The sequence below is a fragment of the Megascapheus bottae genome, chromosome 6 (assembly GCF_031878675.1).
Source record: "Megascapheus bottae isolate mThoBot1 chromosome 6, mThoBot2.hap1, whole genome shotgun sequence".
NCBI lineage: Eukaryota > Metazoa > Chordata > Mammalia > Rodentia > Geomyidae > Megascapheus > Megascapheus bottae.
In genome coordinates, this window is record NC_143514.1 from 33,917,869 (window position 1) to 34,494,584 (window position 576,716).

At 35.5% G+C, this 576,716-nt stretch overlaps 4 protein-coding genes and 2 pseudogenes across 4 annotated transcripts; 3 read left to right on the forward strand and 3 right to left on the reverse strand.

The window, feature by feature from the left end:
• Positions 1–15,390: 15,390 nt before the first annotated feature.
• Erich3 (glutamate rich 3) lies at positions 15,391–91,399 on the forward strand. The gene is made up of 11 exons (XM_090333971.1): positions 15,391–15,493; positions 20,668–20,826; positions 24,314–24,532; positions 34,002–34,182; positions 40,970–41,156; positions 46,498–46,781; positions 50,570–50,803; positions 61,108–61,569; positions 78,474–78,599; positions 83,087–85,345; positions 91,290–91,399. The coding sequence occupies exons 1-11, from the start codon at positions 15,398–15,400 to the stop codon at positions 91,397–91,399; spliced, it is 4,317 nt and encodes a 1,438-aa protein (XP_090190097.1). The 5' UTR covers positions 15,391–15,397.
• Positions 67,902–68,758, reverse strand: LOC150061640 (receptor-binding cancer antigen expressed on SiSo cells pseudogene; annotated as a pseudogene).
• A 65,475-nt stretch (positions 91,400–156,874) lies between the features above and the next one.
• Positions 156,875–419,608, reverse strand: Tnni3k (TNNI3 interacting kinase). The gene is given in 30 exon segments (XM_090333972.1): positions 156,875–156,941; positions 158,618–158,784; positions 163,477–163,508; positions 163,511–163,535; positions 188,986–189,095; positions 199,783–199,888; positions 199,890–199,907; positions 203,781–203,833; positions 204,149–204,201; positions 284,825–284,929; positions 293,044–293,254; positions 293,382–293,422; positions 293,487–293,598; positions 294,784–294,840; positions 295,412–295,498; positions 310,534–310,578; positions 310,581–310,685; positions 311,258–311,352; positions 315,103–315,131; positions 315,133–315,211; positions 315,295–315,439; positions 322,507–322,645; positions 329,821–329,884; positions 344,138–344,172; positions 372,418–372,528; positions 391,604–391,688; positions 394,010–394,118; positions 416,661–416,753; positions 417,797–417,964; positions 419,415–419,608. Coding segments are annotated over 30 exon segments (2,628 nt in total). The 5' UTR covers positions 419,497–419,608.
• Positions 167,658–180,211, forward strand: Lrrc53 (leucine rich repeat containing 53). The gene is given in 5 exon segments (XM_090333640.1): positions 167,658–167,736; positions 170,299–171,117; positions 174,635–175,130; positions 177,894–178,185; positions 178,187–180,211. Coding segments are annotated over 5 exon segments (3,711 nt in total).
• A 204-nt stretch (positions 419,609–419,812) lies between the features above and the next one.
• Lrriq3 (leucine rich repeats and IQ motif containing 3) lies at positions 419,813–484,565 on the forward strand. Its single transcript, XM_090334606.1, has 8 exons — positions 419,813–419,889; positions 426,020–426,268; positions 426,881–427,204; positions 431,371–431,504; positions 444,874–445,030; positions 467,819–467,948; positions 481,205–481,928; positions 484,296–484,565. Exons 1-8 carry the CDS (start codon positions 419,869–419,871, stop codon positions 484,444–484,446), a joined length of 1,890 nt encoding a protein of 629 aa, XP_090190732.1. The 5' UTR covers positions 419,813–419,868; the 3' UTR covers positions 484,447–484,565.
• Positions 452,967–453,474, reverse strand: LOC150061644 (cytochrome c pseudogene; annotated as a pseudogene).
• Positions 484,566–576,716: the final 92,151 nt, after the last annotated feature.

Genomic DNA, 576,716 nt, shown 5'->3' on the forward strand with positions numbered 1-576,716 from the left:
CCTATTAGATAGGGAGAAATATAGGTTTCTTTGGTTTAAAACAACAGAAAATTTATTTATTGTATCCTTTTAGATTTAAGATGCCTGTTTTATATTTCCTAAATTTTCTAACTTTAAAATAATTGACATGAACCTGGTGCTGGTAGCTTATGCTTGTAATCCTCAGGGGGCTGAGTGTTCAAGTCCAGCCCACTCAAAAAAAGAGTCTGTGAGACTCTTATCTCCAATTAGCCATAAAAAAGCCAGAAAGTGGAAGCTGTGGTTCAAATAGTAGAGCTCTAGCCTTGAACAAAAATACTCAGGGCCAGCATTCAGCATCAGGGTTCAAGCACCCAGATCATCACCCAAAAAGAAAAACTCAATGAAATAAAATAATAGGCATGAAATTTTTTTTACCAACAGAAAGCTAGATTTTCTAGCTTAGAACTTCAGTTTGGGGGTTTGTGTTTGTATTGTTCTGGTTATTGATAACATTTTCTAATATTTTGTTTAGAGTAGTTTACTTCAGTGTAGAATTTATTACCTTCTTTACTGTGAATTTTGTTAAGATCTCAAGCCCTCATTAGTTTGGGCTTGATGAGTTTGTTCATTGAACTGGAAGTCAATGTGTTCTTACACGCTGTTTTTTTTGGTTGACAATGAGAGTTTTGGTTCAGGTGTTAAAATTCTACTACTTGTGAATTGTTAACCAACCTATAGACAATGAAGCCACAAGATTCTAGACTTTGTTTAACTTGACTTCTCATTACACACATTGAATTGTGACATGCACAAACATTTTAGCTGGCTTTCACTGGAAATCTGCTTTGGCTGTAGAGATTTCATGCAAACTTTCCTTGAACACCATCAAACTCTACAAATTGCAGATTTGGTAGCCTCTCAGATGCAAAGAACTTCTGGATTATGTTGTTCATCTTTAATAATAAAACTGTGCACATTCACATAAATCTCAATTGATTATGTTGAGCATAGAATGGTATAATTAATTTTTCTAATTTAGTAGGGAAGTTGAACCTTTCCATTTATGGCAACGTACAGCAATAACTCACATAAAACTTCTTGACTGAAATGCAGCTGAAAAAAATTCCTTGGTATTGGGTAAAATTCTTAATTCCCTTTTTTGTATGAAGGATATGAAATAGTTAAACATGTCTATAAACTTTTTAATCAGATATTGCACATGAAAGACAAACTTTCAGGCTAAAAGTATGTAAGGCATCTTCAGTGTATTGGTACATGTAATGAATCATATTATTTATCCCCTGTGATACATATTGCAACCTACTTTTTAAATGTAATCGTTGGCATGCTGGTAAACTGGCTTTTCAGGAAAGAAAAAGAGCCCTGGTTTATAAAGTTTGCCAATTTCTCTAGTATAAGTATTCCCCCGATGGCTAATTTCATGCTACCAATATCTTTCAAAATACCTGAAAATTTGAAATATTCTCCTGAGAGCCAATATAATTCAACTCTAACACACCACCAATAGTGCTTTTTAAACATACTTTTGCCCCTTTTGTAATTGTTTCATACATGCAATTTCTCTCAAACCTTATTTTAAGGTTCTTAATGAGAGAAACATTCCCATATTTTGACAAATACCTCATTTTTCTTCTTTCTAGTGATATGTACAGTTGTAGCATGCATAGTCAAACTTCATACCAATACTAAGATGATTAGGTTGATCATTTTTAGGCTCATTGATCAACTTGGCATCAATGGCATGTTACAATATAACAGTTGAGGCAGGCAAAAGTTTAATCACTTGCTTCTAGCAGTGGGGCTATCAATGGTGAATAACTGGCATCTGGTGCATGGAGAGATGTTGAGTTAATCAGGATTTACTAGGGCTGACTCAGTGAGCAATTAATAGTAGTATTTATGTAGATCAGTCAGAGTATGTTTTGGAGAGCTACTCATTCAAGGCAGTCACCTTCCAAAGACTTTATCTCCACCCACCACCTAGGAAGCTAGAAGAGATGTAATAGACATATGGATAAAATGAGAGTAGTACATGTTCCTACATTTGTAATCTGTAGGTTGAGATTCGTGTATTTCTAGCTTCAGTTTAGGGCACTAGGAGTAGAGTATTTGATCTGGAGACACTCAACAACTCTTTGTCAATGAATTAAGCTACAATATGGTGTGTGTGTGTGTGTGTGTGTGTGTGTGTGTGTGTGTGTATGCACATGTTTTCTGAATTCAGTGTCTGTGCTGTCTCTACATTCTTGTGACTTACAGAATGACCTAAAAATATCTGCTCAAGAAATGCTTGTCATTAATAACAATTACCTCTCCTTTTGAAGTTTTATAGGGTAGACTCTCCATTTGGGGCCAGATGGAGGAAATGATACAAACTACTGACTTTTATTTCTGTACAGCCCTTGTTTATACATTCTGCCTGGCATGAGGTGAGGGTTTGGGGACAGATAGCTGAAAAGCTGCAGCTGGGAAGGTAGCGGTCTTTCTGGTCTTTCTGATGTAATTCAGTGTCAGGCCCTGAAGGAATGTGGGGTGCATATGGAAGAAGACAGGAACCAACAAGGAGACAGGGTTGCATTGTTTCCTTGGGGACTGTATTCTCAAGTGCACAGAACCAAATAGCAGCAACGCAGATGTGGATACATAGTCTTGTCCATCACGTACAAGAAGCAAAGACCTTAGACTGGTTCAGCTAATGAGTTTTGTGGTTTGTGTGAATAACATGGCCAGTGAGTAATGTGATCACAGTGACCAGAGGTCAGTGACTTGCGAGGAGAAATGGAGCAGAGGAGATCACAGGATTGAGGCGGTATGAGCAGAAAGACCAATTTTAACAACAGATTCAGAGACGAGCAAGGAATGCTTAAGTTACACACAAATCACCAAACCAGGGCCTCATAAGTTTATCTGACCTAGGGTCATACCAAATATAATAGATGTAAGTAGAAAAAGGTTGACAATGAAGGTTGATAACAAATAGAACCCTAGAAAGGCTGTGGCATGTAACCCAAGCATTGTCCACAGAGCCTGTGGAATCAAATAAGTGCAAAAGGAGGCCTGGGTTCCATGCCATGCACACAGGAAAAAACAGAAGGAATCACACAATCTGGCAGCAGTTACAAGCCATTCCTTAACCATCTTTCTGGTGAAAAAGGCTTGATGGTAGAACCAGTCTGATGCCTATGGGCATATACACAGTGAAAATATTTATATTAACCACTTCACCAAATCTATACTTAATTCATTTGAGTGCAACTTCTTGTTATCAGACAATTTATTAAAGTTTCAGTTAGAAACATTTTAGGCATTGTCAGAAACAGAAGTAACAGCTTGGGTGGCTTCAGTATGATTTTTTTTATTTTTTATTGTAATTAATAGAAGAGTTACATTATATTCGCCAGATAAAAGGTGCATTACTTCACAAACATTGATACCCTTTCTCATGTCTCATGTCTTATTTCTTTTTTTTTTGATGGTTGTTTTGCAGCTGTCTCTCCAAGGTATCATGGTGGTCTTGGAAGGAATTGTCTTATAAATGGATCCCAGCCAGGGATCTAAACAGGAAGGATTGAGAGAACTGATGTACCAAAGCCCAGCTGGACCTTTTGTGCCTTTCTATGAGATTAGAAGGGATTTATACATACCTTTTCATTTAGTAACATGCTGAATATGTAGTAATTAAAATTCAATAGTGCCAAAGTAGCTAAGCACTATTATTAGAACCTAAGTATTTAGAAAGTTATAAAGCCTGGATTTTCTAAGAGGATATTTTATCAGTCCTGGGAAGTTTACAGAGTTGTCTCAACAGTTTGACTTCACCTCATTTAATCACACTCCTAGATATTCCAAAACTACTGATTTAAGAGAAGGAAAAGCAAAATCCTTGGGCCTAAAAAACAGACAAAGGACTATCTATGATACCACTCTAATGATTTATCTTAAGGATCTGTGAACTGTGGAATCATGATTGTTAGGACTGAGAGACACCTGCTCACCTTTCTGAAATGAGGAGCTGAAAAGATATTCTGAGATTCAGAAAGGGTAAGGGATACAATGTTGACCTTTCAGAGACAGGAAACCTTTGATGAACTATAGGACACCAAGACAGTTCATTTAAAAGATAGTTTCAAAGCATTATCTGAGGCTAGTTTTGTATGTGTCTCAGTGAAGCTCATGGGTTGTCTTTTTACATAAACCTAGGAAAATAATGGTTTTCACAGTTGTTCATCTGTCTGTAACCCTCATGTGGCATCTTGGCTTCCGGCTTTGTAACTGCTTTTCTGTCTCTTTTGTGGACAAAATTAAACTTTCCTTACCATTTGACAGCATGGAACTTTCCCGAAATGGGCTGCTAAGGAGAGGAGACAGGAAAAGGTCAGCAATATCATTTTTACATAATTAAAGCAGTACCAACAGCCCCATAAACTTGTGGCTAATGGCATTTACTGAATTCTGTGAGTCTCTGCTCCAGTCTTAGAATAAGTGAAGGATCTGCTGCTCATAAAATGTACAGATGGTAAATCTTTGATGCAGTTAATATTGTATTGTTTAAGGACAGGTTTACTTACTTCAGGGCTGTGTTGAGGCTTGCTATTCCCCTTTCCCTGCTCCTCTGTTATTCTTGTGTCTTTTCTTTATCTCTGTGTATATATGTATACCAATATATACATTAATGAATGTGCAGACATAAATATATATAGATATAGATAGATATCTGCCTGAGCACATATATTTGTAAGTGTATGTTTTTTTTGAGATTTTTTTTATTATAATGTATAGAGGGGTTACAGTTACATTCACCAGACAGAGGGTGCATCACTTCTCACACATTGACACCCCCTTTCATGTTTTTGTCCCCATTTTCTTCCCCTCACCCCTCCCAATCATCTTGTTTCCCCCATCCCTTTCCTGTTTCAAATAAATAAATAAACATCGATACAATATACCAGGTAACAAAGCTAGATACTATAACAATGACTTTAAGACACAGAACTAAGAATGACTAACTTAAAACAGAACAAAATAGCTTCATGTCTGCTTTATAGACTATGATTGAACATCTTGATCTAAGGTATAACATATAATCAAAGAGCCAAGTTGTCTTATGTTTTTCTCTTTTCCTCTGTCTTGCTGGTACTGGAGCTTGAACTCAGGGACGGGGTACTACCTCTTAATTTTTATTTATTTATTTATTTATTTTTGCTGGAGGCTGGTGTTCTACCAATTGAACCACAGTCCAGGTAATCTATACAAAAATTTTTGTTGTAACTAGATAGAAAAATACTGAAATTATCTAGATGTATATGAGGAAGTTAATAAAATAGAAGTACTGGGCATAGACTTAGTTATAAACAAACGCTAAGAAACATAATGCAAAGCAAAACTATCTTTACTGGGCACTTCAATATTTTAGAACACTATTCATAACATCACTAGGGAGAACAAGAATCATGTTTCTGTGACTGGACTTCTTTTCACAGCTTTTTAAAATGGTTTATTATTGATTTCCACACTTGCCTGCAAGATAACCCAAGTCATGGTGGTCTCCCAGCTCCTATCAGAAAAACCTAGAAAATAATAGCTCCTCTGTACATGTTTACTAAATGAATGCAGAAATGATTAGAGTGCCTGATTAGGAACAATAAATATAGCAAGGACAACATGCTAACAATTGCCTAGGTTATCAAGCAACACTTCATAAAATCCTAATGGCTTCATTTTTCTGTTTCAGGTTACTTGCAACATACAATAGCCTTACCGATAAACACCTGGTTGGATATTTTAATAATACAAGGGTACGGCGGCATCTCTTAAGATCAGGACTGGTAAGATTTGTTTTACTTTCTATCCAATTTATTTCCTTAAATCAAATAATTCCCAACCTTTCTCAGATTTGTACTGTGAGCTAGTCAGTGACATCATCTCCCTATTTATTTTGATAAGAATTACTTCCTTTCCAAAGTCTGACTTTTATTTGAGGCTATTTTTAAAGATGAGAAAAGAGTTCACCATGACTACTCAGGAGACATAAATTACTGAGGAAAAGTCACCATGAATTTTCTAAAACATACTTCATTTGTTTATTCAAAAACCTGCTAAAGAACTAAGACGCTGAAGACTTTCTTGTCCTCAGGAAAATACTGTTTTTAATGATCAAAGAATGTGGTATAGAAAACATCAACAATTCAATATTTCCCCTTTTCATTTTTTTTTTTGTCAGTTGTGGGACTTGAACTCTGAGCCTAGGTACTGTCCCCAAGCTCTTTAGCTCAAGGCTATGGTCCTACTCCTGGAGCCATAATACCACTTCTGGTTTTCTAGTGGTTAATTGGAGATAAGAGTCTCACAATATTAGTGCCCAGGCTGGCTTTGAACCACAATCCTGAGATCTCAGCCTCCTAAGTAGCTAGGATTACAGGTGTGAATCACCATGTCTGGCTACCCTTGAATTTAAAAAAATGTTCATTTTCTATGATAGTTTATTGATATATCAATGTCTTTGAAAATGCACTAGCCACAAAATATCCATTCCTCTAAGTGTACGTAATATTCAAAATCTGCTAAAAATCTGCTTTTTCCTCTGAAAGAAAGGGTGTGGTTTAGGAAGTGTTAGTTATTTAAAGGAGAGTGGATTTCCTTAACAATTGTTGCCTTGGTGTTAAAAGAACACACATTGCCTTTCTAATTGTTGTTTATGTGCTTGGCACTGTAGGTTGAATAGATGTGAGTGAGCTTGCTTTATAGTCTCCTGGGCTTTGTTATTGGACCTGGCTGAATCCAGGCTCAGCCATTAAGAAAAGAAACATGAGTAAACCACTTAACTTGTACTGTCTCAAATGTCCTTAATTTCAAAATGAAGCTAATGGTACCCAGTCTTAAACATTGATATAAGACTAAGAAAGATGTAACAAATTATTGTAGTTCTTATCAGTTATTGCAGTTATCAATAATTTTGTCTCTTTGGATAAGAATCATGCATAAAAGGAAGGTCTTGATGTTTATCAACATCACTGAACAAATATTTCTTGAGCACAGGTTTTATCTTAACAATTGAAATAAGGAAAATACCCCTTTCTTTAGAGCAGTGGTTCAAACAAAAGCTGCTTAGTAGTGTTGGGGAGGGATCAGCATCACCTGGGAACTTGTTAGAAAATGCTAATACAGAGCACTACTCTGAAACTACCAGATAAGAAGCTCTGAACAGGGGCCCATCAATCTGTCAATTCTGGTACTGTCTCAAGTTTAAGAATTTATGCCCTATAGTAGATTCTATAGTCTAACTGAAGAGATCAGATATCATCCCAGAGAATACGTAAGTATCATACATGTTAACTGCCAAGGGAATGGCAATCAAGATGTTCAAATCTCTCCCCCAATTAAACATGTGTGCCATGAAATCTCATAGACAACACAACCCAATGGAAGCACATAGGTTTATCTGAAAGTTTGAGTGTAGTTTTTGTAATACACATCTTTCCATCATTGTATATGGAAAAAAACTACAGCTGTCAAAACTAGGAACAAAATTTAACCTTAAAAAGAAAAGAGTTTAAAGGAATGGAAAGTAAGGTGAATAATCTCAGAAGAATAATACATTTTTACTTACAGGACATAAAAAAGAAATCAGCTAGCAAAAAAGTTCCTTAGATTTAAAGAAAAAAAACAAATAAATAAAAGCAGCAATTTCCTCTCTTGAGACTAGCAATAATACCAATTGAGACCAATATTAAACTTCTTCTAATGTACTGTATAATCTGTAAAATTTGTGAATCCCAACAAATTCACTTACATTCTGAGCTCGAAATCAGAAGAAGAAAAGGCAGTGGGAAAAGACTGAAACCAATTATTTTTAAAACAAAAGGATGAGAGACTCTATTGCTTGCCTGTTTAGCCCTTCAAAATATTTCCTGTGGAATCATCAGTAAAACATCCATTGTGTGATCACTGCTCCTGTTCATTGTTTCAAGATGGTACCCACCCCCTCTTCCAAAAATGTGTTCAAATGGAAAAATAAAAAAGAACACCTGGGCTCTATCAAGGGAAAATTGCTACTCTAATGAATACCTTGTTTTAAGTGTCAAGTGTACCACCTGTGTGCATTTTCACACTGATGGGTATATGAGACTTCCTCTCTCCTTTTTGCCTTATGAAATATTCATTGGAAGTGAAAGTTTATTTATTAGCCCTAGTGGTGCCCTCTCTTTAAAGCTTTTAATGATGCTACTACCTCTCTTTTGTCTTTTTCTTCCCTTCTTACCTCTCCAACACTTTTTTTTCACTTTGTTTGTCTAGGTATATTTCATTTATTCATTCACTCAGATATTTGATTTATTCATGACAGATCACAAGAAGTGGAAGAATACTTTCTGAAAAAGAATATAAACTAAATATCATGAAGCGAGATCATCAAAAATATATTCGAGAGTGCTTAGCCCAAGCTATTTTCCATAAAGTCCTTGATATGGAGGTACAAATATTTATTATCTTCCTTATAACCGTTAGTGTGTAATGTGGTCACTATACTATTTTAGATCCAGAAACAAGTGAATTCTTCCTTTACTTCATGGAAAAGTAAATCAAACCAAGTGATTTGGGAAATGCTCTCTACCTCTGTAGGTAACAAGGAGCCAGGAGACGATAAACTTTTCTCTATTTTTGTTGGGGAAAATATGGGAAATAATTACATATTTTGTGATATTTAATTTTCTAAATGTATATTTTTAATTCACAATGGCTACTCCGAAACATACTAGCCCTCATCATCTATACGTTAATTTCCACTTACTAAAACAATGTGACATCTGTTTAAATATCAGTAATTCCACTGCCATATCTGTTATTCTTTTAAGGCTCAAAACTCAGCCATATGTTAAGCTTCAAGAAATAGGCACAGAAACATCTGCTGTCCCTCCTACCTCATGCCACATTGGTCACTGCAGATTTATAAGCCAACCATAATTTTAAAAAAATCAGACATAGCATTTTAGTGAAATATTTAGCTAACTTGATAAATTAGTTCAGCCTTGCTCCATGAAACTTGTAGTTTCATGTATCAACACCATCTTAATCTCTGTGAAAAACTATGTCACTTTTTGGCTTGACCATATAGTAGTAAATCAAAATTCCTGGCTTGTAAAACCATTGACCTGTGAGCACAGTAAACGTTTGTGTACAACTGTAGAACCATCAGTAAACCAATACCAAGTTCAGTTAAGTATTCATTATACTTCCATTATATTGATCAAGCATCCCTTTAAAAGGTGTGCATTTACACACACACACACACACACACACACACACATACACACAGTCTCTCACTCTGTCTTTGACTCTCTATTAGTTTGGGAAGTCATAGTCATTTTGTGATGTATATCATATGCAATAATTATACGGAATCATTATTTATGGACCTCCAAATTTGATTGCTTGCAAAGGTACTAGAATTTCATAGTTTGATTTAAAAATAATTAATACTGAAGAAAATTAATCTATACATGGTTTCAAACTTAGTCAATAAGCAAGCAATAAGTTCAATATTAGCCTTAGTCCTTAGACTTGTTTTCTTCTCTTTTCTTGTCTTTCTAAAAATTATGTGTGTGTGTGTGTGTGTGTGTGTGTGTGTGTGTGTGTGTGTGTGTGTGTAGGTCCTGAACTCAAGGCTTAGGTCTTATATCTTAGCTTTTAAATTCAGGAATAGTGCTCTATCACTTTAGCCAGGATTCCACTTCTGGCTTTTCTAGTGACTAATTAGAGATAAGAGTCTCACAGACTTTCCTGTCCAGGCTGTCTTTGGTCTTCATATCTCAGTCTTCTGTAGCTAGGATTATAGGTGTGATGCACTTGCTCACATTATTTAGAGGTCAGTGTCTGAACTCTCATATGTCTGTTTTATTATGATGCAACAGAATTAGATATACTGTAATTTAAGAGCCTCATACATTCTTTAAGTATGGAATACTTTGATAAATGGTGATCCATAATATCCAATATAGTAATAGAATAAATAATAATTATAATGTACAGCTGGGTATCCCTCATGATCACAAATCTGAAATGTTCCAAATTCATCATGTTGATGCTCAAAAGTTTTCTGATTTCAGATGTTCAGATTAGAGATATTTAATGGAGGAAAATCTGTGCAAATAATGCAAAATAAAATATGATGTACTTCTAGTCTCAATTATTTTTGATAAATGGAGTCTCCATCTCTGGAATACACTAACATACTAGAATTGTATTTCTCTAAAATTTTTATATATGTCTTTCATTTAGTTTATTACAATACAGATTACTGACATTGCCTTATTAGTATTCATGTATTTATTTACATACCTAATATTAACTGTGGGCAACTACCTTCCCAAAGTGTGAAAGCTCATTGGGTGTAAAGGAAAGCTCACTGTGGCCACCATAGGTGGGTTGGAAGGAGTGGATGGAAGTTGGGTCCCTAGTTTCTGGAGAACTTTCAATTCCCAGTTTGATTTGGAGAGAAGGTGATGAGGCGATGAAATGTTTTCAGCAGGGGAGTGAAATAAATGAGCAGAGCTGTTTGAGAAAGATGATGTTGCTAAAAATGTGGAAGATGGATTAATGAGCTGGAAAAGATTGGAGGTGGGAGGTCAATTAGAAAGCTGTTGCCAAAGGGTGTGGGCTAATAACAGTAGTGATGATGCAGTGGAGACACAGATGTCTACAAAGATATCGAGGATGGAGAAAGCGTTAAAGTGACTGACTGAAGGGATAAGGAGAGGAAGGGGCCAGAGCAGCATTGAGGCTTCCAGCCTCAATGTCTGTCTATGGAAACACAGGAGAAGGAACATAAAGGTAGAAAAGAACAAGTGGTGAAATGCTACCTGTACCATGCTGCCCTAAAAGCCAGGGTGTGACTGCAAGGATGGTTAAGTGAGATGAATACTGGGGGAAAGGGAAATTACATAGACCCTGTAGGTTGGTGGCTGTGGGCAAGTAGTTTCATCGGTGGTGAAAAGAAGAGGCTAACTTCAGAGAGTTGGGAATCAATGGAAGATGAAATGCAGTTGATAGTGAATGTAATAAAAGTTTGGTGATAAGTGGCTGAAAGATCTCTGAGATCTTTTCTCTAAAAGAGGAAGAGGAAAGGGCAGTGTCAAGAAGGAAATTAATGATATTCAGATGGGAAATGATTGAGTGTGCAGGGCCATGGGATCTAGAACACAGACTCTCCCCACAGTGCCAACAGTTAAAATATCTTCAAAGGCCTGTTAATGATATCAAATTGAGGTGTAAGTAGATCACCTTTGTGTGATTACAATATTAGTGTAATATACAAGTTGTGGAAAACAAAAAGATAGCACTTCAAATTTTAAAAAACATATAGGTCCTATTATGAAAGATAACTACTCTTAACATGTTTATTTATTCTTTCTTCTATTAGGTTTTCTGCATTAATAAAAGTATGACATGTGTGAGGCCCTGGGTTTCTTATGCACTTAACACATACCTTGGCACACACACACACACACACCAATGTGTTGTGTTCTTATAGGACCACGATTTAGTGTGAGAAACAAACACAAAACCCAGAGACTTAATGTTATTAGACTAAGGTTCAATTTAGAGTTCTATGCCTGATTAGATATATTACTGCCTTAATTTCTGCACTTGTAAAATGGATCTGCTGAGCAATGAAAGTTGTTCAATTAGTGATGTACAGAGAGCTAGGTACCTGATAGAACCATGATCAATGATGTTGTAAATCTATGCTGTTCTACATCTTGCTATTTCCTACATCACATACATCTACCCTACCAAAGAAAACAAATCTTTCTGAATTCTGTCCCATCACGTAGATGTGCTCCCCCCCCCGAAAAATAAACTAACCATTTTCTTCAATGTTTACATTGTGGCTGCCATTTTTTCTTTGATGAAGGAAGAAAAGGAAACTTTCAGATAGCATCTCCGTGTTCAAAACACCTTGAAACCATTGTTCAGTTTTCTCCTTACCTTTAGGTGTGTAATTTATTGGTTAAAAGCAATGGATAGTGAAGGTCTCCCATTCTGTAGGCTTCCTAATTAATTTACTAGCTATGTCCTTTGCCATACAGAAGCTCTGCAGTTTAATGCAGTCCCACTTATCCATCCTTTCTCTGATTTGTTGTGTTTCTTGGTCCTTATTGAGAAACTTTCGACCTGTGCCAAGGAGGCCTAATGTATTTCCTATTCCTTCTTGTAAAGTTTTCAGTGTGTCAGCTTTTTCCTTGAGGTCTTTGATCCATTTGGAGTTAATTCTAGTCCTCATATCTAAAATATATCAACAGCTCAAAAAATTGAATCACTCCCAAACTAATCTCCAAAGTAACAACCATCCCATCAAAAGATGGGCCAAAGACTTAAAGAGAGTCTTCTCTGAAGAAAAAATAAAAATGGCCTATAGCCACATGAAGAAAGGCTCAACATCTCTCTGGTCATAAAAGGAATGCAAATCAAAACAACTCTAAGTTTTCACCTCACTCCAGTTAGAATGGCCAGGATCAAGAAAACTAATAACAACAGATGCTGGAGGGGATGTAGCCAGGAGGGATCACTACTACACTGTTGGTGGGTATGCAAACTCGTTCAACCCCTATGGAAAGCAGTATGGCAGTTCCTCAAAAGACTAAACATAGCGCTCCCCTATGACCCAGCAAATCCACTACTTGGCATTTACCCAACCATCCAGAAACAAGGACATACTAATTCCACTAGCACAATGATGTTCATTGAAGCACTATTTACCATAGCAAAGACGTGGAACCACCCAGATGTCCCTCAATTGATGAGTGGATCAACAAGATGTGGTATTTATACACAATGGAGTTCTATGCTGCTGTCAGAAAGAAGGACATCGCCCCGTTTGTAAGGAAATGGAAAGACTTAGAAAAAAATCATATTAAGTGAAGTAAGCCAGACTCAAGGGAACATAGGCCCAATAGTCTCCCTCATTTGTCATAATCAGTAGAAACCTTGGGCTCTCCTAGCAGAAATTTATAATAGAACAAAATCTAGAGGCATAAGGCCAAATAATATGACACTAAATGTAAGGACCTCCAGGATAAGGAAATACAAGCCATATAATGAATTACTGTTGTCATTAATGTATCTCTCATCTCTTTTGCCATCCCTTGGTTATCTCATATTGTTACAATATTTCAACTTCTTATCTGATATATTTTATATATGCTTAATTGGTTATTTGAAATTGTATAGGGAAGGGGGAAATCAAGATGAATTGGGAGAGGGTGGGAGGGAAATGAGGACCATGTCATGAGAAAGGGTATCAATGTTTGTGAAGTTATGCACCTTCTAGCTGGTGAATATAATGTAACCCTTCTATTAATCACAATAAAAATATTTAATAAAAAAGCAATGGATACCTTTAACTGCTTAAGATGTGCTTATAATTGGCTTCCCAAAGTGTGGTACCAATTTTTATTCCCACCTGCACACTTATGCAGGTGATTCTTCTCCATCTCAGTGACAAAAAGGGTAATTGAGAAGACAGCTATTGGAATAATTTTCCTCTAAAAATTCTTTGCTATAGCTGACACAATTCTTCCATTTTTTCCTGTATACACAGCGTTACCATCAGCTTGAGATAAAAAGGAAACTAGAGACTTTAGCTAGAAAGGAGAAAATTAAACGATTTAAGGTAAGGTGGTACAAACTTTCTTTTACTTCATAAAGTTATTTCATGATTCCACAAGCCAGTAGTGTGACGATTGAAGTTCCTTGACTGATTTTGTTTTGGGTAGTACATAGCTCAGGTCAAATAACGGTTCAGTAGAAGAACCCCTATCCTTGTTGTTATCCTTACTGACAATCATGACAGAATAAGAACATTTCTGTGAAATAATTTTTAACAAGGCACAAGAATTTCAAAGACAAACTTGAAAATATCCTTTTCAAATGTGTAATTTTGCTTTTGTATTTTTTTGTGAGAGAGGCCAAAGAATTATCATCTGTCTTGAGAAAATAAAAATAGATTGTAATGTTCCAAGCAAGATGGAAAAAAATGGGCATCTTAAGAACTATACAAATGGAGTATTTTCCTGTGAATGTCACCCTTGGAAATGATGGTGGCAAAGATCTTCTCTAGCAAAAGAAAACAATAAGATTTAAGTCATTTTGGGCTAGGCAGTTTGAAATTCCTTGCTTATTCTCTTTGTCTTTGCGATCCCTTTTCAGCAGTGAACATATGAAATACATAAATTTGAATCTAGATGAGAGTTCAATTAGGTATGTCTGAAAGACTACTGTTAAGGTTGGCAGCTTTAGTGTGTTCCTAGAGCCATTCAAAAGCCCATGTTTGCCTTAATTTCCTGTTTACTTTTACAACTGTGTGGTCTAAAATATGTTTTAAAAACCTGATGTATGTTTGTAAAGCTTCTGAAAGGGTGACAGCATTTGTGGCTGTAATTTCTCTCTCTGGCTTGATAGACTCGGATCTATTTAATTATCATCAGTGTAGAATATTGTTACAAAAGTGTTGCTAAATGATGGCAGATAGGCCAGGTTTTCAGTATCAAAGGAGGAGAGCCTAGAGATTTGTGGTGAACTCAGTATTACTGATTCAATTGTCTCTCCTCATTGAGGCATAGGACAATAAGACTTGGTGAAATTCCCTAACTTATTTGCTAAAATGACCATGAAGGGAAATGGTTACTGGAAATAATGACCTTTCTGCCTGAAGCATTGTGGACTGTGTTATACTCACTCCTGCTCAGATTACCAGGCCGAGGGAGCTAAGTACACGAGCATCGGTAACACTGGGAGAGAGTCGCTGTAGACATCCCAGTTTTTCCCCATGTGGTTTTTCCTCATCACTAGCTCACTTCCCACTTGCAGTTGATAAAGACATGTTCAAGGTCCTCTTTATTTAGTGACCTATGAAAGAGATGGCACTGATTAAGGTGCATTGCATTCATAAAATGATGAGTTGAAACCTCCTCCCTTAAAAAAATGACTTAAAAGTAATTTAAAACACTATTATATGACCCGTTTTTGGTTAATGAAACTATTGAATTATTTTCCACGATAGAAAATTATTTTCTGGAAGTCTTTACTGAGCAGAGTAGTGAAAAGTATTGCACTATTTAAAGTAGCTCCATTAAAGCAGACCAGTAAAGAGTATCACAGCAACAATGGACAAACTGCTTTCATAGAGTTGAAGATGATTCTGCTTCTTGCCTTTCATCTCTGCACCCAACTCCAACTTAAGGTTGTGGCAACTTCTGCCTGCCCTGACAAATCTCAGAGGTAGCAGTTTTAGAAGGAAGGAAGAAAGGACTTTGATTTTACAATTAAACATGAGCTTATATCAAACACTAATTTAATTTATCAACTATGCATTTCTTTCTTATTCCAGGGAGAGAACACAAGAAAATTTATTGAAAACAACATGCCAATCCTGGCTCCCCATCCTCCAGATAGACCAAAGATGAGTCGTGGCCATAGTATTCTGATTGATGAAAGATATTCCAGTCTACAAACACCAGTGAGTTACACTGATCACTCTGTCCCATATACCTATTTTATGATATATTTCAGAAAGAATGCTCTATAGGATCATATCTTCATAACCCTCCAATTCCTACTAAGTGAAAACATTGTTTAAAAATAACATGCAAAAGTCATAGTTATATCTGCTCAAGCTCTGTCTTTTGAATGTTTCAACTCCAAACTCCTGCCAAATTCATTTTGCTTGTTAACACTAAACTTTCTTGAAATGTAGCTACTTAAATATTACTCACATGACCACATACCTTTCCTGGCTATCTACTAACTACAGAAAAGACCAAAATCTTTTTACTTGACATTAATGACCCTAGACTAAATGATTAGATGATCTTAAGTTTGTTTTCTTTTTATTTAGACCTTAGCACATTAAATATAGCAAAAGAGCACAAGGTTTGTATTTCCTGACATCTTGATTTTTGCTCTTAGTGTTCCATCTATGAACATCTTATCTGCATAAATATAATGGTACCATAATATATGTTTGATAGATTTTAACATTTGGACTTCTTTTATTAAAAAATGTAAACACATACTTTAACATAAAAATAAGTGTAAAATTCTATCCAGAGAAATTGCGCAATGTTATTTTATTCCAGTTTGATACATTTATAACTTGGACATTATGAATGAAGCCAGGTACCTTGCTTGAAGGAAAGTAACTTGAAATAATACAATTATGGGGAAAATTGTGAAATATTTGCTAGAAGCTGACAGTTTGTGTTATAACTGAATTGCTTGATTGCATTTTTATTCTTGCTGTGTGTAACCTAATATAGTTCCTTGTCAGTATGAGGAAACCACTTTTTGAGTTCACAGTGTTTCTAGAGAAATTACAATGGCTTCACAATTGTTGAATTAGGTTTATCTTATAGAATGTTAAGCTTTGGCATTTTTCAAAAAATAAATATGTAAGATTCTTGAGGAACAGCTCAAATGATGTGAGTGTAGACATTTTCCTTTGTCCTTATTTACCCTCTTCCCAGTTTTTATGTGAATGTATACGTATACAAAAATATTTCATTGGATGACAACTCACTAGACTCTCAAAAGCTTAACCACAGTGTAATAGAAGAAACAATCAAGTTCTTTCCCTGTCTTCCCACCTGCTTTAGAGAAGAAAACCCCTTCAAAAGCTTTCTTTGCAATTTTCCACCTGACTACCCTCAATACATAGCTTATGATACATCCAGGAAACCTTAATGTGTCAGGAGTGAGAAAGTAATTTAAAAATTACTGTAAACATCAACACCAATGCTTTAAATGTCTTTCCCTCTCATAAGTCAGGATTCTTATTTGATTATCTCCTGTTGGACTCTTGTACCTACGAGATACCTACAGTGGTCCAGAAATAAAAGTTATCTTCTCACTGGATATGACCATGGATATCTTTAAGATATTGCTTGAATCATTAAGGAAAGCATCCAGTGTAATGCTAGAGCATTTGGTTGCTAATTGTATCTGAACTTGAGGTGCAGCATTTGTACCATATCATTAAAACTGTGGAACACTGTTTCCCATTCTTGAGCAATTCACTCCCTGAGATAAAGAATTAGAAATGCTCAGTGAAGCTGAGTAGTCACTAGGCAGTCAATTTTTATTCATATTCTGGGCATAGTTTTGAGAATGCTAAACCACAGTGCCATATTTACTCCAAGAAAATATATTAGAATTTAAAATATAGCAACTTTAAGGTAGCTTCTGATGTAAACTACAACTGTTTGTGGCTCACAGCTGTTAGTTAATGGCACAGATTTGTTTTTAGAGATAAATGTAATCAGTTAAACATTTGACTGCCACATTCATCTAACTGAACCATATTTATATGCAAATGCATGGAAATAAAATTCAGAGCAAAACAGCCAATAGATCATGTTCTAGTTTGCCATAACCTGGTTTCTTGAATCTCTACATTAGATTTTTCATGTTTCGCTGTTCCATTGGAATGACAAGTTAGTCTTACAGCATGGATATGTTTGTTTTACAGAGTCCAAAACAAGTCTTTTGGGTGATCTGATTTCTTTAATTTTCTTTGTATGGATTTAAAGACCATTACCTTCTGGTCCATGTAGGCTTTTTACTTAGTTTTCTTTTTTTTTTTTCATTGTAGAGGTAATGTATAGAGAGGTTACAGTTATATTCACCAGGTAGTAGGTGCATTACTTATCACACATTAATACCCCCTCTCATGTTTTTGTCCCCATTTCCCTTCCCCACCCATCCCAAACATATTGTTTTCCCCCTTACCTTTCCTATTTCAAATAAACAAATAAACATATATACAATATACCAGGTAACAAAGTCAGATACAGTTAACTATGAGATTAACCAAAGGTCAACAAAAAGAAGAGAAATAACATAGTACATTAAGAACAACAAGCATGGGCTGGGAGTTTGGCCTAGTGGTTAAAGTGCTTGCCTAGCATGCATGAAGACCCGGGTTCGATTCCTCGGTACCACATACATAGAAAAAAGCCAGAAGTGGTGCTGAGGCTCAAGTGGTAGAGCTCTAGCCTTGAGAAAGTCCAAGGACAGTGCTCAGGCCCTGAGCTCAAGCCCAGGACTGGCAAAAACAAAAACAAAAACAAAAAGAAAAAAACAAAAAAAACACACCCAGAACTGTCCAAATAAAATATTTATGTTATTTCTAAAAATTATAAAAAAAAGAACAACAATCACACAAGATAAAGCTCTTGTTTCCATATCCTAGAGATCCTTTCATTTAATCTCATCCTACATGACCTATGTACCTAGGTTTTGAGCTATTTTAATCCTTAGTTAGGAGAGTCCAAGGTTTATACTAATTATTACCAATAAGGGAAACCATTGAGCCTATGTTCCTTTGGGTCTGGCTTCATTTAGTTCTTTGAGTCATATGCTGTTCCAATTAATCCTCTTGGGTTGGTATGATACAAGTGTGCTTGTAGAAACATTAAATACAAATGGTTTAAACATAAGGTGCCCCTCCCCATCCAACCCATGTACCTGAGTGTCAGCAGGTATGACATTTCCACTCTATGAAGTCATCAAAAGCCTAGGTTCCTCTTGTGTTACTCATCTACCATACTGAGTGTGTTGACTTAGACTGTGTATCACCATGTGGACACCGCTGCCTCAAGGAAGGAGTAACAGGGAAAGTAAGGACACACTTCTTTCCTCTAAGGCAATGATCTGGAAGATGTCACTTTGGATCACTTTATCAGACAGCCACAAGCATAAACCTACATAGAGTTGTAAGGGATTCTGGGAAGTGCAATCTTTAGTTCTGGCAGCCATGTGCCCAGACAAAAGTGTTTCCTTTCTAAGAAAGGAAAACAGGTATTGGGGAATATTGTGTTTGTTACTCTTCCAGTGGCTTGCTCACAACTCTTTTTTTTTTTTTAGATGTTTAAAATTTTCCATTTTTCTCTTCTTATTCATTTTCTTCTCTTGCTTCACTGATTATATAACATCTAACTGCTTCTCTGGAAATTTAATTCTTATTAGACTCTTTGGCTCAGTTTGAATATTCAAAGAACTTTGATTGAAAGGTTTCCTTTCAGGTATTTTGTTGTTATTCTATATCTGGCAATACTTTGTGGGGAAGGTCGCTGGACACTCACTATTTCATGTTATTAGATGTTAAAAACCAATCTTTTAATCTTGCTACTGAGCCTATGGTGTGAATCAATAAATGTTAACAAATGTAAGCAATGTTCAGCCTGCTTGTCAAGACAGTATTAAGACTAATATTGAGTGGTAGGAGCTGCCTTACTGGATTTAAAAAAAAATATTTATTATTCAGAGTCGACGCATGAAGTTGGATTAATGAATCATTTATGTACTATCCTTCTACTTTCTTACCAAATATACATGTTTTATTCTTGAGAGCATTTCTACTACTTATTGTGATAAGACAATGGGGTCAGAGGCTTAATTTTGTCTCTACTTTTGACACATTGCTAATCTGTGTACTAAATTTACAATATTCTGCTCTTGCCCCAAAAGGCACTTCTAATGCTCCATGCTGGCACTTTTGGTATTCACAGCAGTACATTCTTGATTGGAAAGTGTCTCAGTTGGGGGCTCAGCAGGAAACAGATGGCTCACACAAATAGAGTAATTAGGAAGTGTTTAATAAAGAAACTATTTACAAAGATATGCAGGCTTGGTGAAGGCAAACCAACTAGAGATGTTAAGCATGCTGGGGTCAGTACAAAGGAAAACCACAGTCTTAAATTTAGGGAGCAAAGACAGGGAGAGAGATTAGAACCAGTCAGTGGTTTGTACCTGCAGCTGGGAGGGCAAGAAGGGAATTGGGTTGAAAGTTACTTCTGTCCCACTACAAACCTACAGGGACAGTCTAGAGAAGTAAAGAGTCCAATGCCATGTCTCTCTTGTCCTGCCATCTCCTGCAAATGCCCTTCCTTGGAAGAATCTAAACAGAATTTTGAAGTTGGCTGCACAATTCTTAAAGGAAATTCGCCCAAGGGACCAGAGCAAGACAGAGAAGGTAGACAGGAGACCTAGCAGGCCAGATGGAAAATACATAGCCTGGAAAGCCCATCTGTTTTCTCATACAGTGTTTTTACAAAGTTACCAGTTGCAACCTTTCATTTTCATCTTCTTAATATCTCAAGGATGCAGTCAGAATGATGAAAGTATATTACAGTTGAACGTCTGAGTTTCCTATTGTCTGCTTTTGCTTCAACACTGACCTGAAGGCTTAAAAGATTCATAGTAAAATTTATATTGAAAACATTGAATCAGAAGTTAACTTATTCCAATAATATCCTTTAAGAGTTCTAAAATTAGGAGCATTATTCAGCCTAACATTTAATTGTGTAAAGCTATTCTATGCACAGCATAAATTAAGTATTGTCATTGAGTTTACAGTATGCATAAAAATGCAGGAATGTAACAGAGGACATCTCCTTTGTCTAGAATACTCTATAATTGTGGCATTTAGTTATGTAGAAGACTTCAACACCATATGTTTTAACAAATACTTTGGGTCATAAGGGTATGTATAATGGAAGGACATAATTAAAGTTTAATCTGTTCAGGAAAAAAGGCACCATTAATTACTCTAGGCAATTTGTTAGGTTATTAATTGGTTCTGGAAGCATGTCAAGATACTAATTTAAATGGAATTTTTTTTCTTTAATTGTCTAGACAGCCCCTCGACCATATACTGCCCCGGGAAATATGCAACCTCCAGTTAGATTGCAGCCTCTTCCCAGTAATCATGCTGTAAGAACTGTTTCAAAGAGAACGTTGAGGCCCAGATCCAAAACCTCTTTGCTGGAAAATGAAGTTCCATTTCCCATTGGGGTAAATGTTATTTTCTTCAAGGAATGTCTTTAATATTCTTGATCAAGATTATTGAGTTATCAGTTTAGTGAATCCATGTCATCTATATTGTGCATTTATTAAGTACTTACTATGTACTTCTGATTCATTCTCATTCTAATTAGCCTGCCTATCATTTCTATTGTTACAGAGCAAAATGTATAAGCAATCAGTGTATAATTATGTATCGTGTTTGTCATTAATTGACCAGGCTGGCTGAAAAACAAAGAGGAAAGACTTTTCATAGCCAGACATGATTTTTATCACAAATGACCCAATGTTGACTCCTTCCAGATTTTAAATGCATGAGACCTAGAAAATGGAACTTTCTAAGAATAGGTTTGCATTTGCATGCCAACTTACTTTCCCATCAGTGTATGAAATTGCTTCAAGTTTGACTCTTACAAGGTTGAATTATAGAAGGAAAAGAATGTCCATCTTTAAAAAATGCTGAGTTAATCACATCTAGGAGCTTCATTTTCAAGGTTATATCTCAGGTAGTTTTCACCCATTTAAATAGAGGAGTAGAAGGAAGTATAACTATGAAATGTGAATTACTTAAACTGGGAGGAATAATTAGAACATTCTTTGGCTAGGGAGGGTATTTTTTTGAACAGGAAACATTTGCCAGTTTAAGAAAGAAACTATGTCAGAACTATAATTGGCATTGGTTGGAATTGGATGAATGATATTCCTTTCCATGGTAGGAAACAGCCTGTTTGGAATTAAGATCTTTTACATACTTAACCTTGACACTAAGGCATTAACAGTGTATGTATAAATATATCTAAAAGTTATCTAACCTGCTTAATGCCTTTTTCTTTGCTTATGAGCAATTTTACAAACCTTATTTTAATTAATTTAACAGTAGCTTTTCCAAAACCAGGTAACATCAATCCAAAGTGGTGGCTCTTTGGAGAGACTGTGTAGAGCTACTCAGAAATGTACTGGGTCCTAAGTCAATTAGTTTGGCGCTTCCTAATACTTAGTCCAACTGAAGGCTCACAGGTCTCCCATTTTAATGACAGTCTAGGAATATTTGAGTCTAGGGAGATTATCTCAGGCTAACTAAAATGAAGTATAACAAAGATTGTTATCTTTTCAAACCAAACTGAGAACTTATGCTAATCAGGAAGCATTAATGCGCTAAGAAATATCAAACAGAGTTTATAGAGAAGCTGTGGATAAAACTACATGGGAAGCCTGGTGGGACATGTGACATAGAGTGCCAGGTCACAATGAGAAGGTTGCCTAGTTCACATGGAATCAGAATGGGGGTGGGATATACTACAATGGAAAGTCAGTGAGATCAGGCTAAGATGGCCCAGTGAACCAACTCATGTTAGGAATGGGCTTACCAACTGTACCAGAAAACTCAAAATTCTTTGGATAAAATCCTCTGTGTTCTCCAGGGATAACTTGCATTAGAACCAAGAGAATTCAAACTTCAATGGGGAAGATTTTCTGTCTCCTAGTTAGTACGCCAATGAGTACTTTCCATGTTTGCCGAGGTGATTATATTCATTTCTAGGTTCTATAACTGTGGAATGTATTTTATTTCCTTGTTAGATAGATAACTACTAACAAGTAATATTTAAATCCTTCTGACTGGGAGTGATTTTTCTTTTTCTTTTTAGTTGCTTTTCCAAATTTACTCTTGAGCTCCTGGAAAGAGTTACCAAGTAAAGCTACCATAGTTTTTAGAAGAGGGTTTAATGAGAGTAACTTCATGGTAGTTAACATGCTGACAGGATTGAAATCAATTTAGGGTTAATTTCAACTCACTAAATTTCATTTTTCATTTAGTATACGATTATTTACCGGGCACTTACAATGGGCTAGATACTGCTAGAAGATTGGTACTATATGAGTTTTGAAAGAAAACAAGTAATTTATTGAAATTTAAGTGCTTAAGTAAATTATACTGAATAAGATTATTTTCCTTTTGTTAGTACTGATGACAAAACTATTTTAAGATAAAATCTCATGGGGAAGAAAAATGGAAGGAGAGACTAATGTGAAGACACATTGTACTCATAAGCTGATACATCGAATTGAAGTCCCTTTTTACAACTACTTTAAAGCTAATTAAAATCTTAATTTAGCCCAGTGCCAGTGGCTCATGCCTGTAATCCTAGCATCTCAGAAGGCTGAGATCTGAGGATTGTGGTTCAAAGGCAGCCTGTGCAACAAAGTCTGTGAGACTTCTATCCAATTAACCACCAGAAAACCAAAAGGTGGTAGAATACTACGATCCTTGAGCTGAAGAGCTCAAGGACAGGGCCCAGGCCCAGAGTTCAAGCCTCACGACTGACACACCTACACACACAAATCAAATGAAAACAAAACAAAAAAATAACAACAAAAACCAAAAATCAAAACTTAATTTAAGAGGATACAAATTTATTAATTCATTGCTAATGACGAATTGTAAATTGAATGTATACATGTATATGTACTGCTCACCCAGCAAATTACTATTGTTTCTTAAAGAGTAAAGGATATACATGTGGTAAATATTTCAAAGTGGGTCAGTTACAATATGTTTAGCTGGTAGAGTAGCATGAATGGAGGTAGATTTGGCCAAAAAATAGACTCATTGAGATACAACTAAGTAAAAATAAGTACTTTGCTAAAAATCAAAGGGTAGGGGGTAGAAATTGGATTAAATATTTATAAAGTCAATATTGGAAATATTTCTTACCATTCTAAATAAATATACTCAAGCCTTTTAACAAGTAAGAGACAGAGGAATATATTCAAGAATATGTTGTACCATCATATTTGCAATAGTGTACAACTGAAAGAAACTTAGGTCTGAAAATGTTATTTTGGAATGTTATAATATATTAAAGTAGATTTTAAAAACACAGGATTCTGTTAACCTTTCACCCCCTTTATTCATCTTCCATTTCCTACTAGTATACATCCACCAATAGAATCTGTTTTACATTCCTTTTTGTTCACAAAAATATTGTTTTCAAACAAAATTTGGGCTACCTTTATTTTACTTATTTTTAAAAGTGTGTCTAGCAGTAAAACTATTTGGCGAATAACATCATTTGCTTAGAATAGCTTCCTTCACTATTAAATCTGTGGTTAGGAATATTTTTTATAATTTAAAAAAATAAATTCATTAATAATTTGTTACATAAATCTAGAAACAGATTGGTATAAAATGGATAAAACCCATGGATTAAAAACCCAATGTATAGTAAAAGACAAATAATTACTCTTGGACGTGATTAATTAAACAGCACGCTAAACATTAACACAGTAAGACTAAAGGAGGTTATTCTTAGGAGAGACTCACAAAGGGCTCAATAACGATCAGCATATGACTTTACAAAATGATGCTTATGGAAATGACCTCCAAGAAATAGTAACAAGAGGTTTTTTATTGTGCTGTCTGTTACTTTTTGTTGTTGCGTTGTTTCATTGGTTCTTACATTATGAAATGTGATGGCAGGGGAAGAAGTCAATGCTGAAGTTCAGGAACTCCATGAACGCTTCACAGAGAATTTACGCATTCCAGCTTCCATACATTGAAAATTACCTGAGATCGATTCCTCCTCCATCTCCTCCCCTAAGTAGCAAGATCACAAGGGAAAACAGATCTGAAACTTTCAGAAGGAGGAGATTTCGTCCAACTACTGCTCCAACTGGCTTAGAACCTCTCTTTACAAGGGTGAGCATGGCATCAATTTTTTCTATTACCCATTTGATAGATGATATCACATTACTAGAATTCTATATTCATACTAAAATTTTTAGGGATCACATGGAAAATGACTTGTATGAAGACACACAGCTTTTGATAGTGTAATTCAATCTGAAGTGAATCTGAAATGAAACATTTGAGCAGTTGGGTTGAATAAATTAATTTAACACACTTGATAATACATCGATTAAAAATTGTGGTCAAGGGCTGGGAGTTTGGCCTAGTGGTAGGCTGCTTGCCTAGCATGCACAAAGACCTGGGTTTGATTCCTCGATACCTTATACATAGAAAAAAGCCAGAAATGGTGCTATGGCTCAAGTAGTATAGCTCTAGTCTTGAAAAAGCACAAGGACTGTGCCGAGGCCCTGGGTTCAGGGCCCAGGCCTGGCAAAAAAAAATTGTGGTTAAATTCATTTCTAATTACTTGATTCCAAATTATTTCCTTTACTTAGCACATCTTAACACTTAAGTTGTGAAGATTAAAAACCTTAAGTCTACCTGGAAAATGTAATACATCTTGCCAATTTTTATTTTTGATGACTTAATCCAAATTAAGTTTATTAACTTGAAAAAAAATTCTTTCAGGGATTTTTTTCTAACATATTGTAGGCCCGGGTGCTCATTTCCTGCAAATACTAATAAAGAACATACACATAAGACTAGTTGAATTCTATTCAGATTTGGCCTAGTAAGAAGACAATATTGCTTCATTTTCATTATGAAACTATACAACCAGTATTAATTGTATGTGTGATACTTAGCAGATACTTATGTCTGTGTTTTCCTTATTGAGCTTCAAAAGATAACCAGCGCGCACACAAACCCTCATAGTGGAACTTTAACACCAGCCTTGCTATCTCAAGTGCTTCCTTCCCTCTATGTATTATCACCAGCTAACCTCTAACCTCCTCAGAAAGACGGGGTTCTATTCTGCTTCCAATTTTGTTCCTTAAGCAGGATTTTCACCAGTTAACTCCCTTTGTGGCTGTCTCTGTCAGAGCCTGAGAACATGTCTCATCCCTGAGAGTCAACTTTACATTGATCAGTGATTCTCCCATGTTATGTGGTATGCAGTGATCTGCCATTCCTTTTCTAATTAGGATTTTCAGCCTTCTTTTCATAGTCATTTTCAATATATGCAGGCCTTACCAGTAAACAAATCCTTTTACCATAGATTATAACTATATACATTAGCTTTTGCCTTTATTTTTTCTTACATTGAAAGGGTAACGTATAGAGGAGTTAGAGTTACATTCTCCTTTATTTTTTAAGTGGCAAAATTATTGAAGAATAACTTCTTGTACATTAGTGTAATGAAAATCCCTAGTCTACAACCACAAAGTTTAATCTCTTGCTACTATGATTTTTTTTGTTGTTGTTGATCAACTACAATTCCTGGCCTTGGACTGGAGACTGATGGATCTCTAGATTATGTTGACCTTGTGGACAACAGAAGCAGAATCAAATGCTTCCACGGTTCTGTTTTGGATTGGCATATGATACTCATACTTAAATGCCCACCTGATTGTCTGAGCTTGCTGTGTGGCTCTTAGATTTGTTCTTGGCCTGATGAGATCCATGAATTGATGATACTGGCCCACAAGAAAGAGCAAGTTTCTCTTATATTAGTACATAGTTTCTTGGAGAGATGACTCTTATACTTGAAATCTCTCTGTATAAGTAGGAGCACTTTTTGCTTCAGTTACTATAGGTAGAGGTTCACAAAGCATCCTTCTCATGGTCATAAGGGAAAGTGGGGTAAATTATAAGACCATTACATGAAGTATCTGTCCAGCAGGTTGTATCTGTGCTCTGTCATTTTTTTTTGCCATGGTCTTCCAGCATCTTTTATATAACTTGTGCAGAATCTGTGGTAGGAGAGTTAGATTTCACACCACTGATGCTTATTCTCCAGCTTTTGCTGTTTCATTCAGGATTGACAGAATCTGACTTTTCTGGTCACCACCTCTACACACGAATCATGTGGATATTCTCATAAATACTCTCAGAAATTGGGGCATCAGTACATCTGCTATCCCCCGCTTCTGCAGAAGTCAGAAGGATCACAATTGGAGGCTGGCCTAAGGAAAGAGCTAGTGAAACCCCTCCGCAGTAAACAACTGCAATGGTGGTGCATGCCTGTCACCCCAGTTCTATAGGAGGCCAAGTAGGAGGATCTTGGTCCAAGCCAGGCCCCAGCAAAATTTCAAGACTCTATCTGAAAAATAAAGCAAAAGTTATGCAGGCAGTGGTTCAAATGGCATTCTTATTTTTTTATTTCTTAAATGTCTGTGAAGAAGGAATATTAATCTGGAACTTTTCTCTATTCCATCAGAGTCTTTTGTCCACTTCCTATGCTCCAGTTGAGCCCTATTAAAATACAGATGCTGATTATGTTGTCCTTAATATACTATGTTATCTCTCATTTGTTTTGCTGTCATTTGGTTATCACATATTGTTACAGTATTTTACCTTGTTATCTTATATAGTGTATATATATATATACTTATTTGGTTATTTGAAATTGCTTAGGGAAGGGGGGAAAACAAGAAGGGGCAGGGGTGGGGGAGGGAAATAGGGACCAAGACATGAGAAAGAGTATCAATGTATGTGAAGTAATGCACCTTCTACTGGTGAATATAATGTAACCTTTCTATTAATTACAATAAAAATATATGAAAAAATACACATGCTGTTACTCAATTCTGGTGTACCTCAGCTTCAACATAGTTACCACTTAAGTGATTGTCTTTATTTAATTGTCTCCTTTCGCTTCAACATAATCTTTATCTAGTATTTTGGTTTCAAAATCTAGAATTTTTCTTCCTTCGGCATCAATCATAAAGTAACTTGTTCAAACTTCTAAATAGAAACTGTTCAAGAGAGAAATATAAGCCACATGTTTATCTTTAAATTTTGTAATCGGCATGAAGAGTTGGTGTCTCCTGCCTACGATCCTAACTTCTCAGTTAATTCACTTGTCATCATTAGTATACCATCCAGTATGTTTACTTATAGATTTATAGACACAGCATTTTATGAATACAATGCATCTTGATCAATGCCATTCCTTTCAACACTCTCGCCCATGCTTCCCTTATTTAGCTTAACTTTCGGTTACATATTTAATGATTTTTGCCTTTTAACAAAGCTGTTTATATATATATATATATATATAAAACACATCTTGGTCAATATCATCATTTTAATATCTTCATCCTATTCAACCACCCTTTCCCCAGTGTTTCTCATTCTATTGTATGTGCGATAAATTCTTAAAAAAAAAAAAACACAACAAATTCATGCCTACATTCTACCAGCTTCCCACCTCATTCTTGTCCCTTTCTCTCCTTGACTCCATGATACCTTCTTTCAAGAAACCAATTCTTGTCATTTATTTTGTTGGGCTTTCACTTCATCTTTTTGAAGAATTATACCATTTTGCACCCTCCATAGAGTTTATTACGCTTCAGTTAATTCATCATAACCACTTGCTTACCACACAGTGTGTTATAGGCACATTCTAACAACAACAAATGAGGGAAACCATGCAACCTGTGTTCTTCTGGGTCTTGCTTACACACACACACACACACACACACACACACACACACACACACACATTCCAAGTCTTTCCATTTCCTCATGAGTGGTACATTTTCATTTATGTTATCCGTTCATTGGGCTGATCCCATATGGTGAATAATATGTGAAATAACCTTACCAGCTTATTTTGCTTTAGTGTGTGTAAAATAAATATTATTTCAACAGGTAATTGATATGGAGTGACTATACATTGCTGTACCATGTCTTTGAGATTCTAGGAGTGTTTTATACTTATAGTACATTTCACTTTGATGAAACACTTTCAAATGCCTGGCAGCCAACTGGGGCAAATCAAATGCCTCTTCTACAACAGTTCATGTAGCTGATAAATGCTTTGTTACATATTAATAACATCTGTATACATGGGTACTGCTTCTATATCTACCAATTAGTAGCTCTTATTGGTTATAAAGAATGTTACTATGCTAGCATGAGGTATCATGATGAGTAAGGCTAAATCTTCCTTGTCAGAAAAGTTGCATTTTTAAGCCAAGAAGGGAGACATTAACTAGGATACATTGTGTTGAGTAGCTTTTCTTAAACTATAAATAAGGCACAATGGGGATACCAAAGAAGGAAATATGAACTCTGAGTATGACTAGAGAATGCTTCATAGAAAAGTCAGCGTTTAAAATGGACTTTGATCAGTGAGTATTTATATAGAATCAGGGAATAGAGAAGAGCACAGGGTAAAAGTCAGGGAGGAGAAAAGAGTAAGCAAATTCCATCTCAGTTTAGTAGAGTCTAGCTAATGTTGAGCTATTGTAGATGCATCTGTAGCTAGCCTTCTCTAAGGAAAGCAGGGGTATTCTACCTAATTCTTAAAAAAAGATTTAAAATCATACATGTGGTAAGACTTGTAGATCAGGATGATACTGTCATCAAGAACATGTTTGTTTAATTTTATTTATTATCTTTGAGTAGTTGTACATAGGGAGTCATCATTTATAATTCAATCATTCCTTTCATTATTCTTCCCTGTTGTTGCTGACCCAACCCCTCTAGAAAAGGTAAGTTTGGATTGTTATTTGCTAAGTTTTTTGTTTGTTTTGAGACAGTCTCACTATGTTGCTCAGGCTAGTCTCAAACTTGGGTGATTCTCCAGCCTAATCGTTCCGTAGTTGGGACTACAGGGTTACATTAATACATACTTTTGAAAGGACAGTTTGCCTCTCCGGTCACAAGAAGAGTAGACACCTCAGGTCCATTTGTCAGCATTTCATGCAGAAAATATTTTCATACAGAATATCTGATTACCTCTCTGGGAATTGTATGCCAGTTAAGTTGACAGATAAAGTGAACCACAAGGACACACAAGGAAGCACCAGGATGGGTGAGGAGGAAGAGAAGTTAGGAGAAAAAGGAGACATGAGTTTCCCTTGTACTTTCACTGAAAAATGAATTGGGGAGGCGGAGTGAATGGGTCTGAGATGGATGAACAACTTCGCTGGGCTCTGAGAATAAGGATTCTCCTGATTTGCTAGGCTTGGGATGGTTATAACAGGCATGTTGGCTTAGAGTTTGCTGCTTGATAAAAGAGCAAATACGGAATCTGGCTGGTTGGTTTCCAGATGAAAAGTATTCTCAGGCAAGTCCTTTTCTGTCTCTAGGAAGTGCTTGTGTTTTATTCTCCAAGGACTGTAAGGCCCCAGATGCCAAAATGTCAGAATGAAGAGTCATACCAAACATATGGCATTTAAGGCCTCTTAGTTTCTTGTCCCCTCCCACCTTCCTCTGCCACTTCTCTCCGATCCAAATCAATCTGAATTACTCATTTCAATGAGTTACTTCATCATTCCCTCACCGTAATTTTTTTTTATTTTTGACATTCCACTAGTAATTCACCAACTTTCAAGCTATGTGCTTTTTTCTTAACTGTTTTTGTTGTTTTAGTAAAATATAGACATTCATATTTTAAAACAATGAGATTGATGATAGCCTTTAGTATCAGATGACAATTAAGCTCAGTATTGAATATATATTTCATCAATACACGTAGTAAAACTCAGAAAAGGACATCGTGCTTTCTCCAAGTCAGTGATGAGGGAAGTGAAGGAAATCTGGTTCAAGTCATAGAGAAACAGAAATCTGCTCATAAAGGAATCATGTTCTTGAGTAAAAAATTAAATGCATTGTTTTACTTAAGGTAAATGTTAGGGAACTCACAGGTGCTTTTCAGATACAGATACCTTCTGGGGGTCATCAGACTGAAGTGGAGAGACTCTAAGTAGCTGCTCATAGAATAGTTTAGATTTCTGCCCCTTTTCTCTCCTCCAGAATAATAATTAGTAACTGTGTATCCCAGTTTAGATGATAAATTCTAAGAGTCAGAGTGGTGTTCCAAATTTATCAGGTTCTAGTTAAACAAAGAGGAGTTTCCACTCAGTATTACTGATAGAAACAGGATATTTTGATACTTAAGCAATCGCCTCACACAGGCCTGGACAGGAAATGAAAAAAAATGCCAGTGAAACTTAGTATCTGGTTCAAACGGTTAATATTACAAATATATCATGGCTGACTAGTGAACACACCATGGACTTACTGTGCATTTGTCTCCTGTATTTGCATGTGAAACTGACAAGAAGTAGAAAGGAAATCATGAGCAACTGGCAAAGGAAGTAAGAAAAGCCTTCCTTGTGTAGAGCCATGAGGTCTTGCTCCTGGTTTTGAACTGGACCAAAGTTTATATGGAAGGTTTCAATGCTTGCTTGAGAAAAGCAGAATTCCCCACACGCTGTTAATATCTCATCAACCTGGGCTTATCATCACCTGGGAAGGCAATTTGTTATGGAGGGAACTGTGTATTTCCTAGCATGTGTATTAATTCATGTGCTGTCACTTGGGCTTCCTGTTAGAACCTAGAAACATTTTCTATATGGCAACAATTGGACAATGTTTCTTAAAAAGAGAATAAGATGAAGTAAATGATATCCAAGAGAAAAAGAGAAGTCACAGTCATAAATATTCTTTAGCAGAAGACAAATTAATTTGAGGAAATAGAATGAGTGAAAGGTTGCTAATTATATTATTTTTGAAACGTTCTCTCCACCCCCCATTCTCATGTAATAAATAAAAAGCAAATCTGTTTTCAACTCTAATCCTACTGCTACTTGACATTTATATTTATAAGGTACTTCTGTCCTGAAGCTTTAGAGGGCTATCCATTTATCCATGTCACCTCAGAAATTGTTGCTTAGTAAAACAGGGTTACTTTCATTTAGTCAGTCACTTCATTTATGTTGTAGCAGGAGCTGGGAGTTGTGTTTGTAGGTAGTGATTTGGGGTATACAAAAGTGGGTGCAGCCCTCCAGCTGCCAGGCAAGAGGAGCCATAGGATTAGGATTCTGCAAAGAGGAGGCAGACCTGCCACTGTGGCTTTTCTTTCTACTGTTATTCAGAGAAATGTTTGTCATCTGCCTGGCACTACCCAGCTCATTTGCCTTCATGACTCTTGATATCCTGAAATATTTTCTGCTGATTCTCTCTGTCTGGGAGCTCTCTTTATCTATAGGCAAGACCATTTGCTTGAATAATTTTAAATCTTGGACTTGCCCTACCACTTACACTTTCTAGACTGTTGTTTGCAGAATTTCATTTCATCAGATTTATTTTCTCTGGGTTTTGCCTCAGAGAAATAGAATTGAATTTAAGAAAATCCTCTCAGGTGCAGGAAAGATAGGTTTAGGGATAGAAATATTTTAGTAGTTCCCTTAGAAAGTTTTTGTTGCCGTTTAGTTATTCTTAGAAAGAGATGCATCTGTAATTCAGTGAACTCAAATGTCTCAGGTTCACTGAAAGATTGCTTTTTACTTAAATATTAAAAAGACATTTTTAGAAAAGTAGATTAGAACCCTGGCGTTTGCACAATTCTAGATGCCTTCTCACTAGGGCCACTCAAAGTCTCTTAACCTTCTTATCTAGCCTTATTCTTCATTTCCCTTTTTCTGCCTCTCTTCTCCCTCCTTTTAGAGATTAGGGTGAACACTCTGCTCCTTCACTATGATGAACACACTTCAGAATATAAGAAGCAGAAGACATTTTCATCTCTTCCATATGTATCCACTGCTTCTTTGATGGTTACTTTTAACTTGAGCATTGCCACAGAGTATCACACAAGCATAGGAGATGGTTTTACAAAGTTATAGGGTACATTTGTTTTGATACTAAAAGCAATAATTAGTCATTTTAGTGACTCAGGAGGCAGAGATGAGAAGCACTGTGGTTAAGTCTACAAGGGGAAAAAAGTGCAAGAAAGATTCTGGGCATGATGACATGTAAGAAGCATCTCATCTTTGGTGAGATGCATTAATAGGAGAGTATTAGTATAGGCCAAATTGCAAAAAGAAGGACCCCATCTCAAAAGAATAAAGAATAAATGAGGCCTGAGGCATGACTAAGTGGTAGAGTGGCATTCTAACAAATATGGAGCTCTGAGTTCAAATCCAATAATAACAATATTGAACTCTACGGTTCTGATGAAACTGGATAATCTCAGGAAAGGACACCTGATCTAGAATCCTCAGATGATGCATGTTCTCTCAGCTAGGACAAATCTAGAGGAAGATGTGTTTTCTGTGTTCACTGGCAAAGATAAAGCAGTAACAAAAAGCTTGTAATAAATTGCCTCCAGTGTTGATTTGGATCAGAACAAAGTGGTAACATCTGTACATGTTTAATCTACTTGTTTGAATTTGTATTTGAGAACTAAAATCACTGATATTTTTTAAAAATTTATTATTATTATTATTTAAGTAGTTGCACAAAGGGGTTACAATTTCAGTAAGTCAGGTGGTTAAGTACAGTGTTCCTTGGTCAATGTCACCTCTTCCTTTGTTCTCCCACATTTTTTCCCTCTGCACTTTTTTAAAAATATTTTTTATTGTATTTAATAAAAGGGTTATATGATATTTGCCAGATAGAAGGTGCATTAATTCACATACATTGATACCCTTTCACATGTCTTGGTCCCCATTACCCTCCCCCCACCCCCTCTCTTGGTTTTCCCCCCTTCCCTGTCCAATTTCAAGTAACCAAATACAAATGTATCCAATATATCAGATAACAAAGTGAGATATTGTGACAATATGAGATAACAAAGGAACAGCAAAAGAGATGAGAGATAACATAGCACCTTAAGGACGGCAATCATTCATTATATGGCTTTTGTTTCAATATCCTAGAGTTCCATTCAATTAGCTTCATACTATATGGCCTTATGTATCAAGTTTTTGCTCTATATACACTTATGTACATATATATGTATATATGCATTTCAATGGAAAAATTAAAGAAAACTTTGTTCAAATCTTTATCATTTATGGTATATAAAGCCTATATATTTGTGTCTATATACAAATATATACACAAACTTGTATGTACAAACATATGCAAGGATATAAACACTTTAGTTGTTTATGAAGATGTATTTGTAATGGACTTTGACTTGCTTTATACTAGATTTTGACTTTTTTTTTTTTTGTGAGTCCTGGGGCTTGAACTCAGGCCTGAGCTCTGTCCTTAAGCTTTTTCCTCTAGGTTAGAGCTCTACCACTTGAGCCACAGCGCCACTTCTGGCTTTTCTATTTTTGTGGTTCCAACTAATTGAATCCAGGTCTTCGTGGATGCTAGGTAAGCACTCTGCCTCTTGGACAAACTCCCAGCATAGATTTTGACTTTCTGTGCACTTTGTTAATTGACACTTTACAAGGTTTTGTTACTAGATTCACAAAACTAACCTTTTCTGTTCTTCACATGGTAATATCCTGTAAGAGTAAGAACTTTGATTAGAAGATAATTAGTTAATAAACCTCTTTTTTGTTTCCTCTAGGATCCAGGAAGGATTAATAAACCATCACTTCATAGCAATGCACTTATTACAATGATCTATTTGGGGAAAAATGTGCACCTTTCTTACGGTGACACAGATTTCCAAGATGAAATAAAAATTTATCAACAGCACTGTGGCGGAGAAAACCTTTGTGTCTATACAGGCACAGTACTCGAAAGAGGTACACAGAAAACGTGAACTTTTAAAATAGCTTGGAATTGGTATTATGGATATGCTGTTGATGAAATATCAAAATGACTTCAATCACTCTATAAAATTATGCATATCCAGGGATGTATGAACCAGCTGCCTAAAAGTAAATCTAGATTTACTGCTCCATGATTGAAGCTGAAGCAGCAATTACTCTTGCAGATTGTAGAAGAAGGAATTTGAAGTGATTTAACTCACTAACAGATTAATTTTGGGATAGAGATATATGATCATTAAAATGTTGCACAAATAAACTGTCCCCCAAATTACAAGTTAAGTATTTGGCTTGCCATTATGAATTAGATCATACATTATTCTAAAGAGAAAAGTAACAGATTGGCAATTTGTTCTTTAGAGGTGTGTTGAGATAAAATCACAAACCTAATAAACTCCAGGGTGAATTACACCTAAATAACTTGATGGAAAATTTGTCTAAAAGGCTTTTTAGTACATCTTTGCTCCATTTTATCATAAATCCATGTTCATAAGCATAAGATAATTTTATGTCCAGTATCAGTTTTCACATACTGTACTGCAGTGTTTTCTATCAATATTTAGTTCAGCAGAGCAGCTCTGAAAAGGAAGTATGTTTACAGGATTATATTTGTCGCTTCTTTTAAGAAATTGTTTAGAAAGAAATTGTATTTTATTTACTCAAAGAAATATTTATATATGAGAGTGCTTTAATTTAGCAATTAAGGGCAGGGTTCTGGATAGGCAAGTAATTAATTTAGTTGTGACCTTTCTGAATTCATCATTACAAAACAGTGGCTATTAATGAAAAATTAGTCAAGAGCTTGAACTTTATAGGTCTTAAACTTTACACTTCTCAAGAGAAACAGAAAGTAAGCACAGCTAGTTTGAAGTTACATAAAATTGTATGATGCTCAGTTAATGTTAGAAACTGTTTTTCTACTCTAATGTATTTGATAGAATCACAGTTTACTCTATCACATTTTGCTGTAGCTTTTCAGTTTGTACTTCCATTCTGTAGTTAAGAAAAATGAAAGGCATTTGATTTGTAATGACTCCTTGAAGTTACCACCCAACTCTTGGCAAAGCTGAGTAGAGCTGCCCCATTGACTGGGTGTGAGCCCTAGTTGGCTATATCCAGTAGCAGAGGGTTCTACATTTTCATTATAGAGGGGCTATTAAAATTTTGAGGTGTTTGGCATAGACAGTGACATAGATATACTCTTGTATGTATCTGGATGAGAGTAGTATTCTTATGTCCACATTTTGAAAGTATAACTTTTACCTATTAATTTAGAGAATTTATTGAAATTAACTATAATCTAAAATTAGTATTACAATGAAAATTGTCCTGGGTCCTAGATCTCACTCAATTCAACAATTTGTGTACACGTATGTGTGTGTGTGTGTGTGTGTGTGTGTGTGTGTGTGTGTGTGTATGTGTGTGTGATATAATATACATAATATGTAGTATATATACATGCAATATTATATATTATATGTATGTATCTATTTTTGTACCAAATTGTCTACTTAGATTCACCTACAATATTTATTTGACTGGTTGAATACAATAGTAGTTACAAATTATAAGAACAAAGCTGGAAGTGGTTCTAGTAGAAGACAGGACACAAAGACTATATGCTAAGGTAGTAAAGCCAAAGCCAAGCAGAGGATGGCACTGCTCCTCAGAGTTACTTATATGCATATAGTTCTTGGGACTCTGGGCTATGGATTTGGACAGTGAAATAATAGGATGGGATAGGAACTTAAATAATTGAATCTTGTCCATGCATGTCCATGTTTTAGTTTGTCTTTGATTGTCAGGGAAGTAATTGTTCAAAATTGAATAGTTGGTTTTCTCAGAATTTGTCTTGAAATTCAACAATCAGAGAAAATTAACTTGATGGAAATGAATCTTCCCTTTTATATATATCAGAGCTATATATAATTCAGTGACACATGAATAGGTTTTTGATAGTAAAGTCATTAAAACATGTTCATTTCCTTGAATATTTAGTAAAAAATTATTGAAGATTGTGGTAAATGTACAATGTTTCCTTTTATTCTCAAAACAATTTATGATGTTTACATAGCTAGATTTAGACTGTAAGTCAAAAGTAGATTGTTTAGATACACCTATGAAGGCACTGAATACTTTTGTTTGTTAGTCCAGTTTCACCAGGAACCCAGGCCTGTAATCTAGCTACTCAGGAGGCTACAATCAGAGGATTGCAGCTCAAGCTAGCATAAGGCCATAAAAACTGTCTGTTATCGCTGTTTAACCACTGAAAAGTTCAAAATGGAGATATGGCTCAAATAATAGAGCACTAGCTTTGAGCAAAAATGCCCAGAGACATGCCCAGACCCTGAATTCAATTCCCAGGACCAGTGCTTGCATACACAGACACACACATGTACAGTTTCTTCCCAGTCTTTCATTTGCAATTTTTACTCTTCCAAACCAAAGAAATCTTGGCCTAACAGGTTCATGTATAAGCAAAGAATGAGTACTTTCTTCTAGTGTTCCGATGGTCTTCTCTTTCTGTACTCATTTGCTTGTATCTACATCACCTCATCCCTTAGTTGACTTCTACCCTGTTTGAACTCAGTGGCCTAGGGCTCTATCTGTCTTTAGTGTTATACCAGTACCCTGTCTTACATTAATAGCTTTTCTCTTGTCATATATTGGCCTTTTTTTTAGTTTTAGATGTAGCTTTATTGAGGTGTATTGAAATAATTCTTTAGGAATTTTAGAACCTATGTATAACATCAAGAAGTTTCCATGTGCTCACGGGTTATTTGTCCTTATTATCATGTTCAGGCCTAAATAACCACTACTCTGATGTTTTTTCCTACACATTCTCTTTTCTGGATATTTAACAGAAACACAATCATAAAGGGGTATTATTTTGTATCTTGCTTGTTTAGCTTGGTATAATATTTTTGAGTAATACATTTATAGTACAACATCCATGATAAAAATATACTTTCAGATTGTGCGTGCGTGTGTGTGTGTGTGTGTGTGTGTGTGTGTGTGTGTGTGTGTGTTGTAGTGTGACTAGAAGTTCAGGCCTGTGCACTCATTCTGCTTTCTTGCTCCAGGTTGATACTGTATCCCCTGAGCCATGTCTCCAGTCCAGATTTCCGCTAATTAATTGGAGACAGAGCCCCACAGCCTGTACAGATTTCAAACTAGGGTCTTCTGCATCTCAGCCTATAGCTAGGATTCCTAGCATGCTCAATGGGTGTCTGGCTTGGAGCTGCCTTTCTGATTTTAGAAGTTTTAGTGGAGGTGCTCAACAGTTTAAAGCCTATGTAAATGCATTCAGAAACCAAACACAAAGAACAATCAAAAACCTCTCAAACCTGAAATACTTCTTCAGTTTTGGTAGTTTTCAAGTCTGCACCAATTTCCCCCAGCCACTCTTGTGTGCCTCTATGTTTGAGTTCCCGTGGTTTGCAGTATAGGGGTAGGTGCGGCCAGTCTCGTGTATTGGACTTGCAGTTAGCTGAGGTTACATAGACAGCTTCCTGTCACCACCTACATCCTTCTGTGCAGTCTCTACTTACACCACTGGCCTGTTGCTTTTCCTAATTAGAACTAGAGTCTCAGTGACTTCTGAACTTATCTGTTAGCTTGCTTCCAGGATTGTTACATGCTACTGGTAATGCCAGAAGCCAAGAGTTTTTCCTCTTTTGCTCCAAATCAAGTCAGCCCCCACTGCAAAGGATGCTGCTGGTTAGTTAGGTCCTGCCTTGTCCAATTAAAACTCTAGTGTCAGGTGTGGGAATGAGAGTAGCCCAAGGCAGGAATGTTGCAGATTCTTACTGCTTTTACCTAAAGCTTAGTAATTTTTCATGAGATAGTGTTGTTCACTTTGTTTTAAGACTTTGATCTGTTAGGAGAGTATGTTTGTTTGCTTGTAGTATGGGGAATTGAACCCCATGCTAGGCAAGAGTGCTACTAATGAACTAGCATCCTAGCCCAGGAGAAAGTCTGACTTCATTTTGACTCTCCTGCTGAATTAAAGCATATTGAGAAAAGAGACCACATTCAAAAATTGAAAAAATTGCTTTCTTAGAATGCCTTAAACACTTCCAACACTACTGTAAATAATGAATAAGTATGTTTTTACAAATACTTTCAAATATTGCACCTTATATAGTCTTTGGGATGATCCTGTGAGCTGGATAGATGAGATATCCCCTACTCCAACCATCCCATTTGATAATTAAAATTCTCCAAGTACACCAGAGCAATTCAATGCACAATCAATAAGTGAATAACTGGAATGCGGGCCAAAGCTTTCTGCTTTCTGTTCCATGTCCTTTCTATTATTTGGTGAAGATGCTACCAGGTCAAGATCGAAAGATATCTTTGTATTTTAAAATATAAAATTGTAAAATAAAAGTGAGAGTCTAAAGACTAAGACTACTGATTCATATCCAATAAGTTTGAAAACAAATGGGTTTGCTCTAGAGCTACCTGGAAATCAAGTGGAGAGGTAGTCAAATATAAAAGTTGATTTCCTCTACGCATTCTCTCTATGCTTTTTTTCATTTTATTTTTTATTATGGAGGTAATATATAGAGGCGTTACATTTACATTAGCCAGATAGTAGGTGCATTACTTCTCATACATTGATATCTCTTCTCATGATTTTTCCCCCATTTCCCTCCCCCCACCCCTGCCAATCAACTTGTTTTCCTCCTTCCTTTTCCTATTTCAAATAAACAAATAACCATATATACAATATACCAGATAACAAAGTCAGATACAGTAACAATATGATATTAACCAAAGGGCAACAAAGGAGAAGAGAAATAACATAGTACATTAATAATAATAATCACTCAAGATAAAGCTCTGGTTTTCATATCCTAGAGATATGATTGTAATAGTGCAAAATCTCTCTATGTTTTTTATTGAACTTCCTTCCTGGGCTGGGACTTAGGGAGTTATGAGGTTCATGCTATAACAGAACAGATTATGTTACATAAATATGGGGTTCAGGGCTCTGTAATCAAAACAATTAAACCTTATTTCCAAAGCCAGGTAGATATATGATGGAGGCAGGAAGACTGTAAATTTCAGGCCAGCCAAGGCAAAATGCAAATGAAAAAGATGGGGTGAAGTTTAAGTGGTAGAGTGGTTGCCTAGCATGCAAAGTCCTGAGTTTAATCTCCAATACCTCCCCCAAACAAAGTTTATTCTAGTCTATTATCAAAACACTTAAACTTTATCTTATACATAACCACACACACACACACACACACACACACACACAAACACAAACACAAACACATACACACACATTTTAAACTAATTTCATTGAAAAGATGAAGATGACAGAATTACCTTTGCAAAAGGTCTAATTCTTTAAGAAGAAATTCACTTAAAGGCCCATTGTGGTATAGTCATTGTGTCTGCAGTTGACTGTGAAGAAAATAGGTTGAATTAGTAATTCACTAATAGTTTTGTTGTGAGAGTTGCTTTGCCATTATTTTGGACCTAGGAAAATATGCACAAGGATGGGAAGCTTCATCTCTTGTGGATTTTACCTCTACCAACACAGCAGCATCTAGATGTACCTTGTCAGAGTGGCATCTGTGGGACCTGCCACAGCCATGGCACCATTTCTGGATGCTTGTCATAATGTAACAATCTTAAAAGTGATTCTCAGCCCTAGACTTGCTTAAGCTCAGCAATCTGGCTTTTAATGAGCCTTCCCAATGATTCTTATGTGCATTAAAATTTTAAAACCTCTGATGAAACCATATTTTAATCGAGTGTAATAAGAGCAATTACAAGAAATATGTGTGCTGTGGAGAGGTGAGACTTGATAACTGTGTTATTAGTAGAAGCAGATTTGCCGCTACAAGCATCCATAAGAAGCAAAGTTCTGAGTCTTTCTGTAGAAGAATTCTTTTTTCCCCCAGACTTGTGACATGAACTCAGGGCCTGATCGCTGTCCTTGGGCTTTCTCAAGGCTAGAGTTCTACCACTTGAACCACAGTATCATTTTGGGCTTTTACATATAGATGCTATGGAAGATTCAAACCCTGGTCATTGCGCATGCCAGGCAAGCACTCTACCACTAGGCCAAACTACCGGCCCAATGTAGAGGATTTCTTGGATGAGACTTTGCTTGAGAAAATTTTACAGGCTTGGAATGATTGAAAACTATTTGTTGCAAAGATTGATTTTTATTTAAGGGTACCATGCTTTGTGTATGTGCTGGAAGAAGGGGGGTCTCCAATCAGAGCCAATATGACTTAGATGGAATTCCTCTGTCTCATTTATATACACATTAATATCATCTAGAAACTGGCAATAGAACTATTTCCAACTTACGTGATTATTTTGATAATTAGTACACTAAAGATAATCAGACATAGTACCTGGCCATAGTAACTGCTAGAGAAAGGTTAGATGTTCATGTTACAAATTAGAGTTTTCTACAGAATTTGAATATTTATTAATAGTAAAAGTAACAAATGCATTTTATGATTTTTTACAAAAGTCTGAGATATTCTATTTCCAAAACAAGCAGCAAAAAGCTGGGCTAGAAGCCTGGCTTAACTGTTAGAACACCCAGTCAAGCAAGGCAACCTTAGCAAGCATGAACCCCCCCCCCAAAAAAAAAGAAAGAACAGGAAATTGTTCTCAAATACAAAAGTAATCTAGAGAATAATACTGTATCGTGTAAAAGAAAATAAAGGTGATTTAGAAGATACTAGTTGAAAGTTCACTAATGTATTTCTCTTTTTAAAAATTTCAGAGACATTTCAATTTATTTCCAAACGCCATCAAGGCTTTCCCTTCAGCCTCACCTTTTTCCTGAATGGGATACAGGTGACTCGGTTAAGCTCCTGCTGTGAATATAAGCACCGAAAAGGTTCCAGGCTTGGAGGCAAAAGAGGCTATTTCGGGTTTGTGTGTGTGGAGAAAGCATCTCCTTGCTACAAGTATGAAAACAAATGTCCTTTGGTAGAGGACAGTTTTAACCACATTTTTCTTATATTTTGTTATTGCATATCCCTGTGCTATTATGGGAAACCTAAAATATCTAAGTTGAAGATAATTTGGTTTAACTGAGTGTTTGTATTTCAAATTATAAAATACATTATTGATTTCCAGATGCCTTCTCCCTCTCTTGGTCTGTAGCTCTGTTTTTCTCTTTCCTCAAACTGCCTTAAATTCCAGTTCCCAAGGAGTTTTGTTTTCTGGTTTTCTGTCATTGAACTGAGTAACTGGTTTGGGAGCTGAACCTTCAAACATTTGCTCTGTGTCCAACATCAGTCTCGTGATGGATACTACAGATTTATGTGCATTAGAAGAGACTCTAATAATGAGGTGGCCCACTTTTAATTTCTGCTCCCTTAATCTTCAGTCATGGGTATAATAAAATACATGTGAAGAGATCCATTTTGACTGCTGTTCATAGTCTTTTATGACTGACACTGAAATAAGTCTTCCCTTAGGGCTTTCTCCCTTTTTAAAATTGTTATTGTAAGCCGGGCGTGGTGGCGCACATCTACCCACGGGGCTGAGATCTGAGGATCGAGGTTCAAAGCCCAGGCACTGAAATCTGTGAGACTCTTATCTCCAGTTAACTACCAGAAAACGGGAAGTGGTGCTATGGCTTAAGGGGTAGGGCCATAGTCTTGAACTGAAGAGCTCCAGGGACATCACCTAGTCCCAGAGTTCAAGTCCCAAGACAAACAACAACAAAGTGTTATTGTAGAACTGATAGAGGAGGCTATAGTTACATGAATCAGGTAATGAGTAATATAATTCTTTTTGAATTATGGCTTCTCTTCCATTTATCTTTCCTGACTTTTCCTTCCCATTTCCATCCACAAGCTATCCAGTTCATTTTCCACAGAGTGTCTAGCGAGTACCACTGTTGTACTTGTTCCATCTTTTATGTTCCCTTCCTTACCCTTTCAAATACAAATGAATTAACAATACAAAATGAAAAGAAAACAAAATAGCAACAATGGCAACTAAAAATGTCTCTTGTTTCCTTTTCTTAGCATTCATTTCATGGAATATTATTATTATTATTATTACTATTACCATTATCATTATTTTTGTCAGTTCTGGAGCTTGACTCAGGAGGACCTGTGCACTATCATTGGACACATTTTGCTCAAGGCTAGTGTTCTGTCCTTTGAGCCACAGCACCATTTCAGCTTTTCCTGTATATGTGGTACTCAGGAATCAAGCCCAGGTCTTCATGCATGCTAGGCAAACATTCTACCACTAGGCTCTACTTATGCTTCGGGCCCCATGGAATATTATTTTATGTAATCCTCTGCACTTAGCTACTGAGCCTTTGTCAACTACTCTTATGCATATCCTATGTGAATGACTACAGTCTTATCAAATCCTAGGGTGAGCGTGCGCGCATGCGCACGCGCACACACACATATGTATATATATATATATATATATATACATATATTATTCAATGTGTTTACTTGTATATTTATAGGCACATACTAGTTACCACAAATGAGGGGAACCATGGAACTTATGTTTGGCTCTGGCTTACTTCACTTAATACACTTTTCCCCATCTTTCCATTTGCTTAAGAATGGTACAATATCATTCTTTCTGATGGATAAGTGGAATTACATTGTGTATACATATCATGTTTTCGTGATCCATTCATCCTCTAAAGGACATGTAGGTTGATTCCATATCTTGACTAGAGTAAACAATGCTATAATAAACATGTTTCTGTTGGTGGCTTTATTGTGGTATGGCTTGTGGTTCATTGGATAAATGCCCAGGAGTTGGATTGCTGGGTTTGTCTTTTACCTGTAATCCAAGTATTCCTAGAGAGTTGACTAGATGCCAGGCTAGAGGACAAACCACATGTCACTACAGAGTTTATTCTACTAGTGGAGGACAAATAAGATATCAACAAAATTATATAGGTCAGAAAGTGGCAAGCATGAAGAACACAAGACAAGGGAGTGATCTAGACTGGAGGTAAAATGTAAGAATTGTTTGAGTTCAGGTAGCATTTGAAGTCACTTGAAGTCACAGGAGAAGGAAATTACTTAGGAACTGAATACAAATAGATGAAATATCTAAGGCATAACCTCTGCAGTATTTAGTTTTAGAAGTGAGGAGAGCCAGTGCTTGAGAAAGAATGTAGGTGGATTAATATCTTGGAAATGAGTTAAATGTTTGAAGAATATGGGACCATTTAATGGAATCAATGTTTATATAGGCTCAGAAGAAGGAAAATGGGAGACTGAAGATTGCTTTGGTAATGTGTTGGGTGTTGTTGATCTTGATACTAGTGAAATGATAGGGGAGTAGCCTTGATTTGAATATGTTTATAGACTAATTGGAGAAGAACTAAGACTAGTGATTACAAATAAGCTTTAAAAAAGAACTGTGATTAAATGTGGCTATTGAGTGGTACCCAGAAGGGGAAACCTATAATATATTCAATATATTAAAATATTTAATGTATTATATATATTTACTATTAGATGGTATTGGTACTGGTACAATGGAGAAGAAAACATATGAAATTTAAGATCAAGGAGGAAATGGCTATATCCTAATGCTTTAAATAGACTGGAAAAGAAGGGATCCAGTGTTCAAGTGGAGGTTAAAGCCTTGAGAAGAAGGGAAGTAAGGGAAGGGAAGGAAAGATGTAGAGGGAGAGAAAAATAAGATGGCGCACAAATAAGACTACGTAGAAATTATCAGTTGATTGTTTCTATTATTTGGACATCAAAATAAGAAATATATTTATCTGATGAGGTTAAGGAAAAAAGGTTGGAAGATTGAGGACAGGAATGAAAAGTAACATAATGAATGGAAGAGTTAATGGTCTACGATAAACTGTAGGTGGCTGTACTTCAGGCACAACTGAATAGCCTTCATTTTCATTTCAGATAGGCTGTCTCTGTGGACAAGTCATTTAACATATGCCCTTTTCACTTCCTGGGAAACGAATGAGCTTATTTATGAACATCTACATGCAAATACAGTGTCTATAGATTGGGGAGTGTAGTTGTTATATACACTGAAGCTGTAAATTTTTAGCCCTGAGTGCTTTCAATGAAAGTTTAATAATCAGCAGCAAAATTTGATGATTTCACACCTGTTTAACACCTCCTAGCTTCTGTCCAATGATTTCAACACTTGGTTCCTTCTACATGTCTTTGTTGTTTTTTTTCTTCTTTTCTAATTGTCACTTAAAGAATATATGAATGATTGTGCCATTAAAGAATCAGGGTGAATTACCCTGAACTAGAAGGTGTAGTTCTTATAAGAGAATACTTCTTGAGATTTTTGCTGTTGTTTGCTTCAAAATTGTTTCTTCAAATGAAATTGTGAATTCTTGAAATACTTTTAGTTGATATCTCCCTGTTGCAAACCAGACAAATGTATCAGACTGGTTTCCATGGGCAAGGATGAGGTTCTAGTCTAGAGCACTTCAAACCTGGCTCCTGCCTCATCTGAAATGATTGTGATTATTCCAGAAATATTAAGCTTGCGGAACTGTAGCAAGAGTGGAGAATGACCCCGAAGGAGACTTGAATCTCTTATTATATAGTTTTTCTTTTGATTGGGGTCACTCTTATGATAATGTCTTTAGTTATTTTGAGAAGCAGATGTTAATTTCTCCAGATAATTCAAAATGAAATTAATTTTATTACAAAATATACCTATGGATGGAACTTTTACTATGAGACAAGGGAGATATAATAGAATAAAGCAATTTGAAGTTTTCTAAAAAGTGATTTAGAAGAGCAGGAAAAATGGAGCAAAAGTTCTTTCATAATGGGCAGATCCCACTTTGGGCTCACCCTTCTGTCATGGAACAGCTTGAAGAGGCAGAACAGTTATTGTCAACTGCTAGAGTAAAACATGGGAAGGATTGCCTAAGTTAGCATTAGCATGCGGACTTGAGCTTTAGTCATTAGAATCAACACCTCAAAGCATACTCAGAAGGCAAACAGGTAGTGAGTAGGGAAGGGAGCACAGATGTTACTGACTTTGTCCAATTCCCCCAGCATATGGGCAATAAAAGGTCTGTGTTGGCAGTAGGGAGGGATCAACATCAACATCAACAGTCAACAGTCACAACATAAACTAAACGCAATAGCCTATCACAGGCTCCAAATAGATGGATTTGGCATTGCCTTTGAGAATGGAAGAGCAGCTTGCACAGAAGGTGATGCTAGTAGTCCTATTCCATGAAGATCCATGACCACTTTATTCCTAGGAAAGCTACATACCATAACCATTTTCCTCAACACTCAGGAAACGTTTGTCATGCTTCATGTGGAGGAGGGAAATATGTTCTTATCATTTTGTGTTTCATTGCCTGAGTATATGGAGTACAAGTAAGCCCTGTTAGCTTTGCATGTGGGGTGATAATAAAATGAGAAATTATGGAACTCAGTTCTCATATTTGTGAGAATTTTCATTTCTTACTCTATAGTGAGTATGAAAGACAGAGTAACATCTTTCTTCTAATTACTTTTTAAAATCTCAGTTTCCCTATATTCCTACATCTGAATAGTCTTTCATGACAAAAGTCTCATTAAGAACCTCGGTGATTATTGGTCTATAATTATCTAATCTAAGTCTGTCTGTCTACATCTTCTAACTAAAACCTATTTCTATATCACCTATATTATCTATATATCATCTTTATTATCTAATTTTTCTTTTCTTTTTTTCAGTTGTGTGGCTTGAACTCAGGGCCTAGGTATTGTCCCCGAGCTCTTCAGCTCAAGGCTAGCACACTACCACTTGAGTCACAGTGGCACTTCTGGCTTTCTGGTGGGTAATTGGAGATGAGAGTCTCACTGACTTTTGTGCCTGGGCTGTCTTAGAATGGCGATCCTCAGATGTCAGCTTCCCAAGTAGCTAGAATTGGCTTGAGCCACCAGCTTCTGCTATTATCTAATTTTTCTGGCTACATATCTCTGTCTATTATTACATATCACATTCCATATATGCATTTTTTAGGACTGTGTTAGACTGACTAATATGTTTTAATGTAGAACTTTTAGTTGGATACTCCAATTCTTGGCTAATGAGTTCTTTTGTTTCTTTGTATGATTGTGAGTAAAATTATTAATGTTAAAATTATTAAAATGATTGTTATGTTTTATTCTAAAATTTTAGCATTAGCATAATGCACATTTATTTTCAAGTAATGTGCATAGTCATGACATTTTTAAATCATTTCTTGCTAATGTGACTTGATTACCCTTAGTTGTATATAAGGGTAAATATCTCGTGTTGTGATTTTTTCCATAGGTGCATTATTGCAATGGGTCTAGACAGAAAAATGCTTTCAACAAAACCTAGGAAAGAAAAGAACATTGAGAAAAGAGAAGGAAAACAGAGGCATGAGAAGGAGAACGTGATATCTGCAAGAGATGAGGAGGAGGGGATCCAAACTCGTGGCCCAGCCATTTATTCAGCTGAAGAAGTAACCATGGGCCTCCAGGAAGTAAGGAGTGCAATGGAAGAGATGGAGCAAAAATGTATTGCAGGACAAGATGTGTGGGAAGATGACCAGGAGAATGTTCTTAAATATGGTAATCAATCACAGTAGGGCTTTTTGATTTTATCCTGATGCTATTATCATTAAATGTTGTTTTGTCCTTTAGGCAACTTCACGTAAGGAACCTTTTCCTTGTTTTCTCTCTCTCTCTCTTTGTGTGTGTGTGTGTGTGTGTGTGTGTGTGTGTGTGTGTGTGTGTGTGTGTGATTTTTTTTACTGCAAACTCAAATCCTGGCACTTACTCTGCTTTATTTTGTATGTTTTATTTTATTTTCCCAACTAGGGGCTCACTTTTGCACCAGGTGATCTTGGATTCCAATATTCTTACTGACCCCAGTGTACCTGAGATTATAAGGGTGAACCCCTATCCCTGGCTTGTTCTTTGAATTATTAGTCTCTTCCCCCTTCCCTCCTTCTCCTACTCTCCCCTTCAGCCACACCCCCACCTCCACCCCACCCCTTCCACAGGGGCTGTCATGGCTATGATCTACTTCCCAAGTAGGTGGGATTACAAATGGGTGCTGGTGTGTGCCCAGCTCTTTAGTATGGAACACTGGGTCACTGTGGATGAGGACAGACCTAACCTCATGAAGGTGCTTTCCTTCATGGTAAGGTATCCGGAGGAAAAAGAAGTAAAATTTTACTCACATGCGTGAGAGGCCCTATTAACTTCAATCATAGTTTTTTCTGTTTTTTTTTTTAAGTTTTTGCATACTCTTTCTTTGGAGAAATTGATGCAATTCACCAATTTATGCAGGTACAATGTATATAATTCTATGATGGTTGGTAGGGTGCTATAATGGAATGATCCTGTGATAACAGTAGATATGGGTTAGTATAGAGCAAGTGAAGGGCAATCTTGATTTTTCTGTTTTAATTTCCTTTTTGATCTGCTACTGGGGCTTCAACTTAGAGGCCTGGGCTCTCACTTTGCCCTTTTTCTCTCTAGACTGGTGTTCTACCACTTGAGCCGTATCTCCACTTGTAATTTTGTATGTGTGTGAGAAACACAGATGGCTCCTACAAAGGAACATATGGGACTCTTCTTGCAGTTCAAGCTATGTTTCTCCAATTTTATGCTCTATTTTAATAAAACAACAGTAATTGTATCCTAATTGCCAACACCTGTGCTGCTCAGATTTTAGTCAGGTGCCTCCATCCAGGTGTACTGCTTTCAGAACTGAGCACATTGCATGCAATGGCCAGAAACCACATGTCTCACAATTGCTGCTGCTCCTGTGGCTCCCGATATTCTGTTAAAGACTATTACTTTTAATACTGCCACAGCTTTGGATTAAACATGTTATGGATGAGGACATTGATGCTTAAAGATGTGAAACAAATCGTCCAAGGCTACATAGTTAAGAAATGTCTGAACGGGGTACTAGAAACAGGACTCCCTGATTCCCCAAACCCTTCTATTTTAGTTCCAGTAATCCACTCATGTTCTATCGGACCCCTTAGTTTGGGATTGATAGCAAATATCTACAAAATGACTTAGGTAGTTGTATTCTGCAGTTACTTTCAACTCCTCTTATGAAATCTTCCACAACCCCAGAAAATGACTCTGTCCTCCTTTGTTTCCATTCTACTTAAAAAAGTTACTTTTATCTATAGAAACATATTCTAAAATGAAAACATTTCAAACTGTGAACTGAACTTTTTTTTTTCCTTTTCTGGGGCTTGAATTCAGGTCCTGGGTGTTGTAACTGGGACCTCTTTGTACTCAGGCTGGTGCTTTACTATTTTTGGCTTTTTCTGAGTAGATTTATTGGAGATAAGGCCCACATAGGCTTTTCTGCTATGACTGGCTTCAAGCCACAATCTTCATATCTCAGCCTCCTGAGGAGATAGGATTACAGGCCTGGGCCACCAGTGCCCATTTGAATTGAACCACTTCTACATTACCTTTCCTACACATACATGACATGATGTGGCATCCTATGACAGTTTAGTTTATAAATTAAATGCAATGAGTGAGCCAACAGTAACTGATAAAACAATAATTTTAAGAATGTGTTGTGTGACTGGGCAGGTAGCTCACTGGTTGAGTGCCTTCTAACATTCACAAGGCTAGGGTTCAATCCCTAGGAACACTAACACTAACACTAAAACTTTGAGTGTTTAATTTCTGGGACTTTCTATTTAAGATTTTGCTAATGCCATTGGCTGTGGGTGACTGAAGCCAGAAAAAGTGAACCACAGATGGGAAAAAACGACTGTATTTAACACCATTCCACCTAATTAATCATGAGTCTATACAAAAATTCATAGCATTCAACTTCCATAACGTCAAAACTAACATTACAGAGTGCCCTATGCAAACATTATTGCAAAATAAATATAATACAGATTGTGCACTTATATCTTATTTCCACAAAAACACTTGGAGATTCCTTGTTAGAAATACTTATTTTATTGTAACACCTTGCCTTGCAGTTTTATCCTCATTCTCATAGAGGATTTACAGTAGAGGCTTCTTCATCGATAGTGAACTGGGCCACATAAACTTACTGTCCTATAACTTGAACAGAAACCCTTGGAGAAAAATATTTGGTTTTATCACTCTTTCTTGTTTGTGTCTTGTTTTGTTTTTGATAGTGCCTCATTTCTTGTTTAAACATAACAAATCTCTTTTGTGAAAATGTTGTATAAATTCTGAGTGCTTTCTCCATTATAGTTTTGATTTTGCTTTTTCTCTTACACATTCCCCTTCATTCTCTGCATAATGATGCTTCTTTCCTACGCTCAGGGCATACGCTCCTACATTAAGTTTCTTTTATTACACTAAGGTGGGCAGCTGAAATAAATTACCCAAGAGGCTCCACCAATTAGCAGAAGAGCAAGAATATTTAATAACTAAAACACACAAATTGGGAAATCTTTATTTTCTCTGTAATTTTTAAAAGTATAATTATTTATTTGCTTAATTGGTTCTGCATGAGATCCTTTTGCTCTTTATCTTTGGCATGTTGTCACTTCGAGATGTTTTAGCTTTTTGGTGGAAAAAAAAGAGGAACAATTAAATATGAAAGGTGAAGAATTATAACCACAAGGGACAGCTTGAGTATATAGAATATGACAGCTTCCTTTTCCTGTTGCAGATTTGTTGAATCTCTTTAGGGAATGAAGTAAATTTGTGATGGTGACATAAATATTCTGCTTTTAAGGACTCAAATATACTTGTATTGTTATTTAATTTATTACAGGAATGAATAACATATGGTTTAAATTCTAGCCAAACTGTAGATGCCTTAATGCTTCATTCTTAGTGCCAATTTTGTTCTCAAAGAATGTCCTACTCTCAGAGTTACTTCTGAGGTCCTTTGGACTTAATTGAATTTTTCCACTTCACTATTCATTAACTTGATATCCAAATATTTTGAACATTCTTCATGAAATATGACCTCACTGGGTCTCCAAATTAGCTTTCATTCTTATAATTCTGTTCTATTCATTTTTAATTTACTTCTAATTTATTGTCTTTTATTTAGTTCCTAGCTTTCCATTTTGGTCATTGTGGAAGATGCTGTTCATTTGTAAATGAGCTTTTATTAGGTTTCAGCCTTGCGTTCAGAGCATCATTTCTTCTGTTCTCTTATATATATATATATATATATATATATATATGATTGCCATCTTTGATCATATACTGTTAATTTTCCATGTTCACTAATTGTACAAAAAAAGGGAAGAGAAGCAGCAGCAGAAGCAGCAAAGAGAACTGAAGAGAGCATAATGGAGTCAAAGTTCTTGTTAAAGTGAAATAGGTTGATCAGGGATTTTATTTGCATTCTTATAGTAGAGATTTTCTTTCTTCAGAATATGAAGAAGATTTTGAAGCAGATGAGGAGCAACAGGCTGAGAAAGCTAATAAAGAAGGACAGGCTGATGATCAAATGAATAGGATATCAAAGTCACCCTCAGATGATGAAAAAGATAATTTAGAGCCTGAAAAGGAGAGTGGAATATCAGAGAAGGCACCTGAGATTGAAGACAACGTGAAGGATGAGGTTGATGGATACTTGGAGAGTGAATGCGAAGAGGGTAAAAAAGGCAAGTAGAACAATATGCCAGTGACCTGGCTGCTTAGTGAGTTTTCTCTTTTTCTTCCTTTTATTCATCTTAATAAGATCTCATTTTAAAGGAAATTCAGAGCATGATAAGCTAAAGAGGGAATAAACCTTCCATACCCATATGTCTCCATCCTACTTCTAAGTAGTGGTGTGCTACTTGCTTTAGTTTCCTCAAAGACATTAAGTAAGGTATGCAACACAACTTTTGTTTAGTGTGAAAATTACTTTTCCTTCTAGAATAAGCACACACCCAACATACACATACACACACACACACACACACACACACACACACACACACATTTCCATGGTAACACCTTTGTACTGTATAAAAGTAAATGTAAGCTGGTGCCAGTGGATCATGCTTGTAATCCTAGCTACTCAGGAGGCTGAGATCTGAGGATCAGAGTTCAAAGCCAGCCAGGTACAAAAGTCCATGAGATTCTTATCTCCAGTTAACCCGCAAAAAACTGGAAATGGTGCTATGGCTCAAGTGATAAGTGATGATAACCTTGAACTGAATAGCTCAGGGACAGAGCTCAAGTCCCAGGACCGATCAAAAAAAAAGTAAAATTAAAGAAATAATGAAAAGTAATGCCTATGCATGCACTCAAATTAAAGTTAAAGTTCTATACTTGGCTCTTTTTATTTTTCCCCCTTATTAAACAATATTAAACACAGGATTCTGGCATATTAGCCTTATGTCTTCCTTATAATCATTTAGTCTAAAATGTTTCCTCCAAAAATTCACAGGGAAACATAGAACTTTTTCATTTTCTGAAACAAACTTTTAGAAGATCTCAGTTCATCTAAATTCTTTCCCATGAAAGAAGACACCCACTTTCTACTTTGCTTTGTTTTGATTTGGCCAAATTATGTGTATTTGTTAATTTAACCAATATCATCTCTCATTACCTCTTGAGCTTTCACTAGTAATAACAATAATTACTCTCATACTTAAGTTTGTGTATGTCTTTGCAATTTGCAACTGGGGAATGAAGTCACATTATTATGCTGTTTTGAGTGGTTGTCTCTATTTTCTCTATTCTTTTTACCTCTCAAAAATTTCCTGTCTATAAAATCTCACAATTTTGAATTCAGGAAGTAGAATAGTATAATATAGAAAGAAATTAATTTAATAATCATGAAAGTATATATTTGGTTTGTAGTACCATTTTCTTCAAGAAAGAATTCAAATAAACCTACTCTAAAAACCCATGTGTTGGTGGCTCAAATCAGGAAGTTATTCAGGAAGCTGAGCTGTGAAGAATGTGATTTGAAGCAGGTTTGGGCAGTGATTCAAAGCTAGCCTGATAAGGAAAGTTTGTGAGATGCTTATCTCTAATTAGCAAAAAGCTGGAAGTGAGCTGTGGCTCAAGTGGTAGAGAACTCATCTTGAGCAAAATAGGGTTCAATTCCCAGTATCAGCAGACAAACAAATTATGAATAATTTCTTGTATATATGTATATGAAACACTATGAAATAAAAACAGATTATTTAGAATAAAAGAGAAAACAATTTGGCTACAAACCCCATGTGCAATTATTACTACTTAATTAAAACTTAACCCTTGCTTCCTGATGGGTATGGTGAGTGAAGCACAATTTGAAAAAAAATAGATTGTCATTAAATTTAAAAAGATTTAAATTCATTTTCTTATAGTTGAATGAATACTTAACAGTTGATAGACATTTCAGTAATTTTTAACAACTTGAAACAAGTCTTTTCTAATTTCAGTTACTATTTACATTTTATATTTCTAACATTCAATATAACTATATGTAAATTCTTCTCAATTTGAGTGTGAATACAGAAATTCATATTCATATTTAATATACAGTTTAGAATTTAACAGAAAAAAGATATCATTTGAGTCAATAATTTTAAGGAAATCATCCAGGCAATTAGAGCTTGGAAAAGATGTATTTGTATTTTAATATAATTCCCTCAAAGCAAAAATTATTCTCAGTTTTTTATTTGTGCTGCCATGGTGGAAAATTATCAAATTACCAATTTCACTGATCCCATAAACACTGGATATCTAGTTGTCTGAGAATTTTTTTTTTATTTTTGGCCAGTTCTGGGGCTTGAACTCAGGGCCTGGGTACTGTCCTTGAGCTTTCTCAAGGCTAGCACCTTACCACTTGAGCCACAGCATGATTCCCAGCCTTTTCTGTGTATGTGGTACCAAGAAATCAAACCCAGGGCTTCATGCGTGCTACATAAGCACTCTACCACTAGGCCACACTCTCAGCCCATTGTGTGAGAATTTATGTTGTGTAAACACTGTGCTTTCTGGAGATCAAATGGCTTTTTCTAAGAATAATACTATTTATAAATACAAAGAAAGAATGATGTATATATTGCTTGGATCTTCCTTGGAGGGAAATAATTAATTATTTAGATTTTTATTTTGCTAGACTTGGACTTGAAACCTGAGCTCCTTTTGCTAAGGGTGACACTATGCCACTTGAGCCACAGTGTCACTTCTGTCTTTCTCTGTTTATGTGGTACTAAGGAATCTAATCCAGGGCTTCATGCATGCTAGGCAAGCACACTGCTTCTAAGCCACAAAATTGATCATTTAGATTCTTAATTCTTAAATATCTGACATCAGTAGATAGGCTTTTACACTGGATAGTGCTTCCATATAACTAGTTGGAAGCCTATATTTATAACTGACATTTTAAATAATGAACTATGTGCCCTGTGGTAAACATTTTTATGAACTATTTAAACAACTGTCAGAGTCAGCTATGTTTCCTTTTTATGTACATTTCACAAATAATTGTACACTTAAAAATAGTGAAGGTAAATGATTCCCAAATTTACAGAGTCAGACAATTGCAGGACCAAGGTGAAAATATTATTCAACTCTGGAGACGGCATTTTAGACTTTTCTCCTCTGTAGATGGATTTTCCTCTTTACTCTCAGGTCTTTTGGTAAGTTCTGGTCATCCTATCAGAAATGATCCCATTTCAGTAGCCCCAAGAAGTGCTTTGTTTAGTGAATCATTGTTGTTCACTCATTTCATGTGTGGTAAAATTTCTCCTCAAATTAATTACACTTGTTAATTATACTAAGCAAACAAAGATTGAGTTTTTTTGGGTTCTTCCTCACAGAGCTGATTTCCTAAAGATATTCTGCAATTAAAAACATCTCTTCATTGTTAAAATCAAGAACTCTAAAGTCCTTTGATTAATGTCATAGTGTACTTAGTTGCACTTAGTTTAAAAGATCATTATTGGAATTGGTTTTAAACAATTTTATAGTAAGTGATACAGATATCGAACATACAACATTTTAATTGTATATTAAGGGCTCTAGGAACACATCTACAAATCTTGGGAAATTTAAGAGCCAGAAATTGAATTGGCCAGCTAGTTTTTCACTTCAAAAAAGACATTATCAAGTTATTCTTTGTAAGGTGCCCTTTGCATCTTGTATTTTCACTGAAGAATTTCTCTTATTCTAAAACAGAAATCTTATTCATACTAGTATTGTCCCTTTCCTTCCCCTCATGCTTTCTTATTTTCAAGCCCTGTATTCTAATAATCTGCTCTCATGTAATTCAAAAATATGCCTTTTAGCATGTGAGGTATCAGAATTTTGAGAGTCCATCCAGCTAATAAGTGGCATGTATCGAGAATGATAATAACGTGACAGAATTCTTCAAGCCCTGTTGAAAAGTGGCGTTTCATCTTCAAAAGTGTAAAAGGCATATTGTGGCCACAGAATCCCAGACACCAGTACATCCTTTTTATTGACATGATTAAGAATCTTGCTGTTAGTATTCGGATGTGTTTCATTTGAACCTGCCTGCACCTGTTCCCAGAGGGCAAACAATTGCCCAGGCTGTCACTCTTGTGACAAGTCAGCCCCATTTAAACTGCCAGCTAACAATCCGGCTGGCCTGCTTTGATGAATGCACTGCATTGAGCTGCTGTGAGTGATAGAGTGCCAGGGACTGAAAGCTGACTCAGAGAGGACCCTAGTTTAGGAATGATGGGTAAGACTTCCTATCATTTAAAAAGAATGACAGCTTCCTTTCTCTGCATTTATGTTGCCAACCCCAGGCATTAATTTACCAGTTGAAAATGTATTGTCATTGATGAATGTTGTATGATTGGGGGTCTGGGGTGGGGGAAGTGAAGTATCATATCACTAGGAATATACTTTTATGGACAGTTTGGATAACAGGGCCTGTGAGTAAGGAGTAATGACTAAATAACTCCTAGGAGGGAGGCAGGAGAAGTCCGAGAGACCTGGTAAGAGATAGAGACAGAGACAAAGAATGCTTTCCCAGAATATGAACAAAGCAAGACTTGAAGCCATTTTTTCTGGTAAGAATGATTTTATGTGTGCTATTTTTTAGTCTGTTGAAGAAATAGACCTCATAGACTTAAAATACTAGAGTCAAACCTTCTACTCACTTTCTTCAGGAATTACACTGGCTTTGTTCATTTCGTTAAATCCTCGGAATGAGATACACAGTGATGTTCTCTCCTACATTGATATTACATGTGTTGTGAAACCATACTTTTTTTAAAAAATTTTTTATTGTAATTAGTAAAAGGGTTACATGATATTTGCCAGATAGAAGGTGCATTAATTCACATACATTGATACCCTTTCACATGTCTTGGTACCCATTTCCCTTCCCCCCACCCGTCTTGGTTTTCCCCCCTTCCCTATCAAATTTCAAATATCCAAATACAAATAAATTCAATATATCAGATAACAAAGTGAGATACTATACCAATATGAGATAACCAAGGGACAGCAAGGGAGATGAGAGACAACATAGTACATTAAGGACAACAATCATTCATTATATGGCTTTTGTTTCAATATCCTGGAGGTCCTTTCAATTAGCTTCACATTCATACTTTTTTTTTGCACACTAAACCTTAACTTTTCTCAATGATAAGAATTAGACCTAAACTCACCTCTGGATTGCTGAAGTCATAGCCCTACGGAGCTATTTAAATGTAGCATTATTTTACATGAAATATTTGCTATTTTTCCCTGTTTCGAATCTTTCTTCTACATAGTAATGGTACCATGGGGACACACAGTAAAATCTGTGAAGGAAGGGCGATTGACAAATGTAAAAGATTTATGCAGCAAAATAGGACACAAGATTTCACTCTAATCTCAGTATTTTATTATTCCCAGTAATGTTTAGAATGTGCAATTGAAGGCACATTTAAATTATATCTACAACTTTGTCTTCTTTATGATTTCTTTTCTTCCTGCTAAAGCTGTGTTTATTTGTAGATGTCTCCCTTATACATTTAGGTGTAGATTGGTCTCATTGATGAATTGAGCCATTTCAATTCGTAGCAACTCTGTTTTATGAGATGTGACCTCTCGGCTACGACCAACGGCTAGTTACTGTTCATACGTGGAATATCATTTTCATCAAGAATATATTCACTCTACAATAATTGTTGTGTCTAAATTACTGACTAATTAGGTATTATTGTAACTGAATAGATTGACTGAACTTTCATATCTGATATAAAATATAAACAGATTTAATGAACTCTTTTTTTATTTTTATTTTATTTTTTTATTGTAATTAATAGAAGGGTTACATGATATTTGCCAGATAGAAGGTGCATTAATTCACATACATTGATACCCGTCTTGGTACCCGTTTCCCTCCCTAATGAACTCTTGATTACAACCAAGATGGAAACTTTCATACCAGTAATGCTACAATATATAAACAAATGATGAGTTGAACAATATAAGAATATCATTTATACAGATTTTGAGGAACTCTTAAATTAAGGGATTTAAAAACTTTGGTATTAAAGTTTAGAATAGAAGAAATGGGGTCATACTGGGTTGGGATCCGTGATTGGAAGGGTCTAAAAACTTAACCTTTATTTCCTATTTGTTCTCCTTGGGTACTAACAATTAGATAGGAAGGACCAGGTGGGTTCATAAAGAGTCAGGGCTTCTTCTTCTTCTGTTTTTTTTTTTTTTTTTTTTTTTTAAGAGTCTGTGGCTCTTGCTTTTAGCAGATAAGTGTGTTTTGAGTTCATTATGCTTTGTCATTATAAAAAAGGTGTTTTACAAAACTTCCTGTTTCCGTGTCTGGTACCAGTCATTTACAATTGTAATCCTATTTACTCAGGAAACTGAGATCCAGAGGATTTCTGTTCAAAGCCAGCCAAGGCAGAAAAGTCAACTAGATTCCATTTCCAAAATAACACGTGAAAGCAGGAAGTGTGGACTGGAAGTATAGCTCAAATGGTAAAATGCCAGCCAAGCAAGCAAGTTGAGTGAACGTGGGGTTCAAACTCTAGTTAGTAACACACAAAAAAAACCCCAAATGAGAGCCTTGCTGGTTTATAGCTAGGTAACTATTAGGTTTTATTTAACTTTGTTGGAACTCTTTTTCTGGTCTTGCAAAAGAAGGTAACTATTTCATTGGAATAATGAGATCTTATAAAATAGTTGCCTCAGTATTTGGGATACAGTGGGTACATAATATAATCAAATTTTAAGAATTTTCCCTCTCAATAAATGTGACCGGGATAGTACTCGGTATTGTGTTGTAAGGAGCATCGCAAGAAATACTTCATTGGAATACACTACATTTATGATAGAAAAAGTCTACCAATTATATAGACAAGAATATTTAATTTGAATAGTTTATATTTTTCCCATATAATGCCATGTGGTGAACAAATGCAATTACTCCTATTTTATGGCTATGAAAACAGAGGATAGGAGAAGGTGAGGAGTATAATTAAATTTAAAGTTAATAAGTAGTCAAGTTATGATGAGGAAGCCTATTACAGAAAGACAAGGATTTTTCTCAATTTCTTTGGAATAATATTTTAGTGGTATAATGCAAAATGGGGAACAATTCCATGTGCAATGGTCAAACATGAAAAAAGAAAGTGCCTTGGGGTTGACTGAATGTGGAGAGGAAAAATGTTGGAGCTGTACTTAGGACAAGATCCAGGGCTGTAACCAAGGGTCAGTCACTCAGTGTAGAAATTTTCTTTGCTAGAAAGACCCAACTACAAGTCCTTTCCTGTTTGAGCACAAGAAGGGGAGACTCACAGATAAAGGGAACTGGGTAGTAGACAGAGTTTTTCTCCCCAATTCCTCTGATTTTTTTACTCCTAATGACAAAAATAATAAGTATATATGTGCCTTGACATTCCTTTATAAAAAATCTTTTTAGGGGCCTATAAAATTGGTTCAAACAGAATAAGCAAAATTCATTTAAAATAACAGTATTCATTGTGAAAATCCAACAGTATGGTCTTGAACCTTCTTGGGATTTATTGTAGACATAGTCTTAACCTGGTGTGTGCATGAAAATAAAACTATGAAATGATGGTGAGACTACACAATAGCTTGAGGTTAGGAAGAAATTTGAAAACTAAAATGAGTTTATATAGGAAGTCAGGTGCTTTGCCACTTTGAAAATGTTCATTCTCATGATCTTTCCTTGTTCAAATATTGACTGAGTCGAACCCAAATGCATATCAGCTTTTGGATATAAAAATCACACCATTAGTAGAAGTTACTAAGGTATATGTGTGTGGGGAAGGGGGCTTTTTATTGTGTGACTAACACAATGGACATGGACTCTATCATGCCACTATTCAGAAGTACTCTCAGAACAAACAAAACATTAATGAAAGCCATCATTAAACAACGAATAAACAAGTTATTTCTTTTTTTTTTGCCAGTCCTGGGCCTTGAACTCAGGGCCTGAGCATTGGGCTTTCTCAAGGCTAGAGCTCTACCACTTGAGCCACAGCAACATTTCTGGCTTTTTTTCCTATGTATGTGGTACCAAAGAATCAAACCAAGGTCTTCGTGCATGCTAGACAAGCACTCTACCACTAGGCTAAACTCCCAGCCCCAGTTATTTTTCTTTTTTTAAAAATGAGAAGTACTATCAGGGGAGAGGAGCATGGGCTCCTAAAGTTTCCGAACTCATGCAAGTAAGATAGAGAAAAATACCTCCATCTGCCATGCTCTGCACAGAAAAGCAGCATAGCTTATAAATATCTTATTATAAAATGAGGAATAAATATTGAGTAGCTAGATTTTGCCCTAGAGGCTCATGACTTCACTCCTAGCTACTCGGAAGACAAAGATCAGAGGGATCATGATTCAAAACAGTCCAGGATAAAAGTTCACAGGATTCTATTTCACCCAGTGGCTGGGTGCCTTAGTTTGTGTTGGCCATCTCAACTGTGGGAGAGTCTGAGATTTGGGAGGGCTGCTGTTTCAAACTAGCTTAGGATGGGGAAGAAACTTATATAATAATAATAATAATAATAATAATAATAATCAGAACAGCAAAGGATAGAAGAGAGACTCAGGGTAGAGTACTTTCTAAGAAAGTATGAAGCAAGAAGTTCAAACCCCAGAAGCAGAAAAAAATGGAATGTCTAAAGTGTGTGATTTCTCTGAAGAGCAAGTGATCATCTGGTGCTTTTGTCAAGATATTGGGAGATAAAAACAAACGGAATTATGCTTTAAGGGATTGTGTTCCTTAAAGGCTTTTTCTTTTAGCTTTTTTTCTTTTTCATGCTGTGAGGCATCTCTCAAATATTTGTGGAAGCTCTGTTAAGTCTCAGTATCTACACTTAAAATGCTAAGTCCTATCATAGAGATCTGAGGGGCAGAGGGAGGTGAATAAAGCTAAGACTGGCATTTCATTTCTTAAGCTGAGCATTAGTGGCTACAGCCACCTGTGTAGTTGTTATGAAATACAGGAAACAGTAAAGAAGGTAAGGAATACAGGAAAGAGAAAGCAGAAAGCAGGCAGCATTTAAGTGCTGTTGGTTTCAGAATCAATCTACAGAGTCCATTAAAAACCCAGATCCGCTGAAAGAGCAAGTTCTACATTTCTCTGCTCTGCAGCATGGCATTCAGTGACTTGTATTCTCTTAAGAGCTTCAGTAAAAATGGTGTATTACTGGAGGTTTGTTTGCTTTTTTTTTTTAAGCTTTTGGGGGGTGATATGCAAGTCACTTTCTACTACTGTTACGTGTCTACACTGTGCATCTGTGGCGTTTTCTAATATGTGACTTGAATCCCTTCTCTAGTTCCTCATTGTCTGTCCCTAGCTTCTGTCTGCTTAGTCTCCTTTAGAGAATTGCCCAAGGCTACAGGATCCACTTCACCTCAGGCTCAAACAGCAAAGGTGGTGCTGGAGAGTTTCTGTCCCCCTCCCCCAGCGGGGCCCAAAGCCTATACCTTACAGCTTCAAAACAGAAAAACATAGATTCATCTTAATTTAATTATAGCCTGCTAATTATAACTTAAACTTCAAGAGTTCCTGTGGGATCATGCTGAGCTTTGGTGGTTGATTGAAATAGCTCCTTGACTGTCTGCTTCCTCTCCTTACATGGCCGTCTCCACTCCCTTAAGAATTTCTCCTGGAAGACAGGTATGGTGGCTCACAGTCTGTAATCCAAGCTACTTAAGAGGCTGAGCTCTGAGGATCACAGTTCAAAGCCAGTCCAGGCACTAAAGACTGAGAGTCTCTTATCTCCAATTAGCCACTAGAAAATCGGAAGTGGAGTTGTGATTCAAGGGGTAGTATGGTAGCCTTGAGCTGAATTGCTCAGGAACAGTGACTGCCCAGGTCCCCCCCCCCCCACCAAAAAAAAAATTTCTCCTTGAGCATGTCCTTTAAACATCGCTCTTCACAAACAATGCTTCATCTTAGAACATTGCTGCTGGGGAGCTCAGAGGAAGATAATATGTAACACATGCACACAGATACACATACACAAACACATGCACACACACACACACACACACTATTTATGAAATGTCTAACCATATTCAGATATCAAGGTGCACTAGAATGCTAGATTTCATAGTAGAAAAAAAGTAAGAAAAAGCTAAACAAAAAATATGTGGCTATTTAAAAAGACAAAGTTAAGCTCCTTCTCTAAGGATAAAGGGTTTCTTCATTTGCTTTATGTTTTTAATGAAGGAAATAATTGTAAAGGCATTCTAAACAAATAGCTTTCAAAGAGAAAATCCAAAGAATAGAATTTCTCTTTGCTTACATGCAACCTCCTACCAAAACCTGTAGTCCATAGATTAGGTAGATATCTTTATCATGCTAATCAGGTTGAATATTTAGGAAAAGAGGGACTACAACTTAACGGATTAACGGATGTGTGTATTCTTATTACGATAATCTATTACAAAAATTGTTCTGTTTCCACAATTTATTCAATTGCTCTATGGAATAGTGATATCATTTTTATTTTTGCAGACATCAAAACTTCTTCATCAGCTTCATCTCCGAGTCACCCCCTTTCTAGTGAAAGTGAAGATGAATCCGCCGAGCATGAACAAGGAATCCACACTACCAATGAAAGAGGCTCCGAAAGTTCAGACGAAGCTGCAAGTTCCTCTACTCCAGAGCTGAGTGAAAATGACGAGCCAGGAAAATGCTACTTCCCAATGATGGAGAACTTTTTTGAAGATGAAGTCGAAGACCAAGAAATAATCAAAGCAAATGTGGAGAGCCAGGCTTTGTCAACAGAGGAAAGCTATGAAAATGTTACCGAAGAAGCAATGGAGAAAAGAGCCCAAGGGATTACAGAGAATTTACCTAAGAAGTCCAGGAAACAAGCTTCTGAAAAACCAAAGGAAAAGGTCATAAGTAAGGTTTGGGAAGAAACCACTGCTGAGGTGGACAGTAAGGCAGGTCTCGCAGAGGCGGAGCGAGGTGGTGAGTATAGCCACTGAGCTGACTTGCCTTTGTCCCTGCATGGAAGCTGGTTTGGGTTATCATGTACTGCCAAAGTTCAGAAAGTGCTTGTTATAATGCTCCAGAGTTTCCATGTTTTCCTTCTCTCTATCACATAATCATACATGTGTTTTCAGCTTGTTTTCCTTCTATTGCAGTTAAAAATCACTTGGTAATTATTACAGCCTGTTTCCTATTTTCTGTAAATTCCTTCTTACCATAATCCTATCTCATGTGTCAAATAAAACATGCTACATGTCTGAAGGCAAAATATATGTGTGGCTTTTTAGAGATTAATGTCATATGTTCTTAGTTATATATCCTTAATTCACATTGATGGGCGCTTGCTATTTTTTTTTCCATGCGTGGTTCTAAAAATCTATTAACTCATTGCATCTCACCAGGGCCTCATTTCCCCATGAATTAGTTCCTATCACCATCTCCTCTTTACCGTGAACTATCTGTGCCTTAGAGAGGTTAAGTAAGTGGCTCAAGATCATGCAACTATGGAGAGCTTTTCTCAAAATTTAAATCCAAGCAGAGTGCCTCCAGACTACCTAGAAATTTTCTACTGCATCCGTCTAGTTGGGCTTTAGATTTAGAGTTAAAAAGAGAGAAAGAAAAAGAAAATCACCAAAGAAATTTCATTCTTCACTTTTGTGAAACTGAGGTACCTGGGGTTCCTTGGTTTGCAGGAGTCCATTTAGCAGGAGAAAACTAAGGAGGATGTAAGTACCATGAGATCAAAAGGCCTTGGACATATTTAAGTCCTGCTGCTTCTCTTGTGAGGAGGACAGTGGAAGGATGGAGTTTTATTCTGTGCACCATTGGGTAGCTATTGCCAGATACCTGTGGCTCCCAGAACATTTGTGCCTTATTATCATGTATCTCATGGTGTACCCTACTTGCTCTCACCTCTCTTCTGCCAATGAAATGGCCATTCTTCTGGTGTATAAGGTAAAATTGACTTCATATTTTACTATGATGAAAACTTCATCAGAAAACAGTTTCAATACTTTAATATCTATATTTATTTTAGGCCTGCCCATAAGAAGAAAGTTTGGCACTCCAATAACTGAGACAAAGTTAGTAATTACATATAAAATTATAGAAGGCATGGAAAGAATGATTTCATTCTTTAAAAGAAGTCTAATTTTCCTAAGGTCATCTTGAATATCTTTCCTGAACAATATCTTTCAAAAAGATTTTAGAAGTTAGTTATAAACGGGCACTGATGGCTCATGCCTGTAATTCTAGCTACTCAGGAGGCTGAAATCTGAGAATCAAGTTTTGAAGCCAGCCCAGGCAGAAAGGACCATTAGACTCTTATCTCCTATAAACTGCCATGAAAAGACCAGAAGTGGTGCTGTGACTCAAGTGGTAGAACACTAGCTTTGAGCACAAATTGGCCTGCACAAAGAGGCTCAGGGACAGTGCCCAGGCCCTGAGTTCAAGCCCCAGGACCATAAAAATGTTAGTTAAATTTTGAAGACGAGATCTAAGACGATAAAAGTCAAAGTCAGAAAAAGCATTCCATATAGTGATATATAACAAGGAAATAAAGGATATAAACTTCAAATTATGTATGTGTGTTAAGGGGAATATTACTAGCCCTTGAACTCAGGGCGTAAGTGCTGTCCTTAACTTTATTGCTCAAGGTTGGTGTTTTAACACTTGAGTCACAGCGCCACCTTTGGCTTTCTTTTGGTGGTTATTTGGAGATGAGAGCCTTAGAGACTTTCTTCCCCAGACTGACTTTAGACTATAATCCTAGAATTCAGCTTCCTGAGAAGTTATGATTACATAGGCTTGGCAGTTTTTCTTTAAATTCTATATTATTATTAATTTGTGTGTGTGTGTGTGTGTGTGTGTGTGTGTGTGTGTGTGTGTGTGTGTGTGTTGCTTTGGGGCTTGAACTCAAGGCCTAGGCATTGACCCTGTGTCAGTTTGCTCAAGACTATAGCTCTATCACTTGAGTCATAGATCCAAATCTGCTTTTTGATGGTTAACAGGAGATAAAAATCTCATGGATTTTCTACTCAGGCTGGCTTTGAACCTCTATCCTTGGATTTCAGCCTCTGAGTAGGTAGAATTGCAGGTATGATCTACCAGCATGTGCGGTTTTTACATTTTTAAATGGCCTATAATAGTGTTTTAACTTAAACAATGTTTGTCAACAAATTTTAATTTAGAAAGTATCTATCTCTATCTAATTTGAGTTTCTGGTGTTTGAGCTTAAGGCATTATGTCAGCTTGGCAAGAACTCTATCACTTAACATACCTCTAGCCCTTTTTTAGATTTAGTTGCTTTTTTTGTTCACATTGTATCTTTTGCTTTTGTTTGGGCCAGCCTGAAATAATAGTCATTCTGCCTACATCTCCTATGTAACAAGAATTATCAGTATATGCCACAATGATCTGAACCTCCTGTCTCTACCTCCCACATAGCTCAGCTAATAGGTGTGAACCACACAGCCAGCTTTATTACACTAGAATTACAATAAAAATACTACCAACATTTCAAAACAATGTTGTGTATGTGGATAAGAATTATTGCTATATTTGAGGCTCCTTCATAAAGTAATTCAAATCTTTGACCTTGGATTTCATTTTTAAGTTCTAGAACATCAAGACCATTAATGGAGAAAATGTGCATAATTTAACAAGATAAGCATTTTTTTGTAAAGTGAGCTGAAATTATGATGCATTATAATTTATAACATAGGTTATAATTTAGCAATAGACAAATTAGCATGTGACCATGTCATATATAAAGACACTAAACGTATCTCCCTTTTCTCCCTTGGACTTGTGAAGTGATTAATTATATTGGTTTGTTATTTATCCCAAATGCATTAAAAAGCCTGTATTCTTGATTTGATAACATCTATAATTTTAAAACATTTTCTGATATTTTTATTAATATAGATTCAACACTAGATGGGAAGGTGTGACACTAATGACTTGTTAGGCTGTAATCTATGTGCAGTAATGTTTATTGTTCATTAACATTTAGTGTATATATATATGAAATGATATTTAAAATATAGAAGAAGGTAATTTGGAAGAATTACACCAAAGTTTTATCACACAGAAAAATAATTACTTGCGACATTTTCTCAGGCCTTTGTTTAAATATATATTTTATTGTTGGGGTAATGTTTAGAGGGATTACAGTTACAGGTAGTGGATACTTCTTGAACATTGATACCCTTTTTTCTCCCTCAACCCCCTCTCGATCATCTTGTTTTACTCCTTCCTTTCTCTATTTCAAATAAAAAAAATAAATGATTATGCAATATACCAGGTAACAAAGTCAGATACAGTAACCACATGAGATTAGCTAAAAGTGGAAAAAAGAGGAAATAAACAACTTTACATAGTACATTAAGAACAAAAATCATGAAGATAAACTTCTTGTTTATCTAGAGTTCATTTCGCTTAGTCTCACCATATATGGCCACATGTATATAGCTTTTGAGCTATTGTAATCTTATGCTAGGAGAATCCTAAATATGTACTAATTATTACAAATGAGACTTGGAAAAAGTCTTATTATGTGAAGTGAGCCTTTGTTCCTTTAGGTCTGGCTTACTTCACTTAGTATGATTTTTCCCAAATATTTCCAATTTCTTACAAATGGGGTGATGTCATTTTTCCTGATGGCAGTGCATTTTTAGAAATATATTTTACAAAATTACATTGTCATATTTTATGAATTTTATTATTTTATGTTTTAATGTTATACTATAACTGTTTTTCTAACTTAACTGTGGTAATGCTACATGTTTATGAACATGTTTAATGTTTGTATTATACCTTATATTTTTAACCTAATCCTTATTGTTGACTATTTACATTTTCTTCTTTTCACTTTAATAACAGTACTTTATTACTTGCCATTTAATGTCCATAATATTTTTCTTAAATGAGATTCTGTGAAGTACAAATTTTGTATCAAACATTGCTGATAGTTCATGTATCTTCATAACTTTTTTTCTCACAAATTGGTTCAGAAAGGATAAAAAGAAATTGAGGCCTGGGCAGGGAATGTGGCCTAGTGGCAAAATGCTAGGCTAGCATTTACAAAGTACATACTGTTGTGTATGTATATCTCCAGGTGCATTTTATTTTATGTATTTATTTTTGTTGGTCATAGAGCTTGAACTTAGGTACTAGGCTCTGTCCCTGAGCCTTTGTGCTCAAGGCTAGTTCTGTGCCACTTTAACCACAGCACCACTTCTGGTTTTTGAGTGGTTATTAGAGATAAGAGTCTCAGGGGAACTTTTCAGACAAGGCTGGCTTTGAACTGTGATCCTCTGATCTCAGCCTCTTATACTAACTAGGAGCTACAGACTGACACCCAGCTTCATTTTATATTTTTATATGTAAATCAAAAACAGCTATTATGGCTGACAAATAACTTAAAGCTAAATAATGCATAATTAAAGAACAATTTTATCATTATGTCTGTAAGGTAAAATGATCTTGATTATAGGGACAAGAAAATCTTATGACTTGAGGAATAAATATAATTTATCAGTGAATTATTTGGAGGTATGTAGCTTCTTTTTTTCCAATACATTTCTGCCAACAAGTATTTATTGGTCATCCACTTTGTGTCACACACTGTTCTCAATGTGAATATAATAGTTCCTATGTACATGAAGTTTATATTCTGAAAAATATGTCAAAACAGTGAAAGAGTACATGGAGGGTCTAGGACTTATGTTACTGGAAAAAGCAGGATGAGGAGATGGAGGGATGGGTGTGGGGAGAACAAGGGGAGGGGGAAGAGGAGCAGGAAGGATAAGGAAGGAGAGAGAGGAGAGAGAAGTGAGATAGAGGGGAGTGAAGGGGAGAGAGAAGAGGGAGGGAGAAAGGAGAGAAAGGGTTAGAAAAACAGTAAAGAGGAATATAGAGCTAGAGCAATAGCACAGTGAGCAAGAGAGTGAGAGCATGAGAAAAAGCAAGACAAAGATGGATAGAAGGAGGGAGCATGTGGGGAGGCAGAATAAGAGGGGAAAGACAAAAGATGGTGAGAGAAAAATGAGAACAGAAGATCAGAAGTGTTGGGCCATGGGGACAGATTTGTTCTGAGATGGGGAATCTTTTCACTGGAAAGTTTTGGGCAGACAAATGATAGGATTTGAAAATTGTGAAAAGATTACTTTGGCTACTGATGGAATTTGTCTTTGAACAGCTGAGGCCCTGAGATTATAATTAATCCTGGGGTTTTTGCTGGTCATGTTTCAATGTCAAAGATAATACAAGAGCATTTTATGTAGGTAGATGCTGTTGTGGATTTTGTTATGGCAGTTGTTGGTAAGATAGTAGATTGGCTAGTCAAAGAATAATTAAACACAGAAACTTTTCAAGGTGACTTTGGGGCTTTGAAGATTTTAACTCTTCATTTAAGGCTTGCTTGCTGTCTGTCTTTCTTTCTTTCTTTCTTTCTTTCTTTCTTTCTTTCTTTCTTTCTTTCTTTCTTTGTCTTTCTTTTGTTGGCTGTGGGGTTTGAACTCTGGGCCTGTGCTCTTCAGTGCAAGGTTAGTGCTCTACCACTTGAGTCACAGCACCACTTCTGATTTTCTGGTGGTTAATTGGAGTTGAATCTCATGGACTTCTGTGCCTGGGCTGGCTTTGATCTCAAATCTCAGATCTCAGATCTCAGCCTCCCATGAAGTTAGGATTACAGGTGTGAGCCACCAGCACCTGGCCCTAAGGCTTTCTTACACTTAAAATTCAGATAAAGAAATTCTTGATCATCAAATTTTTCTTTTAGTACTGAATTGGTCAAGATTCTTATCATATTTTAAGATATGACCAGTTCTGCTTTCTTTTTGATTTTCAATGTTTATACATGCAATGTAAACTACAAATATGTATAACATCACATCATTGAAAGGAAAATGATGTAAAAATATTTGATAAATAAAATTATTGCATTCAATGTCATCTTAAAAACCCAAATCATCAAATCCCTTATTGATATATAAAACAATACCTGTTTTCACTAGAGAAAATGTATGCCAACATCAGCTACTTATAATAAAAATAAGGAAGTGAAAGCCCTACTTATAGCCTGTCTAATTTAGGTCAGGTGATCATGGAAATAAAAAATATTAGAATTATTTATTTTATAATTATACACATTGAAGGAAAGCATAATAGATAGCAGAGTTCTTTTTCATCATAAAATTATTGACACCCATTTATTTAGCTAGAAACACTAGCTTGAGAGGTACTGGTATATTCTATTTGTAATAATTTTTCTACAGGAAACGATTGTCATATGTCTGGAAAACGTTGAAGAAAATAGTTGCATACATCTTTTCTGTCCTTTTGAGTCTCAATCACTAAGAGTTCCAAGTACTTTGGGAGAATCTCGGTCTCCTGAATGGCCTGATGAATGCATTAAAATCAAGCAGTATATTTGGATTCCATAAATACTCTTAAATCCATACAAATGTTGCATGGGTTGTGGAGCTCAGACTTCTCCTACTGGCACTATGACATCTAAAGAATATTTGTTATGAAAGTTTCACACCAATTTTGTTCTGTTCCTTCTTCATTAGCCTCTGTGCTTCCTTTTCCAGTTTCTTTCTTTCTTGTTCTGCTGCTCTCTTTTCTCTGTCTGCTATTTTCTGCTGCCTCAGAACTTCTGCTTGCCAGGCTGCATCTTCTTCCTCCTCCCAAGCATTAGTATTTTCTTGTCAAGGGTCAAAGTCACCTAATTCAGACGACTGATGAATGAAAGGCATATCCTGTGTAGCTGCTAGTCTACTGGAGAAAACTGTGCTGCCATCGGGGATGCCAAAATTTAACGGTTCTCTCTTTTTAATAACAATTTTCTGAGTTTTCCTTATAGTTGGTGTCATGTCCTTTAAATAGTCAGGTTCCAGTTGTTCCAAAGCATTTTGTTGTGATGCCACTTTGCCATTGCCTCCTTCAATCTTTACACTTGTGGGTGCATCTTCATCCCAGGAAGTCCACTCCTCCACATCTGTCTGCTTTGAAACTGAAGAATAATCAACTGTAGTTGGAAAAGTTATTTGGTCCCACTTAATTTTCTTCCTCTGCCAGACCTGCATATTAACCTCTTTAGGAATGAGAATACTGTTGCTAAGCAGGTACAAACTTTAAATAGCCGAAACTGAGTGATGGCCATGGTGGAAGCCAGAACCTGCTGTGAACAGAGCTAGGCCTGGAGCGGGTTGGCAGGCGGGACCTCCAAGTGTCAGGTTTCAGGGTTTCAGGGGTCTGGGCTCCCCAGCACGAGCACCGCATGGCATGGCAAGGGCCGCACTGCCCCCCCCGCCCCCCCCCCGCGCCACCCCAGGGTCGGGCCTCGCTGTCTGCTTTTATTTTTTAAAATTACTGGAGGAAGAAATGAATTGTCACTGAGAAAAGTTTAGGGAATTATAAAGAATGCAATGTATTCCTAATTAAGACATCTCATGTTTATATTTGGGACCCTGAGACAGAAAACTGATAGAGTTGTTTCTTCATGAATTAAATAGCATTCATTTATTTTCAATACTTGTAGACTCACATCTCAATAGTATTTTGACTGCCCAAACATTTCCACAGACACTTTAAGCTGGAAAAATATTTGGTTATTTAAAAAAAGAAAGCAAATATTATATAAAAATGAAACAATTTAAACTTTTGTAATAAACAATTGGATGAATTTTATGACTTAAAATTTTTGTGCGGGTACTAGGACTTACACTCAGGGACTTGAGCTCTCACTTGGTTTGTTTATGGCAGGTGCTCTGGCTGGTGCTCTATCACTTTCGCCATGCCTCCATTTCTGGCTATTTTCCCTGAATAATTGTAGCTAAGAGTCTTAGACTTTTCTGCCCCAGCTGTCTTTGAACTGTGATCTTTAGACCTCAGTCTTATAGGTATTTAGGATTATAGGTGTGATCCCAGCATTTTTCAGGAGTTTCTTTTTTATTCCTCCATATATTTTTCTTTTCATCTGAATGGATTATGACATCTGAAGCTATGTAGAGAAAAAGTAATGACAAGGTATTATAGGGGCTGTGACTGTGGCATAGTGGTAGAGTGCCTAGCACTCTTGGAGTCCTGGGTTTGCTTCCTTGCTACCATATACACAGAAGCCAGAATTAGTGTTGTAACTCAAGTGATAGAGTGAGAAAGCTCAAGAACAGTGACCTGAGTTCAAGCCCCATTTGCATTATAGAAAAATGTTCTATAGGGTGTACAAATTTTGTGTGGGTAATAAGCACAGGGAGAGGAAGAGGAGAAGGAGGAAGAGGAGAGGAGGAGGAGGAGGTACAAGAAGAGGAGAGGAGGAGGAGGAGGAACAAGAACAGGAGGAGGTGGAGGAGGAGGAAAGGAAGAGGAAGAAGGAGAAGAAGAAGAAGAAGGAGGAGGAGGAGGAGGAGAAGAAGAAGAAGAAGAGGAGGAGGAGGAAGAGGACGAGAGAGAGGAGTGAGAGAAAAGAAGGAAGGAAGGAAGGAAGGAAGGAAGGAAGGAAGGAAGGAAGGAAGAAAAGATATTACCATAAAACTGCGGAATATACAAAATTTTAACTTTTACAATCATCTTTTAAAATACTTTATTTTTTCTTAAAATCAAAAATCCCAGGACTAAATTTTCCAAATTATACATTTAAATCACATAAGTACCAGAGTTTCAAAAATGACCAGAAGTATTAAATTTGGTACATATTTATGATTAATCAATTTGCAGTTTGGTAGACATTAGTCAACTTTGATAGCCTAATAATGAATGTATGCATTTAAAATGAAGTGATTTGATTTGTTTCCACCAAAGTGTGGAAACAAATTATTAAATTATTCAAGTGCGTTGTTAAGGTTTTTTTTTATATTTGTTGTTAAGGTTTTGCAACAACATATTGGCAAGAAAACTTTTAAGGAGACTGTTAATCTGAGAATTCTGAAAAAATACTAGTGCAATTGGCAAGATGATCTTTAGTGCCTGATGTGTCCTGTTTTCTGCTTTAATTGGAATGAGAAAGGAATGTTTTAAAAAGTTGAAAACATGCTAATGAATCCAGAGCACATACCAAATGTCACAGATGGTAGGTGGCCACAAATGTCAAGAAACTATGTCAAGAGGGAACATTACAGAAAGATGTCAGATGCTGTCTTGAGTTTATTTCTCATGAGACAGAGAGTCTTTGTGGAAGTGGGAATGGAGCAAACACTAGACCTGAAGGGTTACAAAGTAAAGTTAGTGCTGTTGGGGAACCAGAGAAATTTCTTGTAAGTTTTCTATGTTACCAACCTTTAGAAAGCTCCTGACACAACCTCAAAAAGAAAGTAAGCTGCGCCAGGAAAGGTTTTGACCCCTAACTTGTAGAAACTTCTCCATTTCATGAATGTCATCACAGGACTGAAGATCTAGCAAGCTTCTGCAACCAGAGGACTGTTAACATATAGAATCACACTCTGCTAAGCGTGCTCAGAGCCCATCTTCCTCTTTTCCCTATAGGTCTTGGGACACAGCTTGAAAACTCCTTCAGCCAAATGCTGCTGTGAAAGGTGTATGTCCTCTTTAAAAAAAAAAAAAGAAAAAGAAACCAAACTGGTCTTTAAAAGAATAAAAACTCTCATTTTTATATAAAGAAAACCACCAGCCCTATTCAATAGATAACATTAAAATGCTTAATAAATTTTCAAAAGTTGATTTGTTTGGTGACCTATATTCCCTAGATGCTTGTTTCCCCAGAAATAAAGAGCAACAGGTTCTGGATCTACACTCTATGATAACACAATAAAGCTGGAGATATCATTAGCTCTCATAATTTATTGAAAATGTAAAAGTACTTTAATCCCTTAGCCAAAGGAAAAAATATTATTTATTACACAATTATTAGAATCACCACGTGGTTTTGTTAGTTAACCAATTTCAAACTATATCTTCAGAAAACACTTGGACTAAATAATAAAACATAGCTTTTTTTTGCTTTTTTTCATATATTTTTATTGTAATTAATAGAAGGGTTACATGATATTTGCCAGATAGATGGCGCATTAATTCCCATACATTGATACCCTTTCACATGTCTTGGTCCTCATTTCCCTCCCTCCCACCCCCACCCCTCATCTTGTTTTCCCCCATTCCCTATCCAATTTCAAATAACCAAATACAAATATATCCGATATATCAGGTAACAAAGTGAGATACTGTAACAATATGATATAACCAAGGGACAGCAAAAGAGATGAGAGATAACATAGTGCCTTAAGAACAACAATCATTCATTATATAGCTTATGTTTCTATATACTAGAGATCCTTTCATTTAGCATCCTACTGTATGGCCTTTTGATCAAGGTTTTGCTCTATTGCAAATCTCTGCTAGGAGAGCCCAAGGTTTCTACTGATTATGACAAATGAGGGAAACCATTGAGCCTAAGTTCCTTTGAGTCTGGCTTACTTCACTTAATATGATCTTTTCTAAGTCTTTCCATTTCCTAACAAATGGGGCAATGTCATTCTTTCTACCAGCAGCAAAGAATTCCATTGTGTACAAATACCACATCTTGTTGATCCAGGCATCAACTGAGGGACATCTAGGCTGGTTCCATATCTTTGCTATGGTAAATAGTGCTGCAATGAACATTGTTGTATGTCTTTGCTTCAGGATGATTGGGTAAATGCCAAGTAGTGGAATTGCTGGGTCATAGGGGAGCTCTATGTTTAGAGGTTTTGTATGGCAAAGCTTTTGTACTGCAGAGCTTTTGTATGGCAAAGGACATAGCTAGTAAACTAAGTAAGAAGCCTACAGAGTGGGAGAAGATCTTCACCAACCATACAACAGACAAAGGCCTCATATCTAAAATATATCAACAGTTCAAAAAATTGAATCAATCCAAAACTAATCTCCAAAGTAACAACCATCCCATTAAAAGATGGGCCAAAGACTTAGAGAGTTTACTCTGAAGAAGAAACAAAAATGGCCTATAGACACATGAAGAAATGCTCCACATCTCTGGTCATAAAAGAAATGCAAATCAAAACAACTCTAAGATTCCACCTCACTCCAGTTAGAATGGCCAGGATCAAGAAAACTAATAACAACAGATGCTGGAGGGGATATGGCCAGGAGGGATCACTACTACACTGTTGGTGGGAGTGCAAACTCGTTCAACCACTATGGAAAGCAGTATGGCAGTTCCTCAAAAGACTAAACAAAATATAGTTTTTAATACAGCAAATGAGCACAAATTGCAGCATAGTTCTAGATGTGAATGAGAATGCATGGGACAAATATGCACTGAAAAAGAAATGGTGAAGGCTAGGAGTGTAGCCTAGTGGTGGAGTGTTCGCCTAGCATACACAAAGCCCTGGGTTTGATTCCCCACTACCACCTATTCAGAAAAAGCCAGAAGTTGTGCTGTGGCTTAAGGGGTAGAGCAAGTGTTCAAGGACAGTGTCCAGGCCCTGAGTTCAAGCCCCAGGACTGGCAAAAAAAAAAAAAAAAGAAATGGTGATACTTAAGAAATCAAGCATTCGAATTGAAAATGAATAAGAACTGATGATTTTCATGGTTTATGTTTTATCTTTGTAAAATATGTCCAGATGTGTAAAGACAATGTTTTGGGATTTGAAAAAAAAGGAGATATAATAAGAACCAATATAAAATCTTTTACAATAGTAATAGCACCAGTAGCAACAAAACAACACTACAACAAAAAGGGAAATTTACTTTCTGGAGAGAAAACTTACATGAAAATTTTGAAATATTTATCCTCTACACCATTTTGTAAATAGTTATTAAAACTGGAAAGAATTGGTAGAAATTGTAATTCAGAGGAACAGGTCATCAACATTGATAAAATTGGTAATTGCAAGTTCCTTTTTAAAGGAGTACTTAGTATAAAAATCTTGTATGAAGTTGGTGGGTGTTTAAAAATATGCCAGTCCTCAGGCTTGAACTCAGTGGGCATTGTTCCTGAGCTGCTTTTGCTCAAGCGTAGCACTGACACCCCTTGAACCACAAGTCACTTCTAGTTTTCATTTTTGTTTTTCAGATTTTTTGTGGGGGAGTTATTAGAGATGAGTTTTACAGATTTTTCTGCTTGGGCTGGTTGCAATCTATGATCCTCTCAGCCTCCTGAGTAGCTAGGATTACAGGCATGAATTGAACTGCCAGCACCTGATGAAGTATGTTTTTTGACCCGGCAATTCCAATTCCAGAATTTATCTTAAAGGTTGTCAGAAATGTTTACAAAGTTAATTGAAAGTTGGATTTATTGTGGCTTTATAATTACATAAAAAAAGAAAAATCTCTCCCTAATATTAGGCAAGTAGTTAACTAAATTTTAATAGGACTTTTAAAGAACTTGCCATGTGTTTTTACCTAATGCTATGGGGAAATAAATTTACTACTAAATAAAGTGGGATGGAAGATGTAATCTATATTAAGATTAAAAAAGTAATTTCTTAGAAATTCATTAAAATATATATTAAGATTAAAATAATTTCTTGGAAATTCATTAAAATGTTAAATAATAGTTTTGAGGGTTTTTTTCTGAGTTGAAAAACTCTAGTTTTTTTTCTTTCTCTGTACATTTTTTTTTGCCAGGCCTGGGCTTGAGTTCAGGGCCTGAGCACTGTCCTTGGACTTTCTCAAGGCTAGAGCTCTACTACTTGAGCCTCAGTATGACTTCTTCCTTTTTTCTATCTATGTGGTACCTATGAATCGAACCCGGGTCTTCATTCATGCTAGGCAAATACTCTACCACTAGGCCAAACTCCTGGCCTCTCTGTACATTTTTTTATCCTCTTAAACAACAGGTAATGAATTTAGTGTCATCTATATAAAAATGTACTATTTAAAATATACCTATTTAAAATACATGTCAATATATATATATTTTAAAGAATTTATTAACGTTGATTTTTACATCATATTTTAAATGACAAGTTTAACAAACAAGTGTTCAAGGAGGGAATATCTATTTACAATCACTGGGACTTAGTATTTAGAACTTAATCACAATTAGGCTAAGGGTTTGTATGTTATAGAAACATTTATGAAATAAAACATTATGTCTATAGAGTCATAGGTTTTTATGTCTATATAGTTATGTTTGTATTTCCATTACCATGTTCATATAAAATATGTTTTTTAAAATATATTTGTTTTGTAATAGAAATCTAACATTACAATATAAACATTTGTATGTTGAGCAATATAGGAAAATGACCTATATTATTGAGTGGTACCAAGTGCTTCTCTGAGAAATTCTCTGAGTGAGACGATTCCATTTTTCTATTAATGCTGTGAGAACTGACAATTACCATTACCTTTAGTGGTCACCTTTATAGAGAGGTAAAGGACAGGCTTCTTAAGGGATGAAGAGCTAAATAGATAGAGAACAAAGTGACATGTCATGTAGCTGACACAGGAGTCTCGGCATGCACAGGCCTCTTGTACTGTGGGTAGAAAGGAGTTGAGGGTAGATACTGGCCAAGTTCTTGCTTTGAAGTTTCAGTTTCAGAAGAACATCTGAGTAAAAATGTCCGAGTGAGTTCTTTACTGGTCTCATACTCAGTGTGAGTCTTTAATCCTTAGGCCAGAGTCCCGTTTGTGTTAAACTGAAATAGGCAACACCTAACTACCCTGTCCTTCAAGTACACTTCCAAAGCACATCCAGGGGCAAGCCAGCTGATGTGGGCAAGTGATGATAACAGCCTTGACACAACACACCACAGGCTTCACTAGTGACTCTGAGTTGTGGTTTTGAGAGTTGTGCTATACCTTTACACTTCTCAGGACATATTTTGGTCCAGTAGCTGTTAATTATTATTGATGATGATGATTGTAAGCCACACTTCTTTATAAAATATGGATGATGATTGTAAACCACTCTTCTCTAGAAACTATATGGAACAAATTTAGATGTCTTCTTGGCACTGATGAGGATACAAAACTTTATGTAGTTGCTGAGTAGCATTCTCATTCCCTGCTCCTTCCAACATTATTTCCAGCAACCAAGATAGCTGAATAAATTTATATCTGGAAACCAAAGACACTTCTTATTTAAGCCTTTTAGCATATTGCAGTAGGTAAAAATGATAGGACCAGGCAAGTGGCTCACACTTGTAATCCTAGCTAATCAGGAGGCTGAGACTCTGATTATCAAGTGTCAAACCCACCACAGGCACAAAAGGACCTGAGACTCTTATATCCAATTACCCTCTAGAAAATGGGAAGTAGGGCTTGGCTCAAGGGTAGAGCAGTAGCCTTGAGCTGAAGAGCTCAGGGACAATGCCCAGGCTCAGGGGTAGGGTGGTAGCCTTAAGCTAAAGAGCTCTGGAACAGTACCCATGCACAGAGTTTAAGCCCCATGACTGAAAAAAAAAAGTGATAGCTAATCTATATTCCATGATTATAGACTTCAAAAAATACAAAAATAAAAGGTATCTAATAAATCCAACTATTATGTAATTGCCATCATTTTGTGTCTATAGTATTGTAAAAATACTATAGTTGAAATAGTGCTTTGTAAGGAAGAAAATATGATGTTCAGAAATTTTAAAGGAAGCATCTTAACTCTGAAAGGCTCTTCTTTTTCAATTTCTATGTTTATCAACTTAAATATAATTAACTCACAATTTTCCTGCCAAAGACCCACTTGGGGCAACTATATCAATATTTCTAAGAGTAGATAGAATCAGTACATAGCTATCCCTAAATGACATGTTTTAAACTAAGCAAGAGAAGATATTCCAAGTCTAAATTTTTCATTGAAGTCCTTGCATTAGGTGAATCAGAATATTAAGCAAGGACAAAGGAACAAGCCTAATTGAAAAAAGTTTGGCTAGAATCTTACCACATTGAGTGATACCTCATCATGCTTTTCTGCTCATCATGATTATTTACTGATTATTTACAAAGCACTTAAGCCCTTACTAACAGGTAGATGGACATATTCACACATTTCATTTAATCCTCCCCGAAACATCTTTGTAGAACTCTTTTAAAAAATTCTGCCAGTGCTGGGGCTTGAACTCTGGGTCTGGGCACTGTTCAAGGGCTCCTTTTGCTTAAGGCAATCTACCACTTGAGTCACAGTGCCACTTCTGGCTTTTTCTTTTTTTTTCATATACTTTTATTGTAATTAACAGAAGGATTACATTATATTCACCAGATAGAAGGTGAATTACTTCACATACATTGATACCCTTTCTCATGTCTTGGTCCACATTTCCTTCCCCCCTAACCCCCCCCTCATCTTGCTTTCCCCACTTCCCTATCCTATTTCAAATAACCAAATATGCATGTATCCAATATATCAGATAACAAAGTGAAATACTGTAACAATATGAGACAACCAAGGGAGAACAAAAGAGATGAGAGATAACATAGTACATTAAGGACAACAATCACTCATTATATGGTTTTTGTTTCCTTATCCTGGAGGTCCTTTTATTTAGCTTCATACTGTATGGCCTTATGTATCTAGGTTTTGCTCTATTGCAAATCTTTGCTAGGAGAGCCCAAAGTTTCTATTGATTATGACAAATGAGGGAAACCATTGAGCCTATGTTCCTTTGAGTCTGCCATACTTCACTTAATATGATTTTTTCTAAGTCTTTCCTTTTCCTGACAAATGGGGTGACGTCGTTCTTTCTGACAGCACCATAGAATTCCATTGTGTACAAATACCACATCTGGTTGATCCACTCATCAACTGAGGGGCAGCTGGGCTGGTTCATATCTTTGCTATGGTAAATAGTGCTGCAATGAACATCATTGTGCTAGTGGATTTAGTATGCGCTTGTTTCTGGACAGTTGGGTAAATGCCAAGTAGTGGAATTGCTGGGTCATAGGGAAGCTCTATGTTTAGTCTTTTGAGGAACTGCCATACTGCTTTCCATAGTGGTTGAACAAGTTTGCACTCCCACCAACAGTGTAGTAGTGATCCCTCCTGGCCACATCCCCTCCAGCATCTGTTGTTGTTAGTTTTCTTGATCCTGGCCATTCTAACTGGAGTGAGGTGGAATCTTAGAGTTGTTTTGATTTGCATTTCTTTTATGACCAGAGATGTGGAGCATTTCTTCATGTGTCTATAGGACTTCTGGCTTTTTCTAAGAGTCTCATGAACTTTCCTGCCCAGGCTGAATTCAAACCATGATCCTGAGACTACAGCCTCCTGAGTAGCTAGAATTACTGGCATGAGCCACCAGTGCCTAGGTTGTACATCTCTTTTTGACAGATAGGCAAAGGGAGGGTTAGACTTAGGCCAGTGAACTTGGCAAAGGAGATACATTTAGTATAGAATGTTGGACTTGAACTTAAGTCTCTGTGATCCAGAAATCCATGGAAGTAAGTCAGATCCATACAATAATATGTATAACATTTTCCTGTCAAATTTATAGGAACTGTGTAATAGACATTTTTTTGCTTCGGTCCGTATGGGGTGAATATTGGAGTCAAACCGCTAAAATAGAATGGATGAAATGTTTGTAGTGTCAATTTGTAGGCTTAGAAATTTACAAGGGCAGTGATAGTATAACTCTAATACATGTTTCTAGAAAGTAAAATGCAACGAAACTGCTTTTCTCAATCATCTCCTTGTATGTGCATTTGGCATACTGTCACTGCTTCTGGCTGTTGTCTTTCAAAAAACACAAGAAATTCTTTGCATGTCACTCTATTTCATAATTGTGTGAGAATTTTTTTCAGTCTGAAATCACAGCTGTTTCTGTCCTACAATTTTGAAATCATAACTGTTTAATCCATAGCTTTTAGAGACAGGTATTCTCATTTTAATGTGAATGTATTTCAATTGACCCCTCTCACTTAAATGATGTGAAATAATTCTCCCATGACCTCTTTTATACCTTTTGATATTTTATATTATCTCTAATCAGTTACACAGATAGTAAGCAAAGCCCCAACACCTGTTTGCCAATGCCACTCTGACACCAAGTCTGGTGTTAGTAACACGGACGAGGGGGAGAAGACCACAAGGAAGCTGGAATCTGACCCCACTGGAGGTAAGGGCAAATTATTACCTAAGAAAGACCTTCAGAAATCCTGTCTTTCATCTCCCTCTCCTCCTGTCTTCCTTCTGACACTGTTTTTGCTTCTCATCTAATGAATAAGATGGCAGGAAGAGGCAGAGAGGCCTAAAGAAGAGTTTTAAAAGTGGCATCCCTGGTGAATGTTATTCTCTTTTGAATACATTGCTACCAAAGATAAACTATAAAAGGGCTTTCAATTTGAATTCACTGGTAGAGAGCCTCAGATGAGCCCTGTCCCACAGCCTATCCTCTCATTTGGAGCAGGGAGAGGTGGATTTGCCTTTAATTGGCCCAGTTGGAATCATCAAGAGCCATGGCATATGACATTTCACAATGGGTCACAGAAACTTCTCATTTTTTTTTAATTAGGAAAGAAATATGAGCTGCTCGTTGGTGGAGAGTGTTGTACACTTATGAACACTGATTAAAGACTGATTCATTCCAAAGACCATGCCTCCTACATTTCTATGCAACTTACTATGCCCTTGAAATCAGGCTGTCTCACATAGGTAGTGAATGACTTTTGAAGATTATTCTCTTTTGAATATATGTATATTTATGTGTGGGAGTGTTCATTTTTACTCCTCACATGGTCACATTATTCCTACCTCTAATTTTTAATGATTATAAGTCATTTGGGATTTGATTTTAATCTCAAACAAATAACATAGCCAGCCCCCAGTTTCATGGATGGTGGTAGAATCATGAAATGCTTTCCATTTCTCCACAGGCAACATGAAGAGGGGCAGAATAAGCACTGGCTGATTTGAAGAGAAGGGCCTTGACTTTTGACTAGGCATTTCATTTGAGAAATTGTCACGTACTTTCCCCCAACTTTATTTTACAGCTCAGCCATAATAGCAGTTATTGGTGAAATCTGAATAAAACCAGAATATTTAGTTAATTTTATGCAGTGGGAGGAGAAGGTAGAAGGAAGGTTTATTATAGTGTACCGTGTCATACCTGGCACGGTACAAACCATTTAACATGAATGATTGTATTGGCTACTGCAAAAATTCAGAGTCAAATATCCTATGTAATGGATAAGAAAATGAAGGCCTAGAAGGGTGTATAAATACATCCATCCAGTGACAAACAACTTTTTTACCATGTCTATCTGACATTTAAATACTCATTCATTGCACTAAATCAAATTACCTATTTGTGACTATTGCTTGTTCTATTTTGTATATTTTTCAAAAGCTCAGAAGACTGCCATCAACACATATGTATTTTTTTTCCTAGTGATATTCTTTCAAAGGCTCCAGTTAGTATTTGTGCATCACTTTAAAAACATCATATCTCACTTCACTGTTTAGTGTGTGTATGTGTGTGGGGGGGGGAGTGCATGCACATGCACACACAATGATAGCTCACCTAGATGCCATTAATACTTTCTACTCTAGAATTTAGATGTGAGATATTATTACATGGCAACTAGACAATTTTATTCCCCTGTGTTCTTGAGAGAGCTTTAATTAGCCCATAAATTTAGAGGCCATGTTAGAAAAACAGAGGACTTTACTTATATATTTGTTGTAACTTGATTTTTAATAATACATTTCCATTGGAATTTAAATAGTAATAGATCTACTATTAAATAAGCTTGTCACACATTACTGTTTTTCATTGTTCTAATGTAATTGTTTTTTGAAGCCAGTCATAATCTACAGTGAAATAAAATGCACTATAATGTTGCAGGTGATTTGGCTACATGTCCTCTCAGTAAACAATTTGGTTTGACATTTCTCTTTAGGAGGTTTTAAGGACAATTTGAGAAATAATTGCTGTGATCTACAGAGGGCTATCTATAAACGTCAACCTCAGCCCCATGACTGGCTCAAAATTTCTAGATTTACCCCTTTTAAAGAGGACATCAAATGCTATTTTCCAATTATATATTTTAAGCAAAATGTCATATCAGTTATTATTGCTGTACATCAAAATAGTTGGCAAGAGGCTGAAGGAACACAACACAGCATGCTCATGTATTAGGAGATGTAATGCAAGGATAAAAGTCCTGTATGGTTGTGAGAACAGAGAAATAAGGCTAGATTTAGGTTTCTTTCATCCTTCCAGTAACAGAATTGTGGGTAATGTTGCTAGTCAAACTGGGCCTAATGGTTCATGCCAGTAATCCCTCACTTAGGAGGCAGAGATGGAAGGATCCTGACATAGAAGCCAGTCTGGGTTAGATTGCAGTACTAAATCTCAAAAAATATTTTAGAGGTTGCTATCCTAAGTGTAATTATTTTACAGTATCTAGCCCATCACATTTTATAAATAAAAAGATTGGATTAAAAGAAATGATTTCAAGGATACCTTGAAAATCCTAGGTCCTTAAGTACTCAGTTGGAATATTTTTAAGATTTGGTTATTTGGAATGATATGCCACTTTTTAAGTGAATTATGCAGTAGCTCAGGTATATAATCCTAGCTACGCAGGTGTCTAAATGTAAAAATATATTTGAGTGATCCTATTTTGAAAATAACCAGCATAAAACAGGTCTGGAGGTATGACTTAAGTGGGAGAGAACAAGCCCAGAAGTTCAAGGCCTTGAGTTCAAACCCTAGTAAAAGTAATAAGTTTAAAATTGAAAAGAGGAAAGAAAAAGAGATCTTATCTACTATATATCACTCAGGAAAAATACATAACTAGACTAAATAGCAAGAAATATAACCAAAGACTTTAAAAAGATATGTAGCGAACCTACATTTATTTAATATGACAGCTAGTGTCCTGAGGTTTACTAGAGAATCACAGATAAGAGCATATGAAATACTTCAGGAACATAGTGTATATAGAAAATTGTCCTAAATTACAAAATCCTGTCTTGCTCTGTGATCTTGTTTCGCCAAAGGCATATTAATTTTATGAATTGAGATGGGAGATATCTTGATCTGAAATATAAATTGGTGTCTTTAGTAAAATATCTTACCTTGAGCTATAAAGATTTTTAATGACTAAATGGATACAATGGCTTTAAAATAAAAGTAAAATAATATAATTACCACTTCTATTTTATGATTATGTTGCTAAATGCACAGGGTAACTAGAAGAAAAAGAAAACTGCCATGATGTTAGAGGAGTAAGGATGATTTAATATTTCATTTTTATTTTTATTTTATCGTTGAGGTGATTACAGAGGGGTTGCAGTTATATTCATCAGGCAGTGGGAACATTACTTCTTGAATATTAATACTCCTTCCCATGTTTTTCTCTCACTTTCTCTCTGCCCTACTCCTCCCATTCACCTTGTTTTTTCCCTTACCTTTCCATTTTTTTAAATACACAAATAAACGTGTATATAATTAGTTTTTCTTATTGGCTAAATTTTTGACAAGTCTAACATTTTACGATAAAGTATATGTGTACATGTGAGAGAAAGAGACATATAGTTGGGAAATTTTTTGATTCTATAGCATAGGGGCCTGAGAGTTATCTATTGTTGTTTGCTCGTTTTCCAGATCCCCAATGTTTAATCTTTCTTTAATGTGTCCATTATATTTAAAAGAATTTTTGTTTAGAAATGAGAGATATTATTACATTATGGTTCATGTTATAGTGAAAGGCATCATGGACCTAAGAAAATTGTGTGTGTGGTCAGAGAGGGAAGAGAGAGAGAGAGAGAGAGAGAGAGAGAGAGAGAGAGAGAGAGAGAGAGAGAGAGAGAGAGAGAGAGAGAGAGAGAGAGAGAGAGACAGAGAGAGACAGAGAGAGAGAGAGAGGAGAGAGAGACAGACAGAGAGAGAGGAGAGAGAGAGAGACAGAGAGAGAGAGACAGAGAAAGAGAGAGAGAGAGAGAGAGAGAGAGAGAGAGAGAGAGAGAGGAGGGAGGGAGGGAGGGAGACAAAGACAGAGACACACAGAGAGAGACAGAGAGAGACAAAGAGAGACAGAAAGAGAGCATGTGAGTGTGTTCAGGAGCTTGCTTGAACTCAGGACCTGGGCATTGTCCCTGAGGTTTTTGTTAATTTTCTTTTCAGCTCAAGGCTAGCACTCTACTGCTTGAGCTACAGCTCTACTTCTGGCATTTTGATGTTTAATTAGAGAAAAGAGTTTTGCCGACTTTCCTATCTAGACTGGCTTTGAATAATGATCCCCAGATCATACACTCCTAAGTAGGAAGTAGGAGAACCATGGGCACCTGACAGGAAATATCAAATGTCTATGTCCTCTTGAAAAAAACAGAAAGACTTTATCTTCTAGAGTGCTTTCTTAGCATACAGGATGACCCGAGTTTGATTCCTCGGTACCACATACATAGAACAAAACCGGAAGTGGTGCTGTGGCTCAAGTGGTAGAGTTCTAGCATGGAGAAAGCCCAAGGACAGTGCTCAGGCCCTGAGTTCAAGGCCCAGAATTGCCAAAAATTAAAAAAAAAAAGTCTCATGTAATAGTGTCTCTCTTTTATCCACTTGAATGAAAATAACCTTGCTTTCTAACCTTATTTTTGTAGCCCCAAAGAAGAATTTAGTGGTGGCTGAAAGGGAAGCAGTCAGCCCCAACAAGAAAGCTGAGCAAATCACACCAAATTATGCACGGAGAACGGAAGAAGCCATGGAGGAATGTGAAGCTTCCCAGCCCGGGGAGGCAGGCACGGGAGAGGGACGGGAGGATGCAGCAGGGTTGGAGAAAGCAGGGCTCACTGAGGATTCCTTAGAGGAGCAGAACCCAAGAGCATTAGCTGAACAGGTTACTCTGGGCCCAGCCAGTGAGGTGAAGGCAGAAGCAGAAGGAGATGAAAACCTGAGTTTAGAGGAGCTAAATTCCACAACAGTGGCTTCAGCAAGCACCTCTGAAAATCTGAGTGAAGATGAGTCGGATGAAGATCCGTTTTCAATGCAATTCTTTCTGGAGTCAGAGGAATCAGCTTCTGAAAGGGCACCGGGCTCAAAGAAGGCAGCCTGTACAACCACCCTGGCCCTGAGCTCTGTGCACCATCAGGAAGGCACCGCCCCGATGGAGATAGCAGAGGCTGGGAGGGGGGAGACTGTCAGTAGGGCAGGTTCTCAAATGCCAGGCATGGATGAAAGGGGCGAGGACGTCCCCACGCAGTCGGAGAACCCTGGGTCTGTGGTGGATGCGGAGAGAATGTCCGTAGAGGGCAGATTTGAGTATGCAAGGTTTGGTGGAGAAGAGCCAGCCAGAGCAAGAAAGGAAGAGCTGGAACCCGAAACGCCCCTGAGTACCTCCACGGGAGAGCTAAATACATGGCACCTGGACGTTTCAGAGAGCAGCGCTGCAGAAGAACTTAGTAGCGAAGACTCCGTGGGACAAGAGCTTCGAACGGAGGCAGAAGCAAGCAGGGAAGGTGATAGGCCAGGAATGTTCCCGGAGGAATTAGAGGGAGGTAGAGAGAGAAAAGCCAGGAGGACAAGCCCACCTCAGTGGGAAACTAGATCTGAGAGAGAAGAGGTGACACGAGCAAATGCACTGAAGGATGAAGACTCTTTAGAAGGTGAGCAGAAACTTAAAGAGGAAGACAGGGCAACAGACCAGGGAGTAAGATCTGAGGACGAGAAAAAGGCCTCTCACAATGAAATGGAATGTCACTCTGAGGAAGCAGGGTCTACAGAAGCCACAGAGTTGACCGAAGATGCAGGGCTTCGGGAAGACCCACCGAAAGACAGAACGGAAACCATATTCCAAGCAACTTGTGGGTTTGAAAAGTCCTGGGAACGGGTAATAGTTCTGAGCAAAGAAGGAGGCGAAAGACTGAACAGAGCCCAAGACCCAGAGATTAAAAACAAAACAGAGCTGTCAGGGCAGAATGTCATTCCATCAGAGCCGGGGAAGGAGGCTCACCGTGGGGAGAGAGCATTAGGAACTCCTGAAAGTGACTCCATAGGCAAGGGACAGGCACCTGAGGCCACCATAGCAGCCACAGGAGAGGCTAATGAATGGGCAGCTGTGCAAGGGAGTAAAGGACAGGACGTGAGAGTCATGAAAATGACCCAGAAGACTTTTCCTAAGGAAAGCCCCACAATGGCAGGAAAGTTCAGAGGAGAAGCCATGGATGAGGTGTGCAGGAATTCCAATTCTACATACTCTTCAGGGTCAGGAATGAGGCCAGACAGAGATGCAAAGAAAAGCAACACCCTGACAGAAGGAGCAATTGTGACAGAAGCAGATCTAGACCCAGGAGTGACAAAAACAGCCACAGAGAAGAGGGATGTGTTGGCAGATTCAAAGACAGCTGAGCAGGAAACAGTGGCAAATAAACCCTCCTCCTTTTCAGATGGTGCTGGAGAGGAACCGTGGGAAGCAGGGAAAGAGGCACTAGGAAAAACAGCAGCTGTGGAGAGGGTGGTGACAGAAGAAATAGCTCTGAGAAGTGAGGAGGTGCCAGTAGTGGAGGAGGTGACAGTGACACCAGCAGCAGACCCTGGCTTATCTCTGCCTCATTCAGAAGCTAATCCTCTGGATAGACAGACAGTTACTCAAGGGCAGGATCAAGAAGGAGGGGACACTCAGCATGCAGGGTTGATGGGAGATGAGGCAGAAATGGAAATCCCTGATGAGGGGCAGGAATCTGGATCAGCTGAAGAATCCAGGAAAGGGTCCTCATCAGAGAAAAAGTCAGAGCAGAGCAGAGTGAGGCTTGGGGCACTGTCAGCAGGTCCTATGAAGCCTGAAATTCAAGAGAAGCAAAGGGACACAGTACAAGAAGAAAGTGAGAGTGCCGATGAAGAACCTGGAGATTTAGTGGCAGATGGTGAGTTTAGGTCTAGTCTGCGCACAAGACTGGATAGAAACCTCTCTTTGGGGCTGGTGTCTTCTATGTGCACATATCAGCACAGCCTTCAATTCCGAGCTAGGCTAGCAGGAGATAGAGGAAGCACCAATTCACACATATAGGAGCCCTGGGTCAATTCCTTTCGTGACTCTTCATGTCTTTTCAAATATAGCTGCCTGTACTAGGGAGATCTTACTCTATCTGAGCCCTGAGGAAAAAATGCAGAAAAGAATGTGCTCAAAGTTCAAACCAGAGAAGTAAAAAAAAAAACAAACTTGGTTCTAAAATTCTTTCCTTTCAGATTTTTAAAATATAGAACAAAGGTTGTTGATAATTATTTGTTTTTCTTAGTGGACTTTATCCCTATGTCAAGAGTGTGATAAAGTTTTATATAAATATATATTCACAAACAAATATACATGTTTTGCACACATGTATATGTATATATACATCATATAATACGTACATACATAACACATACACAATATATATTTAGCATATTGTATTTTAGTACATAAGTTCTAAAGAGTGGAATTTAAGACCAAAATGTACATTTTTGACAGTCTGATATTTCCTTGATTCTCAGATATCCTTAGTGCATGTTTCTGTTTTTTGAGTGATTATATCCATGGTACTAGTGCCCTTTTCACTATTTTTCAGGGTCCAAGAAAGATGTCTTCTAGAAAACAAAGACTGGAGAAAGACTCACCAAGCCTATCACCATGATTCTATCTTATTTCCAATCTCTTGTCTGACTTGATTGCTAGTTCTCTCAGTGCTGGTCAGGGTCTGAGTAAACCACATGGGAATAGTTTAGGTAGGGCCCTTGGTAGAAGTTATGGTTTTCCATGGAGGACCATAGAGCTATTACATACTACAGTGTGAATGGATGTCTATTTAGATGAAACAATGATTTTTCAAAGGATTGATACAAAGATCACTGGGAAAAGGCCTAGTCCTGATGCCTGGGATTTGTTTAAATCCCTTTTTATTTTATTCTCAAATATTAGTCTTACTTTCATACTTGGAATTTGAATGGCTTGGACTTTGAAAATGAGTTCCAAAGATTCGTCCATGTATATTCAAGACAGAAGATTACCACAAGGCACTGAAGTCCTCCCAGAAAAAGACTCCATAGCATGGAAAATTGTCTACATTTGGAATTGTCATTTTCTCTATTTACTCAGAAGAAAACCTTAAAGGGCACGTTATTTCAAGATGCACTTTGTTTCTCTGTCTCTGTATGTGTGTGTGTTCATAGCCTTGCATCCTCAGGTAGACTAGCTTATTATATATTGGTGTGTATCATCTTGTGTCTTGGGCTGCTAGATTTAAAATTGAAATAGTAAATAATTAGAAAGGTTGAATAATTATAGCAGGTACACATAGCCCATCTCTACATCTACAGAAGTTTTAAACTCTTTAGCTGATGTCATTCAGTGGAAAAGAAACTTGGATTAAAGTAATGTGCTGATAAACTTCCCAAGTTCTAATGTTGCAGTCTATGACAAACAGTGCTTACAATTGCTCTTTATCACCCCATTATTACTTTCTAATTGAGTATCAACATGTTTCAAAGGTGTTTTGATCACCTTGAAGGCACTAACATTCCCATGCCTCCAAAGGGCACATGAGTGGCTGTATTCTCTCCATGTAAAGTCAGAAGGTCCTCGAATAGCCATTCTACAGTCAGAGCAGATGTGCCTGTCTTAGGGCACATTTTTTTTTTCTTTAAAAATTTTTTTATTATGATTAGTAGAAGGGTTACATTATATTCACCAGATAGAAGGTGCATAACTTCACAAACATTGATACCCTTTCTCATGACATGGTCCCCATTTCCCTCCCACCCTCCCCCCGCTCATCTTGATTTTCCCCTTCCCTATCCAATTTCAAATAACCAATTAAGCACATATGAAATATATCAGATAACAAGGTGAAATATTGTGATAATATGAGATAACCAAGGGGTGGCAAAAGAGATGAGAGATAACATAGTACATTAAGTACATCACTCATTATATGGCTTTTGTTTCCTTATCCTGGAGGTCCTTTCATTTAGTGTCATACTATATGGCCTAATGTCTAGATTTTGTTCTATTATAAATCTCTGCTAGGAGAGTCCAAGGTTTCTACTGATTATGACAAATGGGGGAGACTATTGGGCTTATGTTCCTTTGAGTCTTGCTTACTTCACTTAATGTGATGTTTTCTAAGTCTTTTCATTTCCTAACAAATGGGGCGATGTTGTTCTTTCTGACAGCAGCATAGAATTCCATTGTGAATAAATACCACATCTTTTGTTGATCCACTCATCAACTGAGGGATATCTGGGTTGGTTCCATATCTTTGCTATGGCAAATAGTGCTGCAATGAACATCATTGTGCTAGTGGGTTTAGTCTGTCCTTGTTTCTGGATGATTGGGTAAATGCCAAGTAGTGGAATTGCTGGGTCATAGGGGAGCACTATGTTTAGTCTTTTGAGGAACTGCCATACTGCTTTCCATAGTGGTTGAATGAGTTTGCACTCCCACCAACAGTGTAGTAGTGATCCCTCCTGGCCACATCCCCTCCAGCATCTGTTGTTTAGTTTTCTTGATCCTGGCCATTCTAACTGGAGTGAGGTGGAATCTTAGAGTTGTTTTGATTTGCATTTCTTTTATGACCAGCGATGTCGAGCATTTCTTCTTGTATCTATAGGCTATTTTTATTTCTTCTTCAGAGAAGACTCTCTTTAAGTCTTAGGCCCATCATTTAAAAGGATGGTTGTTACTTTGGAGATTAGTGATTCAATTATTTGAGCTGTTGATATGTTTTAGATATGAGGCCTTTGTCTGTTGTATGGTTAGTGAAGATCTTCTCCCATTCTGTAGGCTTCCTAATTAATTTACTAGCTATGTCCTTTGCCATACAGAAGCTCTGCAGTTTAATGCAGTCCCACTTATCCAGACTTTCTCTGATTTGTTGTGATTCTTGGTCGTTATTAAGAAAGTTTCGACCTGTGCTAAGGAGGCCTAGTATATCTCCTATTCCTTCTTGTAAAGTTTTCAGTGTGCTGGCTTTTACCTCCGGGTCTTTGATCCATTTGGAGTTAATTCTAGTGCAGTGTGACCAAGAAGAATCCAACTTTAGTTTTCTGCAGGTGCTTAACCAGTTCTGCCATCACCAATTGTTGAAGAAGCTGTCTTTCTTCCATTCTATTTATTTGACTCCCTTATCAAAGATTAGGTGGCCATAGGTCTGTGGTTTAATATCTGGGTCCTCAGTTCTATTCCATTGATCTTCAGGCCTGTTCTTGTGCCAGTACCAAGCTGTTTTGATTGTTATAACTCTGTAATAGAGTCTAAAGTTTGGTATTGAAATTCTTCCTGCCCTGTTCTTTCTGCTAAGAAGTGTTTTTGCTATATGGGGTCTTTTATTATTCTATATGAAATTTTGGATTGCCTCTTCTATTTCTTTAAAGAATGACATTGGGATATTGATGGTATTGCATTGAATTTGTAGATAGCTCTTGGCAAGATTGTCATTTTCACGATGTTGATTCTTCCAATCCAGGAGCATGGGAGGTTTTTCCATTTCCTCAGTTCTGCTTTAATTTCCTTTTTCAGGGTTTTAAAGTTTTCATCAAAAAGGTCCTTTACATTCTTACTTAACTTAATTCCTAGGTACTTTATTTTCTTTTGAGGATATTGCAAAAGGACCTGCTTTCCTGATAGTTGCCTTGTCCTGAACTTTCACTGTTGGCATAGAGGAAGGCAGTTGATTTTTGAGGGTTAATTTTATACCTTAGGGCACTTTTGTAAATGACTTGACACTTACCTTTAACCTGGAGCTCTGGATTTGGTTTTAGATGAATCAGCATTTCAAATCCGTTGAAGGTGGTGACAGTGTTGTTTAAACTCCACTCCAATTCTATTAAACAGTCAATGTTCAGAATTGCCATCCTAAACGACAATGGCAACCATGTCGACTGCTTTTCCTTTCCTCTCTGTCCCTAGGGATAAGACATCTTTTTGTTATAGGTGTGTTTTCATTTTAATGAATCATGGTGTCATTCAATAATAAAGTAATTCTACTGTGCCAAATTATATTGTGTAGACTAGATCATTGATTGTCTATTTGATCAAGAGACCCAATATCACACAGAATTCATTTCATTCTTGGCATACCTATTAATTAGATACTGTAAGTGTGATTGAGGTCTGGCAAGTCTTCTAGGTAATTCTGATGTATACCAGAGTCTGATAACTGTTTTCCTGGAGTAGTGGTTTTGTGTTGAGGCTTAATCTCAGATGGAAAATGAATTACAGGAGTATTGTTTTACATTATTTCTGTCTCTGTCTCTCTTTTTCTGTCACCCTTCCTGTTTTTCATTCCTTTTTCTTCCCATTACCCCTTTCTCTAAGAAATAGTTATCATTATGAAAATGATGAATTCAAGTTTATGCTTATGTTTTATGATTTTATTGAAGTGTATGTGAAGTATTGCTACCCTTTCCTTATGAAGAATGAGTATTATTCATTGTACAGAATGTATTTCTTCTGTTTGCTTAACATATTGTTAATATAAACTACACACAATTTCATTTATTACTGAATTATATTACTGTGGTGTGTTCTATACTACACACAGACACACACACACACACACACACACACACATTTAAATTTCAGCCTCAGCACTACAAAGCACTTTGAATGCCCATCTTATGGAAGAGATTGTAAACTTGTTAATCATATTGAAAAACAAGTTTTGTAAAATGTGCTAAATGGAAATTGCAAGGATTTATTTTTATATTTAACACATTTCATTAAAACATTCTGTAGCAAAATTCTGTAATCTGCATGTGGGTTTAACTGTGAAATTCAGTGTTGTGACATTTTGATTAAGTGAATTCTTTCTCTGCAAATAATACATTGATAAAATTATTATGTCCATGTAAATGGATTTTTCCTACTTTATTATTAAAAACATAAATAAACATTAACGGATATGATATGTTAATTGTTCTTTGTAAATAAGAGTAGACTTTTAAATCCTTTTGTGTTCTTTCCATTTCATGATGAATTATTACATCAAAGATAATTTTATTGGTCTGTACCTTTGAGTGTATGAGTTTATACTGTGTTCATATACATCTTTTACATACATGGCAGAGCAGAAAATTACTCCCACTAATTTAGAGATGTGTAAACAGAATACAATTCAATGCCTGCCTAAAATAATGACTACCTCTAGGTCATCTAAGCCCCAATTTTTGTTGTTGTTGTCATTTGATTTTAATCACATACACTTATTTTAGGAAGAAACACCTTAGATCCTAGGACACTAAACAAAAAATGTTCTTGTTTACCTACAGAAGGTCAAAAACTCTTTACTATATCTTGTGATAGTGAGAAGTTGATTTTTCTCTCATCAGTGTTAAATCAAAAAACAAAGATGAAACAATTGAAGAGAAAAGCCAAAGCAAATATAGGAAGAATGAGGCTTTATTCTTGAATTTCTTGAGTTAAGCCCTTACTGTGGCTTTATAAACTCCTGTGTTATAAATTTGAAGTACAGTTGAGTTCTTTAATCTTTCTAAATCAATAATTTTGCCACAATGATTGCCCTTGGAAAATGATTGTTTGAACGAAGAGGAGAAAATCTTAAAGGAGGTTCATCTAGTGAATGAAATATTCCAACAGGCACAAGGACAGCTCACAAGAGGCTACTTCTGACCTTGGGTAATATTTCTTCCTGGGTGTCTGTACCACTAGATGGTATCATTTAAGAAAACAAATATTCCCTGTTATCATGGGCTGCAGAAGAGGTACAGGAGAACAGGAATAAATATAGCTGGGAGCACTGAAAAGTAACTCTTGAATTTGTCCTTCTTTTTACTTGTTTTCTTTTTACTGTTCAGATTTTTTTTCCTCTTTAGAATCACATCCAGAAAAATTGCTCTTCGAAACAGCTGGAAATTCGTTCTATGAGGCGAAAAGCTGGAGTGTGAGGAAAGCAACTGCCTTCCAGAAGCACAAGACAGTATAGTCATCTGTGCAAAACTTAACAACCTTAACAACACTTCAGAATATTGCAATATCTCTATTTTTACTCGGGAAAACGAGGTATCCTCAGAAAATTGCAAAGACAAGTCAGATCCAAAGTTGATCTCCTTTGCAAATGATTTCTCATCATTATCATATACTCACTTGTAATTAAAACTACATTAATGCCTCATATATATGCTTATTTGTTTATTTGAAATAGGGAATGGAAAGGAGAAAATGATGATTGGGAGGTGAGGGGGGCAAAACTGGGAGAAAAACATGGGAAAGGATATCAATATTCACCAAGTAATGTACCCACTATTTGACAAATGTAACTAAAATCCCTCTTTACATCACCCCAACAATAAAATACAATTGAAAAAAATTCACTGCGCAATGGGGAGTGAGGAAGCAGAAATGGGCTGCAAGAAAACACATGCTGTGGTGTTGCTGCCAGAAAAGCTGCAAGTCGAGGGATGGGATGGAAACAGGGGAACAAGTACTTAGTCCTGATACAGGTAGTCATTAAAAGTGGCTGCCTCCTACGAGAGAGCACAGCCTTGAGCTACATGATCCCTTCATTGGGAAATGCAGCTCCTGTAGAGAAACTCTGAGCGTTCTACCTAGAAACACCCCAATCTGGAGAGCTGGGAATTAATATGTCCATTGTGAAAGAGGTACTAGGGTGGCAACCTAGCAGCACCCATTGTATAGATGAAGGTAATGTCGAATTGGTGTGACATTTTGAGTCCATGTGACACAGGTAGAAATGGCACAATAACCATTTTATCTTCAAATGTCCTATTTTATAACAGGCTAAAATTAGAAGTGTGACTACTATTTCAACTTCTGAACACTTTTGGATGTCAATGAAAAAAAATGTGTGAGGGAGTACTGGCAGGTTTTCATAGTCCTTTTGGAGATCAGTGAACAGAAATATGTGAAGAGTACTGATATAAAGGAAATCATACAGGCGTGTGTGATTAAGCTATTTGGTGGCATGGAAGTCATAAGTGAGTTGTGAACATTATGATTCATTTGTACAGTTTGTACAGGCTGAAAATAATAGTTGGTAAACCAATGGGTTAGTCATGGCAGTATCATAGAAGGAAAAGTCCTAATATTGTGATTGACTGGATTTGAGAAGGAGGTTTGGATCTCTGGCAAGTGCAAAGTGGAAGGATAGTTGTTAGGATAGTTGACATTTGTACGTACAGTAACCCTGTGCTAAAGAGCATCAGCAAAGGTATTCTGTAAGAAACCAGACTGTTCATCTTTTATTATTTGGGCTTATTATACTTGTGGAATACATCCAACACTGCTATTTTATGGTTAAAGCTGCTGTAGATAATTCTTAATCAATTAAGCTTCTGTTCGAACAGAACATTATTTCTTTTTTAAAGAATGAAGTTAAGCCAGGCACCAGTGGCTCACACTTGTATGCCACAGTATTATTTTGTATTAAATTTTTATCTGAAGATATATGGCATCCTAATTTCTAATTAAAACTACCCTCTTAAGACAATGTTCTTCAAAGAATAGCTATCTTAGCTTTTTACCCTGCAAACATTGCCTTTCAAAGACAATGTAAGGTAAGACTTTTTTAAAATCTGGATTGCAAAAGTCCATGAGGTTTGCAACTCTCTTTCCCAATTCCAACAGAGATGGCTGAGGGTTCATAGAGACAGCAGAAATGCTATATAATGTGTATATACATTCATATATAAACATATATAGAGTGTAGGAACGTGTGATATTGAGTAAAGAACAGTAAAATCTCCAAGAATGAATGGCAACTCTCCTTACTGAGGCAAATAGATCACAAGCCTATATAAGCATATGGATCTGATCCTGATTAACAAAGTTAATACAGATTACTGGACCTTATGTTTGGGTACACATTAGATTTCACCTGAGGCATTTAAAGTATGAGGAGGTAAGGAATGGACATCAGAACTTTAAAAACTATCCCTAAGTGGCTCTGTTTAGAGACAAAGCTTCATACTAGTGATTTCAAATCTAAATAGCGACTGAGATTAAAAGGTAAACTTGAAATGTGATATTATAAGCCAGTTTAAATAACTGTAGCACAATTTAATATGCTGTGTTTTTACTATTTTGTTCCTTTTATTCTTCCCTAGTTTTTACTTCTTTATTAACTTTCACAGTGTTATGAGCAAGGTACTGCTAGTCCATTGTATAAATGATATTAAACCACAAAAAGCTGAAATAACATATTCAAGACACAGAGTTACAAAGGGCCCCAGCCTGACATCAGCTATGAAAAATGGCTCCATTTGGAATGGAATTTGTGGAGGTTTAGCTTGCTGGAAATGCAAGGGCTAATCAAGATAGAATTTGGAGGGCTTATTCCTAGTATTTCTGATGCGTTAGGGTTACCAGACACAGCTGATCTGTGCATCCTGAGCAAGTTCATTGTGATGCTGATATTGCTGGAACATGGACCAGACTTAGAGAACCTAGAGTCCAAAGTCTGTCTTTCATTGCCCACAAGGTGATACTGATGCATAGCAAAGTTTAAGAGCCAGCACAGTCAGTGATTCTCAGTCTGCAGTGCACATTAGAGTCTCAGGGGAAGCTGCATACATTCCAGATCATTAGAATCTCTGGGGTAGGGGCAGACATCAGCAGTTTTTAAAGCATCCTGCAGCCATGATGGGGAATCACTGATTTTAAATTTCTCTGTTAGCCACAATTGTAACTGCCCTCCATGTTGTTGAGAGGAGGCTCCCAGGACGTAGCTCTTCTGCAATTACAAGAACAATGCTGAGATCATGGTTCTTGCACCCAGCAGATAGTGTTTCAATGGTACACTACTTGCTTGCAAGATGGAATTAAACAGCTTTCTCTTCACCACTGGGGCCTGTTTTGGAATGCAATGCTTCTCTCATAATAATTAGATTTTGTTGACTTGCGATTCTAATCACCATTTGCACACTGTGTGATTTGTGGAACAGAGTTTGGGCAGATTTTTGGTTGACTTTCTTCCTGAGTGCTGTTTCTCAGTAGGAGAGCTTGTGCTGATGAAAATCACTAGCATTAGTCTTCATGTTCCTAATAATGGCATAAAATGTTCAGGCATCCTGCTTCACTCAAGAAGCTTCCTCTCAATTCATCTCTTCTCAATGACCAATAGCTTCACACTTTTCAGTCTGAAAATCACTTTCCTCAACTGAATCAAAGGAATTTTGGAAGGATCAAATAACAATGATATATGTTCAATGGCCAGCAGAGGATGGCAGGGTCTAAAAACAAGGATAGTTTTGAAGAAATGAATGGATTAGATAAAAAGCTTTAGGCTGACGGGGTCAGGAGTGTGGTGTTGTGGTAGAATGCTTGCCTAGCATGCACAAAGCTCTGGATTCAATTCCTCAGTACCACATACACAGAAAAAGCCAGAAGTGGTGCTGTGGTTTAAGTGGTAGAGCTCTGACCTTGAGAAAGCCTAAGGATAGTACCTGGGTCCTGAGTTCAAGCCAGAAGACTGGCAAAAAAAATGCTTTAGGCAGAAAGGAAATGAATAGAATGGCTTAAAGATTAGGAAAGACAAAGATGGTCTCACAGATTTTACAATTTTTAAAATATATGTGTGTATGTATGTTTTATGCATAGATACAAAGATTTGTATAAGCATAATTTACAGGAGAAAATTACTTCTGTTTACACACATATACATATACTTGTGTGTGTACACATATAAAGGTACATACATAATTGCATATATGTATATATGTACATGTGTTTGTAAATAGTAGTAATTTTCTCCTGAAAGTTACACTTACACATATCTTGGAATATAATTCAGTTCTTCTTAGAATAGAATTCCCAAAAAATATTTCATATGCAAGGTCAAAATAATGTGGGACTTTTCTACCTGTACAACCCAGGATTCTTCAGTGATGTCTGACAATTCTTCCTTAACTATGACTTTATTTTTTTTGCCAGTCCTGGGCTTGAGCTCAGGGCCTGAGCACTGTCCTTGGGCTTTCTCAAGGGTATGCTCTACCACTTGAGCCTCAGCACCAGCTTTTTTTTCTATATATGTAGTACCCAGGAATCAAACCCAGGTCTTCATACATGCTAGGCAAGCACTCTACCATTAGGCCAAACTCCCAGCCTCCTTAACTGTGACTTTCATAAATCTTCTTTCAAGGAAAATAAAAAGGAGTCAGGAAAAAAATTTAGAATATCACATATAGGAATTATATTCCATTCCCAGAAACATAAGACTTCACGTGGTTTTAGCTCCAGTCATGTTTGCCATTTCCACCCTTTCACCTTTCTGCTCAGAAACATCTGTCCTCTGCTCTACACTAACTAAACCCTTACCTCATCCTGCACTTTATCATCTTCCAATGGATGGAGTTTTACATGGTATCTATTTTTAAAAAGCTTCCTGAGAAGCCTGCTATACTACTAGGACTAAGAGCCACAGATATCACCTGTGTGTTTATAATTGAGTATTCTCTTAGAATTGCTTCAAATTATATTTAGATGTTCTAGAAACTAAAGAAATCAGAATGTACACATTGATTTCTAAAGCAAAATAGTAAAACCCTCTGTGCCTAATTTTATGTTTTGTATATCTAGTAAGTACATAAATTCTTTGTGTTTTCAAGAATTATCTTTTGTTACATCTTAATGTTTTCTGCAGCCTTTGACTCAAATCTAACTGTTCATTCTTTCAGGATCATGTTTCATTTTTATTGTATTTTATTGTCGAGTGATGTATAGAGGGGGTTACAGTGGATTATAGTTACATTCTTCAGGTAGTGGGTACATTACTTCTTGAACACTGATACCCTTTCACCTGTTTTTCTCTGAAAGTGGTATCACATGTTTCTTTTCAAAATTTTCAAAATTTCTCTACTTTGTGCTATTTTATTTTAAAAAATATTAAAATATCACAGTCTTATAATTAATGTAGCTTTGCTATTATGAAAATAATTTCTTATGCTCTGTGAAATCATTGGTAATCTTTCTCTATTTTGTTATTTCTTCTGACTTTCATTCATAGTTTTATTTCATTTGGATGTGTATTGAGTTAATTTATAGATAATCCTTCTGGTCCATTTATGAATGTCAATTATTAGTAAACTTATCCCTCATTGTAGGCTAAAATTCAGTCGTCTTCAGAGCAATCTTGATGTTCCCTTATGTTTATCTATATCACTGGTGATTTTATCATCCTTTCTTCTCTCTTTAATTGCTGCAAGTCCAGCAATAAAAATTTTTGTATGTTAATGTAATGTTCTATCAAAGTATTGAGTCCATATGAACAGACTCAACATAATAACATTTTTAACTAAAATATTATTTGAAATATAAGTGTATATACATGTGTAAATGCACACATATACACACATACATAATACATTCTTTAAGTGTTTATTAAATTTCAGCTTTTCAGGAATAGGATTTACATAGAGTATAGAGATGCAAGCAGTTGAGGCTAATTTTTTCCCCATAACTGAAGCCTAAATGATGGTTTAACAAAATTGCCTTAAAATAGTTGTGAAGAGGTTTTTAAATTACAATGTTCTTGTTATTGGCATTTAACATTGTAATACACTTTTTAGTGGCATTTAAAATTGAAATGCTCTTGTTAGTGTATTTCTTCTTCTATTTTAATTCCAAGGAAAGGTTCATAGGTGGGTCAAAGAAATAACTGGGATGTATTAAACTTCACAAAACAAAAAGTTAAATATTCTATCCTCTGAGTATCCATTTTAGTTGTTCTCACCCTTCCCTTCCCTCCCTCCCTCCCTCCCTCTCTCTTGCTCTTCCTTCCTCTCTCTCTCCCCCTCCCTCCTCTTCTTTCCTTCTATTCCTCCTCTATCTCTTTTTTATTTTTATGATTTATTGTGATTGTCTACTGCATCTGTTAAAAAAGGTAAGTTTAGAGATTGTACAGTAATTAGTGGGGAGGAATGGGAGGAACAGCCTATTAAAAAAAGAGTAGCTGTCCTTTGTGCTCTTGTAAAAAAATATTTGAGATTTGCTAGTTTATAAACAAGAAGAAATTCATTTTTGCAGTGCTAGAGGCTGGAAAATGACCAAGGCTCCAGCACATTTGATATCTCACAGATGTCACAGTTCAGATTTCCTTACATGGTAGAAAGATAGAAGTTTGGGGAGTCACCTTTTTAATTTTTCTAAAAGATCATTTTATCAGTGAGGATGGGATTCTCACTAATAATTTTTCTCCAATTTTTTTTCCCAAAGAAACCTGCCTTTTAGCCATGGGGGTTAAGTTCTAATACGTGATTCTTAAAGAGTCATTCGTATTATATATATATATAATATATTATCATATATCATACAACAGGCTATCAACAGATTCTCAATTTGGATACATTATTACAGTTAAGCAAGATGTTTTGGGGGTTCTCTCTTAAGTGCTAGCATAATTTTTTGAGGCTGTAGGAATATTGGTTATGGGGCCTAGATAGGTGACTGGAGATGTGACTTTGAAGTATACCCTTGGTCCATGCTACCTTCCTCTCTCCCTGTTTTCTGCCCATCATGAGGAAATCAAGTAGCCTGGCTGTGTATTCTTAAGTCCATGATGTTCAGCCTAAGTCCATGGGACCAAGTATCTGTGCACTGTACCCTCTAAAATTTGTGAGCCAAAATAAGTCCTAATTCTTTTTTTTTTTTTTCTTGCCAGTCCTGGGCTTGAGCTCAGGGCCTGAGCACCGTCCTTGGGCTTTCTCAAGCTAGAGTTCTACCACTTGAGCCTCAACACCACTTCTGGCTTTTTGTGTGTGTGTGCGTATGTGGTAGTGAGGAACTGAACCCGGGTCTTCATGCATGCTAGGTAAGCGCTCCACCACTAGGCCAAACTCTCAGCCCCTTAAGTGGATTATTTTATTGATTATTTCATAGCCACCAAAGAGGAAATGACAAATTTAGTATCAAACAAGGGGATAATTACCATGACTACATTTTATCACAGGTTTTTAAGAGTCTTTGGAAAGAGTTTACAAGAGAAATTCAAAGCAATTTGGAGAAACAGCATAGTGAAATCATGAGATAATATCAGTTGAGCTTAATGGGGAAATCTCATGGGAGCTCAGAACATCAGAATGCTGACAGAAATGCTAACAGTAAAAGACTGGTCTCGGGCCGGGAGTTTGGCCTAGTGGTAGAGTGCTTGCCTAGCATGCACGAAGACCTGGGTTCGATTCGTTGGTACCACATACATTTAAAAAAAAAAAAGCCAGAAATGGTGCTGAGGCACAAGTGGTAGAGCTCTAATCTTGAGAAAAAGGCAAGGACAATGCTCCCGACCCGAGTCTAAGCCCAGGACTGGCAAAAAAAAAAAAAAAAAAGATGGGCTGGGAGTTTTGCCTAGTGGTTAAAACGCTTGCCTAGCATGCACTAAGACCCAGGTTCGATTCCTTGGTACCACATACATACAAAAAAGCCGGAAGTGGTGCTGAGGCTCAAGGGGTAAAGCTCTAGCCTTGAGAAAGTCCAAGGGCAGTGCTCAGGCCCTGAGCTCAAGCCCAGGAGTGGCAAGAAAAAAAAAAAAAAAAAAAGGCTGGTCTCAAGGAGTCTACTGAAAACTGGGTTAGAGACAATTCATGGTAAATTTAAATTCTGGCTAAAATTTGTTCACATGTCATGCATGTTTACGATTTTTAAGGAAAGCTGAGTTTCAAAATAATTGATTGATTAATCTGACAAAGAAAATTCAAAGGCCTTATAGCAATCAGCCGGTGGCATGGATATTGCTGAATATTTAGTTTAAAGTGAGAATTGTGAAAAAAATTCAGTCTATAGACTTAAAAAAAAGTGCATAGGTTTGTTACTAGAAAGTCTATACAAAAGAAGACATGGTTTCTGTAGGGACTAATGCTATTACAAAGAAGCTGGTCATGGTGGCATATTCCTGTAATCTCAGTACTCAAAATGCTGAGGCAGGAGGATGATTTCCAGGGTAGCTTGGACTACATAGTGAAACATTGTTTGAAAACAAAACAAAAACAAATCAACACAGGTGTGCAGTGTGTGGAACACACACTGCAAAAAAATAAACTAAACACTTTGCACAGGGTCCATTAGAAAGCTGGCTTCTCAAGGGCATTGCACATTTGAGCAGACTCTACCCATGATATCAATAGTATTAAAGGATATATATATATATATATACATATGTATGTATGTATGTATGTATATATATATATGTATATATTCATGTGAAAGATGGCTTTGCACAAGGCCACCTGGAAAGCTTTATTCCTGGATTCAGTTCATCCTGCTCAGCTACCAGGCAGTTAGAGTCATTGTAGTTATGATCTAAGGGTGTCTGGTTACTGTTTGACTATCCTATACATGATGCCTGGAATATAGGCATTCAGAATGCAAGAGTTGTAAGATCATGGAGGTTTCCACCCAGATTTCAAGTAAAAGCCTAGTAAGTCTAGATGTGTTTGCCAGGGTCAGTATCCATATTAGAATTTCTAGAAAGGGTGATCCATTAAGAAATGAGGGCAAAATTAAAGCTGAATTGGAGACCTAAGATGTCAGCATTGCCAGAAGCGTGGAATGGTCAAAATGGCTCCTGAAAAAAAGGCACATGTAATAAAGAAAATCACTGGGAAGAAAGGACACATAGGCTTTCTGAGCCTATTGGAGACAATATCAAAATATCATGTGTCCTTTTTGCTGGTCATGGAGCTAAAGGGCTTAATTTTTGCCCTTCTGGTTTTGGGACTTAGTTGGTCCTATCCTATTCTTTTTTTTTTTTTTCCTGTTGTTCTTTTTCCTGGTCCTAGGGCTTGAACGCAGGCTCTGAGTGCTGTCCATGAGCTTCTTTTGCTCAAGGTTGGGACGCTACCATTTGAGCCACAGAGCCACTTATTTTCGAATTGGTTTACTGGAAATGAGTTTTCTGGACATTCCTGTCCAGGCTGGCTTTCAACTGTGATTTTTGTTTTAGATTTTAGCCCCCTGACTAGTTCGGATTACAAGCATGAGCCACCACTCATTCCAGGCGGTCCTACTCATTTTATTGCCTTCTTTCTCTTCCTTGCAATGAAGATGTCCACTTTGTATCATTATGTCTTAGAATTACTAACTTTTTTTTCACAGGTGTTTTCCACTGCTGTACAATTTATCTTGAGTCTTAGTAGAGACTCTTGATTCTAGATTTTTGAACACTACTGTAGCTATTAAGATACCAGGGACTCTAAAAGATGGACCATTTAAATAGACACAGTGGCTCATGCCTGTAATCCTAGCCAATCAGGAGGCTGAGATCTGAGGATCAAGGTTCCAAGTCAGCCCCGCCACTAAATACCAAGAGACTCATTTCTAATTAATCACTAGAAAAGGGGAAGTGGGGCTGTGGCTCAAGGGTAAGGTGGTAGCCTAGACCTGAAGACCTCAGGGACAACATCCAGGTCCAGGGGTAGGGCAATGACCTTGAGTTGAAGAGCTCAGGGACAGCCCCCAAGCCCAGAGTTCAAGTCCTATGACCCACAAACAAACAAACAAAGGACTAATTAGATGTTATGACATGGCCATGAGTCACTCAGAGACACAGGGAGAAAAGTACTGTGTGAATAAGAAATTCTCCCTAGGCTCAGATGTTGAAGTCTTAATCCCCAGTTGGTGGGTGCTATTTTGAGATATGGTAGAAATATTACAAAATGGGGCTTGGCTGAAGGAAGTGACTGACTGGAGATATGACTTTGAAGGTTATATCTGGTTGCTGATCTCTTTGCCTCTTCCTGTTTCTTATCTGCCATGATCTGTTCAGCCTCTTCCCACACATACCTCCTACAATGATGTTCAAGCACCAAGGGCCAAATACCTAGGAACAGAATCCTCTGAAATTCTGTGAGGCAAATATCAAGTCTGTCTTTCTATATGTTGTTTATGTCAGAGAATTTTCTCATAGGAACAAAATAAATCTAAGTAATACAGTTCATTCAGGAAAACTGGATGACAAAAGCCAGGACTTCTCTGTGCACTCTTTTACAAATTCCTATGAATTGATCATTATTTAATGAATGGTGGAGACTCAGTTAAGACCTAAAGGAAGGAGATATGAAGGAAAATGTTGCACTGTTTTGAATAGATATTAAAAGAATAGGAAAAAGTGTAATATGGCACATGTGAGATTTTCTTGTACTTTCCCCAAGGTATTGCAGGCTAAAGCCCTAACTAGTGTTAGCAAACATTAATTTACCTGCTGTGTACTTTGGAATAAAATCCCTGAATAACCCAGGTGGGTGTCAGACGGCTGTAGGAATGTGAAGAAAACTCTTCATCTTCTCCTCAGAGACACAGCTAACAGCTACTTTTAAATATATAGCATTTTTCTGATAGTTATTAATGCCAGGCTTTACAAATAAACACCATAAACTAGCACCATGGGTAAAATGAATTCTGTGGAGCTTACAAAAATAAGAGGAGACATCATTTTGAAAGCAGATCACTAAAAATTACAAGGTTATAAAGAAATATCTCTTTGTTAATATGGTTCAGAACATTTGTAAATATTCCTGTTTGTTTTGCAGGTGGCTGTGATCAATTGCAATGTATGCTTATAGAATGATTAATCATTTTGAATATAGTGGTAATGGTTGACAGAAAATTGCAAATAAGGAGGTATCTCTGATTCTTGAGTATTGATATTTTAAATTAACTAAGAGCTTAATGGATAATGTGGAGAAATGTAATTAATTAGCTTCCAAACGCAACTTGAGAAGCTTCCACTGCCTACTATTTTACATTTTTGCAAAATTTCCATTTGTATTATTAACTTATTATGCATATTAAACATGCATTTTCCCTAAAGCTTAATGTTTCTTCAGTGGAGACCAATTAACTGGGACAGCCCCTTCGTAGCTGGCCAATTATTGTAATTACTAGAATTTAAAAAACATATTCTTGCTTTGCACAGATTTGACCAGATGAACTTGCCTAAAGAATGAATTGACTTTATATTGTAAGAGTTGGTAGTTTTTATTGAATATGTGGATACTAGCTTATCTTTCAGGCACTTTTTATTCTGCAGCTAGAACAGCAGTTCTATGTGACCATTTCTCATTCCAGTATTTGCCTTTAATTTGGTGTCTTACCAGTCCAGCAGTCCTTTCATCTTGTTTGTCTTGCTTTCTTCATTCAGATTCCTTGTTATCTGTGTGCAGAGCTATGGTTGGAAGGAAATACAATAGGTGGGGGCCTGACTAGAGCAAAACTGGAGTGTTTGCATTAGTTCTTCTGGGCTAGTGATAAAAATGAGTATTAAAAAGCAAAAATGCGTACTTAAAGCAAAATAATGAAAGAACACTTCATGCCTTAGCCCCTTAAGGGGAGAGGTAGGGTAAAAAATGCTTAAAATGCAGGAATAAGATTTACCCTAGAGACAGAGCTGGTTTGCTAGTTAGTACTCTCCTCCTCGGGCCCAGAAACCATTGTTTTCCATGCAAATAATCAAACTTCCTGAAAGGCAGGTTAAAAAGTCCTTTTGTTCTGCCCAACTCTCAGGGCGACCACCAAGAGACCACCTAGAGTCAGACATTCCGAAATGCAAAAGGAAGGCTTTATTCAGGCCAGCTAGCTCCTGGCCTCTGTCCTACACTCCCATACAGCTGAGCCTAGGAGGAAGCTCTGAACAGCTTTTCTACAGGGCTTTTAAAGGCAAAGACTACAGATTTACATTAACACAGCAATTAGCTATTGGATTGAGATAAGGTAGGGGTTAGGGACAGTTCAGGGCAGTTGGAGCTAAGGGGGATTCCTACACCAGTAGAGTCCTAACTAGCTGTCTAAGGGTAGTTTTATGGTTTTAGAAAACAAATGCCATCCCTTGAATTTACACCAGTTCTGGTTAATTTTAACACAGACAGGTCAGTTCCTGAGACTTAATGGTACCACCATTCTGTTTCTTTAATTTATGTGCACTTTTGGGTCACTCACAGTTTACATAAACAACAAGACTGTTGCTGCTTCAGAATGGGGGCACTTTTTTAGCTCTTCACTTTCATTTTTGCAGAGAGACATTGAACAAGCAAGTAGAAAGGGGGGAGAAAAAATACCAGTTATATTAGGGAAGTTATATTCTAATATTCTAATAAATTAAAATTGGTATTAGCCAATGAATTAAATAAGCATTATAACCAAAACAGAGAAAGAGAAAAACTCATTTTCTAGAAATGTGGAGCAAAGTCAGCACATCCCTAGAAACACACCCTAGTTTTTCTAATGCTAGTGAAACTTGAACACGGCATGATCAAGCATGGTGGTGCCGAGTACAGCATCTACTCTTAAAAGACTGAAGCAGAAAATAGGAGATTCACAAGAGGCTTAAAAATCTAAGCTAATCTCAGCTGGGCTGCCTTACTGAACCTGTTTATTCATTTGTAAATTCTTTCTTAGCCTCATTGGAACATTGATTTACTTATTCCTTCCTTCTACAAACTAACAAGAAATCAATGGTCAAAATCCAATCCATTTGCATACTGCTGCTCTAGGAAAGTTCTCACCATAGAAGTAGAGCCAGAGGCAAAAAGCTTAGACACTGCTGCTGGTTCTCTGAGGCTGCATTACTACAGAAGTATGCATGAGAACTTTCCAGGAGAAAAGACGCTTGAGAGAACAAGTCTTCATGTTTCCCTTGGTTGGATGCTGCCTGAGATTCAGGCAATTCATTGCCCATTTCATTCGATTGTTGGCTGTGAGAACATGCTTCAGGATGATGGGATGATTTGGGAAAAAAAATCTATATATCCCATACTTGTAAACTACCACCTTGAATCCAAAAGTCTAGAAGAGAGTGCTTCTGAAAACAACAGGCATACTCAGTGGTAAAGAGGTCACAACAGGAACCTGGTCTGCCCAAGGTGAGGTGTGAATAGGTTCTGGCCACATGAAGTTGGTGATGGGGATACCATGGTGCCGAAGACACATGTCAGTGTCAAGATGTGAGGTGGCACTGAAGACTACTGCAGATAATAGTAATAATTATTCAACTGTATCATGAAGCTAGTTGTTGTGGCACCCAAATAAAATTGTTCTTTAGTTTTTCTTCATGTTCTTTTTATTATGTAGGCATGATTGCATAACCCTGATTTCGGGTTTATGTTATAAGCACTTCATTGTATTGAAAGACAGCTCTACATTATTCTGTATCTTAGTTTCTTATCTCATATAAAGTACACATTCTCCTTTAAATTATGTTATGAGCACCTCAATCTGTCTTCGATACTGACATTTTTTTCCTTTGGATTGATTTGAGTTTCCAAAAGGGGAAAAATTACTCTAAAATGAAACCTAATAATACTCCATATCATGGACAAAATTTTGAGCAAGTAGATCATGGATTTTTATGAGCAATGAAATGGCAAGCCTGGCTCACATCTGTAATCCTACCTACTCTTTAGGCTGCAATCTGAGGATCAAGGTTCAAAGCCAGCCTGGGCACAAAAGTCTTCTGGGACTCCAATTAACCATCAGAAAGCCGGAAGTGGTGCAGTATGATAGCCTTGAGCTGAAGAGCTCAGGGACTGTGCCCAGACCCAGGCAGAGTTCAAGCCCCACAACCGACAAAAAAAAAAAAAAAAAAAAAAAAAAGAACGAAATAATAAAAAGTATTCAAATAGTTTGTGGTCCATCCTGATATCTCGATTGGTTGTTTCAATCTAATTCTTTCTTGTTTAATTTATATGAAAGAAGAAATAGAGACCAATGAAATGATGGAGCTTTAAAACCTTTAAAGATAGTGAAGATACCTTTCTTTTACTCATTAGTTCCCATTGCTTAAAAGATGGAACTGTAATAATGCATCTTTAATCCCACCAATTAAACATAAATCTAGGCTGAGAGTACTTTAGAGATAAGTGCTCATCAGCAGAGCCCAGCACCCATGGCAGTATTTTTAACTCAAAAAGTCTAATTTAATTAGCATCCTGCCACTGGGTCGGCTGTTATACTTCCTTAGATCTCTGGCCTGGGGAGAAATGTGCAACCCATGCTCTTTATATTTCTGGTTAGTCTAATAAAAAGGTAAAATGTCCAAGGAAGGAGAAGAACTTTGCTTCTCCATCATAATTTGTGTATAGTGCTAATTGAGCTGACAGTCTTGGTCCATGGTCTGTTATGGCTGAAACTGAGTCTTGAGCTGATAGCCAATGAATGAATTGCAAATGTCAAATGGCTCATTTTTTTATCCTTGAATTACAGAAAGGAATGGATCATGGGGAACTCTTCAAACTGCTTGCTTGGCTAACTGCAACAGTACATCTTGAAGAAGAAATAAGATATTCAAATCTTACTAGTTAAGGCTACAAACACACAATTTCTCTTCACTTCCCCTAACAGAGTGCTAATGAGGAAAATAAATAAATAAAACTCCTTGCCCTCCCTAATTACTGTGTTTTGCCCTTATAACTTTTGTTCCTGCTTTTGATGGGGTGAGTCCTATTTCCTGTCAATCAGTTCTGGTTCTTTCTGCCTAGAAAATACCAATGCATGTTCTTTTTTTGAGACTTGAGATCATTCCAGATCTTTCTTTTTCATAATTAGAGAAATGATTATTTGGAGGAAATTATTTTACAATAATGAGCCATATCAATCAGAAAAGATTTGTTTTAATAGTTCTTATGACAGTCCTTACATTTTCCTCAGGACTTCAGAACTGCAGATGTGTTTGATTTCACTACCATTTTAGACAGTGAGGATGTACTGTGCTTTACCGTCTCCTCCATCACAGCAGAGGCAGCATCATGTAATGACCAAATCATGACTTTTAGTGGAAGACAAAACCAACTTTTAAAACTGGCTCTTTTATGTATCTGTTACTTTGCCTCTCTCTGATTATTAATTTATAACTTGAAAAATAAATTTTGATGAAATAATCCTCTCTGGGGCTTTTTAGAAAATGAGGTCACATAATACATTGTAAATAATCTAATACTTCCTACCACATAGCAGGTGCTCAGTAAATGTATTCTCTCTTTTGCTTAGCATTTCTCTTAATTGGGGGATTCTTCCTGGCTCATGAATTTGGCTGATTTTATTTCATGTGTGAAATCAGACTATGCTTCTGAAGATATTCCCACAAGGAGAGGGGATCCTCAGGTTTTGAATGTCCTCTTTTCATAAGAGTATGCCTGGTGGTATAGCAGTTACAAACAATAGCATCTGTTCTTTTGTTATAGGAAGTAAATAGCACACTTTATGTCACTGAAAATCCTTGCAATTAACTCTACAAGGAAAATTTTATTATCATCTTACAGTTCATAAGCTGGAATTCATAGAGGTAAAATGACTTGCTCAAGGTCACACAACTCATATGGAAGGTTGAAATAACTCTCAAATCAATGTGTATTGTTTCAGGGAGAAGTGAAGAATGACAGGAAGGCAAGAAGTTGGGCAGGAAAACAGACCAAAGGAAGGCAGGAAGGAAGGAATGAAAGGCAAAATTAATGAAAAAATTAAGAATTAGGAAGGAAGAAAGGAAGGATAAACAAGAAAGTAAGGAATAAAGAAGACAAAAGGAAAAGAAGAAATAAAAGAAGGAAAGAAATATACTGACAGACTTCTTTCTGGATGAATTGTCTAGCATTAACCTTTTCTCCCACTACAAGCACCCACTTTCCCTCTTCTCTAGGAAAATGTCAGCTTTGGAAATAATTTAACCCAAATGATCATGCTGTTGGAATAACTCTCTCCTGGTGCTGCTGTAATTTGACTTACAATTATAATTAATTGAACATCTTCGAAGTGAACTCAGAGCTGCATACAGGTGGAAAAAAATTTAATGTGCTAAGCATGCAGAAACATGATCTTAGAAGTTCATTTTTGCCAGCAGAAAAGGGAAGTAATTAGTGAGACATTTTTCAGCAAGGAGAGGGAAAAAAAATGTCTTTAAAATCTCATGGTCCTGAGACAAGCTCTAAGATGATTCTTAGGCTCTATTAAGGATGCAGCAAGGAAAAGGGTTTGTGAGCCACAGGTTGGCATCTGTGAAAAGGTTCCTCTCGGGAATCAAGACACATTAATCTCATTATTTGCAGATACTTGACAAGACAAGAGCCAGAGGGAAGCAGCAACATAAGGAAAAGCATTGCAGAGAGGAGGAGGCTAATTAGAGGAAACAAAGAGAGAGGAGGGGGGGGCTTGATAAATCTGTTCTAGAAAACCTTCTAAAGGTAGAGCATTTCAGAACCACACAATCTTCCCTCTGGATATGATTTTTTCCAATGGGACCTTGGAAGGACTCTTAGTTGCCCTGATACTGTCCGTGGTCCTGATTTAATTGGCAATGTATATTCTGTGAGACTATCGTCATCATCATCATCATTTTCATCATCATCATCATCATCATCCAATGGCTATACAAAGAGGTTACAATTCCCTATATCAGGTTATGAGTACAGTTCATCTTTATCAATGCCATCCTTCCATCAGTCTCCTCCATTTTTCCCTGTTTTTCCTCACCTATTATATCCCTCTGTGACATTTTTAGTTCAAATCTCTTTTTCAAAGATACTCCTTTTAACTACACATATGAAAGAATTAATCTCTATACTAACTTACTGTGGTTACTGAATTATTTCCTAAAGTAGACAGAGCAAAAGAGGAAACATTTTTGCTGTTGTTTATTTTTTAAAATTTATTTAAAGTTATTCATTTTATTTATTTTTTCAGCTGTTCTGGGGTTTAAACTTAGGGCTTTATGCTTGCTTGGTTTGCTCAATCAGCTGGCACTTTAGTAGGCTTCAAGGCTTGCTTTTGGCTAGTTAATTAGAAATGGAGCCTCATGCACTTTTCTACTCAGACTGATTTTAAACACCAATCCTCTGGATCTCAGATTCCTGAGTAGCTAGCATTACAATGGTGAGCCACTAGTATCCAGCTATGACAGGTGTTTTTCACCAAGTTTCTCTTTTCTCCTTCTGTTCTTTGTCAGAAAGATTTATTCCTGAGCTGTCACCTCAGGTTTCTTGATTTCTACGTATTATAAGCCTTTTGGGAACTTGCTTGGTAAGGTAGAATATCTGTAACTGGAGTAATTGGGCACAGAAGTAAAAAAAAAATCCTGTGGGCTCAAAGGAGATATATCTAGTTAGAAGTAGCAGAAGTACCATGGTTTTACTTCCTGCACACTGGCCTATCCATGAATTCACTGGAGCATGTGAAGCCTGGCAACTTTGCAACCGCAGGTCATAAGGTGTTAGTGAGGTAAGATTGCTATTCTCCTGATGGAAATTGCCCTTTAAAAGCATAATTTCTAATTGGCAGTAGGATAGGGAAGCCTGCACAGATATCCCAGGAACAATCAGCACTTCTACTGTTCCACTTGTATGAATCCATATTACTCCAGAAGGAGAAGAAAGCAGATATACCTAATTGCAGCCAGTCCATAGCAGGCTCTATAGTCTCTAATTGCACTTTCTGGCTTTAGAGCTTTGATTCTCATTCAGGGTCACTTTTGTCATATTTGTTCCTTCTCATCTTCCATCATTTCCTCCCTACCCCCTTATTTACCTGACTCCTCTTCCTCCCTTCTATCCCCCTCCTCCCCCTCTCTCCCCTTACCTTCCTCCCTTCCTCTCTTGCTCCCTTTCTCTTCCTTTTCCTCTCCTCTCTCCCTTCCTCTTTTCCTCCTTTCCTTCCTTCTTTGCTTGCTTCCTTCTGATCTGACTTGGTCTTGCTATATAGTCAGTGCTGAAATTGCTGTGAATGTTGAGATTACAAGAAAGTGAGGCCATGTACATCTATGTATAGTTCAAAGACTTATTTTGATTTGTAGAGGGGATGTACTTCTAGAATATCCTGAGAAACATAGCCAATAGAAGTGAGATGATAGATAACATTAGATAGATTATATATGTTTCAAAGGGAGATAGAGCACTAGATCGAAAAAGACAGAAAGAGATACAACACAGAATCCACCAAGGATTGTATCTAGTACCCTTGAACATGTTATTCGATCAGCTGGATTTATAACTGATCTGATAACATTTATGACATTTCAGTAAGGACAGTAAAAGCTTGCCTAAATAGAGCTCAGAACACTTGGCATAACGCAGAAAAAAGACTAAATAATTGAATGTTTTGTTATTTTTTTGTAGCTTTATTGATGTGATGGTCATGACTTCTCTACCAATACATCCAAAAGAAGAAGGTATACACAGTGATAGTCTTGGAAAATAAAATACATTTTAAAATCATTTATCTGTGTCACTGAAGAATCTTTAATCACCCAGCTCAACCCCAGAAGTAACATAATGAGATAAGAAAATGATCAAGGTTCTAAAGAAATCAAACCAATGGCTCTCAAACACAAATCTCCATTACTCAGTCTAGGAAAACATAATTGTCATTAAGTACCCACTATACACTTAAGGCCCATCTCTAAATATTAAGATAAATTTGCTTTATTGTTAAATAACTTTGAAAACAATTATTCATGCATACTGTTGGCTCTTTTGCATCTCATTCTTTAGTCACAGACCCAGAGCTCAACTCACAGTAGGGAATTAAACAGGGAATATATACACAAGTCAATTTAAGGAGACCTTTGAGGGTAGAGTATATAATTGAAAGCAAATCTGCCATGGTTGAAACCACAGCTGTCAGTCTGGGGAAAAACTTTTCTTAGGTATATGCCGAGTGCTGTCAGTTGCTGTCCTCAAAGCTGCCTACTGTTCTGGCAAGAATAAAAATGCATGGGATTCATGGGATCAGACATGTAGCCTGCATCAGAAAAGAAGTTCAGTTGTTACTTCTTGGCCTTCCAGTACATCATCTCCCCATTTTTCTTAAGGAGACAGACCCCGTGCAATACAGAACTTCCTGCCCCTCCCCTACACATCATGAACAAAGTGTGAATAAAAATAGCTGGGGAGCAAGCTGGAAAGCAGTAACCAAATTCGAAGTGAAAGTCAACACCAGATGAACATAAATGAACACTTGCCCTGCTCTAGATTTGGGGCAAAGAAGGACACTATTCTGGAAGGTGGTACATCGTGATGGATGAGAGTGCAGGTTCTGTTACCAAGCAAATCTTTGTTCAAGTCAAGGCTAAACATTTGCCATCACTGTGGGGTTTTTTTTTGCCAACTTAATATTTATAAGACTGTGTATCTATATCTGTAAATTGGATAAATAATATTTCTTACCTAGAAGGTGGATATATATATATATATATATACTTAGCAGCATGACACCATTTGAATATTAAATGATGGTCCAAAAAGAAGGTGGAATACTAGTTAGAAAGAAAATTAAGAGCCTTTTTCTCTAGCAGCAGGGCTCTGGTTTTTGCCCTGTCTTAGGTAGCTCATTTGGTATACCTCAACACTTAGGTCTAACAACAGTGTCATTGGTGGCCTTTGAAGCACTGATGTGGGTGTGCGCAAACACATGTAGTAGCTCAGGACCATTCCACTGACCAGAATAAATTGGGCTGGTCCAAGGAAGCAGTTGCCTTTCAACTCTGAAGTGAAAATGCCATTCATTTCTTCAGTAAATATTTGTCAACAGCAGCCACTGCTTTTACACTGTTTTCCTAGCTGACTTTTCAGGATCAGCTCAGCCATCTACATTTTCATTAAGCCAGCCAGCAGTATGCAGTTGGACAGGTGTATTTATTTTCATAAAAAAAAGTCTCTGTCAAAATCTCTTAGGCAGCAAAGTAATAAAGTCTGCTGCAAGAAAATGCTGATCCTTCTATCAATAGGATTCTCTCACTCACATTTTCTGGGACTAGCCCTGTTCAGAGCTGAGGAAAATTGTGGTGAGCAGAGAATGAGATGAGGGACAGCCAATACTGCCGATGACACTTAACTCCAGAGGAACTAATGCAAAATCTACATCCTTCATCAAAAGTACTTGTATGTGTCGATCTTGACATGGAATTTCATCCCAGGCATATGTTTGTACTCCAAAAATCTGGGCAAAGGAACATAGGCTCAATGGCTTCCCTCATTTATAATAATTAGTACACATCTAGGACTCCCCTAGCAGAGGATCACAGTAGCTCAAAAGCTATGCACATAAGGTCATATGGGATGAAACTAAATGAAATGAATCCTAGGATGTGGAAAAAAGAGGTTTATCTTTGTGATTGTTTTTAATGTAGTATGTTATTTCTTTTCTCTTTTTTCCCCCTTATGATTTATCTCATGTGGCTACTGTAGCTGACTTTTATCTGGTGTATTGTATATATGTTTATTTCTTTATTTGAAATAGGGAAGGGAAGGGGGAAAACAAGATAATTGGAATAGGGTTAGGGGAGAGAAACAGGGGAAAACATGAGAAGGGGTTTCAATGCGCAAGAAGTAATGTACCCACTACCTGATGAATATGACTGTAACCCCTCTATACATTACCACAATAACAAAGTAAATTAAATAACTTTAAAAAAGAAAAAAGCTGGTAATCCCTTTATTACTATAATCACCTTCTATTATGTCACACAATTTTACTGGCCTCTGGCATTCCATTGTTTCCTACCCATATGACTTCATCGAAAATGTGATTGTGAATGTATGTCTCATCACCATTAGGTTCGGCTCTCAGTCAGGAAAGTAGGACAATATCAGCACAGAACTGAGGCTGACATTTAATAGTAATGGCTGGTGTCAGAGCAGATGTGTTGGGGCTGGGAGTTTAGCCTAGTGGTAGAGTACTTCCTTAGCATACAAGAAGACCTGGGTTCTATTCCTTGGTACCACATACATGAAAAAAAAAAAAGCCAGAAGTGGTGCTGAGGCTCAAGTGGTAGAGCTCCAACCTTGAGAAAGTCCAAGGACAGCACTCAAGCCCTGAGCTCAAGCTCAGGACTGGCAAAAAAAAATGAGATGTGTTGATTTTGAGTAGTTACTCATCTTAGGAGGGATTAAAATGAAATTGCAATGTAAGTGACAGGAAAAGATCAAACTCTCTGTCTTTTGTTTCTTTGGAATAGAAAGTTTCAAGTTGAGACTAAAGGACTATGTTTAATTTTATTTTCATTTTCTACCTTTGTTCTGAGGAGTGAAAATTAAAAACAATAGCAACAACAACAATAAACAACTCGTAGGTTTGGGTTATTCCACAACTGGCTTATGAAATGAAAAGGGAGATCAGCTAAAGGGTTCTTAGTTTTCTCTGATAAAATGTTCCTACTGGGAAGTAGTCACTACATCTGACTTACTGGTAGGAAGTCTCACTTCATGCAAATCTTTATTTCCTTTTTTTGATATTAGAGTTTGAACTCAGACACTTGCTGCTGAACCACACCTCCAGCTTAGATTTCTGCTTTTTATTTTTACATTAGAATCTCACTTCTGGCATACACATAATAGGATTTCTGGTAGCTAGTATAACAGATGCATATAATGGTATCTAGCTCTTCACTGAGAATGGATCTTAAGAAATTTTTCTGTCTGGATTGGACTTGAACCTTGATTACAAGAACCATAGCCTCTTATGTAGCTAAGATTATAGGCATGAACAACCAGTTCCCAATTCATTTTTTTTCTACTCTCAGTACAAAGGTACATAGGGAAAAATGTAACTTTTGTATATGAATTACTTTTGTTTTCCCCTTCTCCAGGGAACTCTCAGAGGTCTAATTCTTCAAGAAACAGATTTTAAATGAAAAAAAAGGATTATCTTGAAATTTTCTCACAAAAAGAAGGACTCTTGGGTAAAAGACACACCTCAAAGGGTATCCTGTAGTTTGAAGTTGTGGTCACAATATTGAGGAAAGAACTTCACACTTGAAGCATATTTTTCCCTTTATGTAGATTGTATAGCCAGTGTTATAAACACTCCACCTCGGGCTGGGAGTTTGGCCTAGTGGTAGAGTGCTTGCCTAGCATGCACGAAGACCCGGGTTTGATTCCTCAGTACCACATACATAGAAAAAGCCAGAAGTGGTGCTGTGGCTCAAGCGGTAGAGGCCCTAGCCTTGAGAAAATCCAGGGAGAGTGCTCAGGCCCTGAGCTCATGCCCAGGACTGGCAACAAACAAACAAACAAGCAAACAAAAAAACCACCCTACCACATCCTTACATGTATCCAGAGTGAAAAAGCATAAAGATGGTTTTGCTTTTTCTTTAAGCTATGTAACCAGTTTGCCTGGCTCTACCCAGATTATTTGCTTCCCCTTTTGTTTCTCCAAACTTTCCTATTGCCTTAGGTAAAGCCACTCTGCAGTCAAGGCATATTGGTGAGGATCCCAGAATCCCAGGGTCTATTGCTATCCACATCAGACACACATCATCCAATTTACTCTTTCCCAAATCCAGCTCTTATGATAAATATGATCTCCTTAGCTAACAGGTTTTTTTTTTTAAACCTCCATATGGTCAAAAGAAGTTGCCATGAATAAATGGGCCCATTGTACTAAAATTCTAATTAAATACCAAGCCTCTCAGGCTTAAAGGTTGGAAAAAGGGCATTCAGCCCTATTTCATTAATATGGTAGCTGATAATAAAGGCAACTGTCCATCCCACAGGCTTCCATAGGTCTGCACAGAACTTTGTTAATTATTTCAAAGTGCTTTGTTAATTTGTTGTGAAGAGTCCTGAGCAAAATGGATCACATTAGCGCTTGCTTTGCCTTGTCCCCAGCTGTTTGGAGGGATGGCTTTGGTTTAAATTTCATCCTTGTGTGTTTGGCTAATGGTAAAGAGCTCTCCTAGCAGGTAATATAATTGCAGAAAGTCACCCCTTTTTTGCCTTCTCCCTGTGCACCTGTGATGTGGAGCTTTGAGGCAATGGGCCCGATAAAATGACGGCAAAGTGTTTGGAATGTCATGAGAGGCCTTAGATTATTCCCAGAAGAAAATAATGGTTTCGTGGTTTTTAAAGAGTATATCACATACTCAGATGTGCATTCACACACCTATCCTCACACTGCTACAGATGCACACAGGTATTTTTAAACTTAAAGGCAATTATAGGGTTATAAAAGAAGCAAGTATCAGAATTTATCATATTTTTAAGCATCTGCTACTTCTGGATATTAGAAAATATTGTCTTACCTTGCTTATTAACAAATGATTAGACACCACTTTCCTAACAACCTAGTCAATCTATTTACTTACTGTATTTGTCAATGGGTGAGTGCTGAAGACTTTTCTTTATCTCCTCCAAAGACAGGCTCTGAGAGGGAGATGAACCAACACTGAAAAATCAATTAAACACAACTTTATACTTACATTGTGCTAGGTTTCTAGTAATTTATTTGTTTTTGTTTTATTTTTATTTTGGTGCTGGTAGTGGGAATTTAAATTCCAGGATTTATGTCTTCATTTGTCATTTTTACATAAGGCTGGAGCTATACTCCTTGACCTACACCACTACTTCCAGCATTTTACTAGTAAACTGGAGATAAAGACTATTATGGAATTTTCTACTCATACTGGCTTTGAACAGCAATCCTCAGATTTCAGCCTCCTGAGGATTACAGGTGTGAACCACTGGTGCTAAGATTACTAAATGTTTTTATTAAATGGAATTAAGACACTTGGCATAGTTCCTGGAAAAATGGTAAAGTGACACAAAGGTAGTTTTATCTCATAAATGTCTAGCTGGGAAGGAGCTCAGGATCATTTGGAATAAGCCAGATGTAGAGTGTTCTATTTCTTCCACAAGGGTTATATATCATGAGCAATAGCATCTCAGACTACTACCCCTGCAGAGTCCCCACTTATTTCTGCATATATAAAACAACATAAATAACTTCAATGATCATAAATAGCTTCAATTGTTCAATACATCTCAGAAGGAGTATTAAATGTAAATCTGAGTCCATATACAATCATTTCTTTTTTCTTTTGCCAGTCCTGGGGCTTGAACTTAGGGCCTGAGCACTGTCCTTGGGATTTCTCAAGGTTAGAGCTCTACCACTTGAATCACAGCACCATTTCCAGCTTTTACTAAGTATGTCAGACCCAGGAATAGAACCAGGGTTTTCGTGCATGCTAGGCAAGCACTCTACCACTAGGTCAAACTCCTGGCCCCTCCCAGTCTTTCCTTTAAAAATATTTTTATTACCTTTAGGTAGCTGTAAAAAGGAGTTTAAATTCAACATGGTAATTCATGTGTACAATGCATTTTGACCAATCTTTTCTTAGAAGGAGCTAAGAACAAGACCACTGTCATTTTTGTAATGGATAATATAAATGAAATGCATCCAATATTTTAATGCTTTTTGCTATTATAATGGCAATTCTGTGATATAATGATATTTACTTTTTAACTTCTAACTTTTCTTCTTACTTCTTCATGTGAGGCATTTTTGCATAAACATCTCATTGAAATCTTATCACTATCTTACTATTGAGATGTATTTTCTCTCATTTAATAGTTAAGCAAACAGAGTTTGAAACAATTAAGAAATTTGTTACACAGATTTGGTGCATGGTTCTTCTAGCATGCAAGCCAACACCTGATACCTCATTATATCTGTCAAGTTATATTTCTGTCATCTCTCATGTATCCATTCATCTTTTTCTATGTTCAAAGTAGCTACCTAACTTACTTTCACACAGGCCTTATTATGTGTGTAGTTGATTTTTTTTTTTTTGCCAGTCCTGGGCTTGAGCTCAGAGCCTGAGCACTGTCCTTGGATTTTCTCAAGGCTAGAGCTCCACCCCTTGAGCCTCAGCAACACTTCCAGCTGTTTTTTTTTTTCTATGCATGTGGTACCAAGGAATTGAACCCGGGTCTTTGTGCATGCTAGGCAAGCACTCTAACACTGGCCCAGTGTGTAGTAGAATTCTTAATACTGCCAGCCTGCTCTCTTTGTTTCATTCACCTTCCTATATAAATTAATTTTGGTCTCATCCTTGGTACTTTCTCTCATTATCACTTAGCTCTGCTTTTTAGCTCTGCCTCCAAAACAGAATCTTAATTCATCCATCTTATTGTTCCTCCTTCACAGTTAAGGCTACACAACATCTTTCATGTCTGGGTCTCTGTTTGTCTCCTAATTGGCCTTCCTGTTCATTCCTGTCTCCATTATAATCTGTTCTCTACCTGTTATCCAGATTGATATTTTCAAGATATAAAATAAGTTGTGTCACCAACTTGCTTAGGACCAATCAATAACTTCCTAGTTCACATAGAATAGAATGCAAACACTGTTTCCTCTTCACAGAATCTTACCCCTACCTACTTCTCCATTCACAACCATGAGTTGCCACTCTCTTCAGTTTTTGCTAATCATCCCATACTTCCTAGAATTATCTCGACCCTTGAGCCCTTCAAGTTCTCTTGCATGTCAAAATCTTTGTATTAGTTAATTTGTCTGGAATAGTCTTATACTGAATAAAAAGTTTTATTGCTTTTAGGAGGTACGGAGGTGTTATAGTTATTTAAATCAGATGAGGAATACATTTCTTTTCTGACACTGTCATCCCTTCCCTCAAACTCTGTAATATTCTTCATACCCAAATTCCAATTTTGCTGACCCCTTTACTGGCATATATCCAAGATGACTCTGGTGACATGCAGGCTTTGATTCAAATGTCCCCTGCTTAGAGTGACCTAGCCTAACAGGTATTGTGAAGTGGTAATTCCTTTGGCTCAGACTCACTCTGTGTCACAACACAACACATTTCCTGATGTCTTTCAGAATCATATATAAAATCACCTTCCTTAATTTAACTTTTTACTTATACATTATCTTTTGTTCTGCCCAATAAGGGTAGAGACTTTTCTCTTGTTCTCTGCTACAGCTTCCATAATCAAAACAAGGGTTTAATTCATAGAAGAAGCCCAACAAATCAATTTAAGCACTTAAATTAATAGACTTCTAAATGTTACTGTCCTTTCCTGTTACTCAATTTTCTCACTGCAAGGAATTGTAACAAATATTTCACTGCTTGCTTGGTGATTCTTCAGGTCACTGGTTCCAGTCCTCTACCATTCAATCTACACTGTGTTTTCTGTATCTTGTGTTCTATGATTCCACAGTACCTTGTTTCCCTACCCCAAATTCATCCACACTAATTGACTTTGGATTTTCCAAGTATTTATGATTTAATGATTTCCTCTTGCTCATGACTGTAGCTGAGCTGTTGCCACTACTTGAAAATACCTGATGATATCTCATTTATCACTGACAAGAAGTAGGGCAATGTGATTTTTTAAGAATGAGCAATCCAAATCCAGACTCCTAGAGTCTGAATCCTGAGTCCATTACTCACTATCCTGTGACCCTTGGTGAATTGTCTTGTATCTCCATTGTGCAGCTATTAATGGGAATTGTGGCAGGGAGGATGTCACATGCTTATGATTCCACCTATGTGACAGGTAAAATTAGGTGGAACATTGTCTGAAGTCAACCAGAGAAAAAATATGGCATTCTATCTAAAATAACCCAAACAAATGTTCTAAGTTCAAATCCCATGAAGGAAAAAAAATAAAGGAAGGAAAGCAGGAATGAAAGGATGAAAGCAATAAAACAATTTGAAAGGTTAATCATCAGAATGAAATGAGACAATCTGATTACAGCATTTTGACGCTATTAAACACTCAGTAAGTGCTACCTGCATTTGTTATCCTTCAAAGTCTGACTCCAAGCATCAGATTCAGATGCTTTGAAGCCCTCTTGAAAATCCTGTCACAATGAAGCTTGTTACCTTTCACACCACTCTCATTGTCCTCTGACTTCCTAACATAGTGTTAAGTGCTTGCTTTAGTGTTAAATGACTGTACTACGTGCTAGTGAACCCCATTACACAGAGAGCTTGTCAATACTGTCAAACATTTTTTGGATCACCATTGGGTTCAGTCAGTACCCTGTAAGTACTTAAAATAAAAGTTATTCCAAAGGGTCCATTTTGAGAAGTTAGATTTTTCTGAGTGCTAACACAAGTTCACACTGATTAATTCACATAGCTACTTTAAAAATAACTACATCTTTGGCTTAGTTTAGTGATAGGAAAAACAATGTGGAACCTTAGAAGAAAGCAATAATTAAAAAGAGAAATACATTGGCTGAATGTGGGACATGTGATCTCAACAAACACTAAAAGACAAACCACATTCAATTTTGGTCAATAAAAATTTCAAAACAAACTTTGGAAAACCTAACATATTTAGCACAATAGTTTGGGTCTTCTTTAATGTATGTATTATATGCAGTAGTTGTGGCAACAAGAAGATAATAGGTAATAAATATTTTATCACCAAAATGGCTATCTGGTTTCCTCTGCATAAAAGCCCATCTCCCATTCAGTTGCTGAAATGTAATTCATGCCAGGGGACATAACCTTTCTGCCTAAGAGATGCCAAAGAGGCTAGCACTGGACACTATTCTAGGATGACAGACAGATGGAAACTAAGCACTCCCAGGGCAAACACAAAAGAAGAAACCAGACCCCCGGTCAATGGCGCTGGTTGTTCTCTACCTACGTGAATCCAGCCTATAGCAAAGACTTCACAGAAGCTTGGAGTGCAAGAGGTATAGCCAGACTCTGCTGAAAGGCTTGTGAAAATGATTCCCAGAGATGCAGCAGCTTGATGAATTCAATGCAATGAAATGTGAACTCATGTAAGGTATGGGAGGCACTCAGTTTTGAAATAATTCAACATTTCTAATCAAATAGGTAATGGGCAGCATATGATAATGTAGGGATGATTTCATGTATATTTTTTGAGAATGTGGAACAAAATTTCTCTTATAAATGTAGAATGAGATAGCAGGTAGATTTTTTTTTACATATGAGTACATTATATATGTTTTATTTTAGCACTGAAAAGTTTTTTACTTTAGGCTTAAACAAGATTAACTGCATAATGTGTGTTTGAAGGTAAGTGTGTTCATATGAAGATACAACAAAAAATAACAATCCTAAATGAAAAGCAGATCTAACATTTAAGATACGTTTCTTTGTAATCCAGGCTCTATGGGTACTGGGTATAGCCTTCTTAGTAAATGATTTGCTAATTAGGCAAACTCACATCCAAATTCAAAAGATTTGTGTGAAACCAATTTGCATCCACATTATGGTTTGTGAGAACAACCGGCCTATTTGCACATGGCTTTATTCTGTCTGGGTGTCTTCATGCACACTGATAAAGAAAATAACCAAGAAATTAAAAACTCATGGGCATGAGTTGTTGGTGGAACACTTCTGACAAACACATTAAACAACAAAAACTATCAATTGAGAAATAAGTAAAAATGTAGATAAGACTACAAAAAAACTATAAATAGGAAGAAAATAAGATAAAGCATATGAAATACAACTTCAACTTTTCCATGTAAGGGTAAGACATAAATGAAACCCATGAGTTATTGTGCATTATAGACAAAGCTCCAGAAAAGAATGACTAACACAGGCTTATTACGTTTTTGTTTTGTTTTTTCCTTTTCGGTGTGCTAGTCTTGGGCTTGAGCGAAGTGCCTGGTCAATGTTCCTGACCTTATTTGGCTCAAGGCTAGCACTTTCCCACTTCAGGCGCAGATCTACTTTTGACTTTTTGCTAATTTCTTGTAGATAAGAGTCTCGTAGATTTTCCTTCCTTGCTGGCTTCTTAGTCTTCTAAGTAGCTAGGATTATCAGAGTGAGCCACCTGCACTTGGAGGTTATTACACTCTTAAAAAAATCTGATATTGATCATGATGTATTGAACACATAAATTGACATATTGAATTAAAACCCTTTTGTACAACTATTTAAAGAATCACATTCATTTTTCTACAGTTCTGATTACTAGAGTCTATTTTGGGTTCACTAAACAAAGACAATTGTATAAATGTGCTTTATTGATTGATTATGAGAGTGTAAATCTAGAGGCTAGAATTCACATCTGAAACCCAGTTGGATCTTGGACACAGTTCTTTCTGACTGTTTTATGAGTAAGATAGAGCCAGGCCTAAGACACATAGTTGGATTGATTATTAATGACTGAATAGTCATAATAATGACTTGAGATCTCAGTCGGCCTACGTCAGTGACCGTCATGGCATTAGGACGGGTCTTCTACATTGGGAATAATTTAAACTAAATGTCACTTTCCCTGAGGTTATTGCCTCAAAATTAATTAATTGTCTAAGTGTCTTTAGGTTGAGGGGAACATCTGTATATGGTAGAAGGATGTAAATACCCACATTGGAGTACATGATGTGCTGTCCCTGGACCTCCATTTCTGATACTCTGTGATTCCTCAGAAGGATTTAATGATTTACACAGACTTTGAGAACCTGGCTTGCTGGAAAGGCTTAGTGAGAATTCTATGCAGCACTTAGGAAGGAGATTTTATCTTCCTTATCGGAAGCAACTGACATTTGGCCAGGGCTGAATGCCGGATTCTCACATATCCATGGTATACCCAGCTACACATCACTGCTAGTACTGAGGCTGCTGTTTGTCTAGATACATTTCATTTGAAATAGGAACTGAACTGTGTGCTGTTTGCCTGGAGGAATCATCTCGTTGAGTGTTCCATTTCAGATAAAGTACCCGCACCGCTATCTAAGATGAAGCAGAGCCAAATGTGGAGAAAGCTCTTTCATATAAACCTAACATTAAGGATTTGAATGAGTCTGTTTGAAATCCAGAGCTTTTCACAAAGGTTTTTAAATAGGATAAATTTGTAGAATGTTCATGCTTGGGAAGTGAAAGATTCCCTAAAATCAATAGTGCAGTATCTCCTCATTCAGAAGGGCATATTGGTAAGAATGATACAGGAAGAAGGAACATTTTGTCTAAATAGACTGGGGAAACCTGGTGCCATCTCTCCAGAGCCATAGGGCTGGCCAGTGCTACACAATGAATCCAAATCGTCCTATTTAGAGTCTTGAGCACAGACAGTCCTGTGCTTTCCAAACTACAGTCTGCCAAATGCTTTTGGTATTGGAGCAATGAATCATGGTTTTGGCTATGGGATTTCAGGAATTCTCAAAATATTTGCTGGTGCCCTAATTGTTTCTGACTGTATTACATTCCTAAGAAGACTTTTGGTGGTTATACAGTATTTATCATATCTTCCCATGGCGTTTGTAGATTTAGAAACTTCCATTTGAGGAATTAGAACTGATATCTACTGTTCTACGTGGCTTTAAAGTAAGTCTCAAATTTAAAAAATATAATTAGAAAACAAAGAGTACCTAGAAGTTTGAAGTTCTGCCATAAAGGTGTAATCAATTTCTTTTGCTTGAAGAGAGCTTTATAGCACACATATTTCTACCATTTGCTTAGAGTATCTTTATCATATTGTGCAATGTCTCTGGGAAGATAATAGTTTTACTTCTATGGGGATGGAAAGTCAGATTCAAGAAATTCAACCAAGTCCCATAAACTCCCAGAGAGTGGCAGAACCAGAATTTGAATAAAAGTTGTTCTATTTCATTTTACGTATTTTCCACTTAAAGACTTCTTTTTTTCTAGCAGCACATATCAAAGTATTCTATGATTTTTTGAGGAACTCAATAAATCAGTCATACAAGTTACTGTTTGGGATCCTTAGAAAATTCCTCATAAAGAACTATCTCTCATCAATATAGTAAAACCAGAAGCACCATTCTTACCATGTCTCACTTTATTTTCTAATTTAGAAGTTTTACTTTCTTCCTAATGATTACTTGTTTGCCTCTTTACAATGATGCTGAAATATAGGGCATACACACACACACACACACACACACACACACATGAGATTCTAAGTCTAATTTCTTTCTTTTTTGGGGGCAGTCCTGGGCCTTGAACTCAGGGTCTGAGCACTGTCCTTGGGCTTTCTGAAGGCTAGAGCTCTTGAGCCACAGTACCACAGTACCACTTCCAGCTTTTTTCTATGTATGTGGTACCAAGGAATTGAACCTGGGTCTTTGTGCATGCTAGGCAAGCACTCTACCACTAGGCTAAACTTCCAGCCAAGATGCTCATTTCTAAATGAGATGTTTATGACTCCTCCCAACCCTCTTATCTGAAAGAAGGTTTTCTAAGCCGCATACATGGATCCATCTTCCTAGAAACAGGAGTAGCTATGTTAAGTAGAAAGCCATTAGGTTACCAGTGTGATTAAAGACTTCAGGCAAAATTTTCTTCCATTCAAATTAGTCCAATTAGTTTTTATGCAGCTAACAATGCCCCAGGCTACCTGCATAGTGGAAGATTTAGCCATTTGGACTTAGCATAAGGCAATAGCATCTAAGGCCTCACAGCTTTGCAAATATGCTTTGTGACTTATTAGATCTTTTTTGCCATCTGTTGAAATGATATTACCTATGTGAGAATATGAGCACAGGATCCATGCCATATGTACCCTGGCCATCTATTCAAGAAAAGAAAATATCCTTGTTAGAAGTAATTTTTTTCAGTAAATTGAAAACCTATATGAAAGACACCAAAATAGAATTTTTGTTTTTTGCCTCCAATATTTAGGAACATTAGAGAAGTAGACTGACTCTTGAAATCCAACTAAAGTGTTTACAGTTTGAAGATACTGCTTGGCCATAGAAAAGGCTACTGGAATGGTTTTGCTGATCCTTTTGTCACTTAGCTAAAATCAAATAGATCTATTTAAAACAAACCTGTCAGAAGGGATAAATGTCTTGCTATGCATTTCAGTGTCTCCCTTTGCAGTCTACCTTTCACCTGGCCTGAAGAGTAAGAATTCATTTCTCTCAGAAACAGGGACACCTTTGGCCTAACTTTGAAATAGTCCAACTATACCCATATAAATAAGCATTTGTTAATTATCCATTTAGTTCAATGTATTTATTTATTCATGACTTCATCCTGGCTATTTTCCACACATGTCATTTTGTTTTTGTCAGTATTCCTTACTTGACAATGTTCTAAATTAAAACAGAATTATTATTGCTCTCATCACACTAAACGGGCAATGGCCAAAGAATTTAATGGGGCCAGAGGTCAGTTGAAAAACACCTCTTTCAGGAAAATCAGACCCATAAGTTTCCTTTCAATAGCAAATGTCTCCAGAATATAAAAGGACAGAAAGACTTGGCAACCAGGTCATAGCTCTGTGTAAGCCATTAGGCAAATATCCAAGCTCTCAGCTCCCCCACATTTAAAGAAAAAAGCAATTAGGCAAAGAATTATGAATATGGAAAAATGCATAGAAGACTTAACGTGTGCTAATTCTTTGATGACTTATAAGTTATTAATGTGCTCACTTCTAACCTAACAACACTATTTCTCAATTTTCCCACTAATATATGCAGGTAAAAATGTGTCAGTAGTACAAACCAGTAGGTAGTAAACTTTGCATATCTTGACTGCTTAAACTGAGGGATATCTTTCAAATTACCAAAATATTTCATATTCTCCCTCATCAGTACTATTATAAAAAAAACCCAAAATAGATTTTAGAAATAAGAGACCTTGGTTACTCATCATTTAAAAGCCAACTCCACACTGTCTTTTGTGTACCTCCGTTTTTTGTTTTTATTAACCAATTTAAGGAAACTAAGGTCATGAGAAAAGGAATGATCTCTTCAGATTAATTTATTTTGAGTAATAGTGAAGTCAGGAATAGGACTTGTGATTCTAAATTCTTTTCTTCTTTGATGATTTTTTGTTTAATTTTATTTTTATTTTTTGTTTGGGGTGAAGTACAGAGGGGTTACAGTTACATTACTTCTTGAGCATTGTTACCCCTTTCCATGTTTTTCTTCCACTTTCCCTCTCCCCACTCCCTCCCACTCAGCTTCTTTTTCCCCTTACTTTCCCATTTTTAAACATACAAATAAGCATATGTACAATATACCAAGTACCAAAGTCAGATACAGTAATGACATGAGATAAACATTAAGGGGAAAAGAAGAAAAAGCTTGCTTCACATAGTACATTAGGAACAACAATCACAAAAACAAACCTCTTGTTTCCATATCCTGGAGTTCATTTTGCTACATGTATATATGTATATAAGTTTTGAGCTACTATGATCCTCTGTTCAGAGAATCCTAAATGTATACTAATTGTTACAAATGAGGGAAATCATGGGCCTAGGTTTCTTTAAGTCTGGCTTACGTCATTTAATGTCTTTCCATTTTTCTTTTACAACTGGGCCAATGTCATTCTTTCGGATGGCAGCATAGAGATCCATGCTATAAATATACCACACCTTCATAATCTATTCATCTTGGTTGGTTCCATATCTTATCTATGGTAAATAATGCTGGTAAGTTTAGTATGTCCTTGTTTCTGGATATTTAGGTAGATTCTCAGAAGTTGGATTGCTGGGTCATAGGGGAGTTCTATGCTTAGTCTTTTGAGGAACCTCCATACTGCTTTCCAGATTGGTTGAACAAGTTTACCCTCCCACGGACAGTGTAAGTAGTGATCCCTTCTGGCTATATCCCAGCCTGTATCTGTTGTTACTAAATTTCTTTTTTTTATAATAATTTTTTTATTGTAATTAGTAAAGGGGTTACATGATATTTGCCAGATAGAAGGTGCATTAATTCACATACATTGATACCCTTTCACATGTCTTGGTACCCATTTCCCTTCCCCCCCACCCCCACCCGTCTTGGTTTTCCCCCCTTCCCTAACAAATTTCAAATATCCAAATACAAATAAATTAAATATATCAGATAACAAACTGAGATACTATACCAATATGAGATAACCAAGGGACAGCAAAGGAGATGAGAGGCAACATAGTACATTAAGGACAACAATCATTCTTTATATGGCTTTTGTTTCAATATCCTGGAGGTCCTTTCAATTAGCTTCACATTATATGGCCTTATGTATCAAGATTTTGCTCTATTGCAAATCTCTGCTAGTAGAGCCCAAGGTTTCTACTGATTATGACGAATGAGGGAAACCAATGAGCCTAAGTTCCTTTGAGTCTGGCTTACTTCACTTAATATGATTTTTTCTAAGTCTTTCCATTTCCTAACAAATGGGGCAATGTCATTCTTTCTGACAGCAGCATAGAATTCCATTGTGTACAAATACCACAACTTGTTGATCCACTCATCAACTGAGGGACATCTAGGTTGGTTCCATATCTTTGCTATGGTGAATAGTGTTGCAATGAACATTGTTGTGCTAGTGGGTTTAGTATGTCCTTGTTTCTGGATGGTTGGGTAAATGCCAAGTAGTGGAATTGCTGGGTCATAGGGGAGTTCTATGTTTAGCCTTTTGAGGCACTGCCACACTGCTTTCCATAGTGGTTGAACGAGTTTGCACTCCCACCAACAGTGTAGTAGTAATCCCTCCTGGCCACATCCCCTCCAGCATCTGTTGTCATTCATTTTTCTGATCCTGGCCATTCTAACTGGAGTGAGGTGGAATCTTAGAGTTGTTTTGATTTACATTTCTTTTATGACCAGAGATGTTGAGCATTTCTTCATGTGTCTATAGGCCATTTTTGTTTCTTCCTCAGAGAAGACTCTCTTTAAGTCTTTGGCCCATTTTTTAATGGGATGGTTGTTACTTTGGAGATTAGTTTTGGAGTGATTCAATTTTTTGAGTTGTTGATATATTTTAGATATGAGGCTTTTGTCCGTTGTTTGGTTGGTGAAGATCTTCTCCCACTCTGTAGGCTTCCTGATTAGTTTACTAGCTATGTCCTTTGCCATACAAAAGCTCTGCCGTTTAATGCAGTCCCACTTATCCAGCCTTTCTCTGATTTGTTGTGATTCTTGGTCCTTATTAAGAAAGTTTTGACCTGTGCCAAGGAGGCCTAGTGTATCTCCTATTCCTTCCTGTAAAGTTTTCAGCGTGTCAGCTTTTACCTCCAGGTCTTTGATCCATTTGGAGTTAATTCTAGTGCAAGGTGACAAAGAAGGATCCAGCTTTAGTTTTCTGCAGGTGCTTAACCAGTTCTGCCAGCACAACTTGTTGAAGAGGCTGTCTTTCTTCCATTCTATTTTTTTGGCTCCCTTGTCAAAGATTAGGTGGCCATAGGTCTGTGGTTTAATATCTGGGTCCTCAGTTGTATTCCATTGGTCTTCAGGCCTGTTTCTGTGCCAGTACCAAGCTGTTTTGAGAATTATAGCTCTGTAATAGAGTCTAAAGTTTGGAATTGAAATTCCTCCAGCGCTGTTCTTTCTGCTAAGAAGTGTTTTTATTCCATATGAAATTTTATTATTCCATATGAAATTTTGGATTGCCTCTTCTATTTCTTTAAAGAATGACATTGGGATGTTGATGGGTATTGCATTGAATTTGTAGATAGCTCTTGGCAAGATTGTCATTTTCACAATGTTGATTCTTCCAATCCAGGAGCATGGGAGGTTTTTCCATTTCCTTAGTTCTGCTTTAATTTCCTTTTTTAGGGTTTTAAAGTTTTCATCAAAAAGGTCCTTTACATTCTTAGTTAAACTAATTCCTAGGTACTTTATTTTCTTTGAGGCTAAATTTCTTGATCATGGCCATTCTAACTGGAGTGAAGTCATATCTCAAAGTTGTTTTTAATTTGCATTTGTTTTATGGCCAGAGATGTTCAGCATTTCTTCATGTGCCTATTTTATTTCCTTTTCAGAGAAGTCTCTAAGTCTTTAGTCCACCTTTTAATGGGATAATTACTTCTTTGAGGATTTGTTTTTGGAGGATTTAATTTCTTGAGTACGTATATTTTAGATATAAGACTTTTGTCTGTTGTATGGTAAGTGAATGTCTTTGTCCACTCTGTGGGATTTCTATTTCTTTTTCTGGCTATATCATTTGCCATACTGAAGCTCTGCAATTGAATGCAATCCCATTTGTCCAAACTTTCTTTGATTTGTTGTGTTTCTGAGCCTTTATTAAGAAAGTTTTAACCAGTGCCAAGAAGCTCAAGTGTGTTTCCTATTTCTTCCTGCAAAATTTTCAGGGTATCTGTTTTTACCTCAAGGTCTTTGATCCATTTGCAGTTGACTTTTGGTGCAGGGAGACAGATAAGGATCCAACTTTAGTTTTCTAGATGTGTTTAGCCAGTTCTGCCAGCACCATTTGAAGAAGAGTCTGTCTTTATTCCAGTCAATATTCTTTGTTCCTTTATCAAAGATTAGGTGGCTATAGGTCTGTGGGTTGATTTCTGGGTCATCAGTTCTATTCCATTGGTCTTTAGGCCTGTTCTTGTGCCAGTACCAAGGTGTTTTTTATTACTATAGCTTTGTAGTAGAGTTTGAAGTTTGGTATAAATATTTCTCCAGACCGGTTTTTTCTGCTAAGGATTAAATTTTATTCAAGGAAGCCAAGAGACCCTGCTTGGTCCAAGATCACATGATTAGAATTCAAACCTTGGGCTAGGAGTTTGGCCTAGTGCTAGAGTGCTTGCTTAGAATTCAAACCTTGGACAGGTATTATTCAAATTTCCATTCCTACTTATTTGGCCCTATCAACAGTTCCGCAATGAATTCCTATAACCTTTCTCTCACTTCCCCAATGAGTACTATCAAGCTCTTTTTCAGATTAATATTGTATACTGGGAATATGATCGTAAGCATGGGGCAGATGGACCCTGCCATCTAGGGTAAATTAAATGCAGGCATGTGCAGATATACTTCAATACAGCAGAAGTATGGGCTCTGAATGGCAATCTTCTTTCAGAGCAACCAAAAGTCCACAAGCAGAATAGATACTGAAGAGGGCTTGGGGTCAGGCAGAAAGCCTGAGAATATTCCATGATTAGAGTGAGCATATAAACCTGTCAAGTCTCTTATTTTGAAACAATCTCACACATAAAGGAAAGTTGCAATAACCATACTTCCCTTTGAACTGAGAGAAAGTTGCCAATCCAGTGCTCATTGTCTTCCAAGTATTTCAGTGTACATTATTGCTTTAATAGAATTATTGACATAGCCACAACACATCTATTTTATCCATTGTATCGACCATCTAGTCTCAAACCACACTCAAATTCTGTCAATTATTAGTACTATTTCTTATAACAAAAGTATTCAATACAGAACCACATATTGCATTTAGTTATCATGTTTCTTTAATCTCATTCAGTTTGTAACAATTTCTCTGTCTCTCTTAAAATTCCATAAACTTGATATTTTTAAGATGAAAAACCAATGATTTTTCAGGATGCCCTTGAATTTGGTTGTATCTAAAGTTTCTTAATGATTAGCTTCAAATTATGCATCTTTGGCAGGAAACATTACTCAAGTGATGTTATGTTCTTTTCATTGTATCTCATCACATTTTGATTTGTACCATTATTGTGCTATTAATTTTGATTACTTGATGAAGGTAGTGTCTGACAGGCATCTCCACTTTGAAATTATTCCTTTTCTGTCTGTGTTTAATAAACTTTTTGTGAAGAGAGTCTTGAAGAACATATAAGTATTCCCAAACCTTAACAAAATTTTAGTGGTTTCATTTGTTTATATTTATCTAAGTTTGTACTACAGTTTTATCCATTGGATTATAATGACACTGTCACTGTTTTATTGATACTTGAATGAGCCAATTGGCCAGAAAACCTCCTTCAACCATATGTAACTGGCTTTCTTTGTGCCTGTCCTGCCTAGCACATGATATTTTGGTCTTATTTTCCATATATATATATATATATATATATATATATATTCTTTGTCCTAACCCTGAAATTTCCCCTTTCTTCAAGTGCCTTGCTCCCTTAATTTCTGGTGAGATCAATATCAAGATACTAAATATACTTCTCGCTTGTTGAAGCAGCACTGCATCCAGGCCTTCTCACTGAGTCGCAAAGCTAGAACCTCTAGGATTACACATTAGTGTGCAAGGGCATATGCACACCGCAGGAGTCACTCAGGATCCACATTTCTCCTTTTCCATATTGAGAAACAGCCTTCATTGACAGTTAGAACCCTGGCTGTCATTGTCACCCCTCTCCCCGTCCACACACATCATCCAGACATAGACATTCTCCTTTACTCGTGTGAGCTTCACAATCCCACATCTATATGGAAGCCTTACTCATCCCCTTTTTGTTATGCCATCCATTGTCCTTTCCCCATTTTGCCTGCCTGGAACAGATATCCTCCTCATTGGGATCATCATCCAATGCTGAACTATGCAATGTCCTCTTGACCTTGCTTAGGTTCTTCCACTTTGTACTGTGTTTTATCCCTATGAACAAAATATTGCCACCATTTTGTTCAAACTTCCCTACATTGGGCATCTTGCTTTGCAATCATTCTCACCACACATGGGCCCATATATACACCTGGTTCACCATCCTTGGACGCTAGTACACAAAAAGGACCATGACTTGCATCACCGCTCTCATGTATGCCTGCCTTCCCCTCTGACCTTGCATGCCATATTTTGTTCTCACACTGATACCTTATTCACTATGCCTGGGCTTTAGGACCTTGCCTGAGTACCAGCCTCATGTGGAAACCTTTTCTTCCTCCCATTCTGCTCAATAACTGTGCCAGGTGGTACCAGTCAGGATTCCTACGTTCTTGGAGAAGATTCTACATTCTCTACTTAGATTCTGTCATCTTTTTCCACACTGAAAGAGGGAGCCCATTATACCCAGCTCTGGCTTTTGGCCTGAACCATTTAGGAATGGAACCAGGGGAAAAAGAAAACAGAAAAATGATGCAAAGCGTAGAGAAGAGGAAATGAGAAGTAGAGAATAAGGGAAAGGGGAGACAGAAGGGGGGAGAGAAGATAAAGGAAAGGTGATAAGGATACATTTTTAAAAGGTTAATCAGATTATGTCTACCTTTCAGTGATTGCCAAACCCATGAGGAACAACAATCTAACTTCCTCTTCTGGCTGGCATTGCCCCAATGATCTTCCCGCTGTCCATCTCTAAATTGGAATATCGAATCCCTCCTCGCCTCCTAGTCTTCTATTTGTCTTTGCTCCTGTCCAGGAAACTCTGACATTATTTTTGCTCTGATGAATGTGATGCAAGCATCTTCCTCTGACTGGATTACTTTGTCATTTCTCATCTCATCTAAACTAGCCTTCCTTCTTATTCTCTTATCCACACCACCATTCTACTTTCCTATTCACTTTTGCCTAATTCTTTCATTTCATGCATTCGGTACTATGCTCATGTACCTTGGCCTACTTGGAAAGTTGCCTTCCAAAATGTCTATAGTCTCTTTCTCCCTCCCTCCCTCCCTCCCTCCCTCCCTCCCTCCCTCCCTCTCTCTCTCTCTCTCTCTCTCTCTCTCTCTCTCTCTCTCTCTCTCTCTCTCTCTCTCTCTCTCTCTCTCTCTCTCTCTCTCTCTCTCTCTGTGTTTCTATATCCATAGACAGGAAAGAAAGGATCTCATGCATTCTTACATGAACCTCAGTGGTCCTAAGTAAATCAGTAACAAGTAATGATGGGTAAATAATCTAATTTGTTTCCTGCCCTCTGGGAAATCCTCAGGTATGATTTTTACCCTTTGAGGCTAAAAATGGAGAGAAAGCTTCAATTGGCCACATCAGTAATTTGCTCCTCAATATATCTCATACTTCCTTCCTTCCTTCCTTCCTTTCTTTCCTTCCTTCCCTTCCTTTCCTTTCTTTCTTCCTTCCTCTTCAGTGTAGCTCCTAAGCGTTTTCTTAAAGGAGCCATTTACAGCCACACTCTTGATTCATGGCCTGCTTTTGAAAGAACCCAAACTAAGATGGCCTACCTCCTCCAACTAGAAGGTAAGTTGCATGAGGACAGAGATGTACTTACTTTTTTTGTTTACTGGTGTGTCACAATCCTATTTAAGTTCCTTAAAGCAATTTTAATGCCCCCCCCAAGAAGTATGGTTCAAATAGATGATCAAGGCATTATGACTGCTCCATTGTAATTTTATTAATATTTGTCCATATCTATTTATCTCTGATTTTTTCCTAATAAAATTGAAATTCATTGTGCTTTAGCCCCTGCTAAAGAGAAATATCATACTGCCTGCAACTGTTATGCATGAGAGTAATGATATCTGCAGAAAGTTTTCTTTTCTTTTTTTTTTACATTACCAAAAGTCTAATTTTCAGCCAAACATGTTGGTGCACGTCTACCATTCCAGGACCCCAGAAGCTGAAAGATTACAAGTTCCAGACCAGTTTGGAGGCATAGTGGTATTTGTGCAGAAGGTTTTCAACCACCTATCCTGTGCTTTATCCAGGCCAGATTTATTAGCCAGAGGAAGAGAGATACTTCTGCAACCTCATCCACCCAGTGGTTGCCTGTGTATTCTCACTGATGCACAGTGAAAGGGAGCACCATGTTGTTTCAATGTTACCTATTCTACAATGGAAGGCATATCTGTATGGAAGAAGTAAGAATATTGTGGCCCCAGTTCTGTTACAGCTACTTGCTGTCATCAATGGCACAAAATTCATTACAGGGCAGTGAGTCGTATCCATCTGTCTCTACGATTCCTAGGGAAGAGCTTTGCCTTAGGAGTGAGTCTTGATATGCCTGGTATGTTGCACAGTCCATGGCACTGACTAAAATAAATATTTGGAATTGGAGGCATTCTTCATATTTTATACTATGCTGGTATGAATTTTCTGATCTATAGTTTCTGGGAGATGTAATTTGGAGAAAAAGTGTTTTTTTTTTTTAATAGTAGAGCAGGAGTCAGCAAACTCTTCCTATGAAAGGGCAGACAGTAAATATTTTGGCTTTCTAACCATATGGTCTGTATAACAACTACTGCTGTTGTAGTGCAAAGTAGACGTAGAGCATATGTAAACAGAGAATGTGGCTATGTCCCTATAAGACTGTATAAAACAGAGAGATCAATTGGGCCTATCACAGATTGGACCCACTTACTACAGCTCACCCATCTCTCATTTACCACAGCAGATAAAGCCAAGTCTGTTTTGGGGGCAGGCTACCTTCTTATTTACAGAAGATTCTCCACACAAAAATGAATACACATGGGCTAAGAGCAAAGCAGAAAAAAATCCAGTTATGTTTTTAAAAAAATATTTTCTACATACTAAACATGTACCAATTCTATTCCCACTCAGATCATCCATCATGACCCTTTCAATATGTGACTTTTGATTTCCTGCAATATATGAAGAGCTTTGAGGCCCAAGTGCTCAGTTAACTTGTCTGAGGTGATACCCTACAAATGGCGGAACTTGAATTTGAACTCAAGTCCACATGAACCCAAGCTTTTCACCTCTTCTTTATACTAATGGCTATTGGGTGGTTATATAAATAAAAATCACAAAACCAATCTTATTGATGGAAGATAAAAGCAGCAACTAGATAGGAGTCTACAGAAGAATATATATTCTTTTCCTCTTTTGGATTGAAGAAAGTTCAAAGGCCATCTTTGTTGACAATAGATCTCTGGGCTCTTTTGTGTGAATTCAGATCCCTGCAAGAAATTCCATGTTCCTTTGTTCTTTATGACAGGCCAGTCCGAATGCAAAGGTTTAAAACTCCCTAAACTCTTTGAACGTGCAGAACATTGATCTTCACAAACCATTTGAAATACTCCATGGAGGTTACAAAATTACAGCCAATGTTATTTTTTTCTTGTTTTTGTTTTAAGTGGATGTATACCAAACCTTTGGGACCTTTTGCCTTATCACAGAACACCAAAGCATTTCTCTTTCCTCTGTGTATTCTTGGCTGTCAGATCATTGAATATCAAAATGACCATATGTTGCTAGGGTAGCTTGTTCTTGTGGAAAAGCTCTTCTGCCAATAATGGGGAGCTTTTACCCCACATCACTGTAGTGTGATATGCTATGATGATTCTCTGAATTCTGCCACAACCCAGGGCTTGACATTTCCTGCTGAGCCCACTGTAGCTCTTGACTTCTTTGTTGGCTGGATTGTGACTGAATTTGGTATGAAGTGCTCTGTGGTTGCTGCACAGCTGGAATTCTGTGGTGACTTCATACTGGTATTTATTCAGCCTTGACATGTACACCAGAAAAAAATTCTCCTCCTTCACAGAAGCCATCTATGCTATTTATTTCTATAGCTCTAAATTTGGGAGGCCTAGCACAGAACATTGCATATTTAAAAAACTGCCTTTGGTTGTGCTGAGATCCAAGTGGTTTCTCCAGTCTCCTCTTGGCCTCAATGCTTTCTTAGGTTGTCCAAGGGGCGAGGGACATTTGGGTTTGCTTACTGGGATATCTACAAAACCTACAAGTATAAATCCTGGTAACTATTTACTAAGTAAATTAATACATATATCCCCCACACATAAAAAAATGAAACTTTTTTGAGCTTAATTCCAGAAGAGTTTTATGTTGTATTTTGCTAATGGTGTTTTCATGTACCTTTCTTGAATGGAAGATTTTGTGTAAAGATCAACAATGAAAACCAGATTTCCCCAACCTAGCACAGTAATTGGAACAACAAAACATCCCTGGAGTCCAGAGTACCAGGGACAGAGGACCTTTAGCTTGTTAATAAAAGGGCCTGGGCCTATCTACTACTGACAGGTGCACAGAAGCTTTCTTTCTGCATGGTTTCAATAAACAGCAGAGTAGTTGCAGAGATGAGGCTGTTAAAATGTATAACAGCACCCTTACAATTACTACATGGTTGCTGTGTGCTTCAAAGACTTCTCACACAGGAGAATTCACTGGGGCTTTTGTGAACACTGCCACAGAAAGAACTTGACTATGGGTATGGTTGGTCACAAATAGGTTCTTACCTAATGCCAGTGCTTTGCAAAAAGTCCCCTCTGCTGAAAGGAAGAGTGACATGGTCACCCGTGACTTTGTAATGATTTGTGGCTTGTAAAATTTTCTTGCTCTCTTAGGCATATAAATTAGGAAATATATATATAAAACAGAATATTGCATACACAATTCAGTTATACATGCCTCTGCACATCCATGAGTTTCAAGAAAATATCAATTCAATTCAGAAAATATCTATCAAGGCATTATTTTGAAGTCTTTACATTTAATTCACATACAGTTCCCTATTTAATCTCCTCAGTAACTAAAGAGATTGGTAGTTTATATTTATAATATAAATATATAATAAAATTAATATTTATAATATCAAATTTGAAAAATTAGTAAAATTAAATCACAATACCATTATAAACATGGTATTATGTGTGTGTGTGTGTGTGTGTGTGTGTGTGTGTGTGTGTGTGTGTGTGTGTTTCCCACCATGAGGAAAGCAAAGTGAAGACAGATTTGACAACTTGCCTGAAGTGACTTGGCTGGTGAGAGGGAAGAGGAAGATCAGTTAGAACCCACAGAATGCCTCACTCTCTTTATGTACATTATGTTGCTCTACTACAGAAAACCTTGTCATCTGAGTTGGGCTATGTATTGGCCCTTCCCTCTCATTAGCAATTGGATTTTTGATGTTAGAAATCTAAACTTCTGCTTGTGAATGCATTAAATCTTTGAATCTTTTTATGCATTCACAATCATATCTTGAATTCTGTCCACAGGCAAAATTTCTCTTAAAGCCAGAGGCTAATGTAAAACAACTTTTGAATCTGACAAATGTAACAAGGGTTAGTCTACATTTGAGCCATACCATCAATATTCCATTCTGAATAGTGTTATCTGAGATTAATTCCTAGGGCATTACATGCAAACACATATATACACACATTCTTATTCCCACACATTTACTTTAAGATACTAGAAAAACAACCATTCACATGTTTTGGAATATGGGGAATAAAAGACAGATTCTTGTTTTTTTTTCTTTTAATGCTACCTTTTAAATGCTAATGCACTCAGGTCTCAGGCCTCTCTATGTGTTGAGGAAATTAGTCACACAACTCCTCATACAAATATCCCCAGAGCACCACTCTGGAAGTAAACCACTTGGTCTTTTAATGTGGGATGTGGAGCTGAAAAGAAATTGTGTCTGGGGAATGGGCAGTCTGAGCTGCTACAGGTTCCCATAGGAACATCAGGCACTGCTTCTTTTATTTATGCACATTTGCAGCATCTGTCTCCTTCGGATTCTTGCTCTTAGCAAGTGAAGCAACAGATCCAAGTGCAGAGCTGCCCTAACTGTCTCTCTTTGAAGCCCTTGAGTCCACAGCCTTCTATTTGTGTCTGGCCTGGATTCATCATGGGCCTGAATGCTTCACCTGCTATATTGAGTTTCCAATAGAGTCTGAAACAGATATTTTTTTTTCTTAAAAAGAAAGAAAGAAAGAAAGAAAAGGAACAATCCCTGGCCAGTGAATCTCAGCATGGGAATTTTAGAAAGTGAGAAAGGGTAGGAAATAAGGCAGATAGTAATTATTTCTTGCCATCGATCATTGGAGGGATATTTATATACATGTCTTCCTCTTTTGTATTTGTTTTGCTTTACCAAGGTCGCAGCTACCTACTGAGAAGATTGACAACAGCTGGATACAGACCCAGAATCTCTCTGAGCGTTCAAGAAGTTACAATTCATAGCAGATATGAGATTATAAACAGGCTAGCCCAGATTTAAAAACATTAGGATCAAAATATGGCACTTAACTAGAAAAAACTGAAAATAATTAGACACCTATATTTTCATCATATATTCGCTCACTAGAATCTACACTTCTCATCATAAAATTTATCAAGCTTTGCTGTAATGGTCTATTGTAATGTTCACTACTTTTGTGAGACCACAAAGGGATGTCTGTGGATAGAATCTATAGAACTTTCAGGCATAATTTTCTAGACAAAGGAATGAGCAGCAGAAATGAAAAAGGATTTATGGAAATAGCATTACATATATGTCCCATACATGTTATGCAAATATTTATATGATAATATGATACATGTATCCAAGATAAGCCAGTGATTTGCTGAACTGGAATATTAAGCAATAACCAGATGCCAAATATTTTTTTTTTTTTGCCAGTCCTGGGCTTGAGCTCAGGGCCTGAGCACTGTCCTTGGACTTTTCTCAAGGCTAGAACTCTACCACTTGAGCCTCAGCACCACTTCCAGCTTTTTTTTTCTATATGTGGTACCGAGGAATCGAACCCGGGTCTTCATGCATGCTAGGCAAGCACTTTAACCACTAGGCCAAACTCCCGGCGCCAAACATTTTTTTACATAAATGACATGGATTATTTCATTAATCCTCACAATAATCATGAAATAACTACAATTCCCCCTCATTTTAAAGATAATGAAGTAAATAGAAGAGTACATAGAAGTTGGGAATGAGTTTGGTCAAGTTCTCACTAAGGAACTGGCAGAGCCAGAAAGTGAACCAGCTTTAGTCCAAAATGGAAAGCAGACTCCTTGTCATCACTATATGTAACTTATGTATTGATCCTAATCTCCTCTTTGCAAATCTTTATGGTGATGGAGAGTGTTTGCTATACAGCCAGGTCCTGAAGTCCAGACTGAGCAATGACCTGCTGCCCCATAGACAGATTTCTATTAGAGCACTCTGATTTGTCAGGGCAGCCAAAACACAGAGAGGGTGGGTCTGTGCTCCTCCATAGGAATCCCTCACGAGTACCATCTGCACCCTGAAGATTATCCAGTCTAATCTTTACGCATGATCCCATGTCACCAGCTTTCATAGTGAACAAATTAAAACCCTAAGAAAATCATATCATGGTGGATCAGTTCTCTGTGTAAAATTCCCTATAGGTCTCATGTGTGTGTTTTCCCCCTTCGCCTTCCTGTTACAGCCACACGGACAGGTTATGTATCAGAGAAGACTGCTGGATTCCTGCTTGGTTGGAACTTAGGATGTGCTGTAAGATTCCTTCTTGTCTTCCTTCTCTTTGGATAACATGTCTTTAAAAAGTAAAATTTATGTTGAAAGAGAAATTTCTTTTTCATACTTTGAAGTGAGACCAAAAGTTTTGGTGTCAGAAAAAAAAGTAAGATTGTCAAAGGATACAAACAAGAACTTAAAAGAAGCAGAAGAGGTGATTGGTTGGAGCAAGTCTTCTCTTTTTTGGGAGAAAGGTGTGTGATGGTGTCTATATGTAAGCAAAAAGATGAGAATTCTTGAAGTTACAGAGAGATTAGGAGGACTGAGGGAGAAAGTTGGCAACAGTGAAAAGTGGCTTCAAACTTCTCATATAGTAGGAGGCAAGGACATTGCAATTCTTCAAATGTGTTAAAATGTTATGCATTTAAACATTCCCACTAAAGATCCTAGTCATTTTTGTGAAAAAGTGGTTATTTATAAAGTACTATAAATGACAAATATTTCATGATAGGATGGTAAGTATTCTAAATACTTATAAACAATGTTTGACTTGTTTTAGAAATGGCACTATGGCTCAGGTGGTTGACTGCTAGCCTTTAGCAAAAGAAGCTCAGGTATAGTGCCCAAGCCCTGAATTTGAGCTCCAGAAGTATTGTAAAAAAAATTTAAAAAGTAAAAAGGCTTTAACCCGGTTGGTGTTATATGTAATCCCAACATCTGGGAGGCTAGAGCAGGAGGATCTGTGAATTCAGGGTAGTCAGCTTGTCTCAAAGGAAGATGAACACTTTCTATGTGGAAAATAAGTTACACAAAGCAAAGAATAAGACCAGAATGGAAGCAATAATTTTAAACTTAACAACCACTTATTATTTTGAATCCCATTTATTATGGATTATGGAGACTGTGTGGCTGATAGTACAGTCCTGAGAAACACTTCAGATAAAATGCATTAACCATAAATGCATCCATATTTCACAACATGCACTGAGATCCTTTAGAATACATAGTGTGAGATGCTCATCCATGCTAGAGAGAAGGTATTCATGAAGTATTAGGAAACTCAGAGGCCTTGGAGATGAGAGCAGTATTTCAGAAGATAGTAAAATTTTCTAGTTGCCTGTTAGATACCCAGGTCCCTATAGGGAAAATGGAAGAAGAAAAAGACTGTGAAAAATGTCATAAATCAAAACTATAAATAAAGGGAACAAATGGTAGGAGTGTATTTGAACATAGGAGCTGAAAATACACATGATGGTTGAACCCCTCTCAATTTCTGTGGCTGACCACCCAGACCAAAATGCCATGTCTGAGATTTTATCACAATAGCTCAACAAAATCGCTTAATCTACTGAACTGGGCTAATAATATTTCCCAAGGTCTGTTATCACTTTTTTGGTTTTGTTTGCCTTAGCTGGGCATCTGGCAGTCTGTCAACAGCCTTTTAGTACTCTAAACACAGTTGCCAGATTCATCTCCTAAAAGTAGTACTAAGGACAAATCTGTACTTGCTCAGAAACTATGCTAATTTGTCAAGATTTTACATGAAATTATGTACTGAGCAATAGTTCTCCAAATGTAGTTTTAGAATATCAATCAGCTTCAGTAACCTAAGCTGGTTAGAAATGCAACATTTCTATCCTAAGTATCTAAGTCAGAAATTCAAGGTGTAGATCTAGTAATCTCTGCTTCAAGAGGTGATTTTCATGTCTTCTAAATTTTAAATACTATTAGCTTGGCAGTTAAGCACCAGTTTCAATCCTTTCTTGGCTTCTTGCCTACATTCTTTCTACATTTTGGTTTTCTCTATTTTTTTGTTTTTTTTTTTGCCAGTCCTGGGCTTGAGCTCAGGGCCTGAGCACTGGCCTTGGACTTTCTCAAGGCTAGAGCTCTATCACTTGAGCTTCAGCACCATTTCTGGCTTTTTTTCTTTCTATGTATGTGGTACAGAGGAATTGAACCCGGGTTTTCGTGCATGCTAGGCAAGCACTCTACCACTAGGCCAAACTCCCGGCCCAGGTTTTCTCATCTTTTAAATGGGACCTCAGAGAGGTTGCCACTCTTTGTTGTCATAGCAGTCTTTCATTATGCTCACCACAGAGACTGCACATCAAGTCCTCACCAAGTACTACTGCTGCTAACTGGTGGTGTTTAAAGGCTCTACTAGTATTAACCCTAAGTCATTTCCATGGGCTGGCTCAGCTGACATACTATCATTCTTTCTTTTAAGTTAATTTTACTGTCTAGGTAATGTACAAAGGCGTTACAGTTACATATGTAAGGTAATGAGGACATTTGTCGAACGTTGTTATACCTCCCTTGTTTTTCTCCCTCTTGCCTGCCACTCCAACCTCCCCACCAAGTTATAAAGATAATTTCCAACACATTATGAGCAGCACCATTACATTGGTTTGTCCTTTATCTCACCATTTTGTTGTTCCCCCTCCCCTCCCCTAAATCAGATAAACATATATATGAGACACAGGGTATTAAAATCAAAGTTAGTGACAACAAGGGATTTAAAAAAAGAGAGAGAAAAAATGCAGCAAAGAAAGAAGTAACTTCACACAGCACATCAGAAACAACAAAGAAAAGGCTCTTATTTTCATGTTTTCTTGTTTTCATTTTGCTTAGCCTCATTTTATATGGTCATATGTACATAGCTATTGAGCTCTTCTAATTCTCTTCTAGGACTACCCCTGACATATACTAATCATCTATTCTTTAATGAAGTGAAAGAAGCAATGCAAAAATTCATATAGAATAATAAAATACTCTGAATGGCAAAAACAATCCTTAGCAAAAAGAACAGTGCTGGAGGAATACCAATACCAAACTTCAACCTCTATTACAAAGCTGTAGTTAAAAAAAAAAAAAAGCAAGGTGGTACTGGCACAAAGCAGGCCTGAGGACCAATGGAATAGAACTGAAGACCTAAAAATGAACCCGCAGACTTACAGCCACCTAATCTCTGATAAGGATGCTAAAAAAAAAAAAATAGGATGGAAGGACAGTCTCTTCAACAAATGGTGCTGGCAGAATTGGTTAAACATTTGTAGAAAACTGAAGTTAGATCCTTATGAATCACCCTGCACCACAAACAAATCCAAATGGATCAGAGGCAGATAACCTGAAAGTGGATCAAACAGATACCTTGTAAATATTACAGGATGGAATAGGAGGGTCCTTGGCCCAGGTGGAACCTTTCTTAATAGAAGCCGAAACACAACAAATCAAAGGAAGGCTGGTTAAATGGGACTGCACTAGACTGTAGAAGTTCTACTTGGCAAAGCAAGATAAATAAAAGCCCATAGATCAGGGAAAGATCTTCACTAGCCATGCAACCCTTCTCATTCTTGTACAGGACTTATTCCACCAGCACAGCACTTTTGGCTCAACTGCTTGTTTTGGAATCAGTGAGAAGTGAAAGCCAGAAAAGTCTTGATAGTAATTGCCTTAGGGAAGGGAACTTAATTTGAATTTGGTTGCAATGAAAATTCTAATGAATGTTAATGAGGCATTGATTTACTATCTGACCAGAGAAAATGTGATAAGCCAGTAGTCTTTTATTCCCATCTGTAAAATGGGATTAATGCTATTAACCTCCTTTAAAAGAATTACCACTACAGATATATTACACATATAAAGCACCCACAGGTGTTGGCAAGGACTCCTGGAACACACGATAATGAGTAACATCTGCCAACACAGAGGGCAAACTATAAATAGTCCTCAGTGCTGAAGACAATGATGTCTTTGTTTTATTTTGAATTGTTATCAGTGTTTTCTTGTAATTTTGTACATGAAACACAAGCTGTAAATATTTTCTTTAGATGTTTGCCACATTTGGACAGGGGTTGCTAGAGAAAATACGATCAATTATGTGGTTTACAATGGCATTTTGGGAAAGTAGCATGAAGGATATTTTTCCTATTTAGAATATTCTAACACTGAAGAATTCTAGATTCAAGGTGGCTTAATGTGTCATAATAAAGATTGGCCATTAAAATTTTTTTTCTTCTACTGAAGAAAATTCAAATAAAATTTTGAATTTTGGATAAACCATATATAATGTCATCTTTGGAGATGAAGCAGATATCCTTTATAACACAGAATACTACGATTCATGGAGGGAATGGATGTGGTCAAAAAGTTAATGCGTATTCTGCAGAATGAAGAAAAGGGAAGAAGGGATGGGTTTGGAGGGATGAGTGAGAATGTTGAAGGGATGACATTGATCAAGATGTGTCCTGTTCACAATTACTTAGTTGAATGGCAACTTCTTTGTACAACTACTTTTACTTTAAAAAGTAAAATCTAAAGAGAGAGAGAAAAAGAGAAAGAGAGAGAGAGAGAGAGAGAGAGAGAGAGAGAGAGAGAGAGAGAGAGAGAGAGAGAGAGAGAGAGAGAGAGAGGGAGGGAGAGAGTGGGGGGGGGAGGAGAGAGAGAGAATCAGGCTAACTAGTCAGGCTCTTTACGCTCTCTAGGCCATGAAGGTCTTCTCCACCTTCATCACTGTTACTTCATGTGGCACATAGATAATCACCCCCATGGACTTCTTTATTTCCTGCACATACTAAGTAAACTCCATAGAACATGGACTGGCCTCTTTATTACAGCTCTTACCACACCATATTATGTGAATTGGACTTGAGAGTGTGAGTTTTCTTCTTTTTTTGATATTATTTATTGTAATTAATAAAAGGGTTACATGATATTTGCCAGATAGAAGGTGCATTAATTCACATACATTGATACCCTTTCACATGTCTTGGTCCCCATTACCCTCCCCCACCCCCATCTTGTTTTCCCCCCTTCCCTATCCAATTTCAAATAACCAAATACAAATATATCCAATATATCAGATAACAAAGTGAGATACTGTAACAATATGAGATAACCAAGGGACAGCAAAAGAGATGAGAGATAACATAGTACCTTAAGAACAACAATCATTCATTATATGGCTTTTGTTTCAATATCCTAGAGGTCCTTTCAATTAGCTTCATACTATATGGCCTTATGTATCAAGGGTTTGCTCTATTGCAAATCTCTGCTAGGAGAGCCCAAAGTTTCTACTGATTATGACAAATGAGGGAAACCATTGAGCCTAAGTTCCTCTGAGTCTGGCTTACCTCACTTAATATGATCTTTTCTAAGTCTTTCCATTTCCTAACAAATAGGGCAATGTCATTCTTTCTGACAGCAGCATAGAATTCCATTGTGTACAAATACCACATCTTGTTGATCCATTCATCAACTGAGGGACATCTAGGTTGGTTCCATATCTTTGCTATGGTGAATAGTGCTGCAGTGAACATCTTTGTGCTAGTCGATTTAGTATGTCCTTGTTTCTGGATGGTTGGGTAAATGCCAAGTAGTGGAATTGCTGGGTCATAGGGGAGCTCTATGTTTAGCCTTTTGAGGCACTGCCATACTGCTTTCCATAGTGGTTGAACGAGTTTGCACTCCCACCAACAGTGTAGTAGTGATCCCTCCTGGCCACATCCCCTCCAGCATCTGTTGTTATTAGTTTTCCTGATCCTGGCCATTCTAACTGGAGTGAGGTGGAATCTTAGAGTTGTTTTGATTTGCATTTCTTTTATGACCAGAGATGTTGAGCATTTCTTCATGTGTCTATAGTCCATTTTTGTTTCTTCTTCAGAGAAGACTCTCTTTAAGTCTTTGGCCTATTTTTTAATGGGATGGTTGTTACTTTGGAGATTAGTTTTGGTGTGTTTTCTTCTTTCGAGTATTATTTTAAGTCAGATATCAGGTCTCAATTTTTTTAACTTTCCTTTCAGTATTAGAAAAACATTTGCAAAGGAGAAAACCCCTCCCCAACTGAGCAAATGATGATTGAACCCAACAAGTGAACAAATGAATGCTTAACAACCTTTACTGAGTCATCATCCACTCTTGTCAATTTTTACAGGCTAAGGGAAATTACAGAACAAAATTGCATCAAGCCTTCTTCTTAGTCTCTATAAGGCTTGATCATCCCCTGCGGTAGTTATCTAGAGTGGCCAAAAACAAGGTTTCTGGAATCAAGCAGCCTTAAATGATAGAAATTTATTCTCTCACAGTTCTGAGGAATAAAAGTCCCAAATTAAGCCTTCGGCAGAGTTGGTTCCTTCTGAAAGCTCTTAGGGGCCATCTGTTCTACACCTGTCTCTTGACTCCTGGTGATAGCAACAACCCTTCACATTCCTGTGCTCTAAGACATATCCATGGATCCTGTCTCCATTCTCTTATCCCACATTTCTCTCTCTCATCCTTGCAAATTCTATTGAATTAGCCCCCACTCTCATAACTCAGAAATCCAAATAGCTATACCTCAACAGTTGTTTCCAAAGGTCAGATCCCGAGGTAATGCTATTCAGGACTTCAATGTATCTTTTGGAGGGATGGGGCACAACTCAATTTATAAAGTCCTTTCATATTCCCATCTTAACTTTGACCTTATCTTTATGGTGAGTTCTAGAACAAGTTCCTTCGTTAAGCTGCCTTGGAAAGAGCACATACGGGTTTGGAGCTTCAATAGACTAGAGACAACCCCTTGGCTTCCTGACTCTCTACCTCATGACATGTCAGCATACTGACCATTTTGACAAGTTTTCCTACCTTCAAAATGGAAGGAAGAAAGTTGGGAGCATTTAATTAGATAATGTATATACTAGTATGTAGTCAGTTCTCACTAAGGTCTATGAAGCATTTCCTTCTTTAATGAATGCTAGATAGCTGGGAGAAAAAAAAGCAGCATTTGCTAGTACAATGATTCCTGCATTCCTATTTAAAATCTTACTTTTAATGGGGAGAATTTCAGTGCACATTTATACTCAGCCACACCAATTGCTGAGAACATCATAAAGTCCTCTGCAGTTGTCAGCTAGTGAGCCTCTGACAAATACGTACAGTTGTGGGAAAATGCTTTAAACCCATTGCCCTTGGCACTGTGGTCAGAATGCATATAGTAGGCACTCTCTCATACTTGATTGTAAAAATAAACAAGGGTATAAATGATCTAGTCTTATATGCTCTATAAAATCTGCATTTCAATACTTTGTTCTATGATTCATTTAAAAAAAGCAGCTCCTATTTTGGTGTGACTGGATAAATCTGCCTATGTAAACTTTGAAAAGGCTTTGCATTGAGAGACATGGTTATCATTTATAGCTTGACAACCTTTTCAAGGCAGGCATTGCAGCAGCAAAGATTACTTTCCTTAATTAGTTATTGGAAGATGATTCACTCCTTTAGTAAAACAATGGACCGTCAGGACCAGATGCATCTGATTTTTGCAGATGCGGTTGTGGCTTCTGCAATCTTTAGAGAATCCTCTAAAATATGCTTTCAGGTCTTCTTTTGTTTGAAACTTTGACAGGATAATAGAATTAGATTTGCTGAATTTCACTAAACTGTAAAGTAATGTGTCATCAGCTTCACTTTCTTTTCAAAAAATATTTCTCTCTGGTAGTGCTCATCAATCTAGCTTTTCAACCCCTAAACACGAAATCTTGAAACAAAAAGGATGACTCTATCAGTTACACAAGTGACAAGATGTTAAACATTTGACTCTCCCACATGGAGCACCAGCTGCCTCTGGATAATGTAGCTTTGCTTAGTTTTGGCTTAGAGGCAGAAATGAGGGTGGTGGAGGAGGAGGAAGAAGGGACAAGGGGCTGTTCTTGCAGTAAGAATGCACAGGAGGAGAAGGGGAAGTTGCATCTACTGCACTAGTTCTTTCTCCAGAGGGAATGATGCACCAAAAATCTCTATCTAGCTCTCAGCTTCTGGCAGGGTCTCTGTCTCCACCTTTCCATAGACTTGCTCAGGTCTGAGCCCTCAGTGCCCTGGATCACAATGATTCATTTCTATAGAGAAGGAATGTGGATCCAGTAAATGCCCCGTACCCAGCAGAACTGCTCAATAAAGTTGGCTGAGTAAATGAACTGTAAAAGTATATCCTCACAGTCAATTCCTCATCTTTGGCACCTCTGCTGAGATCATAGCCAAGCAAGCGGTATGCACGGATGGCTCCAACAACAAAATCTTTTTTCTTTTTTTTTTTGCCAGTCCTTGGCTTGAGCTCAGGGTCTGAGCACTGTCCTTGGACTTTCTCAAGGCTAGAGCTCTAACACTTCCGGCTTTTTTTCTATGTATGTGGTACCGAGGAATTGAACCTGGGTCTTCATGTATGCTAGGCAAGCACTCTACCACTAGGCCAAACTCCCGGCCCCAACAAAATCTTTTGACAGAGATTTTGTAAAGAATCCAAAACTATCCTTAATTTTAAAGAGCCAAGAGTATTTTCTTCTTCAAGTGTCTTGTCATGAAAACTATGAGCAAGGCAGTTTTCTCTGGTGAGACATTTATCTGCACATCAAACAGACCAGGCCAGCTATGGGTATTCACAGGATTTGCTCCACCATTAGGCTTGATAACAGGAAAGTTTGCCATGTGGCATCAAACATGCCACAAGGAATGCCCAGTTTGAAGCTCTTGACTGAAGAGATCCCCATTGACATCAAGAGCAGAAGAGTATAAACAGTACCCACCATTGCTAGGTATTTTGGCTTTCATTCAGTGAATTTTTGTCACTTGAACTACTAAGTGACAACATATTATCAGGCTCTAACAAGAAGGAAGATGAGCTGATGTGGATAGAATTACTGATAAAGAATTACAGCCAGTGGACATAGCTCAGCTTGTAATCCTGGCTACTCAGGAGGCTGAGATCTTAGGATTATGGTTCAAAGCTAGCCCAGGAAGAAGAGTCTATGAGACTCTTCTCTCCAATTAACCAGCAAAATGCTGGAAGTAGTGGTATGACTCAAGTGCTAGAGTGCCAGCCGTAAGTGGAAAAACAAACAAGTTTAGTGAGTGAGAGTGTGAGAACCTGAGTTCAAACTGCAGGACTGGCAGAAGAAGGAAATGTGGAAGAGGAAGAGGAGGAAGGATGAGAGGAGGAGGGAAAGGAGAAGGATTAGACAAATGGCAGAGGAGCTAGCAATCGAATTCAGTAGATTTCAGAATCATTGTCCATTTTTAATGTAGAGACTAGTTAATTACGAGGTTGCTTACTACTTCATAAATTATTTGTGTCTTAAAATATCATAATGACTGAATCTTTTATTTCCCTTCCTTATCACAAAATGGACAAACTCACAAACAGGCGACTATATGCATAATATTTCTAGTATCAGCTGGGCTGAATACCAAGGACAGCCAATGTGGGTTGCTTGGTTTGTATACTTCAACAGCCCAACCTGGGATGGATGTGGAGATCTCTGTGTCTCAGTCACTCATATCTCATTTGCATGCCCCTTTCTCTCTACTTTCAAGTCCACCTGAGTCCTTCTGACAACTACTCTAAACCCAGCTGCGGTAATTACATTTATTCAGGGTCATGCAGAGATTTAGATCATACTCTGGTTCAAGTTGAAGAAAGACTATTGGTTGCCGTAACCAATCCCATGCTGTTCGCCATGATGAAGTGTGTGGTATTCATTACTGAGAGGGAAGTGGGAAGTGGCATAAAGGAATATTGTTTCTCTCTCTCTCTCTCTCTCTCTCTCTCTCTCTCTCTCTCTCTCTCTCTCTCTCACTCACGCACACACTCTCTCTTTACAATAGTTCTTCAACATTGAGCTCATCTATCTTAATATTCTTCGCTATTTCTAATCATGTTTGTTTTAAATCTCCATCCATAAGTTTTCTTCTAGCCACATTCACCTCTGCTGCTCCTCAGATCAGTCACCTGGATTCCTATCCACCTGTCTTTGACTTGCTTTAGTTCTTTCTTCCAGATTCAAGGCAAATCATGTTGGGTAGGTTCACACCGCATCCTACACCCAGCCCAGTGCTTCCCTTTATGATTCCTTTCACTAAAAGTTTCCTAGAGGTTGGGTATAAGAAAATGTCTCATCTACCTTTGCATTTCTAAGCTCTGCTGCAGGATATGGCATGTAGTAGAGAGGAAGTATGTATTAGGTGAATAAACACACATGCCAGCTGAGTAGCCTAAAGAGCAGTGTAATCAGATAAATGATGGGCTTAGAGTTAGGCAAGAATGACAAGGAAATTTTGTTTTTCTCCAATAAGTAGCATACTGTCATTCTTTAAGAAAATAAGGGCAATACAGAGTGGACAAGACATATGTATTTATGTGAGACTGGTATCAACATATTGGGGTTCTCTAATAAGGCTAGGCACCAACTACCAGAGAACTGCCCATTTGAGGTTCAATACTTCCTTGTATTAGTTGATCAATTCCAGAAAATTTCTCATTGTAGACATATTTAAACATGTACTATTGAAGTTCTTACATATCCCACACACACTTCCTTAAGATAAAGAGGCCTTTATTTAACAACATGTAACACTTAGGTCTATTGTTTTGAACAAATCATGGTAAAAGATGCTACCCTGATGTAATGGATAGTATACTGGAAATAAATTCAAGAAATTTCATAATCTGTCAATGATTTCCTTTTCCTCCCCCTAACTAGGTTTTTGTTTTTGTTTTTGCCAGTTGTGGGGCTCAAACTCAGGGCCTGAGCATTGTCTTTGGACTTTTCTCAAGGCTAGAGCTCTACCACTTAAGCCACAGCACCACTTGAAGCTTTTCTCTATGTATGTGGTACCGAGGAATCAAACCCAGGTCTTCATGCATGCTAGGCAAGCACTCCACCACTAGGCCAAACTCTCGGCCCCCTAACTAGGTTTTCAAAGAGAAAGGTGGAAATTGATTACTATTCCTTCTAAATATCTCAAGAAATAGGCCAGAGCCTGGTGGCTTATGCCTGAAACCCTAACTTTCAGGAAGCAGATATCTAGAGGATTGTGTATCCAGGCCAGCAGGGCTAGAAGTTCACTAGATTCTATTTCTGTAAAGACCAGCCCCAAATAGGGCTGTAGTTATGGTTTACATGGTAGAGTGCCAACCTATAACTTGCAAGGCCATCCTAAGTCAGCCCCAGAACAATAATCACTCATTAAACTCAGAATCACTCATACTTTACAAAAGGAAAATAGCCAAAGAATGAACAAAGAAATCTGAAGTGTAAAGCCAAGTGCTATCTAATTAACCACACACACACAAAGAAGCCAGAAGTGATGCAGTGGATCAAGTAGTAGAGCACTAGCCTTGAACAAAAGAAGTTCAGGGACAGTGCCCAGGCCCTGAGTTCAAGCCCTAGGATCAGCAAAATAGGAGAAAAACAAAGCATGCAATCACTACCAAAAAGTAGTTCATTGGAAACTTCCATAAATAAATAATTGTTCTTTCCCATATGTTGCAGTCAGTAATGAACATCTCATCTTGTCATTGATTTTTATTGATGATCTCAGAATTTACCTCCTTCTATGTTGTTCTGATAAAATGTTATATTGAGGAAAGGAGTGTAAGATTCCTGTTTTCCCCGAATAATAAAGGATAAGCTGAGTACAATGAAAGAATGTTCCTTGGGTGAAACGAGTATATTTAGATTTGTTATTCCTGAAGCATTTAAAACTTACTGCCATGTTTTACTGTGGTACTCTAGATTTTGGCAAGCATACCCACAATCAATTTCAGGTTATCTTTTCAGGGATGTTAGATACAAACTAAAATTCTCAAAGGTAATGTCCCTGATTTCTGTCATTTTGCACATATAGCAGCTGCACAGAAGCATCTAGAATCCTTTAGATTAAATAAAATAGTAACTTGACGGAAGAGTATTCATCCATGTGCAAGTCAATAACTAGGCGTAGTCATGAGGAGCCAGGAGAAATGTATGGCAGATAATATGTGGATCTTACTGTCACAACTCTGTATACTCAAACTTAAATTAGAGACTTGTGAGGAAGAATAGATTTTTCTCTTCGGGGAAGACAATCAAATCTTCCCATTGAGTACAAGGCTGGGATTGGAAGGGATTGCAGGGAATTGATGCAACCTTGGAAGTGACAGAATATAGAAAAAGATGATTAGTGGAGAGAGCTGTACTGAATATCTCAGAACTGGAAAGGTCCATAGAGATGGACAAGTCCTGTGTTTCTTAAATTCTAATGCTCATACACAAAGTTAACTGTCAAAATCTTGTCACAGTGTGGATTGTGATTCAGTCGGGCATGGAGAGGCAGGGAGGCTCTTCTAGCAAGCTGCTAGGCCATAATGAAGCTGGTGGTCAGAATCCCACACCTTTGAGAGTAAACATCCAATTCCTGAACCTTATTAAGGCTGAGAATCCTGAAGCCTACAATTGGAAGGAATTTTCTCACATCACATGGCTGATCCAGTAGGAGAGTGACTCTCCTCTAGCTTACTCAAACAGCCTTGCTAGCAGAGAGAAGATCATAGGCTTTGGAATCGGGCTGATCTATGCTCAACTTTTAGCCTTGTTGTTTCACTGCAGCAAAGCCTTGGGCAGGTCATTTATCCTTTCTGGGCTCCAGCTTTCTCATTTCTTGAATACCAATAAATAATCTTACCTTGTAGAGACTTGTGATCAGTCAATGTTATGACTCTGTACAAAAATTTCCCAGTTATGTCTAGAACTGAGTAAATGGCCAAATGATGCAATCTTTCTTCTCTTATGATTCTTAGACCAGGTTAATATTGCCATCAGTGAGTATAATGCTTTTGACATCATTTTCCTTTTTGGGCCTAGGCTGGACTAGCATCTAAGGACAGTGGCACAATTCACACTCACTGGTAAATAAGTGCTTAATTATAAGACAAAAAATGTTTTATTTCTTTCTTACTGTCTTTTTGAAAGAAGATATGTAAGCATACATCTACTAGCAATTTTTCCATACCTTTTGCCTATAAAATATTTGCTCATTAATAGAAAACTCTCAGCTAGTATGGATGGTAGATGATTTCAATTCCAATTTGGTGAGTCCAGAAAGGCTTTCTTCCTGGATTCATGATTTTTTTTCTGGCTTTCTTGGTATTACCTACATCCCAAGGAAATCTAAATCTTATATGTTCTACAGACATAAGAAGAAACAATGGCTTGCGAAATGCCTTTGTAAATAACAAATGTCCTGTTTCAAACACTACCAAGTGAAAGGAAGGGTGCTGTCACTTTTTTGCACATTTATGGGGAGGTTAGATTTAGTCCATATGGAAAGTGTTAAAGGTGAAAAGAAGAAATAGAATGTATGAAAAATTAAACCCATTAAACTGTGCAGTGCCATTGTGAGAGCTGCTTCAAAGATTTATTTAGAAATCATTGCTCTTGTATCTGAATCATTACCAAGACACCAGCATCACCCACCTCTTATTACGGCAAACATAGCAACAGTTGCCATGCTAGCAAGAGATTCTCAACACAAACAGTGGAGTCAGGAGGGAGTGGGGCGGGGCTGAGCTGGAGTCAGTGCTGTTGAACAGAGCACAGGGCCACCTGTATGGATTTAATTAGGCTGGTTGTTCTCTTTGGTCCCTGTGCTGTGTCCTGTCAGACATTTCAGTAGAACAGAAACGGCCTCAAAGGCGGCATTTTTTTTCCCAGACCAAATCTTACTTTCCATCCAGCACGAATAGAATCAAAGGCAGAATCTTGCTTTGATGTACTCAAGAGTGGAGCCTGGATCTTCCTTTTGTGTATGAGTGGAGAAATGGTCGAGGTTTCTCTTCCTTTCCAGGAATGAAAAACTCATGAAATTCTCATCATTAGAAAGTCAGGCCACTCAATGTGGCAATATGTCATTTCAACTAATTGAAAACTGTGAAATCTGTCACCATTTATTTAGCAGTTTGCCTCTGGCAAATCTTTGCAGGCTGTCTTCATGTGGCTGGGAATTAGTTAATTAGTATTACAAAATGCGTGAAGAAGGGGAAAAGAATGCAGTGTGGATGGCCCTTTGGGTTAAAAGGGAGCCCCTTTTAGGCTGCTAACAAGCACTGCTGAAGGCTAGGAAAGAACATGAAATCACAGCATCAGAATAGCCGCCTTGAGGGCTGCAGCTCATCTCTCTCCAGTGGATGTGCTCTAACCTAAATACGTCACCTGCTCACTCTTTTCATGGAAATCTTTTATGTGTGACAATAAATTCAGATCCATAAAGCTTAGATAATTTTTTAAAAGGTGCCAATTTTACACACATATATTTCTTCCCATACTTTCACTTTTATTAATTTCCCCATTTTTCATCACTTCCTCTTCTGAACAGAATATTTTGTTTGATGTTCTTTCTTTGACATTTTTCACAGAGAAAGGTTGTTCCAAATGAAGGGTGCTTTTAAAAGTCAAGGAAGGGATTGACATTTTTCCACATGCTCCTCAACTTTTGAGTCTGAACAGCCTTTGTTCCCAGGTGAAATCTCCTAGTTTCTACCCTTCATGCACCAGCAAAGGGCTGCTGGAGTTCCATTTAGGATAAGTGAATTGATTGCTAGGTGGTGCTAGAGAGCAAGTCAACTCAAAAAGAGCAGCTGGCATGGTTGCTGTTGGTCCACAGTGGCTTCAAAGAGAATCTTTCACATAAAAGTGATAGAGTCCTATCAAATTTTAGCACAGATGATGTCTAATTCTGACGATTTGTAAGATAGCAGAGCATGAAATGTAGAGAGCAGAAGCAATTATTTTGTAATCTTCCTTTCACTTTCTTGAGTGCATAGGAATTGTTTGCATATTTCGGTGTATAGTTTTCTGGGTAGAGCTGTGGTAGAGTTGTCATAGAAATATAAATGAGTAGGTGTACAGCATAGATGAATGTGCTTATATTTCAGACTTTTCTTGGAAATAACTTTAATTTCCTGCAAGATCTTTTCCTACTTTCTTTAATTTTCCCTCTATTAGATAACATTCAGGGACAATGATTTACACAGTCCTTGTGTAACTTTACATCAATACACATAGCCATTTATTTTTTCTTCTCAGTTCCATACTCCATGACATCAGGAGCTTCCATGCTTTTATTAATTAGAAAATATGTGGGCATTTCAAGATTTGAGCTTGAAAAGAAAGAGATAAAAGGCAGTTGATAGACATCAAGGCTTTTTCTTAAATTACAGCTTCTCTCTTTTGATTTTTGTGTTTTTGCAACTCAAACCTTTAATGAGCATGATGGCAGACCTCCAGCAAGGGGTGTCATAAAAATTATGTACCCAACCTATGATAAATACCCTGAAAGAAATGAGTTTTCCCTAGATTGAGGCAAGTGACATGTTGTTCTTATCATGTAAACAATGTGAACAAGAGCCACAGAATTGAGTCCTGTGATTAAATACTTTCAGTAAGCTCGGGAAGCATGTAGATAATGATGTGCACTCCAATAACTACTAAGCTTTGTGGAAAATGTTATGCGATACATTTTAAATCAACAATATTCAAGTAGATAAACATTTCATAAAGCACAAAATGAGGTATTCTTTATTATTTTTTTGGATATATATGTTTTAGAAAGAAGTAACCTGAAGTTTCTGAGTCCTGACTAAACTCATGAATAAGAAAGATCGGGTCTCTCTTTATTGAAAAACTTATAAAACTCATCACTGGTAATTCAGGCTATTGCTGGCCTAAAACATCAGCTAAAAAGATGCTCTAAAAATTAGAGAAGGCCATAGATTAACTACTGTAGTGGAGAACATGTCTAATGAATGGGAATAAAAAGTCTGGTTAGATTTGTCCTCAAAACTGTGTTGCTGGCAAATTTCTGGAAGTTCTTCCTGTTACATGTTCTGAGTCCAGGAGGCAGCAGCAGTTGCCTCTGAGTCTGCAGTTGATGGCAACCTGTCATGAAGAGGCATGAACTGAAACAAATGGCAAGTATCAGAGTTTTCAGAGAAGGGGATTTTTCCCTGCCATCAAAAGTTGTATAGTCTATAGATTGAGAGTGGATAAAGTGGTATTGAATCTGTCAATTTCTATGTAAGGTAGTTTAGGAGCACTAAACAACTCCCTTCTGAGCCCAAACCTGAAGTTCAGAACTTTCTAGTTCTTAAAGGTGATTCAAACATGGTGGCTAAGGTTAGTCTGCACAGATAGCAAGGTGCAATGGAAATACTACAGAGGGCTATATGCCTCTGTGAATTTGTTTTCTCATTCTATGATGGTTTCATGTGCATTATTTAATTTTGAATATCAGTTTATTTCACTGGGAAAAGTGGGAACCCTAAGGAGTATTTCAAGGTATTGCTACCAGAATTAGATGACATAAATTTGCAGAAAGCTATCTTTATCATTTACTTTTCTGCAAGCAGGTATTTAACACCCACCATGTGCTGCATGTTGTTTTGAGTACTGCACATACAATGGTGGAAAATATGAAGTTTATGCCACATGATGTATACCACCTAGTGTGGATGTCAATTAAAGAAATGATTCATTTTAGCAGGCACAAATATGGGGGAGGTCAAATAAGAAACATTTTAAAAAAAGCTAAAAGCCTCAATTAAAAGCAATATTAGGTGAGTCAGGAAAAAAGTAAAATTCCCTCCATCTAGTAAGATTCAGAGAATAGGTGACCTATTTCATACTTGGCTTCAGGTAACGTGAGAAAAATGAAATACAGCCTTCAGGCATGCTTAACATATAATTACTAGTATGTTTTTTAAATTAAAAACTCTAAATTGAAATATTATACTCATTTTGGAGACCCTAGATGATCAACAAAAGGCTGGTCAAATTATGATAGCCTACAGTAAACAGGAAAGAATGTATTTAGGGGGAGAGAAAAGGGGAAAGAAAAGGAGAGGGGGAGGGAAAGGGAAAGGGAGAGAATAAATTGTATAAAATCAGAAGAAAACCTATGGCAAAGGGAAGAGCATTTAAGATGGTTAAGAACTTAGTGCTGAAAATGCTGACAGGAAAGAGCTGACATAGGAAAGAAATTGATGGGAAGGAAGCATTTAGAAGACAAAGGAATCTGTGAGGATTCCCAGATCCTGTTTCCAAACAAAGAAGTATGTGAGAGACTGGGTGGATTCCAGAAAGGAGGACATGGCTGTGATTGGTGGAGACTCAGGCACGTCTAGTTAATAAACACCTTGATCATCACCAGAGAGACAAGGTTTCCTTTCATTCTCCTTTCTTCATTCCTTCTTATTACATCAGTGGAGCTATCATTTTACACAGTTGCTCTGTGTTCCAGAAAAGTATGTATGAATTCAATTTTATAAGTTGTATTCAATTTTTTATAAATTGAAATGCATTTTTAAGTGTACCAGGCAAGCCTTTTCTATTTAAAGAAACTCTTTGACGGACTCTTACAGTGTGAAAAATCATTTCCAAGTGTATCTGTTTTATAGTTCTAAGCTCTGGATCCTTGGTTTTCTTCTTCTGGACAGCTATCTGGGTCACAATGCTATTCTCAGATCCATATTCCATGTGAACACTAATTGGGTTTTTTTTTTGTATCTGAAAGGTTATGTATCACTTTGTCATTTCCAAATTTACACGATATAATCCATGTACAAGATGGGAACTCTACTACTCTGTGACAGGAGCAAGTGCCACATGCTTACTTTTCAAACTATATTTAGAAATCTGAAATATTTTAAATGAAGCAGTACTTCACAAGATCTCCCTCTCCAATCGCAGATCTTATCAACTTCTCATTTCAGTTGGAATTATAGAATTCCTACTGAATTTCCAAGGAGAAAATCTCTTTGAAACATTTATTTTATGAAAAGAAAGAATAATTACAAAAAAGTACACACCAATAGTCAAAATACCTATTAATTTAAGCATTACAAAAGTTCAACCTGAAACTATAAATTTCCTAATCAGAAATTAAGAAGTGAATGGCCTATTTTCTAAATATTGTTGAAGGGCTCTACATCATTAGAATAGACTAGATGTCAATCCTATATCCAGTTATCAAAAGCAAAATGGTGTACAAAGCATCACAGCTTAGTGTGTAGTTTAAATGTGTTAGGAAGCACAAAGGCAAGAAGGAATTGCAAAGTGACACAATGCAAAGACTCATGGGAGAGACCATGCAGTTAATCAGACTTCAAAATAATCCTCTTTGGTCACAGCTGCTATTTCACCTGTGCTCTCCTTTTTCTTTTCCATTTATCCCATCAGTTGCATCTCCTTCCCACAGAGTGACTGGCAGGTTAGCTTTGTACCATTTTCTTCCAGCATGCTTCTTATACTTGATTGTATGTTAGAATCACCTGGGAAACTTGGAAACATTCAGATGCCTAGGTGCCAATCCCATGGACTGTGATCTAATTGGTCCTAGGCATTGGCTACTTGTAAAACACTCCCCAAATGGCCCTACCATGCTGCCAACATTGAAAACCACTATCTCATAGACCTATCCAAACTTAAACTCTCAATTCTTGTGTCCTTGGGCTCTTAGACGTAAGATCCTATTGCTTACTCTTCTCAATTCCTCTTCTTTCAAGCTCACAAGCTGGAGAAGCAGGTTGATGAGGAATACCTGAATTCATTCCTTGATCAGCTTCCAGAACAAACTTGGATGAGGTCAGCCAATGCAAGTACTGGCGAGATAGACCAAGATTTTAGCATATACCACCTTCTGTGGCAGAGAATTCAGAAATCACAGAAGAGTCCTGGGTGTGACTTCCCTGTTTAGTTTTCATCAACCTGCTTACCCTTTCTGAGTCTCAGTTTCTTCGCCTATGAAAATTAGAAGATCATCCATTTAATTTTTAATTGTGTAACTATTCAATGCATTTAAAATAGTGCTCAATATGTAGCACATGTGCAATGGTGATAGCTACTTAAAGGGTAAAAAGAAATCTGTTCATTGATTATGCTCCAAATTAATAATAATTATCATGTATTGAACCAGTTTATCTAATCCTTTATTCTTTATCCACTACAGAAATATTGATTACTTACTGAAGTTATATCAATCACACTGTTAGAACTAGTAATGAATAAAAAAGAAACAATTTCTCTTTTGATGTTATAGCTCCGTTAAATAGTTTATCTATTCCTGCTGTTGATTTTAGACAGTCTGAAGACCAAGCTTGTAGGGAGCTGGTACTAGTAACAAATTGCCCTGCAGTAAATGCACAGTGATGTACTAGTGTTTGGATGTTTAGGCAAACTTGCATGTAGACAAACACCCGAGTTTCCTAATACTCATGAAGAAACAAGGGCCTATAAAAATGTATGAGCAGCTCCAACACTCTTGATGGGTTTGGATACTCAGTTTAGCACTTTTATTAGTAGTAGTATATCTTTCAGTGTTCTAAGAAGCTTATTCCTTTCATCATTAACTCACCCAACAGATAGTGCTACAGTGCCTCCCATAATACAAAGCTTTCCATGTCTGCCAAATTCTGTGACTTATCTACAATAACAGAACTGTATTCTTTGCTTAGGTCTGCTTGTATCTTTCAATCATTTATCGTCAGGACTGAAATAGTAGTATCTCTCTTTAATAACAATTCTACAAGCTGGCATTATTATCTATATTTTACATGAGACTTAAAGCGCTTAACCAAGGTCATTGAGCAGGAAAATGGCAAAGCAAAGACAGAACCACAGATCTATGCGTCCTACAAGTTTCTCCCCTGCACTGTGTTCCCAATGGACAAGGCCAAGGAGATTTTGATTTTGACACAAAGATGTGGCTGTTTAAAGAATTACTTATAAAAAAAAATGGAGAGTAAGAATAGATAACACTTGGGCCAGGAGCATGGTTTAGTGGTAGAATGCTTGCCTTGCATGCACGAAAACCCTGGGTTCTATTCTTTGGTACCACATGCACAGAAAAAGCTGGGAATGGTCCTGTGGCTCAAATGGTAGAGCACAAGCCTTGAGAAAGCCCAAGGACAGTCCCCAGGCACTGAGATCCCCAGGACTGGTAAAGAAACAAGCAAAGATAGCACTAGAAGATGATGTGACCAAACCTAATCTAACCTTGCCTACAGGCCCTTTATGAAATGATGTTGGAGAGTGCAATCCAGTGAAGAATTAGGTCTAGTTTGGCTGGTAATCAATCAAACTTGCTGGTACTTAATTTCATGACATCCCCTAAAATAAAGCCCTCATGATTCAAATTCCCATTTCTTCAAGGTTGCAGTTGTGACTCTCTGCCAGTTCAGGAATATAATCACAGTCACTAAAACAGTATCCATAGAAGAAATTTGTAGACTGTAAAAATCTTTGCTGATTCCTGATAGTCTTTTCCCACATTTATACAGTGAGAACCTCTCCACTGATTATTGGGATTTTTAGTCCTCGGTCCCTCCTAACCCGCAGGAGGGATAGAGAGAACATGCCCCAACCAGGACAAGTCGAAAAAGGAGAGGGCTGACTGACTGCCCGCACCCAGCCCTCCCTCGCTGGAGGACAATCAGATGTGTCATAGAGACCCGTCAAGGCAGGAACTCGTTTATTGAGGAACTACATTGAGCTAATATAGGGTGCAGGAGCCTATCAGAACAAAGGTGGGCAGGGTGGGGGAGGTCCACGTGTTTACTCTCACTATAGGTCTCAGCAGAGAGTGATGAAGCAATAGCACATTCGTACCCAATGGTAATCAAGTCTCAGCAGAAAGTGATTCACAATACCGACCATATAGCTCAAAATTAGGCATGGTGTTCGTACATGACAGCTCATTTCTTTGTGGAGCTATTATAAAAAATGTAGTTATACATCACTGATTTCTCTTTACTTGACAATTTACAATTAAGCTTACAAGAAGAAGAAAAAACAACCATCTGCTGGGAACTTGGAGAAGCAAATGGCAGAGTTCCCTAGAGTAGAATATTGACCTATATGTTACCTTTATCTGAGTTACCCCTCTGGTTTACCTTCATGAGATAAATTGCAAAATTCTCCATCTCAAAGAGAAACATGGACTGACATTTAGTACATGTATAATGTTTTACAACTATCATTTTATTGAAATCTAAACTAAATTTTCAGTATCCAAAATAATACCTAATAGTCACTAAGCAGTTGTGCCTAATTTCTCCCTCCCCTCGGCGCCTGGCAACATCAATTTGCTTTTTGGTTTTATAGATTTAAGGATAAACTGGATTGAGTCTCTACTCAAATGTATATATTTGAAACCCTAACCTCTCATGTCCCTGAATTGGACCTTTAATGAGACAATTAAGGTTAAATGAGATCATCAGGGTAGAGATTTGATTCAATGGAACTGTGCACTTAAAAGATGATGACACATTAGAGTCCCCTTGTTTTCCTGTGAGGATACAGAGAAAAAGACAAACTTCTGCTGCTGCCAGGTGGTAAAGAACCCAATACACTTGTTTCCCCCTCCCCTGCATTCTAGACTTCTTGTCTCCTGAACTGAGAGAAAACATTGATATTGCTGCAAATGTTCAAGTACAAGTGCTTGTTTGTATGTCTGTTTTCAAGTCCTTTGGGCACATTCATACAAGGGGAGTTATAATATTTCTTGCAACTCTGAACTTTTGGTACTAAGATTCCTGAGGCTGTTTCTTGGATCCACAAAAAATAAAAGAAAAGAAATAAAAGAAGAATCCTTTGTTGGATTCTGTATGATGATCCCAAACACATTAGACCAATTCCTTTGGTGTCTTATAATAGGCATCTCCTGTTATGCTAAAGGTAGTTGCTATTAACTTGCTAAGCTAACACATAACAAGATTTCTACATTTTGAATATGGTATTAAAAGGAAAAACATTCTCAAAACTTCTCTTTGATTGCTTTCTAGTGGAGTGATGCATTCTGTTGACAGTAATCATTTCATGCCTGTACCTTAACGAGACTTTTATAGTGAGACTGGTGATCAGATTACCACTTACCTTTGGGGCCAGCCAGCATAGGACCTTGCATTTAGAGCATATACCAACTTGAAATGACTCCTCAAAGCTGCGACATGGCTCCACCTAGGCCCTCCTCAGCCCACAAAGCAATCAGAAGAAGAAGGTTAGAGAGACCCACTGCTGTTACTAGATGCTGGAGACATCAGCTGAATGTAGGAGATTAATGAATTATTTAATGAACCCCACAGGCATAGAGGCATAGTATATTGAATTTACTTTACTTTCCTATTCCCAGTATGTCTCATATTTAATTTCTATTCATTCCAGCTTGTTCTGGCTTTTTCTTTTAGCTTCTGATGGAAATGGTTCAGCTCAAGTCCATTTTGTTAAAGTGCTTTTCTTCTACTTTTTTTCTCTTTTAGCTTTCATTGTGTGTGTGTGGGGGGGGAGGGGTTCATTGTTATATTTCTACAGGTTTATAATATTTTCCAATCAGTCTTATGTCTTCTTTCTTGTTCTTTACTCTTCCCCAAATTAATTTATGTTTGACCCAATTTACTTTATGGTTTACTTTTTTCTCATGTATTTTTATTGTAATTAATAGAAGGGCTACACAATATTCACTAGATAGAAGGTGCATTACTTCACATACCTTGATACCCTTTCTCATATCTTGGTCCCCATTTCCCTCCCCCCATCCCCGCCCCTCATCTTGTTTTCCCCCTTCTCTCTCTGATTTCAAATAACCAAATATGCATATGTACAATGTATCCGATATAAAGGTGAAATACTATAACAATATGAGATAACCAAGGGACAGCAAATTTTGTGAAAGCATGGCAATAAGATTAACAAGCCTTCCTTCATGGTTTAATTTTGACCACTCCATTTTGAGAGGGCTTGTAAATCTCATTGCCAGGCTTCCACAAATGTAGCAATCCCAAGCCAGATATATAAATCGGTATTTAAAAGGTTATTATTCAATGATTAAAAGGTTCTCAACAATACAGTATGACAATAAAATTTACAAGACTCCCTTTAGTTGTAGCTAAAATCATTCCTTTGATAGAATATGGACTTACACACTCTTCCAAGAATACCTACTTTTTTATGAAATAACACGTGCTTTAATGCTGTGAAAGGGTTTCCACAAAGAAAACCAAGGCAATGCCTTGGTTTTAATCTCTCCAGAGACTTAAAACCACCTGTTTGACAATTTACCTAATTATCCCTTCTGCATTGTAAGCCTCACTGAATCTGCCAATAGTTCTCATGTTATACAATTTTCAACTTATTCTCTATTCTAATCTCTTCTAAAATGTGTATCTCTGTTCATACTATTCATTAAAAAGGATATGAGAAGAAACAGTGCATCATTTTGTTTGGCCATCAGGGAATAGGAAATGATCAGATCTTTTGTTCTATAACACGATAACCATGTTCTATTCTACCTGCCAATAAGCTGATTCTTTTGACTGTCATGAAGTTTCTAAGCTGCATGCATCTCTGTCTCTACCATTTCATACTTGTATTAATGTTTCTTTAACACTGGGGTCACAACATCCTATTGTTCCTATTAAATTTATACCATCAGACATACATGTTACTTCATCCTCCAATATATTCTAGATTTTTGCTTTCAACTCTTCTCTGTCCCTCTCAATGTGAGGGAAAACTCCTTCTTGACCTTGTTCTAAGATATTTCTCTTTCCTTTAGGCTAACTGGTCATTCGTGCAAGTGAGTCCTGAAAACTCTCTTTGCTAGCCCCCCACTCCTTTTTTTTTTTGCTCTATGTCTGAGCATTCTATCCCTTGAGTCACAGCACCACTTCCAGTTTTCTGGCAGTTTATTGGAGAAAAGAATTTCACAGACTTTAGTGTCCGGGGTTGGCTTTGAACTGGGATCCTCAGATCTCAGTCTCTTGAGTAGTTAGGATTACAGATGTGAGTCACTGCACCTGGCTTTGCTAGCCCTTTTATAAACTCCTCTCTGACAAGCATATTCTAGGAGGCTTAATTTTTAGAATAAGAAAAGTTAGCCTAGCATTCTACCATTGTTACTGATCACTAACTTGCCCTTCTTATGGGATACATCTCATCTTCCACACAATTCAGAATAAGAGGATATATGGAATACAAATCCTGAAGCTATTTTTGCACAACCGAAGCTGCTTGCAAATGTTCTTATGACATGGGCTCTTGAAGTCTTACCAGAAAAACTAATATTCCCCCATTTGCTGTAAATTTTAATACCAAAGAGAAGGCAATTGAGGCTGGATGTCTAAAGACTGAATCTCCTTTCTACTTGAAAGGCTTCCTATTTAGAAGTTTTAGTAGGGTCAGGAGATAAACATACTGACTGCAAAAAAAAAAAATGCTGACTGCAGGCTAAACAGGAAGATTTGAAACCCTTTCCTGATTAAGTGAGTTCTGTTATCTTAGTTGAGAAGTGGATTAAGGAAGGAAAACTTTTCTTGGATGGATTCTCCTTGAAATCAGGTTGGTGCCCTTTCCCTCATTGGCCCAGGTAGCCTTGATCCAAACTGTAGGGTGACCTCTCCCTCCTTCTGTTCATTTTTAAATATATTATTTTTGAACTACTGCTCCTATTTTAGCTCTTTCACTAAAATACTATCTCCTGGCCAGGTATATAACAAATTAAAGCAATTACAGAGAAAATTAAAGCAAATAGCTCCTTGACATTAAGGAAGAACATTCCATTAGCCTAATTATCAACACATATCACTTTGTGTAACATATCTGTGGTTTGAAATCAGTGTCTTCCAACTAATTTATTTATTTATTTATTTATTTATTTTTTAATTTTTTTATTGTAATTAGTAAAAGGGTTACATGATATTTGCCAGATAGAAGGTGCATTAATTCACATACATTGATACCCTTTCACATGTCTTGGTACCCATTTCCCTCCCCCCCCACACCCCCCACCCGTGTTGGTTTTCCCCCTTTCCCTATCAAATTTCAAATATCCAAATACAAATAAATTCAATATATCAGATAACAAAGTAAGATACTATACCAATATGAGATAACCAAGGGACAGCAAAGGAGATGAGAGACAACATAGTATATTAAGGACAACAATCATTCATTATATGGATTTTGTTTCAATTATTTTAGGGATTTTTCCTTTTTTATTGAACATAAGTGAGCAATGGCTTAACATTTTGGTGCATATTTCATTACATCTAGGGAATTTTTTTAAAAAAATGTATTTAAATAACTACTTCCTAATGTATTTATTGTGACTAAATTTTTATGTATCTTTCTGTTTTGCTTTGTACAGGTTCTGGGGCTTGAACTCAAGGCCTGGTGCTGTCACTGAGTTTTTGTGCTCAAGAATTATGTTTTACCACTTGAGGAACAGCTCCACTGCTGGCCTTTTGGGTATGATTAATTAGAGATAAGAGTCTCTTGGGCTTTCCTTACAGGATTGTCTTTGAAACATGATTCTCAGATTCTAGATTCCTGAGTAGCTACAATTACTGGCATGTGCCAGTAATTTTTATTAAGTGAGCAAATTTGCAACCATTAGCGTACATGATTATTTGTAGAAGTTGTCCAAATTCACTCTGAATGTGCTTCTTTCCCTATAGAGACCCTCAAGTCAAGTTCAATCAACCATATGGTTTCAGGACTAGGATACAAATGAATGGGGTTATGAGTCTCTAAGAAATTACATCTCCAATATGAGATAACCAAGGGACAGCAAAAGAGATGAGAGATAACATAGTACCTTAGAAACAACAATCATTCATTATATGGCTTATGTTTCTATAACCTAGAGATCCTTTCATTTAGTGTCCTACTATATGGCCTTTTGTATCAAGGTTTTGCTCTATTGCAAATCTCTGCTAGGAGACCCCAAGGTTTCTACTGATTATGACAAATGAGGGAAACCATTGAGTCTAAGTTCCTTTGAGTCTGGCTTACTTCACTTAATATGATCTTTTCTAAGTCTTTCCATTTCCTAACAAATGGGGTAATGTCATTCTTTCTGACAGGAGCATAGAATTCCATTGTGTACAAATATCAGCAACATCTTGTTGATCCATTCATCAATTGAGGGACATCTAGGTTGGTTCCATATCTTTGCTATGGTAAATAGTGCTGCAATGAACATTGTTGTGCTGGTGGATTTAGTATGTCTTTGTTTCTGGATGATTGGGTAAATGCCAAGTAGTGGAATTGCTGGGTCATAGGGAAGCGCTATGTTTAGTCTTTTGAGGAACTGCCATACTGCTTTCCATAGTGGTTGAACCAATTTGCATTCCCACCAACAGTATAGTAGTGATCCCTCCTGGCCACATCCCCTCCAGCATCTGTTGTTATTAGTTTTCCTGATCCTGGCCATTCTAACTGGAGTGAGGTGGAATCTTAGAGTTGTTTTGATTTGCATTTCTTTTATGACCAGAGATGTTGAGCATTTCTTCATGTGTCTATAGGCCATTTTTGTTTCTTGTTCAGAGAAGACTCTCTTTAAGTCTTTGGCCCATCTTTTAATGGGATGGTTGTTACTTTGGAGATTAGTTTTGGATTGATTCAATTTTTTGAGCTGTTGACATATTGTTACAGTATCTCACTTTGTTACCTGATATATCGGATATATTTGTATTTGGTTATTTGAAATTGGATAGGGAACGGGGGAAAACAAGATGAGGGGTAGGGGTAGGGGGAAGGGAAATGGGGACCAAGACATGTGAAAGGGTATCAATGTATGGGAATTAATGCGCCATCTATCTGGCAAATATTATGTAACCCTTCTATTCATTACAATAAAAAATATATGAAAAAAAAAGGAAATTACATCTCCACACATCTTTAGCCATTCACGTCTTTGGCGTGAACATATTGCAGAAGGTAACATTCTCTCTCACCTTAATGTTGCAGAGACACTCCTCCAACTTTTAACAACTTCAGAAAACTCAGGTCTTCCCTGTAAATAAAGCAAAGACCTTTTTGTAAAAAAAAAAAAAACAAAAAAAACTTAAGAATAAAAGAGGAAACTCTTTGGATTTTAAAATTGAGTATTTGCATTTGTAAAGAATGAGATTAGTAATAAAGTATGTTTTTATTTAAAATACCCTTGTATTGAAGTGTTAATTGAATGTTCATTTGCTGTTGCTGGCAGGACACTTAAGGCTTCTTCTGATAAGAGTTTTAAGTCAGAATTTTCAACTACAGTCAGATAATGAAATAGGGAAAAGACTTTAATTAGCTTTGCATGTTTTTAAATGACAGGTTTTCCTCTTCAAAATGAAAGAATACAAGTGAATATTAACTATCTCAGGGCCTTATGCTGCACTTGTGTGTAAAAGAAAAGAACTGTTCTGTCTAATTTTGTAATTAGCTTCACCATGGAAAAGACATCGCATGTGTAAAACTAAGGTCAAGATGGAAACCTCAAATCTATATCTTAGTTTAGGACATAATGTTTTAGTTGCAAAAACTACAATGAAGGATATTGGTAGCTATGTACCTCAATGTTGTACAAACATTTATTATTCTGATTGTATTTCAAGCTTTGTTCCACATGCAAGAGGTGTAAAATTGCTATGAGTCTACAGAAAGAATATAGGGAATTTGTTAAAATATTGGTCCCTTTTAAAGAAATTAGATCATTCTTTTTTTCAGATCTTAAAAACTATACATCCTCTCATTTTCTCCTTTTATGAAATTTTCACTGCCAGGAGGTGGAGAAGCCAATTTAACATTCAGGTACAGCATTCACCTAATTTAGATTCTTAGTAGAACAATTTCTCCCTTAATATCCAGTCCTCCCCAAGGACACTGCTCATCTCCAGAGCCCTCTTACGTGGAAGCTGTTTTCTCCAGCACATACCTCATTCTCGACGTTGGTGCAATGGGAAACAGGCAAGTGAGGTTATGCCTTTCTAGCTATCATTGCCACAGTGAAACATTTTCTCCCCTCACTAAGTACCAGTTTGTTATCTATTTCAAAATCAATCTTCCACACTTTGAAAGTTTTAACAACTAGCTTACTGTCACACCCTTTAAGATGTTTCCTGTTAGTATCCATTATTTCATAATATTGTATGGCTCTCAAATAATGTCATAAATATTCAAATGACCCTTGGCAGAAAAAAATTTTTTTTCTTATAGTTCTTTGCCTCCTTTTCTCCAAGGGGGGAGGTCTATCCTTTTCTCTTCACATAGTGACTCGGTTCTGGGTTATATGCTAGTCCTTACCTACTTATGAACAACGCCAAAAGAGTTCTCTACCTGTTCAGTCTCAGTCAGACACTCTAGACATCTTCTCCTTGCTTGGCTACTCCCTTGACTACATAGTACTTATCTATGTAAAACATCTATCCACTAATCTATCTAACCAGCAATCCTTCTATTGCTTATCTTACCAAGTTTTTAACAGTCATCTCATTTTCTAACTTTTCCATTGCCTATCATATTTTATTAGCAATCACTTCCTATTATTGATTACTCCCTTCCACTCAGTGTGACGCTCTTGCGTTTTGTGTACTACGGAAAAAAAATCCAATATACATTAAATCCAAATTTCCTTATTTAAAAAAATACATTACCCTCTAACAATAAGTGGATTCTTGGTGCTTCCCAGAGAGTGTATTACCTGTTTGTAGCTCACTTACTCTTCTGTGCTTCAGATGGCTATTTTGTACCTTGGCATTCTTCCCTCAGAATCCTAGCTCCCACTATGACTTAAATCTTTCTACCTATGTCTAAAGTACACAATCTGCCTATACTTCTGTTTTTGCAAAATGATTTCTATAGGAGGACAACTCCTTCACTGTGGGCTCCAGCAATAATTCTCTCTTCTAGTGCATAATTACTGTTCTCACTTTTCTTGCCAACATAAAGAAAAACTAAATATTCTCTCATTTAAAAAATACAACTCTTGTGTGGATTCCTCCTCAAAATTCTACTCTTTTGTTCATGTTTACCAAAAAAGTGCTCTAATGAGTGTCTAAATTTGCTGTCTCTACTTATCCCCTCCTCAATCTCTCGATACAAATCATGCTTTCTTCTACAACATTCTGCTAAAATGTTCTTGTCAAGAGCATAAATATCTTCTCCTTACTAAATGTAAAGATAAATTTCAGCGTTCATCTCATTAAATAAATGATCATTTGTTATCGATTTTTTTCAGTTGTATTTGAGGTTATCATTTTCCTAATGTTTTTCTCGTCTCTTATTGGTTCATTTCATTTCTTCATTCCTTCTACCTTCAAGTGTTGAACTATTCCAGGGCTCAGAATTAGAGCCCCTTAATCCTCAATGTAGAGTCAAACTGTTGGAGAATAAATTCAGCTTCATGTCTTCATGAAACAAATATACAATTTTCCAGAATTATATCTCTAGATGACTATTCTCTCCTAAACTAGAATGTGCACATTGGTTGGATGTGTATTCAATCCTTCAGTAAAACGTATTTTGATTCTGCTTTGGAAATGACTTTAGAATTTGAATTGTCAAGTAGCTAGTCTAAACTCTGAAGGCCCTGGAGAGTAAATAAATTAAGGAGATCCTGGGTGGCAGTCAGGTAGTAGGAAGAAAGGACATAAGCGTTCCATCTCACTTTTTAGAAACAGTTCCTACATGCATATCAAGAAATAATTAAAATTTTGAGAAATCTGCTTTCTTGAAAATGACAGAAGCAAGAATTCAAAGCAGCTAAATCATAATGGCTAGTATTAAGTAACAATATATATCCAGATTTAGTTGCTTATAATGTCTGTTAAAAAAAACTGATAGTATTTATGGGTCAGGAAACCAGTACAAATTAGCTGGATCCTTTATTGTTGACATCTCCTCCTGGGATGTATATCCTTTCAGGTCAGGAGTGTGAAGGCCACTCCTCTATCTTCAATGCTATAAGCAGAGTCATTCCTACAGAAGCTACTCTGAATACCCTGGAGACAATGATAGAATGACTTTGTTTTTGTTATGTTTTATTTTGTTTATAGTCTATCATATTGTGTAGGGTGAGGACTTTACTATAAACTACTTTATGTATTTTGATTTAATTTTATTCTTTGGAAAAAGTATCAAGCCTAGCTAGTATGGGGTCAATGTGTAAAGTTCCAGCTACATCACAGAAGACATGAAGATATTGCTTTCAAAGCCTTCCTCAGACAAAAATACAGATCTGATCTGAAAAATAACTAATGTGGACATGGCTTCATTGTCAGAGTACTGGCCAAGTAAGCATGAGACCTCAAGTTCAAACTATAGCAATAAAAAAAATGCAACCAAAGAATCCATTGTAAATAAATGGTCTTTTTAAGCTAAGATTTAAATGATGTTTATAATTAAAGAAGATTTGGATACGTAGAAATAATGGCAAAACTTAACATTTATTGACTATTTAGAGCATCTCCTTTTACTCTCACAATATTTTGAATGGTAAGCATTTCACAAATATCGGAAAATAAAGCATTGAAATAATCTAGCAAAAATATTATCACCAGCAAATAACAGAGTTAAGTTCAAAACTAGGTAGAGCTTATAATCTTAATTTTCCTAGTCCTTTTTTTCCCTAAGTGTGGTATATAAATCTGTAAAGAATAAAATAATTCACTAGTAATTATGCAAGATTCCAAACTTAAGGTTAACTTCTGCTGAATACCGAACAAAGCTAACAGACTTGTTTCAATAATCACTAACAATGTGACTTTAAGTGGTTTATTATGCCAAACTTCTGTTTCTTTAGTCTCCAATTAGGTTGCAACAAAAGAGGATTAGATATAGCAATGCACAACAAACTGGAAACTTCATTTGCTTTCCAGCTTGTACTAATGGGTGGTGTCCTTTGTGTGGTTTCTCTCAATTTATGATCAAGTGTTTCTCCATTTCATTTTAAGTTCCCTGGCCATTACGTATTCTGGCCATTTCCTTTATGGGAATGCTCATGTGCTCATTAGAAAGCAGCCATCATAGGAAGGCCTCAGGATCTGTCTATCCTGAAATCATGAATAGTAAGCGACAGTCTCATGATATGCACTACTCGCCCTCTGCTTTCTTTCCAGGTGGATGGCTCATACTCTTGACCACATTTCTGCAGATGGTGACAGCTTGCCCTGCATCCTGTGTGATATGCTCCAGAGATGTAACTCTCTGTCACCAGCTAACCTATGTAGTAGGTAATACAACAACCCTATAAAGCAGTGGGCAGAATGCCCAGCCAACTCATTGCCATTGCCATTTATTGCATTGATTGCTGTCTATCTCCAGCATGAATGATGAAAACTTTCACAGGTTCTGCCTTTTACAGTAACCAAACAAACTACTAACAGTATTTTCTTTTCTTTTCTTTTCTTTTCTTTTTTTGCCAGTCCTGGGCTTGAGCTCATGGCCTGAGCACTGTCCTTGGACTTTCTCAAGGCTAGAGCTCTACCACTTGAGCCTCAGCACCACTTCCGGCTTTTTTCTATGGATGTGGTACCGAGGAATCAAAGCCGGGTCTTCGTGTATGCTAGGCAAGCACGCTACCACTAGGCCAAACTCCCAGCCCTAGTATTTTATTTTCTTCTTCCCTATTATCTCAGCTATTACTGTAGGAGGACTTTCAGAAGTAACAGGGATATTTACATTGCAAAACAATTGTGCCATTTAATATGGCACATCCTCAAAAAAACATACAAAAAATTAGATCATTTTAATTCTGTTTTTGCCCATACTTTGTTCACATTTGAACCCTTTCACCAACTGAAAAAAATTAAATGAATCGGAAACCTGAACTGCAATTGTTCAGCATTAGTAAGATTAAGTGATGTATCAGTGAAACAGATTATTATCACAGTACATCTCATTTTGAAAGTCTGGTCGTTTTTTATTGGTGGTAAATGAGCTGTACAAATGCTAACAAGATACACTGCCTGTATTCATTACATATTGCTTGCTTAAGTCAACAATTTAATAAGACACCTTATTAACAAATTTGAGGAGAATGTGATTTACATTCTGATATCCAAGAAGAGATAAACAAGTTATAAGTTCTTCCATTCTGCCAGTGGGAAATGTTTGGTCAGCCTGAGTTATGACAGAGTCAAAACAGATCATTTCTTTCATATCTAAAATCCAAAAATGCTCTGAGAATTAGGAAGTAAACATTATCATCATTGCTGACAAATGAGAAAAGGTTTCAAGGTTAGTTGGCATGAATATTGTTCCCAATCAGTGTTGAAAATACTTAAACATGTGCAATTTTCAACCCTCTAAAATTCCCTTTTATACAGATTTTTCTTCTTTTTCTCTTTGCTAGTATGTGGGTGATCTCGCATAGTTGATGTGTGTATGAAGTAAACATTTTTCATCTACATTGCTACTTTATATATTCCTCATTCACAGAATGTCACATGTAGTAGCTTCTGTCTAGTTCCAGACAAGAAGTAATTGACAGAAATAATAGCTTGCTCATTCAGAGTCTACAAATCCCCAAAAGACTGGAGGGCCCATAGAAACAAAACTCATGCATCTCATACAAAAAACAATGAGAAGTACCAAGTCACAAACTGGCTGGGATTAATAGAATTCAAATAATCAATAACAAATGCAAAACAACACAGCACAACAAAGCAAATATCTGGTTTAATCCTTCTTGCTACTGGGTGAAAAACAATTCTTCCAAAAGAAGGCATTCTGAGACTCCTTTGTATTTTACTTAAAAAAAAAATCTCTTTGTTTCAGCTCCACAGCCTGAATTTCATAAGGGAATTACAATTTGCTTCCACCATGGCTGACTGTTCTAATATCACCTGTAGACCACCCTGGGATAATGGACTCCTTCATTTTTATGACACTGTCATTTGCAGTCAAAACAATTTTAGCATGATAAAGATGTGCTACAATAACTCCTGATTATAATACGTCTTTATTGAGTTAAAACGCTTTGATTTCTAATGACAGAGCAGTGATCGCTCTGAGGTGATTATGGTGAAGGGATTTAACAGTTGGAAGTCCTGACTACCACCTGTCATCACATGACGGGCTTCATTGGAGGGAACAGATAGAAGACAGGAGGCCAAGGTGGCCTCGACTATAATGAGAACCCCACAGACAGATCTTCAGGTTGTCTGGAGAGAAAATAGATCCTTACCAAGTTGCCAACTTTCTTTAGCCTCGAGGTAAAATGCAGAAACCAACCGCTCTTTCTCATTACCCACACTGCCCCTTACCCACAACTTGTTTGAGAGATGATTGACTTCACAGCATAAATACACATTGTGTGTGTGTGTGTGTGTGTGTGTGTGTGTGTGTGTGTGTGTGTGTGTATGTGTGTTGCAGGGGGTTCTCTGAAGCTTAGGCTTAAGCTCAGTTCCTAGATGAGTCTGTACAGCAAAGACAGAACAGGAAGCAGTGAATATCCAGCTTCAAAGGGAGGATGCCTTAAAAAAAACCACCCTCCAAACAACATCAATGACAATAATCTCCAGCACTGAATTAATATTGACATCTACAGGGACAGATGGGTTTATGCTTCTCAAACAAATATGTCACAGTCACAGAGATTACAAAAATCCATCATTCTGACAAATTGCCAGCTTCCTTCTCAAATTTAGAAGTCAGAGAGTCGTTTTCATTTTGTGTATTGTTCCTATTCAGGGAATGCAATTGCTCAGAAGGTGTCCATGCCTTCCTTTGTTTTCATGGCCTCTCCCACTCGTGGGCATCCTGCCTCTAGTCTCTGCTTTTCTTCCCCACAGCAGCCCCTGCGACCACGAGAGTTCTCATCGTCACCGATGGCTACCTCTCCTCTGTAGAGAGCACAAACCTGTCTCTCTTGTTTAATCTTACCCTGCTCTCTCTGGGCAGGAATGGTATTGAGAGGATTCAGGAAGACGCTCTGTATGGTCTCACCAAGCTGCAGACGTTGTTACTGGAGCACAACCGCATTTCCAGCTCTGCTCTCCCGGATCACACCTTCAGCAAGCTGTCTGGTCTGAGGGTGTTGGTACTGAGCAACAATGCCCTGAGCACCTTGAGAGGGGCCTGGTTCCATGCCACCCAGGCCCTGACCCGGCTCCAGCTAGATGGCAATCAGATCACCAATCTCACAGACGTTTCTTTTGGGGGCACCAATCTGCACAGTCTCAGGCATCTGGATGTATCTAACAATTTAATTTCCTTCATTGAGAAAGATGCCTTCCGTCCCCTGCCTCAATTGCAGGAAGTGGATCTGTCCCGGAACAGGCTGACCCACATGCCTGACGTTTTCACTCCACTGAAGCATTTAAGCCTCCTCAGCTTAGACAGGAACCAGTGGAGCTGCTCTTGCGACCTCCACCCCCTGGCCCGCTTCCTGAGAAACTACACCACGTCTTCTGCTCACACACTCAAGAATGTCAAGGAATTGCACTGCCTGTCTGCTACTGCAGCTGGGGCCCTGGCAAGGAGTGTGCTGAGGCTGTCTGAGAGCAACTGCGAACCCAAGGCTCCCGACTCCACCACTCTGGTTGTGAAGGACAGACGTCCTCTTCTCCCAGGGCAGGATGTGGCCCTCATGGCTGTCCTGGGCTTTGCAGGTAGGCAGGTCACCCTATGCAAATACTTCCCCTTTTTCTTTTCTTCCTCTTCCCTCCTAGCCTGGCAGGAGGGTTAAATCCATGGTCTCAAGCTTGTGAGGCTAGGGTTCTGACTAGTCATAGCACATATCTAGCCCTGTTTCTGCTGGTTATGTTGGAGATGGAGTTTAGAGAAATCTTCCGCCCTCTGGCTCTCAGCCTCCTGAGTAGTTAGGATTACCTTTAGGAACCAACCACCAATGCCTGACTCCTGTCCGTATTTTTGAAATACACCAAATGATGTCTTTCTCAGAAAACTGGGTACTTTAAAAAAATTGGATTATTGTCTGGCTTCAGCAAACAGAATATTCTCTTCATGAGGTTTTCAAGACCTAATGCAACAACACAAGACCTAAACCATAGCAGTAGTAGATTTATGTGTGTTACATGTGCCTAAATAGTTGTACCACAGGAAAGGGAGGGAACCACTAGAAAACAGTACCTGTTGAAGGAAGTTGTGGCATTGGAGATATCTTTAAAGGGAAAAATGGAGGCCTAGGTCTCCATCTCTGACTCTTTGTCTCCTGGCTGAAGTAAATAGCTTTATTCCACCACAAGGTCCCTACAGTGATGATCTACCATATCACAGGCCCCCAAACACAGAAGCAACTGACTGTGGACTGAATGTATGAGCAAGCATAAACTTTTCCTCCTTGTAATTTCATTTTCCCGGGCACTTTATCACCATAACAGAGAGCAGATTATATAAGCAGTAATGTAAATAGTAATAAGTACTGTAAGCAGTAATCACAATCACTACAATGACAATTCACTGACTTTTCACTATATTATCTCACTTAGTCCTGGGTAGTATGAACTATATTCCTTTAATAAAAGAGGAAAAACTAAAGCAGACCTATTGAAGCACACCCAAGAAAATGTATTGGGATGGAATTCAAGTCCAAAGTTTATTGATTCCATTCAAGAAATGGACTGTTTCAATAATGTTATTCCCTCTCCAAAGTTGAACATATTATTATTTTCTCTCTTTCTCTGTCTCTCTGTCTCTGTCTCTCTGTCTCTGTCTCTCTCTGTCTCTGTCTCTCTCTCTGTCTCTCTCTGTCTCTGTCTCTCTCTGTCTCTGTCTCTCTCTCTGTCTCTCTCTGTCTCTCTCTCTCTCTCTCTGTCTCTCTCTCTCTTTCTCTCTCTCCCTCCCTCCCCCACCATATTTTAACATGTTAAAACCCCTGTTTTGGAATCAACTGTAGTCTGGATTCTGGCAACAAAATAGTTATAATCTAAGTTTAGATATACCTTAGTAGAAATTAGGTTTAAATCTGAGTAGAGATTAAGTTAATTTTATAGCACTGTCCAAGCATATGTTATGCAGTGAACTATAAGAGTATTGTAATGTAGATAGACATAGAGAGATAGACATAAACCTCATCCCTCCCTCGTCTTTCACTTACTTCCTCCCTCCTCTTTGCTTTCGAAAACAATTCAGCTGGTGTATTTTTCTATTTTCATACATTTTTCTGTTTTCATTCTTCCTCTCTACCCTCTCTCCTCCTGCTGATGCTCAATCCCCAGTGGAGTTTATTTTACCTTCCTGTTTTTCTTTTTTTTGTTGTATATTAATTGTAGAAATGTGTTTTTATCATGATTTTATTCAGGCATATCTTTTGTTTCATTTAATTTATATGTTTTTATTACTATTTCTTAATTGTAAAGGATTTCATTGTAACTTTTTCTTGGCCAATCCTGGTTGGAATTCAGGGTCTGAGCACTGTCTTTGGGCTTTCTCAAGGCTAAAACCCTACCACCTGAGCAACAGCACCACTTTCAGCTTTTTCTATGTATGTGGTATGGAGGAATCGAACCTGGGTCTTCCTGCATGATAGGCAAGCACTCTACCACTAGGCTAGACTCTGGGCCCTCATTGTAACATTTTTATAAACCCATTCATTATACAGCATCATTCTCACTCCTTCTCCAAAGTTTTCTTAACCTTCTTCCATCTTCTAATACAACTTCAACAACTTTTAACATTCTACTGTTACATATGCAAATAAACCACTTGAACCTTATTCCTTCACTTTCCCGTTTTCACTCCTCCCTCCCTTCCAGAGGAGGGAATAGGCTTGTCCCACTCCCAAAGTGAGTGTTTTCAGCCACAGACTGAAAATGTAGCCCTCCTTTACAGAATCTGTAAGGATACCAGTACAGAAGGGAATGGAATGTGGAGCGGGGTCTGCCTCCTCATTCTGCTTAGCTCCAACAGGGGAGGGCAGACAGTGAATAGGCTAAGTGAGTGATTGGACACAACTTTCTACTGTTACACGTGGTAAGAGACAAAGAAGATAACTGTGCAGCCTAAGTTGTGGGGACATGGCTCAGAGGCTCTTGCTGGAGGTTCTGGGTAGTTGAGAGCATCCGTTTGTCAAGATGGGAAAACATTGGGTGGAAAAGTGGAGTGCCACCAGCTTGATTTGAGAAACACTGTTCCTTGCAGCTGTGTCAGAAACCAAGCACTGCTTGTATAGCACAGAAAATGATAGTGCCAGGCTGTCTGCAGTTGAATGCCATTCATTTTGTCATGGCTGTTCATGAAAGAGAACGATCTTTGCAATATGGGGGGAAATGTTACCCAAATCAAAATATCAAAAACCAGAAGTAGCATCCAGAAAATTGTACTGATGTAGACTGTGATGAAAAAGATGCAGGAAGTAGCACTGTGGCTCAAGGAGCAGAGTGATAGCTTGAGCTAAAGAGCTCAGAGACAGTGCCCAGGCCCAGAGTTCAAGTCCCATGACAGACAAAAAAATAAATACAAATTAAATAAGCACAGATAGGAGAAAATGTTATAAGCTATCATTATAAGTTTATAGAAAGGCTAAGAGGTGTGTTTTAAGACAACTTAGAGTTTGAAGCAAATGTGGAGAATAATGGAAAAAATAAGGCTAGGAAAGAAAGGAATTGTAAGATTGTATGGAATGTTGAATACCAAGGATTCTGTTTTTTGTTTGTTTTTTGTTTTTTTTTTTTGCTAAAGGTAAGTCAATGGACTGGCAGTTGGTAAATCTTTAGGGATAAATAAAATATGACCATAATATATGGATTAATGTATCTTTTAGGGAATGGAGGTTAGCATATGTGAGACTTTCAATGTAGACTAATGATATTCTATTTTTATTTATTATGAGAAAGAGAAATAGGAACTAAGAATTTTTCTAGGTTGAAAAACAACTCTACCATGGAATTATTTTTTTTTGGATTAATGTTAGTCTGTGAAAGGCCCCTTTTATTTCCTACCGGAGACCCCAGATGGGTTGTTATAATTTTTAATATATATAAAAAGACTGCTCCAAACTGGAAAGCAGAATGTCAATTAAAATAGCCTCTGCTCGGCCTGATAGACTTCCCACCCATTCTGATGCCCTTCAAGCCATTAACCTTCATATTTGTGGATTTCACATTTAGTGATTTATATGTCCCTTCCTATAATGTTATCTTTTCATGGTCTCTCTATTTGTCACAGGAGCTGTTGGTCTCACTTGCCTAGGTTTAGTTGTATTTAACTGGAAACTCCAACAAGGCAAAGCAAATGAACGCACATCAGAAAACCTTTGTTGCAGAACCTTCGATGAATCCCTGTGTGTTCATGAAGCAAGAAATTACCACACTATGGGATACTGTAACTGCCACTTAACTCAAGAAAATGAGATAAAGGTCAGGTCCATTGTGGGGTGCCGAAAGGAAATGCCACTTTTACAGGAAAGCAGCCATCAAGTAACATTGGCCTCTGAGTCCACAGCCCTTGATGGATCATTTAGAAACCTGAAAGGGAAGGACCATGAGGCAGACAGCACTTTGCTTTGCCTGGATGGTAGACTGCTGGAGACAGGATGCTCAGAGCCTCCTGGGAAAAGGGCAGCTGTTAATGATACAGGCTTAGTTACAATACATGGTCCAGGGAGAGTTGAAAAGATAAGAAAGCTCAAGCCTGTGGACATTCAGTCTCAAGCCCTGCCACAGCAGGAATCAGGAAAAATAGGTGAGTTTATGTTGCTTTAGAAAATTCCAATATGATTTATCCTGAAAGGAGGGAAGCTCTTTTAATTTCCTCAGCATTGGATTGCTACAGAAATCACTAGGAATCACTGCAATGAGCGTGCTCTCTCTCTCTCTCTCTCTCTCTCTCTCTCTCTCTCTCTCTCTCTCTGTCTCTCTCTCTGTCTCTCTCTCTGTCTCTCTGTCTCTGTCTCTGTCTCTCTCTCTCTCTCTCTCTCTCTCTCTCTCTCTCTCTCTCTCTCTCTCTCTCTCTCTCTCTCTCTCTCTCTGTTTTTTTCCTCTCTCTAACTTCATGTAAGCTGGTGGGCATGGGGGGACCAAGTGTGGATGGGACATTTCTGCCCTCAGAAGCTTAGAATATATTTTCTGTTTACTTAGTTTTGAGACTCAAAAACGAACACTATTTTTTTTTCTTAAAGAATGAGAGCCCCTTTAAATAGCAATAGTGTAGTTAAGATTTATGAGAGGGTAGGTATCAGCTTTCATTCCAACATTCTTTGAGCTCTTATGCCAATTCTGCAGTAAGCAACCTCCTCGGAGCATGACATGTGAGAAGAATGGGCCTTCAAACACTAGTGATTCATTTCAGGAATGATGTCAAGAAACATACTTGGCTTGCTGAGCTGTCAAGGATGATAACTTCCTAGTTCAGGAAAGTCAGGGCTTAATTCATTGTCCCATGTTGAGAGCCAAGTGAATCTGGTCGTGACATCTACCTACTGCACACGGATGATGTCAATATTTAGGTGGAGGCAATGAATTAAATGTCTTTCTGACTATGGTACAGTGGTGATGTTTTCAGACTCAGCAGCAAAAACTTTAACAGTTGCTCTCTAGAGGTTCCTGTCACTTGTTGGAGCTGGCCTTACTGCAAGCCAAGTTTTCTCTCAAAATATGGATGACAGAAGTACTGTACCAACAAGTTTGTAGCTTGGGGGCTTGGTCCTAAGGGTGGAGTTGGGAACAATTGGAGAAGAAGGAAACTGTACTATTTTCTTATGTTACTTAAGGCAGAAAGGGAGATTTTTCCACTTACTTTCTCATGTTCCAGCTCTGGTCAAGTTTGGGGAAGTGATGATTTGACACAAGGGAATTAAGCCACAGAAAGCAACATCCCCTTAGAAACTAACGAACGCTGCTTTTGTTTTATTAAAACAATAAATAATATTTGAGAAATAAGCATTTAACTTTTCAAAGTCATTTCAGCTTTTTGCTTTATCTGAAGCCCTTACTTCTCTGTGGGAAACTTTCATATCATAGAGAAGATGGTTTCTTAACTATTTTCAAACCAGTCTCTCATTTTACATGGAGAACATATGTTTGACATGTCAATGCAGTTACTTTCTTTTTGGTCATTCATGGAATTTGAACTCAGAGCCAGGATGCTATCCCTAATCTTTTGCTTTCAAGGCCAGCACTTCACATCTTTGAGCCACAGCACCATTACTGGATTTCTGATAGTTAATTGGAGATGAGTCTCACAGAGTTTCCTGCCCAGGCTGGCTTTGATCTATGATCCTCAGATCTCAGTCCCCTGAGTAGTTAGGATTACAGGCCTGAGCCACCTATGCTTGACAATACAATTTCTTTGACCATACATCTGAAATTGTGTCACATGAGAAGCATTCACTAGAGCTGTAGAGGGCAAGTATTTAGGAGAAAACACCCAAGGCCACACTTGGTTTGGTGGGGATGTCAGCAAGGAGACAACATCTCTATATTTGTGCCTTGCAGCTTGGAAATACAGAATTACAGACTTTCAGGGAGCGAGAGGACTCTAAAGATGATCTAGCCATACAGTTCTATTTATCTTTGCATTTCATAACTCTCAGAATCTGATAAATTCTTTCCCCAGCATATTTTGAATATTCACATAAGGCTCTCATCTAGTCAAAATTTCTAATAACACATGGAGTAAGTAGTTTCTCCAAGGTTACCCACCAAGTTGATAACAGATCTTAGATTATAGTTAGATGGTAGTCTGGGGCTTAGTTCATGTCTTCCTCTTCCTTCTTAATATAAATGCTTCCTTTTCCTTTTGACTAAAACAGTTTCATGAAACAGGAAGAAGTACATTGTAACATATTTTATGCTGAGTATTCATTATGGTTAAGAGGATATAATTCAGTATCAGACAGATGAGTTCAGATCCTGGATACATCATTTAGCTGATATCTAAGTAAGAAAGAAACTAGGCTATCTTTCCATATACCTGTTTACTAAACAAATATTAATGAATGTTGTGTAAGTTAGAGGAAAAAATTCAAAAAGTATTCTTTGCACTTCAATGATACAAATAGTGTTTCTCTTACTATATTCAGTTGTGATGCGAATATTCTGAAATATTGTGGTCATTATTTTCTTAATATTCTATTTTCAATAGGAAATGAGTACAGAAAAAAATATTGTGCCATTTGTGAAGGATTTCTTTTATTATTCATCTTTAAAGCTAAAATAACAATACCTAACCTAAACATATTCAACTGTGAAAACATTCATATTTCTAATTCTACAACTTCTAAGTTAGCTTTAGAGCTAATTGAAATGTGGCTGTGGAGAGTGTCACTACAATCACAGTACAATGCCAAAGAGCCTTAGTGAGGTTGGTTAAAAATTAGGAAATATTCAAGAATTTTCATAATCAAGGGAGCCCATTTTTATACTTTTTGTAAGGTTCCTATGTCTTTTTTGTTTGAACTACTAAAGATCTGTCCAATGCTAAATTCCCACATTTATTGTTCAGCAGATATCAGCACTGACACATTTAGAAGAATATATGCAACATCTGTTTCAGCCTTGGCAAGAGAAAGTCTTAAAAGGCATTTAACCAATGGATTGTGGCAGTCTTCAATAGAAAAAGAAGACAATGGCTTACAACCTCATAGGAAGAGACATTTTACTACAAGCTCACCATCCAACCCTTGGGAGCCTAAGAAACTCCATGTACAAAGGTTCTTACACAAGCCTAGATCAAAATATGATGATTCCCGAAGACTGGTAAAATGCAGTAAGCCTAACATATTATCAGTCAAACAAGTCCCTTATCTGTAAATATGTGACCTGTGATCAATTTCAAGATTATATGAAGAAAAAGAAGCCAAAATATAGAGAACATTCCAAGTCTGAGAAAGAGCAGATCCAAATTAACAATGCAATAGAAAAGTTTCTTTTGAATGAGGATAATATAGGCTCCCCAAGGTTATCAACAGAACTCAAGAAAATGCATTGCACAAAGAGAGCCAGCTTTCATCAGCCTGACTTTGTAGCCCTCAAAAGCTTGCTATCACCTGAAACATCCACTCATCAGAAACTGCAGGAAAATCAAAGTAATCAAGTACCTATTTTGCATCTCACCAACGCTGGAGGGGAAAAAGAAGGGAGACCATGCTTGTCTGATTCACAGATTCTGAACAAGAGAACCAGGCCATTGATCAAAAGGGTTAAGTTAAATTTACATCCTTTTAAGAAAGTCAGAATCCATCCAGAAAGATCCTTGCCTGAGCTTCTCAAGAAGCATAAACAAGTATTGTTACCACCTAAGATGTTATCCAAACCTTTGTCGGAAAAGGTCAAAAGAAATCCTGAATCTTTGGGGAGTTTTTGTCAACAGCCAGAGAGTAATAACTCTGTTAAACCTTCTTCAAAAAGACAGTCTCTCAAACACTCAAAACAGGCCCCATGTTGCAAAAGAAATACTAAACCAGCCCCACCTGTTGGTGCTGTCACTGTGTCTGTAGACCACCAGAGCTCTGGAGAGAGCAAGTGTTACTCAGCTGGTCAGGTTCCTAATGGAAACACAACATTGCCTCAGTGTGCAACGAGGAATCATGAGCACCTACCCTCACACATTTCACCCTCAGCTGAGCAAGAGCAAAGTGCAGCCCAGCTCCAAGTGGAAACTTTGGGTTATTTACCCAGCACTTTGGAAAACAACACTTTACCATCTCCACATCCCAGGGGTGTGATTGACCAGGAAGCAAAAGAGTCCGGTAAGCACACAGACCAGTTCAAATCAAACACCAACCAATTAAATCAGTGTTCTTTGTCCTTGAAGAACCAAACATATCTTCAAGGTACACACCCACCTGACCCAAGTAACAAGAAATACACTTTAGGTCAGGATCAAGCTTTGTTACAAGAAGAGAAATCATCAAGTAACAAAAAACTTGGAAATAATGAAATACCAATAGCGAGAGTTAAAAAATCGCATCAAATTATGCAGCAGTGTTCTATGGATAAAGGAAGACGTCATGTAGGACAATCTCTTCCTAACACAGAATTGTATGATTCTTCACTCAATTCCTGGACACACTCCAAGAACAACTCACCAACAAATTCTATCACACGCCAAAATAGAACAGAGCTTCCCAAACACAGGAGTTCTTCTCCTGTTTGTAGGCAAGCTTCTTGGCTTCTTACCAATAGCAGTGAGAAGGAAATTGACAGCACAAATGCATTCCCCAGAGATGACAGCAATGAAGCCCTAGAGAGAAAGCTAGCAGAGAAAGACACATTTTATGAAAGCAGGATGAGTTCTAGTCCCATCATGTGGATCACACAAATGACCCCGAACGACACGACCAAAGAAAGGTCACAGACTGTGGAAAATGGAAAAGGTGAAACACATGTATTATACAATCTAGGTTTGATGGACACCATAACTGTGAATGACTTTGGTATCCTAACTTCTCATAAAGTGCAAAACACAATACTCCAGGATGAAATAGCTATTCAAAACAACAGTAATGTGCAGGATGGGAAAGAAATTCAAAGTGTTCCATCAGATGAAGACTATTGTGTACACAGAAAAGGGGCTGTGGAAATGGAGACACAAGATGTGCTTTGCCTATCATTAGAGTTAAAAGACAGTAGTTTTAAGGCAGAAAACGAGGTGTCTCTAGTTCCTGGCAATATAAATGAAGTTGAGAACACTGCTGCAAAGCTTGCCGTCCTCTCCCCATCTGCCGAGGATGCTACCAAATCACCTTTAGAAGCAGTGAAGAGTGAACACAACAACTCAAACAATCATAATTTTCTACATTAGCTCTCTTCAAAAGAACACACAGACTTCTTCCTAGCCTTCACATGCAGTTTACACTGCATTGTTTTAAAGAACAAATCCTCAGATATTCTTCATCAATAAATGAGAAATTCACTGTTGACTATAAGACATACACACGCACACACAAACAAAGGAGTCACAAAATATGTCTAATACAAGTAGGTGATCAGGCTTCTTCAAAAAATTAGAAAAAAAATTTTTTTTTCAAAACTGTGTCTAGGGCCAGGAGTGTAGCCTAGTGGTAAGAGTACTTGCACAGTATGCACAAACCTCTAGGTTTGATTCCTTGGTACCACATAAAGAGAAAAAAGCTGAAAGTGGTGCTATGGCTCAAGTGGTAGAGTGCTTTTCCTTGAGCATATCTAAGGACAGTGCTGAGTTCAAGCCCAAAAACAAAAACAAAAACTATGTGTCTATTGGAATGCTCCACATCTCTGGTCATAAAAGAAATGCAAATCAAATCAACTCTAAGATTCCACCTCACTCCAGTTAGAATGGCCAAGATCAAGAAAACTAGTAACAACAGATGCTGGAGGGGATGTGGCCAGGAGGGATCACTACTACACTGTTGGTGGAAGTGCAAACTCGTTCAACCACTCTGGAAAGCAGTATGGCAGTTTCTCAAAAGACTAAACATAGAACTCCCCTATGACCCAGCAATTCCACTACTTGGCATTTACCCAACCATCCAGAATCTAGGGCATACTAAATCCACTAGCACAACAATGTTCATTGCAGCACTATTTACCATAGCAAAGATATGGAACCAACCTAGATGTCCCTCAGTTGATGAATGGATCAACAAGATGTGGTATTTGTACACAATGGAATTCTATGCTGCTGTCAGAAAGAATGACATTACCCCATTTGTTAGGAAATGGAAAGACTTAAAAAGATCATATTAAGTGAAGTAAGCCAGACTCAAAGGAACTTAGGCTCAATGGTTTCCCTCATTTGTCATAATCAAGTAGAAACCTTGGGCTCTCCTAGCAGAGATTTGCAATACAGCAAAACCTTGATACATAAGGCCATATAGTATGATGCTAAATGAAAGGACCTCTAGGATATAGAAACAAAAGCCATATAATGAGTGATTGTTGTCCTTAATGTACTATATTATCTCTCATCTCTTTTGCTATCCCTTGATTATCTCATATTGTTACAGTATCTTACTTTGGATAGGGAAGGGGGGAAAACAAGATGAGGGGTGGGCGTGGGGGGAAGGGAAATGGGGACCAAGACATGAGAAAGGGTATCAATGTATGTGAATTAATGTACCTTCTATCTGGCAAATATAATGTAACCCTTCTACTAATTACAATAAAAATATATGAAAAAAAGTAAATTGATTGCATAAAAAAGTAACCATTATTTTTTAAAGCCTCAAACAAATGGAAGATCAAATATGAATAAAAATTTGTATTTGGCTCTCATTTTATGAAATCTTCTATACATGTTTCAATAAGTCGTATTAAAGTATTGCTTTCCACACAGGTGGTTATGAGTATATGAAATATACTTTGGATTTTTGTTCCTGACCTGTTTTTTTTTTTTTAATTATGACATGACAATAACAACTTTAGCTTTTAACTATAGTATAGCTGATATGCATTTTGGTATATTTCATTCATTTGCAACCGTTCTGTTGATAATTATGCTATGTTTTAAGTAGAAATTTTCAAAGCTTTTTTTTCTCTAAGAAAAAAATAAGGATTTCCAGGGTGTGCAGCACTTCATCACAAAGTCTGCAAAATCCTGTCTGTCCACAAGGTGGCGATCTCAGCCTCAATCATGCCAGAAAAATAAATGGCTTCAGATCAATGCAATGGAACAGGAACAAAAGGAATTATAATGAGAATTACTATTATTGTTATTAATACAGGATTTCAAAAACTAAGCCATTATCCTGAAGCTTTCAAGGTTTGGCATCTTGAGTTCACCACTCCTGTGCTGAAGAACTGAATGTGCTTATAAATATTAGATGTGAAAGAGACATAAACAGCAGAATAAACTCCTTTCATCCAAAGCCACGAGTATTTCAAAAATATAGATAGTACTCAAAAATTTTTTATTTATTGGCCTCCAGAGAAGTGTATACCTTCACAATATAGAATATTATGTTTCCCATTTCCTAGTGAGAAAAATCAAAGGTTAATCTTCCTCTTTCCTCATCTCCTTATCTGGGTAGGCCTTTGTATACTTACATCTGTATTTGGGGTAATAAAGCTTAAGAGTCACTAGAACAAAGTAAAATTCATTATAATGCCACACCTTTCCCTAGTCCTATTCCTAGGCAAGACTATCAGCCAAAGATAAGACTTTCTCCCTGTGCAAGACCTCAGCCTTCTTCTTCCTCACCAGCATTCAGAACTCTCTTGTCTTAAATTTCAATTCCTATCCACTCAGTTGTTATTCAGCTTCTCTGCCTGGATGGAACTTCTATGCCATCTGTCTGCTTTACCAGATCCCATTCTATTCTGTTCCATACCTTTAAGAAAAATGAATAAAACAAAACAAACACAAATATCCATGCCAATATCCTGCTTGGTAAATTTATTGTTTACTCTATGTGGCCTGATAGCTCCTCAGCTTTGTAGGCCAGGTCCCTCTCCCTCCCTCCCTCTCTCCCCCCTCCCTCCCTCCCTCCCCTCTCTCTCTCTCTCTCTCTCTCTCTCTCTCTCTTCTCTCTCTCTCTCTCTCTCTCTCTCTCTCTCTCTCTCTCTCTCTCTCACACACACACACACACACACACACACACAGTTATAGTTATCTGTCCCTTAACTTTTTTTTTTTTTTGGTAAAGCATTATCCCTTTACTGTAGAGTCTTCAGCTTTATTCTCTTTTCTCACTGACATACATATATCTGGATATGTAAAAGTCTAATGCTTACTCTTGGTCAGTTGCTGACTGTCAGAAGACAGCAATGACACTTTTTCTGTCTTCCATTTTTGAAATCCAGTCCGCTTCCTCTCTTGGCTTCCTTTGAATGAAGTGTGAGGCTTACTCTTGCCCCTTGATCCCCATGGCAACCATTGTCGGCTGTTTATAATCAAGTGGATTACCATGAAGGCAGCCTAGCACTGACAGGACTTCACTATCTTTTACTTTCATTGCAATCCTCTAATGCTCTACCTTCTTGGGGGCACATGTTTCTAGGGTGCTTGTTAGAATGGAGCTTCAGGCTGCATCCCAGAGATTTCTATTAGATTTAGCTTTAGGATCAGGCACCAGAATCTTTGTGTTAATAAACATTTTAGAGGATGTGGTTTGCAGCCCTCTGAATTATTCCCTCGATCACTATAATATCCTTCAGAGTTTTTTTAACCATTCTAGAAATACATATCAACTTAAAAAATGTTCAAAATTGCTTTTCTTATATATAATACTTTATACATATGTATATACATAATGCTTTAAAGACAAAAGTAAAACCACCTATAACTTCATGTCCAAATTCTCTATTCTAGTTTCTATGGGTCTGTCTCTTGTTGTTCTGATTCTGCCATATTCGCTTTCATAGTTTTCCAACAATGTTCTCTCTCCTCCATAGGCTAGAGATATACTCTGGTTCACTAATAAAATAATTATCTACTCTTCTTCATTAACAGCATACTTAAAGGAAAAAAATACTAAGCTTACATTCAAGGCAGAAAAACAGATTCATTTGTGAAGTTGGTAAAAGTAATGAGTAGGATAGTATGGCTTGAGGGTCTTAGACTTAAAAATCTTGTTGCAAATGATGACAGGCACAGAGATTTAACTCCTCCTTAGTTACAATGATTCAATGACTAGCAAGTCTTTCATCTTTTCTCTCAATAAATCTGTGCATGGTCTCTTCGTTTCAACTGTTTTACTCTCTCACTAACCATTCTTTTAGCAAGCACTTCTTGATGGCTTATGATCTCAGCTCAAGCATCACTTGTAGTAGGCAGACTTCCCTACCTACCTGATTTGTCTTTAAACTTATTACTATTACTTTAGTGTTCATTTTCACACACTCTTGTTTCCTCTCATCTTGGCTTGTAACTATAAATTCATTAATGCTTATTCACTTTATCTCTAGCCTGAAGATTCTTGAGAACATATTTCTCTTGAGTTACCAACCCTTATTTCTGGAAGTGCAGAGTAGGGGCTTAATAAATTAATCATTGAAGGAAAATGAAAATTAATCCACTCTTCTTTTTCTGTACAACTCTCCTGGCTGGGAGATTTAATGATAACAGCTCAATGCAGTTGAACTTCATGACCCAGGACTCAACTCACTAAGACACCTGGATATGTCCAGTAAGGTAAAGAGATTGTTTTTCATGAGATGCATTTTGCCTTCCATCCTTAAACCTCAGTAGAGCTCTGAGTCTGCTGATAAAGTTCACTACTGAGCAATAGGACTTTACTATTAAGTAAACAATCTTAGTCTTCTATATATATCCTTAGAATTAGGTATTTTTCCTTAATAGTATTCTCCCTGACCCTATCCCAGATTCTCTTTCATATTTTCCCATATTTTGCTAAAGTCATACATTATAACCCCAAATTATATTTTAGAACTTGCCAATGACTTAAATTTTTTACATATCTCTTATCTATAATCATGAGGAGTCAGTAAAGAAAAGCTAAAGTGATTGTTCTGATAATTCCTTAAGGCTAAACTTTGACATAGCTCTCTTCCCACAGAGAAAAATAAATTCTAGATTAGGTGCTAGCATATCTTCCCTCAGTAAACATGCCTGAGTTAATAAGAAAAAAATTTTTCATGTATTTTTATTGTAATTAATAGAAGGGTTACATTATATTCACCAGATAGAAGGTGCATTACTTCACAAACATTGATACCCTTTCTCATGTCTTGGTCCCCACTTTCCTCCCCCCTCCCCCACACCTCATCTTGTTTTCCCCCTTCCCTATCAGATTTCAAATAACCAAATAAACATATATACAATATATCAGATAACAAGGTAAAATAGTGTAACCATACGATATAACCAAGGGACAGCAAAAGAGATGAAAGATAACATAGTACATTAAGGAATACAATCACTTGTTATATGGCTTTTGTTTCTATATCCTAGAGGTCCTTTCATTTAGCATCATACTGTTTGGCATTATGTATCTAGGTTTTGCCCTATTGTAAATTTCTGCTAGGAGAGCCCAAGGTTTTTTACTGATTATGACAAATGAGGGAAACCATTGAGCCTATCTTCCTTTGAGTCTGGCTTACTTCACTTAATATGATTTTTTCTAAGTCTTTCCATTTCCTTACAAATGGGGCAATGTCATTCTTTCTGATGGAAGCATAGAATTCTATTGTGTATAAATACCACATCTTGTTGATCCACTCATCAACTGAGGGGCGTTGGGTTGGTTCCATATCTTTGCTATGGCAAATACTGCTGAGATGAACATCATTGTGCTAGTGGATTTAGTCTGTCCTGATTTCTGGACCATTGGGTAAATGCCAATGGGAATTGCTGGGTCATAGGGGAGCTCTATGTTTAGTCTTTTGAGGAACTGCCATACTGCTTTCCATAGTGGTTGAACGAATTTGCATTCCCACCAACAATGTAGTAGTGATCCCTCCTGGCCACATCCCTTCCAGCATCTGTTGTTGTTAGTTTTCTTGACCCTGGCCATTCTAACTGGAGTGAGGTACAATCTTAGAGTTGTTTTGATTTGCATTTCTTTTATGGCCAGAGATGTTGAGCATTTCTTCATATGTTCACAGGCCATTCTTATTTTTTCTTCAGAGAAGACTCTCTTAAAGTCTTTGGCCCCTCTTTTAATGGGATGGTTGTTTCTTTGGAGGTTAGTTCTGGCGTGATTCAATTTTTTGAGCTGTTGATATATTTTAGATATGAGGCCTTTGTCTATTGTATGCTTAGTGAAGATCTTCTCCCATTCTGTAGGCTTCCTAATTAATTTACTAGCTATGTCCTTTGCCATACAGAAGCTCCGCAGTTTCATGAAGTCCACTTATCCGGCCTTTCTCTGATTTGTTTTATTTATTTGTCCTTATTAAGAAAGTTTTGACCTGTGCCAAGGAGACCTAGTGTATCTCCTGTCCCTTGTAAAGTTTTCAGTGTGTCGGCTTTTACCTCGAGGTCTTTGATCCATTTGGAGTTAATGCTTGTGCAGGTTGAGAAAGAAGGATTCAACTTTAGTTTTCTGCAGGTGCTTAACCAGTTCTGCCAGTACCACTTGTTGAAGAGGCTGTCTTTCTTCCATTTTATTGTTTTGGCTCCCTTATTAAAGAGTAGTTGGCCATAGTCTGCGGGTTAATATCTGTATCCTCAGTTCTATTCCATTGGTCTTCAGGCCTGTTTTTGTGACAGTACCAAGCTGTTTTGCTTACTATAGCTCTGTAATAGAGTGTACAATTTGGTATTGAAATTCCTCCTGCACTGTCCTTTCTGCTGAGAATTATTTTAGCTATACGGGGTCTTTTATTATTCCATATGAAATTTTGGATTGCCTCTTCTATTTCTTTAAAGAGTGACATTGGGATATTGATGCGTATTGCGTTGAATTTGTAGATAGCCTTTGGCAAGATTGTCATTTTCACGATGTTAATTCTTCCAATCCAGGAGCCTGGGAGGTTTTTCTACTTCCTCAGTTCTGCTTTAATTTCCGTTTTCAGGAGTTTAAAGTTTTCATCATAAAGTTTCTTTACATTCTTAGTTAAGATAATTCCTAGGTTCTTTATTTTCTTTGAGGCTATTGCAATAGGAGTTCCTTTCCAGAGTATTGCCTCGTTCCTCTCACAGTTCTCATATAGGAAGGCAGTAGATTTTTGAGGGTTAATTTTTTTCCTCGTATATTTTTTATTGTAATTAATAGAAGAGTTACATTATGTTCACCAAATAGAAGGTGCATTACTTCACATACATTGATACCCTTTGTCATGTCTTGGTTTCCATTTCCCTCCCCCCCACCCTTGCCCCTCATCCTGGTTTCCTCCCTTCCCTATTCAACTTCAAATAACCAAATATGCATATATAGAATATATCAGATAACCAGTGAAATATTGTAACAATATGCGATAACCAAGGGACAGCAAAAGAGATGAGAGATAACATAGTACATTAAAAACAACAACCATTAAGGGTTAATTTTATGCCCTGTTACCTTGCCAATGTTTTGAATCAGCTCAAGCAACTTGGTAGTGGAGTCTATAGGGTTGTTTAAATACAGAATCATGTCATCTGCAAAGAGGAACGCTTCACTTCCTCTTTCCCTATTTGGATTCCCTTTATGCTTGCTTCTTGCCTTATTGCTCTGGCTAGGAATTCTAATACTATGTTAAAGAGGAGTGGAGAGAGTGGGCATCCTTGTCTCGTTCCTGATTTTAGAGGGAATAGTTTTAATTTTCACCATTAAGTATGATGCTAGCTGTGGGTTTGTCATACACAGAAATAGAAAATGTTTTATAAAACTATGAAGGCCATGTAATTTTCAATATTACATGTTTAATAGTAAAATTTTCTACACAGAAAATCAAGATGTATGATTCATTTCTTCAGCAATTACTTCTGCATATCTACTAGATATAGCTTTAAGTGCTGAGATTAGAAAAATGAACAAAAGAAAATAAAGAACTAACATTCTAGTAATGAGAAGGTCTTAAACAAATAATTACATAACAAGTCAGATAGAGTGGTCTGACAATTTATCTGCTCAAGCACTCAATTCACATTTAAGAACTTCTATTTTTCCTCAAAAGAGAGCCAGTGTACACAAATGGGATTGGGTAATGACTGGGTTTGGGTTTTGCCTTTTGACAAAGTATGGAAATTTTCTTTTTCCTTCCAGATGTCTGAAAAATGGCTTATTCTATTTCACCTGTGTTTAGATACTTCATGAAATAATTGCATCACTGCATCTGCTCTCCTGTTGAAGAGACAATGACCTGGAAGGATCAGAAACAGGGATGACTAAGAAAAGCAAAATAGGGATAGTTTGAACCAAGCAAATAAGGGCCATGAGGTACTTATGTATGAGTACTTTATGACTGAGAACAACACACATTGTGAATAACTAACACCCTCCATTTGATGGAGAACCGATGAGCTGGTGTCAAAACACAAGAATTTCAATCACCCATGTCCATTTCTCTAAGACTGGTGGCATGGGATTTCACCCTGGGATAATTAGGCAGTTACCACTCTGCTCTCTTAGTTATATGACTATACTTATAATGTTCTTCCACTGCTTATATATTCCACTTTACTTTGTTCTTATTCTTTCTGTAACAGTGATTCATCCACTTGAACTCTTAAATCTACTCTGCTAACCACATTCTCACATAGTCACTCAATGCTGGAAATCAATGAGGACCCACTTTTCTTACTCCAGCAGGAGCCAGAGACCCTGGGGTCTCTTCCTGAAAAGCTGCCTTATTTGAAAAGCTAACACAATTCTATCTGATGACCAAGTTCTTTCTTCAGACAATGACTAAGTATAGCTCAAGAGTAGTTAATAAAATTGCAGCTGCGATGAGAATCTGAGTCATCTGTCATAACCTGTTCCTTTCTTTTCCCACTAATCGGCTGTGAGAAACATTTCAAAATCAGAGAGTAGCAGCAAAGAAATATGAGCTATACAGATTTCTTGAGGCAATTAGATTAAAGAGCAGAAGGCAAATCATTCTTGCAGCCTTGACAGTCTTAAAATACACACTGAAAATACACTTTGGAGTTTCACTATTCGTGACAGATTTTGACCATCACACATTTTATAAGAGGAAGCAAAATGTACTCACTTCAGGACAGGCGTTTCACCCTTGCATTAGCAGAGAAGATATGGGCTTGGGAATGGAGTACCCAATGGGAAGCCTGATGTGGTGATAAGCCATGTCAGTTGCCGCAGCCACTGAAAACTAATGGTTTCAAACTCACATGGTATGTCAAGAAACAAGTGTAGATACAAAACAGAAGTCATAAAAATTTACTCCCATGCAACATCAGCAGGGATTCTTAGTGACCTCTAGGCTGTCTTTTTCTCCCTCTATACTTTTAAGCAAGGGTGTATTATTTCATACTCTGAAGTTGAACTTTAGCTGTGGATTCAATACAGAGAGCAGAAGACATTAATAATGGAGCAACAGAACACACGAGGAGCAAGTAAATTTCCAGAATCTGAAGAATAGTAGATGTACATCATGTTATGGGAAGGAAAGATTCAAAGGATTGGATAAGACTATGCAATGTCTTACATTCCAGACTAAAGAGCAAGTCTGTGTGCCCAGCCAGATATGAGATGCCACTGGACTTTGTAATTTTATCTATCAGGGAGAAACATTGTTAAAATATTTGAGATGTTCTTGTATATATTTTATTTTGTTGAATCTATATCAATGTACAATTGTATAATTGCTGCTCTCTAAATTAAAACATAGGCAATTAAGCATGCCTCAGATTATTTAATTCTATATTGACATGTTTTTAATTAATCTACATGTAATGATTTTTACCTAATCACTTCCCAGCTTAAGACTGTTCTAAAGACTTTAAAGAATCAGTCTTCTTTTCTGTGTCTATTTCTCCCACCTGCTATCATATATTGAGGGGGAAAATATTATGTCCGAGGGCATATCTACCTTAAAGGCTTTGGCACATATTCATGAACTACTGTCAATATCTGTTGCTACTGTGGAGCAACACGGGGGAAGGAGACCCAGGGCCAGCCTGAAGTCCCCCGGAGCCGAGCGAGATGGTTAAGTATGGATGACCCAGCCCTCCCCCAATTACCTGGGAAGAAATCACATGGAGCCAGGAGCTGTGTCAGCCATGAAAGCGCAGCAGATCTCTCTCGTTTATTGCATCAGGCAATTAGTTATATACTGTTGGGGAAAGAGAAGGTGGGAACTGGGAAGCTAGCCAATAGGAAGAGGGCCACCATGTTATCACTAAGGGTCTGGGGCAAACTTTTACTGGGCGGGACAAGTGCAGGAAAGCGCAGGAGACCTGTGCTGCGGGGAGGCTCAGTCGAATCACGTACACAGAGATGCCTTAAGAGAGGTATGCAAGGAACATGAGGAATGCCTGGCCAAACCATTCAATAGCCTCTAAGCCGGAATGATGATCAGGCCTCAGAGATGAAGGTCATGCCCAACAAATATCAAGTGTGAGGACGTTTTCAAGTTGTGCATCACAAGAAATATTTTATTAATTAGTGGCAAATAAATCCACTCGTTGTTTAGTTTGTGTTTCATTCTTGGCAAATGTGTTATTTGTATCTCCAAATGTTAGGCATATTAGATTCCCTTCATTGGTGACTCTCAACTACTTCCATTTCCTATCAGAATTAGGTAAATCAATAAGCAAATTAACAATTATTACCAATCTTATACCTTAATCTGCTGTATTTAACCTTATGATCATTTGGAGAATTTTACACTGGTGCTACAATTATACACAGATAAACCCATGCAGCAAAAGCACCTAAACTAATTATAGCTCTGCTAATGAAAGGAAAAGGAATATTTATAAAATGTGCTCATCAACAATGCAGATCCCAGAAATCTCCCTTTGAGGTGCTTCTTGATTCTAATGAGCAAATGTTGAGTAATTTATTTGCTTCTTGGAATTTTATCTGGAAAACTTGTTTGAGATGAATAATATTTAATTCTTCATTATTTAAAGCATATTCTACACCTATGGCATCTTCTTGTCCAAGTTGTTCTATGCACTTTTGGCAGAGAAACTACTCATTATCACCTCCATCAGAAAGTGGTCAACACAGCATGAGAGGTCATGGAATTGAGACTGGTTATGTTGAGATGATTTATTATGAGATGATTTATTATGTTGAGAGAATTTATTAAATATGCAACTACCTCCTGGAGAAGAATGGTGTTGAGAACATTCTGCCATGATGAAAATGTTCTGCCTTATCCAGTATGCCATCCCAAGGCTCTTGAACAGTGTGTCTGCAAAACGGACTCCTTATTATGCACATATATGTAATTTTTACATTTACTAGGAAATATACTCAACAACAAAGCATACTATGTATTTTATTATATATGATAATATATGTATACATCATAATATATAACACAATATATGATAACATATAAAACATAGTTATCACATATAATAAAGACATAAACAGTATATAAAATATATAATATGATAACCCATTATAATATATAATTTGTATTATGTATAACCTTTAGGTAGTTGTACAAAGGACATAGCACTCAATAAAACAATTTATGAATGCAATTCATCTTGCTCATTTCAATCTATCCCTCCCCTCAATTTACTCGATTTTTTAGGCTATAAGTTGATTTTTTTTTACTTCATTCCTCCCTCTTTTTCTCTTTTTTTTCTATTTCTTTTGCCTTCAATCTACTCTATCTAACGCCTATCCAGTACTCATTCCTTGATTTTGAACTGTAATTTAGTTTTTCTAAAGCATTACACTGCTTGATTTCTCTCTGAATCTACCATATTTTAGAAAAAGAAATTTTAGTTGGGTTAATTTCATTTAATATAAATTCAAATTTAAATAGGTGTGTGGTTATTGGGTTCCATAATTCTAGAAAGACAGTTTTCTCCTCCTATTATGGTAAGTAGTGGAACTTAATTAAACACCATTTTGAAGGCTGCTTCACGGATGCTTATAACCATGGCTCCCGTTAGTGGTTTCATGTTCTTCATTGTTTATCAGGAAAAGAAAGTCTGACTGGAGCCAGGCGTGGTGGCTCACGCCTGTAATTCTAGCTACTCAGGAGGCTGAGATATGAGAATCAAGGTTCAAAGCCAGCCCAGGCACAAGGGTAGGGCCATAGCCTTTAGCTGAAGAACTCAGAGACAGTGCCCAGGCTGAGTACAAGCCCCATGACTCACAAAAAAAAAAAAAAGGAATTTCTGAGTGGAGATTGTCAGTATTGTCTCTCAAGAGGGACAGACCAAGGAGCCCTAGTGCAGGAGCCCTAGTGCAGGCATACATTACAATATGTGACACCTGGCATCCATCTAAAGAAGTTCATAATAGACTACATTTAAAATACATTGATTTCTGAATTTTTGGGAAAATTATAAGTTAAAATTAGAATCAAATTTAGAATTAAATTATATTGAATTACAAACATATGAAAAACAAAAATAATCATTAAAATGTTAATATATATTTCAATAGAATTTGTTTAAGGGATCCATATTTAATAATGAATGACTGAATAGTTCAGTCCCTAGGAGGGTATATTCATAAATTCTGAAATATGATTTCTGTGCCTGGAATGCTCTTCCCTAGCTGAATTTCCTTCACAGCAGCCTCTGTCCTCTAGGTGTTAGATTAGACTGACTCTTTCTTGGTACTCTTCTGGTGCACTCCCACAGAACCCTACACTATACCACAATAACATTAAATGTGAGAGACTGAACTGCCTACTTATGTGCTTGCTTCTCCAGGTAGATCACAAGCCCCTGGAAGCTAGGACTATGATTTTTTTGTAGCTCTCACACCTATCAATTTCCAGATATACGTGATGAATAAATAAATAAGTATGGTAGTTCAAAATAGCACCTAAAAATTGATGCAGCTTCCACTGTGTTCAATGTAGTAAATATTCATTCAATAAATGGACGAATGACAATGTAGCAATGGATATTTTAATCATTTAATGCTTTCAGAACAGGGGACAATGCCTAGCCATCAAGAAACATTGTAGAATGAACATAATGTGTAGTTTAACATTAAATTACATGATAATAAGGAAGAATATTGAGACCTACTGGCAAATTTAGTCAATAATCTTATCTTTTGTTAAAAATATTTAGTAAGAGGCCTCAATAAAGTGAAGCAATATCATATATTAAGAAATACCCTTGGGTCAGGTGTTTGGCCTAGTGGTAGAGTGCTTACCTAGCATGCACGAAGACCTGGATTCAATTCCTCGGTACCACATATGTAGAAAAAAGATGGAAGTGCTGCTGTGGGACAACTGGTAGAGCGCTAGCCTTGAGAAAGCCCAAGGACAGTGCTCAGGCCCTGAGTTCAAGGCCCTACATCGGCAAAAAATTTAAAAAAAGAAAAGAAATACCTTTTACAGGAAATTTGGCGGGCTAATTTCCATTCTGGCTTTGCTCTAAACTCTCTGGGTGATCCTATTAATACAGTTTGCCTCTGTAAGTAATAATTTTCTACCTGTAACATGTAGCCGGGAAGATACCATGTAATGGTGATGACTAATGTCTTCTGAGAGAGAAATCGATCCAGTTAATCCTCGACTCCACCTTTTACTAGAGTGTGACTGAGCATGTGTTGAATCGTAACAGAACCCAAATCCCAGGGTGTTAGGAGTAATTTCATATGCATAGCTCCTGGCACATTGGTGATCCCCAGTAAGTGTTAGCTGTGCTGTTGTTCACATTTTCTACACATCTAAGATATGAACTGATACCATCTAGTCTGAACTGATAGAACTAGGAGTTAAAACAACACCTACGTCGTATGTTTTCTGTTTTATTTAGATGACCAGGATTTTTAGTGTTGTCTTAAGGTATGAAGATCAAGTAAAATTTCACACATGACTACAGATTTTAAGACTGATGCCGTGGGACCACTGCCAAGAAGATTACTATGCAGAGCTCAATGATCAGATCCGAGACTCTAAAATCCTAAAATATTCCCTTTTAGTCTACTATTTTGTAGAATGAAGTGCAGCCATTCCTATTATATTTTTAAAGAGCAACAAATTAAAATGTTTTGTTAGTGTTGAGTAAGATAAAGTTTTCCAAATTTTTTGTTCAATTTTGATTAGGTATATATGTTCTAAAAAGTACAATTGATTATACTCCATTGTTTTTAATGAGACAAGCTGTGGTGAGACAAAGTAAATGTGTTCTACAATCCCAGCAAGAGCTAAGACATACTCTTCGTTAAACTGACACTTTTCAGTGATGTATCACCAAAGTGTATAGCATATGAGAGAGAGGATGAGATTGCTATCTTGAGGTTGTAGTAAGAATGACTTAACTTTTTAAACCACATCCCACTCTCATTATATATTGTCAGAAGTACAGATTAATTGGAACCATTGTCTGCTCTCATTGAAATCGTTGTCAGCACAATGAAATATGAGAATGTTAATATCAGCTATATTCATAGAAATATCACTATCTGTTGGACCATTCTGATCTTTCCAGATCATTGCAAAATTTAGTACAACAAGCATGGGATTTATGACAGCAGAGGGCAGATAAACTCTTTAGATTATTACATGTAGGATTTTTAGGATGTAGGTCTTTTATGGCAAAGAATATAATCAATTATGATTTAAGAAGGGGTAGAAAACTGATAGGTATAAGCATGAACCAAGTGGAAAAGCCATGTCTATAAATATGCTGCAATTCATAACTTTACAAATCCCACGTGAGAGCTCAAAAGCCTCTGAAGCCAGGTTTGGTTCCAGGATTCCCACTTTGCAATTTAGGATTAAAGTTGCAATATCAATTGGCAGATGCTTTTAATTTACTGCCACATCACAGACTTAGAGTTTGGAAGTCAAGTATCCCAGGACACAAAGTTGAGTCTCCTAGTAAAGCAGCTGGAACCATATAGGAAGACTGGAAAGGACTCTCTTCTTTGGCCTGACACTATAATCTGAAAGAGATCTACAAAACTGGGTAACCTGATTATAGGGGCCTGGGATTGGAAAAAGTCCATATTGATGGATTAATTTATGACTTTCTTCTTTGGTTTATTTTGATATATCAAATGAGACAAGCCCAGGAGAGAAATAAAATCTGAGAAGCAGGTGTTGATTTCTTTCTTTGAAATGTGTCCAGAACAGCTATTTTATGCCACAATGTACCAAATACCATTTTCTCTCTCTGTTTGACCTTATTTTTGAATCATTTTCTTCCAAATCTCATTTCTGTCACAAATGGGCTCTTTTCCCTGCACCCACCATCATCCTAATGGCTAAAGTAGAACCAGCACATCACCATCAACTCTTCTACCTCCACTGCATTCTCACTTCCCAATGGAAATTCTACTCAGATATTTCCCAGTCAGATTTTCTTTTTTCTTGCAAATCCACTACAGGCAAAATCTTGGACATTTATTTTATTTTATTTATTTTTTTATATTTTTATTGTAATTAATAAAAGGGTTACATGATATTTGCCAGATAGAAGGTGCATTAATTCACATACATTGATACCCTTTCACATGTCTTGGTACCCATTACCCTCCCCCCACCCAACACCCACTCCCCGTATTGGTTTTCCCCCCTTCCCTATCAAGTTTCAGATAACCAAATACAAATAAATTCAATATATCAGATAACAAAGTGAGATACTGTAACAATATGAGATACCCAAGGGACAGCAAAGGAGATGAGAGATAGCATAGTACATTAAGGACAACAATCATTTGTTATATGGCTTTTGTTTCAATATCCTGGAGGTCCTTTCAATTAGCTTCATACTATATGGCCTTATGTATCTAGGTTTTGCTGTATTGCAAATCTCTGCTAGGAGAGCCCAAGGTTTCTACTGATTATGACAAATGAGGGAAACCATTGAGCCTAAGTTCCTTTGAGTCTGGCTTACATCACTTAATATGATTTTTTTCTAAGTCTTTCCAATTCCTAACAAATGGGGCAATGTCATTCTTTCTGACAGCAGCATAGAATTCCATTGTGTACAAATACCACATCTTGTTGATCCATTCATCAACTGAGGGACATCTAGTTTGGTTCCATATCTTTGCTATGGTGAATAATGCTGCAATGAACATTGTTGTGCTAGTGGATTTAGTATGCCCTAGATTCTGGATGGTTGGGTAAATGCCAAGTAGTGGAATTGCTGGGTCATAGGGGAGTTCTATGTTTAGCCTTTTGAGGCACTGCCACACTGCTTTCCATAGTGGTTGAACGAGTTTGCACTCCAACAAACAGTGTAGTAGTGATCCCTCCTGGCCACATCCCCTCCAGCATCTGTTATTACTCGTTTTCCTGATCCTGGCCATTCTAACTGGAGTGAGGTGGAATCTTAGAGTTGTTTTGATTTGCATTTCTTTTATGACCAGAGATGTTGAGCATTTCTTCATGTGTCTATAGCCCATTTTTGTTTCTTGTTCAGAGAAGACTCTCTTTAAGTCTTTGGCCCATTTTTTAATGGGATGGTTGTTACTTTGGAGATAAGTTTTGGAGTGATTCAATTTTTTGAGCAGTTGATATATTTTAGATATGAGGCCTTTGTCTGTTGTTTGGTTGGTAAAGGTCTTCTCCCACTCTGTAGGCTTCCTAATTAATTTACTAGCTATGTCCTTTGCCATACGAAAGCTCTGCAGTTTAATGCAGTCCCACTTGTCCAGCCTTTCTCTGATTTGTTGTGATTCTTGGTCCCTATTAAGGAAGTTTTGACCTGTGCCAAGGAGGCCTAGTGTATCTCCTATTCCTTCTTGTAAAGTTTTCAGTGTGCCAGCTTTTATCTCCAGGTCTTTGATCCATTTGGAGTTAATTCTAGTGCAAGGTGATAAAGAAGGATCCAACTTTAGTTTTCTGCAGGTGCTTAACCAGTTCTGCCAGCACCACTTGTTGAAGAGGCTGTCTTTCTTCCATTCTATTTTTTTGGCTCCCTTGTCAAAGATTAGGTGGCCATAGGTCTGTGGTTTAATATCTGGGTCCTCAGTTCTATTCCATTGGTCTTCAGGCCTGTTCTTGTGCCAGTACCAAGCTGTTTTGATAATTATAGCCCTGTAATAGAGTCTAAAGTTTGGAATTGAAATTCCTCCAGCGCTGTTCTTTCTGCTAAGAAGTGTTTTTGCTATACGGGGTCTTTTATTATTCCATATGAAATTTTGAATTGCCAGTTCTATTTCTTTAAAGAATGCCATTGGGATATTGATGGGTATTGCATTGAATTTGTAGATAGTCCTTGGCAAGATTGTCATTTTCACAATGTTGATTCTTCCAATCCAGGAACATGGGAGGTTTTTCCATTTCCTTAGTTCTGCTTTAATTTCCTTTTTTAGGATTTTAAATTTTTCATCAAAAAGGTCCTTTAAATTCTTAGTTAAGCTAATTCCTAAGTACTTTATTTTCTTTGAGACTATTGTGAAAGGAGTTTCTTTCCTGATTATTGCCTGGTTCCTCTCACTGTTGGCATAAAGGAAGGCAGTTGATTTTTGAGGGTTAATTTTATAGCCTGCTACTCTTCCAAAGTTTTGAATCAGCTCAAGGAGCTTGGGAGTAGAGTCTATAGGATTCTTTAAATACAGAATCATGTCATCTGCAAAGAGGGATAGTTTTACTTCCTCTTTCCCTATTTGGATCCCCTTTATGCTTGCTTCTTGCCTTATTGAACTGGCTAGGAATTCTAGTACTATGTTAAAGAGGAGTGAAGAGAGTGGGCATCCTTGTCTCGCTCCTGATTTTAGAGGGAATGGCTTTAGATTTTCACCATTAAGTGTAATACTAGCAGTGGGTTTCTCATACACAGCCTTTATTACATTGAGGAATGTTCCATGGATTCCTAGTTTCTCCAGAGCTTTTAACATAAAGTGGTGTTGGATCTTGTCAAGTGCCTTTTCCGCGTTGGACGTTTATTTTAAAAGAACTCATTTCCTTGCCTCTGGTTTGGAATGGCTTCATTCCAGCCTTTTATACATAAAGCCTTTTATATGCACTTTTATATGCAAAGTACATTCTAATGTAAGTAGAGAATCATATTACACACCTTCTTAAAACATTGCAGCAACTTCCATTCTTGACACACATACAAACTCTGTGATGGTCAATTTATGTCTAGACTTGACTGGCTTAGGGATCACCAGACAGCTGGTAAAACATTATTTCTGGGTGCCTGTTAGTTTAGATAAGAAGACAGAGTACAAGAAGTTCTACTTATATCATTTTGTACCAGCATCATTCAGTCCATTGAGGGTCACAGTAAAATGAAGAAATAGACAATAGGTCAACAAATTAGCTTTTTCTTCTAAAGCTGAAACATGAATCTGCCCCTGTACTTCAGAACACCTGTAATTTTAAGTCATAATAGCTGCAAATGAGTGCAACTTCAATGGTCATCAACTCATTTCTGCATCAAAAATGAGGCATATTTACCATGAGGTATTAGACAAAATGACAGTAGAAAAAAATGCTATTGGAAAAAGAATGAATCTCTGGTTGATAGAACCACATTGATGCAGGTATAGTGCATTTTCAAAATGGAAAATGTGGAAGAATCAGATCAGTGGTTGCCATAGCTAAGAGGTGGGAGGAGTGGAGTGACTGCAAATATGCGCAGGACACAGTTTCGAGGGATGGGAATGTTCTGTGTCTTGGTTGAAGCTATGATTATTCAACAGTACATATTTACTAAAACTCAAATTGCTAAAACAAAAAATCTTCGAATAAATTTGATTGCAAAATAAATTCAATTTTTCAAAAGCTCTACTGTGATAATCATAAATGGAAGACTGTAGCTTGAATTAGGAAAGTAGTGGATGATGAAAACAGTAATTAATTCCACGATATGTTAGCAGTTATTCAACAGGATCTCTCTGGGTGCTAGTGGCTCATACCTGTAATCCTAGCTATTTCGGAGGCTGATAGTTGAGGATTATGGTCTTCTTAAAGTCTGGGCAAAAATGTCCATAAGGCTTTTCTTTCCACTTAAGCATAAAATTAAAAAAAAAAGCTGGAAGTGGAGTTACAACTCAGGTGATAGAGCACCATCCTTAAGTAAAATTGCTTAGTGACAATGCCCAGGCCTTGAGTTCAAGCCCCAAGACCAGAAAAGAACAATCAATATGACCAGAAGAGTGGATTCACACAAGATATAAAAGGAAGGAAGACATTTCTCTTTTGGAAAACTGTAGTTGATTTGTATTATATCAACCATTTGTATCATGATGCAATCACCAACAGCAGGCAATTATTTGATGAAATAATAATATTGGTCCAGTTAAAAACAGAATCCTTACTCTCGAGCTGAAACCCGGGATAAAGCTCATCATTTTAAAAAAAAGGTATGAAAAGTGTCACAGAAAGATGAAGATAATTACACCATTAGTATGCTAAAAATAATGAATCACACACAGGGCATATTAATTGTGGAAAACACTTTACAAGATACTATGGAGAAAATATGTAGGAAAGAATTTGCAAAGTGTTGATACATATATATGTATGTATATATGTGTATACACACAAACACACGTATCAGTTAAAAGAATGTAGCCTTAATAGGTTATTTTTGGATTTCTGCTTCCACACTGCAATATATGTATCAGAAGCAGACTTCTAAAATGCATTCTCAAGTAGTAAATACACATTTGTCCACATATGATGTCAAATGCCATGTGGACATGGTTATCTGTTTATCACAAAAGATTCCTCCATTTCTCCGTGTCGGCATCTAAACGTACAGAGTAAATCCGTAACGTTTATTTTGGGGTAAGCATACAGCTCAAAACAGCGGACGATTGTTCACGTTTTTTCTTGCCGTCCCACTGACAAGAAGCATTATGGGGTAGGTAATTCAAGATGTGGAGCTACCCTGAGCTGAGCCCAGGGATGGGGCTTGTCGTGTCTCACCTGGCTTGAGATGAGCCAAGGGTATTAGTAGCTCCCACAAACACAGGGCGTAGCTGCAGACGTGTACCTTGATGGTGTACCTTGTGCAATGCGTGAACACTTCGGGGGGCCATCCAGCGGGGGTTCTGTGGGATGAGAGCATCCACGCCTTTCACCCAGGGCCCCCTCATCTAGTGACAGCCAGAGGCAGAGTTCTCCTCATACTCTTAAAAGATATGCAGGTAAAAGAGTGCTGATACCACCCTTGATGTGCAGTAGCAGTTGGCTCCGTTGGTGTGCATGGACCGTTATGTTTCAAGGAGAGTTTTTTTCCTCATATTTTTTATTGTAATTAATAGAAGGGTTATATTATATTCACCAGGTAGAAGGTGCATTACTTCACATACATTGATACCCTTTCTCATGTCTTGGTTCCCATTTCCCTCCCCGCACCCCATCCCCTGATCTTGTTTTCCTCCCTTCCCTATCCAACTTCAAACAACCAAATACGCATATATACAATATATCAGATAGCAAGGTGAAATATTGTAACAATATGGGATAACCAAGGGACAGCAAAAGAGATAAGAGATAACATAGTACATTAAGGACAACAATCACTCATGATATGGCTTTTGTTTCTAGATCCTGGAGGTCTTTTCATTTAGCGTCCTTTGCAGCACTATTGACCATAGCAAAGATATGGAATCAAGGACAGTTTTGACACCATTCCATCATACAAGTTGGAATCCTTCCCCTCCTCTCCCCACAACAAAAATATCATCAATATTCAAATCATGGAGGAAGGATTATCAGTACAGTAACATTTCTTCTTGTTTTTTGCTTTAAAATATTGTTATGATTGCTTTGTTATTGTTCTTGTGCATTTTTGTTTTTCTCACTTCTGTAACCATCTTTTCTTCGGATTGTCTTGCAAGCTTGAATGTAGTCAGTGGTAGAACCTTTTAGATGCTCAGGCGTGACTCACACGATGTCAGGAACCTCCCTTGTTTAGGTTTCTATGCTCCCATTTAGGAGAGAAATCACTAAGTTAGGCTCATGAATGGAGCTCTCATGGCTCAGGAGAGAAACAGGCCGATAGAAGTAGATTCCTTTGTTTGCCCAGATGTGCTAGTTCTGAAGCCTTTTTCTATAATATTTCAGAAACCCAGCACTCAGAAACATTACAAATGTGGCTCTGTACAAACTTCTAGCCTCATCTTTTTAGTGACATTGTTGACATTCTTTTTATGTGAAATTACATATTCTTCAGTTAAAATTGTTTCATTTGGGGATGCAATTGCATAAATTTGGTTTACTTACAATTGAGGGGACAGAACACTAGATTGTGAGTTAGTAGATGAAAATTCTGGCTCTGACTCTACAACTTACTGGGCAGCTCTGGGAAAGTTCCACATTTATCTTGGGCTTAGAATTCATGAACAAGACAGATGAGCCCAACACTTCCAGCTCCAAATTTTATTCTACAAGTCAACTTTTCTCAACAATTTTTTTTATTCCCACAAAAGGAAACTCATATTCTTTTATCGCTATTACCAACATCCTGGTGTAGTGCTGGCTTGCTGCTAATTCTTTTGAAATGTCTACCTTATTTTAAAATCCTGCATAATTACAGTTTTCTAAGAATATCTTTATTCTAATGTTTCTGCTCGCAGGCAAATCTCCTACATGATTTTTCACATTCTAAATAGCTTCCACTTGCAGAGTGGATTATGCATTGTGTCACAACATTACACGTGTGGGAGTAGGCCTCAAGAATTCCTGCTTTTGCACTTACCACCCCCCACCCCGCATGCTGAAAATCAGAGAGCTTAAATAACATCACCTAACTAGTAAAATAACAAAATAGCTCCCAAGTAAATCCACAGTATTGCTATACTTGAAGATTATGCTATTAGGGTTAAATAATTACTATTATCTACTCTTCGTGAAATTCAATTTCACGTGAGAAAATTTCAGTCAGTGAATCTGCACGGACTAAACTCAGTGGGATTTTTGAAATATAGGGGTATTCATGATGAACCCCAGATAAATTAAATCACAATTTCAAGTGTTTGGATTTAGGCCTTGCATTTTTGTAACTAAAGATTCCTAAACGGATTAAAATGCGCAGCCAGAGTTGAGGCTTGCTGATTTAGCTGCTTCTAGTACTCAGGTGCTAATGAGGTTTGTATATCCTGTCAAAAGAAGATGCACTTTTGGACTTGGAAAAATTTGTATTAAGTAAGCCAGAACCAAAGAAACATAGGCTCCATGGTTTCTCCTCATTTGTAATAATTAGTACACATCTCAGATTCTCTTAGAAAAGGACCACAATAGCTCAAAAACTGTTCATATGGCCATACAGAATGAGGCCAAGAGAAATGAACTCCAGGATATGGAAACAAGAGGTTTATCTTTGTGCTTGTTGCTCTTAGTGTACTATGTGAACTTATTTCATTCTCTCTTTTGTTCCCCTTATGGTTTATCTCATGTTGTTACTGTATCTGACTTTGGTACCAGGTATACTGTATATACGTTAATTTGTTTATCTGAAATATGGATGGGAAGGGGAAAATAAGATGATTGGGAAGGGTGAGGGAGGGGAAATTGGGAGAAAAATATGGGAAGGGGTATCAGTGTCCAAGAATGTAACTATAATCCCTTTATACATCACCCTGGCAATAAAATACAACAAAAATTTAAAAATAAAGATGAACTTCTTAGTTCTCTCTCCTCCTATCCTAGTATTTCTTGGTCACTCACTGTGGCTATTGTAGCTTGGACCATACCATTATTTCACATTTCACAACCTTACTCCCACTATTCTCCCAGCTCCTTGTTAGATTGTTAAATCTACAATAAAATGTTATAGATCACTTTCATCCCATCTAAATGTCATGTGCACCACTTCCATTGCTTTGCTTTTAGTGCTTATTTATAGCACTCATGATCACCCAATAGATGTTTTGTTCATTTGTCTAGTGTTTTTCACTTTCCAGTGGAGTATTACCTTCATAGAAACAATTTTATTTTGATCAATCCCATATCCCTAATTCTTAGCAGAATATGTGGCATCTAAAAGATGTTCTTTAACTATCTGTTTAATGAACAAGTGAAATCTAATTGGGTTCATTCTTTGGGTAGAGATTAAGTGCTTCTTCCATGGGCTCATCTTGGGAGCTTGCTGAAAGGAGTAGTATTTTAGTTCTCATGAGATGCCAATCAGTTTCCATGAGTGGGGCTGTACATGAAAGCAAGACTGACCCTTTCCGAACTTTTGCTTTCATCCACCATACTCTATGGGCTTTCCTTCACACACATGCTTCTACCATGATGCCACTATGGGGAATACAGCCTGAAGACACCTCACCAGAACCTGAACCAGGCTATTTGGGTTTATCAGCTTTCAGAAACAGTCAGCCAAATAAGCCTCTTTTTTGTGTGACAGAGTGCCTAAACTTACATATTTGGTTGTCACAAAATATACTAGTTTGGGGGGAGAGACTGGTGAAATGAAGGGGAGGGCAAGAAATGAATTTTAACTGAAGACATTTTAGTATGTCTTTTTCTTGCTTCAGAGGTTGTTATTTATATTTTACTTAAACAACAACATTTGACTCTACCACCTATTTCCTTATAATGATAAAGTGGAAAACAGGATGGTTAATGATGCTGGTGACCCACTTTAGAATCAGTTGTCTGTTAAAGGTTATCTCTAATACTTCATATGAAATCTAATTATCCACCCCTGTCATGTGCCTTTTTAGTGTATCTGAAACATATTCTGTGTTATTTTCTCTATAACGTTTTCCAAGTGCATATCTTATCTGTTTCCCTAGAAGAATCTTTAAATGTTATTTTGGGGTTTTCTCAAAATAAAACTATAAAAGCCCTATTCCTGCCACAGAGACAATGATATTCTTCCAACTAAAGCTGCTCTCATATTCTTTTCTCTCACGCTGAGTTTACACATTTTAATTGTTTTATAATTATAGGGAAGAAAAGAAGCAGCAAACCCCAGGTTGTTTTGTCATGTTGTCTTCATCCAGAGACTGTAGAAATCGTGATTCTGTAAGAAAGAGAAAACAAAGTCGTGTCCTGGAAAATATCGGAAAACCAAGGTCAAAGAGCAGAACTAAAGCTCTGAAACCTCAGGAAGTTTTTGTCTTATTCAAATTCTCACTTCTTTTCTGTTGGTTGGTTGGAGGTAGCAAAGAATAAAAAATTGAAAATAAATGATATATCTTCAGAATTTATGGCCAGTGAAATATGAAAGAGTAAAAAATAATATGTCTGTGTGAAATTTATTATATCATATCAGATACCAGATAGAAAGGAATATGGAAGCTAATGACATTTAAGATACTATTTCTAGAAAGCTCACCTCCAAAATCTGCCACCACAGTATGCCCATCCTCATAGAGCAGAATACTGTGACTAGGAAAAAAAAAAGCAGACTTTGAGTAAGCAAGCTTTGCTCTTTCTTCATCTAATCGATCCCTTAAGAGAATGTCAGTAGTGATCACTTGTTTACTGCACAGACTCAATATGCCCTGAAGGTTTACTCTGAATTTTCTTAGTTTCACCAATTCTAAAGATATTTACAAAATATGATTGCAGTTTAGAGAACATCAAAAGCATAAAACATTTGTATTTTTGATAAATCTTCTATAAATTTGTCCATTAGCTGAAGCTCATATTTTCAGGTTTTTGATCTTCATTTGCTACTACAAGAATGACTACAAAGTAGAAGGCCTTGTGAACAAGTTACAATTGGAGTAGGACATACAGCTGGCTGCAACCCTAGGGAAAAGCCTCATTCTAGGCAGAGCCTGCTATGCATTCTAAAAGCAGTCTTTATGGGCATAGTCTTAGACAAAACCTTCTAGGTACAATCTCAGGGCAAAAGAATGTTTCTAAGGAATTGATGCTAGCTAGTTCAATATGTTAAGCTTTTAAGGAAGAAAAGTAAAGGTCCTCAGTCTCCCTTTCAACCCATGCCTTGGTGAATTAAGTCCTGAAATATCTCATAGACATGCAAGAACATGGCTATACAGTAATGTCTCTGAATACTTCCTCTTGATTATCATTGTTGTCCATCTCACATTTGATTTATAAAAGGGTCAGCCCAGTCTTTGTACACAAGCACTGAATTTCTTCCAAGGTAGAGGCAATACTGCATTGTTTTGTATAAATTGCAACTATTTTCCTATCCCTAATTTGCTCCATGGTCAAAATATGAAAAATTTCAAGTCTAGGACTTATAGGGTTAGTGTTAGGCTTCTTTTTTTTATCAACAATGACATAAGTTTCATAGGAGAATTACTTTACCTGAACCATACCAGCTAAATATTCTACCTGAACCATGATCCTAGCCTGTTTGTTTGTTTGTTTTGAGATAGTATCTTACTGACTTCTCTAGGGATTGCCATTAAATTTAGGAAAGGTCTGTTTTTACCTCCCAAGTAACAGGAACTAGAGGCAAATTCCATCACACCTGGCCCAAGAAAGAAAATTTTGAGCCTCTCTTATCCTGCTAATGAATTTTATCTTTACAGTATAGACTGAATCTGCTTCTCAACTACTGGAAGTCACAACTATATTTATAGTCACTTTGCTTATAGTAGCACATGGCAAAAGTACTTTTGGAGCAGGAACTTCTAAGATGCTACCTTTAACCATAAATCACAAATTGATGAATGTGATGTGAATTAAACTGTCACAGACAAGAAATCTACAGCATCAAGATGTCTCTGGAAATCAAGTGCAGTAAGAAAAGTATATCTGAATGTCATGTCACTAGATTCTTTAAAGAATTGGAGAGCATTTCACAGTCCCTTTGCCTATGACAGGATAATAAATATTACATTTCACATATAATGTTAAAATATACCCTAGCATAGGTCTACCAATCAAATTAAAAGATATGCTTGCTAATTATTTGTTGTGAATTCCAATTAATTGTCTGGAACAGCAGTCATTAAAACTACTTTTTAGCAGCAAAACTTTTCTATAAACTTGTGCTTAATAACTCTATTTTCTAATATGGTAGCTTCTTCCAAAGTATAGTTTCAGATAATCTTTAAACAGGTTGTGCTTCCAGGTTATATTTTGTTATTTCACTCGTTGAATTTTGTTCCTATCAAAATAACGCATGTTACAAAAAGTGATTACTAGCTATCCAGAGATGTTTTTAAATATTTAGAAAAAATGCTCTTCCATGAAAGACACAAGAACAAATTTGGTTACTGGGTCAGGGAGTGCATAACTGAATGATGATGTGCAAAAGCAGGGTGTCTCCGAAAAGAGACTGTGTCTTGGGCATAGATATAGCTATACCATTTTTTATTAAACTACTTCTTATGCAGGAATACTCAATATCATTTGTTAAACAAGTAAATACATGAAAAGAAACATAAAGCAAACACTTCCACTTTAAACAATAACTACATTTTAGGAAGGTAAAGATCCTATCATAGAAGAACAATTTACTGAGTACCAATCCTAGATATATGATTAGTGGTATATGTTTGGTAGAACTATGATCTAAATAACAGAGATTGTTAAGTAAACATTGAAAATTCAGAGGACACAAAACTGGGCAAGGCACTTTGGCTAACCTAGTTTAGCCTTCTTGGTTCCTGGAAAGAGTCCAACACTCACAGGATTTGACTGTATCAACACAAGCAATTTACCTAGCGTCACTGAGGACCTAGTGTTTAGTTCATCCGGGTTATCATCTCAGGTTTTAAAACAGTTCCTGACAAATAGTGGACAATCAATGGATCTATATTATATGAATCATGCCTATGTACTCTTCCCCAAAGCATGATATTTACTTTCCTCATGTTATCTACCACTCTGGGAGATGCAAAGTAATACAAGTCATAGATTCCATCTTCAAGGAATTTATAATCTGCTAGTGAAAACAAAGATGAATGTTTTCAAAGAAAATAGCATAGGTTAAGAAAGGGATTATCTTTGACGTGAGCTTTGAAGGGCAGTCCGTTATTAAGTCTATAAATATGTGCTAAGACTTTACCATGTGCCAAAATATTTCCTATATGCTGGGATATGATGAGAAACCAGTCAGGCAAAAACAGGTCTTACACTGCAGAGAGGAGATGAGGCTAGAACAAAGAAAAACTTCAGTTTGGATTAGATGCTCTTGGCAAAAAGTTATTTGCATATGTAAGAGGAATGGTAAGAGTATATTCACTAAATTGGACAATATATATTGGAAAATAATGGAATATTAGAGTGGACATGGTATTTGGTTATAAAAGAATTTGTAAGCCAGAAAGAAATTCTGGACTCAATGAAGGAGCCATAAATGAGTGCATACTAGCTTATGCTAGGTTTTTATGCATTAAGATATAAATCTCTGAAGCACAGACTATACTTATGGAAAAATGACTGTGAAAAGGTGGAATAGAAAATATGAAGCACAATAAATACATCAAAACACTGAAAGTGCTTAGCTCTGGGAACAGTTTAAAAGCAAAAAAGAACAAACAAAAAGCCATGGGTCATCTTCAGACTTCTATTTTGAGCTTCATAATGGCAAACCAATAATATGTTCAGTCAGAAGGAGCTCTTTTACCTGAAAGTCTGGAAATTGTCCTGAAAAGAATATTAATTTTTGAGAAGTTTTGCATCAATATTCATCAAAGAAATGGGTCTATAATTCTCTTTCTTCGATGAATCTCTGTCTGGTTTTGGGATGAGGGTTATGGTGGCTTCATAGAATGAGTTTGGCAAAGAGCCTTTGCTTTCAATTTCGTTGAGGATTATTGGTGTGAGCTCTGCTTTGGAGATGTTACAGAGTTCAGCTGTGAATCCATCTGGCCCTGGGCTTTTCTCAGATGGAAGGCCTCTTATTGCCATTTCTATTTCAGTACTTTAAATAGGTCTGTTTAGTTGGATTAGGTCTTCTTGGTTCCGTGTGGGTATGTTAATATTGGCTAGAAATTCATCCATATCATCTAGATTCTCAAATTTGTTGGCGTAAAGGTTTGAAAAGTATTCCCTTATGATGCTCTGGATCTTGGTAATTTCTGTTGTGATATTACCATTCTCATCTGTGATTTTGTTTATTTGAGTGTGCTCCCTTCATTTTTCTTTTGGTAAGATTTGCTAAGGGTCTGTAAATTTTGTTAATTCTTTCAAAGCACCAACTCCTTGTTTTGTTGATTCTTTCTATAGTTTATTTGGACTCCAATTCATTTAATTCTGCTTTTTTTCTTTATTAATGTTGATTTTTACATCATATTTTAAATGACAGGTTAAACAAACGAGTGTTCAAGAAGGGAATCTCTGTTTACAATCACTGGGACTTAGTATTTAGAACTTAATCAAAATTCTGCTTTGATTTTAATAATTTGCTTCACTTTACTGGGATTGTGGTTGTTTTGTTGCTCTTTTTCCAAGAATTTAAGGTGCGCTATTAAATTGTTGGTTTGCGATTTTTTTTCCATTTGATAATGTAGGCACTCAGAGCTATAAATTTTCCTCTGAGAACTGCATTTGCTGTGCCCCAAAGGAGCTGGTATTTTGTGTGCTTCTTTTTGTTAATTTTTGTAAACTGTTGAATTTCTGTTCTGATCTCCTCGATGACCCATTGGTTATTCAACAATATGTTGTTCAAGCTTCATGAGTTACAGGGTTTTTGTTGATGGAGATTGGTGTTCAGTTCCAATTTGATTCCCTTGTGGTCTGAGAGAATGCAGGGAATAATTTCAGTGTTTCTGAATATGCACAGGTTTGTTTTATGCCCTAAAATGTGGTTTATTTTGGAGAATTTTCCATGTGCTGCTGAAAAAAAGTATATTCTGATATTGCTGGGTGAAATAATCTTCAGATGTCTGTTAGAAATTCATACTTCATCCCAGTAGTGCTATAAATAGTCCATTTCAATATATGATGGCAAGACAGACTGAAACCCATGAACTAAATGGAAATAAATTGAATAAACTTTTGTACCACCAAGACACAGCCAGCAGACAGAACTTTCTCCCTTCCAGAGCCTAGTTTACAAGTCATACCTTAGAAGAAAGATGCAGATTATGAGTCTTGGTCACTGCGGAAGAGGAATCTTATCAACTGACTTGGGAAGTAGGTCAGACACAAAGATTGTTAGTTTCTGGGAGACCAATCAGAGTTAGAAATAAGAGTAAAGGAGAGGGCCGGGACTTTAGCCTAGTGGTAGAGTGCTTGCCTAGCATGCATGAAGACCCAGTTCAATTCCTCGGTACCATATAAGTAGAAAAGATGGAAATGGTGCTGTGGCTCAAGTGGTAGAGCACTAAGGGCCCTATTTACTCTCTTGTGAAGGTGAAGGTCTCTGTTATAATCACAGTGTATGATTTTAGAGGGACTGAAATCCGATCAGAATAAAATATAAATGAAGAAAGATCATCATACATAATCTAGAATTGATAGCTGTTTTTACTTTGAGACACCAAGGAAAGAATTCAGGAAGTGAGAAATATGAAGAAGATCATAAAGCAGTTAAAGTTTTTTTCATTTATTTTATTGTAATTAATAGAATGGTTACATTATATTCGCCAGATAGAAGGTACATTACTTCACAAATATTGACAGCCTTTCTCATGTCATGGTCGCCATTTCCCTCCAACCCTCCCCCGCTCATCTTGATTTCCCCCTTTCCCTCTCCTATTTCAAATAACCAATTAAGCATATATAAAATATATCAGATAATAAGGTAAAATACTGTAACCATATGATATAACCAAGAGACAGCAAAAGAGATGAGAGATAACATAGTACATTAAGAACAACAATCACTCATTATATGGCTTTTGGTTCTATATACTGGAGGTCCTTTCATTTAGCATCATACAATATGGCCTTATGTATCTAGATTTTGTTCTATTGTGAATCTCTGCTAGGAGAGCCCAAGGTTTCTACTGATTATGACAAATGAGGGAAACCATTGAGCCTATGTTCCTTTGAGTCTGGCTTACTTCACTTAATATGATTTTTTTCTAAGTCTTACCATTTCCTTACAAATGGGGCAATATCGTTCTTTCTGACAGCAGCATAGAATTCCATTGTGTATAAATATCACATGTTGTTGATGGAGCCATCAACTGAGGGGCTGCTGGGTTGGTTCCATATCTTTGCTATGGTAAATAGTGCTGCAATGAGTATCATTGTGCTAATGGATTTAGTATGTCCTTGTTTCTGGACGATTGGGTAAATGCCAAATATTGGAATTGCTGGGTCATAAGGGATTTCTATATTTGGTCTTTTGAGGAACTGCCATACTGATTTCCATAGTGGTTGGACGAGTTTGCACTCCCACCAACAGTATAGTAGTGATCCCTCCTGTCCACATCCCCTCCAGCATCTGTTGTTATTAGATTTATTGATCCTGGCCATTCTTACTGGAGTGAGGTGGAATCTTTTTTTTAATAATTTTTTATTGTGATTAATAGAAGGGTTACATTATATTCACCAGATAGAAGGTGCATAACTTGACAAACATTGATACCCTTTCTCATTACATGGTCCCATTTCCCTCCACCCTCCCCAACCCTCACTTATCTTGATTTCCCCCTTCGCTATCCAATTTCAAATAACCAATTAAGCATATATACAATATATCAGATAACAAGGTGAAAAATTGTAACAATATGAGATAACCAAAGGATGGCAAAAGAGATGAGCGATAACATAGTACATTAAGGAAAACAGTCACTCATTATATGACCTTTGTTTCCTTATCCTGGAGGTCCTTACATTTAGTGTCGTACTATTTGGCCTAATGTTTCTAGATTTTGTTCTATTGTAAATCTCTGCTAGGAGAGCCCAAGGTTTCTACTGATTGTGACAAATGAGGGAGACTATTGGGCTTCTGTTCCTTTGAGTCTGGCTTACTTCACTTAATATGATTTTTTCTAAGTCTTTCTATTTCCTTACAAATGGAGCAATGTCATTCTTTCTGACAGCAGCATAGAATTCCATTTTGTATAACTACCATATCTTGTTGATCCACTCATCAACTGAGGGACATCTGAGTTGGTTCCATATCTTTGCTATGGTAAATAGTACTGCAATGAACATCATTGTGCTAGTGGATTTAGTTTGCCCTTGTTTCTGGATGGTTGGGTAAATGCCAAGTAGTGGAATTGCTGGGTCATAGGGGAGTTCTATGTTTAGTCTTTTGAGGAACTGCCATACTGCTTTCCAGAGTGGTTGAATGAGTTTGCACTTCCATCAACAGGGTAGTAGCAATCCCTCCTGGCCACATCCCTTTCAGCATCTGTTGTTATTAGATTTCTTGATCCTGGCCATTCCAACTGGAGTGAGGTGGAATCTTATTTGCATTTCTTTTATGACAAGAGATGTCGAGCATTTCTTCATGTGTCTATAGGCCATTTTTGTTTCTTCTTCAGGGAAGACTCTCTTTAAGTCTTTGGCCCATCTTTCAATGAGATGGTTGTTTCTTTGAAGATTAGTTTTGAATTGATTCAATTTTTTGAGCAGTTGATATATTTTAGATATGAGGCCTTTGTCTGTTGTATGGTTAGTGAAGATCTTCTCCCACTCTGTAGGCTTTCTAGTAAACTTGCTGGCTATGTCCATTGCCATACAGAACCTCTGCAGTTTAATGCAGTCCCACTTATCTAGCCTTCTTCTTTGTCCTTATTAAGAAAGTTTCAACCTGTGCCAAGGAGACCTAGTGTATCTCCTATTCCTTCTTGTAAAGTTTTCAGTGTATCAGCTTTTACTTCATGTCTTTGATCCATTTTGAGTTAATCCTACTGCAGGGTGACAAAGAAAGATCCAACTTTACTTTTCTGCATGTGCTTAACCAGTTCTGCCAGCACCACTTGTTGAAGAGGCTGTCTTTCTTCCATTCTACTTTTTTGGCTCCTTTGTCAAAGTTTAGGTGGCCATAGGTCTGTGGTTTAATATCTGGGTCTTCAGGCCTATTCTTGTGGCAGTACCAAGCTGCTTTGCCCAAAATTTCATATGGAATAATAAATGATCCTGTATAGTAAAAACACTTCTTAGCAGAAGGAACAGCACAGGAGAAATTTCAATACCAAACTTTAGCCTCTATTACAGAGCTATAGTGACTGAAGAAATGTTTTCAAGGAGAGGAAGAGGCAGGACTATATAGCATAGAAACCTAGAGTTGGAACTGAATGCTCACTAACTTGCCTTAACTGTTACTGATTTGGTGTTTTGGGACAAATTATAACCACTAACTTTCTGTGACTACTCTCATCTTCAAAAATTGTGAGAAACCTGAAAGAACAATTAAGAGATATTACTTGGAATTTCACAAATTCTTAACTCAATTTTGAAAAGAGTATATTATTGACTCATCATCAATACCGTTAGGTATATTATTAATAGACCTGAGATCTAGTTTACAGAGGAATTGTACAAGTTAAATAAAATGCACTTTGCAAATTAGAAGGCCATCTATACATTAGATATTAAATGATGAGTCTATGAAGTAAAATGACTTCCTGACTTAAAGTTGTAACAGAGAAATTTTATATTCGAATATTTCAACTCTCTATTACCCTTGGAGAGTCCCTTTTCCTTCCACTCCCATTGTCTCATTTTACAAAGCCATTTCTGCTTTGATTGAATGACTGCCTTTCACCTAAAGGAATGTTTGTTCCTCTGACTGCATTGTTACCACAGTATTTGAACTTGATGCTGCTAGCTTTGTCTTTTACCACGAAGCAAATGATTTGAGTCAATTGTTTATGTAACTGAAGTACTTATCACTTTGAAATGTCTGCTCTTCACAGATTCCTCTATAGTAAAGTTCTTTTAACCTTAGAATCACATGCATTTAGCCATATACAGATTATAACTAAGGGCAAGATTTATTCATCTAAGTAAGTCATGCGAGTAGATCCAGGCTCTGACCTTCACTTCCTTTTGAGAAACATAGTTCACTTTCAGAAAAGAATACGCTGTTTGCAATGTTATCTCCCCCCCGCACTGTGTGTGTGTGTGTGTGTATGTGTGTTGTGTGTGCAATCTTCTAAACATTTTATCCAGTTTTCTTTTAACCAAAAATGAATGCAAGTTAAATTCTGCTAGTTCCTTTCCATAAAAGAAAATTTTCTCCAACCTCAGAGCTGAATTAATTTAATGAAGTCATTATGTGAGGATCATGAGTCTTTTCATTTTAATTGCCTGCATTGAAAATTTACCTAAAGTGCTCAAATGATTCATAATCAGTTGGTTATGCACTGTAGTCCAATACTAATTGTCACTATTAATCAGACTGGCCTGATTATTAGACCATTTTCCAATTTTGATTTTCTTACAGAGATGGACTGAAGTTCATAGTGGCCTGAGAAGGACCAAAGTGACTTGATCATCTCCCTCCACTACCATTAGGAGTTCTTTTCCTAAAGTTATTAAAAATTCATAATATTAGTTTATGCTTTTATTCTGAATTACAGAGCCATGTAATTGTCTATGTCAGTTGTTACTAATAAACAGTAGTTTAAGGGCACTATAGCCAACCTGTTGGGGTCTTTATTTGAAGAAATAACAGCCTTAGAAATGTGAACCTGATAACACAATTGCAATGTTTCCCACACTTGCGATACACTACTGTTTTCTGATGACTCCCTGAAGGTGATTAACTCATATGATTAAAGACACATGGCTATCAACATGCCTGGAAGCATTCCAAGGGTTAAATCAGTGGAAGCAATTAGGCTTCATTTTCAATCTCATCACACTGTGAAAGTCATTAGTTTACAAACACATCTGCCTGACAAGCAATCATTCAGACCCGAAGCTGAGGAGTCCTGGATCTGTTGGCTGCCACATTTTGCCTGCAGAGCTAAGTGATAGCTCAGTACTCTCTTTACTACAGACCTCTCAATTGGGAGTAACACCTTGGTGACCTTCAGCTCAGGCATTTACCTGGTTCCCTCCTGAACCTTTGCTAGGGACAAATTCCATGGGCTCCCTCAAGGAACCTCCACACCCTATACTGCTTCCCATTGTTTTGCAAATGGATCACAGGGCATTAGCTAACTAAACACTTGAAATATGCTTATTTCACATGTACTTACATTAGGACTTTGTGTCCTTTCCTAAAAAACATTTTTTGGAGTTATCTGGGTAAGCTCTTGGTAATCACAAATATATTATCATGGTGGTTGTTCCTACTTTCTCTCTCCCTTTTTTCCTCTTCTTCCCTTTCTCTCTTTATTTTTTGTCTCTACCTATCTATATATCCATCTATTCATCTATCTATTAAATTGTAATTTATTTCTTTTCAAAATACTAGAAACCTGTGTTCTTCATATAGACTGGATAGGGATATATTTACTCTTTGATCTTTAGAAAAGGCTTCCTAGGTTTAAAACCATGTTGATAGAATGGTTGCCCCTAACACTTACTTAAGAAAGACAATAGATAAACTTGAACATAATCTATGGAAGGCAAAATTTACCAAAGACCCATATCATGAATTTTCAAACATTGAAAGGCTAATTTCAGTGAACTCCTGGAAACCATGGAAACAGAAAATTCCAATAAATGCAAAGGATGTCAAAGCCTTGACTTTTTCTAAGACAAACTTCAAATTTCCAGTAGAAGTATATTTGAAAGCTTTTCTCTAAAGCCACTGGATTTGTCTCATTTCCAGTGGGATTGAAGATACAGATTATAAGATTTGTATTGCGGTTAAACCCTCTTATTGAGGGTAATGCCGAAAAAAATCATACTTTTCACTTAATATTTGCTCAGCACATGAAATTCAAGTGGAAGAATAATAATGACTACATAAATCAAAACACAAACACATTTTGATTGTGAGGTTTCAATAAGCAAACACCATGGAATCAACAAGCAAGTATCATTTCTATTCCTATGTATGACTAGAATTATTTCTTATTCATCTTAATAGAATATAATCATACAAGGAATTTTAGGTGTGCAAACTACAAAATGGAATATTTTTTAAAGCTGAAGTGACAATCAAGATAACATGGAAGATGGCAGCTGTGAATTCATTAGATATGATTTGTTTGATCTTAATTTAAAATGGAAAAAGAGAACAGGGATATTATAAAACATCAGACTGACTTCATTTTCTTCCCAGGATCTAACATTATACTATTGCATCAAGTCATGGATCAGCAGAAGCTTCTGATCCATTTAGGATAGTTATTTGTAAAACCAAAATTTTGGGCTCACAGTAAATTAGTGTGGGATAAATATGCCCCCAAACTAACATAGTTAAAGCTTTTCAGAATGAGTAGAATGAAAAAATATGTAATATCTATGTATTAAAGTTAATAATTAGGCAGATTATGGTTATAATTTCCATATCAAAAGCAGCAAAGATTTTTTTCAAATTTTTAATGTTTCTTTATTGTCTAAATGGAGTTTTCTGGCTATTTGCTCAATTTTCAATTTGGGAATATTAATATCACATGCTCACTAATCCTACCTTGTAAGCCATGAAATACATTAGGACATTTACGTGTGAGAAGACAATGCAAATGTTCCTAAACAAAAGACAGGAGAGAAAATAATATGGAAGTCTATATAATTGTGATTTGGAAAACTTAGACAAAGAAGATACATACTGCATACATAATGCTTAGTAGCTGGAGGAATATTAGGAACTGTTAAACCATGTCTTAGCCAATAAATAAAACAATTTTGCAAAGTTATGTTTATGTCTAAGGCCCATCCAAGATATTTCTTGGGGGATAATTGCGTTATCCTGTTCAACCAGCCATTACTATTTATTTATTTATTTATTTATTTATTTATTTTTGCTGGAGCCTGTAGTTAAAATAAGTCTCTCTCCAGCCCAGGTTAAGTGCAGAAACATAGCTGCACAGGCATTAGCTACTGGGGACCTACATGTTACAAGATTCTTCTTGCATATTTGAAACCAATGCAAGACTTATACCTTGACAATTTGACAAGAACTTAACAGACATGCCCTTGACACAGGCAAAATCTTCTGACTGTATCCTGTACCCCTGTACATGAAAATTAAATTCCGGATATTAAATGAGTTAGGATGCTGAATGGTGAGTCTAGAGAAAGGAAAGAGTAATAAAAGAAAAATATAAAAGACAAATAAGAGGGGCCGGGAGTTTGGCCTAGTGGTAGAGTGCTTGCCTAGCATGCATGAAGGCCCAGGTTCGATTCCTCGGTACCACATACGTAGAAAAAGCTGGAAGTGGTGCTGAGGCTCAAGTGGTAGAGCTGTAGCCTTGAGAAAGTCCAAGGACAGTGGTCAGTCCAGGACTGGCAAAAAAAAAAAAAAGACAAATAAGAGAAGGGAAACTGTGGGGATTTGGCATCATAGACACTATTGTTATTTTATATACCACATTACTTATTAAAAGACAATCGAGTAGGTGTACTTGTGTTGAGTGGAAAAGAGCTAAGTTTAAAAAGATCAGTTGGGCCAGGTGCTGATGGCTCACACCTATAATCCTAGCTATTCAGGAGATCTGAGAGGATCATGGTTCAAAGCCAATCGAGGCAGGAAAGTCCACTAGACTCATCTCCAATAAACTACTCAGAAAGTACCAGAAGTGGTGCTGTGGCTCAAGTGCTAGGTATTAGCCTAGAGCACAGAGAGGCTCTGGGACAGAGCCCAGTCCCTGAGTTTACGCACCAGGACCAGCAAAAATAAATAAATAAATAAATAAAATAAATAAAGCAAACAGAGGAGAGAGCTGGATTTTATCAACAAATAAGGTTTTCTATACTAAGTAAAGCAGTCTTGGATGTGGGCAACTAGCTCAGAGTCAGCAGGTCAGGCGGCTCTATCTCTGACAAGCAGAAGCTTCACTCCTGTGGAGCTTGACCTCTAAGTGGTGCCTCCTTCCCACATCTCAGAATGATCCACAAATAAGTGTTTAAAAAACTATGGCCTCAGGGGAATTTGTATACAGCTCTTTGGGAAGCAGGGATTATCAGGTACTTCAGGAAAGAAAATCGCTTACCTACAGGACTAATCTGAACCTAAGGCTTTCACTATGGCCCCTCTATCCTCCTTGAGTGAGCACAGGGAGACTAAATACCCATGTCTGCAAAAGGGCAGGTTAAAAATGTACTTCATCCCACATGTTTTCCATCAAGGACACTTTGAAAATTCAAAAGAAATGAACAAATCTATTTTTTTTAAAACTTTCTGAACCATTCATTGTCATTTCAGTTGCAGAAGAGAAAAGCTGTTGATTTTTCCCCCTTCAGACACTAGATAGTGCCTTCCCACGGGTAGCAGTATTAGTCCCAGGAATGTAACTTATCAACTGTGACAGGTTAGGGCTATTTTTGCTCTAACTTCTTGTTAATGTTATATGACTCAGAATATCCCTCAGTAGCTCCTGACTTCTTCTCTGGTTTATGTCCTGAGTTGGAACTTTATTTTTTCCTACAATTAATCCCAGTTTTTCAAGATTACCCCACTCTCCTTAGGTGATTTATTGTATTCCTAATTTTTTTCACCTCATACAATAAGAATATAAGACCCTCACATGAGCAAGAACCATGAGCCGGGACAATTTTTGGTGACTTATATTCATTGAATTAAAATTTCTTCTTGTTGTTGAAAGAATGATGAGGGAAAATAAGTGGATTAGTTTCAGTAACAACTTTCTCTAACTGGTATAGAATTGAACTCTGTAGTTACTCAAAACACATTAATGTTTCATATTTTCAATAAATATCAAAATCATGATTTCAATTTCCTAGGAGTTAAAACACCTGATTTTTTTCCACTTTTCAATCTTATTCCAGGCAAATTTTTTTTTGCCAGTCCTGGGCTTGAGCTTAGGGCCTGAGCACTGTCCTTGGACTTTCTCAAGGCTAGAGCTCTACCACTTGAGCCTCAGCACCACTTCCGGCTTTTTTCTATATATGTGGTACCCGGGTCTTCATGCATGCTAGGCAAGCACTTTAACCACTAGGCCAAACTCCCGGCCCCCTCCAGGCAAATTCTTATATGAATGTTTACTAACTTTTGACAGCAAATACTTGAAGAAAATTCATTTTACGTCTACTATGTTGTTGGATACGATGCAAGACAGAGTTTTCCAGTAAATACATCTTTCCAGTAAAATAGGGAAATGAATAAGATGAACACTAGCCACTCTACCTTTCTAATCATCATCGGTCATAATAATAACACTTGCATAATAACCCTATATACTAGGTCTGGCCCAAAGCAATAAGTGATAACCAATTTAATTGTCACACCACCCAGTGTGGTGGGTATGATCACAACAGTTTAAGAATAAACAAACCAAGTAAAATAATGAGGTGATGTAACTTATACACAGTTAATATAGAAAGATACCTTGAATTCTACATCTCATTTAGACTCCATGTAATCTTATATAGTGGCTCATTACTGCTAATATTATACCCTAATGGTACTATTATATTTCATCTTGATAACTAAAGAATTGAGGCTGATAAGCTTGTAATGTTCTTTCACATTTACTTACAGTGTTGCAATTAGGATTGAGTCCACATTTAGTTGTACTCTAACTTCAATTTTTTCCCTTACATATTTTTTCACAGGGATACACAAATTGCATAAAATAAAATTGAAAAATAACATAATTTTCTAATATATTGTGTTAGTTTTGGAATACTTTCTTTGAAAGTGATTTATAATGAACTAAAGAGGATCTCAAAACAGTGCAGTTTAAGAGTCAAAGAAAGTATAATAAGGACATCGAAAAGGATGCCTAAAGAGAAAAGTATGGATTGTGGAGAGGGAAAAGGAAAAGAGCTCAATGAGGGAAGAGCATGAAGGCAAGCTTACACGTAGATCTTATGGAGGAGGCAATGTAGTTTAAAAACAAAGAGGGAGGATGGATTGCCATGATAGTGTTCACAAAATCAAATGAGAATGTATTAATATAATAGTTCAGCCATATGCTTCTTTCAGGGTGAATTTTTTCATTAACAGGTTGTTCATGAATCTAGCAGCTGAAACAAAGCCAAGACACCAAGTGATTCTGATTTTACTGAAAACTTAGGATTTGTATTCTAAGGAGGTCTGCAGGTTATTTAGCATGCTATGAATATTTTGTATTAAGCATTACTTAGCAGAACATTTCGTTCAAAAATAATTTGGTTTCTTGATTTTTTTCTACTGTCTGGGGTTTTTCTTTTTGCTTTTGTCTTTTTATTTTTTTCATTTATTTTTTATTATAATTAATAGAAGGGTTACATTATTTTCACCAGAGAGAAGGTGCATTACTTCACAAACATTGATACCCTTTCTCAAGTTTTGGTCTCCATTTCCCACTCCCCACCCCTACCCCTCATCTTGTTTCCCCCCTTCCCTATCCTATTTCAAATAACCAAATAAACATATAAACAATATATCAGAACAAGGTAAAATACTGTAACCATATGAGATAACCAAGGGACAGCAAAAGAGATGAGAGATAACATGGCACATTAAGGACAACAATCACTCTTTATATGGGTCTTGCTTCTATATCCTGGAGGTCCTTTCATTTAGCCTCATCTTATATGGCTTCATATATCTAGGTTTTGCCCTATTGTAAATCTCTGCTACGAGAGCCCAAGGTTTCTACTGATTATGACAAATGAGGGAAACTATTGAGCCTATGTTCCTTTGAATTTGGTTTAACTTCACTTGATATGATTTTTACTAAGTCTTTCCATTTCCTTTCTTTCTATTTATTTATTTATTGGTTAGTCTTGGGGCTTTAACTCTGGGCCTGCGCGTTGTCCCTGAGTTCTTCATCTCAAGGTTACCAACCTTCCCCTTGAGCCACAGCACCACTTCTGATTTTCTAGTGATTGATTGGAGATAAGAGTCTCATGGTCTTTATTGCCAGACTGACTTTTAACCACGATCCTCAGATCTCAGCCTTCTGAGTAGCTAGGATTATAAGCACAAGCCATCACACCCAGCTTGATGTCTGGGGTTTTTCATAGTTTGGTATATAGTGCTTCTCCTTAGGTCTAAGCTATTGAAATAGTAGTCTGTAAGGTAATCTACATTCTCAATGTTGTCGAGGAAAGGAATGAAGACATCACTTGGAAGGTCTACTTTCTAGGAGATGATGAGTTGCATTCACCCTAAGGCACCTGCAGTAGTTAGAGCACTTAAAGGATATAGAATGAGTACAGGGCAGAGCAGTAGAGCACATAAAATCAAATGTCAATTGATTTTGGCTGAATGCTTTGGGAAATGAATTAATTTGCTAATTTATATATTTTTTATGAATTTCATGGAGAATGTTTTTGGTAAAGATTAAGTGAAATAATAACCTTATTGCAAAATTCACCCATCATAGGTCTGCAATACTATTTTCTCAATAAAAAAACAAATAATGCAAATGAAACTAGTTAATTGGCTTATCGTAAGCCAAAAATGAAAAGACAAAGAAATGAGGCAGAATTAATAAAAGTAGACACACCATCTTAACTTTATTATATGGAAGGGAAAAATAGTGGATAAAAAAATAAAGCTGTTCATAGTGGCTCATGCTTGTAATCCTAGCTACTCAAGAGGCTGATATCTGAAGACAGAGGTTCAAAGCCAGCTTGGGCACTACAATCCATGAGACTCATCTCCAATTAATCACTAGAAAACAGGAAGTGGGGCTGTAGCCACAAGGGGTAGGGTGGTAGCCTTGAGCTGAAGAGCTCAGGAACAGTGCCCAGGCCCAGAGTTCAAGCCCCATGACCCACATAAACAAACAAACAAACAAACAAATACAAATCATCTTAAGGCATTAGATGTTCAAGAAGGCATGTTAACACTTCATGGTTCCAAAGTTTGCAAATGATTAGTTCAAAAAGCATTAATTTACCTCCATTTAAAAAACTTTTTTTAGGAAGAGAAGATTCTGCAAGAGAAGAGTTCATTGAGTAAATAAAAAAGCAAGTCAGGTAGAGATGGCTTATCCTGCAATTTTAGCTCCCCGGGATGATAAGATCTAAGATCTCCTGAGATGGGGATGTGAATTGAAGCCTGGTGGGGTAAGAAAGTCTATGAGAACCTTATTTCCAATTAAACACAAAGAAGCCCCAGTGATGGCAGAAAAAAAGTTGGCCATGACATGGTCTATGTCACTACTCCTGTCAGTAGTCTGCCAATGTCAGCCCTTTTGTCCAGAGCAGTGAGACCACATCACTTATTGTGAAGTCTACTAACATCCTCAAGTTGCAACTTTTCTTTCTTCTTCCTTATCATATTTTGATGTGATGATGGATTTAGAAGACCAAGGGCTTCAGTGCAGCCCTATCATTAAAGTCTTTTAAAAAGTATTTTATCTCACATTACTCATTTATCAATAAATTATCTCAGTTTCTCTTGTCCTGTAAGAGCCATCCATCAAGTTACTGCAAGGATTGAACAATAGAGATGTTGGGAATTTGCAAAACATTCCATAAATGTGTTTGTTTATCACTTATGTGAGCTTCTCCAAACTCAAAGCAATTATGATTTTAATCACTTTAATAGGATGAATCATCCTTTTATGTCTTTAAATATCCAGGGATTAAAAGTTGCTAATGCTTATGTTTTGGTTTGTTCACAATGTCATCTAGTAAATACTATCCATGCTGACAGGTTTAGGAGCTTGTCAACTATCAGAAAGAGCGTTTAAACTTGTCAAAACTAAAAAAAATCGAGTAAGTACTCTTGGTGCTTATAGAGAGATGGATAAGCTGGGCATGGTAGCTCATGCCTGTAATCCTAGCTACTCATGAGGTTGAGATCTGAGGAGCGAGGTTCAAAGCCATCCTGGGTAGTAAAGTCCATGAGACTCTTTTCTCCAATCAACTACTAGAAAACTGGAAGTGGTGCTGAGGCTCAAAGGGTAGGGTGTTATCCTTGAGCTGAATAGCTCAGGGACAGCGCCCAGGCCCAAGGTTCAAGACCCAGGACTGACCAAAAAAAAATAAGTTCAAGATATGAAGAAGAATAAAAACTAAAATTCTTGACAGAATAGGTTAAAAAAACAACAACCTGTCATTAATTTTCCTTTTAAGGTGACATACAAATTTAGAGTCAAACAATTATCAACTTGGAAGTGATAATGTTCAATCCAACACGTAGTACAGCTATTGCAAAAACTGCCATCTGTAGACCATGGCTTCTTAAGGCCTATGTTGTCTTGTTACAGCTTGACTGAAGGCACTACAGCCTGCCGACATCTGCTTTGTGACACGACAAAGAAATTGGAAGGTTGTGATGCTGTCTGCAGTGTCTTTTCCTGATAATCACGTTGGAACTGCATGTTGGTGTTTGATAATTATGAAAGCTTTGAGAAAAGCTTTTTGAACTATTTCAGAGCCTATCCTCAAAAGCAAAGGGAATATGAAAAAAGATTCTACGTGGAAGAAAAGAGCTCCAAACCCTCCCCCTAGCACTTTTTACACAATCTTCTGTGCTTACTTTGGTTTGAGAAATTAGATAATAGGATAAATTATATGAGGGCTAAAATTATCATTTTCAATTTTTGAATGATAAGTTTAAACAAGGCATATTATTTCTTTGCTGACACCTGTAATTTTAACATAATTCTGCATGTATAAATTTTGCCTACATTTTCATGCATACAAAATTATTTATTTATTCATCTCTTCTCTACATATGTCTTTTCTTTTCTATGATTTTTGACCATTTAATTTTATTCCCTTTCTATTTTATTTTCAGAAATAGCTAATTACTGGGTTATACTCTCCTAAGATACAAAATCTTTGAGAAAAATATGTGTCTTAATTATTTCTGTACTTACCATTGTGGTTGGCCCAGAGAAATCATTTCAGAAATGAGTGCTTAATGAGTACATAAAATAATATTTAGCCTTTTTACATTTTTATTTGTTTTAGTACTTAAGAATATCTTATGCAATTTGTCAATTTTTTTTCTGCCTGATTGGAGGAAACTAAGAGAAAGGTTCCACCCAACACACACACACACACACACACACACACACACACACACACACATTTCAAATATATGATAAATTGTTAGATTGTATGCATAGGGTGCTGGATTCCTCAGGATTCTTCTTGAATTATCCATGGTAAATATCACAAATCATGTACAAAGTCATCCCAAATGCATACATTCACAAGTCCATAATTGCTCTGTGAACTACACACAACATGTAGTAACACAAGTTGACATTTGGTTGATTTCTTAAAATGATTCCCTGATTAGAGTAAGAATAATATAGACATTGAATGTTGGAACAAATATAAGCCCATCTCCTAATCCCTAGACACTGTTAGATTATTTTGATAAAAAGATCTTTATCCCTGTGAAGGCCTGCTAGTTAAGCTTTGTTTATCTAAAAGTAATGGAGAGAAAAGGTCACATTCAATGGCCTGAGATGTATATACACAAATTTATATATCTATATCTGTATTTCTATATATATTAGAGAAATTTAAATAAAAATATATTTTAGAATGGATAACTAAAAAGTAAAAGAGATAGAGATGCAAAGTATAAAATATTTTCAGAGAACATTCCCATCAGCCAATATTTTTCTAAATGGTTATGGTAAATGTAAAACATCAAGCTTTAGGGTAAAAACGACTACTAAAAGAGAAGATATTTAATGGAAAACAAATATTATTTACATTTCATTTTTTTATTTCAGTCATATTAGAAAATATTAAGGAATGGAATGAGTGGAAGTAATTAAACATATTAAAGTCCTTGCTTTCTGTCAGGAAGCACAATCTTACAATACAGGTGAAAGATTTGAGTGCATAACCTGCTTTTGCATAGTTATATCTATGAATGAATCCTCTTTTTCTTTAAATAGTATACTTCAGTAATTTCTTTCTTTCTTCCCTTATTTCTTCCTTCCTTTCTTTCTTTCTTTCTTTTTTTCTTTCTTCCTTCCTTCCTTCCTTCCTTCCTTCTTTCCTTCCTTCCTTCCTTCCTTCCTTCCTTCCTTCCTTCCTTCTCTCTCTCTCTCTCTCTCTCTCTCTCTCTCTCTCTCTCTCTCTCTCTCTCTCTCTCTCTCTCTCTCTCTCTTTCTTTCTTTCTCTCTTTCTTTCTGTCTTTCTTTCTATTGCCAGTCATGATGCTTGAACTTGGGGCCTGGGCACTGTCCCTGAGCTCTTCAACTCAAGGTAAGCACTCTACAACTTGAGCCACACCGCCACTTCTGGTTTTCTGGTGGGTAATTGGAGATAAGAGTCTCATGGACTTTCAGGCCTGGGCTATCTTTGAACCTCAGTTCTCAGATCTTAGCCACTTAAGTAGCTAGGATTACAGGTGTGAACCACTGGTGCCCACTTTTGCTTTAGTAATTTCTAAGTACACAAAATTTTTGTCACCCATTTCCACAACTACATCTTTCAGGGACTCTAAAGTCGATCATGATTCTTGCTTCAGCTCTGCACCCAATTCTCCATCATTAGGGCAACTATCTGTGGAATCATATTAGAAACTACTTTGGCCATGTCAACCATGATATCTAATATTGTCACCACCAAAGCTGTTGATATTAATCAACTGAATATGTAATTAACAGTACTGTTATGCTTCATGTCAAAGTAGGAACAACTTAGTCTAGCAGTTATATCCCATATCCAGATAGTAGAGAATGCTAAATGTTGCTATCAAAATACTATGATTGCCACATGTAGTGACTCTCTCAAAAGACCTCAGAACTAAACTCAAGTATGACATAGGGAGGACAGGTCTGGTAGTTGCCATCTTGGCCCCATGGTTAAGGTAGAATCTGGCATCTTCTTATCATGGTGAAGAAGGTGACGGCCCCACCTACCAGGTGATGGGCTTGCTTGAACCACTGGAGTCAGGGGCAGGTTACAAAATCTGTCAGTCCAGTGCTTGGAATTCCTGTGACCCTGCCCCCCTGCCCTGAACCTTCCTGAGCATAGGCACCATTATGCCAAGCCACGTGTCACCTTGTTCCTGTTCTGTCTCCTATCTCCTGGCTGTTCTCTTGTCATGTTAGCAGCAGACTAGCTCTCCATTAGAGCTGAATTGGTTTGTTGGTATTATTTTTGTTCTTTCTTTCCTCCCTGGCCTGTTTCCTAACTCTGTTCAGTGTATTTTTCTTGCTCTGGTCTTTGAGACAGGATGCAGTCACCATCCTTTTAATGAAAACTCCAATATTTGACATCTCAAATGTGGCTTCTGTGTTTCCATACCTTACTGGAAACAGCAGGACCTAGGCCCAGTCTAAGACAGAGCCACCCCAGCATTTATTCTGTGTAAAAATTCATGTCTACCTTCAAATGCATATTCTTTCCTGCCAGGTAAATCAGGATGGCTGAATACTAGTGGTAGCCAAAACTATGCCAAAAGCTAGCACTCACATCGCTCTTATACCAAGAAGAAAGAATATGCTTAAAAATGATTTACAAAAATGTAATGATGTTCTAGGTAATGCTGGCTTAAACAGAACATCTGGCCAGCAAGTAGGATTAGAGTTCACACTTCAGTATCTATTGTTAAAAATGAAAAAAAAAGGAAAGTGGGAAGAAAAATGAAAGACAAACACAATCTAGATCAAGAATGGGATATGTGTCCTTCAAGTTATGAGACAAAGCAGGGCAAAGAAAATTTATATTCAAAAGACATGAAAAAAGAAATAGCAACTGTGAAAGAGGCCTGCATTGCATTTAAAGGAAAAGGACAGAGAGAGAAATGCCTATTCAAAGGGCAGGTGAGCCAACTGCATAAGAGGACTTGTGGAATGAGAAAGGGAGTCAAACCGTCAAGCCAGGGAGAGTGTGTGTGTGTGTGTGTGTGTGTGTGTGTGTGTGTGTGTGTGTGAGCCTGTGTGTGAAAGCTAAGTGTTAGAGCTCTTTCTACAGGTGAATTTTTTGAACCATAATCTAATAAAGAGACAATGAGTCTGTAGGGTCAACAAAAGAGACAAAAGTGGACTGACAGCCAGTCAGCAAAACCCACACCAACTTCATACAAGGCTGTCCCTAACTCTCCATACCAGTGTAGCAGACATAGCAGTATCAGCTGTTCTAGACTCCCCTTCCCAAGCTGTATTCTATGCCTCAGCTCCTCTACCAGCATCCTGATAAACCTTCCTTTCTCCTGTCTTGGTGAATTGTTTTACCAACTGTAGTTTCAAGAAGTAGATCAATAATGTAGAAGATGTATAAAACCAGAATTTAATAAATCTTGGTGAAATTTAAGAGTTAATGTGATTAAAGACTGAAAAGATATTTCACAATTTTTTAAACATAAGTAAAGATTTCCAGATAAACCAGTTGAAAGTATGATGCCAAGATACAGAGGCTCACACACTTGTAATCCTAGCTACCTATGAAACAGATTTTGTCGGGGGTGGGGGGGGTCAGAGGGGATTACAATTCAAGGCCAGCATAGGTAAAAATTTAACAAGACCCCCTATCCCAACAGAAAAAAAGCTTAGTCGCACACACCTGTCATCCCACTTGAAGCTGGAAGTTCAAATGGGAGAATCACAGTGTAGATTTTTTTAAAAACTCTGGGCAAAAGCCCCCCAAACAAAACAGATCTTCTCTAAAAATAATCAAAAGTAAAAGGACTGGGAACATGATTCAAGTAATAGAGCACTTGCCTAGTAAGTGCAAGAACCTCATTCAAATCCTAGTAACACAGACACACATTCACAAACATACAAAGACACACAACACACATAACAGGGATGATGAAAGTTAGAAAAATATAGAGTTCAAGCCATAACTTGATTAGCCAACAAAGCATCTTCTTCTACATATTCATAATGTTTATGTATAATAAAACAAAATAATCAATATTCAACAAATGAAATATATGTGAAAAAGTTGTAAGACATGTATAGAAACATAGAACAGTGTGTAAGTGAAACAGAAAAAGATGTAGGATTGTGGGGTTATTAAATGACCTGTAATTATGAGGCCATCACTAATATATTGACCTTTGAATATGGTAGGCATTGGAGAAGGTAGAAATAATAACACCCTCGAAAGCCTGAAGGTGGGCATTGCTGAGTACTCAGGAGCCCAGGGATGGAGACTGGGATAAAAAGAGCTTTAGGTTTAGCAGGTCCCAAATTGAAGCACAAAGGTGCTTTAATTTTTCCTGAGAGTAATTTAGGAAGCCTAATGGTGGTTTTTAAGCCTAGGAGGAATACAATCTTTTTTCCCCTACAGTTACTGCTTTGTTGAGATTAGAATGACAAGGTGGGGGCATCTAAAAAAGAAAGAAAAAATAAGTAAAGAAAAAGAAATGGGGAAACAACAGTAAAGAAACAATGAGATAGGTTTGGGATTTATTTGATAGACCAGGTAAAAGAATGGTTTCAGTAAATATATCATGAGAAATGGTCCTCTTTTATACATATAGTCAAGAGATTTATTTCTGGTCTTCTCATGCATTTTTCTTGTTATTATAAAGGTGATACATGGAAGGGTTATATAAGTCAGATAAAGAGAACATTTCTTATTGAACGAAGACTCCCTTACCCTCACTCTCTCCCTGTTTTTCCCCCCATACTTATCCACAAGTTATATATTTCATTTTCAACATAGTGTATCGTGAGTACCACTGCTGCATTTGTTCAATCCTTGTCCCACTATTTCTGTGCTCCTCCTAACCCTCCCCAAACAGATAAGGGAACAACCAAGACAAAAAGAAAACAAAGCAGCAACAAAGAAAAATAAAAACCTCTTTTTTCCATTTCTCAGAGTTCATTTTGATAAATATTATGTTATATGATCAGTTGAACATAGGTATTGCATGTATGTCTTCTTCTAAGAATATCTTCTGTTTTCACTGTACGTGAATGTCTAGAGACCTGTATGATTTATCATCTCCTTGTGTACTTTTTACTCATTTTTTGCCCTTCAATGTGTTTACTTGTAGATGGATAGGCACATTTATAGATTTTTGGTTTCTCTCATTTCTAATAACTAGAATTGAAAGATTTCTTAAAGGCCTTCTCTAACTATCGATTTGCCTGTTTTTCTTTGTTACAAGATTCTCAATTCCATGATGTCAAAACCAATGTATTATTTAGCTTAGATCCTTTGTATCTGCTAGTATTTGCTTTCTAGCAAACAATATTTTAAACTAAGTTTAGTTTTTAAGTCTAATCTACATTGTATGTAACTATGGGCAAAATAAAATAGTATCAGAAGGACAGTAAATAATGTAGTCAAAACTATTCAAAAATAATCAGTCCATTACTAGTATGAATTCATGAGTAGAAAAATAATTTTAAAATACTAGTGGGATAAAAGCTAAAATTAATGCATTAGATAAATAGTTACATGCTTCTCTTATTGTCATTTTTTCATAAAAGCACACGTATTTAATTTTCAAAATGAAATACTATTACATTCTTATATTACAATGTAAAACCATGAATTTTAGGGAAAATACATGATGTATTTCTCATTGGAAATCAAACTTGCTATAAAATTACCCAAATAGGATCAAATAATTGGAATAGGTCAAAATATTTCCAAGTACAAATTTCAAAGGACTTTAAATATGTGACTAATTTAGTTGCTACAAGTAGAACACTAATAACACAACATTTCAATTTAAACATCATTACTCTCTATGTGCTTGATGATCCATTAATTTTTCAGTGGATTTTGATGAGGCATAAATTTGTAGAATGCTTCCATTCTAGTAGCACACAACAAATAACCCCTGGACAGCATGTGCTCATTGTGATAAAATCCTAGGCATGTCATGTACCTCAAAGCATTCTAAGTACAATTAAATATGTGAACTTGAATCATTTGTGATCATACTGCTGAAAGAACAGATTATAAGCAACATAACAGATCTGGATCTATCTACATAGATATATCTCTATATTTCTATATAGATATCTATGTTTCTATACAGATATATCTTGTTTTAACTTTACAAACTCCTACATTCTCTTTGACATTCCCTTTGAGCAATTTTTTGAAAATAACACGAAAATTTTTTTTAAAATGCACACTAAAATAACAAGTGAAATATGGGAGCCTATTTTAAATATATTTCACGCTTGTTTGTACTCAAGTTTTGCAGAACTTTTTAAAGTTTTCATACAGCAGTTAGACTATAATTAGCTTCCTTGAAAGCTGGTTTTCTTTTTTTTTTTTTTTTTTTGCCAGTCCTGGGGCTAGAACTCAGGGCTTTCTCAAGGCCAGAGCTCTACCATTTGAGCCACAGCACCACCTCCAGCCTTTTTCTATGTGTATGACACTGAGAAATTGAACTCAGGTCTTTGTGCATACTAGGCAAGCACTCTATCACTAGTCCAAACTCCCGGCCAGAAAGTTAGTTTCCTTTAAAGCCAATTAGATGTATTATATATACTAAAGGTATTTTATCTTACATAACACAGAGTCTGATTTTATGATACTCTTGAGATTTAGGAAGAATATGTGACTTTTTGTAGCCACATATTTATTATCAATGTGTAAGAAGTAATGGCTTGAGATTTTTAGAAAAAGATACAAAATGTACATTATATAGTGATACAGACCAAGTGACTATATTGAGAAGTGGTTAGAGAAGTTAAATAAGTCATGTCTTTCAGTGTCATTTATACTAAAATCATGACTAACCCTATGTTTCAAGCAAGTATAATTGTTAACAATGTCCAGTCATAATGTCTATGCTTTTTAAAAGAGCCTGTCATAGTTTATATCATATTGGAACTGGAATATGTTAAGCACTTATTAATTTGAAAAAAGGTAGCACATTTGTTTTAAAAGACATTTTACTAACGTATTGATTCATTAAGATAACAATGTTAATTTACCATCTCCGTTTTAACATTTGTATTGTTTTTTTTCCATTCATTGTGACTACTTTTACATGAATTCCCTATATGTTCTTATCTGTCCTACTGAGTGCTTACATTATGATTTCAAGAAACAGCATATTAAGATAGAGTGTGAAGAAAGAATAGTAGGAAAATTGTGTGTGCTGCATGCTACTTTGCACTGGAGGCAAAGCAGAGAAGTGATTATTTGTGAAGTAGACAAAATATAGACAGAATGACCCAGACACTGTTGCAGCCATCAAGGAAGAACATTGAAGAGCTGGAGGGAAAATCTGGAAGCTCTGGGTGAGTCAAAATCAAAGCTCTTGGTAAGCTAGCTGTGGGAATAAGAGAGAGGGATTGTTATGCAGAATGACTCGTTTTGTTTTGATATGAGCACTGGAGAAGCTAGTGGCACTATTTCTGAAAAGACAGATACTGGAAGAGAACAGTGCTGATTATGGGTTTGATCCTAGGTATTTTGAATGGAAGATGGTCTTTACACATCTGAATAAATGGTTTGATATGTAAGTCTAGAGATAAGAGGATTGTGCCAAAGGCAAAAATTAGGCATAACCAAAGGCACGAGATCACCTTGTGAAAGTCATTGCACTTGAGCAGGATGCTGGTGACTCACACCTGTAATCCTAGCTACTCAAGTGTCTGAGATCTGAGGATTGCTGTTCAAAGCCAGTCTGGGCAGGAAAGTCCATGAGACTCTTAGCTCTAATTATCCAGCAGAAAATTTGAAGTGCTGCTGTGGCTCAAAGTGGTAGAGCACTAGCCTTGAGCAAAAAAAGCTCAAAGGCAGTCCAGGCCCTGAGTTCAAGTTCCAAGACCAACAAAAAAAAATAGAAAAATGTCATTGCACTGGATAAATCCATGAAAATTTCTGATTAGAACTTATGTAACATAGAGAATTGAGAAAATAGACCTAGAACAATATAATTGTTCATATTCTGAGAGAGATTTTGGGGGACATCTGAAGGAAGAGGAAAGGGGAATGAGTGTAGTTTAATCTCTAATGTTATTGTTTCTAGACAGGAGGTGGTCTAGACAGGTGACTGTTCTCAGTGGATACTTTATACTTCAATACTCTCTATTGAATCTACTCATTAAACCCCTTTTAGATACATTTGAACTGAAATATTTTCTAATTGAGGATTTTTTTTGAAGTGGATGTCTACAAGAGCCAAGGAGGTTTACCCACAGTTATTATCTTCCTTTTAGATAAGAAGGTTTCATTTCAGGGTCTCCACACTTGGATGCATCCCAAATAGTGGATAATGATGATAATTAGCATTTAAATAGAGCCTTCTCTGTTCAGGTGCCTTCAAGTGCTTTTTATCTAATGGAATGGTCATACTATTATCCTTTATTGAAAAAAATTCAAAGATAAAAACTTACCTTATATAGAGATCATAGAAGGCTAGAAGCTGATTGAGTTAGTGATGCTATGCATTCTGATAGCAACTTTATGGTGTACATTTAAAGCATGGAAGACCTTTGGTACTTTTCTAGACCTGAAACTTAGCATGCAATGTACAATTTAAGGTAAGGCTACAAAAAGACCAAAAAAAATTCATCTACAATAACCTACCATTTGTCAAGGAGAGAAACCTTTTCTTTTCTCCACTCTCTTAATCGCCACAGGACATGACTGAACAGTAAAAGAAATCAGTCTATTTGAAACTCTTGGCGAGATCATTCAAAGCCAGTCTCAGGCTGTGATCACTCCTAAGACACTACTGATTTTGAGAGCACCATAAGAGCATAGTTAGGCCTTCAAAGAATAAATCTCAATTCAAGATCCCCATCGCCTTCTGACAGTTATCTCATCATCTTGGCTATTATACTTTCTTACAAGGAAAGCCAGACCTTTTTTAGCTTTTATTCTCTTCTTAGCTGCCAAGTTTACTTCTGGTCTTTCATGGCTTAATCTTGCTGTTGGTGAGCCATTCGAAAAATATTAGACAAGGTCCAAAACTAGGTTGATTAAAAAAAAAAATTTAAGTGTGATTTGAGGCAAACAGTCAAATGCAGAATAAACACTAGATTTTTAAATTTTTACTAAGATTTAAATGTACTTTTGTGTTTTGTAAATGTTCCATTTATTTTTCATCAACTTTTGAGCAGTAGTACAAAGGTAACTGGGGTAATATATCAGACACAGCCAAAAGAATTCTCATCTTAGTTAACCGTTATCTAGCAGTGTGATTTGGAAAAAAATTAAAAATATAGCTACATATTTGGAAATAAAGGTACATTTTTGTAAAAAATCTCAAAAATCCATAGTTTTAAAATAAGAAATTAAAAGTTAACACCAATCTTAACATTATATATATACATATATATTATTTTTGTCAGTTATGGGGCTTGAATTCTGGGCCTTGGCATTGTCCCTGAGCTCTTTAGCTCAAGGCTACAACCTTACCCCTTGAACCACAGTGCCTCTTCCAGTTTTCCAGGGGTTAATTGGAGATAAGTCTTTTGTGCCCAGGCTGGCTTTGAACTGTGATCCTCAGATCTCAGGCTCCTGAGTAGCTAGGATTACAGGCATTAGCCACCATACTCGGCTTTAACTTTATGTTTTGAATTAAGATTCTTTGAATGAAAGTAGAACATTTAGTAGCCACTGCCTTTATTTAAGTGATTACATATGATATTACAAATTTTGTGGGAGTTAATTCATCATGTTAAATCACATCACTGTAATGCTAAATTGAAAATTATTTTGAAACAAAATTGTTGTCGCAGCTATGCTTTCAGTTATTCCCCTCTGGCTATCCATTTGCCTTAACTTATTGAGAAGAGATCAGTGTTCAAATATTTCCTTAGTCCCTGTTCCTTAGAATTCATTGCAGTATAGTAATCACTAAATCCATATAACTTATGTCATTGGCTTTCACAGAGAAGTCACTGAACTACTCAATACAAAGTAATAAACCAAAAATTTGTAAAATCTCCAATTCCTTGTTCTCAAATTTGAGATGTATACAAATATAATCAGAAAAAATATAAGGCAAAAACAATTCACATATTCCAGAGTGCATAGTCCTGAATCTTATGTCTGAAATCTCAAGCAAAACTAAAGCAATAATAAGCTTTTCTTCAAGTTTAGAGATAATAAAACTAGAATAGCAATATGCATTAGAGCAAAAAATTGCACAATGTGTAAGACATAGGTGATCCCCTGCCATCGCTGTGAGGGACATTGACTGTAGAGTATCACCTGAGCTTAACTACTGCTTTATAACACAGCAGCAATTTGACCTTGAGTAATCGACCTAAGTTCTGCTAGCCTCAACTTCCCAGGACATAACTCAGTACCAAATGTGTCTTTTGTATTCTATAGGTCTATTGAGAAGATCAAATGAGTAATGGATAGACAAGCATTTTTATATTGCAAATTGCTATGTCAAAAATATTAGATTGTGGAATAACTAGCTCAGATACTAAGAATATCTTGTATTTTTCTGGCTTTATAAAGTCATTAGATGAATGCTATCTTTCTTTTTAAGACCTACAGAGAGATATGTGTGATGAGTTTAGCTTTTCTACAAAAAGCACAATACCACAACATGTACTTTATGGACCTAGGTTATCAAACCATTAAGTTTAGCATTTAATGTTAAACTATAATTTTAGTCGGAAGGACCTCAAAACTACAGCATGATGCATATGGATCTAAAGCAGGGACTGATTTTTTTAAAGGTCCTTAATGAAGGATTTCACTTGGTAGGTCTATGACTTGTGACTAACTCCACAAGTTATAACTTGTGATAACTTGTGCCTTCCAATAAGAAACTGAGAACTAAGGTATCTGTTTTTGGAGACTTGATTTGTGGGCAGGTAAGGTGTGTCGCAAGGACTTAGATTGCCTAGAAAGAATGAATGCAAACAAGGTAAAAATCAGAAGAGAGAGAATTGTGGGAAGAAAATCAACATTTGTTATATATCTGTTGCTAGTATAGCAGTATGAATGTAATTAGAAGCATGCCCTCATTTTTATTCCTCATATGATTTTGGTGAATATTTTTATTGAAGAAAAATAAAATAAAATAAAATAGAATGATCTGATCCAGTCCATGAGCTCATGATTGGCAGAGGTAAGTGAATTTAAATGGTCCCTACATTTTCTTCTAAAGCTAATGCTTCGGGGCCGGGAGTTTGGCCTAGTGGTTAAAGTGCTTGCCTAGCATGCATGAAGACCCGGGTTTGATTCCTCGGTACCACATATAGAAAAAAGCCGGAAGTGGTGCTGAGGCTCAAGTGGTAGAGCTCTAGCCTTGAGAAAATCCAAGGACAGTGCTCAGGCCCTGAGCTCAAGCCCAGGACTGGCAAAAAAAAAAAAAAAAAAAAAAAAAACCTAAAGCTAATGCTTCACAAGGAAGGCTATCCTACATAAAAATAATTATCATCTGGGGACTCAAGGTACTATGACCAATCTGAATAGCTTTGTGGTAGGAAGTAAGACAACCAATTTTTATGATGTACAAGAATCTTGTAGTTGGTGTATATGTGTTGCTGTTTAAAGAAAAATACCTTCTTTTTCAAGTGACTGAGGGGGAGTCTAAAATTTTCTTTGTTCTTACCCTATCCTGTTTTCTTTTTCTTTACTTCCTTTCTTTTTTGTAATTGTATCTTATTGTGGGGATAATGTCTAGAGGAGTTAGAGTTACATTTGTCAGGTAATGGGTATATTGCTTCTCAAACCTTCTCATGATTTTTTTCCCATTTCCTTCTCCCCACCCTGTACTTTTGATGTTCCCCTTCCATTCACTATTTCAAATAAACAAATAAACATATATACAATACACCAGGTAACAAAGTCAGACACAGTAACCACATAAGATTGACCATAAATGGAATAAAAGGAGAAAAGAAATAACTTCACATTGTGCATGAAGAACAATCATCACAAAGATAAACCTCTAGTTTCCATAAGCTAGAATTCATTTCATTTAGCCTTATCCTGTATGACCACATGTATATAGATTTTGAGATATTGTGATCCTCTGCTAAGAGAATCCTAGATTTGTACTAACTATTACAAATGAGGGAAGCTATGGAGCCTATGTACCTTTGGGTCTGACTTATTTCACTTAATATTTTTTTCAAGTATTCCCATTTCCTTATGAATGGGGGCAATGCCATTCTTTCTGACAGAAGCATAGAATTCCATTGTGTATAAGTACAACATCTTCTTGATCCAATCATCTACTGAGGGGAATCTAGGTTCGTACCATATCTTAGCTATGGTAAATAATGCTTCGATGAACATCGTTGTGCAAGTAGCTTTAGTATGTCCTTGTTTCTGGATGAGTGGGTAAATGCCCAGTAGTGAATTTGCTGGGTCATAGGGGAGCTCTATGTTAGTCTTTTGAGGAACTGCCATACTGCTTTCCATAGTGGTTGAACCAGTTTACATTCCCACCAACAAACAGTGTAGTAGTAATCCTTCCTGGTCACATCCCCCCAGCATCTCTTGTTATTAGATTTCTTGATCATGGCCATTCTAACTGAAGTGAGGTGGAATCTCAAAGTTTTTTTGTTTTTTTAACTTTCAATTTTTTTTGTTTGTTTGTTTTGGTGGGTCATGGGGCTTGAACTTGGCCTGGGCACTGTCCCCAAGCTCTTCAGCTCAAGACTACCACTCTACCCTTGAGACAAATCCCACTTCCTGTTTTTTAGAGGTTAATTGGAGGTAAGAGTCTAAGGTTCCTTTGTTCTTCAAAACTTTGTTTTGTTTCCTTTTGTTGCCAGTCATGGAGATTGAACTCTGGGCCTGGGCACTTTTTGCTCAATGTTGGCTCTCTAACACTTGAGCCACAACACCACTCCCAGCTACTTCTATATATGTGGTACCGAAGAATTGAACCCAGGCTTTGTGCATGTGAAGTGAGCACTCTGCCTCTATCCTACACTCCCAACCCTCTAAGTTGTATTGATTTGCATTTCTTGTATGGCCAGAGATGTGGATATTTCTTCATAAGTCTATAAACCATTTTTATTTCCTCTTCAGAGAAGTTTCCCTTTAAGTCTTTAGCCCACCTTTTAGTGGGATGGTTGTTTCTTTGAGGATTTGTTTTTGGGACAATCAATTGTTTGAGCTGTAGATATATTTTAAGTCTGAGGCCCCTATCTTTTGTATGGCTTCTTAAGATCTTCTTCCACTCTGTGGGCTTTCTATTTAACTTGCTGTCTATGTCCTTTGCCATACAGAAGCTCTAAAGTTTAATGCAGTCCCATTTGCCCAAACTTTCTTTAATTTGTTGTATTTCTGGACCTTTATTAAGTTTTTACCTGTGCCAATGAGTCCCAGTGTATCTCCTATTTCTTCTTGTAAAGTTTTGAGGGTATCTGCTTTTACCTCGATGTTTTTGATCCATTTGGAATTTGTTCTCATACGGAGTAACACAAAGCTGGATAGCTTTAGCTGATAGCTATGATACATATTCACAATGCCTGAGGAACTGGTTACTGTCATATGCTGAAGTTTTCTCTCTGCTCTTGTTTAGGTGTCATAAACAATGTTTTTTAGATTATCTAGATCAGCCCTGAGCCAGATTATGTTCTTTGACCGGGACCAAGAAGAGGTTCTACATTGTACCACATTACACAATTGAAAATATGGAGGAAGAACACAAGTTATAGACCAGACAAAGCTTCCCCTCTTGAAGCCTGGATATCAGATGGTATCTTGTATAATGAAGTTTTCATACTGAGAGCACAACAAGGATTTGTCTGGGTATGCTTCTTTCATCTTAAATATTTCTCTCAGTCTCTGCTGCCACAGGGCTTAGGTTTCCAGGGAGAATTTCTTCCTCTTTCGCAGAAACTTAAAGAAAAATATATGAAGAAAAATCAACAAATACAAAAGGAAGTTTTGTCTTGGTAAATTGTTCTAAATTATCACAAATTAAGGCTTAGGTTTGCATTTGTTCTTCCACACAAAGAAGAAATAACCCATGATATTCTACGTGCTTGTAAGTTTAGAGAAAGACACAAGACTGAATTCCAGCCAATCATGCATGCTCAGGTAAACATAATATAAAACCTGGGAGTGTACATCAAGCAAAAATGAAAATCTGTAACTGCAAACCCTAAAACCTAGTTTTATGAACAAAATATTTGAAAAATCAAGTTCTACTTTAACTTTCTGATATAATATTTTCCTCACACATTCTGTATGGGAATCACAGTTCTGTGTATCTGACATGACAAAAGGATCTGTAGAAATCTGAGTTGCACAATAGCTGTAATAAAGAATTTACACATTTGCTTCTTCTAGGGAGTTCACAGTTAATAGCATACTTGTCTGTCTTAGAGGCTACTGGTAGACTTTTAGTACCTATTAATCTACCGTAGTTAGTTGAATTATTTTTCATGTGATATTGAGTTTCATTGAGGAGGGGGTAGCAATAATGAGAGCAGAACAATCTTACTGATTCTCACATTAACATTGGCTCTCATTGAACAGCATGCCTGCAAATGTAAGTGCTAATCTTGTGTGTTCATTAGCTCAAAATGAGCTCAAATTGACAACTGATTTATTATTGGAAGGATTTGACAGAAATGCATTTTCAGTCATAGGAAAGATGTTAATCTGATAAATGGAGTGACAGAGAGGAAGAGAAAGAAAGAAGCTGAGTCTGATGCTTTTGATGGAGATTCTTTGTGCAATTTTAGGGCAGAACCATAGAAATGCTACAATGACAGAGTGGAGGATGGGATAGGCCATTCATACTCAGCTGTGTAGCTGTGGTTCCTGTTTATATTACTATATGAAAAGCCTTAGCATGAATTATGGCATTCAAAATGTCTACACTTTATAAAGTCCGTGGAACAAGTGAATATAATAATCATACAAGGCAAAACAAGATAATGCAACAAAACAAACACAAATTTTTGCAGATAGGTTTAAAGACATAAAATGTAAACTAGAAAATTATTACCTGGGAGGACTCAGTTGAATCACAGGGACTCTTAAAAAACACAGAATTATTGCTGGGCATCAGTGGCTCACACCTGTAATCCTAGCTACTCAGGAGGCTGAAATCTGAGGGTAACAATTTGAAGCTATCCCTGGCAGGAAACTCTGTGAGACTCTTACCTCAAATTAACTGCTCAGAAAAAGCTGGAAATGTCTATGGCTCAAGTGGTCGAGCACTAGCCTTGAGCACAGAGAGGCTGGAAGGGAGGAGAGGTGACAGAGTCCAGGTCCAGGGTTCAAACCTGCGGGGAGAGTGGAATTCTTGAGTTGGAGGTAAAAGAAAAGTTGTAGCTGACTGAGTCCAGCTACAAAACTACTTTGTTGGCATCTGAGATTCAAGAAGTCCACATGTAAGTCCTGGACAGAGGACTCTAAAAATATAGGTAGCACCCAGCTGCTGCTATCTAGCAAGGAAACAGAGATGTGTTAGCCTTGTGTTACTATAATGAAATACATGGAACAACTAAATAAAAAGAAAGGATTCATTCGCTCAGATTTGAAGATGTTTACGAGTAATCCAGGTGTTGATTATAGGAAATTTTGTCTATTTCTATTTTTTCTTTTTGATCTAGCTTCTTTGTTCTGTTCTTCTGGGATGCCAGCTGAATCTCCCATAAAAAGAGTGTGATAATTCTTTCTTATGTTATATTTAAAGTCCTTGCTTCTCCTACAATACCTTAAGTGCAATTCAACAGACACAAACTGCTTTTAGAGTCATATCAGTGACTCTTTCGCCAATCACACATTTAAAAATTTCAAAGCTCTTTGTGTGTCTCCTAACTCCATAAGTATGAAAGAGGCAATATAAGTCATTGGTGTAGGAGCTAGGCTCTTAACTAATGATACATATTACTACACAGGTAACATATAAAGGACCTGAAGAATTTCGTTCTAATGGTGGTAATGAGAACAGAATATAGGTAACATGAAGTATGAGAACTAGAACTTCAAAAGCAAACATTTATCTTCATCTTCATTATCCATGTAAATGTGATTAGCATGGCCTTCAGCCAAGTTTCTCAATGATGTTTCTCATTAACAATGTACAAGAATTCTTAACATGGATCACAATTTGCATGGAGTGGCATACTTGATACTAAAGATTCATACAAAAATAAGAATCCAGTCAGTTATCTAAGTGTTTTTCCAAATACAAATAGTAGTCCTTGAATAAACAAATCCATTAATTGTCTTTCATTTTTTTACATAGTTACTTCAGTGGCTATGCCCTGTCCAGTGTACAGATTTCTTTCCTCTCAAAACTTGACTATTTTAAATTTGTAAATCAAATGTCTAGTGAATCCCACTTTATGTTCAACATTGTCATGATCTCTAAAGTAGTTAGGAAATATTCAAATTTTGGCAATAATGCAGAAAAGGAAAAAAAACATGTTACTTTGAAAGTAATAAAATTTAGATTAGAATAAAACCTAATTTGCTATATGGGATTAAACCAGAAACTTGTCTTTGGCAAGTTAAAAGAAGATGTGCCTTGGGAATTTCACATTTGGTAATTAGAGAAAGTGTCTCTTTCTGAAAGAAACTATACAAAGTGCTTTTTGAATAAAAATCTATTTAAAGGCACAAATAAACTTGCATAAGTCATAGGACTACTGCCAGGACAGTGATAGGACTGTTACAGGAAGGCAGATCCTTTGTCTCATTTCATTGTTGTTTTTCATTGGTTGTTTATTTATGGGGTTACAAACATTGGTTATTATAAACAAAGAAATAAGCTGGGAGTTTGGCCTAGTAGTAGAGTTCTCGCCTAGCATGCATGAAGCCCTGGGTTCAGTTCCTTGGTACCGCATACACAGAAACAATACAGAAGTCATGCAATGGCTAAAGTGGTAGAGCTCTAGCCTTGAGGAAGCTCAATGACAGTGCCAGGGCCTGAATTAAAGCCCTAGGACTGGAAAAAAATTGAAAAGAAATAAGCTGAATGCCAGTAGCTCATATTCATAATCCTAGCTGTCAGGAGACTGATATTTGAGGATTGTGGTTCAAAGCCAATCTTGACAGGAAAGTCTGTGAGATGCTTATCTCTAATTAATCACCAAAAAAAGCTAGAAATGAATCAGTGGCTCAAGTGGCAGAGTGCTAGTCTTGAGCACAAAAGCTCAGGGACAGAGCCTAGGCCACGAGTTCTGGTACCAGGACATACACACAGAGTAACACATAAATAAAGGTATGAAGGAAGAGACCTTCGATTTACTCCAATGTAACTTTATTCTTTAACGTTCAAACATTTGAACATTTATTACTGTGAATATGATTAAGTATGCCAGTAATAGATATAGCCCTAAAATGGTATTCATCTCAATAAGATGCCCATTAGATGTTAACATCGAGTGATCTAAAGCTTGAATGTAATAGCAGATCTTTGCTTGAAGAGCTTACTAGTGAAAACTAAGAAAAGCAGAGTTTTGAAGTAATTACTTAGCAATTTAATTGTTTGAATTTACATGGCAAAGACAAATTTGATCATATTTGACATCTTATTTCTTTTTTCTTTTCTCTGTTTTAAGCTGTTATTATCTCTCTTAACCTCCTAATGGGAGAATTATATTTGAGCAATTGCCTCTTCAGAAACATTTATGAAAATGAGAAGAGCACTCTGAAAATACTCCCTTTATAGCTCATTAAATGTTGTCTTCTAACTTGTTCACATGAGATATTGACTATTTAGCTTCCCTTTGACTAAACTGTTGGAGTTACTAAGCAATGGCAAGTCATATATATAATATTCATTTTATTGTTACAAAATGCCTACAGGTATATGTCTTTTCATTGATAGGGCAATTAAAACTACAAACCATTTGTGAATAATGCTGGGCTGAATTATAGAGGTAAGCATTAATATTAGTAAATATATTTTAATTGTTTTTTTACCTGCTATGAATGCATTAAATCATTTTAGCTCATAATGAAGAACTGCACAAAGTACTAGAATTGTTATGATACAGAATATCAAACAAATATGACCTTCAGTGAGTTATATATATGTTTAATGATTTATGAAAGGAACTATGACTCTTTCAAGGTTATACTTACAGGGAACAATATTTCCTATGGAGTCTAGGCTAACTTAATCCCCTGGCAAGCACAGAACAGCTGCTTAAGCAGTGCCTTCACTGTCAACTCTGAAGAGGAAAAAAATGTGCGTCTTCAGTTTAAGACTTTAAAACTTCTCAGTATTCTTGCTATCCTTTTTCTAAGTTCTATGAAGGTCAGCTCTTTTTACATTGTAAAAAAATCACTCAAAACTTCCTTTTTTGTTTCCTTTTCTTTCTTTATAAATAAGCGAAGAGATCTAAATGGTTCAGTTCTTTATCACCAAAGACTCTACTCCAATAAAGGGAATCTCTTCCCACTCTCTTAGCAAAAGGTATTAGAGTTTTTCTTCCCACCCCTTTTTAATTGACTTAGCTCCTGCCAAACAGATCCCGAAGTTAGGTGCAAATTTCTTGATCAAACACTGGCCTGAGATGTTATGTAGGATTTTTGCTTAAATCCCTAGATGGTTTTAAACCCAGTGATGTTTTGTTTGTGGTATTTTTTAGTATTCATAATTTTCTTTTCTGATCTTCATATTGCTTTCCTTTCTCAATCAAATAGTAGTAAGAATTTAAATCCTACCTCAGCCTGAAACTGGCCTGGTTTATTTCAGGCTTATTTTACTTTTTATTCTAGCAGACATTCCTAATTCTTTAAGCCCCAGCTTAAGAATCACTGTGCTTGTAAATTCTTTCCTATTCTTTGTGCAAATTCTGTTACATTTTTCTATTTTTTACAGCATTTAGTTTACTGTTGGTTATTTTTTTTACTTCCTGTTATAGACCGTCACATTCTAAAATCAGACTGGAACTCACTAGTTAGTACCTAATCTCAAATATATTAAACCAAGGAACATGTTTATAACCCAAAATCAGAAAAAAGTTGGACATGATGGGGTGTGTCTATAATCCTAGTACTCAAAAGGACAAGTCAGGAAGGGCATGAATTTGAGGGCAGCCAGGAAAACATAGCCTGACCCTGCTTCAGAACACAAAAATGACAGTTAAGGATTTGTTTCTTTCATTGAATGTCTCAGTGTCAGAGGTGTCCAAGCATGTGCTGCACCCCCAGTGGTGTTGTGACAGAGGAATTCACAGTTGAGTGTTGTTTCTTTTGTCTGTTTATTGTATTCATACTTTTTGGTTCTCCCTTGGAGAATCTCCCTTGTCACTTTCAGTTGATGAAGTTTACTTAGATTTAGTGAAATCTACATGAACCATCTACATTTGTATTTCATGAATTGTCTAGTAACTCAGAACATGACATTTTCCTATCTCTAGTGGTTGTTTCAGGAATAAATGAGGCAAAATCTGGGCCAAAAAGAGCTATTCATATAAAATGCCAGGAAAATGTTCTGGTACTATGGAAACAGAAGGCCACTTTCTACCAGAAAGAGTGGTCACTATTTGAAATTTAAGAATGGAGCTTTTGGTATGGTGCACTGATTCATGCCTTTAACCCCAGCTATGGTGGAAGCAGAGAGTTTGAAGGTAATGATTTGTGGTCAGCTTGGCTCCAAATTTAGTTGGGACGCTAACTAAATTATTAAGTGAGAAAATTATTAGTCCACTAGGAGGATTAGAACCTGAGGCTATTTCCAGATAAAAATATCAGATCTTACTTGAAAAATAAGGCAAAAATGAGGTGAGATTTAGACTCAAGTAGCAGAGCACCTACCTAAATGACTCATGGCTCTGAGTCTAAACTTCAGTAAAATAATAATAATAACAACAGCAGCAATAGCAAAAGCCTCAAAACAAAACAAGCTTAGAGACAGAAAGATTTGACCATTTTACTGGAAATAATTAGTTTTCGCTATGCATAAATGGTATTTGAGCTTTTCTGTTATGTAAGTGAAAATTATGGTTTGATTTTCCATAAGCAATGAGTTTTCTGCTAAAGTCTCCTCTGAGGTGACATTTTAACACTGAAAGGCATTATATTAAAAAAAATCATTGTTAACACAGATGTGGCACAGCTATGAAATCCTAAATTTATCTTTGTTCTTATTTTTTCTTAATTTTTACTGACACATTGATTATATATAATGTTAATATGTTCCCTCCCACCAATTGAACTTAACAACCTCCATCTTTGGTCCTTAGGTCTTTCCCAGATATCAGCTGGAAAAGCCAGGCTGGGCCATAATTATTAACTCCCAACCCTACCCTCACCCCTGATGGCCTCCAGCTGCATCAGAATGTCTTCTGCTCTTACCCAACTGCAACTATTGCAGTCAGGAAACCCTTACCAGTCTCATGCTATCTTTGGCCCCATCTGCAACTGCCTAGTAATCCCACCCCCCTGTAAAAAGATACTGACTTTGCACAAAGACAAGCATTTCGCCAAGCCTGAAAAGGCACAGCCTTATCAGCTTGCTGACAATAAAACTTTGCTGCACCTGACTTGGTGTCTGCATGTCCTCTAGACTGGAGCTTTCATGTAATAGTGAGGGTGAGTGCAGTGATTCTAGACATGCAGAAGCAGTGTGCACTGATGAAATCTGACACCTTCCCACTCTCATTCTCAACACCCTTCCAGTCTCTAGTTATTCTACCTCCAAGTTGATTTAATGTTGTTTACTTTATACGCTCTAAATAGATTAGAGTACATAATACTTTAATAATACTTGTTTTACTTGTAATACTTGTTTTTCTGTGCTTAGCTTATTTCTCTTACTGTAATGTCCTCCAGTTCCATCCACCTTGGTGAAGATTTTATTCTTCATATATACCACACATTTTAAATTCCTTTATCTACTGATGTGCATTTCGGTTAATTCCATAGCTTAGGTTTGATAAATGATGCTTTCATAAGCATGTACATACAGATATCTCTTTGATATGTTGATTTTCTTTCCCTTGTATACAGAGAAGTGAGACAGTTTTAGCCTTTTGAGAACATGCGCTACTGTTCTAACTGTACTAATAAAGACCATGACGGATTCACAGCCAATTTCATATTGATTGGTAAAAACCTAAAGGTATTTTCTATAAGTTCAGGAACAAGAATGATGATTCTCCAGTCTTATTCAATTCTGAGCTAGAACTATGAAGCACAAAAAATAAAGGTCTATTAGCAAGAAGAGGAAGTAAAATCATGTTTGTGTTCCAATTGTATGATCTGATGTATAGAAAAACCTAAAATTTCAACCAAAAGATACTAGAACTGATAAACAAATTCAGAAAACTTTACAGTACAATGTACAAAACTTGAGTTATAAAATGTTAGTAATGTTTTATATATCAATAATAAATTCTCTGAGAAAGAAATCACAAAAGAATTCCTAGTCACAAAATGACTACCAAAAATAATAAAACACTGAGAAGTGAACTTAACCAAGGAAATGAAAGAACTTTACAATAAAAATTCCGAAGTACTAATTAAAGAAATTGGAGATTCAAAAGAAAATATAGAAGCCCTTCCATTCATAGGTTAGAAGATTTAACACTGTTAAAGTAGCCTTATTACCCAAAGTGACCTGCAGATCCAATTAAGATCACCAGTATATCAATGCCATTCATCATAAAGCTAGAGAAAATCATTCTAAGGTTCACATAGAAGCACAGAGGATGCCAAATAACAAAGCAATTTTAGACGGTCAGAACAAAACAAGAAACATCAACATTACTGATTTCAAGTATGATATAGAGCCATAATACCCCAAACAGCCTTGTACAGGCATAAAAACATACATAGAGATCAATGGGATAGAATAGAGAATAAGAAATAATCCCAAATATCTACTGCTAACCGATTCCCACCAAAGGCTCCCAAAGTATACACAAACAAAAGGACACTATTCAATTAAAAGTGCTAGAAAAATGGAATATCCACATTCAGAATGTTTGAAGTTGATATTTTTCATTTTATTCACCATTAATGTAATTTAAAAGAAAATAATGGCCTGAAAATAGATGCTGAAGCTGAAACCACTTGAGAAATATATAGGAAAAATAATACAAGATACTTATCAATTTCAATCATAAAAGAAGTTTCTCCATTAGCTTAAAAATAATACTACTGCAATTGTAACCACATGATATTGTTGGTTTCCAACTATTCTAACCAATATGTGACCACAGATTATATCTGACCAGAGGTATTTCCATTTTCTTCAGCCCAATAATCACTGAATCTATTCTATTTTATAAGTCTATAGTACCATTCTAAAAAAAGTTAGAAAATAAGCAATTTTATGAGCATTTTCAGTTGATTGGACTTTTTTGTAATTTTTATTATCTTTAAGGAGTTGTACAGAAAAGTTACCATTCAACTAATCAGTTTACAAGTACTATGCATATTAATTGATGTTATCTCTTTTATTATTCTTTCTCATTCTCCTCAACCCATTTCCTCTTATCAATTATGAATTGATATGTTATGGCTACAAATTAGGTTGTTTGTCTCTTTAGACATAAACTGAGATAGAAATTTCATTTCTATGGTTTTTTTTTGTAGTTTACTAAAGAAATAGCCAGGCTGGGATGTAGCTCAGTGGCAAAGCACTTGCCTAACAAGTGCAATGACCTGGGTTCAAGCCCCAGTGCCAAAAAAAAAGAAAAGACAAAAAATAATTCAATGATAATAATAATAATAATAATAATAATAATAATAATAAAGAAATAGCCATTCCAGAAGCAAGGACACCATGTGGTCTATGGTTTACATCTAAAGTGAGGTTTATTTTCTTTTGTTTTCTTTTTGATGCACCAGGTCCAATCTGTTTAAGTTCTTTTTCTTTAATTAAAAAATATGATGCAGTGATTTAGAGAAAATGCTTGTAAATAGTTTGGTTTTTATTTAAGCTTTCAAACCCTTTCTGTCCTTATCATTTGTCCAGAAGCCTTTGCCATTCTATCTCTATGCTCATCTAACTCATTATTCCTTTTTCACCGTACTGTTTTAATTATCTGAGATACCATCTAGAAATGAAATTAAAGAAAATTGCTCTATAATTAAGAGAGTAAAGAAATATAAAACCAGTGTCCATTCCCTTTCACCCATGTCTCCACTGCTTCCTAGCACATTGTTTTCTGCTAATGGTTAGAATGACATTTATGCTGGCTGATTCTTTGTCTCTTTTATGAAGACTATGTATTTACTGTCCTCACGATGGCCAGGTGGCTTGCAGAACACAGGAAAAGATCTATAATAGATCTATGTCTAAGCAGAAAATGTTTCAAAACTCTAGATGCAAAAACAATTTATTTTGTATTCCAGAAGGCAGTTGTGTACAGCCAGAATCTTAATTATGCTTCCCAACATTTGCAAAATTAAAGCCTGAAATTAAACATTTCATTAATGTGGCTCCTTTGCAATTCATCCATTTGTTTCAGAATGATAAAGGAGAAAAAAATTATGCATTTCAGGAGGTACTCTGTCGCAATATCATCTCACATTTATTTGAATGTCTCAGAAAATAGAAACTTCAGAGCCTGTTGTGGGAGAAAAGTGGAAAACAGGAAGTCAACCAAGTGAATAAACATGAAATGGAGGATTATCCTTATTTGTGATGAATCCATTCCTGCAAGAAATTGAATAAGAGGCTGCCTCATCTAAAGCAGTAGGGCTATTGATGGAACTTGGGAGAAATGACCTTTGAGATGAGGAGTGCAGTGCACTAAAGGCTATGAGACAGCATGGTCTACTGACCTGAGAATGGAACCAGGAATCAGACAGAGATCAGGAGTTTAAATCCCAGTTCAGTCAGTTTCTGGGTTTAAGTAATTTATTGTCATTCAGCAGCCGCCTCTACCTTTGCCAGGCTCTGAGCCCAGCATTAAGGACTTTGCTCACACAGTTAGATCTTTCTATCTAGCAACATCAATTTTTCTGTGTACTACATTATTCTGCCATGTACAAATGCGCTGGTAGTTTCCATCCTTAAAAATCCCTTCCTGACCTTCAACACATTCAGTCACAACCCAATTTCACAGTTTCTCATGACTTCAAAATTTCTTGAAATTTTTCTAGTTCTTATTTCCTCTGCCCTATATACCAATCCACTTTAAGTGAGTTGTAAAAAAGTGGTATAGTAGCATGGTAAGACTGCGATGCTCAGTTTCAAATACTAGCACATCCTCTGTCTCTGTCTCTGTCTCTGTCTCTCTGTGTCACACACACACACATACACACACACACACACACACACACACAGAGCAGGTTATTTGATGTGTCTGTGATGGTTTCTTCTAAAATAAATTGGAACAGTATCCATATTTAATTCATGGTTTCTAATTATGAATAAGTTAAATATATAAATCACCTAAAAGATGGTATAAATCACCTAGAATCAACACTACTAAGTGGTAAATATATTATTATAGGATCCAGTCACTCATTCATTACAAACTCTTCTAAACAAGGATTCTCACAATTCCCTTCTTGACAACTGTAATGGTTACTATCGTGTCCTCTTATTTCTGAATTCTGTATCGCATACAGCATAGTAACTCCTTACTACTGAAAACAGGATTTTTCTCAGCTGCTATGGTTCACTATCTCTTGCATTTCTTTCTGCTTCTATGGCAGTTCTTTACAGTCTCTTTTGACATTGACATTGTTTATTTCCATGTTAGGTCATTTTATTCCTTTTCTCTCTCCATAGATAGCATCTTCTACTCCACAGGGTTTAAGAAAATTATCTCTTTGTTGAAACTCTTGAATATACATCTCACATAGTGATCTTTCCATTAGCTGTAGACTAGCATTTGCAATGGTCTCTTTCTAGACATATAGTAGGTACTTTTTCCATTTCTTTATTCCATTTCTTTTTTTTTTCATATATTTTTACTGTAATTAATAGAAGGGTTACATGATATTTTCCAGATAGATGGTGCATTAATTCCCATACATTGATGCCCATTCACATGTCTTGGTCCCCATTTCCTTTCCCCCACCCCTACCCCTCATCATGTTTCCCCCCCTTCCCTATAAAATTTCAAATAACCAAATACAAATATATCCGATATATCAGGTAACAAAATGAGATACTGTAACAATATGAGAAAACCAAGGAACAGCAAAAGAAATGAGAGATAACATAGTACTTTAAGAACAACAATCATTTATTATATGGATTATGTTTCTATATCCTAGAGATCCTTTCATTCAGTGTCCTACTATATGGCCTTTTGTATCAAGGTTTTGCTCTATTGCAAATCTCTGCTAGGAGAGGCCAAGGTTTCTATTGATTATGACAAATGAGGGAAACCATTGAGCCTAAGTTCCTTTGAGTCTGGCTTATTTCACTTAATATGATCTTTTCTAAGTCTTTCCATTTCCTAACAAATGGGTCGATGTCATTCTTTCTGACAGCAGCATAGAATTCCATTGTGTAAAAATACCAAATCTTGTTGATCCACTCATTAACTGAGGGACATCTAGGTTGGTTCCATATCTTTGCTATGGTAAATATTGCTGCAATGAACATTGTTGTGCTGGTGGATTTACTATGTCCTTCTTTCTGGATAATTGGGTAAATGCCAAGTAGTGGAATTGCTGGGTCATAGGGGAGGTCTATGTTTAGCCTTTTGAGGACTGCCATACTGCTTTCCAGAGTGGTTGAATGAGTTTGCACTCCCACCAACAGTGTAGTAGTGATCCCTCCTGGCCACATCCCCTCCAGCATCTCTTGTCATTCGTTTTCCTGATCCTGGCCATTCTAACTGGAGTGAGGTGGAATCTTAGAGTTGTTTTGATTTGCATTTCTTTTATGACCAGAGATGTTGAGCATTTCTTCATGTGTCTATAGGCCATTTTTGTTTCTTCTTCAGAGAAGACTCTCTTTAGGTCTTTGGCCCATCTTTTAATGGGATGGTTGTTATTTTGGAGATTAGTTTTGCATTGATTCAATTTTTTGAGCTGTTGATATATTTTAGATATGAGGCCTTTGTCTGTTGTATGGTTAGTGAAGATCTTCTCCCACTCTGTAGGTTTCCTGATTAGTTTACTAGCTATGTCCTTTGCCATACAAAAGCTCTGAAGTTTAATGCAGTCCCACTTATCCAGCCTTTCTCTGATTTGTTGTGATTATTGGTCCTTATTAAGAAAGTTTCAACCCGTGACTAGGAGGCCTAGTGTATCTCCTATTTCTTCTTGTAAAGTTTTCAGTGTGCCAGCTTTTACCTCCAGGTCTTTGATCCATTTGGAGTTAATTCTAGTGCAGGGTGACAAAGAAGGATCCAACTTTAGTTTTCTGCAGGTGCTTAACCAGTTCTGCCAGCAACATTTGTTGAAGAGGCTATCTTTCTTCCATTCTATTTTTTTGGCTACCTTGTCAAAAATTAGTTGGCCATAGGTCTGTGGTTTAGTATCTTGGTCTTCAGTTCTAATCCATTGGTCTTCAGGCCTGTTCTTGTGCAGTACCAAGCTGTTTTGATAATTGTAGCTCTGTAATAGACTCTAACATTTGGTATTGAAATTCCTCCTGCGCTGTTCTTTCTGCTGAGAAGTGCTTTTGCTATACAGAGTCTTTTATTATTCAATATGAAATTTTGAATTGCCTGTTCTATTTCTTTAAAGAATGACATTGGGATATTGATGGGTATTGCATTGAATTTGTAGGTAGCCCTTGGAAAGATTGTCATTTTCACGATATTGATTCTTCCAATCCAGGAGCATGGGAGGTTTTTCCATTCCCTCAGTTTTGCTTTAATTTCCTTTTTCAGGGTTTTAAAGTTTTCATCAAAAAGGTCTTTACATTCTTGGTTAAGGTCATTCCTAGGTACTTTATTTTCTTTGAGGCTATTGTAAAAGGAGTTGCTTTCCTAATTGTTGCCTCATTCCTCGCACTGTTGGTGTAGAGGGAGGCAGTTGATTTTTGAGGGTTAATTTTATAACCTGCTACGCTTCCAAAGTTTTGAATCAGCTCAAGGAGCTTGGGAGTAGAGTCTGTAGGATTCTTTAAATACAGGATCATGTCATCTGCAAAGAGGGAAAGTTTTACTTCCTCTTTCCCTATTTGGATCCCCTTTATGCTTGCTTCTTGCCTTATTGCACTGGCTAGGAATTCTAATACTATGTTAAAGAGGAGTGGAGAGAGTGGGCATCCTTGTCTCCTTCCTGATTTTAGAGGGAATGGCTTTAGCTTTTTGCCATTAAGTATAATACTAGCTGTGGGTTTGTCATACACAGCTTTTATTATATTGAGGAATGTTCCATGGATTCCTAGTTTCTCCAGAGCTTTTAACATAAAGGGGTGTTGGATCTTATCAAATGCCTTTTCTGCATCTATTGAGACAATCATGTGATTTTTGTCCTTGCTCCTGTTGATGTGTTGAATTATATTAATTGATTTGCGTATGTTGAACCAGCTTTGCCTCCCTGTGATGAAACCTTGTTTGATCATAGTGTATAATTTGTTTGATGAGTTGTTGTAGACGGTTGGCCAGTATTTTGTTGAGTAGTTTTGCATTGAAGTTCATCAAAGAAATAGTCCTATAGTTCTCTTTCTTTGATGAATCTCTGTCTGGTTTGGGGATGAGCGTTATACTGGCTTCATAGAATGAATTTGGTAAAGAACCTTCATTTTCAATTTCGTTGAAGAGCTTGAGGAGTATTGGTGTGAGCTCTGCTTTGAAGACTTTATAGAATTCAGCTGTGAATCCATCTGGCCCTGGGCTTTTCTTAGGTGGAAGTTCCCTTATTGCCATTTCTATTTCACTGCTTGAAATAGGCCTGTTTAGTTGGGTTAGTTATTGGTTCAGTGTGGGTATGTGAATATTGGCTAGGAATTCGTCCATTTCTTCTAGATTCTCAAATTTGTTGGCGTAAAGGTTTGAGAAGTATTCCCTCATGGTACTCTGGATCTTGGTAATTTCTGTAATGATATTATCAATTTCTTCTGTGATTTTGTTTATTTTGGTATGCTCCCTTCTTTTTTTGGTAAGATTTGCTAAGGGCTTGTCAATTTTGTTAATTCTTTCAAAGAACCAACTCCTTGTTTTGTTGATTCTTTCTATAGTTTTTTTTGGATTCCAATTCATTTAATTCTGCTTTGATTTTAATAATTTGCTTCCTTCCAGTGGGACTAGGGTTGGTTTGTTGCTCTTTTTCCAAGAACTTAAGGTGACACATTAAATTGTTGGTTTGTGATTTTTCCAATTTGTTATTGTAGGCACTCAGAGCTATAAATTTTCCTCTGAGTACTGCCTTTGCCGTGTCCCAAAGGAGCTGGTATTTTGTGTGCTCCTTTTTGTTAAATTTCATAAACTGGTGATTTCTGTTCTGATTTCTTCAGTGACCCATTGGTGATTCAACAATGTGTTGTTCAATCTCCATGAGTTACAGGGTTTTCATTGGTGGAGATGGGTGTTCAGTTCCAATTTGATGCCCTTGTGGTCTGAGAGCATGCAGGGAATAACTTCAGTGTTTCTGATTCTGCCCAGGTTTGTTTTAGCCCTAAAAATGTGGTTTATTTTTGAAAATGTTCCATGTGCTGCTGAGAAAAACGTATATTGTGTTGTTGCTTGGTGGAATAATCTGTGGATGTCTGTTAGATCTAGTTGGTCTATATAGTTGTTCAGTTCTAAGGTTTCTCTGTTGAGTTTTTGCCTTGTTGATCTGTCCAAAGGTGAGAGTGTTTTGTTAAAGTCACCAACAATCACTGTGTTTCAATCTATGTATGGTTTCTGTGAAAGTAAAATTTGCTTGATGAAGTTTGGAGCTCCGGGATTCGGTGTGTAGATATTTAGGATGGTTATGTCCTCCTGGAGGAAAGATCCCTTTACTAGTATGTAGTAACCTTCTTTGCCTTCTCTCACTAATTTTAGTGTGAAGTCTATTTTATCTGATATGAAGATCGCAACTCCAGCCTGTTTATGGGGGCCGTTAGCTTGATAGAGTTTATTCCAACCTCTCATTTTCAAAAGGTGTTTGATTTTTGGGTAAGATGTGTCTCTTGAAGACAGCAGAATGATGGATCTTGTTTTTTGATCCAACTAGATAATCTATGTTGTTTAATTGGAGAGTCAAGTCCATTGATATTGAGCATCAGGATTGAGAAATATTTATTAGTTCCTGCCATTTTTACAAGCTTTCATTAGGGCCTGTGTCTTGATAGTTTTTGTGGTACTTAGATGTTATGAGTTTTAGGTGCCATGTCTTTCTCTGTATTACATTTGTGTTGGTTTTCTATGTGTAGAACATCTTTGAGAATTTTCTGTAATGTTGGTTTTGTTGCTACATAATGTTGAAGCTTTTCCTTGGAATGGAATGTTTTTATTGTTCCCTCAGTTATGAATGAGAGCTTAGCTGGGTACAGTATTCTTGGTTGGTAGTTATTTGACTTCAGGGCATGGCGTATATCGTTCCAATCTCTTCTTGCTTGCATGGTCTCTGCTGAGAAATCTGGGGTTATTCTGATTGGTTTGCCTTTATAGGTGATTGTTCTCTTCTCCCTGGCTGCTTTTAGGATCCTATCTTTGGCCTCTATTGATCCAGTTCAGATTATAATGTGGTGGTGGGATGTCCTTTTCTGATTCGTTCTGTTTGGGGTTCTAAAAGCGTATTTTCTGGATGGGCCTGCCCTTCTGGATATTTTGGAAGTTCTCTGAGATGATTCTCTGAAGTATATTTCCGATACCATTGACCTCTTTCTCCAGACCCCCCCTCAATACCAATTAGCCTTAAATTAGGCTTCCTAATTGTATCTTGCCCCTCCTGTAGCATTTCCTCATATTTCTTAGATTTGAATTGACTCATTTTCTGTTCTTTTTCTATAACAACTGAATTATCTTCAACCCCAGAAATTCTCTCTTCTGCATTGTCTAACCTGCTATCAAAGCTATCTACTTTATTTTTCATCTCCCTTGCTTCTAATTGCTCATTTTTGATGCCTTGCATCTCTTGTTTTAGATCATGTATGGATTTCTTTAGCTCCTTGATTTCCATTTGAGTGGTTAGCTCAGCAGCTTTATTCTCTTTTGACATTTGTTCAGTCACCTTTTTGTTTGTGGATTCTATGAATTCATCCATTTTTCTTTGAAAAACCTTTATTGTGGCCTCCTTTATTGCTTCCCCTTTTTCACATATCACCTTGTTTATGGTTTCCTCTTGTTTAGCTGTGGCTTCCTCCCTTATGTTTTTCTTTGTGTTTTCACATTTTTCATTAATGATGTTTGTCAATTGCATTTGTATAGCACTTGGAAGGCTCTCATCTAGGTTTGTCACTGACTGCTCCATTGCCTGTTTATGTTGGGTGGGAGATGCTATTCCTTGATTTGACATTTTTCATGAGTTTCTTGTTCTGCCCATTTGAAGATGGGAGCAAGATTAATACTAAACAAGATTATAATATTTCAGATATAACCAACCTAGACCTTTTTAGTTGGCTGACAATAGCTATTAGCTCTTTTAAATTGGTAATAACACTCTCTCTTTCTTTTTGTACACTTACATACAAATATAATACAGTCACAGATGACCAATTTATGACCAAAACCATAAGCCCCTCAATCCAATCTCTATTGTATTTAAGTCCCTCTGGAGCTAAGGTATAACTGAACCCTAGATATTCAGCATTGCTCAACAACCATGCATTATAAGAGTTGAAGGATGAACAGAGGACCAGAGATAGAAAAATAATTTGAAAGACGACAAGGAAGGTAGGAAAAGAATAATACAGGAGTGTAAGAATATTATAGTAATGAAGGAAGGGTATCGTGTAAGGATAACTGACCTAAGGTGATAGACAGGTAGAGTGTGTAGAAAGTTTAGTTGAACTTAGATAAAACTTATCAAAATAGGAAGAGTAATAAGAAGAATATATACAGAAAAGAGAGAGGTTGATATAGGGGATTTCAATGATACCAATTTTAGAAAGAAAAAAAGAAATAGAATATCAACAAAATAAAAGAAAACAGAACACAGCCTCACACACACACACACACACACACACACACACACACACACACACACACAAACAAAAACAAACACAAACAAATAAAAAAAGAAACGGTGGGGGGAGATTCCTCACTGTTCTGAGTTCTTACCCAAGAGATACTAGGGTTGAGAACCAGGAGTTTAAAAAGCAAGTGACTGTATCAATATGGATATCGTTTTTATTCAGACTGTACCCAGAGCTGTCACTGTGTTTCTAGGAACGACCACAGTGACAGCAGGATTGCAGGAAAAGAGAGGAGAAAAAAGGGAAAAAAGAAAAAAAGGAAATAAAAGGAATGAATCATAACATTAGAAAAAAAGGTGTAGGTTAAATGGCAAAGAGAACAATAAGAACATTTAATAATGCAAATGAAATGGGGTAAAAAAATTAAAAAAAGGTATTCTTCAGGTTTTTTTTTTTTTTTGATGAGGGGACAGGATAGGAAACTTGTGTCTCCACTAAATTCGGGTTCTAAACACTTCACAAACTCTTTTTCTCTTGTGAATTTGCTTTGTGGTTTTTCAGATGAGATTGCTTGTTTGGTAGAACAAAGCTGAAAGATCCGCAGGAGGCTTTGTTTACCAGGTCTGAGGCAGGCGCAGGGGGATGGACTTCAGCAATGCTGGGGCTGGATTTCTAGCTAAGGGATCTCAGGGAAATCTTTTGCCAGTTAGAAAGATGGCGCTGTCAGCAACACCTCTCAGGCTCCAATTGCTTTGGCCTGTGTTCTTGCCATCAGGCAAGATGGCGCTGCTCTCAGCTCGAGGGGGAGGGGCTCCCTCCCAATGCTGTTCCCAGAAACTTCTCAGAGCTACTCACAAATTGCTGGATTCTCCAGTTCCCTAAAGCTGGCAGCTCCATGCACTGCCGGGTCGGCTCTGGGCTCACGAGGCTCTGAGTGGCTCTCTCTGCAGCCGGTGGGTCTGTGCTGCTGTGGAGCGCTTTCTCTGCTCTGATTCAGAAGAGCCTTTGTCTCCCCAGGCGCTCCATGGCAGAGCTCCACGCTCTCTTTTTGCACTGGTATTCTTCCTTTTTTTTTCCTCTCTGCCTGAGTTCTCTGTGGTCCTAAAGCTTACTTAGGATCAATTTCTGTTAGAGGACTGTCTCCTGCACTGCCAGTACATGAATCTTGGCAGGAGCTCAGTACGTCTCACCCTGAACCGCCGCCATCTTTCGCTGATCTCTACATTTCTTTTTTTTATTAAAGAATTTATTAACATTTATTTTTACATCATATTTCAAATGACATGTTTAACAAACAAGTATTTAAGAAGGGAATCTCTATATACAATCACAGGCTCTTAATTTTTAGAACGTAATCAAAATTAGGCTAAGGGTTTGTATATCTTAGATACATATTAATCAATGTAATAAAACAATATGTCTATAGAGTCGTAAGTTTATATGTCTATGTAGTTGTGTTTATATTTCCCATACTATGTCCATATCATTGGATGTGCAAATATTGAGTCCTCACTCTTGCACTGTTTGGATCTAATAGTTCCAGGACAAAAGAATGCAACCCTTATTCACCAAAATCATAGCAGAGAACTTCCCCACCCTAAAAGGGAAAATACTCACATTATTGAAGGTTTCAGAACTCCAAACAGGCAAGATCCTAGAAGGAACTCATCTAGACATATCATAGTAAAGACACTAGACCCAAATACCAAGGAATTGATCTTAAATGCTGCAAAAACAAAAAAAGAGCTATACTACAATAGGAAAAAATAGAATAACTGCAGACCTCTCCATGCAAACCCTAAATGCAAGAAAAGCTTGGAAAAACATCATTCATACCCTGAAGACCAACAACTGCCAACCCAGACTGACTTATCCAGCAAAACTAGCTATTACATTTGAGGGTGAAACAAGAATATTTCATTCCAAAGAGAAGCTATATGAATACATGCACACCAAACCAGCATTACAAAAAATATTAAATAATCAAGAACAAATTGCAGAACAGCTAGAACCCCCATCAAGAAGCAATTACCTATAAATCACTAAACACAAAAGGGAAAAAAAAGAAACTCAGAAGTAAAATTAAATAATGACAAAGGACACTAACCACTTTTCCATAATTTCCCTAAATGTGAACCGGCTGAACAATCCAATCAAAAGACACAGAGCAGCAAACTGGATTAAGAAACAAGACCCATCCATATGTTGTCTCCAAGAGACCCACCTCACTGCCAAAGACAGAAACAAGCTCCAGGTGAAAGGGTGGAAATGATTTTTCCACTCCAAAGCACTGTGCAAAAAAGCAGGAGTTGCAATTTTAATCTCCGACAAAATTACCTTCTCAGTAAAATCAGTATATAAAGACAAAGGCGGCCACTACATATTAGTAAAGGACACAATCCATACCCACAATATTACAGTTATAAACATTTACTTCCCCAACACAGGAGCACACAAATTCATCAAGCAAACTCTCTTAGAATTATAGAACAAGATAGACTCAAACACAATCATAGTGGGAGCCTTCAACACACCACTCTCACCAAATGACAAGTCAACTCAACAAAAGTTAAGCAAAGACACCATCGACTTAAACTACACCATATCCCAGCTGGGCTTAACAGATATACACAGAGTCTCCCATCCAATGGTGAATCTTTATACATTTTTCTCAGCAGCACATGGAACACACTCCAAAATAGATTATATAATAGTTTATACAGAAAACTTAATCAGATACAAGAGGACTGATATAATCCCATGCATTCTGTCTGATCACAGTGGAATCAGACTAGTTCTGACCAATGCAGTAACAGTCAAAAAAAATTCAAACACTTGGAAGCTGAACAACACACTTCTGAATAAACTCCTGGATGACAGATCAGATCAAAGAAGAAATACAAAATTTTCTTAAATGTAATGACAATCAAGAGACTTCACAAAGGAACTTATGGGACACAGCAAAGGCAGTTCTAAGGGGCAAATTTATCGCACTAGGAGCGTATATTAAAAAGACAGAAGAAGGGCCAGAAATTTGGCCTAGTGGTTGAGTGTTTGCCTAGCATTCACAAAGACCTGGGTTCAATTCCTTAGTACCACAGACATTGAAAAAGCCAGAAGTGGTGCTGAGGCTCAATTGGTAGAACTCTAGCCTTGAGGAAAGTCCAAGGACAGAACTCAGGCCCTGAGCTAAAGCCCAGGACTGGCAAAAAAAAAAAAAAAGACAGAAGAGCATGTAAGAAACCTAAAAAAGAAATTGAAACACCTAGAGGAGCAAGAAAAAGTTAATTCTAAAACAACTAGAAGGACAGAATTAACAAAAATAAAAATCACAAATATCAGAGATTGAAATAAGATCCACTATACACAAAATTAATAAATAAATCAAAAAGTTGGTTCTTTGAAAGAGTCAACAAAACTGACAGACCCCTGACAAGATTAATCAAAAAAAGGAGAGGGGAGACTCAAATAAACAAGATTAGAGACACCACAGGAACAATCACAACTGCTATCCAAGAAATTCAGTCCATTATGAATAAGTACTACCAGGGCCTATATTCAAAGAAACAAGAAAATCTAGTAGAAATGAATGATTTCTTAAATAAATATAGGTTGTCCACATTGAACAATGAAGAGGTAAACAAACTGAACAATGCAATTTCATACAATGAAATTGTTGAAGCAATCAGGGAAAGCCAACCAAAAAGAGCCCAGGTCCAGATGGTTTCACTGTGGAATTCTACAAGACATTTAAAGATGAAGTAACACCTATTACTCTTGAAACTCTTCCGAGAGATAGAAGCAGAAGGAGAAATACCAAACTCATTTTATGAAGCTAATATTACTCTCATCCCCAAACCAGGGAAAGAAAACTACAGACCGATCTCTCTAATGAATATAGACACAAAACTCCTCAATAAAATATTAGCCAACAGAATCCAGAAACAAATTAGAAAAATCATGCACTATGCTCAAGTAGGCTTCATCCCACAGATGCAAGGCTGGTTTAACATTTGCAAATAAATCAATGTAATACATCACATCAATAGAGCTAAGGATAAGAATCATATGATCATTTCTCTGGACGCAGAGAAGGCATGTGACAAAATACAACAGCCATTCATGTTGAAAGCAATAGAAAAAATAGGAATAAGAGGTACATTCCTTAACATAATTAAAGCCATCTATGATAATAGGTACTTTTTAAAAATAGTTGCAAAAGTCTTTCTGGTTTCTCTTTCCAAAATTTAAATGAGCACCTCACAAATACCATCTGTGTCTGCCATGTTTTCTTTCTTTCATCTCCTATTTCTATACATCAGCAAGCTGATAGACAGTATGAGAAAAGAAATGTATAAAACCTACTTTGTTCCATCTCCTGCCAGTGCCATTATCCTAGTCCAATACATTCTAGTCACCCATCACCTATGTCATAACATCACAGATCCCAACTGTTCTCTCTGCTTCACCTTCTTGTATTAATCCACTCTCCACAACACTAGCACATGTTTCTTGTCAAAAGTGTCAATCTCCAAAAGTGTAACATCCATAAAGACAGTCAGTCTGCTTTGGCAACTGCTGTCACCAGTTGCAAAAATTAAAAAAGAAAGGAAGACAGTGTTTGCCAAGTTAAGTACAATTTTTATGTATTTATCTTTCTGAGACTTCTTTGTATTATTTGAGCTCAGATAAACTATCACCTTCTCAGAAGAGTCTTCTATGACTAATAATTAACATGATGCCTTTGGCCTCAAACAACTTTCTATCACATCTATCTATTTTATGGCACTTCTATGGGGTTAACTTGCTTATTTATTTCCTTGTCTCCTCCCATACCTCTGTTCCTGCCCCCATCTGATTGGTATGCTTTATGAGAAGAGAGGTCTTTGCCATCTTGTTTAAACTTGTGTCTTAACAGTGAGCAGAGTATGATACATAGTAAATGTTGGTAAAAGAATGTCAACGTACAATGCATTTGGATGGAACTCAGAGTCATCTAGGCTAGAAAGATTTTAAACATTGGCACTATTCACTAGTACAGCTTTTGTACTTATAGAAGAAAAATCTGTTTGCAGTCACATAATGAAAGCAGTATATCTCAAAATAAATTTCAGGGGTATATTCCTCTGGTATGTTAGTAGGCAAAATTCAAACAAAAGGGAATGAATGCTTCATTGAAATAGAACAATTACTACAGAAATTTTAACGTATTTCATGAATCTTTAAAAGTATGATATAATACTCAACTTTACCAGTCTCATTTTTCCCCTTTTTATTCAGAGATCCTTTTTCCACAGCATTTCTCTTTGACTAGAATTCAAAGAACATCCTTGAGAAAAATCATTGAATTAAAGAATTATGCTTTATGGTGACTAAGATGCTTACCATGTGTTTCCTAAACTCATTCTTGTTAGTTTTGAAATAGAAATAGGCCTCCTTTTCTTTTGCCTTTCCATAGATATCCATTGTCTACCATTTCTCAAATATGACTAATATTAACATCCTCTATCCAAGACTCCTGAAGTTTCTTGAAATTTGTGCTCTTTTCTAAAACTCTTCCCTTTCTCTTTATCTGCACAATTCTCCATCTCTTACTTCGTTCATGGCATTTTATCCTGCTCCAGGTCTCCCTCTGCTGCTATTTCTAGCTCTACACTACATGGAGTAAAGTTGATCAACTTCCTAACCTAGTGCTATGAACTTGAGGAAACATCCATCTAGACCTTTGAATACAAAGGTATTACCAGTCATTCTATAAATAGTTTTAGAACATTGTTATTGGGCAGACTGTGAGATTGGTAAAATTGGTGTAACTGTACAGAAGAGAAGAGAAATGTTTAATAAACACTAAACATTAAAATATGCTATTGAAAGCATATTTTTCAAAAAATATTCATATTTGGGCTACTACCTTGTTTGCTGTATTTTCACCTCTACACTAATTTCTCTTTTTTCCCTTTTTCGCTTCCCCTTCTCCTTCTCCCCTTCTCCTTTTGCTCCTTTCCCTTCCTCTTCTACCTCCTGTTTCCTCTATACTTTTTTTTTCTCTCTCTGTCTCTACGTCTTTCTGCTCTCAGCAAGACAGAAAAGAATTCTTTAGAGATATTATTTGTGACTCTTACTTGTAAAAAAGATATGATAGTTGGAACCTTGACAGACATAGAAGAAAATAAGTTATTTCTGGAACCATTTGAAGTAAAAGGACCAATAACTAACATTGATGTCTGTTATATCTTAGCTGCTAAGGCTATTTTTAGATCATTCTGTATAAATGAAGAAATTAATGTTTAGAAAGGGTCTGTCAACCATTGCAGTGTTAGGATAGAGCAGAACTTGTATCAGCCTTAATCTTGTAGACTTCAAAGTGCACAATCTTTCTGGAATGACATGGTTACAGTGTTCCTTTTATCTTACCACCACTTTAAAAGCTTTTATCACGATTTATAGTCTTGGCGGTATTGTGTTGTTGGTCAAAACTCAAATTTCTTTAAAAAAAGTGATACATAAGGTTTGTGTGGGCAAGCCAAACTCAGGTTTTGAAAGTAGGCTTTCATTGGCAAAGTCCTAGAGGTTTTCTTTTCAAACAAATGTCATCACCAAATCTAGTTTCTAGAGAAAGCATTTCTTGTGTGGTAAGTTAAGTATTTCACAAAACAATGACTTTCAAAATACTTCATTAATCAAGTGTTCAAAGATATAACATTTAATTTTTATTTGTTTGATATTTTGTTTCTTTGATCTATTTTGTTTCTTAAAACCTACTATGGTTCTCATATGATAAGTTTTTCATATTAAAAATAGTTATTCTTAGAATATTCTGAAAAACAGCAATATAGAAAATGGATGCGATTTCTAATTTTTGAGACATCTGAACAAAGAATATTAAAGCTATGAAATTCCATCTACTTTCAGCGGTTTCTAGCAGGGCAAAACATGTCAGATTTATCATGCTAAATGAGAAGAGTACAAATAGCATATACTGTATAAACTTTCTACAGAAATGTTAATTTTACATAAACAAATAACTCTACTTTGGCAAATCTTCCTAGCCTGACATTAAATGGGGAGGCTTAATAGTCTAATAAAATTACCCACTTCCCAAATGAGAGTCCTCTGAGTATGCCTTTCTAAGTCATTTATAGACATCAAATAAAATTTTAGTATATCATACCCATATTCATGTGTTTATTTTTGACATTCACATTGCTAATTTCCTTCTGCCAACAAAATTTGAGTTGTCTAGTCCAAATATGCCTTAGATTGATAAGCAAATGAGGCTAATTTTCACAGATCAACATGCTATATTTTCACTTGTCATCATTATATAAGTTGTGGCATAATCCTAAGGCTATTTTTGCATGTCCTGTACATAAGTAACATTGTTGGCACCCTCTTACTTTCATGATCTTGATTATAAATAAATTAGCCATACCAGTTTTGTGTAACAGTATCAGTTTTCACTAGCTCTCATACATCTCTTGTGTACTAATTGATATTTGGTAAAAGGAAAACAGCTGTTTTAACCATATCTCTATTGTCTGCATCAAATATTGAATAGCTAATAGCATATTGCTTTTAATAAACTGAATGCTGATGGGTCCGGTAACAAATGCTTGTTATCTTACCTTCTTGAGAAGCTGATGCCCTGGCACTCTGAGGATTTGAGGCCAGCCCTCTCACAACCCCATACATGGGCCCAGTGGCAGAGATTGGAAGAACTGAAGTCCCAGGTTACTCTAGGCAGGAAATCATCTCCACAGAGGGACACTTTACATAGCGGTGGCACCTGTGATCTCAGCAACCATGGGACACTTCTTAGCTCAGGTAGGAAGCAAGACTCCATCTCAAAATGAACCAGTGAAAAACAGGGTGTGGTTCAACACTATCCTACCAGCTTAGTAAGTGCAATGCCAAATCAAGACAAAAAAGAAGACATAGTCATAATACTCGTGTGTGTGTGTGTGTGTGTGTGTGTGTGTGTGTGTGTGTGTGTGTGTGTACATACATATACTCATAATGGAACGAGGAAACCTGAGGGGACAAATAGCAATGAGAAAGAGCATGATTAGAAGAGGGCATCTAAACCCCATTGCCTTGATATTTAAAGACAATAGAAAAAACCAAAACCACCTGAATGCTTTGAGGAACATTTCTTTCAGATTTTATATAGGAAGGATCTGAAGAAATAATGTTTTTAATCTGCAAATTTTTCTTTTTCTGATGATATATAAACACTCTGGGACTGTTTCTCTTCTTTCCCTCTTCCATATTTGCTAAGGAGTAAAATCTGCTACTGACCTGCTTTTGCATAGGATCAGAACCTGCAAAAATGGATAGGGAGTAAATGTTTCAAAGAATCTCTCTTATCTCCCTTCCTGTCAATGCAGAAGGTCTTTTGATTGAATGCTAACATTTGCAGACAGCTATTTTGACCTTAGTGTGAGACAGATTTGTATTCATTGATGGCATCAGAGTAAACCTTTCTACTTTCAATTCAGTTATGTTGATTCTTCTCTTTTAGCCAGAATTGGTTTTGATATCCTCAGAGAGATTATTTGGCAAATGATCGTTTCTATTCCTCAAGTTTTGAAAAGGACAAATTCCTCTTTTTCTTGATGAGAGAAGTCCTAGTTGGCATTAGTTGGCATATTTTTAAAGATTCCACAGTTCTTTGCATTTATTTATATTAAGCAATTTTATTTTATCCCACATTAGAAGGAATAATGACATTTATATAAAGACTATTGCATTGCTTGATGAATTTTAACAGATGTGTACTCTAGTGAAAGTGTCACCCCAAAATACATGAAAATTCTATTAGCCCCCAAAATTTCAAAGCCCTCTTGTAATACATTGTTTTTTAGCTATTAGCACAAGAAAAGTAAAATTTTAGTTTCCACACTTCAGGTTACTTTGCACGTTCTAAAATAGTAAATACCTGGGTACAACTCAACAGTTGTTGACTGCTTGTATAGGCTGTCTGAAGTCCCTAGTTTGATTTCTTGGGACCAATTATAAGAATACAATATAGTAGTATTTTTTATATGCGCTTCCTTAAATGTAACACAGGTTGAATATAGACAGAAAATTCTGACCATACATGAATGTGTAATTTAGTTAATATTGAAGTTGTCTAGGGTTTTTGTTTGTATTTTAATTAAAGAATTAAAAGGCAGGAAAGTATTTTTAAAGGCAGAACAAGTTTATTTGTAAATACAGACTTTCCATAAAGAGGGGACTCAGAACTGGGAATCCAGTAGAATCCTCTCAGGACAGTTATTATAGTTTGGGGGCTCTTCATATACCTTCTCCCCTGAGCTTTGCATTGATTGCTAGTGAATGTACCACCCCGACTCTTTTTATTAGTTGATCAAGAACCAAGAGAATTATTGGAAGAGGTGCCATGGAACAGACCACATGTTGTCAGTCATATGTTGTGTCTGTCATTTTCCTATCTCTATCTACCTAACTGAAGTTGCCTAACTCCCCAAGATGATCAGTTGGGAGGAGTAAAAATAAAGGAAAAACAGAAAAGGATAGTTAAGTACTTTTGCCAAGGACTGCAAGTGAATTTTTGTTGCCACAGCTAGAAGGCATAATCTGTTCATACCATTGAAACCACAAGGAATTTTTTCAGCCTTCAACAAATTGTAGAAATTCCAAGTCAATATTTTAATAATATACCTCAAGTTGAAAAGAACATTTTTAAAAACACACAAAAATCCTTGTTGAAGAGCACAATTTGGGTAAGTAAGAAAAAATTAAAGCAGCTGGGCACAGTGGCTCACACCTATAATCCTAGCTACTCAGGAGACTGAGATTTGAAGATCAAGGTTCAAAGCCAGCCCGGGCAGAAAAGGACCTGAAACTCTTATTTCCTATTAACTTCTAGGAAAAAAAGAAAACAAAAACAAAGAAACAAAAAAACGGTAAGTGGGGCTTAGCTCAAGGGCAGTATCCTTGAAGAGCTTACCGACAGGGCCCAGGCCTAGTTCAAGCCCTATGACCAACAAAAAAAATAAAAAATAAACTTTTTAACTAAGGTATTCACTAATTTTTATATTTAAGAAATTAGACATCAACATGAAATGAATTTTGAAGTGATTAATTTAGACATGAAAACATGGCAAGTCAGGAAATGTTGCCATTTTTTTCAGGTTCACATGATTCTGATTTTAGTTACTGCATACCATTTTCAAAGGAATATTTAAATAATTTGACTGTGATAAGCCAAAGTGTTTTGAGCCCTCATTGAAAGTCAAATGAAAACATTAATCAAATGCAAAAATATTCCAGTCAGGCACAAAAATGCTGCAGGTTAGAAAATAAAAATGTTGCCGGTGAGAAGGAAAATCAATTGATTTAGAAAAAGCAAGGCTTGGTTCAAATCCACATGGTCAGTAATGACTAAAAATCACTAGAATTTCTGGAGGTTTGTATTCTTCCTGAGAGTCATTGGATAGTCTTGCCCATGTCTATATTACAAAATCAGTTTGTTTGACTAACTTTTCTCCTGGAAAAGTCAGAAAATCAGATCAAGCAATTGATTGATTTCCTTTCTTTTTCACTTTTATTGTTTGCTTTCCTTTTTTTCACTCTTTTAGATAGACTTTAGTGACTAGCATGCAAATAATTATCTATAGAATAAAATAGCCATGCTTAGTGACTTGAGAAGTAGTAGTCTTAATTCAGTAAAAGAATGACTATACTATTAATTGCCACATAATTGTTCAATATTAAATGGGAGAAACTTTCTAACTTCTAGCGTGAATGCTACAAAGAAAGTTCCTTTGGTAAGGCAGCCTAGTAAACACATTGTGTTAGTCATTAGAGCTGCACTACCTTTGGAGAACTAAATTATCCCTATTCTGAATTACATAACTATGTAATAGTATAATGGGTACTGCTTTCACGTTATAAAACATTGCATCCTGACATGGGTGCATCCTGACTTGGGCCCGTGCACATAAATGCAGAAGAAAAGCTTGGCATCTCTGCTTTCATTTTGTACCTGTCCTTGCTCAAAACCAGCCTCTGGTACTCACTTTGTAATCACCTTTGAATCTAGGAAGGACCTGAAAAAAAGCTACAGCCAAGAAGGAAACAGAAGGGTCTCCTCAGGATAGAAGACTCACAGGACAACAAATGACTGCTTTTTCTTGATCAGCTTGCTGTCCATGCATGACAACACAAGAATACCTTCCCAGAACCCTGACCAAAACAAGGACTGTGAGAATCACCCGCCAGAACACAGATGTGACAAGATTTAATAACTAAGACTATTTTCTTTTCTCTGTTCCTGGTTCTTTGTTTAAACCTAAAACTCCTGTCTGTACCCTAAAGATGGTAAATGGTGGGTTGAAGTGATAACTTTGCCTCTTTCTGTATCATGTTCCAGACCTTTCAATAAATCCTTCCTCTACCTTTCATCATTACCATCAGCTTATTTGGCATATAAGAATGAGTGAGTGGCCAGAGCTAACAGGTAGAATCCTTGGAATCAGGACTGGGCCCTAAACTACAGTTTCAATAAGGATAATAACCTTCCCATGTCACTAGTTTTTTTTACGTTTTTTATTTTTATTAAAATATAATTGATAATGTAATATGCATGTTAAGACACACAAAATATACACATTACTACAATTGATACACATTTACTAGAATGGATAATTTAAAATACGCATTGATGCTTTGTTAGTACAAGTGTATATTGTGATTACCATAATCAAGTTAGTTTATACATCTTTCACATAGTATAGTTCTTTTTTCCTTTTTTGTTAAGATCATTAAGATATACTTTGTAAGCAAATATCCGGTATACAATACAGTATTATTACCTCTAATTATCAGGCTTTACATTGGGTTCCCCAAATTGATTCAACTTATGAACATTTGGAAAGAGATGAGGTACCCTGTAGCTACATTTCTTCTTTTTTAAAAAAGTGAAATGGAATTGATCATCAAAATCTGCAAGAGATTATGGGGATGCAGCTTTGTACATGCTAACAATAATCATTGCTGTGGTAACTTTCACAATTTGATATTAATATTTTTGCCTTTAGAGTAATCACCCTTAAATTCTACATCACACTTTAAGTGTCTATTAGTGTGAAGCATGCCACATGGAGATATCATATCCCTAACTTTTTAAATGTGAGTAATTTGTTGGACTCTTTGTGTCGTTATATATTTAACTATTTAGAAGTATGAGTGTTTACTTAGATAATACCTGTGACACACTGAATTGGAGACCTGGCACAAAGTCTCATGGATATAAGTTATTTTTTTTACAGATGTTGAATTTTTGTTATTATTTTTATACTTTTGACAAATGCAAATTGAATTTATATTGGGATGAGCATTAGAAAAATAAATGGTGTGAAATCCAAACCTCCTGATTAACAGTAGTATTAGCAGGGAAGGCCTCAAACACATGAGCTACTATAATGGAATGTGACATGTTACCCTAGCAGAGGCAGGGATTGTTGCAGGACATGTTGAGGGAGGTTTCCTTGGGTAAGGCACTAGAGTAAATGAGAGTCAGGAGGGAGAGGTTAGCATAAACTAAATGTACTTTTTTTCTGAGAAAAGCTATAAATACAGTTAATGTGAAAAAGCCAAAAAAATTGAAGCCACCACAAAAATTCTAGTGTTCCTTCTACTGCTTGCAGTGTTGACAGATAAGCCTGGCAACTAAGAGTAATTTGGCATCCTCTTTAAGAAATAAATGGAAATGAAGCCTGGTCAAGCAGAATGGTAACCTGTAAGGTCACCCATGTCTGAAGAGAGACACAGAGTCTCCTTCTCGTGTATTGTTTGAAATGAGAAAAAAAGAAGTCAAAGAAAGAGACAGAATTAAAAGAAGCTGGTCATCAATCCTTTCTTTCACAAACCCAAGCAATGCAGAAGGTCTCCATGAGGCTAAACCTTTTAGAGACCCCAGACAGGAAAAAAAATGCCTATTAAAATGTGAACCATTCCCAAACAAAGGGGTCACCTAATGTTCTTGACCCTTAACTCTGATTGGAGTAATAAAAGCCAATTGCTATTTTAAGATTTGGAAAAGGGCCTTCCCTCTCAATAGGAAAGAAACAGCCAACACCAGTGTCCAGATGCTATTTCATCTATGGCAACAAGCTTGCTTTTCACTAACTTTCTGTAGATTCTTAAAACCATTAAAAGAGGACTTAATGTTGAGAATACAGTTCTTCACATAAAAGGCTTGAAATGTAATTGATACAAAGATCTTCCCTCCAGGATTAAAGAGTTCTAATCATTCCATGTGGCTTGCCTTGCTCTTTGCTCCATGCAGCTCAAGGGAACAGTAAACCTTTCTGAAAAGAACTGTTTCCACTCACCATTTAGCCACCCCAGCTCGTTTCACCTCTGGGTGGAGGTAGGTAATTTAAACAACTCTGCAATTAGTACTGATCTAGCAGCTAGATACGAAATGAATCTTTATCAGAGACTGGCAAGTATGCCATTTGAAATTTCTTTTGTAAAATCTTTTTCTAAAATTCTCCATTGCCCTGGCACTCCTGGTAATCATGTAGATATCCCTGGAAATAGTTGGACAAAGGCTTCATTATCTCCATCGTGCTGCATGTAAGGAATCAGTCAGAAAGTCCAATGATATAACTTCTTGATGCAATAAGAATAAGAATCGATTAAGAAAAGCAACTATCTCAGCAATCAAGCAGATGTGATGAGATGAATTCTTCCTTTATTTTACTACCGGAAGAAGAATAGGGGCATCCTTTCTTTTATAGGGTAAGGACAACTTGTGAGTTTAGTTGCTCAATGAAGTAGGCAGGCATCTAAACAGAAACTTGCTCAACAAAGTAGATGCCTCACACACCCTCTGCAAAAACAGGGCCTTTTCCTATTGAGATTCTGAATTATACAGTGGTTTTAGGATGACATTTATCCTTCTCTCAACAAGCTTTTAAACAAATGATTGTTGTCTAGCTAAAGGACAAGTGTTTATATCACACATCTAAGTATTATGAATGAGCCATTTGATTCACTGAGATGAATCTTTGATAACTAAATAAACTGTCAAACCTTACATCTTATTCAAATTCTCTTCCAGGTCACCATCTATAGTGTTAGACTGAATTACTGATGCAAGTTCTCAATGAAGGCAATAATTTTATATAAATCATCTTAAATTTTTCACATAATGAGTTCTACAATAAATTCAGTCATTTTCCAGATCTTTTTCAATAAGAAGTTACTCATCTGAAACACCATAATCAACTTTGTGCTAATATAACTATAGGAGAAACAAGCTTTCAGAAGCACTTAACCTAGCATATAAATTAGGTTATCCAATAATAGTAAATATAAAAATCTTATGTCAGAAGAATAAAGAAAAAGAACTAATATATTTTTATTTAAATTCAATTAGGTAGGTATAACTTTGGCTATAATCAATAGGTGAAGCAAATTTCCCCTGAACACAGATCTGATGTGGGAGAGCTTGAACATAAATTACTATGAATTGTCTTCCTCCAGAGACAACTATGTGGCCAATTCAGCTGTCATTTGTCTTTAGTAGGGTGTGATCTCATAAAAACACAGACCCCAATATATGCTCAAGTTGAAATTCAAGTCAGAGGAAATGGACATAGTTGAAAATTGCTTTTTCCAAAGTTGATAGAGAAAATATTCATCAATTTAAGGATGTTAAAAAGCAACTTTTGGGCTTTCTAGGCTCAATTCAAGATACAGCTTGGTACGGGAAATGTCTTCAGTAGGAAATAAATATACATCTACTAAGATTATTCCTCATTTATTGACTATGGTTCTAAAACTGGATCCCTTTCATATATTGCATTGGAAATTCGTGATCTTATGAATTCATTATTGCTAATCGATGTCAGAAAGTAAGTGCTGAAATCATGATGTGAGCATTGTGCAGATATTACAAGGCAGTGCTCCCATCTTTACTGTAAGGCTAGTTGCTCAGGAATCAAGTTTTCAAGAAGGCATTCAAGTGCAGAAAGAAATGAGGCCACTTTTGTTGATATTTTCAAAATCTTGATTTCATACAGGCCATTTTTTTAAAAAGAATGGGACATAGTAATGTAAAAAATTAGCAGATCCCCCTCCCCCTCCACCCCGCCAAACTGTTTGGCTAGTAAAATCACCATCTATAGAAGGGAAGTATTGGAAGTCAGGCCATCAGGAAAGGCCTTGCTTCTCCTTCACTCTTAGCCATTGGGTAAAGGAAAGAATAGTTATGGGGAAAGCATTTCTGCCACTACCTCGGGAATTCTGAGTATGTCTGCATTAGGAAAGAAGTAGCATGGTTGGGTAAATGCCAAGTAGTGGAATTGCTGGGTCATAGGGGAGTTCTATGTTTAGCCTTTTGAGGCACTGCCACACTGCTTTCCATAGTGGTTGAACGAGTTTGCACTTCGCCCCATTTGTTAGGAAATGGAAAGACTTAGAAAAAATCATATTAAGTGAAGTAAGCCAGACTCAAAGGAACTTAGGCTCAATGGTTTCCCTCATTCGTCATAATCAGTAGAAACCTTGGGCTCTACTAGCAGAGATTTGCAATAAAGCAAAATCTTGATACATAAGGCCATATAATGTGAAGCTAATTGAAAGGACCTCCAGGATATTGAAACAAAAGCCATATAATGAATGATTGTTGTCCTTAATGTACTATGTTGTCTCTCATCTCCTTTGCTGTCCCTTGGTTATCTCATATTGGTATAGTATCTCACTTTGTTATCTGATATATTGAATTTATTTGTATTTGGATATTTGAAATTTGATAGGGAAGAGGGGAAAACCAAGACGGGTGTGGGGTGTGGGGGGGGAGGGAAATGGGTACCAAGACATGTGAAAGGGTATCAATGTATGTGAATTAATGCACTTTCTATCTGGCAAATATCATGTAACCCTTTTACTAACTACAATAAAAAAAATTTAAAAAAAATAAAAATAAAAAAAGGAAAGAAGTAGCATAAAGAACTACTTCATCATGAGCACAATGGGTGTGTGTTTGTATGTGTGTGTGTGTGTGTGTGTACACATGTGTGTATGTGTATGTGTGTGTTTTCTGAATTCTAGGGGTTCCAACCCACATTTGCTGTGTTGATATGATACTGCTGAACTACAACTGTAGCTCTGATTTTTCACCTGTTGTTTTGAGAATATGGATTTTGTTTCCACCCATGTAATATCTGGTTGTAAACTTCTTGCTTGTTAACACTATAGGATTCTAGGCATGTCTTACTCTGTGTTGCCTCTCTCTAGGAATACTGCCTTTTTGCTTATTTTGGCTTGACACTGATGCTTCATATGTAGTTTTCCATGGCAGGAAAGGGCCACTATAGACAATTACACATTGAGAAACAGCCTCATAAACTTTTCTTTCGGGACTAGCCTCAAACCACAGTCCACCTAGTCTAAGTTCTAAGTAGCTAGGATTATATGTGTGAGTGTACGTCCCTGCACATAGACAGACAGACGGACAGACAGACAGACAGATAGACAGACAAACAGATAGATGATAGAAAGATAGACACACAGGCTGGTAGATTGATATAGGTATGGAAAATTTGCTTGCACAGAACTATTGCTTACAATGAAATTAGTCATTAATACTCTGTGCTTCATTATACTCACTGAGATATTTGTACATGCATATAATCTTGAATATTTCTAAGTGTCATTACTTTATCCTATTCTATTTGTTCTGGTTCTAGGGATTGAACCCAAGATCTAGATGCTGGCCCTGAGATTTTTTGCTCAAGACTAACACTCTACACTTGTAGCTCTACTTCTGGCCTATGTTTTTGGTGCTTAATTAGGGACAAAATTTCATAGACTTTCTTGCACAGGCTGGCTTTGAACTGTGCTCTTCAGATCTCAGCCTCGTGAGGTGCTAGGGTTACAGTCATGAGCCACAGGCATCTGACACAACCCAATTCAGAGATATATTTAACTAGAAGGACTGCTAGAAGAGATAGCCAATTTGACCAAGTTTCTTGAAGACAATATAATAAGGTATAAAAAATGAATGGCTTTTCCTCTGATTTAAATATACCTGTTTCAATTGAAAGGAAGTATGTGGCTAAGGGAATTTACTTAATGGGGTCTTAAGTAAGAACACTATTTTTAGAATTAGTAAATGAAGCTAAAATTAAATGAGATGCTTTAATGGGGGCAGCTGAGAATGGAATATTTGAAATGTCCTGGGAGAAAACTATTATTATTTCTTTGTAGGAGTACAAAGAAAGAACAACTCAGGATTATAGGATGGTAAGGTAATGGAGAAAGAAATTAGGAGTTTGCAAATTTGGCTGAGGATGAGAAAAACTCAAACAAAATGAAATGTGATGGGGAAATTTATGACAAAAATGGTCCTCTGGAATCTGAGAATGAAGTAGTAGTTAAATACACTCAGACAACCAGGAGGGATCAGATAGTAAGGTTTGTTGCTTTTTGTTACATAATAGCTAGGAAGTTCAGAGTCAAAAGAAATGTGGCATAGCCCCTTCTGTAAGGAAAAATAGAAGACAGAAATACCAACAACCAGGTGAAATTTGAAGAGGGGCCCACCTTATGAAATGGTCTGGAGGGAATGTAGGTATAGATGTAAAATCTGAGCTCCCTAAACATTCTATCAGGAATGTTTCCTCTGCCAAAGACCTTGTTGGTTATTTATAGCATCCTTTGAGTGATATACCATGTTATCAATGCTGGCAGGGTGACAGGCGACATGGACAGCACACAAGAAGGATAGGAGAAGCATGTGTGTCTGTCTCATCATGTATCAACTGATTTCATGGTCCTCATATGGCTGAAAGGCTGCATATTCCCCACCTCTACTTGTGGAAGAGAACAAGTTGAGCCTATTTCTGAATCCTCTTAGTTGTACAGAACAGTAGCTTTAAGGCGATTTCCCACCTTAGCCCACTATTTTTTATAAAGCAATAGTTCTGTCCCAAGTGATTATACTTTAAATATAAGTGCCAAAACAGAATTATCTTGCTTCTTGTTTATATTTGTAAACAACTACCATGTGCCAGTGTACCATGAGGCACAAACTGACAATTTGTTTGTGCCACAGACAATTATGTTAGCCAATTCATCAAATCATACTAGAGACCGAAGACACAAGAATTTCACAATCTTACCAGATGTAACCCCCTCACCTTGGGTTACAAAAGGAGGAGCACCCTAAGACTGAGACAAGGAAGGCACATTGACCTGTCACCACATCATTTGTCACTTCAGGAACCTTTCCCAATTGCCAAAGAAATGGTTCTCTACCTCAGTTCCTGGACTCTCCCACAAAGGCAGTTTTCCCTGCAAGTGACAATGCACACTTCTTCAATGCACACTCTGGAAACAGCCTGACATCCATACCAGCATTCAACATCTCTACTCTTTACAATGTTCTGTGACTGCAATTTGTAGAATTTCTGATGTCCTACAGAGACTTTTCCTCTTCAGAGACCTTTACGACATCTGTATCAGTTGACTCAGTGCCTCCAGCACAACCCTGTGAAGCCTCTTTAAATTCTATATCATTTTGAAGTGTGATGTGTGAGTTGAGAGTATTAGATATAGAGACTGGAACAAAAGAGCCAGTATTCCCAATTGCATAGACCAAGTGACCTCAATAGTACTTGGTGAATTAATCTCAACAGAATTGACATAGCTTGTGAATTTGTTGTTATTCAGTAAATCACGATATTGTGGAAAGATGTGTATTTTTTGTCCTTGACATAGCTTCCTCATGACACTTGTTAACATGTACTTATTTTGTGTATTAGTCTGTCAAACATTGGGTAAAAGCTTCATTTTCTGCTTGGTATTTCAACCCTAAACCACCAACACCCACAACTATTCACTGTATGTATGCATCTATGTTTACTTATGTGTGTGCATGTTTGTGTGTATGTACGTACGTGTGTGTTCAGTACTAGGGTTTGAACTCAGAACCTTGCATAATTCTCATCTTGCTTATGAAATTGACATTCTTCCATTTGAAACATATTTCCAAAATTGTTTTTTTATTTATTTTGGAGATGGGGATCTCATAGACTTTTCTGCCTAGAATGGCTTCCAAGATCAGTTTTCCAGATCTCAGTCTCCTGCATCACCTCACTCCAACCGCCTATCAGTGCAGCAATAGAAGAAGCTGCATCAGCAACTCTGATGATAGCAGAACTCTAATCCTTTGACTAGCTACTAGCCATATCTCTTTTTTACTGGTGTCCCAATAAACGTTTGACCCACTAAATTCCTGTATTGGTAAATTCTTTTTGCCAACTCAACTCCAAACAACAACAACAAAATTGTATCATAGGAACTTTCATTTTCTTGTTTGTGTTTTGTTTTGGGAAATTCTATAAGCTTAACCAAACCAGACTGACTTCAAATGAAACCCGAGGATGCGATAAATTCAGTTTGAAATTAAGGTTGGGCATTAACACTACCTGAGTGAAACTTTTATATACTAAATGGATAAGAAAACCCTTCTTTTTTTTTTTCCAGTCCTGGCCCTGAACTCAGGGCCTGAAAACTGTCCTTGGGCTTCGTCAAGGCTGGTGCTCTAACTTGAGCCACAGCACCATTTCTGGCTTTTTTCTATGGATGTGATACTGAGGAATTGAACCCAGGTCTTTATGCATGGTTAGGCAAGCAATCTACCACTAGGCCAAATTCCCAGCCCAGGAAACCCTTCCATTGAACATAGTCCATCAAGATTCTCTGAAAGCAACAACCAGTCTTTCTCTGTTTCATTTTTTATCTGAAGAAAAATGTTTCTATGTGTGTTTTCATTGACATGACAATACATAGCTTATACTTTTGAATTTATATTGCCTAATTCATGCCATTATACTCACATAATTACATGTTTTCCTTCTTGAGCCAAAATTTTGAGAGGCATGTATCCCTAAGCCCTTAAAGTTATTCTTATGTTTTTAGTTTAATTAATGCACCTGAAAATGAAGATTTATTATGAAATTAATTCCTAAATAACATACTTCATCATATAGCTTTTATACACTTCTAAATAATGTTATTAGTTTACAATCATTTATAGTTTATAGTCAGTTGTGAAAATGTGTTTATAAAACATGTTTTGAAAATATTGAGTATGTAATTAACATCATGTTTTTGTAACTGATTTGTTCGAATTCAGACAGGCCCTCTCAGCTACCATATAATTACTCAAATGCCTGCCACCTAGATTCCATATAAACCGATTGCTGGCTGTTCCTCAAAACGTATTTGTAATAGACACATGCACCTTACATTTCTCATGCTCATAAAAAGTTTTCCATTCTCATGTGGTTGAAGTGTACTCAGTAGATGGAACTGTAATGAACACATGTCAGTTGTGATGTCTTGCCCATAAAAGGTATCATACTAACTTGTCTCTGTTATGTGCATTTTGATGGAGATGACTCCACAGGTGGGACACTAGAAATCATATATTAAATATAGATCCTGAGTGATCTCAAAGATAGGGACTGTCCCAATATTACTCAAAGAAGTAAAAAAAAAGTTTCTGTGGTTACAACTAATTACTTCTAGTAGAATGTTCATTTGGAAAGATGATGTCAAATTATGACTTGGGACATAAATGCTTCACACTAAGTGCAGTGCTAAAGCTGTGACACCGTAAGTTATCAACAGTATGTAATGAATTAACTTCTATGCATCCCAAATAGTCATTGCTACTTCATATACTTGAGAAAATTAAAAACAGTACTGCAACCTATGTCCTGTAGTGTCAAATTCTCTGAAAACCATATTATTGGATGACTGGAAGCACTGCCAAAGCATGTATAAATGTGTGTGTTTATATGTGAATATCAATATACAACTAGATGCATATACAAATGTACATTATGACTACATTGTATAACTATTACAAGTTGTGTATTTCTACTCCAGAAATCTACGTTCTATAATACTCCAAAAATTCAAAACATTGAACGCTGAAATGATGCTCAAAAGTTTTGGATTTGGGATTTTTGGGTTTCAGATATTCCAGTTAGAGATCTTCAATACATAATCTCTATGCAAAAACTCCAATATCTGGAAAATCTGATATCTGAAGTAATTTTGCTCCAAACATTTTGGATAAGAAGTATTCATCCTGTACAAAAATGTTCTGTATTCTTCTAGGGTTTACAAGGCTTGAGTACCCACATGAATTATTGTGCACTGTGAACCTTTCCTTTTTGTTTTGACTGTCACTGAAGCTCCTATACTCTTGAGAACTTTATAGCCTTACTTATGAATTATAAGTTAGCTGCCTCAGTGAGGGTTCATATATATGGATGACACAATGCCATGGAAACTGAATAGTCTTAAGATTTACTCTGAACTATGGCCATGGACACATGTATCACTGACTTTTTCACTGTCTGTTGAATGGTTGAATAATTAGGCTACCTTCAGTGAAATAATTTCCAATACCTTTGAAGCTATATTTTGGGTAGAGTCCCTAATGTTCCTACTACACTTCAGCAGCAAAGAAGTATGGAATTTTATGGCAAGCAGCTAAGAAGAATAATTGGTGATTTCCAACCCTGAATACATTTTTCCATATATTTTTATTGTAATTAATAGAAGGGTTACATTATATTCATCAGATAGAAGGTGCATTACTTCACAAACATTGATGCCTTTTTTCATGTCTTAGTTCCCATTTCCCTCCCCCAGCCCCTACCCCTCATCTTGTTTTCCCCCCTTCCCTATTCTATTTCAAATGACCAAATAAGCAAATATACAATATATCAGATAACGAGGTGCAATATATCAGATAACAAGGTGAATGCAACAATATGAGATAACCAAGGGACAGCAAAAGAGATGACAGATAACATAGTACATTAAGGACAACAATCACTCATTATATGGCTTTTGTTTCTAGATCCTGGAGCTCCTTTCATTTAGCACCATACTATATGGCCTTATGTATCTCGGTTTTCTTCTATTTTGAATCTCTGCTAGGAGAACCCAAGGTTTCTACTGATTATGACAAATGAGGGAAACCATTGAGCCTATGCTCCTTTGAGTCTGTCTTACTTCATTTAATATGAGTTTTTCTAAGTCTTTACATTTCCTTACAAATGGGGCAATGTCATTCTTTCTGATAGCAGCATAGAACTCCATTGTGTATAAATACCACATCTTGTTGATGGAGTCATCAACTGAGGGGCAGCTGTGTTGGTTCCATATCTTTGCTATGGTAAATAGTGCTGAAATGAACATCATTGTACTAGTGGATTTAGTATGTCCTTGTTTCTGTGTTTCTGTATGATTAGGTAAAGTGGAATTGCTGGGTCATAGGGGAGCTCTATGTTTAGTCTGCCAGTATGGAAGTTCCTGAATATATTTTGTAATCACCCGGATTACTTTCTTTCAGGTTTGCACCTAGATTCAGTCAGTATCAAAATTGCCTTAAAGAAATTTCTTTATCAGGATTTCTTTAAATAGATTCTGGTATACAGATTCTGCAATATTCTCTCTTAGATATTCTGTATACCAGAGGTGAGAATCATGGTACTACAGTGCTTTCTCTGATTGCTTGGTCATGAAAACTGTTTGACAGTTGTGTTTAAAATATAGATTCTCAAATCAAAACTAAGGCATTCTGAACCAATGCTGATGGGGTCTTTGAATTTTTTAAAAAAATTCCTATTGATAGGACATTTTGGAAGTATTTTAGTGAGCTATAACTTCTGCTAGGAAAGCATTGTGGTCTGTCATTCTCAGCTGCATTATATAGCATGAACCCTAGATCATACCAAGTGATCATAATGTAGTTTATATTAACCAATTAAAAAAATAAAAGTGAGTAGTTTCTTTGCAAATCTTGTCATATATCATCACTATTTTTTGATATTTTTATTGTAATTGATAATAGGGTTACATGATATTTGCCAGATAGAAGGTGCATTAATTCACATACATTGATACCCGTTCACATGTCTTGGTCCCCATTACCCTCCCCCCACCCCCATCTTGTTTTCCCCCTTCCCTATCCAATTTGAAATAACCAAATACAAATATATCCGATAAATCAGGTAACAAAGTGAGATACTATAGCAATATGAGATAACCAAGGGACAGCAAAAGAGATGAGAGATAACATAGTACCTTAAGAACAACAATCATTCATTATATGGCTTATGTTTCTATAGTTTTATACTAGAAAACCATAAAAGCAGGATTGCTATAGATTTATAAAAGGTAGGTTCCCTTGTATTACTTTTTAAAATATTGTAATATGATCAGTTAACTGGTCTTCTCATGAATTGTCAAACTATTTTAAAGGTAGTAATTGCAAAGAATGCTAAATTCTTCCTGTGTAGTCACAAATTTAAAAAGTCTTAAGTAAACAGATTCCCTGAAAAGAGTGCTATGATCTATACAAACTATACTTTATAATTGCACCTACCTAGTAATAAGAAAAAGCTATATGTAACTTTGTTTGATTGTTGTGTTTTATGAGTAACAGAAACTTTATATTTTGTATTCAGTGGAAATGCTTATGCTAACCAAATGACAATGAAAATTTTTTTATCAGCCTCTTCTTTTGATATTGCCTGAAATTTACTAATTTAGTTAAATGTCATCTTCAAAATTAAGGTTGCTTTAGCGCTTGCCACATTTGTCTTACTAAATTATCTGTCATTCATCATTGAAAAGTTTGCTGTTTTTAAGTTGTCACTAATTATTTTCCTTCATGTTCACAAGAAAAAATTTATACTCAAAAATCAGCAATGAGTCCTTCTCACATCTACATTCCAAATAAATTAGTTTTGTCTTATTTTAAAAAATGTCACAGGGCACAAAATCCTAGCTGCTACTTTAGTAGGCTAAGATTTGAGGATTACCATTCAAAGCCAGTCTGGGCAGTAAATGTGTAAGACACTTAACTGCTAGAACACTAATGTGGAGCAAGAAAGTTCAGGAACCGCACTCAGCCCCAGGACTGCCATACACCCCCCCACACACATACACGAAAGAAAGAAGAAAGAAAGAAAGAAAAAGAAAGAGAGGGAGAAAAAAAGAGAAAAGAAAGAAAAGGAAAAAGAAATGTTTGTATGTATTTTTTCTATGTAGGAATCCATTGTGGTTTTTATAATTTCCATGATATGTATTAGAGCACATAGAAAATTTAAACCAATAAAAATAACATTTGTGTAGTGGTTCAGAGTTTACAAAATGTTTTCACATATATAAGTAGATATGAAATGTATATGGGCATGTTATTAAGAAAAGTAGCGTTATTTTATTTCTATGGAATTTAACTTGTCTAGGAAGAAGACCATCTGTCTGAGGTGATAGGGCAATCACAATTAGTAAATATTAAACAGACATCAGAAACTAGACAAAACCAGGAAACAAAAGTGAAAACTCAGAGCAGCAAGCTTGCCCCCCCATTACCTCCTTCTAGATGTTGAACAGAAGAATATACTAATGAGCTATGTGTATTGGCCTTCATTCAAATGCTAAGAAACTATCAACTTTTTTTTTTTTTTTTTTTTTTTGCCATTCCTGGGCGTAAGCTCAGGGCCTGAGCACTGTCCTTGGATTTTTTTTTTTCTCTCAAGGATAGAACTCTACCACTTGAGCCTCTGCACCACTTCTGGCTTTTTCCAAGTATGTGGTACCAAGGAATCGAACCTGGGTCTTTGTGCATGCTAGGCAAGCACTCTACCACTAGGCCAAACTCCCGGCCCAACTATCAACTTTCAAGAGACAGAAGATAAAAGGGCAAGTTTAGCCAAAGGAAGCATTGAAACTCACACTTCTTTCCTAAGTGTAGGATAGATCCCTCCGTGTTTTAGGAAAATAACCAGATGTATCTTGGCCATATTTGGGGTAACTGACCCACTTGAAGACATTGTTTCCATTAGGAGTTGCTCAACAACATGACATTAGTCTCTCAGATCAGAAATGGTAATAATCATTGATTAAATGATCATAAGAATGATCATTTTGAGTGCTCTTCACTTCCATTTTCTGTATGGGAACTAGATAATTCTCCCTTTCCTTTTCCACCCTACCTTGTCCTGTTTTACTAAATTAAATCCTAGTTAAACAACTACCTTGCAGGCCTCTCCCTTTTAGGGAAACCTTTGAAATGCTTTTGTAGAATCCAAGTTCCTGTGATTTATATGGAAACTGTGTAGCTAAGAGATCCCTTCATCCATTCAGGTCTTATGAGAGTGTCTATCACATTGTATGTGTAATTATCGGTACTATCATCATGCTGAGAAACACTGGAAAGAATGATTTCCTTACTTGGTCTTTGAACTTCTCTGAAGTATATGCTCGAGATTAACATTAACTTTCATGTTATATTTGGAAGCCTCAGAATGCTGGGTATGGTGAGACATGCCTGTCCTCATGTATTCTAGAATTGGATATCAGGAAGATTACAATTCAAGGACATGAAGACAAAAAGTCAATAATGAACAATGTATGGCGATGTTTACCTTTGATTCCAGTTATACTGGAGAATAAATAGGAGAACTGCAATTAAAGGCCAGTACATGAAAAAGAAAATACGACCTTACCTCAAAATAACTATAAAAGAAAATAATGTCTGATAGCATGGATCAAAGAACAGAGACTTTGCCTAAAGATTAAAATCTCAAAGCAATCAAAGGAAAAGAAAAAAAAAGAAAAGGAAACAAATGGAAAAGAGGAAAATGGAAAGGGGAAAAAAATCAAGAGGGCACTGGTGGCTCATGCCTGTAATCTTAGCAATTCAGGAGGCTGAGATTTGAGGATCATGGTTCAAAGCCAGCCCAAGCACAAAGAACTTGAGACTCTTATCTCCAATTAACCACCGGCAAACAGGAAATGGTGCTGTGGCTTAAGTAGTAGAATGCTAGCCTTGAGCGGAAGAACTCAAGGACAGAATAGAGAAATGGGGACAAAAACATGAGAAGGGGTATTAATTTGTGAGAAGTAATGCAACTACTACCTGATGAATGTAACTGCAACCCCTCTATACATTATCCTGACAATAAAAAAATGAAAAATAGAGAAATGTCCTCTTTTTGTGGGATGACTGATAACAGAATATTTCCTTTACAATCATTGTAGCCATTGGATGAACTAGGTCAGACTATCTAAAAATTGTCACATGTATACCAAGTAGACCACTTTTTTTCTAAAATGGTATTTCTAAAATGTCTCAAGAATTTTGCTCATCTAAGAATACACTAACACATCTTAAATATATGGATATTGTGCTCAGTTCTGGAAACAGGAGATAAAGAGAACAGAACAGGGTATCTGACTGTGAAGTTCTGCAGGTCAGTCTTAACAGGGGAGATAAAATTATATACAAGTAGCTATTATTGATTTAAAGGCAGACCAGGGTGACATATCTAAGAGACTCATTTTCAATTAGCCAGAGAAAAGCTAAAACAGGAAGCATGGTTCAAGTAGTAGAGCACCAATGATGAAGAAAAATAAGCTGAGTGAGAGCAAAAGGCTCTGAGTTCAAATCTTCAAACCCCAGTATCACACACACACACACACACACACACACACACACACACACACACGGGGGGGGGAGAGAGAGAGAGAGAAAGAGAGAAAGAGAGAAGAGAGAGAGAGAGAGAGAGAGAGAGAGAGAGAGAGAGAGAGAGAGAGAGAGAGAGAGAGAGAGAGAGAGAGAGATAAGCATGTGCATCAGTACAAAAAGTCCGGGAGCTCCTAATTTGATGAACACCTCCCTGCATCTCTTTCAAAGGAACTTTCCAAGCACCCAGGGGAAGCAAAGATTCATATGCAGTACAAAGAATAGGGATATATTCATGCCAGTTCTTCAAGACATAATTTTAGCTCTCTGTCCTCTTGGAAGCATTCCACTTTAACCATTTAATTACTTCAAATCAGTCAAATCTGCCATTTCATCATTTCAACCCTTAGTCATTTCCAATCAAATGTGGAAATTTAGTTGCTTGCAGAATAGATGGTCTTCATACTAAAGTAAATTTAAATAAATCCTCTGATGGCCATATTGCATTGTCTTTTCAGTCATCTATAACTCTGCATCAATTTGAAACCCTGAAGGTTTTGTTGTGGTTACCCAGTTAAAGATTTGTAGAAGGTCATCTACAAATAATAGATATGTAACAAGTACTTATACTCTGTTCTGCTGAGGAGCACTGATTCCTTATTGCCTTCCATCATATATTTTCCTAATATCTCCCAACCTCAGCAGGAAGAGTATGATACCTATTTTCCATAGATGAAAGGCAAAACAACCCCTCATACTATGGAAAATGTAAAAGGCACAAACAGCAAAGTGTGCATATATTCACTAGTTTAGTAATTAAATCACTTCACCTAGCAGCCTAAATTGCCTAATTGCTCTAGTCTAATCTTATTTCTCACCTCATTTTGATTACTCTACTTCCCACTCATTCCCTTTTGATTGAGAATTCAAGAATAAGATTCTTACAGTCACCTACTCAACCACTATATGCCTGGTCTGCTTCTTGTTTCTAGAGGCAAGACTGGATCTCAGGATGGGTGTTGACACATGGAAGATACCCAATCTGGAAGTTAACAAGAAACGTTCCCAAAAAGCAGTGTCAACAGATGACAATCAATGACACCAACTGGAAATAAGCGATCTCAAAACTTTCCAAGTTTAAATAAACAAATAAGTGTATACACAATACACCAGGTAACAAAGTCAGATACACTAACCACATGAGCTTAACCATAAGGGGAAAAATGAGAAAATAAATAACTGCACATAGTACATTAGGAACAAAATAGGCAAAGGAAGTGGGAAACAAGATGAATGGGAGAGGGTGGAAGAGGGAAAGGGAGACAAAAACATTAGAAGGGGTATGAATGTTAGAGCAGTAATGCTCCAACTATATGATGAATGAAACTTTAACCCCTCTATACATTATCCCGACAATAAATTTAAACAAAACAAAACAGGGACATAAAGCAATTGTTCCAAAAAAAACTTTCCAAGTTTAGGGCTTTCCCTTAAAAACAAAACAAAACCAAAAGCCTAATCTTTCTCCCTAGGTTTGATTCTGATGTCTTTGGGACATTATGTTTTCCATAACTTCATTTATGGGCAAATTAAAAATCTTCATTTTTTTTGTCCAAGTTCCTGTTCTAATTGTTCTAACTGGCATTGAGCTTAGGAAACCAAAGTTTCAGTAAAAGAATCACTATTCATATTGTTTTACCTTAGGCATCCATTCAGGTGTTATAGCATTTGATTTGGTGCAATTTAATCACTTGTTAGATTAGAAACAGAAACAATGGCAAGAAATCTGCATCTATTATAAAGATATTTACTTCAGACTTGCAATCCACACTTAAATTTTTGGTCCAGCCATATAGCTGATGGCAACAACTTGGACTTACTCGCAAAGCAGTGAAATATACCTTTGGTTGCTCCAGATTCAGAGAAGATTTCAGTAGTCTTTAATGCTTTAAGACTTTCAGTAGCTTTAATGCTATTCCACATGAAAAAGTATGAGAGAATAAAAATATCAGTTTGCATCATGCTAAGTCTGTTTTTGAAGTAGATTGACTATGGTATAATTTACATCCAGCATCTAAGATTTGACCATCCTCATATATGACTTAGCTTCTGTTATATCTCTCATCTTTGATATGCACATCTTCCTTTCACTTTATACTTGCCTCTGGTGAATTTTTTTCCATTATTTCTGTCTAGAATATAACATTAAACATTTTACCAGGTTCTTGACTTTTAACATTTTTCCAAGTATTAGGTTATCTTTCCATAATGTACCTGTAAATATGATTTTTTTCTAACTAGTTCTCCTCAGTGTTTTCATTTTTCCAGTCCTGGGGTCTTGAACTCAGGGCTTGGGCATGGTTGTTGGGCTTTCTCAAGGCTAGCATTCTATTACTTGAGCCACAGCACCATCCAAATTTTTCTATATATGTGACACCAAGGAATCAAATCCAGGGCTTCATGCATGCTAGGCAAGCACTCTACCACTAGACCACACTGCTGGCCCCAGTTGCTTCTGTTTTGTTTGTGGTATAACATCTATCTTCAGTCTGGTAGAGAGTAATTTTTTGAGTTGTTGCTTCATTTTTTAGACTTCTTTCATAATACTCCACTGCACATACTATTTATGGTACATAAATTTATAATTTTACACTAAAATTTTCATAGTTTCTGTATAGAATTTAACATTCCAATTTCTTCCCTAAGCCTAAGAGCTTTACTGAATTTATCTACCTTTTCAAAACCAAGCTTATATATCTCTATTTAGATACCTCTAAATTCCATGATAGTAATTAATAATTTTTGTGAAATCCATAAAAATTTACTGTATCATTTACTTTTTTCTTTATATAACTTGTTATCTCAAAATATATTTAGGTAATTATTTTTTCTATGTTAGTAGAAAAATGTAAAAACACTTTGAAAATAGAATTACGCAAAAGTATAGTTTTTTATATTTCTTATTGTAATTAATAGAAGAGTTACACTATATTCGCCAGATAGAAGGCACATTACTTAACAATCATTGATATCCCTTCTCATGTTTTTGTCCCTATTTCCCTCCTCCCACCCCAACCCTCATCTTGTTTTCTCCCCTTCCCTATCCTATTTCAAATAAACAAATGAAAATATATACTATATATACTATATATCAGATAACAAGGTAAGATACTGTAACAATATGAAATAACCAAGGTACAACAAAAGAGATGAGAAATAACATAGTACATTAAGAACAACAGTCACACGTTATATGGCTCTTGTTGAGAATTAATATGTTTAGTGGAAAGACTAAACAGAGTAGACTTCAAAATACTTGTTTAACAATTAAGAATTGACTGAATGAAGAAATCTTTTAATATTTAGCAGTTTCAGGATTTCAGATTTTGTGCAAAGTATGGTTCACAGCATCTCTGAATCTTACTGACAATGATAGAATGAAAGCAACTAGTATGGAATAATATGATTTGTTTCATAAATTAGTTTAGACTATGCAACTAATCTCCACATACTTTCTGGGAATCCACACAGGTGGTCCAGGGTCTCCCTCCTTAATAGTCATGTACAATTTTCTACCCACTTATTCTTTGACCAACTAGTGAACTCTCATGTATATTGGCCTTTAAAAACTGAAACTTTGCTTAGAGAAGCTTTTGCTGTTTAAGAAATTTTAGAATAAAATTAAATTACATTTATCTATTTATCTATAACTATGATAAGTGATAACTGTTGTTTACTCTAATAAAATAAATTTGAAAAGATTAGTAAGCCAAAAGAACTGAAGTCTTTTGATAACAGTTCATGAATCCAAGAAAAATCACATAGTGTAACAAGGCATTTATATGTTCCACTTTGATTTTATGGAGCACTTTGATTTTGTATTTGTTTCAAATCTCTACTTCACAGGAAAATTAAGAAAATAACCTTTGATGGCCTGGCTGAATCTATTAATACAAAAGTACAAATGATAGCACAAAGTAGTTCAGATAAGGTTCTCCTCTAATTCCTTACTGTATGCTGTCATTGATTTAATTCTTGATCTTACTTTACAGACTGGGGAGTTACGGTTGTGTTTGCTCAATGATAAGAATACATTATAAGACATGTGAGGCTAAGTAATTCCTGACATTATGCAGTCACTGATCACACAAACCTGGATGATATTTATCAGCTGCTATATGTAGCCCCAGTGCAATCATCCAATGAGGTTAATACAACATGTAAAGTGGGTAATGGCCTAATGTGTCATAGTGTTTTACAGAAAAAATATTTTATAAACTGAAGGAGTACAATCTAAATTAATGAGAAAAATACATTAAATACATTAACCAGTTAAATTAGCTGATAATTGTAATTACTAGTACTGTACATTAAACAAAATTATGTTATAACATTATCTGACTGGAATATAGTAGAGTTGGTTAACATCAACCCTGCCACAATCCTGTACTACACTGTGTTACTTTACAATGGCTACAATTTTCAGCTCCATTGTAGATCGGGGGAACCAAATGTCTGCTTTAGAAAAAAGCACTGTTATGTTTTGTATGTAAATATCTAGCTGGTGAATTTTAGATGCATCAGTGTCTTTCTGGAAATTTGTCATAGATTTGGAATATCCCAGAGAATCAGATAAGATAATATTCTATTTGTGTAAAGGTCAATTGCAAACCTTTATATTTCCTAACATATTACTTGTTCCCTTGCCCACCAACTAGGTTGAAAATTCTAATTTTCAATAAAGCTAAACTAATTCTTCACTGACTCCATCTTATACTCTGTTTGGTTGTACAATTTTAAATTTACTATTAGAAACATACCTGTTCAAATCATGATGTATAATCGGTTGTATCAGGTTGTAAAAGTACTCCATACTTTTGGCAATATCCACCGCAATAATCAATTAAGACTGCAAATCAAGAATCCTAAAATTAATAAAGTTTTTATGGAGATGAAATAGTCATGACCAACAATTCTGCAATCCTTTAAAAGAAAGTAAGTGGTCATATTGTTATAGTATGCAAAGGCATTTTGTGTTTTATTTAATTGTAGATGAAGCTGAGTAAAACCATTCTTGAAAACATACCTTTTGACATCAGAGAATGTTTAGTTATGTGTCAACATAGATACATTACTATTTAAACATATTGTGTTTGATTTTCTAATTTATTTGTAATATATTGAAATTCTTTGTAGCAATGTAGAAGTTTAATTATTGGATAAAATTACCTTTTAATCATATAAGTATGAGAAATGAATCCAAATCAGGCTTGTCTAAGGTCATTCTTCCTTTTTCACAGTTCCTTTAACAGAAATTATAGCACTTGGTAATTATTTTATTGTGACTTCACTGCTATGGCAAATTGAGCCTTATTTGAGCTTCAATTGTCAGTGGTAATTCTTTGAAATTTGTTTAATTCTTTTGGATTTTGTTATGTTTTTCTTCCATCTCGTTTAGAAATTCTCCAATTAGGTAGATCGGCGGAAGATGGCAGCAGTTCAGTGTGAGTCTTTCTGAGCTCTTGCCAGGATACCATTTCTAGCATCATAGGGGAAAGTTCATACCCAAAGATCCATCCTAAGTAAATTTTAGCACCACAGAGATCTCAGTCAGAGAGGAAAAAGGCAGAAAACCAGTGCAAGAAGACAGCGTGGAGCGGCACCAGCTGCTCAGTGTGGCTGGGGACCTGAGGAGACAGTGCTTGTCAGCAGCGCAGACCCACTGGCTGCAGACAGAGCCACACAGAGCCTGTGTGAGCCCACAGCCATCACCTGGCCGAGCATGGACCTGGACCTGCCAGCTTCAGGGAACCTGAGAATCCAGCAATGTGTAAGTACCTCCGAGGAGAAGTTTCCACTTCTGCTCCCAGAACGGCATTGGGAAGGAATCCCCTCTCCCACCAGCCGAGAGCAGCGCCATCCTGACTGCTGACAAAGACCCTGCCAGATCAATTGGAGCCTAAGAAGTGGTGCTGGCAATGCCATCATTCAAAAGGAAAAAGGTTTTCCCAGAGGCTGTGTAGCCGAACATTTGCCCCTGGCGCTAGCAGAAATTCCTCCTGCTGTGTGGGGCCACAGTCCTAGTAAACAAAGCCACTCACAGATCTACCTTTTTTTTTTTTTCTGTCCAATCAAGAAAACTGATCAGAAGAACTGCAAAGCCAAGTTGCAACATTGAACTCTCCTATATATACCTTTCTTTTTTCTTTATATATTCTTCTTATTACTCTTCTTATTTCATAAGTTTTATCTTACTGTTCCTAAATTTTGTACTCAACGATTTAACCTTCCTATCACCTTAGGTCAGTTATCCTTAAGATATCCCTTTTATTCATTACTATATTCATCTTAAACTACTACATTACTCTTTTCTTAACTCCCCTCTTGTTTTTCATACTATTTTTCTATCTCTGGTCCTCTGTTCATCATTCAACTTTTATATTGCAAGGGTCTACAGTTGATGGTTGTTGAGCAATACTGTATATCTAGGTGTTCAATTATACTGTAGGTCCAGAGGGACTTAAATACAGTAGAGATTGGATTGAGGGTTTTTTTTGTTTGGTCATAAAACGGTGATGGGTGGTGGCAATAGATTTGACTATAAGTGTACAAAAAAAAGAGAGTGATAATCCCAATCTAAAATTGTGAACATCTATTGTCTGGCCAGCTAAAGAGCACTAGGTTGGTTATATATTAAAAACTGTAATCTTGTGAGTATTAATCTTGCTTCCATTTTCAAATGAGCAGAACAAGAAACTCAAGAAAATTGGCAAATCAAGGAATATCATCTCCCACTCAATATAAACAGACAATGGAGCAGTTAATGGGAAAAACTAGAGGAGAGTCCTTTAAATGCTAAACAAATACAATTGATAAACATGATTAATGAAAAGTTTGAAAACACACAGAAAGAGATACGTGATGAAGCCATATCTAAATGAGATGAAACCGTAAAGAAGGTGTTATGTAAACATGAGGAAGCCATAAAGGAGGCCATAATAAAGGATTCACAAAGAAAAATGGATGAATTCATAGAATCCACAATACAAAAAGCTGACCAAACTCCAACAAATGTCCAATGAGAGTAAAGCTGCTGAGCTAACCATTCAAATGGAAATCAAGGAGTTAAAGAAGTCCATATACTATATAAAACAAGAGATGCAAGGCATCAAAAATGAGCAATTGGAAGGAAGGGAATTGAAAAATAAAGTAGAAAGTATTGCTAGCAGGTTAGACAATGCAGAAGAAAGAATCTCCAGGGTTGAAGGTAACCTAGTGTTATAGAGAAAGAACAAAAAATGAGTCAATTCAAATCTAGGAAATATGAGAGAACATTTCAGGAAGTCCAAGATATAATTAGGAAGCCTAATTTAAGGCTAATTAGTACTGAGGAGGGCCTGGAGAAAGGTAAATGGTATTGGAAATATACTTCAGGGAATCATCTTAGAGAACTTCCCAAATATCCAGAAGGGCAGGCCCATCCAGAAATTATGCTTTTAGAACCCCCAAACAGACCTGACCAGAAAAGGACATCCCACTGCCACATTATAATCCTTACAGGATCTATAGAGACCAAAGAAAGGATACTAAAAGCAGTCAGGGAGAAGAGAACAATCACCTAAAAAGGAAAACCAATTAGAATAACCACAGATTTCTCAGCAGAGACCATGCAAGCAAGAAGAGATTGGAGGGATATATGTCATGCCCTTAAGACAAATAACTACCAACCAAGAATACTGTACCCAGCTAAGCTCTCATTCATAACGGAGGGAACAATAAAAACCTTCCATTCCAAGGAAAAGTTGCATCATTTTATAGCAACTAAACCAGGATTACAGAAAATTCTTAAAGATGTTCTACAGGTTGAGAACCAACACAAATGTGATACAAAGAAATTGCACCTAAAAAATCATACCAGTTCAGTACTGCAAGAACTGTCAAGCCACAGGCCTTAATGAAAGCTTTTCAAAATGGCAGGAACTAGTAAATATTTTTCAATCCTAACTCTCATTATCAATGAACTTAACTCTACAATTAAATGGCATAGACTGTCTAGTTGGATCGAAAAGCAAAATCCATCATTCTGCTGTCTTCAAGAGACACATCTTGCCCCAAAAAACAAACATTTTTTGAAAGTGAGAGGTTGGAATAAACTTTATCAAGCTAATGGCCCCTATAAACAGATGGTGTTGCCATCCTCATATCAGATAAAATAGACTTCAAAATAAAATTAATGAGAAAAGACAAAGAAGGTTAGTACACAGTAAAAAAGAGATCTCTCCTCCAGGAGGACATAACCATCCTACATACACACCTAATCCCGGAGCAACTAACTTCATCAAGGAAACTTTACTTTCACTAAAACCACACATAGATGGAAACAAGGTGATTGTTAGTGACTTAAACACAGCACTCTCACCCGTGAAAGATCAACCAGGAAAAAACTCAACAGAGAAACCTCAGAATTGACCCATGTATAGACAAACTAGATCTAACAGACATCTGCAGACTGTTTCATCCAGCAACATCACAATATACACTTTTTTCAGTACCACATAGAACATTTTCTAAAAATAGACCATATTTTAGGGCATAAATCAAACCTGTGCAGATTCAGAAACACTGAGATTATTCCCTGCATTCCCTCACACCACAAGGGCATCAAATTGGAACTGAACACCAATTTCCACCAACAAAAACCCTGTAACTCATGGAGATTGAACAACACATTGTTGAATCACCAAGGGTCATGGAGGAGATCAGAACAGAAATTCAACAGTTTATGAAATTTAACAAAAACAATCACACAAAATATCGGCTCCTTTGGGATGCAGCAAAGACAGTCCTCAGGGGAAAATTTATAGCTCTGAGTGTCTACATTAACAAATAGGAAAAATTGTACCTTAAACTCTTGGAAAAAGAGCAACAGACCAACCCTAATCCCAGTAGAAGGAGGCATATTATAAAAATCAAAGCAGAATTCAATGAATTGGAGTCCAATAAAACTATAGAAAAAAAATCAACAAAACAAGGAGTTGGTTCTTTGAAAAAAATAACAAAATTGACAAACCCTTAATAAATCTTACCAAAAAAAGAAGGGAGCACACCCAAATAAACAAAATAACAAATGAGAATGTTAATACCAGAACAGAAATTACCAAGATCCAGAGCATCATGAGGGAATACTTTCAAACCTTTATGCCAACAAGTTTGAGAATGGATGAATTTCTAGCCAATATTAACATACCCACACTGAACCAAGACAACCTAATCCAAATAAACAGACCTATTTCAAGCACTGAAATAGAAATGGCAATAAGAGGCCTTCTTTCCAAGAAAAGCCCAGTGCCAGATGGATTCATAGGTGAAGCAGAGCTCACACCAATATTCCCCAAGCTCTTCAATGAAATTGAAACTCATTCTACTAATCCACTATAACCCTCATCTGCAAACCAGACAGAGATTCATCAAAGAAAGAGAATTATAGACCCATTTCTTTGATGAACACCGATGCAAAACTTCTCAACAAAATATTGGCCAACTGTCTACAATAACTCCTCAAAAAAATTATACACTGTGATCAAACAGGATTCATCACAGTAATGAAAAGCTGGTTCAACATATACAAATCAGTTAAAATAATTCAACACATCAACAGGAGCAAGGACAAGAATGATATGATTGTCTCAATAGATGCAGAAAAGGTATTTGACAAGATCCAACAACACTTTATGCTAAAAGCTCTGGAAAAACTAGGAATCCATGGAACATTTCTCAGTATAGTAAAGACTATATGACAAACCCACAGCAAGCATTATACTTAATGGTGAAAAGCTAAAGCCATTCCCTCTAAAATTAGGAAAGAGACAAGGATGCCCACTCTCTGCACTCTTTAACATAGTGTTAGAATTCCTAGCCAGAGCCATGAGGCAAGAAGCAAGCATAAAGTGGATCCAAATAGGGAAAGAGGAAATGAAACATTCCCTCTTTGCAGATGACATGATACTATATACTTAAACAACCCTATAGACTCCACTCCCAAGTTGCTTGAGCTGATTCAAAACTTTGGAAGGGTAGCAGGGTATAAAATTAACCCTCAAAAATCAACTGCCTTCCTATATGCCAGCTGTGAGAGGAAAAAGGCAAAAATCTGGAAAGGAACTCCAATTGCAATAGCCTCAAAGAAAATAAGGTACCTAGGAATTCTCTTAACTAAGAATGTAAAGGACTTTTATGATGAAAACCTTAAACTCCTGAAAAAGGAAATTAAAGCAGAACTGAGGAAATGGAAACACCTCCCATGTTCCTGGATTGGAAGAATTAACATCATGAAAATGGCAATCGTTCCAAGGACTATCTAAAATTCAACGCAATACCCATCAATATCCCAATGTTTTCTTTATGAAATAGAAGAGGCAATCCAAAATTTCATATGCAATAATAAAAGAGCCTGTACAGCAAAAACAATTCTTAGCAGGAAGAACAGCCCAGGAGGAAGTTCAATACCAAACTTTAGACTCTATTACAAAGCTATAGTACCAAATCAGCTTGGTACTGGCACAAGAACAGACCTGAAGACCAATGGAATAGAAATGAGGACCCAGATATTAAACCACAGACCTATGGGCAACTAATCTTTGATAAGGGAACAAAAAAAATAGAATGGAAGAAATACAATCTCTTCAACAAGTGGCACTGGCAGAACTAGAAGATCTTCACTAACCATATAACGGAAAGAGGCCTCATATCTAAAATATATCAACTGCTCAAAAAAATGAATTACTCCAAAACTCATCTCCAAAGAAACACAATCTCTTCAACAAGTGGTGCTGGCAGAACTGGTTAAGCAGAAAACTAAAGTTGGATCCTTCTTTGTCACCCTGCACTAGGATTAACTCCAAATGGATCAAAGACCCCGAGGTAAAAGCTGACACACTGAAAACTTTACAAGGAATAGGAAATACACTAGGTCTCCTTGGCACAGATTGTAAGTTTCTTTATAAGGACCAAGAAACACAACAAATCAGAGAAATTCTGGATAGGTTGGACGCATTAAACTGCAAAACTTCTGTATGGCAATGGACATAGCTAGCAAGTTAACTAGAAAGCCTAAAGAGTGGGAGAAGATCTTCACTAACCATATAAATGGACAAAGGCCCCATATCTAAGATATATCAACTGCTCAAAAATGGAATCACTCCAAAACTCATCTCCAAAGAAACAACCATCCCACTGAAAGATGGGCCAAAGTCTTAAAGACAGTCTTCTCTGAAGAAGAAATAAGAATGGCCTATAGACACATGAAGAAATGCTCAACATCTCTGGCATGAAAGAAATGCAAATCAAAACAACTCTAAGATTCCACCTCACTCCAGTTAGAATGGCCAGGATCAAGAAAACTAATAACAACAGATGCTGGAGGGGATGTGGCCAGGAGGGATCACTACTACACTGTTGGTGGGAGTGCAAACTCATTCAACCACTATGGAGAGCAGTATGGCAGTTCCTCAAAAGACTAAACATCGAATTCCTATATGACCCAGAAATTCTACTACTTGGCCTTTACCCAATCGTCCAGAAACAAGGACATACTAAATCCACTAGCACAATGATATTAATTGCAGCACTATTTACCATAACAACGATATGGAACCAACGCAGATGTCCCTCAGTTGATGAGTGGATCAACAAGATGTGGTATTTGTACACAATGGAATTCTATGCTGTTATCAGAAAGAATGACATTGCCCCATTTGTAAGGAAATGGAAAGACTTAGAAAAAATCATATTAAGTGAAGTTAACCAGACTCAAAGAAACTTAGGCTCATTGGTTTCCTTCATTTGTCATAATCAGTAGAAACCTTGGGCTCTCAGATATTTATAACAGAACATAACCTAGATACATAAGGCCATATAGAATGCCACTAAATGAAAGGACCAGCAGGATATAGAATCTAAAGCCACTATGTTATCTCTCATCTGTTTGGCTGTCCCCTGGTTATCTCATATTGTTACAGTATTTCTCCTGGTTATCTGATATATTATATATATATATGCGTATTTGTTTATTTAAAGTTGGATAGGGAAGGGAGGAAAACAAGAGGAGGGACGGGGATTGGGGAAGGGAATTTTGTGACCGAGACATGAGAAAGGGTATCAATGTTTGTGAAGCAATGCACCTTCTATCTGGTGAATATAATGTAACCCTTCTATTAATTACAATATAAATATATGAGAAAAGAAATGATATATAGTTCAATTATAGTATGTTGTGTAGGGCTAAAGCCATCTAGACAAAGGCTAGTTAGAAACAGCAATCTCTGTTAAATAACATAGAGATCTATGGGATCTATGGATCAAAAGCAGAATTAATTCTAGAGACCTGATTTTGGAAATGTGATAAGATGCTTAACTATGTAAATTGGGTGGTCACTGTGAAATACCAGCACTTCAGCCATTCTCTGCAGAGTAGTTATTTCGCCTAGAAGTGAGAAGCACATGGTTAAAACAGAGGTGATAGCAGAAGGGCAGTCACAGATGACTCAACTTCAGCACAGGCGTTCAATTGCCTTTCTAAAACACGTGTGCTATTATGCTCTGTACGCAAATAGTATGTTTCTTAATTATGACATATCCCATGTAACAGTTTAAATGAAAATGGAATGTTTTATATGTATGTAGATATAACTACATGGAATACAAATTGCATAGTTGTCTCCTTGCTCTACTTCTGTTTGTTCTAATTCAAAGTTGACTTATAGATACGTACTGAGGATTCTGAAAAAGAGATCTGAAAAGTATTTTCATTCTCAAAGTGTCCTTAAATATCCTCTGGTCTCATTTCCCCCATAATAAAGTGAGTGACAATAAAAAAAGAAATTCTCCAATTATTTAAAATATAGAAATTAAGCATCAGTTATTTAGCCACACAATGTTCCATGCTTCCTAGGACTTAATATTTTTTAGAAGGGAAAGATTCATTCAGTCTGAATGCCACAGACATGATACAAGTCCAGGAATAAATCACAAAGACCCATACCTCTTCTGCTCATGAAGAAGGGAGAAGAGAGAAGCTCCAGATATGTCCTGAGTGACAATGGCAAACTGGCAGGGATCATTCAAACAAGAACCCACAAACTGAATGACACAGGGATGACTGAGCTGGGGGAGAATGGACACCTCTCAGCAAAACATATCCATATCAGACTTGGAACAGTAGGGGTTGACTCTATAACTAGAAATAGAGGCAAGAGGAAATTTTCATCAAAAGCTGGATCCAAACAATGGGCTGACCCACACAGATTCTTTGCTATGGTCACATTTCTATGTGGATTATAAACATTTCTGTGTGCCTACTCACCATTTTACAGCCACTATTTTTATTACTGCATCGTCCTTTATATACTTTCCCAAAGAACCTAAATTTGTTTAAGAGAAATAAGTAAATACATATTGCTGTGAGTTCACTAAGCTAAGGCAGACCTATAATTTCATAGGTTACATGAGCCAATAATCTCATGGAACTCGATTTCTGACAGCTGAAGGTGGAAATGTGAAGGGAGTCCAGCTCTCAGAAGAGGAACATCTGCCTTCTCTGCAAACAGGAATTTTCATATTAATTACTGAGATCAGCACACATATGGATGTGTATATTCACACACATATGTCTACTTAACAGAAAATCTCACTAATTTTTCCAATTGCAATTGACTGCTTATCAATACTAAAAATTATAGGATCCTTGTGCCTCTGGCATTAAAACTGCAATAGTTTTGTGTCATTCTTGCTGTAAAGGCTGAGATATTTTTCTGCCATCAACTGGCTTGCCTGATGACATGCAATCCTAGAGTGTAGTTTATAACTCATGAGGATAAAGGCTAAGTGAAATTATTTATGAGATAATATGAATCTCTGTGGGATGACAATTAAATGACAGGAAATAGGAACATGAATCATCCTGAGGAAATGTTCATAACAGCAACAAATTCCTTTACAAAAAAATAAAATCTTCAAATTCCAAATAGTTGCACCTAAATTTTCCTTTTTTTTGGTGCTTGGGATTGAATCCAGGATGTTGTACTTGGTAAGTAAGAATTTTGCCACTGAACTACATCCCAACCCCAGTTGCACTTAAATTTAGCAGAAATTATATTTTGTACAGATCCAATGATAACTTCAGCATGCAGCATAAATTTAAAAAATTTTCCCAAATGGTTACTTGAAATTCAGGATGGGTGGTAGAAATAATTTTTAAAGTATTTTCTATGGCAAGCCTATTCCTAATTCCCCTAGAGAAAATAAGAATATTTATACTTTATTCAAAATGGAGCACTGTGAGAACTTGATCTCTGTGCAGTACTCCTGGAAACTTTGTTGTTTTTATTCTTTTTTTTTTTTTTTGCCAGTCCTGGGCTTGAGCTCAGGGCCTGAGCACTGTCCTTGGACTTTCTCAAGGCTAGAGCTCTACCACTTGAGCCTCAGCACCACTTCTGGCTTTTTTCTATGTATGTGGTACCGAGGAATCGAACCCTGGTCTTCATGCATGCTAGGCAAGCACTTTAACCACTAGGCCAAACTCCCGGCCCCGTTGTTTTTATTCTTAATAAAGTAAAAAAGACAAAAAGTACAAGACTAATTAGGACTATAGTCTTCCACTAATATTGTTTATACTTATAAAATAGTCACCATTCATAATAAGTAAAACAAAAAGAAAATTCATCATAATTAGGCAATAATTATCCTTAATAATAAAATGCTACAATAGCTCATTTAGAAATACTTTTTGTCATGCTATTAATCTTTCCCAAGGGGGATGGAACAGACACATAGGGGCCATCTAAAAATCAAATTATATAAGAGAGATAAAAGTAGCAATAATTTTTTTATTTAAGAAACAAACCTTATAAAAAGAAGCAAGTGATGAAATCAAGGAAAACTATAGTAATAAGGCTCAAAACGTTCTCTGAATGCTGAGACGGTATTACAAATATTTATCTAGAAATCGCCTGACAATTTGTTTAAAAATCCAATGTGTAGCAGATTCCAGCATATTTAATTTATGACTGGCTATGAGTGTCCTCTGCCTTAGTTGATACAGTACTGACATGGAAAATGACTGCTATCATCATGCCAAAGACTTCTAGTCTTAAAAAAAAGTCTCATGCCTATTCAGCCCAGGGAACATTTAAGTTGAAGAACTGTCAGATCGTTGATTTAGTAAAGAGTTTAAATGGAGATGTTTTAATGTTCAGCCCAACCCAGATACAGTTTTTCTGAAAATAAGGCTAAATCTACCACCCTTGCACCAAAATGACAGTAACAGCAATATGGGTTAATTTTAGATGCCACATCCCCAAGTAATGAAATGGGAATTAAATTTTAAAAAGTCTGTGTGTGATGAGAGGTGCCTCCTCCAGGCGGAGAATGTTCATTATAGGGTGATTCATCCAGGGGTCTCTTATAATGCTTCAGGAGTGTGACAATGGCATCATGTCCTTAAGGAAAAAAAACAAACAAAAAAAACAAACAAAAAAAACAGGGGCCGGGAGTTTGGCCTAGTGGTTAAAGTGCTTGCCTAGCATGTACCAAGGCCCGGGTTTGATTCCTTGGTACCACATACATAGAAAAAAGCCGGAAGTGGTGCTGAGGCTCAAGTGGTAGAGCTCTAACTTTGAGAAAGTCCAAGGATAGTGCTCAGGCCCTGAGCCTAAGCCCAGGACTGGAAAAAAAGAAAAAAAAACAAAAAGAGAAAAATATTAATTTTGGCTTCATTCATTCAATAAATCCCCAATAGGAAAAAAATGATTTAAGGTAGATCACAACATAGAAAATTACCTTAGCTCTTTTGCTTATTTATTTAAAAATAATTTATTAAGACTTGACCATCTTATCTCATATTGTTACAGTATCTCACTTTGTTATCTGATATATCGGATATATTTGTATTTGGTTATTTGAAATTGGATAGGGAGGGGGTAAAACAAGATGAGGGGTGGGGTGTGGGGAGGGAAATGGGGACCAAGACATGTGACAGGGTATCAATGTATGGGAATTAATGCACCATCTATCTGGCAAATATCATGTAACCCTTCTATTAATTACAATAAAAAATATATGAAAAAAATAAAATGTAGTTTACCAGGAAAAAAAAAGACTTGACCATCTGTGAAGTCAAGAGTACTGGGGGTAGAATGAACAAAGTTACTAGTCATACTTTTATAAACCTTACAATGTGCTTGAACAATTACAAGAATTATAAGTATTTATAAACATGAAATGTCAAATGCTATCAAAGTACGTAATTACAGTATGACTAAAAGGGTGAGAAGTACATGTTATAACCAGGAAAGGGATGAATTTGCTGTTACTAAGCATTACAAATTTTTGGCAATTGTGTAAGGCAGCAGTATGATAAGTTGCACTAGTTTCTATGGAGAAGACAGCTGGCTGCCCTTACACATTGTAATATCTTTCACAGCGATGTCTGTCGTTGGGATTGCTGCCCACCTAGGCTCATATTTCTCTGTACATCTTGCATCCAAGTGTAACCCTGTGACATGTTTGCCACCAGTGGAATAAGCAAAAGCAATGTCATGTCATGTTCTGAGCTTTAGCAAAACAGGTCAGGCTTCTCTCCTCTCACCTAATGACCACATGCACTGAATTCTGAAAGCCATCCATGGAATTGCTCATGTCGGAAAGTTCCATGCCTAAAAATACACTTCTGTTTTACAACATTGCCAGCATTCGGTGCAAATTGTTTGTAGTAGGAATTTGTTATTGTGAAATAGTACTACATGCTTCTTTGAGTAAGCCATTTAAAAATTTTTTTCAATAGAAACAAATTGTTGCTATTTATACTTGTACCTTAACTACAAGCTACTCAAGCTAATTTACATATAGGGAAATGAACCAACCTTTAAGGTTACCAATATTCTTGATAAATGCATATTTCCATATATCCATTGTAAAAGCAAGGGGCAAATTTAGAAATTGAAAAAGCGTAGATGTTTGTCTATCACAAAGGACCATTGTGTCACACTGGTTCAACATGTGCTTAGCTAACATTGAGAGTATATGCTGGTCTATAGTGCTTACTTTATCAAGACATCCCTTCACATATTCAAAAATAGACAGCATTATGAAAGTCCTTCAAATAGTAACAACAACAGTAACTAAACAGAGATCTTCCCTGCAATACAACTATACCACTCCTGGGCATCTATCCAAATTATCACTAGCCAAGATACCGTAACGACACTTACAAATCATTGTTCATTGCTGCATTATTCACAATAACCAAGTTGTAGAAACAGCCCCAGATACCCTACAGATGTGGTGTCATCAGGAAGAAAAACATTATATCATTTGCAGGGAAATGGATGGACATAGAACAAATGATATTATGTGAGTCAAGCCAAGTTCAGATAGACAAATGGCACATGTTTCTCTTCTATGTTAAAGCTAGAGTTAAAGTATACTGAGATGTGATAAATTATACAGGGCTCTAGGTATCAATACAAAGTGTGACCAAAGGAGGATATTCTTAGGGGAAGAACACAAAGGGTAGTGCCTGTGTGTGTCTGATCACACAAACAGGATGTTTTGAAATGAATTCCAGGAAATGGAAAGAAAGAAAAGTTTATTTTTTTTCTTTGTTGCTGTTTTTGTTTTCTTTTCTTTTGGTCTTCTTTATTCATTTGTCTGTCTTTGGGAGGGTAAAATAAGGAACAGAAATGGTATAACAAATGGGAAACAAATTCAAGAGTGGTACACACTAGACTCTGTGTTAGAAATGACCTACACAATTTGTGGTTGGGGGTGAGGGAAAAATCTGGGGAAAAAGCAAGGGAAGGGGTGACACTCTAAAACAAAGAGAAGAAATGCTCACTAGGCACCGTGGCTCACAACTGTAATCCTACCTACTCAGGAGGCAGAGATCTGGTTGAAAGCAGCCTGGGCACAAAAGGACCTGAGACTCTTATTTACAGTTAATCTCTAGAAACTGGGAAGTGAGGCTTGGCTCAAGGGTAGGGGAGTAGCCTTAAGCTGAAGAGCTCAGGGACAGTGCCCAGACTGAGTTCAAACCCCATAACCCACAAAAAAAGGAAAAAAAGAAATGTTTTTACCTGACTTATATAATTGTAACTTTTTGTACATCACCTTTATAATAACAGTAAAATTTTTTAAAGAAAGAAAAAATTTAAATATATGCAAAATCATAAGGTGGAAAAATATTTTAATTAGCAACAAAGCTTATTTCAAAAGTAATGGAGTAATGGCTCAGTGAATTCTTTAAGACACAAAAACATGAGTACATTGATAAAAACTAGTAGTAAAAACTTACATATAAACTATGTAACTACAAGTACTGTTTTCTTATCTTTAGATTTCTAATTGCATAATCTAGTTATTGATATAGGCATCTTGATATTTAGAAATCATAGTATCTTCTTTTCTTATAACATAAATATAGCTTCTGATGAAATAATGGAAAACATTGTTTGTTTGGATTCTTATGTGATCATAATTAGAGAAAATCTAAACAACAAATGACATTAAGACACCTATATTGTTTGTCTTTTCATGTAGCCCAATTCCTATGGCCAACTACAATTGTGAAAGGAGATAGGCCATTAGTCAGAGATATCAGATGATATAAAAGTCCTAAGATAAAAGCAAATATGTCAGGAAAGGGTAAAGTCCAATGTATCTATACCACAGAATATGAGGATGAGAGGGTCATGACTTGATTAGAAAGATAGGTAGGGAAGTGAGTATCTCTTGGAATGGAGTTTCTCTAACGTTTTAGTGGAAGTATTACTTGCAATGAAGGTTCTATACAGATTCGGGAGCCCTGTTCTCTGAAATTCTGATGGAGAAGGTCTGTAGTCAAATTTAAGAGTTGCTGTACTATCAAGGTCCCTACTGATGATGACTTGGGAATTCCTTTTTAATCTCCAAAGGATATTCAAAATACCAATCTATCCATTTTCTCTCTCTACTTCTGTTCATCACTGACAACTCAGTGCTTTAAGCAATGCATGTAACTTTATCTTCTTATAGTTAGTTCTGAAGGTTATAAGTGCAAAATAATTCTCTCTGGACTAAAACATCAAGGTGTCAGCAGAACTCATTTTCATTCTAGAAACTCATGGAGATACTCATTTTCCTTGACTTTTTCAAGGTTGGAGGTCATCTATATTCCTTGTCTTGTAGCTGCATAGCTAGTTCCAAAGCCAGTCCCTAGTTAGCCGAGTCCTCTCAGATCACTGTGACCTCTATTTCTGCCTCCCTTGTTCTCATTTGAAGTGTCCTGTCACTTCAGTGTGCTCAAGTGGGTTAAGCCAAGATCATCTCCTCACTCTTTTTAAAACCTCATCTTTTAAAATTAGCTAATTACCCCCCTTATTTCCCCCTTTTCCATGCCAGGCAGCACATTCATAGGTTCCAGGAATAAATAGGTCCTGGACACTTTGGCAAGAGTGTGTGAGAGTGGGGTGTTTATTCTGCCTATCACATTTTTAATGGCTATTTCACGGTGTCTGGCTTGGATGGTGTGCTTCTTTGAATGTTATAGCTTCAACCTACAGTAGCTATCTTAATCTCAGGATATAAGCAGTAACACCAACAAAAAGAATTAAAGTAACATTTTCCCTCACTAGCTTTCTTTGGCCTGATGCACTCTGTCTGACTCTACCATCCTCTGGTGCTTTGAAATCTTTCCTTTAGTTAATTTGGCTTTATGTGCTTGGAACCAGAGAAAAAGATAGACAAAATAGCAAAGAAAAAAAGATTTTTGTTCTTATTTCTGTTTTATCTAGCTAAGTCTCATCCCATAGTACAGCCCAAAATTCTAACTCCTAGATAGCATTTACCCAACACTTCAGAACTTCATTCGTAAAGCTTGCACCCTATCCCCTCTACTCAAATCAGCCCCTCTATCAAACTGGCTGACAGAGAAAGCCCCAGTGAAGAGAAAGCTGCACCCGAAAGCCTAAAAGCCTGTGTGAGTCAGTGATCACACCCTCAGTGTTACCTTTCATTTCAACAGCTCTCTTGGCTCCACTTGCTCTGAGCAGTTTTAATTTTCAAACAGCACAGTGGCACAATTTTCTGGCATGTTCTTTAGGATGCTTTTCATCAAGAGCCTAATGAGTGCCTGGGCTCTGGCTGGAGATAAGCTGGAGGCTGCCAGGGAAATGCCAAGCAGCTCCCACAGAGCTCTGCAAGGCATCTCTGCCTGATTCTCTACCTCCTGCTAACAGGGGGTTAAGATTCCTATGAGTGGGAAATGCTCCCAGCAAGATCTGCTTGGACAAAGCACTAAAATGTACACAAAGGGATCTGAAAACCACAGTGGCTCAGATCTCCATCACTCAGCCACAAGGAGTTAAAACTACCTTGATGGAGCTCAATAAATGGACTTGTGAAGCCAAACTCCTGATAATGGATACACTCAGATAATCAAGGCACACTAATGGAACACATCCAGAGATAATCAAACTTCCACTAATTAAATAAAATGTTTTCCTATGTCTATGAATTTACTATCTACATCCTAGTACTTTATCCAAATAGGAGAGTGCTCTGTTATTAGCCTAATGCAGTTATAATAATGATTTGCACTTTCACAGTATTATTGCTGGTGCACCTGACAGTTTTGTGATTCCCTTGCAGTTTGAAGGCTTTTTCATTTTCGGTTCCCTTATGCTTCCTTTAAATTGTCACCTTTCTTTGCTGACATTCAGGAGACTTCACACCCCTGAAACCTCTTAACTTTAATGTGAATAAATATTTATTTCAAAAGCTAGGCTTTCAAGATTATAAGCTAGTACAAGATGTTTCAGACAAGTTTAGTACTACACCATGATCACGTATAGAAGTATTCATAATTATTTAAGTAGAAGTACATTTTTTCTCTTTCTTTCTTTCTTTCTTTCTTTCTTTCTTTCTTTCTTTCTTTCTTTCTTTCTCCATTTCTTTCTTTCTCCATTTCTTTCTCTCTCTCCCTATCTTTCCTCCCTTCCCTCTTCCCTCCCTCTCTTCATCCCCCTTCCTTGCATCCCCCTTCCTTTCTTCCTTCCTTCCTTCCTTCCTTCCTTCCTTCCTTCCTTCCTTCCTTCCTCCCTCCCTCTCCCTCCCTCCCTTCCTTCCTTCCTTCCTTCTTTCCTTCCATGCTGCTACTAGAGCTTGAACTCAGCCCTAGATCGGAAAATTAATGGCAACTAATATCAGTTCTTAGACTTGACTTCTTGACTTTGAGGCTCTTGTTGTCCAAGATTACAGAAGCCAGAGAATTTTCTCTTATCTCATATGGACCAAATACCCAAATCACTGAAGAAACTGAGCCAACTTAATAATTCAAAGAAGCCAAAGTTCACAGTAATGATATATTTGAGGCTTTTGTTTTAGTATCTACATTTCTTATTATTTTGAAAGCTCACTTTCCAGAAGCACTAAAAAGTGAAATCAAATGATTACTTCTGCTATTTACCTTTTTCTGGCTTCTCTTCCTGTGACTGTCCATGTTCCACACACACTCAATAAGATTAGTTGTAACCAAACTTTGTGACTTGCTAAGTTTTGTCCTGACTAAAATCTTCAAAGAGTTTAACTTTATATAAGAGGGCAGGCCCAAATGCTCTTTGACCCATTATTCTTCATAATCACCAAGGCCCAGCAAAATGGCATCAATTGCTCATCTTGAGACAAGAATTGACAAATACAAATGCTTTGGCCAGGAGAACATTAAAAAAAAAACACCAAACTACATTACTTTATATTCTTCTTTACTTTTCTCTTCCTATTTTACTTTCTTTTCTGTCTTTAAATATTTATTGTGTACCTATCAGAGGCTAGGTTAAATTTCCTTTTTTTTTCCCCTGAGGAAGCTTTCCCAAACTGCTCCATTTTAGGTAATCTCCTGGAACACATTATTCATTATTGTACTTTTATTTATATCACTCATTGTTATATTTCCTGTTAGTCCTTTTTATTTTGAGCCTGCCTCTTTCTAGAAGTGACGCGAATTTCCTACAACCAAGGAGATAATACCTGTCATGTTCACTGATTTATCTCAGTTTCTAGTGTAACATCTATCATATATTAGACAATATTTATGCTGAGTGAGTGAATCATAGTAGGTATGATACATAGAGTAATGAAATGAAAATGCAATTTATTCTTATATTGAAAGTCAGCTAATGAAAAAGAAAAAATAATTATTGCATACATTTTTGGTCAAATGTTATTTAGCCAAACTCTATGAAGAAAAGGTAGATGGTGCTGTGAATATAAATAATGGTACTCTCCTATAACAAATATGAAGGGTTAGGGAAGAGGTCTTCGAATTTTTTGTTTATTAAGCTGAACTCGTAAAATGAGGATAGACTGGTTCAGCAAATGGTGAGGTAAAAAATAATTCCATCAAAGTGAACATCGACCACTGCAGTGTACAGGAAAATTTTATGACATCACAAAGAATTATCAACAGACATAGTTACAGAGACAACAGAGTATCAACAATATTATCTTTAACGACACCAAATCACCATATGTCATTTAATAGGATACATAAGAGACTTACATCTAAAATGTTTCCTTAGTCTTCGTCTATTTTATTTGAACAGGCATTCATAGAGAGCCTTGTAGTAATCATTCATTGATTTTTAGTGTTTATTTTGGAAAACAGAGATTAATGCTCTAAAAGCCTGTGCTGTAAAAGTACATAGGTTGGTAGAGAATAGAGTGTTAGTTTTATGATGAAGTGTAGACACAAAGATAAGAATGTGCACAAGATTCAATAAAACATAAAGAATGTTTGTGATAAGCTAGAATATCAAGTAAGAATTTCTTTAGAAATGACACAATAAATCTAAAGTTGAAGGTTAATTTGAATCAAAAATTTACAAAGTCAAGTCACATGGGGAGAAAAAAGATGTAGAGTCAGAACACTATGTGAGGCAAGACCTAGAATGAAGGAATGTCAGGCTGTGTTCAGGGAGGAAGAGGTTTTTTTCATTCTTATTACCATCAGATTAATTGACATTCCACCGCATGTGGTCATTGTATAGACTGGTGAGTAAATGTTTAGACAATTCACGGCATAGAGTGATTGATGAGTGAACACTGGTGATATGATGTGGTGTCACTTAGGAAGTCTGAGTGACCATCTACCATATATGAGAAGCAGGGAGTGCACAGAGAATGGAAGTTTGCAATTGCTGACAATAACATTGGGGCTTTCCCCATAAGGGGGAGTGTGTCATTTGAGTTAGCTGGGGGATGATATGTTCTTATTTGTACTTTGGTTACAGTCTACCATTGGATAAATGGGTTCCAGAATATACTGATGATGAACAAACAAATTGAATTATTACACTAAAAATGAACCAGAATAAAGCTAATAGAGGTTTGAACTAAAAGAGTGGTAATACAATAAGAAGGAAGGTAATACAATAAAGATTGAAGTACATTTAAAAAGTGAAGCAAAATTAATGTTGAGTTTGAATGGATTATAGTAGGTGGTAAGTGGCCCAGAAAGAGGAGAAAAAGCAGTTAAGTATGGCTTTGAATCTGGTGACAAAACGAGTGGGGATACCATTAAATGGTAGGAGTAAGTGAGGGTTATACAGAAGAAACAAACCATTATGCGCAAAATAATGTGAAGTTCATTGATGGGTTGTACATGTTCCTTTAGATATCCAAGTAAAGGAATCTGTCAGTGGGTGGATGTGGTGGTCTGAAGCTGTGCAGACTCTGAAGTTCTTCCTTTATGGTCATCCCTGAGAGCCCTGTTGTAGTAAAGAGGCTGGGAAATTTATACTAAAGCTTTAAAATAAAATACTGTTTTTTGTATTGGTCTGTAATGATGCATATTAGAAATATTGGATTTGAATTTCTTTCATAATATTTTGAGTAATGATTTTTTAAAACCTGCTTGCTTTTATTTCAGTCTTGCAGTTTTAAAATTAGTAGTGTAACAAGCTATAACTAAGAAATATTAATATAACAAAACAGTGCATGCTTGTCTACATGGCAGTTTTGCCCAGTGGTGTTGGGCAAGGGCAAAAATTCAGTGTTAATGATTTTACCAGGATGCCCATCCTTGTAATATATCATTAATCTCCTTGTATACTATAGCACACTTAATTAGGAATGAGCATACATAGAACTTGGGAGTTATGTGGTTGAAGCTAAAACTCTGCTTTGTACAGCAATGATAACCAGCACCATTATTATTCCCAATCGGTCATGCTTTAAGCGTTTACTTTATCCTTACCCCTAATCAGAATTTTGTAAAATGGATGTTAATATCCTCATTTCAAGTTTGGGATTGAAGACCGATAGTGGTTAAATAACTTGCTCAAGGTCATTAAATATTAAGGATGGGCTTCTATCAGATTTTAGAGTGTATGGGAAAAGGTTTAACTCTGAAGTCAAACAGGCACTCTATCAATCAGTACTCTACTCACTCTTCTATATGGCTTGTTCAACTCTAACTTCAAAGGCCTTAGTCTCAAACCCTTTATAGTAGCAAGATTATAATAACTTAAAAGGTTGGATTTATTAATGGATAACATAAATATATACATGTATATAATCCATACTAATGAATGTGACTTCCCTCTCTATTTCAAGTATTGAATTTTTAGTTATCATAGTTCAAAAAATGCTTTCAAATTATCTTGGTGCAATAACAAAAACAGTTCAAATAAGAGTTGGTGTTGTTTTATTTACTTATATTTAAGAGACAATAAGTAAGTAAATATGGGGAAAGATAATTAGTACATGAATAAATCACTTCATGCTAGAAAGTGGAAACATTTTTGTTTGTTTGTCTTGTGGAAATTGTTCATGAGAGAAGCACATGAATGCAAGGAGGAAGGGAAAGTAAATGTGGCCATTATATTCAATGTACATCATGGAAAAACTGAACTATGTAGTTTAAGGGGATGGATGGGAAAGATGAAATGGAGAAGAAGGTTTAAGGGGTGACATTGTCCAAAGAATATAGTACTCATAATTTGATGTATAAAATTATAACCACTTTGTGCAACTACTTAATAATAAAATTTACAAAATCATGTGTGAACTTTGACATACTATTTAAATCTTTGGCTAAATATTCTCTCTACACTCAGTCCATTGCAGCACTCTAAACTACTTGATGATTGGACTCCAAATATGTAAGAATTTAATATTGAAGCAGCCTGAGATTGTATAATTAGTTGGTAAAAATTCACCATATGATTTAATGAACCCACCTCTTCTTACTTCAATTGTTCATCTCCTTCATCACTCAGTTATTTCTTTTACTACCTAAAAATAGTAGGAAACTTCTGACTTAAAGATTTCATTACTTTTAGAGAATATACTATAGTACATTTACTATAAATAATTCACACCATACTATACTTGTCAAAAGGAATGAACAAAGTGTATATCATGGTACAGCAACCTTGCTTTTTATTGTTTTTGCTCACTTACTCACTAATTCTCCAACTCTAGCTCCCTGTCACTGAGAATTAGAGTGCTTCGGATGTATATAAATACTGTATTCTGGGTAATTAGATATTGGGGATAGGAGTCTCTGCAAATTACTTTAACTGATGTCAGAGCTGAAGCAAATAAGTTTTTAGCTCTGTTTTGAGTTTGGGTTATTTTTCTGACCCTAAACATCCTGGCATAAAGGATTGCTTTTCTTTGTCAAAGGCAGTCTTTACAACTCCAACTGCCAGACACACTATTGAGCTGTGTTCAATTCTAATTGGCTGAGATCTTTTCAACTCAGCAGTTTCATCTTTAGTGCAATGGATGTGAGATTATGTGTAGATCTTTACAATGGGTTTTTCCATACTGATGATTAGGGTTGTGGGATTTGAACATAAGCAGGCTACTGACTATTTCTCCTGTACAATTTAAATTGATTCTTACAAGTCCTTTTTACCCTAGGGGAAAGGCAGACAGCTATCACTACATTTTCAGATGGAACAGTGGAAAAGAAGAACGGGAGACTGGGGAAAGAGAAGCACTCACAATTCTGTAAAATTGGAGCTCGAAGCAATCTGGCAAAGAAATCTTAATATGGAACCAGTGGGCTTAGTGTAGGATCAAGGTCACTGGGGAAGGTGTCAAGGTCGATTTTGATCTCTTTAAGTTAAAATGACCAGTTATATAGAAAACATTCATCATCTGCAAGAATCCTTTAACCTTTTACAAAGGCCTTCAAGGAGAGAACACTACACCACCTCTACATATATTCCATTAGGATAGAATGAAGACTAGCTAAGATTTATTCTGAGTCAGTGATTAGAAGTTGTTTTAACAACCATTTAGAAATAAATGCTTTCAAGAAAAATTGTAGAGTTTTCTGTTAAGAGAATAGTTTAGGATGACTTATTTTTTGCCAGTCCTGCCTGGGCCTTGAACTCAGGGCCTGAGCACTATCCTTGGGCTTTCTCAAGGCCAGAGCTCTACCACATGACCCACAGCACTATTTCCAGCTTTTCCTGTGTATATGGTACTGAGGAATTGAATCCAGGTCTTTGTGCATGCTAGGCAAGCACTCTACCACTAGACCAACCCAGCCGTAGGATGATTTGTTTATTTAGCCATGTAGGGGTTTGAACTCAGAGACTTGAGCATCTAGTACTTGAACCACATATTTAGCCTATCTTGCCCTATTTATTTAGGACCTAGTTCTCTGTTCTCCTAGCTACAGCACCAAAAGCCCATCCCCACTGCTACAATGGCAGGCATGTATCATAATGCCCAGCTCATTTTGTTGAGATAGGGTCTTCTTAAATTCTGGGGAAGGTTTTGGGCTTTAGCCACAGTCTTCATCTATAAATTCAGATTAGCTGAGATTACAGGTGTGAGCCATTTTACCTGGATTGGATGGACTACTTAATTTGAGCATGGTCCAGTGTACTCTTTTCAAGGAGACAGACTGCTTGTAAAGCTCTCTTCCAGCTTCTCAGGTAGCTTGTTTGTCCTGGGACAGGACAGGTTACTTGAAAAAAAAAACATGGGGCCACCATTCTTGTACAATCTCTGTCTTTGGAGAGGGAAGTGTACTGCTTTTTCAACTCCATCTCCAAATTATTCAGATTTTTACTATTCCATGTCATTTAACTTGGTGATTCCTTTTCCAAGGAGAAAGAGAAGCCTTTCTTTTATTTAAACAAAATAGAAACTGTGCACTGTTGATAGAATTAACAAGGACATTTCAATCCTCTCTGAACACATGAAAACAATGAAACATTTCTCAAGCAAGAGACAAATAGTAACCATTTTATTTTCTTGGGATTGTCTTGCTTAGCCCTAGAACATATGCAAAGTATCCATCTGTCTCCTGGGTACAAACATTCAGTTTGCAAAAATTCATAGTAATTATGAATCCAACACTGATGTCTGACATATTAGTTGAACAAATAAGGCTGATAAATATGGCATATACTGTAGACATCAGTGGGCAAGTCCTCTAAGCTAAGGGAATTTTGTAGGAAATCATAGGCATTTATACAATGATTCAACATTTTGTAAGGTATGGGCTTCCACTAGTACTCAAAGACACATACACAAAAAAAGTAAAGCTAGTTTTCATTTATCACTCACAATGACCTAAAAACAAACAAAGGCAATCCCTGTGAAGAGACAGCTACAACAGCAATTTCTGAGCTGCCTTCCGGAAGACTAATACTTTGTAAACAGTCTTACTTTGAAACTCAGATTTCTTAAGAGATACTCTCTGGAATCACTGGAATAAATGCAGTGTATCATATATATATATATATATATATATATATATAACACAGTAAGACGTCCCAAGCCTTTGGAATAATCAAAACTTGCCAAGTGACACTTAAAAATAGTTATCAAGAATTTAAAATAATTCTGACATACTAGAAGTCTAAAAGAAAGCCTTTATATACTTTTCAAAAAGACATATGCAGTCCATGGACACGACAATGTGTATAGCACAGTGTTTTTTCATAGCCATAAAGTGAAGATTATTCACATGTCCATAAATAGTAGAATGAAAAATGATGTGATCAACAAACATGAAACTATATAACCATATGAATGAAAAAACCCTAGGACTATCTGAAGCTAGGTGGATGAGTCTCTCAAATGGGTTTCAAAAGGATGACAGACACAAAGTAGCACATGCTATAGGATTCCATTTATATAGAGCAGAGAAAGAAACAAAACTATGGCAGAAGTCAATGCTATCCTCCTTGCAGGAGAGATTGGAAGAGTGTGTAATAGGGAATTCCAGGATGCTGTCTGGTCTTGTTAAGTTTCATCATAAGGTACTGGATGGATTCAGTTAAAAAAAACTTTAGAGTTGTACCCATTTTGTCTGTGTTAAAATGGATGACATTATTTTATATACATACACTGTTTATAATAAATATAATATTTATTACTATTATTATTATTATTATTTGCCTATATAGTGCCAATTCTGGGGCTTGAACTCATGGCCTATGTGCTGTCCCTGAGCTTTGTCACTCAAGGTTAATGCTCTCCACAGCTCTTGTCTGGCCTGTCTGCCTCTCTCTGTGTCTGTGTCTGTGTCTGTGTCTGTGTCTGTGTCTGTGTCTGTGTCTTTCTCTCTCTCTTGAGTGCATGAATGCTCTTATTCTTTCTCTTTGTTCTTTTCTTTCTTTTTTGCTTTGCTGTTGAATTGGAGCTAAGAGTCTCATGTATTTTCTTTCTTGGGCCGGCTTTGAACTGCCCAGATCTCAGCCTCCTGAAATGGTAGGAGCCACCCAGCAACACATGTCTTAGTCTCTGTTTTTAAAATAATTCCTATCTCATTTTTTTTTCATTAGGTGTCATCAGACAGTTTTTCCTCATTGTCTGTATGTTTAATAATAGCTCTATATGTTTATAACAGTTTCACCTGTGAAACTCATCTCTCCTTACAGTGACTGACTTCCATCTATTTCTGCAGATGTAAAACCTTTGCACTATCTTGGAAGAGAGAGAAATCTTAACAATTACAGTTTTCAGGACGGTTTCAAAGGATTTTAGCATTAACAAAAAGCAAGCTTCATTTCCTTGTATATTTTTAACTTCCTAAAATAAAAAGTGTAATCATCAAGAGCTAACAATTAAATGTTTCTTAAAAGTCTGCAATTTTACAGTGTGCAGCTACAAGAAGAATAAAAGCTAATCACCCCATTTCCTACTTTGTATCTATGCCCTTTGATCTAAGCCATTCTCTCTCGCAGTCATTTTGCAATCACTTCCAGGGAGATTTACCTGTAAGAATCTATTGACAAAAGGCCAGCTGGTCCTTAGTCAAGAAATGTTTTCTTATCATATGGCAAAAGATGAAACTTCTCCCCAAATAAAGAGGACCTCTAAAGTTCATTAGAACACCTACCATGAGTCTTGTTACTGCTCCTCTCAAGGGGGTGAATCCATTATAACTTCCATGAAATCCCTCCAGACACAGACTGACAATAGCCAGTCAGATCACACTTGTGACTGGAAATATTTAATCATTATTCAAACTTCTCTTCCCCTGCCTCCTAGTTCTCTGCCCATTGTAAAGCTCGACCATATGTCCATACCCCTGAAGATGTAATGAATGTTCTGTCTCCTCAATTTCCTTTGTCTGCTCTAAACCATGTCTCTTTATTTAGCATATAAGGGCAAATATTTGCCAGATCTGGCTATATAAATCTTCTAGTTTGGGTCTGAGATCTAAAACTCCGGTTTGCAACTCTATAATTTTAATGATAATATATGTTATTCCATGCCACTCCCCAAAATAAACTCCTTAGGAGTTTCTGTGTACAGGCAGACCTTGCTTACATGGTATAATATATCTTAATACCAATGACAGAGATGGTGTTTAACCTCTGAATGTCTCCAGTTAGCTCTTTCTGAAATGACAAATTTGTTGTTAATCATCTTCATTCCTACCTGTTACCACTACCACACCAATTATGAAGTACTTATTTTGTGTCAGCTACTGATGTAAGCAAATTATAAGTATTATGTTAATCATTATGATCTTGTAAAGTAGGAGCTGTTGAACTCAACAAGTTTAAGTGGAAATTCAGATTAAAGTACATGACTAAAACTTAGGAGTTTTCATTCTAAAACATCAAACTCTCATACTTTGAGTATAAGTAAGTTTATACTTAAACACTACCTAATCACTGGTTCAGTGACACTGGCTTAATGACAGACATAGCATATATCTTTTCCTTTATAATTATTCCTTTAAAAGTTGAATGTACATTAAAATTCTTCTATAAAGAAATAAAGATTATCTCTAAAATCCACTCATTTACCATTACTCCTCACAATTTTGTTTCTTTTCAGTATGTCAATACTGACAATATCTTCAGCTCATCTGGAGCTGCTTTTTCTAATAGTGGTCTGTTGGATGCTTTGATCTAAGTCTGTAGACATAAAAGTGCAATCTCCAGAGGAAGTACATGCATACATAATCTATACATGCAGTTCAGTGTATCACTACAGTGGTGCAATGATTATAAACATGTCTCTTTATAAGCCCACATCAAACATGTCTGCTCATTTTTTTCCCACTAGACCTGCTGGGATCACAAACTACTAGGTTCATATCAGCACCATTATCCAGTAAAAATTGAACCAAGTGAATATGGCCATGGAAGCAAGCAGAGTGTAATCCTGTAAAAGGAAATAATAAAAAGGTGAAAGAAGAAGAGAACTCTCCTTTGATTTCCAGAAGACAGGCATCACACATGATAACATTACTTCCACAGGTACACAGCAATGATTGATATTTTTGATAAGGAAGACAGTAAACTAAAGATTTCTTTTTTGTCAATATGCTAAATAGACCTTTTGGTCAGTACACTTTCATATATGTATATATATATGTATATATATATATGCAGAACGGAAGAGTATCTTTGCACACAAAACATGAATAAAGACCCTAAAGCAGAAATTTTCTTGAGTACCAAACCTAGGCCAGTTTGGAATAGTCTGTCTGTTCTTGTGCAGGCTGTAAGAGGATGCGTTGATAAAATATTTAGCCTAATAGTTAAATTGATCACAATCAAATCTGCTGCTTAGTATGACTTTTCATCATCATGTCATCAATTTTACGTAATTTTAGTTGTTAAGAAAACTTCTTGGAATTGACAACTCGCCAATACTTCCTACCACTTGGCACTACACTGTTTTTGAGAACTGATAAACATCTGAACTTAGTGATGTTCTTAGCACAATCTTACCTGTGTGGCCATCTCTTCCTTGATGATTGATGTTGACAACATTCTGATCAAGAAGAAATTTATCCAGGTCAATGTTCTTGCCATAGGTACAAGTACTGCAAGACATTAAATAATAAAAATACAAAGCTATCTCTATGGGCTGAGTGGTGTCCTTTCCAAAAATGTATTTATTGAGCCCTAAATCTCATCACCTCAGTAGGTGACTGTATATAGAGATCACACAGGTAATTATCTGTAATGCAGTCACCAAAGTAGATCTTATCCAAATATGGTTGGTATCCTTGTAGAAATGAAGATGAGGACACACTCTGAGGAATGATTACCTAGAGACAGGATGAAAAGGAAACCATCTCCAAGTCAAGAAGAATGATCTCAGAGAAAACCTAATTGTCAGTACTTTGATCTTGTACTCAGGGACTATATAAATAGGGACCATAATTTTTTCTTTTAGCCACTTACAGTGGACTTTTATTATAGCAGTCTTAGCAAACTAATACAGACTTTATTGATTCTGGCTAGATATTTGTATGATTATAAAAGTGCCAAAATAGAGAAGAAGCAAAGGATGGGAAAAGAAACAGAAATGATTTGTTTGTGTTGTTGTTTTTGATAAGTCCTCTCCAATAGCTTTAAATAAAAATGTGCACATATACTTGTATCTGGAGTGAAATAAAGGAAAAGCATTAAATTTCTAGTATTTTTCATCAAGTATTTCCATTAGTATTAGTTTATTTTTACCAAGGTATTACTGCATGGGACAATCAAATACAGACTCCAGTGCTATACTGGGAACTATGGTTAAATCTAGGTCATTGAAATTATTCCCTAGAAAAGTAATCCCCTACCTCTGAAGACTCCCTAAACTAGAAGGTAAGATATCAAAGCTACCATTATACTAAGGAAACATTGGATGTGAGCTTAAAACTTTGAGCTTGTTCACAAACTCATCAAAGGACCTAGAACAAATCTTTTGATCTGGAATTTCAGTTTTATTACCTATCTCACATAAGAAGATACAATATTTACCAAGTGGTTGCTTAAATGTCAAGTGAGTTAATACTTATAGAATCACATTTCAACCCATAGAGGTATTCATCATCTGTTCTTTCCAGGTGAGAGGAAATTGGTAGGGAAAATGAGCCTGTTTTAGACTCAAAGGCAATAAGATTTTTACAGATCCATAGACATTCTCATGTCTATGATTTACTAAGTTAATATGCATAGAGAAAACAGACTTGCAAGGGAAATGAATTATACCAAATAATGTCAATGGAATTTTGTTTTTGACTAGTTATTGTCATCATTTCTTTCTTAGAAAAGCACTAGCTTTTTCTATTACTTGTTCTCTAGCAACACTGTACTTTCAAACTCTAGAGAGCTATAAGGTTTGTCATACTTGACTGGACTGAGCTGGCATTGAGAAAAGCCTTATCTAAATCATGGTTAAATGAATAGTACAGGGATCTTGGTTCTAGAAGAAGGAGTCCATTAGATTCCCTCTTCCTGTGATAACCTTGATCAAGTCATTCCTTTTTTATAGTGAACTACCATGCATCTTCAATACTGCTGAAACATTACTCCCACTGTGAAGCATTCCCCTGAACCAAAGGCAGAATTCATTGTTGCCTCCTCAGCATGTTTGTCATTTCAGTCTTATGGCATTTGGCACATTGGCTACAATAATGCATAGACCTTTGCTTTCCCTCATACTTTTATATTAGAGTTTCTTTCAGGAGCCCAGGAATTCTGTCATCTTAACATTCCTACTAGCATTAACTGCCACTAATAGGGTAAATAAAAATTACCACTTCAGTGCAATATATCATATCAATGCATCAGTCATATCAATGTTTCATCATCAACTATTTGCATTAGAAATATGATCCATAATACTAAATATTTAGTAGCCTGTGGTCTGAGTTATTTTATTCACCTTCAAAGCAACTACTTACAGAAAATGATGAGTTGTAAAAATATACATATGTATTTCTGTGCATGTATGTGTACATGTATGTTTTTACACATATGGACATATGTAAATATGTACATATTACATATACTCTTAAAATAATAAGAGTATATGGAGCACTACCTACTGCAAAGGACTGATTTATGCAAAGAAATATGTGACTGAATTTCTCATGGAAAATGAGTTTTTCTGTAGTTATGTGGCTAAAACAGAAGATGACTCTTAGTGTGTTGTTTCTAGTAGTCACAGGCTTAAACAAAATGAAACAGCTAAGTTTATGCTTCTTCATAAATCCCATTCAGAAAACCTCCTGGAGAAGACAGCCATTCTCTAATTATACTTAGTTCGAATTCATGTGCAAAGCTAGCAAAAGGCTTTTTTTCATATATTTTTATTGTAATTAATAGAAGGGTAACATTATATTCACCATATAGAAGGTGCATTACTTCACAAACATTGATACCCTTTCTCATGTCTTGGCCCCCATTTCCCTCCCCCCACCCTCTCCCCTCATCTTGTTCCCCCCCTTCCCTATCCTATTTCAAGTAACCAAATATGCATATAGACAAATTTTAAAGCTGGCCTGAGATGTCAGCCTTAACAGACAAGACCAAAGAGGAAATGAAGATGCCAGCAAGATGTACATATCACTTCTGCCAATTTCTCCTTCCGGCACAGATCCCAGATTGGACACAACCATTTTGACTGAAGGTGTAACCTAGAGAGTTTTTGCAGTGGTTCTGCTTTTATATATAATAAGCAGATAAAATATTTTGGTACTAGAAGATTATTTAGACTATATAAAACCATGGATTTGGAGTTCTGAAGACATTTACTACATTATATTCTAACCATAAAAGAAACAGCAAAATTACTTAACTTCTCTGAGCTTTAATTTTCTCTAAATTTATAAAATGTTTATAAAGATTAAAAGAGATAATGGGTGCAAATCTTTGGAATTTTTCTTAGCTTATATCTTGGCCACCACTGGTTGATAAAAACAGTTAAATCTTACCTGTAAGCATGTAAAACTTTATGGGTTACTGTTTGATATGGAAGCTTAATTTTAGTATTATGAAAAGAGTCTATTCATTTCTATTATTAACTAGTATGAAACAAATGTTATGTAAACAATAGGGTATTTCCAATTAATTAAAGTTATTAGCAATCAATCGTAAATGATTTAAACTTGATAAAAACATTTTTCAGCAGCTTGTGGACTTTTTAGTGCTCGGGTTTTATTTGCTTTTTTAAAACTTCTCTATTTTTGTTCATATTTCCAATTTCTGATGATGCTCTGTATATTTTTCTACACCACATTGTAAAAAGCTCTTATTGATCCCCAGAAAAGAACTAATACTTTCTTAGGTATTGTGTGGCCATTCCTGACTAGGCGTCTTATAGTCTGACAGATGAATGTCTTAGACAGGTAGGCACATTTGCACATAAAGGTTTAAGTGGTAAGGAAGAAGTGTCATATTTAATGCTGATGAATTCTGGTAATGAGCTTCTTGTTGGAGGAGGATTATGGGCACAGCCTCTTCTGGCAGTTTTCCACAGACTGGAGAGGAATAAAAGCAATACACATACAGATGTTGATGTGCCTGTTGCCTTGGCAACATCAGTCCTTGTCTTTATGGTTGCCTTCAGGAACATAGCATCTGGCTCCTGCCCCATCTGTTGTGCTGACTGCAGCATCTGCCTCTCCCTCTTCTTCTGTGCTTCCAGCTCAGGCACCTTGTCCTCTGCCCTACCTTGGCTATGGCTTTCTGATTGCAACATCTGCTACTATTTGTTGTGGCTTTCTGTACATACCTCAGGTTTATCTAGGGCATCAGCTAGGTTTAGTGGCCAGTGTGTAGGCACAGTCTTTTACCTGTGGAAAGCTGTTTCACTGAAGATGAAGGAAGTCCTTAGTCAGACTTTCAGTTCCTGTTATTTCAATGATTTCCTTAGCAACTTCAAATTTACCCTTGTAGCATGCCCTGGGTGTGAAGAAAATATTTTGTGAAGTCAGAAGGTGCAAGTGGTGTATGGTAGAGTTAGTGGGATGGTATGAGATACTCACAGGTACAAAGGGGTGTCTCCATAGATATTACCAAGGTGAGGCTGAATTTCCAAGTCACTTTGAAGCAAGTATTTCACTGTATCATGGTGTTCAAAATGAGCACAGAAATGAAGTGGAGCATGGTCTTCATTGTCCTGACCATTCACTGCTGTTCACAAGAAAGAAAAAGGCATGTCATCTAGACAGACCTGTTTTCCATATGGATATGAATAGTGCCACGGAGTTGTGCTGAATGCTTGAGAACGAATGACCATACTACAGGAAAATAAAGTGGAATTGATTTAGAAGCCTACAGTGTCACCATATTGACTATTGCCATATCAAACGGGCTCTTCTATAGGTCTTCTCGATTCTACCAAACACAAGGCATCAAATAGCCATGTACAATGGAATGGTTCAGAAATCTAGTAAGTATCCAAGAGGTATATTTCATTTTATTTCCACAAGTATTTCTTTTTAAATTGATTTTATTTTGTCCTCTGGAAGATTTAAAAAAAAACTTACGATCTTATGCAGAATACTCAACTCAGAGATTTAGGTTTCTTCAGTTATGGGAAAACCCGAAAATATGTATATTGAAGACACTATTTGGGAGCTTCTGATGAACCGTTAGGCTGAGATTTGTCACACTACAATATATAAAACATCTTCTGGTAGAAGGAAAAAGCTCATTAGAGAAGGTAGATTTCATTAACTGTGTCCATTTGGACAGTTATGTAAAAATAAGCTGCTTCATCACTCAGGGGTCTTCATCTTTCTCTTTGGATCACTCTGCCTTGTAACCTCCTACAATATTTTGGGATTCCCCACAACAAATTCCCTAGGCTGAGCATGCTCCAACACAGAAGCTGAATGTCTGCTTTGCAGGTCTCTTCTGCATTTGAGGACATAAGATCAGCAGAGGGTTTTGTGATGCTGAAATGATTCTGAACAGTGACTCTGTGACTTGGAAGTCTTCTAGACTTCTCTAATTAAAACACCACAAATTTGATGATTACACAAAAAGTAAGTATTAAAACAATCCTGGCCACGTGCTAATGGCGGCAATAGTTTCATACAGTTACTTACCAAAGGTGTTCCCACCACAGCTTCATGGGCTTGCATTGTTGGCCCCAGAAACCTAAGGCGTGTGTGTGTGTGTGTGTGTGTGTGTGTGTGTGTGTGTGTGTGTGTGTGTGTGCAGAGCAGGAATGGCGTTATGTCTTCCCAAGACTGATTCAGGGGCAAAAAGTTGGATTCTGTATGGTACTGTATTCTAAGTATTCCAAATTTTGTTTTTCTATGGTGTACTGAGATAGATTGTGTGTGTGTGTGTGTGTGTGTGTGTGTGTGTGTGTGTGTGTAATGTTTAAATAAGTAATGGTAAGCTTGAGATGTTTGAGACACTGCTGATATCCTCTTATTCCTCAGTAATGGTTAAGAGGGTTAATAGTCACTATGTGTCAGGCATAATGTTATGTGTTAGATGTACCTAGGTTAATGTACCTACATTAGGAATGGATATAAAAAACTTCAGTTGTGGCACGCTGATAGGATTGAAGGGCTTTGTCACTGCAAGGCATCTAGCACTCTACTGTCACATAGAGACTAGAACTTACATGACTTCTTCCCTCGTTTCTTAAACATTTTATATGCTAAAATAAATAACCTAGGTGGATAGTTGATTATTGCAAATTGAAATAATAATAACTGTGCACCAAAAATGCTCAATATACTATGGATCTGACTTTAAGTCATGATATCACAATTAAAATAAATGGATTCACATTTTATTGTATGATTTTTGTCTAAATCTAAATTTTGCTTGGTGGTGATGGTGACACTACTTGGACCACATCCTTATCTCTACTTTGCCTTAATTATTTTTCAGATAGAATGACATGCTTTTTATTCCCTAGGGCTACTTTCATATGCCATTCTCCTACCTATACCTCCTGAGTAGTTGGGATTAGTAAAGGCATGATTTGGCATGCTCAGCAGAATTGAGTTATGGAGAATCAAAAAGATTAAAAATGATGAAAATTAAAAGATAATAGTAAGGGAAAGCAAGAGAAGGCAACAATTACTTTAAAAATTGAATTAGTTTTATTCCTATTACTAACTAAATCACCAAATAACAAACTCTGATTTAGGTCATTTACCTGATTATATTTTTGACCACTTCCCTTATTTAATCGTCCTGAAATACAAGCCAAAGAAAAATCTTTGACAAAATCCCTAAGTTTCTTCTCCAGAGTCTGTCTTTGCAAAATAAATCCTTGAATCTTTTTTATTTTACTTTATTAAGTAGTAGTTCTTTCAGAAGTGTGTTCCTTGTTCTTTTGATTATGCTTGCTTTTATAATACTTCTTTCCTCATGTTCTGTTCAAAGTTGGGAAGTGCAATGCATGAGACCTTGCATGAAAACAGTCTAGAGCTCACATCTGCTGGAACCTAGGTCATCTGGAGGATTGGCTAAAAGGTTTTCAAGGTCTAGAAGAAAAATACTGTGTTATCTTCTACTAATTCATATAATTTATTTTGCCAGTCAAGTCTCATTCAACCTTATTCTTCCCCAACTGAATGCATGTACATCAAAATAGATGATCAATTTGGTGAATTATCTGCAGTGAACTAGAAATTCTTTTAATCAAACAGATGTCTGGGCCAAGAGTTTGGCTTAGTGGTAGAGTGCTTTTCTAGCATGCACAAAGATCTGGGTTCGATTCCTTGGTACCACATATATAGAAAAAAGCCAGAAGTGGTGATGTGGCTTACATGCTAGAGCTCTAGCCTTGAGAAAAGCCAAGGACCGTACTCAGACCTTGAGTTCAAGGCCCAGGACTGGAAAGAAAAAAAAACCCAAAGGATGTTAATACCAACTGAAGGAACAAGCTGGAGAAATATGGGATCAGACCACAGGTAAGTTGGAACAACTGGTTTAAGATTACACTAGACATTGTAATGCCAAGAGTTTTCCTTGCATCAATGTAAAGGCTGTGTATATGTGCATATACATGTGTGTCCATAAATAGAAAAAGAGAATTATACTTCAGAAAAATTGAATGTATGTATTATGCTTTAGTTGCTCTAACTTAATATATTATTTATGTATTTAGATTAAGGAGACATCAAAACAAAGAATACATATAAGTCTAATTAGGAAACTATCTAGTACATGACCTAGGTTTTGAAAGGGAAGGAAGGCATTCAGAAATGCCTTTTGCAATGGAGACTGAATGTATACGTGTGACAGAATGTGTCTATTACCTTCTGTCCAATTATTGAACTTAAAACTTGCCAGATTAACCCAGAAATATCTGCCAATTTTAGTCTCTTTAAAGTAATTATTAAGTGCTTTAAATAAGCTTTTCAAGACAAATCTATGCAATAGTTCCAAAAATATCTATTTTAAGATATTGTTTTCCTTACATAGTAAGATCCTGGCTCATTTTATAGGATGTCTTTGTTGTTGGGGGGGTGGGTGTTTGAACTCACGTCCTCATACTTGCTAGGTGGGTACTCCACTGCTGAACCATACATCCAGCACTTTTATGTGTTAGCTGTTTTGAGATTAGTACCTAGTTTTTATGTCCAAAACTGCACTTGGACCATGATCATCTTAATTTTTCTTTTTTTTTCTTCTTTCAACATGGTGGGGCAGGGGGTGGGTACAAGCCCCTTATTGAAGCTGGGAGGAAGGGAGGGGTGGAAACTGAAGCAAAGACAGTAAACTCTGGCATCCTTGACAGGGTAAGCCATTCCCTGACCAATAATCCCTAATGATCCTTTTAATTTTTCTATCCTTGCTTCCATAGCAATGATATCAGACTCATACGAGCATGCTTGTTTATTCCACTGAGGTGGAGTGTCGAGAACAATTTGCTCTGGCTGGCTTTGAGCTACAATCTTCTGAATCAGTCTCAGGAGTAGGAAGGATGAGACATGAGTCAGTACACCCAGCTTATAGATTTCTATTTTAACTGGTGTCATAAAAAAGGATTATGTTGCATAAAATAACTTTGGCATTTAATCACAATAGCAAATATTAATAAATTCTGAATTTAAGTTTTCTGAGTTTCAGCTTAATCGAAGGAATACATTTAAAGCACTGCATTATTATTTTTTCATATAGAGTTCTGGAACATTTTGGCCTTTTCAACCTCATTCAACAACTATTATGTTTCTCCCTTTTCCATGCCCTATGAGATACAAAGAAATAGACTAGGACTGGAATAGGTCAGTATTTTAAACATACTGAACTGAAGAGCCTGCTTTAGAATTACATTTTGGCCAATTTTATAACCTGAGTTTATTCTCATTTGTGACATTCTGTTACCATAGAAACATACCATAAATATCTGATTTCAATTTCTTTACTCCTTCGGGGGTTATTCATTTAATCTTCTTGTATGTCCATTTAACATAAGAAAAGTCTAGACATACAATAAATCATCTTGAGGCTTAGTTACATTTAGAAATAAGTGAAGTAACTATTGGCAAGTCCTGCACAGTATCCACAGCATGTTCTTTTTCTTCTTTAATTGCTTGAACTGCACAAAGGGACTTAAATATCAAATGTATACTCAAAGAAAATAAAAGTTTGAGTCATACTATCTGGATTTTTTTCTAAATGATTGAGTAGGAGGCAGTTAGTACTTCTGTGATTCGGAAAGCGAACGTGACCAGTTCCATTGCATGGCTCTGGTGTGTAAGGACAGTACCAGTGTAGTTTACAGTGCCTTTTGCAGAAGAGTTCTTTGATCTAGGAGGCATGCTGATCATAAATGACATTCGTTTTGACATGACAAGGCTTTGGCATTGTAAAGAAGAATGAACTGTTGAAGTTGGCATTGATAACCAAGGAAAAAATTAATGATGTAGTCCTTGACCTCTTGGAAAAGCAAGGCAGTTTCAAAAACACAATTATACGTTCGGTCATTCACACAAATGCATCGCTCCCCCTTCCAAGTAGAATGAAAGAGACTGTTTAAATAAGAACCAAGGAACTGCTTCTCTTTTGTTCTGACAACACACATTGTCTAGTAATGCTTGAGAGTAGATGTCTGAAAGTGCAATGGCATATGGAAAATAATACAAACCATGCACCTTCAAGTTTACAAATAACATTAATTCCTGCTGTGGACATGAGAAATGGAAGTTGCCCTTACCAGTTGCCTTCATAGTATCTGAGAGACTTGCTGCTTTCTTTGTAAGTAGATGAAAATTGAAAATGTACCTTTATTAGCTGAAGATCCATCTGAATTCAGAACCAAGGAACTGGCAGTTTTACAGGTTTGACAACCATGTCCTTTTGTAAACGTGCATCATTCTTGCTGCAAAGGCCAGGAGTTCTTACAGCTGGGCTTTTAATTAGGTCTCTAGGGGGGTCAAGGAGAGGATGTTGGCTATGCCTGAGAGAATTTAATGGCAAGATGCAACTCTCTGTGAATAAGTGTCAAAAAAATAATAAAAGTTAAGGAGGAAGAATTTTTTAGTGGCTCTTCTTTGAATCAACTTTCCAATTTCTGATGTAATTTTAAAAGTAAAGAAGAAAATATTATTAAGTATCTGGTATAAAAGTCCTCCTATAAAATAAGCCAGATTCACAGAGATAAAGACTGCATTTTTAAAAATTCTCATATATGAATGTTAAGTGTAAAAGAAAAACATAGATGTAAACATACACAGAATCTGATTGGAGTGTGCATGCACACATGCACATTGGTGTGATTATATAATGTGGACTGGTTGGGGGGTTGAGTGAGAACATTAGAAGATTAAACCAAATAAGTGCACCTGTGAATAAAGCTGCAGCATAATAGTGATAACTGGGGAAAAAAAAGAGTATTGGAGGAGGAAAGTCTGATTGAAATGCTGTGTGCACAAGTGATATGCCATAGTGAGACCTCACAATTAACAATCACTAAAATAAGTGAATGAGGGGAATGTAAAATGAGCCCTGCTTAAGGTAAAGGAGGTAGTGGGAATGAGGAGGGTAATTGAAGAGAGAAACAGGTGAATATGGTCAAAACAGTTTCTGGGCATTTGTGAAAATGGAGAAACAAAGGATGGAAAGATTGGTGTCAAAAGGAGGGCTGGGAAGACCAGCAAGAGGGATGGAGACAATGGATGTGATTAAGGTTCATGGAAATGGTATGATCAAGGTCCATGGTGTATGTATATATGAAATTAATTGGACAACTAATTGATGGTAATTTAAAGAAGGTAAAAAAAGAAAACTTTTGCATTATATATTCTTAAGATTTGTTTTTCAAAATGATCAAACTCTATCTCCATAACAATGTTTGTATAATTACTTAATAATAATTTTTAAAGTAAGGATCAACTAAAACTTCCAATAATACCATAATGAATATTGAGGACTCTCTGGGGAGAAACTGGAACTCTGACATATTGCCGTGCTGTCAAAAATAGTACAAAATTATACATATATGCCCTGAAATTTGCTAGAAATGCTAAAGATGCTAATATGTGTGCATTCCTTAGTGCATCAATTCTATTCCAATGTATGCACTAATGAAAATAAATGCATATGTTTACTAGAAAACTTGGGTAAGTATGCTGCTGGCAGCTGCATTCAAAACAAATGTTTCTTGGGCCGGGAGTTTGGCCTAGTGGTAGAGTGCTTGCCTAGCATGCACGAATACCCGGGTTCGATTCCTCGGTACCATATACAAGAAAAAAAGTTGGAAGTGGTGCTGCGGCTCAAGTGGTAGAGCTCTGGCCTTGAGAAAGTCCAAGGGCAGTGCTCAGGCCCTGAGCCCAAGCCCAAGACTGGCAGAAAAACAAACAAACAAACAAAAAAACCCCCAAATGTTTCTAAAATATATTTTTGAAAAAATATATGGGTCAGGAGCATGGTCTAGTGGTAAGAGTTCTTGTCTAGCAGGCACAAAGCATTGGGTTTGGTTTTTTGGTACCACATACACAGAAAAAAGGATGAGTGGTGCACTGGCTTGAATGGTATAGGGAACAGAGGGATAGCCTTGAGAATGCCCAAGGACAGCGCTCAGGCCCTGAGTTCAAGCCCCAGGACTGGCAATCTATATCGATGTCGATATAGATATTATCATTTCTGGAACAAATTAGTCCCCAGATTATAGAGTTAGTCAAAGTCAAGATTATTCTCTCCTAAATACAGAAAGTATTAGTAGAAACTAACTGTACATAATGTGAAAGACAGCAAAGGCTTTGTAATCATAATCTTACCATCTGCTTTGTTCCCATCTTCCATTAGGAATTTCACAATATTGAAGAATCCTTTCGCAGATGGGAGATGAAGTGGCCTGTCTCCAACTTCACCGCCTACATTTACATCAACACCAAATTTCAAAAGAAAGCGTGTTATCTCATGGATCCATTTATTTGAAATTAGTATAGAAATCCAAGCAATATTGCCAAACTTTTGACAACAAAATGCCATTAAGGCTTTATTTTAGATTATTTTTATCAGACCATAATAGAAACTTCTTACTCAACCTACTTGGATCACATAAATCCAAAGTCCGAAATAAGAGCAGTTCCAGGGTTGATTAATACAACAGTTTAATAACATTATCAAAACTAAATTTGTTGTATCATTTAGTTCTACAATCCTCATGGGAGCAAGAGAATAGTAACAGCTCCAATCAAAATATAGCATGGAGTAAGAAACTACTACTTTTTGGAATATGGGATAAACATAAATATCTTCTTCCTTCTACCTCTTCATCCTTTTCTTCCTCTTCATCCTCATCTTCCTTCTCTTCCTCTTCCTCCTTTTCTTCTTCCTCCTCTTTTTCTACCTTCTTTCTTTTCTCCTTATAAAGTGGTTTCCACTATCACCTTGGTCTGTATTAAGTAATTGGTTGCTCAATTAATACCCTTGCAAGAGGAAAGATTTGCTGAATACCTTGATGTAACTATGATGTAAAACATAGTATCTAGAAAGCTGAAACAGATCTTTCAATATAACTAGAAAGAAAGTTAACAGTGGAATAAAAATCAAACACATGTGGCATGAAGTAGTAATTGTCAGCATGACAATTTTTCATACTTGACCTACAGTGCCTCTGCTGATTCTATTATATATAATGAATGCTTTAAATTTAGAAGCCATACAATATATTGGTTTAGGAGTTAAGGTAAAACAAAAACACGTAAGGTCCACAATAAGTTATCCCTAGAATTATAAACTGATTCATAATAAATGTGGATTTTGAGAAAATGAGCTAATCTCATCCTGTGTCATTACAGATAAAAAAAATAATAAGATTCAGGGAGCCAATTGGTTTGAGATGACTGTATAATATCTGACATATAAGTTTTCTGTATTTATTGGTGAATTGAGACATTGTCCAGTATTACTGCATTATACAATATTATTGAGAAGCTGGGAGCAGACAGGAAGAAATTTTGAGATGAATATGTATAGATGTTTATTTATTTGAAATAGGGAAGGGAAGGGTAAAAAGAAGTTGATTGGGAGGGAGTGGGGGAGGGAAATGGGGACAAAATCATGAGAATATTCAAGAAGTAATGCACCCACAACCTGACTGTAACATTATTCAGACGATAAAATTAAAAAAGAATACATTTTGAAATAAACAAAAAGAAAATCTCTACCAATTGTTTTGGCTTTTAAATTTTACTGTTTTCATTTTTTCATATATTTTTTATTGTAATTAATAGAAGGGTTACATTATATTCGCCAGATAGAAGGTCCATTAATTCACATACATTGATACCCTTTTCTGATGTCTTGGTCCCCATTCCCCTCCCCACCACATCCACCCCTCATCTTGTTTTCCCCCCTTCCCTATCCAATTTCAAATAACCAAATACAAATACATCCAATATATCAGATAACAAAGTGAGATACTGTAACAATATGAGATAAGCAAGGGACAGCAAAAGAGATGAGAGATAACATAGTACATTAAGGAATACAATCACTCATTATATGGCTTTTGTTTCTCTATTCTAGAGGTCTTATCATTTAGCGTCATACTGTATGGCCTTATGTATGTCCTTGTTTGTGGACAATTGGGTAAATGCCTAGTAGTGGAATTGCTGAGTCATAGGAGAGCTCTATGTTTAGTCTTTTAAGAAACTGCCATACTGCTTTCCATAGTGGTTGAATGAGTTTGCACTCCCACCAACAGTGTAGTAGTGATCCCTCCTGGCCAACTCCCCTCCAGCATCTGTTCTTATTACTTTTCTTGATCCTGGCCATTCTAACTGGAGTGAGGTGGAATCTTAGAGTTGTTTTGATTTGCATTTCTTTTATGACCAGAGATGTTGAGCATTTCTTCATGTGTCTATATGCCATTTTTGTTTCTTGTTCAGAGAAGACTCTCTTTAAGTCTTTGGCCCATCTTTTAATGGGATGGTTGTTTCTTTGGAGATTAGTTTTGGAGTGATTCAATTTTTTGAATTGTTGATATATGTAAGATTTGAGGCCTTTGTGCGTTGTTTGGTTGGTGAAGATCTTCTCCCATTCTGTAGGCTTCCTAATTAATTTACTAGCTATGTCCTTTGCCATACAAAAGCTCTGCAGTTTAATGCAGTCCCACTTATCCAGACTTTCTCTGACTTGTGATTCTTGGTCCTCATTAAGAAAATTTCAACCCGTGACAAGGAGGGCTAGTGTGTCTCCTATTTCTTCTTGTAAAGTTTTCAGTGTGTTGGCTTTTACCTCTAGGTCTTTGATCAATTTGGAGTTAATTCTAGTGCAGGGTGACAAAGAAAGATCCAACTTTAGTTTTCTGCAGGTGCTTAACCAGTTCTGCCAGCACAAATTGTTGAAGAGGCTGTCTTTCTTCCATTCTATTTTTTTGGCTCCCTTGTCAAAGATTAGGTGACCATAGGTCTGTGGTTTAGTATCTGGGTCCTCAGTTCTATTTCATTGGTCTTCAGGCCTATTCTTGTGCCAGTACCAAGCTGTTTTGATAATTATAGCTCTGTAATAGAGTCTAAAGTTTGGTATTGAAATTCCTCCAGCGCTGTTCTTTCTGCTAAGAAGTGCTTTCGCTATATGGGGTCTTTTATTATGCCATATGAAACTTTGGATTGCCTCTTCTATTTCTTTAAAGAATGACATTGGGATATTGATGGATATTGTGTTCCATTTGTAGATAGCCCTTGGCAAGATTGCTATTTTCATGATGTTGATTCTTCCAGTCCAGGAACATGGGAGGTTTTTCCATTTCCTCAGTTCTACTTTAATTTCCTTTTTCAGGGTTTTAAAGTTTTCATCAAAAAGGTCCTTTATATTCTTGGTTAAGGTCATTCCTAGGTACTTTATGCATATTTCCTTTGAGGCTATTGTAAAAGGAGTTGCTTTCCTGATTGTTGCCTCATTCCTCTCACTGTTGGCATAGAGGAAGGCAGTTGATTTTTGAGGGTTAATTTTATACCCTGTTACCCTTCCAAAATTTTGAATCAGCTCAAGGAGCTTGGAAGTGGAGTCTATAGGATTCTGTAAATACACAGTCATGTCATCTGCAAAGAGGAAAAGTTTTACTTCCTCTTTCCCTATTTGGATCCCCTTATGCTTGCTTCTTGCCTTATTGCACTGGCTAGGAATTCTAATACTATGTTAAAGAGGAGTGGAGAGAGTGGGCATCCTTGTCTTGTTCCTGATTTTAGAGGAATTGGCTTTAGCTTTTCACCATTAAGTATAATGCTAGCTGTGGGTTTGTCATACACAGCCTTTATTATACTGAGGAATGTTCCATGGATTCCTAGTTTCTCCAAAGCTTTTAGCATAAAGGGGTGTTGGATCTTGTCAAATGCCTTTTCTGCATCTATTGAGTCAATCGTATGATTTTTGTCCTTGCTCCTGTTGATGTGTTGAATTATATTAATTGATTTGCGTCTGTTGAACCAGCTTTGCCTCCCTGTGATGAATCCTGTTTGATCATAGTGTATAATTTTTTGATAAGTTGTTATAGACGGTTGACCAGTATTTTGTTGAGAAGTTTTGCATCGATGTTCATCAAAGAAATGGCTCTATAGTTCTCTTTCTTTGATGAATCTGTCTGGTTCAATTTCATTGAAGAGCTTAAGGAGTATTGGTTTGAGCTCTGCTTTGAAGACCTTATAGAATTCAGCTGTGAATCCACCTGGCCCTGGGCTTTTCTTAGGTGGAAGGTCTCTTATTGTGGTTTCTATTTCAGATCTTGAAATAGGCCTGTTTAGTTGGGTTAGTTCTTCTTGGTTCAGTTTGTGTATGTTAATATTGGCTAGATTTCTTCTAGATTCTCAAATTTGTTGGCATAAAGGTTAGAAAGAACATGGGAAAATAAAGGAACAATGGAATTAGCAATTTTCCTGGTGGTGTTTCAGATAAATATGGAATTCTTTAAGTCATTTGCATGTATAATTATGGACATTCAAGTATTTTCCCCAATTCTCTGCCCTGAGAATTTCAAACTCATTTTAGTGAACTTACTAAGGTAAAACATGAGCGTATGTGAGTTTAAAGTCATCAGTTAAGGAAGTACTGATATGTGGCCTGGTCACTGGGGTACGAACACAGAAGTGAGCTCAAGGTCTAGAAATATTTTGACTCTCCTCTTCCATAGTCAATAAATAGGACTTGTGTAGAAACTTCTCTAAAATATGAAAACACTAGATAAAAATTCTAGGCAGAATACTACCAGGGTAGGTTATGGGGAAATTGTTTCCTCTCAAATGTTTGAGCTGAGAGCAAGGATTCTGAAATCTGGTTTCTGTTTTTAGCTAGGTCACTTGGAATAAGTTATCTGACCTTCTATTTCTTCATTGCATCATTCTAAACACGGAATAATAACAGTTCTATTCTTGGAGCTGTAATCATTAAAGAAGTCATTACATATACAACTCTTAATAAAGTGCTTAAAACTTATTAACTCTTTGTAAAAGTAGTGAAGCCAATAAGGAATCTGAACATTTTAGTCTTCTTCTGACTTAAAGGCAGATCAAGCTTATATCAGAGATATCAGACCAACAGAAGTTTACTTTCTAGAACCTTGCACTCCCAAGCAGATATTTCCACTTACAGAGACTCCATAAATTCTGATTATGTGACTTTATAATGGATAGATTTAAATTATCTCTGAAATCGATTGTCTATTAAGCACTATTATTACATACCTAGGAAATATTGCTCTTGGTACAAAACAGCCATTCTTCCATTTTAAAATAAGTAAATAAACCAATGGCTGGGAACATGGAGCATTAGGCACATTTATATATCAAGAGTACCATTCTCTTTGTCAGCATATTTTAGTAAATGACAATAGCTTCCATAAATTACTTATGTGCTGCCTTCATATACAGAAAGTGAGTCCCTTATCATAAAAAGGCCATCCACATTTTAGCATAATTTTATGACTGTGACTGTATTTTCAAGGAAAGTAAATAAATTCAGCTCCCTACCCAACATGCATAGAGGCTCTTTATCTTTCTGCTGGGTTACAAGGTTAATCACCAAAGAAGATGACTTTACACACAGCATGCTTTGGATATATTTTGTGCATGCTGAAGTCAGAAAAGTATGGGCTTTTTCCATCACATGGGCTTTTGGATCCTGCACTTTCAAATCTACTTTCAGTGACTGGCTCTCCAGTGCACTTTAGTGCACTTTGAGCAACACATAAATGAAATGAGCAATCTCTTCTAGCTGTAGGTCATGCTTTACAGGTCTGAGAGTGCCCAGGCATATGCCAGTGAGCATAAGAAAAAAGTCACAACAACTAGAGCAGCACAAGGACAAAACAAAATGGTTAGTTTTCAACTTGGAACCCCCAGGCAGTACTGTGGTATAACCCCAGGAAGTTAAAAACCGTTTAATTCTATTGAGTGCACCTAGGGAGAAAGCAAGGTAAAATGAAAGCAGTATGTCAAAAACAATAGTTGTATTTGGTTATCTAATTATATTTTTATTTCTGTTTTGTTTTTACTTTCCTGAGAATAATTAGATGGCAGCATGTGACGGTGACATACATATAGTCTTTCTGAATGTTAGGATGTAAATTAGTGGAATTTGGAGTAAGAATATATTCCTCTGAATTTTGACTTGACTACTATATTTATAAAAAAAAAATGCAAATGCCTGGCCAGGTGTGGTGGCTCATGCCTGTAATCCTAGCTAGTTGGGAGGCTAAGATCTGAGGATTAAGGTTCAAAGCCAGCCTGGCTAATACAAAGCTATGAGACTGTTATCTCCTATTAATCACTAGAAAAGGGGAAGTGGGGCCTTGAGCTGAACATCTCAGGGACAGCACCCAGGCCAGAGTTCAAGCCTCATGATATCCCCCTTTCCCCACCCCCAAATACAGATGCCTGGGTCTGTATTATTTTCATTGGGTAGAAAGCAATTGGAAGGGATGCTTTGCCCAAATGAATAAATGTGTTTGAGGATTCCACAGACTGGAGTAAATATTCCATTTTTTTCTTTCTATTAGTCTTCTGTCTCTGACAGGATACCTGACCTGCCTGATTTTCATATGAATTACTGGAAAGAAGAAGAAAATTGTAGATAATTTTACCTTTTGAAAATAAATAAACAAAAATAATGTTTCCTCAGAAAGCTTGAATTTCCTTGCTTCTCAGCTTCTATAACTTATCTGGATTCATTAGCTTATACCCTCATACCCCATCAGGTTAGTCTCTGGTTTCTATTGTTTTATCTAATACTCATTCAGATTATACTCTCACTTCTAAGGATCCTCTTAAATGTTCAGGCCTAACATACAATCAATGATAACCCCCCACCTTGAAATTCTTAATTTGAGCGCAGCTGCAAAGTGTCTTGTATAGTAACATTTACTGGTTCCATCTATTTTTTTTTTTGCCAGTCCTGGGCTTGAGCTCAGGGCCTGAGCACTGTCCTTGGACTTTCTCAAGGCTAGAGCTCTACCAATTGAGCCTCAGCACCACTTCTGGCTTTTTTCTATGTATGTGGTACTGAGGAATCGAACCCGGGTCTTCATGCATGCTAGGCAAGCACTTTAACCACTAGGCCAAACTCCCGGCCCCTGGTTCCATCTATTTTGACCATGTACATATTTCAGGGGGCATTTTTTGAGCTACCGAATCCCTTAAGAGTAGAAAGAAATAAAATGGCCAAAAGACACCCTTGTTCAGAAAACTGTTGAAGGGGCCTTTATGATTTGTTTTGTTGTCATTGTCCTTTGCATAATCACAGCGACATCTATTGAACACAACCCCTCTAAGAAAGATCCTTTTAATACCTTTCCTTTTTATAGAAGGAGAAATTAAGTATAGAAGGCATCTATAACTTATAACTGATCATAAAGCTAGGTAGGGGTTTTCTAGTTTCAGGCTGATTCCCATAGCTGCACACAAATGAATGTATTCTTCTGCCCCCTTTGAGTACTTGATCACAAAAATAAATAGCACAGCAGTTGTAACACTCACATGGATCTATAAACACCTCAAGGGTGAAGCTGTGAGAATAGATACCAAACAATATGACAAAAGTCTGACACACTTAAACAGTCTCCCATATTCTGGAGGCCTCCATGTTAAACTTACCTGCTCATGCCCATGGTAAGCTGCAATGTGCAATGGAGTGAGCATTAACATTTGCTCCATGTTGCTCCATCAGCAGCCTAGAAAAAAACAAAAAAACTAGTAATAATAATAAGTAAAATTTAAAAAATAAAATAATGATATTTTGGCTATGGACTTTGCTTGGGAAATCTACAAATAAAACATTTCTTCACAAATAACAGTGTACCCTGTTGGTGGGAGTGCAAACTCATTCAACCACTATGGAAAGCAGTGTGGCAGTGCCTCAAAAGTCTAAACATAGAACTCCCCTATGACCCAGCAATTCCACTACTTGGCATTTACCCAACCATCCAGAAACAAGGACATACTAAATCCACTAGCACAACAATGTTCATTGCAGCACTATTCACCATAGCAAAGATATGGAACCAACCTAGATGTCCCTCAGTTGATGAGTGGATCAACAAGTTGTGGTATTTGTACACAATGGAATTCTATGCTGCTGTCAGAAAGAATGATATCGCCCCATTTGTTAGGAAATGGAAAGACTTAGAAAAAATCCTATTAAGTGAAGTAAGCCAGACTCAAAGGAACTTAGGCTCAATGGTTTCCCTCGTTCATCATAATCAGTAGAAACCTTGGGCTCTACTAGCAGAGATCTGCAATAGAGCAAAATCTTGATACATAAGGCCATATAGTATGAAGCTAATTGAAAGGACCTCCAGGATATTGAAACAAAAGCCATATAATGAATGATTGTTGTCCTTAATGTACTATGTTATCTCTCATCTCCTTTGCTGTCCCTTGGTTATCTCATATTGTTACAGTATCTCACTTTGTTATCTGATATATTGAATTTATTTGTATTTGGATATTTGAAATTTGATAGGGAAGGGGGGAAAACCAAGATGGGGGTTGGGGGGGAGGGAAATGGGTACCAAGACATGTGAAAGGGTATCAATGTATGTGAATTAATGCACCTTCTATCTGGCAAATATCATGTAACCCTTTTACTAATTACAATAAAAAAGGATAAAAAAAAATAAAAAAAACAAATAACAGTGTACCAATGGAAATCTATGCTGCTGTCAGAAAAAATGACATCACCCCATTTGTAAGGAAATGAAAAGACTTATAAAAATCATATTAAGTGAAGTAAGCCAGACTCAAAGGAACATAGGCTCAATGGCTTCCGTCATTTGTCATAATCAATAGAAACCTTGGACTCCGGGCCGGGAGTTTGGCCTAGTGGCTAAAGTGCTTGCCTAGCATGCATGAAGACCCAGGTTCAATTCCTTGGTACCACATATAGAAAAAAGCCGAAGTGGTGCTGAAGCTCAGGTAGTAGAGCTCTAGCCTTGAGAAAGTCCAAGGACAGTGCTCAAGCCCTGAGCTCAAGCCCAGGACTGGCAAAAAAAAAAAAAAAAGAAAAAAAAAAGAAACCTTGGACTCTCCTAGCAGAGATTTACAACAGAGCAAGACCTAGATTCGTAAGGCCATATAGGATCATGCTAAACAAAAGGACCTCCAGGACATAGAAACAAAAGCCATATAATGAGTGATTGTTTTCCTTAATTTACTATGTTATTTCTCCCTATGTTTTGCTGTCCCTTGGTTATCTCATATGGTTACAGTATTTTACCTTGTTATCTGATATATTGTATATATGTTTATTTGGTTATTTGAAATAGGATAGGGAAAGGGGGAAAACAAGATGAAGGGCAAGGGTGGGGGGAGGGAAATAGGGATCAAAACATGAGAAAGTGTATTGTGAAATAACGCAACTCCTCTATTAATTACAATAAAAATATATGAAAAAACAAAACAAATAACAGTGCACAATCCTTGACCAAGAGTCACATCTTGAAATAAAACTGTCTTCCACCTCCCTGCCCCAGAACTCTCTCCCAATATCTTCACATTTGCAAACTGATGGGTATTACTCTATCCCATTTCCCAGTACTCCTTTTAATAAATCCAGTGATATAGTCAAACTACACCCATTTTCCTATTTCTTCTTTTTTCTTTTATTTTTTTATTGTCTGGGTAATATATAGAGGGTTTACAGTTACATTTGTCAGGTAGTAGGTACATTACTTCTCATGCATTAAAACCCCTTCTCATGTTTTTGTCCTCATTTTCCTTTCTCCACTCTCTCCCAATCATCTTGTCCCTCTATCACCCCACAGTTTCTTATTTCTTCAAGGCTTTGCTCACATTATTTCCCCAAGGAGCAAGTGCCTTCTGTTCAGTGCAGAGATGTTGAAACCCCAGCTAAAATAGTACTTCCTCTGCATCTGTTGAACTGACATTAAATTTTCTTTCACTATAACTTGCATGTATAATCTATTTATGCATTTTAGAATATTTTTCTATTCATATATATGCCTTATTATTCCTTTTAAAAACTAGATTTGTGCACGTGTGTGTACACATGAACACACATGGTGCTCCTCAGACTTAAATTTAGGGCCTGGGCACTGAGCATTATTGTTCAGGGCCTAGTGCTCTACTGCTTGAATCATAGCTCCACTTATGGCTTTTTATTAGTACTTTCTTGGAGATTAGAGTCTCAGAGTCTTGGCTGACTGGGCTAGTTTTGAACTGCTATCATCCAATCTCAACCTCCTGAGTAGCTAGGATTTCAGGCATGAGTCACTGGTGCCTGGCTAAAACTCTGGATCATAGGTGAGCACTGGTGGCTCACACCTCTAATCCTAGCTACTCAGGAGGCTGAGATGTGAAGATTTCAGCCTGGTACAAGAAGTCTCTGAGATTCTTATCTCCAATGAATCACCAGAAAACCAGAAATGGTGCTGTGGCTCAAATGATAAGAGCACTAGCTTTGAGCTGAAGAGCTCAGGGACAGAGCCCAGGTTCAGAGTTCAAGCCTCATGACTGACAAAAAGAAAAAAAAAACTGCACATCATACTCATCCATATTGGGACTCTTGCAATGGAGTAGTAATCAAGAAACATCTGCTGAACAAACGAATGGAGATACAAGCAGGTAAAAATCATTGCAGCTAACTTGTCTAATTGTCTTGAAAACCATTGAAATTATAGAAATGAAAAAGAAATACCACGTTTTTACATTTTAAAGAAATGTAAAGGGCCGGGAGTTTGGCCTAGTGGTTAAAGTGCTTGCCTAGTATGCATGAAGACCCGGGTTCGATTCCTCGGCACCACATGCATAGAAAAAAGCCAGAAATGGTGCTGAGGCTCAAGTGGTAGAGCTCTAGCCTTGAGAAAGTCCAAGGACAGTGCTCAGACCCCGAGCTCAAGCCCAGGACTGGAAAAAAAAAAAAAGAAATGTAAAGAAGAAGACAATGAAAACCTAAGGGAATAGGGCAATGTTCAAAGTTATATAAAAAATAAATACCACCAGGTAAGGAAATCCAGTTTCTTGACTCAACTTTGTTTGATCCTCCAAAATTCCATATAATGCATATTCACTCAGCCATTTACTCATCACCTTGCATATTTATTCTCATGCTTCATTCAGTCACTAGGGTAGTGTTAGATGATTGGCAGATATAAAGGATAAGGAAGTCTTCTAGAATATTTAAAATCATTGGGGAACAGATATATTGAAATCTATACCTTTTCAGGACAATGTTTTTCTTACATTTAGGTATTGTGGACTAGTGATTAATAGAACATATACTGTGTGCAGTGAGTTGTTTTCCTAATAAAAATTGAATATACTCTGTATCATGCTCAAATACAAAATGTCAGGTGCTTCTACCCCATTTTAGAAGTGAAATAGCTGAGATTCAGGAGAGTACATGTAGGTTGGTTTGATTTCAAACATTGTTTCCATGAGGCTTCTTTGTGAGCATGATCTCATTAACACTAACCTTTAAATAAATGAATCACTGACTATTGAGTCAGTGATTTCTATCTAGGAAAAAGTAATCTGTCTATGGCAGTTCTATGGAATCAGTTTGGAAATGAACACCAGAGTCATTTCTATCAAATGTGTGGTATCTGAGGCTTCATGTGACTGGAAGTTGAGTCTTTGAAAAGAGGACACTTAACAAGGTAGATGGGGCTTTTAACTAAATAAAATATTAAACAGAAAAAATAAAGTGAATTTTTATTATACGAAGAACTCCAAAATATTAGCAGCTAGATAAAATTTCTTAAGCATAACTTAAGAAATTAACTTTTCTTGTAAAGATGATGTTTACTCTATAATAAACAGTTTTAAAGCATTTTTTTCTAAGTTTGCAGTTATCCAGTCACTCAGAAGGTCTTAACCTTTTTCTGAACATTCATTAATTGTGAAATATTGACTTTCTGAGAACCTGTCAAAATGTAAGTTTTAATGAAATCACACAGAGTCATTATTGAGCTGAGTTTTTTATAGTTTATTTCAAAATTCAAGGAAATATTTAACCATCCAGAGCAATGTACATTTGAATTTTAGGCTTTTACTTATATGAGTAGAATGTATCTATTCATTTTTATGAGTTTCAAAGTCATTATGAGGGAATATCTCCCAACATGGTTATGAGAACATAAAATATTAAGTTTACAAATATACCTGTTGTGTTGGATAAGAAAAATGCACACATATAGGAATTTAAATAAGTGAGAAATCACTTTTGTACCTTAATTACTATACGAAGCCCCTTAAAATCATAAACTGAGACATTATTAACTGTTATGGTAGGTACATGATAGGCATTCAATAACTGTTGACATAGAAGATATTCTGAATAAAAATAAAAAATGAAAGAAACTATCTACCACTAGGTAAAAAGGAATTTAAATATAAAATTAGGAATTGAGAAACATTCAATGAACATTTACTTTAAATTAGTCCTCAACAATTCCCAAGTGTTTGTACTATGCCTGGGATTTGTGACAAGAGTTTAGATATATTATTTCAATAACATGTTGTTTAAGAAAATTATACACCTTTTGTTCAAAGAAACCATAACAAAGGTGCTGCTAAGCCATAAATAAGGCTTGCAACATTAAGGGGCATGTTAATCTTATCTTAGTACTTAAGATCAAAAGCTGCATCTTTTTTAGACTTGTTTAATCAACAGAAATATCATTATTATTAAAGAATTATAATTCAAATATGCCTGTTATTGAAGGAAAACATTATAATGTTTTTCTATTTAAGCAGTTATTTTATCAACACAGAAAATGGATTAGAACTACAACTCTTTACTTTGATAGCAGAACAATCACTATGTGAATTATTTGCCTTTCACAGTTAATTTTATTTACCAGCTGACTTCTAATAAGACCTTTAAATTTCCAGCTTATAAGACAAATACTAAGTTGCACATTCTATGGTTTCTTCTTAAAAAATCTTTTCTTCTCTTTTCCTGTCGGGTACATAATCCCAAAGATAACATTTGATTTCTGTGTTATCTGTGAGAACTTTCTGCAAATGTTTCCTTATTTAGGTCATTTCTTTCAATGGATGCCAACACAAATCATCTTCACAACATAATCCATTAATTGTCACTATAGATAAAACACTCAGAAAAAATTTCTTAACACTCTGAAGTTATATCAAGCAAGTCTCTTTTGCCATCCCTTGGTTATCTCATATTGTTACAATATTTCACCTTGTTATCTGATATATTTTATATGTGCTTAATTGGTTATTTGAAATTGGATAGGGAAGGGGGAAATAAAGATAAGTGGGGGGGAGGGGGGAGGGAAATGGGGAGCATGTCATGAGAAAGAGTATCAATGTTTGTGAAATTATGCACCTTCTATCTGGTGAATATAATGTAACCCTTCTATTAATCACAATAAAAAATTTTTAAAAAATTTAGAATGGCCAGGATCAAGAAAACTAATAACAACAGATGCTGGAGGGGACGTGGCCAGGAGGGATCACTACTACACTGTTGGTGGGAGTGCAAACTCGTTCAACCACTATGGAAAGCAGTGTGGCAGTGCCTCAAAAGGCTAAACATAGAGCTCCCCTATGACCCAGCAATTCCACTACTTGGCATTTACCCAACCATCCAGAAACAAGGGCATACTAAATCCACTAGCACAATAATGTTCATTGCAGCACTATTCACCATAGCAAAGATATGGAACCAACCTAGATGTCCCTCAGTTGATGAGTGGATCAACAAGTTGTGGTATTTGTACACAATGGAATTCTATGCTGCTGTCAGAAAGAATGATATCGCCCCATTTGTTAGGAAATGGAAAGACTTAGAAAAAATCCTATTAAGTGAAGTAAGCCAGACTCAAAGGAACTTAGGCTCAATGGTTTCCCTCATTCGTCATAATCAGTAGAAACCTTGGGCTCTACTAGCAGAGATCTGCAATAGAGCAAAAATCTTGATACATAAGGCCACATAGTATGAAGCTAATTGAAAGGACCTCCAGGATATTGAAACAAAAGCCATATAATGAATGATTGTTGTCCTTAATGTACTATGTTATCTCTCATCTCCTTTGCTGTCCCTTGGTTATCTCATATTGTTATAGTATCTCACTTTGTTATCTGATATATTGAATTTATTTGTATTTGGTTATTTGAAATTTGATAGGGAAGGGGGGAAAACCAAGACGGGTGGGGGTGTGGGGGGGGAGGGAAATGGGTATCAAGACATGTGAAAGGGTATCAATGTATGTGAATTAATGCACCTTCTATCTGGCAAATATCATGTAACCCTTTTACTAATTACAATAAAAAATGCAAAAAAAATTAGAAACGAAAACCATATAATGAGTGATTGTTGTACTTAATGTACTAAGTTATCTCTCATCTCTTTTACTCTCCCTTGGTTATCTCATATGGTTACAATATTTCACCTTGTTATCTGATATATTTGATATATACTTAATTGGTTATTTGAAATAGGAGAGGGAAGGGGGAAACCAAGTTGTTTGGGGGGGAGGGAGGAGAGAAATGGGGACCATGACATGAGAAAGGGTATCAATGTGTGTGAAGTAATGTAGCTTCTATCTGGTGACTATAATGTAACCTTTCTATTAATTACAATAAAAATATATGAAAAAATTTAGGTAAGAAGGGTATTCTCCTGAGGAATTTGTTCTTAATCCTTCTAGCTAAATATTTATACTTAGTAGACTTTTCAAAGGTCTACATTTTGATACTCAGTTATTTTTCCAAATTCATGATAAACAAGACCTAATTAATTATTCAGTAACTTAGAGATGCTAACTGTAATATATACTTGAGCAAATGCATCACTGTTCTTGTTTCTTAAATGTTTATCTTACATTATTTTAACTTATATGATTTTGTCCTATTGAGCTCCTTTCCATTTCTTTTATCCCTTGGAAGCCATTAGGCAGAAGAAAAAAAAACACATAAAGACAAAGTAAGTTTCCTGTAGAAGAAAACCTAGAAAGGATGAAATTCTAGGTGAGAAATGAAAAGGTTCTCAATCTCAGTTGAAATTCCCCAAATTAAATACAGTGTTTTCTACTTAGTAGATTTTAAATTAATTCCTATACTGTGATATTAAGTTTTTCTTTACTCAGGTGGCATTTCACTTGTTATTATTTCTTTGGATCTTTTTCAAATTCATGTTGCAACAGTTTTGCTTAAGCTCATTTAAAGTAAATTTTTTAATTAATTTTTGTTAGGCTGTATTTAACCTTCATTATTGAGAGCAAGATAATGAAATTTTAGTGGGATGATAATCATTTTGATTTAGTGGAAAAATCTACATTTCTAAAATTGTAATGAAATACTACTGCCTCATTTTTTCAAAGTGATCTGAAAGTTAGTAATATCAAAGTTGATTTTGATTTGATATTTTCCACATCTATCAAATGCAAGATCTAAAGTGTCAGCCCTTCAAAGTATTGTCTTATTTGTTAAACTTTGCAGAATGTTTTCTTTTAAGATATGTTTACATTTTTGTCCATGTCTTCACAACCTTTGACTGACTGTTTAGGTCACTGCTAAGTCATTTAAGAACTTGCCACTTGGGGAAAATTCCATGAAAATGACACCAAATGCTACCTGAGTGCCCATTCCAGTCTGATCTTGTAATTTTGTATTGCCCTGTAATCCATTTTTTTTTTTTTGCCAGGCTTAGGGTTTGAATTCGGGGCCTGAGTACTGTCACTGGGCATTCTCAAAGCTAGCACTCTACAATTTGAACTACAGCACCACTTCTGCCTTTTTCTGAGTATGTGGTACTGGAGAATAGAACCCAAGGCTTGACTCCACAACTAGGCTACGCTCCTAGCCCTATGATATACTTTTAGTAGATTAGACTCCATAACACAAGCGACATTTAATCATTTTACAATTTCTATTTCCTTTCTCCTTCCAGTTTCTCAATGAGGTTGACCAGAACTTTAATACAATCATCTTTTGCTGTTTCCTTTTCTGCAGAATAGTTGAGTATCACCTTGTTGACTTGCCCCCATGAATAGAGCAAAAGTAGTGATCACTTCTCAGTCACTGCATGACTCTACAGCAGTGTCAATTTGCTCTACAGGCCGCAATAAGATCTTCCCTCAGGAAACTTACTTGATTTAAAACCTGACACCCAATTAAAGCTTTGTCCACAAGTTCCTCTCACTCTATGCTCTATAGCACACTTGTGTCATGGAGCGCATTCTTTATCCCATTGGACCTGTAAGTGACATGGTCCTCTATGCTCTTAAATCTATTAGTAATACATTGTATGTCACGGATTTTATTGAGTTGCCTCCACTGCCTCATTTGACTGGTGCATCAGCTATGAATTGTACATGTAACTATCTTGTCAAGAATAAAATGGATATAGGTTAGGTAGGAGACACAGGAAGTCTATCTACATAGCCTAGTTTCTTTTGAGAAAAAACACTCAGTCATCTGTCAAACATTGAGTATGACTGTAATTTTGCCATTTAAGCAAGATAAAGAAGTATTGGATGAAATGATCAATGTAAACACACATGTTGAAATCTCTAGGACCTGGTGAGGACACAGTTTGTAGTTATACTCATGAGGTTAGTATGTATTAATGTATTAATGAAATGAGTTGTGCCAGGACCATACCAATTTAGTGGTAGAGTGCTCACTAAGCATGCACGAAGCCCTGGGTTTGATTCCTCAGTTCCACATACACAGAAAAAGCCACAAGTGGTGCTGTGGGTCAAGTGACAGAGTGCTAGCCTTTAGCAAAAACTGTCCAAGAGAGTTCAAGCTCCAGGACTGGCAATAGTGCCATGGCAGTAGTGCCATGGTGGTGAAAATGGATTATAAAAATAGGTAGAAGATGGGGCCAGTAGTTTGGCCTGATGGTAGAGTGTTTGCCTGGCTTGCACAATTCAATTCCTTGGTACCACAAACATAGAAAAAGCCAGAAGTGGTGCGGTGGCTCAGTGGAAGAGGTCTAGCCTTGAGAAAGCCCAAGGACAGTGCTCAGCCTTGAGTTCATGGCCCCAGGACTTGCAAAAAAATTAGGAAGCTTAAGGCAAACCAGAAGAAGACCAGGGATGAAAAAGATTGTCAGCAAATTATAATTTCAAAGAGGAAGCCTATAAAAAAAAACTCATGGAGAACTACTTATCTATGGCCTAAATTTACATCATCAATGGTTTTGTGTCTTCAATTAATCACTTGAATAGTTTATTTCTTCCAATTCCCCTTGGGCAATTCACAATGCTCTTTATTCAATACCACAAGCTGATTCTATTGGGAACAATTATTCAGTCAAATTTTTTTCATAAATAACAGGTTTTCAAACATAAAGCTGTGTCAATTGTATCTACCAAATAATTGTTTTCTTTTTACTTGATATTCAAGTCTTAATTTCTTTCTATAGCATTTTAGATTGTAGCATTGGTTTTAGAGAGATAAGCTCCTCATTTTACTTTATAGAAAAATGTAATTATATGTGAAAATATATGATTGTAACATGTAATATATGATTATAAAATGTAGTTATAAAATTTTTGGTTTCTACTATAAGTATCAAATAAGAATTACATCATACAGTTCATTTTTACTTTGTATATTTTGATAGTGGCATTTTTTTTTTTTGGCCAGGCCTGGGCTTGAGCTCAGGGCCTGATCACTGTCCTTGGACTTTCTCAAGGCTAGAGCTCTACTACTTGAGCCTCAGCCCCACTTCCAGCTTTTTTTTTTCTATGTATGTGGTACCAAGGAATCAAACCCAGGTCTTTGTGCATGCCAGGCAAGCACTCTACCACTAGGCCAAACTCCCAGTCTGGTAGTAGCCTTTTTTAAACCTAATACAGCTCTAATTAAGTATTTGAGTATAACATGTATCAGAAATAGCATCTTCAGGCTGCCACAGAAACAAAGTTCTCCAATATGATCTTTCTTTTATTATCTAAGGTTATAATTACATTTGGTATTTATACTACTCAGAAAATCACTCAGATAATTCTACAGATCATATTACTAAAAATGCAAATGAAAGTGAGTTTCCATAATATTAAGTCATAGAAATAAAGCTTGAAGACATATTTATGTGTGTATATCTCTCTATATCTATATTTTGAACAATGCATGGTTCATTCACCTTTAGTATCACTTCTCAGAAGATGATTAGAATACAAGAAAAAAAGCTAAGGGATGAAGAATGAACAGTAGGAAGAAGGCATGATTGAAGATTCAAATGTTATTATTATAGAGGTTGTAGTTAAATCTATTGCATGATGCAAATATAGGAAGATGTGATGTATGTTGCTACAGAATTGGAAGGGGGAAGAAATAGAAAATGAAAGATAAAAAATGGCCAAAAGAAAAGATGAAACCAAAGGTTGCCTATGAAGATGACATACAAAAGAGATATTCTTTAACAGAATGATACAATTTTCTAAGCCTTCCAACTAATCGCCATCTTATTGCTTTATGTATGTTTTTATATGTATTTTTCTTCATCATATCTTTATGTGAAAGTCTTATTTTAAAATCTCTGGCTGAAAACAGAGGCATGCACTGTTGAGTATTATAATCACATAATGTTCTATGCATTTCAAAATCCATAATCTTTAATTATGAGATATTTATATAGTTTGACTCAGTCCCCACATTTTTCACTGTATTATACTTGATAGTATTTGAAAATTGAAACACAAGTTATACTCCTTCCCACAGACATTCTTCGAGGAAGAGTTCAAGAAGTACCTGACAGCTAGTTTTCTCAAGACTTTACTTTCACAGTTCAAGTCACTCGCTTGCTTACCATTTTCTCAAAAGTTTCTGCACTGAAGAGATTTAAAAAATAAAAAAAGATGAAAAAATTATTTACTTCCACCTGAAAAATTTGCTTCCAAATTACATTCTGAAGGTGGATGGGAGTCAAATAAGAGGACATAAGAATACATAAAGATTTTGTTGTTTAGTCAAGGCTAAGCAATAAGAACCCTTCTAAGAATTTGTATCAGTAATTAATGAATTTCCAGCAGTTAGAGTGTTAAAACAAACAAAAAGAGACTGTGAACAATGAAGTCTCAGGCTCAAGCCTCAATTTTGTTAGAAGCACATGTTTGGAATATTTATTGCTTCCTTCCTTCGAGTTTCTTCACTAAGTAAAACCAGAACATTGATTATTTCATGAACTATAAGACACTACTTAATTCTTTGTAGGACAAAACATGTGGGTAATCAAATGTACCATTTGGGCCCTGTTTTTAACAGTAATATTGGGAAAAAATGAGCTTTCAATAAAAAGTGATTTTTTTTTTCTTGTGGGCCTGGGTGCTCTCCCTGAGTTATTCAGCTCAAGGCTACTTACCACATTACACCTGAGCCAAGTCCCACTTCCTCTTTTTCAATGGAGATCAGAGTCTCATGGTCTTTAGTGCCCTGGCTGGCTTTGAATCAAGATCTTCAGATTTCAGACTCCTAAGTAGCTAGGACTATAGGCATAAGCCACTGAATCCAGCTTCAATTTTTTTTGGAAAAAAAAAAAACATAGTATAATTGCTAGGCTCACAATTTTAAAACATGCTTTAATTGACTATAAAATACTGTTTGACATATATAAAAACATTTCTTGATCATTCTCTACTACGAGAATGAATTTATTAAAAAGAAGCTCTTCCTCATTGGCTATGATACTGCCACTTTAGGCCATATAGGATGAGGCTAAATGAAAAGACTTCCAGGATATAGAAACAAGAGCCATATAATGTGGGATTGTTGTTCTTAATATACTATGTTATTTATCATCTCTTTTGTTGTTCCTTGGTTATTCTCACATTTGTTACAGTATCTTACCTTGTTATCTGGTATATTGTATATATGTTTATTTGTTTATTTGAATTAGGATTGGGAAGGGGAGAAAACATGATGAGGGGAAGGGATGGGGGATGGAAATGGGGACAAAAACATGAGAAGGTATTGATATGTGTGAAGTAATGCACTTTCTATATGGCGAATATAACTGTAACCCTTCTATTAATTACCATAAAAAGAAGAGCTTCCATTATTAGTAAAAAAAATGCTACTATTAAGAAAGAAAATAGTCAGCACAATAGTGGTAAATGTATTAACTGTTCCATTGATCCTAAGAAATATAGGGCCAAGATAATAGATGGGTTTAATGAGAAAAAGCATAGTATGCATTTACACAAGTAAGCTTTAGAAGCAGAAAAGGACAAGATACCATTGTGGGAGGAAATCAATCCCAGTATTCCAAATTTCAAGGCTCGAGGAGAAAATGGTAGAATTTAGATACAAATGAACGTTGGCAGACTTGTTCTGGAGCTCTCATGCCAAATCACTGTTCCATATTGCATTACTTTATTGAACAATCAGTGTTTTTAGTCTGGGTGATGTTAACCCATACTTGCAATCCTAGCCATTCAGAAAGAAGGCTTTGGTCTGAAGGATCATCATAAAGGTTAGCTTAGAAATCTTAACCAAAAAACTAAACATAGAGCTCCCCTATGACCAGCAATCCCACTCCTTGACATGTGCCCAAATATCCAGAAATAAGTACATATTAAAGCCACTAGCACAATGATGTTCATTGAAGCATTATTTACCATAGCAAAGATATGGAACCACCCCAGATGCCCTCAGTAGATGACTGGATCAAGAAAATGTGGCACTTATTTATAATGGAATTCTATGCAGCCATCAGAAAAAATGACATCACCTCATTTATAAGGAAATGGAAAGATTTGGAAAAAGTGAAGTAACCCAGACCTAAAGGAACATAGGCTCAATGGTTTACTTCATTTGTAATAATTAGTATGCATCTAGTACTCTCCTAGCAGAGGATTACAATAACTCAAAACCTAGGTACATAAGGTCATACAGGATGAGAGTAAATGAAAGGATCTCTAGGATATGGAAACAAGAGGTTTATCTTGTGTGATCATTCTAAATGTACTATGTTATTTCTCTTCTTTTTTTCCCTTATGTTTAATCTCATATTGTTACTGTATCTGACTTCGTTACCTGGCATATTGTATATACATTTAATTGTTTATTTGAAATAGGAAAGAGAAGGGGGGAAAACAAGATGATTGAGAGGGGATGAGGGGAGGGAAATGGGGACAAAATCATGAGAAGGGGTATTAGTGTGTGAGAAATAATACACCTACTACCTGATGAATGTAACTGTGACCCCTCTGTACATAAACAAAATTTAACAAAAAATTTTTAAAAAAGGAGCACACAAAATGCCAGCTCCTTTAGGGCATAGCAAAGGCAGTCCTCAGAGGAAAATTTATAGCTCTGAGTGCCTACAATAACAATTGGAAAAATCACAACCAACAATTTAATGTGTCACCTTAAGCACCTGGAAGAAGAGCAACAAACCAACCCTAATCCCAGTAGAAGGAAGCAAATTATTAAAATCAAAGCAGAATTAAATGAATTGGAGTCCAAAAAACTGTCGAAAGAATCAACAAAACAATTAACAAAAAAATTTAAAAAATTGACAGACCCTTGGCAAATCTTACCAAAAAAAAGGGAGCATATTGAAATAAAATCACAGATGAGTATGGTAATATCACGACAGAAATTACCAAGATCCAGAGCATCATGAGGGAATACTTTTCAAACCTCTATGCCAAAAAATTTGAGAATCTAAAGAAATGGATGAATTTCTAGCCAATATTAACATAAACACACTGAACCAAGAAGACCTAATACAACTAAACAGGCCTAATTCAAGCACTGAAATAGAAATGGCAATAAGAGACCTTCCACAGCTGAATTTTATAAGGTCTTCAAAGCAGAGCTCACACCAATACTCCTTAAGCTCTTCAACGAAATTGAAAATGAAGGCTTTTTACCAAACTCATTCTATGAAGCCAGTATAATGCTCATCCCCAAACCAGACAGAGATTCATCAAAGAAAGAGAACTATAGAGCCATTTCTTTGATGAACATCGATGCAAAACTTCTCAACAAAATACTGGCCAACTGTCTACAACGACTCATCAAAAAAATTATACACTAGGATCAAACAGGTTTCATCACAGGGAGGCAAAGCTGGTTCAACATACACAAATCAATTAATATAATTCAACACATCAACAGGAGCAAGGACAAAAATCACATGACTGTCTCAACAGATAAATTCTATGAGATAGAAACTTAGCATTCAGAGACTTGGCTCAAAGAAAGAGATTAAGATATCATTTTCATATCCGTGGCAAGATTCACTCTCATTTACTTAATGAAGTTTTCTTAACAACTGGGAATCCTTAATTCTTGTCCAGATAACAGATATTGCCTAATAATACTAAAAATAATTTTCTATTCTTGATACCCTTTTTAAAAGGTGCCCTGGGAGTTTATTTTGAAAAAAAGGACATGCATCTTTCTATATCCTCTTTTGCTAATATACATTTCTATTTCATTGTAAAAATAAGGACTATAACACTGTAATCCTAGTTCACTATAACCAAGGAAACTTATAATTGGATTAATGAGTTTTCTCAATTAAGAGAAAACCAAGCAATAAAAATTTTTAAAAAGCTCCATTGCATATGACAGATTTTCCCCCTGACAGATAGAAGCCTACAAGATCTGAATTAATTTGTCTGTTAAGAAAAAGGAAAGCTTATTAGTATAACTCTTACTCCTAAATTGCTCCACATTTGTAAAAGAAGAATAATGATCAAAAGTCATATTTTCATATATGAATTTGCTCTAAATTTATCATAAAGTATAATAGTCCAGATACAATGATTCTATTTTTTGGAGGGGGGCATCGTTAGACTTGAATTCAGCCTGAGTGCTGTCCCCAAGCTCTTCAGCTCAAGGCTACTGCCTTACCCCTGGACCTGGGTGTTGTCCCTGAGCTTTTCAGCCCAAGGTTACCACCCTAGCCTTAAGCCAAGCCCCACTTCCTGTTTTCTAGAGCTTAATTGGAGATAAGAGTCTCAGCTCCTTTTGTGCCAGTGCTAGCTTTGAACCTTGATCCTCAGCTCTCAGCCTTCTGAGTAGCTAGGATTACAGGTGTTAGGTACTGCGCCTGGCATCAGAAGCAATGATTCTTGTAGCTCGAGATTGACTGAAACAGTAAAAGTGAATTTATCCAACAATAAGCTGATCTCCAATTTGATGTCCCTATTCTGAAAAAAAAAAGTGCTTTTTTTTTGAAGAGGGACAAGTGACTGTCTTGAGTTTAGCCCTGTTTGTTTGTGTAAGCTTCAAGAAGAAACTACTGTGTGGTAGCAAAGGATTCTGCACTTTCTTATTCTCCATGTAAGTGGTGCCTGTTCACTAAAGCCAAAGTGTTGTGTCATGTGGTTAAAATAGGAGGCATGCAGGTCCCTGTGGGTCAGACAGGAAGGAGTTGATTTCCCATGATGCTATATGTAGTCAGATATCTTCTTATAAGCAAGCTGGCATCAGTACAGTAACAGTTGCTGTGGGAATTCATTTAACTAGTCCCCAAGTGACTTGTGCTTCTTTGGCAAAGAAAAGATAGGTCCCTGTATGGCACTGACATTTGTAGCTGGTAAGCATTATTAACAGTATTCCCTTTTCTCTACTTTGGACATCATGCTTTCCAAAGGCCAGCCAAAATGCTTTCCAAAACTCTTCCCAAAACTGGTTGAATTAGTTATGTTTGCTATTTTTATTTATGTCGGTTATATAAATGTTAATGAAAGCAAATGAACTCTAAGTAGAAAAAAGTAATTGTTATTCTAAATATAGTTGAAGCAAAATAACTATAAGAGAAGACAAATTTAGAAACTACCAGGATTATAGTCAGATGGCTTCACATGTTTTTTACTGCAAAAATTTTAAATTTGTAACTATTATAACTACATGTAACTCTAAATTGTTATTAATTGTTGTGCCTCACTGAGCATCAGTTTGTAGATTAAAATCCTCTGACTTCACAGGCATTTTTTTTAAAGTTATCAATTCATTCAAAAGAGAGGAGAAAAAAAATCCTTAAAGTAATATTGACCTATTGAATAGTGTTCATTAAATAAAATATTGCCCACACATTTGGAAACTTGAAATGAAAAATACACTTTGCGTTCATGTCAAATAAATATGTATGTCTATGCTAAGTTAAAACAAAATATCAAACTATGAATTTTACTTTTATTTTGATTTTTTTTGCAAATTAGTGCTAAATCTGGCTTCTGATGATCTGAGATGATACTCAGGGAGGGGCATAGGTAAGAGGATTTAAGATAGAGGTAAGCAGAGGTAAAAAAATTTAAGATAATATCCAAAAAATAGGGCTAGAGACAAGGTTCAAGTGGTACAACACCAATCTAGCAACTGCAATGTCCTGAGTTCAAACCCTAGAACTACTGAAACAAAAAATGTCTATCTTTCTCAATTCAACTTGGGAATTTCCCATGGATTGAGCCCAGTGCAGTCTATCACAGACAAACTTCATCCCAGCTCAATCCTACTTCCTTCATCAGTGTCAATTCTGAAAGCAAGGGCCTGAGGCCTACATGGGTTGGCTTCCAATGTGTTCTCCAAGCTTCTGTGGTATTTTCAAATAATCAGATTTTAAATGAATATCTATTTGCAGTTTTCTTGAGGGTCAGTTGAGAATTTGATTCCTACTTCATCCATAAATATTCCCCATCTTCTTTACTTGCTTACAACTAGCCATCTTCCACTTGAGTCATGCTTCTAGCTTATGTGAGACTCCATATGAAATTCTCTAATTTGGTTTTTGGTGCTTAATTAAAGAATTTCATATGGAGTCTCATAATTTTTCTTGCCCTGACTGTTTTCCACCTATGATCTAGTTCTCAGCTTCTTAAGTAGCAACGATTGTAGTTATGAGCCCAGATTGAAACTTTTATTATATTTCATTACGTTATCACAATTGCTGACTTTAGCAGAGTAACAACACTGGCTGCTAAATCCAATAGAATATTTTTTGCTCAACTACTAATTGTAAGAGATTACTGTGATAGCTCTTCTCTATAACCATTTTGGAATTCTCTGCTGTTTTCAGGTTTCCTCTGAAAGCTGGCTTTCTTCTGGCATATTGAAAACAGACAATCAGTTTTTTTTTTAGGATTCTAAACCAAACTATGAGACATGTAAATATCTGTTTTTAATTACAACTATGCATGGTTAGATAATGCTTACACTTACTGTTCTTGAAAATGATGGCAGATTCTATTTACTCCTACCCACAAAGCAAAGCTAAGGGGGAGTTCAACAGAAATTAAAAATGATCTCAAACTCGTGATCCTCCTTGCCTCACCTGTCTCATCCTCCTCTTTGATTATGGCATGGGCCATCACGACCAGCAGTGTTGGAAATGAACTCTAACTTTGGAGTTGGTGAGGGGAGGGAAAGCGGGAGAAAAATGTGGGAAGGGATAACAATGTTCAAGAAGTAATGTACTCACTACCTTACAACTGTAACTGTAACCCCTCTGTATATCTGACAATAAAATAAAATTTTACAAAACTAGTTAAAATGGGAGAAATATATGAGTATTGAAATATATAGAAGAATACATACCTAGAAAATGTAGTAGTAATATTTTGGAAGAAGAGAAAATAAACTTTAATTGTGATTTTTCTTCTTTGTTCAATAGGCTTACAAAAAATTCCATTTTCAGCTAATATGCCAGATTTGATATTGGTATCTTATGACATATTATTGGCATCAAGTGACAGACAAGTCTCCTTAGCATTATCTCTCCATACCCCCTTAAATTCTACATCAAAGTCCAGCCACATAAATCTACTTGTTTCATGTTTTACTTATGTTCTACTTGTATGTCCATCAGTGTCATACTTCTTAAAAATGTGAATTTGTTTGTAATGTTTCCTTCATCTTAAATTTACCCATGCCCAAAAGGTGGATGTTTTTGTTTCATGTACGAAATATAGACAACGATACCACCAGTCTTGTGAAATTATTTGGAGAAATAAGAGCGTAATCAGTGTGAAGTGCTTTAAAAATGCCTAACATATCAACAACATTCAATAAAAGTTGTTTACAAAGATGGCTTAGTCTGTGTTATAGTTTGCTTCAGAATTGATTAGACAATAATATAATCCTGGTGTTGAATGTATTCAATCAATAAATTATTTTAAGATTCTTATAATTTACATCTTTTGAAAGGTAAATTTGAAAAATATTGGAACCACACAAACAGTATGATAGCATATTTATAGTTATTATAGTTATAGTTATTATCTCCTAAATTAAATTATCTGCTAAAAGGCACCTCAAAATTTTGTCATATGTTAAACCTAGCAGACGTTTACAATAGGGCAAAACCTAGATTCATAAGGCCATATAGGATGAGGCTAAATGAAAGAACCTCCCAGATATAGAAAAAAGAGCCATATAAGGTGTGACTGTTGTTCTTAATATAATGTTATTTCTTATTTCTTTCGTTATCCCTTGGTTGTCTCATATTGCTATAGTACCTTACCTTGCTATCTGTTATATTATATATATGTTTATTTGAAATAGAATAGGGAAGGGGGAAACAAGATGAGGAAAATGGGGACAAAAACATGAGAAGGGGTAGCAGTGATTGTTAAGTAATGCACCTTCTCTCTGGCCAATAAAATGTAACCCTTCTATTAATTACAATAAAAATTAAAAAAGAAAAAATTTGTCATACATGTCTTTATTTATTTGAAATAGGAAAGTGAAGGGGGGAAGCAAGATGATTGGGAGGGATGGAAGAGGGAACTGAGGACACAAACCTAAGAAGGGGTATCAATATGTGAGAAGTAATGTACACATCTGGTGAATGTAACTGTAACCCCTCTATACATTACCTCAATAGTAAAAAATAAAATGAAAAAAATTGTCATAAAGATGAAAAAACTAGGGCCTGGAGCATGGTCTAATAGTAGAGTGCTTGCACAGCATACACGAAGATCTGAGTTCGATTCCTCAGTACTACATACACAGAAAAACCCACCCAAAACTAATCTCCAAAGTAATAACCATCCCATTAAAAGATGGGCCAAAGACTTAAAGAGAGTCTTCTCTGAAAAAGAAACAAAAATGGCATATAGACACATGAAGAAATGCTCAACATCTCTGGTCATAAAAGAAATGCAAATCAAAACAACTCTAAGATTCCACCTCACTCCAGTTAGAATGGCCAGGATCAAGAAAACTAATAACAACAAATGCTGGAGGGGATGTGGCCAGGAGGGATCACTACTACACTGTTGGTGGGAGTGCAAACTCGTTCAAACACTATGGAAATCAGTATGGCAGGGCCTCAAAAGACTAAACATAGAGCTCCCCTATGACCCAGCAATTCCACTACTTGGCATTTACCCAATCATCCAGAACCAAAGACATACTAAATCCACCAGCACAACAATGTTCATTGCAGCACTATTCACCATAGCGAAGATATGGAACCAACCTAGATGTCCCTCAGTTGATGAGTGGATCAACAAGATGTGGTATTTGTACACAATGTAATTCTATGCTTCTGTCAGAAAGAATGACATTGTCCCATTTGTTAGGAAATGGAAAGACTTAGAAAAGATCATAAGTGAAGTTAGCCAGACTCAAAGGAACTTAGGCTCAATGGTTTCCCTCATTCCTCATAATCAGTAGAAACCTTGGGCTCTTCTAGCAGAGCTTTGCAATAGAGAAAAACCTTGATACAAAAGGCCATATAGTAGGATGCTAAATGAAAGGATCTCTAGGATATAGAAACATAAGTCATATAATGAATGATTGTTATCCTTAATGTACTATGTTATCTCTTATCTCTTTTGCTGTCCTTTGGTTATCTCATATTGTTACAGTATCTCACTTTGTTACCTGATATATCAGATATATTTGTATTTGGTTATTTGAAATTGGATAGGGAACCGGGGAAAACAAGATAAGGGCTGGGTTGGGGGGGAGGGAAATGGGGACCAAGACATGTGAAAGGGTATCAATGTATGGGAATTAATGCACCATCTATCTGGAAAATATCATGTAACCCTTCTATTACTTACAATAAAAAAATATATGAAAAAAAACCCACAAGTGGTGTTGTGGCTCAAGTGGTAGAGTATTAGCTTTGAGATAGCCTAAGGACAATTTTGAGGCCCTTAGTTCAAGCCCCAGGGCTGGCAAAAAAATATAAAACTATTTATCATATGCAGCTACAAATATATCACCAGTTTAGCACGACTCAGATACAGCTCCACTTTATAGTAGTAATTTGACATATTTCATGAACTCAATGATTCATGAAGATTTGATTTCTGTATTTCCTCCTATGAAGAATAGGGCCTCACCTGTCTCTTTCCAACTGGGATACAATTCTGAAAGAATAATATTGAGTCTTAATTTAAAATGAGTGATGTAGTACAGAGTTTTAAACCATATATCTCTTCAAAGTTGTCAGGTTCTATTCACCACTTTTTCTGTATTCCAAAACAAGTTTAAACATAGATGAATAATAAATCTGTCAATGCTCTCTTATTTATGACACGGTGAGAAGAGACACTGATATAGTTTTATAAATGAAGATGGACACTTTTTGATTTCTTCAGAATTAAAATTAAAACAACTAAAATATTTAATAGACTCTTATTAGGATTGAGATATTTACTACTTTACATCAAATTATATATGGTTTACTGATGTATCTTCATATGAGGGTTCAGGCAGACATGCTCTTCACAACTTTTAAAAAGACTCAATAAAATCATTGCTTATCTAGAATTTAAAAAACACTAAAAGATCCTTCAAAATTAATAATGAAAATTTACTCTATAACAAGTTGGAACAGATATGTACACTTACATATGTACACTTAAGAAAGATTGTGAGAACAATTTAAAGGAAATTTTTTAAGCAAATGTATTCTGAACTAGAGTAGGTCATAAATACTGGATAGAAATAATAGCTAAAGAGAAGGAAATCCATATATTTAAACTCAGATAAATACTGATCAAATTAAAAATAATTTATAACACTTTAAATGCCTAAAAAATAAAAATATGACAATAAAGTTTAAAAAATAATAGGTATGGGGCCGGGAGTTTGGCCTAGTGGTTAAAGTGCTTGCCTAGCATGCATGAAGACCCGGGTTCGATTCCTCGGTACCACATACATAGAAAAAAGCCGGAAGTGGTGCTGAGGCTCAAGTGGTAGAGCTCTAGCCTTGAGAAAGTCCAAGGACAGTGCTCAGGCCCTGAGCTCAAGCCCAGGACTGGCAAAAAAATAATAATAATAGGTATGTCATTAGAGCCAAATGTATATATGCTTTAATAAATAATTCAAATTTATAAGTTAGACTTTCAATAAGTAAAGAATAATACTATAATCTCTGGTATACTCAATAGTACATCGTAGTATAATCAAGTCAAATCTTTGAATATTAAATATCACTCTGCATAAAATTTAGTTAACCGTCACTTACAAGTAAAAGAGCTTTACATAGAAAAAAAACTGAAAGTAAGAAAATTGAAGAAATATTAAATAGAACTTTAGGCAAGCACTACTAAAGACAGAATATTTCCTAGTATAAAAGGACATTTCATCAAGATAATAGAGCAATTCTAAGTCTGCATGCACTTCATTAACATCTCAAATCAAACACTGTAACAATAAAGATAAAAAATTACAGTGGGGTATTTTAAAGCAACGTCTTATTAACTGATAAAAAAAGGGTAGGTATGGGGAAGCATGAAAAATGTGATTAACAATAACTACCTGAGAAATGTACAAGTAAATGATGAACCCAATTTTCATGTGTGAAAAGAATATGTGTTAATATAGACCATATGCTAAGCCAGAATTTCAAAAGATTGAATCATGTAAACTATAATTTTTGACCATAGTGGAGTTATAGTAAAAATCATTTAGGAAAAAAATACTTAGTAAATCCCAAATGTTTGAAAAATAAGTGATGAAATAGTAAATGCCCCATGAGGCGAATAAAACTCCACAATAAAAATAAAAAAATAATGTGAAATGAATGAGGGTGGAATCATACCTAAATTTCACATATACTACTGAACTATAATTGGAGGGAAAACTACAAGTTAATTGCATGTATTTGGCAAGTAAATGTGACTTGAACTCAATGATCCAGCAATTTAGAATAGATGAAGGAAAGAAATGACAAGTTACACCCCCTTCATATTAAGTAAAATAAACAAGATGCTGTAAAAAAAAAGTGAAAACAATGAAATGAAAAAAAAAAAACAGAATCAACCAAGAAACAAAAGGTTTTAAAAATTTGTATATAAGTGATGATCTCAGGTATCACTACTAATCAAAAAATTCCTGAAGCACAAATAAATTATGGTAGTAATAAACAGAGAATTCTTCAGGCAGAGATTAATAAAAAAACTGAATATTTGAATGAAAGAAATATATGCCTTGAAATGGACAAAATAGAAATGAAAACTGCAGGCTGGCTGCTCCAACAAAATTGTCCTTTATAGCAAAGGAATTCACTAATTGGTTTGTTGTGAAGTTCTTTCATTAGAGAGAATTTCAATCTATTGGACATAAGTGGTTAAGTTTGGAAGAAGCATGTTGTAGACCTTATAAATCAGGGCTAGTTCCTAAGGTATGGACAAAATTACATCTGGAGTTTAGAATATTTTCCAAAAAGAAATCTCATTTTATATACTAGATAAGTGCACCAGTCACTATATACATAAAGAGGAAACACACTAATTTATGTAAACTTTGGCAAAAATTAGATAAAAGTTCATTTGTTCTAAGAGGTTAGGGCTTCATATGCCAAATTCATTATAAAACATTATAAGTAAAGAAATTACAAGGTAATTGTTCTCAAAATACAGATGGAAAATCAGAATATGAGCCAACATTTGGTGCTCTATGGCATCAATATATGCAATTTTGTCAGTTAAAGCTAAATTAGGAAAACAATCATCTGAATGCAATGAATACGAAATGACAGCACAAAACAGAAATTTTAGATTAAAATGCACAATGTTTAATTTTTTTCAATTGATGAAAATGATATTGTTAAAATAAAAGAGAAAATCAGAGAATTATCTTAATAAATGCTGAAAATGCACATGATAGAGTAAAATCTGTTCTTGATCAAGGTCTTTGCAAAATAAAATAAAAGAACCATCATGAGGTCTTGAGTTTAACTTAAGGGCAGACATACACACACACACACACACACACACACACACACAATGATAAATATACGTACAATAAAAACACCAACTATAACATCATATTTAATGTCAAAATATAATTTTCTCCCTAAAATCAGAAAAAAACCAAAATATTGTTTATCATTTCTATATAGCATTTTTTAGAAGGCCAATGAAATAATGCTTTTTTGAAAAAAAGAAAGTTTAAGTAAGGCTATGTAGTATGAAGTGATTATTATTAATGGCCCCCCAAAAACAAGAGAATGTTGAAGAATGAGATTAGCACACTTACATGTTCACATATCAAAATACCATAATATATCAACAGTAAAGACAAAAAAGTGATACAACAGTTAAACTCTAGAAACATATAATCTAATTTTTTCATAAACAAGATGTATAAAAATAAAAATATATAGAAAAATATATAGAAAAATATAGAAAATCTCATTTGGTTACTGTATCTGACTTTGTTACCTGGTATATTATATGCATTTTATTTGTTTATTTGAAATATGAAAGGGAGGGGGAAAACAAGATGATTGGCAAGGGTAGGGGGAGGAAAAAAGGGACAAAACATGAGAAGAGGTATCAATGTTAGAGCAGTAATGCACGCACTACCTGATGAATGGAACTGTAACCACTCTATACATTATCCCAACAATAAAATAAAATAAAAAATAAAATTATTGTGTACACAGTATGGTTTGTAAATAATATATGGATGTATACAACATATGTGTACATATGTTTATAATAATAGTTACACATAATATTCCATAAAATCTATGATCTTCTAGGTAAAGGATGGAAGGATTCTCTCCTATGAAATATGACTCAATTTGTAGAATGAGACAAATAAATTTTGAACCTGTCTAGACCTATAATAAACTATATACAAATTATTAATATAATTATTTATAATGAAGTAATCCATTTGAAACAATGTTAGAAGAATCTGTTGTTTAAGACACTTCACAAAAAGAGAAACTTGGATAGCCAAATGCATATTAAAATTTTCAACCTCAGAATCAGTCATAAGCAAGCCCCAACAAATAAGATCAGTAAAATGGCAACAATATATATTTGATATTTATGTTATGATTCATTTACATAACAAGCAAGAATACAAAATAATATATTATTTATAAAAACACACACATTGTACACATAGAGGCATGCTTATATAATATGCAGACAAGCAAAGAAATAGTTGTGCTGAGAGAGTAGACAGACTGAGAGATTAGTAGATGATAAAAAAATAAGAAAATAATTCTATATATACATATGTGTAAGTATTCATTTTAATTAAAATTAACTTCAAAAAAGAATTTGTTACAAACATTAAAGCTGCCCAAATATGGTATAAATGAAAGGAGCACATTACAGAAACATTTATTGTGATCCTGATTTGGAAATGATTTTAAAATGTAGAAAAATATCTAATGAAATAGAGCTAGCAGTTATCTTTGGGTAGAAATGAATTAGGACAGGTATGTATTGTTAGATAGTACAGCAAATCTTAGAAAACTGCATTATCTATCTTTCTATTTATTTTTATATTTTAACAGTACCAAGATTGAATGTATTGAATTTAGAGTTTTTGTTTTTGTACTAGGCAGGCACTCTATTAGCTGATCTGTCTCTGTCTCTAGACCCCTGAATTTTCAAGATTATTTCCATTGTCTGAGAATAAGACAAAGTTGAAAGAAGAAAAGTACTTAGTGTAACAATCAAACTTAAATAACATGTGCTTAAGAATGTCCTCATAAACCTCTTTGTCAATATCTAATTCTTTACCATGTCATGTTCAATGATCTCTTAGTATCCAATTATTTGCACATATTTTCATAAATTGTTTTGATATAATCAATATTTTATGACAAACATTCAAATGGCTCTACTTATTTTTCATGAATGCCCAGTAAATGCAGAAAATGTATTACAATAATCTCTTATTTCAATAGTCTCTTATTTCCATAAAAAGATTGACAGAAGCAGATTTGTTGAGTCAAAAGGTATATATGTTTTTTTTTGCCAGTTGTAGGGCTTGAACTCAAGGCCTAACCACTGTCCTTGGGATTTCTCAAGTCTGGAGCTCTATCATTTGAAACACAACACCACTTCCAGCTTTATCTATCTATGAGGTACTAAGGAATTGAATCCAGTCTTTGTGCATGCTAGGCATGCACTCTATCACTGGCCCCAACTCTCAGCCCCAGTATGCAAAATTTTGACAGCAATATTGGCTCAAAACATAAAATGAAATTGGAGTGAAACTAGATTTAAAGTCATTCTCTTGGTGTAAAGCTCATAGAGTGGGAGAAAGCAGCTATAAACAATCTGAAGATCTTCATTTATCTTGACAGATTGTAAATGCCTCACAGACTATCTATATTAAGACTGCATGATAGAACAGGACTGAGTCAGTAACTGATCTGACTTATGTTAGATTACAGACAATATTATTGATTAGAATAGGAATTAGAAAAATTCATCCAAGTCATGGAGAGATACATAAAATGATGCCCCTGTGCTGGTATAGAATTTCTTATGCTGTACATAAGAATTATTGTAAACCCTACTCTTTTAGGCTTAAAGCTTACTTTAAACGAACTCCAAATACTTCATATTTTACTAGGGTAGTGATATATTAGTTAAGATGACAGAAAGGAATGGGTTTCAAACAGAAACTTTTAAAGACAAAAGAAATATTATTTTCATTTAATTTATTATTACTATTACTATTAATGTTTTCTAGTCCTGGGGATTGCATTCAGGGCCTGGCCATTGGCCTTGAGCTTTCTCAAGGCTAGCACTCTATCACTTGAGCCACAGCTCCACTTCTGGCTTTTTCTGTTCATGTTACCAAGGAATCAAACCCAGGGTTTTGTGCATGCTAGACAAGCACTCTACCATTAATTTACTCTCCTAGCCTAATCAGCTTACAGCCATAATTAAAATAGTTTCACAATTGTGTTTTCTTCTCTTTCCTTCTCTTCTCCATTTCTAATCCCTGTATTCTTTCTTACTTACTTTTTTTCTTCCTTTTCTTCCTGTCCCTCTTTCTTTCTCTTACCATATTCTTTAACTCCCATATTTATGTTGTCTATTAGTGGTTTCTGATCTTTGTGGAATTTCTAAATTTCTTATTTTTATGATTTTGCATATTTTCTGTTCATCTAGCTCCTAGAGTTTGTTTACAGTGATGTATTTTTTTCTCACCAGACCCTTTGTGGTTATTCTTTTCTTTAATAGTATGAAGTATTAATGCTTTGTTACTTTGGTAGTGTCATAGTTTCCTGACATCGATGGTCATTTTGGTCTTGTATTGGTACTTGACCATCTGAAGACAGGTACATCTTCCAGCCATTACAGGTCGTTTGCTGTACAAGTAGAACAGCTAAATCAAAAAGACACTATTGTGTAATAAAAGTACAGGATATTTAGTTGAGAATCTGATAGTTTAGAACACATTTTTCTAAATGAACACTATATGGATTCCTTAGTGCAAAAGCATTTTATTGCGTACATTGTGGAATCCTTAAGTTTGTTTGTTACACTTGTTATTGAAGAAATTCAAAAAAAGAAAGGTAGCATAAATAAAAGGGAATATAAGTGTTTTCATACTTCTGGACAATTATTTCCATCAATGGCCTTTTAATCTATTCAAATCAGTATATACAATTTCAAGAGGAAGCTGTGAGAATAACTCTTGAGAATAACTTTTATTAGGACAAGATCATATGTGTAGAACTAGAGTGATTATTGAAAAGCTCAATCTGGACCTTAGGATGTCAGCAAGATCTCCTTCAAGGAACAGGGGGAAAGGTGTTGGGCAAGATGAGCAAGTTTAAAGATGCTATAAGGGGTTATACCGAATTGCTTTTCAGTATAACTCTGAAAAGCCTTGTGTGCCTCCTTTAAAAGGACTATCTGTAGTCTTTAAATGGTCTCATATAGAGCTGTGTAAGAACAAATATATTGAGAAGAGCAAGTGTTAAGTGCTTTTGAGCAACAATTCAGAAGATACATGCTTGTGAGAAAGGATAGCTGCTAAAAGTTAGGCTTAGGGACTCCAGCCTTTTCCTGTCCCTTCTGCAACCTCAAGAAGTTTCTAATGGAACTTTTTGAGATTTACCAATGGGAGCTATCAAAGAGAACAAGCCACACAATGTTTATGGATGATGGTCATAGTATTTAACTATCTATTTCCCAAATCAACCCATAACAAATCACCCCTTAGAGAAAGTGGCTCCATCTCAATTTTACTGCTATATTCAAAGGTCAGATAGTGAGTAGAATAGTTATAGTCCAGTGGATTCCTAATTGAGGGGGAAAAGAATCTGTGCTTTTCTTTAACACAGGGAGCAAAAAGCATCTGAAATTCTAGGGAAGTGATTCCAGCAAATTATAACACAATTACTCAAGACTCAAACATCAAATTTAAAGGAGGAGTCATAACATAAGAAAAGCCTCTCAAGTTTGAATGAGGTCAAGGATTTAGTTATTTCTTTCAGCTACTACACTTACACAAAAACTTATTTCTGCTTTGCTGATTTACAACATAACACTATACATATATATAATATGCATAAACTTATATGTACACATAGACATGGTACATATATATTGTACATATCATGTGTAAATGTATACATGTACAGGTGTATGTATGTACATGTTTGAATAAGAATACGTATGTACATATGTATATGATGTAGGAACTTTGAATCAAGTTCAGTTCATAGAAAAATTGACATAGAAAAGGAAATTCAGAATTCAAATTCACACCAAACATAGAGTAACAAAGAATTTTCATTTCAGGCTGATTTGATTAGCAATGATCTTGGAATTTAGTTTCTCAGTAGTGTTTCTTTCATCAGTTTCCAGAGTAGCAAGTTGATGAACATCTCATTTACATTTTTAATAGCCTATAAAGCTTTTCTTGCTTTGTGTCCTTCAACCTCAACCCCAAAGCAATATTTAATGTCTAATAATAGCTAATAGTATCTGTGGGAAGAGTCTGAGTGGAAAAAATGGCACATAAGCCATTGTCATCTTACATCAGTCCTTACACTTCATACATGCCTGGGCTGCTGCTTCTGAGACTATAAAATAACTGATAATAAATTATGATGTATTATCTTCTCTCAGTTTCCAGACTAGAAGCCTAGATAGGAAGAGAGTGATTCCTTAATAAAGCTGAAAATGTAACACAGAGTATATTCAGAAATGGAAAATACAGAGTTTCTGGTTTCAAGTTATGAGAAAACTACTTTGAATGTCACAGAAGATGTAGTATGCTCCTAAAATGGGTCTTAGTTATTTAAGGATAGATGTATAGTAAAGGTTTTATATATAAAATTTAACTATTTAATGTGCTGGTATATCATTAAACAGTGAATGGCTTTCAAAGCAATTAAATTATTTAAAGACAAAATTCCTATATGGAAGTCTATAAAGTTATCATCAGCGAATGGCAATTAGGATATCTATTTATATGTAGTAGTAATGTTTAAATACTTGTTTATTATGATGTGTACTGACTAGTATTGCATAGCAAATGCTGTGTATTCCCTGTGTGAATTATAGCAACCTAGTATAATCATTTTACTCTTATGCAATAGATTTCAGGTTTGTTCTGCATATAAAAGTTTCAAAGATTTCAGGAACATGGTAATATTACTGTATACCACATTCTGAGAGAAAGGGAGAGAAGAAGAAAAACAGTGAGATTTATACATCTAATGCAATTGTTACAAAATATGATACAATTAATTTTTATAAATGAAATTACTTCTTCCTCAAATTGTAGTTTTCATCCTCCGAACTCTACAAGTATACCAAAAAAATGAGTCCATATAGGAATTTTGTCTTTAAATAATTTAATTAAAGTAGATACAATCCAATATAACTGATAACTTTCTTTTATTGTTATATGAACGAGATTAGGACATAGTGACCAAGATAGGACCAGGAGAGCACAGAGCCAGAAAATCACTTATATAGACCAAGAAAACAAGCCTTTTAAGATATCAAGCATGCTCCTACTCGATCTTGGATGTCTAGCCTCCAGAATTGTAAGAAAGTATTTTTTGTTTTTTTTAAACTACCAAGTCTGTGGTATTTAGTTATGTCAATCTCAGAAAATTAATGTATTACTAATAAAATAGCCCAACTTCACTTACTTATATTAGCAAACTAAGTGCAGCAACGAAGTAAGAGAATGATACAGTATTTCCAAATAAATTTCATCCAAGAACACAATGATGACTTATGTGAAGAATAATAATTATTTGGAAAATGTCAGCCAATGCAATTAGAAGAGCCAGAAACAGAAGTGTTTATCAGACAGGAGCAAAATAAAAATGACCACTTATGAGAATTGTAACTGTAAATAAGACATCAAAAATGCATCTAAAAATCTAAAAAAAATAAAACAAATCAGTAAATGGAACAGTTTATAAAATTTAAAATTGAATCTCAAAATTTCCTAGATACATACCATAACAAATGAGAAAACACAATACTAGTCATACTAAAAGTATAAATTCCTCATAATAAATAATCAATGAGGAAATGTGGAATATTCAATAAATATTGTTGGAACAACTGGTAGATAATTTAAAAATAACAATTGCCTAGCATGCAGAAAGACCTGGGTTCGATTCCTCGGTACCATATACATAGCAAAAAGCTGGAAGTGGTGTTGTGGCTCAAGTGGCAGAGCTCTAACCTTGTGAAAAAAGTCCAAGGAGAGTGCTCAGGCCCTGAGTTCAAGCCCCACGACAGGCAGAACAGAAACCACTAAGGTTACAATTCCATAAGTCAAGTTATGAGTCAAAGTCCTTTAGTCAGTGTCACCCCTTCTTTGATACTCCATCATTTCACTCCTCCCCTCCTTCCTTCATGCTTATAATATTCTTTATAAACAGACAGAAATATTCACAAATACATTTGTATGCCATCAGAACGGGTTAGAATTTCTGAAGAGAGTATGAGGCATAGTAAATCTATCAATTATATCATATGTACAGTAAAATTTTAAAGGACATAAAGTTTGTTCTGGTTAAAAGTTCATTCCTTACTCATAATAAAATCTTCTCTTATCCAAAAGATAAGCAGCAAATCAAAATGCCTTTCTATAGTTTGATGTTTCATTTCTAGACTATTTTATGTATATTACAGAAAGAATTATCAAAGTCTATAGATTGTGTAAATATGTGCTACTATGTTGTCTACTGAAAGCATTTTGCATTCCCATTGGCAATACATGAGGAATCCAAATTCTTTAAACTCTAACTCTTGCTGTTATCTTATTATTGCATTTTGCTAGATGCAAAGCGATATTTCATTGAGGCTTTGTTGTTAAAAATTTTCTAATGATTTAAGATGAACATATTTCATGTGTTACTTAGTTACCTGTACATTTCTGAAGAAATGTCAGTTCAAAACTTTGGCGTTCATTTTGTTAGAGGAGAGAAGGCAGTACTGGGGTTGAAATTCAGAGCTTAGGCACTGTTCCTTAGTAGTTTTGCTCAAGGATGTTGCTCTACTACTCAAGCTACAGCTTTTTGGGGGTAAAAGAAGATAAGTGTCTCACAGACTTGCCTCCCAGGGAAAGTCCCACAATTGTAAGATTTCCGGCTCCTGAGAAGCTAGAATTTTAGCCACAACCTGACACTTTGCCAATTTTTAATTATGATTAATGTTCTAAACAATGTTTTGTTGACACATTACATTGAATTTATCTGGGGGCTAATATTGGAGTTTGTACTAAGGGACAACTGCTCTACTAATTCAACATCCCTCAACACTTTTGCACTCATTTTATTTTCAAGAGTCTCATATTTCTGATGTGGACTCCTACAAATCCCTAAACCTCCTACCAATGCTTCTCATATAGTTTGGATTAAAGGCATGTCCAGGGAGTACATTTTAAAATTCTTCTTATTTTAAAACTACTCTTATGAAACTTTGTATTTCAGATAGCAAAAGAAAAGTAATATTTATGTCATACCTACTGTCAGGCAGTAAATGCAAAAGAAAGGACTCTGCCCCTAGGCTCTTTGAAAAGTCCTGAATGGATTATATAAGTGGCTACTAAAATAACCACATCAAGGTCATCCACCAGTACACTTATGAAGCAAATGCAAGTTACTTGTTTGTAAACACTCTTTCAATCTATATTTGTTAGCTATATACCTGCATATCTCTTTTAAATTTAGTTTTCCAAAGAATCTTTAGGTCGTACCTATTAAATTTGAATACATTAATGTGTCACTTGGGAATTTTGTTACAATCCTGATTTTAATATCTTAATATTTCATATTAAGATATAAGATTGAGCCAGCGATTCTATAGTGGCCTTACTTTGATATTTAATGGTTCATGCTTCTATTAGGCAAAGGCTGAATATATAAACTGACTGCTAGCCTTTACATATAAAGAAATAATTTTAGGCATTAAGAAATTTTGTAATTGTACAGAGATGTCTTAGTTATTAAAACTGTTTAAGAATCCAAAGAGTGAGATGAGACGGGCACAGGTGGTTCACACCTGTAGTTCTAGCGACTCGAAGGTTGAGCTCTGAAGATCTTGGTTCAAAGTCAGCCTGAGCAGGAAAATCCTACAGATTCCTATGTCCATTCAATGACCCAAATGCTGGAAATGGTGCTCTCACTCAAAATTGTGGAGTACTAGTCTTGAGCACAGAAGTTCAGGGACAATATCTAGGCTCTGAGTTGAAGGCATAGAACTAGAATACACATTACATACCCAACCTATAACCACTTCTCCCCATCACACACACACACACACACACACACACACACACACACACACACACACACACACACAAAGAGGGGGCATGTAATAGGGGAATGGTTATCTGTACAGTGGTCTCCTAGTATACTTAGGTATCAGGGAACAGGCCCTGCTTAGCCACTACTCTGATAATTCAGTGGGCACATGTTCATGCTTGCAAATACTGTTTGGGAGGCTTAATCTGGGCACCCATGGCTCATGCCTGTATTCGTAGCTACTCAGGAGGCAGAGAAGTAAGGATAAGCTATGAAGTCAGTCCTGGTAGGGAAGTCTATGAGACTCTGACCTCTAGTCAAGCACCAGAAAACTGGAAGTGTCGCTGTGGACCAAAGTGGTAGAGTGCTAGCTAGCCTTGAGCAAAAATTGCCATGTTCAAGTCCTAGAACTAGGTGGAAAAAGCTGACTTACAGTGAGAAATAGAGGACTAGTTGAAAACTTAGCACAAATATGAACCAGTTGAGCATACACATTTTGTTCTTTTGTTACAAAACCAACATGTACTTAAAATTGGTATTCAAAATGCGGGGTGGGTGTGGGGGGGAGGGAAATGGGGACCAAGACATGAGAAAGGATATCAATGTATGTGAATTAATGCACCTTCTATCTGGCAAATACAATGTAACCCTTCTATTAATTACAATAAAAATATATGAAAAATATAGCTATTCAACATGTATCAACGTAGAAACTAGAAAACTACACTAAGTAAATAAGACCAGTTACAAAATGCAAAATTTCTGGAATAAGCATATCTATAGAAATAGATAGACTTGTCTAGACTTGGACAGAAAGGAATGGGTTGGTAAGTATAAGGTTTCCTTTCAGTGACAATAATATTGTTAAATTAAAAGTGCAAATGATTATCCAACTCCATGATTGCACTAAAACACTGAATTACATATGGTAGAACAAAATGAATTTTTTGTTTTCTTTCAAGAAAGTTGTATAAAAGGTAATGTCAACTGACAAGGTTAAATAATGGCATTGACTTGGAAGTGGGTGGAACTAGAGCAAATTATGTGGAGTAATAGAGGCCAAGACCAAAGAAAGAAAAGGTACATGGTGTCCTTGATAAGTGGATATTAGATCCAAACAATACAAAAGTAATGACTTAATACTGGGGTACTTAAGGTCATTGACATGAAGTTGGAGATATAAATATACCCATATAGACATATAAGTCTATAATGGGTTATATATTCTACAGACATATTATATAGATTGATATGTATCAATGACATACAAAGACTCAGCCTAATTTTAATTTTGTTCTTAAATGTATGTGACAGTGATTACATATAGAGATTCCATTCTTGAATACTTGTTTGTTAAACTTGTCATTTGAAATATGATGTAAAAATCAGTGTTATTAAAATCTTTTAATACAAATCATTGTACTATAAAAAGATAATGTAGAGCTGGGCTTTGATATCTAACATCTGTAATACTGGCTACTCTTGAAGCTATAACCTAAAGAATATGATTTAGAGCCAGCCTAGGTGGGAAAATATGTAAAACTCCTATCTCCAGTTAATCATCAAAAATCTAGAAGGGGAGTTGTGACTAATAAAGCACTAGTCTTGAGGAAAAAAAAAAAGGCCCTGAATATAAGCCCAAAGAACCACAAGCATACAGACAAACACAAAAGGTAATGTCAAAAAATGCAGATAAAGAAAAGAGACTAAAAGAATGATGCTCAGCCAGGAGTTTGGCCTAATGGTAGAGTGCTTGCCAAGCATCCAAGAAGACATGGGTTCGATTCCTCGGTACCACATACATAGAAATAAAAAGCTGGAAGTAGTGCTGAGGCTGAAGTGGTAGAGCTCTAGCCTTGAGAAAGTCCATGGACAGAGCTCAAGCCCAGGACTGGCAAAAAAAAAAAGAAAGAAAAAAGAATTATGCTTTACAAAGAGGCACTGGAATAACTTACTGCCATGAGCCTTAGGACAATTCAGATCTAACTGTAAAGTTTCCTTGACACATTTTAAACTATTATGTATGTGTCCAAAATTTAAACTGCTGTCAAGGGGGCTGGAAATTTTGAGTTCAATTGGAAGAAAGGAATTATAAAAAATTGTCTGAGGCTAGAGAGCATGAAAACACTTGATTATATTAATGATTAGTTCTAACATCTTGGAAAAGTGACTTGATTTTTAAAGGCTTCAGTTTTTCTCACTTGAATAAAATGGAAAGAAAATCTTGTATGAGGCCAACATCAATTCCATTTGGCACAAAAATATCAATTTAGTATTGGTTAATTTTTTTAATTCTTGAATTCCAAATAAAGTTTACAAAAGACTAAAGTATTCATGCAAATGAAGTAGACATGATACTTTCAATTATGAAACTCACAAACACCTAAAGTATCTAACTTTATCAGTAAGAGAAAAACAGAGACATACACAGAGAGACAATGAGAGAATAAGAGGGGAGAGAAAAAGAGAGACAGACACAGAGAAAGAGAGGGAGAGAGGGAAGCAGGGAAAGAGAATAAAACCATTTTATTCTTCTGTTTTTACTTTACTTGCCACTATAAAAGAAATAATGTAAAGTGAGTCACAGGATTCTTCTAAACAAAACTCTTTTCTGAAACAGTTAGATGATTTAGTTAAGAATCAACTGGAACAACATCAATTGCATCTTTGAAATAAGAAATAAATTCCCAAATAACTGGAAAGCATTTCTGAAGTAATGCTTAGATAAGTGTTTACAATTGAAAATGGGATAAGGTAGGATAGAATAAACTTAACTATGAAAATGAATTCTCCACTGCACAGGATATTTTAATAAATACACCCTCTTTAAAAAAATAAACAACTTCTACATAGATTATCTACATGCTTTGTTGTATTTTTATTAATTTGCAACTGAAACATATATAGCTACACAGGTAACTATTTCCTAATAACTATTAGATACTATTGCATATAGACTCACTCCCAAGCTCCTTGAGCTGATTCAAAACTTTGGAAGGGTAGCAGGCTACAAAATTAACCCTCAAAAATCAACTGCCTTCCTTTACGCCAACAGTGAGAGGAACGAGGAAGCAATAATCAGGAAAGCAACTCCTTTCAAAATAGCCTCAAAGAAAATAAAGTACCTAGGAATTACCTTAACTAAGAATATAAAGGACCTTTTTGATGAAAACTTTAAAACCCTAAAAAAGGAAATTAAAGCAGAACTAAGGAAATGGAAAAACCTCCCATGCTCCTAAATTGGAAGAATCAACCTCGTGAAAATGACAATCTTGCCAAGAGCTATCTACAAATTCAACGCAATACACATCAATATCCCAATGGCATTCTTTAAAGAAATAGAAGAGGCAATTCAAAATTTCATATGGAATAATAAAGACTCCGTATAGCAAAAACACTTCTTAGCAGAAAGAACAGTGCTGGAGGAACTTCAATTCCAAACTTTAGACTCTATTACAGGGCTATAATTATCAAACAGCTGGGTACTGGCACAAGAACAGGCCTGAAGACCAATGGAATTGAACTGAAGACCCAGATATTAAACCACAGACCTATGGCCACCTAATCTTTGACAAGGGAGCCAAAAAAATAGAATGGAAGAAAGATAGCCTCTTCAACAAGTGGTGCTGGCAGAACTGGTTAAGCTCCTGCAGAAAACTAAAGTTGGATCCTTCTTTGTCACCCTGCACTAGAATTAACTCCAAATGGATCAAAGACCTGGAGGTAAAAGCCGACACACTGAAAACTTTACAAGAAGGAATAGGAGATACACTAGGTCTCCTTGGCACAGGTCGAAACTTTCTTAATAAGGACCAAGAATCACAACAACTCAGAGAAAGGCTGGATAAGTGGGACTGCATTAAACTGCAGAGCTTTTGTATGGAAAAGGACAAAGCTAGTAAATTAATTAGGAAGCCTACAGAGTGGGAGAAGATCTTCACCAACCAAACAACGGACAAAGGCCTCATATCTAAAATATATCAACAACTCAAAAAATTGAATCACTCCAAAACTAATCTCCAAAGTAACAACCATCCCATTAAAAAATGGGCCAGAGACTTAAAGAGAGTCTTCTCTGAAGAAGAAACAAAAATGGCCTATAGACACATGAAGAAATGCTCAACATCTCTGGTCATAAAAGAAATGTAAATCAAAACAACTCTAAGATTCCACCTCACTCCAGTTAGAATGGCCAGGATCAGGAAAATGAATAATAACAGATGCTGGAGGGGATGTGGCCAGGAGGGATCACTACTACACTGTTGGTGGGAGTGCAAACTCCTTCAACCACTATGGAAAGCAGTGTGGCAGTGCCTCAAAAGGCTAAACATAGACCTCCCCTATGACCCAGCAATTCCACTACTTGGCATTTACCCAATCATCCAGAAACAAGGGCATACTAAATCCACCAGCACAGCAATGTTCATTGCAGCACTATTCACCATAGCAAAGATATGGAACCAACTTAGATGTCCCTCAGTTGATGAGTGGATCAACAAGTTGTGGTGTTTGTACACAATGGAATTCTATGCTGCTGTCAGAAAGAATGACATTGCCCCATTTGTTAGGAAATGGAAAGACTTAGAAAAAATCCTATTAAGTGAAGTAAGCCAGACTCAAAGGAACTTAGGCTCAATGGTTTCCCTCGTTCGTCATAATCAGTAGAAACCTTGGGCTCTACTAGCAGAGATCTGCAATAGAGCAAAATCTTGATACATAAGGCCATATAGTATGAAGCTAATTGAAAGGACCTCCAGGATATTGAAACAAAAGCCATATAACGAATGATTGTTGTCCTTAATGTACTATGTTATCTCTCATCTCCTTTCCTGTCCCTTGGGTATCTCATATTGTTACAGTATCTCACTTTGTTATCTGATATATTGAATTTATTTGTATTTGGTTATTTGAAATTTGATAGGGAAGGGAGAAAACCAAGACGGGTGAGGGGTTGGGGGGGAGGGAAATGGGTACCAAGACATGTGAAAGGGTATCAATGTATGTGAATTAATGCACCTTCTATCTGGCAAATATCATGTAACCCTTTTATTAATTACAATAAAAAATAAAAATTAAAAAAAAGAAAAGCCAATGGGACAAAATTTTTTTGCAAATCCTGGGCTTGGGATCAGGGTCTGAGCACTGTCCTTGTGCTTTCTCAAGGCTAGAGCCCTACCACTTGAACTACAGCACCACTTCAGGCTTTTTCCTATGTATGTGGTACCAAAGAATCAAACTTGTGTCTTCGTGCATGCTAGACAAGTACTCTACCACTTGGTCCAATTCCCGGCCCCCAGTGTGACAAATTTTTTAACTGAGTTGTAGGATTGCAAAAGTATTTTACATTTGATATATGTATGTGTGTATATGATGTTTGAGATGTATTTTCAGAATTGTATATGATGCATTTGCTTTAGCTGTATGTGTTATAACTTTAGATTTTAAAAATCCTTTATTTATTTATTTTGTTTTTGGTCATGGAGCTTGAACTCTGGGCCTTGATCTTCAGCTCAAGGCTATCGCCTCTAGGATTTTTAAATGGGGAAGCTTTAAAAGCATGAACATATTCAATTTTCGAAGACATAATAAGCAGAGAAAAAAACTTTTCAGTTTGCCCATTAATTTTCCATTGGATACAATTTCCCACTCCCCCTTTATTATGCAGCTTCCCACACTCATCTACTGAGGTGCTTGCCACTCTGGAAAGTAGTATGGAGATTCCTCAAAAAACATAGACTGACATAAACCTTCTCTATGACCAGCAATTATTGATAAATAATGTTTCAATAACATGATTGTACTGGTAGCGTTAGTGTGATCTTGCTGTGTTCAGTTAGATAAACTATCCATTTTAATCTTAGCTTTCTGGACATGATTTAGGTGTGTGTGTGTGTGTGTGTGTGTGTGTGTGTGTGTGTGTGTGTGTTTGTGTTCAGAATACATCTCCATTGCAGTAATAAATTCAAAAGTCACTAGGGAGTATTTTTATACATATACCACTGCAAAATTGAAGTAAGATGAACATCCAGGCCACGCATTTATTGTCTGAATAACCCTATGGTAGTCATTTAAGTTAAGGGATTCTTAGTGTCCTCACTTTTAAAGTTAGATAGTTAATAATAGCCCCCTTCTGGGAGAAGCAAAGGTGCACTATCAAATTTCAGTTATTACTTTATATTTCCCATGCCTGAGAGTGTGGAGTCATGTCCACCAGTGAACCCAAGGCTAAGAGGAAGGTTTGACGCATTCTTATTGATTGCTGAATGAATCTTGGGCCTTGCATACTGCTTTATATGCAGGCAAATTAATGGATGGATAATCAGTCAGAGAGACATATCAGGGACCGAGACAACCAATATTTTCTTCCTTTTCAAAGCTCAGTAAATTTAAGTCAGTCTCAAGTTGTAGTCAGCATGCCAAGGAATTCGCAGCACAAATATTCCTCGGTTATTGAAGGAGACAGCCACCTAGTCAGTGTAAATTTTACCATAAAATTGCTTAGTAGAATTCACAATTATGGGAGGACAAACACTGGAGACACTAATGAAGGGTCTGAATTTGATATGTGGAGACAAAGGGGCTGGTCAGCCTGAACATCACTATTGTTTCACAGAGAAAGATGGGCAGGAAAAGACAGCAACTGCCTTTGGAAGGAAACTTCCCAGATCCACACACTATCCCTTCTAACCCCGTCAGATAGAACATCCTGAAATCAATGCTGATGCCTTTGATTTAATAAGAAAATGTTATATGGACACTTTATCCCATTGCAGACTCAGAACTGTTTAACTCTCCCAGCTGGTGTGCTCCTGAAGACTTTTAGTTTTCTGTTTATTGATCTGGTAGTGCTGTTTGCAGTTTGTTCAGTGGCTATTACAGTGTCTCATCTCAGTAGACAGGCTCAGTCCTTGGGCCTGTTTGACTATCTCTAATATAATGATTTCAATTATTACTATTAATGGTTCAAATCCCTTCTTCACAATGTCATCCCCACAAACTTAGAGCAAACCCTAACTTTTCCATGGAATACTAGTTCCCCAGAGTAGTTTTATTATCTTCGGAGTGTGAGTTGTTAAGACTGCCGGGGGAGGTCTGGAACTTAAGTCTGAAACCTATGTTTACTGCTTTAACACACACACACACATACACACACACACACACACACACACACACACATACACAAGCACACATATTTGATACACTAGGCACAGTAAGAGATTTTAAACAACAAATAGAAACTAATAATAAATTAGAATATATATAACAATATGCTATTAACAAAAAATTCCCGTCATGAATTATTCATTTCTAGAATTTTCCATGTTTTATAACAATTATCAACAGTACATAACAAAAGGTGCAAGAAAATAAAATAATTATAAAGGAAGTTATGATACAATTAATAATCATTTCCACTTCAAAATTTGGATAACATGAGAAAAATCAACATGTCAGTTTTGGGGTTTTTTTCAATGTGAATTTAAGAATTGAAATATTGCAGGTCTATTTTTCTTACAACTAATAGTTTTGAAAGAATTACTTTTAAAACTTTTTGCCTTATGAAGATGATGATTTTACATAGCCTTTGGATGCTGTTTCTTTTATTACTTGATCAGTAATTTAATTGATCCATTATGTAAAAAGAGAATAAAGGGTAATGCATCTAAACCTGTTTCATGATGGACTATAAAAGTCATTGAACATTACAACTCAGTTAATGAGAGAAGTTGGAAAACCTATATAGAAATATAGGACAAGAGTAGAGGCCTACTTGAAATCATTTTAATGGTTTGCCTTGAAGCTAGTACAATCAATATACTTCCTCTGTTCTATGACTTACAAAGCAAGACAACAAAGCTATTTGAAAAGGAGATGAAGAGACTAACCTCTTAAACTTCTTGCTCTTGGCCTCAATGTAATTCTATCACTCACACATATAATTAGCTCAACATTAGACAAAAAAAATAAAAGATTTGGTTTTCAGACACAAACTTTGTTATTTTCCTGGCAGTTAAGGTTGGATATCTTTCAGGGAAACTTGATGGCATCTTTATCAGTTCTTCCACATGGATTTTTAGTGATTACTGCTCCATTTACTTTATCACTAGCCTCAGGGCTTTTTTTTTTTCTTTTTTGAGAGGAGACTGATACTGTTTCATTTAGTGAAACTAATGAAATTTTCTACTTCCTCATAAGTAAAGCAAACACACTTATATTTAGAGTGAGGTTGTTTCCTAGGAAACATAATAAGAAGCAAAAATAATATGACAGGAGTTGGATGAAATATATTTCATATGTTTTTGTGTATAGTTCTATGTGCAGCTCTGGTTGTTTACAGTGAGTGTATGTTTATGATATGTTAGTGGAAAATACAATTTGCATTTAATAATGATGTAGGAGTTCTTTTACATTATTGAGCTATGGATTATTATTACAACTGAGGTAGTATGAAAATGATGGGATTTTGAGTAAAATGAACAGTATCCTAGACATGGATCTTTTTCTCAATAGCTATAGAAGAGCTTTTCTTTTACATTCTAAAACTGACAATAAAAAATCTGCTTTATGAAGATTTGTGGAATTAATCAGTCTCATAGTAGTTTCAATAAAATTTATATTTTCATGATTAAGATTAAAAACTGTCTGCTGTCTGATGAATTGATTTTAGTATTCTGTATCTATATATATTCATTTGAATTGGGGAAGTAAAGGGGAACATCAAAATGGTAAGACAAAGGACAAATGTGACAGCAATACTCACAAGAAAATACGCTGGAAATGAAATTTACACCTTGGTTTGGAGGGGCCTGATTAGAGATGGAAAGTGGGAGAAAAACTAGGGAGAGTATAACAATGTTCAAGAAGAAATGTACTCATTATCTTACATAGCTGTACATCACCTTGGCAATAAAATTAAATTGAAAAAATAAATAAAACAGTTCACTTTTCCTCCACCTCACTTCATTTTCATGTCTCTTTCTCCATTTCATTCTATTTTGGTTAGTTTTGATTCATTCATGTCCCTCAGTAGAGCTAGCTTTTTCAGTCTTCAGGGCCTTTGCATTTACTATTCTCAATCCTAAAATGTTCTTTCCCTATTTCATTGCTGTCATTTTCACTTCATCTAGGTCTTTGTTGTAAAATCACTTTCTTTCAGAGTCTCCAATGTATAGCTTATGTAAAATAAAACATTTTACACTATTTTATCATTTTCATAATTCTCATTACCAATGAATATTATCTAATATTTTTCTTTATTGTCTTAAAATTAAACTTCACAAAATGTGAGTTCTTCTTCCTGTTCTCACTACTGCTACCCCAGCAATTTCAGCAGTATCTGGTGCATATTTTTGCTTGATAAATATTTTGTTTAAGGAACACATGAGAAGATGATTGAATGAATTATTTTTCCTTAGTCTTTAATCTGTATAAAACATTTTTCAGTGTGCTTTATATGGACCACTTTATTTGAAATATACCAAGGGATCAAGCCAGAAATTCACCCTCTTGAGACACAGCCCTCATCCACTCAAATTATTTTCTAAATGAAGAAATAAGATGTTGAGTTCAATTAATTTCCCCAAAGCTAATATAGTAAGTTGTAGAAACTGTGCTGCTTTATCCAGGAACATAATCTCTTAATCATTACTATAAAGCAGCTCTTATCCATCCATCTTTATATTAACTCCTGTTCAATTACATTGCAACAAAAATATATAATTAATTTATCTAGCTAAGTTTTACTATGGAAAATACTGAACATGTTCAGTGGTTAAAAACTGGATCAGAGGCTGGGAATTCAGCCTAGTGGTAGAGTGCTTGTCTAACATGCATGAAGACCCGGGTTTGATTCCTCAGTACCACATACATAGAAAAAGCCGTGGTGACATAGCTCAATTGATAGAACTCTAGCTTTGAGAAAGTCCAAGGACAGTGCTCAGGCCCTGAATTCAATGCCCAGGGCTGGCAAAAAATAAAAATAAATAAATAAAACTGGACTAGAACCAAAACCAGTGTGCTAATTAAAGTACGTGATACACATACATACATGAATATATACACAAACACTCATACATATGCATAAAATAAATATATATGAGTATAAATTTGTATTTACATATGTATATATGTATGTATATATACATAAATACATTTTTGTTGAAATATCACAATGAAACCTTTTTATACAATTAATATACACTGATAAATATTTTTTCAGTAAACGTGGAGAGGGGTTGAAAGACCTAAGTCATCATGTTTTGACAGGTGACTAGCACATGACTTACCTCTAGGTGCCTATCTGTCACAGCAATGCGCAAGGCGGTGAGGCCACCATATCCAACCTGCTGTATATTGGCTCCTCTGTGAAGCAGGGAAGTGATCAGTTCTTCGTTGTGCTGTAAGGAAACATACCATTACTTTTACTCTTCTACTAACAGTAGGTGTATTGATTCCTCCCTAGTGGCAGCCAGTTTAGGTGCTCAAAGACAATCTGAGTGTCCAAGCACCAATGGCTCATGGCTATAATCCTAGATACTTGGGAGACTGAGATCTAAGGATCACAGTTCAAAGTCAGACAAGAAACAAAAGTCCTTGACACTTTTATCTCCAATCAACCACCAGAAAACTGCACTGTGGCTCAAGTGGTAGAAAACGAGCCTTGGGAGAAGTGCTCAGGGAAAGGGCCCAGAGTTCAAGCCTTATGACCAACTTGTTTCCTCAAAAAATAAAGAAAGAAAAAAGACAAGCCGAGTGTAATTTCTGGCATAAAAATCCACTGGATGCCCTACCTCTAATTATCACCGTGTGGAAATGTACAACCAAATGAGAGAACTGTTCCAGGCCAGTCAATCTTCTGCTGTTTGGCTATGAAAACAGACCAGAAATTTGCTTTCAGGAAGGCTCTTGGGAACTAAAGTTAATCTTATAGGTAGATCACACCGATAAATATGACTTCTCTGGCAACTAAAATTAACCTCCAGGAAATTAAGAGGCGATAGAAACAGTGGCAAGTTTAATTTTCATCCTTTTTTATTTTTAGAGATGAAAGAAAAATACTTCTATGAAGAAAATATAAATGAACAATTGTTGATGCTAAAGAAATTGCAGCTTACTGAATGATTTATGTTACAAGCAATAACATAGACATATAAGTAATGAATCAATAGGATTTTACAAATCAGAACCTTCTAAAGGGTGATGTGGTAAGCCATATATTCACTAAACTTCAGATTAGAATGTAATTGCAAAAATCTCCACGTTTAACCTTCTGTAAATGAGTACTGAAATTACAACTTCCTTAATACAGCCTTGTCATCACACCAAGTGATTAGAAAATAAAATATTTAACTGGGTGTGCTTGTTTATACTCATAATCCTAACTACTCTGGAAGTAGAAATCAGAAGAGCTGTCTTTGAAGTTATCTGGGAAAGAAGTTAGTGAGACATACCTCCATCTCAAAAAATAAAATAAAATAAAATATATGACAATATTACTAGCTACATGGAAGAAGGTAAAATGATTGGGGTTTGATGCCAGCCCTGGTCAGAAGTACATTACGTGATCTGAAACGTAACTAAAGCATAATGGGCTGGGGAGTATCTCAAATGACAGAGGACCAGTCTAGCAAGATTAAGACCCTGACCACACAATAAAAGAGGAATGAAAATAAAATCTCTGGGAGAAATTATTGCATTTGTAAATTACAGTTTTCTTAAAATACAAAATATGAAAGATTCTATTATTTAAAAAATTTATTTATTTATTTTGTAATACTAAGGATTGAATTCAGTGCCTTGTACTTTCTAGGCAGGTGTTCTACCACATAAGCCAAATCTCTAGCTCCTGATCTAGAAAGAAAAAAACAATTTTGAAGCTGGATAGCTCCCATTTGTAATCTGAACTATTCAAGAGGCTGAGAACAGTCTGGGCACAAAGTCCATGAGATTCTTATCTTCAATTAACCACAAAGAAACCTGGAAGTGGAGCTGAGGCTCAAGTGTAGAGCATTAACCTTGAGCACAAAAGCTCAAGGAGAGCACCCAGGCTCTGAATTCAAGCCCCAATATCAGCACAAAAATAATTAAATATATAAATAAAGCTTTATTATAGAGTTTAAAATACCAAGAATTAATGTTCTAATTCCCACATTTTCCCCTCTATTTGTCATACCTACAATGTGAAATAACGATTTGATCTTCAGTCTTTGCTATTTTAATGTTTTGTCTGCTTAATTACGAAATTTAGGTTTTTCTTAATTCTGAATAAAAACATACATGTAATTTTTTCCACTGAAAGAACTTGATTTTTTTATCCTGACTTTCTAAACTTCTGGAAAAAATATAGATCCTACAATCATTTGTTTCATTTCTATAATCCTTCATTCTTTAGGTTTATAATGTAATTGCAACTGTGTTGGACATTATTTCTTCCAGATTATTCCCCATGAGGGCAGGTTTCTTTCCCTTTCTACTTTGCTTGCCATGATCAAGAGAAATCATGGTAACTTTTTCTTCCATCTGAGGCCCTTAAAAGCTTACCATTCTTCCAAAACAACCTTGTCAGTTTCAGAAATCAAATGTGTTTCCTTAAGATCACTCTATGCCTTTCTATAGTTGAATAATCTGTCCCCTTGAAATCTTTTCATATAAATAAACCCTTCCATTTAAATAAAATCATGTCTTCCTAGTGTTTGATCATCTTTTCTGTATTTTGTCTTTCTCTAAAATCGCACTTGGAAGTTCCACATTAAACCATGTTCTCATTCTAATTATCACCTTTGGTAACTGTGTGATCTGAAAACTGTCTTTGGTCCTGTTTTCTCTGCTAAATCTGGCTCCATATATTTTGCTTTCAGTGATATCTTAAGTTCTAAATTACCCTGTGAGTTCCATTGATATTTTTTCAATCTGATCTGGTGCCAGACAACTTTTCCACTTTACAATAAATCTTTTACATATTAAACAATTATTCTCTGAGCATTTATAACCTGTCAAACTGCTTTGAGCAGTTGTAGATAATGGTTTGATTAAGACAAACAAATCCCTGCCTAGACTTTACTAGCTATATGTGAACAGAGAAGCAGAAAAAAAATAAAACACAGAAGCATAAAGTATCAATGCCTATAAGATAAAACAGGCAAATCATTAATTGGTTAATTTAAGTGATTAGGGAAAACTTCACTTACATGACATTTTGGATAAATAGCAAATGCTGAAAAGGAGAAATCCTAGCGACGATTTAAAAGATAATCACTAATAGCTACTATAATGTTCTAAGATGTTCTGTCCAGAAACAAGAACAGTGTTTAATCCATGGTTAAAAACAAGAAAGAAATATTAGGATGAGTTCTGAGATGTCTGAACTTTTTAGGGCTTTGAAACCATAAACTTTATATGAAAAGAAATGATAAAGGAAAGGATTAGGAAGAAATACAATGTTTTATTTTCACATGTTAAATCTGAGATGCATATGATGCAAGATACGATTTGACGTTCCTAGAATTAACCTCCTTATTTCAAATTCCAGCTCTGCCAATAACCATGCAAATTTATTCAGGCTCATTTACATATACAGCGAATTATATGAACCTGGTGTAATAAAACTCAATTGAAATCATTATTGGTGTGCATAGGTATCATGCTCAATTTAACCTTCAGTGGAAACTTCCAAATAATATAGTTATTTGATGTCACCATTTCTTCTCTTTTCCTTTATCTTCTTTCCACAACTGCACTTTATCTACTTTCTTTCTTTTAGAATACCCTTCATCATACTGGAAGCTAGGCAATATCTAGAAATCTAACTGTAGATAGGCTGACAGAAAAACAAAACCATAAAACAAAAAAAATCAAGGAGTCCACACTAACTTCATAAATAATCTTTAATTTGGGATGAGACACTTTTCCACAATAAATGGAGAGAAACTTAGAGAAAAGTGGAGAAAGTTATTTTGATCTTAAAGTCATTTTTAAAAGTATAAGTAAATAATGTGTTTGGGGAAATTTAAGTGTTAAAAATAACACAATATTTTTAAGACAAGTGATAAATTGTACAGTCACAACATTAAAAGTGACAAATTATTTGTATATTTAACATGTACATAACTCATAAATCAATAGAAACATGAATATTCTCTTGTTAAACAAACACTTGTTAATAAACATCTACCCTATGACAGTACTGTATTAAGCTAAATTAAAATAAACATAATAACACATGAAATATTTATCTATCATGCAGACCTTAGTAAACACACTTCATCCTTTCCTTTACTGCCTTTATAATTTCTCTTTATTTAGTCAACATTTGTCAAATGCAAGAGCAAACATATGATTTATTTAGAACAGGCAAATGGGTTTTGCTAAAAGTAACAAAGTATCTTTCACATCTTTGTTGAATTTCTCATGTTTGAACTCTGATTGATATAAATATGTTACAGAAACTATCAAGACAGAACTTTTATTTTCCCTAGCTATGCTAAAGAGAAAAATAAAACAATCATGGCTACTTATAAATCATTTATTATGGTCCAATTCCATGTAAATTATTTTATCTACATCACCTCCTATAAGTTTCATAATTCTTCTGTGAGAAAAAAATATATATCGTCCCTATCCTGTAGCTGATTGGATGGAAGCTCAATAAATTTAAAGTACTTATTGAATCTTAATAGTTTTCAAGTGCTAGAGCTGAGCCACATGTCTGACTTTTTGTGGTAATTCAGCTTTTCTTGATTTAGTCTCACAGAAACTCGACAGGTTGTTCTTTTGTTTTGTACAAATGGCAAACTCTCAAATGTGTCTCCACAGAAAATCATCACTAATACAAAAAAAAAAGTTAAGGGCAAAACGGAGATACATTAGGCCATAAAGGATGAGGCTAAATGAAAGGACCTCCAGGATATGGAAACAAGAGCCATACGATGTGTGATTGTTGTTATTAATATACTATGTTATTTCTCATCTCTTTTGCTGTCCCTTGGCTATCTCATATTGTTATGATATCTTACCGTGTTATCTGGTATATTGTACATATGTTTATTTGTTTATTTGAAATAGGATAGGGAATGGGGAAAAACAAGATGTGGGGAGGGAAGGGGGAACAAAAACATAAGAAGGGGTATCAATGTCAAGTAATGCACCTTCTATCCGGTGAGTATAATGTAACCCTTCTATTAACTACAATAAAAAAATACAAAAGAAAAAGTCAACAATTTGGTGTTCACCGACTAGAAAGGACTTAATATAAAATACAACCATTAGGCAAATTTTGAGTGTTACATAAATGATCTCATTAATTTCTTGCACTTTATGGTATAGAAAATAGACATGTTTGAGGCTGAAAGTTTTGGGGTAGTTGCTAGCTAAATTATAGCATCATTATTTAATAAAACACAGAAACATAATGTGGGAACCATGAGCATTCTGTAAAGTATTCATGTATTCAGTACTTTTTTAACAAATGAAACTATCTACAGAAAAATATAGACCATATAAAAAATAGTCCAAATAAATCCTTGAAGAAAAAGACTTTGTAAGAGAATGGACTTCCCAAATATATGCAAAAATAAAAATAAAAACATTTGGTGGTGGAAGAAACTCCAACTTTGTGTGTGTGTGTGTGTGTGTGTGTGTGTGTGTGTGTGTGTGTGTGTGTGTGTGTATGCATGCTGATCCTGGAGCTTGAGTTCAGGGCCTGGGAACTATCCCTCAGCTTCTATTTTTACTCAAAGCTAGAGTTATACCAGTTGAGCCACAGGTTGATTTCTAGCTTTTTTTTAAAATAGTTCTTTGGATATAAAAAGCCTGAGCTGGCTTTGAACAATGATCCTCAGATCTGTGTCCTGAGTAGCTAGGATAACAGGCATGGACAACCAGCATTCACTGCAACTTCAGCTTTTTTTTTTTTTTTTTAACCCACAAAACTCTAATAAAATGGTGTGTAATATCCTGCCTGTTGTTATTTCCATGGTTGTTTCTATAGATAATGCAACAGTAATTTGCCACTCTATAAGACTGAGATTTCTACCATATTCCATGTATTTTAAAAATCATTTTAATTCAGTATGAAAATGAGCTAAATTTTTTTATTTCTAACAATACACTTTTTTCTGTTGTGGAAACTATATTTCGTATGGAGATATTTTTTTCTTGCCAGGCCTGGGTCTTGAACCCAGGGCCTAGGAGCTGTCCTTGGGCTTTTCTCATGATTAGTGCTCTACCACTTGAGCCACAGCATCAGTTCCAACCTTCTTTCTGTTTATGTGCTACTGAGGAATCAAATCCAGGGCTTCGTGCATGCTAGGTAAGCACTCTACCACTTGGTCACGCTCCCACCCTCTTCTGATGATATTAAAATGTGGTAATTACTCATTTACATACTTCCCTTTAAGATGTGAATTCTATACTCCTTTATTTGGAATTTAGATCAATTACCATTAATGAAGGATAGCAATGTAAATTTTTGTGTTTTTTTCCCCAAAGTTAGGAAATAGAATAACACATACTTTCCTACTTGTTTTTTTTTTAAAAGTTACTCTCAGAAACCCTGGCTTTCATATCAGAAAGCCAATTAATCTCAAGACACCTTATTGGAAGGAAATCCAAACTACATTGGGAGGTATCTAACACATGAAGTTTTCCCAATTAACTAGCCTAGCAAACATCACCCTGAAAGCCATCCAAGCCCAGTTATAATTGTGTGAAGGCTCCAGAGGATCCTAATATCCTCAGTAATAGAACTTGGGTCAACTATTCACATCTTCTTACTTAAGACTCTCAATATTACTATTAAACTATCTTACTACATCCTGTCAGAACTTTTATGTGAAAGTTGAAATAAATACAAGGGTTGTTGTGTTAGAAGATGGAATAGTTGTTGTGTTAGAAGACTAAAGCTGTGGGTAGTTGATTAGGTCTTTGTAGAAAACCATAATACTTCAAAGCAGGAAAATGTAAAGAATGTATGACAATATAACACCCAATAATGAATACTATCACATAATCAATGTTATCACTGATGTGCATGTTTTGTCCTTCATTCTTTCCTCATGTACCTTAATACATCTATAATGAATACAAAATAGCACAGCCAGACAAGCCTGTATTTGCATACTGATGGCCATGTCCTCCAAATGGGACATGTTTCTTGACATCTTGAATTGTGGTGGGACCAAATCTCATTTAGTTAGGAGGATGAAAGCAAATAATGCTGCAGTCGTTAGCTACTATACTTGATCCATGTTCGTACAATCAATTATTATATACAATTTTGATAACACAGGGTATAGAGTTTGAAAATCAGCCATTTCCATTTATTAAGATGATGAGCATTTTCTCTGGAGTGGCAGACCTAGAAACATCACTCAGATCTCCTTTCAAGAAGAGTATCAGAAGAGAGGCAGGCTAACACTTTCTTATGTAGAACTTTGTCATTGCAGTATCAAATCAATGGTCATCCCTTCCTAAAGCAAGCAGTGGGCAATGACTAGCAAGTTTTAAATAAAAATCCTGCTAATCTCGTCCAATGTAGCATCAGGTTTGCCATCTTGCCCAATATACCTTGAAACATCTACAGTTCTTCATCTATAAGATTTCAAAATGAAGGGATGATATATGATATTTGGAGGGGTTGTGGGGCATGAATTCTGGGCCTGGGCCTGGGCACTGTCCTCGAACTCTTCAGCTCAACACTAGTGCTATACCACATTGAACCATACTGTCACTTTCAGTTTTCTGATGGTTATACAAGTCTTATGGATTTTTGTGCCCAGGCTGGGTTTGAACTTTAATCCTCAGATCTCAGCTTTCTGAGTAGCTAGGATTACAGACATGAGACACTGGTGCCCTGCTCATTGTGAAATATTTTATCCATATCTAAACTTCACTAAAATACCATAGAAAGTCCCCAGATAGCAACAAATCTGGCTTAGATATGACTGAGATTTTGAATATGGAAATAATATAAATGCAAGAAAGCATTTTAATACCGTTTACTCCAAATATTTTTTACTTTTGCAATACAACTTTGCCAACACAATAATTGCTATGTTCTGACTCTATAAGAAAAAATATTGATAAGCAGTTTTGCATCCTTTGAAGACTATTGAGGTTTCTTTTAGGACAAGGAATTATGTAGCACTTCCATGTGAAAATGTATTTAGTTCCAGGCATTAAAACTTCATGGACTATAGCTGTTTCATGCACCAGATGTATCTCCAATGAAAGGATCTATTAATCAGCACAATTTTATAACAAAAAATAATCACAGTAGTTTAATTCAATTAATGAAACTGTTATGATTATATTTTCCCAATAGATATCAGTTTTTAAGGGCCTTACCTTGAAAAAATACTTGTCTTTACTTGAAATTCAGAAAACTGAGAGGGAAAGTAGAGAAGGAACACAATTTATTCAAGATGCCTGTAGTCTTTCAGGATAATAAATTAATTCACATTTAACCTATTTATTTCTGTTGACATATTTATTATTGCACACTGAAATTGTTCTAAATGCTTAGAACAAAATGATGAATAACTTTAATCTGATCTCTTGACAAAACATTGCTCATAATTTTTATTGGTGATTACAAAGAACCTCCAAGAGATTTCAGATATATGATTTAGTCTATAGAGTATCAATAAACAAAAACTTGGAGAAATGACTAAGATTTAATTAATTATGAGTGTCTGAAATGTTGGCAATATTGGTCCTATATTTTCACAAGAAAAAGACTAGCTTGAATTGAATGGCAGTTGCTTCATTCCTAGGGTACATAATTCTCTAAGTTGCAAGTCTCTACCAATTCCTCTTGGATCAAAGACACATGAAGCCTAAGCATTTGGTTTCATCATTGTCTGTCATATTATCTCATGCCTCTGCTTATTTATTGATGCCACCTGTCTCATGTCTGGATACATGAGACTGTGATCCTTAATCTTAATGGGATAGAGAAATGCAAGTAAGGAGTAAAATACAATACTATATACAGTCTGGAAATGTAGGTGCTGGATGCTAAAAGAGTACAATGGAGAAATACGCAAAACAGACATAAGAAGAGTCAGAAAAGATTCTCTAGGAAACAGTGGTACTTAATGAAAAATTCAAAAATGTCACGATATTGTTGTTTCATTACAATTTGTTACTTTAAAAATTAAGAAATCTATGTTTATGGAGAAGAAATGTGGGTATAAATACTGTATCAGTTTATTTATTTCATATATTTTTATTGTAATTAATAGAAGGGTTACATGATATTTGCCAGATAGAAGGTGCATTAATTCACATACATTGATACCCTTTCACATGTCTTCTACTGATTATGACAAAACTTTACCTCTTTGCAGATGGCATGATCCTCTATTCAAAGAATCCTTTAGACTCTACTCCTAAGCTCCTGAGCTCATTCAAAACTTTAGAAGGGTAGCAGGGTATAAAATTAACCCTCAAAAATCAACTACCTTCCTCTATGCCAACAGTGAGAGGACCGAGGCAACAATCAGGAAAGCAACTCCTTTTGCAATAGCCTAAAAGAAAATAAAGTACCTAGGAATTACCTTAACTAAGAATGTAAAGGACCTTTTTGATGAAAACTTTAAAATCCTAAAAAACGAAATTAAAGCAGAACTGAGGAAATGGAAAAACCTCCCATGCTCCTAAATTGGAAGAACCAATATTGTGAAAATGACAGTCTTGCCAAGGGCTATCTACAAATTCAACGCAATACCCATCAATATCCCAATGTCATTCTTTAAAGAAATAGAAGAGGCAATCCAAAATTTCATGTGAAATAATAAAATACCCCGTTGCCGGGGCCAGCCGGCAGCAAACCAGGGTTCGCATATTGGGGTTCCTGAAATAGGGGGCAAGGACTAGGAAGAAAAAGAAGAGAGACAGACACACCGGGTCCGGGATGTCTGCAGTCCAGGTAAAGACTGCCGCGTTTATTTTCCACTCCAGCTTCTTCCCTCCTTGAGACCCAGGGAACTTCCAGGTGTTACATTCATATGGTAAATCTCAGGTCATTTAAACAGAATAAGGCCAGAAAACAATAAGACAATAAAGCCATTGTCTGATGCAAATCAAGGTACAGTTTGATTCCACTCTGGCTCCCAACACCCCGTATAGCAAAAACACTTCTTAGCAGAAAGAACAGTGCTGGAGGAATTTCAATACCAAACTCTATTACAGAGCTATAATTATCAAAATAGCTTGGTACTGGCACAAGAACAGGCCTGAAGACCAATGGAATAGAACTGAGGACCCAGATATTAAACCACAGACCTATGGCCACCTAATCTTTGACAAGGGAGCCAAAAAACTAGAATGGAAGAAAGATAGCCTCTTCAACAAGTGGTGCTGGCAGAACTGGTTAAGCACTTGCAGAAAACTAAAGTTGGATCCTTCTTTGTCACCCTGCACTAGAATTAACTCCAAATGGATCAAAGACCTGGAGGTAAAAGCCAACACACTGGAAACTTTACAAGAAGGAATAGGAGATACACTAGGCCTCCTTGGCACAGGTAGAAATTTTCTTAATAAGGACCAAGAATCACAACAACTCAGAGAAAGGCTGGATAAGTGGGACTGCATTAAACTGCAGAGCTTTTGTATGGCAAAGGACAAAGCTAGTAAATTAATTAGGAAGCCTACAGAGTGGGAGAAGATCTTCACCAACCATACAAAGGACAAAGGCCTCATATCTAAAATATATCAACAGCTCAAAAAATTGAATCACTCCAAAACTAATCTCCAAAGTATCAACCATCCCATTAAAAGATGGTCCAAAGACTTAAAGAGAGTCTTCTCTGAGGAGGAAACAAAAATGGCCTATAGACACATGAAGAAATGCTCAACATCTCTGGTCATAAAAGAAATGCAAATCAAAACAACTCTAAGATTCCACCTCACTCCAGTTAGAATGGCCAGGATCAGGAAAATGAATGACAACAGATGCTGGAGGGGATGTGGCCAGGAGGGATCACTACTACACTGCTGGTAGGAGTGCAAACTCATTCAACCACTATGGAAAGCAGTATGGCAGTTCCTCAAAAGTCTAAATATAGAACTCCCCTATGACCCAGCAATTCCACTACTTGGTATTTATCCAATCATCCACAAACAAGAACATACTAAATGCACTAACACAACAATGTTCATTGCAGCACCATTTACCATAGCAAAGATATGGGACCAACCCAGATGCCCTGCAGTTGATGAGTGGATCAACAAGATGTGGTATTGGTACACAATGTAATTCTATGCTGCTGTCAGAAAGAATGACATTGCCCCATTTGTTAGGAAATGGAAAGACTTAGAAAAGATCATATTAAGTGAAGTAAGCCAGACTCAAAGGAACTTAGGCTCAATTGTTTCCCTCATTTATATCAGTTTCTTTTATCCAGTGCTAGACTGAACTCAATGCCTTGTACTTTTGCTTGGCATCTTCATTCAAAGCTGACACTTTAACAATTGCGCAATGCCTCCACCTCCAGCTTTTTGCCAGTTAAATGGAAATAGACCAGATAAACTTTTCTGCCTATGGTGGTTTTCAACTGACTGCAATTTTCAAACCCCAACTTTCTGAGTACCTAAGATTACAGGAGTGACCCCCTAAGGCCTGACTTAAGAAAACATGCATTTGAAGTCTTAAATTGGATGTGGAGACACATACCTATAATCCAGCAAAAACAGTGATTTTGTGTGTGTGTGTTTTACTCAGTTTTGCTTTTTTGTTTCTTAAGTAATTTCTTGTTATTTTTTTTTTTGCCAGTCCTGGCTTGAACTCAGGCCTTGAGCACTGTCCTTGGACTTTTCTCAAGGTTAGAGCTCTACAATTGAGCCACAGGACCACTTCCGGCTTTTTCTACATATGGGTACAGAGAAATCAAACCCGGGTCTTCTTGAATGCTACGCAAGCACTGTATACTAGGCCAAATTCCCATTTCTTGTTATTTTTTTTTAACAGATTCTCCTTTGGTAACAAGATAGGATTTGCTGACCTTCTGACCCCATTATGTATTGTAATATCTAATCAGGGATCTACAATATATAGTCTTAGATGTCATATATTGAAATTGCCTACACTGATTGTTAAAATACTCTATTCACACATATATCAAATTAGATTAATAAGAGCACAATATATTAATTTTTAATACATAATTCTCAAGCAGATTAACCTGAAAGCCATTAGGGTTACCAGGACAAAAACAGCAGGGAAGAGTCTAAAAATGACTTGAGAAAAACTATGAGTTAAGCAATGTTGATCTTGTATTTGGGAATTGGAATTTCATGATATTTGCGATAAGTGATATTGCAAAGTTTTAAAGAGAGCTGTGTTGATATTGTGCATTCATTTCTTAACCAGATCAATTTGGAAGTAATATAAATGTAGAGGAGAGCTAATCTGTACATTTTGTATGGATTTTTTCCACTGACAAGTAAAAATCTACAAATCATAATAAATTATATGGCTCTACTTTTCTTAAGTACTTAGGAGCATGAACAAACAGTTGCGATCTTTGGGAGAATCAGAAGATGAGAAATAGATTCCATGATGGCCCATGAGTACCTTGACTTTTCACTTGAAGGAATTTTCTGACCCAGAGCAAAAGATAGAAGGGCATTTTCACAAAGTGAAGGATTGAAAACAGAGTTCCAATATTGCAAAATAGTTTTAATTTTTAGTTCAAGAGAACTGAGACAATAAAGCTGTATTCAGAGGGGATTGCAGAAGTGCACATAGGTACCTGACTTAGGCAGAGTAGCTAAAATAAAGCTCTATCAAGACAAAGTACTGGAAGATTAGACAGTTTCCAACAGCAATAACGGATGAAAGCACTGAGTAGTTTGGGGCATTCAGGTAAGGCATTTCAAAGCCATGTATTAAAGGTAAGCACTGGTTCAGAAATGAGGACGACATCCTAGAATAAGAACTATACCAAGAGCCTGGGTTGTAAACAGGGAAGTTTGTACTATCAGAAAAAGGATGAGTTCACAAGGAGAGTGAATGAAGATGAATATGTTTGAAGTAGATATCTGAATGTATGGAAATAGAACAATGAGATCCATAAAAATTAGTTTAGAGGGAGAGTGATAGGGAAAATGAATTAAATACACTGTATTCAATGAAATCACTGTCACAATGAAATTTTTCCCTCTGTATAATTAATATATATATATTAATAAAAAGAAGCATAATATGAGGTTAAATTAGATACTTATTCTATACTTCTTCTAATTTTAAAAATCAAATCAAGGTAATCTAAAACAAGCAGATACAAGAAGAAACAAAACAATAAAAGCAAAACAAATAGACCAAAGAATCAACATAGTGTTCTTTAAAGGACTGCGACAAGATGAATATTTTCAGTAAGAAAATATATGTTCTTAACATGTAATAAATATTAAGGCATATAAAAAGAACCAGGAAAATTTATAAAAGTTATTTAACAGAAATAGTGAGGTAATTCAGCTGAATAAGTAACAGAACTAGTATTGAAAATAAGAACCTAAGTCCAAAAGCATAAGAGTCATGGAGAACAAAGGAAATTGACAGAAAAGAAATAAAAGGAAAATTTTAGTGTAATAGGAATATGCCAAATTGTGATTGTGATGATGATTATTATATGACTATACATTTTCGATAGTTATCAAGGAATAGCTATAATTATAAACTTATCATGCAAATACTTTATTCCAATACACTAAAAGGCTGTTTCAGACCATGAAACACAGAAAAAGTAAAATTATACTTATGGTATTAGAAATCCTAAAAATCTACATAAGCAAAAAATCTGCTATTTTATTACTAATGGGAGCACAGAATGAGTCTAGAGAATACTATTGGTAAAATAAAAATAAATAAAAGTTATACTTCATGAGGCACAATTAATTGAAAAATTTCAGATTTCAGAGTGAGGTCATTTTGAGTTTTTCATTTTGAGTGTCATTACTTTTTGCCAGTCCTGGTGCTTGAGTTCAGTGACTGGGCACTGTCCTTGGGCTCTCTCAAGGCTAGAGCTCCCCTAGTTGAGCCACAGCAGGACTTCCGGCTTTTCCATTTATGTGATACCATGGAATGGAACCTGGATCTTTGTGCATATTAGGCAAACCCTAGGCCAAACTCCGGGCCCCTGAGTGTCATTTTTTTTTTTTTTTGGCCAGTCCTGGGCTTGAGCTCAGGGCCTGAGCACTGTCCTTGGACTTTCTCAAGGCTAGAGCTCTACCACTTGAGCCTCAGCACCACTTCCGGCTTTTTTCTATGTATGTGATACCGAGGAATCGAACCCGGGTCTTCATGCATGCTAGGCAAGCACTTTAACCACTAGGCCAAACTCCCGGCCCCTGAGTGTCATTTTTAAACAAGGAAATATGCATACATAATTATACTGTAAGTATCAAAATATAAAGGTCAAGAAAGATAGGTATAGAATGAGATACTCTTTCGGAATAAAGGAAGTTACAGAAATACAAAACTGAAAATACATGATTTGGATTAGATTCTAGACCTGAAGGAAATGACAAAACAAATCTGAATAAGTTGTATTTTAATGAGTAATTTCACAATGTTGTTAGCAAGGACACATTGATATGAAATGTGCTTTTTTTGCTGTTTGTTTTTTTGCTTGTTTGATTGTTTTCTAGTCTTGGGGCTTGAACTCAGGAACGGGGCACTGATCTTGCACACACTTTTTGCTCAAGACTAACATGCTGCCACTTGAGCAACAGCACCACTTCTGTTCTTTTCTGTGTATGTGATACTGAGGAATTAAATTCAGGACTTCAAACATGCTAGAAGCACTCTACCACTAGGCCACGCTCCCAACCCTAAATGGAATGCATTTTGAATTACATTGAAGTTAAATTTTTTCTTTTAGGAAATAAAAATTGAAGTAGCTAGTGGAAAAAGTTACATGCTATCATTAATCTACTTTCAAGTGGCTCATGAAAAATGAAATATTAATGTGAATAAAGCAAAATCTAAAGCATTAGTGACAACATGTATACTTGAATTCCATGTGATTAGATTTAAAAATAACTAGAAATTAATGGGAGAGAGAACTAGAGTTAACTAGACTCGAAAATTTTATACTTAATGTAAAAGTCAGGAAATAATTCAATTAGATTTAACTGTAATTAGAATGTGTAGTTGCTTTGTATCAGATTATGCTTGAAATATAATGGCAGCTTTCACTATATCTATTGTAAGAAACACAGAGAGTAATTAAATATTCTATTAAGGTCATTTATGAATGATTCACAAGTTGTTTCCTACAAGTCAAAATTCAGTAAAACTTCCTCTGAAAATTTTATAGTACATGTACCTTTCTATAAAATATTTTAAAAAATAGAACAAATAGAGCAAAATTGGAAATACAGTTCTATTAACTAGAGGAGGAAGGAATATATTCTTGAAAGATTTAAGTGATAAATCATTCAGAATCCATTTATGTGCAGGTGTCATGCTAAATCTTGGAAAAAAAAAACACTATTGAAGGAATCTCCCCAACAGTCAGATTCAGAATTTATGGTTCACTCTCTTGCCTGTCCATCACCAGCATCTAATTACATGGAAATGTTTTTACTTTCATTTTCTGCTTTCAAGCAGAAAATTGTGTTTACACTTCTCTTATTTCTTGAAAGTATTTTGAATCATTCTATATAATTAATTAAAATTGAGCAAAATGAAATTCAAATTTCCAGAGGTCAAGTTTAAAGACTCCAGCACACATGTGTGTTCTGAATTTTCCAAAGTATCTGGATAATAAAAAAATCCTGTGCAAAAGGAAAACACAGATATCTGAAAGCAAACTTCTCTCACAAGCAAATTTTGACATGATATTTGTGAATGTATTAGGAAAACCTTAGAAGGAAAGGATAAAGAAAAAGAAAGGTGGAGTTGAGAAAGTAGAATTTGTATTTGATATGAAATTGCAAAAAGAAAACCCAAATGTATTACAATTTCTGCCAGCAGCAAACTTTTTCTTAGAGTTTTTTGGGGGTCTGATTGTTCAGATAAAAGTCTGAACACTGGTTTGCCAATGAAACACAGATGCAAGTGAGAAGAGGAATGTTTGTTGTTAGGAATCCCTTGCCTTTGTCTGAACAAAGATGATCATCCCAGGACGTACCAGGGAGCTTTTAATAAGCAATATAAGGCAAAAATTCTTGACCTCTCTACTCCCAGTCAATTTTTCCGTAGGATTGTGATCTTATCCTTGGCCTCCAGGATCAATTTCATTACTTCCTGCCTATTTAAATCTCAGTAACTACTGAGAGATAGAGCATTTTCAGTGGTGAATGAGCCAGGAGTACTATCATTTGCAAGTACTTATGCTTGAAAGGTTCTCTGAATTTTGAACATTATCATCAAAGCAACCCAGTAAAGAACTTCAAAAGCTATTGGAATTTTAAAAGAAAAAGTGCTAATTTCCAGGGTAGCAAAATAACACAAACAAAAAAAAAAACACTCAATGCTTTAATTAAAGATGGTAAGTGCAAAGATTCATTTTCACAGATGAGAATATTTCTCTATTCAACCAAGTCCTCTCTGTTGCCCATATTAGAAATACACTTAGTTCACAAATAAGGCCTGTGGTTACAGGAAATAAGAGTATTGCTCTTCTTTAAAATTGAACTCTGTTCTTTTCTGTTATGGAGACTTTCCCTCAACGTTTGTATGAAATCAGTGTCCAAACACAAACTGGGGAAAGAGCTGACAACTGAAAGAGGATGTTGATGGACAATGACTCATAAACTCTACTACTTTGGCATTTCTTTCTTCTATTATCTAGCCAATGAAATATACAACAAAATCCCAAGACAGAAAACAAAATGTTCGGATAAAGGAGTCCTCTCAATGTAAAGAACTAATATAAACAACCTGCAGCAGCCTAAGAGAAAAACAGGGTTAAATGGAGCTAACCATAGGGATTAAGCTAACCACTTAAAGCAAATAACAACCACAAACACCTTGACAATTTTTTTCCAATATTCATCAATGGCTTGATGTTTCCAAAGTGGAAAAAACAAACAAACAAGCCAAACACCTCATTGATGGAGGTGATGGTTGAAATCTTAGAGTCCATAGTTACTCTGAAATATAAATTTTGATTCTACATTTAATTAATTTCTCTCTTTCTTTTAACTTGGCAAGTTAACACATCTCTTTAAAAGCCCTCAATTTCTTCAGATTATAAAATGGGTAACATTATATAACCTAGCCGTGTATTGTGTATTTAAAAGAGAATTAAATTGTATAAATGAAGTTGAACCAGACTTGATACATCTATAAAGAATAAAGTCATGCAGTTCCTTGCTTAAAATTGACCAGCTGCTTGATGATTTTATTCTATACTTGAATTTGATCCCCACAAAACCATATAACTTATAGTAATGTCGACAGAATGGATCAATGGATAATAGAATTTAATGGTATTTACAAATTAAGTATGATTTTAGTACCACAATTTTTAGCTTTCTAACTCTATTAACTTCAATCCAAGATTTTAACAAGTTACTTCCCAAATTTGAATCTCAGGTCTCATCAACTTGTAGTCAAATGTTTCTGTTTTGATAAATGTAATTAAATTATTCGAAGTTACAAAGCAATCATTTCAAGAAAAGAAACATATTTTTTTCCTGTTGCTCTAAAATAGGTGAGTATGTCAAATTCACCCCCAATTGAACATCACTTCTGAATTCTTACACCGTAGACTCAATTTATTTTTTAATTTGCCCTTACATTTTTTTATTACCTGCCATGCCATACACTAATTTAACATATCCTAATGAGTTCATAGTGCTTGCTGGGGCATAGAAGAAATTCCTAATTAAAATGAAGTCACTATTATGAATATATTTCTAACAGAAATTTTGTCCTTAATGATTAAAAATTGTAGTTCTCTATCCAAAGGTTACTTTCTTTCTTGTAACATAATGAACTCTTTTTCTTAGCCTTTACTTTTACGCAGAAATGAATGCAGTTTTGTGATCCAATTAAACTTCTCCCTCATGATCTCATCTTTTCAAAAAGATATTTGACATGATCATAGTGAAATCTTACTGCAATGTAGCTGAAAAATAATGCCTTGCAGTGTAAAATATGCAAAGTTTCAAATAGTCCTAATATTAGTTCTTTGGCTGAAATGTATGAAATGTTCAAGAAATGTAGAGTTCAAATGATTGATACATCTTATAGAATTCTTCGTAGCTTTCCTCAAAGACAATAAAAAAGACACATTCACAAAATATGTTGCCAAAATTATTCAGAAATCTTTGTTAATTATCTCACATATCAAATCTTCAAGTATATAATATATATAGTCCTTAGATGTTTTGTATTTTCTCATAAAACAATACATTCATAAAACAATACTCAAAAAACCAGAATCAACTTGAAAGTGCAGAATTATTACTGACTAATGTTTATCTAACCAATGTCATTGCATGTGAAAAAATGATTAGTTTAGACTATGAAGTTTAAGTCATGGAAAAAGAACATGACAACATATCCAAAATCACCTCATAGATTTATTAAGAATTAAAGTTATAAAAAAGTAAGCTTGGCAATAAGCTTGGCATCTTTCTAAATTGTCTTATGGTTAAACATATATTGAAACAAAATAATTTAAATGAAAGTTTTCTAAAAATGGGATGTGAAGAACTATGATGGTTTCCAAAACATATGGAAAGTTAGTTAACAGGCATTGCCAGAGGTGTGACATCTAAAAAAATATAACCAAAAATATATTCACCTCTTCCCATTCCTCAGTAAAATTCTAATGCAGAGCATAGAGAAAAATTGTGGAGTGCCATAAGGAAAATAAGAAGAATTCAAAGATCTATTTTTATTTCTATTTTATCTTGACAATGAAGCTCATGAAGATCATGCAGCTGGAAATCAAATAAAGATGGATGGAAATATGGCTCAACTACAGAGACTGTATAGGCTAGTTCCAGCCAGTTTAATTTGCTTAGCCTCATTTCCTTCAGCTACAAAACAGTTGTAATTCCTACTTCAGAGTATAATAATCAGTTTATAACATATATTTTTGTGCATTTTTCTGTTGCAGACTTTTTGTGAAAACACTTCAGATGCATATTTTGATTCTAGTGTCTAAAATACATAAAACTACATAAACTACATAAACTACATAAAATACATAAAATACATAAAGCAAGAATTCTGCTTAGTAAGCATTAAGTAGTTGTTTTGTCTCCATTTTAAGTACAAATAGTATTACAAATAAATAGAAGTAAAAAGAATATGACAAACATGTCCTTAGTGAATATGTCCTGTTGTAGAGGCCTATAATTGGATAAAGATATCATCTTGTAAGTATTATTATATTGACAAACAACAATTAGAGGTGGCAAAAATATTCAGAAAATAATATTTCATCATCCTATATCTGTCTCCTTTTCTTTCTTTCCTGTTTTCATTTCTTTTTGCCTCCTGTTCATTACTTTAACAGGTTTTTTAAGGTTATGAGTGAAATATAGAGTAAAGAACAGTTCATTTCTGTTCCCTTCCATTCCCACATCAAAGCTGCTACAAATTAGCATAAGAAAGATACTGATAAAGGTAATTTTGTCTGAGGTGTTTAGAACTATAGCGTTCTTCACTATTTTGAAAAAATCTACTCCTTCACTATAGTTTGAAAAAATCATCTACATTGGTAGACAAATGGTGCACTATGTTGTAGATAATCTCTACTAATGAATGTAATTAATGTTTACCAAAAATAGAAATAAAATTTTCACCGAATGAAGAAAAATACACATGAAAAACTGAGTTAATATCATAGATCTTCTACATTTAACTTAAACTTTTAATGTCTTTTTGGAATTTGTGTGTAATTCTCTTAATTTGTGTTCATTTTTAGATAAAGGCTTATGTCAAGAAGTATGACGATGTTCTTTATCATAGGAATATTCTGCACTACATGAGTCATGATTAAGGATGACAATAGATTTAATATTTACTCATCACTTAGGAATTCAAATGTAATTACATAAAATATCATACTTAATCTCTCATCCAAACTTAAAATTTTGGTGGATGAACCAATGAGTATGATAATTCATGTTCTTACCATATTATGTTTTTCCTTGTTACTTTAACACACTACCACATAGACAAATTACTTTAATTTCAGATGGTGTTACCTGCATTGTTGGACTCAGAATATAGCACTGTATTTTTTTTCATTCTCTTGATCAAGATAGACCATACATACCAGTTATTTATTTCTAATTTTTATATCTTCATCTCATTAGTCAATATAAATTCAAGCAAAGAACTTTCAGTGCAAGTTGGATATCTATCTAGGATCAGTTTTCAAACTGCTAAAAATCTATGTATTACCTGAGGATCATGTTAAAAATTACATCAGAAAATATGAAAAATTCTGATTCATTTTTACATGACATAGAAGTATAAGATATATAATTTTAGCAAGTGCTATGGTCTACTTTAACATAAGATGAGAAACTTGCCTTTAGACTTTGAGAACTCCTTCAGTATCACTGTCCTCATTTTCAGCTTGTAGGGCATTTGTATCAATGCCATATCAGGTTACTGGTCATCTCCACAAAAAGACCAACCATTATCCTCAATAATTACTATTTTGATAATCCAATACAGATACATTTGTAAAGATTCTGATTTTTTTACCTCTCTTAGACTTTCTTACCAAGTCCCATCCATTCTTCCATGTCTTTCTATTCATCAATGAATAGATCAAGACACCCATCTCCTTTCCTTCTGTATTTGAAAATCATTGTGGTTTGTCTTACAATTAGCACCTGTGATAGACTGTCTACTTCTGAGTTTATTTATATATTAGAATCTCCATCTCATTAAATTGTCAGTTTTGAACCAAGAAATGCTATATGGAGTCAATCAGATCTTATATATTACATCTCATTATTAACTGAGTGTGTGATATTGATAGCTCACAATATTATTTACCTTATTATCTACCACAATTAATATAAGTGAGCACAGACAAAGATTTAATGAGACCTTACATATGAGATTTCTAGAACAATATCTTCAACATAGCTGGACCTCAAAATCTTAACATTAAGCTCTGTAATGTTGATTTCTACCTCTCACTTTCATTACCTAAAATGTTCACATCTTTTGTTCTTTCTCTAGTGTGTTTATTCAGTCAAGACAAACAGACAGACAGACAGACAGACAGACAGACAGATAGATAGATAGATAGATAGATAGATAGATAGATAGATAGATGGATAGATAGACAGACAGAGATATGTGGGTCTTTGCCCTCTTTTCTGCACATTTTGTATCTTGTCAGTTTGTGCCACTGTCCTAGATCATTTTTCTCTTGTAAACAAACTCCACTAAAAGCCTGAAGCCAACATTACATGTTGCTACAGGACTATTCAGTAGAGAATTCCATTAAGAGTAGCCTTTCTTTATGACAGGAGGAGGGGATCTTGTTAAAATTGGACTTATCCTCCTTGTTTAAAGAGAACAATGTGGTCAATATGTTACCTCAAATTAGGAATAGAAATCTTGTCATTTGTTGCTAACATAATTACAAGAGTGTTCTAATTCTACATAAGATTATAAACAGCAATGATAGCTTACATTCAAAGTCTGTCCCATGGATTCTGCTGGCTCTTAATGAGGAAAGTGTGCAAGACATATTTTAAGAATGTTAGCTATTAAATTTTGAGAACTGTGTGAGCATTGAAAAAACAATTGCCATCTAAGGCTTAGAATATGACTAGTTACATCTAAGGCATTTCAGACAGGTATTTACACATACACAGAGGTGCAGCTGAAAACAAGATGAATAATGGAAATTTATGTAGAATGAGTAATTTTGTGAAACTTACCTAAATACATGCCGTAGTTCTGTTAATTCTTTTTCCTTGATCTGCAGGTCATCCTCTAATCTTTCTATTATAATAATGTAAGATTCACTGACTTTCTTCTTCCATTCATCTCATCTAGCAAAGAAAAACAAATGACATTGATTCAGAGTTGTATTTTGTAAAATGTAGACACAGATAATAACATACAAGCAATCAAAACTGTATTTTTTATTTCAGATTCTACAATACTTAATTTAAATTACTGATTGTGGGTTTAAATACAGATGTTTACATTTAAAATGCAATCATATTGAATTGTAGTAATTAAGAACCCATTTGACATTGTAAAATATATTTACATAGAAGAATGTATTTGACTTATTTCATTTGATTTTATTGTATTTTAATTATAGCAATCTCTAATTGCTAGACAGTGTTTTAGGTTGTAAATGCTAGATACTTAAGGTACAATTGTAAAAATGATACAATTCTAAAATCCCTATATTCAGCAGTACTCCAAGTGTTTCTATAGCTAGTACCAAGGAATTAAAATAATATTTTATATGACATAGTCTACGTTGCAAAAATAGTTCAGAGAAAATGGGTCTAGATATACAGTAATATTAATTAAGCTACATACACAAATCAATATGTATATACATTTCAGTGAATTATTAGTTATTTTAACTACTAATGAAGCAAGTACGTTTAAGGAATTAAGAAAAATTACCAGTGCAATTTTGGGTTGGTCTAGATTTGTAATTTTCCATTTGTTTGTAGATTTTTTCCTTTCCTCTAATGCAGTTCCTCAGTTTACAAGATTCCAAATGCAAGTACTGTAACAGACCAGTTGAAAAATACTTTGACAGTCTGGCTAATAAGTTAACTACAAATGGAATGTCATACAACAATAACAATGTTAGTGTCTGCTTTCAAGGGTGAGGGTGTAAAGGAACCTCAGTGTGTTTTAAAGAGCTACATAAAAAATAAGTAGCAAATGTTTCAATAAAATTATCTACCTTCATCAATTGATTGCATACCCATGGGTCTTTGTTTAATATAATCAATGTGGAGATATCCAAGTTTCACTAAAAGCTGTTGAAATTATATTTATCTACTTTCAGGAACTTTGCTCCCTCAGCTAAAATAATAGCCTTTGTAAAAAACTGAGTGCTTCTAGAACTTGTGTATATAAATATATAACTAAATTTAAATAAAATAGTGGATATACATTTTTACCTGTGTAAGAGCTACAAAACTATTATTTATAGCAAGAAATTCCTAACTTATAATATGATTATTCTAGGTGGCTATTATGATCTTAAGAATCATAAACAAGAATCTAAATACTGGAATTTATGAATGCCAACTTAGAAAACAATAAAACAAAATAGTAAGGATCAACAAGATTGAATTTTTCCATATTCCAGACAGTAGGCAGAGCTTTATATCACTTTTCCATTATTATCTCGTTCCCTGTCACTTAACATAAGTAAACATAGCATATAATGTATAATAAATGACAAAAAGAAACAAACACATTATTAGATACTTAACTGCATATTCCATCTAAATATTCTATATTATTCCTAGGAGGTATAGATTTCAATCTTGAAATTTGATATTCACTGCCAGAAAATATACCTTTAATATAAACAAGTATGGATTTTGTGTTTACTACAGTTTTTTTGTTTTGTTTTTCTTTTTGCTAGTCCTGGGGCTTGAACTCAGGTCCTGGCACTACTTTCAGCTTTTTTCTGTGAATGTGGTACTGTGGAATCGAACCCAGGACTTGATGCATACTAGATAAGCACTCTTCCACTAGTCAGCATTCCAGACCTTTCTATTTATTTTTATTTTATCGGGTTGTGGTGCTAAAGTTAGAACTCAGGGCCTCATGTTTGGTATGTAGGTGATCTACCATTTGAGGATACCTCCTACTAATCCTTTTTTTTGTTTGCTTATATGTTTGCTGCATAAAATAATGACTAGGCCAAGTATACCTGCAGTACTCACGATAGTCCTTTACACTTACTGATGTAAGAGATGCACAGCACTTTTTCCATCTAGGTGTAGGAACAGCGTTGTAAGAACAGCTAAATTAGCTTTCTTGAGTATTATTATTTCAGATATTCTACCAGTGACAGTATGTATGTATTATGTGAAGATGTTATATGTGTGTGTGCATGTGTGTTCTTGAGTATGTTTATCTCCATATGTATGATGGGAACAGTCAGTTCTTGTTTGTATTGTTTTGAATTTTTGCCTGGGACACAAATTTGATGCATTGCTTAGGATTTTTCAAAAATAACTTTATTCTCTACAGAAGGCTTGACCTAACAAATAAAAGGTTTGCCTTGGATAACTAGTTTTTCTGCTAACAGTGTGAAAATGGAGTCCAAAGCTCAGTTGAATTTTCTCATGCCCTAAAGCAATATATGTTACTGAAATAAATGAAAGGGGAAGATATCAACTCAGGAAAATATTCAAAGTGATAATTTCAATAATTACCTGCAATATTCTAGGGCTACAATTTCCTAGTTCGAACTGAACAATCTCAATGAGCCCTTTCAAAGAACGCAAGACTAGGTAACAGGATGAGAGAAGTGGAATTATTCTGGCAACTTTTAGCAAGTTGGAAGAAAACAAAGCTACTACCAAAAGTAAATGACACAGGATAAAAATCTTGCGTTATTTCTCAAAGTATGCTGAAAGAGTAGAACACAAAATACTTTCCCCACTACTCAATATCATCCTATAAGAGATTAGATTAAAAACAATCTTTTCTTATCCATATTCTTTAGATTCTATCCACTTCCCAGTTTTGAAACTTTGGCACTTTGAGAACTTCAGAAAGTATCAAAAATGTAATGTAGATAGAAACATGGCCCTCTTTTCAAACTTTAGTGAAACACCACCACATGAGGGTCTTGAAGGGAAGAATGCGAGAAAGAAATGGACAAAACAGAAGAAAGAAAGAAAGAAAGAATGAAAGAAAGAAAGAAAGAAAGAAAGAAAGAAAGAAAGAAAGAAAGAAAGAAAGAAAGAAAGAAAGAGGGAAGAAGGAAAGGAAGGAAGGAAGGAAAGGAAGGAAGGAAGAAAGGGACAGAAGGAAGGAATCCAACCAATACTAAATTGAGTTCCATTCCTAGAAACTCAGATTCAGAAGATCAAGCCCAGTAATCTGAATTTTAACTGATGTCACTGATAATTCTAATATGAATGCTACATTTTGTATGTTTTAATAATCATTATTTTGAGATTGCTTCTTAGGAGATGCCTCTTACCAGTTGACTTTTTGCCTTTGAATTTCATGGAAGAGAAAACCAGAATAAAGAGAAATGGAAGAAAAATGCTTCAGATTCTCAACAATTCTGTCCTGAGAAAAAACCTTGAGTCAATAGATGGGGGAATACTTGGGGGAAAAGAAGATGTATAGTCATAAGAGAGTGATAGACAAACTGATATGTACAGAAAATGTAAGATAAACCAAGATAAATGAGCTGTTATATAATAAAAGATCCAACAGGAAGGAACATGTACAAGCACACTGTCAAATAAAAGAAGTCATCCTGACATGGCTACACATTGTACAATCTCAACATTATGACATTTTGGAACTGGCCCAACCACAGAATAGTGTAAAGATGTATAAAGTGGTTGGGCTGAGTGCTAGTGGCTCATTCTTATAATTCTAGCTACACAGGAGGCTGCGATCTGAGGATGATGGTTCAAAGCCAGACATTGCAGGATATTCTGTGAGAATCTCCAGTTAATCACTACAAAATTGAAAGTGGAGCTGTGGCTCAAAGTGACAGAGCACTAGCCTTCAACAAAAGAGAGGAGGGACAGTGCCCAGCTCCTGAGTTCAAGCCCCATAACCACAACCCCCACCACTACCAAAAATAGCAACAGAAAGATCTGTGGTAGGCATGGTTAGAGAGTAGAGACTGTGGGGTGGTAATAGGAGGAGCACAAGGAAGCTTCAAGACAGGAAAATGTGGCCATACTCGAGTGAAGCAGCACATTTGACAAAAGCATAATCCTAGTATCACTGATATGAAATAGGGACTTTAGCCATGATTAGTAAGAATGTTCATCAATGGTAATTGATTCACTGCAGTCACATAAAATGCTAGTAACAAGTGTAAACAATGAAAAGGTGAGGTGGTGTAAAGGAATATGTATGCATTCCTTTATTTTTCTAAGAAATGTACTACCAGTATAACAAAAACAACAATGTCTTTAAAAAATAAGAAAAATATGAAACAACTGAATGAGGCTTTCAAAACTATAATTACTTAATGAGACAATTTGAGCTTTTCAAGGAAAGTCTGTAATATATAAGGCAACATAGAAATTACTTGTGCTGGTTTTTAGACTTGCTTTTATTTTATTCAAAAAAGTCCGTGGGGATTTAGTTAATACCTTATTTTGTCAATGATTCCATTTTGACTAAACTACATGTTGTACTAAATTGTCTGAACCCAACACAAATGCATCTATCTTCGAAACTTATTTACCAGCCCATTTTGCACAGAAATAAATATGTTCTAGTACTTATTCAATGAGTCTATTTACATTCTTACTGAAATCCTCTATTTTGAGTTTATATGATTTATATATCCCTCCTTACCCTTATGCAGGTGCTATTTATATTTTATACTAGTTTCTTCATGAATATTTAAAAAGATGTTTTCAAGATGGGAAGACAAAAATTAACCTTGACACTTTATCTACCTTTATGGATCCTTCAGAGAAATTATAAAGAACGTGTATTGTATGAAATCCAACCATTGTGCCTCAAATATTTCATCACATTTATGATATAAATAAAACTGTATTTAAATTTATGACCATGTCTTTCATACTTATATATTACTAAGTACTAGAAAGCTTATATTTTCAATATTCTTCATCTAGTTAATGGACAACTAAGACAATCACTGCTTTAAGTTTAAGAAACTAAAATTACCAATCAGTTAATATTTACAAATATTTTTCTTAATCTTTAATAAGTGTTAGGTGATTTATATTGAAACAAAGGGTCTTAAACTGTTCAAGTTATTATTTGATTATTATTTTTAAACAAAAACAATGTTTTAGCATTTAAAGAAGCATGTACATAAAACTTCTAGTTTACAAAAGTATTAATTTTGAAGCAGAGCATATAAATTGGTTGTGTTGATAAAAGTATAAATTTCCAGGATGAATACATGCATCATTAAGGTCATATTCAGATCAACTCTCAAAAAAAGTACAGTTGAGCAAACATCATAATGAAAATAAATAAGAATAAGACTTTTACAATGAGTTCACTAAATGCTTTATTCATTTATCCACTTAATAAGCATGTACTGCACCAATTACTACAAGTAACTCGAGTACCAAGAATAGTAAACAGTCAATTTCAGTATTGCATTTGTCCTATGATAGAGGAATAACTTATTGATAACAAGAAGGTGAATCTAATAAAACCTGCATTATAAATAGAATAAGTCTCTTATAGTTATTAAAAATTTAGGATAAGATAAATTCTATGACTTATTCCAGTTCCATTCTTCAGTTCTCCTTCTCTCTTCCTAACAGTTGGCTTGCTCCTGGAAAAAAATAAATAAAAAGACTACACTGTAAATAGCATTCAATAAATAAGAATTGCTTTCAACAGATAACATTTCCATGCCTGAGGTTTCTCATATATAGAACAAATAAATAAACAGGTAGAGGATAGAAAGAAAATTAATTAGTCATTCTTTTGTGAAGGTAGTTTTTTTTCAATTATGAAATAATGGAAAGAAAATTAATATGTAGGAAGGGCTAATAATTTCCAATTTAAAGAAGTAGGACTACATAATATGGTTATTAAAAATTTCACAGTCACATAGCTATGATATAGTTATTAGATAATGTGATTTTGTAGGGACACTATTTTTGTTGATTATGTGATCATTTCCTATTGCTACATGGTGTCATCTTCAGCATTAGCTGCTATGTCTGTGCAAGTGTCCAATGGCCTCAAAAGTGAAAAAAAATCTGTCATGGAAGATCTAACATTGAAAAATCCAATGTCTACAATTTTTAAATTCTGTTCTCTGAAACAAAAGAGTATTATTATCATGTTTCAGGTATTATGAACAATCTTGAGTTAACTTCTGGATGGGTCCTTATGGGCCAGTCCTTTGGTCTTTTCCTGCAAAAGCAGTCGTAGCAGTCTGTTCAAATACAGTCACCATTTATTTTTGACATCATCTTTATTTTTACATCAATGGCAAGATGGCAATCAGAGTTACTATGATAGGTGTTTTTAACCCTCCCTATCAGCCCGTATCAGTGGCAGAAATGGCATCAGTGATTCACTAGTGTTAAAAGTTTCAGATCTATTCAATTGGTCAGCTCAGCATTGCACCAACAAGAACTTGCAACAAGCCAATTACTCAGTTTCTCCCCAATTTATAATTTAGATGGGAATAGGCTAGAAATTTCATACATAGCAATTTGAATATCCCAAATAAAAACTAAGGAGAGTGTACTAATGGGGAAGAGGTCAATTTTTACCCATAAACTCATTAATGAGTCACTGTATCTTGCTGTGTAAATCAATAGAAAATCACAATATGTTTGGATAGAGACTGCTGAATGATTTTTTGCAGAGGCTATTGTGTCAAAACATCCACTTCAGGGAGCAGTATAAAAATTTATTAATTAATCAAAACAGCTGAGTTCTCTAGAGCCCTCACTTCTCTAAAATATTAAATAGGACTAATTAACTCTAAAATGTTGGGAGAGGTACAACTTACAATACAAAAGGTAGCTTTCAAAAGAGCAGGCATATCAGAATCCAGAAAATAGCTTTTAATTAGTGAATGTATCATCCCAGTTCAGTGGTAATGAGGGAAATCCTGTACTGTACATTCTTGTTGAGTGTAGATTAAGAATCTGGATGTGCAGTTAGTGAGGTAAGCCCTTTTCCTATGATTGTGAGCCAAATAAATGGCTGAATTACTAAAAAAAAAAAGTAGCTTTCAGTAACTACTTTTGGGAGACAAGTATGTAATGACAAGTATGTAATGAGTTTTTGTGTGTATATTATACATATATATATTCATCCATTATATACACATATATTATATGCATAGTATTTGTTAAAATTGAACAAACAGGAACATAAAACAAGCACTGAAGTCTTATCTAAGTGTCTATGCATCTAATACTTCTATTATTTATTACAGAGGATAGAATTAAAGTTTTGAGTTCTCTGGCTAGGCCTGTGAGTTATTTGAGAGCCTGGATCTTTGCATTCAAAACAGCCTAGCACAGGCCCGTGAGTTATTTGAGAGCCTGGATCTTTGCATTCAAAACAGCCTAGCACAGTCGCTGACAGATATTGATATAAATTTAATTGTTTGGAATAAATTGAATTGAACTATATTGGAACAAATTGAATTGGATTGAGCCGATTGAAGTGAATGGAATCATTCCCTTCAGTAAGAAATATTGGTAAGGTCTGAAAAACAGGTTAAGTGAATACAGATGAAGCCATTGAAAATTCTGAAGACTAAACCTTGTGGCATTTTGAAATTCCAAACACTGATCTTTTTATTTTTTTATATTTATCCTACGATTTTGCCTATCTCTTGAATTCATTATGACATCTGAGGTTAATGAAGTCAGTTATTTACAAAAGGTATTTAGTGGCAAGCAATAATTTAAAAATGAGAAATTTCAGGTTATTCTTAAGTGATACAATTACAGGGACTTATTTAGGATCAACTAAATCAAACCTTCCTGAAGGGTGGCTATTAGAATTAGAAATAAACCAAGTAAAGCTTGGGGAAAAATGATTTGTCCACAGCTGTTCACAATGCAAGCAAGCTGTGTACAGCTCTACAGAGACTCATCCTTATAGATTTTACAACCTAATTTAACATGTGACAACCTAATTGTATAAAGTAAAGCTTTATGCAGACCAAATGATTGATTTAGAAAATATAGATACTGTGTAAGTTAAGAAGTAAGGGTTAAATTTAGTTACCTTCAGAAAGAATTTTGAACGTGAAATGAGTTTAAGAAGGCCTTGGTTCTTGTGGAGGCTTGAAAATCTTCATCAGAGGTTAAAAAAAATAAGCTACTTAATCTCTAACATATAATAAATTGAAAGTTTGGACACAATTTAGATCATTAGATCACTTCAGAGGATTCAGAGAAATTATTAAAATGATGTTCATTAAAATCTCTATTATTGCTCTACACAGTAAAACAAATTAAACAAAGCTGATGGGACCAAAGTAATTTAAATTTCATTTTGAATCTTTTTTTAGACTAAAAATTGATGAGGCTAAGTTAGGCAAAGTCATAAATATAAAATGACTGAGAATTATACATAAAGTGGCAGCAATGATGTAAAATATGGGCAAGAAAAAGCCAAGTTGTTGCAAAAATAATGAAAAGAGAGTCCTGAAACATACAAAAAAGCATAATTATTAGAGGAATGAAAGGTCTGGGAGGTAGCATATGTCAGTGTTGTTGATGGAATATGCAAATTATATGTAAATTTAAAACGGAGTGACTGGTTTAAATGGAGGTGTTATTTGAAGAAAAAAACACAAAGCGATGGGAGCCCTGGCTGAAGTAGAGTGATTCCTGCCTTGCAAGTGGAGGGCCCTGCATTCAGTCATCATTACATCCAAAATAAAGAGGAATATAAGATTTTTTTGTTGTTGTAGATAGGCTACTGAAATTATATTTGAAATGTAGTGTTCATTGCTATATCTTTACCTCACTGTAATGAAAGAATGGACAAAAGAAAAAATTCTTGGAAATTATGAAAAAGAATATGAAATTTATTTGTTGTGACTACACAGATTAATTTTTACAAAATCTCTAAACATTACTTTAACAATTCCATTAAATTTTTCTTAATATCATAAATTGTTTCTGACATAATTGAATTTGACTTTCATTACACAATATATGTTCACCAATTTGGAAATATTCTTTTATTTCTTTCAATTTTGAAGACATTCTAATAACTTCTAGCAAGCCATTTCAGAGTTGTTTGGCCCATTGTACTTTGTTTATCTGACTTTTGGTACAGATTACAGTAACCAGAGTTAAGTGCTATCCAGTTGATTTACTTTGTCCTGTTAAGCTTTACAATACCATATTTTGTTTCCATTCATGGAAATTTTAAAAATTGTTTTGTTCTAGCTAATATCTGATTGTGATCTGTGAAATATGCATTTTGGTAAGAAGTTTGGCTATTGTTGATACTATTTTTCTGTTTGCATCCTTTTAGCCCTGTAGATAAGGTTGATGAATTAGTATTATGCATACTACCATTTTTGTATCATTAAGAAATCTACTTGCACGTTAATTTTTTTCTTTCATAATAAATGATAAACTTATATTAATACTAACAGTCCATTTTTACTAATCAGATATATGTTTTAAACTGAAGAAAATGTACAAGGTTAAAAACTAAAGTTTTGAGATATGAACTGTTTCTCAATTTCAAAGTCAATAACATTCAGTTTTCCATTGACTTTGTTTTGAAGTTTTTGTTCTTCAGTTTTCCCATTTTATTGTGACTCTGTTCTGCACAGTAACATGTACATCTTATTAATTAGAAAAGCTGTAATGTGTTCCATCACTTTCTTCTCTACTTTAGATTTTACTATTAAATAGTTGTACAAAAAACTTACAATTCCATAAGTCAGGTTATGAATAAAAAGCATCTTGATAAATTCCATTATATGTTTCTTGAATGAAGAGACACAAATTCGTCATAGCTTTGTTTTTGTTTCCCTCTGCCTTGCCATGCACCAAAGTCAAGATTCAGTTTTGTCACTTGGCAGCCACATAGTCTATGACTATGACTAAGTCTGTGACTTTCATTACACACATGCACATACACAAGCACATACACATGGGTAGGAAGGGGAAAAGGAGGGAGAGAGAAAGAGAAATGTTTTCCGTATTTTCTCCTCCTATCTAAAACAATTTTATTACTTTTATTCAGGTTTTAATTTTAAAGATCGGCATACCATATGTATATATATATATATATTCTTCAAGGGATATAAATTAATTTAAAAATGGCCATTATTTTAAGCATTATACATTGGAATTTTCTGATATCCAAAAAAATAAAATTTGTAATTGCTATTTATTAAATTTAGCAAGTCATGTTCTAAAGCCATGCCTACAATTAAGTTCTGTTTTTTCTTATGTATCTAATTATTTCAAATTCTGGTTATTTCTGATGAATAAAAACATATTGATTTTTCTGCAATTTTCATATACATAGAATCAAGGTTCATTGTAAAATATAGTTAGTATTGGACACCTGCTATTCCCTCAATTTTTTCTTAAACAAACTTATTAGAAGTCTGTGCTATGATGATAGTATATTTTGTGAACTTCTTAGAATAAATAATGTACAGAAATCATTCAAATGCATATTCAGTGGGAAGCCATCTGGCTTCATGTGAATCTATGAATATTTCAGCTTTTTCAGCTAGTCAAAAGTAAAATCTGGCACTAGGGATTATCATGTAGATTTGTGACAGTATTATAAAAAATTTGTTTCTATAAAGCAATGATTGACATATCTAGTGAAGTATAATTTCTTTTCTTATGGTCTGAGTCTAGTTTTAAGTGTATATAATATTGCATGATTAGTTTGAAATGCATCATAATTTACCTTGAATTAGAACACGCTTTAGTAAAATAATTACATGTATGATGAGAACCCTGGCCTGTAGTGGGGTTTACACGTTACTCTGGACACTAATAATGGACACAGATCCTTCTTCAATAAAGTGCATTTTACCTCATTTACTGGTAGTATGTCAACCCCAGTTTGCCTCACTAATGAACAGCTATGGCTTCCCCTGATGCCGATATCAAACAATGATGTACCATGTAAATCCCAGGCACTCAGGTTAACCACTAGAATTCTTCTTGGGATAATCCAGTGAAGGCTGCCTTTGGGTTTGCATCCCAGCTTGACTTCTCTCTTTTGCTCAATCCTGCACAATATTTTATTGTGTATATTACTGAATCCGGGGCACTCCTTGAGAGCTATGCTGCATTCTAACAATTCATACTCCCATCAAATTCTGTTTTCCACATATTATCTATTCCTATCTCTTACCTTAAAGAACATCTTAAAAAATGTATTGGTAAATTGTCTTCCGGTCTTTTGCTTTCAGTCATTCAGGGTGTTAATTCCCTTTCTAGATAATCCAACCAGTAAGAAGCTGATTGTTGTAAAGAATCCTACTGTATACTTAGAAAAAATGTCTTATTATATTGAATTATATTTTTTCTTCTCTGTAATATCTGAAAAAGTATAAAATCAACTTTATCCCACTGGTTTCCTGGTGAATGAATCAATAAAATTGTGGCATCTGCTTACAATTTATTAAATGGTACTTGCAATGGATTTGAGAAATGATAGCACACAGACAGCTTTGAAAAGATATATGTCAGACATGAATGTGGATACAGAAATCTAAATACAAAGACCTGTTATCTCACAGTAAAAGGCATGAAGGATGATAATGATTAGAGAAATTAGATAATTGAGTTATGTTATAGGAAAGTAGCATATTTAAAGCCAACTAAAGACTAGAGTCAACTAAGTCCCAGAAGGAGTACTCTTGAAATAAATATTGATGGAAAAGCATGAAGATGTGGATGAGAATGACACTATATTTAACAAGATGGAGCACACAGAATCTTCAGAACAAGTTCATGAAAACTATGGTGGTGGAGAAGAAGGGTGAAAAGTCTGAATTGTATTAAAGAGTAAGTGGCAGTCAAACAATTTATTCTAAGTATTTAGTGTAAAGGGAACAGAGAAATAGAGTGGACTTATTTAATTGAAAACCATGAAAGCTTATTTCCGTATTGATGAGAATTATCCGGTAGGATGAACATTAATAATACGCGAGAAGGAATTGAGAAATGTTAATGTGGATAGTATATTTGTCATAAATGTACAGTGTTTCAAAGCAATTGCCACATTTCTTTGCACATAATTGTTAAATTATGGTACTTTGGCAAACTCAAAATACACATCTTCATATTGGAGAATAAGCAAACTCAAGAGCTACATAGTGTCTTTCTAGAACTTATCTCAGAAGTCAGTTTCCTTATATCTTGCAGCAAAGATAGAAACTAGGCTTACCTTAGAGGCTACAAAATGTCTCCAACTGAATGGATAACAATAAGTTTCCAAATTTTTGTAGTCTAAAATTCTCTTTATAGGATAGTATTCATAGTACCTTTAAGATCTGGTAAAGGTCAGACTATCACCAGTGGAAGTCTCACTCAGTAATAAGAAACAGATGCTGGCACCTAGAAAAGGACAGTAATACTGATATGTGACCAGTCAAACACTAATGATGGGAACATTTTTCTTTCTTACAGTAGCTTTATTTATATTCAACCTTCAAAGTTAAGAAAAAGAGATAAGGGAAATGAAAAGTTTTAATGAAAGTGGATCTTGGAGAGATATTTAAATCAAAATTATGAGAAAAATCACATGTAGGCCCTTCAAAAATTAAATTATCAGAAATGAATGCTTATGACAAAGATGGTTATGAAAATATGTGATCTTCAAAACTTACAAATATTTGGAAGTTTTGGGTACCTGTGGAATTTAGTATAAAAGTTGTGATCATGTTCTGTGTATCTAAAAATAAAGCAAAATTCTAAATAACACACAATTACACTTTACAATTGTATAGAGGACAATGGTAAAAATAAAACTGTGTGGCAGAGGTTGCAGAATAGCAAAAAAACACAAACTTTCAGAAAATGGAAATGTAGTTTTTTTTTTAAGTACTATAAATCTTCACATAAAAAGCAGGCTTCGGCAGATATATAAATATCCAATCATCAAGGCCATGTTGATATGGCCACTTTTCCTTTCAATGTCTTGTAAAACTCAATTAAAAATATTATTTTTATTTGCAATCTTTCTGATATTTTGCCTTCATGAATAATTGTAGAGAATAATTTAGTATTCCTATGTACAGGAAGGAATTCTGCGAACAAAAAGCAATTTATTCACTTCAGTATCTGTAGTCCAATAAAAGCTCAAAAAGGATGCAATTATGTTTTCAATATATAGATTTCACTTGCTAAGGTCCTGAATGAAATGGACCAGGGGAAGTATGTGAATAATCTTGTATAATTTCTAGGCTTTTGTCTTATATAATCTGGATGATGACTGTAACCATTTACCTGCCCAGAGATCATCAGAATTGATAAGGTGAAGATGGGCACTGTTTAGTTTTTTCAGTGAGAGTGTGATTTGAACAAAGCAAGTAAATATCTAAATCTACAAGTCAATGATGTATATCTTTCATTGGCTAACACAAAGGGAATATATTCATTAGGGTAAAATGACATTGCATGTTTAAGAACTTTCTCTTGGTGGTGGTGGAGGTAGGACTAGCGTTCAATGCCTGGGTGCTGTCCCTGAGCTCTTTTGCTCTAAGCTAATACACAACCACTTTGAGTCACAGCTCCATTTCTGGTTTTCTGTTGGTTAATTGGAGATAAGAGTCTCCTGGACTTTCTTATCTGGGCTGATTTTGAACCTTGACCCTCAGATGTCAGCTTCCTGAGTAGCTAGGATTACAGAAGTGAGTCATCAGCACCCAGATGAACCATTTGCTTCTGTTGCTGCTTATTTATTTTTGATATGGAACATCACATTACATGTAAGGTATAACGATTCACTAAGAAGTAACATCAATAACACCACATTATTTCTTGAATTTATGGCAAATTATTTCATTTGTGTCAGTTGTAACAAGCTAAAAATTTTTCAATAAAATATATTTCCTCCCTTTTTCCTCATTGTCCATTTACAGTACATATAGTTAGCCATTTATAGTAAATGGTGATCTTTTTTGTTTCACTACAATTGATTCCAGTGATATATTACTAGTGGGATGTGTACTTCAAAAATTTGGTCTTTGACTATTATGATCATAATTATTTTTATAGCCAAAGTTCTTTATTTCAAGATGTTACTAAAATTGTTTGAATTTCTCTAAAGAATAACATATCGGTAGTTATAATTTATATTCTCAAACCCTAAGGGTAAAAATAATAAGAAAGGAATTGTGTAAAACTTCCTTGAGCAGAACATATTTCTCAACCTACAAATGAAATGAACACTTACTTGATTTCAATGAGGTTGTTTAAAAAAGAATTTTGCCTCAAGATGTACAGATAAATGATTTAATTCTTTCTTGGACAATGTGTCACTCTCCAACAAGGAAGTCATAAATTAACTTGAACCATTTGAATGCTCTATAGAGAGAAAAGAGTGGACACTGTTGAATAAGATGTCACATATATAATTTAGTCACAAAGTGTTAGTTATATCAAATATATATATATATATTTTTTTTTTTCCAGTCCTGGGCTTGAGCTCAGAGCTCAGGGCCTGAGCACCGTCCTTGGACTTTCTCAAGGCTAGAGCTCTATCACTTGAGCCTCAGCCCCACTTCAAGCTTTTTTTTCTATGTGTGTTACCAAGAAATCGAACTTGGGTCTCCGTGCATGCTAGGCAAGCACCAACCACTAGGCCAAACTCCTGGCTCGTATCATAGATATTTTTAAAAGCCTTAAAGGAGGCAAGAGATTCAACAACCAGACTGATAACACACTATAACAGAGTACTTAAAGAATGTTGACATTAGAGTTTAGATTGTCTTGGCAATGTACTGAATCACAATTGAAGGATCATAATTATGACACACATAGCTGGGAAATGACACTAGTAGATTGATTGTGACCATCTGCAGCAATCAGAAATGAATGGCTTTTTTAATGTTTGAAATTTACACACTAAATAGCTAAGGTATCCGTAATCCATGTAGCCTAGAAGGAAACATCTATGATGCTAGCTTTAAAACACTTCCTTGCTTAGGCAATAAAGTCCACAAGTGTTAAAAATCATTATAGGTGGACAAAGTTAATGCTTCACAAAAACTTTCCTCCTTTCTTCTTTCCCCTCCTTCTCCCTTTCTCCTCCTCTTGTTCTTTCTTTTTTTTTTTTTTGCCAGTCCTGGGCTTGAGCTCAGGGCCTGAGCACTGTCCTTGGACTTTCTCAAGGCTAGAGCTCTACCACTTGAGCCTCAGCACCACTTCCAGCTTTTTTCTATGTATGTGATACCGAGGAATCGGACCCAGGTCTTCATGCATGCTAGGCAAGCACTTTAACCACTAGGCCAAACTCCCGGTCCCGCCTCCTCTTTTTCTTTTACCAGTCTTCCTTATGCTTGAACTGAGTTTGGGCACTATTCCTGCTCCTCTTTTTCTTTAACCAGTCTTCCTTATGCATGAACTCAGTGTCTGGGCACTATTCCTGAAGGCAAGTGCTTTCCTTTTTGAGCTACTGCTCCACGTCTGGCTTTTTATTTTTATTTTTTAACTAATTTTACCTAAGAGTCTCACATAATATCATGGATGGTTTTGAACTTCAATCCTTAGGTCTTGGCTTCCTGAGAGTACAAGTAAAACTGCAAGTGTAAGCTACTGACTCCCAAGCTACCCTTCATTTATTGTCTTCCAAACATCAACAGTAGAAAATCTGGACCTTTTATTATGTTATCCCAAATTCTACCTTGACTTAAAACATCATTATATTCAAACTACAGCTGAATAACCCAGGTTGAACCATCTAGCAGTTCAGAAGTTCAACAAAAAAAATTAGCAATATTGTTTCACTAGGTTTGATAATCACATTCTTCAGTCTCAATATAAATTGCCTCAATAAAAGTTCCTAACTATGAAAGTTCCATCAATTAAATTTGATAATAGATCTCTAATCATTTCTCTGACATTATATAGTAAAAGATATTTTTTGGTAATAATTTAGATTTTGTCATAGATCAATATGTGGTTTTATTTATATATACATACATATATTGTATTAATATGCCAATCTGAAAATTGTTAATAAATTTTAAAAAATATATATATACTTTTATTTTTCTCTTGGTTCTACTAGACTTAAGGTGCTATAAAGTAGGCCTACAACCCATATAGAAGAACGCTAAATGAAAGGACCTCTAGGATATAGAAAGAAAAGCCATATAACAAGTGATTATTGTCCTTAATGTATTATGTAATCTCTCATTTCATTTGCTGTCCCTTGATTATCTCATATTGTTACAGTATTTCACCTGGATAACTGATATATTGTATCTATGCGTATTTGGTTATTTGAAGTTTGATAGGGAAGGTAAGAAAACAAGATGAGGGGTGGGAGTGGGGGAAGGGAAATGGGGACCAAGACATGAGAAAGGCTATCAATGTATGTGAAGTAATGTACCTTCTATATGGGGAATATAATGTAACCCTTCTATTCATTGCAATAAAAAATATATGAAATAAAAAGTATGCCTACAAGATGGTCAAGGGCAGAAGGCAACACATGATATAGAAGTGATGGTGTCCCTGACTTTGTCATATTAATAGCTACATGAGATTCATGCACTTGTTTTATTGCAAGGTGCCTTTTGATGCAGGCTCTACTGCTGAACTTGAAACTCTACCTAGTTACACTGGAAATATTAGTTGTAGATGACTAGTTCACCTCGGAAGTAATCCTGGATTCTTTTTTCTTCTTTTTTTACTTTCAGGTATCATTGGGATATCCTTTCAAATTTCTTTGCATCCAGTATTCCCTGATAGACATCGTACTGATTACAGTGTACATAATAAAGTAGCATTTTTTCCATATTGTACTTGAGTAACTAAAAGGGAAGTTTATGGAATATAATCAGTTACAGGCAATAATTCAATTGCTTATAAAATCTTAGTGTATGAGTTAAGCATTATGCTTATGCAATAAAATATAAATCAAAGGATGTTTCATATTTAAACATGTAGGCCTTCTAATTAATGATAAATCTTATAGATAGAAAGGTATGAATTACTTTATTAAGACAGAAAATATGTGACAAAAAAGTGATTTGTGGTCTACTAATTACTTTCATATTGATATGTTAAATAGGCATTAATGATTTTTTTTGGTCAGAAATTTCCCACTGACTTGGACTGTAAGCCACCAGTTTCCTAAGGACATGATCAAACTGAAGCAAAATGAAATTTTTTTTGTCAAATAGGAAAGCAGTAGCATCAGAAATGACAGAACAGGTGTTTATGGTTTGCAGCTACATGGAAAACCCACGTGTTAGTGCATTCTCAATAACTGGACAAAACAAGATGTTACTGGTGGGCACACAAATATCAAACACCTGACTGACACGACAGTGTCAGCGTTGGACTCTGACTGTAAAGCTGCACAAAGGTCTTGAAGGTATCTTCACATTTTACTTTTTCTATTTTATGTATGTGTGCACGGAGGTTCCATGGTAAAAACTGATGTTTCTATTCTGCCTAAATGAGCTCTCCAATAAATATCCAAACTTCAGGTAACCAATGTATCCTTCTTGAGGGTTTTTTCCGAGAACCTTAGTCTTACAACTATAGCATGCTAGGTAAAATTACATTTATGAACACTTATAGATAACACATAACATCTTCTGAAAGTACTTCAAGTAAATTAATGTTAAACAATGTCATGTAATTTTTCACTTTGGAAGTAGACAAAAAAAAAGAACCATACACATGTAAATAGTCAAGGACTTCAGATTACCACTTGTTGCTTTCATATTAGTTTTATATTAATATATAAAGAAAATTTAAGACAAATGTTTGACATATCTTATTTTTAATCATTAGTTTGATACAGATATCTCATTTATACACATAGACCAAAACAGGAATAAATCAAGATTCCTACCAACTCCTATTTGCTTGAAATTGTGCTTTCTCTACTTTCCTAGCCACTGCTACCTGTCTCCTGCTGTTCACCATTTAGTTGATTATTGTTTCTCAGTATTATCATGAGTATATGCAAAGTAAGTAAAAATCAGAAGGGTGATCAGTCCACATGGCAACATAATAGTTCCACTAAGGGCATTATTAGAAAGAGGAAAGTAATATCCATAGTGTAATTACATGATTACCAGTGAAACATAATCATTCCTACTACCTTTCTTGAAAGTAACCGGGGTTGTTGTTGTTGTGTATGTATATATATATATATATATAATACATTTCTGCATGTATATGATTTCTTGTACAAGAGAACATTAGAGAAAAATTCTCATTGGTACCAATTCATGTTCAAGTGTATAAGGATAAAATACATGTACATTTTCTCTTTGAAGAAACCAACAAATAAGTTAGTTTTATAGCTCTTTGATATAGTTATTTGTCAAGTTAATGATTATGATATATAAAACATTGCTTTACTATTATCAGCTATGATTTGCTTCTAAAATGCATTACTACAGTATCACTATAGTACACAGAAGACCGTATAGGATGTCATTTTCGTTAGTGAATAAATTCAGAACCACATCAGAATTTTACTAGAATTAGACCTCAAAGACAAAAGTAACCTCTAAAGTATATTTAGAAAATCGCCTTTAAATCTAGTACTTTTGGGAACAATACTCCACAAATCCATCCTTATTAAAAAGAAAATTAAAACAGCAAAAACTTACCCATTTTCTAAATAGCTTTGAAATATTATTCTATCAGAAATGGTTATTTGTATTTTTGTAATGAAGATGTAACTTCATAACTATTGTATTAACATTTATGTTAATACAATGCTCATTATTTTACTGAAACAAAATACAGAAACTATATGCATTTGCACTCCTGTTTAATGAAAGGCAAACTATGTATTTAAATGTATATTTAAGATAGCTCCTAATTAAAGTGTTCCTTATTTATACTGACTTCTAGAAAAATTTTCTCCCTATGAGCTATCATGTCTTCTACATCTTTGTAAACAAGCATTTCTTCAATGGACAACCGCTGAAAGCTACTCAAGTTGAATGATGAATTATTCTGCACAGCATTTAACATCTTCAGTGACATTGTAACTGAGTCACTCAAAGAAGAGCATATTGGAAAAATGCGAGCAGTCCACAAACTAAAGCATGCCTTATTTCCTGAAAACAGTTCCTCTGTAACTTTAAGATTCCAAGTATGTAAACATGATAGAAAACAGACTCCAAAGAATTGAAGGGACTTTATATCAAGCAATGTTTTCACTTTCTTTTTCAAGTTGTCTTGCACTCCAAATGTCATAGTTGAATACTTTAAGTGTCCATTTATCCTCAAGCTTAGAGAACTCAAAAATGAGTAAGCAGGCAGAACAGCTTTGGTTACAATATATGAATTGCTAACAATGCAGTTTTCCCCGACGGACACATCAGGCTCCAATCTGGAATACTCTATAACTGAGCCAGGTGCCACAGAAAAGCTTGAGTCCAATATACTTTGAATGACACAGGTTCTTTCAGCAGAACCTTCTGGAATATCTGGAGTGATGCTGAAAGCTATGGATTCTAAGCCAAGCTCAGACTTCAAACTACTATCTGAAGTAAAATGAAACAGATATTCTTCGGTCGTTCCAATGTGGTAAAACTTGGAGTTGTTAAGAATAACAACATTTAATGGTGTTCCTTTAAGAAGATGAAATATTTTTTGTCTCACATCTACCAACTCTGACTCTTCTTTAGTGACGTTTGATGTATCTCTGGTGTACTCAATAGTAGCGTCAGGTCCCAGTGCTTGTAGAAAATCCCCATAGGCATCTACTTCACACGTCAGTGTGCCTATTTGTTCATAAAAAGCAAGTAACTTCTGTGCTGATTTATAATCCATATAAAAGAGGCTATCTGTGTAAACAAATTCAGAATCTAAATGAAGATAGGCAGTGTCACCTCCATCAAAATCCTGTTGACTGAAATCTCCAGGTTTACACACAGCATTAAATTGATGCATCTTTTCTATGCTGGGTTTATGAAGGAAGCGGTAGCAACATCTGTATTCAAGAGCTTTATGTTTTAAACAATTGGGAGAATCCAAGACAAATACTCCATGTGTAGTACCTACAGTCAAACTAGAAGGGTGAGCTAATGCAGTAAAGCCAGGTTTGTCAAACCTAATAAATTCTGATTCTCCAATACTATATAATTCAATATCATCTGCACAGGTAACCAAAATCCCAGGATTCATGTGTGGGGGGAAGTCAATGTACATGGCTAATTTTAATTCCAACATCTGATAAATGGGGTTACCAAGTGGCAAAGCAGTGAAAATTTTCCCCAGAGCACTTGCATTTGGAAGCCGTTGACTATAGCCACCTAGAAAGAAATTTTAAATAACAGTTTAAAAATACATTTTTAAGATTTTTTAAAGTGTGGTTATCAGTAACAATGCAAAATATCTCAAAAAAATTCACTGTATAATATATATGTTACCAAGGTTTAAGAATAACAAAATCTATATTAAAGATTAAAAGAACAACTCTCCTATAATAATTTCAAGTAATAATGCAGTTTTGAAGATTCTATTTTAGAAAGGAAACCTAATGATCTATATTCCTTGTGGATTATTTTACACCACTTGTGTAAAAATTAAAGGACTACAGCCTAAAAGTCACAAAGTCTCAATCATGTATATATACCCTAGGATACTAAGCATTTACTTCATAGAAAGAAGTTATATAAAAGGTACTAGAGCAACAATATTTAAAATATAATTTTCTACTAAAACTTTCCAGATGAAGTGTCTTCCTTCAAATTATTACACTGATTTAAAGAAAACAAAGGGAAATTTATTTAAGAATATTTTAAAATCTATACTTGCTTCTCATTTAAATGGGCTTTTTCTGTGTAAAGCATAACTTTTTCTTTGAAAAGTGTGTTCTCACCAGGCACCAGTGGCTCAGTCCTGTAATCCTAGCTACTCAGGAAACTAAGAGCACAAGCACTTAAGTCCATGAGCCTCTTATCTCAATTAAATTACACTGAAACAGCCAAAGTGGTGCTATAGCTCAAGTGGTAGAGTGCTATGCTTGAGCACAAAGAGACTCGGGGACAGTGCCTAGACCCTGAGTTTACCAGCCCCCACCTCACAGGATGGAGGGAAAAAGTATGTTCTCTTAAATATAATTCATGTCTTGAAACAAATAATAATGAAAGACATACTATCCAAAGTGTTAAGTAAACATGAAATCATACTGGTTCTCCACTTTTTTGTCTTGGAATTACTCACCAGTTGCAAATGTAGAATAATATCTACTTTCACATGTTTTAGGAGATCAATGGTCAACAATACATATAAAGTACTTCAAACATAGCATATTGTTCAACAAATGAGAGTTATTAAGAAGTATTTTTTTTTCCTTTTCAAAGACTAAACAATAGTAAAGTTAGCATTAAAATGGTCCCCTAGCAATTCTTCAATACCCACAGATTTGGTGTTTCAAGGTTCTACATGGAATTTAAAATCTGAGGAATATAAATTACCTATATGAAATGGAATAGACTGTATATAAACTACATACTTGCAAATATACCTGGATAGTTGAATGTCTACATTATTTAAAATACTTTACATAATGAAAGGATATCTCAATTACATCTCAGTTACATTGTGCTATTTAGAAAATAATGAAAAATGCCAGTACATGTTCAGTACAGGCCCATTTTATTGTTTTTTTTTGTTTGTTTTGTTTTTTTAAGTATTTTTTACCCATGAGGACAGGGACCCACTATACTTCCAGTTATATTTTCTGATGTCTAATTTAACTTTCTAACAAGTTGGTAATATGATATGTTTCTAGAATAAAATAATAGATGAAACTGTTCTACATTTTCAGTTAGTTTTGAAAGCAGAACTTGTATATATTGACATTATCTTTTCAATGAATGATGGTGCTATATATAAATTCTAAAAGTAGTAAAGGACGATAGAATAGTGATTCCATAATATATGTCCCTAGACTTGTGACTCCATGAAAAAGTTTTCATCAGTAGGCATATTAAACTTTCTGTACCTCAAATTTTCATCTAGCATACAGAGAAAATCAACAAGTAACCAAAATTTGGATTTGTCTGAATATATTCAATTTAAAATACTACCCCTTATTCTACAGTTTTGACCTCTCATTTTTCCATTTTAACATGCTCTCTCATATATTTGTTTTCCAGTTACATATTTACTTTTCAATTTTGTATTTTGTCACTTTTTTCATTTTTAGTTTTTATTGTGGGGTAAATGTATAGAGAGGTTACAGTTACATTTGTTAGGTAATGGGTGCATTATATCTCAAACCTTGATATCCTTTCTCATGTGTTTGTCCCCCTTTCCCTCTCCCCACCCCTTCCCAATCATCTTTTCAAACTGTTAAATAGTGCAGCCTTTGACTACTGAAGGCTTCAGCAAGTCTAATAAGAGTGTTAAACCAACCTTATCACATAGGAAGAATCCCTCCTAAAGAAATTTTGAGAAACCTTCAAATTAGATAAAAATTTGTATTTAGAAAAAACAATTTTCTGCATGCATACCAAAAACAAAACAATATCTGATAATGTATATGATTGGTTATTGTAAAAATAAATTTTGTAAAAATATTTACATTTCTTACAACCTGAAAGTAGCAAGAAAAAGATGAAGTTTCCAAAGAGAAATATCCTTAAAGCACTTTTCTAAAAAGTAGAGATTTTCAAAAGTACTAAAAAGAAAATGTAAATTAATATAACTTTACCAGAGTGAATTAATAGAATAGTAAAAGATTTCCATTTATCTCCATATAGCTTTTCCAAACTTTGAAGAGCACAGAGTGTGGATCCTCCATTTCCTTTAAGGTAAATTAAAAAGAATAATTGGTTTCATAGAAATCTACAGAGCTTTTGTAATGAGAGTAAGTATAGATACAATAATTTATGGATTTTGTCTATAATTAAATGGATAGAAGCAAAAGAATGAAATCAATACATCTTACAACAAGGAAAAAATAAATACAAATAAATGCCCCTAATAAGTGATCTGTTAATATTCTCTCCAAATTATTAATATATTAGTGCATAAGAATTTTAATTATACATATTGAAATAGTTATAAATCATAAAACCATTTAAATAATTCTCTTGTATGTATGATACAACCAAGTGTACAAATTAGATTTTTAAAAATATTTTAAAAAATTAAATACAACTACCAACAACTACTTAAGAATAATAGTAATATAATATTAACTATCACACCAATAGTATGCTTACTATTAAACTTAACAGTTGTTGTTAAGTTAAACTTAACAATTGTTAATTTTCTGTACCTCAGAACTGTACCTATACAATGGGAATAACTGAGAGAATTAAACATTAGAGGCTAATCAAAACAATGCTAATGTCATATACATATATTCAATCTTTGTATGAAGATGTGCAGTTTTAAACCTTTGGGAAAATAGCATTTTATTTATAATGGAGAGTCAAAGGACAGAGTACACTTAAGTGAGACTTTTCAGATAAATATTCTAAGGTACTTAAGACCTTGGACTAAGTTCATTTGTAGACTGCTTGCTTCTAATCCTGAGAGGCCATACATACATATGTATGTATGTAGGTAGGTAGGTAGGTTCTTTCTTCAATCTTAAATTGTTCTAAAGTTAATAACATGTTCTTTTAAACAACATTCTGGAAGCTGAACACTGAAAAATCACAGGCTAAGAGTACTTTCTATGTCTTTTGTCATTCTAAATAAAAAGTCAATCGACATTCCGATTTTAAGGTCTGTAAAGGCCATGACTGGATTTATCCAGTTAATAAACTCTCAAGCAAGGTTGTCTTTAGTTAATCTTATTCCTAGAAACTATGGAATACACCTCCATAAAATTCATACCAATTTTGGCTCCTGCAGGATCCACGAAAACATGATATTGAACTCCAAGGGGTAATTCATTTCTTTTCAGCTTTTCTGATAGTTGTTGCCTATAAGCAAGTTCCTGCTTTTTATCTGCTGCTGTTATTGCAATTATGTCCCAAAATTCTCCAGGTGACACAGGTTTTCCTAGTTAGGAAAAGTAGGAATATAGTAAGTATAAACATAAGGTAATATAGGATGAGACTAAATGAAAGGATATCTAGGATATGGAAACAAAAGCTTTATCTTGTAGGATTGTTATTCTTAATGTACTATGTTATTCTTCTTCTCTTTTTTTTCCCTTATGATTTATCTCATATTGTTACTGTATCTGACTTTGTTACCGGGTATACTGTATATATGTTTATTTATTTGAAATTGGAAAAGGTAGGGGGAGAAAACAAGAAGATTGGGAAGGGTTTAGGAAGGAAACAGGGAGAAAAACATGAGGGGGTATCAAAGTGTGAGAAGTAACGTAACTACTCTGTGAAGAATGTAACTGTAAACCCTCCATACATTATCCCAACAATAAAAAAAAAAAAGAATTATAGCGATGGTACCTGAGATTCATATAACTGTGACCCCTCTGTATATCAACTACCCAACAATTAAAAAAAAATAATTAACAATGGATCCATCAAAAAAAAAGAATCCTCTATTAAAGGTTTGCCTACTTTAAAAGAAAGTCCAGAATTATGCCATTTATTATCATCTTCAAAAATGTATCTTGTTATACTTTGTTGGTATTATTCAAATAGTTCTAATGATTGTTCTCAAACTTCTTCCCTTTTGTTCTTCAACATTATGTTCTAAAATTTCTCTTCAAAATTTAAACGTTGTATTTCTTGACAAAAAGCAATCTAACTCAATTCTTAAGTATATACAGAAAAAGTAACAAGTACATGTTCAGCTTTCAAAATCATTTTTTTTTATCAGAACCAGTTAGCCTATCTTGCCTAAGAAAGATTCAAACTAAGACCCACTGCTTCAGTGTTCATTTATAAATATACATGCTTCATTTCTGGCGAGTATTATATATTTTATTGTTATGTTTCGCTGTTTCTCAAATCTGCACAGACAGATATAATGGAATATACATATATATGCATATATATAAATATACTACTATGCACATATATAAATATATTACTAGATAGCTGTACAGGTGTACAGGAAATAGTAACATACCCTGTTTTGTTCATACTTAACTTTCACTTAATTTTAAGTCTATCTTCCCCATGTACTGATTTGCTCCTCTCAGTTAAGAGTTTAAACTGGTGAGCTGGAGAAGGGGGCGGGGGGGGGGGCGTTGAGGCTGAGCTGAACAAAATCAGATCTACTCTGGAAACGACTTTCCTCAACGAGCGAACCCAACAACACAACAAGTGCAGGGCTTCGCCAGTCAGTCAGAGAGCAGCCATGTTCTCTCTTTCCCTTTTCTCCCCTGCTCTCTCGGATCAAGCCAGGAGCACAGGGGACACAGCTGGGCCAGCGTCCGAGGCCTGTAGGGAGCGGGCAGACACGCAGCCAGCTGCGGGGTACGTGAGGACCCCTCCCTTCTTCGCTGCCCGGGAGAGTTCGCTTCCTCCTAGGGTACCTCTTAGTTCTGAAAACTTCCTCAGTTTTCGTTGGGTGGCTTCCCGTAGAGAGACACTTGGCAGGACCCTAGCAGCCGCCATGCCTCCACCTTCCGGGAGGGCGAGCAGTGCAGTCTGCTTGTGCGCAGGCGCGCTGGCTCTGGCGAGGCCCGCCAACCCTGACCTCCCGGCCCCGCCCCTGCCGGCGCCCTGGAGGTGGCTAGGCCCCGCCCCCAACACGTTCACGGATGCAGGGGAGTCCGGATAGGGTTGAGGTTGTTGCTTGTCCCGTTTCCTTAGCAACGGAGGACTCGAGAGCAGATGGCCACCTAGAGATTTGTGGCACAGGGCAGGGTCCGGGCTGCCGTTTTTCCAGCTCGCAAGGCCTCCCAGCCCGGTAGACCCGGTGAGTGGTTCAGATCGGGAGAGACAGGGGTTGGAACCTGTTAGGGGGAAGATGAACCCACCACCCGGATGTCAGCTTTCTCTACAAAGGTGATTCATGCGTGCACAAGTGGAGGTTTGTTCAAGTCCAGAGCAGTCCCCTAAGAAGGTCCTGTCACAGCCTTTCATTCAGAGCTGTCAGTCTCCCCAGCCCAGCTCCAGGCAATCTAGGCAGTTGATGTCACGCCCTTGAAACTTCAGACAATAAGCCACCTACCACCTCCCCCCCCCAACCCTGCCCCACCTCAAGTATAGCAGTCACTTCTGCAATATTAGCGTTTTGTATTTCTGACTTTCTTTTCTATGTGCGTATTAGTCGAAAATATCCAATAAGTCAGTCTTTGAGGATATATTTTCATTAAGTAACTGTAGTTATTTCTCTTGGAGAACAGCAGGTTTATAATGACCGCTGCTCCTTCATCTTTATGCATAACTTCATCTTTATGCATAAGACAATGGAATCAGAGGGATTAGTCGTTTCCTTAAGGCATTACATACTTTATAAACAAACCAGAATATAGGTGAACCAGGGTTTTAGAAAGATATTTCAGTCCAAAATATGGAATTCTTCTAACCAGTTTATAGGGTTTTTGAAATTTGAAAAGCCTTCCTTAGTCTTTTTCAGATGCATAGACAGTCAAGGCCCTACAGGTGTACTGTTTGTAAGTAAACACACACACACACACACACACACACACACAGAAACAATGACACAGTCATGTAAAAATTACAATGAAACTAGAATTTTCGCATCAGGAAAAAAAACCTAAAAAACTTGACAGGGGGTCCTCTTTTACACTCTGAATTGAGTGGATGCTTCATTTACAGACACCTACACACAGGTAGATAACACTGAAGCCAAGTCAAAATGGAGAGGTCCTAAAATGGTATTGACCTACATCAGCCATACTTGCCTCTTACATGTCCCTGCATCAGACATGTGAACAAACCACCCTCAGTGGGCCAGTTCCATAAATGCTCATGAGATAAGCTTTAGTCAACACAAGAACTGCTCACTTGAACTAAGCCTATAGACTTTCCAGAGATAATAAGATGATACCATGTTTTTTAAGTTAGCAGATTCGAAGAGAATTTGTTGAACCTCTTAAACTATTTGATATATTTATATTTTATAAGAGACTGAATACTGGTCTGAAGAAATTTCAAATGAGGCTGAAGCTTAAGGAATTTCTACTTAGTTGAAGACAAATGTTTTCATGTACTTAGAAGACTTTTATACGTTATTATTATCTCTCAAGAAGTTCTGTTTCTGAAGAAATGAAAATATAGATATATTTAGAAAAGTAATAGTTACTGAAGTCCGACTTCGTTCTGGTTCTTGTGATGGAAACCTATTTTTCTTCAATTAACCAAAACATTAAGAAAACAAGTTTCTACATCTCAAGTTGCATGCACTTTAATAGGAATTTAGCTAAACTCATTAGTTTGAGATGTGGGAATGGTACAGAAATATAAGTAATAACTAAATGTCAGATCCATAAGAACTTCCTGAAGGATAACACAAAACTAAAAATGACTGTAGAATGTTCCACAAAAACAGTAAAAACTTTTATGTGAGCATTAGAGATTTTGCTGACAGATATTAAATTGTCACATAGACACTGTCAAAAATAAAGGCAGAAGGAAAAATTCTCTTTAATCTTACAGTATCTCATATAGTTTGAGAAAGACCAGACTGGGCAGTTTGCTTCTTGATAGAAGATCTTGCTTTGGATGTACACAATTTACAATCACTCAGATTTATATTAGTTTTCACTCTCTGGACTTGCTAAAAACCCAAGCATACTTTCTTCACATGGAGCACTGACATGGTCTAAACTGAGCACCTTTCCCATTTTGTATATCTATCTACACCCAAACAAATCTGACCTTACTTTTATGGTAACTTTGTTCAGGACATATTGGTTTCTAAGAGAATTTCATCAAGAATTTGACATATAACATCACACAAGAGGAGTTTATCATATTTAATTAAGAATCACTATTAATTTTAAGAATTTAAATCACTGAATTAAATTAAAATCACTATATTAATATTGTCTGTTTTTCCTTATCAAGAGTTAATTCACATTTTTCTTTGAGAACTTGTTTTAAAATATTAAGAATTAGATAACTTAGAGGTTTTCCTTTAAAAAAATTCTTATAATACTCATTCTGAATACTCTGGTATTTAGCTCATATACATTTTTTGCTGATAATATAATATATAGTCCTTTTTATTAAAAGTAAAATATATATGCAGTGGTACAAATAAAAAAGTAACATTGATGGGGCTGGGAGTTTGGCCAAGTGGTACAGTGTTTGCCTAGCATGCACGAAGACCTGGGTTTGATTCCTCAGTACCACATACATAGAAAAAAGCCGGAAGTGGTGCTGACGCTCAAGTGGTAGAGCTCTGGCATTGAGAAAGTCCAAGGACAGTGCTCAGGCCCTGAGCTCAAGCCCAGGACTGGCAAAAAAAAAAATAGCATTGAGTTATAATGAAGATTATCTCAAATTTGGATTACTATCTCTTTAAATATATGTTTTTAATTCTTGCAGATTTTTTTTACTTATAAGAAATACCTTTTTATAAAGATAAAAGTACCTGTATAAAATGCAAATAAAAGCATTGAATTAAGTTATATTAAAATGATTTGAAATTAGGATTTGTATAATTCAATATTTGTCCCTTACAATTTATGTCATACTGACAAAAAGATAAACAACCGAATAAATTTCTAACCATTTATTATTCATTTGATGTAGAAAGCAAAGTTCACATATGCAAAATTTTGGGGACACGGTATGATAGATGAGATGCATTACAATTATCAATTATAATAAGTATCATTTAAACTTAAAAGGCTGTAAATTTTATTCTTGTAACTACATATGAATGCTTTATATAAGTATAGAATATTATTTTTAAATCAATTTTTAGACAACTATACTATCATGTATTATATATTATATTAAATTTGTATTCATTATATGTTAAGAAACTCACAAATATTTAAATGTGTATCATGAATAATTCTAGTAATAGATCACTGAAATATTCAGATTAAATATCATTTACCCAGACACTTTAGTGAATTGATTAAAGTATTATCATAATTATTGTAGCACAGTAATAATAATAATACAACAATCCCTTTTTATGAAAGACAATTTAAAATAATTTTTTTATGATTGATAAGGTATAGACATTAATAATTTTACTGAGTAAATATCAGAATGCTTGAAAATAGTGCCAGGAATAAGGTTGTATTTGATATGAAGAAATTTGCAAGAAGACTGAGATCAAATCATTAGTGTTAGAAATAATTTTTGAAGAAAAAGGCATATAATTTTATTATTGCTATGTATAGTTATATATGATTATACATATGTAGACACATGTGAGTGTACATTGTTGCATAGATAGATAATAGAAGATCACTTTAAATGCATGTAAAGAAGTGGGTCTCTCATGTTCCCTGTGAAAGGATGTTGATTGTCCAAGGTCATCGGATTTTATGAGTTGTAAAATATAAGAAAATGAAATGCAAAGGCAAGCAGTAGGTTAAGAGAAATGAGTTGTGAAGCACAAATATGACATCCAAAGTAATAAAGGTACTTAATCTCAAAAATAACAAAGTGATCCAATTTTAAAAAACTACGTGGAAGATCTTATTAGAAACCTTACAAGGAAGACATACAATGACAGTTTAGCATGTAAAAACATGTTTAACATCATAGGTCATTAGGAATTTTAAATTGAAGCCATAGTATGCTACTAACCACTTACTTGTATAGCAGAATACAAAATACTTCTACACCAAATCTGCTGAGGATGTGAATAATAATTTTTTACATTTATTGCTAAAAAATGCAATTACATAGCCAGTATAGGAGACAATGGCAGTTTCTCAGAAAATAAACGATATGGTATTCAATAAGAGGAATTTCTTTGATAGTTATCCAAATTAATTTCAAACTAAATTTCCACATAAAAAATCTTATAGCAACTTTATTTGTATTTTCCAAACATTGAATCACCAAAGATATTTCTGTAGGTAAATTGATTACAAAACGATGGTTCATCCCTAAAATGAAATGTTATTCAACCTTTAAAAATAAGCTCCTTTTCCAAAAAAACAAAAACCAAGAGAAATTTTAACTACATACTATTTGAAAGATGTCAATAAAAGGTTTATGTACTCCAAAACTATGCCTTTATATGGCATTCTCAAAGAGGCAAAACTATGGCAACAACAAAATAATTAAAGTTGTCAAGGTCTTTGGAAATGAGAGATGTGAAATAGGAATGTTTAGGACATGATACAATAATGCTTCTGTACAATACAGACATGATGTACACATGTCATACATTTTTGAAAACAATAGAAGACAGAGCACATAGTGTGATCCTTTTTGATAACATGTAAGCCAGTAAAGCACTAATATTGATTCTTCATTTGAAACAAATATATCTCACAGATGGAAGATGAATGAAAAATTAGATGAGACAGAGGGTCATAAATGGAGTGTATGGGAAATTGATAGTCCTCACTCAATTTTTGTATTAAATATAAAACAGCTCACCAACAAAAAAAACTTCTAAAAAACATAATATGATTCATTTTGCTGATGGCTGAAAGGGTTGAGTAATAAATAAAGAGTTCTTTATTTATCAAGATGCTGACCTGTTTCATGTATGGATTTTCACTAGTCCTTATCAAAACCATTTTTGAATTTTCTATACTTAGGATAAATGGAAAAAAGTAGATTTTGAAAAGACATGATATTTTTTTTTAGCATATTCCATCTTATTTATTTATTTATTTATTTTGCCAGTCCTGGGCTTGAGCTCAGGGCATGAACCCTGTACTTGGATTTTCTCAAGGCTAGAGCTCTACCACTTGAGCCTCAGCACCACTTCCAGCTTTTTTCTATGTATGTGGTACCGAGGAATTGAACCCAGGTCTTCGTGCATGGTAGGCAAGCACTCTACCACTAGGCCAAACTCCCGGCCCCAAGACATGATATTTTTATTTAGGGAGTGCAATTGATGGGATGAAGTGTTGATATTGTCTGCATGCAAGAGCTTATATAATTTAGTGAGTTTTGTAATAGTTCCTTTTATCTATTTGTTCATGCCTGACTCGACTTAGGAAGGGTTATGTACTTGAAATTTAGGTTGATCTTTCTTAACATTCCCATAATGTTTGTTAAATGGATCCTCAAATTTAGCTAAAAGATTCTGGTGCAGTAGATATAGAACAAGACTCAGGAAACCTCCCTTTTAATGAGTGATATAAGAATCTGAAAATTACAGTTTTAAACCTTGGCTAGTGCATAAAATTTAGTCAGTGTCTCAATAGACTATAAATTGATTTAGATTTTCACATTCTCTTTTGCATTATGGTAATTTATTTTACCAAAGCATGATATAAATTAAATGTTCTAATATAAGGTTATATAACCTTATGTGAAGTCACAATATATGGGAGAGATCATGTATGGTATTATATATGAAATACACAATATGGTATAATATGCAATCTGTGCTCTACTAAGGCATTGATATCAAACTTTTAAATTGGTTTACTCAAGCTTCAAACTTAAAAAAGTTCACACATTACATTTTAATGCTGAGCAGGGTAAAATGGTGCTAATCCAGAAAGGTGTCAAATTATAGTAAAGAATTCCCATAGAAAATGTAGGACTCTATGTGAAAAATATGTTGAAACATTAAAAACTGGGAGCATGACTCAAGAGCTAGAGTGCTTGATGGTGAGACTGACTTCAAACCTTACTACCAAAACAAACAGAAAATGAACCTTATCATACCAATGGAAGGTCTGTATTGCACTTTATCTTCCTGTGCCTGCATTTTTCAGCCTCTCCCATGATTATCACTATATTTAATCAATAATTTATTCAGTGTTAATTTTTCATGTATTTAAGTGTTTTCAATCCAATATCATTATATTTTGTTTTGTTTGCATGTTGTGAGATATTGTCATGAGTGGTTGATATTTAGATATCTTGAGACAGAAGGTCCCATAGGATGGGATATTCCCCTTTAATTTTAATATTTTTGCCTATTTTTATTCTTATTACCTCAGCAAAAATGTTGTTTTGAGATACATATTTATTTATATGGTGAAGTTATTCCATTTTCTTTTTTTAGATGTTTCATGGAACAATCTTAAAAGAGCTAACTAGTCATGAAGAATGGAGTCACTATAATGAAAATATAGTTGAAAACCAAAAAGATTTTGTTTTTGTGAAATTCAACGGCCTTCACTTAAAATCAATGGAAAATTTGCAATCATGCATCTCTCTTAGAGTATGCATTTTCTCAAACAATTTTATTACAGATATTTATCCATTGCAAAGTTGTATAAAATTAATGAAACTTGACCTCCATGGAAATCAGGTAAATGGTAATGGTTGTTTTCATATAAATGAAATTTACACAAAATAAGTACTTACATTTTCTATGCAGATTGTCTAAAATGTAAACAAAAATTAAAATAAATGTCAAAATATGTACTATTTATAAATACACTGTTAAAATATAAATAAAATGAAAAATGTAAAAAATATATAAATGATGAATTGTTTGATATTTTTTACATTTTACTTCTTAAGTTTACAGTCTAAATTAAGAATAATTTGATCACTTATTCCCCCTTCATACTGCAATTTGAATTCAAGCCTTTAGCCAGTTCCACTTAAACCACACACCCCACATGTTTAATTTTTTTGTGTTAGAAAAATTGTTTTGAAAAGGATAGAAGTGGTCTATTACCAAAGAATTTTTCACTGAATAAAATAATACATTATGCATTTCATTATACGATTAATAACAGCTTATTTCCAGTGCACATTGTATGTTATTTTCACAGTCATGTAGCAGATATCTCATTTAATTAGGAAGTTACATTGGTAAGTACTGGATTTCAGATGTCTAGTTTTTCTTTCATACTATTTTTTCATGCAATTTGTTTAAACATGCTAAGTTTAACTATCTTTAATATTATTCCAGATAAAGACTCTCCCAGATACCACATTTTGGAAAGGATTAAAGAATCTCAAACTCCTTTATCTTCATGACAATGGGTTTGCAAAGTTAAAGAATGTATGTGTGTTATCTGCCTGTCCAAACCTCATTGCACTCACTATGTTTGATTGTCCAGTCAGCCTTAAACCAGGATACAGACATGTTCTTGTTAACAGTATATGGGCTCTCAAGGCATTGGACCGTCATGTGATTTCTGATGAAGAAATAATTCAGAACTGGCATCTTCCTGAGAGATTCAAAAAATTTAGCCACAGACTTTTCTTTAATTTCTGCCCTCCATTGAAAAAGGTAATCTTCTGCTTAGAATTTCACTTAAAGTAAATTTATAAAGTATTATATGGGGACTATTTAATAGTTTTTCATCATTTATATGAAATATGGATCAGTGAATATATCAGTAGTATGTTTATATCTGAAAATTGATAAGGGTTTTATGTCTCAGGCATAAAATTATTGAGCTGTAAACCAAGCTGTAAAGAATATTTTTATTTTATTAATTGAAGTAAATCTTTAATTTATTCAGTTTAGGTATATAAAGATTCGAGTGGGAAATATTTTATATTGCTCAAATGCCCAAAAGGCAATTCATATTAGTAGATGAGTACAAATAATAAATTTCTTAAATAAGTATCATGTGGTAGGCATCATCAAATCTTCACTGGCATAAAATGTCAGAATTGAAGGATAAAACTTGAAACATAGAGGTTATGGATTACTGGATAAGCAAGAACAAGACAAACACTCTTTGTAACATGAATATTAGAGAAAAAGTTACTAAGAGTTCAGAAGTGATATCTCCTTATCTATGGAGAAAATTAATTTTTTTAGAAAAAATATATTGAGATGTATTTAAAATACATTTCAATCATATAGGGGTTTTCATTTAACAATAGAATACATTTCAAGGGACATATGAAGTCATTTTATTATTATCAAAACATAATATAGTTTTGCTAAAACAATTTAGCTTATATTTCACTTGGTGATATGACTAAGAAATCATTACTGTATGTGTGGTCTGTCTATCATTAAGTAAAAAAATCATTATGCAGCATTTGCCTATGTATGCACAGAAGATTAATTTTACTAACCATCACAAATCAAGGACATATATGTATTGAAGAATGGTCACAATTGAGAGGTTTAAAATGATCAAAACAGAATATTTTTATATAATGGCATATATGTCTTAAATCATGTAGCTGTTAATTATTTTGTAATATTAGTGTTAACAATTTGGGGTTTTAATAATAATGGTTGGAAAATAAAATCTAGCCATTTTAAGTGGAAAAAAGTGCATCAATAATAGAAAGCAGTGAAGGATGTTTTTATTTACTTTTAGATTATCTCTCAGAGCTACTTTGTAAGCATTGTGTAAGATCAAAATTAATGTAAGATTTTTTTGATTTATTAATATTAAACTTGCTTTATCTTACCCAAAAATCATGTGCCTTATCCCCAATTCATGTTGAAATTTAATTCCAATGTGATCTTGTTCAGAGATACTCAGAGACATCAATAGATGAATAAACCATCAAAGGGTTTATTGCTGTCACAAAGGAAGCTTTAGAGAGATCCCTGTTTCATTTTTGTTTTTTTTTTGTGGTAAAATTGGGCACATGGTTTACACATGGTAGCTTCTTCCTTTATCAAGGGTAAACACAATGGGAAGGCCTCTTCCATAAACCATAGCAGGCAGCTATTCAGCATAGATACTGAATTTGTTGGGGACTCTACCTTTTATTTCAGAGCCATTTTTGTTGTTAGTTGTTCAGCTTATGGTACTTCAGTATATCCTGAAGGGACTAAGAAAACTGAATCAAAAGGAGAAACTAGAGAAGCATGACATGGAAGTATTTTTCCAGATACAGTAAATCTAATAAAGTGCCAGAAACTAGAACACATTCTTCAAATCCTCCTATTTATTGAGAGTAATGATAGTCCAAGTGACAGATGGAACCAGTTGCTATAAATCACAGAATAAGTTCCATGGAAAGGACAAAGGGCAGGCACAGTTACAATAAGTAGAAGAACCCATCTGGTATATGGCAAGCCCCATCTGTGATAGGATGGTAGGAATCTCCAGGAAAGACCTGAGTTTCTGCCACATCCATGGAATAGTTGACAAGCTCAATAGAAAACTCAGTAAAAGAAGGCTGACATTTTATACAATGAATTTGTAAAGTTGAGAATAAATATATGAAAATGTTGAGAAATAAATAGTAAGAGTTCAAATCCAGAATATCTATTATACATCTATAGCAATGACAATAGAGAATTTAAAGAAAAGCGATAGTTAAAGAAACAGTGGGGAAAGTATCTTGAATCTGTGTAAAGGCAAATTCCTTGAAAGAATTGCATATATAGTTTCTTTTAAAAATCTTTCCTATCCGACTCTCTAGTTAAGGTGAATAACAAGGAAAAGATAACAGATTATAAGTATTCAAAATCCTTTATTATGAAATCTCCAGTAAAATAGAAATGTTACTATGATTATTCAACAAATGAGACAGAATGAAAAACACATGAAAAGGCTAAAAGGTATTGATGGAGATTGGTAAATGCAAGTGACCAGAAGTGGTTTAATGTTTCCAGAGTTTAGAGACTATGTTTGAAATGTCAAATAATATTGAAAACATAGCAGTATCACAATGTTACCTAAGAATCTAGGAAGTATTATTCATTAGGAATATCTTTGGGAAATGTATAAAGCTGTTACAGAATTTTTTTTCCTAGACAAGTCATCATTCATTATATAATTTTGGGGAGGAGGGTTCTTGAATTAATAAAAGAAAAACCTAATCCCAAGAATTTCCAGATTCATGAATCTGCAATAGTAGCTCAATTTCACAAAGCAACTAGTACTGACAGGGAAACAAGAGGAAGAACTTTCATAGTGTGATTTTATAAGTGAGATACAGAAAATATTTTGGATTAAATACAGTGGCTGGTATATGAAATCTCAGCTACTTGGGAGATGGAGGTGTCACACCAGCAAGACGGGAAGAAAAAAATAGGAGGATCACATACCAGGAAAAGTCATAAAATTCTATTAAAAAAATAACTGAAACAGAAAGAAACTGGTAGATGATGCCAGTAACTCACATCTGCAATCATAGCTACTTAGAATGATGAGATCTCAATGCTGTGATTCCAGCTCAGAAAGTAACTACTGAAAAAGCAAAAGGTGATAGCGTTTTAGCCTTGAGCACAAAAGCTCAGTGATATTGCCAAGGTCCTGAGTTCAAGAGTAGGGGGACTTGGCTCAGTGCTAGAGTAATAGAAATGAAAAGAAAGGAGAAACCCAAATGTTTGACTAGTTTATAAAATAGCAGTTTTTAATACAGATTGAAAAATAAAAATGGGCATAATACAAAAATTTGGAACATAATGTTATAGTAACTCAATAAAAAAGTAAATTACAAAAGCTATGTCAAGTCCACACTTACATAGCCATATCCCAGAAGGCCCAGGTAGGTAGGAGAATCATAAGTTTAAAGGCATCTAGATGAATTTATTTGAAAGGTATATTGCAAGTAAAGTAATGGTGATATTTCCTACAGAGAAAAGGAGACAGCTAAAATAGGGAGAATGCTATGCTCTTAGAATCTGATAAGGGTTTTACTTTTATAAAGAAGAGAAACCAAGAAGATAAAGGGTTTGGTATGAGGAAGTGAGATAAATGGCAGTGGCATGATTTGAAAGTACGTCAGAGACTAGTCTATTTCCTGAGAGTTCTCTCCTTCCATCCTTCCTTCCTTCCATCCTTCCAAAGCAGAATTTGAATTCAGGGCCTCAGGCTTGCTAATCACTGCTACTCAAACACTTCTTGAACTATTTTCCCAGCCCACCCTATTCCCGAGGAGGATTGTCAAAAGTCTATATCTTGCTCTAAGTTCAAAGGCCTTGAGGAGGGAAAGAATTTGAGAAAGTTTTGTCCTGCAAGTATTTTATGTCAATAGATCTGTGTGTATGTGTGGTAGGGGTATGGAAGGGGGAAAGTTCAACTAATCATTAATAGTGAAGAATCAGAAGTTAGATTTGTATCACCCTTACTGTAGGGAAGCAAGAGGATCCAAGAACATGATATAAATCAGTCTAGCCCAGTTTCTTTATGCTGAAGATGCTTTAATTTTATTAATTTAGTTAAACAGTAATTAATACTACTACTTTTCATGGATTAGGATTATTACAGTGACAAATTTGCATTCATGCTATCAAATTGAGAGAAGTTTGAATTCAGAGTTACTAAAGTCTATTTTATGAGGAAAGTTGAACCTATTTTATGCTACTAGCTAGTTCTTGATATTTACTCTCATGTTAGAATGCATTGGTTTACTAATACAGTAATAAGAAACCTTCAAATGTGTTAATTTACTCAAATCATTACCAATTTTAAAGTAGCTTCTTAAATTTGTTAATATAACAAAATTGTTGAATACATTTTTATACAGGGATCAAGTTATGAGGATGAAATTAATAACATTAAATCTATTGTTTCAAGAATTAACAAAATTCTGGCTCATAATTCACCAGTTTTGATAGTTCAAAGATGGATTCGTGGTTTCTTAGTAAGAAAAGAATTGAGGTATGTGATACTGTCTTTACTATTTGAATATTAAAACATTATAAAATTAAAATTAACGATACAAAATCAATTTTCTCAAATTTTATTTAGCTTTATATTAAAAATTATGTTTTATATACTAGATCTAATTTTCATGAAAATACAGAATCTATAATAATCTGTTACAGGATTTAATATAATCAAAATTCACTAATTCAATTTCCATCAATAATAGATTTATTAATGATTGAAAAATTCATATGCATTTTTTTGCATGTCCTCGGTCTTGAATTCAGGGCCTGGGCACTGTCCTTAAGCTTTCTCAAAGCTAGCACTCTACCACTTTAGCCACAGCACCACTTCCGGTTATTTCGGTGTATGTGCTACTGAGAAATCAAACCCAGGACTTCATCCATGCTAGGCAAGTACTCCACTACTAGGCCATACTTCCAGTCCAAATAAATCTTAATTTTTATTACGCTTAAAACATAAATCAAAACAACATATTAAAATTCTCTCACATGATGGCAAAATATAGAAGTTATAAACAAATTAATAAGACAAATATAAATCATAAAGATATATGAGGACTTTATATTTTGCTTGTAACTGAAGATAATTTTGCTGAGCTATTTATAGCTATCACATTTATAGTAACCTTTTGTTAGTTTTCTTTTCTTCTTGTTCCTTGTATTCTTTTGTAATAGCAAATAGGAAGTGAAGGAAAAACCTTTCACATTTAAATAAAGGAAAATCTGTGTCGCTAGAATCTCTCAACATTGTATTGTAGGATATATGGTTGAATACCCTGGTATCAGCAATTTATATGCATGTCATCACAGTTAACTTCAAACTTATGAAAAAATAAATGAATAATTTTATGAAATGTCTCTTCAGTTATTGAATGAAAATTTTCTGTATACAGAAATGAAATTTGCTCTGATATATAGACACAGTTAAAATAGATAGACAGGAGCACAGTGTCCATTTTCTGAAAAACTAAAATTAGAAAGTGTCACCAAAGTGAAATTTACATTGTGCAGAAAGGCAGAGAAAAATCCTTTCTTTATTAGCCTGTCGGTACTAAGTGATCATGATCCTAGGTGATAATAATCCATATGAAGAGAGGCCAAGGTGAACATTAATGTACCTTCTATCTGGCAAATATCATGTAACCCTTTTATTAATTACAATAAAAATATATAAAAAAATAAAAATAAAAAATAAAAAGTTTAGAACTAAAAAAAAATGAACATTTCAGTTATATGCTTTGTTTTAAATTTTATTATCAGTGTGATGTATAGAGGGGTTGCAGTTACATTTATAAGGTAGTGATTACATTACTTCTTGAACATTGTTACCCCTTCCTGTTTTTCTCCCTCTTTACCTCCCCCACCCACCTCCCAAGTTGTAAAGTTCATTTCCAACATATTGCCCTGTGAATATTGCTGTTATACTCATTCACACTTTGTCCTTTGTCTCATTATCTTGTTTTTCCCCTTCCTTTCCCTGATTCAAACAAACGAATAAATGTATATACAGTAGACCAGATACCAAAATCTGATACAACAACAGTGGATAAACCCCAAGTGGGAAAAACAACAACAGAACAAAAAAAGAGTAAAGAAATAACTTCACATATTACATTAAAAAACAACAACCACAAGGACAAATCTCGTTTCCCTATCCTGGAGAACATTTCACTTAGCCCCATCCTATATGGCCTTTGCACATAGCTTTTGAGCTACTGAGCACCTCTGGTAAGAAAATTCTAGATGTGTACTAATTATTACAAAAGAGGGAAACCATGGAGCTTATGTTCCTTTGGGTCTAGCTTCGTTAATATGGTTATTTCCAAGTCTTTCCATTTCCTTACAAATGAGGCAATGCCATCCTTTCTGGTGGCAGCACAGAATTCCTATGTGTATGTGTACCTCACCTTTTTGATCCATTTTAGTTATATGCTGTTTTAAAAATATTATTATTGTTATTTTATCTAGTTCTAACTGTACTATTTGACCCTGAGAAATTTTCCTTGGATTTCTGACTTTTTTCATATCATGTTTTATGCAGTATGGATGGAACAATTTTTCAAATATAGAAATACAAATATTTTATTCACTAGCTTAAAATACTCCAGTGACTACTAGTTTACTTAAGAAAATGTTTGAATAATATATGTTAGCACATTCTTCATCCTACATTGCAATGTCTATATAATTAGCTCTATCATCAGATATACTGAAATCTACATGAAGTATGAAGACTACATCTCTATTTGCGCCATTGTAGATCTCTGGTATGTATCAATGTTTATAATGGGTTGATCTACATTAAGCTCATATGGAAGAATATTGGTTGAGTTGATACATTATAAAAGACACTGGAAAATAAAATTGGAAACAAATGTTTATTGGATATGTACTTTATGTGAACAACCATATTCATCCACTTTATATCACTTAATCCATAGAGGTTTTGACTTTGTCCTGTATTTTCTGCTTTATAGTTAGTAAAGCATTAAAATTTTTTTTGTAGAAACGTTAAGATTTATATTGAATGTCAGAGACTCTGTTGATCATTTGAGGTCAGTTATGTGGGGCTGAAACTGTACATGTTAAATGAATGCCCAATCCAAATTCTTGTATGCCTTCTAGCTACTTTTCATAGTCTTGTAATTTTACAAATGTAGTAATTTTCAAAGAAAGGTAATCATTAGTTATAGCAAGTAGTATTTGGAAAATAAAATCTGGGAAGTATATATGTTTGTTATGGAGCCATCATAACTCCTAGGCCCTTTCAGGGACAGAATATAAAATGATTTAATTTTCTATCATGATTTCATATGGATACAGCAACTGCTAATCCAACACAGGGGGTTCTTTACTGCCTTCATTCAGTGTTATAATTCTCTTTTAACAGCACAATTATGCTTCTCAAAATTATCAATAATGTGACCATTAATTTAATCCTGCATATGTATAAAACTTTTGTGTATGCGTAAGATTATATATAATATATATGTATATAAATATACACTAGTATGTAAATAGTATTATATATGTAGATATATACTAAGGAATATATCTCTCCCTGTATATACATTATATAGTATATATATATATGTGTGTGTATATATTTATAAACTACACTATAAATGCCAGTGTATATATACTAATATATATAATATATGCATGTTATATGTATTACAAACTATCTGTTTATTCATTTATTTATTGAAGCATTATCTTAGTATGTTTTCCAGGCTATACTCAATCTCATGATCCTCCCACTTCAACCTTCCAGGTGCCAAGATTTGTTAGCATTAATCACCACACTTCCTGTTCCTTTCGTGTTCCTATCATGTTAATTTGTTATTATATTCCTAATTTGATATTTCTTTTTTGTTCTGATACTGGGCCTTGAACTCGGGGCCTGGACTCTGATTCTGAGCTGTTCTGTGCTCTAGGCTAGCACCCTACTACTAGAGTCACAGGGCCATTTCCAGTTTTTACTAAGTAGTTTATTGCAGATAGGCATGTCATGAACTTTGTTGGCACATCTCAGCCTCCTAAATAGCTAGGATTACAAATGTAAGCCACTTGCACCTGGCCTAGATTAATCTTAAATAACTTTTGAAATAGTGAATGTTTTTCCATGCTATCAATGTTTCTAAATTTGTTTAATTGTAGCTTATTTGGTTTGTAAGTTTTATATCATTTTTCTTTTGAAACAGTGGCTTACAGTTTTTGGTCTTGTGTGTCAGTTGCACTTTCTGGCATGGTTTACTGTGTGTAGTGATGTTATTGTTCCCCCTTTTCTCTTTTTTCTTTATTATTCTTCAGTGTGGGCTTTGTTGGAGGAATGTTTATACTTTCCATTTTATAAGAAATTAGGTTTTCTGAGCCTTATGAAACTTTTGGTAAATTTCAATACTAAAGTTCATTCTTTTATTGTTTTTATGTGGCCTACACTTTGAGACCTGAAGTTTTCAGCCCCACCTGTGTTTTGTGTTATGGATTATACTTTTATTTTCTCTGTGTTCTTAAATTCCATTCCCAGAAGCTTCTCTTTGGTTTCTGGCTTTGCTGGAGAACTGACCTTATAGCTGGTTAGTTCTGGATTTTCATAGCCTATAAAAACTCAGGACCTTTATGTTTATTTTGGAAGAATATAAAATTCTTCAGGATTTGCTTCTATTCTGAACTTGACTCTCTGATTTTTGTTTTACTTATACTTCTTTTTGCATACTTCTTCAGAATCTTCACTGCGTCCATTATCTCCTGAAATAATTACCAAATACCACCAGACTTTAAATTGTCAATAAATTTTCCACATCTATTCACATTTTGAATTTCCAAACTTAAATATCTTATTATAAGAAGAATGTGTAAGAAATCATATTATTATGAAAGGAGTTCATTTAGAGTAATTCAAGTTGTTGACTTCAATTAATTATGTGTGTTATGTAAAATAGACAAAAGAATCAAGATGTTTCAGAAAGTCAAATTTTCTGTTTCCTTCCCCTCCTAAGCATATGATTGAATTATATGCTTGTTAATATCTTTTGACAGAGTAAAACTATTGAAATAAGAGATTTTTAGCATACCAGAGTTTAGGTCTAAATTTTATAGTTTTATATACTTAGACTCAATTCCCAAGTAATTATGATGCAGTAGGTTTATGCATGGATCAGAATATAATAGAAAAGTAACATATGATAATATTCAAGCCAGAAACATGAAAAAGAAGATGACCATCATAATTATAAGATTAATTTCTAAGCACTTCTATCCAATTTTATACTTTTAATAGAAAAACAAGTATATTTGTAAGTTCTTCATTTGATCAGTTCTGTTTAAGACACATTACTCAGATGTGTCTTAAACTACAGAAATTCTTAAACAAACAAACAAAAAAAGGAACTCAGGAATGAAAATGGGTTGACATTTTGCAGACAAGAAAACAAATAACCAAAAAGAATTTTTTCTTATTTTGAGTAAAAGCCTTCAAGATGGATTATTTGGTGTTCAGAGATGGCATTTGTGATAACTAGTGTTTTTTTTTAATATATTTGACTTTGACTAATGTATGTTATAGTTAACTAATTTACACTTTTTTCCTCATAGGAAGAGAAGCTAGAACTAAACATACCATTGAAATCTAATTCTAAACATACAAATGTGATAGGTTCTTTTGGAAATAAAGTATTTTTATTTACTTTTCTTGATAACTCAAAAATTTATTTTATGTAGTAGAAAATCTGTAATCAAATAGTATAAGTTTGTAACTTTGCATATAATCAAAGACTCAATCTTCTTTTCAGTGTTTTACCATTCATTTCTCTTCTGTATTCTGTCCTCAAAGTCATTTATGACAGCAAGTGACTGAGACATTGCCATCATTATCTGTTATTATAGACTCAGGCCTTACCGAGTGGCAGACAGGACAAACCTCTCCCCTAAATTATCAGCCTTATTAGGAATTTACATTAGTCTTTTCCTGTAGTTCTTTGCTAGAATTCAGTTGAACAGATATACTAGTAACAAATGATTCTATGAATAGACTTTTTTGAAAGGTATATTTAATGTGATTTTTTTATTGTTGGGATAATGTACAAAGGGATTATGGTTTCATTCACAGATAGTAGGTGAATTACTTCTCACACATTGATACCCCTTTTCATGTTTTTGTTCCAATTTCCCTCCATTAACCCCTCCAAATCATCTGGTTTTTCCCCTTTCCCTTTCCTATTTCAAATAAACAAATATATCATGTAACAAAGTCAGATACAGTAACAATATGAGATCTACCATAAGGGCAAAAAAAAGGAAAAAGAAATAACATAATATATTAAGAACAACAATCACACAAGATAAAGCTCTTGTTGGCATATCCTAGAGTTCCTATCATTAGTCTCATCTTATATGACCTTATGTACCTAGGTTTTGAGCTATTGTGATCCTCTGCTAGAAGAGTCCTAGATGTGAACTAATTATTACAAATGAGGGAAACCAAAACAGACATTTTTAATCAGGGTGTTTCCCCATCTATATATTTGGCTTCTGTAACTGAGGCCAAAGGGAGATTTTTGGATTAAAAGATGTATAGAAGTTGCTTCCATAAACTAATATTTATTGTCTAGCACCTCTAAATCAATAAAAGAGAAAACTAGAATGGCTAAGATTGTGTTTCAAATCAGATAGATAAAAGATACTCAGGAATAGTTGTTAAAAAGAAGGTAGGAAGAAGGATGATACTCAAACATTGATGAAATACAGTACATGTACAAAGCTGAGATGATGAAACTAAAAATTTAATAATCCAGAAATGGAATCATTTTAGAAGCAGAAGTTAGAAAAACTCAAGACTGACAAATGATACAAAGGGAAATATTACCAAAAAAGAAAGGTGTATAAGTCTTAAAGCTAACACAATGAGCAGCATAATAGTAGTTACACTATGTTTTGTGTGAAATGGAAAAGTTTCTGAGGATACAAAGTACAAAGGTGACAAAAGTGGAAATAAAAATTTTAAGCAATCCTCAAAGAAATTGAGTCCATTTGTAAGTGACATTCACAGAAGAATATCAAGCCTAGATAACTTTAATGATTAATTATTCTTTATAATTAAGGAAGATTAACACGAAGTTTCAACATTTTTAGTGTAAAAAGGAAAATAACCTCTCTACTGTTTCAGAGATCAACAAATCCCTGACACTAAACCTGAACAAGGATATTATAAGAAAGTTTTAGGTTAGTATCATGAACATAGATGTAAATATCTTAAAAGAATGGATATGATTTTACTTTTACAGTTGTGTATGATATACGTTGGTCATACTCACTTCCCATTATTCTCTCCTATGCTCTTCCTATCTCATCCCACTTCTAATTTCTCATCCCCACAGTCTATCGCAATCATTTCATCCTGTTACTATTAAGACTGCAGTTTATTCATTTCTACATTTCACATATTAACAAAACATAGATTTTCTTTCTGAGCTAGGCATATTTTACTCAAAATGGTGATTTTTAGTTCCAACTAGTTTTCTGAAAATGATTTAATTTTAGGGCTGTGTAATCCACAATATATGTGAATTTCTTTTCATTATCTAACTTCAGATTTCCTAGATATTATCTAAGAATTGGTTATCCTTTATCATTTTTGAACAACTTCCAATCATTGGCTTAATGATAATATCTCCAAAGTAATTTAAATATATTTTCCATTCATATTAACATTAGGAAATTACTTGGTTGAAATGGTAGATTCTACCAATGATCATAGTTAATGTTTAATGATCAATATATCTACAGTTGATGAAACATATAGCTCAGAGTTTCTTTCTAGTAATTCTAGTACTCATTGATGTGTGTGATCGAATCTGCCCTGAAGTGTTCTGTATGCATTTTTGAATCCCTTCCCTTTCCACATTGTATCAGGAATAATTTTTAAGATGATTTTTTTTGGTTTGTGGCTCTGGTTACATTACTTTGATTTGAATGTTTATTCCTAAAGCATGATTTTGCATCCCAAATAATTTATTTAGTATGTCTTTCAGTTAATTTCATTTTTATCATTAGGTTTTGCAATGATACTATTATGTAGATACTATAATGCTATATAATAGATAATACTATATCTGTATAATACTATAGATGTCACGGGAGGTTAGTTAAAAGAAGACTAAACATTCAAGATGCTTCGATTTCCTATGTTTAAAATTTTAAATGTTTTTCTAAATTTAGTATCTGAAATTTCACAGTCCCTCTGTGAGATAGTTATTATAATGATAGTATAATTACTTTGCAAACATTATAATAGAAAAAATACAAGCATTTATTTTGAAAGTTTATTATAGAAAGAAGAAAAATAAGACTAGTGCTGTGAATGTTTCCTAGACAAGAAATACAATATGATTCTTTTTATTTTCTAATGATGTATTAAATCGTTCAGCAGTGGCTGCTTTTGCAATTTAGTTTTCTCACTGCTGTAACTTGAACTAATGTCCTCACACTACTTTTTCCACTCGCAGCTAGTGTACAGGAGTCGTAATATCAGTTCTGTCATTTTTTTCTGGTTAATTGGACATAATAGTTTGGAGGAATGGCTGTCTGGGTTGCCATTCAGCTATGGTCTTCAGATCTTAGTCTCCTGAGAAACTAATATGTGTCTGAGCCACTAGCACTTGTCCACTTTCACAAATAATAATCATATAACCACTGAAGCCCAACTACTATCATACAAATTACTAAAGCAAATACCGTTTTTTCTATTCTACATACAATGTTGAAGATTATTTGATTTGATAAATAAATACATGGTTTGCATGTATCCGCGTTTCCAAATGCCATGTGCTAGAACTTTATTCCCAATGCAGCAGTTTTTAACACTCTAAGGAGAGTTGTTTAGGTAATAAAATTGCCACTCTCAGGTATGGATTGTTTCTAGTAGAAAAGACTGTCTGCAATGACTCTTTTTTTTTGTTGTGTTATGCCTCTGACCATGTTATGATGCTTCAGGTGTATCAGCCTCATCAGACTTGGATTTCCCATCCTTCAGATGAATAGGAAATATACCTATGTTCTTTATAAATTAATCAGTCATCAGTGTCTACTGAGCTCCACTGCTGTACTTTTCATCCTTTCCTTTCGAGTTTTGTATCTACTCCTCCTGAAGATATACATGTGAATCAAGTTTTCCTATCTCTGTCTCTGTTTTTCTCTATATGATTCTGTCTGTCTCTAATTCAGTCTCTGTATCTCTTTCTGTCTCTAATTCTTAGTCTCTGATTCTTTTTCTCTCTCTCTTTCTTGATTTTCTCTCTCTCTCTCTCTCCCTCTCCCTCTCCCTCTCTCTCCAGTTCTCTCTCTTACTTGTATTTCCTTCTTACCCAAACAACTGTAAGGCAAAATGGAGAAAATTGTGTGTATGCATTCATATAAATATTTACCAATGCAAAGTGAAGGAGAAATAACCCAGTGGGTAAAGTCTGATGAGTGTTATGCAATGGAAAGTGGGTTTTTACAGTTTTAAGGAGCAGTTTTTTTTAAAAAGTTTAAAAAAACTTATATATCACACATTCTAAAATATTTACTGTGTAACTTCCTGCAGAACTAGTGTGTTCATCCTTGAAGTAGAAATTAAAATTAAGACAAGGCAAAAGCTTTTAACTTAATTGAATTTATTATGTAGTAGATCATCGTTTATGCTGCTTTTACTTATACATAATTAAAGGTCTGTGGGTTGAATTTGAGTATTGTTTAATACTATGTTCATAAAAAGATACAAAAAGATAATATACAATTCTATTCAGCTAAAAACCAGCTAGTTCAAAGATATTTTAAAGGAGAGGTTAGAAAAACAAGTTACAAATGAATAAAATTAACAAATTTTCATGTTTATACAAAAGGCAAATGTTTATATATTTTTATATGCAAATTTTTCTATTTTTTTACTATTAACTATTTTACATGACAGTTTTAAATAATAACATACTTTTTGGATCATACAGTCTGTGTAAACTCTCCTTTTATTGGATATTAATCTTGTTTTTATTTTCTCTAAAAATATAGTCCTTTTAATTTGCATTTTTATTTGTATTTATTACTGTATCTCTAGAAAGTTTCTAGAATTTGATTATCCAAGACAATAGATACACAGAATTATGTTTTTTAATATTATTTTACTTTACTAGGAGTTGTTATTTATACTATTTTTGTTAATATCATGAACACAGATTTTATACTATTTATTGTTTTAATATAATGAGCACATTATACTTTGCTTTTATTTCCCCACTAGTAATAGTACTACTGTTAATACATATAATAAAATTTGTGAAAACTTGCTTTTTTTTTTTTCTTTTTTTGGTTGGTCATGGCGCTTGAATTCTGGGCCTGGGCACAGTCCCAGAGCTCTTCAGCACAAGGCTACCACCCTACCTCTTGAGCCAGTTCTTTAGTGGTTAATTAAAGATAAAAGTCTCAAGGTCTTTTGTGCCCAGTCTGGCTTTGAACCACAGTCCTCAGATCTCAACCTCCTGAATAGCTAGGAACACAGGCATGAGCCACTGTGCTTGGCTTTAGTTTAGACACATTTTCTCCCCATTATATCTGGAGTTGAACCCACACAAGTTGTACCTGCTAAACAAATGCTACACATGAACCTTTTAATTGTATTCTGCTTTTGGGATAGAATCTCTAACTTTTCTGAGTCTGGCTTTGAATTTTCCAACTTCCTATCTTTGACTCCTGATTAGCAAGAATTATATGTATATTCCACAGTGCCTAGATTTTCACCCTCATCATTAATTAATGTAGTAGACTAAGTCACATTTATGAGTGTATTTGAGGCAGCATGTAAAGGCTATTTGGAAAATATTTACAATTTTACTAAAACATACACATATTTTATGTCTGCATTTTTACCGGCAATTACAATTGTTACTGGAAAATTGTAACATTTTACATTGTTTTGTTTAGAATGATACTAGTATTTCAAGTTAAAATGGTCTAGAGATGATGATAATTTTTACAGATTGTAATTTTTCCACAGTTTTGATGTGTCTTTCTTTGTTTTACAATGGAACAGAACTGAAAGGACCCACTAGGTTATAACTAGTAATTTTCTGTTAGGAAAAAAGAAAACTAAATATTAAGTATATAGCAGGACAGCTGTACTCTCTAAAATTAATGGCATTTGAATTATTGGTCTTTTGGGGCTTTCTTTACTTATGTATTTTTATAATTTATTAATGATACATTACCACAAACCATTAATGGCTTCAGCATTTTCATTAATATCCAAATTTAAAACTTTTTACAGATAATATCTGGTAGTTATTGTGAAAGCTTCCTGATTGAATGTTTTTCCTTATTGAATAACTACTATGAATGTGAATGTTAAATGTTGATGTTCAGTTCTATTTTTTATAGAACTTAGAAAATTAACTATAAACTTTCTGAGCCCCAATTTAATAAATGTAGTATTTATATTACTTATAATACAGGTATATTCAATTCTATGCTTAATGATTTATCCAAATATTGACTGTGTTTCCTAGTTACACAGAAGAAAGTTTAAAAACAATTTTTCCCCTAAAATTTCTGATGTTACCTCCTGGCCCCTGACAGGTTCAGCAAACACACTGGTACTGATGACTGGGTCTTCATTTTACAAAATTCTAATTCTTTATGAATCCCTGTATTGGATTTCTAATCTTTTTGGTATACTGGTGATTTGGGCAAATTTAACATAGGGGATCTAAGTGTTTGGAATTATGCCTAAGAGTTCCATAACATCTCTGGAACATGATGCTGAGATTGGGTGTGTGTAATATAGGTGTTCTTACTTTTTTTGAATGGATAAAATAGGACTCACCAAGATCTTCCTGGAGGAGGGCTTCTGTAACCTATAGATTGTACCTACTCAAAGTCTTATTGTGACCGAGTAGAAAAGTCCATGAGACTCCTTCTTCAAATTAACCAACAAACAGGGATGGAGGCATGCTTCAAGTCAGTTGAGTAAGCAAGCAAACTAAGTTTGATGGCAGGAGGCAAAACTCAGACCACCACAAAAAGTTGTTTTTTTTTTTTTATAACTCACCTAAGGACACACAGGCAGTTAGAACATTACAGTCCAATTTATACTTTAGAATTCCAAATTCCATGGTCTTCCCAAAGCCAGGTTATGGCCATGTCATTTGAAAACCTAAGTTCCATCTAGCCAACCAGGGCATTCATTGTGTGCCTAAAGCAGGAGCTTGCATATACTTTGTCCTCTCTCTTTTTTTTTTAAATATATTTTTATTGTAATTAATAAAAGGGTTACATGATATTTGCCATATAGAAAGTGCATTAATTCACATACATTGATACCCTTTCACATATCTTGGTACCCTTTACCCCCACCGCTTCCCCCTCCCCCCCTCTTGTTTTCTCCCCTTCCCTATCAAATTTCAAATAATCAAATACAAATAAATTCAATATATCAGACAACAAAGTGAGGTACTGTAACAATATGTGATACCCAAGGGACAGCAAAGGAGATGAGAGATAACATAGTACATTAAGGACAACAATCATTCATTATATGGCTTTTGTTTCAATATCCTGGAGGTCCTTTCAATTAGCTTCATACTATATGGCCTTATGTATCAAGGTTTTGCTCTATTGCAGATCTCTGCTAGAAGAGCCCAAGGTTTCTACTGATTATGACAAATGAGGGAAACCATTGAGCCTAAGTTCCTTTGAGTCTCGCTTACTTCACTTAATATGATTTTTTCTGTCTTTCCATTTCCTAACAAATGGGTCAATGTCGTTTTTTCTGACAGCAGCATAGAATTCCATTGTGTATAAATACCACAACTTGTTGATCCACTCATCAACTGAGGGACATCTAATGAAAACTTAAGGCCAAATTAAAGCATTTGTGAAGTAGGAGTACAATTTTTTAAATATTTTCCTTTACTTCTATGAAAATGCTAATTGTCACAATAATTTTTCTGCATTTTAATTTTCTTCATTTTAATACAAATGTTCTTTGATTGTATTGAATGGAGGTTACTGTCTTGGGTACAGTGTTTTCATGACATTGGAGTGACTTTAAAAAAGTGTTAAAAACTTCTTGTTGAATTTCTAATATTTCTCCGCCTCACTTCATGTAATCAATCATACAGTTCTTCTTGTAATTTATCAATATAATGAATTTTTCAAAGGTTGTTAGGGCATTACTATTCTGTTTATATTGATATATTCTACTCATTAAATTTAGATTTTTTGCATCTGTATTTAAAAGTGAAAGTGCTCTATCTCTTTATTTTGCTAGTACAGTGCTTCACATGTCTAGCAAGGAAGGACATCTTTCCTTTGGTTATTTTATTAAACAGGAAGGCATTCAATATCTTTCCACTAAATATGATGGTAGTTTGTGGCTGCCATTTATTGGTAATATTTTGGTGACACTGAATTAGATACATCTGCCATTACTACTTATCCTATTCATTTCCTTTTTATGTTTTACTGTAGGTAATAAATATCTAAATTTATTCTATGGCATATGTTCCATTAGACATTTGTACTACATCACAAGTATTGCATACAAATATAACTATTATGGGGATACAGTAATTCTCATAGTAAAATATAGAGCTATTTCTTCATTAGGGAATTAAAAATATGACTTCATATTGATTATCTTATATTCCTATTGATAACTAAGTCAGGTATAAGATTGGAATTGTTTGTGGATTCATAACAGGATTCATTCCTCAGAACTTCCTTATCCTTTAATGAATACATATTTTTAACATGCAGTAAATTCATATGTTCTTTCCATATTTTTGGATAAAACTGATAATATATATTTCTCTCCCATTTATATTCAGACCTTCATTGTTATTTAAACGACATCAGGAAAAAATTTCTAAGGCATATGAAGGAAAATGGTTTTATATAACCAGAGGATATCAAGAGAAATTTCTTGATGATATCTTTAGGAAATGTGAAAGTAATAGAAGAGGAAGGATTACACCCTGGAAATCTGTAAGCATAATTAATTTATCATTTGTGAAGTAATTTTTATTTATAATATTGGAGTCATAATTTATGTAGTATTTGTAAGCATTTCTTCAAACCCTGTTGTTTTGCTTTAGAATGTCAGACAAGTCCCAATCATAAGTACATAGTGCATTAGTAACCTCCCGCATCAAGTTGGAGTAGTGATATAAACTTTTTAACTTTACATTCAATTTGTTAGAGAAAAATATTTTTTAACAAATAACAATTTGCTTAGAGGACTACATGAATATAGAAAGAAATTTACTTACATTAATGGAGTGCCTGCTATGTACCAGGTACTGTGCTAGTTGCTTATAAACAGAATTTGTCCTTCACAACATCTCCTTCTTTTTTCTATTGGGCGTGGGGCTGGAACTCTGGACCTGGCGCAGTCCCTGAGTTCTACAGCTCAAGGCTACAACCCTGCCCCTGGGGCCACAGCTCTACTTCCTTCACAACATCTTAAGACAAGTATTTTGATCTACTGTATAGGCATAAAGCAGCTAAGTAATTGAATTAACCTGACAAAGGTTAACAATGTAACTGATATAGCCAGCTTTTATTCAAAGATGGTGTTTGTTCTGTTTAACGTTTTAATATAACTGGACATTAAACTATTGTATAAATGATGACTTGGCTTTATATTAGAATTCACTTTAACTCCTATAATTTCTAAACTATTGTATGTTATATATTCCTTCATATGTGGGCCCATTCCTCAGTAGCCTGAGCTACAAATATTGCAAGTGCTTTGACATGATTAGAGGGTATTTCAAAAAATTCAGACTGGTTTATTAGCCTGGCTTCAATGTAAAGGAGAATCCATATTCTGTATTATAGGAGGAAATTGATTTTAAAATCCCAAATCTCAGAAAGTTATCATTGGAAAAGAAGAAAAGAAAAGAGAAGCAAAAGTATTCTCTCCCCAATCATTTTCCTTATCTGTGTTCAGGGCCAACTGTATTAATTTGTACTAAACTGTATAAAATATGAAATTTCTTTTGATTTTGTAGAATTTAAAAATCTATAGTAAAAACAGTCAGTATCAAAGAGTCCTAAGCATGCCTAGGATCCGAAGAAAAATAAATGTTTTAGATAAAGCCACAGATGTGGATTTTAATATTTGGAGACATGATATGTGATATATAAACAATGGACCGAATCCAGTAAGAAAAAAATTCAGATTTAATGATTAACTGAAATACTCAATATCTGAACCTTCCCTTATTTGGGGATTAAAACGTCTTGATCTGAGAATCTTAAGTTTTCTCTTAAATCTACAATCATAAATTAAAAAAAAAAAAACACCAGAGAACTTTGTTCAAGATGCATTCACAAAGACATTATCATGGTGAAAATTCAGATATCTAGATAAACATGGTATTTATCCATCAAAAATCAACTATAGATTGGGACTATGGACATATGCCTGTAGATAGGAAGCTGAGATATGACGATGGAGGTTCAGATCCAACCCTGGCAAGAATATAAGAATGTTTATGAGACTTTTCTTTACAGTTAACCCCCCCCCCAAAAAAAAAGAAAACAAAAAAAGCCAGAAATGAAACTATGGTTTAAGTGGTAAAGAGATAGTTTTGAACAACGACAAAAAATATTTTACTTCTTTTTTGCCAGTCCTGTAGTTTGAACTCAAGTGCCTGAGCACTGTCCTTGGGCTTTCTCAAGGCCAGAGCTCAACCACTTGAGCCACAGCGCCACTTCCAGCTCTTTTCCATGTATGTGGTACTGAGGAATCAAACCCGGGTCTTCGGGTATTAGATCTAAAAAGTACAAGAACAATGAATCAATATTTGGGTACCCAAGGTTATGGACATAGCCTTGGAGATATTAACAAAACTAAAAGACATAAAAATCTATGATGGGATATAGATATTATAGACATACTGTTTTATTATATAGATTAATATGTATCTATTGATATACAAACCTTCAGCTTAATTTTAATCATGTTCTAAAATCTATGTGCCAGTGATTGCATATACAGATTCCCTTCATGAATACTTGTTTGTTAAACATGACATTTGAAATATGATGTAAAAATCAGTGTTAATATAATCTTAAAAAAAATCAGGGAAAGCAAGTGTGTAGTTCCTGAGATCAAATCCAAGACTGGTTAATTTATTTTTTAAAGTCAACTGTAGATGACCCATAGGACAAAATATCCAAAGGCTATGAGAAAGATCCTAATGAAAAATATCTGGGTAAGAATAGATAAATATTGTGGATGTATAATAATTGGGATTGTTTATGTTAGCTGACATAAATAAAGAATTATAGTAGATCAGCTTCATCAAGTTTTAGGGGAACCTGGTCACATTTTCGGGTAATATATTGTTGTGAGGATGATGATGATGATGATGATGATGATGATGATGGGATTTTGAAATATTTAAGGATATTTAAAAGCTACTTCATCACATTCAACCTTTTTACTCAGATCTTCAGCAGAACTAAATAGTAAGCCCAGCAGTTTCTTAGTAAGCTGTAGATCTCTCCTCTTTTCACCTGTTCCACCCTACCCTCAAGTCAGAGAATTCTTTTCTTTTTGTAAAATTATTTTATTTGAAATATGCTAAAAAATCCAAGTAGGATGCAAGTTACAAAAAAGAGTCCATTTATTTTTGTACAATGTCACCCCTTCCCTCACTCTCTCTCAGTTTTTCCCCCTCGTCTCCACCCACAAATTATATAGTTGATTGTCAACACAGGGTCCAGCGAGATGGGTACCATTGTTGTTTATACTTTGTCCCACCTTTTCTCTGCTTTCCTATACCCTCAACAAAACAGATAAACTTGCATCTAAAACAAAAAGTTTAGCCACGCACAGTGGCTCACGCCTGTAATCCTAGCTACTCAGGATGCTGAGCTCTGAGGATCAAGATTCAGAGCCAGCCAGGGCACAAAAGGACCTGAGACTCTTATCTCCAAATAACCTCTGGAAAATGGAAAGTGGGTCTTGGCTCAAGGGTAGGGTGGTAGACTTGAGCTGAAGAGCTCAGGGACAGCACCCAGTTCAACCCACATACCACCCCCCAAAAATGTATAGAAATAAAAAAATCAGTGACAAAGGAAAACTATATATACAAATAACAAAAAAATCTTCTTTTTCCATTTCATTTTTTATGATCATATACATACACATAGCTCTTGAGCCTTTGTGATCCTTTGGCTTCCCCATGTGAATTCTTACAGACCTCTATAATTTATCATGTCCAAGTGTAATTTTTTTGTCTATTACCATCCAATTGGTTTCCTTGTAGATTTATAAGCACATTCTAGTTACCACAAATGAAGGAAAACATGCAACCTATGTTTCTTTGGATCTGGCTTTCTTTTTAATATTTTTTTCAAGTCTTTCCATTTCCTTTGGTTTGGAGCTTTATCATTCTTTCTTATGGAAGCAATGATTTCCATTGTGTATCTATGCCATATTTTCTTAATCCATTCATCCATGAAGGAGCATCTGGGTTGATTCTATGTCTTAGCTATAGTAACTATTACTGCAATGAACATATTTGTGCTGATAGCTTTAGAGTGGCCTTGTTTGTGTTCTATTGGATAAATGTCCAGAAGTGCAATAGCTGGGTCATAGGAAAGTCTCCATCAGAAAGAAAGCAAGGTGCTGATGGTTTACACATATAATCCTAGCTCCTAAGGATGCTGAATCATGGATTAGAACCAGCCCGTTCAGGAAAGCCTGTGACAGTCACCTCCAATTAACTACCAAGAAAAGCAAAAGTGACGTGTTTCTCAAGTGGCAGAATGATAGCTGTGAGCCAAAAAAAACCCTCAGGGGCAGTTCTCAGGTCCTAAGTTTAAGCCCTAGGGTAGACAAAAGAAAAAGAAAATAAAAGAAGAGCAAGAAAGAAAACATCTGTAATAAAAGTGATGTCCAAGAATTACTTGAACCTCAAGGAAAAAAAGAGAAGTCTAAATATAGTTTTTGTTCATAATTTTTGACTGTCTGCCTGCGAGAGTCATGTTATATTCTCTTTCTTAGAATTTTGGTGATTCTTAGATTGAAATTCCATACTCTTTGTCTTATGTTCTTGTGAGAATGATTGGCGTTGCCCAGTATTAAAAACAACAACAACAACAAAAAAAAAACCAGAAAAAGTGGTCTATAGGATAATAATGTAACTTCACTAGAAGGGAACACCCCCCAGAAATCACTTGTAGCTAACTGCTCACATCTTGTACTCATTTGTGGCATTGCATAAACACAGTGACATAATCATTTGGACTGAAATAACATTTTAGAACTAATTATTTGATTTGATTTCATTCAAAGATTTTTACATTTTTTTGGCTTCCAAAATTATATTTTCTATAAAAAATACTTATAGAACTATATATGTGATATGTTGCCAGTTTTGGTTAAGTAGAATAAAATTTTCTCAAACATAACTTTCTTATTAATATGCTCCACTAATTATTATTATATATGTGTTATCGATAAGGTTACACACATATATATTTTGCTTTACAAACCTGAGGAATTATTTATATTTTAAGAAGGTCTCTACCATAGATGCACAAAAGCATAATATGATGATAAATTTTACATGGTTTTGAATTTTTCTGGTGATTAGGTATGTGATTTTGAATATATGTTATGTATATATATATGTAGGCACTGTCTTTGTGTATATGTACATATATATACATATATATATATATAATAGCTGCTAGCTAGGTATATAATGTTGGCATTAGGGTTTGTAATTAGGGCCTGTGTACTGTTCCTTAGCTTGTTTTGGTAATGGTTGGCACTCTACTACTTAAACCATGCTTCCATTTTTTTTTTTGCTGGTTAATAGAAGATCAGAGTTGCACAGTCTTTCCTGCCCAAGTTGGTTTGGAAGCATAATTCTCAGGTCTCAAATTCCTAAGTAGCTAGGATTACAGGCATGAGCCACCAGTGCATGGTGATTTTGCTTTCCCTTGAATAATTCCTATTCTCTTTTAAAAACAAAATATCATGTTTTTGTCAAGAGAAAGGGTATCAATGTTTCTGAAGTAATGCACCTTCTATCTGGTAAATAAAATGTAACCTATTAATTACAATAAAATATATATAAAAGAAAAAAACAAAATATCATGTTTTATTTAAACAATAGCAATGGCTTCATTCTGGGCAAAAATATTTACCTACATTTTCTTAAATGAATGTAGAAACACTACCTTTAGGAACTTTTGCTTTGTATCATAGGCCACATCAGTAATTCTTTACTTTTTAGTTAATTTTATTTTTGGAGCAGTTTTATATTTCTGGACAAATTATAAGGGAAAGGAAATACAGAGTTCTCATATGTTCTCCCTACACACATTTTTCCTTTGTACCTTTTTACTTTTATACTTTCCCTGGTATGGTCATGTACTACACAGTGGTACATTTGTTACAATTAAGAAACCTCCAGTGAAACATCATTATCACACAAAGTCCATAGTTCACACTGGGATCAGTCTTGATGCTGTACCTTTTCCATTTTTAAAACCCATGTAATAATATAAGCTCACTATTGTAGTACCATAGAGAGTTTTTTCCACTGTCCAACAAGTCCTTTGTGCTCTGTCTTTTCATCCCTGTCTCTGTACATATCCCCTGGAAGTCACTGATCTTTGTATGGTTCTTCCCCAGTTTTGTCTTTTCTAGAATGTTACGTAGTTGGAAGCACACAATAAACAGCATTTATTAAATGGCTTTTATTACTTAGCAAAGTACATTTGCTTTTTCTCTCTTTTTTATGGGTTATTGGCTCATTTTAAAAGCATCAAATAATATTTATTTGATAAATAAATATTAATTCATTCATTCACCTATTAGAAGACCTCTTTCCAAGAAATGACAATGAATTCACCTGCGATAATTATCCATGAACATGCTTCGGGAGACATAAGTTTTCGTGTGTATGCTTTGTGTAGACCTAGTGTTTACTTCATGGATAAATACCAGAATGTATGCTGGATTTATTTTAAGAGTAGGTTTTTTTTTTTATAAATGATAATTAAACAGGCTTCTGAAGACCCCATCCTGTTTTATATTCTTCCCAGAAACAATAGGACAACACCTTGGTATGCATCTCAGCAGCATTTGGTACTCTAGGTGTTTCAGAGTTGAGTCATTGAGTAGATCGAATCGTAGATGGAATTCAGTAGACCTCATTGTTACTTTATGTGTATACTTGCCCTTTGTACCATTTGTATATTTTCTCTGCTGAGGTTCCCCCCTCCCTCTGCTCTCTATCTCACTCTTCCTTTTCCTCTCCTATTATTACAGCAATATTTTTTGTAACCTGTACTGTGTGAATTAATGCCAGGGAAAAGTTTGCAATCCTTAGAATGTCTGCACTGAACACTTTAGTATGACATTTTAAGATGTCACAAACTGTAGATATATATAGCTATTCTGTGAATTTGTATAGGACATGTCTGGTGTGTCAGACTGTGTAACATACACATCCAATAACTCATTTTACTTCATTGTTCTTCATATTTTACATATACTTTAAAGACAGACAAATTTGGAAAGAATCATGTCATAATCCAAGAAACATATTTTGGATAACTTTTGTCTTCTGTTTTATCTTGTTTAACAGTACTGATATTATAAAACATGGTGAGGAAACATGGTGAGGAAGTGATTCTATCTAAGGTTTAGGAGATGTGGGATTGGTTTCTTACTTCAATACATGAAGGGTTAAAAATGAACTGAAGGTGTGTTTAATTTTTTAATATTGTTTTGCTTTGGGTAGAATTGCGATTTGAATATAGGGCCTTATGCTTTCCAGGAAGTACTATCACATTTGAACAAATGCCCCTCCCAGCCTCGTTTTTCTTCAGTTGTAGGATCTCATGTATTTCCTTAAGGTTAGCTTCAGACTGAAGTGTCCTGCCCAGCGAGGAAGACTGGAACATACTACCACATCTGGTTTATTGGTCGAGATTAAACTTTTAGTGACTTCCTGCTTGGAATGTCTTTGTACCATAATCCCTTTGATGTGAACCTCTCTGTAGTGTATATAACAGTCATAAACCACCACAGACAATATGTTTTTTTCTTAATAGGCTATTTTACTGTTTCATGAATTAAGTAAATTTCTTTATAATGGAAAGATCCATTTAGAACGTATTTATTTTTAAGTAGTTGTGCAAAATGGTTTCAAATCTAGAAGTCAGATTATTTATATAATCTGCCTTGATAAATGTCATCTCATAATCATACATAATAAAATTTTGTATTTTTTTCTATCAGATGACATTATTTCACTGAATTTGTTTGATCATGTAATATTTATCTTTAATTACCTTAAGTCTTATGGCCACATCATTTACAATCCCTTTCTCTAAGAAGTTTGCAGAAAGCACCACAATCACACATACACAGTAGTTCCACCATTTTGTGTTTCTGAATAGCTGCATAAAGAAAATCTCGAATTATAATTTTGTCTTAGTAAAGAATTAAAAATAAACTCGGTATTGTATCTATCATGGTCACTTTTACAAGCATCTGAACTTAACAGACCAACTATAAAATGTGACAAGTTTTAAATATTCTTTATTTGACATTTATACATAAGCCACACTAAAATGCCTTTCAATAAGTAAAAGGCAGTTTTCAGAAATGGGGAATTCTTAATTAAATTGGTGTAGTCAAGACCAAAAATATAGACATTGCCTCATCTTCAATCATTGCCTCTAACAGGCTAATGATCACAGATTCAAACAGGTTATTTTTTCTTGATGCTGAAACAGTGAAGGGATTTTGCCAGTATTTAAAGATGTTCTCATAGTTAGCTATATAAATCTGACTAGAAAACCAATCCAATCATATCACAGAATGGGGGCTTGGGGGAGGGAATCTTTTAAAGATCACATATTCACTTAACCACAAGCCAGTTTTACTTAAATTGGGACTGTCCAAAAATATTCTGTCAGCCATTCATGATTTGAAATCTGATTATCAGAGATCAATTAAATTATGGTACACATTAAAAAGCCATGAGACATTTGTTTTGCAATAAATAAATAAGGCAGTGCTATTACTCATTTGTAGCTTTTTTGAGATAAGCTATCAAATCTGCCCTTTCTCCCTTCTTCTTAATGCCAGCGAAGATCATTTTTGTTCCAGGGATGTACTTTTTGGGATTCTCCAAGGACTCCATCAGTGTATCCTCTCCCCAGGTGATGCCTTTGTTCTTGTTGGCGTCTGTGTAAGAGAACCCAGGTGATTGGCCTGTCTTCCGACCAAACAGACCTGGGAGGTTAGGCCCAGTCTTGTGCTTACCTCCCTTTTCAACGGTGTGGCACTGGGCACACTTCTTGCCTTTTTCAACATCACCCATTTTAAATTCACTCTCTCGCCGCTACCACAGGGAGGACACCGGAGACGAAGGCAGACGTCCCGCTCTCTATATTTCACTGAATTTTTACATTGATTTTGACAGTATGGACATTTTCACAATATCCAGATCTATAAACACAGGTATTTTCTTGGATTTCTTTCTTCATGATTATACAGTGTTTACTGTAGTTTATGCAGTTTTTGTTGATTAGTAAGATAAAGGTAATTTGTTCTTTTCCCCTTATGGCCACTTATGACTCGAGAAAACCAGAGTTAACCAAGTACAACATGCAATATACGGAAGCAATATAGAATCAATGATAAATCAATAAATGTATTGGGGGAGGGGCTGGAGTTTGGCCTATTGGTAGAGTGTTTACCTAGCATGCTCAAAGTCCCGGGTTTGATTCCTCATTGCCAAATACATAGAAAATGAGGGAATAATGTTGTGGTTCAAGTGGTAGAGCACTGGCCAAAGCACAGCATCCAGGGCCTGAGTTCAAGCCCCAGGACTGGCAAATCAATCAATCAGTCAATCAGTCTATGTGGGAAATGGTGATGTAGCTCATGCACTAGAGAACTAGCCTTGAGCACAAAGAAGCTCAGAGACAGCTCCCACATCTGAGTTCAACACAAACACACACAAGAAAATACATGTGCAGCAAATACTAACCTAATGTGAGGTTTTGGTATCCTGAGAGAACCCTAAAGTAGGGAGATGGTAGTTTAAACAAAAAAGAATAACTTGTACTTGAATATTGTCATATACGTTTTCAGATTCTACTAGATCATTTTTTCTTAGATACTTTAAGTTAATAATTAAAAAATATTATAGTTTTCAACTCTGAATTTTCTATGCTTCAGGATCATTTAAGGATATAATTGCAACATGTCATTTAATAACTCAATTATATTTTAATTTAACAAAATAGTATAATATCTAGTTCTTATGACTTCTTAGTGTGTAAACTTAGACTTCTCTGTTATTTTTATGGTATAATTCAAGTTTTATGAACTCCCATGTCAATTTAGTAAGCAAACTTTATTTTCTATAAATACAACAATTTAAATATCTTTTTCAATTAGATTATTTTAAAAGTTACAATTTGTGTTATGCTTATTTTGCATTTATTCTCTGTTTTTCTACCTTATTTACTTTTGTTTTACTCAATATTTTTCAAATATAATAATTGAACATATGAGATACATAATGACACCTTAATACAAATAATCCATGATAAAGATTTTCTTTGTTTTAGTTAAAATTAGCTACTCTAATTTAACTAGAATGTTATAGTTTTGATTTAGCCTGTTGTATCACTTGAATTTATTAACCCTATCTGCTTCCAAGGCAATTATTTTATGTAAATAACCTGAAGAATATATGCCAGTTTATGGCAGGTTATTTTGTATTTTATTTGTTTTTGCCACCTTTTATCTAGCACAATGATTTGTACATAGCAGGCACTCAACGTTTATTTAGTATACTCAGTTGCATTGAAAAGAAACAATTCAAAATTTATATTTCGGGGGGGGTTGCAGCTCATAATTAATTCTAGTATATTTTCTAAAAGAATCAATTCACTGTTTTGATATGAAAATAGCAAACCTAGCAGCAACTCTTTATCATTATTCTCTTTTATATTGGGTGGGAAGAATAAAGGCTTCATTGAAAGAAGATAGGTTAAATTTATTAAAGTCAAGACAAAGTAATAAAGTTATGAAGTATATTTAAGAACAAATTTTCTTACTCTTCCTATTATGCTGAAATTTAGAATATAGAAATATAGAGTATAGAAAGCAGAGAAAGTGACTGCTTACTTCTATAAATGTATGCATTCTAATAAAAATCAATTTTCCTGGATATTCTTTGAGCTGATAATATATTAATAGAACAAAAATAAATTGAGTAGTAGATCTTTCTTGGTTACTGGACAAATTGAATATTTGGTAGAAAGTGTTAATTTGTTGCCTTTTTGCTACTCTTAGAAGTAGGATATTTGGTATCAGTATTCATCTCTGTAAGACAACTTATTTCCCTTTCAACCCTTAGGACAGTGATATTATCCTGAAAATACCATTACATGTATACCATGAAAAATTTTTAAAGTATCTCCAAGTTTTAAAACATTGTGTATATGTGAAAAGTTTATATTTTCCTCCATCTAGTAAATATTTTGTAGGAAAATATATATACTCATTTAATGGGTAAAATATTAGTTAATAATAAACATGGAAGAAAATAATTTAAAAGCATGCTTTTCTATTGGAGCTTATCTTTGGATTTAGTGGTAATGCTAAAATTCATGTTTTACATTGTTATTGTTTAGAAAATTCTAATCATTAGAATTCATGATTTCCTCAAAACAATTATTGAGCTTGCTGTCCTCATTGCAAAATATTAGACTTAGAGTTTATCAATAACTTAATGGTACACCTGAAGATTTTAACTGTATTTTTTCCCATCTTTAAATCTTATCACTGTATTTTTCTTCAGGGTAGACAAAAGTTATGGGTCAATTTTCACTGAAGTAGGCTGGATGTGTGTATTCACCTTTCATCAGTGTCAAAGGAATTGTGCACACCTAACCTTGGACAACAGGATGAGAGCCTGTCTCTGATTGGACACTAGGGAGATAACAAGATAAGTCTAAAGCTATAAAGACAAATACACTTAGTAACTCATCCAAGGCAGCATTTTAACAAATTGAAATGTGCATTAAAACGTTCATACTTCTCCATGCCAGCAAATTAGTATCACCACTTAAACCAAATGGAATGTACCATCATAATTACAATGCTTTGCAAATACTATGAATGCAAAACTTTCTAAGTTGCCCATCTCACTCCAATAAAAAAGATAACAAAAATCAATAAAAATGATCATTCTTTACTGTTACTTAGAATTAATTTCTACTTGCTTAATGAAAATGAAATTTGTAATTTCAGTGTATTTCAATAGCAGATGAATCCTTGAATGACAAAGGTTTGTTTTATGACACATCTATATATTAACTATCATTTATTATTGTGGAAATTTTCCATAGTAAACTTAGTGAGCATGTCTTGGAAAGAAAATATTGTGTAGTCACACCGCTATTGCTCTATGGTTTACTTAAAATAGCTTTCGAGCTATTTCTCCCAAATATGGGCTTGAGTACTTTACTGTCAAAGAAGCCTAATAAACTCAGAGTAAAATGCACAAACTTTGTTGTATATAAACCTTTACTTAAGAAAACATTCATGATGGTGAAATCCTGACTCCAATAGCTTAAAAATGAAAAGAATTACTGATTATGGTTGGTTTTGTACTATTCTTGCATTTTGAGGTTTTTTTTCCAAGGTGGGTGCTCTACGATTTAAGCCAGTATCCAGTCCAGTTTTATTTTCTGGTTAATTGGAGATGGAATCTCATGGATTATTGTACTGTCTAGTTTCAAACTGCAGTCTTTCCATCTCAACCTGTTTTGATTGCATATGTGAGCCACCAGCTCCCTTCTTATATTTTGTTCATAATAACTGGATTTATTTTTACCTGTCAGACAAAAAGATAAAATTTAGTTGGACACTGGTATCTCATGACTGTAATCCTATCAGCTGAGAGGCTGAAACCTGAGGATGGTGGTTTGGAACTAGTCAAGGCAGGAAAGTCCATGAGATGCTCATTTCAAACTACTCAGAACAGGCCAGAAGTAGCTCTGTGGTTCAAGTGATAGAGTACTAGCTTTGAGCAGAAGAAGCTCACAGATAGCATCCAGGCCCTGATTTTAAGCTCCAAGACCAACTAGAAAAAAAAGATAAAATTACATACATTTAAGACAAACATAAGATACTTTGAAACATATACATATATACACATATCTTTTCATTTCTCTGGGATAATCATTTTTACACCACACATTTGTTACTAAAAATTGCCAATAGTCTCGTGTATTTGTGTGGTGTCAGGTTTAATGTTTCATTTTTCATCAATGATTTTATTTCAATCTTTCATTTTTTAGTTTATCTGGCACTTTATATATCTTTTCAATAATCTTTTCTGACTAGTTGTGTGTGTGTGTGTGTGTGTGTGTGTGTGTGTGTGCATGTGATAAGTTCAGGCATAACTATATTTTGCCTACTGGTATTCATTCTGTGAGGTAGTATGGTTTGTGTATGGCTGTTAAGTGTGGCAGGTCTGTTAGGAAAACCTCACCAGAAAATCTTACTCAGCAATCTTACTCTCATTTCAAATAAGTTTAAAGACATTTTCCAAGACACTGGAATGTGACTATCTGTGGATTGTGTTTAGGTTTATTTAGTATATTTCTGATGTGAATGATAGCTCTGTAGTTATTTATTGAGATGTGATTAACATATGGACAAAAAATTGCAATGAGAATATAGAACTTGCAGTCTATATACCTGGAGTCAGTGATTGCAATTTACAGAATCATAGTAGACATATAACATGTAAGCATAGCTATAGAGATGTAGATAAGATACATATATCAACAACTGTATGCATATATTATAAATACATATATAATATATATATATAGAGAGAGAAAGACAAAGACAAAGAGACACAAAGAGAAAGATAGAGAAAGAGAGATGTTGAATTGGTAGATTTATCATGTCTTGAATATATTTAGTAGCTAGGAGGAAGAAAGAGAATTATGCTACATTTGAAAGCTTTTTTAAAGATTGTCTTTTTCACGTTTAATGTTACAATAAGATCTATGTGAAATAAGCTTTACAAATATTCTGAAATGAAATACCCAAATGATTATATCATTCCTAACTTCATGTTTCTGAGGAGTCAGTTTTAGAAAATATTAGCCAATTAATGATGTAATTGTTTATCGATATTTATTATTAGAGCATATTCATATAGCTGTAACATATTTTAGTTCATTAGTTCATAATCATAATTATATACACAGCTATCATGTAAGCTTATTGAGATTATGCTTATGGAAAGCACGAATCATCCTTAGAGTCCAGTTGAGAACTCTCAAATATTAGATTTGTTTAAGAACAATGATGGAATTTAGATGTAACATGTTCTAAAAATTAGAGAGTATTTTCTTTGATGATTCTTCTTTTCCTCATATCCTCTTTAAATGGATGTTTCTGAAAAAACATATTTGGATGTACACATTTCCTGTGGTCATTTCTTGGATAGAACGTGTCACATTTCTTTCTATATCAATGCCTTCTGTGTTTATCTAGGCAATCCTTTGTGAATTCTCTCCCCGTATATTAGGAGAATTACTCTTCCTCGAGTTCTTTTATAAAATAAAGTAAAATTGAGATCAAATGCAAGGTAGTCATGAATTTTCAAGTCAATGACTTCAAAGGTAATGTTTTAAACAGTAAGAACTTCTAGTCAAACTTTATTTACCCACCCCCCAATTTTCTCTGAACTAGCATGTACCTTTTGAAATTAAGGTCCAAGTGCTACCCCACTATTTAACACCTTTGAGGACAATTCTATTCACTTGAAATACATGAGTAAATTAACCTTCCTGCTACTGACAGCTTTGTTGATGAATTTAATGAGATACTGGAAGTGCAAACAGTAAAACTAACAGTTTTATTAAAAAAGAATAAGGAAAACAGTTTTTACTTTGCATTTTAGTATATTTTAAAACTTATCCCCTTTGAGTATTAAGTGGATAATCTAAAGTATTAACCTTAATTCATGAAACTAGAACGCTGAGTTGGCCTAAAATAGCAGGTTGAAATCTAAACATGATATCTCTCACATGTTATAGGCCTGATGAGTTATGATCTTTGAAATGTTTCTTGGATGATCCTTGAAACAAAGCTTATTTTCAATATGTCACCTATCTGGGTTAGTTTTTCTTTCTTTTTCCCCTTTTCTCCTTCCTCATTCCTTCCTTCCTTTCTTCCTTCTTTCTTTCCTTCTGTTCTTCCTTTCTTCCTTTTTTGTCTTCAGCTCAAGGCTAGAGCGCTACCATTTTGAGCCACAGTTCCACGTCTGATTTTTCTGATAATTAATTGGAGATATGGGTCTCACAGACTTTCCTGCCCTGGCTGGCTTTGCACCTTGATTCTCAGTTCTCAGCCTCCTAAGTAGCTAGGCTTACAGGTGTGAGCCACATGTTCCCAGTTTTTTGCTCTATTTAGATAGGAATTGTATATAGGACAAAAGATCTTCTAATGATGATGTACTTGGGCTCTTGAAAGTTACAGTATAAAGCTAGACTTACAGACAAAGTGACTTATAGATCCATGTTGCAGGAGTTAGTGGCCTACTGCTCCAGGCTTTAGAAAATAAAGACTTTGTCTCTGGCACTCAGTTGGAGGCTTCTTCTTTTCTGGGCGTTAATGACCAACAGTTCTTGCACTTGACTGCAATTGAAATCCTTTGCTTTCAGCAACAGCAGATGGAAGTGACAGTCAGCACCAAGCCAGAGTAAACAGTATCTGTTCGTGTTATAATTCTTGATCAAGCTGTGGGTACTAGCACCATTACGTCTACCACTCTTGGTATTAGAGTTTATGGGCCTAGACTATGGGAATGAATCCTTGGCTCTTGACAGAAGCAAGTATCATGGCTCTCAGATCTAACATGTCTGAGACCTTGGTCCCTTACTGCTTGGTAGCATTCTAGAACAATTTTAATGATAAGTGACCAGGCCAATAACATCTCTTGTTCAGCTCTTCTCAGCCCTTGTATTTATTGCCTAAACTTTTGGCATTTCAGCCCTGCTAGCTCTAGGTAGCACTGAGCTGCCTAATGGTTTTGCTTCCAGTGTTGCCACAGACATAGTGGTCACTTTGGCTTTTGCCTCTGCTAGTCCCTTCCTGATGGCTGCCACTTTCATTTGACTTCCACTGTCCTGTTTGTATTTAAGGCCAGCATAACCATAAGCTAGTTGGAACTTCATTTCAACAAAGATGAATGTCATGACCTACCTCCTGAATAGACAGAGGTATCCCAGGGAGGCGTGGGAGAAGGACAATAGTCCAAGGCTGGCCAAGGAAAAAATTCTGTCTAAATTAACAAAGGAAGGGAGAAGACAAGAAAGACGCAGAGAAGACCATCCAAGAAAGTTTTTAATTTGGCAAAGCCATATTGCAATACTACCTGGGAATGACATGTAAGCCAAACTTACTGAATATATTGATAGAAAGGAGTGCCAAGAGTATGCATTATCTTATGTTTATACCAGATATAGGCCTTCTAGTTGGCCACCAGAGGACATGTTCTCTTCTTTAACAAAGGTGGAAATGCCTGTGTGATTTTGTAGAGTTCACCAAGGGGTGTGATATTAAAAAAAAAAAATTCACATGAGCCAGTGTGATGGCTCATGCCTGTAATCCTAGTTACTCAGGAGGCTGAGATCTGAGGATCAAGGTTCAAAGCCAGCCTGGGAACAAAATGACCTGAGACTCTTATCACCAATTAACCTCTAAAAAATGGAAAGTGGAGCTTGGCTCAAGAGTAGGGCGGTATCCTTGATCTGAAAGCTCAGGGACAGGGCCCAGGCCGAGTTGAAGCCCTATGACCCACAAAAAAAAAAAAAATCACGTGATATCTCTTTGAAAAAGTCATGGGTAGCAGAGTGATTCCCAAAACTGGAAGTGTGTTTTGAGAGTGAGCATTGTATGGTTGTAGATATTCCTGCATAGAATACTCTGGGTTGTGTTTAAAACATCCAGGTTGCCATGATATTTTTTATACAATGCAGCCAGAAAACCAGGGAAACTCTTAACAGCTATCAGGGATTAAAATTGCCTGATCTTTTTACCTCTTAGCTATGTAAAGATAAAATAAATATTTAAAATCTGTTTGCATTCTTGGCTTTTGGTCTTGGCCATATCGGGACGGTTGACACGGGGTTTTGTGCATTTTGGCAGTTGCTCTACCACTTTGCTCTCATTTTATAACTGGGTTGGCTTAAACTATAGCCCTCATTATGTATGCCCCCTCCTATATGACAGGGAATGACAGGTACACACCATTCCACTGTACACTGACAGGGACAGAATCTTTTATGCCTTATCTGTTCTTGAACTTTGTTCCTACAGACTTTGCTTCCCAAGTAGTTGGCTTAAGTTACTGCTTCCAGCCAAGGATTATTATCAATACTCAAATCAATTTAAGATTAACAGTGATCTAATAATAATGACTGTTTCATTGTCACAGAGAGACTGAATCACCCCCCAAATGGACAGTATAGAATGTGGCTACAGCAAGTGCTTATTTAGTTATACGATGATGGAGATGGTATAGAAATAGATAACAAAGCAGTGGTTCTTCCTAAACTTGTGTTGATAAAAACATTGCAGATTCCTTTAAAGGCTGTGAGTTAAATAATACAAAATATGAAAAATGAATCCCAATCTTAAGGAACACAAATCAGCATGAAATTGGAAAACCCAATCACAATGGATTGGAAATATATCTTAATTTTAGAGATGGAATCGGTCAATAAAATTATATACTCTTTTAAAGTTTTATTTCATTGTTAAGGTAATGGACTGAGGGGTTATAGTTATACACATAAGGTAATGAGTACATTTCTTATCAAACCTTGTTACCCCCTCGTTTTATTCCCCAAAAGAAATAATTTTACATACTACATTAAAAACAACAACAGCATCACTTAGCATCATCATATGCAGACATTTGTACATATCTATTTAGCTATTGTGATCTTTTTCTAAAAGATCCTAGACATATGCAAGTTATTATAAATGTGGGAAACAATGGAGTCTATTTTCTTTGAGTCTGGATTACTTCACTTAATTAGAATTTTTTCCAAGTCTGTGGTTTATATACTCAGTGGAATTCTATGCTTCCATCAGAAAGAATGGCTTTGCTATATTAGTAAGGAAATGGAAAAACTTGGAAAATATTTACTCTTAATGTAAAAGAGCATATGAGGTTGCTCCACTGTTATGATTTAATTTAAAATAATAAATCATTATCTCTCAGGGACAAGTATACCTGGTATAATTTCCAAGCTGATTTGATGTTTACAAACTAAAAATTGATGAAATACTTTATCTGGCAATTATAAGGATCCCAGTCAATCCTCAAATTACTCTAATTTTTCTTAATGCCTTCGGATTTTTTTCTTGTCGTTGAATGAGATTTATTAATATATGGATAGGTCTTCCAATTCTATCTTCTCACATATTATTTACTTGTTTATTGCAACTTCTTCACTCTAAGTCATGTTAAGTAGTTTCTTTCATTACTATTTTTACTTACTGTGATGTAAAATCAACAGAAAGAGTAGAGATACGTATGCTTAAATAAATAGTGTTTGTGCTTTTATATGCATGTGACAAATAAAAAATTGGTAAAATAGAAGTGACCCTAAGAAACTGAAAGTCTAAGTTGAGATAATAAAAAGTGTACATGAGGGAATGTGATAGTTATGAAGAGTTGTTGATTTAAAAGCTTTGGAGTAGCTTTAAGGGGTAAATACTTCAGAAATAAATTAAGTGAATCTTAATTTAAAAAATCAACCTATGAAAATATAAGCTATATCCACCCCTGGATAGAATCCTAGCCACTCAGGAGGCTGAAATCTGATGATCATGGCTCAAAGCCAGCCCACGCATGAAAGTCTGTAAGACTCTCCAATCACAGGAAGTGGTGCTATGACTCAAAATGAGAGAGCAATGGCCTTGAGCTGAAGAGCTCAGGGAGAGCGTCCAGTACTAGAGTTCAAGCCCCACAATCAACTAAAACAAACAATAAGCTATAATTTAAAAAATTACCATCAGGATGAAATACTGAGGAATTACAGTTAGATTTTTCAGACAGTGAGTATTTTACTTCTTGAACATTGTTACCACTTCTCATGTTTTTCTCCCACTTATCCTCACCCCATCCACCCCAAGTTATAAAGTTAATTTCCCACATATTGTCTTGTGAATATCATTGTTACAATGATTCATCCCTTTTCCTTTGTCTCATCATCTTGTTTTTCCCTTTCCCTTCTCTGATTCAAAAAAAAAGAAATAAATGTATATACAATACACCTGGTGCAAAAGTCAGATATAGCAACACAGAGGATAAATCATAAGAAAAAAAAAGAAAAAGAGAAAAAAAAGAGTAAAGAAATAACTCCACATAATCCATTAAAAACAACAACTACAAGGATAAATCTCTTGTTTCCCTATCTTAGAGTTCATTTTGCTTAGCGTAATCCTATATGGCCATATATGCACATAGCATTTTAGGTATTGTGCTCCTCTTGGTGTAGAGATTCTAGAGGAGAAGCACAGCTTCCTGTAGACACTTTCCTGGAAATCAGTCCTTCATCAAGAAATGCCATTCTTTGCAAGCTACCAAACACAGTTTGGGGAGGGATGTTTATAGAGGAGTAAATGGGAGGAGATTTTCTTCTCTACATTACTGGATCAACCAATTCAATTCTGATGATCCGTGATATGACAAATGCTGCAGTCATCCCTACTGATGAATGAATTTTCATTATAGTTATTTATGATTATTGGATTCTTTACAAAGAATTGAGCTCCATTTTACACTGTATTAAATCATAGTTTCTTAACTATTTCTCATGAGCACTATCCATTCATTGAAATGAAGTTAATGAATATCTTCTCATTGCCAGAGACCATCCACAGCATATCACAGGTAAAGTCCCAGTCCTTGTAGACCCAGTTAGATAAGCAAAACAAGACAAAAGGAAAGCAAAAAGTAATCCAAACAAAACTGATAAAGCTACAAATAAAGTAAATGGGGTGATGAATAGAGCATTCTAGGAAGACTATTTCTCATAAGGGTGATATAGTCGGTTTGTATGAAGATATTATTTGCAGTGAAGATTTCTAAAGAATGAAGAAATGCAAAACACAGAAAGTAGAGAACTCCAGGAAAAGGAAGAGTATACAAAAGGATCCAAGTGCATATTAGCTGGTTTAGGATGTTTTTAATAGGCTAAATAATTCTAATATGGAAGGAAAATAGTGAACAAAGTCAGAGTAGTATCTGATGAGTTTGGCTGTATGAGCAGACACTATATTTTTATGAGTTTTGTTAGCTCATTGTGAAGACTTACAACATATAAAAGCCATCGAAACATTCAAAACTAAGAAGAAACTCGATCCAATTTATGTGTTGATCAATATAAATATATCCCATAATAGCCAATGTACCTTGTAAATATTAATAGGAGATATTAGTGCTTGATAAATACCAATGATTATAGTTTTTAATAAATAGCAGTGGAAATGCAAAGAAGAAAACAGAATTGCAATGTATTTTGGAGTTACATTTTCAAAGATTTGCTAATGCAAAGACCTAGTTTCAGAAAACAAGTTAGGAACAAAATTCTAAATTTTGTCTCATATGAACAAGATAATGCATATACCAGAATGAGGAAAATGGTTATTGGAGGGAAAAGGAAACCGTCATTGTTACCTTTCTTGGCCCCCAGATCATACTTGAATAGGGCTTACTGTCAACATAATTCAGTATGTAGCCTAGTTTCTTTTCATGCTTTATATATAACTATGTGAAAACATGTGCTTTTAACATAGTGCTTCAACTGTGGTTATTTTAGCTTAATATAGTGAAAGTTATTTCCTTTGTTTCAGATGAAATGATAGCATAGCAGCTTAGGCTTGTATCCTGCAATGGATTTCAAGTTAAAAATTTTGGATTTTATCAGTCATTTTAAAAATCACATGATGTATTCAAATAATTTTCCTCAACTGTGATATTTTAAATAGCTTCATCTATTTAATTTGCCCACTTCCTTTAGTCTGAGGACAATATTCATATTTATTTTTGGCAAGATGGGATTTTGTTCTTTTACTATCTCATCTGAAAAGTTGATAAAAAACTTTCTTTAAAAGTATAGCTATCTATGATTTGAAAGATATACATTTCTGTTTCCTTATTATTTTGTGGGGAACGTAAAGGAGCAACTACTAGTAAAAAAAAAGATTATAGAGAATATGGTTTCATGGGTAGGATAAAATATGATATGTAGAAGAAAGAATGGAATCCACACATGGAATCACACATGGCTCACATGGAATTTGAGGTGATTTTTAGCATGAAATGAATAACATTATTCAGAAGGAAAGAAGTCATCAAAATAGAACAGGCTTTATAGAAGCAAGGGGTAAAAGCATGATGCTTTAAAATGCAGGGATTTATGGAAGAATTTGAGATGGAAAGAGATGGTACCCTCAGTTGATTGTTGCACAGTTAATACACCATATCACATTTGTTTAACAGAAATGGATTTAAATGAAAATAAGCAATAGCGTAAAATAACATCATATTTTGTTAATACACTTTGAAAATTTCTAAACAGAGAGAATACATGAACTAAAAAAAACATCGTGCTTGGCTGGGAGTTTTGCCTAGTGTTTGAGTGCTTGCCTAGCATGAACAAAGACCCAGGTTCGATTCCTCGGTACCATATACATACAAAAACCCGGAAGTGATGCCGTGGCTCAAGTGGTAGAGCTCTAACCTTAAGAAAACCCAAGAACAGTGCTCAGGTCCTGAGTTCAAGGTCCAGGAATGGCAAAAAATAAAAAAATAACAAAACAATAAAAACACCCTACTTATTTTTATTTCTAAGACAATGATGATTATTGTCAAATAAATTTGAAAATAATTTACTTACATGAGTTGATGAGTGAAAGAATTTTTCTTTCACTGAAGAATGAAATTAGATTCATTCCAGGAGCAAAAAGAAATACTTAGTACTGATACTGAACAATAAAACATCATCACAATATCAAATACTGTTAGATTCAAATGGTTTTCCATGACTGCATTGGTGAATATATTAGCATCTAAAAATTAGAAAATTTAGATAATTAAACATACTTGTATCATGTGATAGCCTTGGGAAGTAAATCCTCAAATCTGGGGAACTAGAATACATATATCACTGTCTTATAAATATAAAGAATATTTGAGAAATCAAACTTGTGGTGGAATTTTAAGAAACAATTCTTAATTTCAAACTTCTTTTAGCTACAACCTAGCACAGAGCTTGTTTTTGAACAAAGATGGTTCTATTCATCCAAACTCTGAAAAATATGCTAATTGCTCATAGGAAAGCCACAACTTCAATTCTCTTGAATAAAGATTCTGTGAGATTATATAGTGTAAAAGATCCCAGTTCTTGGTTATTTTGACTATTAAATGAGTTATGTATGAAGAGATAAGAACAATGTCAAATGACAAACTACTATGTAAGGTTTTTATTCCCCTAAACAAATATATAAAGACAAATATCTCAGAAATATCTGTTTGAAGATGTATTTCTGAGCCTTTAGAATTTAGTACTTATTGTTAAGAAAAACATCATATCGTGGGAAAGATTTTCAGTGTATAATATAAATTTGCTTTTAAGGTTCTGTTTTTCTCCCTGTGACAGACTATTAATTTGTCTAACAGTATTTTGTGATTGTTCTTAATAAACAGCCCCACTATTAATATAGCACTTTCCATACTTTTCCTTGAAGAAAGACATTTGTTATTCATTCCTTGAATTGGAGCTGTGGCTCAAGTAGAACAACATTTCGAGTGAAATACCTAATGGGGAGCTTGAGGCCTTGAATTCAAGACCTAATACTAGGCACAAGAGAATCATCCACTCCTATCAGTAGCTATAGAGTTACTTAAATGCCTGTGAATGCCAAAGAGATCTTAGCAGAAGTTAACAGATGTCCTGGGCAAGTTCCTTAGGAAACATTCCATGTTCTTTTTGTGATGTTCTTCCATCTTTCTAACTGAAATGCGAGCATGGCATTTGAAGCTATAGACATTGTCTTGACTGATGATGAAATATTTACTGTAGCAGTCTTCTTCATAGAGATGATCAGGCTGGGCTCCTGATGACCTGGTAACACTTCTGATGGTCTTGGATGAACTGGGAAATGAGAAAGAGATAATACAGTATAGTTCAAATATCCTTGACACAGATAGAAGACAGACATTTGACATTGCTCCTAATTCGCATGAAGCTCCACTTCAATGTTGTTCTTGTTCTTTCTTCCACATACATCTCAGCATTGTGCGCTCTTGACTTGTAACTATTCTAGTCCCATTTTTAATTCCTTTTCTTATTACACTATGTCCTTCTTTTTTCCCTCTTTGTTATGACCTGGTAGTGTTTGAAACAATTTTGTCTCTCCCTTTCTTTATACCAAACATAAAGTCAGGATTTCTGGTAAACGTTACTTTTTGTCCTGTATAGTACCATCTGATAGGTCAATAGTTGCTTCCACCACTTTTATAGTGTTTTCTAAGGCACGCTCTTAATATTTTTTTACCTTAGAAAGTTTTAAAATTAAATTATAATTCTGCATAAAGCACATGAGAAGATATGATATTTTAGAAATCTAAAACATATGAGACACTATAATTGCTTTTATTTTCACAGAACATTTTTACTCCTATTGATTTTAAATACCATAGTGAACCAAGAAAACACGCTTTTCCTCTTTTATGTGAATTAAAACCAAAAGATATTGACAAGAAATTAAAAGAATCAAGATGTGTCATTCATAAAGGTTAGTAATGTAAGTTTTAATTTATAAGTGATGCAATTAGAAATTGGTTGCATGGATTTTGTTTCCTTATACTTAATAAATAATCTTCAAATAGCTCTATAAGTGGGTTTCAAATTACATGAGCAAGTGAATTTTGAACTATAAGTACAAGAATCATGAAATATGTTTTGAAACTTGAGATAGTAAGTCTAAAGGTTATGTAGTATTTTTAGATATGTACATTGAGAAAATTGTCTTATGGATATCAAGACTTCTGATTGGGGCAGAAGTAAGGAATTAGAGAAAAGTGCTGTTAGCAAGAATTGTACTAACCAGAGAATTTACTATATTGCTTCAACATTATCCATCTTTCCAGGAAACTATGAAGTATTAAATTATATTTTTAACTGAAAGCAATCTGAAGTACCATATTCAACTATGTTTATAATGTATGTGGTGAATTTGCCAGTATCTAGACCACATTATCAGCTAGTCAAGTAAATCCAAAGAAATAAGAATGTATTCTTTTTAATTTTATAATTTATAGTGTAATTTGACTTTAAAAGTAGTGATTTGATAAAAACTAATATTTAAAATAATGTCCTATCTGTCTATGTTATATACTACTTACACTGTTTTGGAATATGGGAAGAAAATAGTATTTTAGCATAATCAAAAATAGTGGAAATTTATTTTTAATTAAACTAAATTATTGCACTATTTTATAATTATTCTTCACCCTATTCCATTGTGATTTGCATGAGTGATCTATTTTCTCTGAACTTTCAACAGTGTTATTTGAACAAAGGAAAATAAAAAAAAAGTGATTGGTAGAGAGTTAATTAAAACTGTGTCAATCATTGAGCATAATTTTTTTTGACGAGTTACTGAAGAAAATAATACTTATTGAAGTTGGAAAGTGAAAGCCAATGGTGACCAAATGCAATAGTGACAAAGAAAGGAAATATTTTGGAAAAGGTTACAAGTGAATAGAAATATTAATTTAATTAATAATTCCTAGTCCTCTGGCTTGAACTCAGAGTTTGGACTGTCACTGAGTCTCTTTGTGATCAAGGCTAGGACTTAAGCAACAGTGACACTTTTGGCTTTTTTTTTAAAGTATTTTATGGAGATAAGAGCCTCTCGACTACTTTACTATCCTGGCTAGTTTTGAACCATGATCCTTACATCTCTGCCTCCTGAATAACTGGGATTGCAGGTACGAAATACTGGTATCTGGCTTGAAGTGTTAATTGAAAAATCTTTCCAATATTTAATTTCTTTCATTTTTGTCAGTCCTTGGGCTTGAACTCAGTGCCTCAGCATTCTCTTTGGACACTTTTTGCTCAAGGCTGCATTTTCTGAATATGCAGTATCTAGGAATCTAACCCAGGGGTTCATGCATGCCAGGCAAGCACTCTACCAATAAGTTATGCTCCTGGACCCAATATTTAATTTTTATGGAGTTCTAGAATCTGTAAGTATATTAATTTAAAGAACTTAAAAGAAATTTATCTTCTGAATGATAAAATCCTAAATTATGATCCAAAAGCATTTCCATGTTCTTTTTTACTGTATTTATAGTTATAAAATTGATTATATATAAAATATAAAAGAACAATAGCATGAGAATATTTGTTTAAGTTTTGTAGCCCAAATTAATCTTGGATATGATTAAGCTTAAAATATGCAGACTGGTAAATACATAATTCTAATCTCTAGGAACATCATCTCTATAAATAACAATCAAGTAAATTAATTTAAGAAATTTTAAAAGGGAAGCAGTCTAATAAATATTATTGGTATGGCAAATATTGTTCTCTGCTAAAGTAAACAGAAATTGAGTGGATGGCTATGAGCCAACACTTTCCAAATAGAATAGTCTGATAATGTCAGAGCATTCACAGAGCAGTAGATGTCAGCAATTATTGCCTTACAATATGGAACTTCCCTTATAGTTCATGTTTTCTGGATACTATTTCGCTTAAAGCACAGAGTCTTCATTTTTCCTTCCTTGTTCTCAAATGTATACTTGAAAAAAACATCTGAAGAGTATGATAAAAATTGCAAACCTCTCCAGATTTCTATAAATGGACTGGTAAAGACAACTAATTTTATTTAAAATTTGAAAGGGCCCATCAGCCTTTGAATTCCTGCCAAATACTCTTAAATTATTTGATAAACAGCATCAAAAACCCCAAAAATTTAACCTTAGAAGGTAACATTTTATATCTTGTATGCTTTTGAACCTCCAGGTCTTGTACAGCTTCTAGACAGTAGACATTTTATAGGACTGACCTGAGAAGTGGAGATGCTTGGTGGTTACAGCAGAGTTAAATTAATCTGGGTGCTATTCATATCATATGATGAAATGGCTCAGAACCCAACTAACTTTTCCTTCCAACATTGAACAGATTTTGCCATTTGTTAGAGTACTTTATTTTACTTAGATTTAATTTTCACTAAATTGTTGCATGAAATCAATCTTATCCTTCATCTTGGCTCTGCTCAGCCAAAATTTTACCACTTGTACCACGCCTCCAATTTCAGCTCTTTATTTAATTGGGGAAAAGAATCTTTCATATTTTTCTGTACGGAGCCAAACCTCAATTTTCAAATGCCACACTCCTGAATATTTAGGTTTCTATGCATGAATCCACAGCACCCACTTGTATACATTCTTGTATATGCTCTAAGCATATACATACTTTTATATAAGCTCTAAGCATTTGAAGACCAACAACAAAGCAACACAAAAGAAAAACTATAATATTGGTCTTACTGTGAATGGATACTATAGTTTTAGTGGAATGTCTATAAGAATATAAATTAAACTAAAACTGTATTTGCCTACTAGTAACTTGGCAATAAATGTAAGTAAAAATCAAATATCATTTCATATTGTTATTGAATAAATCAACTAGCTGAATTAGAAGTTACATGTTAGATGCTGGTTAAAATAGGACCCAACTGCCACCAATTTTGGTAATTAACTGATAACAAATGACAGCTTTTATCATCTTTAATTTAAGCTAATGCTATATATATATAATGTACATATCATATATTATATATATATAATTTTTTTAGGTTGTGGGGTTTGAACTCTGGGACTGAGTGTTGTATCTGAGCTAGTCAGCTCAAGGCTACTGCCCTACCCCTTGAGATACAGCGCCAATTTCGGTTTTCTGGTTAATTGGAGATTAGAGTCTCATGGACTTTAATGCTCAAGCTGGCTTTGAAGCACAATCCTCAGACCTAAGCCTTCTGAGTAGCTTGTACTACAGGCATGAGCCACCATGTCCAGCTTAATGCTATAATTTCTAATTTTTTATATTATATTTCCTAACCAAATAATAGTAATTTTTTAGAAATTAATATGTCCATTGTAAGTACATTAAAAACAGAATCAATACTCTCCATGAGAGTTACTGAACAATAAGGAGTGAGGGGAAGGAAAAGAAAAATAAACTATGTGTTTAGTGTAATGACAGAAAGGGATTAAGCAAATGAGGATGACAACTTAAGAAACAGTTGTTTGCGATAGTGAAAATAGAATAATAAGACCTGTTGAATTGTTTTGAGAACTAGAGAAAAGAGAAAAGGTAAGATTGATTGGAATCTATTAGAAACATTTGTACAAATATAACAATGAAATTTCCCTTCCTGGTATAACTCGTGAATATTAATAAAAGTGACATTTCATTGTAATATATTTTAAAGTAATATTATACTTCATGGATATCTATGCTATCTTGTAAAAAAAGACGATCCTACTTTTTAGTATTAGAAATTAAGCACATTCTTGATTTATACTGTAAGGATATGATATACCCGACTGAAATTAGGAGCCTAGAAAAGCCTGCTATCTTAACCTTTTTTAATCCTTTATGATAAATATAGCGGGACTATGAGCCAAACTTCTATAGTTATTTCAGAACACCACTTATGTTTCATATATAGCTTTAAAAAGTAAATTCAGGTCTCTTACAGAAAGTGCCAGCTAGTACATAAAAGACATTTCTCTGAACATTTTTTATTCAGAATAAAAGGTCAAAGGGCTAATTATTTGAGGGTCATTATATCAAAGCGTCTGTGATCAGACCTATGCAATTTTTAGTTATTTTTCTCCATTACATTCTCCGACTTGCTCTAAATCCACTTATGAGTCTGAAATGAAGACTCTAAAGGAGATTTTTATGGTTTCCATTGAAACACATTACATTTTCAGCATCCAACATTTTTCTTTCAAATTCATCCAATTTATCATATCTTGCTGATTTCAACCCACTTGTCTTTAGGCAATTTTAACAGTGCTTATTTCTTTCTCTGTTCTGCTATATTGTTTGCTAGAATTACCGAATTTTAGTCTAGGATATAAAATAGCAACAACTGAATTACTTCAGACAATTATATGCACGTGTGCATATAACACTTGAGAGCTTTATAATGATATTTAAAATTAAAAGGGGAAAACAAGATGAAGGGTGGGGGTTGGGGGAGGGAAATGGGGACCAAGACAGGTGGAAGGGTATCAATGTATGTGAATTAATGCACCTTCTATCTGGCAAATATCATGTAACCCTTCTATTAATTACAATAAAAAATATATGAAAAAAATTACATATGTAAAAAAAGAAAACAAAGAAAGCTTCATTTTGTTTCATATTTTCATAATAGTTCAAATTGCCTTAATTTTAATATTTTTACTAAGACAGGGAATATAACATTTAAATTAGATATATTTGAAATTGTTTTGCAATACTGAACAATAATACCATACATTCCATATCCTCACTCCATTGTTTGCTTTTCCATGTAGTTAGGTGGGTATAGTGTGAACAGTCTTTGCTATTTGACTATGAGCTAAAGTGAGACCCAGCACTTCAGGGTGAATGATGAGAATCATTTTTTCCCCTGATTTGCTGATGTTGGAGTATAAGTGTTCTGTCAACAAATGTACAGGTTGTCCTGATTCAAATTGGTCATGGTTATTGGATGAAAAATAGATAAATTATCACTGCGCTACTTAGATTTGGGTGTTTTCTTTGTTAGAAATTATGATGACTTATTATCCTGACAGAGACTGTTAACCATTTAACCAAAAAGCCAAAAGCAGGGCTAAAGCATGGGCTACTAGAGCCACAAATTTAGAAGGACCTAGATTTGATTAATACTTTAAAGAAGCCAAGTCTAAATATGTAGCAACAGTTAAGTGTGTGTTTTTCTCAGGCCGGGAGTTTGGCCTAGGGATAGAATGCTTGCTTGGCATGCACAAAGACCAGGGTTCATTTCCTTGGTACCACATACATAGAAAAAAATCAGAAGTGGTGCTGTAGCCTTGAGAAAGCCCAAAACAGGGCTCAGGCCCTGACTTCAAGCCCCAAGACTGGCACAAAAAGCATGCATTTTTCTCAAATGGAAGTACAAGGTATTTCAGGACAGATGAGTGTGAAATGAATTTTTAAAAGGTTAATGTCATACAAATTATGGTTTTTTAATAACAATGAAATCAAGTGAGAAACTACTAACAGGGAAATTTGGGGTTTCAAAAAATATATGAAAATCAGCGTGATGATATTGTAATGACTCACAAATAAAGATAAATATAGTAAAATGGGAAAAATGTACATTTGAGGGTTAAGCTAAAACACTGTTCAGAAGGAAAAAGTACCCACAAATACTGATATTGAAAATGATAATCTATTGTAAGAAACAAGTAAAAGCTGAGAAACAGAAACATTATAAAATCAGAAAATCAGTAATGATGGTTAGAGCATATATAAATGAAAAAGGAATACAAAGTAAGTAGAGTCTGGTGCTAATGGCTCATTCCTGTAATCATAGCTACTCAGTAGGCTGAGAAGTTGATTACCATTTGATGCCAGTAAAGGCAGGAGAGCTTTTGAGATACTTATCTCCAATTAACCAGCCAAAAGCTGGAAGTGGATCCTTTGACCAAGTGGTAAAGCACTTGCCTTGAACAAAGGAAACTTAGGGACAGGGCCCAGGCCCTGACATGAAGCCCTGGAATCAGCACCAAAATAAGTAATTCATTCATTCATAAAATAAAATTAAAATTAGTAGAGAATAAACTTGACCAAAAGATTTTTAAAAATTAACAAGACTTCACATTATGTGTTATTCATATACAGTGTATGTGTCTTTATGATTCTGAGAAAGAGAATCAAATAGGATGAGAAAGTAAGGGTTTTGTTAAGTTTACAAAAATTAAAAGGATTACAAAAAAAGACACTGACAACATTATGCAAGCAAATTATGTTAGTTAGAATGAACAAATATTTAGGAATCACTACTGAAATTAAGTTAAGAAACAAAACCCCTAAACAACTATGTAACAAATATGGAAATGAATTAATAATATATTTTTTTACAGAAATGAAAGCCAAGTCTCATAAGGCATTTTAGTTTCCTGTAACTGTTACAAAATTTATCACAAATATGACTGCTTAAAACAACAGAATCTCATCTCCCATAGTTCTAGGGGCTATCAATTCATTAAACATTTCCCTGGGATAAAGTAAGAAGAGAGTAAGAGAGAGAATTTCTCTGCATCTCTGTAACTTTATATCCCATTGCAATCAACCCCCCAAGATGTAGCATGTAGGCTCTTTTCTCTGCTGTTATATTCTTTCCATATTTCAGATAATACTTTTATGCCATAGTCTGAGTGGATATGCAGTTAGCATGGGGGGAAGCGCTACCCAAAACCCTTACAGATGATTCCTAAATAATAAGACGAAAGTGGCAATGGTGTGATTATAATTTCAATGGCATTTTTTTACATCTAAAACATTAGAAAACTCGGTACTTCATAGAAAAGTTGATGCCACTGTGTGCTTTCTTATATTTTGTCTCTAACCCACTAGCATTTGTTTCACTTATACTCAAAACTAACTAAAATCCATAAGCAGTTATCCACTTGTGCTAGATGCCAGTCAGGTTTGTTGATCACAACTCATTTCTACTCCTTTGTGAATATTCCGATCCTACTGCCCACACTTATTTTAAATAGGCTTCGACCATTTGGCTCTTCACAGATGGTTCATGGATTCATAATATTTAGAAGAACCAAATAAGTTCCGTTGACCACAAATAATAGTAGCCTCTGTGATACTGTGAGTTTAAAAGAGCCATACAAAAATTAAAACCATTTGTGTTGAAGGTTTTCCAGCCACTACATTTCTTTACTAGTACTAAAAAGTTAATTATTTTTAAAGTAGATTTTTTGGGGGGTGCAAAAGTGAGATGACCTGGTTACATTCATGAAATAGGAGAGGTAGCCTAATAAAACCTTAAAGCCACTAAATATACTCAATAGATTACATTTTGTTCAGATTTGTAGCCCAGTTCAAAACATTTTGTGAGCTCATATCATTTGCCAAGTACTGTCTGTTGAACTCAATTACCAGGACACGGTGTGTGTATTAGCCATGCAGTTTCATCCCTTCTCTAGAATTTTCGTAAACCATCCCAGAAAATAAAAATGTTACATATTGCTCAAGCCCTCAGAATGGCTTTAAAATCCATGAATTTCTAGAAGTGCAGAAAACAAAATTTTCTCTAATGTGTCTTGTGCTTGTAGCAATTTTTGTGTCTGCTGCTCTGGTTTTGAAACACGATTGTACATAGAGTTTGACACTGATTTTGTTAAATAAAATGACTGTAAGATTATTTGTTAATTCAACTAAACTGAACAGACTGTGATATGCTCCAGTTGGTGGTTTTTGTCTTAGAGAAGTTTGTATGTAGTTCTAATATAAGGGTACTTATTTTGTAGCAAAAATTTCTTTCTCATGATGAAACTTCATTCAAAATGAATTATTGAACTGTCCTTGTGTGAAAATTGTTCAGTTTATTAAAAAATTAGGGAATGAAATGGAAAATTGTATCTCAAAGTTTGTCTTATGAAGCTAATAAAAAGAATGGCAATATATCATTCCTTAATTTTAGTTGAGTATTATCAGTAATCATGTGAGTGGTAATAAGTGGCATTTATTTTCTAACATTATTTTGAGCACAAAATATTTTGAAAGAGTCCAGAACTTTGAAAATTTTAAGTGAATTATAGATTGATTATACATGGCATTCGATTGGTGAAATATTAACATAGCTTATGTAGAGAAACTATATAATAAAAATAATGAATATAAACACTTAATCAAGTTTATCAAATATGCTTTTTCCTCTAAATTTTTTTCAAAACAATCTTATTACTCACCTCTTTTCTCAAACAAAATGCAATCATTCATCTTGATGATTTATGCTATCTAGTTAATTGGCAAGCCCTATTTATTTTTTTGAATTGTAATTAATAGAGGGGCTACAATTAAGGGTTACAATAAAGGGGTTCGCCAGATAGAAGGTACATTACTTCTCATACATTGATACCCCTTCTCATGCTTTTTTCCCCATTTCTCTCCCCTAGACCCCTCCCCTCATCTTGTTTTCCCCCTTCCCTTTCCTATTTCAAATAAACAAACACGCACACAATATACTGGATAACAAGGTCAGATACTGTAATATGAGATTAACCAAGGGGCAACAATAGCGATGAGAAAATAATATAGTACATTAAGAATAACATGATACCCTGTCTTACTACTTTGCAACTTCATAATCTTTAGCCTTTCCTTCCATTGCTAACTCCTTTAGTAGTGTATTATCCTTCTTCTGTCTTGTACTATTGTGGTCAACATTCAAAACTGTTCTTTTCACATTTATAACTTTCTGAATTTAATGGCTCACATCTCAACATTTTTCAGTGACTTGCAATGTAGCATAAACTCTGACCACTGGTTTACCTTTCTACCTATATGGCCACATCTAAAACAGCCCTCCTCTTGCTCACTGGATTCCAAGCCTGTGTGCTCTTTTATCTCTAACATGATCAAAATGTTTTGGTGTGCTCATGGTATCTTCTCTTCTGAAAGGTTCAAATCCCATTATTTTCTTATGACTTGTACTTTCTTGTCTATTTGATCTGAATTTAACCACATTTCCCTTAAACAGTATTGTCTCTCCATCTGGTATAATTTCTAGAACTTTGCAATTTATCATTTAATCCTGATTGATATGCCTATGAGTTTGGTAGCTGTCTTTTCCAAGTATAATAAAAGTTTCATGAAATCTGTGGTAGAGTGCTTGCTCAGCATGCATGAAGACCTGGATTCGATTCCTCAGTACCACATACATAGAAAAAAAGCCAAAAGTGGTGCTGAGGCCCAAATGGTAGATCTCTAGCCTTGAGAAAGTCCAAGGACAGTGCTCAGACCCTGAGCTCAAGCCCAGTACTGGCAAAAAAAAAAACCCAAAATAAAAAAAAAACTAAGATCAGGAGTTTGAATTAAGGATTTCTTATTTGTGATCTGTGAGTATTGTTTACAAGCTATTAAAACTGTGAATGAAAGATTGGTTGGAAGAAAAAACAGGTGGATTAATGAATAACTCAAAATGGATTTAGGAAGCCCACCATTATTTAACTCTTAGTTGAAATCATATAATTTTAAGTAGCTGTCTTGGGGGAAATTGCTTTTACATCAATAAAACACTGAAATTGAGAGTTGAGATTCAAGAGTGGATAAATTGTCATGTAGTTTTTAATACAGTAGGCATATTATCTAAAAAGAAGTTAAAATAGAAGAATCATTAAAACATCAGGGTGAATTACAACTGAAATGAAGTACATAAATAATGCAGAAGTAAGAAAAATGAACTTTAATAGGAATATAAGTAGCAATTAAGGATCCTAGATATCAACTTCATAATTGTCTATATATGCCCTCTGAAAATTCTATGAGGTTTCTGACACTTCTACTCATTTCCACTTTGAAGCCTGTATCATTAGGGCTTTTTAGATGTAATTTCCATAGATATTTCTCGAAGATATTTATTTAAGAATACAGTATGGTGACTTGTCTGACCATACCAAGTGCTGAAAAATGAGGATTGACACAGCATTTTTTTCTCGACATGTTTTAATTGGATATATAGCTACAAAAGAAAGTGGGGATGACAGGAGGCAGGAAGGAACTGTATCTCATTATGATATGCACTTTAAAAATTTGCTAGGAGGTGCTACATTGGATAAACAAGGCCTAACTTTATCCTTTTAGATAAATGTTGAGCTGACAGATGGCGTTACTCAAGTGGTAGTGCCAACTCTTTGTGAAAATGCCAAGCACAAGTGTGAAGACCTGAGTTTACTGGTACTGGCACAAAAATACATATATACATAAATAAATAACTTATATTACAAATTTTAGACACTGACAAAGAGACCAAAGATCATTTAATGCCTTTTTAAATCTACATGAAGAAACAAGGAATATTTTATTCTGTTTTCATATACACGAACGTTTCAGTTCACTCCCAAGGAACTGAAAGTCTTCAGAGTGTATTTGTATTTTACACTGTTTTGGTGGCCAAGACCATGTGTTGAGATACTTCATGTTTCTTGTACTGGGACTTCTATCTCTATGCATAGATGCATGACTTCTGTTTTGTTGTTGTTAGTAATTTAGTGCAGTTCTCATCAACATTCTCATCACTTTCACTTAGGACTCCATTGTTTTACTTGAGGGAGTCATTAAATAAAATGGAGTCATTTTCTCATAAGACTCACTGAGCTATGTAAAGAATTATTTCAATAGCAGTGTGTAAAGCAATGTTTGGAAAACACATCATCTAGACACTTTCTTACAATAAGCTTGTGTCAGAGATGGCCTTGTGTCATTTTTTTCCCTTTGCGTTTGTAGCATGACACGACAGCTTACATTATTTTATGTCAGTGCCCTTCATAACCAAAGGTGATGTCACTGATGTCAGTTCTTGCCTCGTATATAAAGACAGTTGACCTTTAGACTGTCTTGCTGGAATTATATTTATTGACAGTTCTTTAATTCAGAAATAAAAATATCAGCTTGAGATCTATTGTTATTGAAAATTATTTTTATTATATACAGAGGTACGCTTGTACATACAGAAGCATATGTATATACAGAGAGACTTGCCCTACATAAATTTGAACCTATTTATAAATTATTTTCTGTGATTATCTTTTTCAACTATAATATGATAATTTACTGGCAACACTAACACAAAAATACTATGTGTGTAGAACTTATGATTGTATTGAAATTTACTTTGTATCTTGCTAGAATAATCAGTTTTAACCTTAATGCTCTCTGCAGGATCTAATAAAATTGCTGATGCCATTGACAAGATTAAACCATAGGCAAGGCAAAACACAAAGTCATGCGGAAAACAAAGTTGTCAGAGGGAAAATATAAAAAAGTCTAATGCAATGCAGAAAGCAGTGCATATCATACATTATATTTCAAATTACTTTCATGAATGTTTTGCATTTCTCCTTAGAGAAACACCTTCCCTCTTTGGATAAGCTTATTCCTAAAATGCTTAATTAATTCATATTTTTAACTTGCTTATATGTTTTGTAGTCATATATCTTACAGTATTTTAACCCTTCATATAAGATACAAAGCATCTTTGCAAAAAGTATGTATCTGAAAGTACCACATGGCATTTTTTAACTTTAGGGTCATAAAACACAAACAAGCAAATGGATTGTTGATGTAGCTTTAACAGTAGGCGGAACACCTTCTAGTGTGCACAAGTCCTTGAGTTGAATCCCTAGTACTGACCCCCTCCCAAACACACACAAAGAAAGTAAAGGAAAAACAAAATCAATAGCATACGACAGAGCCTAGAAATAAACCCATCTATATAATGTTAATTCATGAAAATGTAGCTTCTCACAATGTACATACTGGAGAAGAGAAGGTTTTATGTTGAGATACCTGGATATTCCCAGGCCAAAACAAACAAACAAAAAGCCCGAAGACTTCTAATTTATATGATGCGAGATGCATAAAAATCAAAACTTGTTTGAAGAGTTAAATGTCAGTCTTGAAACTATCAAACTCCTGAAAATGTAGGTACACCTATTTGATATCACTCTTACCAACAGGAATTTTTAAAACTGAATACTAAAATAATACCAAGAGCAAAAGCAATATGAACAAATGTGATTATTTCAAGCTAAAAATTTATCTACATCACAAAGGAAATAAAAAATAACGTAAGGAATAGGGTAAATTATTTGTAAATCACATATAGGACAAAAGATCAGTATATATATGTATACAATATATCTACAAAAGGTTGTTAAATATATAAGTAACCCATATAATTCTAGTAGCAAACCAGATAACCGAACAAAAAAGTGAGCAAAGTCCTGAATCGAAGTGTTTCTCGAAAAAGTGTGTGTATGCTTATGAAATTAAGTTAAACATAAATGATTGCCAAATAGATGAAACTTAAAATTATGCTGAGACATTACCTCACACTTGCTAGGGTGGTTATTATGAAAAAGGCGAGACAATAAGGATAGATTAAGAGCTTCAGGAAACAACTCTTATGGGAATATGATTCCCCAGGCTCAAAATGGCAATGTTAATTACTACCACAATTAAAGAACCAACATGGACGTTCCACAAAGTTAAAGGAGAATTATCATATGACCTAATATTTCCTTGTCTAGACAGAGACTTGAAGAAAATGAAATCAGTACCTTGTAGAGAAATCTGCTCTACCATATTTCTTGCACCATTATTTCACAGTAGCTAAGGTATAGGAAGAACCCAAGTGTCTGCCAATGAAAGACTGCAGAAAACAAACCTTCCTATACATGTGCACACACAAATCTCTTCTCTCTCTCCCTCTCCCTCCTCCTCTCAATTACTATTCCGAATTAAGAAAGATATTCCACTTTTTTGTGCTGCTATAAATGACTCTAGAAAATATTAGGTACTACACTAGTTACCCAGAAACAGAATGAGAACTACCATTATTTCGCTTACATGTGTTATTATTTAAAGCATTCAAATATGCACACATAATATACATATATACATAATATATACATAATACACATATATATTTACATATAAACCTATATATCTTATATATATGTACATAATGTAAATTGAGAACGCTCCAGGACTGACACACGAAAAAGAAAAGAGATGTATTCCAATTCTTCTTACCTCAGTGGGGGAATAAGTCATTTGTGTGTGTGTGTGTGTGTGTGTGTGTGTGTGTGTGTGTGTGTGTGTGTGTGTGTGGTGTGTTTCTTTTGAATAAAGCCAAAGACATTACTACTTACTTAGGAAGTAGATCATAAAAAGACAAAAAATATACTTTGATCTTGCATGTTTATTTGATGTATGATATAGGTCAGAAGGACTTTGGAGGTGAAACTGAGAAGGGACCATTGGATGCCAATTTTCGAATATCATCCTTCAGACTACCCATACATACTTCAAATTCATTGAGGTATATTTCATTATTGAAAAAGAAAAGACAAAATTATTTTCCTGAATATTCTGAACTATTTCCCACCTCACCTTCGAAACCAATAAATAAAAAAGATTCATTCTCAGAGCAAAATGTAAGAGAGTTTCTTACAACACAGAGAAGTGGTATGAAATTCCATGTATTTAATGATATAGAAGAGTACTTTGACATGCAAAAGAAGGATGTGCATTATAAAGAGAAGGTAACAGCAATAGCCATGGCACATGTAGCCCAAAAAACACTTAACGTGAGTGTTCTTGAAAAATTAAATAATAAAAAGTATACTGCACGGAAGCGATTCATCAGAGACAGTGAGGCCATTCAAAAACGCTTACAGCAATGTTGGCAGGAGCGACTCCACTACCTTAACAAAACTAGAGAGAGAAGAATTCAGTTTCTAAAGGAGAAAATTGGAAAGACTGAAGACCGTATACTGGTTCAGAACTTAAGTAATGAGCGCATTTTTCTATCCAAAAGAATGGATAAAGTGGATAGAATAAAGAAGAATGATGCTGTCTTAAGACAGAAATACCGGGTTACTCAGGAGCAACTAAAAGAAGAAAAGCATCGAAAGCATTTGCTTAAGCAAATGAAGGAACTTAGGTAAGTACAATTTAAGCATATGTTTTAAAGTTAATTCAATATATTACATGTTAAATGTTGAATTGGGTTTATAGCATGGCATACTTTATATAAGGGAAACTGGAAACTGAGAGAATAATTGTGTAGGAATACATTATTACCAGGGACTGAACAATATACAATTCTTCTCTGACCCCTCAAACACATCTTACAAGGCCTACCCACTTATGTTGCTATTGTTGAAAACAGAATTATCATTACCTAATGCTAGAAACCTTTCTTTTACACCTGAATTTTGTTAATGTCACTTACAATGTATTTTCATATTCATCTTATCTTAAAGAAGTCTCAGAACCTTTGAAAAATCCTACCACTCTCCTTCAAATTCCAATAATCATAAGGATTCTAAGAATTCCTATTATCCTTCCATTGACATATCTATCTATATCCTCAATATTTTCTGAACTCATTTCCAATTGCTCACCTATAAACTTCATTGCCAATAAGTACATTGACAGCTTGACATCACTCAGAGTTAAATATTATCTTTGAATGGGATTTCAAACAATGTGTGTTATCTATAGTATGCGATAGTATATTTCCTACTGTACATTATGTTATCTTCCCATACCTAAGAACAATCTTTGCTATAGATATACTGAATTATTCTCCCAGCTTTACCTAATTTGGTACTTGGGGATAACTATGACTAAACTGATAATATCCCCTTTTCTAGTCCTATAGAATTCAGCAATAATGACATTTTTTTCTTTTAATTTTCACCCAGCTGAAATTTAGACTGTTTCATTTTTATTGTGCTTTCATAACTTTTATTTATTTTTTTTGTTTTTGGTCTTGGGGCTTGAAATCTGGGCCTGAGCATTGTCCCTGAGCTCTTCAGCTCAAGGCTACTGCCCTACCCCTTGAGCCACAGTTCCACTTCTGGCTTTCTACTGGTTAACTTGTGATAAGAGTCTCACATACTTTAGTGCCCAGGCTGGCATTGAACTGTGATCCTCAGATCTCAGCCTCCTGAGTATCTAGGATTACAGGCATGAGCTACCCTGCCCACCAGTGATTTCATAACTTTATTTGAATCTTAATTGTAGTAATTGTTTTAAGCAACTATACAATAGATTGTAAAATCTTTTTATGAAATAATGCATTCTTTTTCTATTTTAGTGCCCAGTATACTGCTTAATTCAAAGACATAGCATTTTATAATTTTCAGGTATAGACCTCACATTCACTTTATCAAATCTTAGACCTAAGTATTTTATGATGCCCTAATCACATTCTAAGTGATATTTTTAACTTCATATTCCAATTATTTGATATTGATGTGTAAGGTTGTGTGTGCATTTCTCATTCTTCATTTCTTTTAAGCAATTATATTCAAATTTATCTACAGTTCATTTTTATGTTAGGAAGATTAATTCAATATAGATTTTAGAATGAACTTGTATCCTTTATAGTAGAGTCGTCTTTTTCAGATATGGGCTCTAGTCTCTAAAGCTCTTTTGAGCTCTAGATGCATAATAGTGGCAATTATTTTCCTGGAATGAAAATTAACTAACAGTATATTCTCAATGAATTTTAAGTGTATTAGTTAATTTGCTTCACTTTTTAAATTTTGCATTTGTTTGTGTTTTATTGTGTGTACTGCTGAGGATTGTACCAAAAGTCTTTGGCACGCTAGTTAGGTTCTAGTCAATTCAGCTATTTTCCAAGCCCAGTTCATCTACTTCAATCCTAGAAGATGAATTTGATCTCTTCATAATATTGAAGAAAAAAAACCTTGCAGGGGGCTTGGATATATTGTCTAAAATTTAAAGTTTAAATCTGTTTTTAAACTCAAAAAGAATAACTGTACTGGGCTGGGAGTGTGGCCTAGTGGTAGAGTGCTTGCCTAGCATGCATGAAGACCCCAGTTGATTTCGTTGGTACCAGTTACACAGAAAAAGCCAGAAGTCGTGCTTTGTCTCAAATGGTTCAGCACTAGCCTTGAGAAAGCTCAAAGACAGTGCCCAAGTCCTGAGTTTAAACTCCAGGACTGGTAAGGGTGGGGGAGCTGGGGGAAAGAAATAGTTGTACTCTCTAGTAATCTAAAAAAGAACAAAAGCATTAACTTCATTCATATCAGTTTATGAGTTCAATGTATTTTAGTAATTGTCATCCTTCTCTATATTTATCTTCTGTCCTCTAATCTCAGCCTCCTGAATGGTTAGGATTACAGGCATGAAAGTTCTTTAAATGGAACTCTGATTTTTTTCCCCATCTATTTACCTGTATTTTGAAGACATAAAATTATGAGTAATAACAAATGTTTGCTTTGGTTTAAAGAATATAAAAATATACCATTTGATTATATTTCTTATTTCTTCATAGGGCTGAAGAAATACATAAAAGGCACAGTGAAGAAAAGTTTGTTTATGATATGATAACATTTCAAAAAGCCTGTGCTGGTCTTCAAGATGCCAAAAGAAAAGCTGAAATTTTGAAATATATGTCAAATCTAAAGGGCTCAGTGGATCAATAATATGATCTAATATCAGATCACATATTATGATCAATTTAAAATATAATCATATTTTTCATATGAAGGACTTTGAAGTAATAATCTGAAAATAATACCCTATATTTCAAGATGCATTTGTAAACATATCTTCTAAAGTATAAAATATATTTGATTTTTCTTTGTTGGTCATACTTAGTAAACTAGAGTCAAATTTGCATGCATAGAGTTATTTAAATATAAATATAGTCAAGGAGGTATTAAAACTGGTATCATTTACTGTTAGCAGTGTTACCAACATACAATTTATTTATTTTTAGATTATGTTATGTATAGTAACATTTATGTCACTTTTCCTTACTCTGGAAACATTAACTTAGCAATTTCTGTACCTACTGTAGACTTTCATTAACACACTGTATAGTACATTTACTATCTTATCACCTGGTTTTAGATATTTAATTACATTTCCCACTTACTTTATTAACACAATTTCAGATATTTTTTCTTAATTTTTCCTCCATATTTTCATTATTCATTCATATAAAATTTTAAAATAAGTGATATTAAAAGTCTGTTAGGCTGGGCACTAATGGCTAACAATGTAATTGTAGCCACTCAGGTGGTTGAGATCTGGGGATTTTGGTTAAAATGCATGTTGGCCAGAAAAATCCAAGAAACTCTTTCATCATGAGTAAAATGTCAGAAATGGTTCTGTGGCTCAAATGATAGAGCACTGGCCTTGAACAAAAAATGCTCAGGGATAGTACACAGTCTCTGACATTAAGATTTAAGACAAGTAGGTCCCCAAAAGAAAAAGAGAAAACAAACAAAACAGTAAATTAAGCATTTTTGTACACTTTAGCAATTTAAAAGTACTTTTTGTTATTTTTTGCTATATTTTTGTTTAATTTTTAGTTGTGTGTGTGTGTGTGTGTGTGTGTGCGTGATTGTATGCATGTGCGCTTGCACATACGCACATCAGACAACTTTCAGATATATGGAAGCAAGAGACAGAGAAATCGGGAAACAAAATATGTATAATTACATAACTGATACTGACAAGAATATAGTACATGGGGCTGGGAGTTTGGCCTAATGTTTAAAGTGCTTGCCTCGCATGCACGAAGACCCGGGTTCAATTCCTTGCTACCACATACATAGAAAAAAGCCAGAAGTGGTGCTGTGGCTCAAATGGTAGAGCTCTAGCCTTGAGAAAGTCCAAGGACAGTGCTCAAGCCCAGGACTGGCAAAAAAAAGAATATAGTACATAGGAATGATATATGTTACCTTTAAGTATATTTCAACTACGTAATATTAGTAGTTGAACTTTTGAAAAAGAAAAGGCAAAAAAATCTTTTATAAGCCAGGTGTTGGTGGTTCATATTTGTAACCCAGATATTAAGGATACTGTGATCCAGAGAATAATGGTTTACAAACAGGCCAGGCAGAAAGCTTCATGAGACTTAAACACCCAAATAATAATAATAACAAGAAGGAGGAGGAGAAAGAGGAGGAGGAGCAGGAAGGAAGGAAGGAAGAAGAAGAAGAAGAAGAAGAAGAAGAAGAAGAAGAAGAAGAAGAAGAAGAAGAAGAAGAAGAAGAAGAAGAGCAACAACAACAACAATGAGAAGCAGCAGCAACCAGTCTAGAGTCATGTCTCATATGATAGAGCATCAGCTAAGTAAAAAAACTAAGGGAGTTCAAGCCACTGAATTCACACCCCCAAACCTTTAGACCATTTAAAAAAATAAATTTCCATTTCAATTTCCATATATTTAGGTGGCTAGAATATTATTACATTCTGATAATACAGTTTAATTCTGCTCAACCATAGCTTTATTACTTGTCAGCTATATATGGACACTTTCAAATTTTGTTTGCATATAAATTCTAAAATTTTATCAATCTGTTATAAATTTGCAGGAATTAAGTGTCTTACAATAGTGATTATCCATTTGTGTTTCTATGTTGGACTGCTCTCAGATGCAGGTAATACTTTGTCAATTTTCTGTAAACTAATAACTGTCTATTGAAATCTATGGCAGTTACTTATGCATACCTGTTCATTACAAGAAAACTAATGAGCACATCTTAATGGCATTTGTAATTACTCTGGAAAAAACAAAAGGTGGTGCCATTGGGTAGAAAACGTGAGTGACATATAAATTTTGTACACTAAGTTAACCTGTCTCTGTTATACCAGTATTTTGTTATGGAAAATAGTGCATACTTAATAGAGATTTAATGAAAAAAATGATCCATCTCAGATAGTGTTACTACTAAATAAGTCAGAAAAAATATTAAATAAATCAGCACATTATTTTCCACAAATGCAAAGGAAACATTTAATAAAGGTAAATTTGGAGGTACTAAAGGCAAACACTGCCTTTTTTCTGTAATAGGAGGGTTTGCTAACTATTTCTGCAAGATTAAAGGAAACAACCAAAGATACATGACTGTTTACGACATATTTTGAATGTCACCTATTCAGTCTATGCATTAACTAAATATTTGTTGTTTTTCATTTATTCCACTGTAACTTCACAGCTTCTATAACACAGCGTCTAATCAACTGTTTTCTTTACTATTTCTACCAGACTGTGAGCTTCTTGGAGGTAAAGAATATTTTACTAATCTTTTTTTTTTTTTTACTAATTTCTACTACCTTATATTTAGGAATATATTTTACTCCCACCCTCATGACTTTTTGCTATAGTTCTAACTTATATGTCAAATCTCATGACATTTATTGCTAGTTATTCTTTATGTGTTGAAAAATCCAAAACCTCTATATTTAGGTTGTATCTGTACCCCACTATATCTCGTAAAGTCTCTAAAAGGCATGCTAGACAGCTCTACTGTAAAATATATTTTAATTGTACATTTGCATTTTTTATTCCCCTATACTTCTACATCTGAATTCTCTTTCTAAACTCTTCAAAATTCATGGATAGCAATATTTTATATAGTTCCTCACATTAACTGCTTAGAACATGTATTTAACTCATAACATTATATCCCACCTATTTATTCCAGAAGCTGAATGTATTTAAGGTAGAAATTGGCCAGCTGTACCACAGATTTTGGCAAATCCATTTTCCTTTTCAAAACTTGACATGTCTCTATTTCCCAACCTCTTTTATAATAACCTGAATCAAATTGAGTTGTAATCAATAAGATTGGGATAAAAGCCACACAACTCTTCCAGATACATCCCATGTACTATATCCTATATTCTATACACTATATACTATATCTTTCCTGAACTTCAACACCCTGTAAAACAAGCTAAAGATCTCTAGCCACTAGATGGAAAGAACTTGGTCTCCTTAATCACTGCTTGGAATTTAAATAAGAATCTTTTTGCACTTTACATAATCTCAAATAAAACTCCATGATATTAAGGGTTTATAACCTTCTCAATTATATTACACTGATTATAAATCTTATGCTACAAAAAGTAAAAGTTTCTTTTTTTTTCTTTTGAAAAATTTATTTTTACTGTAAAGTTATTGTACAGAGGGGCTATAATTGCATAGGTCAGGTTTATTAGTACATTTCCTTTTAAGCATTGTCACCTCTTCTTTCCTTTTCTCCAGTGTTTTCTCTCCTGATTCCCTTCTCCCACAAGTTCACATTCAACATAGTGTCTCGTTAAATAGTCATACCATTTGATAGTGCAGGGGTTTTCTGATGGGTATCTCCATTTGGAGTGGTTCAAATAGGTTTATACCAACTAGAAGTTGTAAAGGTCTAACCGATGCTCTATTTCCCAAAGCCAACCATGAGAAGTTTCTTCAAGACATCCTTCTTCTGCAATGCAACGCTGTTGGAAGGGAAAGTAATGCTGCCTCCATCTATATAAGAGGGGCAGTCCTCACCCTCCACACCAGGCCCTTATTACCCATGCTGGAGACAATATGCCCGAGACAACTCTAGATCAATAAACTGCAAATATTGCTGCTTAGACACTGATTTCACAGACATGGAGTGTCAAGTTTAAACTATTCTTCTTAAAGAATGTACATAAACTAGCATTCAGTTGGCCCAGTAATGAAATCAAAATGGTGAATGGACCCAAAGTAAAGTTTCTATTGTCACAAAAACATGGCATATGTAGTATCATTCCAGCATAATAAGAAAGCAAATAATGCTAGAAATAACTAGGTCTACTCATAGTCTAGCCAAAGCTGTCAAAGTTTTCCTCTAAGAAACAGACAATAAATGTTTTATGACTTTGTTGACTACAAGACTTTCATTGCAGGAATTCAACTATTTTTCAAAATGTTAAGTTATTCTAAAATTCATTTTATAATATAATTTTATATAGCCATAGTATTATGGTATCATAAATAAATTATCATGAAAACAATTCATAAGAAACTGGACAAAATCAGCTTAAAAGAGAACGTGCCATTCTGAAGCCAAAGTTAAGTAGGTTACAGAAAAAAAGAATGTGAATGAAAACAAGGCTAGGGCCAGAGATCTCTTTCTTTGATGAATGTGATACTGGTAATAGGAAGACTTCTATATCACAAGATTGTAAAATTTCCTTTAGAGAGGCAGTCCCCATTGTTATCCTAAGGCAGCAGTCAGACTATAGTGGCAGCCTCTCTTCGAAGGAAACACAAGAGATTATCAATCTTCTACTTATTTTCTTTTAAGTAAAAAATAAATCTCTATTTTCTGTCTAGTGAAAAGTCTACCAATCTAGATTGTGTAGTGAATGACAATAGAGAAGAATGATTAAATTCATAAGGTTTGTAACCAGACCGAAGCCTTTGGGTTTGAATTCTTAGACATTCTACCAGTCATATGCTTAGAAAACATTATTGAGGTTCTAAAGAAACTACAGCTTCATTTGTAAATGAGAGAATTATGGAAAGCATTTAGGGAATGTCATTATAATCATGGTAGTGGTACTTAAGTATTAGGCGATAGGGATGTCAGTAATTTAATAGCCACTTAACATTCACCTGACAACTCATTGACTACCTGGTCTTATAAGTTAAAGGGAGCTGTGTGTGTCAAAAGAATTTTTAAAATTTCCTTTATTGATATCATAAAGGTGAGGATAGAGGGATTACAGTTTCATAAGTAATGAGTGCTTCTCTTTCTGAGAAGTGTTATTCTTCCCTCCCTTCCCAATCTCTCCCTCTTGTCTCACCCAACACACTCTTTCCCCTTGAGTTCTTCCTCCCTCCCTTCTACCCCCAAAGGTAAACATACTTAGAAATCATACTAAAAGAAAACAGAAACAACACAAAAACCTTTTTCATATCTTTGATTCATTCTATGCTTTCCTTCTCTCTCTCCATATACACATACATATATATATTCATATTATATATAGACATACAGATGTACATACACACATATGAGCAGTGGAGCTCACACACATAGGTATATATATCTATATATATGCATATATATGTCTACAAGCATATATATACTGTATGTATACTATATATAGGAGGGAGAGGGAGAGGGAGAGAGAGGGGGAGGAGAGAGAGAGAGAGAGAGAGAGAGAGAGAGAGAGAGAGAGAGAGAGAGAGAGAGAGAGGCTCATACGTATTGTGCCTTGTGTTACTCCTCTAAAAGTATCCTTTCATTCTCAATATGCATGTGTTTAGACTACTGTATAATTTATCATATCTTACTGTATTTTAAATCTGACTTCTGCATATGAAAGAAGATATGCACTGTTTGTCTCTCTGAGCTTGGCTTACCTCACTTAACATGATTTGTACTAGATCCATCCATTTCTCTGAAAGTGACATACTATTATTCTTTCTAATAGCTGTGTGCAGCCTCTCAGTACTTGTGCTTTTGTCTTTTTTTAATATTTTTATTGTAATTAATAAAAGGGTTACATGATATTTGCCAGATAGAAGGTGCATTAATTCACATACATTGATACCCTTTCACATGTCTTTTTTTTGAGTAGCCTTAAGACAGGCTACTCACATGATATCTGTGCTTATTAGCCATCTTCTAAATTAATTTAACAGTTTTCATGCATCCTTTAAAAATTGTAACCATTTGTATTATGCAATCATAGTGCTAGAGCAATAGTATGTGATAAGTACATGTTTTCTATTATTATGAATCATTTTTTTCTTCCAGTCCTAGGGCTTGAACTGAGGGCCTAAGCACTGTCCTTACGCACTTTTGCTCAAGGATAGCACTCTGTCACTTGAGCCACAGCACTACTTCTAGGTTTTTTGGTATGTGAGTTAACAAGGAATTGAACCCAGGATTTCTTGCCTGCTAGGCAAGCATTAGGCCACACTCCCAACCACCACTTTTTAAAACTGTGACTTTATAGGGAAAACCAGGAGAGATGGCATCAGATGCTGCTATTCTAAAAGCACATTAAATTAAATGTGAGTCAAGACACTTGCAAAACACAGCCATGTGGTGTGACTTTTACCCTGGCTTTTATACTAGCCAGTATACAATTTGCTTAATTCCTTCAGTTCCATTATACAATTTTTGAGGTCAGGAAGTATATATTACTACTTTTTTGGTCACAGTCCTCTCTTGTAGTACAGTGGCTCTTTGTGATCACTTGATGTCTTCTTTGTGATTCAGACAGTAACTAAGTTGGAAGATTTCTCTTCTAGCCTATAGCATAAAAGGACAAAATGTCATTTGTTGGGGTCCTTCATCCCCAGTCCCTCCTGAGGAGGGATGGGAAAAACACACCCCAACCAGTCCAAGCCACGAGAGGAGAGGGCCCACTGTCCTCCCGCATTCAGCCTTGCTTCTCCGGAGCATGAACAGAAACGCCATGCAGCTTCATCAAGGCAGGAATCTCTCTCTAAAACTCCCCTCCTTATGTTGGGTGTGGGAGCCTATCAGCACAACAGGTGGGCAGGATAAAGAGGTCCACTTGTTTACCCCTACTACAGGTCTCAGCAGAAAGTTATTAGAATGGCGTTACTCGGCCCCCAAAATCTCCCCTGTTTTTATCTTAAAAAAGACAAAACTTAGGATATGTGGGGCTACCACCATATTAGATCGGCTGTGTCTGTCTTAGGTGTCTCCAAGCACATTAGTCTTCTTACCCGTCATGGGATCACCAAGTCCTTTTTACTTGGCTCCTGTCTTAGGTTGATAGGCTAACAGCTGGGACTTGTCTGTCTTTGACTACCAGCCGTCCATTTAAGCAAATCAGACCTGAGGGGATGCACTTATTTCCATGGGATGCACTTATTTCCATGGGAGCAGATGCCTGTCGCATTAGCATTCACTGTGTTGACTTTGTAGGCAGGCAATAGACATATTACAATTATAGTGCATAAAAACAAATCCAAACTGATCAATCCCAAAATAGTGTCAAGATAACTAATCACCCAAAGTTAGAATATTTTAACAATTGTGCACATAACAATTCCAGTCCTCACATGCTGATTAATGGCTTCTGAGATCTACAACGCAGTATTCAAATTCTGTAGAAACTGCAGTGGCAAGGGTAATACTTGCAGCTGTAACAGCAGTAAAATACCAAAGTCTCTTCTACTGATGAGCGGGAAAGCATTCTCCTCCGCCTGTACAGGCACTAGTATATACTGAGTGGCTCTGACTACAACAGAAAATAGGGAAACATTCCAACATCAACTAAGAAAACATTCACACTAGCCATAGGGAATAGCAGGGCAATGGAAGAATTAGAGGAGTCTTCCAGTCCCCACCCCCTTTTTGTTTTAAACTACTGTCCAAAAATGACTCTGGTCCTTTGATTTTAAGGGGGTTATGGGCGAGATCCATTTTCTGTAACTTCAAGCTGACTCAGGGGCATCGTCTCTATATTTTGTCAGGGACTTTAAAAAGCTTTAGCCTGTTTTCAACTATTCTGAACCCAAACACAGGCTTTCTAAATCACTACCACTTAATTATCTTTCTCAAGTCTGCGCTTTTCACCTGTTCTTAAACTGTTTACTCCCGTATAGACTTAGATTTACCTTTCACACACACATTCGCGGTCGTTCCAGTTTGAACCCATTTGGTTCTATTCTAAAATCTCTTTCATTGAAAAATAGAAAATAGGCCTAGCCCTCTGCAAGGTAACCATTAGAAAATAGGCCTCGCCCTACTGCTCTGGCCAGAGACTCCCGCGAGGTTCCTCCCTTCCTTGGACATTGCCTCGCCCTCCGCGAGGTTCCTCCCGAAGTGACCCGCACTTCGGAGGTGATCTGGGAATTATTAAAATCCCTTTCACACACACACACACACATTCATTGGTTTAGTCTTTGAGGAGTTTTCTTTCTCTTTCTCCCTGTGTCTTTCTCTTTGTCTTCCTCCTTGTCTTTTTCTCTTTCCCTGTGAGCAATTTCAGTCTGCATTTTCCCTTCAGGTTTCCCTGGCCTTTCAGTCCCTTTTTCTTTTTCTTTGCATTATCTTCCTTTCAGGTTTCTCTGGCCTTTCAGTCTGAGTTTTTCTTTTTTGACTTTCACAGGTAGTTGCTTCCCTTTCTCCTGTTTATCACCTTTTTTCTTTTTTTCTCTTTGTCCCTCTCTTTCTCCTTGTCTTCCTGTCTTTTTCTTTTTCCCTGTGAGCGACTTCAGCCTGCATTTTTCCCTTCAGGTTTCCCTGGTTGTTCAGTCTTTTTGTGCCTTTCAGGTTTTCTCTGGTTTTTCAGTCTTTCCTCCATGTATCTCTCACTTGGCTCAACTCACAGTCGTGCCTCTTTCGTGTCCCAGGTTGGCTCTTTCGTGCCTCGTTCATGCCCCACGTTGGGCGCCAATATGTCAGGGTCCTTCATCCCCAGTCCCTCTTGAGGAGGGATGAGGAAAAGCACACCCCAACCAGTCTAAACCGCGAGAGGAGAGAGCCCACTGTCCTCCCGCACTCAGCCTTGCTTCTCTGGAGCACGAACAGAAACGCCACGCAGCTTCATCAAGGCAGGAATCTCTCTCTCTAAAATTCCCCTCCTTATATTGGGTGCGGGAGCCTATCAGCACAACACGTGGGCAGGATAAAGAGGTCCGCTTGTTTATCCTACTACAGGTCTCAGCAAAAGTTATTAGAATGGCGTTACTCGGCCCCCAACAGTCATTTATGTATTTTTTCAATTTTATTATAAATATATTGAAACGGTTGGCTATTTCCTCTTTGGTACTTTTTTGTATCTTATTTTTATTACCTTTATTCTTTCTCTACTAAATATTTAACTTCTTAGGCCATTCAAATATTATTTAAATAGACAAAACTGTCTACATCTTTACTTACTGATCCTTTAAAATTTGATTTGTTTGCTATTATGACACTGTCATGAACATGCTTACAACAAAGTCAAAACTTTTTTTCCTTTTTCTGAAATTCCAGAAACATCTGACATTGAATTTTCTTTTTTATCTAAACTTAATTTCTGTGATGTTATATACTGTTCTTCATATCCTTACATTTCTGAAATTCTTGGACTTTTGCAACTTTTCCTTTAAATATTGGTGTGTTTATCTTTGTAGGATGTTTGCCTCTTTCCCTATTAACCCTCCTTACCCCATTCAGGTGGAATCTTGAAACCCAGGGAATTCCTTTATTCTTCTGACACATGAGGCTATAACAAGATAGTCATATATTTATTTATTTATTATTGTATTTTATTGTCAGGGTGATAAAGGGGTTACAGTTACATTCATCAGATTGTGTGTACATTACACGAGCATTGATACCCCTTGTCATGTTTTTCTCCCCTCACCCCTCCCAATCATCTTGTTAATCCCCTTCATTTCCTGTTTCAAATAAACAATATACAGTACACCAGGTACCAAAGTCAGATACAGTAACAACATAAGATAAACCATAAGGGATAAAAGAAAAGAAATAACTTCACATGGTACATTAATAACAACAATCACAAAGATAAACCTCTTGTTTCCTTGTTCTGGAGTCCATTTTGCTTATCCTAAGCTTTTGTGATCCTCTGCTAGGAGAATCCTAGACATGTACTAATTGTTACAAAAGATGGAACCCATGGAGCCTATGTTCCTTTGGGTCTGGCTTACTTCATTTAATATGATTTCTTCCTAATCCTTCCATTTCCTTACAAATGGGGCAATGTCATTCTTTCTGATGGCAGAATTCCATAGAATTTCATTTCATACCACATGTTCATCCATTCATCCACTGGGGATCATTGAGTCACAACTCCATTTCTAGCTTTCTGGTTGTAAAGTGGAGATAAGAGTCCCGTGGACATGCCCTGTCTAGGCTCAGATCTCTGCTTCCTGAGTAGTAGGGATTACAGGTGTGAGCCATCAGTGCCAAGCTGGATGTTTTTTTCTTATATAGGAGTCTAAAGAGACCATTTAATTCTTCTACATGTAACTTCTCACTCTAAATGTGTCTCCAGCCTCATAACCTACTGACATCCTTTGTGTAATCACAAGGTCTCCCCTGAGCTCTCATACCTTTCTAACAATCTACTGCACATGTTTTCTTGCATGGCCAGATGGCACTCAGACTAAACATGTCACAAAAAATGTGTTTTCCTTTCAGAACCTACCTGTAGATATCTCCTAACATTCCTTCTACTTCACTCCTTATAAATCCCTATCTCGTCCATTTTCTTCTCTCATCATTCTCCAAATTTTGATACTAAGAATCTCTAGCTGTTTTTCTGTTCGCATTCAGAAAGCAAAGTTATTCTTTGTATTCCCATTACAATAGAATAGAGTAGAAACCTTTTACTGTTCTGAAATTTCTAAATTACAATTGCTCTTATTCCATTGTGTGCTTAGGATACTTTTGACTGGGTTTTTTAGCATTCAGAAGCATGCTTTATATGTATTATCTCATGATACTTCTGTGTGTAAGTCATGGAAGTGTATGATATAATGCTAATTTGGTCATAATTTCCATCTATTTGAATGTAGGCTCCCAGTATTTTATTATTTTATCTACAATGGTTAGTAAATCAAGGAAAGAAGATTATTTAATTACATTCTAGTAATACATTTGCTTAGTCCTTAAAATAAATTTCACAATAAAAAGATTGCCCTTGAAAATGTTTATTTTTAATTAAGATGTTATGCCCTGTGAAGAGGCAAAAACATGATGAAAATGTTTTACAGATTTAGAAAACTCAGATATATGTATTCACTGTCATAAGAATTTCAAGAAGAAAATGCTGTTCTGCACTGTTCTTTGAATTAACCATATCAATTATTCTCAACTTCTGAGAAATCAACTTTTAGTTTAAAAGCTCCATTTTTAGTAATTTCAAAAACCACCCACTCTTCCTTCTTTCCCTCATTTAGAAGGGAAAAAAATCCAAACTTGATAGTAGAACTTTGTTTTGAAGAATTTTTCTTCTTCTAAAAATGTGGTCCTTTAGATAAAGAAGAAGAGTGATTATGAGAGTTAAATAAAGAATGAAGTACTTTATCATCGCTTTGGAAAGAGTTTTTCACACACTACCTGCATGTATAATTGCTAACCATGCTATTTCTGGACTCCCACCTCCCCTCCTGCTGCCACCCTCCTAGCCTGGAATGCGAAGAGGATAGTCAGAATCTTTCTCATGCCCAAATCATAAGACTCACAAAGTAAAGTACCTTGAAAAGATGAAAGTTGCTAGGTAAACATACAGACATAAGTTTTCTTCTATTTGAAAACCAGAGCTATAAGTCTAAAACACAATCCATTAGCACAGGTCAGTACTGCTAATTTGCAGTAACAATATGTGGCCTTTGAGATAGGCTGGAATGTATAAATATAGTTGACCTGTGTGGCATAAATCTGAAGATAGTGGCCTTGATCACCTGATATTGACACATGGAAAGAAGTCTTATCTAACCAGCTGAAAAATTACACTCCAAAATATATACCTTCTATATGTGTACTTACTTCTCAGTTCACATATACATTTTTATATTTACATTATATGCAGATGAGACTTCGTGTAAATGATGCTGAAAAAAATAAAGCCAGTGTGTGCTTCTACACTCAGCAAAGGATGGATTTTTTTGGACTTAGTTTCCAAGGTGGAAAATATACATGATCATTGACATGTCATAAGGAAAAGGCTTTTGTTGTTAATTACTGGAGAGCAAGATAACTGAAAAAAACAAAACAAAACAAAACAGAAGACCACAACTTAGGGCCAGATGAGGAATACTGATAGGAATGAACAATGATCTGGATCATTTCGTGGTGCCTGAAGGGTACTCAGTTTTGGAGGTTCACATTTCAGAAAAAAATTATACATATATGTGAAATTACAAAAGTGAAGTTAGAAAACCTGAGAAAGGGGTCATAAAAGAAGTATTAAAGCTTAAGCCTCGGGATTTTCTCTATAAATATATCTGTACTCATTAAAACATTGGAAATATTGGACTTTTATTTGCCAGTCCTGGGCTTGAGCTCAGGGCCTGAGAACTGTCCTTGGACTTTCTCAAGGCCAGAGCTCTCCCACTTGAACCTAAGCACCACTTCTAGCTTTTTTTCTATGTATGTGGTATCTAAGAATTGAACACGGGTCTTGGTGCATGCTAGGCAAGCACTCTACCACTAGGCCAAACTCCTGGCCCCAAAAATATTGGGCATTTTTTAGAGTAGAAAAGCATATCTGAGAACACGGGCTATAAGTGCTGAACAACCCTCTTTCATCTTCTCAGAAGTAAATTAGTCACTAGCTAGGCAAGGGTTGAGAATTGCTATTACAAAATCTCTGAACTGATAAACACAGCTTCTAGAAGTCAAAAAATGTTCAAAGCAATTCACTGTAACTCCTAACATTTATAATACCACTTCCTTTACTCCCACAGGATAACCGCATATGCTTTACACCTTAAAATAGCCATATAGGATAACATGATACTGAACTCTTATCCCACCAGAATGACTGAGGAAGGCACTAGTGTTTAACAGTTCAGTTCTGTTCCATGAGGCTTGTAGTGCTGCAATGACAAGGAAAGGAGCAGTGGTAGAATGTGGCCCAATGTCTCTTGAATACACTAGCTCCGAAGTGATACATGTCATCAACTTGAAAGCCCTTCGGCTATAAGTTTTACAAGCTTTGATTAACAGAAAGGTGTGGAAATAGTAATATTGTGGGGCGAATACACAGCCAAACACACCTCTACTGAAGAGAATAGTTAAAATTATCTTCAGTTAAACCACAAGAAAACATCATTTTATAAATAGATGAGTGTATGTGTATATTATATATATGAAAATATACACATGTTGTACATATAAGTAAATTTGTAGTAAGGAGTATAGTGAATCAAATATAGCAAGCATTTAGGAATTTTCCTTGAACAAATGAAAGACTAAATGAAAGAATAGAGACCATGGACAAGGATAATTTCAAAATCATATTCTCAGTCCCTGTATGCCTCTGTCTTCCTCTGTCTCCCTCTGTCTCTCTGTCTCTCTGTCTCTCTCTCTCTCTTTCTCTCTCACACACACACACGCACACACATATAAATATGTGTCCATAACTTATCTAGAAAGAAAGCCCTAGCACAACAGTATAATTCTTTTATTTTCTAACTTTTTTTTCTGATTTGACCTACTTGTGGCTTTTACTAAATTAAATTACTTATATTTGAAAAGTGTTATGATCTGTCAGATGAGCCAAGTTTAGTAAAGAAGTTGAACTCAGACGTACTCCTAAGACTGATATATTTTTAAACAACTAAAACGAATGAGTTTTTAAAATCTGAGAAATTAAATATGAAAAAATAAGCTCAGGTCATGGAAGAACTTGGTTGTGAAACCCACATTCACCTGTCACTTTCATCAAAAGAAGAAATAAACAAATAGAAACAGAAACTATATACATATATACATATACGTGTATACATATACATATATATACTCTGATTAACTAATAGTTTCTTTAAAGAAGGGAATTATCTATTTCTAAAGAGTAGGAAAGAATATTTTAATAAAAATTAGGTATATTATATACTGAGTACATCAAAATCACTGTGGAAATAAATTCATATTAAGTAGTGCTAACCTCTAAAATTACTTAACAAATAAATCATACTGAGAACGTGATACCCTGGTTTTGTTCCGAATTGAGTCTTCCAGTCATTAATGAATTTATATACTAGACATTGTCTCTAAGGGTTTATTTTCTTTTTTTTTGTCTCCAGAAACTTTATACTCATACAATATGCATCCATTGCTCTTTGGAAAGGGCATTTCAACAGATTTGATTTTCTTACATATTTTTGCCTTTCAACCAATTTGATGAGTTGCTTCATTAGTCTTTTGGTCTTTCTGCCTCTCCTCCATCTGGCGTCACTGGCAGATGGAGCCAGAATTGCTCACATATAAAGGGACATACTTCAACTACAAATATATCATGAAGATAGCAAACAAAAAATCTTATTATTGGATAGGAAATTACATAAGCTCCATCTATTATTTAACATAGTTTTTATTGAATATGGACTTTCACAATTCAAATAGTTGCCTAGTGTATGACCTGCTAATGGTGGTTCATAAAATTATTCAAAGCATATTTATTATCTATACTGTCATGAAATTAGCTTAAAATAAAATAAGGATGAAATTAGATACAATGTTTCATTTCAAAAATATATAAATCAAAGCTGGTGCAATGGCTCACACCTGTAACCCTAGCTATTCAGGAGTCTGAGGTCTGAGGATCAAGTTTCAAAGCCAGCCTCAGCACAAAAGGACCCCAGACTCTTATCTCCAACTAACCTCTAGAAAAATGGAAAGTGAGGCTTGGCTCAAGGGTAGGGCAGTAGCCTTGAACTGAAGAGTTCAGGGATAATGCACAGGCCCAGGAATAGGGCAGTAGCCTTGAGACAAGAGCTCAGAGACAGTGCCCAGATCAAGCTCAAGCCCCATGACCCACAAAAAACAAACAAAAAACAAAATCATAAATTACTTATTTAAAATGAATACTAAAACCAACAACCGACCAAAAAAAAACAATAGCAAATGCTGGTGGGGACATAGCCAAAAGGGAGACTACAAATAGTATAATTCTTTAAAAAAATTAAATGCCAAAAATTCAACAAAATAATTACCAAGAAATGGTACTTGCACTAGGAATAGAAAATGGGTACTTGATAGAGGGATAGAAAAATGAAGAGAAGAGGGCAGAGAAGGGCAGGAAAGAATTCATTGTATATACCACAGATATGAGGATTATATGGGAAGGGGTGGGTCAAAGGGTAGAGAAGATGTTGAAGTGGTGACACAGATTGAAATTCATTGGACTAAAAAAACTGCTTTATTAAATTGTGAAAAAGTCAATATTGAATCTAAAATTAAGTATAGGAAAAGGTAGATTGGGATATGTGGTTGAGAATATTGAAAGGAGTAACACATCCAAAAATTATATATATATATATGTATATATATACTGCTTCAGTGAACAGTAACTCCTTTGTAGCAATACTTAAAGATGATAAAAATATTTAAAAAAATAAAAGTACACAATAGTTTCTATGATGCCATGGATTTAGGGTACATATTACAAATAATTAGGACATAGGTTCTTAGTACATGCACTGCTCTTCATACACAATGTTTTCTGAAGTCTTATTAGGTAGATATTGTGTAACTTGATGAATTCTTATTAAGGCAAATCAAATGCAGTGTATCAAGATGCAAGAAACAGATCTTTACTGAGGATAAAAACAATGTTTGCCTTGTGATTACTACAAAAGATTAGAAAGAACATCTCTTCTTCTCCCAAGGAATTTAACAAAAAAAGTCAGTGTGAAAATGTACATGAGGGACTGGGAGTTTGGCCTAGTGGAAGAGTGTTTGTGTAGCTTGCACAAAGGTCCGGATTCGATTCGTCAGTACCACATACGTAGAAAAAAGCTGGAAGTGGTGCTGTGATTGAAATGGTAGAGCTCTAGCCTTGAGAAAGTCCAAGTATAGTGTGCAGGCCCTGAGTTCAAGCCCCATGACTGGCAAAAAAAAATGTACATGAAACAGTAGATAACAGTAACAGAGAACATTTGATAGATCCTAGTTTTTTCGTACAAAAGTATCATCTCTATTTGAATGTTTGACTGGCACCTCAAACTGTAATCAAATGGATCTTCTACTCCTCCTCTACCCCATCATAAAATTCTCCAAAGGGAGCATCCAAAGGGAGCACTAAGGCATAATCCTGAAGCTCATTATAAAATTCCTGTTGAAATATGTAGACTTAGACGGGTGCAGTGGCTCACACCTGTAATCCTAACAACTCAGGAGGCTGAGATCTGAGAATCACCCTTCAAAGCCATCCAGGGCACTAACGTCCATGAGACTCTTATCTCAGAAAACTGGATGTGGCACTGTGGCTCAAGTGATAGGGCTCTACCCTTGAGAAACCCAAGGACAGTGCTCAGGTTCTGAGTTCAAGTTCCAGGACTGGTAAAAAAAAATTAAAATTTTCATAGTCTCTTCATCTTCAAATTAAAATTGGAAGCAGCCAGATTTCAGACAGAACAGAATACTCTATAAAGTTCAGTCTAGATAAGCCTTTTGCCTTGTGTTATCCACCTGACATCTACTACCCTGTGTTCGTGGAACAGACACGCCAAGCATTACATTATTGTCTTTGCCTCGAGTACACTACTTCTACCATGTACTATTCTTGGATTTTTCTGTCGTGTGTGTGTGTGTGTGTGTGTGTGTGTGTGTGTGTGTGTGTGTGTGTGTGTGTGATGAGGCTTGAGCTTGACCTGGGCCCTGTCCCTGAGCTCTTCAGCTCTAGGCTACTGCCCTACTCCTAGGCCTAGGCATTGTCCTGAACTCTTCAGCTCAAGGCTACCACCCCATCCTTGAGCCAAGCATCACCTCTTGTTTTTTCTAGAGGTCAATTGCAGATAAGAATCTCAAGTCTTTTTTTCCAGGCTGACTTTGAACCTGATTCTCAGATCTCAGCATCCTGAGTAGCTAAGTATGAGCCTCCACGCCCAGCTGTCATTGTTTTTAAACATAATTTAAACATTAGCAAACCAAACACAAAGGGATATTAAATATTTTATTGACAATAATCAAGTGGTATTCATACTAAGAAGGAAAGTTCATATATAGATGATAATAAACAGGATATACTGTCCAAATAGAGTCAAAAAAGAACATATAGCCTCTCAGTACATAAAAAGGCATTTTATAATATGCAACATTATTTCATGATTAAATTATGAACAAATAAACTATGAAGTAATGTATTTCATTGTACTAAAGGTTGTATATAATAAGCCCCAATTTTATTTACCCGAATGAGCACATACAAAGTCATGTTGAAGCTACCACCCCATCCATGTTCACTGCAGTATTGTTAGCCATAGCTAAGATATGGAACCAGCCAATATGCCCCTCAGGAGATGTATGGATCGATCAAGAAAGGTAGTATATACGCACAATGGAGTTTTATGCTTCCATGAGAAAAAATAACATTGCCCCATTCATAAGGAAATGGAAAGGTTTGAGACAAATTATTTTAAGTGAAGTAAACCAGACTCAGAGAAAAGTAAGTTACATGGTTTCCTTCATACATAATAACTATGATGTTCTTCACAGGGTATCTCAATAACCCAATTGCTTAGTGCACAGGACCATATATAATGAAGCATATCAACATGAGCTCCAAGACCTGGAAACAAGAGGTTCTTATTATGTCCTGTATGTATTTTTTTGTTTTTGTTGTAGTTTTATTTTCCCATAGTTTCTGTACTTTATTTCTTGCACATAAGATTATTTGCTAGGTGGAAGGGAAAGGGAATCACAGAAATAGTAGAACAAAGGAAGAACTACTACAACATTGATACTCACTTGACATTATGCTAAATATAAACAGCTTGAGGGGATAGGGAGTAGGGAGAGGTAAGCTGGAGAAAATGAGGGATGGGTCACAGTGATTAAAAAGCAAATGTAATCATTACTTTGTTTCTGTAAATGTAACCCCTCTGCTCATCACCTTTTCAATTAAAAATGCCAAAAAATGAAAAGGAGACAAATTGCCAACAGATGACACGATTATTTGCACTTTAAACCCAAAGTCTCTGTTAAGGAATAGTAGAATAAATAAATTTAGCAAAGTCACAGGATACAAAAATCAATGTCCAAAATAAGTAGCATTGCTATATTACCTGAAAATTACAAGAGCTAAAATTAAGAAAGCGTGTAAAGCAATTAAGAGATCCTGTGTTCACAGGTCAAATTAATTAATATTTCTGAAATATCTATGCTTCACTAACTGCAATAGAGATTTATAAATTTCCTATTCAAATTCCAGTGATATCCTTCAATGAATTAGATCAGAACAATCCTAAAAAAATACATGGAACCACAAAACCCTCACAAATCTTTAAGATACCTTGAGCAAATATAAAAAGCAAGATAGAATATACAGCCTCCTTCAAAATAGACTAGAAAGGTATAATAATCAAAACAACATGAATTAGCAAAAAGGCAGAGTTACAGACCAATGGAGTAACAAGCTTCAAAATAAATGCAGCTACAATCAATGAATATTTTAAAGATGATAAAAGCATACATTCTCAGAATGGCTGGACAGTCTTACCTTTTTAGGTACTGAGAAAATGAAATGTCAGTTTGTGGAACAATTAAATTCATTCTTTGTTTTACTTGCCATATACAAATCTCAATGAAAAATGAACTCAATGTTTAAGTAAATGTAAGACAAAAACGTGGAACCATTAACAGAAAACAGGGTAAAAGCTGCAGAGATTTTGAACAAACAAGAATTTTAAAAATATAAATCAGCAAAAGCAAAAGCAAACCACTGAGATTATATTAAGCTAAAAAAAAACACTTATCTACAAAGGAAACTATCATCAGAGTGAATTGGTATTTCATAAAATGAGAGTAGACCTGTATTAGCTATCTATAAAAAATTGATGTTTAGATTACAAAAGGAACTCCTAAACTCAGCATCAATAAATCTGATTTAACAAATGAGCAATAAAAGAACACAGAAATGAAGGGACACAGAAAAGAATGAACAAAGGCTGCAATGGCACTTACTAGGCACATACTGAAAATGAACTACACAACTTGTGGGTGGGATAGGAGGGAAAACAAGGACAGAATGAAGAAAGGGGTAACATTCTCCAAAAAGCAATGTTCTTATTACTCACTTTATGAGCATGTAACACCACTGTACAACACCTTTAAAATAATAGAAAACATTAAAAAGTGGGTAATAGACCTAAGTAGATATTTCTCAAGAGAAGATTTACAATTGGCTAACAGATGTATGAAAAATGCAAAAACAACCAACTGTTCAACCTCTCAAATTAGAGAAATGTCAAAATAGTGAAATATCACCTCATTCCAACAAGAATGGCTGCTATGAAAAACACTAAAAAATGCAGAAAGAACGTGAAGGAAATGGAACTTTACACATTGATGGTGGGGATGTATACTTGTATATCCACTATGGCAACTTCAGAAAAAGAGGAATATAGACTTAAAATGTTATCCAGAAATCTCACTCCTGGCTTTATATCCAGAAAATATGAAATCAGTATGTTAGAGCAAGGTCGATATTTTCATGTTTATTGTAACATTGTTCACAATTGCTAAGAAATGAAGAGATGATGAATGTCCTCAACTAATTAGTGAATAAAGAAAACATGCTATATACGTACTATATGTGCTACAGATTTGACAATTGCAACATTATGAATGGAACTGGGGAAAATTATGCTATAAGAAATAAGCATGACCTGCGACGATATGTTGTGTTATATGTGTGTGAGATTTTAAAATTTGTAGTGTAGTATTTGTGATTTTCTGAGGAGAGCTGGAGTGAGAAGATCTGAAAATCTAATGAAATGCTGTAATTTACAGCTAGATTAGAACAAGGGATTTTGGTGTCCTGTGGCACAATGGATAACAGCAATATACTTCCCCAAACAAAAGAAAAGTATTTTACAAGTTTCCATCCTAAAGAAAGGCTTAATGTATAAGGATATATGCATGCTCAACCACACTTCAACATTACACAATGTATACATGAATCAAAGAATAGCATTACTCCATAAGGCTTTATGTATAAGGCTTTAATTTAGTTTACATTGTTTAAGGAATAAAGAACGAGTAAAAGCCTCTACATGCCTACTTCGGAAAATCTTCTCTTTTACCTCATGTTTCCACTTCCATCAGTGTGACCTCACTACAACACCTGAGTTTCTGTCAGGGTGTTATTGTATACTGATGTATTTTCCCTTTGACTGTCTTTTATTAATATTACCTTGAGAGCAGAAACTTGTTCTCTTGTCGTTTCCTCACCCACAACCCGGATAGAGGCTGATAAAATGAACACTTAGCCTGCATTTTTGAATTAAGCCAGTAAATACTGTGGATGCTCACTTGAGTGATAAATGACTTCGGATTTAAAGATTTGCTAGGGATGAAACTAGGAAAGAAGCAAGCGTTCTGACATATATTTATCAGGCACAGAAGCTGCTCAGAAAACACTAGCTCCCTTTCCTTTAAACTGTCACTGTCTTGCTTAAAATTGATTACATTTACCATGATGACAAAGAGTAAGGGCAGATTTATTGATTGGAGAGTCAGCCTCAGCTTGACAAGATGTTCGAGAACCAGAGAGTATAATTCTTATAAGATTAGAGTTTAGGGAATGTATAAGAATTGGAGAGATGTGTGAGAAGTTGAGAGAGGAAGTCCTGGAAGGTGGAGTTAGAGGAAAAGACAAAGATGCGCTACTATTGCAACTGAAGCCATAAAGGTCAAGATATCAAGGTATCGGCTGTGACAGCTTACCAGGATTTCTTCTCAATGTCAAGCTCAGTCTTAGGGAAGGGACATAGTTTCCGACACTCGAGGTGTAGTGGTGCTGGTGTAGTGGTGGTTCTGGTGCTGCTGGTGCTGCTGGTGGTGCTGGCAGTTTCTGGCTGGCAACAACTCATCACAGGGAACAAGGCATCAAACAGAGGTCACTATAAGAAGTAGAATAGGCAGAGATAGCATGGGAGGGTAAAAAGAACCGTGACAGGCTGCTTGAGGAAATGAGTAAGGTGTAGAGTTTGGAGTGACAACAATTCGTAACTCCTCCGGTGATATTGAAGCTGAATTCCCCGACAAAAAGCAAGCAAACAAACAAACAAAAACCTGTTTCTCTAAATATGGTTAAAACCTTTTAGGGAAAAAGGGGATAAATCACCAAGGTAGATTTGTCCATAAGGATTAGGTGTGAATACATGTAAAATTCCAAACCTTGGCACCTATTAGATATTCTGTAAAATTGATTGTCATGTTATTATTTTTTTAAATAGAGGCTTGGGTGCTTCATCATCTCTGAAACTGACTAATGATAATGTCATCAGTGTTTTTTTTTTAAGAAAAGCAATTCATTATGATAATTCGTTATGATTTGAGCTCACATGGGATTGAACTCGGCCTGGGTACTGTCCCTGAGATCTACAGCTCAAGGCTACTGCCTTACCCTTGAGCCAAGCCCCACTTCCTGTTTTCTAGAGGTTAATTGGAGATAAGGGTCTCAGGTCCTTTTCTGCTCGGGCTGGCTTTGAACCTTGATCCTCAGTTCTGAGCCCCTTGAGTAGCTAGGATTACATTGTGACCTCCTTGCCAAGCTGAGCTCACATTTTTATCTGTGCTTCTTAAGAAGCATGTTGTATACTTCCTTGAGTACATCTTATGTGGAAATCATTAGATCACTCATTCATTGCTGGCAGAAGGAAAACATCCATCTCCTAGTATCTTTTCACCAAGTGTAATGTCTCCCGATACCTTGTATACAGTTGCCAATTGATTGATATTAACACTAGTAATTGCATCAATTTCTGTCTCATACCAGCCATAAGTTTCCCTAGGTCTAAGTGATGAAAAAATTGGAGCAAGAAAGGTACCTTGCATATTTGGAATGAATTGGCCAGTCATAAATAAGCAAACATTATATAGTAAATTGTGTAAATTCAAGTGTATAAATCCTTGGATATCATAAATAATGTATAGATTTTTTAACTTTAGCTAAATTGCTAGCCTATAGGTTATCACAAGATGACCATATGCTATTTGAAGTAGAATAAGGGAATTTTCATCTTTAAAAGGTTATGACAGTATATTTTCATAAAAATAAATTTATCGGTCTGGGAGTTTGGCCCAGTGGTACAGTGCTTGCCTAGCATGCACAAAGACCCAGGTTTGCTCCCATAGAACCACACACATAGAAAAAATCAAGAAACGGTGCTGTGGCTCAAGTGGTAGGGCTTCTAGCCTTTAAAAAGCTCAAAGACAGTGCTCAGGCCCTGAGCCCAAGCCCAGGACTGACAATAAATAAATAAATAAATAAATAAATAAATAAATAAATAAATAAAATTATAAGAATTGTTTTCTGATTATCTATTTTTCTGATAAATTTATAAGACTGATGATATTTTCTGATAATTTGTTTTTCTCCCTTGTGTTCAATCTAGACTCATTCTGTGGCACTCATTTCTCTGGTGTGTTTGGCATAATTAGCCAACTATTTCATGAAGGTCTTTGTTCCAAATTTCAAGTAATTTTCAAATAAAAATTTGGAGTCATATTTTAATTATAAATCAACATTACAAAGATGTATGGGTCTATATTTTTCTCAATTTTATTGATGTGCAAAAAGACTTTTTATGAATAAATAAATGGTTTGAAATCTGTGCAAAAATACAAAAAAGGGGGAATCTGAAGTTATCAAATTTAAAAGTGACTAAATGCAAGATTAATTACTACTAAAATGTGTCCCATCACTCTTAGAATGTAGACAAGATGTCTCAGTAAAAGAACATGTGATGTATTAATGGCTTAATTCACTGATGGATTTAAAATAAACTATTGGAAAGTGGAAGAATTATGGTTGTAGGAAGAAATGGATCAAAGGTATCTACTATATTTTCTAAATGAAAGACATACCATAAGAATGAGGTTAATTTAGTGTACTGAATAAAGTACACATAAAATGGAAGCAATTGGAATAGTAGTATTTAAATTGCATATCAGCAAATTAAAGCACTGTTAGCACTTATGGCCCACTATTTCAAAAGACACTTGGGAACAGTTTCATTGTAGGATCTGGTCCTAAAAGATACATGGAGAAGAATCTCTGAGATGTCATTGTGTACAGGATGCAAGTGACTCTTGTAGACTTTGTCATTTCCATTGGTCATGGGATATCATTTAGCAGTAAATTTTCCACTATTGTTTTTCTGATCATCTGATTGAAATATATATTCTTCATATTATGAAGACATTACATTTTCCTTTCCTCTGATATTCCCAAAATTTGTAAGATCAGCACTTAGTAACTTTTTTCTTTGTCTTATTTCTGTGATGACTTAACACACTTTATATTCTATGAGTATATCTTATTATCATAAAGTGGACTACTGCCAGGGACCTGTGGTTCAAGCATATATTCCCAGTTGTGGATTGTGGTTTGAAGCCAGCCCCAGCAAAAGAGTTCATGAGACTTATTCTCCAATAAGCCATCAAAAATCTGGAAGTAAAGCTGTGGATCAAGTGGTAGAGCACTAGCTTTAAGCAAAAATGTTCAAAGACAGAGGCTAGACCCTGAGTTCAAACCCCAGGAAAGAAACACACACACACACACACACACACACACACACGCAGTGTATCATTATAATGCCTACAGCAAAGAATGTGCAAAATATCATAAAACGCTAAACAATGGTTTGTTAACTTGAATTAGGCCCCTTTGACCTCTAAAATGCTATCTTCTCAGGTCTTGCGCCTACTCATACTTTCTGTTTCTTGGTTTGTGTTTTTATAGTCTCTTTTTTTCTTCACAAGTTTTTAAGTGATAACTAACTAATCGATTAACAATATAATGGCATTGAATATTTCTTCCCTGACTATGATGGAATTCTGAAAATGGTCATAGCAACTATTTCTACAACTTGCAATGTACCAAGAAGTGCTTGAAAAAATACTTTATGCATGGCTGAAAAAGTTTCAGTTACAGGTTTTTAACCTCATTGCCTTATCAGGTCTGCTCATGTATTCTTTCTTTGTATTTCATGAAAATTCTTCAGAAAGGACAAATTTTAGCTTGTATTTTATTCAATTATAAAACCTATGCTTCCCTTCAAAACTCCTCCTTCCTTAAAAAGTAAGATACTCTACAGTGTATCTAACACACTTTTCTAATCCATATTTCTTAATTAATACTCACATTCTGGTGGGTTGCCTGATCATTAACACATCAACATCAGATGAATACCATTGGGATATTTGTTAGAAGTTTAGAGGCAGAATGAATTAAACTTTAGTCATTGTTATTGTAGCCTGCTTTCTTTTTTTTCCTTTTTTTGACAGTTCTAGAGCTTGAACTCAGGGCCTGGGCACTGTCCTTAACTTTTCTCAAGGCTACTATTCTACTACTTGAGCTACAGCCCCATTTCTGGCTTTTTGTGTGTACATGGAACTGAGAGGACTTCGTGGATGTCAGGCAAGCATTCAACCATTAAGCCTCACTCTCAGCCTCTACAATAGAGGCTGTAGTTTACTTTCTGCTCTCTTAAATAATCAAGATTTGAGTGTACATCTGGGAAAACAATTCCACAAAAACCTCACATATTTTTCTAATAACCAAGTCAGTTATATTACAAAGTGGGTAAATTTGAGTGTGAGAGATATTTGATTAAGTTGGATCAATATTATTCTGGCAGTTGCCATACCTCAAAGGCAAAAACCAGAATGTAGGAAATTATTTTTGATTGACATTTTACTTTAGGAATGAATATACTAGAGATGTTAGGTGATATTCAAAATCATATCAAAATGTACATACAGTATAATCACAGAATATAAATCTGTTCTATTGAATGGTACCTCTCTTCACCAAAATTGGAAGAGACTTTTCTACCTCTCTACAGAGAAGAGTCCTTAAGAGAAAGGTATTCCCTCAATATTTGTGTACCCAATGCTATGAACATGGTATTAGAAATATAAGCACAACTACATATACATAAAAAATTTATGACTCCATAGACATGTTTTATTAGATAGATTAATATGTATCTATGACATACAAACTCTCAGCCTAATTTTAATTATGTTCTAAAATCTAAGTGCCAGTGATTGTACATAGAGATTCCCTTCTTGAATACTTGTTTGTTAAATATGTCATTTGAAATATGATGTAAAAATCATTGTTAATAAATTCTTTAATTAAAAAAAGAAATATCAGTTCCCCAAAAAAGAAATTTCCTTTTTATGTCTCTGCATAAAAAGGAAACATAAGGCAAACAATTGGCTTGTCTCTAAGCAATCATGTTATAATTAGTCAATAATGACAGTATATAAGAGTCCCACACCCCCCTTCAATAGTTCACTCTTCCAGCAAAGTGATTTGCAGAGTTACTTTAATGGAATGCTGTCACCAGATTAATGGCATCCATTTGGAACTATATCAGCCCTCTTGATAGCTGTCTTGGTCTATAGCTACATAGAGAAACATATCAGCTCATAATGATATCTTATTTCTCTAATGTCTTCAGAAAAGATACTTTGTTTGAAGAAATCTACAAAATCTGTTTTATGAAAAATTTCCAACTTTTTGTGTAGTAATCATGTATATAGGCAATATATATATGTATATATATGCATATATTATGTATTTAATGGGGCCGGGGAACAAACACTTGCGGGGCAGGCATTCTGCTAGTTAGTGTCTACAATCTAGTTTTGTTTTGGTCTTGAAGCTGTCATAAAATGTTCTGGAGAGCTATATAGTTGCATGATTTCAGTTTTGTAAGGTAGAAAAATAACATCCTTTCAAGTTTTGTGTTAAAAAAAGTACTTTTTTTAGATTTTTATGTCCAGTAAGCGTTAGAAATGTTTGTGTGAGGCTTTGCAAAATAGCTCTATTTTGTGAACTAAAATCTTGCTCTGTATTTTAACATATCAAAATACTTGTTGCATTTTGCACATCTTCCTCATGTCATGCAATTTCATGTTTTAAAGTATCACACAGAAAAATTGCTTGTGCTAGGAAAGCTTGTCCCTGAGAGAGACATCTGTTTTAGTCATCCATTTTGATGTTTAGAACTTTTACATCTTGCCACCTTATTGAGAAGGGTTTGGGGAATGTTGGCAGTTTTGAATGAAATCAAACAGAATTTCCTCTTGCCTCTTATTTTTTCATATCTGGTAACTTTAACACAATGTTAAAAGTAAGGAAATGTATTCTAAAGTAAGTTCTGGGACTATTCTATGCAGAAAAATGGCAAAAACAACAACGAAAAACACTTTGATTTGAACAATTTTCTTATGTTACAAATGTATAAATTCAGAAATTCCTTGTTGAACATTATGAGAAGTGGACATTAGCAACAGGGCAATGGACGAGACAACATAAGATATAGACCATGAAAAATGGACATGGATAGAGTATTCCTGGAAATGGAGCTGTGGCTCAAGTGGTAGAGCACTAGCCTTGAGCTGAAGAGCTCAGGGACAGCACCCAGGCCCAGAGTTCATGCCCAATGACTGACAAAAAAAATATTCCTGACAGAAAAAAAGTAGGAGCAATTTCTTTAACAACAGAGAACAATTTGAGCTTTAAAAGATGAAATGTATGCTTAATATTTGTGCCTCACATCTGTAATCCTAGCTACTCAGAAGGCAGAGGTTGGAAGAATGTGGTTTGAAGCTAGCATAGGCAATGAGGTCTGTGTCTCTAATAAACTACCAAAAAAGAAGTGGATATACAGCAGTGCTCAAATGACACAATGTTAACCATGAACAAGAATGTTCAGGGACAGCATCAAGGATCTGAGTTCAAGTTCTAGGACTGGCATGAGATCACACACACACACACACACACACACACACACACACACACACAGAAAGAAGGAAGGAAGGAAGGAAGGAAGGAAGGAAGGAAGGAAGGAAGGAAGGAAGGAAGGAAGGAAGGAGAGAAATGAAAGGATGGAAGGAATGAAAGAAGGAAGGAGGGAAGGAAGCAAGCGAGCAAGGAAGGAAGAAAGAAAGGAAGAAATGAATGGAAGGATGGAAGGAATGAAAGAAGGAAGGAGGGAAGGAAGCAAGCGAGCAAGGAAGGAAGAAAGAAAGGAAGAAATGAATGGAAGGATGGAAGCAAGAAAAGAATGGGAGGATGGAAGCTAGGAAGGAAAGATGAAGAAATGAATGTGAGAAAGAAAAAAGGAAACAAAGAAAAGCTGAAAGAAGGAAAGGAAAGGAAAAGAACGAAAATACTTTTCACTACGATTAAGTAGTTTTAAAGGTCTTTTTTGTGTGTGTACTTGTTCTGGACCTTGAACTCAGAACCTGAGCACTGTCCTTGTGCTTTCTCAAGGCTGGAGCTCTTACCATTTGAGCCACAGCACCACTTCCAGCCGTTTCTGTGTATGTGGTACTGAGGAATCAAACCCAAGCATTCTATCATATAGGCCAAATTCCCAGCTAAGATGAAGTAGTTGTGAACCACTATAAGGTTTTGATGTGAGGGGAATATGTAATATAAAGAGAAATTGTGACTTAGAAAAACTATTCTGAGTTTAATGTGAAGAATGAGTTAGAGGGAATTATGTTTTGAGACAGAAGCCCATCCAGAATTTGTTCAAATAATCCAAGCAATGGATGTCTAGGCTTAAATTTGGTAGTGTAAGTGGGTGTGAAGGAGGATGACAATTTATGAAATATGAGCATTCCAACATTTACATCTTTACTTCTCAGCAAAAGTGCATTTACTCCCAGGATAAGGAGACTTGAAATGTGAAGCTGTTTTGGCTGCAGTTCTCCCTCCATTCTTATAATTTAACTATTCTATTGAGGAATGAGTAAAATACATTGCAGATATATCTTTTGCTTGAAATCACACGAGAGATTATGCCCATGTAACTGCAACTTAGGTCACTAAGAATACCCATTTGTTCCTCCCCTCCAAGTTTAATGACCATTTTGTCTTTTCTCCATCTATGTGTATTTAATCTTTTATCGCATTATTACACGTAGTCATGTAAGAGTTACTGTTTTGTAGTTAACTTGGCTTCTTCAGATTAATTTTTTTAGAGATTCACCCTTGTGGTTGAATTCCAGCTTTTCATTTTTATTGTTGTGAAAACAGGCTTTTGAAATTTTGATGGTTATGGGATATTTTTTCTTTTTTCCATTCTGAACACAATTATTATACTTGCATATTCCTCTGCTAGTTCTTTTTTTATTGGGCATGTACTCATTAACAGAACTTTCTGGGAAATGACATATCCATATCTGGCTTAAGTATACTTGAACACATTTTTCCAGAAGTTACTGAACCAGTGTACTCATGCACTCAAATTGTACAAGACTTGAATTGTTCCACAAGTAACATTCTAGGTATTTTGTTATTCTTCAAAAAATTTATCACTTTTGGTGCTTGGGTAGTTATATATTATTGTGATTTTTGTACTTACTTGACATTTATGTGATTTGAGTCTATCTCTTATGAATTACAAAAACCTGATTTTTATATTCCATATGATGAAATTTAATTACTTGCCTTTCATGCATTTGTAGTGATTGTGATTAATATAATAATTTAATATTGTATTATCTAATTGCTTACATTGTGTGCATATAATACAAAGTTAAGATACTGATATTAGTATTTGTGTAGTAAAATAATTCTGGATCACTGGAGATAGCCTCCAAACCTTTGAGAATTTTTCAAGAATTTGAGGTTCTTTATTGTACTTGGCCTATTAGAACACACCTGCTAGTTATGCTGATAAGGTAACGTGTTCACAAGGGAGTTCATACTAATAAGTTGGCTAAGGTTGTGTTTGACCATAGTGGAAAGACAAACCATGAATTTGAATAATAGCCTGCTCAGAAGAGGGAAGGGAAAATTGGAAATTGATACACAATGATTCAATTAATTATGCTGATATATTCATACTCCAGTAGAAATTGTGAACATTGATGCTTCACTGGCTGACAATGATATAAATATAGCTCTGTGTTATTTCTGGAAAGACCGCAATGGCATTGTGTCTAGAATTACCTAAGTTTACTGTATGCATCTCAACATGAAGTGCATCTTCAGTGAATATTTCTAATATTTCAATTGAATTATCAAACCTAATAATGATTGAGAGAACACTAGCTAGTCAGGAGTAACTAAATCTCTTAACCTTCAGCCTGTAATGTTATCCAAATTTAGGTAGAGTAAAATTGTATAGAAATTAAGATGGAAAGTGTTAGCAAGAATTAACAGGATAGTATTGAGTGTATATAGTAATAATTTAGTTTCAGAACATGAAGTTTAGTAAAGTAGCCTTAAAATAATGAAAGTAAAACTACTGAAGTAACAAAAATATTTATTAATGTGAGAGATATTATTAATAATGGATTTGTCAGGAAATAATATGTGATTATAAAGAAGGTATAAGGAACATAGTTAATAATTAAAATTAGACTTTAATAGCTAATAACTTAAACGTGTACATTCTGACACACATAGAAACACTAAGAACATTAAAGTTTGGTTATATGTTATTGAAATAAAATACTAGTAAATAATTGGTTGTGTGTTATTGGTATGAAATTCCTTAATAATTTTGAATAGTTTTCTGTATCATTCATGGAAAATGAAAACAGTGTTCTTTTTTGCAAAATGGTCATTTTTATTTCATTTTATTTTCAGGTTTGAGGCATCTGATACACGGAATAAAATTGCTTAAGGTACTCAAACCCTTTTCTAATATAGGTGATTGCAGAATGTGTGAAAGGCCAGCAAGCTGTTAAGTTTTGGTTGCTATGGCCTGCCAATTTGATAGTGAGGGATCATTATGAGAGAGTAGGGGTGTGTGTGTGTGTGTGTGTGTGTGTGTGTGTGCACATATGTGTGGGACCCAAGTAGTTTACCGATCCAATCTTTCCTTACTCTTAATTCCAGCTCCTTAGTTATATCAACCCCTTGCCTATTGCTTCACTTTCTTCAGAGGCTTCTGGTGTAGCTCTCTGACTCATTAATCTTAGGGAAAGCCTCATCAATGATGTCAAATAGAAAAATGAATCTCAATATGCGCAAGTATATAATAGCTCAAGGCTATTGTCCTTAATTGTGTTTCTTTAACAGAGATATCATTTGTTTCATAGCTGCTTCAATTTATCTTAAAGTGATCCCAGATATTTTAATGGCAGGATGAAGTCCATTTGAAGATTGATAAATGCAAAATTATTCTGAGACGCTGACAACAATCATAACAAGTGATTTTTTAAGTACCAGGTGCAATGAAATGCTTGGTATCATTGTTTCTTTTACAATATGGATCCTATTACTAATTATTTTACTCAAGTGCAGACATTGTTTTTAAATGGCTCTGGGAAGAGGCATGAGACTCTTCACCTTTCAAAAGCTTCCAAATGCTGTGAACACCACTGACTACATTTTCTGTACCCATACTCTCTGCTATCCACTGAGCTGTACTATCAAATTCAACACTACAGTAATTAGATTTCTTCAGTTATCTGAGTCTGTTGAAAGATATTTTAACAACTAAAAAACTGTTTTGTGAAAATATAAGATAAAAGAGTAGTTAAACAAGATGAGTTAATAAGTAAATTATGCATATAGAGTATAAACATGTGCTGTTAGGTCTGTTATCTGACAAGGCCATCTTTTTAGTGAATGTGTTTACATATTGTATACTAGTGCCATTTGTTTCAATTTGAAATTAATGTACATACCAGTAGATGGCGGTACATATTCAATCTTAGGGGAAGATAGTGCTCAGTTAAAACAGTAGCCCCAAGCATTCCGGAAGACAGCCTTTCTGAAGTACTCCCATCGTGAAAGTGCTCATCTCGGATGATAGTCTTTCTGATATGCTCATCATTATGAAAGTGATGAAACTTTCATGGGCAACACACTTTTAGTTGATACTAGTCTTAAATATCTTTCTTCATTCGGCTTGATTGTTATCAAATATTTTTATTTCATTGAATCAGGAAAATAAACTCAATGAAATCCAATGGAAAAAAAATTAAATTAGCACTATATTACAGATTTGGTTTACATATTGTGCATGCGTAAGGAGGAGCAACTTTATAAAAGTATTACATAAAACAATAAAACAAAATTTGGAATGAGATAAGAATAATCAAAAATGTTTTTTGTAGAGGAAAGAGAGGCGCTACTTCTATTTTACCTTTTCAAATATTTTTAAACATTTAAATTGTGGTGCAAGGAGTTTAAAATTTCTCACCTCCTGTGTCACATATGTATGTGAGTATTACAACTATAGTTGTTCCCATTCCTTTTGCTATTCATCTTGCTTCCTTTTTCTAGTGTCTCCCCAATTGAAACTATGTGTTAATTTTCGTTTTGATATTCAGTTTGTTAAACAGTAAATTGTTCCAGGAGTTACTCCATGGAGTCTCACTCCGGCATATACTATAATCAGTTTGGTCATACATATGTGAAAGGGCCTTACTATATATTCATCTGAGAAGTTGTATTCTGAATTTAATATCCACATAAGGAACTTTTTGTATTTTTGTGTCTGGCTTATTTACATCAATATGATAATTTTCCAACTAAAAGTGACATGAACTTGTTGTTTCTGATGGCTGCCTAAAAGTTTATTTCATCTGTGTATCTAGGTATGTGTGTATGCATATAACTATGTGAGTGTATTTATGTTTGTATGTAGGTATGTATATATATATATATTGCCCACATTTTTATTTAATCTCAACTATAGAGCACCTACAATGTCATCATAACTTGGCTATGGTTGTTGAGCAGTGCTGCAATGAACATGAGCATACAGGTGCCTTTACTGTATCCTGTCATACGTTGTTAAGGTAAATGTCCAGCTGTAGCAACACTGGATGATAGGGTAGTTCTCTGTTTAATTTTGTTTGGAAGCATTTTCATACTGATTTCCATATTGGTTTCACTAATTTACTTTCCCATCAATAGTATATTAGCATCCATTTTCCCCCAGAGTCTTTACCAGTATTTGTTGTTTACCGTCTATATTCTTGATGAAGCCATTCCGACTGGAGTTATCTAAAATTTCAAAATTGATTTACATTTCCATTATGGCCAAGATGTAGAGGATTTCTTTATGTAATTACTGAACATATGAACTTCTCAGAATTGTCTAATGAACCCTGTTGCTCAATTATTAATTGGGTTATTAGCTCTTTGTATGTTATGATTATTGGACTCATCAGACATAACGTTGGCATTGATCTCATTCTTTAGGCTATACAATGAGTTCAGCTGTGTTGTGTGTGTGTGTGTGTGTGTATGTGTATGCATACACTATGACTTTAACTCAGTGCTGAGCACTGTCCCTTCACTTCTTCCCTCAAGCTGGTGCTCTACCACTTGAGCCATATCTCCACTTCTGAGTTTTTGGAGGTTAATTACAAATAAGAATTTTACCATCTTTCCTGTGTAGGTTGATTTCAAACCTAGGTTCACAGATCTCCACCTCCTTAGTAACTAGAACTGAACTACAGGTAGAACAACCCAGCAACCATTCAGCTAACTGCAAATGAGTCAAAGAATAAGAATTTTGAGATTTATGACTGTCCTTGTTATAGTTAAAGAGTAAATGCCTACAAGAGGCTCAAGAAACCTGTATGGAGAAACCTGTCATTTTTTTTATTGTTGTTTTGTTTTACTTTTTAGTAAGCGATTTCCTGGGTCCCTTAGTTACTTAGTAAATGTTTATTAAATAAACAAATAAATAAATACATGCTGTGCATCAAACAAATCACTATTTGTTTACATGCACCATTACCCTGTTATTTGCAGAGATATTTTAAGACCCTTGGTAGATATCTGAATACTATGTGGATATGATCATATAATGTGATTTTTCTTAAGCAAACGTATGATAATATTTAATTTATACATTAAGCATAACAAAATGTTAGTAAAATTTAATGAAAAACTGTAACAACATAATAAATATAGTAGCATGATCTTTGTCTCTGTTTAACTCTCTCCTCAAGATGAGTGATATTTTTGGATTCCAATTGACTGAATAACTCAAACTTCACAATATGAAACTATAGATAAAAGGAGGTCTGTATTTGATTGAGATGACATAAGATATGAGCTAAAGAAGAGTGAAATCTCTCAAAATATTTTATTGTTCTTTCTGGTCAATGTCTCAGATGTTCTTACTTCTGCTTTTCATGGTACACATGTATCTAACTTTACACAGATAAATTATTTCCTCTTACTTGGAGTGCTATGATGACATAGCCTTTTTGAACCTAAAAAGACAAACAAATCAGGTTTACAGACTTAAATAGAGCAACTGAAGTGATATTTCAAGTCTTCTATTTACAATTAGCATTTCAGAAACAGCTTTCTTTTTCTCCTATCCTGTTGATGAAGTGGTGTGGTTTCAGATAGAGATATTTCTAGCATATAATATATGTTTACATGACTACTGCATTCACCAAACTTGAAAGATAGAGCCTTTGTGCTCAAGACTAGTGCACCACTACTCTGAGCCAATGCCCCACTTCCATTTTGGGAATCATTAATTGAAGATAAGTGTCTCACTAAGTTTTCTGCTCAGGCTGGCTTCCAACCATGATTCTCAGCTTCTTTAGTAGCTATGATGACAAGCATGAGCCACCGTTCTACAGCTAGGTTGGTACAATTTGGTTTTCTCTCTTCACAAATGTGCATCTGTAACAGGAGCAAGAAATATTTGATACTTTAGACTATGGGAGCATTAAGTTAATCACTGCAGCAGAGTGTAGCCTTTCTTGACTGAAATGATGGCATTTTTGACATTAGTAGTATGATCTTGAAAATTCATTAAATTACATAGAAGTCAAGCCTGCAATTTGGAAATTTACTGCTGCTTGGAAACTAAATTATGTAATGATTGAGGAAAATACTACATGAGGAGTCATACATTCTCAGGTTTTACATTTGCCACTAATTTGTGTAACCCTTGGAACTTATTCCTTCTCTCACTTATTTACAAGATCTATTTTGGACACATACAAGAACTAAGCACTAGAAGATAAAGATAAATATAATATAGCTCTTACCCCGGAACAGCTCATGGAGAGACAGACAGATGGGAATAGTTGATATGAAATATGATGAGTTCTTCTGAAAATAAGTGTGGACTATCATGAGACAGGCAGAGGAGATAATACAACTGCACAGAACAGTCAGAGAAGAAGTAGCATTTTTAGCAGGACAAGAAAATCACAAAATATTAACTAAAAGAAAGATCTTTATTCTTACCTCAGTGATATTCATGTAGCTAGCCCCTTGCTTTTTAACTTTCCAAATAGCACCAAGCTCTTGATAGCATTGATGTTTGTCAGGTTATCATAATAAGGCACCTTGTAAAAACCCAGTAATCTTCTGTGGATTATCTGGGACATATAAAAAGAAGGTAAATTTGCTTTTCATTAAAATATTCAGTTCTATATACATTGTAGACAGAGAAAATAGTGCAGGATTTTTGCATATAGATGAAAGGTTTCTTTAAGTTGGTTTTATATTATTAGAAATTAGTAATGGCCTTATAAAAGGCTTACTTGTGTTGTCTTTCTATCTTCTTTTTTTTTCCCAGTCCTGGGAGGGTCTATCCAACATGTGCATCAAAGAAGAAAGGGGACGGAACTATAGGGAGGATCCCACAGAGAATAGCTAGTATGATTTCTCTTTTATTTTTATTTTTTTGCCAGTCATGAGGCTTGAAGTTGGGCTTGGGCACTGTCCCCGAGCTTCTTTTGCTCAAGGGAGAACTCAACCACTTGAGCCACAGCACCACTTCTCCTTTTTCTGTTTATATGGTATTGAAGAATCAAACCCAGGGCTTCATGAATACTAGGCAAGGACTCTACCACTAAGCCACATTCCCAGTCCAGTAAGGAATTTTAAACAAATAAAATCATGGTAATACTTGTGTTTTGTAAGCCTCCAAGAATTATATTGAAGATAGATCAAAATAAAGAGTACATAGATTGCAATCCAGGCAAGAAAATTTTACAGTTATGTTTTCTGCTGCCAGTGGTGCAGTTAGTAGCTGGCAGAAGTTGAGTAGGAACATCAGGAGAATAAAATGTCAAAGCCATGATGAGGGCTGTGAGAGATACAGTGAAAAGGACAGTGAGAGGCATAGAATAATTACTGATATGTAAAAGAAAGAAGAACAATAATGGTAAAACTAAGGCTTTCTGGATTGAATGAATTCTGAAGGCTTTAATTAAAAAAGGAAAATATTAAGTAAATGAGTTTTACCTACTTGGAGCTTCAATGAGCCTCCTTGAAGATTATTTTTTTCTAACAAAAAATGCTAAAATGGGAAATGCTAAAAGGCCTTTAAGTTGTTCATTAGATCTAACAATTTAGATGTGAGAGCTCTAAAACAGTTGCTAAAGCATCTACTGCTATAAAACTGAGAATTTGAAATTAGAAATAATGGTTTTCTGCAAATCACTAATGTATATTATAGTAATGTCCAATCAATGTTGAATAACGATATGTGATTAGTTACAGATCCTTCCTTGATGTTTTAATTTTTATCATACTCTAATGTCTTGGTCATTGGTTATTTGTTATTACATGGCATTATGCAGCTTGTACATTTGTTTAGCTTATGAAGGAATATGATGTCACTTTTCTTTAATTATTCTTCACATTATCTCACTTAGATAGCCAATAGATATGTACTTGTGTTGTGTGTGTCTTGATTATTTTCCAAACCAACTTTGATTTCTTTAACAGTACTTAGAGAGTTAATTCTGCTCATCTTGACATCCTTTGAAAAGGCAGTGTTACTTACATCCCTGAAATTATATGTGTAGATGAAATGAAATGTAGACTACTACCATAAGAACAAGAAACAATTAGAAAATAAAATAATTAAACATGATTTGACATTAATAGCCAAGGAAACATTTAGGAATAGCGGGGTATATTTCTGAAAGACACAAAAATGTGGGAGTAAATGAAGAAATGTACTGTTTTGGATAAGACTATTAGTAAAATGTCAATTTAAACTTTTAATGTAGTGTTAATTCAAGCTACAATTGTGAGTGCTTGATGTTGGTATTGAAATCATTTTGTTAAAATAATTCTTCACAGTAATACTCAGAAATAAGTCTGTGTATGGTGGTACATATCTCTAATCCCAGCTTCTTGGAAGGTAGATATTAATATCATGCTTCAAGTCTACCCCAGGTAAAATGATAGCATGACTCCTTCTCCAAGACAACAAGTCAGCCATGAGGGTCACTATGTGGGAAACCTAGGTAGAAAGTTCACATTCTGATTACAGTCATGGATGAAAACAAGCAATCTTATCTAAAAAGTAGCTAATAGAAAAGAAAAGTAAAGTAAAAAAAGGACATGGGTATGGTATGGCTTAAGTGATGGAATGCCAAGTTATCACGCATCAAAAGCCAAGATTTCAAAAACTTTAAACAATATACAAAATAATAATATTCATAAGCAATCAGCCAAGGCAATTAAAAGGAAAAGATATAGAACTTGCATTACAGTTAGTGTACTCATACTATGATTTGGCTGAGAGATAGTTTAGGTTGGGTTCTCATAAGGCAGAGGCTTGCATGAGTGTTCATATGGACCCCACATTAAGAGTACTCACAGGAGAAGGAAGGGAAGGAGAAAGGAGGTAGCTTACATGGTTTATTTTCAATGAGGGCAATGACACCTTCAAGGGCTGAAAAGTGACTGCTAAGAAAGGTGAAATATAATGTAGTTATTTTAAGCCCCAAAGGATCACAGTACATAAATAGATATATGAGCTATTGTCACTATCCAAATTTTGTGGCTTCAGATGTTTAGAAAATAAATTCTCTTTAAAGACACATTAGAGTAGTAAAAATGGAAAAGGGGCTGGAGAAAGACTGTTTTAGATCAAGTTTAGCCCCAAGCTGACCTTGGGAAGATTGCTGGAGTGTAAATGGTACTGAAATGTGTTCTGTCTTTAAGCAAGGGAGCCTCTTGTCATCCATCACTGGGTATGATTCATTCTTGGAGGCAGAGAACATAATTCTCAGGCCCTTTCTGGTAAGGCAACTCAAAAACACTGAAGCACCATCCTGTGCAAGAGGAAGCCTGTGTGAATTATTAGCATTGACACTCATAGCAGCTGAGGGATAGGTACAATGAATAGTTTCTATTGTAAGAGGAAGAAAATAGCAACTGGTTTCACAAAATGTAATCATTTAAATGAAACCTTCAGAATTCAACAAACTAGTGAGACTAAGAAAAATTTTCTTAAGGTTACCAGAGAGTAAATTATTATACAAAAATAATTGTTCCTCTGAACTGTTGAAAAACAACTAGAAAAATGTATAAGATGCAACCTTCAATGAACCACAAAAATCCTGAAATATCCAAACCCTAATCTAAATAAATTATTCCTAGATTTTTTGAACTGACAGGTTAATCTCTATCATATCTAGAGGAAAGATATTCCTAAATTCTATGACTTAAAGTCCAGTAAAAAGTGTTTAATGGTGTTTATAAAGAAGGATTAACAAGTAAAATATTATTACTAATCTGATTTTGGCAATGTATGCCTATAATTGCAACTACTAAAGAGTTTGAAATAGGAAAATTACTTAAACCCAAGAGTTGAAAGTGTCTAGCAGAGCAAATCATAGCAAAAGCTTTCATCTTGGGGGTTGAGGAATGGAAGAACACTAAAAAGAAAAGGTCAAATTTCAAGTCTATCTATAATAGCAAAAACTATTATATGCCCAAGTACTCACCTGCAAGAAGTCAAATAAGTCTTAACAGCTTAAAAGATTTCTTAAATAAAACTACTTAAAACTAAATTTTAAACAAATGAAAATATAGCATATAATAGAACATGAAAAAGCTAGTCTAAATTATCAGAGGTAATATGGCCAGAAAATTCATTCTCTACATAATAGATCAAATCATAGTTAGGTTATTGGACCACTTGAACTCTCAACTAATTATGTGTAATACATTGATAGATTTATAATTTGATACCATCATCAGACTTACAGAGGTAGGGCCTAGTTGGAGAAAGTGAGTAATACCTTATAAACAAGCAAATATTATTTGGTATTTTTTAATTATTCGGTAGTTTAAGATTTGAAATAAAATTCTTGCAAGTGGTCTGTCCTTTCAGTTCATTCTGTCATACAGACAGACAGGGACCACAATGCTTGTACCTCCAAGTAAGTAGCTAAAACCACAAGCATAAGCCATCAAAACTGGCTTTTTTTTCTAAGACAGTATATTTATAAAGTTCTTTGAGTTGATCTCAAATCATTAGTTATCTATGTCCACTTGCACTTCCTGAGTAGCTAAGATTACAGGTATTAGCAACTCCTCTCAGCCATTTTATTGATCTAACTATCAATCAATCAATCTATTTATACAGGATAGAAGTAATATTGTCATAATTTTACTTGTCAGGATTTTGTACAGTTTCCAAATATGAAAGTATAATCTAATGTGATGGTATCTCACAATTACTATACTGTAAACTGTCATTGTTATTTCAAGTGACCTTAAGATATCATTCTTTCATTATTATAGATTAAACACTGTGGAATTTTAGTTTTCTTTAGGATTCTTTTTTTGAGAAATTTAAAAGAAATATTGTCTCAAGATGCATTTTATGGAGATTCACATTAGGATTTGATTGCAGTCAAGAACCAAGTGATCACAGATATTGATGGCACTCCTCCTTCATTGGAGAGCTAATTAGTGTAATACCCACACTATTATAAGAATAAAGAAATAGCTAGATCTGGAATATATGACAAAGGCTGAATAATATGTATTGAAGAGAGTAAAGAAAATGTAGTGATGTATTGCTTCACTGAGCATGGTCAGAAAGTTATTTTTTTCTTCCATATATTTTATTGTAATTAATAGAAGGGTTACATTATATTCACCAGATAGAAGGTGCATTAATTCACAAGTATTGATACCCTTTCTCATGTCTTGATCCCCATTTCCCTTCCCCCACCCCCTCCCCTCATCTTCTTTTCCTCCCTCCTCTATCCTATTTCAAATAACCAGAAAGTTATTTTATGAATGTAAAGTTTTAGATGCTCATCTTTTCTATAAATAACCTATTTATTCTTCAGATTGATATTTGTGATGTGGACCTATTTTTTGTAATCTATTGGGAAAAAACAATATAATTTTCTTACGATACATGTAAATTCATGAATTCACTTGTATATCATCTTTCAAAAATTTATGTAAATTATAATCTTCAGTTTTTTCTCTTTAGAGTTCTCATCTAAAAATACCTTGAGGCATTATATAAGACAGTCTTTTGCAATCTCTACCAAGCCCCATTACCTTGATTAATAACAACTCTGATCATGCCTTTTAAATTGTACTCAGATTTGCCATCTATCTCTACTCAAAGACTTTCAGGGAACTTTTGGAGAACACAAAGTCTATTTTGAAATAGTGGACCACAGTTCAGGAGAAGCTGGACCAAAAAAGTTGGGAAGGAACCTAAATCAGTGTCACAATTCAGAGCTAATTTGATCTATGAGTAAAGGAAAACAAAATAGTAGCAAAAGTCCAGGAGTGGGATGCAATATGCCTACATTTTGATTTGTATTTTACACTAGCAATAGCCTCTAAGCTACCATAACCAAGAAAATATCGCATATAGTGACTTAAACAAGATAGAATTTACTTTCTTTGGTTTCTTAAGAAATAATAAATAATGGTTCATGGTTGATGATAGGATAACTTGGTCATTTTCAACATATACATTCACTATATTGCTCAAATAAATACTACTTTTAAGTTAATGGAAAGTGAGTAGGCAGAGTTGAAGTCATTGTGTTTATGACTGAAATTGTACATATTATTTCTATTTGACACCTATTTGCTAAATTTAATTGTGTAATAGAGTTCCCCAGACTACCTACTTCCAGGAGACTACTTGCTGTTACTTCTATGTACACAAACTTTTCTGGTGTTATGAACATGGTGTTCCTGACATAGTTGCTTCAATTGCAAAAGAGTATGATTACAAGAAGTATGTCACCCAGTGAATAATACCTTTGGTATTCTCATAATGGATATGTTTTCTTATATGTCATAGTATATACTCAATATTATAGATTAAAAAACTTTGAATATATCCCAGATTATCAGATTGGACTAACAAAATTACACATTTAAAGAGCTATTTCCCTGGTAGTAGTAAAAAAAATGGAAGTTGGTAATTTAAAGGATTCAACATGCTACAATTGTCTTGGAAGTAAAGCAGTCATGTATCAAGGAAGTTAATACTTTTAGTTTTTAAATATTTGATTTTTATTATAAAGGCAATGTACATAGGGATTACAGTCATTTAAGTCAGGGAAAGCGTACATTTCCTATTGAACAATGTTACCATCACCCTCTCTCGGTTTTTCCTACCATACCCACCTACAAGTTGTGTAATTTATTTTCAGCATCCCATCTAGTGAGTAGGACTGCTGCTTTTGTTTACCCTTTGTCCCACCATTACTTTGCTTCCTGTTATCCTCCCAAAGACATGTAAAGAAACAAGAACAAAAGAGAAAGTAAAACAAAAACAGCAACAAAGAAGTATTCTCTTATTTTCATTTCCTGGAATTTATTCTGATCTAGGCAATATGCCTTTGCATGCCTCTCCTAATAGTATCTTTCTTTCAACTCACTGTGTGAAAATGCCTAGAGTCCTTTATTTACCATGTTCCAGTGCATTTTAGATCTAGCTTCAACATATGAGAGAATACATGCTCTTTTTTCTCTCTGAGCTTGACTGACATCACTTAATGTGACTTGTTCTAGGTCCATCTATTTCTCTGCAAATAACAATATTGTTTCTGATAGCTGTGTAAAATTACTTTGTACAACCCTTTTGTGGCTTTACTCATGAATTGTAGGGCATCTGGGCTCTTTCTACAACACGGTTCTTATGAGTAGTGTAGTATCCATCATGGACGTGCAAGTTTCTTTATGGTATCCTAAATATTTGATGCTCTGGGTAGATGAATAGGAGCCATGTGCCTGAGTCATAGGTAAGATCTAAGACAAGTTTTGGAGGAACCTCTGGATGGCAGTACAGACTGGCTATACTAATTTACATTCCAACCAACATGGTTCCTTTCTTCTTATATCCTTGTTAACATTTGTTGTTGTTTGAATTCACACAGTTGGCCTATCTAAATAGGGTGCAATGGAATCTGAGCATTGCTTTGATTTGAATTTCCTTTATACCCAGGGATGAGGAGCATTTCTCACGTGTTTCTTTGCCATTCTTACCTCCTTTTCTGAGCAGTCTCTCCTTAACTCCTTTGCTCAGGTAGTAATTGGTTTATAAGTTGTGACTGGGATTGATTTTTTTGGATCCTTCTATACTTTGGATATTAGATCTTCAATGCATAGCTGGTTAAAAAAAATCTCCCAGTCTGTTAGTTGTCTTTCTAGCTTAGTGAAAATGTCCTTTGCAATTTGATGTATGTCCTTTTTAGTTTGACATAATCCCATTTGTCACATCTCTCATCTATCTGGTGTGCCCCTGGGACTGTTTTAAAAAAGGTTCTGCCTATGCTTTTGAATTCTAGTGTTTCTTCTATTCCCTCTTGCAGTATTTTCAAAGTTTCAGGTCTGATGTTGAGGGATTTGATCACTTTGAATTAATTATTAGTGCATGTTAACAAGCAGGGATCCAGCTTTTAGTTTTCTGCAGATGGATGCTCAGTATTCCCAATAGCAGTTATTGAAAAAGCTATCTTTTTCCATTGTTTATCTTTGGCTTCCTTTATCAAACATAGATAACTGTAAGTTTATAATTTTATTTTTGTGTCTTCTAGTCTGTTTCATTGATCTTTGGGGTTCTTTTTTGGTGCCAATACCACACACACACACACACACACACACACACACACACACACAAACACAAACTCTATAGTAGAGATCAACTCTGAGATTCATTATTTTTAACAGCCATAAGGAACAATTTTTCCATATATTTTTATTGTAATTATATTCACCAGATAGAAGGTGCATTACTTCACAAACATTGATACCCTTTCTTATGTCCCATTTCCCTCCCCGCACCTCTGTCCCTCATCTTGTTTTCCCCCCTTCCCTATCCAATTTCAAATAACCAGATAAACATATATACAATGTATCAGATAACAAGGTGAAATACTGTAACAATATGAGATAACCAAGGAACAGCAAAAGAGATGAGAGATAACATAGTACATTAAGAACAATAATAACTCATTATACGGCTTTTGCTTCTATATCCTGGAGGTCTTTTCATTACCATCATTCTACATGGCCTTATATATCTAGGTTTGGCTCTATTGTAAATCTCTGCTAGGACAGCCCAAGGTTTCTACTGATTATGACAAATGAAGGAAACCATTGAGCCTATGTTCCTTTGAGTCTGGCTTACTTCACATAATATGACTTTTTCTAAGTCCATTTCCTTACAAATGGGGCAATGCCATTCTTTCTGACAGCAGCATAGAATTCCATTGTGTTTAAATAACACATCTTGTTGATCCACTCATCAACTGAGGGGCAAGTGGGTTGGTTCCATATCTTTGCTATGGTAAGTAGTGCTGCATTGAACATCGTTGTGTTAGTGGCTTCAGTATGTCCTTGTTTCTGGATATTTGGGTAAATGCCAAGTAGTGGATTTTCTCGGTCATAGGGGAGCTCTGTGTTTAGTCTTTTGAGGCACTGCCATACTGCTTTCCAGAGTGGTTGAAGGAGTTCGCACTCCCACCAACAGTGTAGTAGTGATCCCTTCTGGCCACATCCCCTCCAGCATCTGTTGTTATTAGATTTCTTGATCCTGGCCATTCTAACTGGAGTGAGGTAGAATCTCAGCGTTGTTTTAATTTGCTTTTCTTTTATGGCCAGAGATGTCAAGCATTTCTTCATGTATCTATAGGACATTCTTATTTCTTCTTCAGAGAAGACTCTCTTAAAGTCTTTGGGCCATCTTTTAATGGGATGGTTGTTTCTGTGGAGATTAGTTTGTGAGTGATTCAATTTTTTGGACTGTTGATATATTTTAGATATGAGGCCTTTGTTGTATGGTTAGTGAAGATCTTCTCCCACTCTGTAGGCTTTCTAGTTAATTTGCTAACTATGTCCTTTGCCAAGCAGAAGCTCTGCAGTTTAATGCAGTTCCACTTATCCAGACTTTCTCTGATTTGTTGAGGAACAATTTGTTTGAATAAGTCTGAATAACCTTTTCCAGATATGCCAGGTAAAGCCCAGCACAGATACCACTCTAAGTCAACATCTACCTGAGTCTACATGGACATTATTTTTTTTTTGCCAGTCCTGGGCTTGAGCTCAGGGCCTGAGCACTGTCCTTGGACTTTCTCAAGGCTAGAGCTCTACCACTTGATCCTCAGCACCACTTCTGGCTTTTTTCTATATATGTGGTACCAAGGAATCGAACCCGGGTCTTCGTGCACGCTAGGCAAGCACTTTAACCACTAGGCCAAACTCCTGGCCCAATGGACATTATTTTTATCTATAGGATTTGAAGGTAAAGTGTGTTTGGAATTTTAAATTAATATATTTGGTTTAAATATAAAATTTAATAAAATATTTTATTGTGGAAGCAAAATAAATCTGATAAGGAAGTTTTGAAATGTAGTCCCTGGATAGAAATCCAAGTATTGTAGCAAAAATTGGAAAGCTGTGTTACTAAAAGAAATTGGAAAGGAGGTGTACTTGGGTTAGTCAGTGAGATGTCAGCAACCACTGTTTCCAAAATTGAGTCTCTAGGTTACTCAACTGAAGAGGTTTGATGTACCCATAATATTTCAGTGATTCCTTTTCCTGTAATTCCATATTAATAGTTAAAATAAGGAGATAAGAGGATACAGTAAGATATATTTTCCCCTGCTGATATCGACCTTAACTAAGTAACAATCGTCTTAATCTATTCTATTAGAAACCTTGTTTATTCTGCTCAACTTCATTCCTTTTCTCCCTATCCTTCAATGTCCCATACACTATCCATGACAGAAAGAAATATCCAGACTTATGGATTAAAAGAAACAAAACTCACAGATTAAAATAAAGAACAACAAATAGAACAATAAGGAATCCTTTTTTTGAACCAAGTGACTTGGCATTGGAGTTAAGAACATTTTATTTAAAATGCTGAAAATGAAATTGGGGTGATAACTTAAGTCTAAGGGTGATTCTAATAAACCTAGTATTCATAGCCAATTGCTAGTTCCTGCAAGTAAAATAGATCAGGCAGTTGAAAAAAGATAGAAAGCCCAAGGGTAAAGCAGCAGACAAAGGAAGAAATAAAAGCTGCTTGAGACTTTGAGTACATTGTTCTCCTCACAAATAAAGGGCAAAGGCAAGTGTATTTTGCATGCGTACAGAAGAAGAAGAGGAATGTAGAATTATAGACGCCATAAGGGAAAAAAAGTGGAGTTTGGTTCAAACCTATTCTTTCTTTCCAGTCTTTTTCTCAAGCCTGCACTGCAATGCTTATCTCTATCAAAACTTTTTCCGTCATCCCCAAAGAAACTATAAAGAAAACAGTAAAAGAGGCTAGACATTAGTTGAAGAAAAAAGGAATATAAAGATTGGATCTAGATTATTATTTCATGCCAGCATATAATTATTTATTTCCAGGCCATAAATGTCTATTTTCAAAATCTCCAAATACAGATATAAGCAGCTGATATAGCAATCAATAAAAGGAAACAAATGATGAAGATTTGATGTTCAAGACTATAACCTTCCTCATTACTAGCTTTTGATGTTTTCTTCTCCGTAAAATCTTGGAGGATCTTAATTTCTGCCAATAAAAGTTTACTTCTAAAAGAAAACTTATTAAAATCTAAAACACTCATAAAAATTTGTGTTTACATCCTCTCTGAAATACTAGGTAGGTTGCAAATACTGCCAATTAAAAAAAAAGCAAGCTTTTTTGTTTTCCCCCTTCCCTATCCAATTTCAAATAACCAAATACAAATATATCCAATATATCAGATAACAAAGTGAGATACTATACCAATATGAGATAACCAAGGGACAGCAAAAGAGATGAGAGACAACATAGTACATTAAGGACAACAATCATTCATTATATGGCTTTTGTTTCAATATCCTAGAGGTCCTTTCAATTAGCTTCATACTGTATGGTCTTATGTATCAAGGTTTTGCTCTATTGCAAATCTCTACTAGTCTAGCCCAAGGTCTCTACTGATTATGACAAATGAAGGAAAACATTGAGCCTAAGTTCCTTTGAGTCTGGCTTACTTCACTTAATATGATTTTTTGTAAGTCTTTCCATTTCCTAACAAATGGGTCGATGTCGTTTTTTCTGACAGCAGCATAGAATTCCATTGTGTACAAATACCACACCTTGTTGATCCACTTATTAACCGAGGGACATCTAGGTTGGTTCCAAATCTTTGCTATGGTGAATAGTGCTGCAATGAACATTGTTGTGCTAGTGGATTTAGTATGCCCTAGTTTCTGGATGGTTGGGTAAATGCCAAGTAGTGGAATTGCTGGGTCATAGGGGAGCTCTATGTTTAGCCTTTTGAGGCACTGCCATACTACTTTCCATAGTGATTGAATGAGTTTGCACTCCCACCAACAGTGTAGTAGTGATCCCTCCTGGCCACATCCCTTCCAGCATCTGTTGTTACTAGTTTTCCTGATCCTGGCCATTTTAACTGGAGTGAGGTGGAATCTTAGCGTTGTTTTGGGTAATGGGGACCAAGACATTTGAAAGGGTATCAATGTATGTGAATTAATGCACCTTCTATCTGGCAAATATCATGTAACCCTTTTATTAATTACAATAAAAATATTTAAAAAAAGAAAAAAGCAAGCTTTTTTATTTCCAAGGGTACTGCTCTCTAAAGGGTTTGGAGTTAGTTAATTTGTCTGATTTCCTCCTGAATTATTTGGTGAGTTGGAGATTTATTTTAAAGAAAGCATAACCCTTTACATTTTTTAAGCTGAACTGATCAGTTAAGATTTGTGGGGCCAGGAGTTTGGCCTACTGGAAGAGTGCTTGCTTAGCATGCAATAAGATCCAGGTTCAATTCTTCAGTACCATGTGTATAGAAAAAGCTGGAAGTGGTGGTAGAGCTCTAGCCTTAAGAAAGTCCAAGGACAGTGCTCAGGCCCTGATTTCAAGCCGCAGACTGGAAATAATAAGAGCCTTATAAGATTTCTGAAAAGCCTCGGCTTAAGGAAGTTTAGCTTCACTTTATTTTTAATGTTATTCTGTAACAAGAAAAATCACATGGGTCTTAAGTTATTAGGTGGTAAATTTTCTTTGAAGTTAAAAATGAATGATTGTTTAATAGCTGCAGAGGAAAACTTCTGTTGGTTGACCTATGTACTACCAATTAACTGAAATGCTATCTTTCAGTACCTACATAGTCTTTGTGAATGCACAAGAGGTGAATGAACTGAAAGGGGTGAGGAGAATGAATATAATCATAATCATAAATATATATGAAAATAGAACAAAAAAACTCTATGTAACTGGGAATACATTTTAAAGAAGCAATGCTAGAAAGGTTATGGCTGATCAGGACATCTCTCCCCACAAAATTGTGACTCTCTCCCCCCAGAATTATGAGCCAATATGTCCTAATACAAAGAGTGAATTTGGACCTAAAGGAAATGAGAGATAAGGAAAAATACCATCTACCAGGCAAGGAACTCCTTAAGCTAACAGAACACAAGAGAGTCAGGGAAAAGATTTCCCCTTATACCCCTCAAAAGACACCAACCCTCCTATTCCTTGATCTGAAGTCAAATGATCTACCACTGAGCTACAACCCTGGGTCTTAGATTTTTGAACCTTGAACTTTCAAACTGTGGAACAAAACTTTATATTGTTTAAGGCATCTACTGGTGTACTTTATTGTGAAAATTTTGGTAATTAATACAACACCCCTGGCAACTTGCATACGGTAAGGGTAGTAAGGTTATCTGTAACTTTCATGAACACATTTTGAAAACATGGAAGTGCCTTACTCTCTGTGTTTTCAGGGTTTCCTCAGCTTCATGGCACCTTTAAGTTTTTCCACAAGCATTTCCAGATGGTATGAGCTTCTCTATTAGTTTTCAGAGACATTCTATAGAGGAATAACCTCAATCTTTGCTCTCTTTTATTCTATTCCAAACCCAAATCATTTTTATCTTCTGTATCATACAGCCTGAGCATAGGTCTCAGCTCAGGCTACCTTGGAATTTTAGCCACCACATGTGATTTCCAACTTACCTATCTCCTAGAGACAAACCTGTGTTAATAATCAAGACTCCTATTTAAAGAACTGATATTTTTCTATTTGCTAAATGGAAACATAAGGAATAGATTGGGTTAAATGTTCTTGAGTTAGAAATGCTCAAATTTAAAAAAAAATCAGTTGTCTCTGTTAATTTATTCATAACACACATTTTATTTTTCAGGAATTATAAAAAGTGATTCTAAAATTTGCATGAAAAATAAAACTAAGCAAAGAAGAATATCCAAGCAAACTAAAAAGACAATAATTTTTGTTTGGTTTGGTTTGGTTTTCTTTTGTGTCAGTCTTGGGACTTGAACTCAGGGTCTGGATACTGCCCCTAAATAATTTTGCTCAAGACTAGTTCTCTACCACATGAGCCACGACTCCACTTCTAGTTATTTTTTTCTTTTTTTTCAGCTAATTGTAAATAAGTATAAGGAAATAAGACTTTCCTCTCCTAGTTGGCTATCAATAATGATCCTTGGATCTCAGACTTCCAAAGAAGAAACCTTTAACCATGAGTAAAATTAAATGACTTAAATGATTCAGTTTCTTGCATTTGTGCAGATGAGGTATCTGTTATCATGCAGAGTATTAGGATGTCAGTAGCTTCCAGCATCAAAGAGATGTTAACATTCTTTTTCCTGTGCCTCCATCATTGAAACTAGCTACAGAAGAGTGTCTCTCTTCTACTTGAAATCCCTTTCTACAGAAAGAGGCCTTGTGTTATTGTTGTTCTTAATATACGCTGTTACTTCTCTTGCCCTTTGGTTAATCTCATATTGTTACTGTATCTGAGTTTGTTACCTGGTATATTGAACATATGTTTATTTGTTTATTTGAAGTAGGAAGGGAAGGGGGAAAACAAGATGATTAGGAGGGGGTGAGGGGAGAAAATGGCGACAAAAACATGAGAAAGCATATTAATGTGTAAAAAGTAATGTATCTGCTACCTGGGGAAGGTAACTGTAACCCCTCTATATACTACCCCCACAATAAAAAATTTTTAAGAAGAGGCCTTAAAGAGCTCATTAAATCTAGATAATGTTTTAAGATCGAGAGTTTTAAAAGGTAACCAAATCAGAGCAATAATATTCTATCAAATTCATCATTCTCTCTCATATTAAAAGCTAGGGAGTGGGGCTGGGAATTTGTCCTAGTGTTAGAGTGCTTGCATAGCATGCACAAATACCTGAGCTGGATTCATCCACACAACATACATAGAAAAAGCCAGATATGGTGCAGTGGTTGACGTAGTAGAGTGCTAGCCTTGAGAAAGCCAAGGAGAGTGCTCAGGCCCTGAGTTCAAGTTCAGAGGGGAAGGATATGGGGACAAAAATATGCATTGGGGTATCAATGTGTGAGTAGTAATGAACCTACTACCTGTAACTGTAACCCCTCTATATATTACTCCCTTGATAAAAAATAAAATTAAAAACATAAAATTAAATATTTCAATAAAAAAGAATAAAAGCTAGGGAGTCATATTGGGCCATGTCATGGCCATGACATGCTGGTCATGTTAGGATTCTGCCTAATTCAACACATAAAGATTATTATTTTGAAGTGTTGAGAAATAAAAACCAGGGTGTTGTGCATTCTAAGGCAACACTGTACTACTGAGATTACCTGCATATTGTATTTCAAAATTACCAGCTATAACAGAACTTAGGATGACAAAAAATACACTCAACACAATGAAAATCTGTAGAACTACCATAAAAAGTATAAAGGTGCTCACTTTAGATACCATTATGGAAAGGCATATAACTAAATAATGGAGAGGAGAGAAACCCAGAGCAGAATAGCATATGGGCTATTTATCTTTGTATAAGACTTGTAGAAAATAAAGACTTAAAGTTATTTACTTATATTTACATATATTTGCATAAACAAACATTGAAAGGATCCAGAAAAAAAAGTAGTTAACTGTTAGGCATAGTATGTGGGGGAATGGATGGGCATGGGTGGGTTAGAACTAAGAACACTCAATGTGTTCATCTGTATTGCATTTTTTTAGCAATTCAGATGGAGTAACTATTAAAACTGGAATTAGTGGAAGAGTAAATGAAGCAAATATTTATTTATACCCCTCATGTGTAGTTTCCTGCTAGGTCAAGTGTAAAACAATGATTAGAATGCTAGTCTTGTTTGGAAATAGCAGGCAGTGTGGTTATGGCCAAAAGTCAAATCCAAAACTGACTACAAGTCAAATAGGAGAAATGTCATAACAGATAGATGAGCAAACCATTTTTGCAAATTTTAAAGGCGAAAGCAATTCCACCAGGTTCCTCCATAACCTATTTCTTTCATTGGACGTTTCCTCCTTCTAGCCAGGCTGCCTGCCAGCAAGAGCAATGTGGATTGTTGTCTATTGATCCATGTAATTCAAACTTCCTCATTTCAAGAACTAGGAGAAGCATTACATCCCTCAAATTTCATTAGACATCATTGGATCATTGATTTCTACATATTGATTAGAAGACGATATATAGTCTACATGATTTAAAAAATAACTTCTTGTAAACCATTAGTCTCTGTGAAAGTCAGAAAATTGGATGAGCTTTCTTCATTTTTTTTTTGTTTTGCTACATAAAGGATTGTTAGTAAAATGTGAAAGGGCATGCTTATCAGTTACACAATCCAAAATTATTTTCTACTTTTCTCTTTTCACCTTTTTGACTCCTGTTACTATAACCTGTATTCTTTCTTTACATATTTTTAAGTACCTATATTTACTCTTACTTTAAGAAATAGTAAAACTTTCCAGGTGGGTGGCTCACGCCTGTAATCCAAATTACTCAGGAGGCTGAGATCTGAGGATCACAGGTCAAATCCAGTTCAGGTCCTGAAGTCCAAGAGACTCATATCTCCAATTAACCACCAGAAAAAAATGGAAGTGGCTCAAGGGGTAGGGCAGTAGCATTGAGCTGAAGAGGTTAGGGACAATTCCCAGATCCAGAGTTCAAGTACCACAGCCAACAAAAAATAATTGCAAAATTGTTGCAATGGATTTGCCTGTGGCTGGCATCTGCATTTTACTCACTACTCGAATTTCACCTCCACAGTAAGGGATTATCTAAAATGACACCTTCCTTTCCCCAGTGCTTGGCCTTTAGGACTTTTCACTTTATTATTTGCACATTTGGAATTATGACATATGTGTACTTGTTTATTCTTCTCATTATTACAACATGGATGGAGCAGCGTAGTTTCCCTGTTTGCAGTTGTGTACAACATAATCAGTATAGTATTTATTTTAATAGATATTTTTAAATTGTACAGTGACTAAATCATTTACTGAAGAATTAACTCTACTCACACTCATCACATGAACTTCAATAACATTTATTTCCTTAAGCAAATATCTTGTAAGTATTACAAAACAAAAACTCAGTGCATCTTGGTGTTTGTCCCTTGGAAGAGGAAAAACACAGTCATCAGACCGGTGCACAGAGATGTTCTAAGGGAAGAAGATGAGAGTATATTTTATAGGGAATAAAAATTAACATCTGACTTACCTCTGGTATTTCTGTATAAAGTCTCTAAATCTTAACAGTTTACTTTTCTACTGAATGAGTACATAATAGCTTTATTTGAGGTGGGTAGGATCATTCCAGGAGCTATAGAAAGTGCATTTTTCTCTAGCAAATCAACTGTGACAAAAGACATAGGTTTTTTTTTCCCTGTACCTTTTCCACTTCTCGAGATGGTGGAATGGTAGAGATTGAGTTAAATCACCAGTGACCAATGTGTTTGTTAGGTATGCTTAAGTAATATGAGACCCGTTTGTCACTAAGAAAACTAGAACCAGAGAACTTCCAGAGCTAGTGACAAAATATTGACATGTGTTAAATAAGTGATGTGTCCAGTGATTTCCTAGCTATTCTTCAGCCCTTCTCCCTGCCTTCCAAACCTTTCCCTATGCCGGACTTGTTTTCTCTCAGGTGTATCTTTTATAGTGTAATCATATTCATGACTGCTTGCCCAACTCCTCTAAGCTGTTCTACTAACTATTGGAATGTGAAGATGGATTTGTTGGAATCCCTCAGTTTGTAGTTGATGGAGTAAAATGTGGGTATATCAGATACCTCATTTGTAGATGGCGTTTAAGAAAAGACAATTATGTTGACCTGAAACCTTCATCTAGGAGTGTTTGTTAACTTTTGAGTCAAGACTGCTTTGAATTAGGTTGTTGATTTGTTCTTACATAACTGATCAGGGCTAGAAAAATACACATCATTTATTAGGGCTTAAAAAAAAACACTATGTAAAGCTGGGCACTGGTGGCTCTTGCCTGTATTCCTAGCAAATCAGGAAGTTGATATCTGAGATATCAGAAACCAGTCAGGGCAGGAAAATCCATGAGACCCTTATCTTCAAGAAACCAATAAAGGAAAGCTGAAAGTGGATCTGCGGCTCAAATGACAGACACTAACTTTGAATAAAAAAAGCTCAGTGACAATATCCATGCCCTGATTTCAAGCCCTAGGTTAGGCACAAAAATAAAACAACCACAGAAATTTAAGTAATTGGGCATAGGATCTGGAGTAGATTATTTTGGAAAGGTGCTTTTGGATATGCCCTTTGCACTGCAGTCTTTCTACAAGTTGCTCCCCCAAATCACTAGTTTCTACTTGAAAAGAAAGAACATGACATTTGGAAACAGATTGTAGTTGATGTAAGCTTTAGGAGCATGTTTAGATGAATTTTATTTCATTTGTAAATATACATTCATTTGTGTATCTATATATATACTTCATGTTTTATATATGTATAGATATACATATATGTATGTATATCTATATCTATCTCTATATATAAACACGTTGTAAAGTCCTGAATGATTTCTACTCCAAAGAATGTCAACATCCATCCACAGACTAATTGGAGTTCTGATTTATTTGAAAGTAGATATTGTGTTATCTCATCGACTTTAAAAGTTTTGGAATTGACCATAAATTTACTTAATAACAAAAGAAAAGTATTACTTTTTCTTATGCCACTTTGTTTTGGGAATAATTACAAAATTAATACCACAATATAGGACAGAGCTATAACTCTGCTACTTAAGTTTTTATCTTAGCAGTAAAGGGGTTTTCTTATTTCATTATAGGTGATACAATAATCAGTGAAAACATTAGCTTGCTATCTTTTGTAAAAAAGAAAAAAAACATGAGAAAAACCCACTAAATATCAGGCAACTTCATGGAAGGTACAGAAAATGATGTTGATGATGGTAATATTAACATAAAAAAGAGGAAGAAGAAACATTATGATAAAAAACACTTTAGATAGTTCAACTATTAAATAAATTATAATATGTGATCAAATTTGATTTTCCTATCTCGGATAAGAAATGATTATCATTGCAATGAATGTAAGAATGTATGTATATATACATACATATATATAGAATATATATAGAATATATATAGAGAGAGAGAGACAGAGAGAGAAAGACAGAGAGAGAGACAGAGAGAGAGAGACAGAGAGAGAGAGAGACAGAGAGAGAGAGAGACAGAGAGAGAGAGAGTGATTCATACAATGTACTTTCCCCAAAATACCATGTTGGCTAAGCGCATGAATCAGAACTCAGGATTCGGTCTTTGTGACTTTTGACAATGGTCCTTATCAGTGATTTCCAGATGCATGCAATCTTAAGCCTATTATTTTCATATTAATTTCTTATCTGAATTCTAAACTCTATATGGCTTATCTGTATTTATACAGATTTCAATTATGAAGTATTCAAAACAGAATTTTTGATCCTCTATCCCAATATATTTTCTTTCTAAGTGAATGCTATCCCCTATTTTATACCAGACCTCAAAACCTGAGTTGGTCTTTGTCTCTCCATTCTCACCTCTGATATTATAAAGCAAGTACCAATTTCTATAGCATTTACCTTCAAAATCACCAACAATTATCCAATATTTGCACTTCTAACCTTACCTTGACATCTTAACTGCCATCTTAACTAATATCAGTTTCCATTTTGTTCTTTCCTCCCAGCATGTGCCCTGCTTAATCAGTATCTATGGAGTACATAAAAGAAATTTGCAGTCACATTCTACCATTCACCTCTTTAAAAATCTCCAACCAGGGGCCAGGAGTTTGGCCTAGTAGTAGAGTGCTTGCCTAACATACGTGAAGACTAAGGTTCGATTCTTCAATACCATATTCACAGAAAAAAAGTCAGAAGTGGTGTTGAAGCTCAAATGGTAGAGTTCTAACCTTGAGGAAGTCCAAGGACAGTGCTCAGGACCTGAGTTCAAGCCCAGGAGTGGCAAAAATAAATAAATAAATAAATAAATAATAAAATCTCTAATCAGACACAGTCACCCTTGGAGTGAAGTGCAAATTCTTAGCTTACAAAGCCTTAAACTCTACAATCTATGCTCTCTCTGAACTTTCCACTTTGTTTTATTCTACTCTCAACTCCCTATTAAAGATGGTAGACTCAGTATTTTCTCTACTTAGAATGTTTTTCCTAGATTTTTGAGTGGTGAGATCAGCTTAATGTTCAATTCTGGTTTGACTATCTCTTCCTCAGGAAAAATGTTTTTTGATTATTCAACCTGAAATAACTCCATGCCACATGATCTTATTTCATGAAAGCACTGCCATCTGCTCATTTTCTCTGGTGACAGTGAAATTAGTCTTATAGATAGATGGACTGTATTAGTTGCCCTTCACTCATAGGATATAGTAGGCTCTCTGTAAGTATTCGTTGAATAATAATAGCATGACTTGGTGAATAATAATTAGCCATGCAGGCTACAGATAAAAAGACTGAGAACTACTTGAAATATCTGGAAGGATACACTGAAATAATTAAGCATGAAAATTATGCCTTTTGAAATGAACTTCATTACTTTCATGTAGCCTAATCTAGGTTAACAAAGAACTAAATACAGACTTTGCTAAGGAACCTCTTTAAGAAATATAAGAAAATGGATTACAATTATAGTACTGATTACTTTCATGTTGAAAAATGGTTTGAAGGACCTTAAGTAATTCTTTTAAATTGGATAAATATTTCTCTTGTGATCCATTTTTCGTACTCTTCTTTGCCTTTGAAAATTTGACAAAAATTATAATTGAAATTCACAAAGCAAATTTTACCTGTTCTGTGACTAAGTAATTATACATTTTAATTGGAAATCTGAAATTATATGATTCATAATATAAAATTATTCTCTGAGAACTTTGGCGCATTTTACAAAATGTTTCTCTATTGGATGATAATGTAGATTTTGAAAAGTTGAATATTACTTGGTGTTAAAATATTTGGTCTTCACATATTTCTGGCAAGCCTCTTAGACCTGGATATCATGGAGTTCTTTTCATCTACAAACTTGATGTTGTAAAGATTCTCCTATCTCTAGTATAGAGTAACTAATAATCTTCCCCAGGTATCAGTCATCTCTCAAAATATATTTATGTGTCTTTGTGTACTAGGTATGTTGTTGAATACAACATGTGCAATAATGGGCTAAACGGCCCTGATATACAAATAGGCAAGACCTGCTACAAATACTATAATGAAATTATTATGGATGATTTAAAGAGCCTAAGCAATGATTGTCTTAAAAATGATACAATCAAAGTGTAGAAGATGAAAAATTATAATAATACAATGGGAAAATTTGGGAATTCAAAGACAGTTTATCATGTTTATAGATTTAATAGCACACATGAATTTGTGACTTTGAGGTCAACTTATCAAAACCCTCACGGTTATATATACAATGGGTAAATGTGGAGACAATGGCTTCATTCCTGGCTCCGTCATCTGCTGATCGTGACTTTGTACATCTTGTGTAAAAATATTCTTGCCTGGCCTGGTGGCTCACACCTGTAATCCTAGCTACTTAGGAGGCTGATATCTGAGGATTTCAGTTCAAAGGCAGCTCGGGCGCTAAAGACAACGAAACTTTTATTTCCAATTAACCACTAGAAAACTGTAAGTGGCACTGTGGCTCAAGGGATAGGGTGGTAGCCTTGGGCTGAAGAGTTTAGCGACAGCACCCAGGCCTTGAGTTCAAGTCCCTTGATGGACAGAAACCAAAGTAAACCACAACAAACAACAACAAAAAAAAAACTATTCATGTCTATTTTCTCTTGTTAATAAAACATAGAAGCTTTCTTACAAGTAAGATAAAAGGGCCAATCATAATATCTTGATGAGAAAATTATTTACTTGACTTACATTTGTAGTTTAGCCTCCTTTGTACTCTTAAAAAATACTCACTATGTATCATCTACAATTTTTCATCTTAGTTTCTTTAAAATGAATAGGATCTTAGATATTTTTGAAATCATTTGAACCCAAAATCTCGACTAATATTTATATGATGCCAAAAACTGGATAAGGTCTATACAAATAAAATTAAACAGAATGTTATTTTATTTCACATCTTAATTAGGCTCTGGATATTCTACATAAAGCATTTAGAATTTAAAGTATTATATGCTTTACTTCGATTATTTTAAATTATTTCTATTTTACTTATTTATAAGTTATATAAATAAGGTGTTAAGATTTAACTTTGCTAATTTTTAGTAGTATATAACTCAGCGAAGTCAACCCTCTTCAATGCTGAAACATTGCATAGGGTCCATAAGTGCTGAGGAAGATATTATAAATATTTCTAAATGCTGTATTAAGCAAGTGAGAATGTTTATTAGTCTATAGCATCATTAGGTAAAATATTTTTAACTGAGTTTTTAAATATTAGAAACAATCTTACAAAGTTTCTGGAAAGCTTTGATGATGTTGCAATGAAAACCACCAAGTACTTCACGTACAATATATTTTAAAAATAAAATATATTGTAGTGAATATTTAATATAATTTACTCTTTATTATAAGACATACAATGATCTTTGGTGTGTGTTTCTAGGTCAACCGTAGTACATACTGTGCTTTTGTGGGAGTTATAAAAACACTTCAGTGGAGGAGGTGTGTTCTCCTAGATCCATGAGAGGACAATGCTTTTGTACAAATGGGGAAAAAAACTGTTCTGTTCCTTATTCCAAAAGCAGGGATTGTCATCTGGCTTGTGGGCTGAGGTGAACTCTTAGCTGGATGCTTCAGTGTGCAAACACTCATAAAAGCATATATTGCAAGCCTGAATCATAGTTCCATTAAATGCTGAAATGAAGATATTTTTGTAATGCATTTCAGATATGTGAACTGACCTTTCCTAGTTTCAGAGAAGATTTCTTGATATCTTAAGTTGGTCAAGCATATTTTATTTTCATTTCTAAGTTTGTCTATTTTCTTAATCAGGACAGCCACTGAAATCACATGGGGCAGGGGGTAGCTCTTTCTTCTCCCTTGGATAGAAGTCATAAGACATAAGTGTGTATAAGGAAAGACTAACAAAGAGAATACATCCATATATATGATGATTCTCTCTTAAACAGGGTGGAAGAAGAAAATAAAAATGTGGTTTAAATATCAGTCTTCCCTCTTTCTCTTACTTGGACAGAGAATTAAGTCTCTTAATCCTACACTACTTATTTGTTGCATGATTTTGCATTATGAGTCATATCAGGATTTGCTGCAGCTTGGAGGAAACTACTCATTCCTTGGTTACTCTCGAGTCTCATAGTTTTCATGAGGCAAAAGATATATAATATCAAATAAATGAAATTTAGGGACTCAGACATCCTCCTTGAAGTTCTTGCTGGTATTTAACACAAACTTCAAAAGACTGAGGAGAATATTGTTTATTACTTGGAAACAATACACACCCTAAATGATTCAGTAGATGAATACATTTGCCTGTGTTTAAATGATCTGTGGTTTCCCAGTGCTCTAAGTATGAATGAATTTCTTTTGACTGAAGAAATGCCTTTTTATTTCCCCCATGGGTCTTTCTGAAGAATACATTTTGACTCACAATGGGGTTAGATTCTCTGTGTTTTATTCATGATCAGGATATATAAACAATTGGACAGTAAACTGAAGGACTTGGCAAAGGGTGCGATATATTAAACTAGAAGGAGCTGCTTTCCATTGTCATTGACTTCTGAAGGACACTGATTAGATTTGAAAAGGATGCAGACAAAAGGGAACATTAACACACTGTTCTTCAGAATATAGCATGTTTAACCATCCTGGAAGGCTGAATGGAGGTTCCTCAAAAAATTAAACCTAGAACTATTCTATGATTCATCAGTTCCACTCTTGAGCATTTACTATAACATTACAAACCAGGCTACAGTAAAGCTATTTGCACACCGAAGCTATTGCAGCATTATTCTCCATAGCTGAGGTATGGAATCAGCCCAGCTGTCCCTCAATGGACAGATGTATGTATGTAATGCAATTTTGGTCCTCCACTAGAAAGAATGATATTGTACCATGTGCAAAGAAATGTAAACACTTGAAAAATATTATGTTAAGTGAAGTAAGTCAGGCCCAGACAGAGAGGGATCTGTTTTCTCTTTTGTGTGAAAGCTAGATTTAGCTTACACACTAATAATTAAATACTTTGACTAGTATGCCAGTATATATATATATATATATATATATATATATGTTACTAACTGATATATGGTAGATTCAAGGGCAATCCCAAATAGTGTAATTCATTAAGGAAGTAAAATCAAATTTCAGCCAGATAAAACACCAGGAAATGAGTACTTAAAAGGAACTGGGTGGGCCAAGAGGAAAATGGTGGACAAATGAAGAGGGGGAAAGTGCAGAAAAAGAATTCAATGTATATCCTCCAAATTAAGAAGCATGAGTGAAGGGATGGTTAGGGGAGAGATGGGTGAGAGTGTTGGAAGGGGTGATATTAGGATATCTTGTACTCATAAACTGCTTTGTTAAATGTAAATTCCTTTGTACAACTACTTACAGATAATAATAAAGAAGAGAAAATTAAAATAGAAAGGAAAGAATCAAATAACACAAGATGTGCTGATAATGTCAGATAATCAAAAGAACTGAAGAAATCACTAAAAGTAAAAAATGTTTTATAGCTTAGTTTATTTAAAAAAAAAAGAAGATATGTGTTTAGTTCTTAAAATGCCCAGAAATACTCTACATAATTTTTCTAGCTTTAACTGGTTTAATATAATTCTAGTACAGCCTTCCTTTTTCAAAAATACCTCATAATCTGCTTATCCAGAAGTAAAAGCATCTTGATTCTCCAAATACTCCCTAAGCTTCATACATTTTCTAGCACAAATAAATTTTTGTACACATTTTAGTTTTCCTGATAAGCCATAAATCTCTTGAAGGTAGAGATTGTGTGGCTCAAAAATATTGTTTGGAGAATGTTTTACACTCACACATGAAGTCTGAATAAATAGATGGCTGCATCTCTGAGGAACACAATCTTATTGTTTTTTTTAATGTGTTTTGTGTTTTTCTTGGGCTTGAAATGAGGGCTTGAGAGTTTGCTGTTAACAGTTTGTGCTCTACCATTTGAGCTTCAGATTCACTTTCAGCATCTTAGTGGTAAACTGGAGATAAGAATCTCATGAACTTCCCTGTCCCAGCTGCCTTTGAACTACAGGGCTTAGATCTCAGCCTGGTAAGAAGCTAGGTTTACAGGCATGGGCCATCATTGCCCAGCACAATTTCAGTATTTTAGATACTAGGTCATCAGTGCTATAGAGATAACATGATTCAGGTCAAGTGTGTCACATCTGATATGAAGTTTTAAGAACTCTAAAAATGTCACAGACCGTAACAGTGATTAAAGAGAACACACACTTTATATCTAATGGAAACAGGTTAACAACCTAAACTCATTATGCTCAATGTCAGCTAATGTGACAGAAATTATAGTTTAATGTTAAAGTTTTCCAGATATCTTAGTATCTGTTAGGAATTAAAAGAACGAAGGCAGAGTACAGACAGGGGAAAAAAACAAAAACAAATTCACAGAAATGTACCAGAGATACAAAGGAAGTAATGTTAATGCTGATGATCTAAACTTACGAATTCTGTTTTAAAAGGAATGATCTATTCATTTAATCTAGAAAGGAGGGAAAGTTTCTCTATCAGTTTAATCATGTAGATTCAGACCTCTTCTTCCTCACATGATTAAAATATTGTTTACTCAGGTATATGTCATGCCTGCTTTTCAGGTAATGCTTTTTATATATTCTAATAAGATTTATGATGACAATTTTCAGACATGTATGTAATGTAGACTGATCATATTTACTTCTCTTTTTTTTTTCCAGATTCAGAGGTCTCTTTATTGTGCTTCGCTTCAGGCCATTTTATTTATTTATTTATTTACTTTTTTATTGTAATTAGTAAAAGGGTTACATGATATTTGCCAGATAGAAGGTGCATTAATTCACATACATTGATACCCTTTCACTTGTCTTGGTACCCATTTCCCTCTCCCCACCACACCCCCACCTGTCTTGGTTTTCCCCCCTTCCCTATCAAATTTCAAATATCCAAATACAAATAAATTCAATATATCAGATAACAAAGTGAAATACTATACCAATATGAGATAACCAAGGGACAGCAAAGGAGATGAGAGACAACATAGTACATTAAGGACAACAATCATTCATTATATGGCTTTTGTTTCAATATCCTGGAGGTCCTTTCAATTAGCTTCACATTATATGGCCTGATGTATCAAGATTTTGCTCTATTGCAAATCTCTGCTAGTAGAGCCCAAGGTTTCTACTGATTATGACGAATGAGGGAAACCATTGAGCCTAAGTTCCTTTGAGTCTGGCTTACTTCACTTAATATGATTTTTTCTAAGTCTTTCCATTTCCTAACAAATGGGGCAATGTCATTCTTTCTGACAGCAGCATAGAATTCCGTTGTGTACAAATACCACAACTTGTTGGTCCACTCATCAACTGAGGGACATCTAGGTTGGTTCCATATCTTTGCTATGGTGAATAGTGCTGCAATGAACATTGTTGTGCTAGTGGGTTTAGTATGTCCTTGTTTCTGGATGGTTGGGTAAATGCCAAGTAGTGGAATTGCTGGGTTATAGGGGAGTTCTATGTTTAGCCTTTTGAGGCACTGCCACACTGCTTTCCATAGTGGTTGAACGAGTTTGCAGTCCCACCAACAGTGTAGGAGTGATCCCTTCTGGCCACATCCCCTCCAGCATCTGTTGTCATTCATTTTCCTGATCCTGGCCATTCTAACTGGAGTGAGGTGGAATCTTAGAGTTGTTTTGATTTGCATTTCTTTTATGACCAGAGATGTTGAGCATTTCTTCATGTGTCTATAGGCCATTTTTGTTTCTTCTTCAGAAAAGACTCTCTTTAAGTCTTTGGCCCATTTTTTAACGGGATGGTTGTTACTTTGGAGGTTAGTTTTGGAGTGATTCAATTTTTTGAGCTGTTGATATATTTTAGATATGAGGCCTTTGTCCGTTGTTTGGTTGGTGAAGATCTTCTCCCACTCTGTAGGCTTCCTGATTAGTTTACTAGCTATGTCCTTTGCCATACAAAAGCTCTGCAGTGTAATGCAGTCCCACTTATCCAGCCTTTCTCTGATTTGTTGTGTTTCTTGGTCCTTATTAAGAAAGTTTCTACCTGTGCCAAGGAGGCCTAGTGTATCTCCTATTCCTTCCTGTAAAGTTTTCAGTGTGTCAACTTTTACCTCCAGGTCTTTGATCCATTTGGAGTTAATTCTAGTACAAGGTGACAAAGAAGGATCCAGCTTTAGTTTTCTGCAGGTGCTTAACCAGTTCTGCCAGCACAACTTGTTGAAGAGGCTGTCTTTCTTCCATTGTATTTTTTTGGCTCCCTTGTCAAAGATTAGGTGGCCATAGGTCTGTGGTTTAATATCTGGGTCCTCAGTTATTCCATTGGTCTTCAGGCCTGTTCCTGTGCCAGTACCAAGCTGTTTTGAGAATTATAGCTCTGTAATAGAGTCTAAAGTTTGGAACTGAAATTCCTCCAGCACTGTTCTTTCTGCTAAGAAGTGTTTTTGCTATACGGGGTCTTTTATTATTCCATATGAAATTTTGGATTGCCTCTTCTATTTCTTTAAAGAATGACATTGGGATGTTGATGGGTATTGCATTGAATTTGTAGATAGCTCTTGGCAAGATTGTCATTTTCACAATGTTGATTCTTCCAATCCAGGAGCATGGGAGGTTTTTCCATTTCCTTAGTTCTGCTTTAATTTCCTTTTTTAGGGTTTTAAAGTTTTCATCAAAAAAGTCCTTTACATTCTTAGTTAAGGTAATTCCTAGGTACTTTATTTTCTTTGAGGCTATTATGAAAGGAGTTTCTTTCCTGATTATTGCCTCGTTTCTCTCACTGTTGGCGTAAAGGAAGGCGGTTGATTTTTGAGGGTTGATTTTATAGCTTGCTACTCTTCCAAAGCTTTGAATCAGCTCAAGGAGCTTGGGAGTAGAGTCTATAGGATTCTTTAAATACAGAATCATGTCATCTGCAAAGAGGGATAGTTTTATTTCCTCTTTCCCTACTTGGATCCCCTTTATGCTTGCTTCTTGCCTTATTGCACTGGCTAGAAATTCTAGTACTATGTTAAAGAGGAGTGGAGAGAGTGGGCATCCTTGTCTCGTTCCTGATTTTAGAGGGAATAGCTTTAGATTTTCACCATTAAGTGTAATACTAGCAGTAGGTTTCTCATACACAGCCTTTATTACATTGAGGAATGTTCCATGGATTCCTAGTTTCTCCAGAGCTTTTAACATAAAGGGGTGTTGGATCTTGTCAAATGCCTTTTCCGCGTCTATTGAGACAATCATGTGATTTTTGTCATTGCTCCTGTTGATGTGTTGAATTACATTAATTGATTTGCGTATGTTGAACCAGCTTTGCCTCCCCGTGATGAATCCAGTTTGATCATAGTGTATAATTTTTTTGATGAGTTGTTGTAGACGGTTGGCCAGTATTTTGTTGAGAAGTTTTGCATCGATGTTCATCAAAGATATAGGTCTATAGTTCTCTTTCTTTGATGAATCTCTGGTTTGGGGATGAGGATTATACTGGCTTCATAGAATGAGTTTGGTAAGGAACCTTCATTTTCAATTTCGTTGAAGAGCTTGAGGAGTATTGGTGTGAGCTCTGCTTTGAAGACCTTATAGAATTCAGCTGTGAATCCATCTGGCCCTGGGCTTTTCTTAGGTGGAAGTTCTCTAATTGCCATTTCTATTTCAGAGCTTGAAATAGGCCTGTTGAGTTGGCTTACTTCTTCTTGGTTCAGTGTGGGTATGTTAATATTGGCTAGGAATTCATCCATTTCATCTAGATTCTCAAATTTGTTGGCATAAAGGTTTGAGAAGTATTCCCTCATGATATTCTGGATCTTGGTCATTTCTGTCGTGATATTACCATTTTCATCTGCTATTTTGTTTATTTCGATATGCTCTCTTCTTTTTTTGGTAAGATTTTCTAAGGGCTTGTCAATTTTGTTAATTCTTTCAAAGAACCAACTCCTTGTTTTGTTGATTCTTTCTATAGTTTTTTTTGGATTCCAAATCATTTAATTCTGCTTTGATTTTAATTATTTGCTTTCTTCTAATGGGATTAGGGTTGGTTTGTTGCTCTTTTTCCAGGAGCTTAAGGTGAGACATTAACTTGTTGGTTTGCAATTTTTCCAACTTGTTGTTGTAGGCACTCAGCGCTATAAATTTTCCTCTGAGTACTGCCTTTGCTGTGTCCCAAAGGAGTTGGTATTTTGTGTGCTCCTTCCTGTTAAATTTCATAAACTGTTGGATTTCTGTTCTGATCTCTTTGATGACCCATTGGTGATTCAACAATGTGTTGTTCAGTCTCCATGAGTTACAGGGTTTTCATTGGTGGAGATGTGTGTTCAGTTCCAGTTTGATGCCTTTGTGGTCTAAGAGTGTGCATGGAATAATTTCAGTGTTTCTGAATCTGTCCAGGTTTGTTTTATGGCCTAAGATGTGATCTATTTTGGAAAATGTTCCATGTGCTGTTGAGAAAAAAGTATATTGTGTTGTTGCTGGGTGGAATATTCTGCAGATGTCTGTTGGATCTATTTGGTCTATATAGTTGTTCAGTTCTAAGGTTTCTGTGTTGAGTTTTTGCCTTATTGATCTGTCCATAGGTGAGAATGGTGTGTTAAAGTCACCGACAATCATATTTACTTCTCTTTAATTTCTCTTGTTCCTTCTCTCCCTTTACTGGTCTCCTTCCTCTTCATAACAGGATCTCTTTCACTTTCACATTCTGTTTTTTTTTTCCTATTTTTTTTTGCTTTATTTTTTTATTGTAATTAGTAAAAGGGTTACATGATATTTGCCAGATAGAAGGTGCATTAATTCACATACATTGATACCCTTTCACATTCTTGGTACCCGTTTCCCTCCCCCCTCACACCCCCCACCCGTCTTGGTTTTCACATTCTGTTTTTTAACAAATAAATTTGCATATAAAGATACACACTCACATATATCTTTGTCAGATAATTCTTAAAGGTTGTAAAGGAAATTTTTATTCTGTTTTCATGGGATCAACTCTTACTTTAGTAGAATATTGATTGAAAGGACTAATTTTGTTTTAGCACAGTGAAATCTACTTAGTTGCAAAAGGACAAAGAAACTCTTTTCTCTATTTTTTCCAGTAGTGGTTAATATCATGTAGTTACTATATCTGAATTTGTATACTGGTATATGGTATATATGTGTATTTGTTTATTTGAAATAGGAAAGGGAAGGCGTAAAACAAGATGACTGGGAGGGGGCTGGGGGAGAAAAAGGGGGACAAAAATATGAGAAGAGTATCAAGGTTCTAGAGGTAATGTACCCACTACCTGATGAATATAAGTGTAACACCTGTACACATTATCCTGACACTAAAATACAATAAAAAGAAAAAATATATAGATGTGCTTGTTAAATGGGATGCATATGTTTCTCTTGCAGCCACAGAGAGGAAGCACCCTTGAGATTCTAGAAGAAAGACTGATAGAATTTCTGGTTTCAAGTTAGCTAATACCTTGTGCTTTTCATTTTCCTTTTATTCGTGTTCTACTTCTTTGTAGATGCTGGGAATGAAATCTCTCAGGCTTTTCTGCCCAGCCTTATCTTAAACTTCTGCATCTCAGCTTCCTGCATAGCTTAAATTACAGTTGTGAATCAATAATGCTGGATTGCCCCTTCCTCCCTCCCTCCCTCCCTCCCTCCCTCCCTCCCTCCCTTCCTTCCTTCCTTCCTTCCTTCCTTCCTTCCTTCCTTCTTTCCTTCCCCCCTTCACTTTGTCTCTCCTGCCCTATTTCCTTCCTGCCATCCCTCCCTTTTCCTTTCTTCTTTCTTTGCTTCTTTGCTTCCTTCTTTCCCCCATCATTCCCTTCCTTCATCTTTCATGCATTTATGATTCTTCATTATGACTTCTTCAAACTGCTTGCTATTTCCCTTACAACTTCTCTAAAACTATGTTTTTCTCCTTACAATTGCCTGATATAGATTACCCCAAACTTCTGAGAAAAAGAATGTTAGTGGCCTAGCCCAATGACAGCTTATCCAATCATAGACAGCCATAGAACTGCAGTTACAAATTTGAGAACACTATTAATAGACTATTATCTAGTGTGAAAGATCTACTAGTTTCTCTGGTTTCACTTCACTGAGCTAGACACTACTGCAAAAAAAAAATGTCAGAATTATTGAGACTCCATGTACAAATGTGCCTTTTACAGACAGCCTGGTGATAGGGTGGCAACAATTTTCCTCTCTAAATTGCTATCAAGCCATCTTATCTTCTCAAGATGATCTCTGTTTCTTCTAATATTTACTGAGCAATCATCAACATCATCAACAAATCAGTGCCTCAAATATGTTGGACATTAGCCAGCCACAGCAATGCTTTAATTAATAAATCAATGCCTAATCATCAGCAACTGAATAGTCATTTTCTTCTACATAGTAACTCATCAATGAAAAGCCAATTTCCTTGATTTGCTTTCATTATAAAAATAGAATATATAGCTATGAAAAGACAGTATGACTTAGAGTAGATGATCCACATTTTGTTTGCAGCATCCAAACTACCATACATGTCCTAAGCTTTCTCCACCCAGTCGAGAGCAATGATTCTTTTCAAAAGGGCTATAGATGGAGCAAGATCTTCTCAACAACTTGACTTCAGATTTTATCAACTAGGCTTGAAAGTCAGTAAGTCTGTGCTGTTCTAAGTCATAATGTTTGTGATAGTTTATATCTGGCACATTAGGAAACGGATGTAATAGAATATAGGAAGGAGTCAATTCTGGCTGTGTATCATTTGTTAGATATATATCTTGAAGAATAACTTTAGATGTACTGTTTCTAATAGTAGAAATTATAGAAGAGATTGCAATCTGGGAAAATGAGGTGAGAAAATAAGATGGGAAACTGGCAGGAGTAAAATAACTCATCAATATAAAAAAAATGTTGGGAATGGGGACAAACCAGTAAGAAAATGCTGTTACCAGTTTTAAGTAAAGAAGGGTTGAAAATGGGAAATCATTTAATAGAGATAAGATAGTTCTCTCCATTGTGAGTTTATCTATTTTTAAAGATGTTTTGTAATCTCATAATCAATATTAGTGTTATTTTTCCAGTGATTATAGACTTGCAGAATGAAAAACCAAAATCAGTCATTGCAGAGAACAATTCAAGCTTGAGATCAACCAATGAAGTGATTATTTCCCTTTTGCTTCCGAATTTACCTTGTGAATAGACATGCTTTTTGAAGCATATTTGATGCCAAACATACTTTTTACTTACCTTATACAATTTAAAATATCCCTCAAGCAAAATGGTAAAGTGATATTTAGTGTTCTGACACACAATATGCCTAAAAGAGAAAATACGAAACTTAGATAAATTTAAATCAGTGATCATTTATCATGCTACTGGCTGTGAACACAATGTGACTGAACTAACTGTATGTTAAATGAGGTGTCATTAAACAGAAACACACAAAACAAGATTATTTATTTAATTGGATGATGAAATGTGACTTGTGGCTATAGGGATCTAACATGTTTTGGTCCCTAGATGCAGGAATTTAGAATTGGTAATTTAGTGTTTGTGCAGAGTTAATAGAACATAAGTACTGTGATTGTGGGAACCATTTGTATATGATTTATATTTATTTTCATTCTTTGTGATTCATGTCCTTGTAGTAAAATTTCTGATGCAGTCTGGTATGTGTATCTACTTAGTGTCTATGTGTGGAAGAGGGGGATAGGGACAATAAAACGTTTCCCAGATTTTGTCAGATATCAGAGCTAAGATGGGAAAGAACTGTCAACAAAGAAAGGAAAAAATGACGAGAACAGAAATGCTGGACATACAAAGCTCCATCATTTCAAAGATACTTTGAAGAGCATATGGTCTTCTATAAGATATTAGATGGAGATTAGGAATGTTTCTCATTGCATGTTAAATGGCTGACATTTTGGGAACATAGTCAATAAGTATTTTATTCAGTTTAAGTTAATTTTTAAATGTAAAACTTCAAATTTTAAGATTGAAAAGATAGAGCTACCTTGAAAATAACACAGGTATCAATTATGCCAAAATTTTACTATCATTTGGACTGTATGTATCTCAACAGTATTACTATATAAGCACACTATATAATAAATTTTTGGACATAGGTCAGATTTAGACATGAGTAGCTCGGTTCTGTGGCTCAAGCCTATAATTCTAGCTATTCAGGAGGCTGAGATCTGAGGATCAAGGCTCAAAGCCAGCCTGGGAAAAAAAGGGGAGACTCATCTCCAATTTACCTCTTGAAAATGGGAAGTGGGGTGGGGAGAGGTGGGGGAGAGGGTAATGGGTACCAAGACATGTGAAAGGGTATCAATGTATGTGAATTAATGCACCTTCTATCAGGCAAATATCATGTAACCCTTTTATTAATTACAATAAAAAATTTAAAAAAAAAAAGAAAATGGGAAGTGGGGCTTGGCTCCAGTAGCCTTGAGCTGAAGAGCCATGGTAGTACCCAGGCCAAGTTCAAGCCCCATGACCCATAAAAAAAAATAACTTAAATTTTGCCTTATAATTTTAATTAATTATCTGGTCATCAGATATAATGAGAAACTTACATATTTGTCTTACTTTTCCTCTAGTTTTAATTTTAATGATTCCTTGAAATTACATTCATTGTTATACAGTAAGATCATAAAATAATTAAGATTTCAGATTGTTCAGAAATATAGACTTCCATTCAGATTACTTAAATCTCAGACTATTAGTTTCATCTGCAAGTATGGCGTATAATCTCTCTTATGATACCTAGAGAATTCAATGAAAATTGTGTATGATTTTCCTGGCATAATATCTTACATGTATATATCTCATGTATAGATAGTGGGAATAATGGACAGTGATATTTGCACAAATTACTGGTGAAGGACATTAGTTAAGGATGGATTTTGCCACTTGCAGAGTAAAATGTGATTCAGCACATAAAACAGGTCTTTACGAGCATATAAAACATATAGATCTTAAAGGGTTTGGGGGAATCCTACTGTAATTTTCTTCAGCAAATACATTTTTCATCTCCAGGTACATCTATTTCTCTTAATACTTAAGGCCATATTATTGGCATATAAGATTACATGAGATCTTCAGGACTGTTGCTGAGCATCTGCTACTCACATGCAAGTGTGAAAAAGAAAGATTTTAACACAGATCTATTTATCACTGATAAAATTCCTGTTGTAACATCCTACCAAAACACATAAAAGAAGATAAATAAGGCAACATGGACAGGTAATGGAAGACAGAGGATCATAGTGAAATTCTCTGAATCTAGGATCTAATGATGAGAAAACAACTTTAAGGAGACCTGAAAGATCTTGGCAATAGGATCAACATAGAAACTGGTTTGGAGGAAAGTAACTCAGTGTGTCAGGGAAAAAGAAAAGGGCATTGTTTTGTGGCTAAAATTTAGTGAACATATGAGATTATGTAGGAGTTGAACTCAGAAAAATAGACCAAAGGACCATTCAAAACATTGCAGGCTATCACAATGTGCTTCATATAATGACAGAAATCAGAGCAATAATAGCTTGATATGAAAGGTTTATTTTTGTTTGCTTTATAGAAAAAGGACTATAAAAGCAAGAATGATAAAGAAACATTGAATGAAAGATGTCCTTGATAAATAGTGTAGAAATAAATGTAGGAAAAAGATGATGGATGATGATAATAATGACTAAGAGATAAGACAGCTATAGGACAAAATAACCATGGCATTCTATGAATACCATATTGTGAAATAAAATATTGGAATTTTTTAAATTTAAATTTTCTTGTAAAGTTGAGGTACAGAGCACTTACAGTTAAATGTCAGGAAATGAGTACAATTCTTTTTGAACAGTGTTACTCCCTCACTCATTTTCTCTCACCATTTCCTCTCCTGACTCCCTTCCCCACCAGGTTGAAGAGTTCATTTCCAACATGATATCTAGTTAAGTATCACAGCTGAATTGGTTCACCTTTTGTCCCATCAGTTCTTTGATTCTCCTTGCCTTCTCCAAATCATATAAAATTATATACAAGACAAAGGGAATTTATAATGGACTAAATTAAGCATTGAAAGAAATCATGGATACAATAAAGAACGAATATTGTCATGAAAAAGCCATTCTGGTAATGTTAACTGAGGAATGAAAGAGCTAATGGTCTCTCAGGTCTCTTCTGGAGTCAGCTTAAGGAGCCTGTAGTTAGAGTGGGGATCACTGTTTAAGTCGTAGAAGAAATTGTTTTGTAGATCACATGCTGTACTGTGACTTAAAATATATCATTTAAAGTGGTTATCACAGATAACGTAAGGTTTGGCACTAGACTGAATCTATATAGCTCTGAGAATCTGGAATAGCTATGAAATGTTTTGATGTTACACACACACACACACACACACATACACACACACACGCGTGCGCGCGCACACGCACATATCTTTATAAGTGAGTAATGCCCCAAACTTGTACATTTCTTTTTAGACATGGATGCTTGTAACTGATACTTTAATCTCTTTGTTAGTGAAATCGTACTTGTAAATTAACCTCCTTATTGGATAATTATCACTATGGGTTGAAGTGTTTTCCTTCAGCCTCAATAGTGTTAATGAACTTCAACTCTGGAGCTTTCCTGGAGTCAAAGGACACATAACAATGGTGGCAAGACTGCTTTCTTAATGTTCCAAAAATCTCAATCACAAAAGCATTTACTTCTCAAGAGTGCTTGTTTTGTGGTTTTCTTTTCCTTTCTTTCTCTTTCTTTCTTTCTTTCTTTCTTTCTTTCTTTCTTTCTTCCTTTCTTTCTTCCTTTTTGTCTTTACTTCCTTATTTTTTCCTTTTCTCCTCCTCTCTCTTCTTTTTCTTTGCTTTTTTTATAGTTATTCTCTTGGTTAATTTGCTGTTGGACCCAGTACTTAAATTAAATGATGGAATATCCTGTTTGGCTTTTCTTGTACTTTCCTAATGGGTGAATTATATATTTCTGTTCTACAGTCATCCTGTTGGGATGGGCATTCTATATCTCTCAAGCTAGATTGTAGAGACTACTGTGTGTCATTTGACACCTAATCAATTTCTCAATCATGCTGGATCAATAGGTTTAGTGAGATTGTGTTAGTAGCTATGAGGCAGAGGAAGTCACCATCAATGCATGAGACTGGAAATGTGTCTCACTAATTATATGATGCTACTACCTTCCAGATATGGCATCATCTGTACATATCTTAGATGATATTTCCAAAGCATGTAGTTTGATTTTCAATGTAACAACATGCCTGGTGACTGATTTCTTTAAGAAATGCTAGGTTAATTTCTAATGTAACATGTTTTATTTTCTTAATTTTCAAGTTTCCAAAATTACTCTGTTATAAAGATACCCATGAAACTCCTTTAAAAAAAATCTCTCACAAGATATAGTTTCTATTCCCTATTGTTCTCTGGTTATTAGGCTTGCATAGTTTAATGAGAAAACTAACTTTGAGAGCATCAAGAATACCTGTAATATAAGGTCAATTGGAGCAACTTAGATAAGAGTGTTGTTTTCACTGTGGATAAGAACAAAACATTTCAAATGAAAATATCTCCACACAGTTACATTCCATTACATAAATTGAATTTTGTGAAATGTTTAACAGCTACATGTGCTCTCAGATCAAAAAGTGTGATCTTGTCTGAGAACAAGGTTTATGGATAGTTGATTGCAGCAAATTTTTAATGTTTTCCTTTGGTTTCAACTCTGCTAGTTTCAAATTGCTGAATAGATGGCTTTATTTCTTTAAGTTGTTTGCGTCCATAATAGTGTACTTTGATAATAAAGAAAATTTTTCTCTCTTAAAATGTGTTGAGAGTTAAACTCCATCATCAGAGGTTATTTAGGAGCAACAGCAGGACATTTGAGCAGTTATTGTTTTTGTACTAGTGGTATACTCTAAGCCCTGGCTTGGTCTGGTCATTATTTATTGTTATTTAACAGAAGTTCTTGTGCCTAAAAGCCTTCACTGACAAACTACAGAGAGAGAGCCAAAAACGCACTAATATTATGTAAATGAAGTAAAAGAACTAATAATCATTGGATTTCCAACAAGAGTTGTTTGTAGAATAGATCCAAAGGCAAAGGAAAAGATACTAGGAAAAGGAGTGTCATTTAATTGATTTTAAAGGGATTGCTTGCTGTACACATTGCTACCTAAGCATCAAACTCATAAGACCTAGTAGGGCTTAGAAAAAACTCTGACCGCTGTCGATCAATCTGCTACCTCATTTGGGATCATTTATGAGTTATCATAAATTACTTTTTTAAGTTATCAAACAAATATATTACTATGGTCATTACTTCTTTACGTGTCTCAAATTTGGAGGCATTGGGTATCTTTCAGTGCCATTATATTACAACATTGTATAATGCAACTAGAAAAATAATCAAAACTTATGCCAATGACTGACTTTATTCAAGAAGTAAACCATAAACTCTATAAGTTAAAGAATGAAAGGAAATGTCTTTATTTAATCTAGTAGTTCAAGAGTCTCGCGGACAGTATAAACAGGCACTCTATTTTCTTTAGCTTTGAAATTGGGGCTATCCTGAATGTTCCTTATGTTGCTTCAAATGTACCTTCTTTCTCACTACACTGGCATCTTACTGTTGGTTGCTTGGTAGCCTGCAATTACCTCTTGGACTAGTTGACCGTTCCTGGCTTTTTGGCTGAACTTTTATTTTCTGTCTGATTTTATTTTTTATTTATTTTTATTAATTTATTTTTGTCAGTCATGGGGCTTGAACTCAGCCTGGGCCCTGTTCCTCATCTCTTCAGCTTAAGGCTACCTATTGTTCTACCCTTGAACTAAATCCCACTTCCCATTTTTCTAGAGGTTAATCGGAGATAAGAGTCTCAGGTACTTCTGTGCCCGGACTGGCTTTGAACCTTGATCCTCAGATCTCTGCCTCCTGAGTAGCTAGGATTTCGGGCATGAGCCACCGTGCCCGGCTTGTCTGATTTTACTTATTTATTTATTTATTTAGCCAGTCCTGGGCTTGAGCTCAGGGCCTGAGCCCTGCCTGTCCTTGGACTTTCTCAACACTAGAGCTCTACCACTTGAGCCTCAGCACTACTTCCAGCTTTTTTCTATGCATGTGGTACCGAGGAATCGAACACGGTTCTTCGTGAAAGCTAGGCAAAAACTTCACCACTAGGCCAAACTCCCAGCCCCGGCTTGTCTGATTTTAAATGAGGTTCATTGCTGTGATTTTCTCTACTCTCAGGCATCACTTTTAGGATCAGTTATACAACTTTGGTTCAAATCTTTTGAATCATGCAATGTCATTGCCTCAGTTCTTCATATGTAAAACCAAAGTAAACCATTTAAGCAAGTACTGGTAATTAATCAGTCTGGTATGTGATTAAGAATCATGATTATTGTTTTCAAGTTGGCTCTAATATACTCACAACAGGGTAAAATATGAATAGATATGTTCAAATTTATGTTTTCCTTTTTTTAACGCAGCTAGGCTTGAGAAATGGAATTTACAAACATGCTTTTTGAATTCTGTTGTAATCACAAAATCCCAATATAAGTTGAATAATGACTAATAGTTCGTTCTTTGTCTGCTAAAGTTCAAAGTACCAGAGAACTGATTCATGCGTTGGCTTGTCCTACTGGGTCATGCAGATGTGATCCGTTTTTGCCTCTACCCCATTATAACTAGAGCATATTTCAAGCTTACCACCTCTGAATGAATCTGTATGTGGGTGTATCTGCTACTCATCTTTGTAATACAAAGTGCCACTCTAAGTGCTACTACTGAAAGATTTAATTTTGTAAAACCTTGGAGTTCATTGGAATCACTTACAATATTTTCAGATTAAATTACATTTTTCTTTTTATCCACCACATCTTATTTGATGGCTAACTCAACTCATCATTATGAAAGTTCTGATTTTGCTACCATTTTCCCCTTCATATCTGTTTGAAAACTATATTGAATCTCTTAATTATCTTAATCTAATCTGTGGGAAAAGTTCAAATATTAGTTGTATACATAGTATTTTTAAAAATTCTTGGCATTATGAAACTAATTGTGAATATGACACTGGAGCTTGGAACTGAGATTAAAGTGATTGAAGCTTGGAAGAATCTTTGAACTGATTTGACTCCAAAGTAAAAATATTTTCTAAAAAGTTTTAAGAAGTATCTTACTTGTGTACAAATTAATACAACTAAGAACACTCCTCAATACTGAATATACAGGTTATACAATAAAAGATATATTTCATAGACTAAACCCACAGTTGCGAAAGAAAGTAATTAAGGCATTTGAAGAAATAAATGAAATCCTTTTGTGTCCACAACTAAACTTTACAAAGAAATTATTTCACATGACCCTAGTAAAAGATATGTTGTTTATGAATACAATTGAAAAATGAGCTAAAAAATTAAATGGTATATGCACCTAAACTGTAGTGAATGTCTTATAATGGCAATTCAAGGTCAAGCATTTAATTGCAAGAGATACACTTACTATTATTTTTTATTATGTTTATAAATTGTTTTGAAAACTGTGGTGGTCATTTGTTAGCCTGCATCCCAAATGGAAGGTAAAGGTGAGCAGTGGTGTAACTGATTGTGCTTCAAGCAGGTTAGTTGCAAAACCATTTGCTTTGCTAGTAACTGAAATTTGGGTGTGGTTTGTTACTCCAGCAGAGCCTAAACTGAGTGATAATGCAGCTTTTTGTCAAAAAAAAAGATTTTGATATACTGTGAAGGCTTTGTTTAAAGTAATTTAATTCTAAATAATTTAATTAAAGAAGCCCAGTCAAAATGACATTTTAGTAAAAGTGGTACCAAATATAAATGGAATGATATTCATCTAAATTTAGCCCTACAGATTTAGACTAAATTTGTTACTAGGAAGAGTCTGAAGTTCAAAGTCCACATCAATGGAAAGTAAAAGGATTCTAAGAATCCAGAAAGCCCAGGGCCTTTTACTTTCCATTGATGTGGACTTTCAACTTCAGACCCTTCCTAGTAACAAATTTAGACTAAACACTAGGCCTCCTTGGCACAGGTAGAAACTTTCTTAATAAGGACCAAGAATCACAACAAATCAGAGAAAGGCTGGATAAGTGGGACTGCATTAAACTGCAGAGCTTTTATATGGCAAAGGACATAGCTAGTAAACTAATCAGAAAGCCTACAGAGTGGGAGAAGATCTACACAAACCATACAACAGACAAAGGCCTCATATCTAAAATATATCAACAGCTCAAAAAATTGAATCACTCCAAAACTAACCTCCAAAGTAACAACCATCCCATTAAAAATTGGCCAAAGACTTAAAGAGAGTCTTCTCTGAAGAAGAAACAAAAATGGCCTATAGACACATGAAGAAATGCTCAACATCTCTGGTCATAAAAGAAATGCAAATCAAAACAACTCTAAGATTCCACCTCACTCCAGTTAGAATGGCCAGGATCAGGAAAATGAATGACAACAGATGCTGGAGGGGATGTGGCCAGAAGGGATCACTACTACACTGTTGGTGGGAGTGCAAACTCATTCAACCACTATGGAAAGCAGTATGGCAGTGCCTCAAAAGGCTAAACATAGAACTCCCCTAAGACCCAGCAATTCCACTACTTGGCATTTACCCAACCATCCAGAAACAAGGACATACTAAACCCACTAGCACAACAATGTTCATTGCAGCACTATTCACCATAGCAAAGATATGGAACCAACCTAGATGTCCCTCAGTTGATGAGTGGATCAACAAGATGTGGTATTTGTACACAACGGAATTCTATGCTGCTGTCAGAAAGAATGACATCGCCCCATTTGTTAGGAAATGAAAAGACTTAGAAAAAAATCATATTAAGTGAAGTAAGCCAGACTCAAAGGAACTTAAGCTCAATGTTTTCCCTCATTTGTCATAATCAGTAGAGACCTTGGGCTAGACTAGCAGAGATTTGCAATGGAGCAAAACCTTGATACATAAGGCCATATAGTATGAAGCTAATTGAAAGGACCTCCAGGATACTGAAACAAAAGCCATATAATGAATGATTGTTGTCCTTAATGTACTATGTTATCTCTCATGTCTTTTGCTGTCCCTTAGTTATATCATATTGTTATAGTATCTCACTTTGTTATCTGACATATTGGATATATTTGTATTTGGTTATTTGAAATTGGATAGGGAAGGGGGGAAAACCAAGATGAGGGGTTGGGGGGGAGGGTAATGGGGACCAAGACATGTGAAAGGGTATCAATGTATGTGAATTAATGCACCTTCTATCTGGCAAATATCATGTAACCCTTTTATTAATTACAATAAAATATTAAAAAAAGGATTCTAAGAAATGATTTGATGTTGAAAAATGAACATTTTAACTTTACATTTCAACTGCATATCTCCACTCTACAACTCCAGCATGTACATGAATTCAATCATGAGTATAGAGACATCCTGCTCTCTCAAAAAAATTAAATAAATAAAATAAAAAACTTCCAAGGAAACATTCAGGGGCATTTTAGCAATACGCTTTAGAAATGCTTTCAGCTTCACTTCTTTCACATTCTCTTCACAAGTAATTTTGTGCTTGATTCTTATTTGTTTTGTTGGATGACAGAGCATGAAGGAAACCTTTTATTGAGTTCAATGGCAGTTTGATCACGGTAATATCTAATTTGGATGCCTTGGCCCTGAACATTTTTTTGGAAGTAGAAAGGTGCCAGGCATCCACAGAGCTGCTCAGTTGTGACATTTGATGAACAGAGTTAATAGAAAAAGTCTGGACTCTAAAATTCAAATATTTAGACATATTATTAACAATTTTTTTCTTGGTGTGATTAGCAGCAAGTATTTGAGATATTCTAACCTAACCTAATGTCCTCAATTTCTCAGTACATTCAACTTTAGCTTCCAGTGTCTCAGCATTTCTCATCTCATCCTCCCAGCGTGTCATCCAATCACTGCAAAGCATTTTACATAAAGTGTTACCTTCTATGTTACTATTTCCTCTGTTCTTTCTATACTTCAGCACTAATCCATGTGAATCTGCTCACAAGTGCTTCACCAAGCCTGTCCCAATGTCTGAGAATTTTCCCTATGGGATTGCCATTTTCATGTAATTTTAAAACTTCTTTAATAGATGGCTTATACTCGTATTTTCCACAGATGTACCTAGGTAGCATGTACTTGCTATTAAAAGTATGGATCTTGGAATCAATCGGATTGACCATCGACTGATCAATAAGTCAAGAAATCACATTATGTATCCAATGGAGTATTCAGTCATAATGCAGAATGAAATTGAGTCATTTGCAGGAAGATGAATGGAACCAGACATCAATATGAGAACTATAGTATATTCATGTAAACAAATATATGCTTTCTCTCATGTGCAGAAGCTTGATTAATAAAGAATAGCAACCAAACCAAAACATGAGAAAGGGTATCAATGTTTGTGAAGTAATTCACCTTCTATCTGGTGAATATAATGTAACCCCTCTATCAATTACAATAAAAATATATGAGAAAAAATAATGCAACCTCTTCAAAATTCAAAAAAAAAGATAAGCAACCAAACAATACTAAGACATAAATCTAAAGACATGGCTTTTTGGAAGGGAGGGATGAAAGAGAAAATGAAAATATGATCAAAATACATTGTGTGCATGGACTGAAAAGCCATAATTATTTCACATGGCAAATTTAAAAACTTGAAAAACATTATGAAATTTTGTGCTGAATTTTAAAAGCTGATCTATAGGGGCTTCCAGATAAAGGGTTCAACTTAATCCACAGCTCTATTCATTGAAAATATTGCATTTCAAAATCACATGAATCTTTTCAAATAAATTATTATTTGCTTGGTGGCGTCAATTGGCTCATATGAATAGGTAATTTATTGAAGAACATATTAAGTTTGGAACAGTATATAAAGTGGCATCTGGTGAATAGTTGCTGAGCTAAGTACACACTTAGTAAATTCATATATAAATGCTTTATATTTAAAAGCAAAAATTAGCACAATTATAAATTAAAACTATAAGTTAATAAAACACCATGCACCTGGACTACATTTAGAGTAATATATATTAGTCAAATCTACAATACCTTCAGAAGTTAGAATCTTTAATCCAAAAGATATAAAGCTATGAACAACATTATTTATACCGCAGTTGATTATATATTCTCTATTTCCTAGTAATGGCCTATAGCAGCAGATTAAGAAAGTTTTGGAAGAATTAGAATAAAAAAGAAATAAGAACTACATTGTAAAAATATTGAAATTTGAATTATTATTGAGAATTAAACATGTTGAAAAATACTTTATCATTCCAAATCTACATCTTTTTAGAGTTTTTAAAAGTTCTTTTTTCTCAAAACAATCATTGTTTTTATAGATGAATGAATGAGAAGATGAATGTATAAATTAATGAGCTCTACAACTTGAGCCACAGATCCACTTCATTTATTTTTTAATTTTATTGTCAGGATAATGTATAGACGGGTTACAGTTACATTTGTCAGGTAGTAGGTGCATTACTTCCACACATCGACACCCTTTCTCATATTTTTGTCTCCATTTACCTCCCCCATTCTCAAGTCTACATCTTTGTAAAACTACCATTATAATAAAGATATAGTGTATTTCTATCTACCACTATGCTCACAACATAAACTAGGAAATCTTGTTTTGACTTTGGATTTATTGAGTCATTTTTTTCACCTTTAGTTGCTTAATTTCTTTTAAAGATTTTAAACTTGTGTGCCACCTCTGACTACTTTAGAACTGTATGGAAAAAACAGTAATAATAAAAATATAAATTATTTAGAAAACTATTGAATTCTGATTGCCCAAGGAAAAATCAGAGCTACAAAAATCAGCAAATTTAATGTATTCTAACACTTGCGATATAACTTGAGAAGGTGAGAATATTGGAGACATACATTCTTCTTCTTTTGCCAAACCTGGGGCTTGAACTCAGGGTCTGGTCACCGTCCTTGAGCTTTCTCAAGGCTAATGCTCTATCCCTTAAACTATAGAACCATTTCCAGCTTTTTCTATGTATGTAGTACCAAAGAATAGAATGCTGGGTAAGCACTCTACAGCTTGGCTACACTCCCAGCCCCAGGACATATATTCTTGTCACAAAGATACAGTTAGTTAATACTCACTAAAGGATTCAAGCTTTTCTTATTAGTTGTTTCTATTCTAACTTCTTAAAGGATTGATTCAAGCTCATGTTTCAGCCAAGTTTGAAATTAGTGCCAGAACCCAGTGGTGAAGCACTTGTCTAGCACCTATGAGGTTAGAATTTGCTTCATTGGTATCACTCAAGAATGTCGATGCATGTCTAACCTATGAATGCAGAGTCAGCATGAGCCAATCCTAGTACTCAGTCTACTTTCCTGAGATTTTTTTTTGGGGGGGGGGGAGGTCATGGGCCTTGAATTTAGCTTGCTTGCTGTCCCTGTCCCTGAGCGCTTCAGCTCAAGGCTACCACCTTACCCCTGGGCCTGAGCATTGTCTCTGAGCTCTTCAGCAAGGACACCACCCTACCCTTCAGCCACAGCCCTACTTCCCATTTCTAGTGATTAATTGGAGATAAGGATCTCAGGTCCTTTTGTGCCTGGGCTGGCTTTGAAACTTGATCCTCAGATCTCAGCCTCTGGAGTAGTTAGGATTACTGGCATAAGCCACCACACTCAGCTCCTGAGATACTTTTTTAAACAACTTAATCATCTTATTCCACAAATCAAGTGCCTTTAACAGCTTCCTACTAAATTTGGATTAAACCAAAACTCCTTAGCCTGATGGAACAAATCTGAAGCATTCCTATTTTTCCACATTTTTCTTTCCACATTTTAATCTTACTAGAGTATGAAGGGTATTGTGATTGCTATTTTATCTCCACAATGCTTGGAAAACTTTAATAATAGCAAATCCACTCACTGACCATAAACTCAACATGGTTCACAGACCCATCAGTCATATCAGGGATGCATGGAGTCTTACTGAAGGCTGGTATAAAAAAAAGTACATTAGGCTAGATAGGCTAAAAATAAGAGAAATTTTGATCTCACATTTCTGGAAGCTGAAGACTAGGATCAGGTCACCAGAGGAGCAGTTTAATGGTGATGGCATTTTTCTTAATGGCAGGCTGGGATTTCTTATGTCCTTACAGGGCACAAAGTCAGTAACCTGGCTCTCTGACTCTTCTCATAAGGCACTGATCCTACCCTTGAGATCTCCAGTCTAATGAACTAACTACCTCCCAAATTGTTCCTTCAAATGCCATCACCTGGTTGGATTCAACTGTATACATTTTAGTTAGATATAAACAGTTAATCTTTAGCACAGGAAGTGAAAACAAAAACAGCCTCAAATCCTTCATTGTGCCTCTGTTTCTTCATATGAAAGAGACAGTAGAACTTAACATGTGGGATTATTCTTAGAGTTTAAATTACAGAAGCAAAACTCTGCGAAGAGTGCCTAATCTATAGACCTCAATAAATGTAATCTGTTATCATGACTGCTATGAGGTAATGGAAATAAGTTCTTTTTTTAAAATTTTTTTATTGTAATTAGTAAAAGGGTTACATGATATTTGCCAGATAGAAGGTGCATTAATTCACATACATTGATACCCTTTCACATGTCTTGGTACCCATTTCCCTCCCCCCCACACCCCCCACCTGTCTTGGTTTTCCCCCCTTCCCTATCAAATTTCAAATATAGAAATACAAATAAATTCAATATATCAGATAACAAAGTGAGATACTATAACAATATGAGATAACCAAGGGACAGCAAAGGAGATGAGAGACAACAGTACATTAAGGACAACAATCATTCATTATATGGCTTTTGTTTCAATATCCTGGAGGTCCTTTCAATTAGCTTCACATTATATGGCCTGATGTATCAAGATTTTGCTCTATTGCAAATCTCTGCTAGTAGAGCCCAGGGTTTCTACTGATTCTGACGAATGAGGGAAACCATTGAGCCTAAGTTCCTGTGAGTCTGGCTTACTTCACTTAATATGATTTTTTCTAAGTCTTTCCATTTCCTAACAAATGGGGCGATGTCATTCTTTCTGACAGCAGCATAGAATTCCGTTGTGTACAAATACCACAACTTGTTGATCCACTCATCAACTGAGGGACATCTAGGTTGGTTCCATATCTTTGCTATGGTGAATAGTGCTGCAATGAACATTGTTGTGCTAGTGGGTTTAGTATGTCCTTGTTTCTGGATGGTTGGGTAAATGCCAAGTAGTGGAATTGCTGGGTCTTAGGGGAGTTCTATGTTTAGCCTTTTGAGGCACTGTCACATAGCTAGTAAACTAATCAGGAAGCCTACAGAGTGGGAGAAGATCTTCACCAACCAAACAACGGACAAAGGCCTCATATCTAAAATATATCAACAACTCAAAAAATTGAATCACTCCAAAACTAACTTCCAAAATAACAACCATCCCATTAAAAAATGGGCCAAAGACTTAAAGAGAGTCTTCTCTGAAGAAGAAACAAAAATGGCCTATAGACACATGAAGAAATGCTCAACATCTCTGGTCATAAAAGAAATGCAAATCAAAACAACTCTAAGATTCCACCTCACTTCAGTTAGAATGGCCAGGATCAGGAAAACGAATGACAACAGATGCTGGAGGGGATGTGGCCAGGAGGGATCACTACTACACTGTTGGTGGGAGTGCAAACTCGTTCAACCACTATGGAAATAAGTTCTTAGTAATTATAATCTCCCCCGTTTCCCTGCTCCTGGCCCCCAATACCTCCTTTAAAGTAATAGGTTATTATATCATATACATATACAGTAGACTGATTTTCCCTCAGAAAAGTATAGTCATTTCAAGGAGTTGCTCTTTTTCTTAGTAAAAGGGATTATGCTCAGGGACTTGGACTTCTGTATCTCCTGTGGTGCTCTCAGAATGTCTACAGGAGGAATGAATCCAAGCACGCAAATTTATCCAACACATTCTGTGTATAGAATGACCCATGGAAGAAAGATAAAAGAAGGAGAGAGGGAGGAGATAGGGGAGAGGGAGAGGGAGAGACAGATAAGAAAAATGGAGAGGGAGAGAGGGAGAAGAAAAAGGAAGGGAGAGAGGGAGGGGAGAAAGGGAGAGTAGCAAAGAGAGAATGAGGTTTTAGTTACATCACTAACTGGAAGAACTGGAGGAGAGCAAAGCTCCTTCTTCAGGAGGTAGAAGTCAGGGGACTAGAATTCTAACCCTTCCTCAGGAAGTAGAAGTCAAGGGACTAATATTCTAACCCTTCCCTGACCAAAAAAAAAGAAGTTGAAATTCCACCTCAACAAATGACTGGTCATGGCTTCCTGCCCCTGTTATCATAGCAATTATGGAAACAAATTGTCTGGGTGAAATGGTCCTTTCTATCATTCCCAATGGCACTGTAAATCACACAAAGCTGGTTTGGGCATAGACCCTACCTTCAAAATAAGCAAAGCAAGTGAGGGATAAACATATAACAAGTGATGCAATTTCTACCTACCAAATATGGAGAGTTGAGTTCAATTTTTTTTCATAGCAATTGGCAGACTTTAATATTCAAGAAAATTAAGGGACAGCAAAGGAGATGAGAGACAACATAGTACATTAAGGACAACAATCACTTGGTTATCACATATTGGTATAGTATCTCACTTTGTTATCTGATATATTGAACTTATTTGTATTTGGATATTTGAAATTTGATAGGGAAGGGGGGAAAACCAAGACGGGTAGGGGGTGTGGGGGGGAGGGAAACGGGTACCAAGACATGTGAAAGGGTATCAATGTATGTGAATTAATGCACCTTCTATCTGGCAAATATCATGTAACCCTTTTACTAATTACAATAAAAAAATTAAAAAAATAAAAATAAAATTAAAAAAAAGAAAGAAAATTAAGTCCATCATACACATTAAAAAAGTAGGAAATTTCATGCAGACATGAAGCTTCCAATTCAGCCTTTTGGCAACTGCTCAAATGCGTATTACATATAAATACAGTACACATTACAGTTCCCAAATTTCATCATTCTATACTGTGATTTATATAGCTTATTTTATGTGTCCCACTCTGCTCTTCATTAGTATCCTAAATCTGCACCACTTCAGAATATAGAAATTAAAAAGAAGAGGCAAGCACAATGATCACTTTACGAAAACATGAGCATGGGTACAGAGCTGATGTAAGAAAAATGAAAAACTTTAAGGCTTATACATTCTAATAGCTAAGATCAAACTTAAGAATACAAACTTAAATAAATCCTCCAGTGACACTTCTACTATTGGAAACACATAGTTAAGTTTAGAATATTCTCAGTGCAAAAGTTTCTAAGAGAAAAGGTGATGCAAATTTATATAGAACATTTAAAGATATGAGGGAGAAATCATAAAATGAAATAAATGATTTCAGAGTTAACTAAATATACACACAAGTACTTGAAACATTAAAAAAGTGTCAAGCTGTTTTTGCCTTTATGAAAGAAAAAAGTTTGTGTATAAGTTGTAAGAAAAAATGCTAATTTTATTGAAAAGCATTTCTAAATTACTCAGAGACAGAATGCATTTCCCTACCTTTCAATGGACATATTTTAAAATACTTCTAATTCTTTTAGGATTTTTTTCCTTAAAAACATAAATGTGTGCCGGGCAGGGCATGGTGGCTCATGCCTGTAATCCTAGCTACTCAGGAGGCTGAGATGATAAGAGTCTCACAGACTTTAGTGCCCAGGCTGGTTTTGAACCGGGAGTTCAATTTTTTGATACTTGAAAAGAATCACAAAATACAGCATGGAGCAGAGGAGCATGATTGAAGGGGGCAGGAAGGGAGGGAGGGAGGAGAGAGGGAAGGAAGGAATGAAGAATGAAGGAAGGAAGGAAGGAAGGAAGGAAAGAAGAAAGGAAGGAAGGAAGGAATCTTAAAAAATCTATGACTAGAGGGCCAGCACTTAACTCTAGGCCTAGGTATTGTCACAGCACTTTTGTGCTCAAGGTCAATATTCTACTACTTGAGCCACAGCACCACTTCTGGTCTTTTGATGATTAACTGGAGATAAGACTCAAATGGAGTTCTATGCCCCAGCTGGTTTTGAACCATGATCCTCTGATCTCAGCTTCCTACATAACTTGGATTACTAGCACGAGCCACTGGTGCCAGGCTATAGACCTGGGATAGTCCTACAAAGTTCTGTAATTAGGTTTGTTTGTACAAAAAAAGGGTTTTTAGATTGGATCTCGCTGAATAAGGAGTTTGAGTTGAACTTAAGCAATTATAGGAATTATTATTAATGGGCATGTTTAATTAGCTGTTGTTTCCTGACATCTCATGTGGCTTCCAATATACTTTTTCACATTTTATCTACTATGTCTATAATGTCTTTGGAGAATAGCATTATCCATGTAGATTATCCTTTCAGTGCTAGGGACCTTCATTCCTTTAACTTTTCTCCTTTAATACCTTCTTGTCATATACCTCAACTACTGGTTTCCATGAACAGAATCAAAGTCTTATCAGAATTTCACTCCATTTGCCTTTTATATTTTCAAAAAATAAATGTTCAAATATACTTTATATTCAAAAATAGAAAAATAGAGCAATTTTTTGTATTACCAAAGTATACAATGCATTTGATTTTTATTGCCTTTTATTACTCTTTATCCTGTCATATCTGTCTTTGCATCTTCTCCTAAATTATTTGCTTCTTTCATGCTGCATTATAACCGTACATCAAAATTATAACCTTCATTAATTATAAATTGCTACCATATGAATGAATTTTGCTAAAGAAAAATATAATCACAGGATACTGAACCGTTTTATCCTTACATTCAGGATCACTAACCTAAAGTGAGTTTTGAATGCTTCTTTAGAGCTATACTAGATTCTTCTAGATTTTAACTCATTGGCTTGTTCAGAAGTTATCTATATAATTTCCTGTATTATTAAAATTCACTCCTTCATCAAATCGGTGGAAGATGGTGGCAAGTCAATGTGAGTCTTTCTGAGCTCTCGCCAAGATACCAGTTCTAGCATTGTAGGGGAAAGTTCATACCCAAAGATCCATCCAAGTAAGCTTTAGCACCACAGAGATCTCAGTCAGAGAGGAGAAAGGCAGGAAACCAGAGCAAGAAGACAGCCTGGAGCAGCATTAGCCCTGTGAAGAAAAAACCTCCCTCTGGCACCAGAGCAGACAGGCCTTCTCAGCAGCGCAGAGGCAGACATGCCAGCTGCAGACAGAGCCAGACAGAGCCTGCGGAGCTCAGAGCCATCACCCGGCCGTGGTGAGGATCTGCCAGCTTCACGGAATCAGGCACCCAGCAAGTTGTGAGTACCACCATGGAGAAGTATCCGCTTCTTCTGGCAGAACAGCGTTGGGAAGGAATCCCCTCCCCCACCAGCCGAGAGCAGCGCCATCTTGACTGCTGGCGAAGACCCTGCCAGACCAACTGGACCCTGAGAAATGGTGCTGGCAGCGCCATCATTCAAAAGGGCAAAGGTTTCCCAGAGGCTGCCCAGGCCCTGCTCCTCATAAACACACCCTCTGGTGGTTCCACTGGCTTTTTTTTTTTTTTTGCCCAATCAAGCAAACTGATCAGAAAAGCTGCAAAGCCAAATCCCAGGAGAAAAAGACTTTTTAAAGTGTTTGGAGACACAAGTTTCCTACCCCCCCCAACAAAAAGCCAAACTGAAGAATTCCCCCCTTTTTACTACCTTTTTCATTTGCTTTTTTATGTGTTATTTTTTTTTGCCATTTTACCCCCCCCCCCGTTTTTTTTAATGTTATGATTTTTCTTTTCATTATTCCCCCCCTTTCCTTCTTTCATTGTGGTCGTTCCTAGAAACATAGTGACAGCACTGGGTACAGACTGGATACAAATTATATTTTTATTGATACAGTCTCCTGCTTTTTAACATGTTGGTTCTTAACCCTAGTATTACTTGTCTAAGAACACACAATAGTGTGGGTTCTCCTCCCACCTTTTTTCTTGTTATTCTTTTTTTTTCTTTTCTTATTGCTGCTACATAAGCATTCCACCACAAAGCTTTGTCTTTCACACTTAACCTATCCTTTCCACCTTTAACAGAAACTGAAACATAGGGCTTAGCCTCCTTTTAGTAGTATAGGCATATCACCTGGACATCATCTTTTGAATTGTTTGTCAACCCTTGTCCCCAGAATTGCCAAGAATGCTTTATAATTTTTGACAGGCACAGTTTCTGAGTCATATCTCAGACAATTAATAAGAATCTCAAAAAGAAAAAGTAGAAACACTTAAGTTATTAATAAGTTTCCTTTTGCTTCTTATAATGAGGGAAGTTTGGGAAATAACACCATGTAGATCTGTAAACTTTCATCCTCTATTAAACAGATCCAGTTTGCAATGTTTTTTGTTACTGAATATTTTATTCCCCTATTATCATTGTTGGTAATTATAGTTCTTTTGTCCTACCAATATTTATGTCTCTAGTTTTTTTTTCTTTTCTAATCAGAAAATATGAATTGTTGGTAAAGAACTAGGATGGGATGTACATAAAAATAGGTCTGGTTGCCTACTGGATACCACATTCACAAGTAAAAGTATGAACATTGCTAATGTTTTTCTCCAGATTTCATTCATGTGTAGATTCTTAGTAATTGCCAGATAACTTACTCCAATATAAGAAGAATATCAAGTTTGACAATTATTTAAGATTTGGTTTGGTGTCATAGCTTACAGAAATGTGGCATTTCACTCTTACTATCAAAATTTTACTTTTTAAATTTATAATAAGAATAAACTGTATATAGAAACAGCAGCCATATAAGGTGTGACTGTTGTTCCTAATGTACTGTTATTTCTCATCTCTTTTGTTGTCCTTTGGTTATCTCATATTGTTACAGTACCTTACCATGTTATCTGATATATTGTATATATGTTTATTTGTTTATTTGTATATTTGAAATAGGATAGAGAAGGGGGAAAACAAGATGAGGGGAGGAGGTGGGGGGTAAATGGGGACAAAAACATGAGAAGGGATAGCAATGATGGTTAAGTAATACACCTTCTATTTGGAGAATATAATGTAACCCTTCTATTAATTACAATAAAAATAAGTTTAAAAAGAAAAGAATTATCATTGATCTCTCCTATATATACCTTCCTCTTTTCTTTATATATTCTTCCTTTTACTCTTCTTATTTTTATAAATTTTATCATATTTTCTAAAATTTGTACTCAACTATTTTACCTTTCTATCACCTTAGGTCAGTTATCCTTATGCTATCCTTTCCTTCATTACTATAATAATCTTACACTCCTACTTTACTCTTTTCTTACCTCCCCTCTTGTCTTTCATACTATTTTTTTTATCTCAGGAGGAATTTCAATACCAAATTTAGACTCTCTTACAAAGCTATAGTGACCAAAACATCTTGGTATTGACACAAGAACAGGGCTGAAGACCAATGGAATAGAACTGAGGAACCAGATATTAACTTAGAGACCTAGAGCCACCTAATCTTTGATAAGGAAGCCAAAAAAATAGAATGGAATAAAGACAGCCTCTTCAACAAGTGGTGCTGGCAGAACTGGTTAAGCACTTGAGGAAAAATAAAGTTGGATCCTTCTTTGTCAGTCTGCACCAGGATCAACTCCAAATAGATCAAAGATCTGGAAGTAAAAGCAAATACAATGAAAACTTTACAAGAAGGAATAGGAGATATATTAGGTCTCCTTGACACAGGTTGAAACTTTCTTAATGAGGACCCAGAAACACAACAAATCAGAGAAAGGCTGGATAAGTGGAACTGCATTAAACTGCAGAGCTTCTGTATGGCAAAGGACATAGCTAGCAAATTAACTAGAATGCCTTCAGAGTGGGAGAAGATCTTCACTAACCATACAACAAAGGCCTCATATCTAAAATACATCAACAGTCCAAAAAATTGAATCACTCACAAACTAATCTCCAAAAAAACAACCATCCCATTAACAGATGGGCCAAAGACTTAAAAAGAGTCTTCTCTGAAGAAGAAACAAAAATGGCCTATAGACACATGAAGGAATGCTTGACATCACTGGCTATAAAAGAAATGCAAATCAAAACAACTCTAAGATTCTACCTCACTCCAGTTAGAATGGCCATGATAAAGAAAACTAATAACAACAGATGCTGGAGGGGATGTGGCCAGGAGGGATCACTACTACACTGTTGGTGGGAGTGTAAACTTGTTCAACCACTATGGAAAGCAGTATGACGATTCCTCAAGACTAAACATTAAGCTCCGCTATGACCCAGCAATTCCACTACTTGGCATTTACCCAATCATCCAGAAACAAGGACATACTTAATCCAACAGCACAACAATGTTCATGGCAGCACTATTTACCCTAGCAAAGATATGGAACCAACCAAGATGCCCCTCATTTGATGAGTGCATCAACAAGGTGTGGTATTTGTACACAATGGATTCTATGCTTCTGTCAGAAAGAATGACATTACTGCATTTGTAAGGAAATGGAAAGACTTAGAAAAAAATCATATTAAGTGAAGTAAGCCAAACTCAAAGGAACTTAGGTTCAATGTTTTCCCTCATTTGCCATAATCAGTAGAGACCGTGGGCTAGACTAGCAGAGATTTGCAATAGAGCAAAACCTAGATACAGAAGGCCATATAGTGTGATGCTACATGAAAGAACCTCCAGGATATAGAAACAAAAGCAATATAATGAGAGGCCGTGGTCCTTAATGTACTATGTTATCTCTCATGTCTTTTGCTGTGCCTTGCTTATCTCATGTTGTTACAGTATTTTATTTTGTTATCTGATATGTTGTTTATATTTTTATTTGGTTATTTGAAATAGGATAGTGAAGGGGAGAAAACAAGATGATGGGAGGGGTGAAGGGACATGGGGACTAAGACATGAGGAAGGGTATCAATGTTTGTGAAGTAATGCACCTTTTATCTGGTGAATATAATGTAACCCTTCTATTAATTACAATGAAAAATATATGAAAAAAATTAAACAAAATCACTCCTTCATCCTCAGTGTTAGATTAATCAGTCTTAGATTAAGCCTTTTCTCCTGTTTTCACTATTTAAATTTAATCACTTAGAAGAGAAGTTCAATAGGTTCTATCACCACCTCTGTCCTTCCTGCATCTATGGCTAAGCTACGGCCTAATAAGCTACGGTACCTTATAAAATAGGTTTCCTCATATTTCTTCTGCTATGGCTGAAAATATTGCTACCATATTTTCATTCTCCCTTGAGTATTTATTCTTTACTTCCCCTGCCACTCTTCTCTGGGTCTTTACATGTACAAGTAGTTTGCATTTCTCTAATAAAAATATTTTTACTTAATCTCATTTTAATCTCAAAGGTCTTCTTCATTTGTATCCTTTTCTTTGCAGAATACTTTATCATAGAGACTATATATACTCACTCTCCTGATTGTCTTTCACACACATTTGATAATAATAGGACTTTAATTGTATTTGTCTAGTAAAATAATTTATCAAGGTCAAGATGTTTCTCCATATTGCTAAATCTGATATCCACTTCCAAATCCACTCTTGAATTATTTGCATTTGTGATACAGCTTGCCATTGCCTTCCCTATTAAATTCACAGCATGTAGAACACACACATACACAAATACTGTACATGCATATGTTTGTGCACACATACATCCATGACAAATTTCAACTATATTTTGTTGATGTCTTTTTCTAGGTTTTTGACACAACTTTTCACTTCTTTGTTCACTTTACATTGCACAATTTAAACATTGATTCTTTTCTCTGTGTGTTGTTTTGGGGAGGATAAATGTTATTATATTACAGCACATCACATTATATGGCATTATAAGATTCAGCATAGGCAGACAAGCTTTATGGAGCTATGAGATTGAGCTATGACATCTCTACACAAAACAAACCAGTTTACCTCTGTCTTTGTTTGCTTTGTATTGGTACAACAATATTCTAAATAAAAACTAATTTGTAATGATCAGAATTTTATTGACTCACAGTTTCAAGTGTCAGGGAGTTTAAGATCAAGGAATCTCATCTGACCAGGCCTTTCTGCTATACCCTCACATGGCAGAAGACATCATTGTAGAATAACAATGGTAGAACAAAGGGCGAGAGAACAAGGAAGATTAAACCTTTTCATGGGATAATAAATCTACTCCTGAAATATGATCATTAGTCAATTCACATGGAAAGACTTATAGATCTAGCCTCTTAATGTTCTGATGATAAGCACATTTCCATGAGGAAAACAAGTCAAAGCAAAGAAGTTTCCTATCACAATGCAAATAGTTCTTTGGAAACACATTATATTTTTTGCCAGTCCTGAGCTTGAGCTTGGGGCCTGAGCACTGTCATTGGACTTTCTCAAGGCCAGAGCTCTACCACTTGAGCCTCAGCATCACTTCCAGCTTTTATCTAAGTATGTGGTACCCAGGAATTGAACCTGGGTCTTCATGCATGCTAGGCAATCACTCTATCACTAGGCCAAACTCCGGCCCCTGGACACACATTATTTATTTAATCCTCATCCCTTTATCTTCCTTCTATACTTTCTTCGTCTATCAATTCTTTAATAAATGCTCCTTCAATCTAGAAAGCTTTGCCCTCATGTACTTACATGATTTCCATTTCACCTCTTTCATCTATTTACTCACAGGTCATCTTTATAATGAACGATTCAATTTACACATCTAAATCTGTTTGCTACTATATTACACATTTTCACACTTATATTACTTTACTTTTGAAAATAATTCTACTATCTTTAAATAATTGCATGAAGGAGTTGCCATTCAACAAAGCAGTTCACAAAAATAGTGTGTCTTGAGGAAGAGGTTCTTTCAGAATTTTCCTGAAAGAACCTATAGGACTTGTGTAGAGGTCTGATTAAATAATAGATAAATGTAACAAATACAAACCATAGACACACTGATAGGCCTTAAAATAGCCCTTGAAGGACCTTTGGCTTGTAAGTCTGGTATGGACAGAAGATTACATACAGATATATGTGGAGATGAACTTGTTTTATGTTTAGAGAATAGGTTATGATTTGTAAAAATGATATCTTTATAAATGTTAAAATGTTACCATTACCAGATATTATTAACTGCCATACAAGGGAATCTCAGAACAAAGTGTTTTGAAAAGAAATGGAAAGTTTCTGTGGATATTAATAGGGAAAAATTACTTGAAAGATTTTTTATAACTGGAAAGCAAAGTGATTGAGATTTTGTATGGTGTTTGATGAAAGCATACTTTTACAATATTTCTAAAACTTTGTGAGAGTATTTGTTATGTAATGTTGATATATGTACATATGAATTTATAGTTGCAAATCCTGCATAAAATCCCTGAGTCACATAGATTTGCATTTTAACTGAATGTAAGCATAATTCATTTAAGCATTAAATATTTCATTCTGGTGAATGCACTTTGGTGTGACAAGTGAAAATTAGAGAGGTTATTTGGCTTTGAATGCATTTTTCTTTCAGAAACAGGAGTGATAAGTGAAGGCTAAACTTCTAGATAATGATCAATCACTTTTTAACAGAAAATGTACTATACCGATGAGATTTAAGGAACTACTGAAAAAAGGTTACATTATGCAAGAAGAGATGAATCCTTTCAATACAGTCTATACAAGTATAAAACTGGAATGAAGTATAAAAAGTTTTTAATATATGTTTGTCACTGATGGGAGGAATAGGGACAAAGCATAGGTACATGTGGCAACAAAGTCAACACAGTCCAAGGCTGAATAAAACTTTGCCTGAAGGTTGAATAGGGTTTATGTGGCTAAGGACTTTTATATATATCAGATTGATTATAAATCCTCTGGACAGAATAATGTACATTACTTGGACTTCATAGTGACTAGTTAATTTTGACCAACAATTTAGTGATAATTTTTTGTGCCCATAACCCAGTAGTTTTATGCATAGATCCATCACAATTTACCAATTGATAATAACATAATTGATAAGTTTGTTATTATTACATTCTGCAAGGTAAACTCCTCTATAGTGCAATTTTTTAAAGAATCTTTATGTTTGGTCTATGGAGGTGAAAACCTGTCTGGTGTTCTCCAAATGAGGTCGCATAAGAATAAAAGTTAATGTAGACTGTAGCTGGCAAGAGCCTCATGAATAAGTATGGTTTGGGGGGGGGCTCCTTGGAACACATGGGTGTGTTTCTATCCTTGAGTTATAGTATTCTTCCTCCTTTGAAAATTAAACTGTATCCCATATTTCAGCATCCATTTAGATGTCTTATGTTGCCTACCTCTTTTTCTGAACTGGAGATTTTTCCCTCTGTGCTCTTAAATCAACCTGCTTATCCTCCATCACTCTTCACATTGTATAGTATGTGTTCATGTCTTATCTCCCCAATGTAGGAGATTTTTGAAGCATCAGTATATTAGTTTTGTCAATCCTAGAGAAAAGTGCACTGTAAAATAAACACTATCCTTTTGGCTAAGCCTGCTACTGGACTAAGTACTACACTTGTAACCTTTTTTTGAATTCTTTCTTGGGAAACCATTGTTATCACCTTGTCCATGATAAGGAAATGAAAACAAAAGCTAACAAATTTCAGTATCTTTTCTATTTTTCATCCATGAAGGATAAAAAAAAAATTCAGCCTGGGGGCCGGGAGTTTGGCCTAGTGGTAGAGTGCTTGCCTAGCATGCACGAAGACCCCAGTTCAACTCCTCAGTACCACATACATAGAAAAAATCTGGAAATGGTGCTGAGGCTCAAGTGGTAGAGCTCTAGCCTTGAGAAAGTTCAAGGACAGTGCTCAGGACCTGAGCTCAAGCCCAGGACTGGCAAAAAGAAAATAAAACAAAACAACAAAAAAAACCATCCCAGATTTCAAATATTTTGGAGAGTTTTTGAGTGTTTTTGTTATATTCAAGTGCTTATTGAATGAATAATTCTATCCAGAAGGTGGAATAGACTTTGACCATGGCTGCAGACATTGTAATCCCCATGTAACACCAAGCCCAGGACTACTTGTTTCTAAGTGGTTATTGTTCTGTTACAGGAAATATTGAGGAGATTTTTAGTAGGGAAATAATATTTTACTAATCTCTGTTTTTCTCTGCAACCTCAAATATAGGATGTGTATGAGGTAACATCAATAAAATTCCCTACCCAAAGTATCCATAAGAAAAATAGTAGTAGAGGGGTAGAGTGTTTGCCTAACATTCATGAAGACCAAGGTTCAATTCCTCACTACCATATACAAAGAAAAATGCTGGAAATGGTGTTTTGTCTCAAGTGGTAGAGCTTTAGCCTTGAGAAAGTTTATAGACAGTGCTCAGGTCCTGAGTTCAAGCCCCAGGACTGGCAAAAAATAAAAAATAAGCTTTTCCTGTAAGCGGCCTGAGGTGACCTGTGAAAATGGTTCACTATTCTCTAGACCAAGAAAACCACACAAAATCATTCAAGTTAAGAGGCTCAGTTCCTCATGTTC

Excerpts from the sequence above, each read along its gene's own strand:
- Erich3 (XM_090333971.1), top strand. The coding sequence starts at position 15,398 with ATGCCAATCCTGGCTCCCCATCCTCCAGATAGACCAAAGATGAGTCGT. Across the intron at positions 41,157-46,497 it reads AAAGCATCTCCTTGCTACAA|GTGCATTATTGCAATGGGTC; the intron begins GTATGAAAACAA and ends TTTTTTCCATAG. Across the intron at positions 46,782-50,569 it reads GGAGAATGTTCTTAAATATG|AATATGAAGAAGATTTTGAA; the intron begins GTAATCAATCAC and ends TTCTTTCTTCAG.
- Lrriq3 (XM_090334606.1), top strand. The coding sequence starts at position 419,869 with ATGTCAGCTTTCTCTACAAAG. Across the intron at positions 427,205-431,370 it reads TCTGCCCTCCATTGAAAAAG|GGATCAAGTTATGAGGATGA; the intron begins GTAATCTTCTGC and ends ATTTTTATACAG. Across the intron at positions 467,949-481,204 it reads AAGATGTGTCATTCATAAAG|GTCAGAAGGACTTTGGAGGT; the intron begins GTTAGTAATGTA and ends TGTATGATATAG.